The sequence below is a fragment of the Rhinolophus sinicus genome, linkage group LG02 (assembly GCF_036562045.2).
Source record: "Rhinolophus sinicus isolate RSC01 linkage group LG02, ASM3656204v1, whole genome shotgun sequence".
NCBI lineage: Eukaryota > Metazoa > Chordata > Mammalia > Chiroptera > Rhinolophidae > Rhinolophus > Rhinolophus sinicus.
In genome coordinates, this window is record NC_133752.1 from 134,366,230 (window position 1) to 134,818,402 (window position 452,173).

Consider the following 452,173-nt stretch of genomic DNA (forward strand, 5'->3'; position numbering starts at 1 on the left):
CTGGAGATAGCTTAATTCACATCTTTTTTTTTACTTTGTAAACATAAATTATTACTCTGATTTTTCCTCTTATACCAAGATATTGCTCAGTAAAGGAACCTAACTTTGAGATTGATAAAGTAGCTCCATAAAGGATGGGGCACAGTAAAGCACAATACAAATCTCAACAGTGTTGGTCACTGTCCCCTTTTGTTCTTGTACATGTTTGGAAGTTCCTTGAATCCATTTCTCTTCCACTGGCTCGCACAATCTGCCGGCCTCTTTTTGTATAGAACAATTCGAACCTATTTACCCAGCCAGATTCAGCTCATTTACTGTTTTCCACTAACAGTTTCTTGCCTACTACTCATCCCCACCTTTGCACCCACCCTCCACAGGAGACAGATTTCCTCTCTTCTGCTTTACTTTAAGCATCCTTTTAATATGGTTCTTCCAAGCATGATTTTACTTGCTATCTGTCTTTGTTCACTAGATGCCAGATCCCATAGTACATTGCCGCAAGGAGGGCCTCATCCCCTTGGAGACAATCTTCTGTGGGTGCTTCTTACCACCGAGCTTTATTGCCAAGTCTAGGGTCAATGCCTCCTGCCCCGGTCCTGATTTAATTCTAGGAAGCATCAACAACTGACTATACATATATGTGAAGTAGCGTATCATAATGATTTGATATCAAGCTATCTGATTGTGAATCCTAACTTTACCAACTTATCTTTTAATCAAATGCTTATTACTTGAATTGGGGCAAGTCACTTCCCTGTACCTTAATTGTCTCATCTCTAAAATGAGATCATGATTGCACTTCCTCATGAGGACATTATATAGTTTAAATGGGATATTCATGTGCTTAAAACAGAACCTGGCACATAAGAAGCACCCAATCAATATTAGCTCTCATTACATTTAAATAATAATAACTATCAAAATCACTTAAATAGAAAACTCTTAACAGTTAATACAATTTCTTTTTTAAAGTGTCCTAAGGAAGGAGGGCCAGCATGAATGATATTCCTCCATTTATAGACAAGTTAATGTGGAGGCTCATAACAGTTAAATCAGTTTGAAGACTGGCTCTAAAGGCTAAATGAACTAACTTTTTAAAATCCCGGTTCAGTGTTTCAACCAAGTTTCTTGTCTAAAACACAAATCACCTTCATTAGTGTTAGCTCACATAGAGTAGAGAAAAAGCAGGATCTATGGACTCACTGGGAATATTTCTCAAATGTTCAGGGGTTGATTTTTTCACTCACTGGCTAATTAACTTTTTGTCCTTTGACTTCACATGTCGTGGGATCAAATCTGTTGGAAATATATTAAATCTACTCACCAAGGAATATGAATTTTCTTGCTCCTTTATCTTTTTCAAGTAAATTAATAATGAATGTCCAGTCACCAACATTACAGCTCACTCAAGGTTATTTTTACTATGCTGAACTATTTTAGTAGTATATCTAGTCAAACTGGAAATTGGAAAAATTTGCTGCTAAGGGGATTTTCATGCATAGTTTAATAATTCAACTACCTGCACCCTTGGGCAAAATAAATAGCTTGCAGACTGCTTGTTAGTAAAGTCACAGATAATTATAGTATTTGAAACTTTAAATGCTCTCACCACTACCACCACCACCAAAATGTTGGAATTATCTGTAGGAAAGCAAGGGGTTCAGGGCACTAGTGAGCTCATTACTATATGTGCATTTTCTTTTTTTATATCTGTGCAAGTGTGGTAATTAGTCTTTTTTAGGAAAAAGAAGATAAGGAAAGCACACCCATTAAAGTGGGCTATTATTTCCCCCCAACCCTGCAGAAATTCTAACACCAGATGTTAGATAAGATGGGTTACTCTTCTGAGCTTTAAGCATAGCTAAATAGCTTATCTCAAATATCTATTTAGTAAGAACCAGAAAGAGCGAGGTTAAGGATCAGTATTTAACTTTATCAATTAATTGATAGGCATTGTGAGAAGCATATTCTAACCAGGTCGGATACATTAGTGAATGAAATTGCCAAAGATCCCTTCCACTGAAGATAAGATTCCACCTCCGGAGGTGGGGTATGTTTGTAGGAAAACAGACAATAAATGATAGATTTAATAAGTGATTCTTTTGGCATGTTAGAAAGTGATATACTTGAATTCTATGGGAAAAGAAGTCTGGGGAAAAGTGAATTGGGAGTAGGGGAAGAGGTTGCTGCTTACAGTGGTTTGGGGTAAGATGGTAATGCCACAGAAATGGTGCATGATGTATTCATGTGAGGAAGGGGGGTGGGCAGAGTGAAGCTATATATATCACTATATTCAGCATAGAAGACCTGCCTAGGTATTAAAAACTACGTCTCATTCCCCCCTTCTCCCTCCTGTTCAAGTACAATTCTTGGCCTTGTCTCTCATTGCCAGAGATGAAATAAATTATAAAGAAAACGATACAGCCCAGGCTCTCAGATCCTGTAAGATGCTGCCTAATTGAAGCCCGTGTACCATGTTTCCCCGAACATAACACCTACCCCCAAAATAAGCCCCAGTTAAGATCCTTAGCCAGACGGACACATTTAGTACGTTATGACGATGTTCCCGAAGAAGATGACATGACTGTATTTTAATAAATGTAGATTGTTGTACATGAAAAAATAAGACATCCCCTGAAAATATACCCTAATGTGTCTTTTGGAGCAAAAATTAATATAAGACTCAGTCTTATTTTCGGGGAAACATGGTAGGTAGCATAGTTCCCATTAGTTGTCCCAATTCACAGTGGTTGAAGGAAGAAAGCCTTGAGTGAGAGAGGCAGTTTTCAATTCAATAAGCACTTATTAGTATCTTTTATTTGCTTAGAGTGGCTTTATTCTATTTAAGTGACAGAAAGATGCAGAAGTTCTTACGGAGCTTTCAACTGTGTTGTAAGACAAACCACAGATAAATGAATAGCTGAAAAAAAATAATAAAGCAATGCTAAATTCAGGTGTGGAAGAAACATATCACTGTAACCTGGAGTTAAGCCAGGGATTTCTGGAAAAGCAAGACCAAAGTTAGACTTTTGTAAGCTTGAGTGTGGTAGTGGAGGCGATTGGGGAAGAGACAACAGTATTCAGTGAAGACACAGAAGCAGAATGCTCTTGGGATACTTAAGGGAGAGAAGTCTGGTGGAGGGACTTCATGATGAGGAGGAATTAACCACTAGACTAATGCTCATATATAAGCATCTTCACACGCCAGAGTCTTAAATGGGGGAGGGGTCACCTATACTAAACAGACTGTTGTAACCTCCCTGCACATGCAACGCTGGACTGGAGGAGCCCAGTTACAGAGGCGATTCTATTACTTTTCACCTTAGAAAGTAAAATGGATATTAAAGATCATTAAATCAAAAAAAAAAAAAAAAAAAACAAACAAAAAAAAAACACAGAAAGGCGCTCTTGTTTCTTCAATTACATGGATGTGTTCTAGCAGTCTGAAAACATGGCCTCACTTCTGTCATTACAGTCAGGAGAAAGTTTAAATACAGGGATTAAGCTGGAGAGAGAGGAAAAGAGAAACAAAAGGAAAGCTGGTAGAACAAGGCACCCCAAGATACTGCCTCCCCAGGCCACCCAGGGTGCTCAGCAGTGGAAGGCACCTATGCTCTATTCTGTAGGCAGTCCGAGAAGCTGGTGAGTCTGCGGCCCAGCAAAGGTCAGCTCCCAGCAGAGAGCTCTGCCTACGTGTAAACCAAGATTTGGGGAAGGAGTAGGATGGGTCTTGAGGTTGACACTTTCTTAGGCTCTCTCCTCTGGTCGTGCCCTCCTCTAGACCCACCCCATCCCATCTCACCCCCTAGGGTTTGGTGTTTTTTTTTTTGACAGACTCTCCTAACCACGGCCCCAAGAAGCCCCCTCTGGTGGCGCCCGCTCCCCGAAGCAACTGCTAAGACCCGGAGAACTGGAATTTCATTTTGAAACCCCGATGCCGCGCGGGGGGCCAGCGCTGGGCATGCTCAGTAGCCGCGGCGCGCCTGGCTGCTGCTCGCACTGCGCTGGCCGCGCGCCGCCGGCTCCAGGGCTGCCGCGGGAGTCCACCCACCCTCTCCGCCGCTGCTGCGGGGCTTGCAGAAGGCCAAGCATTAGCCGCCTCGGAGCGCCTCGGCCCCCACCCCGCTCAGCCACTTCCTACTCCGCTTCCTCTCCCCTCTCTTAGGGAGGCGAAGCTGGGGCGCCTTTCTGTGGGCGCTGCAGACTGCTTTGCAAACCCCAATCGAGGACCTGCGAATGAATCCCGGAGTCCAGAGACCCCGTGGCGGTGGCTCTTTCTAATAACACTTTGCCTGAAGTGGGGTCGTGGCGGAGTTTCTCCTCCACCTCAATGCAAACACTATGCGGAGAGCAGTCGGCATCCCTCTGCTGTGCCTGCTTCTTAATCTGCACGCTGCAGGTAAGGGGTTGCCTGGCAGAGCTGGAGCTGGGGATGAGATGGGAAGGAACCTGCACATGCTTAAGGACTCTAGGAAAAGCTTGGCTCGCAAGGAAAGCCTCGGAAAGGCAAAGCAGGACAGTACTGACAGGGAAGGGGTGAGGGAGTCGTGCACCTGTTGGAAAGCCTGAGGCCGAAAACTTAGGCTCAAATCAGCTCTTGATTTTTCCTTACCTTGGAGGAGTAATAGTGAACGTTTGTAATATGAATATAGGTTTGCTTCTCCTTCCCCTCCCCTCCAGCTAGACTCCCTGATCCTGTTTCTAGGCTATGCACTTGACTGCCAATTTTTCAGGAGACAGACAAGCCATCCTGCTGGATGTAACCTTTTCTACTGCAGCGGCCACATCTGTAAGGACTCTTGGTTTAACCAGAGCCCAGAGGGATGCATTGTCTGACCTGATGGGCCACATCTCCACCCAAAAGGTTGAAATACGTGGTTCACAGTGAGGATGCTGCTCCAGGTTCTTTTGGCCCCCGCTCTTATCACTCGAATTTTCTAAACCAATAAGAGGAAGGAAAGGTTTAAAATAGAACCTGTCTTCTCTTTCAGCATTGTGGTCAGCATCCGAGGGCACAGAACAAAAACTCAATCACAGTTTCAAAGCTGACACCCCCGGGCTAGGCACTGTCCCTGGGAAAGGTTTGAGGAGGTCTAGCCAAAAGTGACAGTGAGACTGTTCCCAAATATAAATATATTTGGTATCAGAGCCAGTGTCAGGTTTCGAATGGAAACAAACCTTAGGAAGTACCTGGGGAATTTATATGCGGTGTCACTACAGACCCTGCTTTTGGATATATGCAGCCTGGATGTAATGCAAGGACTTGCTGGACTGAACCCTTTATCGTTTTTTACACTCACACGAGCCAAAATAGAATATGGCAGAGAGATTTCAGAAACCCCACTGCGACAGCAGTTGTGCATGCAGTAGGTCTGTAGTAACCAAAGACGAGGTGTTTTCCCTGAGTTTTCTTATCATCCAACCACACATATCCATTCATTCCTTCAAATAGCATTTATTGAGTATGTGCTATGTTCCAGGGGTAATGAATAAAATAAAGGTTGTGAAATGACAGTTTCTGTGCTCTTTTGAAAAGAGTGGGTGAGTCTTTTTCTATGTGTGCAATAATGAGAGTAAAATATGGTACTTTCTTACTTCTATCTAATGCTATTTTAATGTATTGTGAATCTTTTGAAGGAGTAATGCATAGGAATATAAAGGCTATAATTAAATACACATTTTAATTGTTATAATTGTATTGTGGATTTCAGTAGTTCTTTGGCACCTTTTGAAAACTAGAAATTGCCATGACTTGGTCCTTAAATTATTTGCAAACAACTGTAATGAATACTTTTATTACCAATACAATTCTTTATGTTGAAATATACAATGAAAATATACACATTGGGGTGAGTTTTCCTTATTGCTTAATAATAGCACTGATACAAACTTTCACTACCAAAAAAAGTGCCTCAATTCTTACCAAGTTTAGGAATGATTTAGCTGATTTATCAAAGATATTAGTGTAGTTTTTAAAAAAAATATTAATGTATAAACAATTCTAAAGATCACATTTAATGTATCTTGACTAATCATAGCTTAAAAGTTACAAATAAACTTAAAACTAAGCAGGTGGAAAACATTTCTTAATTTACTGTAGATGTTCATTTGGGATGAGGTAAATAGAGGACTTTTGTTCATCAAAGAAGAAACCTAGAAGTCTGTAGCCCTAGATTCTACCTGGAGCTCAGCCAAAGGGTGTATAACTAAAGACAAACCAATCCAGCTCACTTGGACTTCTTAATTTGCAAAAATAAATAAGTAAATAAATAAAAAGATTATTCAATCAATTTGAATTTAATAAGGCAATACATTGAAGGACTATCTTTTTCAGATTTCACTTGCAAGATACTATATAGAAATTAATTGTATTCATACTTAACAGTGCTTTCGATAGGTGTTTTTTTTTTTTCACAGCAGATTGCAAATTTAATATTGAGGCTGTCTTGCCAGTTTCATTTTGAATGCATTTTAATTTCAAACAGCAATTTGTGGGTTACAAGCTGTCATCAGATTAAAATTCATCACAGTTATCTAATAACCTTGTTAGGACTTTTCATTAGAACTGAAACAAACACAGATTTCTTGATCTAAGCTCCTGTAGGTTTGGGCAATAAGAAAGTGAGTGGGTGAGAGGAAGAAAGGTCAAGAAGTCACTGATTTTTCTACTTGTTGAATTTCTGAGGTTTGTTTTCTTTCTTTATTTCTTTCTATCTATCTTTCTTTCTTTCTACTTTTCTTTCTACCTTTCTTTCTTTCCTTCCTTCCTTCCTTCCTTCCTTCCTTCCTTCCTTCCTTCCTTCCTTCCTTCTTTCTTTCTTTTTTTTTTTCCACAGAAGTCTCTTCTCTCAGGACAGAAATGGGCTTTATAAAGCAGGGAAATGAATTCTCTATATTTAGGCCTCTTTGGGTGAAAAGCTAATTGAGCCATTTTGGTTATATCCAGGATACCAGCAACTACTTTATGCTAGCAGAACTGATGACATGTTAGAACCCTTTAAGGATGGGAGAAATTGGCTCACAGGATGTGAGTGCTCTTCTTAGCTATACTAGGAATTGTTAACTTCGATATAGTGATAAGGTAGCAAATCATTTTCAGCTTGAGTGCCGTCTTTAATTATTTGGTCATGATTGCCTGAGTCACTCTGCAAATAAATTTTTTTGAATGATTCTGACCAACCCTGAGTTCTGATTGACTCAATGGGGATAAGTATTCTGGTCTCTTTGTAACTGTGGGAACAAAAAGGGGAAGGGGGGTACTATGCTGTGTAGTTAACATCTCTGGGTGAGATAACTAACAAATTATTGAGTATGGAGCTTGTGAAAGAACCTGGACTCAACTGTATCTATGGCACCTGATTTTCATAGATACCCTAAGCAAGAAAAGTTGTAATTATTGTCCATCCAACTACTTACTATACAGCTGAGAAAACTAAGATCCAGTAAATGATAGATAGTAAAGTATTTACTTTAAATAGTAGAGTGCCAGTTAACAACATAGTCAGAATGAAAACCCAGGTTTCCAGACCTGTGATTGCATACTGTATAAAATCATACATTGGTTATGCTAGGTGAGGCCACCTTTGAGTTAGTGGTGCTAAATTCTTTTTACCTAACTGTCCTCATTCTTTACTCTTTCTGTGAACTAATGTAATACATAAACTCCAGTTGGAAAGACCACTTCAAGAATATCCAAGAAAGTAACTAAAAGCTACCCCAATAATATGGATGGTAAAAAAAATATTATGTGGAAGATGTATACATACCTTATTTTCTTTAGTGTTTCTTCTTTTTGTTTGCCAAAAAAAACCATATTCTGTTTTAGGAGATGATATTTACTGGGTAGTGTTTTAGTTTTAGTTTTAGTATTTTAGGTAGGAGTTTAGGTCTTGGGATATCTTAAAAATATGAAAGCTTTATTTTTCCTAGTGAATGTCTTGCTAAAACAAACAAAAAACAAAACAAAAAATCACACAAAACTCATTTCAATGTATTACTCTCTCTTCAAGTTCTGGAAATGGTTCTTTCAAAAATCCACATTATTCTTTTCTTTTTTCCTTTTAATTAAATTCATTGGGGTGACAATGGTTAGTGAAATTACATAGGTTTCAAATGTACAATTCTATAATACATCATCTGTATATCACACTGTATGCTCACTGCCCAGAGTCAGTTCTCCTTCCATCACCATATATCCTCCTTCCCCCTTACCCTCTGGTAACTACTAAACTGTTGTCTGTGTCTATGAATTTTTGTTTCTTTATTTGTCTTGTTCCTTTGTTGCTTTCAGATTTATATCCCATATATCAATGAAGTCATATGGTTCTCGACTTTTTCTGTCTGACTTATTTCGCTTAGCATAATAATTTCAAGATCCATCCATGGTGTTGCAAATGGCACTATTTCATCTTTTCTTATGGCCATTGTGTATATATACCACATGTTTTTTATCCAATCATCTATCAAAGGACACTTTGGTTGTTTCCTTGTCTTGGCCACCATAAATAAAGCTGCAATGAACCTCAGAGCACATATATCTTTACGAATAAATGTTTTCGGATTTTTGGGATATATACCCAGGAGAGGGATTGCTGGGTCATATGGTAATTCTATTCTTAATTTTTTGAGGAGCTTCCACACTGCCTTCCATAGCGGCTGCACCAGTCTGCATTCCCACCAACAGTGTATGAGGGTTCCTTTTTCTCCACAGCCTCTCCAATACTTATTATTTGTCTTGTTGATGATAACCATTCTAATCGGTATAATGTGACATCTCATTGTGGTTTTATTTGCATTTCTCTGGTGTTTAGTGATGTTGAGCATTTTTTTCATATGTCTATTGGCCATCTGTATGTCTTCTTTGGAGAAATGTCTATTCAGGTCCTCTGCCCATTTTTTAATTGGATTGTTTTGTTGTTGTTGTTGAGTTTTATGAGTTCCTTATGTATTTTGGATATTAGCCCCTTATCGGTGGTGTTGTTTGCAAATATCTTCTCCCATTTGGTTGGTTGCCTCTTTATTTTATCGATGGTTTATTTTGCTGTGCAGAAGCTTTTTAGTTTGATATAGCTTCTGCACATTGTTCTTACTATTAGACTTTCTAAATGGCACAGACTGTCTTCAATGTATCTTCTGAAGATGCCTCTATTCTCAGAGAAACACGTACAAAAGGTTTCTATGATGGGACCAAGAGGATCGAGGAAGCACCACCCTCAAAAGAAAGCATAGACTGATAGAAATTGATGTTATTCTTTAAGATTTTAAGATGTCTTTTCTCAAAGAAAAGCCATTTAGAACTCCAGAATTAGTTTTCCTTGTTCGAAATTACTCAACACAGTCATTAAAATGGCCTCGCTTCTATTATATTCTATCCCTCAGTTACCTCTCTGGTATTAGCTCTCACTACTCTCCTCTTTTTTGTCACTCTCCAGCCACCTTGCTCTCCTTTCTGTTCCAAGAAGATGCCAGGCACCTATGTTTTGCTTTTTTCTCTGTCTGAAACAGTCTTTCTCCATTTTAGGTCTTTATTCTAATGTTACTTTCTCAGTGAGGTGCTCACTTACTATCTGACCGTATTTCCCTGAAAATAAGACCTAACTGGAAAATAAGCCCTAGCATGATTTTTCAGGATGTTCGTAATATAAGCCCTACCCCCAAAATAAGCCCCGGTTAAGATCGTCAGCCAGACAGACGCATTTATTATGTCCATTGCAACACACAACAGACCTATTGAACTATAAAATAATAATATTAATATGTAATTAAACATAAATACATAATATTATTGACATTAATACTTAAAATAAATGATAATATAAATTATAATTAAGCATTTATAAATACCCAAGCACGTGCCTTTGGATGAGAGGTAAATGCCTATGTAAACAGATGGACTCGAGACTTATTGCCGAATGACCAATCAGAGTACAGACAACGCACGAATAATGTGCACACTTGATAACGAATGGACGTTGTTTTGTCTAATATGAATCTTCGTAATTCAATACGTCGTGTGTTGTATCGGATGTACTTAATGCACTCGTGTGAAATAAAGAAACATTTTCTGAATTTTGGTGCCTGCAATTTTTCGTCACTTTTGTGTGGACCATCATTCTTAACTGTCATCATTTTTGTTGCCACTCCTGTCGCGTAAGTCTTCAATTAACACTTGATTTAAAGTAGATTTAAAGGGAGTAATATCTTGACCTCCAGACAAGATGAGTGCAAAAAGAAAGATCTATTCCATTGAGTACAAGAAAGGAATCATGGAGGACTCCCAGGGCAAGAATCTTACGGCTTTCTGCAAAGAGAAGAAGTTGGATCTCCAAATGGTCCAAAAATGGCGAACAGAGTATGATAACCTCAGTCAACAGGTGGTCGAGGGAAATGCTAAGAAGCACATGTGTGGATCAGGTCAGCAACCATTATTCTCTGTGCTGGAAGACATCATCTGTGAATGGATTGCTGACAGGAGAGCAAAGCCTTTGGTTGTGTGCTGGGCTGATATTCAAGTATTTGCCCTTGCAATGGCACCAGTTAGAAATATCCCCAGAAGGATTCAAAGCATCACAACACTGAGTGGATGGCTTCCTTCAGTGATATGAACTGTCTCTAAGATCGACAATACTGTTCAAGCTGGAAGATGCTGAAGTTATTAAATGTGCACTTGCATTCAAGTCCTTTGTTGATGGCATCGGCTTTTCTAAATACCAACTCTCCAACATGATTGCTATGGATGAAACTACAGTGTTTATGGGCCAAGGATCTCACTTGATTGACAAGGGGTGCCTCGTCAATCTACATTCCCTCCACTGGTTACGAAAGTGCATATATTACCTGTATTTTGACAATTCATCTGGATGGAAAGAAAGCCCCACCTCTAATCATCGCTAAGGGCAAGAAAGATAAGGTTGAACGTGTTTCGGGCATTTATGTTCTTGAATCCAAAAAAGCCGGGTGCACACAAGCAGTTATAAGGAAGTGGGTCGATTTAATGCTGCCATTTGTTTTGCGAGATGGCCAAAGAGGTCTGCTAGTCTGGGATTCAGCCAGCACTCACCACGCTAAAGACATGAAGAACTTCCTTGCAGAGAGAAGAATTGATCAAATAATGATTCCCGCAGGAATGACTGCCCATCTCCAGACTCTTGATATTACGATAAACAAGCCATTCAAGGACCATTTGCCCATGGAAATCAATGACTACACTGAAAATAGAATGGAGAGAAATCAGCGTGGAAACTTTGTGAAGCCTAGCCTGCAAGAGGTCGTGACTTGGGTAAAGAATTCATGGGATAAAATCACTGACAGCTGTGTTGCCAATGCACTACGAGCAGGCTACGTGGACAAGAAGTGCTCATTTAAGGAGAGATCTATTGCTGGACATGAGAGATTGAGGCCAATGGTTCTATAGGAAATGGAATCGCAGGAAATTCAAGCTGAAATTCGGGGTTTGGAGAGTTAACGACGATGTGCCAGAAGAAGATGACATGACTATATTTGAATAAATGTAGATTTCTGTACATGAATAAACGAATAAATGTAGATTGTTGTACATGAATAAATGAAGATTATTGTACATGAAAAAATAAGACATCCCCTGAAAATAAGCCCTAATGCGTCTTTTGGAGCAAAAATTAATATAAGATCTAGTCTTATTTTCGGGGAAATACGGTGTTTAATATTCTATCCCCCCCCCAAAAGAAAAATCCCTCCAATACCCCTTCCCTGCTTTACTTTTTTTCCCAGAGGCCTTTTACCACCTAGCACACCAAATATTTTACTTAATTGTCTGGTTTATTATGGTGCCCCCTCTCCCCATTAAAATGTAAGCTCCTTGAAGGCACATATATTTGTCTGTTTCACTGCTGTTTCTTTGGCAGACCCTGCTCAGCATAACACCTGGGGGCAGAGCCTGGCATAAAAGCTACTAACAATTAAATAAGTACGTTCAGTAAATAAAAACAGCAGAGTGATATTTCTGGTCTATTCTTTTGGAATTTAATTTCTTCTTGGCACCCATGCAAGTCACACCTAGTCAACTTAGCCACTTCCAGAATGGACTTGAACAGAGCTCATTTCTCCAAAACTCAAGTTGCTCCCCAGGAGCTTTGCATGCCCAGGGACATACACATACATTCTCAGGCAGACTTTGCTACTATTGCGAACTGAAGGGCAACAAAGGATGGGCTTGCAAGAGACCAGAACTACCCATCAACTCAGCGGCAAAGTCCTTCGAACTGATTGCAGGATGCTGGGTTGTCCAAATGCCTTGCTGGTTGTCTATATTTTCACTTTTTAGTAAAATGCCTTGTACATGTAGAGATGGCTGTAGTAAAATGAAAAGATTCATGCAGCTAATTGACAAACAGCGTTTAAGTTAGGACAAACCTGTCTGGTTCTTTGGCATTTAGGAGGCATGGACATATGTGCATAGGAGGTCACACATTCCTAGCACTGTGGAGATTGTATATTCTATTGGAGGTCACACCCTGACAAGCACCTTGTAATAAGTCTGGGATTTTTGTAAGAGTCTTTGTAAAAAGTCTGCACTAATCACATTCAGCCTTCTCTTCTTTGTTCCTTTCTATCAACTCCAGTTTTCATCCTGCTTTTGAATGTAAATAAGGTGAAAAGCTATCTTCTTACCAATGAATATTTACAGAATTTATCTAATTTGATCTCTTTCTGAGTTTTGAAAATTCTCCCACTGATTGCCATGCATAGCCGCTACTTCCTAGAGTCCCTCTTATCTCACTGGCCATTCCTTAGCTTGTACTCTTAAGTCTGCAGCTGAGTATTAGTCAATGGTTAGTGTTGTCTGGAATTTATACGTCCTTGGTCTTTTTTTTTTCCTTTTCTCTCTGTACAATTTCCCTAGATAATTATATTCAAACCTACAGATTACAGGTTCCTAAATCTGCATTTCCATCTCAGATATTTCCCCTGAACTCTAGTCCTATAATTATAATTACCTCATAGTAATTGGATAGCCCACAAGCATCTTATATCCAACTGTTAATACTCAGCACTTCCTATCACAGCCCTTATTTCTCTATATGTTTTCTATCATTGTGACTAACACCAGGATCCCCCACAATTGCCCAAGCATAAAACTAATACCTGATCCTGTACACTTCCTTCTTTTGCTGCTTTCATCCAAAAGGTCACCAAGTGTCACCAAGTCTCCTTTACTCTCGGTGTCTACATCACTGCCTTGGAATAAGTCCTTATTTCTCATATAGTATCTTATAATAACCTACTATCAAATCCATCCTTTATGATATCAGAGGTAAACCTCTAAAAACCATACTTTTTTAGATCATATTCTCTCTTTGTAAAATTCTTTAATACAGCTATTTCCTTTTCTCTTAGAATAATACCCAAACTTATTAGCATAATATTTTCACTATCAGGCCTTTCCTAACTCCATCTTTTTTTCCTGTCATTATGTCCTCCTCTGCACACTACGATCATACTAAGACAAACTTTCTTTTGGTTTGCCATGCCTCTCATCCTCGTTACAGACTGTTCCATCTAAAGTACCCATACTCTGCTTCTTTTTCAAGATACCTCTCCAGTTTCACATTTTGGTCAGGCATTACCTACTTTGAGAACCCTTCCTTTGACTCCCACCTCATTCAAGTAGCTTCCCTAAGTTTTTCTTTTGGGCCTCATGTAGTGAACCTGACTATTGAAGCTTTTTGAGGACAATAACAGAATTATAGCTTTTATCTCTGCATACCCATTCCCTAGAAATGTGCTTGTTACCTAGTATACCATCAATAGATGTTCAGTGAATGAAAAAATGTATTCAGGATGTATTTGGAAAAATAAATTATGGTAAAGTAATTTACATCGATAAAGAGATTATATCTAATTTTCATGTCTGTAAAGCGTGGAATTGACTTTACTACTGCTCCTTCCATCCAGCTTACATTTATTGGTTGCAAAGAAGTGGAAATGGGACAGGATGGCTTTCACTTAAATATAGCCTCTAAGATAAGTTTGTGTTTCATGGGCATGATGCTAGTTACAGTGCAGTTGTGATGTTGAACTCCCCTAGATAAATCGATATTCCTACATGATATTCTACTACTTCAGACTAGGAATGAGATGAATGTCTTTATTTTAAAGAGATCAGGCAATTGGATAAGATACATAGCATGATGTCTATGTACTAAGGAATAGACCCAGAACTCCTAACCCTGATTGCAGATTATTATCTATCCTGTAATAGCAAACATGAACCACTTACACACTCATCAGGTGGGAGTATGAGGCCATGGGTTCAATAAATCAAGAACAAAAATATCCAATCATCTATCGAAGGACATTTTGGTTGTTTCCATGTCTTGGCCACCGTAAATAAAGCTGCAATGAACATTGGAGCAATATATCTTTACAGATAAATGTTTTCAGATTTTTTGGGATGATACCCACGAGAGGGATTGCTGGGTCATATGGTAATTCTATTCTTAATTTTTTCAGGAACCTCCACACTGCCTTCCATAGCAGCTGCACCAGTCTGCATTCCCACCAACAGTCTCTGAGGGTCCCTTTTTCTCCACAGCCTCTCTCACACTTGTTATTATTTGTCTTGTTGATGATAGCCATTCTATGTGGTATGAGGTGCTATCTCATTGTGGTTTTTATTTACATTTCTCTGATGATTAGTGATGTTGAGCATTTTTTCATGTCTATTGGCCTTTTGTATGTCTTCTTTGCAGAAAAGTCTATTCAGGTCCTCTGCCCATTTTTTAATTGGATTGTTTGTTGTTGTTGTTGTTGAGTTGTATGAGTTTCTTGTATATTTTGGATATTAGCCCCTTATCGGAGGCATTGTTTACAATCTTCACCCATTCGGTTGGTTGCCTCTTTATTTTGTAGATGGTTTCTTTTGCTGTGCAGAAGCTTTTTAGTTTGATATAGTCCCATTGATTTATTTTAGCTTTTACTTCCCTTGCCTTTGGAGTCAAATTCATAAAATGCTCTTTGAACCCAAGGTCCATAAGTTTAGTACCTATGTTTTCTTCTATGTATTTTATTGTTTCAGGGCTTATGTTTGGGTTTTTGATCCATTTTGAGTTAATTTTGTACACGGTGACAGATGGCAATCTACTTTTATTCTTTTGCACAGGGCTTTCCAATTATCCCGGCACGATTTATTGAAGAGGGTGTCTTTTCTCCATTGTATGTTTTTAGCTTTTTTGTCAAAAATTATCTGTCCATATTTATGTGGGTTTATTTTTGGGTTCTCAGTTCTATTCCGTTAGTCTGTTTTTCTGCCAATACCATGCTGTTTTGAGTATTGCCCTGTAGTACAAGCTGAAGTCAAGGAGTGTGATGTCTCCAGCATTGTTCTTTTTTCTTAGGATTGCTTTGGCTATTCAGGGTCTTTTGTCATTCCCTACAAATCTGACGATTTTTTGTTCTATTTCTTTAAAAAATGCCATTGGGATTTTGATAGGGATTGCATTAGATCTATATATTGCTTTGGGTAATATGGCCATTTTAACTATGTTGATTCTTCTAATCCATGAACATGGAATGTCTTTCCATTTCTTTGAGTCTTCTTCAATTTCTTTTAAAAATGTATTATAGTTTTCAGTATATAAATGTTTCACATCCTTGGTTAAGTTTATTCCTAGGTATTTTATTCTTTTTGTTACAATTACAAAAGGAATTGGGGTTTTTTTGTTTCTTTTTCTGAGATTTCATTGTTAGTATATAGGAATGCAATGGACTTTTGTACATTGATTTTGTAGCTGGCAACTTTACTGTATTCATTTATTGTTTCTAATAGCTTTTTGGTGCAGTCTATAGGGTTTTCTATATATAGCATCAGGTCATCTGCAAAAAGTGACAATTTAACTTCTTCAGTCCTAATTTGGATACCTTTTATTTCTTTCTCTTGCCTGATTGCTCTGCCTAGGACTTCCAACACTATGTTGAAAAGCAGAGGTGATAGGGAACAGCCCTGTCGTGTTCCTGAATGTAGAGCAAAGGGCTTCAGTTTTTCACCATTAATTCTAATATTACCTGAGGTTTTGTAATATATAGAGTTTATTATGTTGAGGTATTTTTCCTTCTATACACATTTTATTAAATGTTTTAATCATAAATGGATGTTGTATCTTGTCAAATACTTTTTCTACATCTATTGATATAATCACATGATGTTTGTCCTTTATTTTGTTTATGTGGTATATCACATTGATTGATTTGCTTATGTTGAACCACCCTTTTGCCCCTGGGATAAATTCCACTTGGTCGTGACGTATATAATCTTTTTATGCATTGTTGTATTTGATTTGTTAGAATTTTATTTGGTATTTTTGTATGTGTATTCATCAGATATATTGGTCTGTAATTTTCTTTTTTTGTGTTATCCTTACCAGGTTTTGCTATCAGGATAATGTTGGCCTCATAAAATGAGTTAGAGAGTATTGTCTCTTCTTCAGTTTTTTGGAAGAGTTTGAGTAGGACAGGAATTATATCCTCTTTGACTGGTAGAATTCACTAGTGAAGCCATCTGGTCCCGGACTTTTGCTTTTGGGAAGGTTTCGGATGACTGATTCAATTTCCTTACTGGTGATCGGTCTATTTAGATTTTCCAGTTCTTTGTGATTCAGCTGAGGAAGGCTATATGTTTGTAAGAACATGTCCATTTGGTGGCATATAATCCTTCATAATATTCTTGGATGATCCTTTGTATTTCTGTGTCATCCGTGGTAACTTCCCCTTTTTCATTTCTGATTTTGTTTATTTGTGTCTTTTCTCTTTTTAATTTAGTGAGTCTGGCCAAGGGTTTGTCAATTTTATTAGTGTTCTCAGAGAACCAGATCTTTGTTGCATTAATTTTTTTGATTGTCTTTTTGTTCCCTATTTCATTTAGTTCTACTCCGATTTTTATTATTTCCTTCCTTCTGCTGACTTTGGGTTTCATTTGTTCTTCTTTTTCTAGTTCTTTAAGGTGTAATAATGATTGGATAAAGAAGTTGTGGTATATATACATGATGGAATACTATATTCTGCCATAAGAAAAGATGAAATAGTACCATTTGCAAAAACATGGATGGATCTTGAGATTGTTATGCTGAGCAAAATAAGTCAGACAGAAAAAGTTGAGAATCATATGATTTCACTGATATGTGTGTATAAAACTGAAAATAAAAGAACAAGACAAACAAATGAAGAAACAAAAACTCATAGATACAGACAATAGTTTAGTGGTACCAGAGGTTAAGGAGGGAGGAAGGTGGTAAATGAGGGTAAAGGGGATCAAATATGTGATGATAGAAAAAGAACTGACTCTGGGTGGTGAACACACAATGTGATATATAGAAGATGTATTGCAGAATTGTACACCTGAAATCTATGTAACTTTAACAATTGTCACCCCAATAAACTTTAATTTAAAAAAAAAATACCAAAAATAATCCAACATTCCCTTGCTCCCCGAAACGAAAACCAAACCATCATAGAAAATTTCTGAGTATTTGGATGGTTCTATAGATTTTCTTTCTCTTTTTATGTGTAGACAAAGTCTTAATAGAGCCCTAAAGTTTTTGGATCCCACACCTTTTTTATTTTCTTATGGGAGACATGCTTGCACCTGAAGAATGGAGACTGGTTTGTGAATAATAAAAAGTCACTTTTCATGAGATGATAGGATCACTTATCAAAAGCCCATTTGTTGCCATTAGTATTAATGATCATATAGGTGTCATGTTTTATGGTAAGTTTATTGTTAAAAGTTTTGAAAGATGTTTGTAAAGTCAAATGTAAAAGGTAGAGAAAGCCTTTTTTTCCCTTTAAAAGGGGATTTTGAAAGATCTTACTTGGCGCGTGAGTGCATTCTTTGTCTTCAAAGCACTAACAAATGCTGACACACTTAAAATAGCGTTGATATTTCCCAACATAAAGAATTTTAATAGCTTTGAGAAAATATTTAATAGTAAAATATTATTTTATGATCACACTTTCTAATGCTTATTCACCAACTAATGTAACTATAAGTGGCTATTATTGCAATAGTTGCCACAGAATGACCATTAGCAAACTTACATTGTGAATATTAGCACTTCCCGTTTAAATTGACATCTAGATTTTCCTTATAATCAACGCTCATTCAATTTCAGTTTTGTAAGATGTTGATGTCAATTATGGACCAACAACAAAGCAAAACTAACTGTTTATATGAAGCAGCAGTCTAGAGAATATATTTTAACTGCACTGAAATAAATACCAAGTTCAGTGAGGACATGAATTATTTTCTACCTAGTTCAGACCTGAATCAATGTCCATTTTTCTGACTGAAATGTGCAGAATCCTTGTATGACTGATTCCTTGGGAAAGAGCATTAAATGAACACAGAGTAAGAGCGACTCACAGTGATTCATTGGCCTATCCAACAACATGTACAGAGCAAGAGTCTACTGCTATTTCACTATAGTAATGATCCAGTTCCTGATGGAGGCTGGAGGAAAAATAAAACAATATCCGTAAGTCCACCACGTCAGCTCCCATCACTGTGTTAATTTTATTTAACTGGAACAGATGATCAGTACAAAGGATGACAAATATGATGAGTTCGTTTGAAAGGCCATCAATCCATGAATATAAAGGTGTGGTTTTCAGTTATAAGCAATTTACTTTCTCTGCCTTGTTGATTCAACTCAGTTTTATAATTATTCTTGGAAGAAAATGAAATAGCTTAAACAGAGAAGTAAAACGAAAATTGAAATAAAGGGGAAAATACCATATTTTTAGATAACATTTAGTAGAATACCATAGTAGTTAAAAGAGAGCATGGATATTGTGGTCCAGCTCAAATCCAGGTATGATCACTTACCAGCTCTGTAATTTAAGGCAAGTTACTTAATTTTTCTAAGCCTCAACTTCCTCTTTCTAAAATGGAGACTATATAGTGTACAACAGTAGGGTTGTTGTGTGTTAAACAGGATAATGTATGCATTAATAAAACTGCACTGTCTTAGTAAGTGCCATGTAAGTGTTAGGTCTTATTTGATTGGGGTGGGAGAGGTCGGGTTATAAATGGTTAACTAGTATATTGGAGCAATTTATCTTTCTTTTTGTGTTTGTACCAGTGCTGGAGAAACGCATGTGCCTATGAGAGATACTGGATTCCAATTGTTTTCTCAGTTGGGCCTTATCTGCATAATTTTCCTCTGCTATGGTCATGAGCCTAATGAAATGGGAGGGTTTATAGTGGATCGTGAAGCTCTAAAACATCCACCTATAGCTCTTGTCCATTGAGAGAAGCTGGGCAGATCCAGGCTGGGCCGAAGACGGCAGATCTCATTCTCTTCCCAACCCTTCTTCAACCACCCCCACGCCCCGCCCAACCACCCCCACGCCCCGCCCAACCACCACCAACGCCCTTGATAAAATAGTTTGACATCTTCTCCCTAATAAATTCACCTATTCCCCAAATCTCTCTGTCAGTGCCTCGCCTAAAATTTCCATCTAAAAATGGGGTCTAGCATCATATCTTCAGCAAATCCCTATTTAACTGAATATGAAATGCAGATTTTTCTTGGGTTTACCTGATGGTTTGTGAAAATGTGTAGCATTTACATAAGTATCATAAGTCTGAGTTACCTAGTTCCTATTACATGATCTTGCTTAGCAGGTAGTCTAGACTTATATTACATGCCACCTCCCTAATTAGTCTCTCTAGGGCCTCACAAAGGGTGAGAGAGGCTCAAGCATGTGACCGGGCCTGCAACTCACAGCTCTATAGGCCTCCTGTAGTACTGCTGCTCTGGCAATGCTTCTCCTCTGCTGACCAACTGACACTCACCTGCTTGCTATTTGTAGCCCACAGAGCTTCTAAACCATCAGGCTTCCACATGGAAGGCTGCCTGTGGTTCTGTGAACACTAGGGAAGCAGGGCTCTTTGAATGTAAAAGGAAAGCAGGGAGGAGGCATAGAGATGGGAAGACCCTACATCCAGGCTCTGCTATCCAGGCCACCTGATCTGCCAAGACTCTTATGCTAACTTTTTGTCTTCTTTTTATTAGTTTCAGAGGTACAAAACAACAAGTCATTAGACATTTATACCCCTCACAAAGTGATACCCCCCCCCCAAATCTACTACCCTCTGACATCGTATATGGTTGTTACAATATCATTGACTATATTCTCTTATGCTAATTTTATCTCAGGTGATCTATTTTGTGTGGCTCCAGTCTGGTTCCCTTGGAAACTTACATTGCATCAGAAAACTTAGAATTCCACTGGTGGAAACTTTTCCATGGTGCTGCCCTCCTCTATGCAAATCCGAGGTCACAATCAGGCAGGTGTTTCAGTGCCTCTAAACATCTTACAGCAGTTAAGAAGCTCCCTGGTAGAATTCTCACAGGTGCCCACAAGTCTGGTCCAATTGGGCATGGCTCTGGGCATGCCTGGACACCTATGAATCTCCAGAGCATCAGGATTACCCATCAGGTGTCCACTGATTACTTTGGGTGATTTGTTTCCTCAAACTGGAAATGCCTGCTATTTAGAGTGCTTGAATTATAAATATTATCATGCTGTTTGTAACTCCTAAAACTGAGTATTAACTGAAGCTATGAAAATATCATAAAAGGGTCTCCTCTCAAGATAAACATTGGATTTCATAGGGAAGAGACAAATATTATAAGGGAAGAGACAAATGAGTATTTTCTAAATCCCTACAATGTTTTAAACTCGACACCAGGTGCTTTTATAACATAATCATTTCACATTTTATGATAAAAAGTATGTTCTGAAATGGCATGCTAGTACTTTAGAAACAGCTAAAATATACTCTAACTCATGTAGCATAGTAAAAAAACAAGCAAACAAAAACAACAACAACCAAACTTAGGCACTAGAATCTGACTCCCTGGGTTTGAATCCCATCTCTGCTATTTACTATTTTTCTCTGTGCTTCCCTTTGCTTATCAGAAAAAAACCATAGTACCTACCTCATAGGGTGGTTTGAGGATTTAAAGAGCTAATGCATAAGGCTCCACAGCATGGGGCCTGGAACATTCAGTATATTCAATAGCTAGAAGCTACAAGAGTTATCCTATTAATATGTGAGAGCTTTTACTCGTTCTATATTTCAGCTCCCATACTTGAAAAGAAAAAATGTACAAGTTGACTTGAATCTGTCCATCAAAAAGAAATCACTCGAAAGCCTTCTTTTGTAAAAAGGGCCTGCTATGAAAATAAAATTGGCATGCCTCCATTTTTTAAAATACTAGTAGAACCTTTGCCTTATACATTTTACAATGTCCATAATTAGCAAGTTTGTGTTAGAGGGAATAAATGCTGTTTTCCAAGCTGCAATATACAAGAGAAAAAAATCCTATAATCATTAGAGGCTGTGTAATCATGGACAGCCCTTCTTCTAGTGAAGTATTTCAGTCTCAGGGCTCAGTAGGATTTAGAGCATCATCACTCCTGCTGTCCCAGTCTACAGACAATCTGAATTCACAACATCCAACAGGGGCCAAAATATCCGACTCCTAATGCTGCACTTTCTCCATGTCCACATAAACCTTGAAAACTGTACATTGCTTGGTTTGTATGCTCCCGTTTGAAGACCCTATCCATATACTTTTTGGGGGGGGGTGTGGAAGGGGAGGGGGTGTGCGTCATGAAATCAGAGTTTCCACACGTGCAGTCTGGGAATCAGGCATCCTGTCGCCCCTGGACTTAATTACTGCTGAGTCGGTATAAATTCCCAGTGGGTGCAGGTCCATGCCTCCAGTACAGGCCTGTCCTGTGCCTAAAGCAAAAGTGCCTCTGGTCCCCCATACTTCACCCTGCAGCATCAGCAACCCCTGCTGGCGGCCCTACCTCCACCCCTGTTCCAGCCCCTGATGTCTTGAAGTTCATCCTCTGTACCTGTGTGCTCAGGCTGAGCCTGCATCTCCAACCTTCTCTTTCTTCTCTAGCCCAACGAAAGTGTGTAGCTTTTGCTTCCCATTGTAGACTAGGTGTCTTCTCAACTAGTTATCTATTTTCAAGGATGTGACACACTGATCTACTCTAGATAAGAATAGCTGTTTATGATATGGTCCTTCCCTGGTATGTGTCCATTTTGCTAGAGAATTATGAGAGAGCAGTGCCCTAGCCCAGTGGCATTAATTTCAAATGATGGATTAAGGGACTCAAACAGGATGGAGTAGAACTGTTGACCTGCCAAGTGCCCCTCATATTTCTAAATGCAGGCAACGGGACCAGGGCAGGAATCTCTTCTGGTGGTCACTGTGGACCTCCTTCCTCACCCTCCTCCTGCCCTAACATTTGGGTGTTTATGTCTCCGAGTATCATTACTGTGGCAATATTTTAATTTTTTGTATTTTCAAATGTTCATTTTGCTGTGCTTTAATATAACTCCTCATCTACTATGAGAATTATTCTTAAAGCAGACACTTCTTTTTCTTTGTAAATTAGAGCCCAGCCTTCAAAAGTCATCTGGAGAACTCTACTATAAAAATAATGGAAATCATTTTATAACCCTTATAGCTATTTGCAAATAACATTTTAACTGTTTGCATCATAACAAGGCTGATGTATAAAAATTAGATTTTACAAATGTACTGTTTCACTACTTAGTACATGCATATAGAACTCAATTCCTACGATTTCTGCAAAAGTTAGCATTTTTCAGCTTTCTAGCCATATTATCATTTTTCTCTACTTCTGCGTTTTCCCAGAAGGCATATCTTAATGAAGGTCTTCTCTTAATTGCTGTGTAGAATTTAAGAGATAACAGTACTTACTCTTGTCAACTTTTCCTCCAAGCATCCTTCCACTCAGTTATTCAGGAACTACGGGCAGCTGACAGCTTCTGTCTGAGCTGACCTAAATCTCACTTCCTCCAGCAGTCTGAGGCCAGTGGTCTTAACCCATTCCTTTTCATGACTTATGTCTAGTCACATTGTCCCAAAGGATGCTGTCCTGATTGTAGTGTGTTCCATTCTTGAATATATATTTATCAAATGAAAAATAACTCTATTAAAACTGGGCAAAAATCAGGAACTATGAAACCCTTTCGTTGTAATTTTACCACCAGCACAGAGCACACAGTGGATTGTTTCCCTGAAATGGCTGTCAATTCTGTGAACAATTTTCCACTGTGCAGCCCAACTTTCAATGAATCAGATAAATAGGAGGAAGTAAGGGGTGCCTGGAGTAGTTAGTCTTGGCTGGAAGTGGGAGTAGGAATGGCATTTTCTAATGGAATATTTGAGAAATGTGGAGTGTTTATATCAATGAATATGCAGGAAAAGTTTACAAGATGCCTTAATTAACGTAATTCCTTATTCTTTTAGGGTCCAGATCCTCTCCTACATAGAGGAGAATAGAGCCAGCTCTATAAAAATAAACTAATTACTCTGGTGTTGATTTTTAATTTTTATTATAGATATACTAGACACATCACTGGCCAAACATGTGGGACATTTAAATGGTATTAGAGAATGACACAGCACTTCCTCAGGAGATTATGTTTTCACAACCTAGTGGTCAGTTCATAAACCAGAGTTTAGGAAAACCATTCCTCGAAGGAAGTATTCTTTCAATAGAATCTTATCCAAGACTTTTTTGGGGAGAACCATGATGGTTTACAAGTTTTATAAGTTGAATCATTGTTGTCTTGTACAAACCCTCATTTTATTTTATTTTATTTTATTTTATTTTATTTTATTTTATTTTATTGACAAAATAGCTAGCTTGAAGATGAACTGTTTTTTGGTCAAATTGATTGTTTGGTGTCAGGATACAAAACAAAACAAATATACTTGTATATATACATATATGTATGTTGTTAGAATATAACTAAGACACACAAACTGAATTTTGTAAAATTGGCTTTATACATAGACAGAGCCGTAATGGACTCCTTCAAAACACTGATGTAACTTGCTGTTAAGATTAGTAGGTGTGAGCGTGTTATACCTGGGAGATTAGGCTGACAGACCTCATCTGTCACATCCTGGGCGGGCTGCTCTGCGTTCAGAAGACTCAGTGTTATTACTGTGGGTACTTTTAACTGGAGATTAGCACTGTGGTAACGTCTTGGGTTACCATTACCAATAGGTATAGAACAATTGGAAAAATAGTTTTACTATTAGTCTCCTTACACCCAAGGATATCGCCCCTGGAATTCTCTGCTCCTGTAAGTTCCCAGAGCGTCTTTTATTGTAATTAGGGAAAAACTTATCTTTTTAGAAAAAAATTCACACCATGTGAAACTGAATCAGGGCTTCTTTTTTTACTGAAATGCATTTCTAATTTGGTCCTAGATATATAAGAGCCACCTTCATTTTCTGATGAAAACCCTAAGGCTCAGAGTGATGAGGAGACTTGCTCAAGTTCACATCCATGAGAAGAGAGGGGTGGGGGAAGTAACTGAAACTAGAATCTAGGTTCCTTACCTCTTGATTTATTGCTTTTTAAAAAAGTATGTTTCTTTCCTTTCTCGATACGATTAATAGGCATTTTCTATATAAACTTTCACTGTTACTTCTTTGTATTTTTCACTTTTCCTGAGAGGCATCTACAAATCAAATGAGAGCCTCATTTCTCATGTAGAAATTCCCAAGAGACTTCCCTGATGTTATCCATATATATCTCCTTTCTAGAGAAGAAGGTGATGGTAATGCTTAAAAAACAATAGTTGTCCCTTCACAAAATGATCAGAGAACAAAGTTGCTTTTTTTTTTTTTTATTGTTCACTTGTTCAGGTCTCTCTAGAGATTATTGTTTCATCCTTTTGTTCCTTTCATAAGTTGCTGATACTGATTTAAACATTTGCAATACAAGCATTTTTCTCTGAGGGTGTATACAAGGCCATTGTACCTTGTGCATCCAGGAATGACCAATATTGAATTTGAAATAATGAATCATAATGCATTCCAACTTAACACTGCAATTTCATGCACTTCTCTTTCCTTTGTTGAGATCTCTTCAGAGATTAGCAAGGTCGGACCAAGAATGAAATTTCAATTGTGGAATTTTGTGACCATCAAAACTGATTATTCTCATGTAAATGTTACTTCTTTGATAAAAGTGCTTTTATTTTAAATGTAGATGAGTATATTTGACAAGATATATACTAAACATTCTAAGACCCTATACAGATTCCAAAATATTTTCTTTCTTATATTTTCATAAATCACTCTTTCTTAGTTTGCCTCCTACTATACTATCATTCCTTCTCAGTTATCTTTGCTGGTTTCTTTTCATCCTAACTCTAAATATTGTAATTCTACAGTGCTCTGTCCTATATGCCTTCTCTTCTCTCTCTTCTCTCTTTATCAGTCACTTAGCTTTAAATTTTATCTGTATTGGATGACTCATGAATCAATCAATCTCTCTCTCTCTCTCTCTCTCTCTCTCTCTCTCTCTCTCTCTCCAACCGTGAACTACACATTTAGTTATCCAACTTCTAATTCAACATCTCCACTTTGATATTTAGCAAGCATCTCAATCTTAACATTTCTAAAATGTTTACTTGAGTATATTCATAATGTTGAAATGAAAGAGGTGACGGAGAGGTGGCATTTGAAGATTCAGGAAACAAACTAAGTCTAGACACTAGCTCAGTAGTCCTCAAACTTCAGAGTTTGAATCTGAGAAGAATTTGATTATGAAGGTGACGCAAGGAGACTAAACTTTGGGTGATGAGGACACAATGCAACTTACAGATGATGTGTTATAGTACTGTACACTTGAAACTCATATGATTTTATTAACCAATGTCACCCCCAATAAATTTAATTTTTAAAAATCCAGGTTCTTAGGTTACATCTCCAGAGATTCTGCTGTGGTCGCTCCAGGCTGGGATCTGGGAATCTGCATCTTAGTCTCCCAGGTGATTCTGATGTATAGATCTAAACACACCTTGAAAAACTTTTTCCTACCTAATGGCTGTGATGAGGTTCCTAATATTATGCTGCCGACTTGGTTCTTATTACTCAAGGACAAAAGATAGGACTAAGTCCTTTCACATATACAACTGTATACGGCTGGGAATTTTTAATTATGTTTCAGTTGCACTTAGAATTAGATTGTTGTCACCCATTTCAGGAGACATTTGTTAACTGGACTCTTCTATTTAAATAAAGTGGCTCTGAAAAGGTTTGCTGTGATTGACACTATATAAAAAGAAAGATTGAAGATAATTATGTTATTTTCTCAGCTCTTCATTCACTGATCTTCTAAGCTGCTTCTTTCTTTCTTATTTAATACATACCGTGTTTCCCCGAAAATAAGACCTAGCTGGACCATCAGCTCCAATGCGTCTTTTGGAGCAAACGTTAATATAAGACACAATGTTACAGTATAGTATATATATTAACCTGGGTTTCTCACCTGAGGATTGGCCCTCTTACATATATATATATATATATATATATATATATATATATATATATATATATATGATAGTATAATATATAAGACCGGGTCTCATATTATATTAAAATAAGACCGAATCTCATATTAATGTTTGCTTCAAAAGACGCATTGGAGCTGATGGTCCGGCTAAGTCTTATTTTCGGAGAAACACAGTACAGTGAATCCAGAGTAGAGGAATTGATCATTTTGATAGCTTTTGTGCTCCATCAAGCCTTGTGTAACCAGCATGTATTTCTAGCATCTTCAGCAATTGTCTTACCAATGTGCTTTCACTATCCTTTAGAGATATAAAGATAGGTGATTTTCTTAGTCAGCTCAAGTGCTTTCTTTTATGATGTTATGGACAGTTTGGGAATTATCTTCAGGTACCAGTAACTTTAGCTTTTCAGATCATTCAAATCACAATTACATTTCATGAAAATTCCTAAATATGCCAAATAGACTGTAACTTTTCTTAAGCAATCAAGCTATAATTTTCAAAGATGATTATTGGACAGTGATGACTTTGAAATAACTGTAAATTTTGTTTCTCTAAATGAAATAAGAGTTCCTCAGATTTGGAAATGACATCATTATTAGGAACACATGTAATATTATTATGAAATTCAGAGCATTAAATAATAATTTAATGTTATTATTCTTGCAGCTGGTTTATTAGTGGAGAATGGTGCTGAAATGTTTTAGGTGCATATTAAGTTTCTGACCACAGGTGTCCATTTAGTATTTTACTAAAAGTAATTCACTGGATGATATTGTAGTGTCCTAGAAGAGTTTCTACACTTCTGAGAGGTAACCACTTTCCTCCCTCCTCTCTGAGTAAACTTATGAAATTGTGAGGAACAATATCATGGCAAACTATGATATTGTGAGGAACAGCAATGAAGTGATTGCCATGGAGTTAAGAAATAGAATGGACATACTATTTTTACCCTAGTGGACTCTTTTAATACTCATTTAAAGGCACATTTTTGGGGGAAAGGCATATTGTATCCTTGCCTGAACTTGGGTTTCTCACCTGAGGATTGGCCCTCTTACTAAAAAGGAAGAACCTATTTAATCTACCGTGTTTCCCTAATAATAAGACCTAGCCAGATAATCAGCTGTAATGCATCTTTTGAAGCAAAAATTAATATTAGACCCAGTCTTATTTTACTATAAGACCGGGTATAATATAATATAATATAATATAATATAATATAATATAATATAATAATATAATGTGATATGACATAACATAACATAACATAACATAACATAACAATAACATAATATAATACCAGGTCTTATTTTACTATAAGACCAGATCTTATATAATATAACATAATATAAGACCAGGTCTTAATATAAGGTCTTATATTAATTTTTGCTCCAAAAGACGCATTAGAGCTGATTGTCCCGCTAGGTCTTATTTTCGGGGAAACATGGTATTTCATCTAATCTAATTTTATCTAATATAATCTTTAGTAGTATGAGAATTCTATCTGCCATGATACTGCTATTGAAATGGACATGTGAATAAAGATTAACATGCAAAAAGGACTTGAAGCTCCTTGTAAGATATGGGAAGTAAACGGAAACAGTGAGGGATTGGGAAAGAATTCTTGTGAAAAGAGGCCAGTAATTTTCTATGAACAGCTTTTTGTTGCCATGGGGGTACCAAGGGAAAACCTGGGGTACCTAGGGGTACTAAGCACTGTGTTGGTGTCATCATTATGTTGTGATCTGCTTGCTCTGCTTTTCATCTTATATAGAAGGCCTTAAGTTTGCTTTTCTAATTGGAGTTTGAATTAGTAATATTCTTTTGATTCTCATGTATATGTTCTCTATTTCCTCCTGTGCCCAATGACAAATAGAGTTGTTCAGTTCAGTGGATATTTACCTAACAGAAGAAATAAAGGGGAATGTATTACTTCTCTGGATGACCATATTACGAAGTAAGGAGGAGAGAATGCATATTGTTGCACAATTGGAAGTTGCTATTACAATGAGTATACTCAAATTTCTGTCAGTGGGCTTAAAATATTGGACAAGCACTTAAAAATATAAACATAGTTAACTATAATATAACTAGGATAACATAAGTATGAAATAAGAATTATATGAAATGCTATTGATTAAAGGAAGGAAACTTGACTATGATATAAATGGTTGTCATTTGAGCAACAGATAGGACATCCAAGAGTAGAAGCCCAACAAGGTCTTGTAACTGTGGGTTTAGAAAAAGGAGGGAACTCCTGACTAAAAAAGGTATTAAAATATCTGATAAATAGGACATTTTTCAAACATCCACTTCTGTCCACCCAAGTCTCTGAGATGCCTCCATACCACCAAGTGTGTCCTATTTGTTGGGGATAATGAGGCAGAAAAAAAAGATGGAGACTAACTGATCTGAATTTTTCACAAGTCTTAAAGCCTCTGAAGCATGGCTAACTCTTTTTATCAGATATTTCCCATCATCTTACAGAATAAGGTGTTTGATTTTTGTTTCTGCTTCTTTCCCCTTTCAGGGTGCTTTTCAGGAAATAATGATCACCTTTTGGCAATTCATCATAAAAAGAGTGGGAAGCCAGCCTTCATTTATCACCATTCACAAGACATTGAGAAGAGCCTGGATATAGCTCCACAAAAGATATATAAGCATTTTTCTTCTGAAGCGCAAATAAGCAGACGCCACCAAATTGTTCATTCAGCATTTCCTAGACCTGCATATGACCCATCTCTCAATCTGTTGGCTGTGGCTGGTCAAGATCTTGATGTAGAAAACCTTCCAATCCCAGCAGCAAATGTCATTGTGGTGGTAAGTATTGCGTTTAACTGTTGTTGATGCTGATGCTGATGCTGGTGCTTTCCTTTCGGTTGATGTTGGGGAAAAAAAAAATAACAAAAATTCATGGTGAATAGATATCATTGGATCTCAGTGATGTTTTTTCACCACAACACTTCTCATTCTCTGATATTTCTTTTTTGGTACTTGAGTATTGTGTGTTGGCTTTCTCTTGAATGTAAGCCCATGAAATAAGAAACCCTGTCTGTATCCTCTGTGCACAGCAAAGTGCATGGTGCATGTAGTGCTTGCTACATATTTAAATTAACAATTGCTTTAGGAGGGCCTTATAGTTACAGCTGATTGTATCCTGTACGAGCCTCCTACCTTCTCGGATAATCTCTTTTAAACAGACAGGTGTTAGTTTATGCAAACAAATAATGCTTATTAAAGATCTTCTGGTCACTTGATTAAAATTTTAAGAAATAGAGAGTCCACTGAAAGGGAAGAGGTATTGTAGGGGGAGGGTAGTTTTCTGTCACTGGAGTAAATAAAATGGTCTGGGCATAGTTGATGGGTAATATTCCTAATATCAGTGAACAAAAATCACCCTTTATTAATCAAAACAATTCAGTGATCTCATTGCTTGTATTCTTAGGGTATGTAACCCAAGCAAGAGGTTCCCAATTTGTGGAGGTATCATTGTTTAAATACATGCTGAGGTTGATAATCTATTTAGACTATGGTCCCTCCCAAGTTTAAAATCACACTAGGAAGATCCACATTAAAACTATAAATCAGTAGCTAAGTGGTTGTTACTGCATTTCTGCCCCCAAAATATAATCAAATATGTTGACTTTTAAGGCCACGATAATTCAATGAAACTATGTTTGCATTTTGGTAATCTCTCTATGCAGCAAATGTAATTAAATTTAACAAGCTTTCTTTTCCTTTTCTTTATTTTTATCTGCTACATAGTGGACATTTTACTTAGTATTGAGAACCAAAGATCCATTCATTGATGTTTTTAGCCAGCATGCATTGAATATTTATTATGATTCAGTCTTCATTTGGGGTATCTAGAAAAAGAGACAAATGAAACGGAGTCTCTGGTTTTGCTTCAGAAATGTCTGAGGGGAAATGTCAGTAATTCAATAAAAATCATAAGTTGAGAACACAAGATGAGCTCTTGTTAAGAGAAAATCTGAGGGTCATTTGGCCTCCTGAAATACTTCATCAAATTTTCTGCATTTACATGAGTAACAGACGTTCTCAAGGTGAAAGCCATGTACTCTGTCTCTTCAGTGAAGATAAATGGTGTTAATGATGTCGCTGTAGCGGGATATGCCTGTGTTAATGCTGGGGCTTGTGGGAGATGTTTCCTCTAGTGACCATCACATATACATGCCATAGTCAGCAACTCTTAAAGTCACTGTGAATTACAGTTCAGGAGGTTTGTTCTCTCTTGTAATGTCATGTACTATCTAGTTAACTTAATGTTATGGAGGATGAAAGGCATCAATGAGGAATTATGGCATGTCATTTCACTTTTAGCTTATTTGTGGTTTGAAGATTCATGAAAAAGCTGTGCTTTTTCTTTTGGGTCATGATTGCAAGGAGGCAATAGGTGATTTTGCTGCATTAGCTTTCCCTAATCTCTCTTGATCTAATCTCTAACCATTCTGTGGCTCTGAGTTTGCAACAATTGTTAGTGCTAATGTTTCCTGTAATCAATTTACATTACTTATGCAGTGATTTAGCAGGAAAACCTGGTAAGTGGGGTTATTTTAAATAAATCAATAATGTTCAGCTTTCTCAAAAAATCATTTAATCAAGTATCAGCTGGGTTGAAGGTCCATTCTGTCCAGAAAAGAGATTTAGGTATGACGTGTACTCATAGATGATGAAACGGAGATATTCTGGTGGCTAAATGACTTTGATGGAGCAATTGTCCTGTGTTTGTATGGCTAGAATGTACATGTATTACACACACACACACACAGGGACCACTTTGCTTGAGGAATATTGCTGTGGTACCAAGGAATTATTTGTGTCTTAATTTCTATCAAAATGAGCAGTGTTAATAAGTATCATTTCCTGAATTAGGGAAATTATTGATATTTTTTTTCCAGCTAGAGGAAAAAGCCACCTCCAACCTCCAAAGCGTATATGTAATGTCTAAGGTTTCCTAGCTCAGTGGGAGAGATCACTTTTTTCTCCTCCTATATATATATATTTTTTTTCTCTCTCTCTCATTTCTGACATCTTTAAGACAATGAGTTTTAGAATGAGAAATTTAACTGGGACGTGAAAGATGCATGCATCCTTCTCCCTTTCCTGATCCCTAATTGCCTCCACAAAACATTTCATAAGAGCATTTGTCCACAAATGAGTTTTTTTCCCTTTTTCTTCTATCTTTTATAATCAGGAAAATCTGTAGTTTATTTATTCCAAGGAGAGAACAGCACAATTAAAATGTTTATCCCAAAGAATGCTAATTATGTTCCAGAAGCTCAATTAAGAAACTGTTATTAGGATTTCAGTACAAATTCAATATAGAAGGGACATTATTAACAAGCAAAGATAGAATAGATAGATGCCAGATAGCAGCTAAATGTTTGCTAAATCAGAAATTCTGGACTTCAGTTTTTAATAAGACATAATAGCCCCTTCAAGAAAAAGTGAGGCTATGAAGCTTTACAACTTGGCCTCAGGAATGTAATTCTTGTACAAAATAGATGAGAAAGGTCATACTCTAAACTTTTCAACAGTGGCTCAAATAAGCAGTAAATTCATTCTAACATAGAAGAAAATTAAGGTGCTTGGGCTATGTCCTAATACCTAGACAATTTTCCAATGAAAAGGACTATGATTTTGTGCAATCTATCAGACACATTACATTATGTCCCAAGAACATCTCAAGTTTGTGAAAACCACTATAGCCTGTATATTCCTTGATGGTGACTTCTTATATGGTGGGGGATGAGAAGGCTTTGTTGAGCTATAGGGGAAGCAAGTGTGTAGACTTATTCCTGAATTAAATGACTTGCTCATGGTGGGCAAACTCAGAAAGTGTGATTCAAATGCAGGCTTTGGAAAAATTATGAATTATTACGTGTCAAGGGTATTTGAGGTCAAATAGTAAATAACCAAGTCCAAAATGCTAAATGGGTGTAAGACAGTGTAGTATAATGTAAGGTGTGATTTGGATGTCTTCTATTATAGTCTAGGATACTTGCCCCAAGTTCCTAAAGAGAATGAGTATAAAAGCCTGAGAAAAAAACCTCTGCCATGTTCTGATATGGCAATCCATTTGTTAAAACAATCAAATCTGTAATTCTTTTCCTTGATTTTCAAATCAATGCAGTAGTATTGTAGAAACATCTTTTCTGTCTTCCTGGAAAATGGCATTTTGTCTATAGACCCTAACCAACTTTGTCATTTGGGTTTTGTTCTTTGTATTAGTTCTTTGCATAACATACTACCTCAATATTTAGCAGTTTAAAACAAGAAATATTATGTCACACAGTTTCTGAAGGTCAGGAATTGGGAGCAGATTAGTTGTGTAGTTCTGCCTCGGGGGTTACTGCAGTCAAGCTGTCATCCACGGCTAAGTCTCTGAATACTTGCCTTAGCTGAAGGGTTCACTCACATGGCTATTGGCAGGAGGCTTAGGTTCCTCAACACATGAAGACCTGCTCACAACATGGCTTCCCCCAAGTATGTGAAGAGAGAGAGCGATCCCGTACTGCCTTGTATGACCTTGTCCCCAAGTCACACACCATAATTTCCATTTTATTCTGTTCATTAAAATTGAGTCACTAGGTCTAGCTCACATTCATGGGGAGGGGACTACGGAGGGAATGAATACCAGGAGACAGGGATCATTGAGGACTATCTTGGAATTTGGGTACCACAACCTTCAATCAAAGCAAAATTGGGGAACTGTTGTATTATGCTTGTTATGTACTTCTACCTATGAACTTCAGTATAAGTAACTGTGTGCTGAAACCATATTATAGTAATAGTGGAAGAAGCTGTGTCAGTAAAGAACCTTTAAGCATCAAAAGAAACTTATGATTAGGTGCCAATTTACAGACAGAAAATCAAAGCCCCAAATCAGTAACTTTCTCCAGGTTACACAGTTAATAATAAGTGCTACAGGCAGAATTCAAATCCAGATTTGTCTGACTTCAAAGCTCAAACATTTTACATTTTACCATAAGTCAATTGGTTTGCTTTGGGAAAGTATTGCAAATTTTCCCAACAGAAAATTTAACTTTATGAATTACATTTTATCTAAGCTAATGATAATGTTAATTTTTATCCTCTGAAATTACACTTATTGGTAGCTAGTTGTTAATTTTGGTGCCAGAGGGTAAAAAGTGAAAGATCCATGATGGCCATTCCATAAATAATAATAATAAATGACTTATAGGGACAAATTCTATTTTATTTTTAAGAAAGTTCAGAAGAAGAAATTTTGGAATCCACTTCAGAAATTTGGTTAAATTTATGCTTTTTTCTTAACTTACTCTAAATGCTTCATGTTAAACAATAAGATCTTAGATAATCACCTTTCCCTTTATCTCCAACATTTGCATTTTGGAAAGCTTTGTGCTTAGGTTCTCTAGTTATATTGTACCCCTGAAAAATAGTCTTCAAGTAGAAACTCTATTCTTGAACTTGGCATCCTGACAGTCAGAACTATCGCCATCTGTTGCTTTTCTCCATTCCTAGCTACTCAAGCAGCAAGGAGGATGCTCAAACACGTGCTGGAAATGTTAGGAGTCAAGCTTAGGCAATGGCTATGTGAAGTTTCAACACTGGACCCCTTAGTACATCTGCTTGTTTTGGATCATTTCAACTCAACATTAAGATGACTGAAGTCTTAGGATAACTGGTTTAATTAATTATCATCTAATTGGACATTGACTATCCTCATGTACAGAGAATATTTTAGTAATATTCTTGTTTTGACTCCCAAAGTAATGTACTTCTATACTCTTTTAGAGTGTTTAGAAATACAGAGAAGGTAAAAGAATAAAAGCAACCCTTAACTGTTAGATAACAATGTCATCTTGATAGTGACTATCTAGTATATTTATATTCATGTTCGTATTCATATTCATATTTATATTTATACTTATATTTAATTTATATTTATATATAGTCATATATATGTATATATAGTCATACATACTTTTTCTAAAATATGGACTCTATATATAAAGTTTTGTAATTTTTTACTTACCTTTTCATGTCATTAACTATCTTTATACAACATCATTTTTATAGCTGCTAAAAATTCCATAATTTTATTGTAAAATAGATTTTACGGTTTTATGTATTGACTTATATTCCCAACACAGTCAATGATTTAAGGCAGCTAATTCTGAGACGATGAAATAAATGTTGACTATAGCAAATATAGTATTCTTTCCATTGCAACTGCCTAATTAATATTATTGAGAGAATCTAGTGAGTTCATCTTAAGGGAAACTACTTTCTTTATGAACTCTACATATAATTGTAATATGAGATTTTTTTTCACTAAGCCAAATTATGTGTATATTCCATAGACCGTAAATGTTAAACAAGGGAAATATTAAAAACATGCAAAGAAGTTAGCAGGACAAAAAAAAAAAAAGAGGATATTTTGTTAAGAGCATATAAAAGTTCAATTTCAGGAGTTTTGATTGAGGAAGATAGAAAGAAAGTGCTGTGCCTTTATGCTAGAGCCTAAAACCTTTTTTTTAATCCAAAATTTCCACAATAATGCAAAAATAAATGGGACCTGCTGATAAACAAAGAGGACGTGCTTTCTTTGGAGCAAATATTTACTTGTCAAGTGTCTAAAAATTGCCCTTTGATTTTCCAATTGTTAAGAACTGTTCTCTTGTAGCCTCTGTGAGTGACTTTATCCTTTTTTAATTTCTTTCCTTCCTACTTTCTCTATTTCTCTCTAATTATAAATATCTATAAATCATGCTTAGATTTTGTTGTTGTTGTTGTTGTTGTTGTTATTTTTAATTATACAATGCTCTGCTTTAAAATCTAACCGCTAATGGGTGATTCCATTGGGCTTTCTGAGCATCTGGCCCCACCTGTGCATGAGGGGATTGGCACCGTTTAGGAAATGCCTTAGTTCTCTCACCACGATCCCTGTAATTCAGATGGTAGAAACAACGTCTTCCTTTCTCTTGTTTTATGAAAACATAGGAGTGAAAAGTCTCTGGAAGAGTCTCTCTGGGCAAAGTTATGAAGCTTACTCAGTGGTAACAATGAGTACAGTATAAAGTTGCTGCTTTAGCAACAAATAACTTAAAATAAAATAGAAAAAAAACACCTTTTTGAAGGATAGGCCAAATGTTCAGAGACAGTTTCTAAGATTGCAGGAAGAGTAGTGTTTGAGATTTGTTTGCTCTTCTCTCTGGAAACCACAACAAAGCCTTAGGGAACACTGAGATATGTATCAAGACAATCAGGACGAAGAATCTGTCTTATTCTGAGATTTCCTGGATAGCATTTATTAGTGTCACCCCAGTTATTCCGAATATTTTGGGGTTCTTTATGTGTTTGTGTGTCTGTATTTCAGAAAGTCCCCTAAATTATCTCAGCTCACGTTACTGATATAGTGACACTGCATTGTTTAAAAATTTAGGTAATTTTCCTGCCTGAAAACACGGCAAGTAGACTGGTGTTTAACCAGAACAAGTACATGTTGGTTCTTTGTGCTTTAAGCCATAAAGGTACTTTTTCTCTCCTTTTTAGAACCAGTCTGTTGTTGCTATTTTTTTAAGCAAGAAATATTGGTTAGCAAAAGAAAAAAAATTCCATATTGAACAGGCCACCAGGCAAATTCTTTGAATGTAGGATTTTAAAAATCATCAATCTTTTTGTTTGGGGGGACAAATAAATTTTTTAAAATTTCTTCATGTGTGACAAATGATAGTGTCATCTATATTCTTAAGTACCATAATTTTTTAAATTATAAGATCAGATGAATAAAGTCAAGTTTATGCCACGTTGGATTATGAAAAATAGCCAACTTATAGGAAACAGTATATTTCTGGTGAGTAACTAGCATAAGTAAGTCATGGAGACTATAAGACTATATCAGTATATCTGTAAGGAACCAAGAATTAGTAGGGGCAACTGAATTCTCAGACATGCAAAAGTTTTCAATGGACACCCAATCCTTGCTCCTTAAGACATTCATTCATTCAGAAATATTATTGTCTTGTGTGTCCTAGGCAGTAAAGCAGACTCTGGGGATACCAGAGTGGTAAGATAAACAAGATCATTGCCATTATGTAGTTCACATTCTAGTACGAGAAAAGACTATATAAAATAAGTAAAGAATTAAACATAATTTCAGATGGTGGTTAGTACAGTGAAGAAAGCAAAAAAAAGTTGAGTGACAGGAAGAAAGTGGTGGGAACTACATTATTTTGTATTTTGAGTGATTCTATTGGATAATCAGGGATATTTAGGGATTAAATCAACGTATAGCTCGCGTGGTAGAAGAATAACTTTGGAGTCAGCAAATATGTGTTGGAATCCCAGATCACGTACTTACTCACTCTGTTTCCTGCAGTGACTTAACATCTCTATTTCTGTTTCCTCATTTGTAAAAGAGTGATACTAATAATAGCCATCCTATGGAATTGTTGAGGAATTAAATGAGATAAAGCATTAAAAGCACTAAGCGTCATGCCTGACACATAGTCAGATCCTTATAAAAATTGGAGGCTATTATTAGCATTATATGGAACAATGGAAAAATAAATCTTTCTAATTTTACTACCAAGAATACTTGTATTTTTCCTGAGCCCCTGGTTGGCTTATAATTATATCTTTTAAATGCTGTGACTCATGCTTCCCTCTGACTCTTGTGTGCTAAAAAACTGAGAGCCAAATCTGCGGCCTACCTCTAGCAAATACAGAGAGCTTTATTGAGGGGCCTTATTTATTTTGTGAACTAACTTCATTCTTAGCTGGATGTTTTCTTTTCTTCATTCATTTTCCTTCTAATTCAATTTCCTCCTTTCCTTGCTTTTTTATTCAATTTTATTTTGTATTATATGTGTTTTTGTAAGCTGGCACAGATCCTTTCTGTACCTTGTTCTGTCTAAACAAATAGTCAGGGTAACAAAATAGCAATCAGTATGGACAAGTTGAGTTTGAATGTTACACAGCAGGAAATCCCCCTACAGGGAGAAGTTGTTTACCCTTTGGGTTTGAAAAATAAGAAACTATGGTTAGTATGAAAGAATTACAATGTGTATCATGATCTGTTTGGCTCACTGCTCTGTAGGCCCCAACCTCAACCCAATCCCAATGTCAGGGAACAGTGTTCATTCCCACTGCGAGCAGTTTAAGACAGCGGGAATGGTTTTAGAAGACATTCTGGGTTCATGTGTTTGTTCTGCCACTAACTACCTTTGAGATCTTGGGCACAATGAACATTCTGAGTCTTTGTTTCTTCATTTTAATGGAAATTGTAATAACTGACATGACTACCTCCTTTGAGTCTTTCTAGAATCAGTGAATTTGTCCTGTAAAGTGTTAACACATTGTTGTAATGTCAACTGTCACAATCATGGTGGTGGTGGATGATGTAATTCAATTTTACTGCTCATCTGCTTGATCTTGGGGTAAAATCCCAGTACTGTAATGGACTTCTTGCCTTGTACAAATCTAGGGGGTACCCTTGACCTGTAGTTTAAGCCAACAGCGTCCCTTAGACCTGTGCTTCACACAGCCCACACAGCCACATGTGATGGTCTTGACCAAAACCCTGCTTATATTCCATTGCTACTTACCTGGGCTCTTGACATCATCTTCCTTTCCTGAGCGTTCACTTTGGTCAGCCAACCAGCACTTCAGTTCCTCTGAAGTGGGAGACCAGCCTTCTTACTTGTTTTGTCTGTGCACTCATATCTCATAGCCATCCCTACCTCTACCTGCTGGTAGCTTTTCATGTTGCCATGGGCCATCTTCTTGTGAACTGTCCACCTGCTACTTTATCTGCTGAAAGCCTAACCATCTTTTCCATCAGCCAGAATGTGCTTACCTGCTCTATGCTCACCTCTTATCTCCTGCTCCCAGATGCAACTCCTTTTCATCTAAATAATGAAATAATGTATTGATTGCCTTTAGAATCTTGACATTAGCTATCACCTGTATGGTCAGTAGCTACTGTTACAAAGAATACTTTTTTTAAGGTATTATTAATCCGAATGCCAAATAATTTATTGATAACCTAATAATGTATTAATAACCTAACAATTTATTTCAAAATTACTAGGGAAGATCAAATAATAATCATTCCACACATATAAATACATACTCTAGGTAATTGAACCTTACCTTTGTAATTATATAGGGATGTAAATCTTTTTAATTTACATTATACATTTTTCTATTCTAACTATACATAAAGATTTTATTGTTGTTTTAAAAATTAAGTCATACTTATTGCACAACTTGTTTTTTTAAAATAATAATAGGTCATAGATATACTTCAGAGTCTTTAGATAGAAATTTGATTATTTCTTCTAAATAGTTGCATAATTTTCAAGTTTGTGTATTCTACGCTTAAAGTAGTCCTCAGATTCAATATACATCCATGTTTTTTGCAGTTTTATTTCTTTGTGTATGTGTTTTATATTTGCCACAAAAAAATTGCTGCAATAAACATCTTTCATATACATGCTTGGAGAAAGAGGAACAGATATACATATATACTATATGTGCATATATATATATATATATATATACACACACATATATATATGTAAATATATATTGTTTGTTCACTTATATGTTTTATATACATGAATAAGTGATTTTCAAAAGAGATTATTTACCCCAAGACTATTTTCATTGTTACATTACCAAATTATTGGTTTTTGGAAAGTTGTAGCCTTTCACCCTCCCATCAATAATATATAAAGCTGCCTGACTGACTCAGAGTTTCTGCAGCAGCAGTTAGTGGTGGTTCTTTTTAATTTTTGCTGATTAGAGGAGTAAAAATTGTATTTCATTATTGCTTACATTTGCATTTCCATGACAATGAAAAAGAAGGAGCATCTTTAATGTGTGTTCCTTTTTTCATTTCTTCTCATGCACATTGCTTATTCTTGTGTATCAGGTTGGTTATCTTTTTTCTTAACAACTTGTAGAAGCTCTTTGTTTATTGTGAAATAATCCCTTTGTCTGCCATATAGGTTATATACAGAGGGTTCAAAAAAATGTATATACATTTTAAGAATGGAAATAACTGTATAAAAATTGTAATAATGTATACGATAACAAAAGATGAATACAAGTCATGTATATGCAATTTTTTGGCACCCGGTATATAATTGTTTTTTTTACTTAGGCTGTCATTTCCCTTTGTTTTTTTATGGTATCTTTTGCCATACAAAAGCTGAATTGCTTTGTGTTCAAATGTTTGTATTGTCCTCCTTTAAAAAACAACATTTTGTGACTTTTTTTTTCTACTGAGCAATATATCATAGTCATTCTTATAAGGCAGATTTAACGCTCTCATTTATCTTTCTCTAGTTTCTTTATATATGGATAAACTAATGCATAAGTAAGAAATTCATTTCATTTTTTATTACAATCATTTTTGTTCAATATTTTTTGTGGTTTTCTTCCCCTCGCTGTCTGTTTATCCAGTTCATCTTCTTTTGTTGAACTCTCATATACTCCTGGTCATTAATGCTAAGAACCTAATGTGTATCCTCCCACTTATTTTATTTATGTCCATATAATCATCCACATGCAGAGACATACACACATACATGCACACTCACTCACAAGAATGTACATATATACTGGATTTTTGTTATTCTGTGTTCCACAAAAAATGATATAATATTATACAGACACTTCTCTGCTTTGTTCCCTTTCTTTCCCCATGATACCTCGCGGAAAACTTTTCTAATCAATAGTCATGACTAATTATTTTTAATGGTGTCTAGTACTTCATGGTATGGTTTTGCCAAAAGTTATTCAGCCATTCCTCTATCAATGATAATTCACATACTTCCCACCCTTATATTTTGTCGTATGAATAATGTTATGAGATCATTGTACATATGCTGCTACATACTAGTGCTTTTCTTTCTATGGAATAGATTCCCAAAAGTGAGATTGCTGGGTTGAAGTAATGCAGAGCTGGATTTGTTTCTCAAAAGATAACAGTAATTTGCATTTCTATCAATAAGTTCTGACGCAGCCATTCTTCATTTCTATCAGCAACAGTGCTGATCACCCTTTACTTTTGTGACTGATAACTGTAAATATATATCTCATTATTACTTCTAGTTTCTTTAAAAAAGCTACCAAGAATAGCTTACGTTTTCTGGATGACTCCGGATCAGTTGTCTTTCTGTATGTGCAGTGTGAGCTATGTGAGTTTCCTGACCCCTCTGGCGGTCTCACTGTCGCTGCCTCTGCCTGATCCCAGTGGCTGGCGGCCTGAGCCACGCTCCACCCTACCTACTTGGTCGTCTCTGATCTGTTTGAAAAGTTTGGCCTTTAAAACCAAACTTTCTATGGAATAGATTCCCAAAAGTGAGATTGCTGGGTTGAAGTAATGCATAGTTGCCAAAACATTTAAACATCAGTTAGGACTCCCAGTGAAGGCCCAAAGAGTACCATTTATGATTTTAGCTTGACATTTTAGTAATCATTCAGCTCTTAAGGAAAATTTCCCTTCCAAAAGGTTGTCTCTCGCTAATAAGGGGTAGTTAAAAGGCTTTTGTTATTTAAAACCATTGAATGCCATTGTCAGTCTACTTGGGTTAACAGGCTCAGAACCCACTTATTACATAACAGAGAAAATTTCTAACCTCAAATCACTAACTTAGAAAATGCTGATTTGTGTTTTTTTGTCACACCTTGTAAATATTTTAGTTCCATATGTTTATTCACAGTGAGAAAATCCCTCAGCTTTCTTACGGACTTTTCATTGATCGTTTAAATTCCTTTGCTTTGATTTTAGACTCAATAAAGCTAAGTTGTGTTTAAGACTAAGTGTTCCATCCATCTTTATGCATTTCGGGGTGAAAATACTCCCATGAAATGTTCACTGTAGAATTCTGATTCCTACATAATTGTTTCTCGTTGTAAATGAAATCACTAGACACCTAGATTTCCTAGGCATTTTGATTGCCATAAATTGTTCTCTCAGGGTTCCATCATGTCTGGACAATGACAGGAGGGAGTGAATCTCAAAGCTCAGTTCCAACTGCTGGAAAGTTGGTAGCCTGAGCAGTTTACCACACGGTGAAGCCTGTCCTGTTCCAACTCCTTGATCTCCAAATGATGCACGTACTAGCAGAGAAAGTGGTCTTCCATGCCACCTGTCCAACTCATTTATTTTGCAGATAGGCCCAGAAATATGAGGCGGCTTGCTTGAGACTAAAAGCTCATCAGGAATCAAAGAACTTTGAGTCAGATCATCTGAATCTTCATTTTCCTTATGGAAAATTAGGATATTAACATCTTTCCTGTTTCCTTCACAGAGATTTTAGTAAGGGTCAAATGAATCGATGCATATGAAAACACTTTGAAATATTTATGTTATGCACTAATGTCAGGTATCATAAAATTGTTTTAAAGTTTACTGTTATATTTCTTCTAGTAGGAACATCAAAAATCTCTGGATAGTTTATAATAGCTACCATTTATTGAGTTAGTATCTATGAATAGGCCCCACTATCGAACTCATCTCATTTAGAGATTTTCATTGTCACACCTCTACTCTTGTCCTAAAAAGAGTGGAATGATTAACTTGGTAGGCATCCGGATGTTTCTGCCATCTTTTCTTTGAAAGAAATTTAAAATGGACAGTGTATCACGGGCCAGGCCCTGGAGCCAGTCTTTGAATGCAGGCAGGCAGACCCTTTCAAGTGTCTACGTAGTGAACACCCCTTTGTTCATGGATCCTATTTTATGTGCCACTATATGATTTTATATAAAAATAAGAGTAACTGATTTTACAAGCACAAAAGGTGTATCTGAACATAAATCCTACTTATAGTCATATTGTAAATGATCTTTAAAAAAATAAAATGAACTTTGAAAATTAATATTAATCTAATCATTTCTGTTCATGATCTTTGAGAAAAATTTATACGAGTGCTGTTGGGGAGGGGGAAATTGCCCCCTCTACCTCTCTTTAGTTCTTATGGCTAGACTTATAATAAAATTGACACAAGATCAGATTAACAGGAGAAAAAAACAATTTAATATGTCGCATGTGGGAGATCGTAAATGATGCTCAGGGAAATGACTGAAGCAGGCAGCTATTTATGTTAATACTGTTTACACACAAAAAAACCAATACACTTTTGAAGATTTGACGATGAAAAAACTTCGTTTTGGGTGCTCATTCGTGAAGACTCTAAACAGAATGAGGGCTTGAGGTAGTAAATTAGTAAAAAGTGACAAGTTTTGTTTTTACAGGCTTTTGGACACTGAATTCCTTAAATCTGGTGATAAGGATGTCGCCTGTGGATCAGAGGGTACCTTTCACCCAGGAGAGTTATTTCTTTCCTTCAAGGAGACAAAGGAAGGTTAATGTTCCTTTTTTTCATAAGCTGTTTTTCAAGTAACTTTGATAAGAAATAATATGCCAATATGCCTTGGGCCCCGACGATAGAGTTAAAAAATAAAATTACTGAATTTATTTTCATTGTCTTTTTGTTCAGAAAGATGAAGTCTATCTTTTAAAATATAGGTTCAAAAGAGGCACGCTGAAAACCAGTATTTTCACCTCTCTAAACAATTCTAGCCTTCTCCACTGACCATTATTATACTCCTTTCGGGAATGAGGCCAAGGTGTGATCTGAGGTGATGAGATTCCCTGCTCAAAAATATATACTCTAGTAGCTTGTCACAGTCTAACCTTCCACCAGTAGAGAATAATTTACTGTAATAATGGCACTGCATTTCCATGATGTCTGGGATGAATAAAGGCTTGATATCCAAGACAGTAGTCAGGTACTGGAAGTTTCCCCATATAATTTTTCCAGATATTGCCAATGAAAGATTTCTTTGCACAGCATGCCTTATTGATACAGGCATGATAATGTATATTGCTATACATAAGGGGCTGTATATAGATCCCTAGCCTTGTCTTAAAGGAACAAATGAGTCTTCAGATACATAATTTTTTCCCACAAAGAAAAAAAATGATGTAGGCCTGAAATAGCCTCTAAGCAGACAAAGTCAGGCGAGGGGCTGGGGGAGATCTGAGCAGTCCAAGTACAAAGTACAAGGGGTGGCCTCCTAAGAGGTTGGAGTAGGAGTGAGGGTGATCTGATGTGAAGACAGACAGCTCCTGTATTCTACTTTTCTCTCAGGCTCAGTTTGCTGCTGTTGAATTTTTGGCCAAGTATCCATTAGCCAGAGGGGTGACACGCTCATAGTCTATGAGCTGAAGTCAATCTGCAGAGGAGTCTGTTGGCCCAAGGGGTTTGAAGGAGAATGTCTTGAAGCAGGGCCTACGGTACAACGTGGGTTCACAGGGCCAGCCATTGGCAACTGTGTCTCCTTTACTCCTGAAATCCTTTGGGTTTGTGATACTGGTTTTGGATCTCAGAGTCTACTAAACCTCTGTATCCCAAGTATTGGTTGTATTTTCTTTTTATTAGTTTCAGGTGTGCAAAACAATGTAATAGTTAGACATTTACACCCCTCATAAAGTGATAACTCTCCCAGTCTACTACCCCTCTGACATCGTATATAGCTGTTACAATTCCTCTGACTCCATTCCCTATACTGTACTCCACTTCCCGTGACTATCTATCTATCTATCTATCTATCTATCTATCTATCTATCTTTAATTATAGTTGACATTCCATATTATTCAGCTTCAGCGTCAGGTGTATAGCACAGTGGTTGGTTGCATTTTTAATCTATTCCAAAATTTGTTTGTGTCCTTTACCTGTTTTTTCAGGATCAAGCTTGTTAATTCATGCCACTTGACATATCTCCTGCTCAATTAATGTGGTAATACTGTGAAAACCTTGGTAGAAATGTCAGTGTGCATCTTTGCGAAGCCTGAAGGCTGCTGAATGCCATAAGAGCACAGTCAGAAGCTGTGATAATTAAGCCCTTCTTTAACAAGCATTAGTAACACAATGTGTGTATTAGACATGATGGTTGTCAGGATAGCTTAAGGACAGTGGACTTTTCTAGAAGCTTCTCATTCTCCCGACATTCTTGTGACAGGAGGTTGTATTTTAAATGTAACATTTTCACAGTGTGCGAAGCATCTGTTTCCCCACTGTCTTTGAGAGAATGAGGCATGAAGTGATATCAGACTTAAAGATTTTTGTTGTTTTTGTTCCCATTGAGCTGCTAACTTACTGAGGATATGTAGGAAACTGAATCTTGTGATAATGGTGCATCTAGAGAATCAAGGGTAACAATACAAGAACACCAAAAAACATTTCCCACTATTTTTTGGGCTCCTGCTATACATAAAAAACGATGGTAGAGGTTTTTCATGCTCAATCTCATAACTCTATGTGGCATTATTATTCCCATTTTACAGATAAAGTCATTGAGGCTCAGGGAGGTTGTCACAAAGAATTGATCTCACTTGATTTTAAAAATGGTAAATTTTCCACCGTGTGGGCGTCCCCTCTGATCTGTGGGCTTTGGAATGATCTGTTTGTTCAGGACTGCCGATGATTGGCAGCTATCCTCCTGGGCTCTTAGCAGGAGCAAAATTATTCATGCAGGGAAGGTTAAGTGCCTTCTAATAGATGGTAGGTTCTCTCTGGGCCAAGGAGCTGTGAAATTCATGGGCTGGGTCTAGTGATAAAGTTACTTCTCTGACTTTCCCACGGCCTTCTCTCGAGCCAGAAGAGGATACTCGACTTGTTGGGAAGTCTTGTGCTGCTGTATTAGTTTCCCATGGCTGCTGCAACAAATTGCCATAAACGTAGTAGCTTAGAACAACACGAATTTATTATCATGTGATTCTGGAGATCAGAAGTCCAAAATCAGTGTCACTGGGCTAAAGTCAAGATGTCCACAGGACCAGTTCCTTCTGCAGGTTCTAGAGGAGAAACTGGTTCCTTGCCTTTTCCAGTTTCTAGAGGTCACTTCCGCTTCTGGGCTCACCACTGCATTCTAACAATGGCTGCCTTCTTACCTTTTCATCTATCATCACATGTCGTTCTCTCTTTCTGACTTCAGCCCTCCTGCCTCCCTCTTGTGAGAACTCGTGTAATTACCCTGGGCCCACCTGGGAAATCCAGGATAATTTCCCATCTCAAGATACCCAACCTAAACATATTTGAACAGTACCTTTTTCCATGTAAAGTAACATTCATAGGATTAGGACGTTGACATCTTTGAGGACCTATTATTCAGCCTCCCACAACCAGCTGGCCCTGGTGATTGCTTCACTGGTCATGATACCCTATTTGGGGCAGCTTAGGACCCCCCAGCATCTCTTGGAACACAGCATCCCCGGTTCCCCCCATGTGTACCACATCAAGGCAAGAGTGTGGGGGGCAAAGTTGATTTGTGCTCCTCACTGTCAAGCAGGGCTTGCAGTTTGGTAGTCTCAAACTGGAGGCAGCCCCAGATATATTTAGACCTCAGTGCATTCTTTTTTCTTAAATCAAGAATTTTATTTAAAAATTTGCATTTCGAGTATTTCTTTAAAATTGGGAGATCTGGTATCACAGTGCCATATTTTCAAATGGTAGCATAATGGCTTCTGCCTTTAGACTAAATATGTGCTCTCCCCACTCACCTTAGTCCCTGCCACTGTCTGATGATGAATTACCCCTATTTTAATTGCTTGGACCCTATAGTGTAAGTATTTGAGTTTATAATCATAATTCAAAAACCATAGTATTAATGTGAATGTTAGAGAACATTTGTTCAGATCATTTGGGCAGGGGTAGTAACTTCCTCTATATATACTAGAAAACGCTGTGTTAATTCCTAGGTATCCAGGTAAGGCAGAGAATGAGCTTTGTCAGCCAGCATCATCCGAACATTTACAGACTGACTGGATCTTTCCTTTGGGTATTTCTTTTTGAGGCCTGACTCCCGGCCTTAATCCATTAACACCTGGGCCTAACATTCCTAATTAGCATTTTAGTATTCCTTCCATTTCACTGGAGGAACAGTTTTCTACTTGTCATCTGGAAAGTGACCATCCTTTCTCTCTTCCTAGAACTGTCTCATAAGTACTGTATAAGTTTCTTAAAATTTAGAATCTCCTTTATTCCAAATAAAAAGTTTCTTCATCATTATATCCACAGTCTCAGAAAGTGGCTGGCATACCGTGGGTCGTTAATAAGCATTTTTTGAATGAATGAATAAATGATCAGTGGTATTGATAACAATAGCTAACATTTATGAGAACTTAGTTATGGATGAATGTTGCATCTTTGGATGAGGTAGCAATTGCAATCCTGATGGAGACAAGTTCACTGTGGGTGGCTGCCCTCCCACAAGCCCTGAAAAGGCAATCATACTGATCATGTCACCCTCTGTTCCTGGCTACAGCTGATGGGACCATAGGAAGGTTCCTAAGCCAAGGACACCATAGCCTTAGCTGTCCAGGAGTCTGTGACATGGCCTCGTGTGAAGAGCACTCCCAAGAAACAAGCCGAGCCCTTTAGGGTTTTTTCCTTTTAAGAACTAAAACCAAGAGAAACAGTCTGTCCAAAGCTGGCAATAGATGTTTGAGCAAATGGGTCTTGCTAGGGTTTAGGGACTGGCTCCCAGTCGGGCCACATGCATGATGATGATGCAGCCACTGAGAGATGGAGGAGAATCTCAGTTCCTAATTTTCTAGCTCCCAGATACAATTTACATGAGGCGTGGCTATTTTTGAATGGCTATGAAATTACCTGTTGTATCTTTACAGCTTTTCCCTTCTGCCTTTCACTCAGAGAGGCTATCTGTTCCTCATTACTAAAAAACTTGCCTGGAACATAACCTTAACCCAGGCTGCTAGGCTAGCCTGACAGCACAATTTAATGAAGGTGGGATTGTGGAGTAGCAGTGTTGTCAAAGTGAAGATCCAAGGAAGCCAAGAGTTTTGACGGCTTCAGGCACTACAAGCCCCCCCCCTCCCCCCGCAAGTCTTTCTGAATAGAATTGGGACTCAACAGTTTTAAGAAATGAATGTTTTCCAACATGCATGTGTTTCTGAGTCTTCAATTCTGAATGGGAAAAAAAGGGCATGAAAATACCTGGGAAATATTTCAACCTGTTATAGAGCAAGAAGAAATGACAGCTATTGGTTCATTAAAATTATTGGACTGAGAAGGATGTAAATTAAACAAAAAGAAACTATTAAAATTTAATTGAGCATTTTAGGAATCAGCTTGCTAAATTTGAAAAGAGTGCATTCTTAGTTTTAGAATATGCTTCCTGGAATAGCTACCTTCAAAGTGGACAAAATCTTTATAAAATAGCCTTGGCATTAATTTTTCATGAATTAAAAAGCATGCTAGAGGATTAAAGCAGAATAATAGATGTAACGTTACATAAAAGTAGGATGCTCATAAATCATTTATGATATCCTTGCTCATCAGGTCTTGGCTTTTTGAATCTTAATTGAAAACTGGTTTGGCTATATTGTTGAAAAGAGTAAATTGGTTATTCTGATAGCAGACAACTTTCATTAGGGAGTTAATTAATTTTAGGAGGCTGAGAGCCTGGCGTATTAAACATACACAATCATGTTTAGTCATGGGACTTTATTTAATTACAATTGTTTTCTGGTCAGTGCACATTGTTAATATCTTATTTTCATTTTGATCAATGCTTGTTAGATACAGTGTGAGTTATTATGAGCTATATATAGTTATATATAAAAGCACAAAGTAGGGTTAGGCCTCAAGTAGGAATAGGGCAATTGGTTCATAAGAAGACATATTCTATAACACTCTTGACACTAGACCAATCCTTATGCCATCTTGTTTCCATCTTCTTTTTGTGTTGACTTAGTCATCAATTATTATGGTAAACTTGGACATTTTTTAGATCCCAAATGAGGTGCTATTATAAAAGATCAATTAATTGATCTTTTCATTCTTTTTGATAAATTAAGCAATGGATGGAATGGCTGGTGTATTTTATTCTGAAATTATTTATGTAATGTCTTTAATTTTTACCATTTGAATTTTGTAACCATCTCACTTCCCTCCTTTAATACAAATAGTTAGTTCTAATAATTGTACTTAACAACACTTAACAACACTAGTTATAATACCTACAAGTCTGTAAAAGAGGCATCACTATCTTCATTTTACAGCTGAGGAAACTGAAGATCATTTATGTCACCAACAGGTAACTCATCTAGGCCTGCAAAGCTAATCAGCACTGAAAGTAGGATCCAAATTTGTAGAGACATAGCTTTAAGAAGGCCCTGTTCCCAAGCTCTTGCAATTTTTTGTAATCCACCACTAATCATAAGCTCTGTGAGGACAACAGGTTGGTGTGGGAAAGAAAGGTCTTGTCACGAGCAATTCATATTTGCCTTTTGCCCCACCCTTTGAGCAGTTGTCATTGTTAAAATTCTCCCTTAGAAGAGCATGACAGTCTGAGGATCACTCCATTCTGAACTTAAGTTTACAGTCTGGTTTTGAAATCCAAATTTTATTTCTTAAGAACTAGATTAGAAAGGCAACAGCCAATTAAGGCCACCTGTTCACGTCCTCGGTGCTGTTTTTGGAAGAACGCTCTCGTAAAGAAAGAGACGGATGGCCCTTTAACAAGATCATAACGGCTGTAGGCAGATGACTATAATTTGGGATGGGGAGAATGGATATATCTTCTTATACAACCCCAGGACTAAACAAAGGTCTCTGAGTGACCTGAATGAGTTCCATGTCACCCAGCGCACAGCCTTGTCTGTGATCAGTTCCAATCATTCCAGAAGGCTTTGGGAAATTTGCACGGATACCATCAGAATTCAGTCTCCATAAGGACATTTGGAATAGAAATGCCCAGCCTTCATATGGTTTTATAGAGTTCACAATCTGACTGGTGACCTCTATAAAAACTCATCCTATTTTCCATTTGCCAGGCAGTTTCTCAAGCTCAACTTTATAGTCACCGTCCCAAAACATCTGGGAATTTGAAAATTAAATACTTACCAGTTCTAAGTGTGGGAAAGACCACATGTGAAACTAATTTCACAAGGAAATGGTTTAAACATAACATTAGCAAATGTCCTCAGAGATTGTGCTGTGATATCTATCTCTCTTTGTCTTTCTCCCTAGCTGGCATTTTCTCCCCATGCGGTAATCTCACCTTTTATTCCCTGTTAGGACAAGGGGAACTACTTCTGTGGAGCTTCCTGATCACTGTTATTTGCATTAGTTCTTGCCCCACTCTAACTCTTATTGCACAGGCCTCCATCGTTTATTCAACAGGTTTGTAGAGAAAAAAATCAAGTAAAATTCTAGATGTGTTGAGTTCCAAATGCCTATAAAATCTATACAATCGTGCACCGAATAACGACATTTTTGTCAACAATGGACCACGCAATGGTGGTCCCATAAGATTATAATGGAGCTGAAAAATTCCTACGGCCTATGACATTGGAGCTGTGTGGTAACTTTGTGGTGCAATGCATTATGTTGGTGTTGGTGGTGATGCTGGTAAACAAACCTGCTGCCCCGCCACTCGTATGGAAGCATAGTGCATACAATTATGTACATGACTACATTACTGGTTTATGTATTTACTATATGTTTTATCATTATTTTAGAGTGTATTCTTTCTACTTATGAAAAATGCTTGTTGTTAAACAGTATGCCACGTTATGCTGGTAGCAGCGTCATGTGTCTTGTGTTTACTGCATCACTTGCTTGCGTCGTTTTCTCTTGTGCTTGATTTAATCTCATATTGTTTCATACAGTAACATGCTGCACAGGCTTGTACCCTAGCAGCAATAGGCTGTACCATACAGCCCAGGTGTGTAGGAGGCTGTACCATCTAAGTTTGTGTAAGTGCTCTCTGTGATGTTTGCACAATGACAAAAATCACCTAATGATGCATTTCTTAGAATGTATCCCTGTTGTGAAATGGTGCATGACTGTATCTGGAAATATAGGCAGTTACCAGTATTCAAATATATATATATATATATATATATACACATATATATGTATCTGAATATATATATATTCAGATATATATATATATGTGGCTAATGCTCAGGGTGACAGATAGAGAAAGATAAGCCACAAATATAATGAGGATAAGGCATAGAGGTGAGAGGGAAACCAGGAGAGAGTGCTACCATGGCAGCCAGGGCAAGGAGCAGTTAAGTGACAAAAGGTTTCATGCATACGTTTGTATCCATTGAAGTTCATTACTTGAAAATCATTGGTGAACTTCAGGAGAGTTGAAAAGTGGGATGTAAGGGGGTTGCAGGGATGAGTGAAAAAGGTGAAGGGATTAAGAAGTACCAATTGCCAATTATAAAAACAGTCATGGGGATGTAAAGCACAGCATAGGGAATATAGTCAATGAAGTAATAACTATGTATGATGTCAGATGAGTACTAGATGAGTACTAGACTTATGAGGTTATCATTTTGTAAATTATATAAATCTCTAATCACTATATTGTACACCTGAAACTAATATAATATTGTATACCTGAAACTAATATAATATTGTATATCAACTATAATTGAAAAGTTCTTTTTAATTTTAGAAAAAGAAAAGTGGGGTGTAAGGGCATTGAGATGTGATTGTGATTGCATTCTACAATTCTAGCTTTGAAGAGAAGTGATTGGTAGCTATAGGAACGTAGACTCCCTAAAGGGCTGGTAGTGCCAGTTTTATGTTTGAAGAGGCCCAAACCTGTTCTTTTTACATATATAATTTTTTTCATTTTTCAGTTACAGTTGACATACAATATTATATTAGCTTTAGGTATATAACATAGTGATTAAACATTTATATAACTCACCCCAAACATTTATGTAACTTACAAAGTTATATAAATCTCCCCCGATAAATCTAGTACCCATCTGACACCATACATAGTTACTACAATATTACTGACTATATTCCTTATGCTATACCTTACATCCCCATGACTACTGTGTAACAACTAATTTGTACTTCTTAATCCCTTCTGCTTTTTAACCCACCCTCACAAAACTCCCTCCTATCTAGCAACCATCAAAATGTTGTATCTATGAGTTTGTTTCTGTTTTGCCAAACATGTTCTAATAATACCAGAAAGCAACCAAAAGAGAGGAAGAGATACAGACTGAATTGAGGGGCTAGAGCAGTGTTCCAGAGAAGCCAGAGCTCTCAGGCAGTGGGTTTCTTCCTCCATGGAGGGAAGGATATCATTTCAATTAGAAGACTAAGGAGAGCCAGAAATGGATGACAAGACACCAGCATACATGGCAGTGGGATTCTAGGGAGTTCTGTCTGATTTATCAGCAGTGGGAAGAGGAATAGAAAATAGCTTCCAAGAGCAAGAAAGAAAGTTGGAAACAGTCATTGTGGAAAATTGGAGCAAGAATTGACTAGGAAACTGGGGTAAAAGAACATGGGAGTTTGTAAGACCTGTGAAATAAGAGAGGAAAATAGGAAAGATTAGCTAAGAAGAGCCTCAGTTTGCAGTGCATCCCTGGAAAAGCCTCAGCCAGGCTGGTGGAGAACCAAAGGGCAATGGTTGCCTATAAACAGAGTTCCCTACTTGACAGTAGTGCCCTGGCTCTAGTACCCTTGCTGTTCTCTGTCGTGAGCCTGAAGCAGTGAGGAGGGTGACCTCAACATGAAACTGTGATGGATTCTTAAGGTGCAGCAATTGGGGACAATAAGCGACAGATTCTCTCTTGAAGGGAGATCTGAGCAACACATTCTGGTAGCTGCCACACCCCTGGTTAAATACCCCTAACTTCTGGCTCTTACTGGTTTCTCTTCTGTTACCCAGGCTGACTTTTATCTTGCAGTCCGTTGTCAAGAAACGATATAATTGAGTTCTGTTCTTGCTTTCTAAGTGATTCATAGATTCTTCTCTTGTCTCCCTGGGAAAAATCTTGTCACCTTAATTAAGCTTCTTTGTGTTCCCGAAGTCCTATCACACATTCATAGATGGTTTCACAAGTGACCAGTCTTTTGCATTGTGTATAGATTTCAAAAGTTTAACCAATTTATTTTTGGAGCACCTTATTATTCTCCAATCACTGCCAACATCCATCTCCCGAATGTGCTAACATTATATTTTGTGTTGATTTATATATTTTATGTTTCCTGGCTTATGTGCAAGGTGAAGTAATTACTCGCAAAGTCAAGCATCTTGAAAGAATAGTCTACGCTCACTCTCTCCACTTTCTCAGTTTCCATTAACCCACCTCCTGTGTGACCAGAGATTTTGATACTGTTGACTATTCACTTTTTCATGACATTCTCTTCTGATTTTTCCACTATTTCTCTGCTCTTTCTCAGCCTTTCAATCACCCTTTAAATGTTTGTGTTCCCCAGGGGTCTGTTCCAAGTGCTTTCTTTTTACTCTGTGCATTCTCTCTAGTTAATATCATTCTCACTCAAGGTATCAAATACCAACTGGCTAATGACCCTCCAAATCTATGTCTCCAGATTAGACTCCTGTCTAGAGCTCCAGCACCAACCACCATTAACAATTATTTGTTCATTCAATCTCTTCATAGATATCTCCCTCCAAATGTTACACAGGTAATTTAAATTTAACCATTTTAAAATCAAATCATACATATTTCTCCCATCTTACCTCCTGTTTTTCCCTGAATTGGGAATATATCCACCCAGTGGCCCAAAACATAACTATAGAACCACTTTAGGCTCTCTATCTATCTATCATCTATCTCCCCCTTTCCCTACCTCACTTACTGAGTCAAAGCAAACACCAACCCTAACTAATTCTAATCTATATATGCTCTTTGCCATCCTCACTGTAATTGTAATGATTAGGGATTTATAATTTTCTGCCAAACTGGCATTCCTGATTCCAGATATGATCTGTTATCTCTGAAGTGATTTTTTTCTCACAGGCAAATTCATTCATATTACTCAAAAGTCTTCACTGGTTCACCATCAAATACTGCTTACCACACCACATGTAGCCTTTCACCATCTTGCCCCTGAAAACATATCCAATTCCATCCTTTCTGGCCCCACTTATGTTTTCTATACTCTTTACACTTGAACTGAACTACTTACGTGGGAGAATTCACCATGCTCATTCTTATCTGCCATTGTGTACATGCAGCTGCGTCTGCCAGCCTGGAAAATGCCTATTCATTCCTGATCTCCCAGGCGGATTAGGTGCCCTTCCTCAATGCTCCTATTATTTCATTAATGTACCTTCACTGTGCCGTTAGCATTGTCCTATAATTGACATATCTGTCTCTTGACAATGATTAGATGCACAGGTCATATCTTTTAATCAATATATTCCCAGAGCCTAGGCATTTAAGTGCCCAATAATGTTTGTATTTGAATAAGCACATAATGAGAATGAGTTCAAAGAGCTGAGTCTTGAAAATAAAAATTTTTTGAAGTTAGTGTGTCCTCTCTTAAGTTCTTTTACAATAGTTGCCTGAAATGATACAGGGGGAAAAATATTGGGGAGTAAAAGGTGCTGTAGGGTGTGTACAGATTTCATTCTATTAAAAACAACTTTGGAAGATTGTCTCCAACTTCCTGTAATAGGTCAATTGTATCAGATATTCCCAGTGTAAGTAGGGCATAGGGGAAGTCTCAAAACATGTTGTTATATAAAGGTTTTCATAGGCACTGCTTTGTTGTCATTTAAATGGAATTTGGCCTGAAAGCCTTAAAAAAAAAAAAAAAGAAAAAACCTATATTCGTACAGTGTGGAACAGTTATTATTCAAAGTATCTCAGTGAGGTAATAGGGACAAAAATGATCATCCTTTAGTATACAAGATACGCTCTGAGAGGCGATGAGGCTTGCTCAAGGCTGACAGTGACTGGAGCAGGAGCTGGAATGTAGGCTGTCTGGCTGCTAAACTTATATTCCTTCCCTCCCTCCTTGCTACCTCCTTGGTGGTTTCCCTCCACATGGCATGTAGAAGAACTGTGGGCTGTTAGTCACTTCCCAGCTCTATTTATGTTCCTGCAGTGCTTCCAAGGCCTCAAGTTTCCATGTCACTGTCAAGATCATGGATATTCTAGGAGTCTCCTCATTTCCCAAGTGCTTTTCCTCAACAGCTTTCCCAGCTGCTCTAATTGAGGCCGGAGCTACTGGCTCTAGTTATTGACACCAGCAAACCCTTTTGATTCACACGGCATAATGATTAATGCTCTTTGGAATGTGTCTAAACTTTAGTCCTGCATTTGATTGTTTTATGGTTCCATCTTCCTGGATGAAAAACAACCATCACAATTTTTTTTAAAGGATAAACTGAAATTCTTTTATTTTGTAAAGAGGGCTAGAATATTTATTATACCTTTTGTGTAAGAATTTTCTTACCCCACATTTCTTTAGCAGGCTAAATTTAGCAACAGATGTGTTTTGTTTGGATTTCAAAGTGCTTTAAAAAAAACACTTAGAAGTTGAAAGATTTTAGGCAAAGTGTGAACTCTTCAGTGTGGTCCAGTCCCTATCATAAGTCACTTGTTTTACATCTCTGGCCACAGAAGAAATCTGAGTTCACAACCCCTGCCTATATTAACATACTTCATTGGGTAAAAGCAACAGCTAATATTTATCAAGCACCTGCTATGTACCAAGCACTGTTTTCTACGTTTTACAAACATTATTAATTTATTTAAATCCTCACAACAAACAGGTAGGTAACTCTTAGTGCTAGGTGCTATCTCAGTATTCCCATTTTACAAATGAGTAGAGGCACTAAGAGTTAAGTAACTTGCCCCATCACAGAGCTGTTAAGTGGCAGTGCTGAAATTCAGACCAGGCAGTCTGGATCCAGAGCTAAACTATGCTTAGATGCCTAGATACAATTTAGCTTTTGTGTGATTCTTAAAAGGAGCGAGAAGACAAATCAGTAGGCATCACAGGAGGTCAAAGAATCATTTTTCTCAATTAAAATGAGCTAGGGAGCCTTTGAATAAATAAACTGAGAATGCTGTGTTTGCTTATGCAATATTGAGTCTGCGCCTCTTTGGACGTTGAAGATCCTTAAGGCCTAATGGAGCTGTATCTATTACTTCAGCCAAAAAGATGAAAAGGGCACATGGCATGGAATGGCCCCATGAAATCTCCTGAATGTAGTTGTCTCCTTGCTACTCTGATTTTGCATCAATGTAGTTTACTAGATTATATTGGCAGGAACAGCTGGCTTTGCTCTGTATTTTCCTTTTTAGCAATTCTACTCCTCTTTGCCAGCCCTTAATATTGCTCAGTGTCACACAGGGTTTGAATATAATTCCCAAGAAACCTTTAGCAGTCAAGCTGGGGAATGTGTGGTCATGGGAACGAGAGGGGAGGGTGAGTAAAAGCCCTTCTCGATATATGGCTTTGAAACAATGTCGTTTCTTGCCGGTAAGCAATTTTAGAGTGGAAAAGAAGAAAAATGATTTAGATGTTTTTAACTTTTAAGAGTTGGTAAAGCACTACTCTAACTCCAACAATAATAATGATGGCATTTTAGCTACTGGATGCTCAGAGGTTTGCTATTAAATCAGTCTGATATATGGAGAGATACAGATAGAGATAGAGAAGCAGAGATATAGATATAGAGATAGAGATATAGAGATAGAGACATATTCCACTTTTTAAAATATAGAAAGTGAAGGGTAAAAAGACTCTAAAACTTGGGATTTTATGCTCTTTATCTTTCCCATTTCTTGGTCTATAATAAATTTTGTCATTAACATATGTGACCAATATTTTTCATTTTTGTTTAGGACCCTGCTGGCTGACTTGGGTGCTAGAGCAAGCCTGGGCCCCTAGACCCGTGTGCCCAATTAGAAGCAGTGAAGCCAGAGACAGGATGACGAGACATTATGTTCTGGGGTGAGAACACTAGGACCTCTGAGCCCTGTACAGAAGCAAACGCATGTCTGATGTTAGCGCAATGTCACATGTTGGGTAGATACCAAGACTGAGTAAAGGTAATGGGGAGGCCAGAGGACACAGACAAATCCAGGAGGAGAAGGGATGTGGTAGGCAAGGAGTCCAGGCAGGGTTGCTTAGTAGTTAAAAGTCTGTGTTTTGGAGTCAAGTCTGGATTCCTATTTTCCTTCTTATGAGTTGTGTGACCTTGTACATATTTTTAACCAGAATGTGCAATGGCTAGGTATGGACTCTGTAATTGGATTGCTTAGGTTTTTGAATGCTGTTTCTCCACTACCAACCATGTGTCATGAGTAGATTATTAAGTCACTGGATGTTTCAGCTGTGAACCTGGACCTTAGGCTTATGAAGCAGAACCTTCTTCAGAAGGTGGATGTGAGGTTTGAGTGAGTTCACATATGAAAAGACCTTAGCACAGTAATTGTGAATGGTAAGCACAAATAATTGTTACTATCATTATTAATAATCTTTTTTGTGTCCCTGTTCTTCCTCCATAAAATGGAAGTCATAACACAAACCTCAGAGGCTTGTCATAAGGAATAAATGAGATAAAGTGTGGCGGTATCTGGCTGCTGAGAGGTAATCACAATTATTATCAGGCACATAGAATACAAATCTACTAAGGTCATATTCCATGAGGCCAGACTGCTTTTGATAGCCCCAAGATTCTACACATAAGTCCTCAACCATATACTTCAAGCCAGCATCTGACAGTAGCTTTTCCTGCCTCTTTAATCATGTTGAACATAATGTCAGAAAATTAAAGGATATGAGGTGGAAGGAAATTTAAAGTCCTAAATTCAATCTGTGTTTTGTATGAACAAGGACACAGAAGCTCAGAATGACAAGGTGATTTCCACAATATAATGCAGCTAGTTTGTTACAAAGCCGGTTCTTCAGTTCAATTACGTGAATTCATGGTCTACTATCCATCCCGTTACACCACACCAATGCTGCCTCTTCTAAATTCTCCCTGTCTATCTGGTGCCTCCTCTGAAGTGCACTTCAGTGCCATGAAAGGGCTTAGCTTAACTTCAGTACAGATTCAGCCTCTCCTGAGTAGATACCCAATGAGTTTGATGAGCACTGAGTATTCTGCAAGTGTTCAGAGTACTAAAAAAATAATAATGTAGTAGCAATCAGGAAAACATTGTGCTAGCAATGGGAAAACTAGGTGACAGTCACAGTTAACTGCCACATTTTAACGTACATTTAACTCCAATTTTCTCTTACCGGTATGTATATTTTTTTCCGTAATTGATGATGTCTTATTCATTTTTTTATATCCTTCACATATCACATGTAGCACATTGAGTTCACATTGGTTAACTTTGTATTTGTTGAATGAACAATTGATTTGTCTTAAGTCTGGCAACTCATTTTGTCTCCTGATTCAATTTTTCTACCCCCTCCATTTTTCTGGTTTTCATATTTGCCAAGTAGTTTTGGATACTGACTTGAAAAAATTTCCACACATTCTTTAGCTCTTTTCCCCTCACATACCCACACAGTCACATACTTCTGCCTTCCTTCCAGACCATTCTGTCTTTCTTCAGAAGAATTAGTAGCACAATTAACTTTGAAGCCTAAAAATAAGAAGTATTCCCAGAACAATGTTACTAAAAGCTAACGATCAGGCACAAAATATTTGAAAATATGAAGAGTACGTGAAAAATAGAATTTAAAAAAGTGAAAATGTTGATGTACTCAAACATTTCATTCTCCCAAATGGCTTCTTTCTTCTCTATTCTGCATATAACAAAATGGTATTTCATCAATTCCAAGACTTTTCACATTTCAACATCTCTGACATCAGGGTGCATCTCTAAATTGATGGCATTTTGCATTTATAGTAGGTGTTTTGTTTTGTTTTTTTCTATCAGAGCAATATAGAAAATAATAGATCATTTTATGATGAAGGGTGCCTTCAATGTGAGGAAATATAACAATGGTGATAATTAGTGATGTGCCAGTTTTCTTCTAAGTACTTTATACATATTGACTTCTTTAATCTTTGCAAATATGTATAGAGTGGGTTCTCTGATTCCTCTTCTTTTCTGATTAAAGAAACAAGGGCAGATTAGCAGTTAATTAAGTTGCCTGAGGTTCCACACCTATTAATAGAAAGTAGTGCAGCTAAGATATGCAGACTCCTTCGTAAAGCTGTGCTCTTAACCTCTACCTAATACATTTTTCTGTTTTTTCCATAGAAGACTGGATGCTCTTCTTGTTTCCATTTCCTGGTTTGTCTTTTAGAATACTTTTCCATCTTTTGTAAAATCACTATAATATCCATTTTTATTTCATTATTATTAGTATCTGTGTGTTGGGTATTTTACCACAGGGTCATTACCAGCCCTCTCACCTTGGGTAAATTACCTAACTTCAGTTTCCTCATTTAAAAAATAAGTGTTTAATTTTTAAAAACATTCTACCTTTTAAGGTACTTATGGGAATTAAATCAAATGATTTATGTATAAAGTATTGAAAACAATCCCTAAATTTAATGAATACCCAACAAATGTTGGCTATTATTTATGAAATCACTATTTGGGACTGAATGAAGTAAAAGGGAAGGGAATGAATTTTAAAAAAAAGTTAGAAAGAAACACAAAAAAGTTAGGAAAGAAGGTCCAAGATGGCGGATTAGGTAAACGTTATGTCCGCTGCGTCCCAGGATCACCCCAAAATTACAAATAAATTATAGAACAATTAACCTCAAAAATCATCTGAGGACTAGCTGAACAGAACCCCTATAACTATGGATCTAAAGAAGAGGCCACATAGAGACTGGGAGGAAGGATGGAGATGCAAAACAGGCTGATCCCAAACCCACAGATAGTGGTTGAACGAGGAGGGACACCTCCTTGGCAGGGATCCCCCAAAGGAGGGAGGCGTCCTAGCCCCACACCAGTCTCCCCAGCCCGGGGATCCTGTACCGGGAAGAGGAAGTCCCACAACATCCGGCAGTGAAAATCAGTGAGGACTGTGTCTCACTGTCCCAGTGAAACTGAAGAAACCTGGAAACCCAGACACCCTCTTAAAGGGGCCACACACAGACTCGGTTGCAAACACTCACCTGGTCTCCTGTGAGGGGCAGCAACTCGAAAGGTGCCAGAACATACAGGAAAAGACTGAGTTGTACAGCTTCAGGAAAGGGCTGGAAAGACCACCTATTGTCCCTCTGTGGAGCCTGCCTCACATGTAGAGTACAGGAGGATGCCATCTTTTCTATGTTGAACCCTCTCCCAAAGGGCCAAATCTGAGACCACATTGGTCTGGTAAAATCCGCACATGTGCACCACCTTGGTGATGCCCTGGGTCCCCACCCCACAGAGCTAGTACAGCATCACTGGGGGTACTGTAGGCTACAGAGTGGCCAGCGCCACCCCACGAGCTGTGGAAGCTTTTTACAGCAGCAGATGGCCTGCAGTGGCTCTTGGGGATTTGCAAGTCCAAGGCAAGTAATGGCTTGCCAAGGTGTTTTCAGAGCATTTTTACAAAGTGGTCACAGGCCCGGCACTAGTGCAAGAGCTAAAGCTGCATTAACTTTGTAAAACCCATGCCCCATAATTCCCTGAAACCCAGCCCCGCCTGCCTAGGGCTGAATTGCTGGGGCATTCTCAACAATACCATGTCAACCAGCCTGGCCCATGCACCTAAGGAAGCTCTTTCAACAGCTGAGCCTTATGGACAGCTGCCAGGTGGCAATAGGCAAAGGGCCTTGGGCCTTTTGCCAAGTTGCCCCAGACCCAATACTGGTGGCAACCACCCTCACTTGCCTCCAAGTCCAGCACAGGCAGCAACCAACTACATAGATCTATGTAGCTCCTACCGGGTTGCCCCAGGCCAGTCACAGGCAAAGGTGAAATAGGCCTGCACAGAAGACCCTCTCAAGAGACCCCAGAGACAACACGCCAGAGACTGGCTTCAGACCACACCAGAGCACTACCTGGTTATCCCCACAAGTAGCACACTCAAAGGGTGGACTTAACAGGTACAAGAGCCCATGGGGGCGAACCCCACTTGAAAGGGTCAGCCCCCCACAGCAGCTCATACACTATGGGCAAAGCCAACCCTCACAGTCAGTTAGCCTGGAAGTCCAGCCCACCCACTGATGTACCAAAAGCAATCTAGGCTCAACTGTAACAGGAGAATATATACAACACACACAAGGGACACTCCTGGAACAGACACACAGGAGATCAGGGAGATTGCAACATTGGACCACACAGGACACATAGATAAGCTCACCCAGCAAAGACTGAGAGACATAGGAGATCTACCTAACACACAGACGCAAATACAAAACAGAAGCCAGAATGAAGAAACAACAAAGCATGTCCCAAATAAAAGAACAGGACAAACCTCCAGAAATAGTACTAAGCGAAAAGGAGGCAACCAACCTACCAGAAACAAAAAATTCCACTAAAACACTATTAGAACTGATAAATGAATTTAGTAAAGTAGCAATACACAAAATTAATATTGAGAAATCGGTTGCATTTTTATCCACCAATAATGAACTGTCAGAAAGAGAAATTAAGAAAACAATCCCATTTACAATTGCATCTAAATAAATAAAATATCTAGGAATGAATTTAATCAAGTAAGTAAAAGACCTGTACTCAGAAAATTATACAACACTGAAGAGAGAAATTAAAGATGATACAAATACATGGAAATATACACCATGCTCATGGACAGGAAGAATTAATATAGTTAAAATATCCATACTACCCAAAGCAATCTATAGATTCAGTGCAATCCCTATCAAAATACAATGGCATTTTTCACAGAATTAGAACAAATAATCCTAAAATTTATGTGGAACCATAAAAGACCCTGAATAGCCATGGCAATCCTGAAAAAGAAGAACAAAGCTGGAGGTATCACACTACCTAATATCAAATAATACTACAAGGCCATAGTAATCAAAACATCATGGTATTGGCATTAAAACAGACACACAGATGAATGGAACAGAATAGAGTCCAGAAATAAATCTATCCTTATATGGACATTTAATCGATGACAAAGGATGCAAGAATTTACACTGGGGTAAAGACAGTCTATTAATAAATGGTTCTGGGAAAACTGGACAGATACATGTAAAAAAGTGAAATTAGACCACCTTCTTACACCATATATAAGCATAAACTCAAATTGGATTAAAGACTTAAATGTAAGACCTGAAACCATAAAATTCCTAGAAGAAAATATAGGAAGTAAATTCTCAGACATTATCCGTAGTAATATTTTTACTGCTACATCTCCTTGGGCAAGGGAAACGAAAGAAACAAATGGGACTACGTCAAACTAAAAAGTTTTATCTTTTTTTTTAAATTAAAGTTAATTGGGGTGATAATTGTTAGTACAATTACATAGATTTCAGATCTACAATTCTGTAATACATTATCTATATCTCACATTGTGTGTTCACCACCCAGAGTGAGTTCTCTTTCCATCACCATATATTAGACCCCATTTGCCCTATTCTAGAGCCCCTCTTCTCCCTTACTGGTAACTCCTAATCTACTGTCTATGTCTATGAGTTTTTGTTCCTTCATTTGTTTGTCTTGTTCATTTTTGTTGTTTTCAGTTTTATTTACCACATATCGGTGAAATCACATGGGTCTCGACTTCTTCTGTCTGACTTATTTTGCTTAGCATTATAATCTCAAGATCTATCCATGTTGTCACAAATGGTCCTATTTCATCTTTTCTTACCGCCAAATAGTATTCCATTGTGTATATATACCACAACTTTATCCATTCATCTGTCAAAGGACATTTTGGTTATTTCCATGTCTTGGCCACCATAAATAAAGCTGCAATGAACATTGGAACACACGTGTCTTTATGGATAAATGTTTTCAGATTTTTTGGGTAGATATCCAGGAGAGTGATTGCTGGGTCATACGGTAATTCTATTCATAATTTTTTGAGGAACCTCCACACTGCCTTCCATAGCAGCTGCACCAATCTGCATTCCCACCAACAGTGTATGAGGGTTCCTTTTTCTCCACAACCTCTCCAACATTTGTTAGTATTTGACTTGATGATAGCCATTCTAACTGGGATGAGATGATATCTCATTGTGGTTTTTATTTGCACTTCTCTGATGATTAGTGATTTTGAGCATTTTTTCACATGTCTATTTGCCATTTGTAGGCCCTCTTTGGAGAAATGTCTCTTCAGGTCCTCTGCCCATTTTTCAATTGGGAAGTTTGGTTTTTCGTTGTTGAATTGTATGAGTTCCTTATATATTTTGGATATTAGCCCCTTATTGAAGGCACTGTTTACAAAAATCATATGATTTTTGTTCTTTATTTTGTGTATGTGATGTGTCACATTGATGGATTTGCATATGTTGAACCATCCTTATGCCCTGGGATGAACCCCACTTAGTCGTGATGTATAATCTTTCTAATGCATTGTTGCATTCAATTTGCTAGAATTTTGTTTAGGATTTTTGCACATGTTCATCAGAGATATTGGCCTGTGGTTTCCTTTTTTTGTGCTGTCCTTACCAGGTTTTGGCATCAGGGTAATATTGACCCATAAAATGAGTTATGGAGTATTGGCTCTTCTTCAGTTTTTTGGGAGAGTTTGAATAGGACAGGTATTAGATCCTCTTTGAAGGTTTGGTAGAATTCACTAGTGAAGCCATCTGGTCCTGGACTTTTGCTTTTGGGAAGGTTTCGGATGACTGATTCAATTTCCTTACTGGTGATCGGTCTGTTTAGATTTTCCAGTTCTTCATGGTTCAGCCTTGGAAGGCTATATGTTTCTAAGAACTTGTCCATTTCTGCTGGGTTATTGAATTTGGTGGCATATAGTCCTTCATAGTATTCTTGGATGATCCTTTGTATTTCTGTGGTGTCCGTGATAACTTCCCCTTTTTCATTTCTGATTTTGTTAATTAGTGTCTTCTCTCTTTTTTATCTTAGTGAGTCTAGCCAAGGGTTTGTCAACTTTGTTAATCTTTTCAAAGAACCAGCTCTTTGTCACATTAAATTTTTCTATTGTCTTTTTGTTCTCTATTTCATTTAGTTCTGCTCTGATTTTTATTATTTCTTTTCTTCTGCTGACCTTGGGTTTTATTCGTTCTTTTTCTAGTTCAAGGTGTAACGTGAGGTTATTTATCTAGGATTTTTCTTGTTTCTTGATATAGGCCTGTAATGATATAAATTTCCCTCTTAAAACTGCTTTAGTTGCATCCCAAAAATTTTGGTAGGATGTATTTTCATTCTCATTTGTTTCTATGTATCTTTTGATCTTCCTATTTCTTCTTTTACCTGGTCGTTCTTTAAAAGTATGTTGTTTAATCTCCATATATTTGTGGTTTTACCTGCTTTCTTTTTGCAGTTGATATCCAATTTCAAAGACTTGTGATCAGAGAATATGCTTAGTATGATTTCAATCTTCTTAAATTTGCTGAGGCTAGTTTTATGTCCCAATATATGGTCAATCCTTGAGAATGTTCCATGTACATTAGAAGAAAATGTATAGTCTGATGTTCTAGGATGAAGTGCTCTATAAATGTCAATTATATCCATTTCATCTAATGTGTCATTTAGGGCTGCTATTTCTTTAATTATTTTCTGTTTGGATGATCTATCCATAGCTGTCAATGATGTATTTAAGTCCCCTAGTCTAATTGTGTTTTGGTCAATTTCTCCTTTAGTTCTCATAGTAGTTGCTCAGTATATTTCAGTGCTCCCTGATTGGGGGCATAAATATTGATGACTTTTATGTCTTCTTGTTGTATAGTCCCCTTTATCATTATGAAATGTCCATCTTTGTCTCTTGTTGCCTTTTTTATCTTGAAGTCTGTTTCATATGATATCAGTATGGCTATACCTGATTCTCTCTGGATACCATTTGCTTGGAGTGTCAATTTCCACCCTTTCACTTTGAGTCTATGTTTGTCCTTGTAGCTGAGATGTGTATCTTGGAGGCAGCATATGGTTGGGTTTAATTTTTTGATCCAATCTGCAACTCTGTGCCTTTTAGTCCATTTACATTTAGGGCGATTATTGATATGTGAAGGTATCCCATCATTCTATCTTTGGTTTCTGGTAAGACTGTGTCTCCATTGTTTCTTTGCCTTTTTGTTGTCTAATATTTCTGTGTGGTGGTATTCTATGATCTTTCCCTCTGTTTCTTCTTTAGTTACATTATGCATTTCAGTTCTGGATTTTTTTTTGAGTGGTTACCATTAAGTTTATGTAAAAGAAAGTTTGATATTTAGAGTATTCCATTTTCTTCAACATGCTTACTTTCTCCATTCCCATATTCCGGTTCAGGCCTTTACTCTTCCCCCTTTTGTGTTTTGGTTGTCACAAATTGTCCCTATTGATGCTGGTTGAATAGCCTCCTTTAGTATTTCTTGTAGTGCAGGTCATGTATAAGAAAATTCCCTCAGCTTCTGTATGTCTGGAAAGGTCTTTATTCCTCTTTCATATCTAAAGGATATCTTTGCTGGATATATCATTCTTGGCTCAGAATTTCTCTCTTTCAATAGTTTAGATGTTTGATTCCACTCCCTCCTGGCTTGTAGACTTTCTGCTGAAAATCTGATGATAATCTAATGGGCTTTCCTTTGTAGGTTACTGTCTTCTTTTCCCTGGCTGCTTGATGATTCTTTCTTTGTCATTAATTTTTGAGAGCTTCAATACAATGTGCCTTGGAGAAGGCCTGTTGGGGTTGAGGTAATTAGGTGTTCTATTTGCTTCTTGAATTCGAGTATCCAGGTCTGTCCACAAGGTTGGAAAGTTCTGATTGACTATTTGTTTGAATATACTCTCTGTTCCTTTCTCTCTTTCTTCTCCTTCTGGTATGCCCATTATTCTTATATTGCTCTTTCTGATGGAGTCAGAAAGTTCTTTCCTTTCTTTTAAGTCTCAAGTCTCTTTCTGCTTCCGTTCATGTCATTTCCAGGTTTCTATCTTCGATCTGATTCTTTCCTCCATCTGGTATCTCTACTACCTAAGCTGGCTATTTCATTCTTCATTTCTTCTATTGAGTTCTTAATCTCCAGAAATTCTATTTGGTTCTTATTTAAAACTTCAATCTCTTTGGTAAAATGTTCATGTTGTTCTTTGATTGTGTTTCTGAGTTCATTAAACTGCCTTTCTGTGTTTTCTTGCATCTCGTTGAGTTTTTTCAGAACTGCAATCTTGAATTCTCTGTCATTTAAGTCACATATTTGCACATCTTTGCATTCATTTTCTGGAGACTTTTCATTTTCTTCCTGAGCTGTCTTGTTACCTTGGTTATTCATGGCAATTAATGATTTATTATTTCTCTTCCTAGACATCTACAGGAGTGGGTTCTGCAACAGGTTGATAGAAAGAGGTCTTTCTTTTGTTTTCAAGTAGGTGTTGGTAGAATGTTTTATTTTCTCTCCAACTGCAGCCTTTTATTCTCTCTCACACTATAGTGTTATATTTTTCTGCACTATTCCTGCTTCTCCTCTGTGAATAGTTTGCCTGGGTCATAGGGCACGGCCTCTGTAGGGGGATGTGGAGATCTTCTGAAGTTTCAAAGCTCTTCCTGCACCAGATCAGAGTCCATGTGTTTCAGCAGCTCTATTTACTCCTGCAGGGATCCATCCAGATAGGTGGGGACAGGGGCGGGGTGAGTTGTGAGAGGTGGCCCAGAGCAATGGCAGTGACCACCACCATAGCCAGTTGTGCTTCAACAGCTCCCTCCCCTTTGCCAGAACTAGTTGGACTGTGAGTCCATATCTGTAGACCACAGTTTTGAGAACTGCAAATATTCTGTTCTTTTGATCTGACACTGCTACTGTTCCGCTTCTAGCACTGGGCAGGTGGGGGTGGGGCGAGCTCTGGGAGGATGGGGAGGGGGTGGCTAGGCTCAGTGCCTAAGTCTTCCACTCTCTGCTCGACAGTGAGGGCTTAAACCACTGTTTTCAGCCTTCTTCCCTCAGTCTTTGCTCCGAGGTCTCTGCCGTAATTGTTGGGTTCAGCCATGTTATATGCTGTCCCCTCAGCCCTGTGGGCCATAAGCGGAGCCCTAGCAGTCCGAGTTCTTCCCTCTCCCACAGCTGCGGTAGTTCCAGAATGCAGCTAGCTCTGAGCACCGAGCTAGGTCTGCGTCCTGTGCCCATGCGGCCCTGTCTCCACACCTCTCCCTTCCCTCCAGCCCCCCACCCATGCAATTTGCCCACCTTTAGGTGAATTCAGTAGTGCGCCTCTTAATCTTGCCTGTCGGCTGAGCAGGGAGTCCTTTATGGAGTTATAATTGTTCAATTTGTTATAAATTCCAGGGGAAATTTCAAGAGTCTCACCTCACACCTCCATTTTTATGGTGTCTGCCCTAAAAAGATTTTTCATAGCAAAGGAAACCATCAACAAAACTAAATGACATCTTACTGAATGGGAGAAGATATTTGCCAATGATATATCTGATAAGGAGTTAATATCCAAAATATATAAAAATCTTAACACCAAGAAAACAAACAGTCCAATTAAAAAATGGGCAGAGGCATTGATGTACAGTTATCAACCAAAGCTCAACTACAAAAGGAGGGCACACACAACCCACAAAAAAGACACACCTGGAATACATGGCTCAGGTGACCAGAAAGACTATACCACCAAACCCCACAGCACACCTACTACATAAGGCCACTCTACTAAGACTGGAAGACATTGTAGCCCTACCTGATACATAGAAACAAACACAGGGAGGCAGCCAAAATGGGGAAACAAAGAAACATGTCCCAAATAAAGGAACAGAACAAAGTTCCAGAAAAAGAACTAAGCAAAATGGAGATAAGCATTCTATCAGATACAGAGTTCCAAACATTGGTTATAAGAATGATCTCAAGTAGAACTTCAACAGAGAGATAGTAAGCGTAAAAATGGAGATGGAAACCACAAAAAAGAACTAGTCAGAAATAAAGGATACAATAATGGAAATGAGGAATATATTACAGGGAATCAACAGTAGATTAGATGAAGCTGAGGATCCAACCAGCGATGTAGAAGATAAAGTAGCAGAAAATACCCAACCAGAACAGCAAAAAGAAAAAAGTATCCAAAAAATCGAGGAGAGTTTAAGGGACCTCCAGGACAGCATCAAGTGTACCAACATTCACATTATATGGGTACCAGAAGGAGGAGAGGAAGGAATTGAAAACCTATTTGAAAAAATAATGACAGGGCCAGTCCATTGGCTCAGGTGCACTGTGCGTCTAACTCCGAGGTCGCCCATTCAATTCCCACATGGGCCAGTGGGCTGCACCCTCTACAGCTAAGATTGTGAACAATAGCTCTCCCTGGAGCTGGGCTGCCGTAGGCTGCTGTGTGCTGCTGCAGGCTGCTGCATGCAGCCATGGGCTACATTGTGCTGCCATGAGCAGCTGATGGCCAGTGTGAGTGGCTGGTAGCCCTCGTGAGTGGTAGTCAGCCAGCAAGAGCAAGCTGCCTTGAGCTGCTGTGAGTGGCCGACTGATGACCAGCTACCGACTGCCTCAGCCAGGGAGAAGGCAAGGCTCATAATACCAGCATGGGTCAGGGTGCTCTGTCCTACACAACTAGACTGAGAAACAATGGCTTGAACCAGATTAGGGGCGGGGTTGAAGAAGGGGGAAAAAAAAGAAAGAATGACAAAGAACTTCCCTAACCTGGTAAAGGAAATAGACACACAAGCCCAGGAAGCACAGAGAGTCCCAAACAAAATAAACCCAAAGAGGCCAACACCAAGACACATCATAATTAAAATGCCAAAGTTTAAATACAAAGAGAGAATCTTAAAAGCAGCAAGAGAAAAGCAGTTAATTACCTACAAGGGAGCTCCCATAAAACTATCAGCTTATTTCTCAACAGAAACTTTGCAGGGGCAAGAAGTGAATGGCAGGAAATAGTCCAAGTAATGAAAAGCAACGACATACAACCAAGATTACTCTACCCAGCAAAGCTATCACTTAGAATTAAAGGACAGATAAGAAGCTTCCCAGACAAGAAAAAGCTGAAGGAGTTCATCACCACCAAACCAGTATTACAAGGAATCTTAAAGGGGCTTCTTTAAGATGGGAGAGGGGTTAAGGATGTGTGAAAGGGGCAGGGATTAAGAAGTACAAATTGATTGTTACACAGTAGTCCTGGGGATGTAGGATATAACATAAAGGAATATAGTCAATAATATTGTAATAACTAGGTATGGTGCCAGATAGGTACTAGTTCTATCAGGGTGATACCTAGAATGGAACGGGGTTGAGGGCAGGGTGAAAAAGGTGAAAGTATTAAGAAATACAAATTGGTAATTAATACAGCATGGGGAATAAATCAACAATGTTGTAAAGATTATGTAAGGTGCCAGATGGGCACGGGACTTATCAAGGGGATCACGTCATAGACTGTGTCCAATGTGCTAGACACCTGAAGCTGAAGTAGAATAATATTGAATGCTAACTGTAAATCTATAGGTATATATAGTCACAGGATGTGGAGTACAACATAGGGAAGATAGTCAATGGAGTTGTAACAGCTATATAAGATGTCAGAGAGGTAGTACTTGGGGGGTGGGTTATCACTTTATGAGGGGTTTATATGTCTAACTATTATGTTGCTTTGTATACCTGAAACTAATAAAAAATAAACAAAACAAAACAACAACAAAAAAATGGGCAGAGGACCTGAACAGACATTTCTCCAAAGAGGACATAGAGATGGCCAATAGACATACGAAAAGATGGTCAACCTCACTAATCATCAGAGAAATGCAAATAAAAAACACAATGAGATATTACCTCACTCCTGTCAAAGTGGCTATCATCAATAAATCAACAAACAATAAGTGTTGACAAGGATGTGGAGAAAAGGAAAACCTTGTGCACTGTTGGTGGGATTGCAAATTGGTGCAGCTACTGTGGAACACAGGGATTTCCTCAAAAAATTTAAAATAGAATTACCTTATGACCCAGCAATTCCACTTTTGGGTATTTATCCAAAGAAATCCAAAACAATAATCAAAAAAATATATGCAACCCCATGCATACTGCAGCACTATTCACAATAGCCAAAATATGGGAACAATGGAAATGCCCATCAATAGATGACTGGATAAATAAATTGTGGTACATTTATGTAATGGAGTATTACACTGCCATAAAAAAGAATGAAATCTTACCATTTGTAACAACATAGATGGACCTAGAGAATACTATGCTAAGTGAAATAAGAAAGACAAATACCATATGATCTCATTTATATGTGAAATCTAAAGAACAGAATCAATGAAGAAGCAAAACAGAAATGAACGTATAGATACAGAGAACAAACTGATGGTTGCTAGATGGGAGGGGGTGAGGAGATGAGAAAGTTGAAGGGATTAGGCAGTATAAATTGGTAGTCAAAAAATAGTCACAGTGATGTGAAGTACAGTATGGGGAATATAGTCAATAATGTTGTAAAAACTAGGTGGTATCAAACGGGTATTAGACTTATGGGGGGGGTCCCTTCATAAATTATATAAATGCCTAATGACTGTGCTGTACACCTGAAACTAATATAAAATAATATTGAATGTCAACTATAAGTAATACATACGTATATATACACACACACACATATGTATGTATATGTATAAGTACAGCATAGGGAATATAGTCAATGGTATTGTGATAGCTATGTATGATATCAGATGGTTAGTAGACTTGTTGGGGTTATCACTTCATGAGGTATGTAATGTCTGATCATTATCTTATTTTATACACCTGAAACTAATTTTTAAAAGTTAGCAATTTATTAACTTATTGATGTATTCAACAAAATACAAATTGAGGTTGTATTTTGTCCAGAGCAATGTAGGGACAATATCTTTCTTCTTATAGGTAAAGGTCTAAAGAAGGAAGTCACCTTGCATAATGCCTTTGTGTTCTGCATAGGGCCTGGCACTGAATGAATGAATGTACTGATGAATGAATGAGAGGGAAGGGTACATCAATTCTTATTCCTTATATTCCCAGTTTCTTATAAAGAGGCACAGACAGAGCTCTGATTGCTCGAAAAGGGTGAAAGTACCCCTAGCTAAAATGGATTTGAAGAGATCCATTCACTAAATATTTAAGTTCCTACAATATATACTATATTCTGGAAACAAAGAATAAAATATCAGCCCTACTCTCAAGAACGATGCTTCCTGCACTTATTTGTGATTTAGGTATAGATATTAATGATGGGGAAACATCACTAATGAGTTAGTCATTTTAGTCAGTAGAGTTGGACTCATCTTATTAATCCAGGCAAGCTGTCTCTAAATTACTGCTGTATTGCTCTTTGTTGAAATGGATTACTTTTATCCCCGTCGGAAAATGTATTACCATATTTAATATTTGAATTAATTTTAAATTTATGAGAACAAAAACTCAAATGAATATTTTAGTAAAGACTTGAATAAAACAGTTGCATTTATAGTTTAAGTAATTGGATATTTTTTGTTTGTTTGCCATTCCCTATGCAAAATTATTAAGCTTAAAAGAACAGATCTTAATTGGTAGCTGAAAGGGTCATGTGCTTGTGTTTTACATGGACAAGCAAATTCATTCTCAGAGAGCCTAACTTGAATTAATTAAGGAAAATGACTAAAAAGCCATTCATCAAACATACATTAAAGGAACAAATGAAACAATTATCTTACCCAAATCACCTGTTCATGAATAATTATTGTCTTTTGTTAGCTATGTATTTATGAAGCTAGATAGATTGGTTAATATTTTTAATGGAAAAATCAATTAAAAGTAAAAAGTCATTTAAAATTTGAACAGGAAATACCCTTTCGTTTTGCTTATTTCATCCACCAGATGTCCCTCTTTTCAAACTTGGTGATGTATTACTATACAAATAAGTGTCATGGTAACTTGATGAGAGAAACCGGTAGTTGAGTTGAATAAATTCTACAGACAATCCCAAACACTTATTTTGGCAACTGCAAAATAACAAAACCTTAGCAGCTAAGTCTAAACACTCCTTGTGGACTTAGATTTCTTCCACACCATCATTGCTGAGTGGCTATCTGGCCTATTCTTAAGAAACTGCTTGAGTAGGAGAGCTGTCCCCATCTGAAGCAGCACATCCATCTCTGGTCAGCTCTGCCTGATGGGAAATTCTTTCTTACTTTGATCTGAAATTTCCCTCTTATACTTATCACTCACTGTTTGAATTTCTACCTTTGGAAATTATGTAAATCATACCTGACACATTTTTTCCAAATAATTCCATAGCTATTAAGTTCCATCTGTGTATTCTCCTCTCCAGGCTAAGGATTTATATCCTCAAAGTTCACTGAGTCAGTTGTTTGCGATAAAGGGTATATTTTCATATAAACACAAAATTTTAAGTGGTGATTAGAGTTGTGGGCTAGAGCCCAAAATTTTATTTAACCAATATCAAGATGAAGTAGTCAGAAATTACCTATATAAAATAAATATTTGTTTTTTTATTAAATACCTAATTAATAATTCCCAGTAAAGGTTATTTAATTTACTAATTATATTGGGTTGAATGAACACTATACAGAAATTCACTACAAAGTTATTTTTCCAGATTCAAATAATAATTCTAAGCATCTATCACATATTCTGCTCCAGTGTTTTGATGTAACTGTACATAATCTAAATTATAAATGGTTATTTTACATTATTCAAAATCTAAGAGTAACCCAATTGCATTCAAAGTACATTTCTAGTTCTAAATTATTGGTTAAACTATAATCTGATCATTACAATTTAATATTCATTAATCTGCATGAACACAAATGAGCATATTAAATATCCAGAGGGAATAGTACTGAGAGAATGAAATTTGGTCACAGAATTGGGTAATTATTATAAATGGAGATTACTCAGTGCCAGCACAGCTGTCTACATACAAAATCATTATATTTTATTTTTAGAGTTGTTCGATAGTTGGTTTAGGCCTATACTGAGTCAACATCTGAACTCTGTTAATTTTAGAGGCATTCCTCCCATTGAATGTAACATGAGTGGGTAGGCATTTCTCTTAACTGGTAATGACCCTGATGACACATTTAGTTCTAGAGAGTAATAGCTTATGAGCACACCTATATGAAATAGTTTTCCCTTCAAAATCTCAGGAAAAAGATGGAAGGAGTATTCCAAAATCAACTGAGTGCAAATTATTTTCACTGAAAATCATTATGTTTATGCAAATCAAGTAACACAAATTATATGTTACAACTATTTCTAAAATGTTCTTTACAAAAAATAGAACAAATACCTCTTAAAATGAAAATCCAGCCAACGTTTCCAGTTCTGCTGAGTCTTTCTGGAAGCTCTAGGTGTTCATCTGATATTTAAGCCACAAAAGTTTTAAATTCAAAAATTCTCTATTGCTAAAGATTAAGGTTATGGGAGAAGTAAAACCAAAGCTCTTTATTGACAAATCCCTTAATTGGCATTTCATTTTTTGGAGAGGCAGGAAAAAAGAAGGATCTTTACACTTGGTTAAAATAGAAAATGGAGGGGTAGGGTATAGCTTGCCTGGTCATTTCAGAATTTAACCTCACCAAGCAAATTGAAGGAGGTGGAGGTTACAAAGTCACCACCCCAAGACCTCATATTATGGGACATAAATTTATCAGCCACCTGAAATATCAGTGCCAATCAGGCCGACCATATTGTAATCCATATAGACCTTTAGAGAAGACATGTTGGATCAAATGTTTTGATTATGTTTGTGATTTGAACATAACTTTAATGCATTGATAAAACATAACAATGAGCTAACAATTATTGAGCAGCTACTCCAAGCCAGGCAGAGTGCTCAGCATGTCACATGTGTTGCATTTAATCTTCACAACCCCCCGCCCCATGACACAGGGACCATTGTTTATACCGATTTTACCACTGCATAAACCGTGGCAGAGCAAGGTCTCTTGCCAAAGTTTTAGCGTTGAACTCCAAAGTCCTCATGTCAGGTGTTTGTTTTCCATGCTTCAAAGCAGAAAAGTTAGTCTTCCACTCGTGGGCTTTTACAATATGCCAGGCACTGAGTGAGTGTGAGATGTCTGGACACATCAGGGAAGATCCTCATGCCAGGAGCTTATAGTCAAAGTGGAGGCTGGTAGCGGACATGTGAAAATTGCAGAAATGCTGTGCTTTTCTGGCTAAGCAGGAATTTTGGGGAGACTGAAGAAAGATAGATGCCAATATATGCTCTCTTCTCTGCAACCAAAATAACCATTTCTTGAGATTTAAAAAAAGTGAGTCTTAAGTGCTTACCTATGCCAAGTACACATGCTTGGGGCTGTACACCTTCTCAAGCTGTGTCTGATGAGATACCAATCTACCCCAAAATGCTCACAAGTCACATTTTTACAGGCCTTTCCTAAAAACTCCCTATTCATTTTCCTTATAGATAATCTCATAATTTAGTCTTTAAATAGATCTAAACGCCTTTTTTCTGATCTCTAATTGTTGAAAAGAAGTATTTTCTTTGCTTGTTTCTTTCCATTTCTTCTAACCATAACAGTATGCCTCAAGCTAATTTGTTTTCTACTTGGTTATTTAGATTCTTCAGATATTTGGAAATTGTTAACCTGTGTCCTTTAGTTGTTTCTAGTTGAGCTATATAAACTATATTTCACTATCCAGGCAAATTTGTTTTCCATTCTTAGTCTATATTTATTTCATTATTTTTAAGTATTGAAACTACTTTTCTTCTCTCTACATACCAAAGCACTGTGATCCACGTTAACTCTCTAAACCATCTGGGTCGTAAACCCAAACTCAGGGCATGAGCTTATTGCAGAAGGTCACAGAAAAGCTAGATCATCAGTTAACCGGCGATAGTGACTTCACAGAGCAAGATGCAGGCATTACTTTAATTGCTCTTGACTCCCTAGGCTACATTCATGTGGCCATTTATACAATTCCTGGGCACAAAGCATAGTACTGAATTTCCAACCTTTCTTGAGCATTTTAGCCAATGACCTAGGATTCGTGATGTGGTTGAGGTACTTCTTAAAGGAAATAATAGACTTTTTAGGTTTATGTTAATGTGTGTGTGTGTGTGTGTGTGTGTGTGTGTGTGTGATAAAGATATTTAATTCAGGATGAACATGGGAGTGATCCTAAAGGGATATAAAAACAACATCTAAATGTCACTGCTCTAAGTCCATAGATGAATCTTTTCTAAATGTCTCCTACTGGGACCCTGACTTCTCAGTCTCCTCTCTCAGACAATATAAATATATATAAAGGTCCTGCGCAATGCAATCCCCTACTATGGTTCACCCCCTTTTTTAAAAGTTGGTTTTCTAACCAAGATAAGTGCTTGCAAATAGTTGCTCTTGTTTTTGCTTGTGAACTTGGTGTTTGGGGGAAATTCCCGTGCACACTTATAAGCTTTTTTCTCCCTCCACTCTTATATTCGTTCAACTCTCACCTACCACTGAAGCCTTCCCAGAAGAAGGAAATGAGCCTCTGCTTTCATGGTGTTCAGAGTTAGTTCTAATGGGAGAACCAGCTGCGTTCCCACCAGCAGCCCCTTCCTGCACTTTCATATACTGGCCTGTTTTACCTCTTACTTTTGCTTACCCAATTGCTCTCCAGCTATCTTCCCTCACTTTCCTAGTCTTCCTACTTCACCATTCAACTCAGATCCAATCTCATGTTTGAAACTGTCTGATTCCAACAGCCCACAGAAATACCCATGTATGTTCTTTTTATTATATTACAAAATGTACCTCAGATGTTTGTCTTCCATGTATTGATTATTGTTCTTTTTGATGTTGTGTCTTACCCTCAACCAAATTCTAATTCATTGAGAGCATGAAACATGATTCATATTTCTCTGGTGTTTCCCTATCACACCTAGTATAATAAAAGGCATATATTGTTTATAGAAACTGTATTGACTTTTTTATTTCCTATAAACATTTGTCTACTGGTTACTGTTTCCACAGTATCCAATTGAAATCTATTAGGATTTTTAAATGATTAATCTTAAAATTAAACTACAACTATCATATAAATTAGGTTCAAATATAGTATAAACCTTCTTGTGTAATGTAATCAATATTGATAATTGGTTGACTACTTTAATTCAATTCCAGTAGGGAATAATGAAAATGATACCCCTTTTAGTCTTATTTTATTTAGCTTCAAATATATACCCTTAGGCCATCTTTTACATATGAACGTGCTGATTAGAGTGCTATGTTATCTTTCTTGTAAAAACTATACTCAAATTTGTTATATCTAATTTCCACTTTTGGTTTCTCTTTTATTAAATTTTTCAATTACAGTTGACATTTGATATTATTTTATATCAGTTTCAGGTGTACATCATAGAGATTAGACATTTATATAATTTACAAAGTGATCCCCTTGATAAGTCCGGTACCCACCTGGCAACATACATAATTATTACAATATTATTGACTATATTTCCTGTGCTGTACTTTACATCCCCATGATGATTTTGTAACTACCAATTTGTACTTCTTAATCCCTTCATCTTTTTCACTCAGCGCCCAACTTCCTTCCCATCTGGCAACCGTCAGTTTGTTTTCTGTGTCTATGAGTCTGTTTCTGTTTTGTTTGCTCATTTGTTTTGTTCTTTAGATTCCATACATACGTGAAATTATTTCTTTCTTTGACTTTTTTCACTTAGCATAATACCCTCTAGGACCATCCATGTTGTCACAAATGATAAGATTTCATTCTTTTTATGGCCGAGTAATATTCCATCATATATGTATGTACCATTTCTTTTTTATCCAATCATGTATTGATAGGTGTTTAAATTGCTTCCATACCTTGGCTATTGTAAACAATGCTTCATTGAACATAGGGGTGACTATATCTTTTCAAACTATTGTTTTGGACTTCTTCAAATAAATGCCCAGAAGTGGAACTGCTGGGTCATAAGGTAATTCTATTTTTAATTTTGGGGGGAACCTCCGCACTATTTTCCATAGTGGCTGCACCAATTTGCAATCCCACCAACAGTGCACCAGGGTTCCCTTTTCTCCACATCCTCGCCAACACTTGTTGTTTATTGATTTATTGATGATGGCCATTCTGACAGGCATAAGGTTACATCTCATAGTGGTCTAGAGACAGACAGCAGAGAAGACACAGAAAAGAGAAGCAGGCATGAGGTAAAGATTAGACTAATACAGTCACAAGTCAAGGAATGCCAACAGCCACCAAAAACTAGAAGAGGCAAAGAACCAACCAATCCTTGCATAGAGCCTTTGCTGGAAGTGCCGTCCTGTCAACACCTTGATTTCAGACTTCTGGCTTCCAAAACTGTATGAGAATAAACTGTTGTTTTAAGCCACCAAATTCTGGGTAACTTGTTACAACAGCTGTGGGAAAGTACTATACATACCATAAATAAATTAGTATCTTCCAGCTAATGCCTATACTGGAAACAACCCAAGATTAAATAGGTACTTAGGGCGTTATTAGGCAAAGATTTCCAAAAGAACAGTATTTGAACAATTCAATAATTTTATAGATCTGATTGTACTCATTATAATTTGTTGTGTTGCTTATAGAGAATTATGGGGGAAAGGTAAAATACATTCACATAAAAAAGCAAAATTCACTGGTCATAGATAAAAAGGATAGCAGTTGGTTACAAACAAAATATATTTTCATTTCCATAGGAATTGCTTTATTGGCCTTTTTAAAAGGAAGTGTTGCTCTAAATTCCTTCAGGGAAAATATTAACATTGCTATTCAGTTTAAAGAAACTTCTTGTAAAGTTAAAATTGAAGATATGAGACCTGATATTAGCTAGAGGAAATTGGCAATGCTAATATTTTTTGCAATGCTAATAATTATTGCAATGGGGATGTTAATGGAAAGACATCCACAAAGCACTAATTAGTAAATTGTTTTATAAGTGCTGTGTGCCCATACATATACTCTCATTAATAACATGCTAATTGGATTTTCAATTTATAGTGAAAACTAATACCATGAGAAATTAAATGAACAAATGAAGATTATTATGTCTGGTATCAGAAATCTCTATTAAATTAGGGTGTGTCTTCACTTTTATCCAGCTTAAATAAAATATTTGGAATATGTTGAATATTTAAAATATGACCCTCTTGTGTAAAATTGGAATTAATGTATACGTTTGATCCTGACGTTATTTTCAATAGGCATTCAATTCCTATGACAAGTTTTCTTACTCTACCTAATATTGAGCATCATATTGTGCAGTCATGTCATAGTTTTCAGCTATGTCCTAGGGACTCTGGTACTCAGAGTCAGGGAGTCAGGTTGTGAGATTTAATTTCTAGCAATACTAATCGTTTTTCAGGTGATCACCCAAGTCAGGGTTGAGAGAACCAGCTAAGGAGTGCAGGATATCCAGTTTGTGATGCTAATAAAGATAAACAAGAAATGTGGAAAACTATGCAATAGCTCTACAAGAAGTGGAATTACCCACACCATATTAGTAAGTTTAAAATTACACCTTCTTTTTATGTAGCATATTGAGGCTCTGTATCTTACTTACGCTGCTGCTGATTCACAGGTGGTTCAGGGAAAGGCTGGCCACAGCTGTTAATGCATTGTGGTATTTTGCTGGTACGGTGGAGTCTGATTCCAATGACAACTAAGCTGGAACGGAATGTCTACAAACAGCTCTTTGAGCAGAGAAAAGGCTAAGTGCGGGAATTTGTTTACTACCAATCAAAGAAGGTTTAGTTACTGGAAGTCCAAAAGAAGTTGGTTCCAAGGCTCTCTTATTTCTGAGGTAAATCCAGTTAAAGAAAACAAAGCTGTAAAAACTCAAGACAGAGAGGAAGATAGTCTGACCACGTTAATGCTAGTGTACTTGAATGCACAGTGACTTCATAGTATCTCTGATGACCTGACCCCTGTCCTGATGATTCTGGTGGAGCAGATTATTCTGAAGTTCCTTTCATCTTAATCTGCTGCTATGCAGTGAGAAGTATTAATGTGCTCACAGGGAGGCACAAGGACAATTCCTGCCCCTCCCCAGGAGGGGAGGGCCCCAGACTTTCTGAGAGGGTGAGGAATTTACAAGGAATGCTTCCTGTGGGTTTTTAAAGATGATCCATGTTTAACTCTTCCATTGTTTTCATCCCGATTGTTCAGAGTCACCTAAACCTCTGTCCTCTGTTGGAAAGAATACAGTTAAAGAAGTAATCCAGCTCCAATCAGAGACTCAAAAATTAATCTACTTAATTCAGAAGTGATTGTGGTTGGCAGAATAACGATCCCCCAAAGAGGTCCATGTTTTAATTCCCGGAAGCTGTGAATGTGTTGCAAAGGGGAAGTCAGGTTGCAGATGGAACTGAGGTTGCTAATCAGCTGACCCTCAGCTGGGAAAGATTATCCTGGGTGTCTGGGCCCGATGTAATCACAAGGGCCCTTTAAAGGCAAAGAGACAGGCAAGAGAGGAAGTCAGGCTGATACCATGTGAGAAGGACTCAGGGTGCCTTTGCTGGCTTTGAAGACTGAGGGAGAGAGCCACAAGACAAGAAACGCAACAGCCTTTAGAAGCTGGACAAGGCAAAAAACTGATGCCCCACCGGCACCTCCAGAAAGGAATTTGGTCGGTGAGACCCACGTCAGACTGCTGACCTACAGAACTGTGAGATAAATTTGTGTTATTTAAGGCAATAAGTTTGAGGTAAATTGTCATGGCCACAGTAGTAAGTTAATATAGTGGTATTCAGGAACAAACACAAAATCAGAATCCAGTGACCCAGTTATTCATATATCAAAATCCAAAGACCTGGTCACATTTATGAGGCAGCAGTCAAGCCTAGGAGAGGGCATTACTATAGCAGCACAACACAGACACTTTGGTTTTGAACTAGCAGTGGTTTATACCTGCTTCCAAGAAAGGATTTTTAGCATAAATAAGAGTACCAACCAGTGTCCCAGCTCCACAGATGGGGAGAAGCCAAGCTCTACACCTGGTTCACATGGGGGCACAATCAGGGGTGATCCCAGAACCGCATCATAACCAGGTTCCTTGTATGTGTCACTAAATTGACAATCCAATGAGTTCTTTTGCTTGCTAACTGTGTCAATGGGTATTCTTATACCATTTAAAGAAAGGGGGTTGCAGACCATACAGATGATTTCTCATGGAATGTTTTCTCCTCCTAATTGGATCCCCAATACCAATATTGATACAATGAAACTGGATTTAATAATTGTTTTAAAATCACCTGTAAAACTTCACAGATGAAACATATGCTGCGGTTGCATATTGCCAAGATTTTTTTTCCTTAATCTTAAGCGATTTAAGTCATCTGACTTGTGGTAATCATGTTCAAATTATCAATGATGTATCGGATGCCTTTAAGACACATATGTCCACAAACATGTATGTGCATTCACAGAATAAACAGGAATAAGAAAGATTGATTGAGGTAGGATATTATGTCAGTGGCTTTACTTCCCTTTCCAACAAAAGTCTGACATGGTAGGTAGGATAGTTCTGATCCATGAGTTCATCAGAGACCCATGTTGTGTCTTTCTTGTTGCTCCACCCTGTTTTAGGGGATAACCCTCGTCCACATGGCTCAACATCATAACATCCACATTTAGTCCAGAGGTGGAGAAAAGTGCAGGGAGGGTGTCATGCAGGGTGTCAGGCGGGATCTCTGGTCCGGCTCCCCACATAAGAATGCAGATACGGTGAGGCCAAAAAGGAACACCCACAGAGCCATATGTAGGGGAGTCATACCACTATATTCTCACTGGTGGCTGGGTTGGAGACACAAAAGCAGGAGCCACACTATCCACAACCTGCCGTCCACTTCTCTGCCAACCCACCTCACTTGCTAGCTACAACAAGCCATGCTAACTGCAATCGGCTCTTGCTAGCTCAGCCACCATCTTCTTGCTAGCCTCCATTTTGCTGCTAGTGTAGCCACAGCAGTTATATTAGTGGCAAATGGCTCACTGGTTACAGCTGACGGCCAACTAGCCACAGCTGATAGCCATCCAGTCACAGTTGATGGCCATTTACTACCTGAGCCATCACCTTTCCACGTGAGGCCGAGAGCCTGGAAACCACTCCTGGCTCTGTCCCCAGCTTCTGTTGGAGGGTATACAGAAAGGTGCACACATAACCTCTACTGATGTTTCATTAGCCATAACTGACTTGCATAGCCATCCCAAGCTGCAAAGGAGGCTGGGAAATGTAATCTGTATAGAAGTAGCCACATGTTCAGCTAAAATTTGTGGATTCTATTAAGGGAAAATGGAGAGAATGGATATTGAAGGAATAATTTGCAGTCTCTGTCTAGAAAGCTAGTACAATCTCTATAGGCAAAACAGATTTGCCCCAGGCCTTTGAAGGTGTATCCACACATGACTCCTGCTGCAACTTGCCTGCTTTTGATCCATGTGTGGTTGCTTGGTTGGTGTCTCTGTGATCCTTTCTGTATGTCTGTTTGCCCATCGAGGCTTCACTCACCTTCACTACTAGTTTACAGGTTTTTGGTTGTTGTTGTTGTTTTCCACTATGTTCCTGTGTTCATTTTTGGTTTCTAGCTGTCTGTTCCTGCTATCTTCTGTATTTAAGTGATTTAAGATCACTTTCCCAGGCAACCAAATAACCTCAAATCCCAACTAGACCAGTTCTCCTCTTCCATTCCCAAATAATATCAACCAATGACCTGTGACACAAATCATCTTTATGCTGACAGCATCCAAGAGCTTTATTCTTTGCCAGAATGCATTAAGAAAGAATGACATCAGTAAATTTTATGTTTTAGTGTTATTGACCTTAAGAATAGATAAAGCTTGTACTAACGAGTTAGTGGCCCCACTTAAACAAAGTGGATTGCTTTCAGACCAACTCTATGTTAGGTAGTTAATACACAACCTCATTCATGAAAACAGATCAATCCTGAAGCAGGATTAACAGTAATGTGGATGAACCTCTGAGGATACCATCCTCGATGCATTACTTATTCTTGATTTCTTTAAGATGCTTTGCTGGCATTTTGAAATTTTTGTTTTGTTTCAAAAAGGAATGCTGAGAAAATGAGGTCCTGACTCTGGGATCAAAGAAGAGATGGTTCCAAATCAATAGTTTTCTCTGTAATAATCAGCAAGAGAATATATATAAATTGAATGTGTAGTAGGGAAAAAAATATAATAGTCCACCAAAATAACGGACGTTTATTTTCTGTCACCATACATATGGAGCAAAAGCCCACAGCCCTGTAAAAAATTTAAATTTTTTAAAAATTAAATTTAAAAAATTTTAAAGGTTACATAAGTAAAATGTAAATATATTTCGTCTTTAGAAATAAGTTTCAGAAATGGTTACCATACTCTAGAGGCCACTGAGGTGCTATACCATAACAGGAGTCCCACAATACTATAGCCAGGGTGTCTCTGGTGCGCCAGTGCCAGGTGCTATTTTGCATTTAATGTTAGCCCAAGCCCCATGAGGCTGGTGTCTGTGGCAAAAGGCAAGGTTCTGTTTCCCACAATGTGCCTGTGCAGATTCAGAAGTCGATAACTGCCTGAGTCTCTAGAAAGCCTGCTGATGGAGTCAAAGCTGAAATCACTGGACGCAGTTTTCCAAGTGTGATAAAATGCCCAGCTGCAGTTGGTTTTTTGAAGAAGAATTGCACGAGAGGGAATGGGTAGGAAAGCTTCTTTATTGTATTCAATCTAGGCCACCTGGGGCCTTTTCAGGAGCTATTATAGATGTCACGTTTAGTTCCATCAGGGGTTTTTTATCGGATTGCCACATGCAGTGTGGCCTTCCACTTGTCAGCTTAGATATCTGAACCATTGCAATGTGTAGGCCTGGGAAGCATTGCTCTCTCTCCCACCCATTGTGGCTTTTTGTGGGATACAAGTCTCTGAGGGTACATGTGATGGCAGTGAGAGTACTATAGTTTCATTAACCCTATACGTCGTCCTTCTCCATTCCCTAGCTAAAAGCTTGTTGTTGTCCAGCTCCTGTGCCCAGACTGTCTCTTGTCTCATCATCCACTCCAGGATTTTAAGCACCACGCTTGCACGGATGTCTCCCAAGAAATTGTCTCTAGCCCACCCACCTGGATGTCTCACAAGCACATCACACAAAACTTGTCAAACTGAACTCAACGTCACCTCTACTTTCTACCCACTTTACCTGCTCCTGCCTCTATATGTCCAGCCCCAGTGAATGACAGGTTGTCGTGCGGGGGACCCTGCTCGCTGCGCCATTTGTCGTGCAGGGAGGCCTGCGGGGTCTCTGGTCCTGCTCCCCACACAAGAACGCAGGATATGGCGAGGCCAAAAAGGAACACGCACGGAGCCATAGGTAGGGGAGTCATACCACTACGGTCTCACTGGAGGCTGGGTTCACACTGTCCGCAAACCGCCATCCACGCTTGCCAGCCCAGCCGCCATCTTCTTGCTAGCCCCCATTCTTCTCTCCTCTCTCCTTCTCTCTCTCCTCTCCTCTGCTAGCCTAGCCACAGCAGTTATATTAGTGGCCAATGGCTCACTGGTTACAGCTGACGGCCAACTAGCCACAGCTGATGGCCATGCAATCACAGTTGGTGGCCATTTACTACCTGAGCCAGCACCTTTCTATGTGAGGCCGAGAGCCTGGAAACTTCTTTCTGGGGCTCTGCCCCCACACAGGTGTCACTACCCGTTAACGTTTCCAACCTAGAAATCTGAGTGACATCCTCAATCCTTCCTTCTCCTTCACAACCACTTTGAATCCATCACCACATCCTGCTTATTCTCCTCCAATAAGCTCTTAAGTCCATCTCTCTTCTGCATCCCGGTCAATGGTAGGTTCTCAACATATTCCCCAGGATTGTTGGGGCATCCTCCTGGCTCCTGTCCTAACCCCAGTTTGCTCCTCCTTTTAACTGTTCAAATATAAATGTGAATCTAACTATGTCATGTAACTCATACTATCCTTAAATGGAATTTTATCACCTGCAGGATAAAATCCAAGTGACTTTCCAGCCCCATTTCCTCCTGTTTTCCATTATGCACTGCACCCTAGCACATTAAATGACTTAAATTTGTTCAAACATACCATGTTCTTTCATGTTCTCTCTGCCTGGAGTGTTCTTTTCCCACAATATTTTAAATTGGAGATAACATTTAAAAATCACAAGTTCTCACAGTTTAAAAAACATCCAAATTTTGAACTTCTCTTGAAGAATCAGATGTGGCAGCACGGAGCCTCCTGTCTGCATGACAACAGTGGCCAAAGCCCTGGATAGCGGGCTCCTATGAATAGAACCTTGACTCTCTATTTCACGGCTCTCAAGCTCTGCTTATTTTACTCATTGACATGACTTGTCTGGTCACTAGTGGCATTTGAATTTGCCACCTCTGACCTACATAAATGCAAAGGCTTATGAAATCATTTATCAATGAATCATAGAGCTTCTGGCATATGGGACAGTTGGAGAACCGTGACTGAAATGAATAGTGTTGCATTAGTAAGCAAGAAATTCTGCCCTGTTATTCTATTTCAGGCATTGGGAGTAAGACATCTGATAGGATAAGGTTATATTTACTTAGGTCTTGGAAGAGACACTAACACTGGGAAAGAAAGATTTTTTTTTTCAGAAGGAGGATATTAAAACTAAATGTGTTGGTGAGGAAGAATTGGAAGCGTCAGGGTTTAACATAATTAGGGTGCTACTAAAAGAACGCTTCAGTTTAAGTGGTTAGATCTATGTTGGAAGACTTCCTGACTGTAAGGAAGACTTTAAGAGATCTAGGAGGAGCAGTGAGCTGCCAGAGACTATAGATAGGACTTGAGATAGGAAATGCTTTCTTAGGAAATAGGAAGTTTCGTGCAGCCACATGCAGGTGAGCCAGAAGGCAGGCCTCTAATGACAGCTTGCCATGTGTCCTCCGTGACCTATCTCTTTAGAGCACCAGCCAAAACAAAAATGGTAACACTTGTGAGGGCTGCTCTATTTTGTAGCATTTGTAACACCTGAACGTTTCACTCAGAATGAAGCCAGAGCATTCCATGGCTGACTGGACGGGTTGGAGCCCTGATTTCTTCTGATTTTGTTGTCTTCATGTGCAGGCTCAGAGAATCACCTTTCAGCTTTCACAGTATCTTGACCTTTGTTTCTACAGAATGCCAAAATGATATTTTGAAAGAGCTTATGTCACACAGGGCAGCCTGCAGGGTCTCAGCTCCCGCTCCCCACATAAGAACGCAGGATGTGGCTAGGCCAAAAAGGAACACCCACAGAGCCATAGGTAAACTACTTTCTGGGGGTCTGTGGGAACAGAGCCCCAGAAAGTAGTTTACAGGCTCTCGGCCTCACGTGGAGGAGTGCTGGCTCGGGTAGTAGATGGCCGTCAGCTGTGGCTGATGGGCCGTCAGCTGTAGCCAGTTAGCCAATTAGCCGCTAATATAACTGCTGTGGCTATGCTAGGAGGAAGAAGAGAAGGATGGGGGCTAGCAAGAAGATGGCGGCTGGGCTGGCAAGCGTGGATGGCGGTTTGCGGACAGTGTGGATCCAGCCTCCAGTGAGAGTATAGTGCCGCCAGAGAGAATATAGTGGTAGGACTCCCCTACTTATGGCTCTGTGGGTGTTCCTTTTTGGCCTCACCATATCCTGCATTATGAGGGGAGCGGGAGCAGAGACCCCGCAGGCCTCCCTGCACGACAAATGGCGCAGCGAGCGGGGTCCCCCGCACGACAGGGTCATACCACTATATTCTTGCTGGCGGCTGGGTTGGAGATACAGGAAGCAGGAGCCACACGATCCGCAACCCTCACTCCGCCGCCGCTTGCTAGCTCAGCCACCATCTTCTTGCTAGCCCCCATTTTCTGCTAGTCTAGCCACGGCAGTTATATTAGTGGCCAATGGCTCACTGGTTACAGCTGACGGCCAACTAGCCACAGCTGATGGCCATCCAATCACAGTGATGGCCATTTACTACCTGAGCCAGCACCTTTCCACGTGAGGCCGAGAGCCTGGAAACTGCACTCCTGGCTCTGTCCCCACAGCTTAATTTGAGCTTTTACCTAGGCAATTGATGATTACAACTAGCGGTACATTAAGACTGTTGGGCCCAAAATAGTGAGGTAATGCTTTCTGGTTAACTGCCAATTAAATGCTTTTAACCCCACTCGTACCCACAAGTACACAAATTAAAATGAATAACCAATATATTCAACATTTATTGTTTACAGTTTTACATAGTAAGTTGATTCAAATTCCTTCTCATTAGCTAAAGGAACTTGAGCAAGTTCTTTAACCTGTGTGCAACATTTTCCTTATCTGTAAAATGGGGATAATGAGAGTACTGTCTCATTAGGGCTGGGAAGATTTAAAGAGCTAATCCAAGTAAAGTCTTAAAAAAGTGTCTAGCACATGTGTGAGCTATTATCACGGTGCACGTCTGGAAGCATGCTAAGTACTGAATATCCACTGGTGAACAAGATAGAGCTGCTTTCATAGCACTTAAACTAGTGGCTGGCTATGAAGAGTGTAAAATATTTCCTAGCTACTTTAGTTCCAGCCATTGCCGGCAGCTCATTTGGACACATAAAGAGAACTCAGGGCCCCTGACCACAGCCTCCCCTTTTTTTCCTCTGGCAAAGAGATCATATCCCTGCACAAACATATCCTCTGGCAGAAGCTCAAAGTGTTGAGAGCCTGGTTAGGTAAGAGATTGGTGACTGTCATTTAGATTCAGAGATGCTGGTTTGACAATAGTGCTGTCCATAGCTATTATGGCTTTAAAAGATCACAAAAGCTGCTTGAGCAACTGTGACGTACTGTATTATTGTTCAGGAGATTCATTGTCCCTCTCTGGGAGAGTATTGATGGCAGACTTGGTCATTTGACTTGCTTTAGTCAGTACAATTAGAGTGGAGTGACATTTGTCACTTCTAGGCAGAAGCTTTAGGAGCCAATGTACAGGCGACCATACTCCCATCCTCTTCCGTGCCTCTGAGATATGGAAGCATGGCAAAGCTGATGAGCGGAACATCCATACTGCGTGGAATACATGGGAGAGAAAAATTCTTTACTGTTAAAGCTACTGAAAGTGTGGGGTCATTTGTTACTGCAGCATCACCTATCTTATGTTAACTAATACACCGCCCACCTGTACATCTGGGTGCTGCGATGGTCAGAAAACCCTACTGCATCGAACTTTCAACCTCAGGACTTGATGCGGCCCTGAATGCACTTTTTGGTGTTTTTTGTCTTTGATGGCTCCATTGGTGCTTCCAGTCTTGCTGTTGTTGCCTTGGCGGGAATGCAGGACAGGAGAATGAGCACAGACCTGGAGCCAAACCCTGAGATCAAGGTCCAGCTCCTCCACTATCTAACTTTGTGATTTTTAATCAATTAATCAATCTGAGCCTCGATTTAATTAACTAAAAGAGAAGGAGTAATATAATAGCTGATCAATGTATCCCAAGTTTTTTCTTCGGTAGCACTTTGTAAAGTTTGATACTAATGCAGAAAATCATTTTGAGTTCTTAAGAACTTGTGGGCAGGCCTGACCACCCTAAACCTGTGAAACTCTCAGCCAACACCACCAATTGACTGACAAACATGACTGCAGAAGGTGGGTTTGTGAGTGGAAGGTCAAGGTCCTCAACTGATATGTCCTTACTGAAAACTCACCTCTCAGTCCAAAAGTGCCATTCAGAAAGAAGAGACTTGACAACTTCTCTTGGTTTTTCAAGGGACACATTTTCATATGCCAAATAATATTACAATTGTCTTTGAAATGCAGTGTCTCAGACTCAACCATCAATATACAGAGAATTCTGATTTAAAAAGTATAGAAATCAATGTATTTATCCCCCAGTCGCTCTCACAAATGCTTCATCATCACACACAATGGTTTGCAATAGCCTAAGAGTTTCTCCAGCCCTGGAAAATTCAGGACAAAGTAGAGCTAGGAACAGTTAGAAGGTTCTTCCTTGTCATTCTTTCTCAAGTAGACTCCTTCCTTCTTTCTTTCCTTCCTTCCTTCCTTTCCTTCCTTCCTTCCTTCCTTCCTTCCTTCCTTCCTTCCTTCCTTCCTTCCTTCCTTCCTTCCTCTTTCCTTCCAGGAAACCTTACCTGGCAGCACAATCTGATTTAGATTCACTCTTTTTTTTTCCTGAGTATTTATTGAGTGACTATTATGTGTCAGTCAGTTTTAGACACTAAGATACGGAATAGACAAGCTCCTGCATGGAGCTTACATGTCCAAGGGCAGCTGATATTCTAGTTTCCACACCTTCCAACATGTATCTCCGTCACAAATCAGTGTACAATATTCATAGGGTTAGACTACCAGATCCGTGAAGATGTGACGAAATATGTCTTACTAGACTTTGTATCCTCAGCACGTTGCCTAGGGCCTGGAATGCAGAAGGTATCCAACAACTGTCTCTTTCAAAGGAGTAAATATCAGGACTTAGAAGATCTGGCTTTCATGTTCAGTTCTCCCAAAAAATGTGAAATATAAAGGATTTAGTCACACCACACTATCAACAGCTTTTTATTGGTTCATTTTGTGAAAATTTATAACGAGACTACTGTGGCTTCAGGTGCTTCTCTGCCATTATTGACAGATTTAGAGAAGATCAGAGTTTGAATAATGCAGAGAACCAACTACCCTCTTCCGGCTAATAAAAGTTGCTATGAAGTATTTAGTACAGAGTATGTGTTAGAAAGCACTAGATATTAAGAAAAAATCCTAACGTGCTCAAGGCTGAGCATGGGAATATGGCCATGTGAGCAACCTGTCTGCCTTCATCCTGCCGGTGGTTTATGAGTGTTGTGCAGAAAGAAAAATGAGCAAAGAGAAAACTGAAATGTGCACAGAGAAAATGAAACCAAAGTGCATATAATTCTCCATTTGAAGATATTTTCTCCTACTTATTCTATTCCCAAGAGAGGGCCATTGGGACCTAATCTTTGAATATTGTAACAATTTGTATAGTAAACTATATGTGGATTGAGAAATGTTTCCCCAAAAATCACTGTTAGTTCAGAGGTGGGGGAACTGAAAAGACAAGAGGAGAAGGGGGCACGATGTGGAGACAGGGAGGGGCTTGTTCGTGGGGTTCACATGCTAGGTTACTGTTACCCCTCCTCATTTCTAAGGCATGTTGTGTATCTTACACTGTGTTTAATTACAAAGGGGATGAGACATACCTTTATTTAGTCTTTTAGCATGAAAATATTGGTTAGCTACCTACTCTTTCTTTATTAGGAAGCTGTTTTGTGCCGGATACTTTTGTAGTAGCTTGACAGACACAGACCCCATCCCTCCTACAGCTTACATTCTATTGGGGAAAACAGACAATCATATAAATAAGATGATTCTAGATCACGATACGTGCCATGAAGATTATAGTAGAGGGCCATGTCCAAGAAGGTGTTGGGGGGCTGGGGCTGTGAGGGTAGTATTAGTTTAGTACTATTAATAGTACTGGTAGGACTATAAGGGGAGACATCCTGAAAGCTGGTGTTTGAATCAAGGTCTCCACCATGGAAGAAGCTCATCATGAAAAGCTTCAAGTAGAACATTCTAGGCAGGGGGAGGAGTAAAGGCAATGGCCCTGAGGCAGGAATAAGCTTGACATGTTCACAGAACAGAAAGCAGGCGAATATGACTAGAAGGTAGTGATTAAAGGGGAGAGACATAAGGATCAGATTCTATAGGGCCTTGAGTTGGATGGCAAGGGTTCCAGATTTTCTCCTGGACCTAATGAAAGTCACTGGAGATTTTCAGGCAGACGTTTAACATGATCTGGGGCAAAGAACTAATGAACTAATGAGTGTTTTACACTCATTCATATCCCTGAGCATTTATGTTATCGGTTTCTGTTGACTGTATTATCAAATCAAAAGTCTGGGCACGTGAACTGGCAAATTTAGGTGTGCTTATGGGGTCAGTAGGACAGAATATCTCAAATCAGAACTGTTTGGAAAAAATCTAGGATGAATGTTCACCCTGTCTCTAATTGTGCCTAGCCTTATGTATCTTGTCATGGGAAGTAAAAAGACTGGCTTCTTAGCTCTGTATGATTTATAGAAGGTGTTTCTTAAGTGTTATTAAATAGAAATTTCAAGGAGTTCCCAGACAAAGGAGTTGGAAGCAGGTGACACAGCAGGGCTCATTAGCACACGTTTTGCTCAGTGTTACTATCATCCCCTATGACTGGGGTGTGAAGAGATGGGTCTGAGTGCCCAACCCTTCCCACCCTCTTCTCACCTCCTCCATTATCACTGTTCCATTTGCACCTCACTCCTTCTCTTCCACACCCTATTAGCACTGTTACATTTCCAGGTTACCTGGAGGAAAAGTATTACCAAAATTTCAGCTTTCTTCTCAGCAATAACCTAGGATTTTGGTAACATTGTTATTTCTCTCTCCTATCCCTTCCTTCCATCTTTCCTTTTCTCCCCTCTTTTTCCCCCTTCTTTGCCCCCTCTTCTCTCTCAATTCCTTTTCTAGTAGACGTTCACCCAGAACTTCAAAAAGTCCCATACTAAAAATGTTTCAAATCCATTATGGTAAAGAAACATAGTTTCTGAAAAAGAAGATTGATCCTCAGTATATTTAATTCAGGGTTTATATACTTTTAAGTGCTTAAAAATATTTACTAAAAGGAGATGTGATGTTTTCTACCCTGAAAACAGCCAAGATTGCTAAAATTACAACTATACTGTGGCAGATATATTATCTTATATTGTTGTTTTGTATCAGTTATATCTGTCTCCATCTGCTGAGAAACTGTTGTGTGCCAGGCACAGTGCTAGATGCTATAAGCAGGCAAAGACACACTCCCTGCCCTCCAGGGACCACAGTACGAGAGAGACTGTAGAAACAAGGGTTTCTGTGGTAGAACTGACGATGGTGGGACATTCATTATAACTGGAGCCTCGGGGAGGCCTACTAGAGAGGGGATTTGAGGAGAGACCAGATAACACTATCTCTAACTGGTAGGCAGCCCCTACCACTTTTCTGCATTAGCACTAAACTCAGGACCATCCATCCACATTTTGGGTGGTGGGTGGCTCTGTAGGTATATGTTTGGACTTGGGTGTAATTTTTGTGAGCAGCAAAATAATGTAGTGATTGTGAGTTGGCACTCTCAAGCTAGAATGTCCATATTGGAATTCTGTCTGTATCACTTACTCTCTAGCTGAACTTATCCAAGTGGCTTAATTTTTCTATTCAGTTTCCTCGACAGTAGAGTAATAATATCACCTACCTCGTAGGGTTATTATGAGGAGTAAATGTATATAAAGCACTTAGAATGTTCATAAAAACTTAGTAAACACTGAATGATGTTAGTGATTATTAATTCTAGTGACCCACTGTCAAAGCTGTGAGAGTCATCTTTTTTTAAATTAAACTTATTGGGGTAACACTGGTAAATAACTATATAAATTTCAGGTGTACAACTTTATAATATAACATCTGTATACTGCATTGTGTGTTTACCACCCTAAACCTAGTCTCCTTCTGTCATCATATATTTGACTCCCTTTACCCTCTTCATCCACCCCTCACCCCCTTCCCCTCTGCTAACCACCATTCTGTTGTCTGTATCTATGAGTTATTTTTATTTGTTTGTTCATTTGTTGCTTTTTGTTTTATAGCTCACATATAAGTGAAATCATATGGTTCTTGTCCTTTTTCATCTGATTTATTTCACTTAGCATGATATTCTCAAGATCCATCTATGCTGTCACAAATGGCACTATCGCATCTTTTTATGGCTGAGTAGTGTTCCATTGTATATATGTACTACATCTTCATTATTCAATCATCCATCAAAGGACACTTTGGTTATTTCCAATCTTGGCTTTTGTGAATAACGCTCTTTGTCAGATCCTGATGGAACAGTGCTGTTTCAGTTTTACTCTTATACAGATGTCCCCTCATGGAGGCATAACCAAATACTTGCAACAAAGTTCCTGCTCTCTGGTACTAGGATAGTAGGATGAGGAAAAGAGTAAAACTCGGCAGCTGACATCACCAGCCACACTGTTACACTGTGGTGGCTTCTCCCAGGTCAAGCGATTGCTGAGATCAGGGTTGCTGAAAGGGAAGATGATCCATTTAGAACCAAATATTGTCTGTAAACCATGCTCGAACACATGTGGGATAGTACTTTCATACGTATGTTAATGCTCTTTTGAGATAATCAAATGCCGTTTTACTTAATACCCTTCATAGTAATTTTTAGCTATCATAGTTTCTTAGTGGAGAAACTAAACCTTACCACCCTTTACAGTTTTTCAACATTTAAATTGTTCAAAATTATGTATTCCTTCAAGTGAAAAAAAATGTTTGTTGAGTGACTAGTATATGTCAGGCAGTATGTGAATATGTCACCCAAGAGTGAATAAAATATAGCCCCTTCCTCAAAAGGCTCATAGTCAGATAATTACAACACAGGATGTTGAGTGCTGTATTAGGACTGGGCAAGGGATGCAACAAAGACACAGAAGAAGGGCATCTAACCCCCGGGCTGCTTCTCAGAAGGAGTTCTGTCTATTGTTGGAAGCTCTATCAATGCTAAGGGTTCCATGAATGCTTGTTGAGGGAGGAGGACTTTGCTCCTCACAGGCTGAGGAGAGCCCCCTCTAATGCCTTCCCATCGGATTTTCCTCACTGCTGTGTTGCTCCCCTACTTGGCTCTCCACACAGCCTAGCCCTCCACCAACAAGGCCACTTAGACAGTTGAACGATAGCCCACAGGTGAATACCACATCCAACTCCAGACAAGACAACAGTAGCAGCCCCTTTCTGGCTAGTCCTGCCCTCCTTGGTCCTCCCTCAGCTGCTGCTGGCCTTGCCTTCTGGCCTCTGAGACCTCTGTGTGGCCTCACTTCTCCCAGTCAAAGACATGGACAGACAGCCACCACCTCCCTTAGCTGGGGTCAGGCCTTTCCTCTCCTAGTAAATGCAGTCTTTCCTTCTGCTGCCACACACTGTGGGAACTGTAAGGACAGACATGAAGCTGTAAGCTCAGCAGAGAGTTAGGAGAGAAATGTAATAAGTGTAAGTTGTAGAAAAAAAAAGTACTAACATAAAATAAATACAGGGCACTGTGGGAATACAGGGGAGGAGGTGATAATTCAGCCACTGGGTCAGAACTAGGTCCAGGACAGTTTTTCTGCTAATCAATTTCCCTAGTTTCTGCCAGAGACAAGGGTCAGTGAGGCTGGATACTTTAACTCGAGTAAGAACTGGCAGCAGTATCCAGGTTTCCATCTAGTTGAGCTTCCATCACAGCTCTGCCCTGTCTAAGGGTCCATTTTAGAATGTGCTTCAGTAGCTCACCATCTGTTCTATGCAATTATCACAATACCTCTGCTGTTGCATTCTCTTTCTAGCTTAACAAAAAACATAGTCTTAAACCTCTGGAAAATCCTATAGTACTGACCATGTTATTTCAGAAAGAAAAAAGCCAACTCTGTGTGTGTATGTACTTTGCATTGCCAGAGGGAAATGCAAAGGGAGTGGAAATTAGGGTGAAAAAAAGAGGTGAGCCCCAAATGCGATTTTTACTTGATTTTTTAAAATTGGGCTTTAGGGCAAAGGGATTGTACCCAAGGGTAAAACATAAACCCACAAAGTTGGTCTAAAGAAGGATCAAGCCCCATGACCTTAATTTTATGGGCATTATGCTGTAATCAAACAATGAATTAAGAGAGGAGAGGACATTTCAATCAATTTTGGTCACGTGAAGTCAGTACCTTTTTCCACAGAGGCAGCTTTCTAAAGGCCAAAGAGCATTTTAAAATGCTTTCTTTGGGGACTATGTATTGGCAATCCTGCCAATGGAGGGAGTCATTTAATTTCCTTCCTCTGCATTCATTCAGATCATTTCTGGAAGGTGGGAGGAACTATTTATATAAATGTGAAGTGGGGAGAGGGTGGGGCAGAGGCTCCCCAGCTTGCCATCTAATTGCATGCTGAATCCTGGCAGCTCTTACTTCATCCACGGCTGCTTCCCCACCATGTGTCTGGTACCAGAGACACGAAATTATGAATAAATGAATAATTGGCTCAGCTTCCACAGTGCATGACACATGTTTTTCATGAACATTAAAATTCTTTTTTTTTTTAATTTTTAATTTGAGAGAAAATTAAACCTAAGTTCTGGCATTAATCTCCACTTGTCTTCCTCCTGACATCATGAATTGTTTATTTGTGTAACTCTTGTTTGTATGTTTTCCAAACTACTTCCATTTTCTAGGGAAACCTTTGTTGTCTTTACCACTCTCTTGTGTGGATTCCAATGAGTAATTCAAATCTGTTTAAGTTTTATGTCACTTTCTGTTTGCTGTTTTCCATGTTAGGTTAAAGTATCACCTCTACAATGCAGCCTTTCCTTTCTATTTTCTGCACTGCCCCTGTATAAAGTAATGCTCAATGAATGCTTATTAAAAAGAGCTTCCTGGAATGTTAACATTGATTTTTCTGTCAGTATTTGAAATTCTACATATTATCCACAGAAATAAGATATGTCAACAAATATTATGCTTTCTTAAATATACAGATTCTCCCCTCACCACATAAGCTCCCATCGCACTAGCCTTCATGCCAGTCCTCACGTATGCCAAACTTATTCTTGTGTCAGGATCAAGGTATCAAAGGAAGTGATTGCTTTCAATATATTTGGCACTTAAATGAGCAATGTTGAGAAATATTGAAATATCTCTTGAAAAATAGACATCTCCTTTCTTGGGGGAACAGTCCTGCATAGACAATAGCCTGATATTTTTCTTAATCAATCAACTGGCATTTACTCTGGCATGTTAAAAGACTTTTCTGACACTTTTGTAAGTGGTAAGGAGACTTTATTCAGGACTATGTTGTTGATAGGTGGCAAGACTATTGCAGTAGGTTAGAGGCCGGGCTTAACTACCAGCCAAGACAGCTGGGGATTTATGGCCAATGAGCAGAATGAGGGGTCAATGAATGGAAATTATTAAGAGGAGACATCAAAGGTAGAAGGATTCTTTTTTCTTTTCTTTTTTTTTTTTAGTTAAAATTTACGGGGGTGACAATGGTTAGTGAAATTACATAGATTTCAAGTGTACAATTCTATAATATATCATGTGTACATCACATTGTGAGTTCACTACCCAGTCAGTTCTCCTTCCATCACCGTATATTTGACCCCTTTTATCCTCTTCTACTATCCCCTTTATCCTCTGGTAACCACTAAACTATCATCTGTATCTGTGAGTTTTTGTTTCATTATTTGTTTGTCTTATTCCTTTGTTGCTTTCAGTTTTATATCCCACATATCAGTGAAGTCTATGGTTCTCGACTTTTTCTGTTGCTTAGCATAATAAACTCAAGATCCATCCATGGTGTTGCAAATGTCACTGATTCATCTTTTCTCATGGCAGAGTAGTATTCCACTGTGTATAAGGGAGGAGGATTCTTGCTGAAGGCAGGCCAAGGACTTATGCATCAAAGGTGGAAGATGAGAAAATTGATCAGATATTGAGGGTGATCGTATATCTAAGGGTACATGTTCTCTCTAAACTGGCTTAACAGGATTCTTGCCAAAACTGGACTCAGCAGACTTAAGAAAGGGCCCAAGGATGAGGCCTAAGAGTAAAAATGGCTCAGAAGAACCTGTCTAAAGTTTAGTCGACAAAAGAGTCTTTGTCAGGAGTCCTTCTCAGTCTTTTCTTGGCCTATTGAGCATTACTGTGTACCAAAACAACAGATCCTAGTGACATCTACTGGTTATTTTTTAGCAGGTTACCCATTAGGATTTAAATTACAGCCGACAAGTATTGTTGTTGATAATATGCATAAACGCACTCACCCCTTTCTAAATCCCGGATGCAACCAGTTTGCTTCCATAGAAACTGTTGTGTTTCTCTCGTGTTATTTCAAGCTATTTTTAATATTCTTCACTCCCAATATAGATATACCTTTTCATTCTTTTTTAATTTTAGCTTGTTTTCAATAAATAGTTGGTTTTGTTCACATTTCACAAAATTAGATTGTCATAATTGGGGAATTTCTCTTCATAGGTGTAGTTTAGATTGACCAATGAATTAAAAGATGAGAGGACAGAGAATATTTTCAAATGTTTCCACAGAGTAGAAAGTGTATACTTTTATATGATGGACTATTTAAAGCTAATGCCACTGTACAAACAAGTCTGATAGAAAACAAAACATGAAAAGGCAATGTGTACTCTCAGCCATCCTTCCCCTTCTGATTCTCTGTATTCTGTTCATCCCAGGGCTGCACTCATTTCTTCCATTCCATATCCTTACCTGACCTTCACCTTCCCATTCAACTCTCTTTTAGGTTTTCATAAGGAGAAAAGACCTGAGGTTTCCCACTAGAGAATAATGACTTAAAGGTCTACATCTTACAAGACATTTGCATTCTGAAGTAGTTAAGTCAGGCAATATGAAATAAACTGATGTGAAATTTTTCAGCAATTGGAGTTTTCCAGCAACCCCTCAAATCCCAGCTCACTGGCAATATTTACTGTGATTATGGCTCCACTTGTGACTCTGACTGTAATGCTTTTCAAAAAGTACTGCCAATGCCTTTTGTTTTCTATTTAGTCTTTATTCTATTTTTCATTCTTCCTTTACTGTGGAAGACTGTGATTTCCTTGAAGTTAGGATTCATGCTTCTTCATTTGTGTAGCCTCTACAGAGGTATCTTGCTCAATGTATGTTTTTAGAATTAAATCAAATTACAATCTCGGATAAGGCCCTTATCATCTCTCTCATTCAAAAGTAGAAAGAAGACAAATAATCTAAAATGTTCTTTGGTTTGCCATGATTTATTTTAGAGTACAGATCAGTGAAGTATTTTCATCATTATCATTTTCTTTCATTTTTCTGAAAATATCTTTAATATGAATATCTTAAAATTTATTTAATATTTGTTACCTTTGTAGTGGTTTGCTATGGATTATTGGTAAAATATTCCATAATGTAGAATGAAACATGCCCCCAAGGCAACATGAGCACGATGAACCAACTATAACTCAAATTACTGTAAGACATACGTAGAGAAACTCCAAAATCTTAAATCACATCAGCCTCATTGAGTATAATCCCCTTCTAGATTATCGATTTCATTCTCTTTTGTAATTATTTATTTACAAATTAGTTCAGACTATCTGAAAAGTACAAGAATATTATTCTCATATACCCTTCACCTAGTTTCCTCTATTATTACTATTTTATGTTGGTTTTATCATTCTCCTCTCTCTCTCTCCTTCCTTCTCTTTCTCTTCCTTTAAACACTCCTTCAACAGATAGGTAGATAGATAGATAGATGATAGATAGATGACAGATAGGTAGATAAATATTGTATGTGTGTTTATGTGAGTATGTCAAATACATCTCTTATTGACAAATATAGCTCTTGAAATACACACCTCTTCTTTCTTGGAGGATATAGTACTGTATAAACAACACCCAGTTTGAACCAATCATTTTAACTGGCATTTCCTTAGAGCTACTCTCAGTCTTTTCTCAGTTTATTGAGCATCACTGTGTATCAAAACAATAGAATATAATGATGTGTGATGGTTATTTCTTGAGAATGTAATTTGTCCTGGTTTAAATTGTGGAAGTCAACTTAAAAAATTTTTTTGAACCATTGAGAATATGTTGCAGACATATTGACTCTTTACCCCTAAATATATCAGTGTATCATCCCTAAGAACAAGAATATTTTCTTTCTCAATCATAGAATTATTATTAATACCAGGAACATAACATTGATACTGTTAATACTACCTAATGTACAGATATAAATCATTGCCAAATGGTCTTATAATGTCCTTTATAGCAAAAAAAAAAAAAAAAAAATCGGCAAGCTAGTGATTTTTTTCCTGAAAACTAGAACAGAGAGTCTACAAATATTTGATTTTTACTTCACTTTCAGCATTTTAAATAAATTTTAAACTATTTTAAAAACAAATACATATACTAAATTTTGACACATCACATCCCACAATTAACGTGTGCTGCCTGCTGGACTCATTTTCATCCTTAAGGTTTCTCCTGCTACTTCTATTGAATTAAAAGGCCTCACGCATTCATTTGTTCATCCACCCATTTAGCAGTGCTAGTAATACTGAGGGTCTACGATAGCACTTTTCTTGATGAGATAAGATGTTAATAAACTGTGATCATTCATAGCTGCTTATCTATGAATATTGCAAAATCCATAGAAATAAATGCAGCAGCCAAGGCTGATACAATGCTACAACGGTTCATAAGCCTTCATTTCAAATCAAATAAGCTTCATCAATGTCTTGATTGATTTTGTGAAAACCAAACATTATAACTTGAAAGTTGGAAAATAGCTTTTATGTCAAAAATAGATTTTTATTTTAAAATATTTTTAAAATAAATATTTAACTTATTTATTTCTTGGGGCATGCCCTTTTTATTTCAGTGTTTTACATAAGAGTTTGTATGAAAAAGAGGTTCTGTTTCTAATAACATTTAAAAATAACTTATCGAGATCTGTGGTTTTTCAAATGTCTTCTGGTCATATATCTATAAGTTTAAGAAACAATTATATTTCCTAAGGTGTGTATGCTGGCTTATTTATGTAACAAGTATCTACAAGTGTACTAATATTTTATAGAGATTATAAAACTTGTGCAAAATGAAAATTCTTAAGAGTAATGTAAAAATAAATGTAAATGAAATTTCTAACAATTTCTTTCATTGGATCATCATGTTACCCCTTCAAGTTCTTGTACCAGGCTTTTCAATACTTCAAGTCTGAACTATTTTCTGCTTTGTTACCTATTACAGGCTATTGTTTTATGGTTATGACTCCTATACTCCTATGACTGCTATACTATAAAGACCTGTTTAAAGGTCATTTTTCTTGGGGCCTGCCCATTCATTTTCGTATTTGTATGTCACCCACACAAAGGTCATTTTTCTGGGGGTGTGCTCATTCATTTCATATTTGTTTGTAAATATTTGTGCACCACTGCATGACTATTACATTTTTACTTGTCATAAAATTGTAGATAAGCTCCAGGAAACATTTGAGCTAGAGATAAAGAATGATGAATCAAAGAGGTGACTGAACAGAAAGCTATTTTTACCACAAGCAATACCACCCACTTTTTGCTCCTAGAGAATGATTTCACACATTAAGAAGTTTAGTGGTTCCCAGAAGGAAAGGGGGGAGGGTAGACGGTAGAAAAGTGTGATGGGGTCAAATATATGGTGACGGAAGGAGATTTGACTTGGGTGGTGAACACACAATGCAATATTCAGATGATATCTTGTATTTGATATACTTGAGGCCTATATAATTTTATTAACCAATGTCACCCCAATACATTTAATAAAAAAAAGAAGATATAGATAACTCAGGAAAGAGCATTACAGCTAAATTAACTGTAACTTTAGGTTCAGTGCAATATGTGATAAGGAAATGAAAAAGACTCAGTTAAAATCTACATATGTGCCTGTCAAGCAATTGTAAAATTGTTTTATCTGTAACACTGGAAGCTAACTAGATTATTAGGTCTCTTAGGGCAGGTCTAGCATTCTTCATTTGATGTGTTCTCACGTGCTTTTGCAGAAGCATGAGCTCAAATGTGTGTTGAATGAATGTTAGTGAGTAATAAATGAATGAGATTTTATACCATTTCCCCAGATTCAATGCAAATAATTTTGATCAGAAGTAACAACCTGAATTGCTGAACACTTACAAACTACCAGAAGTTCTATATTCTTTTGAAGTCTCAGTTTTCATGATACTAAATCTGCAACCCCATAGTTTCATATATTTGTACTTCCTTTAATCTCCATGTTAATGGTAAATTTAATTCTGATAGTCTGACTTCTGCCATTGTGTTATAGTTTTGTTCACATTTATTTCACATTAGGATCTTTGAACTTCTTGCATAATTGGTTATAATTTTCATTAAATTTGGAAAATTTTCATCCATTATTTCTTTAAATATTTTTTCTGAGTGCCCATCCCCCCACTTCAGGGACTCAAATTACATACATTAATCCACTTGAAGAGCTAACTGAAGCTCTGTTCATTTGTTTTCAATTTTTTTCCTCTGTGTGTTTCATTTTGCATAGTTTCTATTGCGAAGTCCTTAATCTCTCTATTCTTCTGCCTGGTCTAATCTGCTGTCAGTCCCATCCACTGTATTTCTTATCCTAGACACTGTAATTTTTATCTCTGGTAATGAGACTTGGGTCTCCTATATACCTGTGATATCTCTCCTTAAAATGCTCATACTTTCCTCACTCTTATTGAGCATATAGAATATTTTTATAATAACTCCTTTAATGCCCTTGTCTACTAATTCTATCATCTGTGTCATTTCTGGGTCTGTTTCCTTTTTTCTTATTTTTATTTGCAATATGGGTTGTATTTTCCTCTTCTCTGCATGCCTGGAAATTTTTAATGGAATTTCAGATGTTTGTTGAGTGCAGGATATTTTTTCATTCCTTAAATATTTCGAGCTTTGTTAAGTTTCTTTGTTAAATGCATGAGCAGTTTGGTTCTCTCAAGACTTGTATTCAAGTCTTTGTTGATTCTTTCAAGATTTTATTAGGTGGGACCAGCGCAATGTTTAATCTAAGGCAGGGGTCATCAAACTGTAGCCTGCAGGCCAAATCCAGCCCATTATATGTTTTTCTATATCTTGAGGGCACTGTGAGTCACAAAAGCAAAGCCCGGACATCCCTTTCCACTCCCAGAGCCTGTCACTTAGCCAGGAGTCATGCTGCACTGCTGTTCAGACAGGTTGTCAAGGATAAATTGGAGGCCTCACTGTTGACAACTGCTGAGCATCTAGCAGTGGAATCTTAGGCTGGGAATCAGCAACTTAGAAAGTCAGCTTCCCACCAGTGAGCTGCCCATGTTAAGGTGGCCGCGCTCTCTAGGAGAGAAGGACACGCCAGGATCTGGATGTCACTGGGCAGGCAACGAAACTGAACAAGGTGGCTACCTGTCTTAGTCAGTTTGGCCTGCTATAAAAAAATACCATACTGAGTGGTTTAAACAACAAATAGTTCTTATCTCTCACAGTTCTGGAGGCTAAGTCCAAGATCAAGGTGTCAGCTGATTCAGTTCCTGGTTCCTAGTGAGAACCCTCTTGCAGAGAGGTGCCTCTTGTCTCCTCGGGAGAGAGAAAGAGAAAGAGAAAGGGAACGAGGCTCTGATCTCCTTATAAGGGCACTAATCCCATCATAAGGGCTCCACCTTCATGACCTCATCTAAACCTAATTACTTACCAAAGGCCCTACCTCCTAATACCATCACATTGAGGGTTAGGGTTTCAACATATGAATCCGGGAGACACAAAGGTTGAGTCCACAACACTACCCTCCCCTTTTCACTTATTATCCAGACCTTTCTCCTCAGTCCAGTGCTTTCATGCCAAGAATGTCTCCAGCAGATGGTGATTAAGCATAAAGTATGCTCACCACACAGGATGGCCCACACCATCAAATAGGGAGTGGAGTTTTTTCTCTTGTTGTGTAAGTACTTACAAACTATATTTGATTTTGCCTCTAGACCCATAAAGCCTAAAATATTTATTGTATGAGACTCTGAGAAAAATTTGTGGACCTTGATCTCGGGCTAATTTTGTCCCATTACTGAGGCAATAGCATTCTGAATACTCCGTCCAGTAGTACCCCGTGTATTATAAATTTTGACATTCAGGATGGAGGAAACGGGAACTATTCCCAGCCCTGTGTGAGCTCTGCGAACCACTCGTTTCATTCCCTTCTGATGGGTTTTCATCTGCCTCCAAGTTTCCTCATATCCATGTGCTAATCAGGAGTCCACTGAAGACTTGGTGGGCGAACCCGGCGCTGATCTCTGGAATGGCTTCTGTGTGCAGCTCTCTCCTTTCCATGCTGCTCTCTGTTCTTGGGTACTATGCCCTGTGAATTCTCGCCTCCTTGGCCTTTCTGAATTCTGAAGTCAGAGATTCCTCTAGGCTCCATTCAGGTCCTACTCTCTTCAGACAACAAGCTGAGGTACTGGTTGTCAGTACCTCAGTAGGCTCCCCTACTGGGTTCCTTCTCTCAGGGATCACTGTCTTGGCGCTACCTGCTGTCCAATGTCTACAAACCATTGTTTCATATATTTTGTCTGGTTTTCTGTTTGTTTCAGGCAGGAGGATAAATCAGTCCCTGTTATTTCGTGATGACTGAACATGTCACTCCTGACTTCTCAAATTTGAAGAAACAAACTGTCTATGGAATTTAAAAAATTGATGAGTTGAGTTCAAAGGAGATGGGAAATAAGTTTAGATAGGGAAATGTCTAATAGATTTAAGTTCTATTTTGACAAGAAAGTCAAATGTCCACCTTGAAAGAAGCAGAGTTTTCAGAAAGTTTCCCAAAGGACTTGTGGTGAGTCAATAATGAAATTATCCTTTATCTTCTAGAAGACTTTGTCAGGAGGGTACAGTCTTCATTAATTCTAAAATTTTTTTGTACACTGAATATCAACATTTTAGAAAGAAAATAGGCAAAGATATGGCATCTCATTAGACTGCCATGAACAGGATGATGAATTTATGTACTTGGGCAAAAAAGATGAAAAGTTTGGTTCCTGCTCCATATATTAAAAAGTTAAGACATCACATATTATAGCAAAAGAGGTATTGTCAAAAGCAATGGTTCTCGATAATGATTTTGAGGCAATCTAAAGTGCAACAAATTATATCAGAGTATATTGAAATTCTTTCCCCCAGATTCTAAAACTTAAAATTAATTTGATATCCAAACAGTGATTTTCAGAAAAAATGAATGTCTAAATAATCAAGTAATTAAAGTATGGGTTGATTTTATAGAACCAGAATGAAGGGAGTATAATTTTCCTATTGCTGACTCCATTCAGTGACATTTTTAATCAGTGACTTATGAAAATAAAAAAAAAAATGCATCTGCAATAATAATGTAAAACACAGTTAGCTGTAGTTTTATCCATGAGAAGGGCATTTTTCTGAAGGGTATGTTTTTCTTACCCCTAAGATGATACCCTTCTCACAGAAAACACACCGAACTGCTTCTCAAACTACTGAGTTCTTTGTAACAGATTGTCAAGGGAAAAGAAAGCTTATTTTCTGCTTGTCATTAATAGTTAATTGTTATTGCAGTTTCTCAGATGGGATATGTGGGTTAGGGAAATTATATCCATCTTTTCTAAAAGTGCTGCAATATTATTATGGGTGATCACATGGCAGAAAAACAAACCTATTCTTTGGGGGACTAAATGGAGTTGGCCTATGGATTTTTCCTTCTCCCTTCTTTTCAAGCACTTTAGAGAGTCATTCACTTTCACAAGTAGCCCACCTGGGGTAGTAAATCAGTGTTAATGTTTCATAAAAGCTCTTGTGTTCTAGAATGATGTACATTGATGCATCTCTAAAGCTTGCCTTTTGGAGGGCAATGTGGGTACCCTTGGTAATGCTTCATGCATTACTGAAATGCTTCTTTCACCCTCTCTACAGGGTCTCTTGTGCAATTATATTGGCATTTAGAACAGCGTCTTACAATGCTGCTCTTCTAATCTAACACATCTGGGATTTTGTGGCTTCGGGGAGAAGAATAGGCGAAAGGTGTCAAAAAAAGTCAACTGGTGAAGAGAAAAAGCAAAATTTTGAACTGCCCTTAAACATAGTAGAGAGACAAGCAGATCTCTCTGACAATCGTTATCACTTAGCCAATGTATCTAAAGATGTCTGACTAAAGCTACCAGCTGAAATGCTAAAATGGAGTAATGTCTTATAAACAGAAAAATCTTTTTTCTGCTTTTTTTTATTAGTTTCACCTGAGGAATCTCTTGATGTATGAGGTATTATCACAAAATACAGTGAATGTTTAAACTAAAAAAAAATGTATTACAGTAAAAGACATATTGGCATTAACCCCCCTCAAAATACTCCCCCTCGCTTCCAACACACTTATCCCATCATTCTTGCCACTTTCTGAAGCAGTTCTGGAAGTCTTCTTTCATGAGTGTCTTTACAAGTGTTTAAAAAATGATATGTGTAGAAAACAGCCTGAGAAATGGGCAAACGGTTTGATCCTCCATCATGACAAAGCTCTGTGTCACACATTGCTTCTGGTATATGGTAATTTCTGTCAAATAAAAACATTATGGTGTGTCCTCATCCACCTTATTCACCAGATATGGCACCTTGTGACTTCTGGCTCTTCCCCTAAGTCAAAATGACTATGAAAGGTAAGTCTTTTGAATTGATTCAGGACATTGAGGCAGCTACAACTGTGCAATTAAAGACACATAAGATGACTTCCAGAACTGCTTCAGAAAGTAGCAAGAACAATGGGATAAGTATTTGAAGCAAGGGGAGTGTTTTGAAGGGGATTAAAGGCAATGTGTCTTTTACTGTAATAATTTTTTTAAAATTTAAATATTCACCATATTATTTTATCACACCTCGTAAATATTAATGCTAAATGAAACCATTGAAATTTTGCTTTATTTGCTGCTTTGGAAATAGGAAAAATCTCTACTTCACAGGGCAATGTAATGATAATGCTCTAGCAGTAGAGTTGGGCCTTATGTCCACTGCTTATAGCTATTTGACGTTGGGCAAGTCACTGACCTCTCTGCTCTTCACCTGTACTTTCCTCATAGGCAGAGTGGACATGATATTGGAACCTGCTGCATGGGAATGTGGGAAAAAATTCAGTGAACTACTGCATGCAAAGGGCATGACAAAATGTTGGTATTGCTATTAATAATAATCATAAATATCCAGCACAACCTACATTTGCTTCAGTTATCTGGAAATAGACAATGAAAATGGCTTGGAGACCAGAATTGTCTGGGTCCACAGGCTAAGATTTCTGCTGTGTTTTGTGGAGGTCAACCTCTACCTTATGTATCGTCGATTGGGAGCACGTATTTCACAGCTATAGTATTTGCTTTTGAGCATTTTGTAAGCAGGTTGTTTGGGTTTTTTAAAAATATATTTTAAAAATGAATACTTATTTAATCAGCCGGACTATGTATATCATCTCTGTATTCATTTTTCCTTTAAAGCTGCTTGAAGAATTTCACATGTGGGGACATGTTTGCTGAACTTCTGACATGAAGTACAAATAAAATGAAAATGAGGATATCATATTTTGTTCATAATGTCCCATGAAATGATTATATCAGAAGAGCCTCTCCTTGTCAATGTTGCATTGGTTTGGAAACTGTAGTTGTGTCCATCAAATGCAGACATCTAACATCTATGCTGAAGATACCCTTTTCATGTTGTTTTTTTATTGATGTGAGGTTGTATTATGGTGAATCTTCATCTCCCGCCCTCACTGTCACTGACAAATCACAGTGATACCCAAGGGTACACTGACTTTTTGTTAGATGCTTCATTGCACATTCACTAATATGCATTAACCTTCAGACGAATAATCAGTCAGATCCTAGTTAATGCTGACAAGATATGCAGTCATGGAATTGCCATAGTGCATTTCAATTAGGTTTGATTTTCTCACTTAGGAGGTCTTAAAGCTCATTGCTCAGTGAGCTTTTGTCTTTCTGTGGAAGACAGACAGATAATTATGCTGTTTGTTCAGGGTAAAGAAATATGCATGGCACTGAGATTTCCATTGTCATTTAAAATGTTGGGTACATGTGTCCCCATGGCATTCTCATTCTAGTTGAGAAACTACTTAAATTCCAAATACATTTAACCAAGAAATGTTTTCTCAGTAAGCATTTTCAGGTAACATTAGTTTTTGGTATAGATTTCATATTTATTATATATAGGAGCAGGTTTGTTGCATTAATTCAATATTCAAGAAAGTGTTCCTTTAAAACGTTTACTTAAGTAATTGTTAAAAAGTTCAAGGGCCATTCTAAAAAACGTTAATGCATAGTGACCTTTTATCACTAATTTTTGCACATACCTAGAAAATAAGGGAAAAGACCTCTGTGGAAGTAACTATATTATGTCTATATTGTTAAAGATGAGATATTTTTTAATATTATTACTCAAAGTTAGAAAATGTACTGTGCAGTTTCACCACTTGACATTTGATACCTGACTTCTACAAATAAATTCCAAGGACTGTGTGTGCTTTGAATCCTCCATTCAACCTCAACAATTGCTTATTAATTTTAGATGAAGTTTTTACTGGGACATAACTGCTGAAAATAACTTCAGGGTGGCTCTTTAGGGTTTAACAAATATAGCAGATGCTTACCTGGATGTGTTTTTAAGGGAATCGTCCAAATAAGGAGTGATAAACAGAAAAATATGATGGTATCACTGGAAAAGTCCAGCTGTATTTACATGACTGCTGCTTATTTATCTTTTCCTTGTGTGATATCATACAAAAACAAATTATTACTATGCCTTCAGTTCCAAAGTTCATCTAAATAAGGTGGAAATTGGCTCACTAACATTCTGAGTTCAACTTTGAACAGATTAGATAATATATCAACAAAGAAAAATGTTAAAACCTAAAAAAAGGTTTCAAAAATTATCTTTAAAGAAAGTACAGCATTAAGTAGTGTTTATTTAGTTGTTATGTTTAATTTCTCCCTCGCACTCTTAGTTGATCACATTGATAGATGAAACCATATTCAGTCAATTCAGCATTTATTGACGGTTTGTACCAAGGATTGGGGCAATAAAAAGTAAATACAAAGATGAAGATATTTGCAGTTTTCCATCAAAGCATTTAAAATATATTGAGCCAAAAATTTATAATGTAGAGGTAAAGATGGGCAAATAGATTGTATCCACCATGTTTCCCCAAAAATAAGACCTAGCCAGACCATCAGCTCTAATGAATCTTTTGGAGCAAAAATTAATGTAAGACCTGGTTTAACATAACATAACATAACATAACATAACATAACATAACATAACATAACATAACATAACAACATAATATAATATATAAGACCAGGTATAATATAATATAATATAATATAATATAATATAATATAATATAATACAATACAATATAATATAATATAATACCGGGTCTTATATTAATTTTTGCTCCAAAAGACACATTAGAGCTGATGGTCCAGCTAGGTCTTATTTTGGGGGAAACACGGCATTAGGAGTGCTTTCAGCAGCAAGAAACAAAATTCAACTAACAGAGGCTCATGCAATAAATAATTTTAATTTCTCACATGTAAGAAGTCTGTAGATGAGCAGCCCTAGTCAGAAGCAATATTTCAACAATGTTTCATCACTTGGCTTTGCCATCCTTGGCATGTGCCTTCTGGTCTTGTGCTTTCCACCTCCTGGTTACAAGGTAGTTGCCACATCTCTGAGCATCTTGTCAGTGTCCAAAGCAGAAATGAGAAAGAGGCAGACAGCTCCAGAGAGGAGCTGTTTGCCATTTATGCTTCTATAAAGAAGCACAAGCTTCCCTACAAATGCCCTGCATACATGTCAGAGCTGTCCCACATGACCATACTTATCTGTAAGGAAGGCTGCAGAAATGTACTCAGTTGTTTCAACCCCTCTATGGGAAGTGGCAGGGAGAAAGGAGGGACTTGGGAATTGCTGTTGGGTCAGTCTCCAAATAATATTTCCACATAGACCAACAAAATAAGGCAGAAAGAAATCAGCTATAGGAGAGGAAAAGAACAATTTCTGATTTGGAATAAGGATATCATGGAAGTAGCACTTAGGCTGGGACTTTAAGGATAAATAAGATTTGATAAAAGAGTTGGGGGCTTTAAAACAATTCAGAACATAATAAGCAAAGGAAGGAAAGGGATGGAGGTATAAAATGACATGGCGTGTTTGGGGAATGAGCAGATAGTAGTGTGGTATGTCTTGATCTAAGAGAATATATAAATGTGCTGGTAGAGTAGTTGTGTGCTGAGCATTTACAAAGGGATTTTGAGATTCATTTATAGAGGACTCTCATTGCTGTGCTAAATAGTTTAACTTTCAGTGGAATTTCCAGTGGATTCCTACAAAATCAAAATCAAACTACACAGCCTAGCAATTGAGGGTCTTAATAATGGGACCTAGCCTATTGCTTGTTCTTTCTTTTCTATGACTATACCCCATATCAATGTCAATACCATTTGTCAAGCTGGATTTCTTATCACCCCCCAACATAACACCCTCTTTTTTATGTCCATATAATGCCTCCTGTTATGGATTCTACTGAAATGTTCTCCTCATCCCTTTACAAACTGAAGTTCTGCCCATCAAGATTCTTCCGTTCAAGAGTTGTAGTAGAATCATCTCTGATTGCCTTAACTTTCTTTCGAACTATTACAGTATTTTAAGTATAGTGGTCCTTTGATGGGAATGGTGAGCTAGGACAAATCCAAGTCCAGATTCAAAGACTGGAAAGAAGGATGACTCAGCCTCAGTTCAAAAGAAAGGTTGATTTCTTTTCAGATGATTCCCAAACAGTCAGTCAAGCAGTTACAGAGATACGCACAGGATTCGGAGGCAAGTGAGTGGATGTAGCTCCCCAGTTTCTCCCTCATCCTTCATGAAGTCCTGTCAGCAGTTGATCGGTCAACTCAGGTCTATGGGGTTAAGAAATCTACCAGACCTGAGGAGGCCGGAACTACAGCTTCAGTGCCTACCACTTGGCCAGAGGAGGGACCACATCAGCACTTCCAGGTCTATCTATTACCACATAAAGAATTTTTTGCTTCGGCACACTTACATTGCACTTTCTCTTTCTGACCAGGACCTACACACATAATCTTACCGCATATTTTTTCTAACATTAGAACTATTTATGTGTCTCTTTTAGACACTGTAACATAATGCGTAACAGCATAGCATCTAGAGTCAAACTGCCAGAATTTAGATCTCTACTCCACCATTTACAAGCTATGTGATCTTGAGCAATGCACCTCAGTTTCCTCATCTACATAATGGGAGTAATAATGGCATCCACGTTGTTTGGTTCTGTGAGGCTTAAAGCCAGTGCTTCAGATTAGTTGAGGTTTTTTGTCAAATTTAGATAATTTTTGAGGGAGAAGACTCTGTCTCGTTCATGGTTTCCCTTACCATATTTCAAACTTGGTATGTGCACAGTAAGTTTTTGGAAAATAAATGAATGACTAGATTAATTGATTTCAGTATTTTGTGGCTCTAGAAATAAAAGCAACCAATGACATGGGGTGATAGTAGACGTTTAAAATGAATGGGCTTATTTCAAACACAGAAAAACGTTAGTCCTAGGCAAAGGCAGCCAGCTCCACACACACTGCTGGTGGAAATGCACAGTTTACAACCTTCCTGGAGGGCAAGCCGGCAAAATTTTCAAAAGTCCTTAAAAAAATCATAGATTTTTGACCCAGTAATTCTAATTCTATAAATTGTAAGAAAGTGATATAACAAGTGCATAAGGAATGTCATAGGATAAAATGGAAACAACATAAGTGTCCATTGATAAGGATGAATGAACTACATTTTAAAATATTTATATAAGATAAACCCATATTTTGACTGAGAAAATAGCATCATATAGTAAGTGGGGGAAAAAAGATAGCATTATAGAGTATAAGACTATTTCTTTTAAAAAGGAGTCATGAAAAAAAGACCACATATCGTGTTTGTATGTTAAAAACAAGCCTGGAGATACATGAAATATAAGTTGCTGTCTTTTAGTGAAAAGATGAATGAACTTTTTTTTTTTCACTATTTTTTGAAATTTTCACAATGACTGAAAAAAAAATTAAAGCTTTTTTTTTTTTTTTTTTTTTTTGGAGAAGCAATCATGTTGAAACTTCAGTTTTTATGCGTGCAATGGCCTGTGGTTCCCAGCAAGTTCACACCTTCATCAGCACTGTCAACAGCCTGTCTGTCTTTGGATGTGTGGGCAAGTGGGTGGTGTTGTAGCAGCAGGAAACCAAGAAGCAGACTGATTCTAATTCCATTTCTGGTAACTTCCTGTGTGGCCTTGGGCAAACTTTCTGCAATTGTAAAGAGCCATATGGATATTTGTATAGTATTGCTATGAAGTGTGGGTAAGTTTACTTCTTATGTAAGTGGTTAGCATCGGGGGTCTTCAAATGATAAAACAAATAGCCCTAACTAACCTAACTGTAAAGACCATACTTGTGTTGGTACACACACACACACACACACACACACACACACACACACAGGACTAGGGGCAGGCAAGAGAGACACTAAGGGCACAAAATGCAGGGAGGGCTCACTCTTAGGGTCATGCAAGTAGACTATCTGATTTTAATCCCATTTTTAATCCCCAAAATACCAAATACTTGACCTCAATTCAACCCAAAGAGTGAGTGCCTCCTTATTTTTTGCACCCTACATGCCTCTTACCCTAGTCCCTGCCATGCATGTAAGCAGGTACACAGGTATCAGTTTCACAGCAGTCAGGAAGAGGTTCAGGTAGTTCTCTAGAATGATTGTCAATGCTTTAATATTTCCTTATCCAATATGTAGAAATGACCTAATTACATGTAAAAGAAACTGCTCTGTCTTCTGATAGGTGATAGGGAATAATAGAAAATCTCTCTTTACTCAGACACTATCTTTTCCTTATTTCACTTCTGCACGATCTCACTCTGTTTCTCCATGGAGATTACAGTTTTGGCATGACCCCAGAATTCTCACATTCGAATCCATAGGATCTATATAAAAAGTTCCTATCCAGTGACCCAGTGAAATCTTCCATATATCTTCTTATCACAAGCTTCAAGGCTCACATATTTGTGGAGTATATTTTGGCCTCCTCTATCTACTTAAATTTATTGCTGCTTCTTCTTGTTTCCATTTAGATTTAGTAACAAACTCTGGCATTTGAACTTGGTATTGACCTGGCATCATTAAAGGATGCTTCTTTCAGTTAATGCCCCATAATTTTTATCTCTGTGATCTGAAGGTTCTGACTCCCCATGCCCAGAGTTAGCCTTTGGATTCCACTATCCAGAAGGGGGTGCTGAAGTGATAAAATCTACAGGCGTGTTGCAGGAATTGTGAAGACAATACAGCAATTAGCATGACCATTCTGTCTGGCACATAGGTGAGCAGTGTGGCTCCCAGTCAGAACCTACTTTTGTAAGATATATTCTTTTCAAATTTTGGTTTCAAGTTTAGCCTTACTAAATTAGGTGTTTTCTCTATGAAGGAATATAATATAAACTAATCTACATGATAATTCTCTTAAACACTCGTTCATTCTCTTGAGTTGAAGTAGGTCACTCTGATGTATGTAGACCAAAAGTTACAAAGATATTGCCATTTCAGGACTAATTTTTTTTTTTTTTAATAAGAAATTTCCAAGATACCATATTGGAAGAAATTTTATTCAATGCTGAAAGCCATTACTTAGTTATGTTCTCACAGAATCATATATTGAAAAGCTATATCTCAAAATATAGACACTAATTATAAACGTTGCAAGCAAAGAGAAGGCTTCCTGGCATGGAAGTCTGAAAACCTGGATCTAACGCCACGTCTTCCAAGAGCTGTGTGACCTCAGATGGGAAGCTGCCTTGCTATGAGTTTAGTAAAATGCACGTGTAAATTGAGAGAGATAGGAAAACCTAAACTGTAAGATCTCATTCCTTGAACATGGTTTGTTTCTTAATTATTAAAACAGATATTTACAAACAGTATAACAGTACATTTGGAACTAATTACAAATTCACTACCCTGTTACTGCCATTAATATACAAAGCCATTTTAACTGTTGTATCATATGCCTAATTCCTGTAACTGTACATCGATTAAAATCTCACAAAATATGACTTCTACACAGCTCTTCTCAATATAATTTGCTGATCACTGCCTAAATGAAGTAAATGAAACAGTATTTTATGAATCATGAAAGGACATCTGTGAAAATATTAGTCTTTGTAAAGTTGTATTAATTTAGCAGATTATGTTTGCAAAGACAGCTGTTTTAAGCTGGTGTTGCTTGTATTTTATGAGTAATTCAATAATTCTTGTAGTATTATTCATTTTGTTTCAATGAGAACTCCATGTAATGTAATTTTTTCTTTGCTAACAGGTAATGGAGCTAAAATAGAGGGTGACAATTACATCAGTTGTACAAGTATTCTGTTCAGCAATGTGGGCAAAGATAAATTGACTCTTACGAGTTTCTGATACATATTCTCTCAATTTGGTAACCACAATCTACTCTGCTACACCCCCACACCATCTATTTTTACCCTCATGTCTATAGAATAAAAGTTAAAACTTTCTACAAATACAAGGAGGATGTAGGAGAGGGAAGTGTTCAATCATAATATATTTTTTTAAACTCTGTTATCAAAGATTGTCAGTATTATTCTGGGTTCTCCAGAAAAACAGAACCAATAGAAGATAGATAGATAGATAGATAGATAGATGATAGACAGACAGACAGATAGATAGATATGATTTATTAAAAGGGATCAATGTGCTCACACAGTTACGGAGGCTAAGACATTTCAAGATCTGTAGTCAGTAAGCTGGAGACGCAGAAGAGCCACTGATATAGTTCCAGTATGATTCTGAAGGCCTGAGAACTAGGAGAGCCAGTGGTGTAAATTTCAGTCCAAGTTCAAGTCCTAAAGCTGAAGAAGATCAATGTCTCAGTTTAAGAACAGATAAACAGAGAGAACAAATTCTCTCTTACTCAGCCATTCTATTCCATTCAGATCTTCAACAGATTGAATGAGGCCCACCCATGTTAGCAGGGCAATCTGCTTTACTCAGTCAATCAATTCAAATTGTTAATATCATCCAGAAACACCCTCACAGACACACCCAGAACAATGTTCAACCAAATATCCCGGTACCTTGTGGCCCAATCAAATTGATAAATAAAATTAACCATCACAACAGGCCTTAAGATTATCGAATTCAACTCTATCCATTGGAAGCTAAGAAAGCTGTAATCCAGAGATGTAAAGTCACTGCCTAACTCATACAATTAGTGGGAGATCCAGGATCATAAGCTAACTCTTTATATTTTATGATATATATTATATTATTATATTATCATTCAACTCATTCTACTATACCAAAGTAGTTATTTTTAAAAACTGCCATGAAAATTGACTCAAATATGATCTTCTCCATGTGAATGAATCCCATTTGTGAGTGTGTATGTGTGTGTGTGTCTGTAGGGAGAGAATGTGCATGACTTAATAGACATGTATCTTTGTAAAGTTATTAATACTCTTGATTCTCAGTTTCCTCATTATTAAATGAGGATAATAATTCTACCAATTTCAAGAGTTTGTTGCAAAGATTAGTTAGGTCAATGTGTTAAGAGTAAGCGCTTAGTGACTGGGACATGAAGTGCTACCTAAGTGTTAGCTCGTATTATTATTATTGTTGACATAAAACCTTATAGAATCAAGTTCTTCCTTATTCTGCTCCTTAGCCCCATCCTCTTATGCCCTGATCACTGGCCTAGTGTGTCAGTTGGTTCCTGTCTCTCTTCAATACGTATCACATTCAAATGCTCAAGGATTTCACAATCAAACTCTATAACACAGCACAGAAAGGAGAACAGTGTGTCTGAAATGTAATGGGCAAGGGGAAAAGTGGTTTTGACAAGTTGAGACAGGTAAACAGGGTCCAGATCACACACCCCACATACTTTATTATTACTATTCTTGTTAGGTTTGGTTTTTGTTGTAGTTTTAGTATAACAGCCCAACGAATGTGTGTGCCCACATTCACTACAGTCTTAAGCTGTGCAGTCCAGCAGCATATTCCAAAGTGGGCATCATGTTTCCAGACACTTGCTTTACCTCCAGGTAAATAGGTAACCTGGATGTTAGAGAGATCAGAACTCTCAAGGCTTTCTTGTATTTTGTTCATATCATTGTGGCCTGAATCACTATTACGATGTTATTTATGATGAGCTGCTGATTCAAAGGCCTGGCGGGGCACCCCAGTGTGCTATGGCTCTCTGGGATTCTGCCCTTTGACCTGACCTGCTGTGTGACAAAGTGCTCGTGACATAGATTTTGTTTTTAAATTAAAGTTTACTGGGGTAACAACCGTTAGTAAAGTTACATAGATTTCAGGTGTACAATTCTGTAATACATCATCTATATATCACATTGTGTGTTCACCATCCAGAGTCAGTTTTCTTTTCATCACCATGTATTGGATCCCCTTTACCCTCATCTAACATCTCCCTCTGCCTTATCTTCTGGTAACCACTAAACTATTGTCTGTGTCTATGAGTTTTTGTTTCTTCGTTTGTCTTATTCTTTAGTTGTTTCCCATTTTACATACCACATATCAGTGAAATCATGTGGTTCTCGACTTTTTCTGTCTGACTTATTTCGCTCAGCATAATAATCTCAAGATCCATCCATGTTGTCACAAATGATACTATTTCATCTTTTCTTATGGCAGAATAGTATTCCATTGTGTATATATACCACAACTTTTTTTATTCAATCATCTATCGAAGGACACTTTGGTTTCCATGTCTTAGCCACCATAAATAAAGCTCCAGTGAACATTGGAGCACATATACCTTTACGGATAAATATTTTCAGATTTCTTGGGTAGATACCCAGGAGAGGGATTGCTGGGTCATATGGTAATTCTATTCTTAATTTTTTGAGGAACTCTACACTGCCTTCCATAGTGGCTGCACCAGGCTGCATTCCCACCAACAGTGTATGAGGGTTCCTTTTTCTCCACAGCCTCTCCAACACTTATTATTTTTCTTGTTAATGATAGACGTTCTAACTGGTGTGAGGTGATATCTCATTGTGGTTTTTATTTGCATTTCTCTGATGATCAGTGATGAACATTTTTCATATGTCTATTGGCCATTTGTATGTCTTCTTTGGAGAAATGTCTATTCAGGTCCTCTGCCCATTTTTTAATTGGATTGTTTGTTTTTTGTTGTTGTTGTTTAGTTGTATGAGTTCCTTACATATTTTGGATATTAGCCCCTTATCAGAGACGTTGTTTGCAAATATCTTCTCCATTCGGCTGGTTGCCTCTTAATTTTGTCGATGGTTTCTTTTGCTGTGCAGAAGCTTTTACGTTTGATATAGTCCCCTTCATTTATTTTAGCGTCTACCTTCCTTACCTTTGGAGTCAAATTCATAAAATCCTCTTTGAACCCAAGGTCCATAAGTTTAGTACCTATGTTTTCTTCTATGCAGTTTATTGTTTCAGGTCTTATGCTTAGGTCTTTGATCCATTTTGAGTTAATTTTTGTACAAGGTGACAGATAGCAGTCTAATTTCATCCTTTTGCACGTGGCTTTCCAATTCTCCCAGCACCATTTATTGAAGAGGCTGTCTTTTCTCCATTGCATGTTTTTGGCTTCTTTGTCGAAAATTATTTGTCCATATTTATGTGGGTTTATTTCTGGGTTCTCAAGTGATCTGTGTGTCTGTTTTTCTGCCAATATGATACTATTTTGATTATTTTTACCCTGTAGTACAAGCTGAAGTCAGGGAGTGTGATACCGCCAGCATTGTTCTTTTTTCTTAGGATTGCTTTTGCGTATGTTGAACCATCCTTGTGCCCCTGGTCGTGATGAGTAATCTTTTTAATGCATTGTTGCATTCAATTTGCTAGAATTTTGTTTAGGATTTTTGCATCTGTATTCATCAGATATATTGGTCAGCAATTTTCTTTTCTTGTGTTATCCTTACCAGGTTTTGGTATCAGGTGACATGGATTATTTTAGGCCCTGTGAATTTATATATCAGGACTTGGACTGGGCTTATTTTATGAAAACTTACCTCTTTTTTGAAATCATTTATACATCAAACATTTGAAGTACTCTTTTTTTTTCACCAACAAGAATGTTTTCTGATATCTATTTCTCAGAAAGAGTTGACTTTTTGTTACTTATTAAAACTTTGATATACATATGAAACATGTACATATCCATATGAACATATATGTCCATGTTGTGAAAAATCAATGCTGTAATATCTCTACTGACAAAGAAATAGAAATATCACACCTGGACATTATTTATTATAGGTAGTACATAAAAGCTTTTGCCATGGCTCTCAACTTCTCTGAGACATCATCTTGCTGAAATTCAATAAGTAAAGGTAAACCTTTATTTTAGAGAAATAAGCATGTAATGTTTAGACCTCAATCAGAATCTTTAACTTGCAATAAGGAATTAAGAACAACATACCCAAGCAATTATAAAATAACACATGGTGTGGTGTAATGTCTAGATTTGAGTGTGTTTTATTTAATATAAGTACATATACATATGATGTATGTGTATACATATTTAACCCATGTAGACATAGACTTACCCTACATGGCCAAATGGTGTAGTTGGGCCTATGGGTAGATTGGAGTGTTCTTTGAAGTAAAGTTTAGTGTGTAAGTTGTGGTCAGGGAAATAAGTGGGCCTTGGACATCTCTTCCCCTGAAGGAAGGATTAGGTGCCCTTAAAAAATGCTCAATAAGCCCCTTGTACTTCCTGTGCTTGGGCCCTTAGTTAGTTGTTTGCTATTTTCTGTTTACTTTCTCTCTTTGTTATTTTCTGTTTGCTTCCATTTGTCTGTTCAACAAACATTTACTGAGGATCTACTTATGTGCCAAGAAGTATGATAGGCACCGGGGTGAATAAGGCAACTACGGTTTACTCCTCAAATTGCTACCACACAGATATATATAAAATAGATAAATGTAGTCACTAGAGATTGTAATAGGATCCACAGAAGAAACACACCACGTACTGAGATAGAGACTGTGATGAGTGTGGGGAGCTGGGGTGCTTATTTAGATAAGATGGTCAGAGTAGCCTCCATGAGGATGGACACTTGACCAAACCTGAAGGATGAGAGTAGAGGAGAATTTCAAGATTTGGCAAAACAACCTTACAAACAGAAGGAACAACCAGTAAAAAGGTTTGCAAAGCAGAAAGGATGCCAGTGTGGTGGGAGCATTGGAAAGAGAAAGATGAGGCCCGTCAAGTGAGCTGGAGACGTAGGTATGCAGGGCTTTGTAGGCCACAGTGAGAAGTAGGGACTTTATTCTCAAAGCAGTCGGAAAGAAGCTTTAAAGAGTTTTGCATGGGATAGATGTGATCTTATTCCATTTTGAAAAGATCTTTCCTGATGCGATGTATGGGACGGATTGGAGTGAGGGAAGGATGGAACAGGAATGCTATAACTGTATCCCAAGATACAGAAAATGGTAGTTGAACTTCGTGCTGACAGTGGAGACAGATTAAAATGGGAAGACTTCCTGTGTATTTGGAGGCAGAACTGACAGATCTTAAGGATGGAGTGGGTATTGTAGGTGAGGGAAAAAAAGATTCATAGGTACTTCCCAGATTGTTATGTTATGCAAGTGGATGATTAGTAGTTCCATTACCGAAAATAGGAAAGTTAGAAGAATATCAGGTTTAAGAATAATCTGAGTCTCAATTATGGATATATTAAATTTGAGATTCCTTTTAGACATCCCAATGGAGATATCAGAGAGCAGTTAGATATATGAGTCTATGGAACTTGGGGTAAAGATCTGGGCTGGAGATAGGCATTTGGGAAACATCAGCCTATAAAGAGTGTGTAAAGCCTACGACTGGATAAGTATTTCCTAGAGACAGAGTATAGATAGAAAATGTCCAGGAAGTATGCAGGAAGGAGCCCTAAGTCCCATCAGCATTTAGAAGTGGTGTGGAAGAAGAGTCAGAAAGGGACATGAAAAAAAAAACACATTCGCATTTCCTTTGGAGAAAAGCTGGGAGAATATGATGCCACAAAAGCTTAGAAAAGAAAGTTTCAAGAAAGAAAGAATATTTCACTGTGCCAAATACTGTGCTGAAAATTACACGAGGGACCCAAGTATCTATTGGACTTGGCAACAGGGAGGTCATTGGTGATCTTGACAAGACTGGTTTCTCTCAGTTGTTGGGCGGCGGGGAGGCAGTGTCAGATAAGAATGATTGAAGAGAGAAATTATGATATGGATGAGGCAGAGACTATAGATGATTTGCTTGAAAATATTTCATGTGATGAGGAACAAAGAAATGGACAATCAATAAAGAAAGAGGTGCTCTATGAAAGTTTAATTTTCAAACTTGCTTATACATATTTGCTTGTATGCATAATCCATAGTGAGGAAGGAACTGATGATACAGAAGATAGAAGAGGAAGAAAATTCTTGATAATATGTCAGGGAATGGGAGCGAAAGTGGAGGGATTTGCCTTTGCTAAGAGCAAGAAAGGACTGTGGGGGCAGAGACAGTGCCTTGATAATCATTGTATGCCCAACGTATACAGTGCTTGGTATATATTAGAAGCTCAATAAATATGTGTTGAATGAATCAAATAAACACCCATTCCATGCCAGGGAAATAAAACAAGCAGCAGGCCCAAAGAAAGAGTGAAGAGCAGGCAAGAGCAAAGGGGGACATGACTTTGTATTAGTTTTTGCTTATTTTATAATGTGTTCTTTATAATCCAGATCAGACAACTTAGTTAATTTTTTTTTTTTTTTATGAAACTGGATTTTTTTATGTGAAGACACAGACTGTGTGGTCTTTAGTTCATTTAGTTTTTAATTTAGTTAGTGTGTATTATGATCCGCTAACAATGGAAGAGAATCCTTCCTTTTGTGTCTTCTAACCTGTGTTCTACATTTGTATTTTCTACCTTGGTAATTCATTTTCAGATCCATGGCAGGAGTCTAATAAATGTTGATACAAATATAATTTTTCTAAGTTTTAATGATTATCTTCAGCACTGATAAAATTGCTGATTGTATTAAACCAAAACACATATTTGCAAATCACGATCTATTTTGCCTGAAGGTGCCAATTGACATTTGGTAAGACCTAATTTACCGTCAATGAGTCAATGTTTGTGTACAAGGCTAGGAAAACTCTAATACAAAAAAACTCTGTATACAGTGAGGTTCACATAAGCTTACTTTTATTGTGCCTACGTCAGGATGTTCAGATGAAATGGAAGATAGATTATCTGTTATTAAAAATCTACTAAATACATTTTGTACACATAGGGCTTAAAAAATGTTTTTGAAGATAAGTTTTTTAGCAATTGTTTTGCCCAAAACACATGACAGCCAGCAGTACTCAAAAATTGAACACTGTAAAGAAAGCACATCACATAACATACATTTAATAACCAGAAATATTTAAGATTTTTATTTTCTCTTTATATCAAGAATGATTCTACTGATGTTAATAAACCACAGAAATTTTCAATTGTGTTTGGAGTAAATTAAACACTAAATTTTGAGGTTCTCAGTGACTCTCCAAATTAGATACAAAAAGCTGATTTTGAATACAAAAGCCTCCAAGTAGATGTTTATAACAGTTGTATTCATAATTGCCAAAATTTGGAAGCAACCAAGAAGCCCTTCAGTCGATGAATGAATAAATAAATGTCGGTACATCCAGACAATGGAATATTACTCAATGCTGAAAAGAATTGAAATGAAATGAGCTATCAAGCCATAAAAAGACATGGAGGAAACTTAAATTCATATTACTAAGTGAAAGAAGCCAATCTGAAAAGTCTACATACTGTATGGTTCCAACTATATAGCATCCTAGAAAAGGCAAAACTTTGGAGATAGTAAAAAGATCAGTGATTGCCAAGGGTTAGAGAGAAGAGGAGAATGAATAGATCAAGCACAGAGGACTTGTGGGACGATAAAAATACTCTATAATATTGGTATTTTGGTGGATATGTCATCATACATTTGAACAAACCTATAGCATGTACAACATCAAGAGTGAACACTAATAAAAATTATGGACTTTAAGGTGATCATGATGTGTCAATGCAGATTCATCAGTTGTAACTAATGTCCCCACTGGTGGGAGATGCTGATCACGGGGGAGGCTGTGAATGTGTGAGGACAGGAGGAATATGGGAAATCTCTGTACCTTCCACTCAATTTTGTTGTGAACCTAAAACTGCTCTTAAAAAAGAAAACAATGAAGTCTTAAAAAAAAAAACACTGAGTCAGTAACTCACCCAAAGTCATCTAGCTATTAAGTGGAAGAGCCACACTTGAGACCCAAACCATCTGACTCTGCATTTTTGCACTTAACTTGTGCATTATACTGAATGGGAGATGATGTTCAAATGTACATGAGTGATATTAACTCTGAAATCACTGTGTTTATTTTCCTTTGAGATATGTGGTTGAAGCTAGTAATTTCTCAAGAAAAGCAACGCTTTCTCTGTAACTGTCAACTGGTACCATTTCCCAGATATGTACAGTAATTTTATTTTTTAAAAATCTTGGAAATTAGCCCAACAATCTGACTTATTCAAAAACCATTAATCACAATTATTTTTAATGTCTTTGAATTACCTTACAGATCTTAACATACTACATGGTTATAAAGTACACATGCTTTGCATTATGTATGCCTAGCATACAGCTTTGCATTATGCTTATTTCACCTAATACTAAGTTATGCAGCTGCTTTACTCTTTCATTCATTCAAAAGATATTTATTGAGCTGCTGCCATAAGCCAGGCATTGTCTATACTCCGCGGATCATCAGTAAGCAAAATAGCCATTATCGCTGCTATCTTGAATATGCCTTCTAGTAAGGAGAGAGAGTATTATATATCAAAGATGGAAAGTGCTGAGGAACAAAAATAATAAAGCAGAGTAAGGAGGCAGTCAGTGACAGACAAGGTGATATTTTAAAATAGTCTGATTAGGGAAGGCACCTTTGAAAAGATAGTGTTTGAGTAGCGAGACCTGAGTGAAATGAAGCTGTGAGCCCTGCAGATATCTCAGGGAGAGGGTTCCTAACAGTGAGAGAGTAAATGCAAAGGCCCTGAGGGCCCTGCTGTGTTTGAAGAGCAGCCCAGGCCAGAAAGAAAGGAGTAAAATAAGGGGGAGAGGGATAGGAGATGTTGATTGGCGGGGGCGGGGGGGGGGGGACGGGAGGGAGGATGCTATTAGGGAGATCAAGTAGGGACTCTGGAGGGTTTTTAGGAGGGTACTGACATGATATAATTTATGGTTTAAAAAATTACTCTGGCTTTGTGCATAAAATAGACTATAGGAAGCAGAGTGAAAACAGGGAGACCAGTGAGGAGGCTGTCGCCATAGCCTCCGTGAGAGGTGATGGAGTTAGGGTGGTAATGATGGAGGTGGTGAAAAGTGGCTTTCCGAATATTGTTCAAAGGTAGAGCCGATTGGATTACCAACTGTGGGCATGAGAGAAAGAAAGGAGGCAAAAATTACGCCTGGTTTTTCAACCTGAGCACACGGGAGATTGAAGTTACGGAGAGGAACAACACTGAAGGATTTGGGGTGGAAGTGGGTAGGGTAGGAATCAAGAGTTCAGTGTAGACAAGACCACATTAGTCATGTAAGTGGGTATGTCTAGTATGCAATGGGAAATTCAAGTTTTGGGTTCTGAGAGTGAGGGCCTGGTTAATTTGAGACTGTTGTTCAGAAAAAAAGGAAGAGATGGAGAATTGAGCACTGGGCCCCCCAATGTAGAGAGATCAGGAAGATGAAGAGGAATAGGCATAGGCAAAGGAGACTTGAAAAGGAGTAGCCGAAGAGTAAAAAAGCAACATTAAGAAAGCATGGTGTCCTGCAAGCCTGGAGAGGACAGAATATCAGGGAGAAGGAAGGAATCATCTGTATCAAAGGCTGCTCATAGGTCAAGCAGGATGAAGTTGAGAATTGGCTGTTACATGCAGGAATCCTGGTTTAGTATAATAGGCGCTAAATACAGGGCTCATGGGAGGCAGAATGGAGGAACGAGAAACAATAAATATGGACAACTCTTTTGAGACCTTTGTTTGAAAGGAGAGTAATGAGAAGGGGTGATTGCTGGACAAGAAGTTGTTTTGGATTTTTTGGATTTTATTTTAATATGAGAAATATGACAGCACATTGGAAGACACATTGGAAAGACCCAATACAGAGGGTGAACTAATGATGCAGGAAAGGAAGAATTAGAGGACAGTTACCTCCTGTTGAGTTACCATAATTTACTTATCCTTTTTACACTGATGTTCATTTAAGTTGCTTTGGATTTTTTTACTGTAATGTTGCAAAGAAAATCTTTGTCTATTTATTTTTTATGCATTGAAATTATTTCCTTAAGATAAATTTGCAGGTGGGAAATTACTGGATCAAAGATCATAAACATATTTAAGACTCTTGACAATGCCCTATTGCTTTAAAAACTATCAATTTATTAGGCCACCAGTAATGTAGATATGATTAAGTTTCGTTGCAACCTTGTTAGAGTTATGACATGTATCTTGAGACCATAGTTCATGGAATCCCTAAAGTGTTTCAACTACCCTTATTCTAATAGACTATTAGCTCCTTAAAGGTAGCGCTGATTATCCTATTTAATTATCTTCATTTCCTCCTATTCTTTCAGACCAAATATTTTACTACTAATACTTACAACAGTCATTAATCTGAAATCCCTCTTTGTTAAATCATAATGGAGTGCATATGGTATAGTGAGGAAAAAAACTCATCAATTACGGGATCTGACCCACTTTCATTTGAATCCTAAATTCATTACTTGAGCTTTGCTTAAAACATTTTAATTTCCCATCAATAAAAAGATGGATCATAATCTCTGCTTTCTAAATCATGGTGAGGGTTGAAACGAGATGTCTGTAAAGTTCCTAGCACAAAGTAGGAAGAATGTTTGCAAGAAGTAGTGGAACTTTTAGAAAGGCTTTATATTTGTCATAAAAATGCCTGGTGAACAGATCATTTTTTTTGAAGTCAGAAAGAAAAAAAAAATCCCTCATACCACACACTTTGTCTGTAGCCCATGAAGTTCCCATCTTACAGTTTTACTAATTATCATGAAAAAAAAAAATCCCCATGAATTTCAATTCTAGTAAAACTGTCGAAACAGCAAGCACCTGGGGTATCTCTTGGGAATGCAGAGGCTGCTACAGTAGACCTGGGATCCGCAATGTCTCTAGAAATAGTACCAGGCAGTTACCACCAGGTGACTAAATGAGGCTTCATCTCAGCACTCGAGCTTAGAAAGCTTTATGATGACTCCGGCTTGCTATGGTGAGGAAATAAGCCAAAGAAGAGAACAAATGGAAGTCAAACTCATCACAACATCCTGTCAATTTCCAAACAGGTAAGAGAATTTTTCATGACATTCCTGGTGCGAGGTTAGGAGGGTAAATGCTGAGATTTATATCCGTATCTGTTCATGTCCGGGTATATGAGTGAGTCAGCAGAGAATCTTCGTGATATGTAGGGAAATACCTTTAGCCTCAAAGTTTGAAATTAAAAGGAAACGCTATGCAATTAATTCAACATTTCTAAACAATAAGACTCTACCACAAACTTAAGAAGTTTCTAATTAAATTTGTATCCATCCTAAAAAGAATGGAATTACAAATACATCTACTTGGACAGAACTGGAAAAGTTTCATAAAAGATATTAAGTGGAGCAGTTATTTTCTTTGTTTTTTTCTGTCTAGTTCCCACACTGACATTGGGGAAAAGATGACCGCTTACATTTATAACTAGGAAAGGAAAGGGAGGTTACGGTGGGCTAAGTCACTAAATCTAAATATTTTTATAACAATGTCATCTTGGGGACCCTGCCTTTATGTGCAGAATTCACTAAAAGACTAGTCAGTATCTTTCATTATAATCGGATGTGGGGGACCAGTGAATGAAAGTTGATGACATGAGGCATCCCTGGCCTAATTCCCAACCGGGTACCTCAGCTTTGTTGTTTTCCACCGGTAAACCAAGAACCTTATTATTAAAGCTTGGCTATCCCCAAAAGAATTATGGCTCTCATTAAAAATGAATGCATTAGTTAATCTGTACAGAAAGTGCTATTAGATGAAAACCCTCACAAAATGTTTAGTTCACTTATTTCAAAAAATACATCTTGGGTTCCCTCTGCGTCCTAGGCATTGTAGGAAGTTCTGGGCATAAAAAGGTTAAAAATAAGAAGTTCATTTGACTGTTTAGAAGTAATATAGTGGTTCTGGTGTTGGTACAAAGTTATGGATAATTCTGATTTAATCTGTGGTCCATGATGATAAATAACAATGTCAAAAATAGTGCATTTAGTGTTTCCATCCATCTTAATAATAAAAGTGGATTAACTTTCTGCCTGATTCAATATTGCAGGAAACAGTCATCAAAATGGCCCAAATATATCATTTGATTCAAGAAGTCAATCTCTATTTGCCATGAAATATAGAGCTGTCAGATTTTTTTTTTTTTTTTTTTTTAGAAATATGAACAAATAATAATGCCAAATGATGGCTTGGCAATAATTTCAAAGCAGGATTTAAGGTTTAACAGCAAAATTTTAAAGAGAAATGAAAGTTTTTAATGATTTTTTTAAATGTCTAGTGCATATATATCTTTTAATATAAGGAGCATTAAGGAAAGATGTGGCTTGTTAATTTTGTACATCAAAATATCTTCCCCTTCAGCTTCCACATTCTCAATATTTTTTTAATTGCTAGCGTGAATTGCTCAGTTGATAATTGATGTTGAATTGTGTTGTATAAAATTAGTCATTTCTATATTTAGCTGTAACAAGGAGGAATAAGCTATATATAGTCTCCTTTGTTTTTCTGATTGGTCCACGCACTTCTATCTAACAATTTAATAATTAGGTCAGACATACAGCAATCCTAATACCCTGGCCTCCATCCTGCTAAAAGAAAAAGAAAGAGTACTACCGGGAGGATTGAGGAATCATAACGAGATGAAATCGGCACAGTCATGCTGTGCATTAAAGTTACGCTGCAGACAACATCATTCAAAATCTTTCTTTTCCAGAAATGAGATGGTTCGCAGGGTGGTAATCACTAAAATCACACATTGTGGAAAATTACATGCTTATTAGTTTGCCATCTCCTTCTGCAGCTGAGAAAAACGCAAGAACATTGACTAAAACCTATTCCACATTCTGTCTTTATTCATTTTTTGGTATGCAGAAAATTGTTAATTTCCACTATGACAGAAAAATCAAGATTATTGAAAACAAAAGTTGAAAGGACACTAAGTCACAGTTTTATTTGCCTCTAAAAAACACATGCCAATAAACGCATTTGATTTTATGTTTCTTGGAGAATTGGGTGGTTCATCAGAAGAGTGAAAAACAGAGTCCTATTACACTCACTGAAGTGAATCATAAACTACTTCATGGAGAGAATCAAAATAAACTAAATTTATAACATCCTTCCAAGGAGTGTTAGACTCCAAACCACCCTTGTGATCAGACCATGTTTCAGAGCCTACGTGGTCTCCCTGCCGCCTCACATCTCAAGTTTGCAGGTGAAGAGTTGAAAGTTCCAAAAGAGTATCTTCCTATTGATTGAATATAAAGACATAAGAATAAAAGAGAGCCATCTCCCTATTTTACCCCCATCTGGACTAAAGCACGCAGTGGCCTGTAAGGATTGTTTATTTCTTCTTCTTTTTTTTAAGTGGTATTTATATATTTGATAGCTTGGGACAATATCAGTTTCTGACTTCAAAGCAAAGTGCTTGGGGAGTTGAAGGGTTATGACTTTACCTTTAGACATTTATTTCCAAGTATCCCTAAATGCCCCTTAGAGGTTAGTTTGGTCTCAATTCTTACTGGATAGGTAGTCAGATGTCTCCTGTGTACTTTCAGAAAAGCTGCATGAATGGAGTGGTTACAGCTGTGATGATTAGAGTTTTGTTATCTTGATCGGGCTGGATGGAGAAACCTGAATTTGTCTGACCTCGTTTTTTTAGACAACATTTGCCTGAGCATTGGGCTTTTGTCCAGACAGGGTTTCTGCCTGGCCCCAATTCCAGCCATTTTTCACTCAGGCTTTAGGCTGCTGTGTTCTGCCTCCAGCATAAGAAATGCTGAAGGAAAGGGAGGGGGAGTGACAATTTAAGGGAGACTGAAAGAGAACACAGGAATAAGTACAACAGAGAAGAAATAGCATTCAGTACAAGATAGAAAACATAATCAGGGAAGATGAATGTGGAAATTTCTGTTGACTTGAACGTGTAATAATGAGACTTGAAAACTCTGAAAAGCAAGTAACTTGCTATTATATTTGTTTACTGTACCTAGAATAATATCTATTTGTGGCTAAATCGTGATTTTTCTCCTGTCTCTAAAGAACTTTGTATTAAACTTCTACTTTCTTCTATTTTATCCGTAGTTATGTTTGTAACTTTTATCAAAATGTTTTATAAGTATAAATGGACATAAAATCACAAAGTATAGGAATGGTAGTATCATAAAAGTATATAGAGTATTATTTTGTAATTTATGGAAGCATTATCTCCTCCAGTGAATTTGTACTTGGAAAAGTCAAGACCTTCATCATTTCACGATTTTAAGAAATAGATTATAAGGGTGGGGGCTTACTCCAAGTTACATAGAATTTAAAGTTTTCAGAACAATATATAAAAGTTTTTATATTTAGTTGATACATTTTAGGAGTCTTTAAAGGCAAATAGAAGGTATTTTACATTATAAGGGGATGTGAAAGGGAACACTAATTAAGAGGTAGTCGTAAAATAGAGATGAGAGATTAGTGAAATGAAGAACAAACTAGATTATAAAAATGTTTGTTTCAAATGAGTAGGATCTAACCTAAATCACTAAATTTAACTCTGTTTCAACATTAATATTTAACTTTCCGTAGTCGAGAGAAAAGAAAAGGACAAGGAATATGAATGTAATTTAATATCTATAGAGTCTTCCGTAGGATTTGGGATTTGGGTTCATCCACCCACAGTTTGAAGGGACAAGGTAGACGGGAAATGGAAGCAGATTTTGAAATCAAAAAATCTGCTTAAAATGTGCCATTTTGACCTTAAGCCTCAACTATATATTCCCTCCAAAAATTATATCACTTTAGCAAAACCAAATAGTTTTAACCATTGCTTTTTTCACTGACCTAGATTTCCTGATTGACCTTTGGCTAAAGCTCTTGGTATAACAGCCAGTAAATGTAAACACTGGAAAGTCAATCAGGCCACTCCTTAGTGTCTTGATATTATTATGGTTCCAGCAAATAAAGGACCTTCATTTAATCAACAAAGTTGCTATTCAATTTCCCCTGATACTGAATATCCATAGAAGTAGGTTATTTAATTAATTGTTTTTAACATTGATGTATAGTTAATTCATATCTGTAAGCAACATTTATGGGGGACTTTTTATCTGTCAGTTTTAGTTGTTTTATGTCTAATAACTCAAGTGATCCTCAGAAGCCCTATGAAAGGGATACAGTTATCATCCCCATTTGACAGATGATGAAACTGAGGCTCAGAGAGAGTCAATTATTTGGCAAAGGCCACTCAGCCCAGGATTAAATCCAAGTCTTTTTTCACTCCCTAACCCATGCTCTTAGCTATTACATTAATAGCTAAATTTTCTTATTTGGTTTTGCTCACCTACTTGCAACTTCCAAACACAAAAACACAATTATTTTATGTGTGTTCAGTCTCCCTAGCAATTAGAACACAGAGTAAGCAAGTGTTAAAATGTGTGAGCTCATAGTTTAAGAAGCTCCTGAATATCTGCCTTGTCCACAATCTACCTTTCTAAACAAGAAATTTAGATACCTTTTCTCAACTCACCACTAATATTCATTTGTCTCCTTTATGAATTGTTTTAATTGATTGGCTGACAATTGATTTAGCAACCCATAACTACAACAGAGCAACAATATGAAAAAGTCATGATGTTGACATTGCAATTGTTTTCAAAATGTCTCAAAACATTGTTCTGACCAAAACTCTAGCACTGTTATTTCGTGTGCTAAAAGGGGAAGCTCATCACAGGGTATGGATCTTAAAAAGAAGGATTAAGTCATCATAAGTGTGCTGTTGCTGTTGTGTAAAGGTCAAGGTTCTTACCATCTGAGGGAAATGATTTTTCTCTCCATTTGCCATCCTATCTTTCTCCTTTGGTCTCAGCAACAGTTAGTCGTGGTGTTCTGCCTGTTTCTTCATTATACACTCCTTAACCCCCAAAATCTCAATGTACACTAATAAAATGCTAATTTTAGTTTATAAATATCAATTGTACTACCCCTTACGAACTCATTAAATGACGCTGGGTGATGAAAGAAAGTCTGTGGAATTGTACATCGTGCACCCAGAAAGCTACACAATGAACTTGCACTTTCAATTGAGTTCCGACGACAAGTCTCTGGGCCTCCCCATGGACTGTGGTCCACATTTTAGGAATCATTATGGAAGGCCATCAGTTATTCCTCATCAACAAACCCAACAGCCTTTTCTTGCTCCACCTTTTTCTTATCCTTCAGCAGCGCCTGGCAGTGCTGACAAACTTCTTTTGGGAATGATGCTCCTGACTTCCACACTCCCGTCTACCTTGATTCTCCTCTGACCCTTCTACCTCTGTAGGTATCCATGCTGAAATCAAGGCCAATGAACCAAAAACTTTTGGAGCCTTTTTGCCTTTTCGGGACGGGGAGAGTGTGAAGGGAGGGTAATGTCTGACTTTGTGGGGCTATGTGTTGGTGTTTGAGCAAGCCATGGAATAGCATCCCCCTCCTCCCGGCCTGAGCCAGACAGAGGAAGTAGACCTGTGGAGATAAACGTGTCCGCTTTATTGCTGATACAGCTACTGGAGATATGACTTAGGAGCATGACAATAATATACTCCTGTGACTGCCTCTCCTTCAGCACAGTTATCCACCAGTCATAGGGACACTGACCCACCATGGCCTCCCCATAGGACAGAGCCTTTATAACCTACTTTACCACCTGCAAAGAGAAGACCAGAATACAGGCTTTTTATTGGCAGGCAGACCCAAAAAGGAAAACACAGAGGTACACATATCCTGGTATGTCATTCCAAAAGCATCAATTATACAAGCATTTCCCCTCCCCCTGGGGAGATTCAGGAGGGGAAAAATCGGGAAATTTCTGCATTGGAACAGCCACCACACAGAAAACATAAGGGTTGGGGATAAATTAACTGTTTCCTCCTAAGGAAAGAAGAAAGCCACAGAAATGTGACAGTTACAGTATCACGTTAGAATGGATAATTATGTATTACAGTATCATATTAGAATGGATAATTATCTATTAGAATGGATAATTATTTGTATGATGTATATGAGCATATATATAGAGAGAGACCTATGTATCAGAAAACAGCACCCTGTTACCTGAGGGTGATGGGATAAACTATTATAAATATTATTTACTTCTTTTTTCTAATCTTTGTGTTTACTAAATCTTCTCTCATGAGCATATTTAATTGTTATAATTAGAAAGATGAATTTTTAAAATCTCAAATTAGTTTCAAGAAATAGACAGTAATGCTAGTTAAGTTTGCATTTAATTTACAATCAAGATAGTACACAACTCAGAAAATTTATATTGCTTTCACCAATTAGAAGCAGGCTCCAAAAATTTAAGATAAAATAAGCTGATTTCCCCCCCCTCCTGAATGGTAGTCAAAGTACCAGAGACATATTAATTACAAATCAAACATTAATTGTGTTAAATCAATTTTGTGTGTTTTTTGAATGGTTATGCATTTCAGGTGAAGCACAAACCAAATATAACCTCCTTAGGAGCAGAGCCGTAATTTTTCTACACCTCACATGGAACTCAGGTGCTTCCACTTAGTAACTACACCCTGCCAATTATAATGGTTCATGTATTCCTTCATTTCACAAAGATTTATGACATACCTTCTATATGCCAGACACTATTCCATGTCCAGGAGCTATAGCAGAGAACCAGACTGACCAGGTCCCACTCCCATGGGGCCCACGTTTTAGTCAAGGAAGATAGACGATGAGCAAATAAATAAATACAGAGTTGTCATATAGTGATAAATTCTATGAGAAAAATAAAGCAGGGTGATGTGATAGGGAATGACCAGTCTTGGAAGGCCCCTTTGAAGAGGTGACTTTTGAATTGAGAGCTGAAAAACCAGAAGGAGCCACTATCCAGTGATGTTGAACAACACTCCAGCCAGTGGCAGGTGAATGCCAAGGCCATGAGGTAAAAATGAGCATGGCTCCTTTGAGGAACAGGAGAAAAGGATGGAGTGGCTGGAGGGCAGGATATTAGAGCAGGTTCAGAAGTAACAGGAGCCAGATAAAATAGGACCTTGTAGGCCCATGTATTGAATTTAACTCTCAATGTGATAGAAAGTCATTGGAGGATTTTAAGAGAGAGAAACCATGAGCTTTTTGGAAAAAAATAGTCTTAAAAATTAATACAAAGACTACGAAACTATAAACAAAAGCTTTATGTTACTTGTTATCTGAAACAGTTAAGAGAGAGCATAGCTTGCTTAAGGCATTACAAAGAATAAGCTGGATGAACTCAAAGATAAATTAAGATAATAATGAAACAAACATTACAGAAATCAACGCTGCATGAGAAACAAAAGAAATAGAACAGATTCTGCTGAAAATATATAAGGACATAGAGCAGGCCTGAGGAAACTTCAATTGAATAAAGATGTACAAATGTTAAGAGAAAATAAGTATATAAAATAAAGTGATTAGAGAGAAAGACAAGGGATATACAATTGCATAATTGGTACCTTTGAAAATGAACTAAAAATATTTAGAAGAAAAATCATTCAAAGGTATAATAGAAGCAAGTATTTCTGAAATAAAGAGTCTGGACTCTGTAGACTTCAAGGGTATACCACGTTGCAGGAACTAACAACCCAAGGAAATATCCTTGGGTGAAGGTTTTCAACTTTAAAGGTAAAGACTTGTATGAGATTGCAGGCAGAAAACAGCAAGTTATCAATAAAATAGACTAGCCTCAGGTCAGGGTATTTTGCACAGCAACTTTCAATGACAGAAGGTATCAGAATAATAGCAGCAGAATTCAAAGGCAAAAAATAAAAATAAAGATTGAATCAAAAATTTAATATCTAGCCAAGATGTTATTTATTGTTAAAGGCACCATAAATGCATTCTCAAATAAGAAATATAGCACTCATGAGCCCTACTTGAAGGAAACTATTTGATAATGAAATCCAGCTAAATAAGAGATCCATCAAAATAAAGATATCAGGAAAGGCGACATCCTTCTGAAAAAGAGTGATCATGAGCATTGAATCTATTGAACATATAACTAACACTATAGAACTTTAGAAATTATAATTACAGAATATATTCATCAGTGTAAATAATTCTAATATAACCCCAATGTCTTAGTGACTTAACACAAGAAAAGTTTATTTTTAACTCATGTCACTGTTTAATGAGAGCCTCTGCTTCATACAGTGATTCGGGGTTCCAGGCATCTTCCTTTGTGGGGCTCTACCACTTTCAATGTGGTCCTAGGTTCACTTTGGAACTATCCAGCTTGTACACAGAGGGAAGAGAGAAAGAGAGGGTGAGAAAGCACCCTCCTTCTTCACAGCCTCAGACGGAAAATGTCATTTTACTTTTACTTGCATTAATTGGTGAGATAGATTACATGGCTCTACCTAGATATAAACAGGCTGTTTACAAGAGGAGATAATAGGTTTGCTGAGTAGTCTCTATTACAAAGATTTTAATGTAAATATCATAAAACCTAACAATATAAAATTGATAGTATAATTATGAAAACTGGGAAATGATCGTGAGAATTACTGGGAAGAGATGTACATTTTCTCATTTTGCATAGCAGGAAGTTAATAAATACTTTCTAAAGTTTATAAATCAGAAATCAAGAAAGGTTTTATCAATCCAATTTAAAAATGGGCAGAGACCTGAATAGACATTTCTCCAAAGAGGACATACAGATGGCCAATAGACATATGAAAAGATGCTCAATTTCACTAATCATCAGACAAATGCAAATTAAAACCACAGTGGCACATTACCTCACACTTGTCATCAATAAATCAACAAACAACAAGTGGTGGCGGGGATGAGGAAGGAGAAAGGGGAACCTTCGTGCACTATTGGTGGGATTGCAGATTGGTGCAGGCACTATGGAAAACAGTATGGAGGTTCCCCAAAATGTTAAAAATAGAACTACGTTATGACTTAGCAATTTCCACTTCTAGGTATTTATCCAAAGGAATCCAAAACACTAATTAAAAAAGATATATTCACCTCTATGTTCATTGCAGCATTACTTACACAAGCCAAGAATTGGAAGAACCTAAGTGTCCATCAATAGATGATTGGATAGAGAGGAAGTGGTACATATATACAAAGGAATATTACGTGGCCATAAAAGAGAATGAAATCTTAACCATTTGTGACAACATGGATGGACCAGGAAAGTATTAGGCTAAGTGAAATAAATCAAACAGAGAAAGACAGACACCATATAATTTCACTTATCTGTGGATTCTAAAGAACAAAATAAACAAACAAAACAGAAACAGACTCATAGATATAGAGACCAAACTGGTGGTTGCCAGATGGAAGGGGGGAGGGGAGCTGGGTGAAAAAGATGAAGGGATTAAGAAGTACAAATTTGTAGTTATGAAATAGTCAAGGGGATGTAAAGTACAGCATAGAGAATATAGTCAATAATATTGTAATAACTATGTATAGTGCCAGATGGATGCTAGACTAACGGGAGAGGGGGATCACTTTGTAAATTACGTAACTGTCTGATCACTATAATGTACACCTGAAACTAATATAAAATAATATTGAATGTCAATTGTAATTGAAAATAAAAAAATAAAAAATAAATTTTTAAATATATTATGTAACATTTAATATTATAAATATAGACATTGGAAGAAAGCAATGTAGAACAATAACAACAAAAAGACCATATAGCAAAAGACAGAGAACTAAGGAAATAAAAATACAAATAAAAAATAAGATAACATAAAGTAATATGACACATCTAGATCTGTTAAAGTAATACAAGTGAATGGCATAAGCTAACCTATTAAGAGTAAGAAATTATTGGATAAGAATCAAACCATGATATTTGGCAACAGTATATAAGTATAGAAAAATATCCCAGGTGCAATTAATAAGGGGAAAAAAGCAAGTCTGGAACAATTCGTATAGTTTAATCCTGTTGTACTTAATAGTAATATACATGATGCATAATATATACATATTTTATATAATATATACACAGAAAATATTTGGAGATACACAAGAAATAGCCATGTTATTTCTGATTATTGGAATGAAGGGTTAGGAAAGGACAAGTATACTTTCACTTTTTACTATATATCTTTCTGTATGTTAAATTTTTTTTGTAATAAGATTGAAGTTTTTATTATAAAACTTTAAACAAAAAATAAGCAAAGTCCAACACAGAATACTATTGAAGAACTGAAAGACGCAAGCACAGGGAGTGCAAGAGAGACCATGGGAGGCGGACGGGGTGGTCTTTGAGCTAAGTCTCCAAGAAGGAAGAAAATGCGGCCAGTGATCTACATATGCACTGACGCGATGCAAAAAGGGTATGGCGTGTTTAATACCTTAGGTATGGCTGAGGCATAATGTGCATGGTGGAAGGGTCTGGGAGGCAAAACTAGAAGGACAGGGCCATTGCAGTGAACCAAGGAGTTAGAACCTTTCATTAGAAAATGAGATCTTCCTCAAAATATTTTAAGCAGAATAGTGATTTGGTTGGGCTACAATGGTGCACAGATCCCTGTGGTATCCATCTGGGGAATGAGTGAGAGACCATAGAAGATTGGCAACCCAGAAAAATTCTATTCAAGTAGTCCAAATATACAGGGTGGTGGCCTGAACTAAGATGGTGGAAATATAGATGAAGAGAAGATGGATTCAACATTTAAGAGATATGTCAAAGGTGGAATAGGCAGAACTTGATAAGTAATTGGATGTCATGATGGTGGGATGAAGCATAAGGAAAAAGGAGTGGAGTCAATATGACTCTCAAATATGTGCCACTTTGTGCCACTATATAAAATATAGAAAGAGAAGTAAATTTGGTTATGGATGTGCAGAGGGAGAAGGTATGTTCAGTTGGGTAATATTGAGTTTGCTGTACAAGTGGAACATTCAGATAGAAGGAAGCAGATGTAAGATCCTAAGGAAGGTGGGAATGTGAAATGTGGAAATAAAAATCATTTGTATGTAAGTGATAGCTGAGGACAACGCGGAGAGTTATAAAGGACTGAGTGATGGTATAAAATGCCTCCCATAGGTCAGGGTTTTCTACTCAGTTCAAAGACACAAATGGAGAAACTTGCTTTTCTTCCTGGAAATCACTTACCATTCAAACTGCTAGCCAAAAAGGGGAGGATCCTTGCTCAGAATGGAATTAGAGATTCCAGGTGGCAATAAGAACACTTTAAAGTTAGAGAGAGGTTGGTGGATCTCTCCTGATAGGCTTTGGTCCTGAAGAAAGCTGAGTTTTTTGTGTCTGTTGGGAATTGAGAGTGGACTTTTCTCAGGGGCTTTGAGGCCAGCTCTTTAGAAAACGAGATGGCCATTTGGCCTTCCTCCCCTTAATGGGGACAGTGGATGTGATCCTGACTCTTACTGTCTCTTACTGGGATGACCAGATGACAGTCCAGGCTGCCTAATAACATCAAGAGGGGGCTAAACATTTAGAAACCTGCCCCCTCCCAGACAAAAATAATTTAACCATCCTTTCAAAACAAATAGCTAAAAGCCAATCACATACTTAAAATTTAATCATAATGCTTGTGCCTGAATTCAAGTGCTACATTTTAATCAGTTGCATCGGACTGATTTATATCTAAGCCTCATAGGTTTCAACTAACTTAGTGGACAGTCTGGTGACCAAAGAAAGTCTTATTATAAAGTGGTATTTCCTTCGTTGAGAGGAACGGTACTGGGGAAAGGATCTAAGCCCCAGCTAAAAGAAATTGACGCAGGAACCTCTTAACAAGGGAAAGGCCCAATAAATTTATATACAGATGGGGTTTGAAATCTTTGAATTTTTCATTATGCTTAATTTTTTTCTGCATGTTTATATATTTGTAATATCAATAAAAAGACTCAATTGTTCTTGGATGGTAACTATTTATATTATTTACCACAGTTAAGTGGTTTAGCTTTTACATTTAGAAAGATAATTTTTATTTCTTTGAAATTAAAAATTTAAATCATTTGTGTGTTAAATGATAGAAATGACCAAATGGGTTTAATATTCAGACTAGACTATATCTTTCACTTTGTTTGGTAATTTTAAAGTGTCACACTGTTGTTATTGCCATGGAAATTTATATTCTATCACATTTGTTACAATTTCACATAGTAGGATGAGGAAAAGCTGTGCATTTCTGGCATCTGTCCAGAAGCATATATCCTCTAACTACAGGAATGCAATTTTTATTTTCTCTGAAATGAAATTCTCATTTTGTCTGGAATCCTTCCTTTTTGTTCAAATTGTACTCATGTATGATGTCTGGCACATATTAGGACCTTAAATATATTTTTTTCTGTTTGTACTACGTTTTACCATCACTATTTTATGGGGACTAGTCAAATATGTGCAATGTGGAATTAATCTAGCTTTTCATAGGCAAGGAGAGAACTAAGGCAAATTATTCAAATGTTTTGATGCAATAAACCACATGACTGGTGTTAAACTAATCACTTCAACTCACTCACTTTAGTTACGTGGTCTACATTTCTGTTTCAAATGCACAACTTTTACCTTTTTGGACAGTTGCCTTTTATTGTAATTTTAATCCTGAGTTCCCATTTCACTTTCATTTACCATTCATTTTGAGGAACCTAGACTTGAATACGGTTTCCACAGTTACAAGCCTCAAGTTAATCATGGCCCTGGGAATTGAGTTCTCAAGTGTGTACACAACCCTCTTGAGTCTCAGTTCCCAGCGTAGACCATTGGCTCCAAATTTTGCCCATGGGGATCAGGGACAGTGTCTGCCTGACAAACACTGGGGGTGAGCCAGAAGTCAATGGATCGTCATCACGGCTTGTGGGACCTGAGGAACCCATCTTTGCCTTCCAAAGGAAAGACAGTAAACCTCTCCAATAAAATGTCCCATATCTACTGGCCACTTCCACAGCCTCCCAGAGTTGAAAGTCAGCTTTTGGATAAAAGGAAGCTTCGTTTCTCCGAATCACCAGATAGACTGAGTTTTTCTAACCTCTTGGGTTTTCTAGGCAGATACATAAAGTATGCTTAAAAGTATAATGTCTTTCTCATCACGGCATTTCCAAATCCTACTCATCCTTCAGGGTTGAGCTCTTATTTTCTGTATTAAATTATGTTGTTATGTATTGGAAACATTTTTAGACTATAGAAAAATACAGGGAATAATATAGCAAACAATTGTGCACCATTAGTTTTTATTTAATAAAAAAAGAAAGAATTTCTGATGTTGTTGAAGTAGCTTTCCCACCTATTCCCAACATAATTCTTTTCCCTCTCCCCAGAAGTAAGTTGTACCTTATAATTGGGCTGTTAGGTAGAGTTTGTAAATGGTTGTGCCCTTTTCAGGATCTCAGATTTTTGCAAGGAGTCCAGTTCCAGCTCTCTAAAATGTCCAAGCCCTATGACCCCTTCCCCCATGCAAGCATTAAAAGATGCTAAGGTATAAATGCAGTCTGGAGCTCCAGCTGGGTCAACCATTTTAACTGGTAACTATTATGCTTTTTTGACCTCCACAACTCCCTCCGATTCCTGTAGCATTGAGCATTTGGTCCAGTTTTCAGTCACGTATTTTGTATCAACTTTATGGATAGAAGATGTATCATTTACTAATAAGACTATCAATTTTTGAAGCTGTATCATTCTCCTTTTATAGCAAACAGGGAGAAGGCTCCCTAAGAGTTCATATACTAGAGTAGATTACACTTGTAAGCCAGTCTCTTTATCTGAGAGGTGTTGTTCATGGAAGTGTGCCTCACTTTATAGAATGGTGATACTGCAGCCATCTAACAGTTACTGATACCCTACTATGGTCAAGTTTGCGAATTAAGCATTATAAAAGCATTAGAAATGCATAAAAATGTATAAATGCATTATAAAAAATCAAAAATAAAAGAGGAGATATAAATGATACCACAAAAATATAAAGGATCTTAAGGGACTACAATGAACAACTATATGGCAATAAATTGCGCAACCTATAAGAAATGGATACATTCCTAGAAACACACAACCTACCAAGCAAGACTGAATCATGAAGAAATAGAAAATCTGAACAGACTGATTAATAGTAAGAAGACTGAATCAGTAATCAAAGACCTCTCAAAAACAAAATCCAGGACCACGTGAATTCACTGGTGAATTCTACCAAACATTCAAAAAAGAGTTAATACGAATCCTTCTCAAACTCTTCCAAAAATAGAAGAGGTGGGAACTCTTATAAACTCACTTTACAAGGCCAGCATTACCTGGTAACAAAACCAGACAACGTGACAAGGAAAGAAAATTACAGGTCAATATCCCTGATGAACATAGATGCACAAATCTTGAACAAAATATTAGCATATTGTGTGCTCGCTTCGGCAGCACATACACTAAAATATTAGCATATCGAATTCAGCAATATGGTGAAAGGATCTTATACAATGATCAAGTGGATTTATTACAGGGATGCAAAGATGGTTCAATATCTGCAAATCAATATTATACATCACATTAACTAAATGAAGGATAAAAATCATATGATCATTCCAATAGATGCAAAAAAAGCATTTGACAAAATTCCACATCCATTTATGATAAAAACTCAGCAAAGCTGGTATAGAGGGAACATACCTCAGCATAATAAACACCACATGTGATAAGCCTACAACTAATATTACATTCAATGGTGAAAAGCTGAAAACTCGTCCTCTAAGATCAGGAACAAGATAAAGATGCTCAGTCTTGCTACTTTTATTCAATATAATATTGGAAGTCCTAGCTAGAGTAATCAGGCAAGAAAAAGAACTAAAAAGCTCTAAATTGGAAAGGAAGAAGTAAAACTGTTACTAGTTTTCGCTGACATGATATTATATATATATATATATAGAAAAACCCTAAAGACCACATCAAACAACTATTAGAACAAATAAATGAATTCAGTAATGTTGCAGGATAAAAAAAAACCACAATCAATACACAGAATCTGTTGCATTTCTATGCTCTAATAATTGACTATCAAAAAGAGAAATTAAGAAAACAATCCCATTTACAATTACTTTCAAACGAATAAAATACCTAGAAATAAATTTAACCAAGGAGATGAAAGACCTGTAAACTAAAAACTACAAGACATTAAGGAAAGAAATGTAAGAAGACACAAACAAATGGATATATATTCCATGCTCATGGATTAGAAGAATTAATATTGTTACAATGTCCATGCTGCCTAAAGCAATCTACAGAGTCAATGAGATCTCTATCAAAATTCCAATGGCATTTTTCACAGAAATAGAACAAACAATCCTAAAATTTGTATGGAACCACAAAAGTCCCTGTATAGCCAAAGCAGTCTTGATAAAGAACAAAGCTGGAGGTATCATGCTTCCTAATTTCAAATTCTACTACAAAGCTGTAATGATTAAAACAGCATGGTTTTGGCATAAACAGACACATAGCTCAATGGAACAGAATAAAGAGCCCAGAAATAAACTCATGGATATCTGGTTAAATAATTTATGACAAAGGAGCCAAGAATATACAGTGGGGAAAGGACAGTCTCTTCAATAAATAGTGTTGGGAAAACTGGACAGTCACATACAAAAGAATGAAACTGAACTACTATCTTACACCATGTGCAAAAATTAACTCACAATGGACTAAAGACTTGAACATAAGACCTGAAACCATAAAAGTCCTAGAAGAAAACATAGGCAGTGAGCTCCTTGACAAAGATCTTGGCAGTGATGTTTTGAATCTGACATCAAAAGTTAAAGCAACAAAAGCAAAAATAAACAGGTGGGACTACATCAAACTAAAAAGCTTCTGCACAGCAAAGGAAACCATTAACAAAATAAAAAGGTAACCTACTGAATGGGAAAAAATATTTTCAAATCACATCTCTGATAAGGGTTAATATCAAAAATATATTTAAAAAACTCATACAACTCAATAGTCAAACAAAAAACAACAACAACAAATCCAATTTAAAAATGGGCAGAAAATATGAATAGACATTTTTCCAGAGAAGACATATAGATGACCAACGGGTACATGGAAAGATGCTCAATGTCATTAATCATCAGAGAAATGCAAATCAAAACCACAATAAGGTATCGCCTCACACCTGTTAGAATGTCTATGAGTATTATCAAAAAGACAAGAAATAACAAGTGTTGGCAAGGATGTGAGAAAAGGGAGCCCTTGAGCACTGTTGGTGGGAATGTAAATTGGGATAGCCACTATGGAAAACAGGATCTTCAAAAAAATAAAAATAGAACCATTATATGATCTGGCAATTTTGCTTTGGGGTATTAATCTGAAGAAAATGAAAACACTAACTCAAAGAGATATATGCATCTTCATGTTCATTGTACAATAGCCAAGATACACAAACTAAGTGTTCGTTGATGGATGAATGGATGAAGAAATTGTGGTTTACATATAAAATGGAATAATATTCAGCCACAAAAAAAAGAATGAAGTCTTGCCATTTGCTACAATGACCTCGAGGGCATCCATATACTAGGGAAATAAATCAGGAAAGAAAAATACTGAATGATCTCTCTTTTATATGAAGTCTAAAAAACAACCAAGCTCACAAATACAGAGAACAGATTGATGTTTGCCAGAGGCATACAGGTAGGGGATGGGAGAAATGAGAGAATGTTATTAAGTATATACTTGTATATGTAAGAAATGTCTAAAGGTTTGATTTCCTCATCTTGCACAATATCTATCTCAAATGATTATGATGCATTTTTGGAAATATATAGTTAACTAGTTTGTGGTTTAAATGTAGTAACAGATCTATGTCTTAAATTAAGGCTGTATTATTAATTTCATAATTTGATTTGAATTTTAGGAAGTTTTAAATGTTTAGTTGTCTTTTTCCAAAACAACTTGAAAATTAAGAGTGTTTGCCCAAACAATTGAATAAGAATCATTTACCTTAGACCATATCATCAGTGCTATTAGCTTCTTTACCAGAGTTTGAAAATTCATCATTGCACCCCATTCTTTGGCCTTAGACTGACTGCAGATCAGTATACAGAGAAGCTGCCAAGTGTGGCCTTGTACAGCTTAAACAGCTCCCAGTGACTGGGTGTGACCACAAATGAAAGCTGTCCTTGAGCGTGGATTAGTGAAATGCACTTGGGCACAATAGTTCATTCTGTCTTCTGGACTTGAGCTAAAGCTAAATAAACACACATTTCAGATTCATAAATTCTTTATGAATCCATCATTCATATGTGTTGTTGATTATAACTAGACACATGGCATTAGCATACAATACATCATCTTTTTAACTAACACCAGTTAAAATTTTATAGAAAATGTTTTCTCCACTAAAAATGCAATATAGCACCATGAGTGTGAATTTATCAGAAGTCACAGAAATTGTGGTCAGTCATCAGTAAGGAACTGAATATCCTAAACCCAAAACTTGCAATAATTTGGATTTCATTTGTCCTTTATTTTCCAGACGCTGCAAATGGATGTCAACAAGCTGAACATAACCTTGCTTCGACTATTCCGGCAAGGAGTGGCCGCGGCCTTAGGACTCCTACCCCAACAAGTGCACATCAATCGTCTCATTGTAAGACACCGCCATTTCACAGTCCCACATATGAGCTCTCATGCTTAACAAAGGGCTCCATAATAAAGACCAGTAATAAAGAACACCCATGTTATAGTTCTATGGCCCCTGAGCCATATCTGCCATGCCACCGGTTTCTGTAAAGAAAGCACTATTACAATAAGCCAGACTCATTTGTTTACATATTGTCTTATGGCTGCTTTCATGCTGCAATGAGAGTTGAGTCGTAACAGATTGTTCGGCTAAATTAAAGGTTACAATATTTGCTATCTGGCCTTTTACAGGAAAAGTTTGTCAACTTTCTCATAGCTCAAGGCTAGTACCCTGGTACGTATGAAGAAACGGGCCCAAAATACTTGTCTCACCAATATGGCACTGCTCCCCAAATATTCTTCCTAAGAGTGATACCTTCTGTATCAGTTAAAACGCTGTCTCCAGACTGAATCAATAAAAACCCCTTGAAGTATATCAGTAGGATGAAGGATGCTGCATGCACAGCAGAGGATTTTAATTAAACAATGAAGAACCAATCTTTGAGGACAGCAGCCCCAATGGAATGCAAGAATAGATAGTTCTGAGAAGCCGAGAGGAATCTTGGATAGGTATGTGGGGTGGGGATGAGGCAAACCCAAAGGGCCTTTTGTGTAGGACCCACTTTAGACCCGTTTGTCAATCACCTACATCCTTTCTTACCCACTTTTCTCAGGTTGGGAGGCTTGATCATCCAACTACATTTTCCCATCTGCACTTGAAGGTGGGCGTGAGCACAGGCCGAAAGGCAAATTTAAAGCAGAACATTTTTCTCTCTGTAGAAAGCTAATTACCTAAGGTCTCTGTGAAAAGGGACTTTGGACTCATCTTACAGTTTTAAAATTGTTCCTAATTTCCAGTGCAATGGGAACTCAAGCAAAGAATGCACGTTCTCCTTGCCTTAAATTCTCATTCTCCTGCTCGAGCTCAGCTTTCTACTGCATCAATATCTGCATTTCCTACCGTGGAGAAGAATTTACTTTTTATTTTGGTTTAGGGTGTTGGTTTCTTTTCATTTTCATGTGTGTGGAGGGTGAGTTGTTTCATTCTCCGTAATGACTTTATTCTGTGAGTCAACTATTTTCTGGGACTAAATAAGCTTTAAAAAATAAAATTTTTAATTCAGTACCATAGAAGAAGAAATAACAGCGTTCCCTAATATCCTGAAAGTGTGAAATAGGTTATTTATATCCAGGGTATACCTTGCTCAAATGAAAAGATTTAGGTAGTGTAAATGTCTTAGCTCTAGATCTAGATATAGATATAGATCTAGATATAAATATATATATATAAATATATAAATATATATTGTATATATATCTTAGATATGCTTTTATGGATATAAATTTAATGAGCCCAATAGCTCTTTAATAAAAGAGGGATTTGCCACACCCATGGAGGGATATGCATATCTGGGAAGAATGTTAGTAGCATTTGTACATGTCTGTTTCTAAGAATACTTATTATTTTTTATTAAATTTATTGGGATAACATTCATTAGTAAAATTATTTAGGTTTCAAGTGTACATTTCTATAATACATTATCTATATATTGCATTGTGTATTCACCACCCAGAGTCAGCTCTCCTTCCATCACCACATATTTAATCCCCTTCTAATAACTACTCCTATAGGGCGTCAAAAATAGGGTAGTTATTATAATAGGTGGAGTTATGATGACACCCAAGACAGCAGTGCACGATGATAAGAGCAGGTGCTTTGGAGACAGACAGACAGAACTATACTCCATTTCCAGCTTGGCCATGTCCCAGCTGTGTGACCTTAGGTAAGCTCTAGTTGTGTTTCTTCATTTGCAAAATGGAGAGAACTAGAATACCAATGTCCTTGAGGGGTTTTGAGCATTAAATGATATAACAGACTTAAGGTACATAGGAGTGTATCAGGCACAAGACTAGTCCTCTCTTCCTACTATTGCTGTTATTAGGTTATAAACTATTTAAATTATTACAAAAATGTTTCACATTGGTATTATGCTATACTTAGTCATTGTCTGTTGTTCCCTGCAAACACAGAAACGTTTTTTCTGGATTGCTAGTAGTACATCGATACTCCATTTTATACCTGAAAAATTTTCTGAAAAATTGCATTAAAGAAAGTTTTCTAGCATGACAGAACTTCATGTATCAAAAAGAAGACCAGCAATAATTCCCTCCTATAATGCATTGTATAAGTTGTAAAAGACAATTTATCAATGGCAGCGTCATTTTTGTGTGGTGTTTATTTTTGTGTGTGTATGTGGCCTATCAGCCATTTATGGTAGGAAATCCTCTGTCTCCATTCAGTTAATGAGGTGATACTAATGGGAAAGTATGGTATTATGGCACAACATACGCATTTCTACCAAAAGATAGACTTTAAAAGTGTGACATATTTGAGGTGAAGAACAGAATCAGGGAAACAATTTCAAAGCTCATCTAGTGTCACCTTCCTTAGTTCGTCCAGCCTTCACATTAATACAAGTTATAAGAAAAATATATGGAGTTACGATGTCTAATAATTGTACTATGGCATCAGGTTTTATTTAATTCACTTGATTTTAAAATGCTTCTTGAGACACAATTACTCAGGAACATCTGAACAATATATTTCAAAAATTACAACATGGAAGGGAAAATAAACCAGCGTCCAATTAAAAAAAAATTACAAGTCTTGAGGTATCAATTAATTGAAAGAAGGCCATTGAAGATTTCAGGCTGGTAATGTTAAGTGTACCAGCGAATAACTTGATAAATGTAATCTCCAAGATGCCTTTTAGGATGCTAGGGTTCTGATTTTCTTTAATGCTTTTATAGGAAGGTAAAAATATTTCCCAAAGTTGTTTAAAAAGGTCTATTAACATATACAAATAATCTGCTTTTACTAGGGAAAGAAGAACAGTATTGAACTTTTTGTGTCTCCCATAAACCGAAAGGGAGGAATTTCTGATGCTCTGCCATCTGAGGAAGTGCTGCGTTCACTTAATATCAATGTTTTGCATCAAAGTTTATCCCAATTTGGAATTACAGAAGTCTCCCCTGAGGTATGTTGTTGCATGGAAGATTTTATCTAAAAATTTGCACCGTTAGCATAACATGGCAACCCAATCTCAAGAAGCTTTGCTATGAATGCTGTTTATTGTATGTTATTTGATAATAAAAATATCCCTGAGGGTCAGAATTCTCTGATCTGCACCCCATATATGTCTTTCTTAGGAAATTCATTTTCACTTTTTGACACTTCTTCCCCAGATCTTTATGGCCTTATAATTTATTTTGACTTATTTAGTACATTGTCTAGAAGAAAGATCATTTAGATATATTTGTCAATTGATTACCTGAAACTGAAATGTCCAAACACCCTCAAATCTTCCTTCCTCAGTAGGTACACCTCTTCTTGTTGCCTTCATTGCCAAAATAGGAACCAGATAGTCACCGTTTTCCACACCCTTGGAGTTAATTTGAAATGTGACTTTTCTTTTGCTAAGCAATCCAGTCTTAAGAACTATGGATGCCTTCTTCATAGTGTTTTGCAAATTTGACACTGTTTAAATTCCCCTACCCACTCCACCATTTGCACTCCTGAGTGAATTCTGCCCCTTTTTTAATTTTCCAGTTTTATCCCACTCTCACAAACTTGCTAGAATGATCATCATCTTAAACATATGTGATTAAATGTACAGAATCATCACAGAATTTGACCTGGAGGGAACATATGTAAGCATTTCATAGATACAGAAATTTAGGCCCATAGAAATTAAATGACTTCATCAAGGTCACAAAGCACATGAGGTATAAAGCAATGTTTAAAATCGAGACGTCTTGATTCCTAATCTATTCTGCTTTTCAGTAAAGCACATTGCCTCTCATTTCAGCAAATATCACAGGTGTGGTATAAAAAGTTTTGGTACCAGATTGCATTTGAATCCCAAAGCCACATACAGTGTGTGTGACTTTTGACAGGTAATTTAATGTCTGTGAGATTAAGTCTGTCAGCCTCTCTGAGCCTCAGTTTCTTCATGTTCAAAATGGGTACAATAAAAAGCAACGGGTATAGTCCTTATCTTATAGACTTGAAATATGGATTACTTTTTTAAATATTTGTGTAAATCCTCATGTAGAGTAAGACACCGAACAAATATTTGAATACAGGATGGGTTGGCAGAATGAAAATGTATATCATCACTGAACCGTTAACTATAATAACTCCAATTAGCCTTTCTGCATTTATTGATGGTTTTGCTCCCTTTCCTGTCCTCCCCACCACAAACACTCCTGCTCACCCACACACACTGTGTTTTCTCTCTTGCCACCAGAGTAAGCTTGCTAAAGTAAATCTGGCCATGCCCCCCTGACATCATGACTTTTCTTTGGCCATCCAAGTGCCACAGAATCAAGAGTGTATTTCTTAAGATGGTATATGGTCCTTTGTGTGCTGGGCTTCATAACTGCTGAACTGTCCTAGTTTATGCTTCAGCAACTCCAAACTTAATAGGTACCATGGTGCCCCCATACTGTCTTTTCCCTCTATGCTTGTGCATACATCGATCCATCTACACAGCTTTCGTGGCTCAAAATCGGTCTACTGTATAGTGAAGCCTTCCCTTGTGCTTCCACAGAAGTCAGTGCTCATTGGTTTGCGTTCTCATTGACCTTAGTACAAAATGCCCTTATCCTGTGTCGGTCTTCAAGTCCATCTCTACACTGCAAGTTCCTTGAGAGACATACCATGTCATTTTATCTGTCCTCAGGGCCTTCATTCACTGGGTACACAAATAGCCAAGCACTGTCCTAGGTGGTATCCAAAGACAGAAGAATAAATGAGTAAGCAAACAAACCAAATTTGCTTATTGCTGTCAATAGGTTTATGTTCTAATAGGGCAAAGAAGATATAAGCAGATAAGGAGAATGCAGGGGTATGATAATGTTACCATACTGTGCCATGGGAGCTCTTAGGAAGAAGAAGCCACCTCATATTTCAGACGGGCTGGAGGAGAGGGCTTCAGCACCCAGACCCCTCCCCACACCTACCTGCATGTGACTCTGAAGTGGCTTCTTTGGTTTATCAAACCCTATTCCTATAGTCCAGCTCCTTCGCAGGCTGACTCCCACACATCTTACCCAGGAAAATTCTTTAAAATTTAAAAAGACCATGGGTTTAATTTATTCTGCTTCCTGTGAGCTTTTAGTGACTTATATAAGCATTCCTCCCTGTTGCTTTATTCTGAGTTTAAATGCCATTTTGAACACGTTAGGAATATGGCCGCTTAGTGGTGAGTCATCCATATTTGTGAACCAAGAGAAGCTCACCATGCAAGAAAACCAGTTAAAATGAAATAGGTATTTGGAGGTCCTCCAATGTACCCCAGCCAGTGAAGGTGAGGAGTGTAGCCTGACTGCCAAGCACAGAACTATTACCCCACAATAGACCACAGGTCTGCACTGTACTTCAATAATTACAGTGTATTTGATGGTCAAAATGTGGTATTTCTTATGAAATTGTGGGAATCGAGAAATCTAGGAAATCTGGACTCTAGGAAATACTATATTACAGGAGATTAGGAAGTATTTTAATTGGCTGTGAGGACCATTTCAAAAGGGCAGAAGAATTGATTGAGCCTTTGTTCAACCACATCTAGAAGGGACCCAGAAGTACTCTCTGACCTGAAGCTCTAAATGCAGAAACAGGAGGAAGCTAAGGAGAATGCTGTCAGCAGTGTGTAGGTGCCCTCATGGGGAGCTCCAGACATGTGCAGTCCAAAGGGCACGGCAAAAGCATTTGTTGGTAGTCGTTTAAGCTCATGGTGTTATGCTGTGAGTTTCCCAACTTCTTTCTTCATCTTTGTGGTTAATGTGTGATGACAGTTAATGCCTCAACGCATTCTTTCACATTTTTATCCCAAAATTATAGCTCCACTATGGTAGCATGTTTATTAACAGAAAAATGAATATTCGTATTTTGGTTTTTCATCTTTTACATGGATTACAGAACATTGTGAGTGATGTCTCAAAGCATCTATTCCTAAACTGACATTAACTGCTTTCGGAGAAGGATGTGCTTTTTTGTTGTTGTCATTTCTTTATTTGCTTGATTTTTTTTTTTTAATCAGAAAAGACTTTGGGGAAACAAAGAAAAATACCAAATCGAGAATTACTCTTGTTTATTATGTTTTCATTTTGAATCTAAGTTTCTTGGGAGAAAACGACATTTTTTAAAAATGCATTTTTATGCAGTACCTAGAACACTGTAGGCACTTAAATACTATTTTATTATAAGATGCTCATAAAGATAAAACTAGACTTCTGCTTGCCTATAAATCAAATAGCCGGGAAATAAAACTAAATTCATTATTTTAGTTTCTATTTTTAAATGTTTTATAAAATTAAATATCTATTGAAACAATAAGTTCTGCGTTCATATTTTTTAAAAATGATTTAGGATTTGGTTTTTGTTTTTTTAATTGCAAATTACTCCAGTTTCACAGGTCTTAATGTTTCCAAGGAGGAAATTACCTTCTTTAAATAATAGGCCAATGTGCCAACTGATACTTTCCTGGAATATTTACAAAGAGGAAAAAAATACCAAATAAATATAAACCATAGTCCAGGAGTTAGGTGATTTTTCCTCCAAACTAGGAACATTAGCCAGCAGTCTAAGGAATGATAGTCCTAGCCATCCAAGGCCGAGGAGGAAAAGTACAATATTAACGTGTCAGATCACTCAGGCCAAATCGTTTACCTTGTGCATAATGCAGGGGAAGTTTGGCATTCATCTAACAAAACCAAATTGTAGGCTACATTCCATTTATCTGCCTACGTGAGTCAATCAATTCACTAGATAATTTATAATATTTCCACTTCATTTTTATTCTGTGTGCTTCATCTCTGCTAAAGAGATGTATCCCCTAAAGCCTCTGTGTCAGCTCTCCTAGCATTTGGGAATCTCTCTCACTATCTGGGATCAGAATTGGTTAAAAAAAAAAACAGACAAGAAAACTGTAGTGCGTCAAATTATTAAACAGGATATAGGGAAGCCATTGTTATTGATATTGTAATACAGGAAACTGCCCAAATTTCAAGTCATAAGACAAAACAAAACCTCAAAAATTCTTTTACTGCAATAAGGTTAAAAGGCAAAGCGATGTAGCTATAAAATAAGATGTAAAGATGACAGTGGCATCGACTTGACCGGGCCATGGAGCCTCTGAATTATTGAACCCTTAGCCCTCTGACAAAACATAAAAGGCATCACTTTAACCTTATACAAAGGTTAGGTTGGAGAGTCCTGTGAATCTTCTGATTTGTGGGATCTTAACTACAAACTTTTCCATTTATTACCCTGCCCTTATCAAGTTTTTTAGATCTCTATACAAATATAGTAGTGCTCAGCAGGAATAGCATGACTCAGAAGGAAATGTATTTACCAAGAAAGTGCAGTGACTAAGTTCTGGGAGTGCAAAACATGTGTCTTTATAACTGGGGGTGGGAGGGTAAGAGGTGGGAGGTTAATTCTTCCATCGTCACTGCTTTAGTTAAAAGAGAAACAAAACAGATTTGTCTTAAGCAGAAAGGAACATGTTGATATTACAGGAGGTGTAGAACTATAGCAGGAAAAAAGAAATGAACCAGATCAGGTTAGGAACACAAAATCTCTTTCCACCCACCTAACCACCCCTTTTTAATCCAAATTTTACATTAACTAAAGCTCAGATCCTCATTTGTCAAATTTATGCTGCCTACTTGAAGGCTTAACTAGTTTGCTTTTATAGCAAGCAATAGATGCTATTTAGTTACCTGAAAAAAACTCATTTCCATATTTATAGCTGATTTCTTCAAGAGTGTTCTTTTTTATTAGTTTCCAGCTATGTTTATGGACACATTGGAATAAAATATGTTCTGAATGAGGTCAAAGAGTAAAAGACAAGTTGCCATTTGAACCCAAGGTTTCCTGTCCAGAGGATACTTGGTTTCACCAAGCAAGTATTTTCAGATTCTCCATCTACTTCCATTTACATATTTTTAAAATATATCTCGAAACCATTTTTTATATCTATGAATTTTTCTATATCTTAGAAAGTAGGCAAGATATTATAGTGAGCACATCAACGTTTTACAAGTAAAAGAAATGAAAACTCAACGACTTCAAATAATAAAAGACTCCCTCAAATTGTTTCTAATCACAATTTAACTCATTTAACAGACACTTTCTGTTCTGTCTTAGTCAACTTCCCACCAAGACTCACTTGAGTTTCAGGACAAAAGTTTTCATAAAATGTTTTTCAAGGCAAATATTTATTTTTATCTAATTTACAAATGGTGAATGTATCCTATTATTTTTTGAAAGACTTGAAAAATAATTAGCAATAGTTTCTAAGTTCAGACACAAGAACAGGTTTTATTCAGTTTTCTTTCCTTGTTTCTTTCTTTCTTCCTTCCTTTCTTTCTTTCGAGACAACTACTATTTATTTCCCATGATTCTGGGGTTGACTACGATCAGCTAGACTGTTCTTTTCCGTATAATATAGGCTGAAGTCACCCCGGTAGTTACATTAAGCTGGGAACTCATTTGCCGCTAAAATGTCCAAAATGCCCTGCCATTTTCCAGGGCCTCTCTCCATGTGGCTTTTCATCATTCAGCATCTTGATGCTCAAGGCTTTCTTAATCATCAGAGACAATATCCAAGGACAAATACTCTCACTAAAGGGGGGAAACGGCAGCCTTCAACAACGTGGAATTTGGAAACATTTAATATGATTTAACATTTCTTTATATGTTTTCCTAGTTGTGGACCATTTGGTTTCAAAGTAAAGTTTCTTTAACTATAAATCTATAAATTTCACTGAATCATAAAACTAATTGAATTATAAGACTTGATTCTAAGTCTCTAAAATGAGCTTTTTTTAAAGACTAAGTAAAAAAAACTAAGACACTCATTCACATTTTATTCCTGCTTCTTCTCTACCCTTCCACACCAACCCCCCCAGCAGTAAGCAAAAAAATAAGTATAAATCAAATTAAAACGATTTATTTCATTCTTTACTAGTAAATAATTCTGCACTTTTTGATGTTCTCTGTTGCTTAAATAAAATATAATATCCTAACAATTTATGTGGTTGAGGTGGTACTTGCATCAGATTCTGACAGAAGACTGCATTGTAAAAAGAAAGGTTTGCTAAAAGAGAGAGAGAGAAAAAAAAAGGAGGAAATGATCCAGACATTGTTGCTCTGTTTATTAATGCATCATGAGATTTTGTTTGCACCTGTTTCACTTTTGTTTAAAAGTTAAGAGCAGTATTACAGCACGTAAAGCAGGGTGTTGTGCTGGGAGGGGACTTCAGAGTAAGGAAAGCTTCAGAGACAGTTTCAACACAGAAAAGAACAGAACTCTCTTACCGAGGAACCAGGTAATTACCAAGAGAGACTGAAGGACATTGACGAAGCCTTGGCTCCAGTATGCCGTGTTGGGCATGCTTGCTCCTGTCCAGGAGATAAAATAATCTCTGAATGTCTAAGGGCAGCAGTCCCTTGCCTTAGATCAGTTTGAGAAGCAGATCTGGCAGTGGGGAATGTAGGTGTGTTCTACACTGAATGGAATAAAGCTAAAAATACTACATTTAGTGTCTGATAAGAACGCCAGTCTCCTCAAGCTCTCATTTAACGTTGGACTTTCTCTTTTGCTTTTAAAGAAAAATGTTTTACAAGGGCAGCATGAAGCGGACAAAATCTGGAGCAAAGAAGGATTTTATGCTGTTGTCATATTTCTCAGCATCTTTGTTATTATAGTAACGTGTTTGATGGTAAGTTGGCTTCTTTATCTATTTTATCCTTCGCTGAGCCCACTGCTTAATATTGCTGGATACATTACCATTCAAATGAATGTAGAAAATACGGGGAACAGAAGCAAGACTCTGCTCCTGCTAAGTGGGGAAATTTCCTATCTGACAGCAGAGTGATAGCTAAAGGAAAACCTATGGAATTATGGATTCTGACCTTCAGAATAAAGCTATAATTACACAAAGGCTTTTAGTAACTTGATCAACCCTGAGAATGAGCTTTATAAAGTGATTCACTGAGGTCACTGTGAATTAAAGTCTTTCAAGTCTCACAGGCACACTTCAGGCTTACTTTATTTCTTCACTTACATTTTTATGGAACTCAGGGAAAATTTTTAAAAGTAGCGTGTCTTAGGGGCAAGCTTACTCCTTAAAGAGTGGTTGATTTACTTATCTTTAAAGGGCCCTTAAAGCATTATATGAAGTTTCAGACATGAGAGGGAAATGAATATAGACTCAAAGACAGTATAATCCACTACCAACTATTTTTTTAGGTGAATGACTACTATAGAAATATAAAAGTATAACTGCAAATGGCTCTGTAAATTACAAAGCATACATGTGTAGCCTTTAAAAGTGTATTTCTAATTTAAAAAATAGAACCCAAAACAAACCTAAACCCACTAGACTAGGCAGTGCTATGTGGTATTGAATGAGTTAACAATTACCTTTCAAATAGAATAAGATTTTCCTATTCTTTTGAAAATTCTGTGATGTATATTAAAATATTTGAAATTTATAAATGGGTTTTAATATTTTTCCTCTGTGCTATGTTTTTTTGAATTTTGCACATTTTAAAAAACAGTCCTTCTTTAGTTTTCAAATGCCCCCCCAAAAACCATCACACTACTTATTCTTTCTACAATCAACAGTGTTGTTTAGTGTCTTATTGGATTTTATTCATTTGTGCTCCCTTTACTGGGAAGGGGTTTCTGTTAGAAAGATTGGGGATCAGTTTGGAAAGACAGAGGCTGAGTAGGTCTAAACTTGAATGATGTAAAATAATTAAGGCCTTAAATAAAGTGATGATAAGCATATTTCCTGGAGTCTAAATATAGGAAGTAGTAAGAACACCTTAAAGCTTCCATCATAATGAATTCAGCGCATCCCTTAGGGGCCAAACATTAAAAAAGATTTCTAGAAATTGTGATACAATAAACAAAAGAATAATTTAAGAATTATTGATTTTTATCTAGTAAGAAAATTTATTTTTATATAGTAAGAAAATTGATTTTTATATATTAAATGGTGGATGGAGGTTAAGGAAAAAGGATTTTAATGAGAGAAAGTTGATGGTTATGGAAATTATGGCAAAGATCTCTGGGCATTTTTTAGTGTTTTAGAGGGTGTGGTTCCTTGTTATGGTAATTGCACTTTAAAATATTTGGTTCTTTGTTTCCTTAATACAGGAAATCTCCAGTGCTGTGCTCTCTCTCTTGTCAGTCACAATTAGGGTGTTTTCTGTTTCACAGGTGAAAAAAGGAGGATCAGAAGATATAAAGGGGTAAAGAGTGATAAAAATGGAAAGTGTTCAGGGACTAAATGGATAGGATACAAAAGAGCAAAGACAAAGATGAAAGGAGGAAAGTGGGAAAGCAGATTCATGAGCAGCCTGTGAGTACTAGGGTAAAAGGAGGCAGAGCAGAGTCTGTTATTAACATGTAAGATATATTCCAGATTTTGCATTTCTCACCCAATATGTATCCAACATGACTCAATAAATCCCCACATGACATATTGGTCTCAGGTGGCAAAAGGACCTTTACTAGCCACACCTTCAACCACTTGGTGCCCCGGGAACAGCTCTTCTTTTCCCCAAATCTGCAGAGCACTGATGTGAAAGTCAGAAACCTGCATAAGTCTGCTCCAAACTTACTAGAACAACTCGAGAAAGGAATATTTCAAAAGTATAGGTGGTTGCTCTCTACTGGGTTGGTAGGTACATTCATCCTCATTCAATCCACAAATTCCTGCAAAGGATCCACTGCATGCCTGTTGTTGGCTCCGTGGGCAAAGGTGAGAATAAGACAAATACAGTTCCTGTTCTAATGAGGCCTATACTCTAGAGGGGGACATAGATAATAATTAAGTTACTGTTTTAAAAAATCGAATAGTGAACATATTGTACAATTCCAAGTATACAACATTCTAGAAAAGGCAAACCTTAGAGATAGTAAAAAGATCAGTGCTTTGCCAGAGGTTGGGTGGGGAGGGATGAATAAGTGAAGGTCAATGCAACTATTCTGTATGATACTATAATGGTGGATCTATGACATTGTGGATTTGTCAAAACCCATAGAATGTACACAAAGATTGACTCTATTCTAGACTATAGATTTCAGTTCATTCTATCAGTAGTGGCTCAGCAATTACCATAAATATACCACACTAATGCAAGATGGTAATACTAAGGGAAATTGTTTGGGAAAGTGGTGAGTGAGGTATAGAGAACCCTGTATTCTCTCCTAATTTTTTTCTGCAAATGTAAAACTGCTCTAAAAAATTTAAGTTCATTAATTTTTTTAAGTAATCAAACAGTGTTAAGTGCCATGAAGAGAGAACATAGTGAGAGGAGCAAAGCGATCTGAGACATGCAAATGTGGGGAAACGGCCTCCCAGCAGAGGTCATGGTGGGAACAGCTGAGGTGGGGATAAGCTTAGCCTCTCTGGATTCAGGGAGAAGAGTGGAAGCTAAATGCTTTAAGCAGAACTTTGATGTGTATTTAAAAGATCTAGTTCTTTGCTAGTGCAGTGTGGTTGGGAACACAGCTTGGGATGAATGTGGAAGCAGGAAGATCTGCTGAAGGCTAAGACCTGATGACAAAGATGATGATGGTCCAGAGTAGCGGGTGGTGGTGGAGATAGAGAGATGTGAAAAACTGGCAGGACTGTGTGCTGATTCTCAGGGAGAAGGAAAGAAAATAATAATAATAATAAGGATGACTCCTGGGTTCTTTGTCTGACTACCTGAATGGTCATGTTCTCATTTCCTGGGAGCAGTGCACATTGGAGGTGGGGAGTAGTAAGAGAAGCAATACTCGTGGTTTGTATTCCAGTAGTTCTTGGATAAATGAAAGAAAGTAATAGAATGATATATTTCAATCACTATCTTAGATTTTAATATGAAAGTGTCACTTAAAAAAACGAACAGGGGAATGAACCATCAGTACACCGAAAGGAGTTAATATTGATTAAAAAAATAAATAAACACTACTTAACAGACAAGATTAAGACGAAGTTAAGTTTATCTGATGTGACCTACCCACTAACAAGTCAACAATTCACATTTACAGACATGTCAAATGTGATTGTCTAAAATAAGCTTATCTTTGTAAATGTTCTAATGTTTTTGATAATGATGTTGATTTAAAGTTAAGTTTTTTACTTAGATCTTTCTGTAATAGTCATGCTATCGCTTTTGTGATTCTTAAGTATATATATTTCAATTCTGTTTCTCATAATTTTATTGATTCCATCGCAAAAGATATAACTCAGAATTTTTCCTCTGGCATTAATTATATTTATGGAAGATCAAACAATATTATTTCCATCCAGTCTTCCTCCATACCATAAAAATGAAAAGCATGTGGTTTTATTATGAAATTATATAGGTAAAGTGCTGTAATGGAGGATTACGTGTGCTGCATAACAATAACATAAGGCTTGGCAAAATTTTTGAAATGTGGCATATTGTTTACTTTCCTTAAAAAAAAAGAAAAAATATATATATATATATACATATATATGTTGCCAGGCACAAAATTAGACATGCGTGACATTTTCAAATGTGCGACTTATTTAGCACCTTTCAACTGTGAATGTACAGTGGGTGGAGCAATAAATAGACAAATACAATTTTCCAAGAAAAAATGTGTGGGCAACTTCCAATCCATTCAGTCTGTTTTAAGTGGAGGAAATATATTACTAAGAAGAATTATTTCCTAAACTTGAATAAATAATAGAAAGAATATTTTATCATCTAATTTAGACATTCAAATGTACTTAGAGATTTAGTAACATGTGCAAAGGTATTTATGAAATTTAGGTAGAGATATTTACAAGCCAGATTGCTTCTAGAAAGCAATTTTAGAAAACACATAAAAACAGCTGTTTTGGTCAATAAAAACATTGGCATATTAGACCCATAGAAGAGTCATCCATATATTGTACAAAGAGTTTCTATAGTCATGGTCTTGTTAGCTGAGGCAAGAAATCCTAGGTCAGACCACTGCTACAGCCTGAGCATTATATAGTATATACATGTCCAAGGTGGACACAAATAGTCACACTTTTCTAACTTGTTATGTAAAATCCCCTAGGGATTAGGGGGAATGGGTTTTAATTTTTTTCTGTATTAATAAAAGCCATTTAGCTAAGAATGCAACCTTCTTACTATGAAGAAATATAGTAATAACAATAATAATTAGTTTCTTCCATTTATTGCATATTCACTGATACTAAATTTACTGCCTGGTACTAAACATCTTATGTATTTTTTAAACAACTTAATGTGGTATGACTGACATACAAAAAACTGTATATATTTAATGTATACAAGTTGATGAGTTTGGAGATAAGTATACACCCATGAAAACATCACCGTAATCTATGCCAGTCTACCTATCACCTCCAAAGTTTCCTCCCATGCTCTTTCTTATTATTTTGTGTTGTGATAAGAATATATAACATGAGATCTACCCTCTTAGCAAATTTTTAAGTATTACTAACTATAGGCTCTATGTATAAACACTTAGTGAATATTAGTTTCCTAATTTTACTCATGAGAATAACCAAGGTTCGGAGAAGATAAGTGACTTGAAGAAGAACAGACAATATGTGGGTATAGGTGTGTGTGGAAGGGGGTTGTGGGGATGGTGTCTGAGGAGAGGAGTTGGAATTCAAGTCCAAGTCTATCTGGATTAAAAGTATGAACTCTTTACTATGGATAGCATAGTCAAACTGTGGTTTCTTTTAGTTCTATCATTCTATCTTGTGAACATCTATTTCTTGCCACAAAGAGGTCCAATAACAGGATGAAAACATCTGTATTAATCAGAGCCACTCAACATTAACAGAACTGACAATGTGTACCACACCATACCTACTGTGGGCTCATCTCTATTTTTGCACTTAGTATCTTGTACTGGATATACGTTTCACATGTCTGTTTCTTCTGTGAGTTTCCAGAAGACAGGGTTAAGTGCCATCTTTGCCTCCACAATGTCTTATTTCTAGAATATAGTAAGGGTTGATTCGTGTTTATTCAATTAAAAGAAAAAAATGGGATTTACAGTCAAGATGGCAGAGTAGGTAAATGCTGTGCTTACTTCCTCTCATGACCACATCAAAATTATAACTAAACTACGGAATAAAACCATCACTGAGGATCACCTAAAGTCTAGCTGAATTGAAGCTCTACAACTAAGAACACACAGAAGAAGCCACCTCAAGACTGGTAGGAGGGACAGAGTCATGGAACAAGATGTTCTGGCACTTGTGTGTCACCATTAAAAACTGGGAGGGATTTCGCAGCTGTGAGGTTCCCCGCCACCAGGAGTGAGGGTTCCAGCCCCCCACCAGACTCCCTAGCCCAGGGTTCCAGTACTGAGGAGAGAAGTCCCCATAACTTCTGGCTGTGAAAACCGGCAGGGATTGTGTCTAAGTGAGACATGGGCAGCTTCAGTCCTAGGTGCTCCTCTTAAAGTGCCTGTGCACAGACTTGCTCACTGATGGACTCACTCACTCTGAGCTCCAGTGCGAGAACACAGCTTGAAAAGCTCCAGAGACATATAGGGAGGAACTGAGTTGTCTGGCTTCAGGATGATGGCTGAAGGGGCAGCTTTCTCCCAGATAAAGGAGCTGGCAGAAGCCATTGTGTCTTTGTTGAGCCCCCCCCCCCACTCAAAAGATGCAGGTGACCACCATATCTGAATCTCCATCAACCTGGCTAACATTGTTTGTTCACCCCACCCTGGTGATTCCCAGAGACCCCCACTCCACCTAATTTTCAACACATCAAAGCTGCTTCCAGTGGCTTTTCCATATAAATTGCCTGTCTTGCTGCAGACTTTCCTAAAATCTCTCAAAGGTTCACAAAACCCAAACAAGCAGCATCTGCTTTCAGTATGTCCCATACCTCTTGCTGAGCAGCCCTGAAACTAGCACTAGCAACAGCCAGCCTCAGTTCCCAGCTAGGCCTCTCAAGGCACGTCCAAGCACAGCACGACTGGCAACCATCTGTCGATTGCTTTGTGGCGCATGCCAGGTGGCCCCAGGAAGGGCACAGGCTGTTGCTGAACTTGGCTTGCAGCAGGCCCCTTACAGGAGGCCCTGGGAACCGGCATGCCTAGAGTCCAGTTTTGGACCAAATCAGAGTCTCACCCAACTACCTCCAAGGACAACATACCCAAAGGGCAGACTGGGCAGGCACCAGAGCCCTGCTAAAGTGAATCCTGTGCTGTAGGGTCAGCCCCTGCGCAACAGCTCCTCCACTGTAGTCACGACCATTCCTGAAAATCAATCAGCACAAGAGTGAGTCCCTCGTATTGATGTGCAAACAGCAACCAAGTCTCAACTACAATAAGAGGGTGCACACACAACCCATACAAGGGACAGCCTGGAGCACCTGGCTCTAGTGACCAGGAAGACTGTGCCACTGGGTCATACAGGACACCTACTACATCAGGCCACTCTACTAAGACAGGGAAGCATAGCAGCCCTACATAGAAACAAACACATGGAGGCAGCCAAAATGGGGAGACAAAGAAATATGTTCCAAATAAAAGAACAGAACAATACTCCAGAAAAAGAACTAAATAAAATGGAGACAAGCAATCTACCTAATTCAGAATTCAAACCACTGGTTATAAGGATGCTCAATGATCTCAGGGAGAACTTCAACAAAGAGAAACATTTTAGGAAACATTTTATGTTTCCTAACATAAAATGAAAATAGAAGAACCAGTCAGAAGTAAAGAATACAATAACTGAAATGAAGAATACATTAGAGAGAATCAACAGTAAATTACGGCCAGCCCAGTGGCTCAGGCAATTGGAGCTCCGTGCTCCTCACTCCGAAGGCTGCTGGTTCAATTCCCACATGGGCCAGTGGGCTCTCAACCACAAGGTTGCCAGTTCAACTTCTCAAGTCCCACAAGGGATGGTGGGCTGCACCCCCTGCAACTAGCAATGGCAACTAGACCTGCAGCTGAGCTGCACCCTCCGCAACTAAGACTGAAAGGACAACAACTTGAAGCTGAATGGCACCCTCCACAACTAAGATTGAAAGGACAACAACTTGACTTGGAAAAAAGGCCTGGAAGTACACACTGTTCCCCAATAAAGTCCTGTTCCCCTCCCCCAATAAAAAAATCTTAAAAAAAAAACACACACAAAAAAAACATGGTAAATTAGAAAAGCAGAGGACTGAATCAGCAATTTAGAAGATAAGGTAACAGAAAACACCCAATCAGAACAGCAAAAAGAAAAAATGAATCCAAAAAAACGAGGATAGTTTAAGGGATCTCTGGGACAACATCAAATGTAGCAACATTTGCATCATAGGGGTACCAGAAAGGAAAGAGCAAGAGCAAGGAACTGAAAATCTATTTGAAGAAAATAGGGATGAAAATCTTCCCTAACCTGGTGAAAGAAATAGACATACAAGCCTAGGAAGCACAGAGAATCCTAAACAAGATTAACCCAAAGAGGGCAACACCAAGACACATCATAATTAAAATGCCAAAAGTTAAAGACAAATATTCTGTTAAAGACAGAATCTTAAAAGCAGCAAGGGAAAAGCAGTAGTTACTACAAGGGAACTGACAATTTCAAAAAATTGTCAGCTGATTTCTCAACAGAAATTTTGTAGGCCAGAAGGGATTCGCAGGAAATACTCAAAGTGATGAAAAACAAGTGTCTACAACCAAGATTGCTCTACCAACAAAGCTATAACTTAGAATTGAAGGACAGGTAAAGAACTTCCCAGACAAGAAAAAGCTAAAGGAGTTCATCATTACCAAACCAGTATTACAAGGAATCTTAGAGGGACTACTTTAAGATGGAAAAAACGATAAAAAAAATAAAAATAAAAAAGAAAGAAAGAAAATGGCAATAATACAGTAATAAAAACATACTATCAGAAATTACTTTCAATGTAAGTGGATTAAATGCTCCAATCAAAAGGTAGGGTGGCTGAATAGATAAGAAAACAAGACCCTTACATATGCTGCCTACAAGGGACTCACTTCAGATCAAAAGAAACATACAGACTGAAAGTAAAGGGATGAAGATATTTCATGAAAATGGAAACAAACAAACAAAAAAGCTGGGGTAGCAATACTTATATCAGACCAAATAGACTTTAAAACAAAGGCTATAATAAGAGACTAAGAAGCAACCAGTAATCCCACTTCTGAGTATTTATCCAAAGAAACCCAAATGCTTCTTCAAGGGGACGTGTGCATCCATATGTTAATTGCAGTATCGTTTACAATGGCCAAAATATGGAAGCAGCCTGAGTATCTGTTGATGGATGAATGGATAAAGAGGAGGTGGTACATATATATAATGGAATATTGTTCCGCCAGGGAAGGGAATGGGTTTGTGCCATTTGTGGCAGCATGGATGGACCTGGAAGGTATTGTGCTGAGAGGAGTATGTCACACAGAGAAAGACAAATGCAATGTGATTTCACTTATATGTGAAATCTAAACAACAAAATAAACAAACAAACAAAACAGAAACAAACTCATAGATATAGAGAACATTTTGATGGTTGCCAGATGGGAAAGGGATTGAGGAGGTGGGTGTAAAAGGGGAAGGAATTAAATACAAATTGGTAGTTAGAAAGTAGTCATGAGGATACAGAGTATAGCATAAGAAATATAGTCGGTAATTTTGTAATAACTATGTATAGTGTCAAATGGGTACTAGATTTATCAGGGTGATAGATGGGAGTGGGGTTTGGGGGCTAATGAAAAAGGTGAAGGGATTAAGAAATACAAATTGGTAGTTACAAAATAGTCATAGGGATGTAAAGTAAAGCATAAGGAATATAGTGAATGATACGGTAATAACTATGTATAGTACCAGGTGGGTACTAGCCTAGTCAGGGGGATCACTTCTTAAATTATATAAATGTCTAACCACTATGCTGTACATCTGAAATTAATATAAAATAGTACTGAATGTAAACTGTAATTGAAAAATTAAAAGGGGGGGGACATGAAAGGGAATAAGAGGTACAAATTTCCAAGCATAAAACAAATCAGTCATGGGAATGTAATGTACAGCATGGGGAATATAGTCAATAATATTGTGATAACATAGTACAGTGTTGGATGGTTGCTAGACTTAGCATGGTGATCACTACTTTAGCTATATATATATATGTCAAATAACTATGGTTACACCTGAACCTAATAATATTGTATGTTAGCTATATTTTAATAAATATCTTAAAGAAAAAAAGAATGAGACCTTTCAGAATGAACTGTAAATACTGTAAGAACACATGCTATGGACTGTTGGTGGTATTTTAAAATTTGCACATGTATTAATTTCAACAGATGTTTTGTGTTACCTACTTACAAGATTTTTTAAAGGAACATTGTTAAGTAACAAAAGATTCTTTTTAACTTCCTCTCACTTCTGTGTTCCCCTGGTTCTCTTCTTCATGCTATTATTTTATTCTTTTGCTATAGTTTGACTTTTAAGCTCTTATTCAATATTCCTTTCTCCTTTCCTTTTCCAAATAATCAAAAGATTTTATTGCATCATAAGTTTCAAGCAACAGGCTCTAAAGGTAAATTCAAAAATCTTGACTTGCTGTTGCTATGGTAAGCTTTTCGGTTGAGCTTTGAAACAAAGTGCATCCACACAGAGAAATATGCATATGCTGTATTCCAGACCTCAAGTTGTGCCAAGGAAAATCTCTGACATATTTTTCCACAGGCTTTGGGAAAGAGGCTGGAAAGGAAGAGGTGGTATTTAGAAGAAATAGTAGCGGTAAATGATCACCGGCGTAAGTCAGGCAACCTGGATTCTAGACTTTATTTCTAATCTTCAAGAACTCTGGGTTTAAATGTGAAATGAGCAGATCATACCAGCTGATTTTTATGATCCCTTATCACAGGTTTCTCAATGGCAGCACTGTTGGCATTTTGGACTGGACAATTTGCTGTGGGGAGGGTGTCTGTCCTATGCATTGTGTGGTATTTAGCAGTATCCCTGCTATCTGCCCACTAGATACCAGTAGCACCGCACACACACCCCAGTATGACAACCAAAAAATATCTCCAGACATTGCCAAGTGTCCCTGGAAGGGCAAATTTCCTGCTGGTTGAGATCCACTGCCTTACAGTTTAATTTCATGACAAATGCCCTATTGCCAAGTAGCAAACTCCTCAGGTTTTTTCCACATTTTTTTCAGACAGCCAAGTCTCTCTCTTGAGTATTTTTAAACAGTTTCTTATAAGCATTATGCACGCTCTAAGTTCTGCTTTTCCCTAATTAAAGATGTAGCAATCAGTTTGTACACACACTATATAAAGACAGTTTTAAAAATTGACCTTTAACCAGAGATGAAGTAAACAGATTACTGTAAAATACATGACAAAGCTTTCTCATCAAGAACATAAGCTCGTGAATGGTAAAGAAGGACTTTGGACTAGAGCTTGTTTTATATTAATAGAATCATAAAAGTGACCTGTCAAGAGCTGTTGAGAAAGCCAACATTTTCTTGGCTTCCTCGTTTTCATTTTTGAACTGTGCTTCTTCAAAACTCAAATGTAAACAGACAAGCAATTGTTCCAACATATGTATTGTATTTCCATGTGAAGAACTTAGAATATACAATATATGCGTTATCTTCTATTTGTATTTTTTGTAAAGGTACAATATATTTGGTTCTGTTCTCATTCAGGAAAATAAATTTCTTACAGTTAAAAAATGATCCCTTTTTAAATTACATTGCCTCACCGTTTAGTATGTATGTGTGTAGCTTACCACATATGTGTCATCTGACTGGCATTGTTCTCGTGGGGGTTGATTTTGCAGAGTGGTGTGGTGGCAAAGTGTCTTTTGAGGGTTATGGAAAGTGAAGAGAAGCAAAAAATTAAAAACATCCCCATCCTTAGGCATTATACACAGGATAAGGAGATTCATCTTCAGTATTTTCTGTCCTATAATTTGTTACTGAAATTCATTACAGTAACAGTAAGAAGACTTAACCCTTAGCTTTAGACATCTTTTTTTCTTGGTAATATTTGTAGTACTATTAACAGTAATATTTGTCACGGGAATATTTAGAACCCATCGTTTTCCAAATTTTAAGATTTAGCTTTACTCTACCAGAGTCAATGTATACTACCAGTATGAAAACTACCGGTTGTGAAGAAGTACACTGACATAAAAGACAATAAGAGTGCTCTTTAATTTCTTTGCAATTCAAATTACAATATGAATTCCTAGTTATGCCTCAGATGTGCGTAGTCCTTTTCTTAAGAAGAACTTTCCATCTCTTAGATTTGGTGGTTTTCGAACTCAGTGGTAAGATCACATCTGCTACAGATGTGATTTCAGAGTCAATTCTTCAAGAATGACTAGTGTGGTGGAGAGCTGCGCCAGAGGCTATGCAAGGAAGTGGAAAGTGCATAGGCCTGCAAAACAGAATGCTGTTAGGACTCAGCTCTGCCACGGCTAAATACTGGCGTTAGGGAAGCCGCGTTATTTAGCTAGACTGCAATTTTCTTAATGTATCATTAGATCAGAAGGACCTCTAGTCACCATTCTAATTCCGATTCCCTCTGTATCCTAATTAAAAAGTCACTTAACATACATTCACCCCTATTTTTTTTTTTTTTTAACCTCTCTGCCCTTTCCCAATCTCCTTCCTTGTTACTACAATCTGAGATGTTGCACCTGAGACAGTTAAATTTGCTTTTCACTCTGTGTCTAAATAATTATCTATCTCCCTTTTATATCACAATTTTTCGTTCTTTAGTTCTTAATTTTGAGTCATCTTTCTCATGCCGTTGAGTACATTTTTTTCAGGAGGGGTACACAGGTGGTATATTTTCTTGCATATTTGAGGAAGTCTTTCTGTTGGCTACTTACACTTGAGCATCAGTTTATCTAGCCATGGAATTCGTGTATCCTTTGTAACATGTATTTTTTTTCAAAGCCATGAAAATGGTTCCATTTTCATTTCACATTTATTCTTCTTTCAAGTGACATATATATATTTTTTAAACTAAGAATGTTTTTCATTCCATATCCCTAAATTCCATAAGAACAGGAAATAGTCTCTTTTGTTCATAGCAGAATACTCTATACCTTTCACAATACATGAAATAGTGGGCACTGAAAATAGTTTTCAATGGCTTCCTTCTCTTTCATTTACTCTGGTTTATCATTTACAGTGACTCTTCTCTGACTTCCACATCCTATCTTTTATCTTCATATTCATTTTCTTATCCTTTTTCTCTCAATTCTAGGAAGTGTCTCAACTTTGTATTTTATGCCATTGATTATATTTTCTGCATTGTCATCTCTATTCTTTATTGCTTGGAAAGATTTACATCCTGCTATTGAGTTTTCATTTCTTTGAATTCTTTTTTTATTTTTTATTTTTTTTAAGATTTTATTGGGGAAGGGGAACAGGACTTTATTGGGGAACAGTGTGTACTTCCAGGCCTTTTTTCCAAGTCAAGTTGTTGTCCTTTCAATCTTAGTTGTGGAGGGTGCTGTTCAGCTTCAAGTTGTCCTTTCAGTCTTAGTTGTGGAGGGCACAGCTCAGCTCCAGGTCCAGTTGCCGTTTTCTAGTTGCAGTGGGCACAGCCCACCATCCCTTGTGGGAGTCAAACTGGCAACCTAGTGGTTGAGAGTACACTCTCCAACCAACTGAGCCATCCGGGAGCTCAGCGGCAGCTCAGCTCAAGGTGCCATATTCAATCTTAGTTGCAGGGGGCGCTGCCCAGCATCCCTTGCGGGACTCGAGGAGTTGAACCGGCAACCTTGTGGTTGAGAGCCCACTGGCCCATGTGGGAATCGAACCGGCAGCCTTCGGAGTTAGGAGCATGGAGCTCTAACCGCCTGAGCCACCGGGCCGGCCCAAATTCTTTTTTTTATTCTCAGTCTGATACCTTTTCATCTTACACTGTTGTGTTTTTATTTCATCCTGATTTTTTTTGTAATCTTAGTTTGTTCAGTAGACTTTTTTTTTTTAACCAATATATTTTGAGAATACTGGGCATATATTTTCTAAAAGTTTCCTAAAATAAATTATTAAAGGTATTTATTTCCTCCACAATCTAGGTGAATTCTTTTCTAACTCTCTTCTCTGTTTGTTCATCTTTTAACAAGAAAAAAATATATTTGGACTTTGTATCTTTCCCATAGATTTAAAATATAGAGATTACTAGAATTTAAAGGAACTTTGAAAGAAAAGGAAAGAATTAGTATCATAACTAGTTAGGATAAATGTGATTGAAAAATGTCAGAAAAGGCCTCTTTCCTAACATAACACTGATTTAGTTCATGGATTCCAGAAATTAAACTAGGGAGTTCAATTGGCCTAAAGCTTTAGAAGGTGCAAATGTCATCAGTGCCATGATTGCAGGTAATGGCTAAGTCAGCTCTTCATGTGAATTAACTAATCATGTCACTTCCTTGAACAGAGTTGAAGAAACATGAGGCCATTTAGTTTCTGCAGGTTTTGGAGTAGAGGAGTCAGCATCAAGAGAAGAGAAAAAATATCAAATCATTATTTTGTACACCTTAAACTTGTATAATGTTATATGTCAATTATATCTCAATAAAACTGGGGAAAATAAATACATTTTTAAAAGAAAAGAGAGAAACAGCCTATTAATAGCGGAACCTGAGAACAGGAAAGACAGACTTTGCTTATCTCACCGTATGGTCCGTTGGAGTGTCCTAGACAAGTCAGTTCAATTCTTTCAAAAGTTTAAAAGTGAAGATTCTACCATTTCTGAATTATATTAGCCATTCAAGAAAGAGCTCTGAGAATGGAGGAAAGTGATACTTTTGCTTTTTTCTACATGCATTAAAACTAAAAAGAAAAAGGGGTAAGAAAAAAACATTCTGGTTATCCAAATTATTTTTTGATAGATGCCCTAAATTTAATTATTTCAAGTATTTACCATATACACAATATACAACAAATATAATGTAAGAAATTATCATTTATAGCTTAACTATTCTTTCATTAATATTTCGCAAGACTTTATTCTTATATGTTGTATTGAATGCAGATCTTTGTTTCCATAAATGTCACAAGCACATATTTCATGCTATTCCTCTTTTAAACCTTCCATTTCACTCGTTTTTAAGTCAAAACTTACATGTGATCAAACTGACATCTGGCACTATTACAAAATTAGCCAAATTTGTTTTTAATAATATTTAGGGAATAAATTCACATACATATGTATTTAAGATGTTTGTGCACCATAACTAGAAACACCAAGTATATCCTTTTGAGAGAAATTTCAACACCACGAAACTGAGAAATCATCTTAGAATTCTTTCCTTATTTGTATTATTATTAAACCTTTATTTTGGTTTGTCTTCTAGGTTGGGGTGGAGGAGATCCTATTTTGTTATTGAGTGTGAAAAAAGGTGACAGGAGCTCTTTCTCTTTATATCTCCTTCTATAGATTCTTTACAGATTAAAAGAAAAGTTGCAGCTTTCTTTGAGACAAGATAAAGAGAAAAATCAGGAGATCCACCTATCCCCCCTCGCATTACCGCCAGCACAGTCTGAGGCAAAGACGGTCAACAGCATGGTCCAGCCTGAGCAGGCCCCGAAGGTACTAAGTGTGGTCGTGGACCCTCAAGGCCGATACGCTCCTGAGATCAAAGCTACCACCTCTGCCTGCCCTTCTCCTTTCAAAATGAAGCCCATAGGACTTCAGGAGAGGTAAGAGCTTCTTCTGTATCACCCTACATGTTACTTTTTTTTTAGAGTATTCACCAACCGAAAAGGCTAGAACTACAGATGTTTGGCATAGTGCATAGAATTGTGTACCACTAAGTGGATACCAGGAAGAAATAGTCTTTCTTATCTCCCAAAAGAATCTAGCTGTGTTCTGAAAAAAAATCTATTAGTGATCTGATTCTGTTAAACTGGTATAGACTCAAATCAAGTACATCTTCAACTACAGGACAGCTTCTATAATCATTTATTGAGTGTTTTTTGTTTGTTTGTTTGTTTGGTTTTTTTTGAGAGCCACTGACATAGCCTGTTTAATTGTCATCAAAACTCTAGTAGATAGAAGGTCTGGAAATGAACTTAGGGTATATTCTGCAGAAGTCAACATTGTTTGGAGTAAGGTAGGAAGAGTCTACACCACAAATTAATTTTTAAAAAGGTTTCCCTCTGCTTCCTTTAAGAAAAACAGTTTCATGACATTGTTTTTGTTGCCTTACCTGCCTTTGCGATGTACTGATACTGATACATTCTCATTTAAAGCAAATCCGATGTATGAAAACTAGAATATGCAAAATACATAAATGAAGGGCTAATTCTTTGCTTCCCCAAAATATTAAGTAAAGCTTTCCATAGTGTTTCTTAAAATAAGATTCATAAAATTAAAATTATATTTAAAATATGATTTATGTTATATTCAACATCACATGTCAGAGTAGTGGGAAAATTAAATATTCTCAAGGTATATTTCCAGATTCATTCTCACTCTCCTTTTCACTGCCTTAGGTTTTTAGATCACACGTATAAATTTAATTACATTTTCCATCACACACACTGTTCAGAAAATACAGAACAGCAGAAGACCAAGTTGGTCATTCAAATTTCTTTGAAAGTATTGTCAAAGAACAATGAATGAAGTGAAAAGAAAGGGATTTTTTGCAGGGATCTCCAAAGTCTTTTAAAGGGAGAGCACTTTGACTTTGTAACATAAGAAAAATGGAGAGCAATCAAATCATTCTTTCTATTTCCTCCCCCAAATACTTGTTGGTTTCCTGCTGGATCCACGAGGGCCTCCATGTGCCATCCTCTTACTTGGATACCACTAAACTGCTCTCTAGACTGCGATATGGAAGTGTGAACAACATGGAACATTTTTGCTGAGTTTAACCACAAGTCAGGAGAACTGGATTCCAGACCCAGTTCTGCCATTTCTAGATTGAATGGCTTCATGAGCCATTCACCTATCTGAGCCTCTCTTTCTTCTTCTGTCATATAAAGGGGTTAAACCTGACTTCTTCACTTCCTTCAGGATTTTTTACTCTTTTTACCCAAATTAGTCTGCGTTTGTTTACTTCAAAGAGAACCCTTGAAACAGGCATCTGAGCATGGGTGGGGTAACAAGGGCAAAGCGGCAAAAATGATCTGCACAGATATAAGCGGGCCATTTCTTATAGATGATTTAAGGATGATCATAAAACTGACTGAAAGTCAGACTGATATTTATTATCATCACACACCACCAATTCTAAGTCCGGTCAGTGGTTAAATCCTCCAGCGTCCTGCCCTCTGTAGGCCACTGCTGGGCATGTTTGAATTTCAAGGAGCATAAGGTTTATTATCCATTTATTCATTTAAATGAAATGAATGTCTGAGAAAGGAAAGTATAGGGATGGTGTCTTGCTCATCTTTGTGGTCCATGTGGAAGATATTAGCAGAGCAAATGTATCATCAGTGTTAAATGGAGTCCCTGACTCCTGGTCTATAAACTTCCCTGCATCCCCTCCCATCACCTTCCACTTCCTTTCCCACTTTAAGCAGGAGAAAAATATTCTCTCCACAAGAGCTCCAGGTCATTCCCTCTCACCCCTCATAACATTGATTTCCCTCTATTTTCAATTATACCCTCTTTGCTAATGCTATCCCCTCAGCATAGAAACAGGTTCTCTTTTGTGTAAAAAAAAAAAAACTCCCTTAACCCAATTTCTCCTTTGGTTTTTGTCTTTCTTTCCTTTCACAGATGTGTCTTAAATAAGAAGAGTATATTTGTTGCCTTATTAGTCTTCTTCAAACTTCCATCCTTGCTATTTCTCACACGTATGTCTGCCAAGATTATCAATGGACCAACCACAAAGCATGTTCATGTCTTTCCACATCTGTCTCTAATGCCTACTTCCTGTTTGAAACTCTCTTTTCCTTTGGCCTCCAAGACATTATTTTTCTGGTTCTTGGGTGACTCTATTTAGGCTCCTACAGAGACTCCTTTCTCCGCTTAACTTTAGAGTTTCACCAGAGAGGTAGATTGAGCTGGAAGTACTTTTTCAGGACTCATTTGTGTCAAAGGTAGTAAGAGAAGAAGTGGTTGTGGTTGGGTTACCCAGCAAGGAGAGAGGAGGTCTAACGGTAAGAGATGAGAGTGAGGAATGGGAAAGGCATATGGAGAGAGAAATTCAAGCATCACTTTCTCTTGGAAGACATTCCAAGCTTCCTCTACCTTTTTACCCTTCTTTCTCTGGTCTGCCTTCCTGACAATGATTCAGCTACCTCTTCTCTGCTCCCCTCTACTCCAGTCCCATAACCCTGTGTGCACACAACATTTATACACCTCTCAGATGTAGGTAAAATTTTCATTTACTATTCTGTCTTATCCCCTAGACTCTAAGTTTCTTGAGGGCACATACATGATTTAATTGTATTTTTGTCTCTTACATATAGAACATAATTGCTAAAAAGCAAGAGCTCCTGGGAATAAATGCTTGAATGAATGAACGAACGAATGAATGAATGAATATTATAATGAATAATTCTCAGGTTACCTTCCACTAGAGGTAGGTGCTTATTCTACCATCCCTTCTTCCTCTATGCTCACCTCACTTTTTTTTTTTATCATGATTCCCTGCCAAGATAGGGTAGTGATGAGTTTTAAGAGTGATAAAATGTTAAGGACATGCACTGTTCCATGCAATCAGAAAACTTTTCTAAGAGGTTTAAGCCTTAAAGCTTAATTTATGCTTATGTGTTCTGAGGTACCTTTAAAAGAGCCTTGTGTTTTACGGCCCTCCATTTTGTTTTCCTGAAGTACAATATTAACCCTCTTTTTATTGCATAGAAGTCACCATGAGACCATAACGCTATATTATGAGTCACTTGTCCCAAAAACCTTTTGGGTCATGCCATGTAAATCTCTCATCCCTGATGGTGAGAATCTATTACTCTAAAATTACTAATAAACTATACTTTTAGATCTAAAATAAATGAAAGAAAATATAGAGTCAAAATACATATGTTTAACTTGTACAAAGGATATACCCTGAAAATTATGATGATTAAAGAATCATAAGGTGAGAACACAGCAGTTCCCTCTTCTTTTCTCCGTATTTGTAACTAGTAACAAAACCATATTGATTCTTGCTCCTCATGTTTTCTCATTATTGATTCTCTCTTTTTTGTAACCGTCACCCTAGACCCTCATTATTTCATATTTGAATTGTTGCGTCTTATAATTATAGAAATGATTCCAGGATGAATATATGTTTTATATTTCACATGCATTATTTTATTTCATTTATCTGCCTGATCTAATTTTTTCCTCTCCCTCAATTCACTCTGTACATTCTTCGTATTTATCTTGCGCTAACAATACTTGCATTATGTTACTTTGCTGTGTAAAAATCTTCAATAGCTCCCCTTTGCCTGTAGGATAAGGCACAGATCACCTTGCTGGGCCTTAGAGATCCTATACTATCTGGCCTTGATTATTCTCTCCAAATCTGTTTGTCACTACATTCACCCAAATAAACCTTCCATTCTATCGACCCTGGTATCCCCAGTGTGCTGTGTTCCTGACCACATTTGCACGTTTGTTTACCTGGTCCCTCTTCTCCTTCCTTCTATCTATTTCTAGTCTCCAAATTCCAACACAAAATTTACTTTCATCCATCAGCCATGATACCTCTCAATATCCACAGTGATTTTTAACACCTCTGCATACTCACATAAACCACTTTCTAGCAGTAATTTTAGTTAAATATGAGTAATAATTCAGAAAGGGACTTAATCTAGTTTTTGAGTGGTCTGTCCTGTCCCTTCACCAACTTATAAGAATCTTAAAGGCTCAAGATACTCTTATGTCCCATGATTCCTATAAACCTGGTACATAGTAAATGCTTGAAAAATATAGTTCCTTTACATCTGAGGATCTGATATATTTCTAAAGAAACTTCCATAAGAACAAATAGCCTAATGATAAACTACAGAGCTGAGTCTCTGTGCTAATATTACTTCTAACATTTACTAAATAAGTGACTCAGTGGGTTAATTAAGTCCTTTATGATGTACTTTTCCCAGTCTATAAAATAGGTATGATAATAGCTATTCCATCATTTTTTAAAGCATACCATAAAACTAACAATCAATATGAAATGGTATTGTGCCTTTGAAAAAGAAAAAGAAATCTAGTATTCTTTTTGTTTTTGTTCTCTGATCCCATTCCTAGGTCAGTTATATTTTTGAGCTCTGGCAAGTTGCAACTTTTTTTACTGAATTATACTGTTGAACCTGCCATTTGAAATCATAAATGTTCTTTAAACTGTCAATTGACTTACAGTTTTCTCATACCATTTATAAATATATATTTATACATTTGGCCATCTAATGTTATTTAACAGCTCTTGGTATCAAATTGAATCCATTTTCATCTAAGGAATGAATTCATTTCCCGTAGTGAGTCTGATTGTAGAGATACATTCAGATGCCTGCTCCCCACCTACTACATGTGTAACTTGGAAACAGTTTGTGCACCTGTAAAGAAAACAGCATGTACTTTGCACGGCTCTTGTGACAGTTAAGCTAGACAACCAATGTCATGTGCCCGGCACAGCATGAGGCCATAATTAGATCCTGTTCCCTCTTCTTTTGTCCCAACCCTATCCTCCTCAAATTCCTCACTTGTCACTCTCAAGGAAACGGTATACAAGCCAGGTTCCAAATGCCCAGTAAACTGAGATCACATTCAGACCCTAGAATGATATATTTTCTTCAGTGGGAAGACAGAGAATTTCTAAATATGAGTTTCTGCAAATTTCCCCGTTAGGCTACTGTATGATTAATAGCCAATTGTATGGAAAGGAAATTACCAGACAAACAGGTGGAATCACATTATTTCCTGATTTTTCTCAGTTGATATTCTATTAGAAGTACAAAGTGAGCAAGGACAGCTATCTAAGAAAGGAAGGGTGCACTCATTGTAACGTGGCATTCTCACTCCTGATTAAATTTTCCTCAACGATCAGTTAGTGAGCCAGTAGGAATACGGCATTAACTGGGGTTGTCTTTCTAGCACAACCAGGCCTCTGCAGATCTGGGAGGGGCACCATAGCGGTTACTACACTTACTAAAGGTTACAACACTAGTTATAGTAGTTACAATAGAGCTAAATTTATACTCCAGGTTTCTTTGATGTTTCCAGGCTGTTATACACGTACACACAGCCTCTTCCAAATAAACACCATTTGTTCTCATGGAACCCGTGACCCAGCGCTGTTGAATACAGTCTATCAACCGTGACTCATTTGCTCTGCCAGAAAATATGGGGATCATACAGATAACAAACAACCATTTAGAAGTCAATTCTAATTTAACCCCAAGTAACCTCAATAGCAATAACAACTCAAGAAAATTTATTGACCCTTTACATGCATTATCTCATTTAATCCTCACCAGGGACTTATTATCCCCTCCTTACAATGAGGAAACAAATTCTCAGAGAGTGTAAGTTACTGCCTAAATAACATAATAGTAAGTTACTGTGGGGTGTGAGAGTGACAAATAGAATCTGAGCCCAAGCAGTCTGGCTCCAGAGTTATATTTAGGGGTGGGGGGAACATCTATCCTAGATTGTATGGAAATAAGTAAAAAATAGATTAGAAATCAATATATTTAGTAAATAAGTATATTATAGAATGTCATACTGTTTTTCCTGTTAGCAAATTTCATGCTTGGCTTTTGGAATGTTTTTCAGATTCTAAATCATGTAAAATTCAATTTTGTGCAGGAGGTTTAAAACACTCAAGGTGGATAACCATTTTATTGCCAGTCTAGAAACTCATTGTCAGTCTCAGTCTTTCTTTCATCTGTGTGTTCTCATTCTAGAGGCCCAGTGGTAACCCAACATAAAGGATGAGGGTGATGGCAAACATGAATATAGTAAAGAAGCCACAGTGAGAGAGAGAGAGAGAGAGTCAGAGAGAGAGAGAGAGAGAGAGAGAGAGCACAATAATCCAGAAAAGTCAAGCCAGAACTGTTCTCAAGGGATTTGGAAGGGAGCTCTCTATATTGCTCAAACTGGGTAATAACTGAGCCCATCTCACTATGTGTGTGGTGGACAGTGGACATGGGAAGGCACGTGGGAAGAGGACAAATAATGAAAGCTAACGTACTGACCACGAACCTACCATAGCCACGCACTGCGCTAAATGTATTTCTCATACACTCTTTATGACACTCCCTGAGGCAGGTACTATTCTTCTGCCCTTCTTGCAGGTGAGCTAACAGAGACTTAGAAAGATTGAATAACATGTTCAATGTCACAAAGAAATGAAGATGGAGTTGGAGGCTCAAATCTGGACAGTCTGACTACAAAACCTGCACATAGCCACTGTGTTCTGCCTCCTCCTAGGTGATACAGATGATAACATTTTAAGCTTCTCTTATGGTTTATGATCGTGTCCTTGTAAAATACTTTTATGGGAATGTCCAGAGTTAGGAAGACATCAGAAATACTCAGAAGCCCTTCATTAACAGTGATTGTCAAGCTGTTTTCCTCTTTATTTGTCAGAGAGACATGATAGCATTTTTATGTCGTGGGTTGGGGTTCTGAAGGGTTAGAAAAAAAATTGAAAGGGTTCTTTATTTAAACAACAACAACAACAACACTGAGATTAAGAAAACGGAGGCAAACATTTTGAAAACTGCCTAAAAATTAATGGTTAGTCATGAGACCAAAAGTAATAGTGGTAAATGAAAGAAATGATGGTGGATACAACCCAAAGAGCATAGTACAGATGCCAAGATAAAATTTTAAGGAATTGAAAGTAATAGAGTTCTTCCTAACAAAGTAAAAAACTTGACCACCACATATTGGCAAGCACTGACCTAGCTTCTCTCCAAATAGGCTGAAATGTTTGAGCCTTTGTGGCTGATTAAGTCCCGAAAATGTAGACCTGGAAGTGGCTCTAACAGCAATCACTATAATCGCTCCTTTCCTCTCCCCACCTTTCTTTTTCCCCACACGTGGCCCCTGGCAGAGTAACAGGACTAAGTCCCGTTGAGTCCTCTCCCTGCTGTATCTTCCACCAGACCACCCATCACACAGGCTGCCTCATCCTGAGATTCAATCTCCACATGCCCATCCTTCAACATCCATTAACTTGCAACCTGATCCTCGTCACTGGTTTCCAGCTTTACTAGGTGGTCCCCATTTCCATCCACGCTATTGGGGAGCAAGACCCAATCACTTCCTGAAGTCTTATAGTCATTCTGTAGGATGTGACCTGTTTGTAGAGAGAATTATGCTTGCTTCCCCCAGCTGCACAATGTTAGCATTCCTCTATAGGGTTTTCCTTGTCTGGACCCTAAAGAGGTTGTTGTGGTATAACTTTCGGGGGTTTGTGTTCACTGATTCCTCTACCTGTGATCGAATTAGAGTTTCACTGTGAAGAGTACTAAATGCTGTGTTTTCTAAAATGAGATTTCAATCAAGTCTTTGCTAGGGGATCACACTCCAGATGTTGACGTTCAAGTTGACAGAATTAGGTGAAATGGCCTTTTTTTGTAGAAGCATTTTAATCAGGGCAGGCACAGGTAATTCCCAGAGTACACTTTGCTTCCTATTTTGAGAGACCCGCTCTGAATCTTAGTTACTGTGTCAGGAGACTTTACCTTGTAGGCAAAGATGTTTACCTTTGTCGTTATTTGAAATGTGTCATAAAACTACAGCTCAGGGTCCCACTATTACTGTATGAACTGCTCGAACATTTTCCTATGACGTGAGCGACCATTCTGTTTTCATACAATTTTCCCAGCTGTTGCTTCATGGACCTCTATAGCAAAACAGTGAAAAATCGCGGATCACCCATGGCAGGTAAATTTAGCAAAATTAAGTTATTTTTCAGCTGATGGTTTTGGTTTTGTTTTGTTTTACCTGTAATTATGTTATAAATGTTCAAGTGTCATTTCCACTTAGCCATGCATCGTGAATGTCTGGGTGTAATTTAAACATGGTTGGAGGGCTCTGTTCTCAGATATAATCCAAAACCAGCCTGGATGAATCCTGATTGTAGTATGTGGAAATAGTGTCCTCTAGTGGAGAACTACATGTTAAAGCATTCATTGGCTAGTGTCATCTAGGGAAAAGGAAGCTGGCTCTTATTTCTGTTTTTTAAAAAAATTAAATTAAAATCCATAAAGACTTCAGTGTCCTCTCTGGCAAGTGAGGTATAACCTCTTTTGGCAGATACTTAAAAAGAAAGAAACGGTCTTGGTGTAGTAATGAAAGAAATAACAAATAGGTGTGAACATGTTAAATATGATATGCTTTCTTAATATTTAGTGTCCAATCATTTTCATTTCTCATTTAATCCACAAGTAATTTTAAGGACAATGTGTCAATGAAATTACTATTGCCTAGTATGTCTTACGATGTATAAATCCTTTTATTTAGGAGCCAATTGTTTTCTAAATCAGAGATTTAAATATGAGCCTCAGTAATTCTTCCCTTTTCCAAGGCCACTCATCCTGCCTGCCTCATTTTTTATTTCTTCCCTTTCCCCCATGATTCTGATTTCCAGGCGTGGTGGTGTCTATAGCAGAATGCCTGGACATGCTACATGTTTCATAAATATTTGTTAAATCTCAATGTGAAAAAAAGAAACAAGTTCTTAAAATTAGGTTAATTTTATGGAAAGAAAAATTTAAACAAAAAAACATGGTCTCCATCATCTCCCCATTGCCCTACAGACGCGAGTCTCCGGTGCTGGGTGACTGGCTTCTTTAACCACATGAGGAAGAGTCTTTGAGCTGTTTTCCTTGTGTCTTCTCATCATGCTGCACCATGCGGAGCTTAGAAACACTCTCATTTCCCTGCTCTAAATATGATCTTCTGAATGATTAGTTTTGCTCTTGTTACCTTTTATTGCTGAATTTTGGCTCCTAAGTTAGTGTTTTGTTACTAAATTCCTATTCAGCATGTTCTTTGCCAGATGGAATCCTTAGTTTATCTACGAAGTCTGAGAGACAAATTGGAATTTTAAACCCACTTTAATCAATAGTGTGAGTAAAAACTGGTTTTGTGATAAAGGACCTAAGCGAGTGAATACTTGAAAAGTATGGCAAAAAACCTACTGTAGCCTGAAGGAATGGACCCTTAGCCATCTCAGCGTGTGATGGACGCTCCACACTGCTCAAAAATCTGTTGCTTTTTCCATTGAGCTCTCTTTATCTTTGCCCAGAGCATCTTTTCCAAATCAGTACTGCTCTCCTTAAATTCCTTTCCCTTGTCCTATCCATAGAAAAACAAAGACCTATAGAAATAAAATAAACTACCTCTATGCTACCTGACAGCAAAAGTTCTTTCTCTCTCTCTCTCTCTCTCTCTCTCATACAATCTCCTAAAAGCTCATTCACCTATGTTTCCCTAATTCCTAGTTTGACACATGTAGTGGGGATTCTTTAAATTTTGGCTGAATAATAAATAATAAGTTAACCTTACTCATCAGCATTAGCCTCTCATCTGTTTCCTCTCTAAAATGTCCATTTAGTTCTAGAAAGCCCCAGGACAGGGAAAACTTTTCACTTGCCATTTTATTCCTGGATGCTGAGTTCCGCCAACCATTTCATGTGACCAGCGGAGGCATTTTTTTAGGTCCATGGCCTGTCTGCTCCTGTTCAATGTCTAAATCTTTTAAAATTGAAGAGAGTCTATCCTGAACCTGTTATTATAGCACAAATATGCATCAAGACAAGAACAATCATGCAGTTGAATGACTCTATATTTGTAAAATAAATGTTTAGAAATCTAGACAGAGGTCTCAGAAGATGAGATTGCAAGTTCCTCCACGACAGGCAAGCGTTCTTCATCTTTGAACATTCTGTAGAGCTTTGTGTGGGGTGACTGTCCTTATCCTTCTCTTCACTTTTCTATTGCACTTTTTAAAATTTTAAGCTTTAAAAAATAATAATAATGAAAGTGTTGTGGAGGAGAAAGTCTTCCATCCAACTTCTTGATCCAAATGATTTTTATAATCTTGCCCGTGGTAACAAAGTCTTGACGTGCCACCACTGTTTTGTAAATGACAGTTTACTTCACTTTTTCAACCAGCCTTAAATGTATTATGTCAGCTTTAAAAACGTTTTATTTTCTACTCCATCCACATAACTCATGATGTGTTAAATGTATTACAGGGGGCAGAAATTAATAGAAAGAGAACATATTAATAGAAACAACTCCTATTCTAGCCAATAACTGTATAAGAGAAGGGCTTAGGTATTGATTGGAGCATTTCAGAGTAAAGTGAATGTGCTTCCATTTGAGCAGGTGAGAACCAAAGAAGGTAAGCTATCAGGTATTATGCATATAATACTGGGCATGGGGGAGGGGGAGGTCTTATGTATTTTCTTATTTGGGCTGATCAAGTCCAAGAGCTTGGTGGATAGAGATTTTGGAAGCATATGCGCAGATATATTGTTAATTATCTCCCCTATTAAGCGTAAAATCCTTGAGAGCTGTGAGGGACATGCTCAGCCAATATTATTTTAAAAGTGGTGACCCAAGGAGTTCTAATTTCTGATTTAAGTATATCCTACCGTGTATGACCTGTAGGGGGTGCACTGAAACAACACTATGCCCTGAAAGTGAAAATCTATGCCTCTCTTTGTACCACGTGAAATCTAAGATGGGGAGGGTGTCTCAGGAAATCTTTAATACGGTATTAATAAGCATCTCCCTGAAATATGTTTAATGGTTACGTCATCCAGTACTTTTATCCCCGCTGAGGTAGGAGGCTGTGCATAAAATCAAATGGCATTAGAATGTCAAGATTCTAAAAAAATATTAATAAATAAAATAATTAACACATAGCTTATTCATGATTTTTTGACCCTGCACATTTTTTGCTAAGTCATTGTCATCCTTCAGAATACTAACCTATGTAATTCAATAAAGTAAATTATAGGCTTCTTGGGATAGAGATGATGTCTTTACACCATTTGTATTCTTATTGCCTATCAGGGTGCCTGATGCACATTAGACCTTAATAAATGCGTAATCCCTTCCATCATTCCCGCTCTTTGTTGGTGGCAGTGCTTGTGATGGACATGGTGATAGTCTCAAAGTAGGTGATATATTGGAACTAGGGGCTTCTTGAAAGACATCAAAAATATGGCATTTTAGAGTTGAAAGGAACTTTACAGCAGTGATTCTGCAACCTAATTTCACATTCTATCCCCCTAGGGAAACTTTGTAACATTTCCAGATAGAAACAGTTCTAGATAGAATTTTTTTTCTGTGTTGATAGAATTTCTAGACAGAAAATATTCTAGAGGCAAACCCAAAAATTTAACCTCAATCACTCTGAGCAGAGTTGAGAAAATAAATATAGCTATAGATCTATACATATAATAGCTATATATTGATATATACACATACATATATATTTTAAAACATATACATTTATTTACTTTATTTTTCAATTACAGTTGACATTCAATATTATATTAGTTTCAGGTGTACAGCATAGTGGTTAGACATTTATATAACTATAATACAAAGTGATCTCCTTGATAAGTCTGGCACCCACCTGGCACCATACATAGTTATTACAATATTGTTGACTATATTCCCTATGCTGTATTTTATATCCCTGTGACTATCCTGTAGCTACCAATTTATACTTCTTAATCTCTTCATTTTTTTCACCCAGCCCTCTAGCCCCCCTCCCCTCTGGCAACCATCATTTTGTTATCTATATCTACAAGTCTGTTTCAGTTTTAATTGTTTATAAAAACATACATTTAAATGCACATATTTAAATGCATGTATTTAAATGCCTACATATATTCAAATATATGTAAATTACTATATATTTATATTCTATATTTAAGTCATTCCTGTTTGGGAACTACAATCTTAGTGGTCCTAGTCCAAGTTCCAGGGACATTCCTATAACTATGTAGGTAGTGGAGCCACTGATGAAAGCAGTGGTCACACACCATATTGGAAACTAGGGTTCCCGGGCGGGAATTCCCGCCCATTCTCAGGAATTTTTTTCGCTTTCCTGTTCCTGAATCCTGAGATACAAACTGTTCGCTGTTCTCCATAATGAATCGTTTCCACAAAGTGACGACCACCTGGGTACAAGGAGCCGATTTTCCCAATTTCCCAACCAACTTTTCTCGGGATTCAGGAACAGGAAAGCGACAAAAATTCCCAAGAACGGGAGGGAATTCCCACCTGGAAACCCTATTGGAAACAGACCCCTGAAACTGAAACAATGCATGGATTGCAAACCTAGAAACTTTCCCAATGATTGTCTAAAACCAGTTTCACTTTGCCCCCACACTACCCCAACAGCTCCACTCTAACCTTCTCAGTAACACTGGATTCCTGTAACTGGATTTATTACTAATAGTATTAGGATTACAATACATGAGTGTTGGAAGACGCCCTCCAGTGTTTCACTAATGCAGGAACTGAGACAAAGTTAACTATCTCATTTACAAAGCATGTTAAATCCTATGGGAACCACCTGTTAGTACTGGGTTACTCAACCACATAATCATAGCTGGATTGATGGCTAGCTATAGATAATCCCACATTTTGATCTAAATCGGTGGTTTTCAACTATGCCCGCCCACCACAGAACCTTGGGGGAGAGATAGGCGGATATGGGCTGGGTCCTTCTCAGACTCCTCAATGAGGCCAGCTCTGCATACACTTGTTCTGCTCATTGGCCTTGCAGAAAATGTTTTCTTTTCTTTCTTAACCAAGAGCCCCCGGTTTTGAAAAGAATTTGAAGACCACCAATGTGATTGTTTCCTCATTTAGGCTGCTCTGGATGAACCTCTCCAGATGGAATCAGAGACCTGAGGGGGAATGTAGGTCATGTTATGTTCTGGTACACGTGTCTTGCTCATGCTTTGGCAGTTTTATGTGGGTCATGTCCATTGCCCTGTTTGGAAGAATTTTTATGACACTTTTTTAGTCCAATTTCTCTGTACTACAGCAGTGAAGGAGCCAGACCATATTCTACCCACCTATCATTGCTCTCAGGGTATCTGAGGCATCTCTAGAGTTTCCTAAGGCCGTTTAAAATGAATATAAATATAAAAATAATTCCTAGAAAAGCTGGTGCTTACTCTCAGATACATTTTTCATTGGCCACTTAGAAAACCTGATCTCAGTACAAGAGTGTCTGATAACTTCCCTTAGAAACTCATTTATGGATTTTTCTTTTATAATTCTTTACAGATTAACTCTGATATGAGGTGTGATCAAACAATACAGTGAATGTTTAAATAAAAAAATTTGTCACACTAAAAGACACATTGCTATTAATCCCCCTCAAAATACTCCTCCTTGCTTTGTACACACTTATCCCATTGTTCTTGCCACTTTCTGAAGCAGTTCTGGAAGTCCTCTTTTGTGGGTGTCTTTAGTTGTGCTGTTGTGGCTGCTTCAATGTCCTGAATCGATTCAAAATATTTACTTTTCATGGTCATGTTGACTTTGGGGAAGAGCCAGAAGTCACACAGTGCCAGATCCAATAAATAAGGTGGATGAGGACACACTGTAATGTTGTTGTTTTTTTGTAATATTTTTATTTGACAGAAATTACTATATACCAGAAGCAATGTGTGACATGGAGTGTTGTCATGATGGAGGATGATTTACAGCACACTTTAAAACACATCTTCTCTCAACCATAGCTCACACCTGACCGATTGCACCAAACAAATTAAAACTTGTCACATACTGTTACTAAGGTTTGCTGTACCGCTTCCCATATTGAAAATCCCTGCCTTTTCATTGGATGACACTCAGCAGCAGCATTCACCATTTTTTTATCACACCTGGTATGTTAGGTATCATTTATACCTAGAAGTTAATTATTCTTTTTTTTTCCCCTTATAACCCATTCTAAAAGTTGTATTTTACCTTATAACTAAAGTCTTCAACTAAAATCTTCAATCACCCTTCCCTGAAAGTAATACAGTTTTTTAATGTTCCCAGAGAAAGCAGTAGTTGTTCAGCAAAAACCTCTGGCTAGGAGTACCTTTGAATCAATAAGTGTCTGAGTGATTTAATTTTCTGAGAGGCAAAATCAAAACTATGATCTAGAACTCAGTTTCATCTAGTTAGGATCCTTCCATGACAATGTGGGACCATGACAGTGTTTATGAAACAATTTCAAGATTTTTTCTTCCACTATACTGCAATCTGACAGCCATATGTGATCAAATATACATCAATTAATACATGACATCTTTAATACTTGTTAGGAGTTTTAACATGTATTATTTCCACCAAAACTCATTCTACCTTCCTCCATTTCCTCTCCAACCTCTTCCCTGTATATTTCAAAATTTTGAAAAGAATAAAAAGGGAAAAATGGAAATAAGTAAGAAGGAACCCTATTTTTAAAATACAGACTATCCCAAGATGATAATAATAACAGTTATTGAACACTTAGTGCATTCCAGGCACTGTTCCAAATGCTTTATATGTATAACTCAAAATACTCAAAACAATCCTACTATTATTATCCCTGTTTTACAGAGAAGGAAACCATAGTCCCAAGAGGTTGTCACTTGCTCAAGGTAACCTAGCTGGCTGTGGGAGCGGAGCCCTGTCCCTCACTGATCTCAAGGATTTTACATTTAAGAGGGGAAGCTAATTACTCCAGACCCCAAGGTATCAATCACTGTTCAGACATTAAATTTCTACCCAAATTTGAAGTCTGATTTTCGCCTTAAAATGTCTTGTTTACCACAGGCACATGATAGATATTTGTTACATTGAATTAAATTTTCCATGACATTTTTTTGAATGTTTACTAAAATATAAGCAAAAAGATTAAGCAGACTTTAAAGAAGAAGAAGGAAGAGGAGAAGAATTTCTCACTGGGTTTTAGCTTGGGTCTCCTGGACATTCTCTTACAAAGTAATGTGGAAAACATGACCTGGTATCATGCTCCGTCTATGATGTGGGTCGGTATAAGAAGTAATACTATTTTACTATGATTTTCCTATATAGGCTTGGAAAGGCATTTAAAAAGCCCTTTCTTAGCAAAGAGAGACAAACTTACTGAGTTTGCCTTCAACCAGGATTATGCTAGAGTCCTGAAGGGTGAATCCATGCATTCTAGAGCTTGACAAATAGCCTAGAAATAAAGTCATCATTTGGCCCATCTGTCTCATAGAGTCAGATATTTAACCCTTTGACATTTAAAGTTTCAGAACAGTTGGTAAGGGGAACAATAAATAAATTAAGGTTTGCTCTACCACTATTCTAAAAAAAAAAAATCACCTTATTCTGAATGTTTTTCTTTCTTTTCCCCCATTTTCTCTTTTCTATTAAAGCTATTTGTACCACAAGGTTATTGTCAGTGCATATAAACTCACCCAAGAACTATTGGTACTTTTTTCCCTTAGTATTTAGTCCCCAAATCAGTAACTGGGGAATTTGAATTTTTTCCACCTTCTACATTTGTTGATGACAGAAGCATAAAAACGTAATACATTGAAAAGAAAGGCCTTAGATTTCCTGACTAAAATATAGCTGCTTTTCCTAGATTTGGTGGGTAATTTTATTCCATTGTGCTTTATTTATTCTTAGTAGAACTTGCAGGGGTTGTTTTCAGGATAATGTCAGGGTAATTGTTCAAAACTGAGCTATGGGCCAACCCAAGGACATTGTCCTGGGAACAGTTCAGCTAAAATATACAAAAGAGCTCTCCTCTTATCAAAAATATTTAAACATATAGATAAATGAGGAAAGTTTTGACATGAGATAAAAATAACAACAAAATAAATCAATGACTAAATACTTTATGTGATCTTAGTGCATAGATAGATGGCAAATAAATCATGTCTCCCGGCCCTGTCTCTTCATGTTTTGTAATAGAATGATATACAAGAGGACTTCTGTATATTGGGAAGGGGTGCCCTCTGCACCCTTTCTTTATCAGGAAGGTAGCACTGGCCATGAGACAGTACATAATATTGGTTAATATGAGACCTCTGTTTCTTCAGCCTGTATTAATTTTTTTCAATTTCTAATGAACTACACAAGCAACATGTTCTTATTGCAGAAACTTTGAGAGCATATTTAAGCCAAAGCAAAAACATAGAAATTATTTCACAGTCAGTCCAGTGATAACCACCATGAATACTTTGCATACATCCCTCTAGATTCTATACACACACCTACACACACTTACATGCCATACCTATAGTAATTGCTGATAACAGTGAGCAGTAGTAGCAATAGCAGCAGGAACAAGCACTGACGGTAGTTCTGACAGTAGCAGTAGCAGGGGGAGCTACCCATGGTAAGTCAGCCATAGCAATAACAAAAAAATTCATAACCACAATAAACCCAACTGCAGAGAGAGCTGCCGTCATTGTAGGAGCTGTATTGAAAGTGCCTTGATAGTAGCAACAGAAGTAGAAGCAGTAACAATACTAACAATGCCAGTTCTGTAGCATTTATTATGCCAAGGACTGGTCTAGGTGTTTTTCAAGTGTTGTCTCAATTAATCCTCACAACAATCTAATGAAGCGAGTGTACTAGCTGTATCCCCATTTTACAGATGAGAAAACTGATAGACATTCAGGTTAAGTAACTTGCCCCAAATCACACAGCCTGAATTTGAACCCTAGGCAATCTGGCTCTATAAGTAACTCTTAACTACTACACTGGTAATAATAGCAGAAGTAACATGAATTCTAAAATACAGTATGAGGCGTGTTTTACAATTTGTGTGTGTTGTATAATGAATGAATGAATTTTGCGAGTTATTCTGAAATGGAAAGAATGTAATAAGAGGATGTGAGGTAACTTTAAAAAATCTCTTACAACTGAAATTGTCTTTTTTTTTTAACAATTTTCAACCTTACTGTCTTTCGAAGATGGTATATTTTGCAAACATTTTTGCTCCCCTGTTTTATTATTTCTCAAGAGCTGCTATCCCTTTGTATGCTTGTGTAACTTTTTAGGGTCTCTGAATTCTTAAAAAATAATGGGCAAGTAACCATGCTGCTTAATTTTTCCTAATTCTCAGTTTATAGATGCTCCTCCACATATTTCAGTTCTTCAGAACCATTTCTGAATGAATGAAGCAATAAGAAATAAAACTCTAGACTCCATACCAAAAGCAGAGTTGTGTTGGGCCAAACACATACCACTGCAATAAGAATGTTGTTTCATGCTAATGGCAACAGCAGCCAAGGGGATGAAGAAAAAACTTAAAAACAAACACAAAAGATAAACGTTGTTGGTACTTTGGTTCTATTTGGGGGTTGTCTTCTGTAATTCCATATTTTAAAAGTTTAGGTTGCAATTTATATTTGTAATTTTAATCTGCATGTACAGTTGGGACTGTCCCTTATACAAAAAATGCCCTCTGCCTCCAGAAAGCTATAATTCAAGAGCATGTAAAAACTGAAACAACAACAACAACAAAAAATCACTTCTATGCATTAAGAAAGTTTTATCTTTCAAATGATGAGAAATAGTAAGTCTTGGGCAAAATATATGACCCATAACATAAGTTTGAATTCTTGTGTCCTTCTTAATGATTTCAGACTGCCAAAACTGTCAAAATTAGAAGAAGTAAATATACTTTAAATATAAAATAACTTAAAAGGAAAAAAAATGCCCTCAAAAGTTATCTTAGAACTTTTCTGCTCAGGGTTTCAAGCTGAAGTTTTGGTGATATGACTTGATTTAATTTCCAAGTCTCTTATCTGTAGTTTATTCTTGTTACTGTAGTTGCTACTGGTTTTTAACTTGTACACAGGAAACCAGTGCCAATCAATTTTGTTCCCAAGGTGACAGGAAACCCTGGTTGGTCAGATGTTGATTGTGCTTACTGTTCATGCTCCACCCATCATATTTTCTTCCCTTTTGGCTGAACTTAAGACAAATTAATCAGTAGTCGACATCTGGCAGACAGTTTTGGTGTCTTCCCAGTGATTTGTTGACCTGCACAGTTAAAAAGTAAAATTCAGTGCATAAAACTTGTAGACACTAAATAGAAAGGCTGCCAAGAATCCTTTGTAAGGCTTTGCATTGAAGGCCTGTCTTTTGGCTTTTAAATTGAAAATGTGAATTTTTCATGAGTAATGAAACATCTGTTGAGTAAATAGAATAAATATTTCACCTTTTTTATGATGGTGAGTGGCTTACCTCACCCCATTGTAAATTCCAGAAATGAAATGTGTAACAGCGGGCAAGGAAGGGCTCAGGGAATGTTAAGCATTTTAACAGGTGTCTGCTGTTTGTGATTAATCTTTAGCCACCTGCATATTTTCTTCATAGTAAGTCCGATTCCACATAAACATATCCCTTATCACTGAACACTCTGAGGACAAATACAGTAACTCCTAATTAAAAGTTAAACATCAAACCAAGCTATAAGACTTTCCCATCCCTCGAAATCAAGCTTCTTTGGAGCCTTCTCTTTTGTGGTTTATGATTCTATAAAAGGAAAAATTACAAACTGTCTACTAGCCTTGTGAACTATTTTCAGAAACCATTAGTTTTAAAGACAGTAGGACTAAAATGTATACCTGATTAGGCCAGTGATAGGAGAGATCATGAGAAATGTATAAGAAATGGTTGTTTGTTTGTTTGTTTGTTTGTTTTCAATGCAGGAAGGTGAGATTAAGATAAAACTAAAAAGGGCCAGTATGTTGGACCGGATATGCTTTTCCTGTTCCTAAAATGTCTTGTGTTCTTACACAGGAAAAGCATTCTTATTCACCCAAGGCATTTGCAACTCCTAGGCACAAGACCTGAAAGTACCCTGGGTTTGGTGGTAAGAAAGCAGGAAAGAAGTGGGTGGAGAGGAAGCGTCCATGGAGGGTCCATAACCAGAGCAAATTTCCCAAAGGGTTGAGGAGTGTTTAGCCATTTATTCATCCATGTCTCCTTTATTTTGAGAACAAACTCGGCAGGTTTGTTCTTTCTTAACATTTTCCACACCAAATTTTGAATACATTTAAAAGTGGGGTCACTCAGTCCACAGAGGCACCACAGAATTGGTAAGCAGGCTCTTTGGACAGTTTGCTGCCCTGCTGACCCTGTCGATTTCAACATCATCCAACTATCCTCCCAAAGATTTCTTTCCTAGGTGTATCAGCAGGGGGAATTTTGATCCACTTGTTTTACTTTTTCGCTAAAGTGTCTTCCATGGGGAGGCTAGGTCTCTGAAATAAAGATCAAATGCTAGAAAGTTTGCAGTGTTTTGAATCCTAACCGTTTTTGCAGAGCCATACTCCTGGTTTTAGCAATAGCCAGGAAGCAGAAAAGCCCAAGACACTAACAAGTATTTTTAAGCCGTCAGGGAAATTGGCATTTGCCAAGGCCCTATAAGAAATCTGGTAGTGAACCAAAATAGAATCCTGCAGCAAAGCTACAATGCATTTGGAAAGCTTTTAATGTCTCCCCTCATCCTGCACATTTTAGTTCCCTGTTGGATTTGCATAGCAACCTATTTGGACTGAAGCAGTCCTCTGTATGCCTCTCGTCTTTCACCCTGCGGTCCCATTGGAGTGTTCCCAAGAAGTGTGCCCAAGGCAGTTGGCTGCCAATTGTTATTCAAAATAGCACTGGGTGACTCTTGTGAGACGCTAGCCAGGATACAGGAATGTCTATTCCTGGACATCAGTTTTACCATGCATACTGCCGATGGACTGACTATAATCAAAACTGTTCCCTTGGTTCTGTAGCGTCATTTCTAAACTACTAAGCTGAGAGCTTTAGGGTGTGTGGCAGTAGCAGGTGTAAGTAGAGCTTTTGTAGGGCATCCAAGCTTGGAGATAACAATGGGTAAATGTCTGCAATGCATTTCTTTCAGGGACATATGGCAAGTGTGTTTTTCTGGATGATCTTGTTTATACAGCACAAGCATTTTAAATAACTAAACTTCTCTTGGCATGCTTAGAATAGAAAGTGTTACAACAGTAAGAGCACCTGCCTCTCTGTATATGAAGACCCTATCCAGTGAAGACCCAAATCTGAGCTTTAATCTGAACCTGGAGAGAAAAACTTGTTTGGGCAAAGTTAAGGGGGTGGGGGTATAAGATTATTTATTGGACATATTTGAATGTTGGATAACATCCCAAGGCTTAGTGTTAGTACCAATAAGAAAAGTGTCCCAGAATAACTATCCCTCTGTACGGAATGGAAGGAACTAGAAAAGCCTTGATATGTTTCTGTAAATACCTAACATTAGTTGAGCAGCTGCTATGTGCCAGGTACTGTACAAGATGCATTACAACTATATAACATCATTTCCTCCTCACAACCACCTCAGGGAGATTTTATAATCTCCACTTTAATGATAAGGACTGAGGCACAGACATTTAAGAAAATGTCATAGAGCCTGTAGGCAGCAGAGATGAGCCCAGGTCTTGTGTGCCACCAAATCTCATGCTCTTTCCTATTCCCTGCCTGCCCTGATGCCCAAGGCACCCGTAATTCTTCTGTTTTAACCTTTTCCATATTCATAGTCCGACCATATTCACTTTTGTCAGTGGAGAAATAGAAGCATTCTAAAATAAAGTTATTTGTTCAGCCTAACCCCTCATAAACCCATCTTACTTGGAGAAGAGCCCGTGATGCCGCCTTCCACCCCTAGATGGCACCTGTGCGCCACCAACAGACGGAGAAAATTCAGGGTCAACGGCAGGTTGGGCATTGCTTTTGTTCTAAGGACATTGAAGCAGTTTGTTTCTATGTCCTCAGAAGTCCTGCTGGAGATATTTGTTGCCATTTTAAGATTTAAAGCCAAATCAGATAATCAGGGAAAGGGCCCAGGTAAGGATCCTAAAAGCTGACAGAAGTTACTGAAGCCTCCCTTCCCAGAGGTCCCTTATCATCTGTAGATGAGCAGAGACTTCACTGTTAGGTATTCAGACAGCAAATGCACTCGACAGGGTTTCTCAGCTAGGATGTCCATGGCCCTTTAGAAGATTCTCCTTTGATATCAGTCAGAGGGCTTTTATTTCTTCTTTGTTACCACTGATGAAAATTTATGTTATATGGAAGCAATCGAATTTGGGTGCTTAAGCCTTTGCAATTTTCATTCTAAAAAAGAAAGGACAAAACAATAATGCAGTTTAGTCAGGGAGTTTTATAAGATTCACTAGGATTTGCATTAAAAAGGGATTTCAGTGGTAAAGTGCAATTTCACTGCAGAAATGATCTGCAGGAAAAGATGGGGGTGGGAAGCCTTGCGAAGTTTCAATTTGTGAACCCTGGGTTCCCGTAATGTTACAGGCCTTATCGAGGACAGCCCGGGAGCGAATTGGCAGTACATTAGAAAGCATGATTATAAGAGGGAAAGCTGAAATGGCCCTCATGTCAGCTGTTTTCCTCCACAGGATACTGGGTGATTCCTGTCCTAACCAGATACTGATTACTTAAAGCTTAGCCCAAGAGTTCTTGTCAAAAACTATTTCCGTAGTGTATTTTGACTTGCTGAGGTCTGAAGAACTTTCGGAATTTGTTAGGTGTGGACCTGAACTCTAAGAATCGGTCAGAGTATTTGCTTAATGAACTCTATCCATTTGAACAAAATGTCTTAAGTGCCCCGTTTTTATCTCATTCACGGCTCTCTGAATGTCCTCATCTGACATGGAGAATTATTGATGGAAAATGTGTGCACTGATACTTCAGACAAATGAAAGTAAAAACAGTTCAAAGGATTCATCTTCAAACTGTTTTATATAATATTTGAAACATATGCAAACTGCTATAAATGTTTCAATGTATAAATTTATATATTGTTATATTTCTCAGATGTAGTTACATTTCTTATCTTTTGTGTTTCACCTCATCTATAATATAGGTGAACTCAAAATATTTAAATTGTTGAAGACCATTTTTTAGAGTGAATTAATTTTCTTTACATGAAACACAAAGAATTAATGTAACATCCAACTTTTCAAAATATTCTACCAAATTCAACCCAGAATGGTAAGACACAAAAAAGCTGTGTGTTTGTACATAAAACAGTGGACCATCAAGTAGTTTTTTTAAAAATCTGTCTTAGATGTATAACTACCAATGTTAAGGCTTATAGTATCTTGTTGCTTCAAACATCCAGCAGTCAAGAAGCAACTTCAAATACTACAAATAGTATAATATTCAAATCAAAATAACAGATTTTCTAAAACTCATTTTATCATGAATCAGATAATTTGAGAGACCTTTCAAGTACTGTGGCTGTGTGGAATTTTTAAAAAGAAGATTTTACTTTTCATTTCTTAGCATGGATGCCTGTTCATACCAGCAATCAATAAGCATTATTGTAGGAAAATCAAGTTTTAGACTATCAGGTTTTATGTTACAGTTATCAGGTTTTACATTATAATTGTTTGATACACAGTAAAAGCAAACACTAATTTTTTTCATTTGGAATCAATAAAACACTTTATAATAAACAGAAGAAATTATTCATATCTAGTCAGTCTTGAAAATCTCTAGGTACTTAATTCTTATTTCTCTTCCCACATCTGCAAATCTCTGCCATGCATAGAAGAGACACACGATGCTTAGAAGGAATTGAAATTAGGTCAATTATGTTCCACAACCTTGGCAGAGTTACCAGGCATTCTGTATAAACGGGACATGTTCTGTAATTGATTTTGTCCTGCATCCTGTATTAGCTTTGTCAACTTTTTTCAATAAATTATAAAACGTGGGCAGTTAGAGCTACTTTTCACATCTAATTTGACGGTGTTTTTATTTGCTAAACCTGGTAACTCTATACCTTGTAATCCTTTGTTAAAGTCTTTTAGTAGGTAGACTCATGGTATATTTCTTAAGTCCACTCATTGTCAGAAATAACCACTTTTAGAATTGTGTCACTTGTATAGCTTAGGACCACTTAACATGCTCAGCTGACAGAGTTAGATAGTATTTAAAGTCATTCTAGTCTTACATTTTTCCTTTATCTGAAAGGAAATAAATATTTTTCCTTGTTCATTACTACATCACTCGCAGACATATATTGTCTTAGAGATCTAATAAAAATGTCATTATTGAAAATCTCAGAGATTAAGAGTTATCTAGGTAAATATTACGGTTTCTATGTTCTGGTCTTTGATTAAAAAGAAATAGTGAATTAATTTATGAAACAATACCTGAAAGAGAATATTTTGTAAGAGAAACAAGGAATATTCTTGTAGCTGTTGTTCAAAAGTGTGTTTTTACATATTCTCCACTGCCATCTGCCTTGGAAAAGTGCAGCTAAATATATTAAGTTTAGAACATTTAAATTTTGTCTTTACATTTATAGATGTCATTTGGATGGCAAATCCCTATAGTGAAAACTTAATGATTACCAGTTGCATATCTAGAGGGCAGATTGAAGTGGCTTTTGTGATAAACAAAATAAAAATAATCTTTCATGAATAGCGGACATGGTAGATATTCTGTTGCAGTGGCACAGGTGCTTGCTATCTTGTATACCCAAAGTGGTGACAGAAGCTACCATGTTTATTTCCAAGTCTGGATCATTGAGTCACTGGTCTCAAAGCGGTTGTGTGCACCGCAGGGAATGTGCAGAATGGTCCACTGGGGTGTAGAAAGAAAATATTAGAGAAACCATATTCATTTCTATCTTGCCCTTTCCAATTTCAAATCTTGTAAATGTTTTGTAATTTGTATGGTATGTGAGTACAGTAATATATGTATATAATTTATAAATAAATAAGTAAATTTCAGTGGAGAGGCCCTTACTTTTTTGTTTTTTATTTATAAGGGTAAACAAGAGAAAAAACTTGAAAATTACTAATAAGTCTACCTGAATTGAAAGATTAAATTTAGAGGGCAAATATGGTAGAATTGAACCAATTGTTTTCTAGCATATCAAAATTCCAATATCCTAATAGTTATCCTGTTATAATGGTTTAGAAGCTGATAGGGGCAGAAGAAATAAAAGAGGTAAAGAGGTTGTTTTTGTAATGTCTCAAATAAAAGAATCATTTTGCTTCCAAGGAGGCTGTATTTGTCAGGGTTCTCCAGGGAAATTAGTAGGATGTGTACAAAAACTCACACACACACACACACACACACACACACACACACGACTTAGTATAAGGAATCAGATCACATGATTACGGAAGCCGGCAAGGCCCAGGATATGCAGGGTGAGTATGCAAGCTGGACCTCCAGCAGGTCCATGGTGTCATTCCAGTCTGAAGGCTGGCAGGCTCAAGACCTAGGAAAAGCCCATGTTTCAGTTGGAGTCCAAAGGCAGGAAAAAAATTGATGTCCCCATTCAAAGACTGTCAGGCAAGAAGAATGCTCTCTTATTTGGGAGAACGTCAGCTTTTTTGTTCTATTCAGGCTTTCAATGGCTGTATCAGGCTGTCTACTTATTTCAATATGGTAGTCTCACCTCCAAAACACTCAGAATAATGTCTGACCAAATATCTTGGCACTCCATGGCCCTGTCAAGTTGACACATAAAATTAACCATCGCACATATTATCCAGAAAGTGAAAAGATAATCCATAATATTGGAGAAAATATTTGCACATCATATATCTGATAAGGATCTAATATCCAGAATATATAAATAACTTTACAACTCAAAAATAAAAAGGCAAATAAATTAATTTTAAATTATACAAAGTGGGGGTGGGCAGTTAGCTCAGTTGGTTAGAGCATGGTGCTAACAATACCAAGGTTGCCAGTTCAATCCCCACATGGGCCACTATGAGCTGCGCCCTCCTTAAAAAAATAAAAAATAAAATAAAATAAAAACTATGCAAAGGATTTTAATAGACATTTCTCTATAGAAGAAGTACCAATGGCCAGAAAGCACATGAGAAGATGCTCAATATCATTAGTCGTTAAGGATGCAATCAAACCACAAGGAGATACCACAGCACACCAAGTAGGATGGATTTAATCAAAACTATGGACAATAGCAAGTATTGGCAAGAATATGGAGAAATTGGACCTCTCGTATTGCTGGTGGAAATGTAAAACGGTGCAGCCACTTTGGAAAAACATTTGGCAGTTTCTTATGAAGTTAAATCTAGAGTTACCGTATAACCAAGCAATGCCACTCCTAAGTGTATGCCCAAGAGAAATGAAAACATGTGTCCACAGAAAAACTGCACAAATGTTCATAACAAAATTATTCATAATAGCCCAAAGTGAAAACAATCGAAATGCCCCATCAACTGATAAATTAATAAATTAATGTGATCTATCCATACAATAGAATATACTGTGACATAAAAAGGAATGGAGTATTGATAGATACTGCAACATGGATGAACCTTGAACATTTTATGCTAAGTGAAAGAAGTCAGACAGAAAAGGCCATATATTGTATGGTTCCATTTATATGAAAAGTCCATAATTGACAAATGTATAGACACAGACTGTAGGCACAGAATGTATGTACACAGAGTGTAGTTGAAGGAGGAATGGGAAGTAACTGCTAGTGGGTAGGGAGTGTCTTTTGGGGGTAATGAAAGTGTTAGAAAACTATTGTGATGCTTACCCAACTCTGTGACTATAGTAAAAACCATTGAATTATACATTAAATTGTGCATCTTTTTAAATAAAGATGAATTTTATGGTATGTAAATTATAGCTCAATAAAAAAGGAAAAGTATATATAACTTTAATTTTATATCAAAATATTGGCTGTTTCTAGAAAATTAGTTGGACATTGCTTTTGGCTTTTTTTCATTTTATTTGATTTGGTTGAAACATGCAAATCTAGAACATTTTTATTTACAGAAAAGCAGAGGGGTATATTTTCTACAGCAAGTATAAAAGTGTCCTTAACATGACAAATTTCAGTTCACTATTTAAAATGTATATGGCATTTTGCATTCCAGAAATATTTATTTTTTACCAGTCCATCTGCTCCTTGAACATGATATAGATAATAAAACAGAGTGTCAAAGTAAAAATTCTTTCCTTTGTCTGGTATGCATGATATCTGCACTTGGATGAACGGCTATTCAATTTTCAAGGCTATCTTGCAGTTATTTCATCTGATGGTACATAAGAGAAGACCCAGAAATAAAAATGAATTACTATGAATGGCATCGAATCAACATATTCCAGTTACTTGAGGGGAAAAGCTTATTTTAACTATTGGCAACTGTGTTCAATAATTTGTACTTAACCATCTATCCTCATCCTAGTCATCGCTGATAACGTGATTGTGTGTTTACATTGGCAAGAATGTGATCATAGTGATCCAATCAAGTACCCCTCTCTTCATTTATCGCTAACACAACTCTTCCAGGTACTGGAGGCCTTCCTTCCACCTGAGAAGTGATAGTACTTTAAATACAATCCATGGCCACAGAGTAACCCAGCAAAGTCCCTGACTCTTTGCTGGGCAAAGGAAGCAACTCCCTACTCTGAAATTCCAAGGTGAAAGGCCAACGACTTTAGAGCACCAGAGTCATCCTGGTTTATTCCTACAGTGTTCTAACTGACCAAAGCTCACGGCTGCATTGCTGGGTGGTGCACTTTTAAATGAACACTGAACAAACATAGGCATGTATATTTAAATAAATTGCTGTTCTCAGATAAGCCTTTGGGAAAACTCTGGAGACAGTAGATTTTCATAGTTCTGACTGAGAGTTCATTTTAGGTAAAGGTAGACTTTGATGTGCCCTGGTGACAGACTTAAGCTATCTGCTCCTTACATCACGTGGCTGAGAAGGGTTTCTAGAAGTGTTCACATGGATATTAAATTAATCGCTTATTAAAATAGCTAATTCTTTTCGTGAATGTGTACATTTTCCTTTTGAAAATTTAATTTTGTAAATGTTCATCTCCAATGATTAAGAGCAAGTTCAAAGATTTGGAATAAAGAAGTGTGTTCTTTAGGTAAGTAACCTCTATAGCCTCCTAGGCACCACTATTCCCTAACAGGCTACAAAATATTTGAATCATCCAAATAGGTTTCTTTCCTCAAATACTGTCCTCAAGATCACAGGCCATGTCTTATTAACCCTGGCACCCACTACACCCCCACCCAGGGCCTAGCATGGTTTCTAGAAAATAATAGGCACTCAATAAATGCTTGTTGTTGAACTAAGTTCTTCACAGCTTTATGGTGAAGAATAAAGTCTGAGAATTCACACTACCTGTATTCACATACCTTAAGGTACTTAACATCTTTAGTTTCCCTATATATAAAATGGGGAAAATTATAACACTCTTTCAAAAATTGTTCTAAGAATTAAATGAGATAATACAAGTAAACCACTTCTTGCACACTTAGCTTAATGTGAACTACCATCATCTTCATCATCATCATTATTAGCACTTATTGCATACATTAATTACATTACAACATTACATTATTACAACTGTTTTAGCCACATAGCCACCTTGGGATTATGGGCATTTCTCATCCTGGGGCCAGTTGGTTATGGCTCTAGGAGTTTAATGAAAAACTCAGCCAGGACTCCTGCTTGGCTCTAATTAGAAGGAAGATAGAGTCAGTGAAAATTAATACTTTTTTTAAATTAAAAATTATTGGGGTTACAATGGTTTGTAAAATTATATAGGTTTCAAGTATATAATTCTGTATAACATCATCTATATATCACATTGTGTGTTCATCACCCAGAGTCAGTTCTCCTTCCATCACCATACATTTGATCCCCTTTACCCTCTTCTACCATCTCCCCTCCCCCTTTACTCTCTGGTAACCACTAAACTATTATCTGTGTATATGAGTTTTTGTTTCTTTGTTTGTCTTGTTCATTTGTTGCTTTCACTTTTATATCCCACGTATCAGTGAAGTCATATGGTTCTCAATTTTTTTCTGTCTGACTTATTTCGCTTAGCATAGTAATCTCAAGATCCATCCATGTTGTCACAAATGGCACTTATTTCATCTTTTCTTATGGCTGAGTAGTATTCCATTGTGTTTATATACCGCATCTTCTTTATCCAATCATCTATTGAAGGACACTTTGGTTGTTTTCATGTCTTGGCCACCGTAAATAAAGCTGCAATGAACATCAGAGCACATATATCTTTTTCTTCCTTCTCTTTTCCTGCAACCTCCCCCACCCTTTGCCAAGAGGGGGCAAAAATGAGGAAATTTGCTCTGTGACTGCAAATGTAGAACATGCAGGTTTCCAAATAAGCTGGTGGAAAAGAAGATACCCTTATTAGGTTTCTGGGGGGGGGGGGTGTTTGTGTGTGTGTGTGTAAAGAAATAAATTTAATATCTGCCTGAAAGAGAATGAAAACATATATTGAAGGGAAAAGCAATGCAGTGCATCACAACAGTTTAGAGATGTATTAAGAAAAATTGTTACCCCAGTTACATACTAGGAAATTTGCTGCCTATTACTTGATACAGATATATAGAATCTTGAGCTGTGTGATAAAATGGTTGTATATTTTCATTCATGAAGCCCATGATGGGAATGTACTGTAACTAACATATATTATTCTTGTTTTATGTGACCTTATTCTTTAAAATGTCTGTTGTATTATGCAAACACATATACTACCTGTTGACTACAAAATTTTGCATAGATGTCACACCAGCTAAAAATGATCAGAGCTGCCACTGCCCATGGGTCTATGTATGTATTCCAGTGAAGCTATATAGGTCCTGCCAGTTAAAAACAGTGTCTCTGGGAAATGTTTTCAGTGTTTCTGACCCATTCCCTCCCTTCCTTTTTCCATTCCTTTTCTTCCTTCCTTCCTTCTTTCCTTTCTTCCTTTTTTCTCTTTCTATCAACATTTTTATCATTAAAATGATGCTATGATAAAATTATAACAAAGATTGACCATAAGATCTTGACATTTTTTTTTTTACCACTCTCTAATTCCAGAATATTTTCATCACTCCTAAAAGAAACCTCATACCCATTAGCATTCAAACCCCAATGCCCTGCACTTCAACCCCTGACAACTACCAATCTACTTTCCATCTCTATGGATATGCCTATTCTGGACACTTTATATAAATGGAATAATAAAATATGTGACCTTTTGTGTTTAGTTTCTTTCACTTAACATACAGTTTTCAAGGTTCATTCATGTTGTAGCATGAATGTTGTTTCAGTACCTCATTCCTTTTTGTGAATAATATTATACAGTAAGGATATACCACATTTTATATATGAATTCATCAGTTGATGGACGTTTGGATTATTTCTATTTTGGGAATATTTATTATTATGAATAATGTTGCTATAAATATTATTGTACACTTTTTGTGTGAACAGATGTTTTCATTTCTCTTGGATATATACCAAGGAATGAAATTGCTTGGTCATATGGTAACTATAGGTTTAACTTTTTGAGGAGCTGCCAAACTGTTTTTCCAAAGCCGCTACACCATTTTACATTCCCACCAGCAATGTATGCAGGTTCCAATTTCCCCACATCCTCACCAACACTTGTTACTATCCGTCTTTTTTATATAGCATTCCTAGAGAGTGTGAAGTGGTATCACCTTCTGGTTTTGATTTGATGATGTCTAATGATATTGAACATCTTTTATTATTTACCTCTTGATTTTCATTTACATTCCACTGGTCTATAAATCTATACATATGCTAATGCCACAGTTTGGGTTAATGTGGCTTTATAGTAAGTTTTTAAATCAGGAATTGTGAGTACCCCAACTTTGTTCTTTGTCAAGATGACTTTGGCCATTCTGGGTTCCTTGTATTTCCATATGCATTTTAAGTCAGATTGTCAATTTCTTCAAAAAAGCCAGTTGGGATTGTTGGCAGAGATTGTGTTAACTCTGCAGATCAATTTCAGGAGTATTGCCACCTTAACAATATTAAGTCTTCCAATCCATAAACATGGTATGTCCTTGCATTTATTCAGGTCTTTAATTTCTTTCAATGATGTGTTGTAGTTCTCAGTGTACAACTCTTGCACTTTTTGCAAAGTTTATTCTCTTTGATGATATAAACGGAATTTTTTTCTGAATTTCATTTTCAGATTATTCATTGCTAATATAGAGAAATACGGTTAATTTCTTATATTGATTTTGTGTCATACAACTGTGTGGAACTTGAGTATTATTTTTAATTTTTGTGTGTGTGGATTCCTTGGAGTTTTCTATACATGAGATCATGGCATATGCAGATAGAGATTTCTCTTCAGATTGCACAATTCAGTTTTAAAAACTTGGGCTACGTGACCAGACATTGAAAAAAAAAAAAAAAAAAAACTGAAGAAGCTGAGAAGTTGTATATTTTTTGATGATTCACATTTTAGCTGAGTTTTATGGATCATTGTAATTATGTGAGTCATTTCTGGTCTTGAAAGTAAATAAATACATTTAATTTAGTTGTAATGTTCAGTGCTAAAAGAGTTTTTTGGTAATTGATTGCTCAAAGAGATGGGATGTTAGTGTTGTATTGTGTTACTTAGAAAATATCATTTTGTGTGTGTGTATGTATATCAACTAAAATTCAAAAAAGATTTCTCATTTCAGAAAGAATGGTTTATTCATTGAGACTTATTAATATTTCTTCAGAATTTAATAATAAAAAATAATTTAAAAATTTATTTAGCATTATCTTTTTCTTAACTAATGATATGAACTTGGAAAAACTAAACTTGGGGACTAAAATTAGAACTACCATCATTTTGTTCTTTTGTTAAAAAGGAAACAGTCTCCTCACCATGAGTGACAGTCAAAACAATACCAAATTCCAAAAAAAGAATAAAAATTAATCATACTTGGTTACAAGACAAAGCACTACTTTTTTTTTTCCTTTGTAGAACAAAATTACCACAGATCTTTAGGATGTTAATGTTCAGACTTCATTGATATTTAAATAAGACTCAAACTAAATATCAACGGTAACATTTTCTGTACCTGGTTCATCTCGGCTTCTCCATTCTAAATTTTCAAACTCCTGTCTAACATTGTCCCCCACGTCTCCTATTTTCAGAAGGATGAGAAAAGCCAACAGAGCACAGTAATTATACATAACATCACCCTAACCAATTCATTTGCAACCATTCATTCATGCAGTCACAAGTTTTGCTTTCCATGTGTTCAGCACTGGATGCAGAGGGAGGAAGTTCTCACTTTAGGGTCTGTCATTTCTAGTGAATGTGATGTATTGGAGACATATTGAAAAAATTGCTATGAGGTTTTAGAGCAAAGAGTTCCTAGCATTTGGGGAATTGAATCGGAAAGAGTTGGGGCTAGCTCATTTCAGTCCTAGAGAGCAGAATTGCAGGTGGATTGGCCTGCCTAGAGCATAGATCTGGATAAGGACAAAATAGGCGATGAGGCTGGAGAAATGCCCATGGAATCGATGAGAAAGCATCGTGTGTCCAAGAGTAGCTATTTGTGAGTTTTATTATCATATTTGCAGTGCTCAAACATAATTCTGGTGAAATCTGGAAGAAAACATATTGGGCTAGGATAGTTTAAAGTTAGGAAACCCTGCTAGGGAGCTACTGCAGGGTCTGAACAAGAGATAAAAAGGATCTCAGCTCATTCAATGTCAGTGAGCCCCAAGAGTTAGTCTTCAAGCTGCTACTATACTCCATGTGTCCAGTGATTTCTCCAAACTCAGAGATTTTGACGTAGTTGTTTGTTGTTTGTTTATTCAAGTTTATTGGGTAAAGAGGATTGACTTCATTTTTAAAATTCCTTGACCTAAAAATAATCATGAAAATACACAAACATTCCTATTCATTTGCAGTCTGACTATAGTACTGAAAAACTGAAAACAACTTAGCATCAGAAAATAAGGTATTCTTTAAGTAAACTATGGTACATCCATACAATGAAATATTATAGTGTTTAAATGGTGTTTAAAGACATGAAAAGATATTCATTATATATTTAGTTAAATAAGAATCAAGTCATGAAAGAATATGTAAAAATCTAGATTTTGTCCTATATAGATAAAGATAGATATTTTATGTATCTATATAGAGATGTTTTGCATCTATGTATACATATAGACTTGAAGGATATAGATGCAAAATATTATTAGCACTAACTCTAAATGTTGGTATTATGGGATATTTTTCTTTCTTTTTGTATCTACATAGTTTTTCTATAGTGAGTATGCATTATTTTTTATCTGAAAAAAAAACTTATTTTAAGGATATGAGATAAGAATTTTAAGGGCTCATGTGTGAAAAATGGTCCCAACTTATATGACCACTGACTGTGCATATGTATACGTGCTATTGACTCTTCGTCACTAACCGACTTTTCCAACTTTGCCTTCTTCAAATATTCATCAGTGTATATGCCATATACGTAGTTTCCATAGAGTCATATATGCATAGAGTGAAGTAAGAATTACCATAATTAATCATTATTAATTATTATAATCATTCAAACATGTGTGTTACGTATCAGATATTAGACTGGAAATGTTTACATCTTTTTGCTTTTTTAACTTTTATAATGTGAATCAACCCTGTGAGTTTTATTATTATCATCCCCAGTTGCAGATTAAGGCCAAAAGAACTTAAGTGAAACATTGCTTTAAATTCAGATTCCAAGGTTAATGATCAAAGAACAATGTAACAAGTTCAATTTATGGCTTTTTTTAATAATTTTTTTTGTAAAATAATAAAAGAAAGGTATGGTAAATTTGTCCTGTCATATATATAATATATATCATGTGTTATATATTATATATAATATATCATATATATTTTTTATATATACACATGCAATATATATATGCATGCATATATCGGGGGTACCAAAAAATGTATAAAAGTGGACACTTTAGTCAACGTTGCTCAAGCAGTAGTTCACCATAATTAGAAGTGTCTGGACGCTGATGGTAACCACTCTGAGCACCTCTTGTAATTGCAGAAGTCACACGTGACTTGTATTCATCTTTTGTTATCGGTATATATTGTGTATTACAATTATAATAGTTTTTTCCTTTCTTAAAATATGTATACATTTTTGGCACTATATATATATGTACACACATATATACACACATATCTATATATATATATGCGTGTGTATATATGTATATATATTCTCTATGTTTAAAAGGTCAAATATTATATGAATTCAAAATTTTTTATGTAATCACTCAAAAGGCAGAGCAACATTTTACTTAATAAAGTAGGTGGTTTCAACTAGGGAAATCAATCATTTCCCACATCAAAACTATTCCCTACGTTATAAGATTTTCTTTCTGCTTTAGAGTGAAATTCATTTATCATCTTCCTGGGCCTGTGCCTGGTACCTTTTACACTTATTACATTTCTTCCCTACAGATTTCCTTTGGGAAATTTTACTGTGAATGGTCACAGTACCTATTCATTTATTTCTGCTTCTAGAAATTAATAACACTGCATTTATGTCACATTTAACTTTCCAAGAACTTTGAATTTAAGTCACAGTTTAACTTAGCACTCTCTCTCTATATTTTTTTTTTATTTTACCCTCTCATCTGTGAAGTGATCCCGGAAGGGGCTTAGTATTCTATCTAATTATTCAAAGATAAAAAGATAAGAGAGAAACAGCCAGCTGTTCGTTCAATACCATTACCCTTGGAATTTAAAAATGATAGAATCTGGAGTTTCAAAAAATTGTTGAAGCTAGTCAATTTATACATAGTAAAGGAATTCCATCTCTCTATCACGACTGTTTTCTCCATTGTTATTCAAAACAGTCAGAACTTTTATTTCTTTTTAATTAGAATTCTCCTGGAAACTAAATTTGTGGACAAATTGAATGAGCAAAATTAAATAAGAAAAATCAAGTTGGGGGTGGGGAGAGGCTTAAGGTCACCTTTATGATCAAGCCAAGAATGTCAAATTGTGATCATTGTGATTAAAACACACAAGGAGGGAAGGTTGGACCGAAGTTCTTAGAGTCACAACATTTCAGATCTGGAGAGAATGTCAATATTAAACTTCTAACTTCTCACCATGTAGGATTAGGTGTGTATACTAATAAAGACTGCTCTGAATGAATTGTGTATTTTTTACAGAAAAAAAAGAAGATTGGAAAAGCTCTCAAAGATCAAATCTGTTTGCTTACATTCTTGTGTTAAATTCTTCTTATAATCTGTTGATGCATATTTTTCCATTCTGGTTTCAAATACTTCGAGATAAGCAGCTGCTACTATTTCCCACTGAGACTTAATGTCAAAATCCAATAGTTTCAGAAGTACATCTTCCAGGACTACAGGCAAAATGATCATTTGTTCCATTTTATTCTCTGATTCCCATTTCTGTTCCTTATTGGGTGCTAAATGAGGTGCCAGGCTTGAAGTGTCACTATTCTCCGTGGCCAAAGTACTGCTAAAGGAGCAGCCAGATCTGAAAATTACACAGAGCCCAGGACTATGAAGCTGCAAAGTCTATCCCTTCTGCTTACTTCCAGCTTCTAAAATCCAGTGCATAGGCCCTCCGACCAGGAAAACAAATGCCTAGTTTTGAGTTATTCCATCATTCATTGGTAGCGTTCTTGTATTTTTAGCTGTTTTTCCTTTCCACCTCTTTCTTGGTCATTAGAAGTAGTGATGCAGAATTGAACAATTTCAACAGAGAGTTGTTTATATTTTTTTCTTGAAATTGATGTGTGGCCCTGGCCCATAATATTTATACATGTTTTCCTTTTTACTTAATTGTAATTAGCATGCTGTTTATTGCATTCCTTTTACCTTTCCTTAAGAATTTGCTTTTTCCTTCAATTGTTTGCATTGGTATCTTTTGAATTTCCTCCCTCTTATTTATTTTTTGGCATAAATAATAATTGGTGCTACAGTGGGAGCTTGATAAAGCTTTTTATTATGTTCCCTTTTGTCCAACAGCAATCATGAGGCATAAAAAAAGTATAAACAGTTTTTCCAGAGTTACACAACAGAAGAGAAGCAAAGTTTTTAATAAGAGTTTGTGTTCTTAGTTTTCCACATTCTGTTTTTATTTAAAGGTCCAGGTCTCCTTCTAATATTTCTCTTGATTATTTTCCTCTAAATCCTTTAGATTTTTTTCCTGTATCTTAATTTGAATTTTCTCTTAAATTCTTATGTTTCTTTTATTTTTAAAATGCCTTTCTAATTCTATCCTCACTTCTTACCATTTTGGCTTATGGGTACTCTGGAACAAATTCACATTCTTTTCATTCAGTGAAGTAGTATTTTCTCCTCCAGAGCATTAGTCAGTGACGCTAGTTAAAAACCTAATATTCCCACATATAGAGGTGCCAAAAAAATGTATACAAGTGGAAACTTTGGTCAACATTGCTCAAGCAGTAGTTCGCCATAATCAGAAGTGTCTGAAAGCTTTGAGCACTTCTTGTAATTGCAGAAGTCAAACGTGACTTGTATTCCTCTTTTGTTATCAGTATATACTGAGTATTGCTATTTTAATACAGTTTTCCTTTCTTAAAATATGTATACATTTTTTTGGCACCCCCTGTATATAAAAATCATCACTTCTCTAGATTGTTCAATAAATTATATTAGAATTATTGATAATTTATTTGCGGGGAATAAATCTAAGTGATTCTCACCTGTACCATATCCCAAAATAAATTACAAATAAATTAAAAGATTAACTTTTTAAAAAATCTTAACTTCCAGGAGAATTTCTATGTATTAAAGCAAAGTAAGAAACCACTAAAGAAAAGATGAATATGTTTAACTGAATATAAATACAACTTTTTAAAAATCCTTAGTATTTTAAGGCAATAACAAACTATATTTGCAGCAGATATATCTGAGAAATAATGACTATATTATATATAATAGTAATCAATAAGAAATACATTAATATAATGTAAACATTAAGAAAGATCGTGAACAGACAATTTGCAAAGGTAAGGATTAATAAATAAACCATAGACATATGAAAATGTATCTCTAACCAAAGAAAAAAATTAAAACAATAAGCTGCTACCATTACTGCCTATAAAATAGCAAAATTTAAGTTAATTTAAATGGTAGTGAAGTTTATGTGACTATGAGTGATTTTAATTCCTTTTATAAAATATCTAAATTATACAAATTTTCTACAATAAGCATGTATTTTTATAATGAAAAAAGACACTTTAAAGTATATATGGATGTGTATTTAATCTCTCCTCTCCAAGCACAAGATGTGACTAAGAAGTTGCCAAATTTTTAAGTTGTTTCTACTGACACAATTTCCTAATTCCACCATATTTCAATAAACCTAAATATTGTTTGTTCCTTGAAAATAAGAATTAACAAAAGCAGAGATTTTTCCAAGTTAATGACATCCTCTGGTAATATTTCACAGCCGGGATAGGAGAATACTTACCATGAAAAGGGCTATTTTGTGGAAAATGCTCTCTGTAAGGTCAACAGCCTGTGCAAGTTTAACTCCATAATTAACTTTTGAGATATTGTCTGAAGTGTTGAGGTGAAGTGCTCTGGAATTGTTTGGGGCTCGGGGGAAATGGATTTGCCATAATGAAGGGAAATTTTAAGATAGATAGGTTATCAAGAAGGATGTATTTTTCTTTAGTGACAAATGTGTGGATTCTATCCATTGATTTCCAAACGTGAAAGTTAGTCTCTGTAAACAATTTTCAAGGTTTTGTGAAAATCTCTTAAAATGGATCTCTTAAAGAAGCAGGTGAGAGTTAAGTAGGACTTTATTCATTATTAGTCAAATTTAGTAATAGCTAGGCATCACTTTTTATAAACAGTTTACTTACACTATCTGGTTAATCCTCATAATAACCTTCTGAAATATATACAATTAATTATTCGTTTCACAAAAGAGGAGGGAATTGAGATGCAATAAGGCTAAATAGCCTGATGGAAGGTCCATCATAGGGACATGGAAGAGGCAGGATTTGGGCCCCGACAATTATGACTGTAAAGGTTGAATTTGTACCCCTGAATACTGTGCGTAGGGCACTGTGTAGTTTAACATAATCCGTCCACCATACCCTTTTGAGTGGCAAAGCAGAAAGAACTTGGGTTTTAAATTCTAAATTGGATAGAACCTTTGTTCCATTATTGTGTTCCTCAGTTAGTTACTTATTTACCTGGAAAATGGGGAAGTAATAATTGAGAGAGCAGCTGTGGAGATTAAGATACCACACATGAAAGTACAGTGCTTGGCAAATAATAGATGCTTAATAAATATTAGTTTCTTTTATTCCCTTGACAGAGAAAAGTTATTCTTTCTTTACTAAGTCAATTTGCATGAAAATGTTTCCATTATTCACAGTTTACCCAAAATACTAAGAAAATTTACTCACTAGATCAAATGGACCTTAGTTAGGTGTGGGATCTCAGAGGCTTTTAATCCCAGATTTGGGCAGGGTATGCTCTGGGAAACCAAAACAGAAGTTGCTATAAGCTGATATTCTGAATTCTCTCTTTTCTGGATTTCGGCAGACTTGTTCTAGTCTTTTAGTTTCTACGATTCTTGCCTGCCTCTCTTCTCTCCTACACAACCCTGTCCTTCAATTCCCAAAGACATATTTATACCACTGAACTCTAACTTAAACTGCTTACAAGCCGTGTTTTCAAAGATGCCTTATCATTTCCTGTTCCCACACTTTTTTTTTTCCTGCCAGGCTCTCTCTCTAAAATAACCCTCTACCCAAAATGTATCTATTGACCTTTCACTTTCAAAGTCCAACTCAAATGCCTCCAACTACATACATCTGCTCTAACCATCCGAATGGGTAAGACCTCACCTTCTACTGGGTAGCACTCAGTTGACAAATTGCAAATATTTTGTCTATTGGAACTGAAAATTGACTGAATGCAATAATGGTTTAAAATTGTGTCTGATTAGCAATCCTTTCCAGAACATCCCCCAATTCATCATGAAAATATCTATGAAACCAGCAAAAGCTCAATTCTCACAAATACACTAAAAACGAAGACCGATAGACAGCCTATTATCAGAATCAGGAAGGAATTTCTACCAGTTTAAAGGCAAAAAGATGTGGATTGAGAAACTTTAAAAACTGCTTTCCCACTAAAAATAGATTAAAATTCTCCGTCTGAAAATAGAACCACTCTTTGCTCCTCTTCAACTCCTTACCTTTTACCCAGAAGTACAGGAGCCCTGTCCATTACCACTAACAGTCACACACACACACACACACACACACACACACACACACACACACAGGCAAAGCACATGCACACAGTGGAGGGGTCAAACATCCTTCTAACAGGTAGGTAATATTTTATGGGTATCCAGAATGCTGTTCAATAATCCCTAATGCAGTAATCCAAAAGAGTTAAAAATAATAATAGGAACTAGAAAAGGTTTTTCAAGAACATGCCCAAAAAAAGCAAGTACGTCAATATTAATTTTTTTTTAAAGTCAGATGTGAAACCAGACATAAAATTAATGGGAAAAAAGGTATTTAATATTGATAAAATTTACAGTGAAGATATAATTATGAATCTCTTTAAGAAACACAATATCTAAAATACCTAAAATAAATAAAGTAAAAACTGGCAGACATAAATATAAGGAAAAATAACAAACATGGTTATTGTGAAAGACTCACTTACACATATCTCAGGCTTTAACAAATCCAGTAGGAGTAAAGTGCAAACACTTAAATAACCATCAAGTAAAGCAGAAATTAAAGGTACAACCTTATATCATTTAGAAATTAACCAAAATGACAACATCATATATCAAATTATAGAATGGCAATAAAGCTGCAACCAGAGGCAGAAACATTGGAGGAAGGAACTGATATGTTTGTGTTTAATGGGATTTTTGTTGTATGTTCTAATAATTTTCCATTGTTTAAAATTAAGCTCTAGTCACTTGAATATTTTCTGATGTAGTACTCCATAAAAATGTAAAACATTATTCAAAACAAATAATATGCTGGGCCTAGTATCTACTCTTATTGTCTTTACTCTCATTTGTCTTGATCTATTTTACCCTGCTTTCCATTTCCTTGGGACACCAACCACTTGGCACTATATTTAATCACCTGACACATATCTAGGCACCTTTAAATTGAACAATTCTTACGAATACAGTCTCTAACATTGAAGCTCAGGCTCACACACACTGTTTTATACTAGTTACGCCTTGATTCTATGTAGCTAATATAAGAGGCACTCACACCTTCTATCCAGGACACAAAGGGCCTTAATCAGAGGGAGGAGCCCCACCTCACCTCCCAACCAAAGGAGGGACATTAGGAGGGAAGATAAATTGTAACTCAAAATGAGGGTCTGTGACCTTATGAGTTTATCACCAAATTAAATGAATACATACATACATACATACATATGCAAATATACACACATATACATGCATATATACATAAATGCAGGATACAAATGTTATCTTTTAGGCATTCGCTCAGAACTTATAAAAATATACACATTTTTAAACCTTTAAATTCTATTTCAATGGCAATAATTTGGACTGAAATAAAGGGATTGTTTTTTCCCCTCTGAGCTTCCCATGTCCAATAAAATCATGACTACAGAATACTGATGTCAAAAATGGTAGGTGGCTATATGATTTATGTACTGGACTCTTGGACATACATATAAAAATAGTTGGCTTGTGTTACATCTGGTTCCTTGATTCCAATGTAATGTTTACTTTTCCTAAAATTTTCACTTAATATAATTAGCCATCCCATTATTTCTGTAAAAAGTATATTCATTTAATAAATTATAGTGCATTCTCTCAATTCAGAGTTATTTTCAACAACAAAATTGTCAGTTCCCTGAAAAGAAGCTGTCGATAGGTGCTATAGTCAATTATGGTACCATAAGAGAAAAAGATACTTGGTCCTTATTTCTGAAAAAGTGCTCACTGAATTGTGTGTATGTAACAAAAGATAATTCTGTGCACTCAAAATAATCCATGTGGTGTTTAAACCCAATTACGTTCTTTTCTAATGTAGACGAGGGTCCAATGTATCTCTTACATTGGACATGAGTAGCTTGGGGACTGTTGAACCTTTTGTGGCTATACCAACCCCACGGGAGAAGGTCGCAATGGAGTATCTGCAGTCAGCCAGCCGAATTCTCACAAGGTCACAGCTGAAGGACATCGTGGCAAGTTCACGTTTACTCCAAAGTGAATTCATGGTGAGCCAGCTGTTTATCATTCATCCTTCATTAAGTATTTTGATGAATTAGGCACTAGAGGCACATACTAAAATGGCCTGACCCTCCACTGAACAATAAACAAGTAGTTCCAGTTCAAAGGGTTAAGTACAAGGGTTTTAGATTCACCCTGCAGCTCATCAAGATTGATGTGTTCAAACTAGAATGTGATAGGTAAATTGAGGCAGACTACTAGGAGCTGGCCAGGCAAAGAAGTGGCAAGAGAAGCTGGGCAGACGAAGGGCATTCCAGGAAGAAGGAATGGGCTTTCTGTCACTGTTTGGGGAAACCAGGGATGATACCCCAGTTTTTTGACTTGAGCAACAGGGTGTATATCGTGCCCTTTAATGAAATAAGGAACACAGGGGAAGACCAAATGTGGGCTAAAAATGATTGTGTTTCATCTAAAAATGCTGGTGGTAACTTAATTCATGAGCTTCCCATATCCAGTAAGAATAGAGATAAATTAGACATTCTTAGGTCTAGTTGTTGCCCAAGAGAAATATCCATTTTATAGATCACTTTACATCTTGAATCAGTTGTACATCTTAAGCCATAATTGTTGAGAATAATAAATTGATCATTTTAGGGTCACTATCAATATTTGAAACTACCCTAACAGTGAAAGATCCAGCAATGGATTAGATCTACTATTAGCTTCACCAACTATGATTAAGTGCTTAAAGTAAAGCACAAACATGCAGTTTTTAAAAATTAGACTTTGTAGTGTCATCTTTTTACATAAGAAGAAAATGAGACTTAGAGAGCTGAAACAAGCAAGCAGTGGTCATACAACTCGCCAAAGCTACACGTAGTGTTCTTTTCTAGAACCACAGATAGTCTTTGTTCTTTGAGATAAGCCCTGAACATAGCCTCCTTCCCTTAAAGGAAAGATGGGGCCAACACAGAGCACAGAGGAGAGAGATAATGCTGGAAGATAACGAATTGTCAGTGTGAGTTAGAAAACAGGAATAAAAGCCATGGCCAGGATCCATGGCTTTGCCAAAATAGACTGGCCCTTTTGAGATCACCAAGCATGAATGTGTGATTTCTACTGACTTCAATAGTTTTGCTTATTTTGGTAACTTGGACTGAAAAGTTATAACATTTCATTGGAGCAGAGAGTAGGGATGAATATTATAAGTATCTAACATAATTCAAGTTTAGGAAATGATATTTTACTCCTCTCTGTAGACCAAGTCTCAAATTCATAACATAATCAGGCTTTTCTCAAATATTTATATTGACTGAAAACTAAGACAATTTGAATTAATTTATAGATAATTTCTTTCACTTCAGTGAATATTAGCCTTTTGAGTTATATTTTCCATTGGAGAAAGTTTAAGTAACAAAAATATTACTCTATGGGATCTAGAGATAAATGTCATTTTATTTCACATTAACCTTATCTAAGCAATGTGAGGAGAATTTTAAGTCAGAGAACATACCATTTTGTATAATCAAATTCTTAAATATCTGTTTCAACCCTTTTGAAAACTTGGGCTTGTGGTTATTATTATTATTGTTGTTTTTGTCCAAATCAGCTACAGATGCTCATTTTAGATCTTTTAGGTCTCATGCAGTTCCACAGAGCCACGTCTGCTCTAGTTATTCTCTCTCTAATTATTTAAGGCACATGACATATATTCTCACGTAATTAGAATATTTATATTCTTGTGAAATGGGAGAACAGAGTGTCTGGATGACCTTCATTTACAACCACAATAGGAACAGCACAATTATAAACTATTCTGTAATACAAAAAAGCATCATACCGTCATCATTTGAATCAACAAAAAAGCCCTTTATATTTACCACTTGGGGAGGGAGGTTTTCATAATCCTAAAAGAGTCGTAATTAATGTTAAAAAAGAATTCATCATAGTGAAATTTTTGGTACTGAACTTATATTAAGAGTTGAAGAAACTTGAATAAATTGATAAAATATCAATTTTCAGCTTCCTGTTTATATATTTTCAGCAACTAGGGAGAACAGGATTCTTAAAATCCAACCAAAGTTTTATATGTCTTTTTAATAACTACATATAAAATAATACTTTCTAACACAGAGAACTGTTTCTTAGAGTCAGCTTGCCAGGGTGCAGCTGATATGTTTATGAAAGGAAGGGTGTTGGTCAACCAGAGGTGGTAGTCTGTTGTTTTATAAGTGACTTTGAAGTCCAATACCATTCCGGATCAGATGGCCCCCTGTTAACATTTTCTTTTTGGAGGCATTAGATATACTAATTTGATATTCATTTTTGCAGGAAATACCAATGAACTTTGTGGATCCCAAAGAAATTGACATTCCTCGTCATGGAACTAAAAATCGCTATAAGACCATTTTGCCAAGTAAGTTTCTTGAATTAAATAGTTTGCATTGTAAAGCATAAGCCTTCCCACATTTACCCCTACCTCACCATTTCCCATCATCACAACTTCCATATACAAACCAAATTTGGAATTGCAAACACATATCATTAAAATGGTCTGGCAGTTAATAACTTTATTTTGTGTTACTCTTATCATAATGCTCAACTCACAGTTCTAGTAGATACATGGTTCTAAAATTGCATTGTGTCACATGTTATCATCAATTGAATTTTATCAAGGATGTCAAATCAATTCAATGGAGGAAAGAATAGACTTTTCAACAAATGGTGCTGAGATAACAGGATATTCACATGCAAAAAAATTAAGTTGGACCCTGCCTCACACCACATACAAAAATTAACTCAAAATGGATCAGAACCCTAAAAGTAAGAGATAAAACTATAAAACTTTTAGTATGCAATAGATGTAAATCTTCAGGACCTTAAATTAGTTTATGATTTCATAAAAAACAAATAACCCAATTTAAAAATTGGCAAAGAACTTGAATAGACTTTTCTCCATAGGAGACAAACAAATGGCCAATAAGCATATGAAGAGATGCTTAACATCCTTAGCCATCAGGAAAATCAAAAGCACAATGAGATTCCACTTCACGTCCACATGATTATGATAAAAAAGACAGACAATAGAAAGTGTTGGCAAGAAAGTAGAGAAATTGGAATCTTCATACATTTCCTGGTGGGAATGTAAAATGGTACATCTACTCAGGAAATATAGTCTGCTAGCTTCTCAAAAGGTAAAAATGAGAGTTATATGACTTTGACATCCTACTCCTAGATATATACCCAAAAGAAATTAAAACCATGTGTCCACACAAAAGTTGTACACAAATTTTTGTAACAGCATTATTCCCCAAAAGTGGAAATAACCAAAATATTATCAACTTATGAATGGATAAACAAAATTCACAATACCCATACAATGGAACATTATTCAGCAGTAGAAAGGAATGAAGTACTGCCTTCCTTCCTCCATGTGAGGACACAATAAGAAGTCTGTGACCTGGAAGTGGGTCCTCACCTGACCGTGCTGGCACCTTGACCTTGGACTTTCAGCCTTCAGAACTGTGAAGAAACTGAGGCAGAAGAAATTCAGTGACTTGACTAAGATCACACAGTTTGAAAGAAACAAGCCCAAAGCAAAAATAAGTTGGAAAAATTCTTTTAAAAGGACTAGAGGAAAGCAGAAGCTTCTGAGAGAGATAGAGAATTAATAGCCAGAAGCAAACATGCTGAGTCGAGTTTTCCACTAAGAAAAAGCTGAAGCACTTCATTACCACCAAAGCAGCATTACAAGAAATGTTAAAGGGACTTCTTTAAGAAGAAAAAAAAACTCAAAAATATGAATATGAAAATATAGCAAAGAAAAAGAATTCTCACTGAGAAAGGCAAACACATAATGAAATCAGTGGATCAACCAATACAAAAGTTAAAAGGCAAAACTAAGGAGATTATGTGTAATTGCAACAGTAAATTAAAGGATACACACAAACACACACAAAAAAAATAAAAAATAATGACAAAAAATAAACATGAAAGGGGTGAGTAAAAATGATAGTGATTTTTGAATGTGTTCAAACTTAAGCAACCATCAACTTAAAATGGACTGCTATAAACATAGCTTGGTATATATGAAGCACATGGTAACCATAAACTAAAAATTTACAAAAAGATATGCAAGAAACATAGCAGTCACGCTGAGTCCTCATTACAAATCCAGAGTCCTTTGCTCCACCCTGGGAATTGTTTAAATAGGTCTGCTGTCGGGCCCAGGAATTCGGTACTTCTAGCAAACACTCAGGTGATTCTCATTCAGATGATATACCAGAACCACATGTTGAGTAATACTGCTATAGACTATGTTAAAATTAAATTTAGCTCCATGAAATATATTGATATCAAGATATGAACTGGATTCCAGGAGGTAGCAAGGAATAAGGAACAGTTTATAAGATCAAGGAGAGAAAAGACGTGTAAACAAGTAAATACATTCAATATAATAAGAATAGAGATCTGGCCCAAGTGCTGTGGGAGTATAGAGATGAATGAGTAATTAATTCTGCCTACAGTGGCAAAACTACTTTGGAGAGGAAGTGGAATTTTTAATCACTAGACAAACAGATATAGTTGGGATTTTGGCAAAATCCATAAGCCTCTCATGGCAATAGCTGTGGGAAGATAGAAGCCACAAAGACCTTTTTTTTTTTAAGTATTGACATTGAAATAATGGAGTCTTCCTAATTCAGTCCATTAATTAACTCATAAGACATCAAATTCTCCATATTTATGGTAATAGCAAGAAATATGATGTCTTTGAGCTTCCCCTTCTGGTGGACTTGGAAATGCATTGTTAAAGTCACTCTACTATAGCATATTTTAAACTGGTCTATATAGTTAAATCTATTTACCTAAGTTATACTCACTCACTGTGAAAGATATTTTACAACTATAATTGGCTGAATGGGGTGAAACGGGTGTGTGTTAGAATTTCTGCCTCTCTCTCTCTCTCTCTCTCTCTCTCTCTCTCTCTCTTTCTCTCTCTCAAGATTTTATTTTTTAATTCACCAAACATAATAGGCACATATATGCACTGCAATTATTATATTTACCTATCTAATCTCAGAAGGATTTGAAAATTATTAGGATTATTTAAAAGCTCAGCCTTCTCTGTTTGCTGCCCAGATGATATTAAACAACAGCTTCCTAGTCCTGTGTCAGCTTTTCCATTCCCAGAACTGGGTGGATCGCTTGAGCCAGAGCACCTGTGCTGACAACTGATGTTGCAAATGGATTTTTCTGTTGAAAATGTCTGTAGCCTGAATACCACACCCACCCCCTGTTGCACTAAATATAATTTCGTAAATATTGCTTGCACAAGCCACACCACTGGTTGAAAATCATCAGGAAAAAACTAGAACGAATAGAAAGTTGTTCTTTGTACAGTTTATTTAGACTGTAATATGAGATAAATTTGAAACATTACATTAAAAATTAGCAAATGATTAAGATTTTAAATGTTATGATTTTTATTGTTTTGACCTACAATAAACTTTTACATTTAGAAGCTTGTCAGCTTGTATATAAGAGTGAGGTTATATAATTTTGACAATGTTTTGAAACAGAAATAACAAGAAACAATTAAATCATAGCTGCTTTTCTAGGACAGTGTCCGCCTAGCCTAGCTCAGAACACTCTAAATTGTAGATTAAAATGCTAAGGTCAAGTTTATATCAAATTATTTTACAATATAATCAAGCATTAATGATAAAAATACCAGTGTGTCTACATCCTAAATCACAAAAGCAATGGGGGAAAAACTGATTCCATATTAATATGAAATTATTTGTACAACAATGAAGTATAATAATAATAGGTTTTGTGTATATTTCTTTCATGCAGTCAACTTACTTATACAAATATAAAACAATATAGATAAAATTGAAGAACCCTATTTGCTTTAGCCATCATTTCATGTTTAAAAATTTAATGTGTGGTAATGTTTTCTACTTAAATAGTGTTTCTTGTTTTATTATATTAAGTGCATACAACAGAATAGACATGCAAATAAGTGAAGTGCTCATTAAGGCAACAGGTTATGTGGCTAAAGCAAAATATTGGAGTTAAACTTGATTTCCTAACCTGGCAAAAACATTTACAATTTAAGTCAGGCTACTTAATCTTCCTGTGCCATCCTTTCTTTATTCCTAAAAATAGTGATAATAATTCTACCTGTAGGACTATTGGGAGAATTAAATGATAGCATGGGTAAAAGACCTAGGAAAGTTCCAACTATTGGTAAACCCTCAACTAATGTTAATTTTTCTCTTCTTCCTCTACTCAACAACATAAATCCATCATTAACCCCAGAACCAATTCCAGAAAATAGGGACACTGTGTATATAGAGAAAAATTTACAGTTTCAAAGGCAAACTATTTAAGAACCCTGTTTTCTCTTATAATTTACACATGGGTCTTAAAAAATGAGTTTCTATAGAATCACCAATCTTCCATTGCCAAAATCAGCACTGTCCACTAAAACTCTCTGCAATGATGGAAACGTTCTGTATCTCCATTGTGATAGCCACTAACCTGTGGCAATTGAGGGCTTAAAGTATAGCTAGTATACTGAAGGAACTCATTATTAAATTTTATTTTACTTTAATAAACTTACATTTAATGAGCTACATGTGGCTAGTGGCTACAATATTGAACAATACGGAGCTGGAGCCCTCTCATCTTGCCTGAAACAAATTTAAAGATGACTCCCAGTCACCTTGAGGGTGTGGCCAATCCCTGCTTTTCCTCCCATTTCCCATTTATTGTGAATTCATCATTGGAAACTATCCTATTCCTCTGCCTTTGCCCATCACTGCCAGTGGTACACTTGTCCCTCAGCTAATTGTTTCTTCTCTTGACTTCAAACACATTTCTTCCTGGAGAGGAAATCTTAAGCACAGCAGAGCCTTTGACAAAATCGGGTATGATGCCAATCAAAATATCAGGATCCAGGTATAATTGTGTCTGTTAAATAGAAGACTTAAGATTGTCAGAAGGTATTTTAAAGACACCTTTAAAATTTAAAACAGACCTAGGGAAACTTCATGTGTTCTATTTTCCAAATCTATATGTGTTCTATAATTTGTTGAGAGGAAAATAGAAAAAGGAAGGAGGAAAGAAGGGAGAGGAGGAAAAGAAAAAGAGAAGAAGGAAGGAAGGGAGGGAGGGAGGGAGGGAGGGAGGAAGGAAGGAAGGAAGGAAGGAAGGAAGGAAGGAAGGAAGGAAGGAAGGAAGGAAGGAAAGAAGGAAGGAAAGAAGGAAGGAAAGAAGGAAGGAAGGGGTCCTGTAGGGAAAGGAAAGTGGTTCAACTTTGTTAAATTCAGTGTTTCCCGTATTTATTTCATTACTGAACCCTCCCTTTTTAAAGAGGATCCAATTTACAAGTTATATGACCTAATTCTATTTGTTACATAAGAAATTGTTTACAGATAACAGTTTGGGAAATTCTACTATGACAATCAGGAATCATGGAAGGGACCATTTAAATCAATGCAATAGACATTTATTAAACAGCTGCTATATATCTAAGCACTGTATTAGATACTAGGTCTTACAGGGATAATGAAAAATCCCCACTCATGCCCTCAAGAGGCTCAGAATGTACTGGGTTAAAGAAATCATAAGGGGATGATTTGATCTTAATTTATTTATGTAAATGTTGCTAAAAATAACCACCATATTTTTCATAACACCATGGTTCACAAAGAGCTTTTCAACTTCTTGATGGAAAGTGATTTTAGAATTTAAGACAATGTTGCTAGCACTATAATAACCTATCAAACAAATACATGGTAACTAAAGACAGCTTCTTCCAAATAGTAAGAGAGGATTTGGGTCAGACCAAATATTTATCATTGGTCAGGACAGAGAGAGAGAGACGGGAGTAGGGGGATATGGTGCAAATTCCAAACCCAAAGAACAAGAAAGAATCACAAATGAAAAATGGGATCAAGAATCAGAAACCTACAAGAAAACCCACAGAAGTATAAACTCACCATCTCAGGTTTATGCACCATAAGATCTATGTAAAGAACAGGAGTCAAGATGTCCCTCAATAGGGGCCGGCCCGGTGGCTCAGGCGGTTAGAGCTCCATGCTCCTAACTCCGAAGGCTGCCGGTTCGATTCCCACATGGGCCAGTGGGCTTTCAACCACAAGGTTGCCAGTTCAATTCCTTGACTCCCGCAAGGGATGGTGGGCAGCACTTCCTGCAACTAAAATTGAACACAGCACCTTGAGCTGAGCTGCTGCTGAGCTCCCGGATGGCTCAGTTGGTTGGAGCGTGTCCTCTCAACCACAAGGTTGACGGTTCGACTCCTGCAAGGGATGGTGGGCTGTGCCCCCTGCAACTAGCAATGGTAACTGGACCTGGAGCTGAGCTGCGCCCTCCACAACTAAGACTGAAAGAACAACAACTGAACAGAACCCGCCACAACTAAGATTGAAAAGACAACAACTTGACTTGGAGAAAAGTCCTGGAAGTGCACACTGTTCCCCAATAAAGTCCTGTTCCCCTTCCCCAATAAAATCTTAAAAAAAAAAAAAAAAAAATCACTTAATGTTTAAAAAAAAAAGATGTCCCTCAATAAACATGGATGGATAAAGACAGAAGCACCAATAACAAACACTGATGAACATCTGACAGTCAATATGTAAGTTAACAGGTGTACTATGTACTGGTTATTGGTGTTTAAGAAACTGTAAGAAGACTAAATCTTTTAATGTATTATTTCTTGTTTGCTTCATTAGATCCCCTCAGCAGAGTGTGTTTAAGACCAAAAAATGTAACCGATTCTTTGAGCACCTACATTAATGCAAATTATATCCGGGTAAGTGAATACATATAAATTTCTTTCTGATGGTCATGGTAATAGTAAACTTAATATAAATAGTAAAAAATAGTAAACTTACTATTTACAATTGTTTGTTATATATATTTTTTCTTCAGAGTAGATCAGTTTTGACTTACCTTGTACTAGCAAGTTTTTTGTTGTTGTTTGCTTAGCCGTCATCAGCATTGGTAGTGGGTTTTTGCAGTGGATCTTCCTTTCCTGTGCCTCTGTGGTTACAGTGTCCTGTGTGGGCACTCTGGGGAGGACTAAGCATTATGACCCTCAATACCGTATGCTATGCAGTCCTTGCTGGGAAAACAACCACATGAATTGTGGCACTACAACGAATGAAACCACGGATATCTGTGTTGCTTTTGGACCAGCAGAGCAATTTTGTTCTGAATATCTTTCACCTAAACTTTCAGTGTAAGGCATGAACTTCAAAGCTGTTTTTGTATTTTTTGTTTGTTTGTTTGTTTTCTCTTTACTCAAACTAGGGCTACCGTGGCAAAGAGAAGGCATTCATCGCCACACAGGGCCCCATGATCAACACCGTGAATGATTTCTGGCAGATGGTTTGGCAGGAAGACAGTCCTGTCATTGTTATGATCACAAAACTCAAAGAAAAAAATGAGGTATGACCTTCAACCAAGTACTAAATGTTATATATTTTCTGTTGGTATAGAAGAAATGTTGTATAAGGAAAATTTCCATGTACTTAATAACAGCTTTAAGATGGAAACATTAAAACATGTAAAAGCTAGGTGACCTTATGCTTCCAAAAAATAGTAATTGGTGTTATTCTGTGAATGATGACTTTCTTTCAGATAAATCAATATTTATGGCATACCTATATCTCATTTGTACCTGCATGCCTCAATAACGGATTGAGGGGTTATGAATTATCACCCTGATTTATAGGCACCGAAATAAAAAATTATTCATTGGTATCCCAAGTAATTTTTGTACCTACTATGTAACAGGTACTATTTTAGTTGTCGTCAATATAATAGTAGACAAAACATACAAATATTCCTGCCCTTGGTAGATCAGTCGGGGGAGACAGACAAAATACAGTAAACATAATAAATTCATAAAAATATTAGAAGGGAAGAATGCAATGGGAAAAAAAAGTAGAGTGGGATCAGGGGATTGAATGTGCGGAGCTGAAGAGAGGGGGTATAGGGAAAGAGTAAGCTGCAGTGTTTTATAGGATGGGCAGGATAAGCTTCACTAAGAAGTGAGATTTGAGGAAAGATTTAAAGGAAATGACAAGAGTCACGCAACTTTCTCAATATCTTCATAAGAAATCCAAAAAGAGACAAAATTAGATTCCATTTCTATACTAGTCTTCTTTTCTGAGAATCTTTCTCGCTTATAGAATACTCATTCTGTATTTTGCATCATAAAAATAAAATTCTGTAATTCCCAAAGGGTGCTGTCCTAGGTACTGCTTAAATTTTAGGGCATCTTATTGGGATAGTTTACAGTCTGATTTTAGCCAGCATTTGTGTTTGTTTTCTTGTCAGAATTACTGTACCAGGGTTTCACCATGACAATAAGAATTTAAGAAAACTGAGTTCTCTCTTATAACCCTTTGGTGAGTTATAACCCTTAAGTGTAGCACAATCCTGCTGCTACTCAAGAAAATTCAGACTCACAAATAGCAACTTATGTTTTGGGTTTTTTTCATCTGTTGTTTTCTTCCATTTTTGCTAAAATAGACGAAGGACTTTTTTTTCTAAAGTTTATTTTGGGAAGAAAAGTATATTTGGGGGCAGTAGATGAAGTTATATACTTAATTAACTATATGGCTTACTAAATAAAGGCATTTCTATGAATCTTATCTGAAAGCCTGAGGTGGCATAATAAAAATAATCCATAATATTCTCAGCTGTTTCACCTCCTATCAATCTGTGAAACATATTAAGCCACTGACAATTCATAAACAGTTGTTTAATATCCATGACATTTTACCTTCATAGCAAGAAAAGAGTCTTCAGAGTTAAAAGGTGTACTCTTTGTGAATATACACTATAGAACTTATGTAATATGGCAGGCTAGATAACCTGTAAAACCTTCCATTACAAAATCAGTTGTAGTAGGTAAAATAAGAAATAACAGGCACAGCAGAGCTTGGGGGGAGAAAGTGAAGGAAATTCCAGCAGTCAAAAATGGAATAAAAGACATAAAACCAGAGAATTATAGGTGACTTGTGTTTTCAGTGAAAAGGTCAACCACAAAACTAAACCTGCCTCCCAAAATAGGACTATAACAGGAAGTTAATCTATCTAAGTCTGGCCTTCTCATGGGATAAATAAAAAGGTTCTCTTGAATATTCAGAATTCAAAAACCAGGAAATGCCAAGTGGAGTAATTAATATAAAAAGTAATACCAGATTGGTAAGGCTCTGTGGCTCTTTACAGAAGCAAAGGCAAAAAACTTTCTGGATCGTATACTCTCAGCATATAGTTCACAGAATTTCCACAGAAAAGCCCAGCCAAACTCAAATGTATAAGTCGAAATTATGAGACATACAGATAAATAAACAACATAAGGAAAAATCAGAAGACTCAACAAATAGTAGAAATAGATCCACAAAAATATTGAATAATAAAAACTACAGGGTAAGCTATATTTTTTAAAATTAAGCACACAAAATATAAAATAAAAAAACTTTAAAAGGAACAAGCTACTATCAAAAAAGACTAAGAAGATTTTTTTTAAATAATCAATACTTTAAATTTTATTCATTGTGTGTTCACCACTCACAGTCAGTTCTCTTTTCATCACCATATATTTGATCCCTTTTACCCTCATCTACCCCCCAACACACAATGTGATATATAGATGATGTATTACAGAAATGTACACTTGAAACCTATGTAACTTTACTAACCATTGTCACTCCAATAAACTTTAATTTAAAAAATGTATTCAAAGGTAAAGTTACTCCACTTTATCAGTTCAGAAATATAATAGGTTTGTTTCCTTTAGTGAAAAAGAGGCCGTAACTGGGCTTCTTTACTATTTTCAATCCTTCCCCTTGCCTATTGCTATTTCTTTCTTTCTTTCTTTTTTCTTTCTTTCTTCCTTTCCTTCCTTCCTTCCTTCCTTCCTTCCTTCCTTCCTTCCTTCCTTCCTTCCTTCCTTCCTTTCTTTTTTTTTTAGTTTCAGGTGTATAAAACAATATAAGAGTTAGACATTTACACCCCTCACAAGGTGATAACCCCCCTCCCACAATGTACTACCCCTCTGACATCGTATATAGCTGTTACAGTTCCATTAACTCTATTCTCTATGCTGTACTCCACATCCCATGACAATATAGATGATATAGATATAGATATAGATATAGATATAGATATAGATATAGATATAGATATAGATATAGATATAGATATAGATATAGATATAGATATAAAATTATAGTTAACATTCAATATTTTTCAGCTTCAGGTCAGACATCTACACAGCTCATGAAGTGGTCTTCCTAATCAGAGAAGTGCGCCCCCCCGCATCTGACCCTCAACAAAATCTTTACAACATTATTGATTATATTCTCCAAACTGTATTTCATATCCCCATGGCTATATTGTGACTACTAATTTGTACTTTCTAATCCCTTTACCTTCTCTCCCATCCCTAACCCCCTCCCATCTAGCAACCATCAGTTGTTGTTTTTTCCTTTATATCTCTGAGTCTATTTCTGTTTTGTTTGTTCATTGATTCTGTTCTTTAGATCCCACATATAAGTGAAATCATATGATATTTGTCTTTCTCCGTCTGACTTACTTAATTTGCATAATATCCTCTAGGTCCACCCATGTCATTGTAAATGGTAATATTTTATTCTTCTTTATGTCCAAGTAATATTCCATTGTATAAATGTATCACAGATTTTTTATCCAATCATCTATTGATGAGCATTTCGGGTGTTTCCATGTCTTGGCTATTGTGAAAAGCACTGCACTAAACATAGCGGTGAATATTTTTTTTTCAAATTAGTGTTTTGGATTTCTCTGGATAGATACCTAGAAGTGGAATTGTTGTGTCATAAGGTAGTTCCATTTTCATATTTTTGAGCTACCTCCATATAGTTTTCCATAGTGGCTGCACAAATCTGCAATCCCACCAGCAGTGCACCAGGATTCTCTGTTCTCCTCATCACCACGAGCACTTGTTGTTTGTTGATTTATTGATGATAGCCATTCTGACTGGGGTGAGGTGGTATCTAATTGTCGTTTTTATTTGCATTTGTTTGATGATTATTGACATTGAACATTTTTCCATATGTCTATTGGCCATCTGTATGACCTCTATAGAGAAATGTCTCTTCATATCCTCTGCCCATTTTTTAACCAGGTTGTTTGTTGTTTTTGGTATTGAGTTGTATGAGTTTTTTATAAATTTTGGATATTAGTCCCTTTTCAGATGTATCATTGGCAAATATCTTCTCCCATTCAGTAGGATGCCTTTTTGGGTTTTTTTTTTTGTTTTTTTTTTTTTTTGCTGTGAAAAACTTTTAGTTTGATGTAATCCCACATGTTTATTTTTTCTTTTGCTCAACTAGGGAGATTTTTAAACAAACCAAAGAGTCCTAGAAATAATTATTGTATAGACATTATTATGAAAAAGAAAACCTCATTAGGCAGGTTTAATAGCAGGCTGGAAACACCTGAGTAATTATTAGATTAAAAAATAGAACTAACTAAATTACCTGGAGGATCAAAATGGCCAAAAATATGAAAGAGAACTCAAGATACACAGAGGACAGTATTTAAATGTTCAACATATGTCTAATGGATGTTTTGGAAGAAGAAAAAGGAGAATACTTTTTTAAAAAAGAAGTAACATTTGAGGAAATGATGGCTAGGCATTTTCCAAAACTGATGAAAGACATGAACTCTCAGATTTGAAAAGCACAATGTATCCTAGGCTAGATAAGTCAAAGTAAATCCACAACTAGACACATCTATGGAACTGAAAAACACTACAGAGTCGATTTTAACAACCAGAGTAATTAACAAATGGCTTCTCAATAGCAACAATAGAGGCCAAAAATCAGATGAATACTACCTACAAAGGGATGAAAGAAAATAACTGACAACCCAGAACTCATGCAGGATTTAGCAACATTTCCTAGATCTTAGTAGAATTACTTAATAACACTCCTTCCCACTTTGTTTTGAATTACAATTTTCTGGATAGATTGTCATAATGTGTTTTCTCAAAGTACATTCATACCCTTACTTAGTTCTATTTCTCTTCAGTTAAAAATAAAATCATATAAATTGAACATAGAAATAGCACTGTAATTTTATATAATTATGTAAGTATAAGCATGTAAATGTTTTAAGACAAATAAATTATATTTTCCACAGAAAACATTTCTTACTTGTCAGTGTTACATATTTATTAAGGATTAACACTTGGCCAAGCATATATGAAACAATAGCTCACAAGAATTGCAGAATAGGTTGTAGTAACTGTAAGCTAAATCATAATACTGTTGTCTTGAACATTTTACTCCTCAAATCTTGTGATGTATTTGTTCTCTTTTATAGAAAAAGTCAGAAATATGCCTTGTTCCTGACTTTCATCAACTTAGAAGCAGCTAAGATTCTTGGTCAGAAAGCATTCCCTAGAGGTTGACTACTGTGTGACATATTTTAAAGAAGTCTAATAGGGATGATATGAGCAATTGGCAAGCATGCCAAAGCCCCAACAGTCAGTGATTCTTCTCCTCTGTCCCCAAGACCAAGGTTGTCAATCTAACAGAACTGCTGTAGGAGATACACAGAGGGTGCCCAAAAAAAGTGTATACATATTTTAAGAAAGGAAAAACTGTATTAAAAATGTATTACTCAATATATACCTATAACAAAAGATGACTACAAGTCATGTATTTACATTTTTTGGCACCCCCAGTATATGTATTTCAATGTGACACTGAGTTGGTTCACTGGTGGTGCTCAGAAGTCTCCATTCTGAGTCTTCAGAGCAATGGAGCCCCTGTTGTTTTTTCTTTTTCAAGTCTATCATACTTGGAGCTAACATGTTGGTACCATTCTCAGAATTCACATTCTCCCTAGGAAAGCCAAGAGCATCTGTTGAAAGCTGGATTTTTTTTTATTTTTTATTTTTTTTATTTTTTTGGTAATAATGACAGCACTAAAGGGAGAGTGAGTTTTAGTTTTTCTTTTTGGCTGAATTTAGAAATTGGAGAGGTATATATTTTTTTCTTACCATTTTTAGCCTCTTGTCTTTTAAAATGCCTGGGATATATCTTCTGGAAATAATAGTTAAATCTATTTGTTACATGTTTTCTATGTGTAATTTGCTAATTGTATTTTCCCGTACCCAGTCATAATCCCAAATATTGCAGTAAAAATTTTGACTTTTTTATTGTTTATTATTCATTAAATTAAAATAAAAATTCCTTCTCATCCAGACTCTCTAAATATGTAAATATAATGCTATAGAGGAAACTTTGATGTTTTACAGATCAAAATGATACTAAGAAGTCTGGCTCAAAAGAAAAGTGCAGTAGACTTCACACTACCAGGAAAATGCTGTTTATCAAAAATGTGCCAACTTTCAATTTAAGCATCATTGTTTAGAATAGACAAAAATCATTTCCTCCCCCCAAAAATGAAGGTGGAGTTTATCTTTAGAAATTCCCAGGCTTTATATTGTCTTGCATGTTCTACTTTTTAATAAATAAATAAATGAACAGTTGGCAGCTCTAACTTAATAATCCCAATATTCTCATAGTTATTTTTTATAAAATGAGTCTAAACAAAACCTTTAAAAACAGAGCCGAAAAATCAGTTATGTTATATTGCAAGAGAAAAGATTGTATTGCTGGTAAATATGAACGCCTTCATTTAGATAAATCTCCAGAAGGGAATTCCTCTTGAAAGGCAGAGAATCTTAAAAATGCAGTGTTCAAACTCTTTTATCATGAACAATTGCATTGCTAGAGAAGGCATAATGACAAAATCTACAAAGCTGGATTTATATCAGTCTAAAAATGAGAACTCGGACTTACACACTTCCAAAGTCCTCAGACCACCTCTAGAGGTTACTGGGTGCCCCTTGCATCACTTTGTAAGAATGACGGAAGTAGCTATACATGTTGATCATATTATGTATACTGTGGGAGATACTTTCTACCCACTACCATTTATTGAATGTATGTGCTAAGCCCAGTTCATACATTCATTCAGTTAATTTTCACTCTAACTCTACAAAGTAGGCTTTACTATCCTTATATTATGATTGAGATACCTAAAGCCATTTGCCTAAAGCCTCAAAGTTAGTGAGTGATGGAAACCAAATTTTAATCCAGATTTGTTTGATTCCAAAGCCCATGCACTTAATTATTGCCCCAACAGAATAACGGGCCAAATAAGGAGGCAAGATATTAGAAAGCAAGTAACTCACTAGTATTGGCCTCATAGTGCAATAATGTACTGAATTTATTTTTCATGAAGTAAGGAAATCACTTGGTGATTTGACCTAACATAACACTTCTCTTAACTACTTAATACAGCCACACGCTGTCACTATTTTTACATGCATCTTTCATCTATGTGACTTTAGTGAGTTAACTATGTGACTACTTATAAACCTCATTTTTTCCATTGATTGACCTAGTCAGCATTTTGCAAACAGTTTACCCTCAAAAAGCCATGTAAAGAAATCATGTTGTAAGTTTTCCCTTCTTTCATACCCTTCCTTTCTCTATCTGATAAAATCATAGAACAAATTGATTTTCATTACATTTGGCCAAATACCTCATATGAAGCCTTGGAGTTTTTTAATAGGGCCCTGAAGAGTGAATAGGTTCTCAAAGGAAACATAACCCAGGCAGAGAGCAGTGGCTTACAAAGGAAGACAAGAAACCCACATGTCAATTTGTGTTTCTTAATCCCCTTCCCCTTTTTCACCCATTACCCTAGCCCCCTTCTCACCTGGCAACCATCAAAATGCTTCCTGTATCTATGAATCTGTTTCTGTTTTGTTTGTTCATTTATTTTGTTCTTTAGATTCCACATATAAGTGAAATCATATGGTTACTGTCTTTCTCGGTCTGGCTTATTTCACTTAGCGTAATACCCTTTAGATCCATCCATGTTGTCACAAATGGCAAGATTTCATTCTTTTATATGGATGAGTAAATTCCATTGTATATTTGTACCACCTTTCCCTTATCCATTCATCTACTTAAGACACTTGGGTTGTAAATAATACTGCACTGAACATGTCTTTTCAAAGTAGTGTTTTAGATTTCTTCAAATAAATACCCAGAAGTCGAATGTCTACTCACTATGTTATATACCAGAAAATAATATAATATTGTATGTCAACTGTAATTGAAAAAAATTAAACAAGCAAACAAAGAAACCACATGGCCTACATAAATTGGGCAGTTTGCTGTGGCTTGAGCATAGAGTAGTAAGGGGACTATGCAAAGAAACAAACAAAACCTCAGGGCTTCATTACACAAACAGCAGGAAGCCACTAAAGATGTTTTGGAAATAGAGTGACATAATGCAATTTGTATGTCATGAATATAAGTGGTGGCAGAATATAGGATTTGGATATGAGAAGAGCAAGGCAAAGCACAGAATAGGTTAAGAAGTTGTAGCAATAGTCCAGGTAAGAAGTAATGAGGTACAGAATTAAGGTAATACACAATGGAATACTATTTGGCGGTAAGAAAAGATGATATAGGAACATCTGTGACAACATGGATGGATCTTGAGAGTATAATGCTAAGCGAAATAAGTCAGACAGAAAAAGCAGAGAGCCATATGATTTCACTGATAATGGTATATAAACCAAAAACAACAAAAGAACAAGACAAACCAATGAGAAACAGAAACTCATAGACACAGACAATAGTTTAGTGGTTACCAGAGGGTAAGGGGGGCAGGGGGTGGGGGGTGGGAGAAGAGGGTAAGGGGGATCAAATATATGGTGATGGAAGTAGAACTGACTCTGGGTGGTGAACACACAATGGGATTTATAGATTATGTAATACAGAATTGTACACCTGAAATCTATGTAATTTCACTAACAATTGTCACCCCAATAAATTAAAAGAAAAAAAAAGAATTAAGGTAATAGCAGAGCAGACTGAGAAAAGGAGATAGATTCAAAAGGTGTTCCAGAGGTAGAAGCTGCAGTGCTTAGTTTCTAATTGAATGTGAGACAAGGGAGAGCTGGACTTCAGGATTTCTGGCTTGGGAGATTGAGTGGAAGGTGATGTCATGAGCCCTGATGGAAGGAAAGCTTTATGAGGAAAGAAAGTGAGTTCCATTTTTAACATGTTGAATTTGAGGACTCGTGGAGACCTCTGGATGGTACAGTCTACTAAGTGGCTAGACATAAGTCACTAGAGCTCTAGACAATTGTACAGATAAGAGATAGAGATTGGACAAGTTGAATTTATAAAATGATATTTGTTCAGAGGGTCCTAGTCTCCAAGGGAATTTTCCCAGGGACGCCTAGCAAAACAGGGAACTGACCTTCAGTTCCATCTGCTGTAAAATGATATAATAATAATAATAATAATAATATCTGCTCCAACTACCTCAAATGATTGTGAAAGGGATTAAATGATATGTTGGTGAAAGTACTTTAATATTACATTGCTAAACCTATATTAGTAATATTTAGTTGAAAACCAGGAATAAGATTAACTACAATAATAGTTATTGTAGATGATGTCGCCCATTCTATTCCTGTCATAAGCTAATGTAACTTAAATGAAGCTGACCATCTTCTTTTATTTATTTAGAGCCACTTTCTATGTGATGATACATGTCTTTGGCTCATACAGCAAAATCTCTGATTTTAGATGCATAGAATTTAAAAAGAAAGTAACGTTCAAAAAGATTTTTTTTTTTTAAGGCAACTAAACTACTCACTAGACCTCCTTTTTCTTTATACACAAATAGCCCTAACATGGTTGGGGTGAGAGGAGTGAGGGTCAAAGAAACAAAAATCACTGAAATATGAATTTGCATTGCTTTGTGATGCATTCTATTTTAGCTGTGAACCACTGATTATGAAGAATTGATTGATGTCCAGAATCTTTACAGTCAGGGTTTGCTAATTGTTTGCACAAGTGACACATGACCCTCTGGAAACCTCTTTTTCTTGGAATTAATAGATAATTTTACTGAAAGAATTAGCCCAGTTAGAAGAAAAATAGTGACGATATGGGGGTTATATTCTGCTAGATAGCGTGCTATTTCGAATTACCTACAATTAGTGTGGTTTCACAATATTATCTGTAAAGAGAGCATTTTCCTTCCTTGCATTTTCTGCCTGCTTCGTATCTTTGTTACCACCACAATAGAGAAACCTTATAAAGCTGTTCACAAAAATATTTTAAACATGAACTTGTGCTCTTAGAAACAACTACATTTGCAGCTCTCCGCCACCTCACATTCAAAAGCACCTACACATATCTGGTCTCTTTTTCTACATTCTCCTAAAAGGGGGGGAAGGGGGAATGTATTCAGTGTGTAAAAATAAACTATTGTATCTCAGAAAGGACATGGGATGCTAACTAAGGGTTGTTTGAATGAACAAGTCACATTGCATTGTCTATGGGGACCTGGCTGCCAATTGCATTTTTGGTAAAGAGTCAAGAAAAACATTCAAGAGGGCCCGGCAAGCTTGGGAGAGAAGCAAGCTGCATTTCCATTTCTCAAGTAGGTGCACAAGCCTGTTCAATTATTGTTGAGAGGGTGCAGGTTGTGAGCCTCTGCCTCGAAGCTTTTCCTGCTGGTTTGGAGAGCCACCTTCCCAAAGTGGGGCCTGATTGTGGACAATGGGGCATGTATGCCAGACTGCTGGACCCCTGAATGCCTCTTTTTTTGTTCAATACATTTTTCAAGACTTTGTCTCTTCTTGGATTTATCCAGGAGGCATGGGTTTTTAGATATACAATTGCTCGGGTCTTGCAGCGAAATACTTGATGCTCCATTGAAAGAAACCAAGCAAATTGGTTAGTATGATTGTCTTTAACAAACTGGGGAAATTTTAGACGTTTGACAACTTGTAAATGAGGAGGGAAATAAATTGCTCTATTTTTAAAAGGTTTTATTTTTCTTAATGTTGACGTAATGTCAGCCAGAATAAGTCTTCAGCCTGATTGCGTGACTGTCTTGCGTGTGGGGTGGCATGTAAATAGAGGTGAAAACGATTTACTTTGTTTGGAAATGAACCAGAATATAAAGGATGCAAATGTGTTTTTATTGTAATGGAAGAAAGAAACAGTGATTCCACCAGGCAAAGTGGCTTCCTCCGTGGCTCTAGCTTGTGGAATAGTTAGTACTGAGCATAATAGAATATGGAGGTGTGTCTGTTCACTTTACATGTCTTCTCCTGTAGTTCTGTGATTCTTTTGAATCATAAGTTCTTAATTGTTTTCAAATGTGCTCATATGCCTTTGACATAGATATGAAGAAACAAGTGTCCTGAGTACTGAAAGGTCCCAACTGAGGGCAACAAGTGAAAAAGGAATTTCTCTATAAATATGCATATGTGTTTGCAAGAACATAAGTGCTACTTAAACAGTATTTCTAAAATTAACATTGCTTCCCTGGGCTTTCCCAATAAAACATCAAATTTCACACTTTACATACTTAGTCATTAAAATATATGGTAAAAAATTTAATAGGTCTTTTGCAGTTGACTAAAAAACAAAATAATAAATAATATGTACATATGTATGCTTGAATCCCATTTTGTAGTTTTCTTTTCATGTAACATAGATGCCTTGAGGTTAATAAATTATCTCAAATCCCTTTTGGCCAGACAGAGGAACAGATCTGATAGATAGGAATGGGTTATTTCATTAATCGCTTCAGGATGGGCAAACAGGACAAACCTGATAGATGAATTCCATTAGAAAAGCTCCAGCCCCCTTCCCCAAACAGGCAAGAGAAGGTATAAAAGTAAGAGCTTTTGCCTCAGTCACTGGGCACCCCCATTCGGGACCCCCTCCCGCTCGGGAGCTCTGACCCTTTGCTTTCAATAAACTCTCCTCTTTTTAAAACTCTTTGCCTCTCCCTGGTCCATGTGTCCATTCTTCGGTCTCATGAGACACGATCCCGACCCACACCCAGAAATGCTGGCAGATCCAACATTCTTACCTCATTTTGAATGCTTTATTGTATGCCTGCCTAAGTGCTCTCCATGTGGAAACTGAGGCCAAAGAGGTTAAGTATCTTGCTTATGGATTCACAACTAATAAGTGGTTGAACCAAAATTTGGACCCAGGCTGTCTGCACCTTAACCATTATATTGCCTTGCTTGCAATATAGTTATTATTACTGTTACTAAACCCTTCAAGGAGGAGCCATTATAAAAATATTTTTTAAATAATTTTGTTATACATTTATTTCAATGGACCCCATAAGTGAAAAGACCCTTGGTTCTGGAAAATATACCACCATAGAAGTATTAAAGGTCGTTACATCTACTTTACATACAAGAGAAACCTCATTTTGTGGCATCTAACACATTACAGATACTCTTATTAGACATTTCCATTTGATGAAGCAAGGCAGTATGACTTGCCTCAGTCATTGTAAGAAGCATTCCTTTTATGTCTAGTTATCACATGATTAACTCTGATATTTGGACATTAATTTCTGAATTCCTAACTTAGTTATTAATTAGTTCTTAATTTGTCTGTGGAGTTTTGGGAACTTTCACCTTTTGTGTGTGTGTGGAATTAGTAGCAGCAGTGTTTGACAGGTACATGCAAAAATTGATACTTTATTTAAAAAACAGCCTTATTGAGATGTAATTTATGTACCACAAAAATCACCTGTTTAAAATGTATAATTCCATTGGTTTAGAGCGTTTACAGAATTATAATATTTGATACTGGAATTTTTTAATTAATTAAATAAAAGCTCTTGAGATGCTTGAATGAAACGTACTCCAAGGCCAATGAAAATCATTAATATTCTCTGTGTTCTTCTTTCCCCTTCACCAGAAATGTGTACTATACTGGCCCGAAAAGAGAGGAATCTATGGAAAAGTGGAGGTTCTGGTTATCAGTGTAAATGAATGTGATAACTACACTGTTCGAAACCTGGTCTTAAAGGTAGGATTATGTAGCTATCTGCAAAGTAAATGGTGTTAGAGACCTACATTGCTAGTTTGAAATTATACATCCTCATAAGTACTGCATATTATTTTTAAACAAATTAAGTAATGTCAAGATCAAAAGAGAAATTATAATCATTCTCTCATGTATTTCTTTGTGGTCAGCTACTATAAGTATCTGGAATAATTAAATTAACTAAGCAGCTAGTCAGGAAATTCACTAAGTATGATGTTATGATCTTCTAATTTGCATAAATAAAAGATCTCTTCATTTAACCTTTTGAATGCCTTTGACTAAAAGCTTGCTCTGGAGACTTTCCCATGATTTTTTTGTTAATGTCACTTTGGCCTAAGCAGCTTTAAGTAAGGCCTGGAAACTGTGAAACAGAAAATCTGCGCTTGTGGGTGGCTGGCTGTGGGAGGCAAGACAAACCTGAAGGGTTGATGCGATCTGCCAAAACTTGAAGTTACAGTAATTTATAGGGACTTTCCCCAGACCAGATTACATCATAGAAAAATTACCTGATTTAGCTTACGGGCAGCAGATGCTGATGAACGTTGCCATGGTATTGTTGTTGCTTCTAGAGAACAATCATCTCAAAGATTTCAATCCTATCTAGAGCCTCACTGCTGGGACATAACGATAATGGAGAGAGAGTAGTGACAGAGCTGTGCCAATGGTTTTTAATGGGAAGCTCGGGATAGGAAGGCAGTTACCAACACCTGTCTTTCAATACATGTCCTCGAGTGCCTAGTCCATGCCAGGGCCCCAGTGGGCACTGAGTTTTGAGGGGATATGCATGGCCCCTCACTGAAAGCCTTTCTAATCTTGTGACTCCGGTAGCTCCTTTACTACTGGGATTTCTCACTACTATTAAAAACCGGAATGTAGGATGAGTGAAGAAATATTAGAGTGGCTGAATATAACATTAAGTGTCCTTATATTGGTTAATATGTCTTTCATAACCTCAGGAATGTTCAAACAGCAGGAAACACACTATATCCCAATTCTTTCTTGGCTACATTTTCATCTACCATTTTGTTTACAGTAATAAATTACAAATGTATGTGTAGCATATGTTCCCTGTACACTTTCTATGCTAAATATATATTCTCATTTAATAAAGGCAAGACTGGCAAACTTTGATATCAGTAAATAGTTATAGTAAAGTTTGCTCGAGGTGAAAGGTTGTTCTTTAAAAATCTCCTAGATTTTTTTACCACCTAGGACTAAGTTGCCAGCAAGATGGGAGTGATAGAAGGAATGCAGTATGGTGGTTTCGATAACTTTTAGTTGTACAAATAAATGAGACATTTGGTGGCTGTTGCTATTTTCAGCAAGGAAGTCACACCCAACATGTGAAGCATTACTGGTACACGTCATGGCCCGATCACAAGACTCCAGACAGTGCCCAGCCGCTTCTACAGCTCATGCTGGATGTAGAAGAAGACAGACTTGCTTGTGCGGGCCGGGGGCCTGTGGTTGTCCACTGCAGGTAAGGCATGAACTGTCCTTTCTGCCTAAGCAAACTGTCCATCTTTTGTAAAGTTATAGAGCAGATAGAAGTTCGGTTTGGCTTCCTGATTGTGACATTGTCAGTAAATTAAATACTTACTGAAACTGGTGAACTCCCTAACATTCGAGTCTTGATCAAGATGATATTTACAGCGACAATAGTAGCATGTTTTCAGCAAACAATTACACAGTGGAGGATATACCCCTTCTAAATAAATGGCTCAGGGAACAGGACACCTTATTCAGTCCTCTGTCTTGAAACTTACTTTGATTCATTTAATCTCATCAGTCTAATATACACTAGAAATGACAGATATGATTTTTTGATTATCAGTGGCTTTTTTGTTGTTTCAAGATGGCATCTGAATTATACGAATTATATCTTGGTAACATTTACTATTTCAAATTTGATAAAAACAAGTCAAGTATTTTAGAAGTTATTTCATGAAAAACATATAGGAATAAATTATAAAATGGGAGGCGGGCAAGTAGTAGTTCTCCAAAAGGAAAACAAAGTGTCATTGCCAGAGAACATGGATTACTGGAGGTTAGGCCGACAAAAGCAACAGATGTCCCTGGTATCTCCCTTCCCTAATGTCTAGCTGAAAGCTGTCCTCTCATAACTTATACATCATCCCCTTTGTTTTCCTTCTAGTGTGCCCAAACAAAAGCAAACATTTTTAAAGTCATTTAGATAACCAGACATTTATTCTCCGTACTTCCTCAAAATACTGTAATTTGGGTCGCTTTCTTTAATTAAAATTTTATGAGAGCTTTTGATAATACCTTTAATAAATAAAATACATTATTTTAGATGATAATTTTATCTTCCTCCCTTTTTGAACCTTTGTGGTTTAATTAAGAGTAAAATTTACTATATGTCTATTTATCCAGAGGCATCATTATCCAGTTTCTAGCTCTAGGCTTTATCCCAAACTTAGCTTGGGGCCAAAGAAAAACAACCTAATTGTCCATACTTTAGGGCTGGAACCACCCAAAATCATAAAACTCTGAGGATATCTAAAACGACATAGCCACTTCCTCTATAAAATCAGCTCCCCTTCTGATTACCATTTCTAAGAATGAGACCATCTTTTTTCCAGGCACTCAACGTCTCACATTGACAGTTATCTTTGGCCTTTCTCTCAATTCTAGCCTCAGTATCTAATCAGTCACCAGATTGGCTTTCCCTTCAAAGTTTCTCCCATAATCATCACTTCCTGTCCAACCACCCAAGTTCAGACCCTTATGACCTCATCCATGTATTTTAGAAGTAGTCAGCTAATTGCACACACACACCCCACTTCCCCATGCCCCACCCCAACTATGGCCTCCCCAATGCACTTCTCTTGGATGATGCTCCTAAAACCCTCTTTCATCACATGGCTTCCCATTGCCTAGAGCTAAAGTTCTTAATCTTGGGTCTATGGATGAGCTACAGGGGTCAGTGAACTCCTTGATGTTACTTGGAGCAAATTTGAGTACATTAAGTTATGTGAATTTTTCTGGGGGAGTGAAAGTTTATAGTTTTCATCAAATTCTCAAAAAAAAAACAAAACAAAAAAAAAAAACACAGAAAAACAACAACATACCACTGTTTTAGAAGATAAAGTCCAAACCTCTTAGCTTTCCATATAAGGCCTTTTATAGACCCCAGTGTACCTTCCCAGTCTTATTTCCCACAATTTCTCTAAAATAATTTTCTCTTCAAGCCAAGCTAGTCTACTTATTGTCACACATCATATACCCTGTTCTGCAGCTATTCTTTTCTTATGCCCTTATCATGCATGGAGTATTCTCTCTCATTCATGATAATCAAAATGTCTGCCATTCATAGGGTACAGTTCAAATCCTATCTCATTAGTGAAACAAACTCTCAATAGACACTTCAACTGAAAGAGACCGTTCTACCTCTGAATTCTTTTGCACTTACATTCAACAGAAACAAGTTCCAAATAGGAGAAATAAATGCTATTTGAGTGTCAAGGAGGGAGCTATTAATTCAAACTAGGAAGATTGAAGAAAGCCTATACAAGTTGGAACAATGTTAAACAAGATCTTTAAAAATGACCAATGTTTGTGTTTTTTAAAGGTAGTTTGGGAGGGCATTTCTGACTGAAGAAATATCATTAACACAGAAAGGAAAATTGGAAAATAAAAGGCATTTTTTGGCAATGACTCATGTAAATTAATTAAAAAAAAAAAAATGGCACAAAGAGTCCAAGGAAGACAGTAAAAAGACATAAAGCTTGAAAGTTACATTCATATTAGTCAAGGTCATTAATACTATGGTAAGAAGCTCAGACATTGTGCTATAACTATAGCAGCCATCTACAGTTTCTGAGTGGAGAGTAATATGATCAGGTCCCTAGCAACTGTGTGTGTCGTGAATTAGTCCCAGAAAAGACTTAAGACTTGGAAACCTAAATGAGATCATTGCTAATCATGAAGAAAGGAGCTGTCGAAAACGTGAGCACAGTCTGTAGAAAGGAAAGCATGGATCCCAGACGCTCAGTAGAGATGGAAAATAGAAGAATTGGGAACAGATTGAATGTGGGAGGTGAGGGAGTGGGAGATGTTGGAAATGGCTCCAAGATTTCTAAGCTGGAAAACTTGTGGCTGACTGGTAATGCCATTGAGGGAAAAGAGAATTAATTCTGGTTTGGATACATTGAACTGAAGCAAGTGCAAAATAGTAACATCAAGGAGACTAGACATTAGAAGAAAGGGAATATAAATGTAGAATTGAAAAAAATTTCCATAAAAACTTTTAGTGGTTAAAATTACTAAGAGAGACACACAGAGAGAGAGAGAGATCTATATCTATCTATTTACCTATCTATCTATCTAGCGTTTGTTAAGTTGATGACATACTCTCTAAGGCAGATGAATGTGTAAACCCTTAAGGACAGATAATGTTTCTACTCAATCACCTGGAAGTAAACGATTTGGAAAAATGTGCCTCTAACTGCCTCCTCTGTCCTAAACCGAATTGAATCTTCAGTTATTCACTGGAATCTTCACCATCAGTATATCCAAGACCAAACTCCCCTCTCTCTGTCCCTCAAATCAGCTCTCTCATTCCAGAATTCCCCCTTTGTCTCACTGGGACTACCATTCTTCTAGTCCTCCAGGACTAGTCTTCTTTGACTTTTTGCTTTTTTACAAAAAATGTATATATATTATTTATTTTGTAGTTACAGTTGACATTCAGTATTATTTTATGTTAGTTTCAGGTGTACAGCACAGCAGTTAGACATTTATATAATTTATGTAGTGATTCCCCCCAATTAGTCTAGTGCCCACCTGGCACTACACAGTTATTACCATATCATTGACTATATTATGTTTTACTTTATATCCCCATAACTATAGTAACTACCAGTTTGAATGTCTTAATCCCTTCACCTTTCTCAGCCTGCCTCTCAACCCCCCTGACTTTTTGCTTTTCTGACTGTTCAGCTCCAGTCCTCCAGACTCACATTTGTGATGTGTGCTTAAGTCTTTCCCCGCCTTTCTAGGGCCCAGACCTTACCTAAATTCAGGCTCTAGTTATTCATTGTAGAACAGTTACAGTGTCTTTTTCCCTGTTCTCCCCACCCATCACCTCCCTCCACCCCTCTCATCCTACTGCAAATAACTAAAGGAAAGAATGTCATATAAGCACTTAGCACAGAGCCCATGTTGTTATACTCAGTCCATAAGAATCGTTGTTGTTCCTCTTGTAGTTAATCCTTACCGTTGGTTCAAATTTAAAAGTACCTTATTAAAAGAATATATTTTATCGTCGCTATTTTTCCTCCACCTTGTTATTCTTTGTCCTTTCTTTTCAGTGCGGGGATAGGTAGAACGGGGTGTTTTATTGCTACATCCATTTGCTGTCGACAGCTGAAAGAAGAAGGAGTCGTCGATGTGCTAAGCATTGTCTGCCAGCTCCGTGTAGACAGGTGAGTGTCTGCGGGATGGTGTCATAGAGACTTTGGAGCAGCGTGATCAGTCACAACCCGCTCCGATCAGCCTGACTTTGTAAACATCGCATGCTCCAAAGTCCTAAATCGCTATAGTGATTTTTGTAAAGTGCTTAAGACTGTGCATTACATTAAGAAACCGTCAAAGAAAGTGTTATTTGCAACGCCAACCATCAGAAGTCCAAAACCAAGCTCTTATGCTTATCCTCCCTTGTCTCTGATACAGGTTGTTTAGGGTGGTAGCTGTTCCTTCTTAGTCTTACATCCTTATTCCTTTCTATGTATCTGCATTTCCATTTGCCTTAACTGAATCATTCACTTTAGGATCTTGATCCTTTCAAATGAATCATATGTCATACTACCAAGAGTTGTCCTTTTTTTAGCCTACTCTTCTTTAATTGTATACAATGCGCCTAACATAATTTACCATCTTAACCATTTTTAAGAGTACAGTTCAAGCATGTTAAATACATCCACATTGTTGTGCAACAAATCTCATGAAATCTTTTCATCTTGAAAAATTCTGTACCTGTTAAACAACAAATCCCCCTTCTTCCCTCCAGCTACCCCTTGGCAACCACCATTCCCCTTCTGACTCTGAATTTGACTACTATAGATACCTCACATAAGTATGTGTCCATTTGTTACTGGATTATTTCATTAACTATAATATCTTCAAGATTCATCCATGTTGTATCAGAATTCCCTTTCTTTTTAAGGCTAAATAATATTCCATTGCATGTATATCCTCTATTATTTATCCATTCATGTATCAATGGACACTTGGGTTGCTTCCACCTTTTGGCCATTGTGATAATACTGCTATGAGCATGAGTACAAATAGCTGTTTGAGATTCTTTTGGTTATATACTCAGAAATAAGATTGCTGGATCGTATAGTAATTATATTTTAAATTCTTTTAGGAATGCCATATTCTGTTTTACATAGTGGCTGCACTATTTACAGTCCCACCAACAGTGCACAGGGGTTCCAACTTCTCCACACCCTTGCCAACACTTGTTATTTTCTATTTGTGTTTGTTGTTTGTTTGTTTGTTTTAACAGTAGCTATCCTAGTGGGTATAAGGTGAGAGAGTCATTTTTTATACAGAGATCATTTGATCACCTCTCTGATGATCTCTGTTTATGTGTTAAAAACAGAACCAACAAGACATTTCTTTTCCCTTTTTCCACAACTAAGCTTACGTAGGTAAATGAACAGTTGAGTCAGTGATGAAAAAAGTGAACAGGTGCTCCTTGAGAACAGACACCGAGAGAAAGATGCATACCAGTACGTGAGTGGCCTGCGTCTCTGCTCTGGAATTCAATGTGTTATAGTGGTGGAAGAGTTGTTCTGAAAGGCTACAATACTGGGTTCTCTTTTTCATTCATACTGTGAATATTTATTCATCACTTTCCTGCCCAAAGCCTTGTACAGCATTAGGCAAGATGAGCGAGGCTCTGCTCTCCTAGAGGGCACATGCTAACAGAGACAGAGAGAGAGGAGATAATAAACAAACTAAGAAGAAAATAGGATAATTTCAGACAAAGAAATGCTGTGAGGTAATAAAACAAGAGGGATTTTGTTCTACAACCTAGAGTTTCCTAAAAGTAACACTGTAGAGTCACCTTTTAAGATTCATTCAATAAATATTTATTGAGCACCTACTATGTTCTAGGTCCTGGGATTTCCATAAGAGACAAAAGGATGGTTCTGAAAATTCAATGAGATAATATATCTCATTGGAGCTGAGTCTGGCTCATAGTAAGCCTTCAATAAATTTTCATTGTGGTATTATCTTCATTATTATTAAAATTATCAATAAAGTTTCTCCTAGTGCTAAAAATTAAACTTTCAAATTCTCCTTTCTGGATGAGGCTTTCCCTCCCCATCCCTGTCTGTCCTTGTCTCCTCTTAAATAATAATTTCTAACTTTTTGTAAGCATATCTTCCCTCTGTTTGTCTCTTAACTTAATCATGGTGGTTAAGTTTCTGGGCACTGGAGACAGATTGCCTGGGTTTGGATCCTGGTTCCCACCATTTTCTAGTTGTGTGGCCTTGGGCAAGTTACAGGACTTCTCCATGCCGCAGTTTTTTTCATGTGGAAAATGGAAATAATAATAGTACTACTTCCTATTTTTGTTGTAAAGATTAAGAGAGAACCTATAAAGTGCCTTTTACATAGTAAGTGTACAACCAAGTTTAGCCAATTATCACTATCTGTAGCAAGAAACCTGAATACACATCTGTAACCTGGAACTAATAATCTACCCCCACAGGGTTTCAGTGACATTAAGATGAGATTACACCTGTGACATACTTAGAACACTTAGCCTATGTTTCTTTCCCTTTCTCTATCCTCCCCACCTTCACCTTCCCATACCCCACATGTGATTGCTTCTACAAATGTTTTCTTTTTATACATAAGAAGGTCCGCTCCAATTATCTTTCTTTCTCCTCTTACAATTGCTGTCTTAGTCTCCTGAAACCCTCTTGCTTTCCATCCAGTACCTTCCACTCCAGCCGGAATAGGATCCAATTGCTTCATGTCAGACTCTAGGATCTACCATCATTCAGTAAGGGGCCCTGCATCAAAGAGGAAGGGACAGCACCCAGTCAGTTGGAGCTGCTCCCGAAATGACCTTGGTCTCTTGCTGTGTGCTTCTATAACAAGGCTCCTGCATGGGACCCCAAATCCCACAGGGACTCTAGTTTCTATCCCTGTACCCTCCTTTCCTACGGGCTAATGCTGGAACTCCATGAGCCCGAGATACCTGCATGGATCTAAACTTACTGCGAACCAAGTTGGCCTTCAATATCTGCTCTGACCCTAGTTGGATAGTAAAAAACAATGGCTTGATTTGCTCATTTTGGAGGTGTGGGGGGAGCTCTTGTGCTCTTGTTACTCTTAATCTTGCCTATTTACCCTTCCATCTCCCACCTCTCCCACCTGCTTTTGTAGCCTGACCTCCACCTTGGTTCCCCCTTCCCACTCACATTACCCTGTCAAGTCTACCAAATCGTCCTCTAACTTTGAATGGAATCGCAAATACATTTTTTTAAAACCGTATCACAATGCCTCTTCTATCTGTTCCTTCCTTCCTAAAGCAAATAGTCAGAAAAATTTAGCCTTGGCTTTCCACCACCACCAAGGTCTTCCCACAAGGCTTGTCCTTTTACTACTGATAGGATCTTGAAAACATAGCCAACTTCTCTGCTGATCTGAAGCCTATGGGCTTTCCACCCCCTGGATTTGAATCACTGCCAATATGTGTCTCGAAATCATTCTGATTTATTAATCAAGATCCCTTCTATATAAATTCTTCCTGAGCAGCTGTTGTTTATGAAACAGTCTCCCTAAAAATTTCCTTGAAAGGTTTTTCTTTTTCCTTCCTTCCTTCACAGGATCAGCATCAGTTTAACTTTTCTTGTCTCTTCCTTCTGTTGTGCACGCCCCTATTTGTTATGAAAAGCAGCACAGGAAACCTTCCTCCTTTCCTTCACCCCATCCAACTTCTTTTTCCTCCATCCTCTTCCTTCTTGCTTCCGTTCAGCTTTTTTCTGTCAAACTCATTTTAAAAATTCAAATCTGTAGCTAACTGTTACCATTGACCATATGCTTAATTCATGCCGGTAAAGGGAATGCTGGCCTCAGAAAATCCAGACGTTCACCTTTCGGCTCTACAGGTTTTCATCATTCATAAGTTCTTCAAAACTCATCCCCAATGTAGACTCTGTGGTTGTCCTGGCCTTCAGTTCTTGATCTGTCTTCTAGACATTTCAGAATGCACTATGCACATTCACAAGTGTATTTATTTAATCATGGCCTCTTTACATGGTCTTCAAAGCACACGTCTCCTTTAACTCCCAAAGTGAATCTACAAGTAGGAAAAGAGGTATTCTTTGGCTTCATTTTTTTGTTTTAACGTGGAAACAAAGAATTCACTATATCAAGCAATTTACCCAAAGTCACGGAGCTTAGAAAATGGCAAAATAGATTTCTTTGGAATTCAACAATTGTAGATAAAAGCAAACAGGTTTTTTAATAGGTTTATTGTAAAACTGCTTAACAAAAACATATCTCTTTTATAATGCTTTGCCATATAAAAAAATGCAACAACACCATAATTTTTAAAACAATGTTTAATATGAATGAGATCTATTTCATGAATAGGTAGAGTGATATTGTCAGCAGTTGCCATAAGAGTATCATTTGAGGGATACGGGAAAGTTACCTCATCCCAAAATATCTATCTATGGAGGATGCCAAAAATATCTATGTATACTGAATATCTGAAATACTACTCTTAGAGAGCCAATCCTTTGCTAAAAGAACCATTCCTTTTTTAATTTCGTTGAACCTAGAAAGATGGGAGCAGAGCTCAGGTAACACTTTGTCCTCTCAGCTATTAACACTTTGTAAACAAGATGCTCCATCCTTTCCAGCGTGCTAGCTAAAGGGACTATTACTCTCTGCGTTATCAATATGTTCAGAACGTAGGTTTTGCTGAAGAAGAATTGAAGAGAAGGCTCCAGAACCTGGGTATACCTAAGGTTCTGTAGTCGGGAAGACTGGTAGACAACTCCAGGGCACTGGGGAGGGGCAGGGCTTAGCGAAGGAGCAGGAGATCTCTAGCGAGAGATGCCTCCGGAAGATCAGCTACCTCATTTGTGAGGCCCAGTACAAAATAAAAATGTGGGGACCCCTTTTTAAAAAAATTATTGACTATTTCAAGACAGTGACAGTGGAGTATTAACCGAACTGCAGGGTCCTTCTCATCATGGTGGGCGGGCTGCGGGGGTTGTGAGTGCACAAGACACTACTAGCCCACGAAGCCAGACCCATGGTGGCATGTTTTTAGGATGGGCGTTTAGAGATGGGCCTGAATCCTGTGTCCTGTGTACTGTGGAACAGGCACCCGAGATCTCTGCTCAGTGTGGTGCTCCTGAATCGTGCATATGTTCCTTCATTCAGCAAACATTTACTGAACACTTACTATGAAACAGGCATCAGGCATCTGGGTGTAGAAAGATGGATTCCTTAACATACTTTTCCAGACTGTGTTTCTCAGGGCACAGTTAAATTACCAATTAAACTATGAGGGCCAATTAAGTCCCAAATTCTCTTAGACTGTTTTCAGACCAAAAAAAAAAAAAAATAGATTCTCAATTAAGTTAGAGAAAAAGCTATTATATAACTGTATTTCTTAGAACCCTTCTCCACTTGGATATTCTCAATAAGTATCAATGCATTAAAGAATCTGAAAAGTCCCCCAACTTAGAAACCCATTTAACTTCCTTTAAGCACTCTATCACATTTATTTGACCACGCACACAAAAAAACAAACTTTCCTCAAAGAATATCTAAATGGGAGGAAAAGAATTTATAAAATGATAAATATAAATTATTTTTTCAAGAAGTTTGATGGTAAAGAGAAGACTGGAGATGGCGTAGGAATTTGAGCCTGGGTGGAACCATTAAAAAGGGGAAAGGAAAGGGTGGGACTAATTGGAAGCATGCAGCTGAGTATAATAAGGGATACAAAAGAGAGCCAATATATCAGAGAGCTGAGGTTTTGTCCTCTACAGAGTACAAGCTCCTCAGGCCTTTCCCTATCCTTTCAGACTCTCTTTTAACAATGGCCCCTGGTCCAAGTGATCCAAGGCTGCATATCGTCCATCTTTTTTTATAGTCTGCTTCCACCTCTTGTGGCTGCTTCCTCTGAGAAGCCCAGGGCATAACTAACAACAAAGAAAAAGACAAGGCATGATTTGGATACTTAAAATGGGGCTTGTTTCATGATGATGTCAAAAGCATGAGCATTGGGCAGGATCAAAATCCTGATTAAAAAAAAAAAAAGGAAATTACAGTGCCTGATTGTTGTTATCCAACATGACAAAAGCAAGCAATTTATACTCAGGTCACAAATCTGCATTTTAGCAATAATTTCAAATGGCCCGGTTTAGAGATGAGTGTGTTATGATGAATGGCTATTTCCAATGTAACAACAATGACAAAGCCGTTTGGTGAATTTCTCATTCTCTGGCAAGACATTATTTTTATTGGCTTTAGGGCAACTTCTATTAATAGATGCTACAGTTCTCGTTGCAGATTCATAAGACTGTGATTCTCCTTTTAATAATACTTTTGAGCATATTTTGAATTAAAATAGGATTTCTTTTTTTCCAAGTAGAGGTTCAAATTCAGTGCAAGGCACCCACAAGTATTTTATTTAGAAGTGCATGAATGGATCATTCTACATTTTTCATGATGTTCATTTTCAATGAAAAGATGAAGTAGGTAGCAGGCAATTAGGTCTGAACACTGGCCAGTGGACAGGTAAGCAGGCAGCTACTAGAGCATGAGGTGCCAGCAATCGCTAGACCAGATGTCAGGGAGTTTGGTGCTAATCCTGGCTCTGCCCCTCATTTCCTGTGTGACCACTTGTACACTCTAGACCTCTAGGTATACATTTGTAAAAAGACAGGCGGGTGATATTGTAGCCCCCCAACCTCTTCGGGTATGAGGAACCCTTTTCTAATAGTAAAGTATTTCATAGACTTCAACCTAATAGTTTAATTTGGAAACCATAATGCTTATCAATTAATTTTATTCTGTGACTCACAACAATGAGTGATGCATATGCATGTGTGTTTATTTGGCCAACTGATAATGCTGGGGGCACAAGTGGCATCAAGGGCCCCTCCAATAAGTTGCCTTTTCCATCCTGGGATTCAGTGGTTAGGAAGTAATCAACTGGCTCTCTAAAATTTCTTGCTATTGCATTCTTTGAGTCTATGAACCTTTGTTTTTGTAGAGAACAATGGAATGGTAATAACAGACAATCATAACATTTGCCAAACACCTACTAGGAAAGGGATGAAAAATTAAAAATCTGGCCTTAAGAATATTGAACAAATCTCATTCTTCAGGAGGAATCCAAGACCTAAGAAGAATGAATGATATATCCAAAGTCACATAACAATTTTTATTTTTTTATACCCTGAACAGTACTTCCAATTTTGCTCAAATAAGATTGTCTAAATTTTGGATTTGTTTGCTTCCCAAAAGGCTATTGTTTTCTGGAGTGGAGACCCAAGTGGGTTAAGCACAAAATTGAGAGGAAGTTCACATTCTAATCCTGCCTTTGACAATGACCCTGAGCTAGTTGCTATATAAACCAAGGGAAATTGTTTATGTCTAATGGTTTCAGTTTAGATCACTTATTATTAATATCTGAATATGATAAGTACCATGAACTTCTTATTGGCCAGCATGGCTGTAAAGGGGGATATTTTGCTCAGTCACATTTTCTTGTTAATGGAAGGTTGCTATATATACCGTACATTGGTCAACAATTTTCAAAAATTATGGTGGAAAGAAAGGACCCATAACATTAGTACTAATGTGTACTAATTAGTACTAATGTTAAATCTCCCAATCTTACATATCACTAAATTGCTGTGATTATGCCACCTAATTAAGAATTCCAGTTGCTATTAAAACTAAACCAAGGAGCTTTCACCGTATTTAGCTCCTGCTACAAGAGATTCATTTAGGCATTTGTATGACAAGGTTTCTTAATGTGAGATAGTGACAGAAGGTCATTTATACATTGAGGGTGAGAGATGCACCTGTCCCTTTAAAAAAATAATAATAATCCATAGTAATAAAATGGCCAAGGAAACTCAGAAAATGCTCACATGCTCATAGATGTTGTAGGAGAATGACTAACGAGCAATACGTGACCATCAGAAGACATTTAGGCCAGGAGGAAAGGACCATGTTCCATTGCAAGTTGACCTCTGGCAACTTTTTCCTCATCATATTTCTTTTAATCCCATTTGGCACCTCTGGGCACCGGAAGAACTTGAAAACAGAATTTTGGAAATGAAACACATAAAATAATATATGATCCTAAGGCCTTTTTCTTCTCTCTTTTTTTTTCTTCCCCCCAAACAGGAAACAGTCTGTCTAATCCTCCTGTTTAAGAGTCAGTGGTAAACGGCAGTTGTCTTTGTACATCCTTACCTTGGAGGCCTCTAATTGGAATGACATCCAAAGACCTGACTTGTAGCTTTCCAGACAGGATAGAAAAATGCTTCCAGTGTGCGTCATATCATTGTTTAAATGTTTTGATTAATCACTTCAGTTAGATGATTTTTGTCTTTTTTTTAGCTATAATAATCTGAGAGGAGGAATATGCATGCCATCAGTTTCCTAGGCTAATATACGTCCCAAAAATATTCTTTGTTTCCAAAACTTGTTTTAAGTGATTCCAGAGCTCAAATTTCTACCTATTGGTATAATTTTTATCAACCCTACATTTACATTTATCCATATCCCTCTTCTTTCCCAACTAATCACAGAGATCCCTTAATTAGTAAATTTCAAAGATCTCATTTGAAGACCAGGAATTGAACATTTCAGTTTATTTATTTTAAAGACACTTCAAGCCCCAGAAATTGGTATGGATTTACTTGACATTACAGTTCCTGAGACTGTAAGAAGTCCTCTTGTAACACAGATTATGCCAACTGAATCTCCCAAGTGGTTGCCAGGACAACCTTTCCCTTCTTCTCAGCTGGGAGTTAATTGAGTGTTAACCTGGGTGTTCAGAAGAAAACTGGCTAATTTTCAGGGGGGGGAAAAAACACAGGAAAAAAACAAAAACCAGAACTCAAGATAGGTTGATGCATTAAATTATCATTGGACGTGTGCTGGCTTTTGTGCCCTACAAATACGTTGGAACACAGCTCTTCAGGGAAAGTGTCTATTCAAAATACCTGGTCAGAATCAGTCAGAATACTTATGGTGAAGTTCTCCCTCCTTGATGTGACATCTGTATAAAAACACGGGGAAACCTTTGTCCAAGGCACCGAGTTACCACAGCAGACATTATTAGCTAGGCTTGCTTCACTCATGCCCAAGCAATCAGAGATTTACCCAGGAGACGCATTAACGTCCACACCTTTTGTTCTAAATTTACTGTACCAAATTTTAGTAAAAGAATTCCTGATTTGAAAATAATAAAAAGCCAAGGAGCGTAAGTTCCATTGTTAGGCCAGAAGTGAGTCACTGCTGCAGAATTTCTTCTGTCTACTGATTAGACCGGATACGCTCTGGGTGGTGCCGCAGGAAAGGCTGTTGCTCTCTGTATGTGTGAGTTAATAGTCACAAAAGGTCAGAATTTTAACATGTTAAAAACCAAATCTCTCTCCTGGGTATATGGAGGGTGTGTGTGTGTGTGTGTGTGTGTGTGTGTGTGTGTGTGTGTGTCAAAACACCCTCCCTGTAGCAAAGGGAAAAAACTACATTTTTTTTTCCCTTCTAACCTTAGTTTTCCCCCAGCTGACATAGCTACGTGCTTCTCTGCATGGAGACTGGGATGACACTGATTTTTGTGTTTGGCGGGGTTAATGGTATAGGAGACGTCTGATGTTTCTGGAAGGGCAGCATATCTGAACCCTCTCTGGCCTGTTCAAACAGTGTTCGTATTCTGTGGCCTCAAAGCAGTCAGAGCCCCGTAGCCAACACCATTTTTGCAATACACGGAATGACTCTTCCATATGGAGTGGGACATAATAAGAGTGGACAAATAATTTATCATCCAAACCAAGCCACTTCTGAGAGTGAAAGGTTGCCCTATTAGTAATTACACCAGGACATCAGGAGTGAACCAGAACTGTGCCAAGCAAACCAGGTGCATGATGACCCAAGACATAGTGTTAGCTAAGCCCTTATCAAAAGAATAAGAAAACGAATACGCAGCATTTCTTTAGTACTTACTAAGTGACAGCCGCTGTGCTTAGCATGTGATGGGTTATCTCATTTAAACCTTGCAAAATTTGAAACCTTACTAGGTCAGTACTCTGCCAGCCCAGTGGTTTGCAAACTTTTTTGTGAACAACGGGAAACAAAACAATGGAGAGACAAAATCTTCCACAAAACATCAATATGGAAAAGGAATAAAAGCAGAACTGCCCTGGTCACAGCTGGGATTAGGAGCTAGTCCAAAAGCCCAACCGCCTCCTCCGCCAGCCACAGCCTCTCAGGCACCTCTGGAGAACCCTGGGCTCCCGGGCTTTCTGTAAATAGCCTTCAACTAGACATTGAGATACTCTGACTCATTCCATCCTCACAATCTAATGAAGTTTATCATGAATGTCATCTTATAAGTGAAGAAATGCCAACTGGAAGGAGTGAAGGATTTGTCCAAAATCATAAAGCTACAGGTTGAAAAGCAAGCTTTCAAATTTGAATCTGTCAGACTCCACGCCCATCTCTTTCCATGACATCACCTGCCCCCACCGCAGCAGACTTCTAGGCTGCTTAACATTCAGAAACATATTTGGATCTTTCTATCTAGGCTTGCCCGACCTGGGCAATATGGTGTTCTCTGCCAAGTGTATTCTTAGTTCTCCAAGGCCTAATCCCAAGGCCTCATCCCAAGGCCTTCCGTCCAGCTCTGTTTGACCAGATAGCACCAAAAGTAACAGTATAAGAAAAATAGCTAACAATATGGTGTCGGTATGTGCTCGTGTGTGTGCTAAACATTTGAAATGGATCGTCCCATTTATTTCTCACAACAGTGCGGGGTGGTAGGCACTATCATTTTATTACCTCTTCATTTCGTAAATGAAAAAACTGAATACCACAAAGCTGATGTAATAAGCGAAAGCGGCTTGTAAGTGGTAAAGACAGGATTCGTCTTGACAACAGTGTATGGTGTGTTTTCCCTAGATCCCTATGGTAATGAACCTGACACCTCGGCATTACAAACCTTTTCAAACCCATGAACCATGCTCAGAGTTCACTGGGTTCCCTTGTCCTGTTTTTATATGACCTTACTCTTTTTTGATAAACTAACTCCTGCTGGGCAGTAGCTATTGTAGCTTAATGTGTTATACCTCCGGGGAAAACAGATTTGTATCTAGGGGATTCTCCAAGGAAGGAGGCTCCTTGCTACAATTGTGGTGCTATCTGGGACGCTACGTGACTGGTGGTGGTCCAGCTGCTTGGGGCCCCATAAGCCTTCTCCATTGAAACACCGTCTTAAGCAATAGGGAAATCTTTTAAAATGTTAACCTTCATTGAGCTTAAGCTATGATCTATTGGAAATCAAGGACTATTTTAGTGCCTCATCTTTAAAACGGAGTTGGATGATACCTTTTAAAGTTAAAAAAAAAAAAAAAAAAATAGCATCCCTGCTTCTTACCTTTGAGGACCAGCTTGCATTAGGAATTTTACATCAGTGATTCAGATTTTCAGCAAATCCATGGAGCCCTGTCTGACCTGAAAGAGTCCTGGAGGCCAAGTCAGATCTCTCCTGGAGGGTGAATTATTATAGGGCTCTTCTGAGAGTTCCATAATTAATCTAACACTATTCATTTATTCCATAGTGTATTTTGTATACAGGCACTATATTAGCTTCTCGGGTTTTATGTTTTTCTTTTTGTTTTTTTACTATGGCCAACCTACAAAAAGACTGTATTTGTCCCAAAACTGAGTAAAATCTCCAGGGTAATCTTAGATTTCAAGTTCTTACAAAGATCAACAGAGTATTCTACATATGCAAATAGCCAGTTATTAAACATCTTCAAAAATGATAATGATGAGTTCCTGACTTTGCATCAGCCACCAGTGAATGCATCATGGGAAGCCCTTTGCCTAATTTTAGCCTGGAGTTTATCTGCTGTCATGTGACATGAAAGTGGCATGGCCTGGATAACCGATGTGACAGGTATTTACTTAGGACTTGTGCTTTTCACTGTTGCAAATATGAGAGGGCTGTGACATGATGCCTGCCCTTAAAAAAACCTATAACCTAGTTGGAAACAATTTTGGAATGGGATTCGACAATACATAACATGATGTCAAATTACTTACAAAAAAGACCCTACCTTGGCCCTCTCTTTTTCTACTCCTTTTTAAATGACAAACGAAAAGATGTATAAGGCATGCCTGTTAAATGTCTGGAAGACACAAAGCTGGGAGTGAAAAACGGAAGGCAGTGATGTTAGTAAATAAGAACATTGTTCTAAAACCGAGATGTAAAATTAACAGGAATAAATAGAAAGTCCTGCCTTTAGTTTCAAAAATTCAATAGCATAAGTTCAGGATAGGAGAAAGCTGAAACTTTCGCATTCAAAAAATCCTGCATTTTTTCATTAACCTAAACCTTCACTCAATATCCTAAAATGCTTGCTGAGTACCAGGCCCCAGGTGGTTACGGTGGGATCTCACCACCCAGTGCACCTGCAAATGCAAACTAATTGTCCAATAACGTACAGCTCAAGGGAGAAAATATTCCCACTCACTAGATCTCATCAGGAGTAGACACAACACTCTAAGAAGGTCATATTTGATCAAATAGACTATAGAAGAGGGAGACTAGACTGGTAACAGGGAAACCAGGCTGGATAGAAATGTTGAGTGATCACAGGATGTTTAGTCTAGAGAAGAAAAGATTATGGGACTTTGATGGTTGTTTTCCAACATTTAGAAAGCTATTGTGTGACTATAAGAGGAGCCTTAAGACTTTTTTGGGTTATTTCAGTTCAACCAATGGGGTCAAAGTTAGAGAGGGGCTGATTCACTCGGATGTCTTCAAAAATTTTCCTGCCAGCTTTGGGAAAGGCTGCCTCTAAAGGAACCTCACCCCATGACTTTCCAGCAGAAACTAGCTGCCCATCTGCTGTGTAGACTGCTCCCTTCTGGAAAGGCTACATTATGTCAACAATTGGAATGAATGATCTCTGAGGATCACTTTGATGCTAATTCTTTTATTTTCCAAATTAAGTGGGAAGTAAAGTAACTTTTCTATGCCTTCCCTAAGCCTTCAGGAATGTGCAAGAATTTTGCTAGCTAATGACTTTATTTCTCCGTCTTCCCCACTTTCATCATCTGAGACAACCTTGACTTAGGTAACAGAATGTCACAGAAAATATTTTCCAAACATTCAAACACACTGCTGACCCATTTGGGGTAAAAAGGTTATGGAAAACCTAAACGTCTCAGTTCATTCATCAGTAGCACATGTAAATACCAGTGTTCCCCAGAACAGACCAGAAGGGGGAAAATCTTGCTTCAACGTGAGGTAACCGGTGAGAAGTCCACAGACCAGACAGAGCCCATGAGATGGAACACATATAAGGCTCCACATACTGTCTGCTGCTCAAGCGGGAGGACTAATGGTTCCCTGAGCTGTGTGAATGCCAGAAGAAAGGGGCACCTCTGAGCTCCTTGAGGCCACCCTAAAATTTACTGTGGCTTTATCTCTCACGCTTCACAGTCAAGGCCAGCATCTTCTGGACACCTGCTATGTTCTTAGGTGTGCCCAGATGTTATCATGCAGCTAAGAGGAAGAGTTACCACATCTTCAGCGGGCCATTTCTGTTGTCAACCTATGACCCAGGGACACTTGGCCAGAAGATTGTCTTCAATACAACAAAATGTTCATAACTGGGGAAAAGACTGATAAAATACTTCTGCCAAAAATTTGCTGTGATGGAAAGCTGTGTATTTACCTCTTTCTTTCTTATCAAATACATCTTTTTGGCATCATGTCGACCTGCTTAGTTTAGTTAAGAAGGGTGAAGTCTCACTAGCTTAATATCACTACTTAGTTTAGAAGGGTGAAATCTTAATATCTTGTAAGTTTTTAGTTACAGAGGTTGACAATATAAATTGTATATAAATATAGATACAAGCCCAGTTTTAGTTATTATCATTAACTAGAAATCATGTTACAGTGAGGCAATATAGCTTGTTTTTTAAGTTGAAGTGCTTACATGATCTAAAAATAATCATTTTGAATGGTAAAAGCAGCTACTAGGAAGAACTGTCTAAACATAATTTCAAAATTAGTTGCATGATTGCAGAGTTATGGAGACTTGATAGAACTTCAAATAGTCACTAGCAGTGATGCTGTTATTCACTGAGCAGGAAAAATAAGTAGCATTTATACTGCTGTCTGGTAGTTTTGCCAAGTAGGAGAACCATTATTATAAAGAGCAAAATATGAGATAGCTGTTTTATATATAAAAATATAATGAGAAGCAGCCTTATTTCTCATGAAGGCAGCTACCTTCTACTAATCCAATAGCAAAAGTTATGCTGAATAACTAGTGATGATAATGATAATACCAAAGGAGAAAAAGCAATAGCCAATTCCCTTTTTCCAACTCATTTAAGGGCCCATCCACTATTGGGTTTAGATATCCAGCACACTCAACCCAGATGCTGAGGTTGTTTCATTAACATACTCAGACCACTCCAAGGTTGTTGTTCTTTTTACGTGTAGAAAGAGCACCATTTCACAGTCAAGTTTTATTTGGTAAACCTTCTTCGATCAATTTTAATCCAAGTGCAGAAACCATTTTAACATAAGAGGAATGATAAGGCACTGAAGAAGTAATATCACTGCAGATATTCATTTCATTCATTCATTCAATTCATTTAAACCTCACGACAATACTATAAAATAGGTGCTATTATCCCATTTTAAAAGAGGAGGAAACTGAGGCACAAAGGGTTTTAAGGAACTTGTCTGTGATCACACAATTAGGAATCAGCAGAGGAGAGATTTGAACTCAGATAGCCTGGCTAATTCCTAGCTCCCATTAGGCTATCCTGCCTCCCCAGTAATGGAATTTAGGTAAAATTAATCAAGTGCCAAGTGTGTACCAGGCACTATGTTAATCCTTATGTACACTAGCATATTAAGTTCACCAGTTGGATGATTTGGACACAAGTAAGAGAGATTACCAAAGAATCACCAGGTCACCTGTTCTGTGTGTCTTTGGCATAACACCCTAGCTTGGATGTGGTCTCTGTGTGACTTGAGATTGCAGGATATTAGCAATAAGAAGTTACTGTATTATCTCTTCCTTGCAGGGGTGGAATGGTCCAAACCAGTGAGCAGTATGAATTTGTGCACCATGCTCTGTGTCTGTACGAGAGCAGACTTTCGGCAGAAACTGTGCAGTGATTCTCTGAAAATTCACCAGACCATCAATCTCTAGGGGTGATTAGTCAATTACCCACTTGAGGCTTCTACAAGGAGCTTCCTGAAATTGAAGGAAAAAGAAGCCCTGAAGCCAAGCTGTAGCATGGATTGTGGAAGATGGTAACATAGTAAAGACTGCCGGCCCCTTGTGTATATGAATGCATTTGTAAGCATCCCTAAATTATTTTGAAGGTCCTATACTGATGGAAGTATGATAGATTTCTCACACAGCTAAGCAGGATTTTGTTCTGTCTGTATTGATTATCTGCCACACAGAATGTATGTATGAAATACTCAGTGATATATGTCATCAGATGATGACTGGAAGAGCTGCTGACGAAATTACTATTATGTGTTTAGATGCTTTAATGTTTGCAAAATCTGTCTTGTGAATGGACTGTCAGCTGTAACACTGTTCTTGTTTTAAGTGCTATTACCTTTCTCAGTTACCAGAATCTTGCCGCTGAAGTTGCAAGTGATTGATAATGGATTTTTAACAAATAAGTCCTTGTTTTTGGAAAAAAAATCAAAGTCAGTAACTATTTTATATGAAAATGTGTCTTGATAATATTACCTATTAAATATGTATTTATCAATACCTCTTATCAATCAATTACAGAGCACAATGATTGTCTTTGGGTGTATATGTATTTATTCCCTATTATTGGGCAAAGAGGTGGTTTCAGCTCCAGAACTCTATCCACTGTATTTCTACAATGTGAGTCATTTTACTTTAAAAGGGAAAAACAATTTGTAGCAACTCTGACATATCAAGAATTTTCAATACTTGTCTCTCTTTTACTAAGGAGGAGTTTTTGAATATGCTGTCTACCTGGAATCTCTCACCCAATAAAAGGCAGTTGCTTTTGGGAATGATGTAAACTGTCACATTTCCAGAGGCTCTTCCAAAGGATGCTGCCATGGAGATCCTTAAATTTCTGAAAGGTTTTAATCCTCAAGAGATAAATAAAGTTAAGAAGAAGAAAAAAAAAACTACACTCAGCAAACACTAGATGTTTTGCTCAAATATGAATTTTTAACGCAGCTATGTTAACTTTGTTTCATAGTGCCAATAAACTAATCTTAATACTAAATATTGAGTAAAGCATGTTCTTTTATCTTATTTGGAGAGAGGGTATTATCTTGTGGGGGAAGTCTGAAGTAGATAATGTGATGGGTTTAATTTTAGTCTCTGCCTCTCCCCAGTGGAGATGACTATCTCAAATGTAATACCTATTGTCATCACTTGAGAGATAATGATCTAGAAGTGCCATCATTATGTGGTTTTCCTCAATAGATTCCCAGCATATCATTATAGGAGCAGTACATGTTTATGTCTTGATATCACTTGTCACAGACCCCCATAAATCACATGATTTGTGTTTATTCAGCAGAATCACATCACCTGAAGAGATGTAATGTTGTAGGAACATTCAATTATCTAAGATTACGATTCTTTTCTTCCCTCTTGAGGTTAAGAAGTAGCTCTGTGCCGATGGGATGGTAAGAGAAAACTTACAGAATTTTATTCTGCTCCTGGAGGCTGGAATATTTTTCTACAGAAAAAAAAAAAAAAGAGGTAATCATAATCCCTTCTTTCTAAGGAAACAGACAAAAGGACACTGGTGTAAAACTTCCCCAAACAATTCAATAGGAGGAAGTGCTCGTCACTGACTTTTCCCCCCACCATGAAGGCACATTTCCTTCCCTGGTCTTTGCTTCTCTTATCTGGGAGAATTTTTTTTCCCCCAAGCGAAGCATGAACAGTGGTTAAGTGGAAAATGGAGGCTGAATTTTACATGGCGATTCTTACCTGCTTGATCTTCGGGAACTCAGGTGAGTGGGCCTGCCTCCGTGTCTCGAGGTATTTCTCCAACAGCCAGCAGAGGAGATTCTGTCTTTTGAAAAGGGTCTGAACTAGGCAGAAATGGAGCCAGGTCTCCATGGAAGTTTAGCCAAAGACGATGAGGAGGGGGAATTAAAAAGAGCCAACTCTGTCCACACTGTTGAAATTATTCTCCAAAAGAAAATAAATGGCCTGCTCGTGTCTTCCAAATGCCTCAGCATTTCCTGAAATGGCATCTTTACAGCAGGGAGCAAGGCATCCCGAGGAGAAACTTTTTAGTATTATATAACAGTCTGGGGCATTCTCCATGCTCTTTTCCAATTAGGCTATATTTTGTGTTTCTGTGTCTGAAAGTTAAAGAAAATACAAGAAATATAATCAAAGGGGATGAAGAACTACAATGTGTTTTATTTAGAAGTTGTTATTTGGCAGGAAGTTCTTAATATTTTCATGGGAAAGCTGGGCAAATTAAGTGAAAGCACACTGAAAATGGTTTCTCAGCCTGAATATCTCACTTTTTAACACCAATGTTTAACAATTGGATATTTAGTTTTCTTACACCAAGAAACACTGATATTTTAATCTGTTAGTGTGTATGGGGAAATTGTAGATATTGTCACAAAACAGAGAAATGCTTCTCTCTAGAATGATAAGAACTTTTGTTTGTGGTAATCAATACTTTCATTGGTTGCTGTTAGGTAGGAGGGGATGCTTAGGAGGGTGGAAAGTGTTTTATTCTGGGGTAAATACATCCAATTTTTAAATTTGTATTCAAACTATGTAATCTGTATACAAATATTTATTGCAATGATAACTTAAGGATTGCAAAAAGGGATACTTTTTAAGGTGGGGTCCAGAGGTGAAATGGAAAGAGTAAAACAGTTAAAAAGGAAACTGAGCTTTTCATAACTTCAGCATATTTAACTAATTGGACTAAAACATCACACCATAGTTTCTAAATGGTTTTGTTTTTTTCACGCTTCCTTTCATTATTTCAATGGGGGTGTGTTTTCTTCCCTAAACAATGTGAAAGTAAAAGAAAGGGAGCTAAGTGTGACATTTTGACATTTTTACATTGTCAGCCTTGGGATTTTAAGTGACATATGTTGAATCTAGGAATATTCATTTGACATGATAACAGTAGCAAAAGATAAGTAAATCTCATATTTTTACTTGGCTGATTTGTGGATGGGTTGTTTTGTTTTCTGATTGGGCCTTGTAATTTGTTACATAGTACTGTATGAGCTTTTCATCTTCCAGAGGGGTTTCAGATTGTCCATATCCAGAAACAACTGTGCCTTTTCGAACATAATAGAGTGTTCTTGGGCTTGTGCAATGGGACCAACCAAAACCAGCAGTGGATGTGGACTGAGAATGGAAAGCTCCTTCATATAAAATCTGTGCTGTGCCTGGGTATCTCCAATTCTTCTCGTGGTCCTTCCCGACCAGCCATCTTTGTCCACTGCTCCCAGGCACCCCAGTGGACTTGCTATGAGAAGGAAGGGTTCCTTGAGGTGGAAAATACCTCTTTCTTTCTCAAGAAACAAGGCAACAAGGCAGTGGTCAAGAAGGGTAAGAAATACCTCCATAGCTGGATGAAAATAGATGTCAACAAGGAGGGAAAACGAGTCAATGAAAACATCTGCTTAAAAAAAGGTGAGCTAGTCCTTTCACAATTAATTCTGAAAGTTCTTGTGCTGAATGTCATGTTTTTTCACATTCAAGGGAAGCGTACATGCCCAACACGATTCCTATAGAAGATTCGTAAGCTCATGGAAATGGATGAATGTGATGTCCACCAACTTGGCAAACTTCATTATTTTCATTGAAATAAGCCCAACTTTTCTTTCTATTTCTCACTCCTTTTTCCCTTTGTCTCTTTCTTCTTTTTTAATTCAACAAATATCTCTTGAGTTTTTCTTTTGTGCCAGACACTATGCACTTTAGTTAAGTACTATTAGATACAGGAATATAGATCTAGGCATAAATACAGCATACATATGTAATGAATAAAGCCAAAGATCAGGAAATTAAAAGTTGCTGAAGTATACTCTTTTGCTCTCTGACAATGAAGAAGCATGTATTAGAACATCAAAATGGTGCCTGAGAAGACTGACACGATAATAAAGTGTGCTTTTGCAAATCTCTTGTACTAATGTTAAGGGGTAGATATCTTTGGGGGTAACACACTTTTGAAATGGTAAGAACCAATGAGCAGCCACAGAGTTTTCTATTAATAATTTGTTGACCATTGATGGAGATGACCTAGACGACAGACTGTCAGATGTAAAGACTTGTATTCATGTGCGCAAATTCCTGCTGCTGCACACAGTTTAGTTTTGCGCTAGGGATTTTTTATTTGTGGATAGAGTTTGATGTTCTATTTTACTTAATAATTTTATTACTTCTTTACTCCTCTTAGATGTTTACTTTAGGAAGTCATAAAAGATAAAACTGGTAGAATCGTTATATATTAGGTAAAAATGGACCTTAAAAAGCACTGGAGAATTTATTTAGAAATGAAGAACTTCATTAAGGAGTCTGAAATTTGTCAAGGTTAAGTAAATTGTCCCAGGCATTTCAGTGGCAGAGGTTTGATTAGAGCCCAAGTTTCTTATCTCCTTGTCCAGTGTACATTCCATTATACAGTGTTTCCCAAACACTTGACCACAGACTTTTGCCCAGTTGGCTACATAAGAATCACGTGGAGGAAGGGAGGGGATCATTGCCATCATTTCTTCCCCCACTACCACCTCCAAGGTTCTCTTTCAAGAAATATGAATTTGGGCTTAAAACTTTTATGTTTTTCAAAACGTTCTCCAGATAATTTCGATCCATAATCCCGTTTGGGAATTAGCATCCACTGAACCTTTAAATCTTTTTTATTAGGTGTTGATTAGAATCTGATATGAGCCTTTCTGCCATGCTAATCTTTGGGCAGGTTTTTGTCACTCATTCAATTCATAAATTAAATAAGTATTTAATTAGATGCCAGTTGAATGCAGTGGGCTCTTCTTTTATAGAAGTGTCATAGTCCTTGTTCTTATAAAACTTCTGACTATGAGAAGTAAGTAAAAATATAAAAGTCAATTAGAAAATTCAACTTCATCAGAGAACATACAGTATGTATCACCAATTTGTTCAATTCCTTTTCTGTAATTTATCTAGTGAGGCCTGCCATAAATAGCAGAACCCTGGGAAATGTTCTCATTGTACCATTACACACAAGTGAGATTCCTCCCCAGCTCCCACACAAACCTTATTTGGTAGATATTCTTTCATTGACACTTTTAAAAAGTAGATATGGATTCAGTGGAGAATTATTCAAGATAGAAGATAATTCATGGAAAAAACTGTCTCCTTTGACCTTCATACAAAACATGTTCAATGATGAACTTCAAAAGTAAAGCAGATAGAATCAACCATTTACAGTTAACCACTGAACAGGCCATATTCAAAACATACCTGATAATGAGTATTAGTAAAAAAAAAAAAATGGACTTCTAGAAAAAGCAGTTAAAATCTGCACAATTGTGGTAAAAAAATCAGTTTTTTAACATGCACAGGTACAACACATATTTTTGCTTTAACACAATTAAAAGGTAGCACACACATTTTTCTGCTCCATCTCAAACTTACTATTAATTAAAGATACAGAATGATATTCATGTACCCATAACAGGAAAGCTCACTGATTTGCTAGAGAATCCATTGTGAAAATTAAATTGCATTTAGATATTTGCAATGAATGGTTCCAAATGTGTTCTTTTGAAGCGTTGATAACTAAATACTATGCTCTAACTCAGCACAAATGTGCATGTTGTTCATCCATAGGATGTGAATTGCTTTATTAAGTTCTTCATTAAAAGGTGATGTACCTGTGAAGGTCAGAATCTGGACACTATTTGTTTTATAGAGGAAATATTCATGATGTCATTTATGATTACCAAGTAATATTTCTCTAATAACTACTGGGTGCCAGAGCTTGTGCTACAAGTACCCTGCACCAGTGATTCTTAAACCAAACTTTGCATCAGAATCATAATAGGAGCTTGGAAATAATATTAATGCCCAGGCTTCATCCTCTAGGCCAATTAAATCAAACATTGTATTTTTAAAATGCTTTCAATGTGATTCTTTTTTTTTTTTTTCAGTTTCAGGTGTGCAAAACAACATAATGATTAGACATTTACACCCCTCATAAAGTGATAACTCCCCCCAGTTTACTACTCTGATACCATATATAGCTATTACAATACCATCGACTATATTCCCTATGCTGTACTTTACATCCTGTGACTATATGTATATGCATATATATATATTTGTAGTTGACATTTAATATTATGTTATATTAGTTTCACGTGTACAGCTCAGTGGTTTATATAACCTATGAAGTGATCCCCCCAATAAGTCCAGTACCCATCTGGCACCCTACATAGTCTTTACAACATTATTAATTATATTCCCCATACTGCATTTCTCATCCCCATGACTATTTTGTAACTACCAATTTGTACTTTCTAATCCTTTCACTTTATCCCACATCCCCCAAACCTCCCCTATAGCAACCATCAGTTTTTCCTCTGTATGTATGAGTCTATCTATTTCTTTTTGTTTGCTCATTTATTCTGTTCTTTAGATTACACATAAAAGTGAGATCATATGGTACTTGTCTTTCTCAGTCTGACTTATTTCCCTTAGCATGATACCCTCTAGGTCCATCTATGTTGTTGCAAATGGTAAGATTTCATTCTTTATGGCAGAGTAATACTCCATTGTATATACATACCACAATTTCTTTATCCAATAGTCTATTGATGGGCATTTTGGTTGTTTCGACATCTTGGCTATTGTGAATAGCGCTGCAGTGAACATGGGGTTGCATATGTTTTTTCGAATTAGTGTTTGGATTTCTTTGGATAAATACCCGAGAATGGAGTTGTTGTGCCATAAGGTAGTTGTATTTTTAATTTTTTGAGGAACTTCCATGCTGATTTCCATAGTGACTGTACCAATTAGCAATACCACCAACAGTGCATGAGGGTTCCCTTTTCTCTACATCCTTGCCAGCACTTGTTGTTTGTTGATTTATTGAAGATAGCCATTCTGACAGGAGTGAGGTGGTATCTCATTGTGGTTTTTATTTGCATTTCTCTGATGATTAGTTATGTTGAGCATTTTTCCATATGTCTATTGGCCATCTGTATGTCCTCTTTGGAGAAATGACTCTTCATGTCCTCTGACCAATTTTTAATTGGACTGTTTGTTTTTTTGGTGTATGAGTTTTTTATAAATTTTGGATATTAACCCCTTATCAAATGTATCATTGGTACATCTTCTTCCATTCAGTAGGATGTCTTTTTGTTTTGTTGATGGTTTCCTTTGCTGTGAAAAAACTTTTTAGTTTGATTTAGTCCCATTTGTTTATTTTTTCTTTTATTTCCCTTGCCAAGGAGAAACACCAGTAAAAATATTACTAAGGATAATGTCTGAGAGTTTACTTCCTATATTTTCTTCTAGGAGTTTTATGGTTCTGGCCTTACATTTAAGTCTTTAATTCATTTTGAGTTTATGTTTGTAAATGGTGTAAGAAGGTGGTCAGTTTCATATTTTTTGCATGTATCTGCCCAGTTTTTCCAACACCGTTTATTAAATAGACTGTCTTCACCCCAGTGTAAATTCTTGTTTCCTTTGTCATAGATTAAATGACTATACAGGCATGGATTAATTCTGGGTTCTCTATGGTGTTCCATTGATCTATGTGTCTGTTTTTATGCCAATATCAGGCTATTTTGGCTACTATCCAAGGTGATTCTTATGTGGAGCCAAGATTGAAAATCACTAATTATGCATTATTCCGTCGGGTAATGAGGAAGCCAGATAAGTAAATAGTTAATTACAATAGAGTGTAAATAGAAAAAAAAAGTTATATATATATATTTTTTAAAAAGTTATATATATTATATTATAATATATATATATATTCCTGCCAGTATGTCCTATTAAGCAACTGTGTTTAAAAACAATTTTAAGGATAAATTTTAAATTGCATATTTTTTTAAACAGTCCTTTGAGTGCCTGCCCATTATGATTTTGTCATAATTTAGATGTGCTCCATTCTTACTAAGCTACATTTTTTTCTTCTTCCTCTCCTTTACTCAGAGTCCCTTTATAACAGGATGAATTGTATAGGCTTCCAAAGGGGATTAAAACTCAATTTAAAAATTAGCGTGAAGTTTTTGAGAGGAGGACCTATACTAGAATCAGATATTCTCAAATAACTGTCATCAGGATAGAAATGTAAAACAGGCCTCTCTTTTTTTATTTCCATGCAGTTTATATTTCTTCAAAACAACCGTTTAATGAGACAAGTAGAATAATAGAATAGAGGTTATTGGGACCTAATTAATAGAAATCTAATTGAATAGGAAGTATAGATTGTGTGAACATAGCAGATTATCAAATTAAACAAAACAACGGGATTGAGATTTCTACCATTCCCTTTGAATTTCAAGTTGATCCTTAAAGAGTACATTGCATGCCTTCATTTTGGACAAAAGAAGAGTACCTAGTAGACAGACTTGTGGGGGTCTTTTTTAATCAACATTTTAAAATCAGTTTTAAATATTAGGGCGTTATAGCTATTACTCTGAGTCTTAGGAGTGATAATAAAAACATTGTCTCCAAAATACCAACATATCTGGCTAAAAATTTTTAAGTTTTATTCTCCCCATATACACTTGTATCAATCCAGTGCCAGATATCCAGATATTTGAAAGAATCCACACTTTTAGCAATGTGTCAATAAATCAAACAGGTGGCTGACAGACTTTCTCAATTTTTGTTCACATATTGTGGTGTTATATTGATAGCTACATCCTCAAAGTCACTGTATTAAGAGTATAATTTTTAGAAATGCCTTGTATATAATTTCTCAGTCTCCTTCTATAAATTCACACAAGGCAGTTGTCAAAAATGCAATAAAAATAAGGAAAAACTGAATTTTGTTCTATTCAATAGTACTGCAATATTATATAATCACACACTTGACTTTTTTTAAAAAAGTATTATTATTACTTTAGCAGTAAAAATGAGTTCTGAGGTCCAAATCTCTAATTTACAAATTCTCTAAACATAACATTCACAAGTGAAGGGATTCCTTTATAGCATAAACCCTATAAGCTATAGGGAAAATTACATTGGCCTGCACTTCGGGGGTACTTAAACATTTCCAGAAAAGTTCACTTGAAATTCAATTGAAAAAAATCATTTCCTCAAAACCAAGTCTTTTATATACACAGGAGATGCAGAAGGAAGAGTTAGAAAACTAATTTACTATAGTGTAAGCCTATTAAGAACAGGGAACATACCTTAGAAATCTACCTCCTTTAAAGATAATCCTGGTAGCCATGCTCAACAAATGCGGATTAAATTAGTAAAAAATTTCAACTTCTGTATGTAAGAGGTTGAATATCAGAATTGTAGAAAACAATAAAGGAAATCTAAAGACTACTTTGAGGAATGCCCCTATTGAAATCATAACTATTCCTTTTCTCTTCTATCCAAACCAAGTATAATTTTAAAACCACCAAGCCATCAGAAGTTACGTTTGCATCTATTCCATCAGGAAATAGTCTTGGCCCCATAAGCAGACAACAAAGTTTACAGTGGCCCAATTATCGAAATTTAATGGACCTACATGGTGTGGAAAATAATTCATTCCTTGGCCCCCCTCTTCTATATGAGAAAGAGAGAAATTTACTCAAAGGACATTACTGATTGGCAAGCATATCTAAGCAAATAACCTTTGAAAGGGGGAAATTAAAACATTTTACACTTGAAACTAGCTTCCACAACACCAGCAAAAATCTGTTGTCAGATAGACTATGTTTGTCTAGTTCTAGGACTTTCAGATGAAGCATGCAAAATTCTGTCCGTCACTTGGATACCTTTTCCAAGGAATGCCAAATCTCCCTACAAGTATAAACAGCTGAATGGTTGTCTAAAATTATTTCACTCAGATGTTTCATATTGTACGGAGAGTAACATTATATATGTCAGCCAACCATTCAACATCCAATATCTACTACAGATTCATTTATTCAGATATAATATTTATCTGAGGACAAGCAAATTTTGCAGACATATTTTCAAGTGTCCCTGATGGTTGACCTAATGAAATCATTAAGAGATTTTGCTGTTTGCAGGCTTGATATAATTGCTGGTTAAAGTAATGTTTAACTGTAGTAATTTGTAGTAATTTGGGAAATAAAATGTATAAGCATTGTAATAGGTAAACAATCATGTACTCTTGGGAGAAAGGATTTTAGTAGAAGCTATCTCCTGTAGTGATTGGTAAGAGTGCTTGTAAATACAGAGCTTGAGGGGAAACCAAAACAGTAAGTGTCTTTTGTATATACAAACCCTACTTTGACCAAATTGGCTGTCACAGACATTTTAGAGTTTGTCTTCCTGAATCATTATAACAACATTGGCATGGGTCTTGCAATTGACCATTTATTTAACTAATTATTGAAAATCATATGATAATTGATTATTGATACATAATTTATATGGTCATTGAAAAATATCTGGCATAGCACCCAGAGACTCCTAACCTTTTTTAGCCTCTGACATATCAATGAACTTACCAGAGCACACCCAGGACCACATATGACATTCATGGGCCCTGGGCTCTTATGTTATTGTTGTCCTTTCCTCCACTAAAAAAAAAAAGAGAAGTAAAATAATTTAGTAAATTTTCATGAGTCCTAAAATTTTCATTTTTTTCCTGAGGGGTGAAAAAATTTGAAAACATTTTCTTTTACCCTGAAAGGGTTTCTTGGTGGTGTGTTTTTTTTTAAAAATGAAATCATTTATAAATCTTAAACTATCATGATACCTAAGCACAGTGCCTATCGTGCCTGATGGACAAGTCAGACCTGCGTACACCAAATTATTCATTCACTTTCCACCTCCCTTTTCCCTAACGCTGTTTCTATAGCGTCTGGTTCTGCATCTCTCTCCTACAGCCTGGTAGCCATGAATTTACAAGCCATTCTTCCTCCTCCATTCACCATGATATCCTTCTACCCCACAATCTTATTCTTTTCTGTGTGTTGGGGCGGGGGGAGGGTGTACCTCCCCAGAAGAAAACATGGGTGTTAGGATAAACCAGGCACATCTTACTAGTACTTTTCAATAGCCAATTATTAGTCAACTACTGTACTAGTGAGTACAGTGGTTGAGTAATAATTGGCTATTGAAAAGTATTTCTTTGATTGGTTAGTCTTTCATTTGTTGTTTTTAATCTAAAATTTTTACTATACTATGCTTTAATGTTTTACTGTGCTATGTCTTGTTATCAATTTCCATTTATCAATTATACTTTATTTCTAATCTTGAATCTTTTATAAGTACTATGAAAAAATTTTAACTTCTAATTATGACCTCAGATTTGGTTGTTATGTCTCCCATGGTTTGCAGATTCTCCATTTTGGTGTCTATTTTCAGAATCTTTTCACTTCCTTATTCATTTTCTCAAATTTTAGATTTGTTTAATGTACACTTTGTTTCATTGATTACATTTTCTGAAACTTTAATTTTTCTGTTTACTAATTCTAATAATTATTTAAACTATTATAATTCCCCTCTTTCACTTCACCTTTATTCTAGCCCAATTTTATTTAACATATTTAACTTATTAATATGTAAATATATGTACATATATATACACATAAGTCATCCTTTTTCTAAGGTGTCTTCTGTTTTGTTTATCTCTTTTCCAGATTATTTTCACACTTTTAAAAGGCACATTATATTTGGCATCTTCCTATAGAACAGGAAGTACCAACGTAGTTAAAATTTTATGTCTCCAAAATGAGTTTTATTCAAGTTATTGTTTTCAATATTCTTGAAAGTTATCTGTATCATTTAGACTAACAAATTGTGCATTGTCTTTATTATCATTATATGAAAATTCAATTTCTATTACTGATTATATCTGAGCCAATCACAGACTCATTAAGAAGCTAAAATGCGTGTTGCTTTCTTAAAAAATGTATTTGAAATATGGTATTTATATGGTGCAGTGATTGCAAATATATAGGTGAACTATTTGCAACTTAAATGCAAAACATTTTTAGACTGACCCAGGATGGTCCACCTTTTCTTGAATCGTGTTCCAAGAGGAATTGCACATAATGTGGAAACAATGTAGTAGCAATGGTACAATAAAGCTTTTTAAAAATAGCTTCAACATATTGTCCCATTGTGTAAGAACTTTTCCTTGCATTTGTCAAAGCACATTTTGGTCTTTCATGGACTGTAAAATGTATATACCTTTTTAAAGAACATCAGAAGAATTTATAGATACCAATACATCCAAAGATGTATTATTAGTATAATTTCATAACACCCATTTCAACAGAGTTCAGGAAATGGAAAAATGAACTTCTTTTGATCACTTTTTGTATTTCTGTAATGGATTTGCTTTCCTTCCTTCTACTTTATAATCTTTCAATACCCATATAAGTTAGAATTCAGTTTTGGCTCATATTGTATATATGGATAAAATCATATACTTAAATGGATATAGGAATCACCTGAATCACCTGAGAAGTTTGTTAGAAATGTAGGTGCTGGGTCCAGCATCAAATCTACTGAATCAGAGTTTCTATGAGGAGGGCCAAGGATTCAATATTCTAACAAGCTCCAAAGGTGATTCTGATGCCTACCAAAGTTTGAAGACCACAGCTTTCAAAGTCACTAAATTGGTAAATTAAATGTTAAGACTAAAACTTCTTTCTTGATTCTTAAATAGCACAAGTTAAAAACACAGACATGAAATGAAGGGGTACTGGACTTGGATATTTTGTAGGTTCCTTCTTTGGAAAAAAAGGTGGTGGCCTAAAACGGAAAATGGATTTGTTTGGTTTGGGGTGTTGTAAAAATAAATCTAGAAGGTTAATTAAAGACAATTACAGAAGTCTGAAAATTTTTCCATAAGATATTCCAAAGCTACTTGAAATGGTAATAAGCTATGTTATTCGCAGAAGAAAATTCAAGAATGTTTTGATCATTTATCCAATTTTGGGAGACTCCTGTTATATCCATTTAATTAATTATGTAAGTTGACTAATAAGAAAACAGTTCTTAGGATGAGAACTTAGCAAATGCTCCTTAGCAAAGAAGAGTAAGCATAGGCTGACGTGCTAAGACACGTAATTACATGCTAGATATTTGAAAGCTTGTTTTTGTCCTAACCCCATCATTAAATCCTTTTTCCCCCCCTGAAGGTCTGCGAGCTAAAATTGCCATAGGTGGTAATCAACTCAGAGGATTAGCATTGGCCAAACCTCAAAATGACTAAAATGCTAATCTCCAACTACAGAAATTTTTACATGCCAACAATAGACAAATGATTACTTAATGGGAGATTCGCTCACCTAACTCGATTAAGATGACAGAATTAAGACTGCTTCATGGAATTTGTTGTAAAGAAATCTCCATAAAACTACAGTTGGGTTTCTCATGTAGAAAACACTCTGAGAATAAATAAATCTCCTGGTCTGTGTTCAGAGTAGCTCATCTGGGGATAATGGCTGTGAGAGTGACATAAGATTCAGAAGAATGAAAACAAACAGAAACCAAGGGAAACATCCAAAAATCTATCAAAGCCTAGATCTGGTAGATGTGTATAGGGTTGACAAAAAATACGCAGCACCTAGTTACGTTTGAATTTTAGATAAATGACAAATAATTTTTCAATATAAGTATATTCCAAACATACAATATAATGTATAATATAATCTTTGTAATATTATTTTTGAGACATTAAATATATGGAATTTTTGATTGTTTATCTAACATTCTAATTTAACTGGGCGTCATGTGTCTAATTGTTAAGTCTAACAACCTTATATACAAGTTACTTTGCACAACCCTCCACATCTCAAGGAAAGAATGCGTAATAGCCATGATTATTTTATTAACTTTTAAAAGCACTGCTATTTATATCTTGCTAAATTTTAAAACTACCTTTTCCATTTTGATTCTCTTTTTGTGTCTTATTTATATACATTGTCAAGTGAAATATGTTAGTCAGTTGAAATTGGAATGGAAATGAATGAGGTTCAAAAGACGGGTCAATAAGGTGGATCAGAACAGGGAAAGTGTGATAAATAGCCTCTTCAAGAGACCTCCACCTACCACAGAGTAGTTGCTTAATAAATAATTGTTTGAATGAACCAATGAACAGGTAGTGAAAATTAAATCTTTCTTCTGCCACTCTTTAAACCAGAAACACTTCAAAGTTATGGTTATCTAATTGGACAAGATTTTTTGGGTTTTTATATCCCAGAAAACTCTGATTCACTATAGAGTTAATGAAAGCATCTAAACATATCACCTTAGCACATAATTTACAGACCTTTCCAATGTTTCATATTATACAACCATTCTCTAGAGTCTTGCTACACAAAGTGTGGTCCAAAAACCATCAGCATCACCTGTGAGGTTGTAAGAAGAGCTGAATCTGACAATCTCTATTGAATCAGAATTTGCATGTTAGCAAGAGCCCCATAAAATGGAACCATGTTTTAAAATTATGGCTAGGTAAACATAATTCACAAACCATTCTTTTATTTTTTAATGTGTGGGCAGTTCAGCCTTGCAAAGCAAAGATGTAAATGAATCCCACCAGCTCATAAGTTCTAAATCAATTCACAGTTCTTCCAGAAGATAAGTAGCTTAGAAAATAGAGCTGTCCCATGATTAATACTCACACGATTAGGATTAGGAAAAGTTTGCACTATGGTTAAAGGAATGTCATTACTTTCCAGGGAATCTTTAATCTTTAAGACAAAGTTAGGCAAATCATTAATGGTGATTGTCAATCTGGTATGTTGTATAACAACCCCTGTGAAGAGTTTAGGGCAGTCCCCCACAGAAGAAAAGCACACACACACACACACACATACACACACACCACACATATATATATATATATTCAGAATTTTTCATGAAGTTTTTAAAGATTGGTGGAACCCCCTGAAACCAAATCAGTGAACCCTAAATATTCGTAGAGTAAATTTAATTCTGTCTTCTACACAGAGCTGGGGTGTTGTTGTTATTGCTGTTTTCATAGCACAGTTTCCACAACTCTCCTTTTACCCTATAAAATTGATCAATGGGTAAAGGATGGGTGAACTGACCGGGGCAAATGAGCATTGTCACACTCAAAGAATCTGATTTTTCATGTAACTGAAGCTTATCCACATGCTCATTATTAAGGAGGTCTTCTTTTTCTAAATAAAATTGCTTTTATGTGAAGAATCCTTAACTGTCCTTTCTTTACCTCAGCTGGCCTGGAAGTGGAAGTTTCAGTCAGGAGCATTAGAAACACGGCTTCGCCCCAAGTCCCCACTACTTTTCATGCAGTTCCATATATCCTGGAACACCTTATTAGCAATACCACAGAGGCCTTCACCAGAAGGACTACTGACAACTACAGCCAAAACAGCAGCCAGAGGCAGCCCCCCAGTCTACAGGCAACTGGAAGTGCAGAGACATCTTGGGTTCCCTGGACTACTCGGCCCTTCTCTGGCACCACCCAACAGGTAAGGGGTTAAGGGGTGTGGAGTGTGGTTTGTGACGGTCTCAGAAAGCCCACACTTGAAAAGACTTGGTTTACTAGAGATGTGGCCACTTGAATTGGTGATTAGGTACTCTGTGTCCTAGTTGCTAATTGTCCATGAATGCATTTGGTGTAATGAGAGAATCTTTGAAATAGAATGAAAATCTCTACATCTTTATAAGATGAAGATAATTAGGCCACGATGTCAGAACTGCACTCCCATTGGCTGGCCACATTTCTGAACCAAAGCCAAGGTTCATATTCTTAGGCGTAACCTAAAACCAGGAAGTAGAAATTGAAATCAGTACCTTACAGGTCCCCCAGCATATGTGTCACAATCATTTATGCTCAAAGCAATGGAAGGTTTAGGACTCACTATGATTGATCTGTAGCCATGGTCAAGGTAAGCTGAGGCTTATACCGATTCCATATCAACATCCACAGGACGGATCGATCAAACGGCTAAGGAGCAGCAATGGCACGATCAGAGTCTGTTGGCAAAGTGTTTCTGTTTCTAGTGTTTATCTCTTTGGTTTTGCTTTCCACTCAAGGTGTTAGGCCACCATTTTAGGCAATAACTGTAATTAAGGCAAATCCAACAAGCTAAGGTTTCATTTGGCAGTACCTAGTTGTTTCCTAATAAGCAACCCCCAAAATTTACCGAAAGTGAAAGTCCCACACTGTGCATATGACTTAGCACTCAATTCAGTGCTCTGGTTTCTTTCACTCTGTGCAGAAGTTAATATTGCATGTGGTTCCCAGAGAGTGAACACATCCTTCATTATTGATCACAAAACAAATACAGCCATTGAACAGCTCTTGGCACCTTATTTTCATCTCTACTCTTCCTTTACTATAAATGTTCCCTGCGATCTAGCGCTTCCCTTGCCCCTGAATAGAAGTTAGAAAGGCCTCATAACTTTTCTAGACACTCCTTACATCACTTTAAATTTCAATGCTCGCTCTCAATCCATTAACAAAAAAATACCCATTTCAGGAAATAACCCAAACCCTAAATTCAATTTAAATTTAGCTTCTCCTCTCCCATCACTCATCATCCGGTTGGGCTTGAAGTAGGGAAAGGGAACGTGTCCAGATTCTCTCACTCCCCACCTGGCTTTTTACCCATCTGTCCTAGTTTGATCATTATGGTTTCAGGTCTACTTGGGCTTGGAAAGTGGGGAAGGAAGACAGGAAATGGGAGCAGGAGAGCTGGTATTTATGGACGCCATCAGAAACTGGCACTGTGCTCCCCTTAAACCTCCAAATCCTCCGCTCTTTCAACCACTCAACCAGTGAGACTCGCCACTTACTTTTTTTTTATTATGATTAGTTTCAGGTGTATAAAGTAATGTAACAGTTAGACATTTACACCCCTCACAAAGTGACAACCCCCCTCTTCCAAGCTGCTACCCTTCTGACATCTATATAGCCGCTACAGTTCCACTGACTCTTCCTTATGCTGTACTCCACATCCCGTGACTACACATGTATTAAATTATAGTTGCCATTCATTATCATTCAGCTTCAGCTTCAGGTGTACAGTGCAGTGGTCACCACTTTTGAAATGGAATGCTTTTTGGTGGAGCACCTCATTTTGGCAAAATGTGCCTCAGCCAAAACTACATTCTAACATCAGTTTATAAGAGTATTCACTTACATGTGAGCTTAAATATAGTATATATTTATTTTTTCTATACTGATTGATATATATATACATATATATATATATACACATATGTATCAAATAAGAAGCATACTGAATAAAAACTACAATAGAAACATATCAGCCTGAGCACTAAAGAGTTGCCTTTTAGAAAAAACAAATTTTCTTATTTTTGTCCAGGTTTGACCATTGTGAAATAAACACAGAGAAAGCGCCCAGAGGTAGCCAGGCTCTACTGAGATGAGCAAGGACAGCTAGCTCTAGAGTGGGGTTGCAGGCATGCCATCACCTGGGCCCACCAGCCCCTGGGCCTACCCAGCACTGTGTTACAGAGCTCAGCTGATCCAGCCCAGAACTGGGTTTGCGGGCTCAGGGTCATGACAAATACACTGTGGGTTTTGTTTGTTTATTTATTTTTTAGCCCTTTTCTAAAATGAAATCCACTGCAATGTTTATGAGCTCCGAGATAGGGAACCGGAATGACTATGCAACTATCTCATGTTCCAGTTTTTCTTGAATCTCAGGCAAAATCTTCACTCTGTCTGAGAAGCTGAGTGTATAGAAGCCATGCTCTTTCCAGAGGCACATTCTAAAACTGCAGTTTTCTGTGACTCTGATACCTCATCCAAGGCATTCATGCTAGGTCATTATTTGATTTAGTGGAAGCATTTACTTTATAATAGTCTATTAGAAACAGTGTAGTTAGAAGTTTGAAAAGTGAGTCACTCGGGAGGTAAAATACCTGTCCTTTGAAAGTGATTTTGAAAGGTACTCTACCTCAATACCCAGAAGGGTTATATAAGGAAGAATAAAATCATTCAACTTAATTGCTTAGAATTGCGTAAAAATAAATTTTCTGTGTGTCAGTTGTTTTCTTTATCAGATAGCACCCGGTGTGTGAGAATTTGGGGTTGGTTTAGTATATTTGGGCCATGAGGTGGGAGGCTGTTAGTGGGTGATGACAGGAAAAATCTGAATGAGAGCCTTTGGAAGGCAGGGACTCCAACTCTTGATGGGAAGGGCTGCAAAGTCACAATGCCAAGGGGCACACACACGCACCCCTACATGCACACTTAGTCACGTTCTCTTATATAGAGCTCCGGTTAATGAAGGTAAATGCCAAGGAGAATATAATTTGGAACCCAGCAATCACTCACTAATGCTACTGCAAAGTTGTCCAAAGCTGACTCTTTTTGCAGCAGAATTTTCCTTACCTTTCTTCTTTCACCTGTTTCCTCACATCTTCACCTGACAGTGTGAGGGGTCCATCTTTGGAAGGTGTAGCCTTGGGCCAGTACTTCGTTTCAGAAATACCTCTCTTTTCCTTCTCTCTCTTCTCTCTCTCTCTCTCTCTCTCTCTCTCTCTCTCTCTCTCTCTCTCCCTGGATATGAATTAAATGAATTAACATATATTGTGTGCCTAGAGCAGTGCCTGGAAAATAGTGTTTAATTACTGTTAGCTGCTGCTGTTATTATTGTTACCATTATAAAAGTACTATGTGGCTGTGTGTCTTACAAGGACAAAGTTGGTGGAACATGTCTATAATATGAGTCAGGAAATATCTATATCAGTGGTTCTCAAAATAGGAACCCCAAACCCAGAACTTGTTAGAAACGCAACCCTTGGGCTCTACCTTAAACTACAGAATCAGAAACTCTGATTTAGGGCCCCGGCAACCCGTGTTGTAATAAGCCCTCCAAGTCACACTGAGGCACTGTTTAGTTAGAGAACCGCCAATCGAGATAAATCTGGTCCCCAACCGACCGTATCTCCTCCAAGGACGCCTAAATTTCCCACCATTGATGGCACTTTTGTGCGTTAGGTTTTGAGGGGGTAAGGAATGTAGTGCCATAAAATCTAACTAATCAAGTAGCAGAAATTACTTTATCTAATTACAGCCTCCTGCTGTTACTTTGCACAGTGTACATTCTTTAAGGAATGGGTGGAGCCTGGGATGATAAGGAACTGCCCTAGCCCCCAGGGTGTTTGTGTTAACTAGAAATAGGTGTTTCTAGGCACAGAGTTCCACCAGGAATGCACAAATCTTGGTGCTGGAACGTGGGCTGTATTCCAGCCCCCACGCACATCTTCAGCCAGGCATCCCCATGTACCACCTACATGAATATGCCATGTCCTACGCCTGGGCCCTGTTGCAGACCAAGCCAGAGGGAGGTGTCAGAAATGTGCCCTGCATACAACAGCCATTCCCTATGGGCAAAGTGAGACAGGCCAGGCTGAGGCAGCAGGAAGTCAATCTGTGGTGGCATCTGAACAATGGGGCAGCAGAAAGAGTTAAATGTGGAGAAGTGGCCTCTAAAGGGGGAGGGGAGGCTCTGGACTTCACTTTAGCTTCAAAACCTGACCCACCTCCATCTATTGTTTGATCAGTGGACTCTCAAGAGATCCAATCTGGATCTCCTCTTAGTCATGTGACTGTGGTGGAGATGGTTGACACAGTGATAAAGAGCTAGGGGTCTGGTGTCAGAGAAACCCGGTTTAATCCTAGCAGTGCCGTCCAGTTACTCAGTGCAAGGCGTACTTGCTTCATTTTTAAAATACTGACAATTAAAGGTACTCCATCTGCTTCATAAGTCAGTTGTGAGGATTAAAATCTGATTAAGCAAAGTGCTTAGTATATTGGCCATACAGGACAAGTATTTAATACTGTTAGCAATTAATGTTATGCTAACTTCTCCTTGTTTTTGCTCCATCATTCCTGCCCTATCAACTTCCCAGGGTAATTATAAGAACCAGATGAGTAACATTATTACATGAAAATGCTTTGAGAGGGATAAATGTTGAACATGGCTGGTTCTGAGTCTGCTAAACATCCCTAAATCTTGTTTGGAGGTACACCTCCTTCTTCCCTTCCACGCCCTGCCCCAGTCCTGGCCTGGGAGAGGGATTGCATTTCCTCGATTCATGAATAGCCATTGTGGTGTTGGTCTGGGTTTAACAGTTCTGGGCTTCCTTCCATTTGGCCTTTAAAGAGGTCACAGCCCAATGTGAGCCTCCAACTAAGTGACAAGGCAAATGCAGAAAATCCCCACCCCCTCAAGTCTGGGGTAACCTCCTTTACTGTGTTACTTAGATTTCATGGGGTGTGGGGGCTCTCCCCACTGCCACCACTGTTCTGTGTCCAGCAACAAAGATGGGGTAGTATTCCCCTTTACTAAGACAGACAGACACCTGGGAGAAGTGCAAAGATGTAGCAAAACAAACAAACAGAAAAGCCCTAGTCATTCCTCATGAACAAGTATTCTTAGTTTATCTACAAATAGGATAAAATCATAAGCAGATTCTGAGACTGCTGACAGTGCCCAAAGGCCATGCCAGGGAGTAATATATCATGGAAGGGACGTGTTCCTAAAACCCTAATATATAGTTAGCATCACTCAATCCTCATTTGGACAAAGGACTGTAGTTTTCTTGCCAAGTGGATTACCATGTGCCGGTAGCATAATACAGTTTAAAATTCACTGGACCCTCTTCAGTTTTAAAATCTCAAGGATTTTCAAGGAAAGCCCTGCTAGAGACATATAACATGAATCTAATCACCAGGAAACATTGGGCACATGCAAATGGAGGAAGAAACTATAGAAATAACCACCCTGTATCATTCAGAAAGGTCAGTGTCATAAAGATTATTTTAACAGGCTGAGGAATTGTTCCAGATTAAAGAAGATTAAGAGACCTGACAACTAAATGCAACACAGGATTCTGGGCTGGATCCTTATTAGAGGGGGAAAAAAATGCTAAAAGGACATTATTGAGATGACTGACAAAACTGAAATATGGATTGTGGATTAAAGCATTATATCAATCTTGAATTTCCTGAATTTGATAACTTTACTGAGATTACACATTTAATTCAGGGTATGTGCAGGCTACTCTGAAATGGTTCAGGTAAAAATAGTACATATGGAGAGAAGGAGAGAGTGATAAAACAAATGTGTCAGAATATTAAAAAAACAAACAAACAAACAAAAAACTAGTGGGTTTGCATAAAGGCATATGGAAGTATTCCGTATACAGTTCCTCAACTTATTTGTAAGTTTGTAATTACTTCAAAATTAAAAAAAAAAAAAACTGTAAAAAATGAAAAGAGTAGTTTGCTGAAGGGCTTTTAATGGGTAGAATCTGAGAGTTACTGCTGAAATAGAGACAGACCAGTGGCTTCTTCAAGGACCAGAGGAGAGAAGGTGAGGCAGGAGGAGAATAAACACTGTGAGAGATGATGATGAATTTGCAAGAAAAAGCAGTAAAGCTAAGGTCAGCACTGGCAGAAGATAAGATAAAGAAACTCTGGAAGAGACTGCTCAGAACTTTAAATCTCTGTAATTTACCCCAGCTACATTTCAGTTGCACCCTCCTCTTCCACTCACAGAGTAACAGCTTTGGAAACCAGTTATTGTGAAGTATGGTGAAAAGTAATTGAAAGGGGAAATGCTGTGAATTCCAGGAGCTGTCTTTGAAGTAAAAATCCTTTCCATTCTTCCCACACTTTCGGGGAGCTGGCAACAGAATACTACCATTGCTAAATCCAGATGAGATGCCCACTGGGGAACCTTGTATTTGGGAGGTACATAGGAGGCACCTGTTTTTTCATCAGAAGTCTTCTGATTTGGAGCTCTAATAGAGCTAGACCAATGGGCACACCCCTTGTGCATAGTTTTGCTGGGTGCTTGCTCTTCATCTGTGCATCTGTGAACATGTGTTTGCTCCTTTTTCTGTAAGACGATGCTTCCAGCCCAGGACAACAGAGCTGTGCAGAGGATACCAAGAGTGTGCTTTGCTAAGAGTTTTGACCCTGGTGGCCTGAATCCGGTGACATCCTGATTCCTGGACAAGGATTAGATCTTCTGCGGAGTCAGCATCTCTCCATTTGGAAAAGAGACTGCTTGGGCACTAGTTTATCCTACGGCTTAGGTGCTAGGTATCCTTGGATTCTGTGATGCTAATGGTTCCGGGTCTGCATTGGAGCAGCTGAAGAATACAAGCTTGTTTCAGAGTTACAAATTCTTAGCCATGCCCTTGGTTAGTGGTGGGGGTGTGAGTGTTTACTTTGTCAATGTATAACTAGACATTGAGTCTCCACAGCCTGAGGACGTGCGGGAGATAATGAAGAGACATGACTTCTTCCTTCAAGAGGTTTATAATCTAGCTGATGTTTTTTATCATTACATTTTTGAAAAACATGATAAGCTCTTTTGATCTTCCACTTTGATCACCCTCAGCCCCAACATTCAGGCAACTCCAAGATGCCCTGTGTCCGCCTCATCCAGCAGAGAAGGTGAGATAGGGAGCTGTGTGAAAGAAGCAGGCAGAAGAGGGGCCCAACAAGCCTCCATTTTTTCATGTTTTTAAAGAAAAGTCAAAATCCAGATGTTTTTCACAAGTAAAATCTATTTGTCTCAACATTATCTACTTTTTCCAACTTTTTAAAACAATGTCAAACTCACACTCTAAAAGCTAGTAAAGGCACCTGTGCTGGCCAAAGAGCCCTTCGTTTGCGACATCCAGAGAATTCATGGGAAATAATATTCTAGCAATGTGATAGATAGAAAAAAAAAAAGACAAGAGTTTTTATCCTCCAGTCATCACTTTCAAAGGGAGATAAAAAGGATGATCATTTTTTTTGTTTGTTTCTTTCTTTCTTCCTTTGCCTTAAAGCCATTATTAGCCAAACTATTAGATAGTTTATCTATTATCTTAGTGTTTGCATATTTGTGAAAATCGTGACCTAGCTCCTGAAACCATGCTGTGTAACAGCCCTGCACATACAGACAGCCTCAATGGAAGCGTTAATGCCTTGACTCATTGCATATGTGAGCAGACTCATTTCCGAGGGTGGGGCAGCAGGGACTGAGAAGTGGGAATGAAGAAGAAACAGAGGCCTTTGAAATTGAAAAGGTGATTAGTTAACAGTCACATCTGGTTTTAAGTCATTCATCTGTGTATGGTTAGAAGGCTGTGACAAAAGCTATGCAAAACCCATTTCCTCCAGATTAAAAAAAAAAAAAAAATGGTGGAGGGGAAGAGGGTGAGCAATTGGTGTAAAAAAAAATATCAGGAAACCTCAGAGTTGCGTCGGAGAGAGATGCTGGAGCCTGCTGTTAGAGACATATCCAGTACACGCAACCCCTCCCTTCCAAGGTTTAAAAAAATCCTGGCTTGGCCAAGAGTCAGAGCAGCGGTTAAATGTCGTTCTTGCTAATCTACTGAAGAGAATCTCTTGGATACAGGATTGAAAGCAATAATAATTTATTATCATTTGGATGTTCTCATCCGTGGACTTTGTCATGCTCTACCATTACTGGGTGCTTAGCTTCCATGATTTATTGGTATTCATATACTATTAGTACTGCTAAAGATCATGGTATCTAATATTTGTTGAGCCTTTTAGCCAGGAACTGCATAATACATACCATATAAACCTTCTCATTTAATCCTTGCAACTGCCTCTCAATTCCTTTTTGTTTCCATTTTCCTGGAGACCTATGACATAGGAAGCTAGAAAGATTCCTTGAAATAAGAAAATCCCAAACAGTATCTCTAAACAGAAGAGGATGGTCACAGTCCTTTTTTAAAAACTGGTTATCAAAATTATGTTACCTTAAATTTTAATGCATCTCTTTTTAAATGCATGACACCAGCTGCAGGTTAAAATTTTGCCATAATTTACTATTGAGCCACCTCAAATTAAAACTTAGAATAATGGTTTTTAGTTGACGCGTTCCCTGATTGCTAGACAGTCTTCTTTTTAAAAATATCTGGGGAAACACACATGGGAGTTGTGTAACAAGAGTACTTCTTTTTCCTCAGAGGCAAAGGCATCAGAATTGGCCTGTTATCTAACATTTATTAAGTTTGTTGCTTGTTGACCTTTTTTCCTTTAGCATCTGCACTTTATTTTTATTGAGAAATTATAAATATCAAAATATGCATATTATATAACATATAGATTATAGGCATTATATAACATATATGCATATATTATATATTACATCACCAATTTACTTGACACATTCTAAAATTATTCAAGACTTTCTAAATCACTTACATAGATTCGTATGACCAGAGATCTCAGTGAAATCTAAAAGAAAAAGAACAATATCATCAACTCTTTTTAATATAAAGTGGTGTCTGAGGTGAGGTTCAGGGTAGAAAGATTGACAATCTAAGACTGGAATTTTAGTAACTTTCTCATCAACTAGAGCAGGAAGGGTTGTTTAAAATAAACAAATAAACCAACAAATAAGAACAGATTTTTGGCTCCACCACAGGATTCCTCAGGTTGTTGTGGGGGCCTGTAATTTATATTTCTAGCAACTTCTCAGATGATGCTGATGCCACCCTTTGAGAATCACTGTTCTAAGTTTACTACCTCCTTCCCCTTTTTCCTTTTCCTCCTTTAATCTTCCCTCCCACACTTATCTTGTCCCACCACTTCTCTTCTAAATCAATCTTCTGTTCTTTCTATTCCTTTGCCCTTCCCTTTTTTCCCCTCTTCTCTTTCCCTTCCTTCCTTCCAGATATTTGAGGCGTCCAGATGGAACATGGTTAGAAAGACTTGTTTAAAGTATTTATTTCACGTAACAATAGTTATCGAGCCAGTACAAAGATTCGTTCATGCATTTATCTGTTCATTCAACAAATATTTGTTGAAACTCTACTTTTATACCAAGGTCTATGTGAGAAGAAGACAGAGAAAGATGCTGCCCTAAGGGAATTGCCCATATGCCCTGGGAAGGCAAATACCCTCTTTCCCCGAAAATAAGACCTAATCAGACAATCAGCTCTAATGCATCTTTTGGAGCAAAAATTAATGTAAGACCCAGTCTTATTTTACTATAAGACCAGTTCTATAATATAATATAATATAATATAATATAATATAATATAATATAATATAATATAATACAAGACCTGGTTTTATATTAATTTTTGCTGGGCCATCATTAGAGCTGATGGCCCAGCTAGTTCTTATTTTCGGGGAAACACGGTAGTGCACAAACATATAAATAATTAGATTATTACCAAGTGTCATTAGTGCTCTGAATTAAACAAATGAGTTGCGGAGATGAAGAATAATAAAAGAACAATTTTTCCTTTTAGTATTGGCCCCAAAGGATGTGTTAAGCTGAGACCTAAACATTAAGAGGAAGAGAGCCAAGCTGAGACCCTGGGGCAGAGTGGTTCAGGATGAAATAGCAGGCACAAAGGCCTGGGAGCAGGAAAAAGTCAGTTTATGAGTGTGTCTCCAAAACCTAAACCAGAGCCTGGCACACAGTAGGTGTTCAGTCAGATTTGCTAAATAAATAAATGAATTTTTAGACCCAGGCCACTACAGCGGAGGAAGCAAGCAGGAGAGAGGTGAAGGGTGGGCAGAGTCCAGATCATGAAGGACCAGGTCATCAAGGTGAGGTGTTTGAATTAACCAATCACATTACCAACCCATTCTGCCCTCCCTTCATCCTTTCAACCTTCCCCACATGGAGCTCAAACTGAAGTAGCAGTTCTCAAAGTGTAGTCTCTGATGACCAGCTATATCATTCGACATCTAAGTTCTTAATGTGACAAGAGCCATGCTTTCACATTATGAATTCATAATTAATGAATATGTAAACTTTTAAATTATTAATTAATTGCTATGACAATTTATTTAAAAGGCAGCTGTTTGTTCACTCATATCTAATCAAAAGCAGCCCCACCCTTCCCATGCAGTCTGGGAAAAGTTTCGTAGTGGCAAAGAGAAAAGGTTGTCCCTTGAAGTTACTGAGTGACTGATCCCAAATTCCTGGAATGCAGTAACTTCTAAAGCAAATGCAGTGTCATTATGCAGGATAAATAGGTTCAAAAGAAGTTGAGGAATTCCAAACAAAGATGAGAACAAAGAAAAAATGAATTGATTTATTTATACTTTGTACAGTAGTTTCAAATAAACTTGTAGAAAGATGATATCTGGCAGCCTTTCCCTGTCCCATACTGCCTTGAGTCCATTACAATTCTAATTTCTGATATTAATATAAGTGCTTTTAAAAGGAAAAATGTAATCAGTAAAAGCCAGAATTTAAACTTTCCCTCATTGTTTAATAATATGTTAATTCTTATGGATTATTTAGGACCCACTAATTATTTGGGACCTTTGCTGTGAGTCTTAAGATTCTCAAAAAAAAAAAATTTCTATGACTACTGGTCCCTTCCTTCATGTATGGCTACAGTGCTTCATATACACTGATATAAAAATACATGAAAGACAATACATGATTCCAAATGTATGTGTCTCTCTTTGATAGATCAAAAGTAAAATAATTGGACTTAAAGAAATTACTCCTTCTTTTCCAAATCCCTATTCTTCCCAAGGGTATTATTAGCAGATCACTGTTATTAACAGAATTTGGAAGCATCTAAGCTACGTTGTTGTAAGGATATTTTGTTATTGCCTTATTTGATTAGTCCTACTCAAATTTTGCCATTTTGGTGCATTTTCCTGGACAAAAAGAAGGATTATAAGGAAGGATTGTTAGACAGTATGTTAAAAATAAAAAATAATTTTAAAATTAACTTACAGGGTACAGTAGGTTGTTGGCATATAGTGTTTAAAATAAAGATATTTGGGGGGCAGCTTGTTGGCTCAGTTGATTAGAGCATAGTGCTTATAACACCAACGTCACTGGTTCGATTCCCACATGGGCCAGTGAGCTGCGTCCTCCACAACTAGAATGAAAACAATGGCTTGACTTGGAGCTGTTGGGTCCTGGAAAAACACACTGTTCCCCAATATTCCCCAATAACAATTTTAAAAAATATATTTGGGGAAACTTGGAGGAGTTAGGATTTATTGAAGATTTCCTTGAAGAACAGAAGAGTGGTTAGCATATTTGGGTGTGAAGATTCCAAATCTAAGGGGCAGTTTTTTGTTTTGTTTTTTAATGGCATGGATAACCACTCTCACCATCTTTTTTTTTTTTTTTTTTTTTTTGGGGGGGGGGGATTATTGGGGAACAGTGTGTTTCTCCAGGGCCCACAGCTCCAGGTCATTGCCTTTCAATAAAGTTGTGGAGGGCGCAGCTCCGCTCCAAGTCCAGTTGCCGTTGCCGTTTTCAATCTTTAGTTGCAGGGGGCACAGCCCCACCGTCCCATGCAGGAATTGAACCGGTAACCTTGTTGTTGAGAGCCCACAATCTAACCATCTGAACCATCCGGCCACCCTAAAGGGCAATTTTTTATTAGCAAATTTTATAAACCTCAATTGAAAAGATGAAGGATAGGGAGCAGAAGTTAGGAAAGCGTGACATCTGTGATGGATGAATTTAAAAGAGAGCAAAACAGGTGATTTAAATGTAATCTGTTACTAGGCAAACTGACACTCATACAGCACAGTTAAGTTTGCAAAGGTGCTTTAACATGTGTGATCTTATTCTTCCTAATAGCTCTGGGAAGTATTTAGAATAGGTATTATCCAGTTTTACAGACAAGGAAACCACACTGTTTTCTGAAAATAGCAAGAAAAGAAAAAGGTAATGTTGAAATGAAATAAAGCTAGAGAGAGATCCAATATGGGGGAGTATATAAACATTGTGCTTGTATCCTTCCCTGAACACATTAAAATTACAACTAAATTATAGAGAATCAACCTGGAGGACCATCTGAAGTCTAGCCAAACTGAAGTCTTATGACTAAAAATGTAAAGAAGAAGCCACATCTCTAAAGGAGTGGAGGCACAGAATGGGCCCCAAACCTCTGTGTGACAGCTGAGAATCAGGAGGGATATCTTAGCCACAGAGGTTCCCCCCAGAGGAACAAGGGACCCCAGTCCCCCACACCAGATTCCCTAGCCCAGAGTACTGGTACCGAGAAGAGAAGCCCCCACAACATCTAGCTGTGAAAAACAGTGGGGATTCTGACCATCTGGATAGGACAGAAGGCTGCAGGAAACCCAGATGTCCTCTTAAGTGGCCCATGCACAGACACTGGCTGGTAGGCAGACATCTTGGGCTCCAGCAGAAGATGGTGACTTGGGGGGCATCAGTGGCATACCGGGGCAGACTGATGTGTGTGTCTTCACAGCAAGAACTGGAAGACAGTTGGCATTTTCCCTGTGTGGGGTCCTTCTCCCCTGTAGCCAGCAGGCAGGCGCCATTTTTCCTGTGTTGAGCCTGCCCCCACCACAGCCAAATCTGAATCTGATTGGCCTGATGAGCGCTGCTGCTCCACCCTGCTGACTCCCCCAGTGCTGGAAGTACTTTCTCAATGAGCAGCCAGGCCCACCTGCATTGCACTCTTTCTTGGAAAACTAACAGAGTCTGATAGGTCCCCTGCTGAGCGGCAACTGTCCTTGGTGTGCTCTGAGACTTTTGCTAAGTAGCTCCAGACTCAGCACTGGCACCAAACAAGAATTTACATTAATCTGGTAACTACAATTCTTCCCACTCTAGTGACTCATTGAGACCCTGCTCCACCCAACTTGCATACCACACAAGGATCTATTAACAGTTGAACCTTAAAGGTGCTGGCAGGTGGCAGTGGGCCTTGAGGTGTCCAGGCTTTTTGCAGAGCTACCCCAGGCCAGGTACTGGTGGCAGATGTCCTCGGTTTGTAGCATGGCCTCTCCCATGCACCTCCAGGGTTAGCACAGGCAGCAAACAACTGTGAGTCACTTTGTTGCTACTACTGGGTAGTCCCCAAACAGTCACAGGCATCGGGTGACCTGGGACTTCACCAAAGTCCCTCCCAAGAGGCCCCAGAACCAACATACTTGGAGGTTGGCTTCAAACCACAGCAGAGCACCACCCAATTAGCCCCACAAGTGGCACACACAAAGGGTGGTCTCAACAGGCACCAGAGCCTACTGGTGAAAAACCCACTCAGTGAGATAAGCCCCCCAGCACAGTAGGCAATAAGCTATGGACATGGCCAAACCCAACCAGCTTAAGGGTCAGTCTCACCCACTGACATCCCAATCATAATCAATGCTCAACTATAACAAGAGGGGACACATAACCCACACAAGGGACACACCTGGAGCACACAGAACCGGTGACCAGGAAGACTGGGCCACTGGGTCCCAAAGGACACCTACTACATAAGGCCACCTGGCCAAGACTGGGAGACATAGCAAATCTACCTAATACATAGAAACAAACACAGAGAAGCAGCCAAAATGAGGGAACAAAGAAATGTGTTGCAAATGAAAGAACAGGAGAAAACTCCAGAAAAATAACTAAACAAAATGGAGGCAAGCATCCTACCAGAGACAGAGTTCAAAACAATATTTATAAGGAACAAATGTTATAAGAAACTTAGTGAGAACATCAACAAAGAGATTTCAAGCATAAAAAGGAAATAAAAACCATAAAAAAGAACCAGTCAAAAGTGGAGAATACAGTAACTGAAATGAAGAATGCACTAGAAGGCATCACCAGCAGACTAGATGAAGCAGAGGATCAAATCAGCAATTTGGAAGACAACGTAGCAGAAAAAACCCAAATGGAAAAGAAAAAAGAATCAAAAAAAAAAAAAAAGAGGAGAGTTTAAGAGAACTCTGGGACAACATCAAGCATAACAACATCACATCATATGGGGTACCAGAAGGAGAAGAGAGAAAGCAAAAGATTGAGAACCTATTTGAAGAAATAATAACTGAAAACTTTCCTAACCTGGTGAAGGAAATAGACATACAAGTCCAGGAAGTGCAGAGTCCCAAACAAGATGAACCCAAACAGGCCCACACCTAGTCACATTATATTTAAAATCGCAAAGGTTAAAGACAAGGAAAGAATCCTAAAAGCAGAAAGAGATAGGCAACTAGTAACTTATAAGGGAGCTCCCATAATATTGTCAGTTGATTTCTCAACAAACTTTGCAGGCCAGAAGGGATTGGCACGAAATATTCAATGTAATGAAAAGTAAGGACCCACAACCAAGGGTACTCTACCCAGAAAGGTTATCATTTAAAATTCAAGGACAGATAAAGAGCTTCCTAAACAAGAACAAACTAAAGGAGTTCATCACCACCAAGCCAGTATTACAAGGAATGTTAGAGGGACTTCTTTAAGATGGGGGGAAAAAAATCAAAATTATGAATAATAAAATGGCAATAGCTACATATCTGTCAACAATTACTTTCAATGTAAATGGATTAAATGCTCCAATCAAAAGACAGGCTGAGTGGATAAGAAAACAAAACCCTTACATATGCTGCCTACAAGAGACTCACTTCAGATTGAAAGACACACAGAGACAGAAAGTAAAGGGATGGAAAAAGATATTTCATGAAAATGGAAATAAATAAACAGAAAAAACTGGGGTAGCACTACTTGTACCAGACAAAATAAACTTTAAAACAAAGACTATAGAAGAGCCTATGAAGGATCCAGTAATCCCACTTCTGGGTATTTATCTGAAGAAACCCACACCGCTACTTCAACAGGATATGTGCACCATATGTTCATTGCAGCATTGTATACAATGGCTAAGATGTGGTACCAACCTGGGTGTCCATCAATGGATAAATGGATAAAGAAGAGGTGGTGCATACGTACAATGTAATATTGATCAGCCATGAAAGGGAATGGGTCCTTGCCATCTACTGTGTCATGGATGGACCTGGACAGTATTGTGCTGAATGGAGTATATCAGATGGAGAAAGACAGACACAATGTGTTATAATTTCACTTATAGTGGAACCTAAGAACAAAATTAACAAACAAAACAGAAACAAATTGATAGATACAGGGAATATTTTGATAGTTGCCAGAGGGGAGGGGGTTGAAGGTATGGGTGAGAAAAGGGGAAGGGATTAAGAAGTACAAATTGGTAGTTACAAATTAGCCATGGGGATGTAAAGTAAAGCATAGGGAATATACTTAATGATATGGTGATAACTATGTATAGTGCCAGGTGGGTACTAGACTAGTCAGGGGCATCACTTGTTAAATTATATAAATGTCTAACCGTTATGCTGTACACCTGAAATTCATATAAAATAATATTGAATGTCAATTGTAATTGAATAATTTAAAAGGGGGGGGAAGTGAAGGGGAATAAGAAGTCCAAATTTCCAGCTATAAAACAAATAAGTCATGGTGATGTAATGTACAGCATAGGGAATATAGGTAGTAATATTGTGATAGCGTGGTATGGTGTCAGATGGTTGCTGGACTTATCATGGTGATCACTTTTTTAGGTATATTATTGTTGAATAACTGTGGTGTAGCCTTGAAACTAATATAATATTGTATGTTAGCTATGCCTTTAATAGAAATCTTTAAAAAAATAAAAAGAATGTGGTAGATCTATGTGTGCTGAATATAAAAAAATTTCTAAGGCATGGGGAAAAGCTTGTTATAGAGAATACAGTATATCTCAATGTATGCAAAATATAAACTATGTATGTGTACCTATGTTATATAAATATACTAAAGTAAAGGAAAATGTCTGGAAGGATCCATTAAAAAAAAAAAAGAAAGCTAAAAAAACAGATCCCCCATAAAGGCTGAAGACAACCTGTAGGCTTGCAGTATCTAAGGGAGGGGGGAGGAGGCCCTCTCTGAACGTGCTGAAAAACATGCCAGGCTGTGCAAAGCCATTGAACTTGGGGAGGAGGGAAGGGATACAGAGGGCAAAAACTCCTTTTTAAGACAAGTGACTCATGCGGAGAAATAGGAAAGATTCAGATTTCTAATACACACATGTCTTAGGTTTGACCTCTTTTGAGTGTTCGCTAACTTGAAAAGGAGATTTGAGATCTCTGGTCTGGCCATAGCTTGAAAGCCTATAGAATCTCTGAAAGGGTAAAAACTTCATTTTCTTACACTGAACATTTTTTTTAAATATGCTTCCTACAAGAATTGAAACCATCTTCACTTTATCCCTATCTTCTTTTCTTCCAAGTAGATACAGTAGATATACTAGACAGTAATGTAGCTTTATGTATAATCTACTTGAAAAAGAAGGGAATATGTCATCTTTCTCTGATTTAGCTCCAGAGTATTCTGATTTGAAAATTAAAACGTGGAATATCACCTCTGTTGGCAGTTGTCAGGGGTGGTACCCCAAAAGCAATGCAATATTGTAAAAATTATGCAATATTTTGCTATTATCACCTGTATACAATTAAACACTTTTGCTCTTCAGTTATTGGGAACTCTTTTAAAATCCATTTTCAGATACATGATCATTCAGGTACTGAGGCAGTTGCTAAAAAAACACATAAAGTTAGTGCTGAAAACTGAGTAAATTCCAGTTTTTTTGTAATAGGTAGGGGAATTGAACCATCAATAGTATTTTCCATAAGTGAGAATGTATATTGCTTTCTTATATTGCTTGGATATTTGTGGATGAAATGGTTTTAACTACTGCATGGTCAGTCACGAAAATGCTTTGCTTGTGCGTTGAACAATTGGTGGTGATTATATTTGTTCGTGGTTAGCGCAATTTGCATAATATTTAGGGAGGACACAAGAGAAAGGAGAAAGTGAATGGCAGAAAAAAATAAGGGTCAAGTTGACAATGGACAAGATCCTTTTGGGGTCTTTTTCTCTGGCTGGTGTCAAGAGGATGCGCATTGGGACAAACGAACGCTTTGAGGTGAGAAGGACAAAAGCACTCTAATAAAAGGCTTCAGGAAAGAGTGTAGGCGACCTAGGGAAATCTGCTCTGGTTAAGTTTCATCCTGGGAAAAGAGGCCCTGGAGAAAGCAGATGAGGAAGATAGGAAGGAAGATAGGGAGGGGGAGGCATTGGGTGTGGAGGGAGGAAGGGGCGAGGGTGGGGGCTGGAAAGTGAGAGGGAGCGAGTACTGAGTGCGGCTAAGGCGGCAGGGTTGAGGACCACAGAGTGGGGAAAAGTGAAAGTAGGGGCGGGGAGGGGGGAGGAGGAGGCAGGTCTCCGCAGACCTGGACGGAACCCCTGGCCCGGGAGACCGCGGCTCGGGGGCCGCGGCGGGGGTAGCTTGGCCCGCCTCGGGTCCCCTTAGCAGCCTCAGGCGTTGGCTCCTCGGGACTCCCTCCCTAGCAGGCGCATTGTTCCTTTGCCGGGAGACGAGGAAATTGCCTTTTGATTGCGGAAGTCCGCGGACGGGGCGCGGGGCGAGGCAGCGCGGGTCAGAATGGCACCGTGGGAAGGGCGGCGCGCTGCCTGTCCCCGCCGCCTCTCGCGTCCGCAGCCCGCCCAGGGCGGCAGCAGCAGAAGTAGCAGCGGAGGCCGCAGTGGCCCTTGCGCGTCTCCAGCAGGGAGGGAAGCGCTCTGCGCCCGCAGGGCGCGCTGAGCGCGCGCAACAAGTGGCTCCCCACGCGGCCGTCGAGGCCACCCCCATCCCAGCCCCTCGGCGGAGTCTGGGTGGGAAGCACTGAGCGCGATGCTGAGCCATGGAGCCGGGTTGGCCTTGTGGACCGCACTGAGCCTGCTGCAGGTGAGTGGCTGTAGGCAGAAGTCGCGCGTGGGCTAACGCGCTCGCTCCTCGCTGAAAACCAAATTCCCACTCAAATATCTGGTCTCTTGGGTTGTGTTTTGGAGAGGGAGGTGGCATAATTTCTTCCTCTCTGTTGGGAGAAAAGATCCTCTTCTGAGCCCCCAGCCAGACTGACAATTCGTCCTACTGTCCAAGGCAAAAAGCCACCTTCTTTCTCCAGCTGCTCCGGGGAAAGAGCCGCTAGGGAGAAAGTTGCGCCCATCTCCCCCAGGACCCATTTTTCTGGCTAGAGTGCAAAGGGATGGGCTGAGGCTGGGGGCGAGGGGTGAGTGAGGACGTCTCAGGGGTTTGCTGTGGACATGTCCCTGCGCAGTCCAGACTGCGGGCTTCAGCTGTTGTCTCTGGTTTGTTTGCAGATTGGACTGGGGGAGCCAGTGAGATGTAACTTCACCGTGACGGAGTCCAGGGTCTTCAGCCGGTCTGCATCTCTCCAGTGGAGAACTTTCGGGCCTCCCTGTAACTTTAGCCTCATCTATAGCAGTGACACAGACACATCAAGGTTCGCGAGGTGCCACCCTATGCAGATAGACAACACCACCTATGAATGTAAACCCAAGGATTTACAAGCGGGAACCATCTATAACTTCAGGATTGTGTCTCTGGATGGAGAAGAGAGAGTTGTGGTCTTGCAAACAGGTAAAGTGTGCCAGGTGCTGTTGGATGGCCAGGCTACTTGGGGGGCTGAGCCCTGCCTTATCAAGCTGGTGTTTCATTTGAGTTCCAGGCATACAAATAAAGGTGAAAATATCTGTAAAGATAAATATCCTCAGATTTGGCCAGAAGTAGCTTGGTTGACATTCAGAGATTTCCTTAGTGCTGAAAACAGCAGACTAGCCACTGGAAGAGGGAGTGCAGCAAAGACACAGTGTGGGCTGTGAGGGAATTTGTTAAAGTGATGTGGTTTGAGCTTCCATCACATTAAATTGTCAAGCCCTGGAATAATTTTAAGTAAATGTTTTTAGAATAAATAATGGAAGTGCAATGATTAGGGATATGCCTTTCCTCAACTTAGTTTTATTTTTGGAACCAGGACATAAAATCTTCAGGAGTAGAATAGAGCCATTCATAGGAGAAAATTAGAAAAGTCCCTTGAAATGAGGGTATGAAAATGATTTTGTATCACGTGAGTAACTAAAACAGGGTAGTATCAGAGAATGTCCTTTGGTTACTCTGCACCTCAAGTCAATTATTTTCTTTACACTTTTGGTAAACCCTTCAAAGTTGGTCTTTCCTGCCTAAGTTTTCTTATCTGTAAGATGAGAGTGTTAGACTTGGTCTTTCAAGTTCAAGTTCTTACCAAATGCCAACCATTTAGGTAGGGACTGTCCTGCACATTACCTGTGAATCCCCAGGCCACCCTCAGATGTGCTGTAAATTCTCTAACAACTTTGATGCTTTATAGCTTCATTAGTCTTCCTTTTAACACTATATTTGTTGCAATAGTAAAGCCTTACTTACATCTAGGAAGTCAAATTTAACTGAAAAACTCCGTAAGTCATATATGTAGAAATGTGTTGTCCTTACTATTCTTTCACCTTCAACCTGAACAAAGAGGAGTGAGAACTTTCTGTTCTCAGGGTCAGGAAATGTAATTAGGTTCATGTAATAAGTTAATCAAATATTAATTCTATTATTTTTTCAAAGAAAAAAATTAAGAATGCCCCAGTTACATGACTTGACTTAACTTCAAATGAAACTTTTAGATAGTTTCTGAGGTTTGCAGGAACTTAAATTGAAGAGACACCACTTGTTAAGAATTTGGTTGTGTTTCTGTGTATGTAATCCAAGCAACTGAAATCAACTACAACTAAAATCACACATTTTACAGAAGTTTAAGAGACTGGGTGTTTAGTCATAAAAGTGTTGGCTTCTTGGTATGTGAGGATAGTTTTGTGAACACTCAGATTGCTAATACTGCGAAATTTATGACATGGAACTTCCAGCTGTGTTCATTACTTATGATAACGTGTCTGTGTTGAATAGAGCAGAATGACTTTTAAAAATTGGTGAGCCTTCAGTAGCTTATGGGAGAAAAAATGAAGACATTCAGAAACCAGAAAACAGTCATTTAACCCAGAAGTGTTACTTTTTGGGAAAAAAAAAATGTTGATGGAAAAGGACTCAGTGTGGGTGTTACTAGTCAGAATGCGCTTTGAGTTTAATTTTGCATGTAGGTGTTTCAAGGACAGAGACATTTGTGAAATGTAAGAAATATTTGCATTTTATTGACTATGTTGAGTTTAAAAAGACTTCATCAGCATTCACAATGTGTTTATTCAGGTCTCATCATTTTTCTTAACGAGTTGCTCTTCACAGTACCACACATGTACTCTTCACCACACATGTTATGAGATCCGTGCTAAATATGAAGAATGAAACTTGCAGGTGATGTTTGTAGAATGATAATTTTTTCACATTTGTTTATGTGATGGTATAACCTTTCTTGGGATTCTCTACATTTTAAAATAATTTTAATGAAACATTTTTTTAAACTTAAGATTTGAAAAAAATGTTTCAGGCAGGATTTCTTTTTTTCGGCTGGTTGTTATTTGTTTTTTGTCTTCAGTGCCTTCTATATTTTAAGGAAATGTGTGAATTTTTCATTTATTTAAGAGAAAGTACTAGTATTCCTCTATATTAATTGCTAAACTACAGAGATGAGCTCCACAAATTATATTTTATGGTATTAAAACAGGACCAACTGGTAGGCAATATTAACTCTGAGAAATAACTTCAAGCAGAAAAAGTCATTCAAAGCGTGTTGTGTTTCCTATAGAATAAAACAGGGTGAGAGCAAGACACAATTTGGATAGAGATACAGCAGTTGCTTGGATTATCTCTGTATCATAACAAGTGTGATTTGTCTCATTGCTTTTCCTGATAAATTTTCTAAAATAGCTAATTATTTTGCTGTCATGTAGATATGACCTTAAAGATCAAAATTTTAACTAAATAGGGACTATTGCACCAACAAGTTTTCACTCCAGATTTTAAATCAGAATCAAAAAATGCATGTGGATTCAAATTCAGCTCAGCAAACATTTATCAAGCATGGATTCTGCAGGGAATTATGCCAGGTAGTGACTGGTGATCTTATAATGATGACAAACAGTACATGGTCCCTGCCACTACAGTCCTATGCAGAGGTGAGAGAAGATGAAAGAGGCAACAGAGCTTTGCTACACCTTTCCTGGATGAAATTGCCCTGCCTTATGTATGCCATACTTTCATAACCATAGAGAAGACATTGGGTAGTTCCCAGATTTCTTTGGCCACTAAGTGGTCTATGCAACAACCATAATGAAGTGAAAGCCAAATTATTTATTATTAATAGTTGTGAATTCATCAAAAAGCAGATAGGAAGATAGCAGATATTGAAGACCTCCGCACTCTTATAACACTGCGTCCTCAGTCTAGAGCAGAAGCTGCATCTGGTAGCACCTGGGGGTGTCTAGGTATTTAAATAATAGAGTGTTTTATTTGACTCGAGCAGTGTTTGTGAAAAATTAGGTTATTTCACCAGCATTAAAAATGGAAAATTCACCTTAAAAACTAGATCATGGATTCTCTTAAAGCACTGGAAGATTCAGCAAAACTGGGCCACTGTGCCTAGAATTCTCTAGAGCAAAGTTGTGGTTTCTCTCCTTTTAGATACCAATTCACTCGAATTTGCCCCCCAGCACCACCCCTCACCCCAGACCACTTCATTCATTTCCTTACCTGGATGCATCCTAAGGACATTTGAGTTAGTTTAAATGAAACTGTTGAGTTTTCATTTAGAACTTTTGGGGGGCTTTTATCTTCCCATCAATTAGAAGTTGTTTTTCAGTACCTAAAATGGCATCTAGCACATGATACATGTTCAATAAATATTTATTAAATGGGTAGATAGATAGATGGATGAATGAATGGGTGGATCTGTGGATGTAGATAGATAGATAGATAGATAGATAGATAGATAGATAGATAGATAGATAGATGATAGATAGATAGATAGATAGATAGATAGATAGATAGATGATAGATAGATGATAGACAAAAAAGTAAATATGAATGAATATGAATGAAATGAATATTTTAGTGGGAGAATGTGCATATGCAAAAAATTTGCACATATTCTCCTTGAGTTATGAGTAAGTTATGGAGCCCAGGGAAGTAGTCTGGTGGCAGAGAACTTTATAAGAAAAATATCTTAGTGGCATTTGCTTTCTTGTTAGTCAGTTTCAGCTATTTATTAATCAGAAAAAGAAACAGCACTTTTAATATGGTTAATTCTTTTGTCTTTAATGAAAAACATTTTTGGAGCTGTATTTACCAAGTCACCACATTAGTTATTATTTCCACCTCAGTCTGTTGTTTAATGTTCTAGTTTCCAAGGGCCTCCATAACAGAATATCACAGACTAAGTGGCTTAAACAACAGAAATTTATTCTCTCACAATTCTGGAGGTTAGAAGTACCAGATCAAGGTGTCAGCAGGTACCTTCTGAGGCTTTTCTGATTCGCTTACAGATGGTTGCCTTCTTGCTATGTCCTCACATGGCTGTCCCTCTATGTTGTGTATGTCTTAATCTCTTCTTATGAGGACACCAGTCATAGCGGATTAGAGCCCCCAACAACGATGCCATTTTAACTTTATTACTTCTTTAAAGTCCTAATCTCCCAATGCATTCACATTCTGAAATATTGGGGGTTAGAGCTTCAACATATGAACTGTAGAAGGACACAATTCAGCCCAATACAATTACATAGCTTTAAGCATAGGCCATTATTTTTCAATAATGTCTGTAAGCTGCTTGCATCAAAATCTCTTACAGAGCTTGTTATGAAAGTATATTCTTGGCTTCTACCACATATGTAATGAATTTAGAAAGAGTTGAGCCTAGGGTATCTGATTTTAAACAAATATCAAAGTGAATCAGTGCATACTGAAGTTCAAGAGCTATTGACATAGTTTTTCTAGTTTTCATTGGCATTAAGATTTTGGTACCTTTCTCTTTATGCGTGATTAAATCTATATAAATAAAATAAATATTATACTGACCTTATATTGTTTAATTTTATTCTCTTTGGAGGGAGTACTGTGAAAGCACAGGCTGCATAGTGGTTCAGAGTTGAATTCTGAAAGCTGCTAAGCTGCTGCCTCCATCACTTACAAGTCAAGTTGCATTGGGCAAGTTACTAACCTCTCCAAGCCCGCTGCCTAATCTACAAAATGGAGATGGTAATAAAAAATATTGCCTACTTCAGAGAGTCTTTTTGAAATTTTCAGTGGTTCATATATAAATTCTAGAATAGTTTTTGTCACATACTAAGTGTATAGTAAATTTACTATCGTTACTTTCAGGTTGGAGATGAGATTGATATTCATGAGAATTAACAGATCACAAATCCACACAGCTACTATAGGATAGACGCAGAACTTAAACTCTGGTTTATTGGCTCCAGCAGAAAAGATATTTTCTTTTCTTAATTGGGGAATATTGGGGAAGAGTATGTTTTTCCAGGACCCATCAGCTCCATGTCAAGTCGTCATTTTTCAATCTAGTTATGGGGGGCGCAGCTCAGCTCCAAGTCAAGTCATTGTTTTCAGTCTACTTGTCGGGGGCACAGCTCAGTTCCAGGTCAAGTCGTTGTCTTGAATCTAGTTGTGGAGGACGTGGCTCATTGACCCATGTGGGACTTGAACTGGCAACCTTGGTGTTATAAGCACCACGCTCTAACCACTGAGCCAAACGGCCGCCCACCAGCAGTTCAGCTCCAAGCTCAATCCATTGCTTCTCACTGGGCCATGTGGGAATCAAACCGGTGACCTTGGTGTTATGCGCACCGCGCTCTAACCACTGAGCCAATCGGCCACCCAACATAACTTTTAAATTGGTATTCTTTCAAATTACCATATGATTATTTGTTATTACTTTTCAAATCAACTTTTTAAGGAGGCAAAATAGATTACAAAAATTTTAAATTTATATATACATAACCTAGACAAGGGTGGAATAATGATTAAATGTTTCAGTGCAAAGAAATTATAAGCAGCTCTTGATTTTTATTGTATTGAACTCTTGGTGATGGACTTCAGTGTTTAGCAATCAACCATTCGCAGTCTGTTTCAGGAGCTCAAGCTGAGCTATGAATGAACCAACCTAGTGCTTTACACTTGATCTTCTTTTGTGTGCTTAAGTAGCTTCTTCTATCAGTCTGACTTTTCTCGGTGTGCATGGCATTGTACAGGTTAGCCGCAAAGAAATAAAATCTATTTTGTCCAGACAGAATGAGAGGAGGATAAAGAACAGTTGTTTCGCCTTCCATTCCCAGACACCAATTCAATGGCCAATTTGATGGAATCCCCCTGGGGGATAAAGAATAATTCTGACACCTTTCTGACCTTGTCGGAGAAATCAAACCTGTTCTATATGTGTGAATATATATAAATGAAGATGACTTTATGCCTCTAAACATATAATATGTAACTAAAATTAACATGGTAGGTGTTGGTTACATGCTGTTGAGTCAACTCTGATTCCTGGCGACCGTATGAACGAGTGATGTCCACACTGCCCTGTCCTCAGCAGCCCTGCTCAGCTCCTATAGACTCATGGCCTATGGCTTCTTTTATGTAGTCAATCCATCTCTCATTTGTTCTTCCTCTTTTCCTGTTGCACATAGATCTCCAGAGATTTTTGTTTTCAGGTTTGTTTTTCTTTCTTTCATATAGAAAAACACAAACAAATAAAAAAGTAAACAGAATAGAATAATGAATTACCATGTACTCATCATCAATCTTCAGCAGTTACTGATTGATAGCCAGTCTTGTTTCATGTATATCTCCACCCTTTCCCCCACCGCATACCATTCTGATGCAATCCAAGTCATTTCATTTCATTTATAAATATTTCAGTATGCATTTCGGGAAGATAAGGATTTTTTAACACAACCACCATATCATTATTGTACCTAACATTAACAATAATTCCTTAATTTCTAGAGTTCCAGGTTTGAAAGCACACATCAAGTGACAGCTCATGAATTCCTACCTGAGAGAGGCAATCTGATTGGAAGAGGAGGCCAGGGACTTCTCTTTACGTTGCATTTATGTAGCACTTAGATAATATTGAGAAAGCCTCAATTGTTAATATCCAAGAATTAGAGTGGAGCTGCTGAAGGATGATATCACAGGGTTGAGGGCGTTAAAGTCTCCACCAGTTGTCAGGGTACTCTCATGCTGACACGCTTCTCTAATATTCACTGGAAGTGAGCTTTGGCTAAAATTGCTCTCTCACTCTGCAGAGCCCTTTCTTCTCTCTGATTTCTAAGTCCTACTTGACCTTACAAACTTGCTCAAGTTCATTTCCTTCAAGAAGCCCACTTCTGAGACCTTTGTCCTTGGACATCATTCTCTGTTTGCACAGTTAGCGTTAATGCTGACCGGTGTTACCCTTAACAGCAGCAGCATTCATAACAACTGCCGTTTACTGAGAGCCCACCACGTGCCAGGGCTGCACTTAACACCTTACCTCCATTACCCCTTAACACTTTCAACTCTGTAAAATAGGAATTGTTAGTCCCATTTTACAGATAAGAAACTGAGCATCACCAAAGTTAAGCAGCTTGCCTAAAGTCACCCTCCTAAGCCACAGTGTTGGGATTTGAACCCAGGTCTAGTCTGGCCTCAAAGTCAGCCTCCCTGATAATGCGCCTTTCATTTACCTTTTTCACATAGGTCTTAACTGCCTGAATAGACTGTAAACTCTAATAGGGCAGGCCATCTGTTAATACAACTTACATACCTAAGGCCAAATATGATGAGCCGCAAAACAATGTAGCGTCCTGCAGGGCTGTTAATGATGATGCAACTAATTGTCAAAACTGCTTTCATTTCCCTTTCAAGGTTGTTCAAACTTTGAAAGTTCCTTCATACCTGAACTTCATGTCTAGTGCAGAAAGGTGATAAATCAAATGCATGTTAATTAATCTAATGTATTAGCATAACATAGTATATCGACCTAAAATAAGTCAGTCAGAAAGCTGACTAGTATAGTCAAACAAGAACAATCACAGAGTAAAAGAGATGTATTTAACTGGAGATTGTGAGCAATTGCTTTTTCATCTTATTCATCTGTGGGGCAAAAGTCACAAACCATCCCTTGATGCAGGGTTTTGAAACTGCAAAAGCATATTGTAAAGTATCAGATCTTGCATAGATATACTGTGGTGCTATTACGACTTCAAGAAAAGTGGCACTACTCCATGAATTGCCTGCACTCTTGTTATAAGGTTGGATTTATTTCTAAAATAAATACTATCATTTTGAATTCTAAACACTCTGGAAATTCTTGTATCCAGATAATAATGTTTTAATAGCCATACAAAAGAGTGTTTAAAGAAAATATTGCTTGCATTATATATATGAGTTTTTCCCTCTTCCTAAGTCACTAAAGAAAAGGAAAAAAGGAAGAATTCATTTTGGTTAGGGAATTTAGCTGAACTTCATCTTTTCCGCTGAGAACAGAAAAATTGGGTTACTATCAAACCAACTTATGAAATTCAGGGGCTTCCTGATACAGGTAGATTTCATTGAAATATAGCAGATGAATATGGCAGAACTTTGTATTTGGCTTTCCACATAGCAGGTCTGTCTTGAACTAAGAAGTACAAAGATGTCTTCAATTTATGGCTAATGATAAATTTTGTTACATTGATTGAGAGTAAATTATTGATTTATGGTTTTTAACAGTTCTCATAGTTTATAATACTTCACCGGTTACTGTGTGTATGAGAGTGATGGATGGAAAAGGCACCCATATGTGCATTGATACTTCTAGCCATCAGCACAAATTACATAAATCAAGTAGGATTTTCTAATTACATGTGAACTGTCATATCACCAGAAGATTTACAAACAAATAATTAAATTTTCAAATAGCTTTAAAATTTTTCTCTCTCTTATAGATAGATAGATGATAGATGTGTATATGTGTCTGTGTGTGTGTGTGTGTATATATATATATATATATATATATATATATATATATATGTTAAATTAGCATTCCTGATGGAAGTATCTAATTTGTTTCTAATAAAATACTGAAAACATTTTTTTAATACAACAGAGTTTTCATTGGGCTTAGATTGAAAAGATGTCTGAAAACTATTTAACTTCTGCAGCATGCATAGCAATAGTGGATAACTGCCAGCACAGGGCTTTATCACAGTATAAATGGGGTTTTAAGTGTTTGTTTCCAGTGCAGGTTCTCGCAGCCCAGGCACTTCCCAGTCTCATTGTTCCTTTGTTCTAGCGGATGTACAAAGGATTGACTGTTTTGTTTTCTGGCTCAGAGAGATTAGATAAAGTCTGCATTTCTGAACTTCACTCTCTAGGCACGCAACCATAAAATTCATTTTCTATAGCTCACATTTTGAAGATTATATATGTTTAGATTATACTGATCATAACATCATTTTCTTTAGTCTTTATCTGGCTTGGTTATAGACGTAAATGACAGTACAGTATTGATCTCATTTGAACTATCACTGGAAAGCAGTTGTCCCTTTCATCCTTGTCCTTAAAATGCCTCTTCAGCAAAAATGCGTCATCTCGGTTGGCTATGACAAGGTTGTTCTTGAGTTTCGTCGGCTATTAGAATCTCATGGTAGTACCTTATTCTTCTAAGGCAATAAGAAAACTTTCTATGAGGGAAAATTATGTTCTTTCCTTTTATTATGACATCCTTAATTATAGACTATTATGTGGGATAGAAATTTTAAATAATATTTCCAGAAAAAAAAAAACCTACTGTTTTTCCTCAAGAGCCTATAAATCAGAATCACTTTGGGAATTTTTTATTTTATCTTAAGGGTTAGAAAGTTAGTTCATGGGAATATACCGATAAGATTTTATCAAGGTTTTCTTTTTATGAAGAAGGCAGTTAAAGCTTTTATCAGTTTAGTTTAAAAAAATTGTATTCCATTTTTGCCTCCATTTTGTCAGTGATTCAGAGGAACATTTTTTTTATGATCAAATAGACAGAATAAGTTTATATTACAGAGTACCCGTTGTATGCTAGGTAAAGTCTCCTCTATATTTTGTTACTCTTCAGAGAATGTAGGTGCTGTTATTATACTCCCCAGACAGATGGGGAAATGGAGGCTTAGAAAAGTTGAGTAAAGTAACTTTGCCCAAAGTCTCATGACTGATACATGATGAAGCCAAGATTTGAACTGAGTTCTGTCTGGTTACAAAGCCCATGCTCTCTGCCACTGTATCTCCTTGCTTCTGTGACAAGATTTTCTCCTGGTTATAGAAGTAAAAATAACACTAGCTAACATTGAATACTTACTATGTGCCAGATACTGTTCTTAGTGCTCTAGATAAAATACTCAATTTAATCTTCATAACAATAGTATTGTTATCAGCATCGCATAGATGAGACAGCTGAGGCACAGATGAGACAGGGAGGTTAAGGAATTGCCCCAAGCACACAGCTACAAAGTGGGAGAGCCAGATTCAAGCCCTGGTCATCAGGCTCTAGAGCCTACACTCTTCAGGGGAACTTGTGCTGTGCTAGGGTGTAAACCACATAACCTTGTCCTCCAAGCTCACCTGTGCTTTTGAGTTCTTAAAGTTACTGCTCACTCAGCTTACTTGTCAGCTAACACTTATATCATTAATTATTGACATTATAAAATGTTATGTGGCTTATTTGATTTTTGCATTATGATGTACTTATATAAATGACAGCTAAAAACACAAAGACATAAGATTGATCATAGGCTGAATTTAGCCTCCTTATGGTGTCTCTAAGTGACCCGTAGGTAGACTTATGAGCTATCTGGTCACAAATGCCTTTTGAATATAGAATAAGATTACCTTGTTCCTATTTGTATTCATGTTAGTTGAAAGCAAACACCTTTTTAAAACAGCTACTGTTCTAAGAACATTCTAGAATTCCTGGAGTAATTTTATGAGAAAAACGTAATTTACCAGGAGGTACATAAGAACTGAGATGTCTGTAGCCATGCCACTAAAACATCTGACCTGACTCTTGAAATTTAACCTCCAAAGTCTTAACCCCACTTTCTAGACTAAGAACCACGTAGGATTTCTGAAAATTACTCGTATATAAATGTCTCCCAGTGTTTCTACTCCCAGCATTCAGTGCAGGTAGGCCTTTATTTCTCAGATGGTCCCACCATACCATAGAATGGCTGCTCACTAAACTCTATTGACTTAGTGCCTAACCTGGAGACATGCTGTTTGTCTTATTTCAAGTTTCAAAGTGAAGATTCAATGCACGAGAAATGGGACTCCTAAAATTGACCCATGGCTTTAAGAGTTGAAACTAAGTGAACAGGTGGGTGCAGCACTAACCCATTTCCACCTGCTCTGGGGGCTTCTGATGCTCCAAAATATCCCAGAACCCAAGTTTTGAAAATCTAGGGACATCAGGAACCCCAGCTGTTGGGAAAATTCATTTTGGTGAAGAAACCTAGCCTCAGCTCATAATCTGGTCTGTATCTTTTGTGGTTTTCTGATATCTAAAAACAACCCAAAGTTGTATATACTTAGCCCCCAAAATCCACAACCTAAAAAAAGAATAAGTTCAGTACAAATTTCAAAATTTGTCCTTAATATCTGTGTTTTTTGAGATTTTCAGTATTTATCCAGGCATAGTTTGTCAGTGTTTGACATGTGCTAAACATGCAAGCCAAAGAAAATGTCACCTTATTTGGAATTCAAGCTCAGAGTTGTCTTAACAAAAAAGTTTATTTAGAAAAAGACTCCTTTTGTAAAGGAAATGGCAAGTTTGGAGGTGGAGTAAAATGCCAATTTGTTTCATGGGCAGCAGATTCTTAAACTTCTTAAGGAAAATGAATCTAGTTTATAGCAAGGTAAGCATGTATTTGCAGAAGTCTTCAAGCCACGTTTTTGCCTTGTAGATCCTCTACCTCCTGCTAGGTTTGAGGTCAATAAAGACAAGACTACTTCAACCAGCTTGCATGTTTGGTGGACGCCTTCTTCTGGAAAAGTCACCTCTTATGAGGTGCAGTTATTTGATGATCACCAAAAGATACAGGAGGCCCAAATTCAAGAAAGTGCTTCACGGAACGAATATGCATTTTTTAACCTTACTGCTGGGAATAAATACAATATTGCCATCACAGCTATTTCTGGAAATAAACATTCCTCTACAGTTCATACCAATGGATCAACAGGTAAGACCTGTTTGCAGATTGTTTGGTATTTAATAGTCTGTGCTCCTTTTGAAATTATGTTAAATTGAAGAAATGGAGGTAAGAATGCCCTCCGACTAAAAACAGATAGATGATAGATAGATAGATAAATGTTGTGAGGTACAGTGGAAAAATTGGACTGAAGATAAGGAGGTGTGGCCATGTTGCTAGCTTGCTGGATTATTTTGAAGAAGTCATGGAACCTCTCTGGGACAAGAGTTTTTTCCAAAATGAAGTAAATATTTCTCGATGGCTTTTCTAACTCAAATCTTAGGCATTTTCTGAGTTTGTGCATAAAACTTATTTTTTCAATCTTTTCTCCTTTGTATATTCTCATAACATCGAGTCATGCTGTTTCCTAAATACTGCCATGTTTGGAACAAGTCTTTGCTTGCACCCTCACATCCTGATATCAATGACACAAAACCACCTCCTTCCATTAAGTAGTGTCCTTCTTATCATTCTCTGTCCCCTCATTTTCTCGACTGCTTTATTGTCTCTTTCCATTTTTCATCTTCTATAGTACTTCCCTTTTCCTTTTTTCCTATACTTCTATGCCACATGGTACTTCATTGGCAAAAACGACCTAATCCCTATTAAGTGGGGGAGACAGGTAAACTATGATACAGCTTAAGGCTGTGGGTTTCGAAAAGAGCATTAATCCAGGTTTCAGTGAAATTTCAAAAGTGCTGCTTTCCTTAGTTATTGCACAAGTTAGATGTACAGAGAAGCATAAATGAATGTGTGATTTTGAATTAAATGTGTCTATGTCTTTTATAAGGAATTTATGAATGACACTTTGGAAATGCATTTTATTCCATTAGTGCCATCCCCGGTGAAAGATATTGGTATTTCAGCGAAAACGAATTCTCTCCTGATTTCCTGGTCCCAAGGTTCTGGGAATGTGGAACGATACCAGCTAATGCTAATGGATAAAGGGACCCTAGTTCATGGCAGTGCTGTGGACAAATATACTACTTCCTACACTTTTTATGGGCTGACGCCTGGCCACCTGTATAACCTCACCATTGTGACCGAGGCTGCAGGGCTGCAAAACCGCAAATGGAAACCAGCCAGGACAAGTAAGTTCCCTAGCTAGCTGAACAAGAATACAGCTCAAATCAAGGAAGTGTTTAATAACCGAGGCTAATGAAGTTATTTATATGATGGTAATATCAGACAAATTGAAATTCATATGTTATAGAAGGCCCTTAATTGGATCCACTTTTCCACTTAGAGAAAGATGGATTCTTTTTTTATTCTAAAGTTTAGTCTAGCCATTGGCAGCCTTCTGAAAAGCACAGTTAATCACGGATCTAGTCTCAGCTTCTCTTATTAGTATGCCTATCTCCTTGGTAAGGATTCCTACTTCCTTCTCTTGAACAGGCATCTACTGCTTTTGTGAGATCACGCACCATGAACCAAGATTACTTTTCTCAGTGCTATGCAAAGACTGACTCCTGTGAAACAGCCGTTTCTCAAAACCTCTATCCCACAAAACATGTCTTGAGACCCAGTACTACGGGAGCTATTTTCATAGCCTAACACCTAGCCTGATAAACTAATCTGTGCTATTTTAATAAATAATTCATATACACATTAATTCATTCATTCAATATTTTTTGAGTGCAAACTATATGCTAGACATTGTGGATATAACAACGTCCAAGAGAGACAAAGTCTTTGCCCGCATAGAACTTACATTCTAGTAGATTCTAATGCTTCTAGTGGGTTTAATGTGTTAATAAGTCCCCTCCCTTGGAAAGTTATCTAATTTTAACAGAAACTCTAAAATATGTAGCGCCTTAAAAATTACTCTACTGATGAGAGTTTCTGAAACTATAGGAGGCTAGTGGGAATGATTCTTGGAGATATCTGTATGTTTACGTATACCTTTCATATCACATCTCAAAGATGCATAGACATTCCCAAACAAGATGCAGCATATATCTTAAGAATCATTTATGTATATCAAGAGCAAATTGCACTTCTAACTGGCCTATGTAAAAATCAGTATACTATGCCCATTCTTTTTCATGAAGTGCTGTTAATTTATATTATGCCATTAGTCCCAAAATTACAGCATGGGCAAGAGGTAGAAAAATTATTTACCAAAATGTCTCTCCTCTGTGATCACTTTCCATTGATGAAATAATGACACAATTCTTATGCTTTAATTTTATCATCCTTTAAAATAAAAACGAAGTATTTTTAGCATACAAAATTTTGTTATGGCCAATTGACCAATCTATTTATTATGTACTTGCTATTACTAAATATGTAAAGAGGGGAAGAAATTAAGCAGATGACAGATTTCTTTGAGCATTCCACTTAAAGAATTTTAGAGCTGGAAAGGACCATTTTAGGTCTTTTGACTGAGCCATCATTTGCCAGTAGGACTCCCGGGCTCAGTGAGACAGGCAGAGGTGCCAGGATTGCCCAGACAACTGATGACAGTCTGAATCCAGGCTCCTACTGCCATGTTTGTGCTCTCTCCACTAGCCAGATAGCCTTTCTTTGGTTTTGCAGTATTGTTTTATTATTATTATTATTATTAATTTTGCCTTGTGAAGTTGTTTTCTTCTGTGCAGGCAGTGTGGCTTATCAGGATTAAAATTCAAGTCAAATTTGGCCACAAGACTGACAAGGTATCCTGAATTAAAGTGTCTTTTCCTTACTTCCTAATTAGCCCCCATGGAAGTCTCAAATCTGAAGGTGACAAATGATGGCACTTTGACCTCTCTAAAAGTCAAGTGGCAAAGACCTTCTGGAAATGTGGATTCCTACAATATTATCCTGTCTCACCAAGGGACTATCAAAGAATCCAGAGTATTTGCACCCCAGGTTACTGAAACCCATTTTGAAGACTTAACCCCTGGACGACTTTATCAAGTCACCATCAGCTGTGTCTCTGGTGAATTGTCTGCTCAGAAGATGGCAGAGGGCAGAACAGGTGAGTCTGGGGCTCTAGAATGTTTCTTGTTGCCCAAATCAGTCTCTGATCCATCTTAGAATAGGACAAAATAAGTTAGAAAGGAAACTCTTTTCCCAACCTGGGAAATATGGTCTATATGACTGAGGGTGTCTGTGGGCTAGGGCTCCATGTGCACAGTAAAGCAGAGGGTTAATTGCATTTATCTGAGTTATTTAAGCAAACATGTTTGGGTTGATTCCTGCATGACACATAACTGGCTCTGCCCTGTGCTATATCATGTCACACCACTTAAGTACCATAAATGCACTAGCAATTTATTCATTGATGTTAATGAATAAAACGTTTCTGATCAACTCTTACAGTGACAGCCAGTTAGCACTTAACCATGTTTTCCCTAAAGTATTTTATTAATTTAAGTCACCAAATATTTATCCAGTGCCTTCAATGTGTGAATTATTGTACTATGAGCTTTGGGAGTTGTTAAAATGGCAGGGTTCAGCAAACTACATGCTTGGCCAAATATAGCCTGTGACCCGTTTTTGTATAGCCCCAAGTTAAGAGTATTTTGGTTTTTTATTTTTTTTTACATTTTTAAAGGGTTTTAAAAAAAAAAGAAAGGAAAATATGAGACCGTGACTGTATATGGCCCATAAAGCCTGAAATGTTTACTTTGCTGACCCTTGCTTTTAAAGAAGTTACATTTTGAGTACACAAATATGGAATATGCACACAACAAATAAAAATACTGTAGTACATTTTAATAACGGTAATTGTATTGATATTTCCATATACCAGGCACTGACTAAATACTTTACACCATTATTTCATTTAAGTCTCACAATAAAACCACTAGAGAGCCTATTACTATCATTATTTTACAGATAATTTGGAGAGATCAAATAACTTGTCGATAGTTATCCAACCAGTAAATAGTGTGGCTGGAGTTTAAACCAGGCTGTTTGATTCTAGAGTCCATTTTCTGTGCTATTAGAGATCCCAAATAAGAGCCATATGGTCAGACAGACAAGAGAACAAACTTTCCTTTCCGAAGCTCAGTAAAGACTTCTTGAAGGAAATGACCTTTAACTGGAACCTAAACAATGTGAAGCTCTGGCAAGTGAAGAGGGAAAAGTGGGAAGGGCATTTGAGGTGGAAGGAATGATATAAGCAAAGGCACGGAGTCAGAAGAGCCCAGGAGACTTACAAGTCTGCAGAACAAGCACCTGGAGGCCAGGATTCCAGAGAGTGGGGAAAGAGGGAGGGTGTCTGCAGGAGTAGTCAAAATTAAGATTGGTAGGATATGGGGTCTGATTTTGGAGAACTACTCTTACAAACGCCACACCAAGTACTTGATGTTTTATTCTGTAGGTAATGGAGAGACCTTGAACGTTTTTGAGCAAAAGAATAATAAGATCAGACCTATATTGCAAGATTAGTCTTTTGAGTTGGAAAACAGAAGAATAATTTTATAACCACAACATGCAGTGTCTCTTCCAAAAAAATGCCCATCCATCAATGTCATCATCATTAGACGCAACATCGATATTATCTCTAGAGCCGGTATGCAATCAGTAAAACACAGCATTCATATCACTAGGTTATTAACAGTTACAGAAGATCTCATTGCTGATATATTAATAAAATTATTTTAGCATACATTTCTTGAGTGTCAGATGTCTCCAAAATGAGGAAAGAGCACTCATTTGCAACCCACGAACATCAGGCGGAGACAGAAATGTTTTGAATGGCAGATGTTAGGTCTGTTATCTACTGTTGCCCATGTAAAGTCAATGAGTATCCTTATTTTTGGTTTTTAGTATCTCCTTTTTGACATCATCTCACCATTTAGTTCCAGACAAAGTTGGGAACCTGGAGGCAAACAGCAATGGTTCGCTCGGGTCCCTGGTAGTGAGCTGGTCGCCCCCTGCTGGAGACTGGGAACAGTATCGCATCCTGCTCTTCAATGATTCTTCCGTGCTGCTCAACATCACCGTGGAAAAGGAAGAAACACATTATGTCATAAGGGACCTTGGGCTCACACCAGGAAGACAGTATGAGGTAGAAGTCACTGTTGAAAGTGGAAATCTGAAAAATTCTAAGCGTTGCCAAGGCAGGACAGGTAAGCAAATATCAAGATGTTAATGACTGATGGAACCTTAATTTGGTCCCTTTACCAAGTGACCCAGGTAACTGTCAATGTTATAACCCTGGTGTTTTCTAAATTTGAGATATTATAGACTTGCAGACTGAAACAGGGTTGGTAATGTTTAATTTTGTCGAACTAGAACATTAGAAATCACATACACTTAGTAACTCCACGATTTTATACAATCCTGAGCTGCATAACTACATTTTGGTCAATGACAGACCACATATATGACGTTGGTCCCATAAGATTATAGTGGAACTGAAAAATTCCTGTGGCCTAGTGATGTCAGAGCTGTCGTAACATTGGAGCTCAATACATGACTCCCGTGTTTGTGGTGATGCTGGTGTAAGCAAACCTACTGCTCTGCCAATCGCATAGCACATATGATTATGTACAGTACATAATACTTGATAAGATAATAAACAACTATGTTACTGGTTTATGTATTTACTATCCTATACTTTTAATCATTATTTTAGAGTGTACTCTTTCTACTCATAAAAAAAGTTTGCTGTAAAACAGTATGCTGTGTTACAGCAGCAGCAGCATACATTTCACGTTTACTATCTCTTGATTGCATCATTTTTGGGGGGATTGCATAATTTAATCTTGTGTTGTTCTGTTAATCATGGCCACTAAGCCTACAAAATCCACAGCTAATATTGCCGGTAAGAGGCCACATGGAGTGGTTGACCTGGAAACACAATTAAGAGTGGTTTAGGCCTACGAAGGTGGAAAAGCGGTAATGCTCACCAGTCAGGTATGTCCCAGTCCACCATAGCTACAATCTTGAAGAACAAGAACAAGGTGACAGAAGTTGTTAAAGGGTCTGCTTCACTGAAGGCGATGAGACTAACAAAAATTTGAGACAGGCCTATGTCAGACATAGAGAAACATCGAATGACATGGATTGAAGAACAGACCAGAAGGGTATCGTCCTTTTAGAACCATGACAATCAAGGCCAACGCAAAAAGTTTGTTTGTGATGTTGTAACAAAAGGCTGCATCCGAGTATACGAGGTCGGACAATTAAGCTCACGAACTCACCCTAGAAAAAGTGCTACATACCTCATTGCTGAATATCACTATGGTCACCCTTGAAGTACTCCCCTTGGGAAGCTATACATCGACACCAGTGCCTAGTCCACCCTTCAAAGCAATTTTGGAATTATTTTTCTGGAATGGCCATCAGAGCTGTCATCGTATTACCCTTGATGTCCTGAATGTCATCAAAATGTCTTCCTTTCAGTGTTTCCTTTATCTTTGGGTAAAGAAAGAAGTCCTTGGGGGTGAATAGGGAGGGTGTTCCACTACAGTGTTTTGTTTGCTGGCTAAAAACTCCCTCACAGACAGTGCCGTGTGAGCTGGTGCATTGTCGTGATGCAAGAGCCATGAATTGTTGGCGAAAAGTTCAGGTCATCTAACTTTTTCACGCAGCCTTTTCAGCACTTCCAAATAGTAAACTTGGTTAAGTGTTTGTCCAGTTGGTACAAATTCATAATGAATAATCCCTCTGATATCAAAAAAGGTTAGCAACATCATTGCAACAAGTTCACGAACTTAATTGTCAGACCTCGTAATGTTGAATTTACTGTGAGCTCTGGGCGGTTTAAACCATTCAAGAATTGTTATTTGTTACACAATGTGAAAGTGAGAGGTAAGCCTGTGAGTGCTGATATGAAGGTACCTGAAGAATTTTTGGAAACCCTAGACAAGCTGACTATGGAAGAAAATTACATGCCAGAGCAAGTATTCAATATGGACGAAAACTCCCTATTCTGGAAACAGATGCCTGACAGCACTTTCATATATAAGGAGGCCAAGTCAATGCCAAGTTTCAAGGCTTTTAAGGACAGGATAACAGTCTTCCCTGGGGACAATGTTACAGACTACAAACTGAAACCCTTTGGGATCTGGCACAGTGAGAACCTCGGGGCCTTCAAGCACACCAACAAGCACACACTGCCAGGGTACAGCAGGAGCAGTAAGAGGTCATGGCTCACCCAGCTCCTCTTCCAAGATGCCCTCCTGAATGGCCATGCCAGCAAAACGAAGTACTGTTTGGAGAATAACATACCTTTCAAGATTTCACTTATTGTTGATAAAGCTCCTGGACATCCTCCTTTTATTGGTGATCTTCATCCCAATATGAAAGTGTTTCCCCCCCAAACACCACCTCTTTGATCCAACCAATGGAGCAAGGAGTTTTAGCAGCTTTCGAGGCTTACTGCCTGAGGACCTCCTTTGCCCAGGCTCTGGCTGCAGCTGGGGAAGCAGTGATGCAGTTCTGGAAGGACTACAACATCGATGATGGCTTTAGGAACCTTGGCTGGGCTTGAGGTGATGTCACCCGGCAGTATATGAATGGCATCTGCGAGAAGACGCTCAAGGGGTCTGTCTATGACTTCAAAGGACGAGGAAGTTGCAAAAATCACCAAGGCTGTGGTTGCGACGCGAACAACTTAAACCTGGGTGTGGTGAGAAGGACATTGAGGAGGTCCTAGGGCCGGTTCCTGAGGAATAAAACCTTTTAAAGAAATGGAAGCAATTTCAGTTCTTTGGATAATGGGAATCTTTAATCAGATACTATTATTGCTTACCAGCTACACTATTATTACTTTTCCTTTCATGGACACGTCAGTGTCCTTTGCCCAGAAATGAAGGAAAGAAGCACTTGTTCTTTCCAAGCTATTGGGCAACAAAAATACTCCTAATTCTCCCTAAATATGCAAACGTGAAACTTTTTTCTGTGGTTTTGTGGATGACAAGATTGAATCAAATATTTTTGTGTCATAGAATTCATATGTAGTGATAAGCACTCAAAGTAATATGTGGTCAAAAATAAAAGACGCAGTAAAGTATTTTCTAATTGTATTCTTTTGAATCCTTATTTCTGGTTATGTTATATTTTAAGTTTTTTTGATAAGCTTTTTTTTCTTAATGCTCATAAGCATTCAGAAAAGAAATGCTGAACTAGAACATTCCTGTGGATGGAAGAGAACAGCTCTCTAAAGAATCCTCCAGTGTTTTTGAGTCAGTCAGTGACCCATGTCTCTATTGTTTTTTCCTCAGTCCCCCTGGCTGTCCTTCAGCTTCGTGTCAAACATGCCAATGAAACCTCACTGGGCATCATGTGGCAGACCCCTGTCGCAGAATGGGAGAAATATATCATTTCTCTAGCTGACAGAGACCTCTTGCTCATCCACAAGTCACTCCCCAAAGATGCCAAAGAATTCACTTTTACTGACCTGGTGCCTGGGCGAAAATACATAGCTACAGTCACCAGTATTAGTGGAGACTTAAAAAATTCATCTTCAATGAAAGGAAGAACAGGTAATATTCTTTATAAAGTTTAGGCTTTAAAAGTATCTTGTCTGTTCAATTGTTTAACACTCAATTTATAAATGTTCACTAAGTGCCTATTTATACAGGGAATTGTTTTTTGGATCCCTTCTACTGTTTGTTTTCCATTGTACTAATTTCAGCTCTGGTCTTTATTAGTTCCATGTTTTGTTTTGTTTTTTACTTTGAGTTTATTTTGCTAAAATTGAAACAGAGCAGAGAACAACCTTTCCAAGGTGTTTTGCTGCAAAGGAGGGCAGAGAAATAGGGCAACATCTGAAAGAGAAAGTATGTTTGAAGGAAGATTATTTTTTAAGATACAATTTTTTAAAAAAAACATGTTTTATGTTGATGGAAATGTTCTAGAAGAGAGAGGAATAATGATGATGTAAAGAGAGAGGGAAGAATTGCTGCAATTATTCTATGAGTAAGCAAGAGGTATTGAGATCAAGCACAAGTGAAAGAATTGGCTTTAGAAAGGAGCATGAGTAGTTTAGCTTTAGACTCAGCTGGGAAAAAAAAACATATGGGTGCAGATGCAGTAAATAGATAGGTGTAGTGGTGGGCAGTTATTTTTTGATAATTCTCATTTTCTAAGTGAAATAGGAAGAAAGGTCATCATCAAAGACTCACATTTCCAATTTATATGTTATTATTCTCCTATATTTTATTTCTCTCTCGTTTTTAACCCCACAAAAATATAGTTGTTATTTTATACAGCCGATGAATCCTTGGATTGATCCACTAATTTACCACCTTTTCCTTCATCTTTCCTTCCTGTATCTCAGAAGTACCTTCTAGTATTCCTGAAGAACATTCTTCAAATTTCTTTACTGAGAGTTTTTAGGGACAAACTCGCTACACTTTGCTTTTCTGGGTATGTCTTTATATACCTCTCAATCTTGAAAGATATTTTTCCTGGGCCACAATTCTATGTTGAAAGTTTTCTCTCAGCACACTGAAGACATTATTCTTGTCTTTCTAGCATTGATTATTAATACTGAAAAGTCAGCTGTCAGTCTAATTTTATTTCTCTATGGGTAATCTGTTTTTTATGATTGCTTTTAAAATCTACTCTTTGCCTTTGGTGTTCTGTAGTTTCACAGTAATGATCTGTTTCACAGTAAAGACTTTTTTGTTTAACTTGCTTAAGATTGTTAGGATTTTTGTATTTGCAGATTAGTAGCTTTCATCAATCCTGGAAATTCTCATCCATTAACTCCCTAATATTGACTCTTGCCTTTTCTCCATTCCCTCTCTGTTCTCTTGCTGATATTCTAGAACATTATATAATATTTTCCGAGTACTTGCTCACTGGGCTATGGTCTGGATAATTTCCTCAGCTCTTTGTTTTATTTCATTAATTCTTTCTTTGGTTCGTCTAAACTATTTTTAAACGTACCCATTGAGTTTTAAATTTTAATTGGTATGTTTTTTACTTTTAAACATTTTCTTTGATTCATTTCCAAATCTGTTTTGTGCTCTGTTGCTCTTTAGCCATATTTGTATTCTCCTCCTTTATTGCTAGAGGCAAATTAACAATTTTTATTTTATTTTTTATGTCTGATGATTATTATATCTGAAATCTTCAGGAGTTCAATTCTGTTGTCTATGGAGTTTGTTGCCTTTTCATCATAGTGCTTTACTTCCTTAAATGTTTGTGATTTTTTTTACTGTAAACTCATATACTTTGGGATTATATTCTGTGGGAATTCTTTGATGCCTTGTTTGAAAGTGGGTTTCAGAAAGAATTTTGTTTTCATTTGAGACTTTCAGGTACACAGGACTACTATCAACCCAGACTTATTTTAATCTAAATTGTCAACTTGAGGTTGTTTGATCATCCAGGTTTTATGAATTTGGGTTGCAAATTCACTGAAGCCGTCTTGAGGTTATGAATTCAGTGGAATTTTTTTTTTCTTTTAACCCAATGCTAAGGAATTGGAGTGATATGGGGAATAGAAAGGGAATAATTATTCCCTTACACTTGGCTGTAATGTTTCAGGATTCCAGAGTAATGCAGGGGTAAATATGAGGTTCCACAGCCTGGGAAAGTCCTATACTTTACCTCCTATTTCATAGATCCTATTTCGTAGAATCAAAGCTTAAATTTTGAAAGATGCCCTTAGGATAAAAGTCTGCTTTAGTGATCCGATTACCTCTCTCTCATTTACTTTTAGATCTCTGAGAATGTCTTACATTCTTAACAACTCAGTCATGCATTTACATTTTTATATTTTATCCAACACATGTAATTGTGCATATTGGGGGGATTTTCATGGTATGTAGTCCACTATACTGCCAGAAATGGAAGTCTCAGGCATTGTTTTAGATTTGAGATCATTTTCATTATTCCAACCTATACTACTGGATCACATGGTCAGTGTATGTTTAACTTTGTAAGAAACTACCAAACCGTTTTCCAAAGTGGTTGTGAATTTTTACAACCCCACCAAAAATGTATAAAATTTCTAATTCCTGCATATCCTCAGAAGCACTTAGTATTGTCAGGTTTTTGTTTTTGTTTTTTTAATTATTTTTATTTTAGCCATTCTAATAAGTTTGTAGTGGTATTTCATGTGTTTTAATTTATCTTTCCCTAATTACTATTGATTTTGAGCATCCTTTCATATGTTTATTTACCATCCATTTATCTTCTTTGGTGAAGAAAATATTTTCAAATATTTTGCCAATTTTTTTGTTTGTTTGTTTGTTTTTTGCTCATTTTTAATTGGGTTTTGTTTCTTATTGAATTTTGAGAATTTTTTATTCCAGATATAAATCTTTGGTCAGAAATGTATGTTGATATGTTTTCTCCCAGTCTGTGGCTTGTCTTTTCATTATTTTATTAGTGTATTTTGCAGAACATGAGTTTTTAATTTTGATGTCCAATTTATCATTTTCTCGTGGATCATGCTTTTGGTGTCATATCTAAGAAATTTTTGCTTAACACGGGTCACAAAGATTTTTCTCCTAGAGCTTTATAGTTTTTGTTTTTAAATTTAGGTGCATAGTTTACTTTGAGTTAATTTTTATATGTGTGTAAGATGAGTCAAGGTTTATTTCTTTTCATATGGGCACCTAATATTTCCAGCCCTATTTGCTGAAAAGACTCTCCTTTCTCCCCTGAATTGCCCTTGCATCTCTGTAAAAAAATCAATTGACTATATATGTGTTGGTCTATTTTTGGACTCTCAATTCTGTTCTATTGATCTATGTGTCTATCTTTTTGCTAGTATCACACTGTCTTCATTACTGTAGCTTTCTATTGAGTCTTGAAATTAGGTGTTAATCCTCCAACTTTGTTCTTCTTTTTCAAAATTGTTTTGGCATATTAAAATTCCTTTGCTTTACATATGAAATTTAGAATTAAAATTGAATCTTCTCATCGATGTATAGTAATAATTTTTTCAGTTATATTGAGAAATAACTGACATACATCACTATAAGTTTAAAGCATAGAGTGTGATGGATTGATTTCCATATAATGTGGAATGATTACAATAGGTTCAGCTAACATCCATCTTCTCACATAGATACAATAAAAAGGAAAGAAAGAAAAAAGGAAAAATATGTTCTCTTTGTGTTGAGAACTCATGGGATTTATTTTCAACAAATTTCCTATACATTATACAGCAGTGTAGGCTGTAGTCTTCATGTTGTATATTACATCCCTATGACTTATTTTTCTTATAACTGGAAATTTGTACCTTTTAATCACCTTCCTCTAAAATTATATATTTTTAATGAATATATTTGTATCTGAATCCAAACTCAATGAATTCTGAGAAGAGTTGTGTTAAGGTCCAATCCCTTTGATTATCATAATTCAGGGAAGAAGCACAAAGATGTATGTTGTTCAAGTGCCAACTTCAAGATCTGTGTAAGAAATTTGTTAATAGGTAGGCTAGAAATCACAACAGTTGCTAATTGGGAAAAGGGCTCAGGTTCACAGGTTAGACAGATCAGGCTTCGGACCCCGGGTTAACTATTTGTTAACACTACGATACAGCCTAAATTAGTTACATCTTGTGATCTTTGGTTTCCACCTCAGTAAAGGAAAAAATAAAATCAACTGTATAGAGTTTTGAATAGGTATCAAATAATATAATCTCTATAAAGCATAGAGCCCATAACTGGCACAGTCAGTAGTTATTATTATTTATTAATAATTAATAATTAATTGGTAATTAATTATTAATTGATAATTATTTATAGTTATATATTATTTTTATTATTGTATATAATAATAGTCCTATAGAGAATGTGCCAATAAAGAATAAACCAATTATGTAGACTACAATCTAATCATCAGGTTGAAGGGATTTCCCAGTACCACCTGTAACAACCATCAGCTCAGGCAGATGATGTGGCTTCGAGTTCTCATTGGTTAGGGACAGATAAAATCACACTAAGTAAGCAATCTTCAAAAATAGCAGCCTTTCATTGAAAATTTTAAATCAAAACTACTTAATAGGCATGCGTCATCTCATCCTTGGATCTGAAATAATTTTGATTTACCACATAGGCAGTTTTTTTCATAATGGTAGAGTCTCTGTTGGGGAATAATTTGCCATATGCCACAGGAAATAGAGCTGAGAGTCTATAGCAAAAATATGAAAGCATATATATTTAGCATTTGTCAAGACTGTCTCCATGTTTGACTCATTTTTATTACACTTCCTTAGGGTGACTAAGTGTCATCTTTTTTTCCTTCTCTCTGTCTACTGTGTTTTAGTGCCTGCCCAAGTGACTGGCTTGCAGGTGGCTAACCAAGGAACAACCAGCAGTCTGTTTACTACCTGGACCCGGGCACTGGGAGACATAGAGTTCTACCAAGTCTTACTCATCCATGAAAATGTGGTCATCAAAAATGAAAGTGTCTCCAGTGAGACCAGCAGATACAGCTTCCATTCCCTCAAATCAGGCAGTTTCTACTCGGTGGTGGTAACAACTGTAAGCGGAGGGATCTCTTCCCGACAAGTGATAGTGGAAGGAAGGACAGGTAAGAGCACATGCAACCTCCAGAGTTCCATTTTTAAAACATTCTATAAAACAAATTTATCTTTGACCTTCCTAAAAGTCAAGTCCATCCAGAAGCTATATATACCATCCAGAAGATACGTGTTGTTCTCCCAGGAATAGAAATTGGGGGAGGAGGGATGGATGAGGGTAGGAGAGAATGAATTCTGCATTTTCTAAAATCTCCGATAAGTATGTCACAACCCCTAGAAAAACCTTTGTGATGACACGATAGTTGATGCCTAAGCTTGTCCCCTCATTCAGTTGATTTACTTTGAAATACTTATGTCCCAGTTAAGATAAACAAGTAAAGAGACTTAAAAAAAAAAAGTAATTCCCACTCTCTTTCGTATTCCTATTTCAAGACATAGAAAAAAATGATCTTCAACTTCATTTTTTTTATTAGTCTCAGGTGTACAAACAACATAATGATTTATATACATCACAAGTGATTATTACCCATTTATACATTGTTATTACAATATTATTGACTATATTCCCTATGCTGTAATTTATATCCCTGTGACTATTTTTTTTAAATGATAGTTGACATTCAATATTATTTTGTATTAGTTTCAGGTGTACAGCATAGTGGTTACACATTTATATAATTTATAAAGTGATTTCCCCCCCGATCTCCAACTTCTATGGTCACAAAATAAGTTAATAAAATTCCCAAATCACATATATTTTCATGAGCAACATTAAATAAGTACTTAATATTGTATACCACCTAAACAATGTTTCTTGACCTTAAAGAGATCACAATCAAATAGAGAGCTAAGTAAACAAATAATTGTCATATGGTCATATGTGTCAGACAGAGGCATGGCACTAAAGAAGGAAATATAATTTCTACATAATGCAAAGGAAGAACATAAACAATGTAAATTTTATATTCTAGCTTTTTAGAAAGAAACAAATAAGTCCAACAGAAGCTTTGATAATTATTAATGAACTCAGAATCAGATCAGTGACTTTGCCTACCTAATTTTATATCATTATGTTAAGTTGGATTTCAGGCTCTTCCTTTTGTATTTCTAATGCTCAGATTCTGCGTATCAGCTGCAGGCATCATAGATATGTCTTCTTTTTTAAATTATGAGTCTTACCTTAATGAACCCAAGGAACATAAACTTCATTAACTCTCCCAGAAGAGCAACTAAGTCACTGAAAAGATATTTCATAATTTTGGTAGAAATTCACTGATGTATTCCCATTTTTCTCACTTTGTGGCAACTGACACTGTGGCCTGCCTCCTTCTTCCTGATACCTTCTTTCTTCTCTTTTAGTGGTTCTTGGCACCATCGATCGATGTAGCATAATTGGAGTGGGGAACTGAAAAGCTTAGCTTGGGAATCAGGAGGCCTAAATACTGGTCCTAGTTCTGCCATTAACTTATTTCTCTAAGCCTCCATTTTCTAATCTATCCTCAATATTCCACCCCAACACTAGGTATCAGAGTAGGAAAGAAAACTAAGAAAGTTGAGGAAAGAAGTTGAAGAGGACCTTGTATCCATTTATTTCCCAGTGAGTTGCAGTTGTATTAGTCAGGTTAGACCGATTACTTTCTGCCTACACAACTATACAATGTGGTTATTCCTGATTGGTCAACTCTATTGGTTGGTTCCTCTCCACACAGTAACTCAGGGATCCAGTCTCTGACACCTATGGCTCTCCCTTCATCTAGACCCTCAGAACTCTCTCCATTTCTTCAGAGAATAGTGATAATGGGGAAAAGGAAGATTACCAGACCTGGAAGTAGATACATCACTTCCACCCACATTCCACTGGCAGGACCACACATACATGGCTATACTTAACTGCAGGAGAGGCTGCAAAATATAGCCTAACTGTGTGAAAAGGAAATTGTCTGGTGAACAACTAGTCAGACTCTGCCACACAAGTTAATTCCTATTTTAAAACACCACAAGGGCTGTCCAGCTTACTGTGATATACCTAAATAGTTTGGTGCCTGCATCACTTGAAATAAGTTGGAATTGTAATTAGTTTTATACCTATATTTTAACAGAGGGATCAGTATTTGACCCACATTATATGACAAAAGTGTGCAAAAAGGAGACAAGAAGTCCTTTGAAGAATGATAGTAAAGTTTTGAGGTAGAGGGCAATATGAATAAACAGAAACATGAATTATTTTACTTAAACAAATTGAGTGCAGACATTATCATGAGAAAGGAAAAATGGGATACTATTTGAGAGGTGCTTGGATTGATAACTTTTGTACACATTATATTGTAAAAAATGTAGTGGCTAAAGCCTTGATAATCATTACCATCTACTCAAATTGCTGAAATATTGGTCAATGCTGAAATAATTTTGAAAGATTTTCTCATTCACTTATATTTCCATAGAGTTAAAATATATAAGCCCTCCTAGCCGAGATAAAGTGGCAAAATATTTTAAAGTAAATATGATATGCCTAACAAATCTGATTCTAACCTGAGAAAATACTCATTCTAAAGGAAAAACAAATTTTATATCTATTTTTTTCTTAAATATGAATTTATGTTTTTGGCAAAACTTTTGATAATTGTATCTTTTCTAATAAAATGTTGCGAATATTTCTAGCAGTTTTGAAAAACAAACAATTCTTTTGAGAGCATACAGGGATATATAGATGGTTAAATGGATGAAGGGAGGGAGGGAGGAAGGAAGGAAGGGAGGAAAGAAGGAAGGAAGGAGTCATTAAATAAATATTATGCTTAGAAGTTCAACTTTATATCTAGCAAAATGTCCATATACATGGAACAGCATTAGCAGAGTTGTTCAGTAGGGTGCTGTTTATAATTTTTGGTGATGGATAAGTGCTTGTAAGTGTAAAGAAACTTTGGAGCTTAAATTACAAAGTCAGAGCATATTAGATTAGAAGCATTCTCAGACGTCATCTAGCCGAATCCCATCCATTATATGTGATGTATTAATATTGATAATTATATGAAAATATTTAGCTGAAGTTAATCACCTAATGATGAAAACAGTAGTGCAGTTCATATATACTTTAGGATTATTCTGATATTCACTATTGGCACTACTATTTACTGTGCACTTATTTCTGATACGTGGTACAACTATATTACTCAATACCACAGCGAGTGATTTGCAGTCTACTGCTAGCCAGGGAGCTCCTTAAAGGCATCCACATGTTTTCCATTTTGTATACTTGGCAAAAAGTAGGTTCTCAGTAAATGTCTGTGGCACTAAACCCCAATTAAAATATAGGCAAATGATATGGTTGACATGAGAAAGGCCATTCTCTCCACGATAGCTCTCTCTGCCCACAGTTGGTCCAATCACCATCAGACTTGGTGTTGCCAGGATAAGTGTTTAGGTTTATTTTGTTTTTGCCACTAGAGGGCAGGAAATGCTTTGCAAAGGGAAAATGCAACCATTCTAGTTATGTTAGTTATTAGACTCCCCAGGAATAAATAACTTCATCACAAGAAGGTCAAAGCTCTCCCAAAATCTAAGCTTTTTAGAAAAGCCGTTGCATTCTTCACTGTTTCCCTCAAACATCTTTGCTTTATTGATGAGTTTGGTTCAAACCAATTCATTTGGATTGTTATGTTCACTCCCTTTTCCACAAAGGGAACCTCGTGACACATTTACCTAAAAATGCTTCCACTTGAAATACTTTATGAACAACAACATCATAAAACTGCAGTAGGGGCAACCTTGTATTTATGAGGCATCCAAAAGGCTGCCTTGCATTTTTATTTTGGTTATCCTTCTGATGTAAGAACACTCCGCTTCCACAGCAGCTCCTTGACCTCTTAGGTAATCAGGTTAGATCCCCTGAGTCAAGACTGTTTTTGCTGACCATGATGGATGACTCAAACTTTTCATTGTGCTTTTCTTTTAAAAAATATTCCTCCCCTTTTAAAATCACAGTCCCTTCCAGTGTGAGTGGAGTAACGGTGAACAATTCCGGCCGTAATGACTACCTCAGCGTATCCTGGCTACCAGCTCCTGGAGATGTGGATAGCTATGTAGTGACACTCTCTCATGACAGCAAGGTGGTTCAGTCCCTTGTTATTGCCAAGTCTGTCAGCGAATGTTCCTTCAGCTCCCTCACCCCAGGCCGCCTCTACAATGTGACCATAACTACAAGGAGTGGCAAGTATGAAAATCATTCCTTCAGCCAAGAGCGGACAGGTAAGTCTGTAAGGAGGTTCAGGCTCTGTAAGAACCACGGGCTGTGTGGCTCAGGGCCTCATACACCTGCAACAATTCTGTAATGATAGGATTCAAAGCCATTGAGATCACAAAACTGTTGTGGAGTCTTCATATTTCAACCCAAGAAACTCCTTATGCAACAGATATTATGACCTTCTAAGTAAGATGAACACCTCTTCCATGACTGCAGTTCATATTACATTCAGACACAGTAATACACGTTTCTGTTTAGGGAGTACTTTTTGGTTGCTTAGACCCTGGCTTTTCATATGGTAACCACCTTAACCCTTACAAACTGCTTATTGAGGTAGTTGATATCATTCCCATTTTACAGATCAGGAAACCAAGGGTCAGGGAGGTTAAGTAACTTGCCCAACTGTTTAACTTGTTAACAGTGCATGTCAGATCCTAGATTTAAACCCAGTTCTGATTGACCACAAAGCTTATGCAGTTCTCTGTCCTGAAATCCTTCCTCAAATGTCTGTTGGTCAAGACGACTGTTCATCGTTTTTCACACAAGGTGAAAATGTGAACCCTCATAGTTCTGGAGCCAGGAACAAAGTCTTAGCAAAAGCAATGAGTGCCAGGTCTCCCTTGTGCAGGAAAGGACTAAATTTAGAGCACTAGCACTTCCTTACTGTACTTAGGCTTTTGGGGTTCACATCTGAGATTTCTGCTCAAAGTTGACATTAATATTTTGTCACATTTTTCCTGCTGAGCTATGGGTTGATATTTGTATTTAGAAATGTCAGTTTTTCCATGAGGATCTGGGACAATTAGCAGCATCCTATTACCTCGCACAGGGTCTGGAGCCTAATCGGCACTCAATAAATGTGTGATGAATGAGAAATCAGAAATCACTGTAGATCAGGGTTTTACGCCTGGTGCTCCATGGGCAGACTTTAGGAATGTAGTAATCCCCGACGTTGCCCAGGAAGTTGTTGGGAATACAGAAGGTATGTACATTTGGTGAGAGCGAGAGTGCATGGTTTTTAGCAGATTCTCATAGTATCTGTGACCTGAGAAAGGTTCAAGAACCACTGATTGACGTTGTCACATCATGCTGCATTTAAAGTGTCTGTAGAATGATCTGATCTCACCTCAGCTAGACATAAAGTCCCAGAGAGAAACTGGTTTCTCTGAGGTCACATGGTTGACCAGTAGTCAAGCTCAACGTAGCCCCAGTGCTATTCCCATTACGTCATGCTAGCCCTGAAAACACTAGGCAGGGATATAGAGATAATCCCTACCATCAAATGATTTAAGTGTAATTGTACTGACAATCACAGTAATGACTGAAAAGCAGATTCCAATGTACAGAGCAGTCTTATTTCAGTGTCTTATGTTGATCAACTTGGAGCCTAAAATTAAAGGATATGTCATCCAACTACTAACTCCTTGCTTCCTTTTGGTGTCCATTCATGAATGTTTTCTATCCATATGACCTTCATATTGCAAGACCTTTAGCTAAGATTATTTTTAAATGCAATAAAAGTGATGCTTTTTTCAAAACTCCCTCTTGACTCTTTACCAGAATGAACTTGCATTTGGCACATGACTAATTAAGGCACACCATTACCTCTGACAAATCAGTTTAACTAGAGAGGCGTGTCTGAGTTGTCCTCTTGTAGATCTCAGCTGATTGTCTCAATGCCCTTTTCCTTTTCTAATGTTCTTGTTCTACATTTTGGGTGAAATGTCAATATTTCTAATTCTGTATCACATCATCTCACCATGCAGCAAGACAAGTCTTACAAATTACCTCCAGTTCCACCTGGAGAGCCCCTTATTAACTTGGCATGGCATTCAGCCTGGTATTTCTTCCTGTAATAGTTGCTTGGCTTTCAGTAAATTGCTTGAATCATTTACTTTTCTTAGTCCATGCAGACAACGTCACTTCAGAATTTCTTCTCCTTAACTCTGTGATGACTAAATTCCAGCAACACTGTAATTGTTTCCAGGTAAATAGCTTGAGGAAAGCATTCCTGTCCTTGCATATCTGTGGTGAAATTTATTCCAGTACAAAAACTAACCAGTACGCATAAGCCAACAAAGGAAAGTAATACAACCTATAGGTGAGAGAAGCATCATGAAAAATGTAGCTTAAAGGCCAAACTATTGGTATTTCTGGATCATTTGATGTGTAGAGGGCAAGTAGAAGAAAAGACTTGGACATAGGCTTGGGATGTAATCAGAGCAGAAGTCCCTGAACATAATAACAAACACAGACAGAGGCTACACAGACCTAGAGGGCGCACTAATGTTGGGATAGAAATCTAGTACCCTGGATCCAAGTTCATACCTCTTTCCAATGCTCTTTCTCATTGATATTTATAATATCCACTTAGAGCCAAATAGTAATGAATCTATGATCTACTGTTGAATTAAAATACAGCCCCAAGTGAAAAATTAGAATATCCTTAATATTATGCTCTAAATACAGAATTGCCTTATTTTAAAGTGTCCCTGTTAATGAGCCTTTATTGACTGATTAATTAATAAATAGAGGAAAAAATCATGGATACGCAGAATTGTTTGTTTGTTTATATATTTATGGGGGAACCTCAGGTGCACAAAATTGGATTAATCATAATTCTTGGTTGAGGAGACTATACATCAGTTACTACTTTTATTTATTTTTTTAGGCATTTAATTTAATTTAGACAATTAATAATTTTTAATAATTTAATGTGTACATGAGAAAGCACTACCAAAATAAATACTAGGAACTTGGCAATAATCTGTTAAATCATGTGATTCCCACCACACTAATCCATTCCAAGGTAAACATCAACTTCACTCCTATTTTTTTCCTCTTTCTTCTTTTCCATCTTGCATATTTTATTATGTATGTAGTCCTAAAATTATGGGTTTTAAAATTTTTAGTTGTTTTCACATTATTTTAAACAGCATTTTTTAGTAGTATGTAATCTTTTAGGACTTAGATTTTTCACTTAATTGTATATTGATAAGATTCATTTATATTTTCTGTTTTAATGTTAAGGGCAAGCAACCCACATTTTTGTGTTTTGACTTAAGAAGAAATTAATTATGACTGCTATTTACCACTTCATTCATCCAATCTCTTGTGGATGAGCATTCGCTCTCACATTTAGTTTTATCAGCTTTTTAAATTTTGCCAATTGAATGGATGTAAAATGGTATTTTGCCATGGCCCTGACTTAAATTTCCTTGATCACCAATGATGCTGGACATCTCTTCATGTTTCAATTAATCGTATGTGCTTCCTCTTCTTCCATTTTCCTTTTGGATTGTTTATACTCTTCTTGGTGATGTCTTATCATGTCTTGAATCACCAAGGTATGCTGGAATTATTAATATCATTGCCATCATTCATAATAATCATAAGTTATCATGTTTAATGTTCCATTTTGTACATGACATTTTGTGTAGGCTAACAACAGGATTAGAATTAATTCCTCAGGTTCTATTAAAAGATCCATTTAATACTCCAACTATTGTAACAATCTTTTCTCTCCAGAAATTTGTGCTCTAAAGGTTTAAGATTTTTCTTTTAAATATCCACAGTAGATCTCTACTCATTTTTTCTAATTGTCCCAGGTTGCCATCTGTGATCAGTTGCTCACTAAGAATCAGTAAATCTTCAGCCGTTCTCTGTTCTCTTTTTCAGTGCCTGACAAGGTCCAAGGAGTCAGTATTAGCAACTCGGCCAGAAGTGACTATTTAAAGGTATCCTGGGTGCATGCCACTGGAGACTTTGATCACTATGAAGTCACCATTAAAAACAAAAACAACTTCATTCAAACGAAAAGCATTCCCAAGTCTGAAAATGAGTGTATATTTGTTAAGCTAGTCCCTGGACGGTTGTACAGTGTCACTGTTAGTACAAAAAGTGGACAGTATGAAGCCAGTGAACAAGGGAATGGGAGAACAAGTAAGTGGAAAGATTGTAAAATTTGATGGTCGGTTGGGTCTTGAAGGTCATCAAGTAAATACTTATTGGTAAATTATGTACCCAGTTAGTCTTACTTGGAGCTAACATCATTCAGCCAAGCCATGGCCAACAATTACAGAATATGCATTGGAAGATAAAAGCAAGCGTAGTGGGTGAGCTAGAAGGCCAAATGTCCCATTTTTCTTCCTTATCCTCCTGCATTGTGACATTTAAAGTTCTAGACTTTTTGTTTTATCTTATGATTGATATCATAACTCATTTTATAATTATATTCTACCAATACTTAACATATAAGATTTATGTCAGAAAAAAACCCTACAATTTCAACAGTTGCTTCCAATTTTTCTTGTTTAATTATGCATGAAGTAGTTCGAGTGGTTTATTTGGGGAAGGGAGATGTATGCCAGTTCCTTGGATGTGATTTATAAGTGATTGCGTAGGTAAACTCTGATCAGTTCCTTTCCTGAAGTGTCTTCTTACATTCCTCCCTAGTCCCAGAGCCCGTTAAGGATCTAACATTGCGGAATAGGAGTACTGAGGACCTTCACGTGACTTGGTCACGAGCTGATGGGGATGTCGACCAATATGAGATTCAACTGCTCTTCAATGACATGAAAGTATTTCCTCCTTTTCACCTTGTAAATACTGCAACCGAGTATCGATTCACCTCCCTCACACCGGGGCGTCAGTATAAAATTCTCGTCTTGACGATCAGTGGAGATGTACAGCAGTCAGCCTTCATTGAGGGCTTCACGGGTAATTGGAAATATCACCCTTGAATTTGACGAGTTATAGTAGTGCACAGCTGGCCCTTGAACAACATGGGTTTGAACTGCTCGAGTCCACTTATATGCAGAATTTTTTCAATAAACACTTGAAAAAATTTTGGTGATTTTCTTACTATACCGTGAAGCAATTATATAGATTACACTAGGCTGCCATCACACAATCGTATTGTTGCTTCTTCATTATCAATGGGTGAATCATTATACCTGTAAATAAATATGAATTTCTTTTTCACATTATCACATTATCTTTTCATTTTCATTTTGTGTTAATAATACGTATGATATCTACAGTGTTTTGTGTCATATAAGACGATATTGATGTAGGTACCGTATTTTGCTGTGTATAATGGGCACTTTTTTGCCCAAATTTATATGGAAAAATAAGGATGCACATTATACATGGGTAGTACTAATTCCATATCTATATAAATGCTTTTAAGTCTTGTATGCTTGTGAGTTAAAAGTGTAACTCTAGAAATCAATAACGATATCTGAATGCAAAATAATTCCCTGGAATACGATAATTGGTTTTGTTGAACTTATGATGAACTTGCAACGACGAAGAGTTCTTGGCCTTGTATGATCGCCTTACTGGTACATGAAATATCTTGTACCTTGTAACTGTTCTTGTTTTTTGTAATTACTTGTTACATAAAATGTTTTGTACCATAATATGCTAAAAAATAAATGTTAAAATTTCTTTATAATACAAAAAACAAGTACCTAAATGTAAAAAAAAAAAAAATTTGAATTAAAATACTAAAGTAAAATTTTTTTTCCCTGAAAGCTTGGGCCAAAAACATGGGTGTGCATTATATACGGGAGAGCATTATGCACAGCAAAATATGAATTCTCTGACAGACAGACAATTCATCTTGTAAACAGACAACATAAATACAGTACATTACTGTAAATGTATTTTCTCTTCCTTTTGATTTTCTTAGTAACATTTTCTTTTCTCTAGCTTACTTTATTGTAAGCATATAGTATATAATACATATAACATAAGAAAATATGATTGAATGAACAGTCTGTGTTACTGGTAAGGCTTCCGGTCAATAGTAGGCTATTAGTAGTTAAGTTTTGGGAAAGTTAAAAGTTGTATGTGCATTTTCAACTGCACAGAGGCAGGGGTCCATGCCTTAACCCCCATGTTGTTCAAGGGTCAACTGTATTTAGCAAGTGGGGTAGCTGCGCATTTTGGTTAAGGAATTGGAGGTGTAAAAGCGAGATGGTGAGAAGGGAGAAGGTTACCTTGATGGTGACAATGATGTTGTCCAAGCTGGATTAACAAAAGTGTGAGGTAGAGGAAGAAAAAAATACTGTTGAATTGATGTGAATAACTGGTGCTGTGAGCCATACAGATTAAGTATAAATACCTCTGTTGATTGCGTATCACTTTTTTGGAACTCTATTAATATTATTGCTATAATAGTTAATGTTCATTGACAGTTTCCTATAAACCCCAGCAAAGCACTTTACACCTACCTTTTGTTCAAGCCTCACAACTCTTTGGGCTTGTTACTATTATTATCATTACCATTTTTCTGATGAGGAAACAAACTTACAGATGTTAAGTAGTTTGTCTGTAGTCCCCCGGCTAGTAAATAAGAACCAAGACTTAGACCAAGGCACTCTAACTAGCCTCTGGTTCTATTTTTGGCATTGTTCATTTCTACTCACTGGCCGTGATATCCCTCTGAACTTCCCCCATTGGCTTCAGTTCAGGCAGAAGAGTCAGAGAAAGATGATGGTAAATTGATACCCATTTTTTTCCATGTGTATTCTTTCAGTGGATGCCAAAACATACGAAGCACAAAACTTTTGGTTGAAATTTCCACAGTTCATTCTCTAAGTGATGACTTTTAAATTTATTTTCTCTTTCAGTTCCTAGTGCTGTCAAAAATGTTCACATTTCTCCCAATGGGGCGACAGATAGCCTGACGGTGAACTGGACTCCTGGAGGGGGAGATGTTGATTCCTACACGGTGTCAGCATTCAGGCAGAATCAAAAGGTTGAGTCTCAGACTGTCCCCAAGCACATCTCCGAGCACACATTCCACAGACTGGAGGCCGGGGAACAGTACCAGATTGTGATTGCCTCAGTCAGCGGGTCCCTGAAGAACCAGGTAGACGCGCTCGGGCGGACAGGTAAGAATCCACCTGGAGAAGGCCCAAATTGTTCTCCATAATGGGACAATGAATGGCCTTGGCTGTTCACAAGTTGAAAATATCTATATTGAAAACCACCTAAATTTGTACAATTCAATGTGGTTTCAAGAGGCTTTCTCATATTTTTTTTGCATTTTTCTTTCTTAGTAGAGATTTTCAAAACAAATGAAAGTAATTAGAAATGAAATCACCTGAATAAATTTTTAAACTTGCTAAAGGATACAAAATTTTAACAAGCCGAGTTCTATATATATGCATTTCTCAACATTTCACACCTTTCTCGAAATTCCTTTTTTAAGAAAAAAATATATAAATATATATATATTTATATATATATATATATATATATTATATATATATATATATATATATATATATATTTATATATATATATATATTTCAATCACATGTCAAGCACTATGCTAGAAAATGGCAGTTTAATAGCAAGAAAAAACCCCTGATCTCAAGAAAGTTATAATCTAGAGAAGGACTCAGAGACATAAAAAGGCAATTACGGTACAACATGGTTAAGTGTTAAAATACAAGTAGTTCTGGGGTGCTCTAGGAGCAAACAGGAAGAGTCAGGGAAAGCTTCCAGAAGGAGGTAACATTTAAGCAGACACTAAGAAGTCATCCTGATGAAGCATATGTTGACTTGGTTCCAGCAGTAAAAGCACAGACCTCAAGTTGACAGCTTAGCACATTTAAGGAGCCACACACTATTTAGTATGCTGGAATAAAGAATGTGAACCATGTGGCCAAGTAAGTAGATGGACCAAATCGTGCATGGCTCGTATGCCTTGTTAAGGTCTTTAGAAATGTGGAGAGTCATGGATGGGCTGTCATCATGGGCATGCTGTGAGAATATGCCAGATACAATGTGCAGTTTGAAACTGCACAGAGGGAAGGAATCAAGGGGACTGGTCAGGAGACTTGCAATAATGTATGCAAGAAATGACATTGTCCTAGGGTAGTGGTAATAGTGAAGGAGAGAAGTGGAGAGATCCAAGAGGAATAAGATTTAGGAGACAGAAATTATAAGACTCATGATTAATTTTATGTAGAGGGATGAGAGTGACAACTCAAGTTTCTGACTTGGACCAAGAGATAGAAACAAAGAACAATAAGGAAGTTATGGGATGGAGATGAGTCCAATTTGGGCATCTTGAGCATGGGGCATCTGTGGCACATCCAGAGGGAGACGTCATTTGCAAAAATAGGAGAGCTGACCTAAAGTTCAAATTTGAGAGTCATCACCATATGGATAACAACTCAAACCATGGTAGTGGATGAGCTCTCCTATGGAGATTATGTAGAAAGAGAAAAAATACGAGCCTAGGACAGAAAACATTAACAAATAATACTGTTTTGCCTTTAACATCAGGAGCCATAGTACAAACACTGTTATATACAACTGCTTAGGTCAAGGCTTGAATTTTTTTTTTTTCTTTCTTTCTTTCTTTTTTTTTTTTTATTAAATTTATTGGGGTGACAATTGTTAGTAAAATTACATAGATTTCAGGTGTACAATTCTGTATTACATCATCTATAAATCCCATTGTGTGTTCATCACCCAGAGTCAGTTCTCCTTCCATCACCATATATTCAATCCCCCTTACCCTCATCTCCCACCCCCCACCCCCCACCCCCCTTACCCTCTGGCAACCACTAAAGGGCTTGAAATTTTGACTTGAGTTAATCTTGGGAATGAAAGTCCAAACAAGCAACATAATTCAGTCATCCAAACTATGTTCATTGAATGTAAATTTGTTCAGCATTGTCCCACTTCCTAGATACATAGATATGTATCACTCTGCGTTTTTATCAGTGTAACTGTCACTAATTTTTCTATTTGTTTGATTTCAAGATCCTGCCTAAATTCAAAAAAAAAAACAAAAGGGGGGGGGGAGAATCAAAGCAGTTATACTGATAATTCAGGCCAAGAAATATTTTCTCCTGAGGGCACACAGAAAGTGTCAGTGCAATAACGAGGCATCATCTTCTATCTGCAGTGGATTTACGAGAGCTTTTCTCAATTGGTTACTTTACCCTAAGTGATGGAACTTGCTTCTCTTCTTGCTTTGCAGTCCCAGCATCTGTCCAGGGAATAACTGCAGACAATGTATACAGCAGTCATTCCTTAATAGTAAATTGGCAAAAAGCCGTTGGCGTGGCAGAAAGATATGATATCCTGCTGCTCAGCGAAAATGGGATCCTTCTGAGTAACACATCGGAGCCAGCCTCCACTAAGCAGCACAAATTTGAAGACCTAACCCCAGGAAAGAAATACAAGATACAGATCCTAACTGTCAGTGGAGGCCTCTTTAGCAAAGAAGCCAAAACCGAAGGCCGAACAGGTAATTCACACAGCTTAGTGTTTTGTATGAGATATCTCCTTGTGTGCTATTTCTTGAGAACAGTAGCCTCAGAGGGACGAAGCAAAATTGGGAGGTGATACATTATTTCTTGACACAGTAGGAACATTCTCTATGATTTACCACTTCCGTGTCAGTCGGCCTATTCACACAGCCGTCAGCCTGCCACACTCCAGTTTAGATGATTCATCAAAACTCACTCTTTTAGTTCCTTAAGGGTGCTGTAATAAATTACCACAAATGTAGCAGCTTAAAACAACACAAATTTATTATCTTACAGTTTTGGAGGTCAGAATCTGAAAATGGGTCTTACGGGGCTAAAATGAAGGTGTTAACGTATCAGCAGGGCTGTGTTTCTTGTAGACACTTTAGTGGGAGAATCCATTCCTTGCCTTACCAGCTTCTGGAGGCCACTCACATTCCTTGGCTCATGGCTCATACCAGCAATGGCATCACTCCAACCTCTGTGCTTGTCTCCATATCGCCTGTGCTCTTCTGCCTCCCTCTTCCGTCTTTTGGCCTTTGTGAATACGTTGATTACCACTGGAACAATCCAGGATAAGCTCCCCATCTCACGATCCTTAACTTAATCACATGTACAGAGTCCTTTTTGCCACATAAAGTAGTAAATTCATAGGTTCTGGGGACTACAACAGGGACACCTTTGGGGGCCAACATCACTGGTCTGATTACTTATTTATTAAGTACTTAGGTCTGCAAGGGGGGTTGTGGTGATAGGGACACGAAGATGAATTAGGCATGTTTCTTAGTCTGGAAGCGCTGACTGACTGGTGAGGGAGAAAGTCACATGAACAAATAATGACAATATATTGTGGTAAGTGTTTTATCTGAGAGAAGAATGTCCAATATCAAGGGGAGCATGGAGGTTGGGTGGAATTGGGAAGTCTTCATAAAAGTGACATTTCAGTACTGTCATGAAGGATGAGACAATTCTCCACAAGGAGAGAAGGTAGACAGACACTCTGTGCCAAGCAGAAGGGTGTGAGAAGGAAGGGTGAGATTTCGTGGGTGGCTGAAGTGTGTGTTGCATGATGGAGAGTGAGGCTGGAAAGGCAGGTTGGGGCCAGATTAGAGAGTGCCTGGTGGGCCTTCCCCAGGAGTTTACTTTTCATCTTGTAAGCAGTGAGGAAGCAATAAAAGTGTTTCAGCCAGAGAGTGAATATTTTGTACAAACATGCATACCTTAAAAAAGATAGATCAGATGACAATGGGGGATAGATTGAATGGAGAAGAGACCAGAGGTCAGGAAACCTGTTCATTAATTCATTCGTTATTGAGCACCTACTATGTGTGAGGAAGTATTCTAAATGCTGGATACACAGACGTGAATAAAACAAACCATCATGGTCATGAAGCATATATTCTAGTGGGGAGAAAGGCAATACACAAAATAAGTAAGTAAAAAATATAGTAGGTTAGATGGTAATAAATACCAAAGAGAAAATTAAGCCGGCAAGGGAGATCACAAGTGTTGGAGGCTTGCAATTTTAGATAGTACAGTCCTCAAAGGTGTTGTTGAGAAGGTGACATTTTAACAAAAATCTGAAATAAATGAGAAAGAAGATCATGCAGGTATTTGGGGAAGAGAATCCAGAGCCAACCAGAGCGAATGGCAAGGTGAAGATCCTGAGATGGGAATGTGACAGCCTATGGGAGGAAAAAGACGTAGTACAGCTGGAGCAGAGTGAGTGAGAACAGTGGGGAATGTGGTCAGAAAGGTAATTGGGATATGAGCCAATTGCATTTGTAGAAATGATAAGGGTCAACAGCTGAACTACCCCAGGAGACCTGATAACGTACAGTAAATATAGCCAAGAAATATTTCTACATTAGATAAGATGACCCTTGGTAGCTGAGTGGAGTAGAGAAGGGGAAAAAGAAGATTCCAGAGTTTCTACCTGGGGTGTCTGCTCCAAGATATGCCATTAATTGAGATAAGGGAAGCAGGAAGAGGCAGTTTCAAGGAGAAATTATATATAGAGTTCAGTTCTGGACTGAGTTTGAGATGTCTGAATGACTTTCAGAGAGAGGTGATCATAGGTAACTGAAAATATAGGCCCAAGATCCGAAAAGTGAGCTGAAGATAAAGATTTGGACAAAAATTCAAGTTAAATCCATACCTTAGTTTGTTCAGGGTGCCATAGCAAAACTACCATAATCTGGGTGGCTTAAACAACAAACATTTATTTCTTACAATTCTGAGGCTGAAAGTCTGAGATCCAGGCCCCAGTACATTTGATTTGGTATCTGGTGAGAACCTGCTTTCTGGTTCATAGATGGCACCTTCTCCCTGTGTCTTCACATGGTGGGAGGAGGCAAGAGCTCTCTGGGGCCTCTTTTTAGGGCGCTAATCCCACTCATGACCTAATCACCTCCCAATGGCTCTACCTCCTAATGCCATCACCTTGGGGGTTAGGTATCAACATATGAATTTGGGGGGGATTGGGGAAGAACACTAACACTCAGACCATAGTAATTCATAAAGTGAATGAGATGGATTGCTTACCTAGTATTATAGAGTATGAAGGTGACAAAGGATGGAACCGTGCAAAATACCAATTTTTAAGGGCCTGACATAGGAGAGAAAGAAAGCAAAAAACCTGAGAAAGTATTTGGAAACAAGTAAGGGAAGAAAACCCAGGAGAGACGGAGACAGATGTCCTGCTCTGTTTTCACTGGCATCTTAAGATGTCTGTGGAATCAGGCAGCATCTGTGCCAGCAGTTTCAAAGCAGGTCATTTCTGTTGACAGTGGATCACCTCACCAACAGGTTGCACTAAAGGACAAAGCAATTGCAAATAATGTAAACTCTTTTTAAATAATGGTTTTGGCTTTCCTCTTGCTTCTCTTTCCCATATCCCTGAATCTAACTTCCCCTTTCTGTCTGCTTTTCCCTTTCTTTCTCACCCACTCTCTCCTCCCCAGTGCTCTTCCCTCTGATGGCCATTTCTTAGCTCTTAGGTGGCATTCAGAGATAATTTTATGATCTCTGATAGCTCTTAGAATTAGGCAAACATTTAATCACACCGGTCAGATTAATATGTATTCTATACCCAAAAGGTATCTTTGAAGATACTTTCCCATGACTGGTTTTCTTTGTTCCCTTGTAGTTTTGTTTCAGCATCAATAATTCACAATATTCAGATTCTTTTGCTTTGGGGTCTCCATGAAGTCAATATTTTTTAAAGACAGGGACCATGTGTTCTGAGGTGATGTTTGAGTGAGTCTATCTATGTGACAGTCCTGGGCTGTTTCAGGGATGTGCCAAAACTCAGTCTCACTCTCTTGCTCCTCAACTTTTCCAGTCCCAGCAGCTGTCACCAATCTGAGGATCACAGAGAACTCCACCAGACACCTCTCCTTCAGCTGGACCACCTCAGAGGGAGAGCTCAACTGGTACAACATCTTTCTCTACAACCCAGATCGAACTCTTCAGGAGAGAGCTCAAGTTGATCCACAAATCCAGAGCTTTTCTTTCCAGAATTTGCTCCAAGGCCGAATGTACAAAATGGTCATTGTAACTCACAGTGGGGAGCTGTCTAATGAGTCTTTCATATTTGGTAGAACAGGTAAGATCCGAACCCAAGCAGTAATGAATAGCAAGGAAACTGTTAAAGAAGTCACTGGCTTTTCCTTGATTTGTGCTTAGTGTCCTAGTCTATCTGGGTTATAACTATATATGAATTTGTGACTTTCAGGCTTTCTGACCCTAAATCAGGCCTTTGCTCATATATCAGCATAGTTTTTGCACTGGTTTCTGCATTGTTGCCTCCACTTGTTTATCTCATAGGGTTTGGTGAAAAAAAAAAAAAGACTCTGGCTCTTCTAGTTGCAAGCAGGTTGTAACCCATCATGGCTCAATTCAAGCTGTGCCCTTCATCTTTCTAAATGAAACAGCCGGAGTAGAGAGAGAGCAGGTCCAGAGGACAACTACAAAGGGGACCAACAAGCAAAGTGCTGTGAATCAAAACCACAGCACTGGATGAAATGAATACAAGAGCGCTAGGAAAATGAGAGAGAGAAACATCTGTCTAGGCTGCAAATAAGAAACTGAATCTACTCTTCCAGAATTAGAGCCCATTATCTCATTTTTCTATTCATTTTTTTAATTTCATTGACAAAAGTTTTTAAGTGCTCTGGTGTCCCAGGCACTGGGCTCATGGCTGAACTCTGACAGTGAAGAAGAAAGACTGCACACCTAACCTAGTAGAGCTCTACAATACTGGACAGGGGGAGGGGCCAGGACAGCAGATTTTAAAGGGAGGGAGACGATTTAAATTCTATGAAGGAAATAAACAGTATGTTGTGACCGAGAGCAACTTGGCAGGACAAGAACGTACTTTAGACAGAGAAAGCATTTCAGCTAAGACCTCAGGGTGAAGGGAGCCATTTGAACATTCTAGGCACCCCATAGAAGTCCTCAGTTTGTCTTTTGAAAGCAATGGAAAAGAGCAGCAGATCAGCCTAAATCATGAATAAACTTGCCTAGCTGTTACCATTTCTAGGGCAGTCTGCACTCTGCACATCTCCCCTTGGCTTCTCCTTAACGGTTAAAGTTCCTCCAACAAGGGACAACAGTCTTCACTCTCCAAAGAATGATGATGCTTACGTACCCAGGGGATAGGTGCCAGTGTAACACATTTATACAATGGTCGAAGGGACTATTAATAAAGATTTTTATAAGAAAGAGCACGAGAGATCTGAGAACCTGAAAGTGGGCGAAGCAGAGGTAAAGAGACCCAGAGAAGGCTGTTTTGGTATGGTGGCCACGAGTGAGATGGGCCTGACTGGAAGGGGCTGGAACTTTTTTATAAACACTTTCAGGATTTTTTATAAGCTACGGTATAAACTATTTGACCAGCTTTAATTCATCATTCTGAAGACTTCATTTCATGCGTTCATCAGAGCACATGTGGCAAGCATATAGAGGTCACCACGTTTGTGTGTGTGTGTGTGTGTGTGTGTATGTGTGTTTTAATTTTAATTTGTACCACACCTCTAGACGACACGCCCCTAAACATAAGTGACCTGAAATATAAACAAGATCTGACTCTGCAATAGGAACTACTCACCCATATGCCCAGCATAGCTTATATGTTCATCTATGGGCCAAAATGCCTTTGTTTCTATTTTGTTTTTAGTAAAGGTTTTTCTCTCTGTTTAAGTCCCAGCCTCTGTGAGTAACCTCAAGGGATCCAATCGGAACATGACAGACAGTCTCTGGTTCGGCTGGAGCCCAGCCCCTGGGGACTTCGACTTTTATGAGCTGATTCTCTATAACCCCAATGGCACAGAGAAGGAAAACTGGAAAGACAAGGACCTGACAGAGTGGCGTTTTCATGGCCTTGTTCCTGGAAGGAAGTACACACTGTGTGTGGTAACTCACAGTGGCGATCTTAGCAACAAGGTCACAGGGGAGAGCAGAACAGGTAAGAGGCCCAGTGGCCAGTGGCCAAGTATTGGTGGGAAGTAGCTCCCAAAGGCACATTTTAATTATGGTTTTAATAAGAAGAAATAAAATCAATGATGGTGTGCCATGTGCTACCCCTGAACTTGGGATGGCACTATGGTACAGTGAACAAAGGAAACAGACTTCAGTTAAAAGGATCTAGCTCTTTAGCTCAGCTCTGCCACTTACTTGATTGATGCTGGGCAGGTCCTTGAGCATCGCTGAGACAGTTTTCTTATCTGTAAAATGGGGATAATCACATACATCATCATTGTGTTGCTATGAGTAGTGCTTCCTAAATTTCTTTTATTTCTTGGGCACACATAGATAGTGTTAATATATCTGTACACCACCCTGTGCAAGTGGACATAGTCTGCGGATTGTAGCCCTTCCATCCCCAAATCTGATGGAATCAATACCTTTGTGCACATATAACCCATTCAGGGCACACTCGTGCTCCACAGCATCCTGGTAAGGAAGCTCTGGTTATAAAAATTAAAGAAAATGTACATAAAACACTTGAGGACAGTGCCTTACAAATAGTAACCACTACAAATGGAAGCTCCTATTATATTATCATATTATCTCTTCCTACAAAGTACATTAAAAATATGTCTGATGTTACTCAGTTATCTCACTTGTATATGTTATAGCATAGATGTGATTACGTGACTTTTCACTTTCTGCTACATACAGCCCCAAGTCCTCCCAGTCTTATGTCATTTGCCGATGTTGCAAACACATCCTTGGCCATCACCTGGAAGGGGCCACCGGACTGGACAGACTACGATGACTTTGAGCTGCAGTGGGTACCCAGAGATGCAATCACGGTCTTCAACCCCTACAGCAACAGAAAATCAGAAGGACGCATTGTGTATGGCCTTCGTCCAGGGAGATCCTATCAATTCAGTGTCAAGACTGTCAGTGGTGATTCCTGGAAAACGTACAGCAGACCAATTTCTGGATCTGTGAGGACAAGTATGATATGTTTGCTACTCTTGGTTTTCAGATGGAGTGAGGAGGAAGGGTGTGTTGCAATATCTTATTCTGATGGAACTTGGTCTAAATCCACATTTTGACTTGGGATTGGTTAGATTTGAATTCAGGCAGAAGTCTGTATAGATTTGTTTATTCATTCACCAGTAACAACAATGAACAATAAAGAAATAATCTCTGCCTTCATGGAGCTTACAGTTGAGTGGGAGGTACTATCATTAAAAGCAATTACATTTTGGGTATGATGAAGGAAATATTTGGCATGATAGAAACCCATGGTAGGGGCATCTGACCCAATGCAAGGCAGCTTTCTAGAAAAAGAAACATACAAAGCAAAATCTAAGGAAAGAATAAGATTCACCAGATGGAGATGGGGAAAGAAGTGGACAATATTCCAGGTTAAGAGAATAAAATATTCCAAGACCAGGCAGGGGGAAGAAACAGAAAGGAGTTTAGTTGGCTATAGCATAAAAGGTACAGATTAGAAGAATCAGGTCATAAAATGTCTTATGAGCCATGCTAACAACTTTGAATTTTATCCTCTATCAATTGGAGCCACTGAAGGATTTTTGGCCGAGAAATAATCAGATTTGCACTTTAGAAAGTCACTCTGGGTACAGTGTAGAGAATAGGTTGAAAGGGGCAAACTAGAAGCAGAGAGATCAATTATATTGCTGTAAATCCTAGAGATAAAAATATTTCCACAATGAAATATATATTCGTTTCTTCCCAAAGGCATTTTGGGATCAATACAACAAACCTCAAAGAAACAAAGTTTCACAGTATAGGATCCTCAACCCAAATGTTTACTTTTCAATAATACCTAGTAAATGTAGCTTCTAAGATCAGATCAGATAGTTAGTGTTTGTTGATAAAATATGTAGTTGAAAATTAGAAACTTAAGCAAATACTTGTTTTGTTTATTCAACAAATACTAATGCTATAACAAACATAACTTGTGCTCCATGTCGTATCCAAAAAGCAGTCTGGGATCAAATAGTTGTGTTCAACAGAAATACATAACAAAGAACTAAGAGTTTTAGTTTATAGCAACCTCAAGGTGGGTTTTCAGTTTCGTGTGGTGGGCTGTGTAATTGAATCACAGGTATATGGTTTAAGAGCTCAGTAGATTTTTTTTCTCTTACTTCCCTTGCCTGAAGGGATATATCAGTAAAAGTATTACTAAGGGTAATGTCTGCACATTTACTTCCTATATTTTCTTCTAGGAGTTTATGGTTTCAGATCTTACATTTAAGTCTTTAATCCATTTTGAATTTATTCTCGTATATGGCACAAGGAGGTGGTCCAGCTTCATTTTTTTGCATGTGTTTTCCAGATTTCCCAGAACCATTCATTAAATAGATTGTCTTTACCCCAGTGTAAATTCTTGCTTCCATGGTCGTAGATTGAATGACCATATAGGTATGGATTTATTTCTGAGCTCTCTATTCTGTTCCATTGATCTATGTGTCTGTTTTTATGCCAGTACCATGCTGTTTTGATTACGATAGCCTTGTAGTATGATTTGATGTCAGGTATCGTGCAATTCAACACCGAAAAAAAAAAAACCCAATTAAAAAATGGGCAGAGGACATACAGATAGCCAAGAGATATATGAAGAGCTCAGTAGAGGCTGGGCTTGTCAGATCACATCTGAAGTATTGTATTCAGTCCTGGATGCTAGAATTTAAGAGAGGCGTTCACCAAATGGTAATGACCAAGAGGAGAGCAGCCAGCACTCAGAGGGACTTGGTGCTGAATTGTACAAGGAATGGCTGATGGAACTTTGAGGATTGCATTCATTATGGTTGAGTTTGGCTTTGGGTAACAGAAAATCCAAAATATGAGGATTAGACAAAATAGAAGTTTATGTACCCAATTACTAACCATTGCAGTACCCAATTACTAACAAATACACTCCAGTCATGATGAATGACTTGCAGTTCTAGGTCACCCACCCTCCAGCTCCTCCCAGCTCCGCCCTTAGTCCTGGGTTCATGTTTTTCTCTGCCTAAAATGCCCGTCCCCCATATCTTGGTGAGGTGTCGTCTCTGCCAAAGTGTTTGCTAACTCCTGCCCACGAGCAGCAGAAAGTTGTCTGTCCTGCCACATAGCATCTTTTCCCCCCATTTCTTCTGGTACCTTCTCCTTTCTATCTTGTATTATGGTTATTTTGGACTCCTCTCCCTTGTTAGAGGTGGGGCTGATGTCGTATTCACCTCTTGACTATTCATCGTGCCTAGAAAAGTGTGTTGTATGGACTCATTAGTGAATGAGGACACGACCTGAGTCTTGGAAGACAAGTGTGACTTAGAGATGAAAAGGAGATGAGAGAAGGAACTGAGAGAAGAGGTTGAAGCAAGTTTCCATATTATTCTTTGTGAGAATTATCAGAATTAGGCAGGATGTTTTCAAAGACTTTCTTCAAGTCTGAAAGAGAAGGCGACTTGGTTTGAATGGAGTTCAAAAGATTCACAAGCAGTTATGTTCGAAAAGACACAATTATTGCTTGCCTCAGAGGCCAATTCTTCTCCTATCCCGAAAAACCTTAGGATTGATTATTTCTCTAAATCATCCTGTCTAATCTGTCGTGACTTCGCTGACATTTGTAGACCTTGATGTGTAACAGGAATTCATTCAGTGGCACACAGATGCTGAGTGTTTCAAAATCATGGTTGTTGAGGACAGGAATCCCATGACAAAGCATGGGTCAGGGGAAGGTAACTTGTGTTCCAAATCAGAGCAATAGGCACTGCTCTGGGAGGGACAATGAGGTCTACACATAGTTCCCAGAAGATCACCTATGTAGTGGGTCCTTCATGAGCCAGAAGGATGATCTCTGCTACAAGCAGAGCTGGAGTCACCAACTGTGCAGACACACAGGGCCCCGCGTGTAGAGGGGCCTCACACTTAGTTTAACTCTCTGCTATCACCATCTTAAAATTCTTAATAATATTTTGAACAAGAGCCATCACGTTCCACTTGGCACTGGGTCCTGAAAATTCTGTAGGCAGTCCTAGCTACAAGGTTTATGAATGAACACACAATTCTAATTTAGGGAAGTGGAGGAGATGGAGAAAAGAAGAAAGAATAAAATTTGTAACAGGGACCATGAAAACCCAACAACGAAATGGAATGGGTTTTTCCTGTTTGGTGTTCTTAAGATCAAGAATAACTGTCTTTTACCTTATTTTTTAAATCCCTCTCCACATTATAGGGTGTTTTTGTGAGGCTTTGTGATGGGTTGATATCATTGATTATTGCCATCTGAGAATTGTTACTATATTTTGTGCTGTGGTCAATAAAACAATGGGCAGGCTCTTAAATTTTAATATTTATGAAGTCTTTGATTCCTGGATTGAAAAAATGTGGGCTAGACCTAAGTTTTCAAGTTCTTTTGCAGAGCCTCAAGGCTCCTTGGAAATTCCTCAGGAAAGGGAACAAAGCAAGGGACATCTTAGGAAGGTCACCTGGCATAGCACTCCTGACTCCAATGCACACTTAAAACACATTACCAAGAACACCTCTGATTTTACGTATTGGGGAACTGAGAACTTTCCTTTTTTAAATGGCTCGGCTGCTAAAATTAAAATTTACAAATTACTTATCTAAGTCATACAATTTAGCTTCATAAATGCATATGTAATTAGAGACGGTGGGCATGCAGCTGGGTCAGACACTGTCAAGCAGAAGAAATGGAACGACCAGATGCATAGAGGCATGGAACAGCGTGGTGTACATGGGGAACCACAAGCGTTTTCAGTGCCATAGTATGTGACCAGGGAGGGACAGGCAAAAAATGGAAGAGGGGGACAGAAGCCAGAGCCTAGAGGTAACAAGTCAGCAATTCCATTTCTTAATTTTCTCATTATAAGAGCTAGCATTTACTGAGCAGCTACTATGCCTATATTAGCCACAGTTCTGGGTGGCTGTGCATGTTTCAACTCATTGAATCATCACAATAACCATATGATTTTTGGTTATCTTCATTTTCCCACTTTACAGGTGGGGCACAGATACATTAAAGTAACTTGTCCAAGAATGCATAGATGGTAAACAGAATTTAAATTCAGGCAGGCCAAGCTGCACTTTTGAGCTCTTTGTGACTTCTGCCACTCGATTTCAGTGCCCACATGTGCATTTGTGTTTCCAATCACATTGGCACCTGGTGATTTTCTAAAGGGACAGCATTTTGACTTTTAATGTTTCTCAAAGTGAGGTCTGGCATGCAGAAATTCCCTTAGATAACTATGGGAATTTTTTTCTTCAGAAAACAATCCAAATAGAATTTGGGAATTATTTATTTAGATCTGGACCCAAAGGAGCTAAAAAAAAAAGAAAAAAAGAGCCTCACAGACTTGTGAAAAGTATTCCTTCCTCTCTCTCCTTTAGAACCAGACAAGATACAAAACCTGCATTGCCGGCCTCAGAACTCCACGGCCATTGCCTGTTCTTGGATCCCTCCTGATTCTGATTTTGACGGGTATAACATCGAATGCCGGAAAATGGACACTCAAGAAGTTGAGTTTTCCAAAAAGCTGGAGAAAGAAAAATCTCTGCTCAATATTATGATGCTAGTGCCCCATAAGCGGTACCTGGTGTCCATCAAGGTGCAGTCAGCTGGCGTGACCAGCGAGGTGGTTGAAGACAGTACTATCACAATGATAGATCGTAAGTGACCCTGGAGGTGTGCACCCATTATGCGCCTCTCTCTACCCTGTCCCTCATGGCTATTTACTTGTCTACAGTTCACTTCCACATTGGCATGTCGTGTCGTCACTAAGAGAAGAGGACCTGAAAGGCTCTGGGAGATGGAAACATTTCTCTGTGTAAAGTCTCCTGGCAGCAAACGAGTTAAATGATCCTAAAGTACCTAAATGAGTTATTATTTGAATACATCACTTTGCCTGATATAGTTAGAGCTATAATAGAGCTTGGAAGCAATTTGATGCTACAACTTCAGGAAATCCTGCTGAGGAGCTGCCTCTTTCATTCTGTTTAACGTGTCACTGGCAGATCACTTCCTCTGTCTGTTTCCCTTCAGGAGAAGAGGAGGTTGTTCTTGATTATAAGCTTTACACACACATACAAACCACACACACGCACACACTGATGTAAGTGAATAGAGACCATTTTGCTGATCGTTTATATGTAAAAGCAGCGTTGTGACTCTTCCTCGTTCCTTCCCGCCCTTCTTCCAGGCCCTCCTCCTCCACCTCCACATATTCGTGTGAACAAAAAGGATGTGCTAATTAGCAAATCTTCCATCAACTTTACTTTCAACTGCAGCTGGTTCAGCGACACCAATGGAGCTGTGAAGTACTTCACAGTGGTAGTGAGAGAGGCTGATGGTAAGTGGTCATGAATTCACTCAACTGTAAGACACACGATTGCTTTCTCAAAGGTCACTGAGGGGGCCCCTTCTGTGACATGTTTTTAAGAGTAGAAAACTTAATTTTTATATCATTCACTCTATCTCTGATTAGTGATTTAATGTACAGCCAACATTAAACTGTAATCAGGGAGATGTAACAAAAAGCTCTTTAAAGGCTCTTTCAGCACTAAAGACTATTATCTGCTGGGTTTAATGATTAAATGGGTGAATAATAATAATAGCAACCATAACAATAATAACAACAACCATCATTTATTGAGCCCACACTATGTGCCAGGCACTGTTGGAAGTGCATTGCATGGATAGACTCATTCAGTCTTCTTCACTGCTCTTTCGGTCTAGCATTAAGCAGCAATGTGCTTCAACTGTCTTCCCCCTTCCCTGTCTCAAATACCTCAACCAATCACATACTCCCAAACCACCCACCAATTCACAAAAATATTCAAAAGCTTAAAAGAGGGGGAAAAAATGATCATGAAAAGCTTTCCTCCTTTTTCCACTGAATTTTCAATAGAACATTTCATTCTCTAGTCTACTAATTATTTAGTATCTAATTCCTATGGACCAGGCAAATACTCGGTAATAGTTATAACAATATTCCATGCAAACACTACGTATGATCTTTAGAGCTTATTATATGTGTCAGCATTTGCCAAACCATCTGCAGGAGTATTTGGGGAGCACACATGTCTGTAAGTGTATTTGAAATGGAGGTCGTGTGTGTTATTTCTCCAAAATAGATGTTTGTGTCTAGAATGGCATTAATATATTTTGCATGTCTTCTCAAAATTGTTTAAGGTGCTTCACATGAGTTTCTTAAGCATCCTTGATTATTTTAACCCATTTGTGGGCAATGGGAAACTTTCAACCTGACAAATGCTGGAGCTGAGCAGTATTTTAGTCTCACTGGGTATCTTACAGTCTATGTGCTTTTACATTTTATCTAATTGTACTAAAGCTGGGCATGCATAATTAATTAAATAACTTCAAGGGTCATGGTATATCCCAGATTTCCTCACACCTCATAATTACAGGTAAATTGGTGAACTGTGCAGAGACTTTAGATTTAAGTAGGCTGCAATGTAGATAATGTTTTACTATGTGAATATAAGGCAGTGGCAAAAAAGAAGTCGTACCCCAGAAAGCAGCCATGTGGTTTCAATTATTGAAGATGGGCTGTGCTCTCCTGGTGATCTAACATAACACTCCATCTCACATAAATGTCATTTATAGCATATATGCTCATCCTAAAGGCTACATTCCTTTTCAACTACTGCCAACAAGATAGTATTTCCAAGATCTCATTTTGAGTAAATGTTATTAAACAAGTGTCTAGGATGTGATGAAACCCTACCATATCAATTCTTGAAGTTCTTTGTAAATGGCATCCGATCTCCATAAATATTTATCTTCCTAATTATGCTTTCCTCCATCCAACATCAAAACTGGTTTGCAGTGCCAAAACACACAGCAGACTGGGTGGACAGGGGAAGAGTTCTGGGAAATGTTCTGCACGAGGAACCAACTTCAAGCCAACATTATACTGTACTCAAGATAACAGAGAGCTGTACTGGAAGCAGTTATCAGACTGGGTGTGACACATGGAGCGTGCTGATGGGGCAACTGCTCTGACCTTGGACTTGATTTCTCTTATCTTCTCCCTATTTCCCTGGTCATAGGGATTTCCTTATTAAGCTCAGCTACAATGGTTATTGGCAAGGTAGAGAGTTTATTGAGTGTACTGACTCTCAAAATGGGGAATGTTCAACTTTCTGGAGTTTAAGGACATGATATCATTTGATTTAATGAGGTACCCTTTCACACACACATTTTATTTCCTAAAAAAGTGATAGTGTAATATGTGTGTAGCTATAGTATATGTGTGTGTGTGTGTGTTTCTAATTTTGTTTCTATATACTTTATTTATAATTTATTATAGAAAAAGTGAATTAAAATTAATTTCACTGGGAGAATTTCACAGCATCCTTTGAGATCACAGATTCTACACTCTGGGGATGACCAGAGAGAGGGGGTAGGCTTAGAAACCAAGGCAGAAATCACTGAAGTCACAAGAAAGTCAGTCCTTCACTGTGGGTTTTCTCCCTCCAGGCAGTGATGAGCTGAAGCCAGAACAACAGCACCCTCTGCCCTCCTACCTGGAATACAGACAGAATGCCTCCATTCGAGTGTACCAGACCGATTATTTTGCCAGCAAATGTGCCGAAAGCCCTGACAGCAACTCCAAGAGTTTTAACATTAAGCTTGGAGCAGAGATGGAGAGCCTGGGTGGAAAATGTGATCCCAATCAGCAAAGATTCTGTGACGGACCGCTGAAGCCACGCACTGCCTACAGGTTAGATGTATTGCCATCATTTTGCTAGAAGGGACAAGCTACATTACTGGGCGCTCAGCTGTCTGGGCCTCTGATGCACATGAACTCCTATAGATTAATCACCTACGTTACAAGTACGCTCTACATTTTCCTGGGTAATTTATAACAGTTGTGTCCCTGCCTCCATTCACGGGTAATGTGTAAAAAGGACCTTGAGCACGGTGCAAAAGCTCTAATTCATTATGTGAACGATTGAAGTTTCTTAATAGATTGTTCTTTCTCCTAAAACTTCTTCAGTACAAGTCAAATCATTTCCCAGGTCAACGATTGTAAAAGTGTCCAAATAGAAAGATTGAGTTTAGAGAGACCCAAGAAATGTGAGGTTTTATCTTCCACTTTTAGTGAGGACTCAAATTACACTTTTTTATTTACCTTCTAAGGCATAAAAAGACAAAAGTGCTCTTTGGTCCAGATGGGACTTTGAAGAGAAAGTCCCTGAATGAATGAGAGCACCTTTCCTCACCCTAAGATGGCAGATGAACAGGAGCAGCTGTTTGGTTTGGTCCCAGGAAGCATTGCAGCCAACAGGCCCTCCCCACTGCAGGAGCCAGCAGAGCCCGTGGTCTGCTCTGTGCTCCCCAGAAAGCAGGTATAAGCAGAAGTACATAGCATCCCAAACCAGGGTTTTCAACAGAAAGAGAACCTATGCTGGTGTCTTGGATGTAAGGATACAGGCATTTGAGATTAGTACTTCTGTTAGGATGTACCTTCTCTATTGTGTATTCCCAGAGCTGATATCCAGCCCATATGGCAGCCAGTCAGGTTCTTTATGGGCCAGTGACCATTCCTGCCTAGGTCTTACTGACTCTTACAACGTTTGAGAATCACCCCTGAGTCTCACAGAAACTTTTCCATCAGCTCCAAAAGAAGACAGTGACCTGACATCACACCTGAAAGCATTCTTAGTTCCTCCCTCATCAACAAAGTCAGGTTAATGGTTGTCCTAAAACTGAGTGCTCACTTTGGGCAGGATCTCTGTGCAGCTACCTCTGCCCAGGACTCACCACAAAAATAATATTGCCCCCCCAGCCAAGGTTGCACCTCCAGAATAAACATGTGCAAGCTTACTAATGATGTTTACTTCAAGAAGAGACCATCTGAGTCTATCTGAAAGAGGTGACAGACAGAACAAAGGAGAAATATGAGAGATCAGAACACTGGAATCCTTCATTTTCTATAAGAATCAAGAGATGCCTCAGCTCCTTAGTCACTTTAGCTCCAAAAACTTTGAGCAAAAGTCTCCCCAGGAGACTTTTTTTTGTCTTTGTGAGTTGGAAAGTTGAGGCTGTTTTTGTTTGTTTGGTTGTTTGCTTTATGAGAGAAGAGTGATGATGATTCATCATTATAATTTCAGAGAAAGAGAATAGGAAGCTATAGACAGTTCCCATCTAGACCAGAGCCTACCCGTCTCCCAGCACATTCTTTCCTGTCCATAACAGCCGCCAGGGCCCTAGGGAGAACCCTGGCATCTGAATTCCAGTGCTGCCATTTTTAAACAGCATTACCTTGTAAACAGCATGTCAGTTCTATAATCATTTTTCTCATCTGCAAAACATTACGGAGTTGTCCTGGGGAATCGATCAAACCTAGTCATGTCCTTTCTACATTAAGGTCTTCCAGTGGTTTCTGTTCTCTTTTAGGAGCAAGTGAAGATCCAGAGCAGGGCACACAAAGCTCTCACCTTTCCCCTCCCGCCTGCCTCACTAGCTTTGTCTCCTACCACTTGCGCCAAGTACACCCTGCCCTTTTGCTACTCCTCACTCCTTGGAGTTCCATTGAATAGGACATGGCTCTCTTATACCTCTGAGCCTTTGCACATTCTTTTCACTATATTTGGGATGTCTGCCACTCCCTTATCTGGCTGATGAATTCCTTCAGACAGTTCAAAAGCCAGATCAAACCTCAACTAGCCCCACACCACCCCTGTCAACCCACGGCTGGGCAATTGGGCCCTCAGCTCTATTTCCACAGCACCCGGTCCGTACATTTCTCCAATCCTTCATTTAACCCTTTGGCTTTTAACCCTTTGTTTATTCACCTACCCTCCACACTACACTTCCAGAGTTCACAGTCTAACAGAGGAAATAGACGTGACATTGATTATGAAACAATATGGCAAGTACCTGGCACAAAAGAGGTGCTTATTAAATGTTTGTGAACAAATAAGGGAAAGATCCAAGATGCTCTATGAAAAGTTACACATTCTTATTGTAGCTTAATCAGCTCATGCTGGTTAAACATATTTGTTTTATTGGACACGGCTTTCCTGTATTTCTTCAATATACATCTGGTTCAGTCCTGTGAAAAGCATGCCAGGAAAGCACTCGGTAAGAGGAGGCACAGCCTTTCAAAGCATGAGGGAGAAGCATGTGCTAAGTGGCCTCCTGTGTGGGGGCTGCTGAACCCTGGCTCAGGGCAGTCAGTTCCACCCGCCTTAAGATGATAAGCACCATGGAGACCTTCGATGCGATCAGGCATCTTTTTTCCAGAGAGAATAGGTGGACAGGAAAGAACACAGAAAAGGTGAAATTAGGATCGAAAAGAAATAGGAAATGCTAGTTTAGCTACTCTGTAAGTTTACTTTGTCAGCGACTATGTGTTCCCATTCGTTGTTTCTATGATCCGGTTGTATAATTAATATTGTTTCATATGGGAAGAGAAAGGGCAGATCACGATGGGTGAGAGGCAGTTTAGAGATTAAGAAAGTGCTGATTTGGTTTTGTTTCTATTCTAAATAGAATAGCAATGTGACCATGGGCAGGTAAATCAGCTTCTCTTGACCTCGTTTTCCTCAAATGAAGGAAATTAAACCACATGATCTCTAACTTTGTGCTATAGAATTTTCTGATTTGCACACATGTGAAGTGTCCAGGGTACTATTAGATAATCTATTCATTAAAATAATCTTATGCATATAATTATATTTATCACACTGATAAGATATTCAATACATGGGCCTCCTCTGTGAAAGGTACCTGGCCAGGTGCTGTGGGGGATAGAAAAATCAATAAGGGTGGAGCGCCTGCCTTCAAGAAGTTTATAATGAGAACAATTTAATATATGCTTTCAAAGAGAAAGAAGACATGTCTATAAAATATTAGCAGAAATGCTGAAGGACATAAGAGGGACATAGGTAAATAAATGCTGTAAAGGTTCCAAGGGCTTCTCATGGGAGGTATTATGTTCGCTGGGCATTAAAAAGTAGGGAAGGATTTGAAAATATGGAGATAAGGACAGGAGGAGATTCAGGTGGAGGGAACAGAAAGAGTCAACGTGCAGAGGTGAAAACACACAGATTGTTTAGAGAAGAGCAAATAGTCTTGTTTCAAGCAGGGCTGGGGGGCTTAAAAAGAGGTAGCCGGGAAGACAAGACCAAGAAGATAGGAGGGGACAGGATTCTGGATGACTGCTAAGTGGTGCAGTAGGGAATGTGGCCGTGGTGTCCATTTGGGGAAAGGGTTCTCAGGGCAGAGTTCCTGATGGCCCACTAATTTTAACCTGTACAAGGTCATTGTCTCCCTCCTGGGTCCCTAAATGTTCTTATTCATCTGGATCCATTTCATACTTTGCATTTGCACCTGTGAATCCTAGAATTTCAGAGCAGAATATATCAAGGTGGTTATAGCCAATGCTTTTATTTTACAAATGAGGAAACTGAGGCATAAAGAAGTTTAGGGACCATTCAACTAATCAGCGGCAAAGAGAGAACTGGACCTCAGACCCTTTGCTCCCTAGCCTGGGCCCTTTTTATAATCCCTCCAACAGAAATGAATGCTATTAAACCAAAATTAAGCCAAGAGGTAGTAGAAGAAAGAAATCTGGACTAGGAGTCAGAAAATGCAGACTTTGGTTTTCTTTCACCAGCTTTCTTGGTAATCTTGAATGAGACATGGATTCTCTCCGAGCTTCAAGTTCTGAACTACTAAAGTAATACAATAAGCTTCCTTATATTGGAGCGGTTGGATACGATCAAATAAAACCATGTTTGTACAAGTTCTTTCACACTTACAAATCACTATACAAATATAAGAAAGGCTTATGATGAGAGAGACTCCTTTAAATTTCCAAAGGTACAATATATTAGCAACACACACCATCTCCTCACCTTCCCACTTAACATGTGCTGACTGCTGGTTACCTTTTGGGGACATCTCACAATATTTCAATCAACAGTCTGTTATTCCTGATACAACCTTTGGAAAGTGTCTTTAGAGATCAGTATTATCTTGATCAATATTACCTTGTTCATTTTATAAGACCACACTTGGACCTGGGCATGAGTTAGAAGGAGGTGATAGAGGGTCAGAACAATTTTCCCTGCCTGTTACTGCTTCCGCATTATTACAGGACATGCTCAGATACTTCTGGGTTCAACAAATACAGATTTTAAAAAAGACAGAAAAGGAAAAAGGAGTCTTCCTTTCACTTTCATAGGATTTAAATTAACACTAGAAAAAGTTTTCGCATATAAACCAAGTCTGATACTCTCAGTAAACCTACAGTCTCAGAATCTCAAGATAGAAAGAACTCAAGAGGTGGCCCATGCTGGTCTGGAACTTGGTGCAGCAATACTGTCCTGCAGCTTCCCTGATTGCTGGTGCTCCTCCAGCCTCTGCTTAAAGCCCTTCAACAACCATCTATGTGGCAGCTCGTCCTCTAGATGTTAGAAGGTGACTTTATGCTCCTAAACTACACCTCTGTTACTTCATCCTACTGAGCTCAGTTTTCCCTTCAAGATGGAAAATAATGATCTTAAATTTAAACCTGATCTTAAACCTTAAATCTGAAATCAACTCTCATGTCCCTCTAAGTCTTTTCTGTCGTCACCCTGGTCAATCACTTCAAATGATCTCTAATGCTTCCTAAAATATGTCCCCAGAAATTGAGTTGCAGCCCTCCAGACTGGACGTGACTCACCCAGAGAGCATGAGACTTAGGCCCTGTAATGGGGACAGTAGGCTTTGCATCCAGGCTGAGGTTGCAATTCTGTATTTTAAGAGCTGCACTTTGCCTGCTTATTGAATTAGGGCCAGCTCGTCTCCAGTCACCATCCCACATGGGGACATGGACAGCCACCTCAGCAGCTCTCCTGTCCGGGTGACTGGAGTAACTCCAAATGTCAGCTGAAGAATTCTAAATCGATCTCACTGTCACTCCAAATCCAATACAGCCCAAGTAAAGCTCCTCCTCTTTCCCCAGTCTAACTCCCATTTCTATCGGTGATGCCGTTTTTCTCCCAAATGACCTGAGCTCATATCTGAGAACCATCTTTGATTCCTCCCTTCTCCTCTTCAGGCGAGGCCCTATGTCATCCCTCCTCTCAATGCCCTTCAGTCTTCTTTCTGTTCTCACTGCCACTGCCCCAGGCCCGGGCACCATGTTCTTGGCCTACAGTATCACTGTAGTCTCTTAATGGACCATTCGGCTCCCAGCTGGCCCTTTGCTGGCTCTTCCATTTGATTTCACACTGTTCCCCCACTTGGAACCCTGTGCTCCAGGCCACGCCATCTCCTTATGCCCATTGCAGTTTCCTCCGATTTCCAGTATTCCTCATTTACAATTTAATACATGCTTTCTTCTTTTACTATTTGCCTTATTTATTGATATGGTTTTCCTAGTTTTCAAGAGGAGTGACACGTATCTCATTGTACCCAGCAATTAAACATAATGAAGGTGTTTAGTAAATTTTTATGACAATGACAATAATATTAAAATATTTTTAGATAATACCTAGTGCAAAATATACCTATTGCTTTTTAGAAAATACCTAGTGCAAAAAATATGCGGAGATACATAATTTTACTTGTGATGTTCAAAGCAAAATTTCATTTGTATATGTAATATTAAAAAAAACAATAGCCACAATAACAATAATACTAACAATACTGACATTTGACCAATGTGACTGTGCTAATGGGAACCTCAGAATTACTGGCCCCACGATGGAGCTCTATATCTTCCCAAACGCCTCAGTGTTCTCCTCCACAGTCTTCCTTGATGTTGGTAAATGGCACCTCCATTCTTCCAGTTGTTCCTCAGCCACACGTGTGGAGTCATCCTCGATTCCACCCTTTCGTACTCTACATCCATCAGCAAATCTTTCCGCTCTTTTCTTTGAAATATGCCACGCTTGTCACTACCGATACCACTACATTCTGGTCCAAGCCAGCATTCCCCATCTGGCTACTGCAATACCCTCCAGCTGGTAGCTCTTTTGCCATTGTCCCTTCTGTTTATTCTCCATTCCGCAGCAGCCAGAGTGATCCTGGTAACACCCTCCAGTGGCTTTCTATGTCTCTCAGAACAAAAGCCAAATCCTCACCATGACTTCTGGGGTCTTACATGGTCAGGCCCCCGTCTGTATCTCCTACCACTCCCTCCCTCCTTTCCTGTGCTTCAGCCCTTCTGGCCTCCTTGCACGCAGGTATGTTTCTGCCTCAGAGCCTTGTACCTGCCCAGAATGCAGGCCCGGCTCCCTCCCTCCCTTTCCTCAGATTTCTGTGTAAGTGTCCTTTTATCAAGGAGATCTTCGTTGACTATGCTGAATAAAGCAGTCCCACATGCTCTTTACCCATTGCTTTCCATCTCCCCTACTCTGCTGTTTTCTTCTTTATGGTACATATCACCATAAAATATATATTTGGCACATTTTTTAATCTGACTTCTTCCATAAAAGTGTTCTGGGATACTAGCGACTTTATTTTTGTTCCTTGTAGTAAATCCAGCTCCTTGAACAGGGACTGGCACACAGTAGGGGTTCCATAAATATTTGATAAATGAATGAATGAATGAATGAATGAATGAACGAAAGAACCCAGGTCTGTCTGATTCCATAATTCATATGCTACCCTGCCTACCCATTGACAGGTGCCTACCCCGTTTCTCCTTGAATACATTTTTCAGCCAGCCCTACTGTGGTCAGCCACTAATTTATGCCTAAATAAATCTGTTTTCTTTCCAGAATCAGCATTCGGGCTTTTACACAGCTATTTGATGAGGACCTGAAAGAATTCACAAAGCCACTCTATTCAGACACATTTTTCTCTTTGCCTATCACCACCGAGTCAGGTAAGGCTAACCTTTCTGTCCATCCACCTCCTCTACCAACCACCAAGTTACAAGGGTCTCTAGGGGAGAGATCTGCTAACTTGGCTGATGGTGAGGGGAACATTTATTTCCACTTGAAATTTAATCTTTATGTGATTATGGGTTGATGTGAATTAGAAGAATTGTAAAACTTCTGTCAGAGAATGGATTGAAAGGGGATTAATCTAGAAAAGGTGGAAGTGCCAGAATGTTTTTTCTATTTTTTTTTAATTTATTAGGGTGATAATTGTTAGTAAAATTACATAGATTTCAGGTATACAATTCTGTATTACATCATCTATAAATCCCATTGTGTGTTCACCACCCAGAGTCAGTTCTCCTTCCATCACCATATATTTGATCCCGTTTACCCTCATCTCCCACCCCCCACCCCCCTCCCCTCTTACCCTCTGGTAACCACTAAACTATTGTCTGTGTCTATGAGTTTCTGTTTCTCATTTGTTTGTCTTGTTCTTTTGTTGTTTTTGGTTTATATACCACATATCAGTGAAATCATATGGTTCTCTGCTTTTTCTGTCTGACTTATTTCGCTCAGCATTACACTCTCAAGATCCATCCATGTTGTCACAAATGTTCCTATATCATCTTTTCTTACCGCCGAATAGTATTCCATTGTGTATATATATGTTTTTTTCTATTAAAGATGAATTTTTTAAAATATTGGGTGAAAAACATTCAAATCAAGAGCCTGTATAGGTCAAAATATAAGGATATACGAAAGGCTTTCAGTCATAAGAGGGAAAGTATATGTGCATATATGTAGAAATGCATAGAAAAAAGAACAAAAAATACCACAGTATTAACAATGAATGAATATCTCAAGGTAGTGGGATTACAGGTGATTTTTTTCCTTTTGCTTGTTATATGTTGTTTTTACACTATAAAAAATGTTTACATAAATTTATGAAACTTCTCTTATGTGTGAGAGGGAAAGTCTGAATAATAATAGATTTATATTTACTGGTCACCTTCTCTGTGGAGATACAGTTTTAAGCATAGTATATATAATAATTTATCCAAACCTCACTACAACCTTTTGAGGTAGATACTATTATCATCCCCATTTTTAAAATTTATTTTTATTATTTTATATTTCAATTACACTTGACATCTAAAATTATTTTATATTAGTTTCAGGTATACATCACACTGGTCAGACAGTCACATAATTTACAAAGTGATCCCCCCAATCAGTCCAGGACCCACCTGGGACCATGCATAGTTAACAGTGTCATTGACTATATTCCCTATGCTGTACTTTACATCTCTGTGGCTATCTTATAATTACCAACTTGTACTTCTTAATCCCTTCATCTTTTTCATCCTGCCTCCTACCCCCCTCCCATCTGTCAGCCATCAGTTTATTCTGTATCTATAAGTCAGTTTCTATTTTCATTGTTTGTTTATTTTGTTCTTTAGATTCCACATATAAGTAAGATCACATGGTATTTGTCTTTCTCTGTCTGACTAATTTCACTTAGCATAATACCCTATAGGAGCATCCATGTTGTCGCAAATGGTAAGAGTTCATTCATTTTTATGACCAGGTAATACTGCATTATATAAATGTACCACATCTTCTTTATCCAGTGGTCTATTGATAGACACTTATGTTGCTTCCATATCTTGGTTATTGTAAATAATGCTGCAATGAACATAGGGGTTCATATATCCTTCCGAATTCGTGTTTGGATTTCTTCGGATAAATACCCAGAAGTAGAATTGCTGGATCATAAGGTAATTCTATTTTCAATTTTTGAGGCATCTCCATACGGTTTTCCATAGTGGCTGTACCAATTTGCAATCTTACCAACAGTGCATGAGGTAAGATTTTCACCACTTGATTTATTGATGATAGCCATTCTGACAGGAGTCAAGTGGTATTTCATTGTGGTTTTAGTTTGCATTCCTCTGATAATTAGTGACATTGTGCATTTTTTTGATATGTCTATTGGCCATCTCTATGTCTTCTTTGGAGAAATGTCTATTCAGGTCTTCTGCCCATTTTTTAATTGGATTGTTTATTTTCTTATTATTTTTTTTGGTATAAAGTTGCATGAGTTCTTTATAAATTTTGGGTATTAACCCCTTATTGTATGTATCACTAGTGAATATCTTTTCCCAATTGATAGCTTTTTTTCATTTATTTGATGGTTCCCTTTGTTCTGCATAAACTCTTTAGTTTGATGTAGTCCCATCTTTTAATTTTTTTCTTTTGTTTCCCTTGCCCAAGGAGATATATCACAAAAAATATTACTAAGAGCAATGTCAGAGAGTTTATTGCTTATGTTTTCTTCTAGGAGTTTTATGGTTTCAGGTCTTACATTTAAGTCTTTAATCCACTTTGAGTTTATTCTTGTATATGGAGTAAGAAGGTAGTCCAGTTTCATTTTTTTGCATGTATCTGCCCAGTTCTCCCAATACCATTCGTTGAATAAACTCTGTTCACCCCATTGTATATTCTTGCCTCCTTTGTCATAGATTAATTGACCCTATAGGCGTGGGTTTTTCTGGGCTCTCTATTCTGTTCCACTGATCTGTGTGTCTGTTTTTATGCCAGTAACATGCTGTTTTGATTACTGTAGCCTTGTAGTACAGTTTGATATCAGGTAGTTTGATACCTCCAACTTTGTTCTTCTTTCTCAAGATTGCTGTGGCTGTTCGGGGTCATTTGTGGTTCCATAAAAATTTTAGGATTATTTGTTCTAGTTCTGTAAAAAAATGCCATTGGTATTTTGATAGGGATTGCACTGAATCTGTAGATTGCTTTGAGTAGTATGAACATTTTAACAATGTTAATTCTTCCTAGTATAGCCTTCCATTTATTTGTATCTGCTTTGATTTCTTTCTTCTATGTTTTATAATTTTCTTCTATGTCTTATAATTTAACCTCTTTGGTTAAATTTATTCCTAGGTTGTGGGAGTTTTTTTAATGCAATTATAAATGGGGTTGTTTTCTTAATTTCTATTTCTGATAGTTCATTATTGGTGTATAAAAATGCAACCAATTTCTGAACATTAACTGTGTATCTTGCTACTTCACTGAATTCCTTTATTTGTTCTAATAGTATTTTGGTGGAAACTTTAGGGTTCTCTATATCATCCCCGTTTTAAAGCTGAGGACCTGAGGCACCAAGAATTTAAGTAACTCAGATTTCTGTGCAAGTGTCCTCTTATCAAAAAGACCTTCATTGACCATGCTAAATAAAGCCTAGTAGAGCTGGGAAAGATAGCTGACACTTTTCTGCCTGAATCCTTAACCTCTGTACTGCACTGCTTTGGAATATTTCTATCAGGCTAAGAATAGCATCATTTTTCAATACATTGTTCCTTGATACCATTATCTGTCACAGCCTTTTCCTGTAGCCAGTGTTTCACAATGCTTGGTCTCAGTAAGTTCTTCTTTATAGCTAAAACAGTCTGTCATGCTGCATGACAAAAAATGACTCAGCCTCACAAACACTCCCATCTATTTATGCCAAATATAGGGATAATCTCCCACTTTTCATACCAAAAAGAGATCAGAACACAGTTAAGAGGATTTAGATGTGTTTGCTTATAATTTAATGTAAGTAGGGCTTTGTAAACACAATAGTTTCCTCTTTGAGGTAGTTATACAACAAAAATCTATATAACCTAGTAAAGGAAGATAGTAAACATATACAAAAAAAAAGAATATTAACCACATTAAAAGAAATATGATTGTGTTAATTTGATGAGTCTTGAAAAGCAACATTGAATAAACAAATCCACAGGCTTAAAATGAAACTTCAAAAATGGGCTACTTCATAGACCTAAATGTAAGAGCTAAAACAATAATACATTTAAAAGAAAACCTAGGAATAAATCTTTGTGAACTTGATTAGGAAATGGTTTCTTAAATATGACACCAAAAGCACAAGCAACAACAAAAACAACAACAAATAGATAAATGGGACTTAATCAAACTTGAAAACTTTTGTACTTCAAAGGAGACCATAAAGAAAGTAAAAAGACAACCCACAGAATGGGAGAGACTATTTGCCAATCATATATCTGATAAGGTTTGAATATCCAGAATATGTAAATAACTTTACCTTGCAACTCAATAATAAGAAAGACAAAGGATGTGAATAGACATTTCTCCAAAGAAGATACTACAACTGTCCAATAAACATATGAAAAGAGGCTCAAAATGATTAGTCATTAGGAAAATACAAATCAAAACCATAAGATACCACTTCACACCCACTAGGATGGCTGTAATCAAATAGACAGTAACAAGATTTCCAGTCAAGATGGTGGAATAGGCAAATGCTATTCTCACCTCCTCTAGGGACCAGATCAGTTACAACTAAACTATAGAAAATCACCTGAATTCTAGCTGACCCTACAACTATAGACATACAGAAACAGCCACCTTGAGACTGGTAGGAGGGGCAGAGATGCAGATTGGTCTGGTCCCACATCAGTGTGGGAAGAATAACTTGGGATGGATAACTTGGCTTCAGAGGTCCCCCTGAGGAGCAAGGGGTCTCTGCCCCTCCCCAACCCAGGGTTTCAGTGATGGGAAGAGAAGTCCCCATAATTTCTGGCTTTGAAAACCAGCAGAGATTATGGCCATGTGAGGAGGAGGGTGGCTGCACTCCCAGACACTCCTTTTAGAGGGACCACACATGGACTTACTTGCTGATGGACTCACTCGCTCTGAGTTCCCATGCTGGGGCAGCAGCTCAAAAGGTGCCAGGGACGTATGGGGAGGAACTGAGTTGTCTGCCTTCAGGATGAGGGCTGAAGGGGCAGCTTTCGCCCTGACGGAGGAGCTGGCAGAAGCCATTGTTTATTTCTTGAGCCCTCCCCATCCCTGCATGCAGATACAGGCAGACGCCCTGAGTCTCCATCAAACTGGCTATCATCTTTCATCTGCCCCTCCCTAGTGATTCCCTGAGACTACACCCCACCCAACTTTCAAGTATACCCGAATCGCTTCCAGGGGCTTTTCCATATAAACAGCCTGTCTTGACTCATGCTGTAGACTTTCCTAAAATCTCTCAAAGATTCATAAAACCCAACCAAGCAGCATTTGGCTTCAGCATTCCCAAACCTCTGGCTAAGCAGTCCTAAGGCTGGCAATAGTAGTAGCCAGCCTTGGTTCACAGCTTGGCTTCTCAAGTCACCTCCAAGCACAGTGTGGGTAGCAGCCATCTGCAGATTGCTTTGTGGATCATGCCAGGTGGCCCTGGGCAGGGCACAGACTGAGGCTGAACTTCACCTGCAATGAGTCCCCTCCTAGGAGGCCCTGGGGCTGGCAGGCCCAGGACCAGCTTCTGACTAGGTCAGAGCATTACCTGGCTGCCTCTGGGCACAATCCACCGAAAGGACACACTGGGCAGGCACCAGGATTTTGCTAAAGCAAACCCTGCTCTGTAGGGTCAGCCCCTGCACAACAGTTCCTATACTATAGTCACAGTTAGTCCTCACAACCAGTCAGCCTTAGGGCTAATCCCTCTCATTGACATGCAAACAGCAATCAAGTCTTACCTACAATAGGTGGGCACATACAACCCACACAAGGAACACACCTGGAGCACCTGGCTCTGGTGACCAGGGAGACTGCACCAGTGGGTCCCACAGGACACCTACTACATCAGGCCATTCTACTAAGACCACAAGGCATAGCAGCCCTACATAAAAACAAACCAAGCAGCATTTTGGGAGGCAGCCAAAATGGGGAGACAAAGAAACATTTCCCAAATAAAAGAACAGAATAAAGCTCCAAAAAAGAACTAAATAAAATGGAGACAAGCAATCTACAAGATGCAGTGTTGCAAACACTGGTTATGAGGATGCTCAATGATCTCAGGGAGAACTTCAACAAAGAGATAGGAAACATAAAAATAGATATAGAAAACATGAAAAAATCAGTCAGAAGTAAAGAATACAATAACTTCAATGAAAAATACATTAGAGGGAATCAATAGTAGATTAGCTGAAGCAGAGGATTGATTTAGAAGATAAGGTAGCATAAAACACCCAATTAGAACAGCAAAAAGAAAAGAGAATCCACAAAAATGGGGAGAGTTTAAGGGGCCTCTGGGCAAACATCAAGCATATCAACATTTGCATCATAGGGGTACCAGAAGGAAAAGAGTGAGAGCAAGAATTGAAACCCTATTTGAAGAAATAATGATGCAAATTTTTCCTAACCTGACAAAGGATATAAACATATAAATCCAGGAAGTGCAGAGAGTCCCAAACAAGATGAACCAAAAGAGGCCCAGACCATGACACATCATAATTAAAATGGCAAAGGTTAAAGACAAAGAGAGAACCTTAATAGCAGCAAGAGAAAAGCAGTTAGTTCTACCTACAAGGGAGCCCCCATAAGACTATCAGCTGATTTCTTAACAGAAACTTGGCAGGCCAGAAGGGATTAGCAGGAAATATTCAAAGTAATGAACCAAGGACCTACAACCAAGACTACTCTACCCAGCAAAGCTGTTATTTACAATTGAAGGACAGATAAAGAGCTTCCCAGACAATGGAGTTCCTCACCACCAAACCTATATCATTAGAGGGATTTCTTTGACACACACACACACACACAAATAAAAAATATGAATAGTAAAATGACAATAGCTACATATCTATCAACAATTCCCTTCAATGTAAATGGATTAAACACTCCAATCAAAAGATAGGCTGGCTGAATAGATAAGAAAATAACACCCTTACATATGCTGCCTACAAGAAACTCACTTCAGATTGAAAGATACCTACAAACAGAAAGTTAAGTGATGGAAAAATTTATTTCATGAAAATGAAAATGGAAAAAGAAAGAAAAGCTGTGGTAGCAATTCTTATACCAGACAAAATAAACTTTAAAACAAAGGCTATAATAAGACACAAAGAAAGACCTAGTAATCCCACTTCTGGGAATTTATTCGAAGAAACCCAAAATGCTGCTTTGAGAGGATGTGTGCCTCCATATGTTCATTGTAGTATTGTTTACAATGCCCAAGACGTGGAAGTAGCCTGGGTGTCCATCTATGGAAGAATGGATAAAGAGGAGAGTGTATATATATATATATATATATATATATATATATATATATATATACACACACATACATACATATATATATATATATACGTATACACACACATATATATACACGTATATATATATAGATACATATATACATACATATATATATACACATATATATACATATATATATATATGTGTGTGTATATATGTGTATATACTCTCCTGGAAAGGAAGAGTATGGATTCTTACCATCTGCAGCAGCACGGATAGACCTGGAGAGTATTGTGCTGAGTGAAGTACGTCAGACAGCAAAAGACAGATACAATGTGATTTCACTTTTATATAGAATCTGAAGAACAAAATAAACAAACAAAACAGAAACAAACTCATAGAAACAGAGGGCATTTTAATGGTTGCCAGACAGGAGAGGGCCTGGGAATGGATGAAAAAGGGGAAGGGATTAAGGAGTACAAATTGGTTGTTACAAAATAGTCATGGAGATGTAGGGTATAGCGTAAGGAATATAGTCAGTAATATTGTAATAACTACGTATGGTGTCCGATGAGTACTTGATATGTTGGAGTGATAGATGGGAACAGGGTTGGGGGACAGGCTGAAAAAGGTGAAGGCATTAAGTACAAATTGGTAGTTACAAAATAGTCATGGGGATGTAAAGCATAGGGAATATAGTCAATAGTATGGTGATAACTATGTAAAATACCAGGTGGGTACGAATCATGGGGAGTCACTTCTTAAATTATATAAATGTCGGACCACTATGCTGTACACCTGAAATTAGTATAAAATAATACTGAATGTCAGCTGTAATTGAAAAATTTAAAAAGGGGGGAAAAAATGAAGGGGAATAAGAGGTTCAAATTTCCAAATATAAAACAAATACATCATGGGAATGTAATGTACAGCATGGAGAATACAATCAATAATGCTGTGATAGCGTGGTATGGTGTCAGATGGTTACTGGACTTATCATGGTGATCATTTCTTAAGGTACATAAATGTTGAATAACTATTGTTTACACCTGAAACTGATATAATGTTGTATGTTAGCTATATTTTAATAAAAATCTGTTTTAGAAAAAGGATCACAACAAGTATTAGCAAGGATATGGAGAAATTGGAACCCATATACATTGCTTATGAAACTGAAATGGTGTAGCTGCTTTGGAAAACAGTTTTGCAGTTCCTCAAAACTTAACTTAGGGTTACCATCTAACTCAACAATTCCACTCCTAAGTATATAACCAAGAGAAATGAAACCATACATCCACACAAAAACTTGTAAACAGATGTTCATGGTAGCATTATTCATAATAGCCAAAAAAAATAGAAATAACCCGAATATCCATCAATGGATGATTAGATAAACAAAACTGACATATCCATACAATGGGATATTATTGAGCCATAAAAAAGAATGAAATACTGATTAATGCTACAATATGGATGAACCTTTAAAACATTATGCTATCTGAAAGAAGCCAATCACAGAAGACCACGTACTTATGATTCAGTTTATGTGAAATGTCCAGAAAAGGCAAATCTGTGAAGACAGAAAGTAGATTAGTGGTTGCCAGGGGTTAGGGAGAGGGAATAATAGAGAATAATAGCTAAGGGGCGTGGAGTTTCTTTGGGGGAAGGGGAATGATGAAAATGTTATAAAATGAATGTGAACATGTTTGCAAAACTCTGTGACTATACTAAAAATCATTGAATTATACAATTTAAATGGATACATTGTATGACGTGTGAATTCTATTTCAATTAAATTGTTCAAAAATCGGGCTACCCTGACCTGTTCATAAACTCCCAGTGCCATTATCATACCAGAAAAAGAAATGAGATTTTGTTAAAATAACTCTCAGCAATTCACTGGATTTGCCCAAGTCTCAGATGCTGTAACTTGTTTCATACACATGAAACAGCATTTTTATTTTGATGTCAAATTACTGGCCTTTATTTCAGGTGCCCCAAGCTTTACATACAAGCGCAAAATCCCTTAAAAGCTAAACACCATTAAGTTCAAAAGTATAATGACCAACCTGCCGTTACAAGGTAGTAGCCAGCATTGCATCTTCTCAGCTGCGTACTCCTAGCCTTTAGATAATAAATGCCTCAGTGTGGGCAACGTTCCACTCCTTCTGTAATAAGGTTCCTGGGAGGTAGGGCTTCAGTACCTCCCTTACTGATTCTTTAGCACTAATGTTCCCACCTGGGTTTGTTGTTTCCATCTGGATTATTGTAGAGCCTTTGTTCGGAGTAATTGAAGGTGTGAGTGCTGGTCTGTTCTTAATTGGCATGCTGGTGGCTGTTGTTGCCTTATTCATCTGCAGACAGAAAGCGAGGTGAGTACACACAATCCTTTGGCGATTGGGCCCACAACTGGAAAGATGCAACTGGAAATGCCCTTTAGCCTGAACAGTAAGAAGGGAAAACAATTTCTCTAGGTTAATTCGCCTTTATTGTTTCTCAAGAGAAACTACAGCAAACACTAAAACCATGACTCACTTTTTTTCTGCCTCTCTACAGACCGTTGATGAATTTTACCCTTCCCAAATGGCTGAGGGGCCATGTGTAGACTTCATTTGAATGTGAAATAACTCTTTTTGCACAGGAAAAGAAAAATATTTTGTGTGTGGTTCGATCTCCCCATGAAGACAGAGATGTCTGCAAATTTTGTGCCCAAGTACTTTTCTGAAATATGCTGAAAAGTATGGTTGACATCACCGTTTTGTGGCTCAGATCTGCCATGCTAATTTAAGGAGAGACCAAAAAGCATCAAATAGCATGTGGTCCCATGCCACACTCTCTCTCCTCTCTTAGGGAATTGTTTTCTTTGGCACACTGTCCTCTCTTTTGCAGTCATGTCTTGCATCTAAGGTTTACTGGGACTGTTTTTAAGGAAAGTTTTATTGAGAGTGTGGGAAGTGATTGTGACCTGTCGCCAAAAACCAGAAGACGAATCTTCAGCTATTGCAGAGATCTGTTTCTGAGTGGGAAAAATCTATTTCTTCTTTGTGTTCTTCCTCTCCTTTCCTCCCTCAAAGAGATGTTGGCTGAGTGAAAATCTACATGAATACTGAAAAATCCATATTTGCACAAACACGCACAGCCTTACCATAAGTGGGAAAATGTGTTGAAGTCGAGTTTCATAATCAGAATATAATCCTCTCCCTTATGTTGCAGCCATGGTCGAGAAAGGCCCTCTGCCCACCTGAGCATCCGCCGGGATCGACCATTATCTGTCCACTTGAACCTGGGCCAGAAAGGGTGAGCACCACATCTTCCGTCACACGGGTTATTGAAAGATGAGTTGATTGTGTTGTGTGAGGTTCGCTAATGAGGTCTTTGTTCTTCTTTTGGCTTCCCGTCCCAGTAACCGGAAAACTTCTTGGTAAGAGATAAAACTCATTGATTACTATATATTATCTGTTTTTGAAATACAGCTCTGACTTGTTATGGCATTGTCCCTTCAGTAATTTTCTTTTGTTTCTGTTCTATTTTAACTATAGCCCAATAAAAGTAAACCAGTTTGAAGGGCACTTCATGAAGCTGCAGGCTGACTCCAACTACCTTCTATCCAAGGAGTACGAGGTACAACTCAGATGCAGTGATGCTTTATCATCCTAGTCCTGAGCAGAATTTCCCTCCCAACTCCTATTGTGAAATCACAGAGTGATTGGGCTCAGGAGTTAGGATAACACTTAGGATCCCAGCTGAGCACTCTTTTACGCCCCAATCCCTTCTCTGCTTAACATACCGACTAGTCTCGCAGGCCAGTGTGACATCCAGACTCTCACAGCAAACAAAGTGCTACCTGAATCAGATGATAAGAAAGAATTAACAAATTGCAAATGCAAACGGAACACTGTCAGTTACTTAACCTGGCCATTTGCTTGATGGGAGACAATGTGGTTTGGTGGAAAAGTTCCCAGGCTTTGGATTTGATTCCCTGCTTTGCAACGCATGTGATCTGGGGCAAGTTAATTATCCTGTCTGAGCTTTATCTGTAAAATAGAGATAAAAATACCTCCTGTGAGGGGTTGGAGGCTGTGGTGGGGATCCGGACTAATGCACGTCGAATACAAGCATTCCATAGACAGTAGCTAGTGTACATCTTCTCATAGTATTATGTATCTCGAGGATTGTGTGATTTGCTGTATCCTATTTCATATTCTCCACTTGCAAACTTATTTTTGACCTGATAGGACTTAAAAGACGTGGGTCGAAACCAATCGTGTGACATTGCACTCTTGCCGGAGAATAGAGGGAAAAATCGATACAACAACATATTACCCTGTAAGTTTTGTGTTGAAATTTGTAATACTGCCTTCCTCTAGCTGTTTCTTCTCTTTCCCAGGAATAAAATGGAGCTAAAGAAATATGGTGTAGCTGGATTTGGAAGATCTGAGGCTCTGAATGTGTTTACAAAGGAATGACTTGCATGTTATTGCACTTCCCTCCACATAAGCAGTAACCAGCTTCAGCTCTGGTTCTGTGAGGCCTCTTTTGCTGTTGGCATTTCACCCTGGGATCCTACTGCTTCTCTTTCGAGGCCTCAGAGCAGTAACAGGCTCAATAGCACAGGCCAACCTAGGTTTACTTAACAGCCTCCAGTTACAGTTATTATCCTTACCCTGTATGTGAAGCAATAGAAGGTAGTTTTTTTAGACTGCATTTGTTCAAGCAGTGAGAGGGTGCTGGACACTCCTTGGGCAAATGTCAGTGTTACAAAAGAAAGCATAGAGGCGCCCTCAAAGGGTGTGGTGTGTGTTTATGAGCCACCTATGCAACCTGGGGCAAGTCAGTTATCCTGTCTGAGCCTCATTTGCAAAATGGAGATGAGAATACGTCCCTTACGGGCCTCTTGTGGGGATCAGAGCTAATGCATGTCAAATACCAAGCATTCCATAAACCACAGAAAAATCACCCCAAGACTCAGTAACAAATCTCTCTTAAAACACTTCTTTCCAGATGATGCCTCTCGAGTGAAGCTGTCCAATGTGGATGATGACCCGTGCTCCGACTACATCAATGCCAGCTACATCCCCGTAAGTGAGCCACTAGGCCGGGACGCCTGGATGAAGCTCTGATGGGTGGCCACACTGCAGATACCTCTCCTCCTGTATGCTAGCATTGTTCTCAGGTCCGGAAGCACACAGGCTTAAGACCATGTCTGATTGCCATAAAACATGGGGTGTCCAGTTTGATCACTGCTAAGGCCCATTTTTCACAATGGCTATAGTCACAGGATATTATAATGAGCCCAGCATGCATTGTCACAGGTTGTTTTCTCTCTATAGCCCTTAGGCAAGATTAGTGCTCTCTAAAGAAGCTCGATCGCCCCTGCTAAGGCTGCCTAGTTAGGGAAGCTGATTCAAAGTTATTTAGGTTTTTGAAAAACCACAGACACACCTCAAAGTTTGTGTCAAACTTTTAGGCTCAGATTCTGGCTAGCATCGTGCCAACTTCCTAGAGCACACTGCAGTGGAAAAAGCTTTAAGGTCAGACAGATCCAGATTTCAATCCCATCTCTGCCCCTTGCTGACTCTGTGACCTTGGGCAAGTTATGTCACTGCTTTGGGCCTCCATTTCTTTTCCAAACAATGAGGATAAGTAATACGTATCTCAAATAGCACCTTCCATTCATTCAATAAACACTCGGTAAGTGCTAGCTATAAGTCAAACACTGAGCTGTTACAGGAATAAGGTAAGATATAATCCTGACTCTCAAGGAATTCTCAGCAGAGTTGGGGCATCAGGAAGTGACAAGGCGATGGCATGAGAAACAGGCTGGAGCAGTGCTTCTAACGTTAACATAGATCCACATCATCTGGGGGTCCTGTTAAAATACAGATTCTGATACAGCAGGGCTGGGGTGGCACCTGGGATTCTGCATTTCTAACAAAGTCTTAGGTGAGCCCCGTGTTGCTAGTGTGACGACCACTCTCTGGGTGGCAAGAAGCTAGACGTTGCCAAAGGAGTTTCTAGGAGGAGAACATCACCCAGCAGAGAGAAAGATAAAGGAAAGCTCCTCAGAGCAGGCCGCACGCTGAGACTTGGAGGATAAATAAGGAATAGCCAGATGAGAGTCAGTGTTTGGGTGGGTGGGACGTGGGAGTGGCAGAGGTGATGTAATGTAGAGGCCCTGAAGAGAGACAAGGAAAGAAAGAGCTTTGACTTGGATCTGCAAGGAATTCTGTATTGCTGGAGTACAGAATGAGTGGGTGAAAGTATCCTAGCTCATAGAGTTGTGGCTAAGATTAAATAAGATCTGTGAAAGTCCTGTCCCACGGCATGTTATATGGTAGGTGCTCAATAAACAGTGGTTTCTCTTTCCTTAAATTTCCCTTGCATGACACCTCTTACTAACATTCTACTGTCAATCATCCAAAATGACGAACTTCTAAGTTGAATAAATAGGGAAAGAGCCTGATCAACGTCAGTCCCTCAGACAGTTTACACACACACACACACACACACAAACACACACACAGAGAGACACAATTGCAGGTGAAATGTTTTCTAGATTTTCACCTGAGTCCTCCATTGCCTTTCAGAATAGACCTAACCTAATAAAAGGGAATTTGGCTCTTAACAATAGTGCAATGTTCCGGCCTTATGTCCTTCCTGCTCCCAAGCCTTGACACTTGTGTTAGTATCTTTTTCTCAAATCAGGAGCCTGGCAAAGACCTACATATCATGTAATCTGCAGCACTAACCCTTTGTTTATAGTTCTGAAGAGGCCCATTGTTTCTGACTCTCCATATTGTAAATTCATCTCAGGGCAACAACTTCAGAAGAGAATACATTGCTACTCAGGGGCCTCTTCCTGGCACTAAGGATGACTTCTGGAAAATGGCGTGGGAACAGAATGTTCACAACATTGTCATGGTGACCCAGTGTGTCGAGAAGGGCCGAGTGAGTAAACAGTCTTCCTGACTTCTGAACTTTGCTTCCCGACACCTTGAGGGAATTCTTCACCATCAAAAGTTAAGCCCACAGAAGCCAAGTAGGGAGCATGTAAGAACATCGTTAGTGAATTAAGCCACTCAGTTATAAAACGCTCTAATAGGTGATGCCCGATTTGGATTCTGGGTCTGAAGTTTCAGTCAGAGGTGTTTCCGTTTGAGGACTGGGATTATCAGAAGTGTCCATGACACAGACAGATGAACGGGTGCCATCCTTCAGTGTATGGTGAGCAGAAATGCCTTGCTAGGGTCACTGGCTCTGCTCCTATTTTTACAAAAGAAGGAGAAGGGAGCTTTGGGCTGTGTCTGCAGAAACAAAGAAAAATAGTTCATTGGACAAATTAAGCAAACCTCTTGTCATGCACTTGTAATCCTCTATTTTATATGGTTACTTTGAGAATGAAAGAGATGACATGTGAGTACCCCCGTATCTGTGGTCAATAAATACATGTCCACAATCTTCTTTCTCCTATCTTTCTACATATAAATATGAGCTAAGCTAAATGTTCTGATTTTTCAAAGATCATTTGGCCCAAGGTATTGAGTCCAGCTTAGGACAGTGATATCAAAATATAAACAAAACCAGGCCTGGAAGACTATACCTTCCTCTGCCCAGCTAGATCTTTCTTCAGAAAGAACCATTGTAAGATACGGTTTATCAGCTGGTGGAACTGAAATGCTAAGGAAATCAACAACAACAACAACAAAAAACCATGAAACACTGCCTGAAAGGCAGACGAATCCAGAGGTTGCAGAGCATGTTCCCTGAGCAGCGTGTCTCCTTCACTTGCAGCAGGAGCCCAGCTTCAGCTCTGGCCATGAGCAGGTTAATGCAAAGCAGATGGTCAAATTGCTTTAGCAGCTGGTCCTGACTTCCAATTTAGGAAGATATGTCGAGGAGGAAAAGTCCAGGTTCACAGAGGAGTCACATTTCCAGACTCACTTTTTTTTCTGTCTGTCTTCCGCTAGGTAAAATGTGACCATTACTGGCCAGCGGACCAGGATTCTCTCTACTACGGGGACCTCATCCTTCAGATGCTTTCGGAGTCCGTACTGCCCGAGTGGACCATCCGGGAGTTTAGGATATGCAGCGTATGTTAGTTTGACTTGTTTTAATAACCCAGCTTGGAAAGATGAAGGACACCTGGGAATCCCATTTTCGCTGGCTCCCATCCTGTCGCAGTTGTCAAACGTGAAGGGCCTTAGGTCGGCCCTCTCATTGTCCTCTCTGCTCTTACAGGAGGAACAGCTAGATGCACACAGACTCATTCGCCATTTTCACTACACGGTGTGGCCAGACCATGGAGTCCCAGAGACTACCCAGTCCCTGATCCAGTTTGTGAGAACCGTCAGGGACTACATCAACAGAACACCCGGGGCCGGGCCCACCGTGGTGCATTGCAGGTACGTGGTGACTAGTGGCCAATAACATGGCAGCCAGATGTCTGAAAACAGGCAGAAGCGTGGGGCATCCAGTGGGGGCAGGATTCATCTGGACCTACCAGCCTGTTTAGGCCCAGAGGATGTTCTTACGCTCTCTTCCGCCTTCTCCTCCCCCAACCTCACTCCTTTTCACTGACTTCTCCTTCTCTGCTTTCTTCACATCCCACCTCTCTCTCACCCTCACTCTTCATCCTTATCTCTCTCTCTTGCTCCTTTTCCTGCTGTACAAAATGCAAAGGCCTTATGTGACTTCCAGGCCCTCCATAATGGGGCCCCATTTTACCCCCAAGCCAAGTTCCCAGAAACTCTCTCCCACTCTAGCTGGAAGGAGACTGCACATGCTTATTCTGGCTTCTTGCCATTCTTACTCCTTGGAATGGCCTTAGCACTCTCTCCTCCACCTATTTAAGCCCTAACTCTCCTTCAAGATCCGTGTCCTAGACCTCCTTCCAGGTTTAGTAGCACTTGCCATCTGCAGCACCCAATTTTGCTCTTAAATTTCTGTTCTCTCTTTGACTTCTCTTTGCCTCAGATTATGTGTCCATAAAATCAGCCTAACAAGCAATCCACCTATCTCTCTGTCTCTGTCTCTCTCTGGGGAGTCTGGTGTTTAGCTAATTAGTGTTTGCAGCAACACTTTGATAGCCCTAACTAAACAGCACTAATAAATAAGGAGCAGGGAATTGCTACAGTAAATGTCAAATGCTTCATTTTCTCCCAATCAGCCCAGCACCCTAGGAGCCCTGCTTTTATATGTCATTGGAACCCTGATGCTTTTAATAGGCATGTGAGGCGCTCAAGAGCTTCCTGCTTTCTGAACATGGCAGGCATTTTCACCCAGGACCACTGAGGGACTGTTCTTTTTCTTACAAATATGTGCATCAAAAATCCCCCGACTATGCAATCACTTTGGGGAGTGGGCAGGGGGAGCAAACCCTCATGAAGTTTAAGGTGTTCACACCCTATGATATGGTAGTTCTGCTTCTAGATATCAACCCTAGAAAAATACCCACAGGCGTATGCAGTGGTGTTCACTGCCGCACAATTTTTAACAGAGAAAAACTAAAACTGATCTTGCAGTAGGGAATGGATTAGCGCTGGTTTATGAACTCTACAGAATAGTTAAGAGAACTTAGACGTACTTATAACAACATGGATAAATCTCAAAACACAATATTGAGTAGAAAACTTGGCAGAAAGATAGAGGAAACGTGTTAGCATTTTAGTAAATTTTTGTAACACATAAAATGAGTATATTGTTTATGGATTTACATGGCTGTAGGAAAAGTATAAAAACATGCATGGAAATGAAAGTTACCAAGTGCGGAGCGGTACTTACCCCTGGTGGAGCGGGAGAGGTGGAGGAAAGAAGTAGAGGCAGTGGCTCTAAGTTCTATTTTTTTGAGAGAGCACATGGAGAGAAAGAAGTATTCCTATGTTCTCCCTTAACCTGGAAGGGAAAAGAAAGACTTCGGTAGAGTCTCTGGACGCAGTCTTGAAAGGCCTATTGAATAAAAAGGCTCAGCTTTCCTTCGATATCTCTTCTAGTGCCGGTGTGGGTAGGACCGGAACCTTCATTGCATTGGATCGAATCCTCCAGCAATTAGACTCCAAAGACTCTGTGGATATTTACGGAGCAGTGCACGACCTAAGACTTCACAGGGTTCACATGGTCCAGACCGAGGTAAGGGTTGCTGGCGGAAGGACACGGACCACATTCTCCGCATTCCCCGGTCCTCCCCCCCGCAAATGCTCAGGGCTTTAATCTGACAAGGGGAAGTAACTATGACTCATTAGGAAGAGAAAGAACACTGAATATACATGTTTTCTAGGACTTGGTTTTTTTGGGGTTTTTTTTTTTAATTTATTGGGGTGACAATTGTTAGTGAAATTACATAGATTTCAGGTGTACAATTCTGTATTACATCATCTATAAATCCCATTGTGTGTTCACCACCCAGAGTCAGTTCTCCTTCCATCACCATATGTTTGATCCCCCTTACCCTCATCTCCCACCCCCCACCCCCCTGAGACTTGTTATTTTAAAACAAATCTCAGTGACCTTGAGGACAGTGTGTATACCCTTATATTTACTGCACTGGTTGCCCATCTTCTGCAGGTAGGTAGGAAGAAAGACAGATTAAAAAAAAAAAATCAATGCGTTATACATGGAGGAAAGGCCACCGCCAAGCCATCCTGAAGATCATTTTCAGGTAGTTTGGTGGGTGAACCTAAGAACTTCAATTAGTAAAGAGGAAACAGAGTCCAATCTTTTCTCTCCTCCAGCCCACCCCAGCTGCACCCACAACTCTGGAGACACCAAAGGAGTGTATGTTAAATGTGAAGGATAAATGCTTCCATTTGTACAGTCCTTTGGCATTTGCAGGACATTTTTGAATATGTTATCTCATTAAATTTTCACAATAATCAGATGAGAGAGGTATTATTTCCCATTTCCAGGCTAGAAGATAGGTTCAGAGGTTAAAGGACTTACACAGCTGTGAAGTGGCCACGCTGGGACTTGAAACTGCTGTAGAGAATCCTAAGCCCTAAGCACCACATCCGCTGCCCCAAAGCCTCAGGGCCATGTCTATGTCCCCACATGGACCAAGCATGTCACTCCCCTGCGTGATTGCCTTCCAAGGCCCAAGTTCGCTTACCTTTGTGTTTCCCATGTAACTGCAAAATCCTCTTTAAAAGAAAAAAGAATTCCCATGGTCAAAGAGGTAGAAAGTTCTACGTGTTACCATCTAGTTTGTATAGTCACAGTACATGTGAAAACTGCGTAGGCAGCTGTGCTCCACAAAACAAGGTTGTCCTGCAATAAAGCACCCCCTAAGCTTCGTGCAACCCACTATTCCCCAAACTACCTTGACCCTGAATTCTTTTCTTGGGTAGCACCTACTAGTATCTCACAGATCTCATATTCTGTAACACATTTGGGAAAACACTGGCGCCATTGTCTCTTGCAGGCAGCGCCCACACCATTATTGTCCTGGGCTTGGAGTACATGCATTACAGCAATTATTACACCACATTTTGATTTCATTATGGGATTTTTTTTAAATACATAAAACTAGGGAAAATAGTGTTATGAATTTCCATCTACCCAAACCCCAGCTTCTGCAATTATCAGTATTGTGGGTTCTTTTTTCATCTACATCCCACATATACTGTTCCCCCACCCTATGACCTGATTGGAATGCTTTAAAGAAAATTCCATGTATCACATTATTTCACCTTGAAATATTGTTTGCGTAGTGGGAGGCCACCATTTCCTGGAAAACGATTCTATTGCACGGCCATCTAAGATGCTGCTGGCCATGACATGCTTGGCTGTGGGAAAAAATGATCAACTCACAGGCTGTAACTAAATGGGAAAATCAATGCCTGAAGTAAGGGTACAATTAATAAAGACTTCACAAGGAAACAGAGCAGGACTATGATCAGAATTAAAGTTTCCACTGCCTAATCAATTGCCACCCAGCTCCTGTGACCCAAGGCTGGCGAGACCGGGCCAACTTATAGGATAAGGACTCTTTTTAAAGTCATGACCACAAGATCATTACATCTAAGAACTTTAACCGTAATTCCTTAACATTAGCTAATATCCAATCAGTATTTAAATATTTCTAATGATCTCAGAAGTTACATTGTATACTTGGTTTGCTTTAGAATCCAGAGGCCACACATTGCTTATGGTTGAAGTCTCTTTTAAATCCCCCTTAATGTACAATAACCCTCCCTCTACTTGGTTTTCCATGCCTTATATTTGTTAATGAAACCAGCTCATTTATTGTGTAGATTTTCCCACATTGTGGACGTGGCAGACTACTTTTTATGGTGGTCATGTATTAGGTTGGTACAAAAGTAATTGTGGTTTAAAAGGTTAAAAATAATTGCAAAAACCGCAATAGCTTTTGCACTAATCTAATATTACTCCATTCTCCATAGTTTTTGTCAGCCAATGTGAGGCTCGATTAAATTCAGGTCTGTTTTTACCACCACAGCGCTTCACGGGTGGTGCTGAGTATTTCCTGTTGCATCACATCAGGAAGTACTTCCTGTCTGTGTCTTTCTCTCAGTGTTGATGAAATTGACAGTGACCATCCACTATCATGTTCCTCATTAGCCTTTCACTCAACAGTTTGGGAACCCACTGGTAACCACTGTCTAGCTCTGTTATTTCATTAAAGGTTGCAGAATTACATCACACTGTATCATAATTGTTATCTGTCAGCTTTCTCTAAAAGACTCTGAATTCCTAGAGGGTACGAACATGTTTTCCTTCTCTCTATCCTCAATAGTTTTGTCTGTTAAATGAATGAACACCTATTCTACGATTACGTTGTTAACGTGTGTGTTTTCAGGCTCCCTAGTTATTGTCAGAGGCTTCTTGGGCCACGTGTCACTTCCATACACCTGCCCAGAACTCTGGAGATACATTTTGGTGATGAGTAGGCACTCCCTATTGATGATGAGGCAGGCACTACCTGACTTCCAGGGCAAGGGTAACACGAGGTGCCAAAGTTCTGCATCCTTCTCCCTGGATATAACTCTTTCTTTTCCCTGACTTCCTCTTTTCCTCCTGCCTCTCTGAGGATTCTGTGGCTCTTGTTCCTTAGGTTGCCTCTTCACTGTTCAAGTTCCCCAAGCTTCTGTCCTCAAGGCGCCACTCTTCTTTCACTGCACCTTTAATCTTTGTGATGTCCTCCACTGCCTCCCATGGCCTCAAGAACCACATGCGTGCTCATGTTTCCCAAATCTCATTCTCCTTCCCCAGCATCCACCTAAGTCCCTGCCTATGAGTAAGTCCTACCTGGAAGCCTTACAGTCAACTCAAAAAACTCATTATCTGTCTTCAAAAAACAAAGAACAATACTAAGAACAAAAGCACTCCTGCAGTTACTCCTTCCAGTTTCAGGTAACGGTGTCTCCACCCACCTTGCCTTCTACCTGATTGCCCAAGCCCGGGGTCTGACTTCTTTGCCTACACTTCCCACACTCAAACAGCCACAAAATCCTGTCCGTTCTACCCAACATCTTTCTCTCTGTTCTAGTCTCGCCATTGCCACTGCCACTGCCCTGCTCTCACCCGGACCTGTTGCAGTGGCCCCCTAGTTGGTCTCCTGTCTCCAGCATCTGTCCTAACACTCCTCATCACTACTGCCCCCAACAAAGTTCTCTAGCTAACTGTGTCAGCTCCCCGCATAAATTCTGAGAAAGCTCTCCATCACTTGTAAAAGAAAGTTCAAACTCTCATCCTTATGTACAAGCCTCTCCGTAACCTAGTCCCAGCTCACTTCTCCAGTTTCGTGGTGTAACACCACCCATCCCCATTGTTTTAGGGTCTGACAAAATTAAGGAAGTCCCTCCCGCTCCCCGGGCCAGAATAAAATTTGATTCTTCTGTTCATGATGCAGTAAGATAGAAATGTTCTCTCTCTCTCTCTCTCTCTCTCTCTCTCTCTCTCTCTCTCTTTTTCCTGTTGGAAATGAAATCCCAAACACTATGCAGATAGTACCTGTCTTGCTTTAAGACTGCTGCAGTCAGGCTGCTTCCATAGTCTCAGCAGCCCTGCCCCAGAGCTGACAGGGCTCAGAGCACCGAGGGGTGTGATCCACAGCTGAGCCCCTGTGGGTGACTGTTCCAGGAAAGGCAAAAGGACATTCTGACCCCTGGTTACTCTTCTGCATCCATGGCAATAGTCAGCCTCCACTTTATTCTACATTATTTGGGATACTAAGGGAGGCAGGTCTTCACAAGTTTTGAGAAGTGTATCAAAGACCAAAGATTTCTAAACAAAGAGGCATTAGAAAGGGGATGGGATTTATAAGTGTGTCCCTACTTCTCTGTTAGCCTGTCTTGGGCCAAGCTGACTCTGAGATATGCACTCAAATGGAGCAGAGAATAGTAGGTGACAGTCACAGACTGTCAATCTCATCTGCTTCCCATGAGAAGCGAACAGTGGGATGTTGTGGGACTGCTCACATGGGGGATTTTCCTGGGGGGTTTACCATGACCCATGAACCCTACATTTTAGCTACACTGGACTACTCACAGTTTCCAGAATATATGTGCACTTTCATGCCATTTGCGTCATTTTGAATGTACTATTTCTTTGCTCCAGTTCTTATAAGTGTCACCTTTTCTCTCTAGCTTAATGTTTTCCTCCCCCAGAAGTGAACCTGATGGCTTCTTCTTATCCATAACGCTTTATACATAATTCTGTCTTACGTTTATCACCTTATAGATATTTGTTCACATACCTGCCCCTCTGCTAAACTCTGCACTTGGACCATGAAAAGGTCTTAAGTATAATTCTATATATATTACCTAATATTACAATGATTGGCAAAATTGAATGGAACTGAGGCTTTGCCTAGATAGGCTTTAGCTAGACAGAGCAAAAAATGATCTTTTATGATCTGAGGTTCATATATTAGACTTTATCTGCTTTGCGTGAATAAAGTGGGAAGCACATTATCAACCTGAAGGTTTTAGTAGTAATCATTTTCAAAGGGGCATTCTATTGGGAAAAGAAGAATTTATATTTAAGACAAGGCAAATTAATGAATATTAACTTGTTTCAAAGCCCATGGTAGATCATTGTTGAAGAATTTCTTAATAAGACATAGAATAGAGGTAGAAGAGCTCATTCATAGCTGAACGCTGAGGTCCCAAAGTAATTTAATATCCCCGTAGAATTGAAAATGTGAATCATGCTTTGGATAGGAGGAAGCAGGAAAGTGTCTATAATTTGGTGGATTGTTTTCAAGGCAGCAAGAAGTGACTGCCTCTACTAGCACCCCTTGTCAGGATAGTACTCTCCTTGAATTTTCAAGATCAAGATGGTATAAAACCCTCATAACAAGTGAGCAGAGTTTGTGAGCAGAAAGGCAAAGAAGTTAATAGCTATTAATATTAATAGTTGTAAATATCAGTGCAGGCCTCATTTATGATTGTGCTCTCTCTTTGAATTGTCCTAATCTAACGATTATACCAGACCTCCATTACTTAAGTCCCATAAGTAGATGACCATGCTAGCCAGTCAGAGTCCATTTCTAGTGCCAACCCATAAAAATCAAAACTTTTTCACTTTTAAAGATCATTTGTGAGGGAAGATTTGATAGTCTCACTTTGTATCTCAAAGCTTTAAGATATTCTAAGGCGGGACCACACTGATCATTTTAACCATGGGGTCTGTCTAGTTGACAGCAACGCAAAGTCTTATACCCTTTAATGGTCACAGGATGTTAGCTATAGAGGAGACTTTGGCCTCCTTGTTGAATAGACAGAGAAACGGAGATCCCATGAAGCCTTCTGATTCAGCCTAGGCCAGCTGGAGGTAGACAATGAGCCCAGCATTCCTCACTTGGTGTTGTGCTCTCCTCCCAACCTCCTCTCTCTCTGGGCTCTGAGCAGTTGCTGTGTCATTAAGGGAGCCTCAGGCCAAGCACTTTCACGTGAACATCCACTCCCTTATAGAGAGCTCAGTAGGGAGCGAGGAAGGGAGCCCGATGCACAATGCCTGTGGCTGAGCTTCTGTTGTCTAGGGAGGTCTTTGTGGTGTCTTGATGGTCACCAAAACACCGACTCTTCTATATTTGTTTCTATTTTGAAAGTAGTTAGTTCCCAGATAGTTGACAGGTGGGTTTGTCTTTACTGTGTAACCCTCTATTGTTCTCTGCAGTCAGCCAATATCTTTGAGATTCTTCCATGAGCCAGACTTGAATGCTGAGAGAACCAAGATGCATAAGACACTGAACTTGCCCTCAAAGAACTGATAGTCCACTGGGGTCTGTTGTCCACATCTCCTTTTTCTCACTATATTCCCAAAAGAAAAGAAACAAAATGGCAGAGTACACAGTGAAATGATCTTCTCTTTCAATAATGCAATGAAATTAGGATTCATCTAAGAAAACTGAAGTAGTGAAAAGAACATGAAATTTGAAGTCACATACCCAGGATCAAATCTTACGGTCCCATTTATTAGCTGTGTGACCTTGGAGAAATTACTTAACTTCTCTGAGTCTCATTCATATGGATGAGTATATCTACTTGATGAATTTTTCAAAATGATCAAATGCGATTATTTATGTAAAAAGCAATAGCACAGTGTCTGGCATTCATTCATTTATTTAATAAATATTTGTGGAGGACCTACTATGTGCCAGACATAGTTGTAGGCCCTCATAGAACATATTCTATAAATATTCATACACCTAAGAAAAAAGGAACAAACACCACCTTTCTGCCCATTACCTTTATTATCTTTTCAGTGGACACAGAAAGCAGCCCCTCCACTATGTACTAGCGACCATTGTGAAAGTGATGATCAAGAAATTTGCTAGCCATATTAGACCCCATTACTGTTGATATTTTGTGAGAGTCCCTCACCTTCCTTAGACTTGAGAATTTGCCTTCCTCTGACATGTTTTCTGCTCTCTCCTAGTGTCAATATGTATACTTGCATCAGTGTGTAAGAGATGTGCTCAGAGCAAGGAAGCTACGGAGTGAACAAGAAAACCCCTTGTTTCCAATCTATGAAAATGTGAATCCAGAGTATCACAGAGGTAGGAGCTTTTTATAGTTAAAAGTTTGAGTGAAAAAATCTGAATGTTTAACAGTAGAGGACGAAGTACACCCTGGTGCATTCACTGAACAGAATACAATGTAGTCATTAAAAATGATATTTTTGAGGGTAATAACATGGATATTCTTATAAATAAGTAAGAAAAGCAGAATGTAGAACAAACAAAACAACACCTGAGGGGAAATGACTGAAACGGCATATACCAGAATAGTAAAACAAATTTCTCTGAGCAACAAAATATGGTTTTTCATCTACTTTATATGGTTTTTAAATTTTCTAGAACAAGCAGGTGACATTTTTTTAAATAAAACATTTATTAGGAAAAGGTATAAACTTTATAAGGCACTGCTTTGATCAGACAATAATTATCTGAAAAATGAAGGGTCTGCATGCCTTTTCTTACTCTGGACCATCATTCGACTTAATTTAACAACATCAGCTAAATTGTAAATTTGAAGTTACATTGTATTAGTGATTTATTACCACCTCACAAACTACCCCAAAACTTAGCATCTTCACTCAACATTTATTTATTACCTCACAGTTTCTGTAGATCAGGAATTTGGGAGGGGCTTAGCTGAGTGGTTCTGCCCAGGGTCTGTCATGAGGTTGCACAGTCAAGACATTGGCCAGGTCTGCCATCATCTGAAGGCTTGACAGGGGCTGCAGGATTCACTGTAAGATGCCTCGCTCACATGGCTCTTGGCAGAGGTCACAGTTCTTTGCCACATGGACCTATATCCATCTATAGATTAGACTTTTTTTTTGACAAACATTATTGCAGAGCTATTTTTATCTCCATTTCTAAATGATCTTCCATTTTATTTAGTTCTCTGCACTCTCTATACCCACCCACCTAGTCAGTATGTTAAATAGTTAATAAAGTGTAAAACACAAATACGTAAGAGAGCTGCTATTGAAAGGAGTCCTTTGTAAATCACGTAATCCTTTTGTATTATAAATAATTACCCCCTAATTTATCTGTATAGTAAATTAAGGTTTTTGCATGTCAGATTCTTTTAAGAAGCTCTAGGAAGGAGGGAGCTCCTGGGATCTTGGAGTTTCCTTTGTCTTGTTTTGACATGTTTGAGAATCTTTTTTTTTAGAGTAATCCTGGGTGCTCCTGAAGGAAGTTCGCTGTGGTATGGTTAGCTTCAGGCATCTGAAAGTAGGATTCAGGTCCTAGCTCTGGAACTAACTAGCATTAACAAGCTGTATGTGAAGTATTCTGTCTCTCTGGACCTATGGGCTCGTCTGTAAAACCAGAGGGGATGCACTAGAATCACCAGGCTTTTCCAATTCTAGATGGTTCTGAATGTAATGACCAGGCCCCCACAGCGATGGTTTCCTCCTAAACTGTATTGAGTTTTAGTCATTTCTGCTAGTCTTTCCCACTTGTAATTTTCATAAACAGAGCAAACAACTATGACATGCCCCACTACACTCTCTAATTACAGTGTCCTTCCTTTCAGATGCGGGCTATTCAATGCATTAAGAATGTACCCGAACATCTCCTGGATAAAAGCTATTCACTGTGTGATGTAAAAAAAAAAAAAACTCGCTTCATGCCCTATAGAGGTGCCAGCTATTTCTATTGATAGTATGCATAATTTATTAATCTGGAGAATTTAAAAGAATTTACGTAATTTAAAGGTAACAGATATTATTGTACATAGTTGTATTTTGTAGTTTCTTCTGTAAATATGTATTTTTTCATAATGTTTAATATTAAGCTTTATATAATACTATTTTTCCACACTAAAGTGTTCCTGGGTTGTTCTACATGAACAAATTCAGCCTGTATGACAGGACTACGTAAATGTGTATGGAGGGGGTTGCGGAGTCAATCCCAGGGGCCATGCTTTTTACTGCTGTTCATGATAACTGGACAGGATAAAGGGCAGGGCTAGAGAGAGCATATAGTATGGCTGGCTTTGCTGCACTTCTGTCCATTGAATCTTGGGATCCAAAGATGATCCAAATGCTATTTGGACAAATACAGCAGTCAAGAAAAGGCTTGGAAAGAGTGGAAGAGGTGAAGCAGGACCAAGCTGAAGGATGTGGTTGTGCCAAAACTAGTTCCTCTCCCCTTTCTCCTGCCAGAGATGCAAGCCAAGTGGCTAGCGTAGGGGCCGTGTAACTTGCAGTGCACGGCCAGGCTGCAGGGTTGACGGTTCTGGTAAAGACGGATCCAAACAGAAGTGATGAATTCCTTATGTCAAGAAGAATGCCACCTGTACCTCTGATTGGAAACATGATCAACATGCAAAGCCCCATCCATCATGATGGATTATTTCAGTGAGGAGTGTGAACACGCACCCTTCCTGTAATGGATGTGGGTCAATGGGCACGCACTCGTCTTTGTCTTATTTCCGGTGGGCTGCATTCCTGGAAAAGTCAAAATTATGCCAGTCATACTTGGTTTTCCCATTAAAAGGAGATTGTGGTGGCAGATTATACTCCTGATCAAAGGACCCAGTGTCAACATTTTTAGAGAAATGTCCACAAACATCATATATCATTAATTTTAAACAATAATAAACAAAACCAAAAACTCAGCAGTGCTTAGTGTAAAATTTTCCAAAAGACTCTTTTAGTAAATCACTGAGGTCAGAATATCCAGTAGCCACCTTAAGTTACATTTGATATAAGAGGCACTGCATACTCTACCAAGTTTATCTTCAGTATTTGTGCCTGTTTTGACTCTAATAAATTTCAGTGAGTTAGAAAGTCGGCATCGTCCCCGTCAAGGTCCAGTTCTGAGAGCTGATAAGTTAAAAGGTATCTGGATGGAATCCTCCAGACTACCCGAGAAATGATCTAGGAAAATTGGCCCTTTTCTCACATAAATTTCTCTGTAAGAAACTTAAGAATTAGAGATCAAGTTTGTTGATCTCATAGCTTTATTACAAAAGGAGCATATTTCTTTTCAAAGTACATATTTTTGCTATGTACCATAAAGTCTCATAAATAATATAATGGGTATAATTGGTTGGCATAGTAATTGAAAATCATTAAATATATCCAAAATAGTTATTTAGTTATGTAAAGCCACAGCCAAACCGGAATTGTTTCCAGGGCTATTTGAAGTGTATAAAAAACAGGGGAAAACTGTATAAGAATGAATGTGAAGAGTAATAGGAGGGTTCCAAGTTTTCAGTTTCATTGTGTTCAACGCCCCTGTGAAATGACAGTATCAGCCTTTGATTCTGCTTCAGGGAACTAGGTGGATCTTCTAAGAATGAAAGAAACAACATATATGTACGTGTTGCAGATGTACAAACGGGGAGAAAAGAGAGGTCAGAGATTTATGAGATGTAGTGTCTATTAGGAATAACTTTCTCTACATTAAAAGGTAAAAGCAAGAGAAAAATAAAACAGAATTCTTAACTAACATTGCTCATGCAAAGCACATTATTAATACATGGAAAGGAAAATTCACTTTGGCTTTTTATTCACTCAGAAAACTTTTAGTAAGTGCCTGCAACCTACCAGGCAGTGTCCTAGAAACTCCACGTTTCTACTTGCGTAAAGAGAATGCATCACAATAACAAAGTTAGGGTTGTTACTATTTTCAGGTAAGCTTGAAAGAGCCTCAGTTATGCAGCTCGACAACCAAACCAGTCCAGGGCAGCTGGCAGCCTTCTCCAGGCCCCCCTGGCAAGTGCTGATGCTGTTTCCGTAGCAAGCCACTGGATCTAGAAGAGAGAATAATTAATTGCACAAACCAAGAATTAAAACCATAAAAACCTGCACATCTGTAACAGTAAATAACACTCACGTAGTCTGGTGTATCTGGGGCGGAATCAGTGTTATGGAAATGGACATCACAAGGGAAAACTGTTTGTTCTTTTGGTCTAATCCAGGAAATATTTATTCTTACCCTCCACCTATCTAATTTTAAATCTCCTTAGCAACAAATATTTCACTATCTTCCCTCCCACCGCCACCAAAGACTACATACGTAACCTAGTGGATCTATTTATTAAATTTAGGAGGGGGGGAAGGTTTCTTTGACATTCAGCTCAATTGGATGTATTTAATTTAATCCCATCATGTGCTCTATCTTGGTAAACACTCCATTTCCTGTCGTGGTGAGCATCCTGTCTGTGCACCTGTGCAGTACAGTTTAATCATCCGTCTTCAAAGTGCTTTGGAGCTATTGAATCTTGGGAGATGCCCGTCTTGCATCTTAAAAATTATTTACCCAAGTTCTTTATAATTAACTCCTTTAATCTCCGCTCATTAAGTCAATTTCGTGTTATCATTCTGTTGTTCTCTGGATAGCAGCCAATTTTTCAGTTCTTGAATCTGATTTTTCTAAGACTCATTGCCCTGTCTGGGCCGGCACAGATTTGTCCCGAGTAATTTACCATTCCCTTAACGATTCTGAGTTTCTCGTTTTCACTACTTGTCCTCTTCTCCCTTTTGAATATGTTTGCTTTCCTGGTCAAATGTGATTTTGTTTTCCATTCATCTTATCTCCTCCTGTCCATTAGTATTTCACAGCCTTTTTAGGCTCCACCTTGTAGAAGAAATGACCATGATTTCACTTTTAAATACTAAAATGACCTCTGCACACAGACACTTGGGGGAGGGGGTCAGTTTTATTTGGGAGTGTCTTTAATTACTTTTGTTATGACCTTTTGGAAGACAACCCAAAATGACATGTGAAAATAATGTGATACCACTAAGCACATGTCCAACAATACAAAAATAGGCCTCACATGTTACACTTCACAGTCTGATTCTCTTGCCTTGGTGTCTCAGGAACCAATTTCGTATATTAAACATTCTTCTTACCTTTTGCAAGAAACTTATTAGCCATATACTAAATTTGCCTTCACTTGGCTTTCCTGGGCCCTTGAGGTTGGAATCCTGAAATCATAAACCTGCCAGATCTGTATGACAGTGAATGGTAAGATCTGAGTCCCAACTCTGGGATGCTCCAGAGTGAAGTTCACACATATGAGCCAGACCAAACTTGACCTGGTGAAAAAAAAATAGGTAATATTTTTTTGAGGTAGCGATTCGATGACTTTCCAGATTCCATTTCATTGAGGAAATGAAAGTAATTGATCAGCCAAGACAAATTGGCAAGAAGGAATGGTTCATCTACCCTCCCTCCGGAGCTGTGAGGCAAGCCCTCCAACCCTACCCCATTCCTACCAAGTCAGAGCGGAAAAGGCCTATCAACCCTAATGCCCTAAGTTTCTGAGTATTTTCAACTCTAGATTGCAAATTACATCTAGTATCCAAAGAATGTTTCACATCAAAGGAAAATCCATAAACCATGACTGTTGAAAGCAAGTGAAATGATGCAGATAAGGGGAAATATTTGAAAAGGCGATCTAACCAGATGTCATCAGGAAAAGAAAATGACATCCTTTCCATGTGTCCAGACTGTCCTTTGAAAATGTTATGTTTCTATTAGGACCTATCATCCTTTTGAGGTTTCACTTTGATCACTGGCCGGATGATTTAGCTGATTAAGCAATTGAATTGATTCATTTAGTTTTGTAAATTGACCAGGTGTTTGACTAAATTGACTGAGTTTGGAGTTCTGAACACACTACCTTAGATTCTTGTGGTAGATAAGGCCTTTGAAAATATTTGGCCATTTTAGTTAAAATGCAGGGTATCATTTGATGCAGCCTTGATAATAGCAAAAATCTATGCTGTTCTAAAAATGTTACTAGTAATGGAAATATTTCTGACTAAAAGAATATTCTTGACTTGTAGGGAGGCTCCCTAGGAATAAATGTATACAATAAAAATTATTTTTTTAAAGGTTGTCTATATAGATACATACATAAAATAAGGAAATTGTTGGTGAATGCTCCTAAAATAGAGGCTTATGTAATGGAAATAAAAGAAATCTATTAACAGATTTACCAAACATTATTTTTATAACCTATATGCCAATGTACATGATCTTATATAACAAAATAAGTTGTTCAAAACTGTGAATAATGTCAGACAAATGTAATGTGTCCTTTCTAGAATATTCACAAGAAAGGTTAGTTATGGCTGTTTTCTGCCTTATGTAATTTCTTTTAAGAAATACTGTCTTCACCCTAAGAGTAAGCTTTGTGTTATGTTTCAGATACTGTATTTTAATAACCGAGTAAGTAGATAAGCATCCCAACAAGAAAGGAGCATATGCAATTGTGGCTTTAGGAGTTTATAGTAGAGTTGGACAGAGTTCCATCTGCAAACTAGTGGGAGAGTCTGCAGTAGCCTTCGTGAAATTTCCTAGTCTCAGCCACACTGACACACGGGTGCACGAATGTTGTTATCTGAAGAGTTCTTGATCTGTGGTCTTCCAGCGGGACTCATCAGGCTTAGAAATTCTGCAACGACAAGGCCTAAGTCTTTCATCTCTTCTCTCCTCCTACCTTGTAGAAATTAGTGCCCAACTCATAGATATTCAACATACACTTTTGGAGTGGAAATTGCTCCTGGCCTGATACTTTGGATGGTAGGTAGGTTGTCAGTGTCTAATAACGCTATTGTCCATGGAGGTTCAGCTGATGGTTCTTTGATTTGTGTGAAGCTTAAATAAATAATGTAAATAAATCCAGCAACTGAACTCCTTATGTTCTATAATAGAGCACTTTTATGTTTTTAATATCATGTATTCTTTCTTTGCAAATCTGGTTATTTAAAATGGCAGGAGATGATTTTATTTTTTCATACTTGCAACAGTGTGGTGTTTCTAACCAACTCAATTTGAACAAAGAACTTCATTAGTCTTCTTATTTAAATTATGTATTTGCTTAATATATTTTCATATCTATAACTGTGGTTTAAAAAAATCTATAAAGTATCTTACGCACCTTCTCGCTAGTACAGGAATAAAACTGCTATTTGTTGAAGTAAAGTGTCCTGTCTTCTATTCACCTGTTTCTCATTTATTAATTTCTGTCACCCTTCTGCTCAGGAGAAAGGTCACAAGTGACTGCTTTTAAATGAGAAAAATTTCCCAGGCCATTATCATAAAGAACACAGTTTTCTTAACCTTTACTCCTGTGGGTGCTGAGTTGATTGCCTAGGGTATTAAGTACAGAGAATAAACTCTCTGGTTGACTGTCTCCAACTAAATTCTTGGTTTTAATTCTTCAGTTCATTACTAACCAAAATGTCATCTCTTACCAAAAGTGCTGGTGTATTCTCAGAGGTGCTGCCCCAGCTGGGTCACTATGAGCTCTTCACACATTGGTGGGCAGTGTGACATTTGATAAAGAGCTGCTGTGCTGATTTCCAGAATTATTATATTGCCCTTTTACCTTTTTCATATTTCAGTTGAAAGATCAGTGTCCTTCACCACTTCAGTATTTCATTTTTCTACGACTTACAGAAATCTTTGTTTTTTTAAAGAAATATGCAATCCTAGATTGTATATTAAATCAAAGTAATCCTTTTAACACAGTTCCTGGATTCAAATAATTAGGCTAACAAAATAATTTGACCTATGAGGCTGTACTTTTTTTTTTTTCCAAAGGAGCTCTGTGTTTCATGGAATTTCCTCTTAAAGAAAAGGAATATTACAATTCGAAATGATCACTTAGTAATTTTGCTGATACATCCTTCACAATCATAAAATGTTAGAACTAGAAAGGCCACCTTAGGGATGAACAATGAAGGAAGCCAAAACCCAAGTTTACAAGTGACACAGCAAAATGGGACAACGCTGGAATTGAACTTGGTCATCCTACTACTTACAGGAAGGACCGGTCTACATGTAAATACAGACAAATATGAAAGCTACTCAGAAGCCAGTGAATGCAGCAGCCAACTCCAGCACTGAGACAGAACCTTCAGTAGAACTTTCAACATTTTGTGTGATTGTTCCTTTCATTTTTGTATCTCATACGTCTGGAAACATCCATTTGTTAAACAAATCTCAGACTGTATTTTCGAGTCATACCTTAGCAAAAGTCATCACAATCTTAAAGTTGAAATATTACTGAATAGAAAAGGAGAGAACATGATTTTCTAATACAATACTATTATAAAACTTATTAAAGCTAATTAAACCAAACCACCTGAAATCCAGAAGAGATTCTATAGCTAGATTTTGAAAGAATTGACAAGGCATTTGATGTTGCCAATAAAAGGAGCATTCATAACAGAAGGGTAAAAATTAATTGGTAAAATTCAAGCTCGAGTAACTGAGAAAACCTTGTAGGGATGGTTGTATGTATGAGTTAATAAACATTTACCTCCTCACCAAAGGAGGTAACAAATCCCAAACATCATACATGCTAAAATATTTCCCCAACCCAGTAGCTCTCAAGGAAAATTTTACAATTCTAGTAGAGAATGGTTGATCTGAGTAGAGCTTGCCTTTTTTTTTCTGGGGGTTATTGTAATGATGCAAGAACTTCTATGTAAATTACTTTTGTCTGCTCTTAGAGTCCTTGACCCCAGAAACAAACTTTGCATCTATTTCAGTCTTTTAGGAAGAGCTAGCAATGAAATGATTCCTGGCTCTGCTATCCTACTGCATGCCTTTGGTGGCCAAGAATGTTCTATGTCTTAGGGCTTGCCAAGGAGCTAAGGCAAGAAACAACAATCACAAAAATCAAAAACAAGAGACTGACAATACAACTATAAAAACAAAGGGCATTAAGAGTGGAAAAGTTCAGAAGCCTAAATTCAACCTCAATCAGAACATACCACTGTAAGACATATAAAGTAAAAATTTAAGCCATATTTTATTCCTAAAGAACTGTCGGCCAGATGGCTCAGTTGGTTAGAGCATGAGCTCTGAACAACAGGGTTGCCAGTTCGATTCCCACGTGGGCCAATGAGCTTCACCCTCCACAACTAGATTGAAGACAACGAGCTGCTGCTGAGCTTCCAGAGGGGCAGCTGGCTGGTTCAGTTGGGTAGAGCATGAGCTCTTAACAACAAGGTTGCTGGTTCAATTTCCTTCCATGGGATGGTGGGCTGCACCCTCTGCAACCAAGATTGAAAATGGCGACTGGACTTGGAGCTGAGCTGCGCCCTCCTGAATTAGATTGAAGGACAATGACTTGGAGCTGATGGGACTTGGAGGGACACATTATTTCCCAATAAAAAAATTTTGGGAAAAAAAGAACTTTCCAATGATCCCTGACCCAGTCTTGACCCAAATAGTAGATGTTCCTTCCCCACTCGTGACATATGGCTGGGAGATAACTGTCTACATGCAAACAATAACACATCAGCAATAAATAAAGGCGAATCAGGACAGAAGAGAAATAAAGTAAAGGATCTTGCTTTGATGGAAGACTGAGGAGAAGACAACGGGGGAATAAAATTAAAGGTGAGAGCTGGAATCTGAAGGAACTATTGAGTCTTAGATCTCTTGTAGTAGCAGAGGATTTTCAAATTTAACCCACGAGGAAGACATTCAAAGTCCTATTTAAAGTGTTATAGAAGGATACTGCATGTTTAACCTCTAGGATGGTCACTAAAAGTTGTGATATCTAGACAGTGCTTTTTACTTTTAAAAAGTGTCGATGTAAGAAACGTCCAACCTATAGCAATTGTTTACACTACCTTAGTTGAGCCAAAATGACCACATATGCCAGGGAGTACAATCTCAAGTGCTCCTCAGAATAGCCGTTTTGAAACTTCTTTTATGCATTCGAAGTTAAAGAGGGAATGTAAGGAAGATTACGTGGAGGTGAGGAAAAGCAAGGTGGGGATGGGATTACAGGATAGTTAACAAGATTCTGTGCTCTCTTGAGGGTGGTTAAGGCTTTTTTCAAAGGTATGTTAACCTAGATGCACTGAAACAATGGACAGGGCTTGCTTAGGGCAACGATAAACCTTTTACTAAACAAGTTGTATGCCCGGAGTGTGACTACCCACTATGACCTGCCCAGTTAGGAATTTATGATCAGATCACCCTGTGAGGTTAGTTTCCACAGAACCCTTTCTTTGTCCACAAAAACATTTAAGGCTATTATCTTATTGAGTGCCTTCAACTGCAATATAATACAGATTACTGAATGTCCCACTTTATAGATAAGAAAGTAGAGGTACAGAGAAGACCGAGGTAGTGCCGAAAATTTTAGCAGAAGAATAGGAATAGCTAAAGCATATTAAGTGCTAACTGTGTATTAAATGCTCTCTATGTATCATCTCATTTAGTTCTTCATACACCCTAGTTATTAGACTTATAGAAAGATAAGGAAACTAAAGCTTAGAGACAGTAATGTGCCCAAGGCCATACAGTGCCAAAGCTCAGCTTCCAATCGGAATCCTTCTGACTTCAGACTGTGACCACATAACCTCTGCACTAATGGATCTCAAAGTCTGGTCCCCAGCCAGCAGCATGGGCATCACCTGGAACCTTGTCAGAAGTGCAAATTCTCAGACCTACATCCCTCAGTCTAACCAAATCTGAAACTCTGAGCGAGGGGCCCAGTAACCCGTTTTAATAAGCTCCCGCCTCCCCCGCCAGATGATTCAGATGTATGATATTCCACATGGAGTTTAGGCAGCCTCTCTGCTATGTAGCTTCTCATCAGTCAAATCTAACTTGTCTAGAAGAAACTCTGTCAAACCCGATTTGACCAAGAGGAATAGTAATGTGTGATATTTTTTGAATGCCAGCAAATACTAAGCACTTAATAAATGTTAGCTACTATTATGATTATGTGCCAGGTACTGTTCTAAACTGCCTTACCTACACTATCTTTTAATCTTCCCCAAATTAAATAAGCTGAGGACCACAAGTATTCCCATTCCACAGATGAATAAACTGAGGCTGAGAGAGAATATCTTGCCCTAGGCCACATGGCTAGCAAATGCCACTTTGAACACGGACAGTGTAATTCTAGAGTCTGTGTTCTTAACTGCTTCATGTATCATAAGTTGAAGAAAAGGTTGATTAAGCACCACAGCGTAAATTAAAGTAAACTTTGGGCTTCCAGCGTTCAATTCAGTTTTGCAGGTTCATATGTGCTTCAAATCACTTCCTGCTACACTTACCCTATTGACTCTTGCCAAAAGTCCTATTAGTCCATTAGCCCTGATGTTGATGGACCTCGCAGCATTTTAGACTAAATGTGACAGCAGTCACCTACTCTAAATTCATCCCATCTGTTCCCTCTGGGGCCCAGGAACATGCTGATAAACAATTCTCCAAGTAACAGTAAATTCTTAGGGCAAAGGGACAGTGATTGTCTCATGAACAACTGGCATGTCAACTCAGAATGGTAGACACAAAGAAAGAGAAGTCGCCACAAAGAGGAATCCACAAGTAAGATGGAAGAAAAGGACACCGAGAGACAGCTCCCAACTCGCAGACAGTCTATAAAAATCAGGACCAAATGACTGCTGAGCCATTTGGGGAAAGGAGAAGAAAAACCAGGCTCTACACCACTGTTCAGAGCAAGCGTGTCCTCCTTCAGTCTTCTCTAGAAAAAGTGTAGTTTCTTTAACCAGTCCTCAGATGACAGCGAGGCAGGTTAGTCAGCAGGACTCCAGGCAGTCAGGAATTTCCAGGTACAATGGACAAGGACAGTCTATCTACAAGGCCATAGCCCTGGGAAACATCATTAGCACAGGACAGCGGGTTTGTTCCACAAAGGCTTCTCCAAAGCCTCCTCAAGGCTGAGAATTTGATAAAACAATACCAATAGATGTCAGCTTTTCTCCTTAGATACACAAGAAGCAGTATAAAAACAGAAGTCTTTGCTTTAGCCGGTGGGCATCCAAGCTTCAGGTACCCCCTCCAGCTCGGGATCCATAACTCTTTGCTTTAATAAACTATCCTCTTCTGCAACCCCTGGCCTCTCTAGTCCATGCCCCATTCTTCGGTTCCACGAGACTACGATCCCGGTGCGCGCGCACACACACACACACGCACACACACACTAGAAATCCTACATCGACAGTTTCCAATCTTCAAACCACCCTGGAAAATACAGCAGCCAAATTAACACAGTACTAGTAAGGCTCCAACACCACTTTTGTGCATTTCAATCTATCTTTTGCCAAAATAGGATTTAGAACTCATAAAATTTAAGCAATACTTTTTGAGTTTTAAAAAAGTGAGGTAAAAAAATGAGGTGATAGTTTTCTTATATTGACAAATTGGCTGTGAACTTAATGTTCCTACAAAATGAGTCACTTGGATTGGAACATTAATTTATTTGAGCATTAGAGTCCACATTACTCTGAGAAAAGTGCCATTGCTCTCTCCGTACACAGATCATCTCAAAACAGTCTTGACTCTTGGCCATAGTAGTAATAGCTTTGGTTTCCTTCTCGACTTCCCATCCCAATTCTCAGATACTGGAGGTAGTAATGCCCCTTTGGAAGAGAGTTCAGTATGAGAATCCACCAGGCCACTCTTATTCCACCCACCCAGAGAGAGAAGTTGTTTCCTGAAACTCAGATTCAATGCGACCATATGCTCTGTATTAGAGACCATGTCTTTGTCAGAGAAAGTGGGTGAGACATGGCATCTTCAGGTTTGAATTAACCCACATGGTCCATAAGAACTGCAAGTACCTCATGGGGAGGAAAGCAGAGTGAGAGGAGCACACTCAGCTCTTGCAGGGGTGTTTGGTATTGACCCACGAGAGCCAAATATGAACTGTTCTGAACCAGTTGTTAAACACAGTCATTATTGAAAAGCAAATTACATTAAGCTTAGAATTTCATAAATTATATTAAAAACAAAGGTACTAAATACTAAAAACTCATCACTCTCTAATTATTTTACCAGATTTTATTATTATCTCTGCTCTTGGGGTTATTTTTGTCTACTGTATCCATATGCTTGAAATACCATATAATGGTGTCCTGTGCATCTCTTCCCAATGCCGAGTTCAGTGATGTCACATTGATAACTTGTAATCAGAGACAGAGGGTTTATTTACACCACAAAAATCAGCAAACCGTATGAATGAAGGCACTCCTCTCATCCCTGGCTGGGTGTCAAACGTTTACCAGCTCACCACTTCCCATCAGTAAACCTTTCCACCTCATACCCCCAAACACACACAAACACTGCACCCCGCTTACTCCATCAAGGGGTAAAGTCATCAGCCTCATCATTTCATCCGATAATTATAAAAGGCAAAGTAAACCTCTCTGTAGAGTTGTTTGTTTTTTCCTTTTCAACTTTTCATTTTTCTTTTTTTGGCTTGGAAGTTTTTATTCACACATTTATACTTCATCTGTTTCCTCTTTAAATTTCAGAGGAGATTTTAATTTTATAATAACACAGAATTGGTATTTAAGATATGCCATCTCAGAAAGGAGAATTTTAGGAATTAATGCAGATACTGCAGTGTTTTGGGTTTCTCTTGGTCTCTGATGTAGGAGACATTGTGGAAAACCTCCCCGGGTATTCTCCTTCCTAAATGACTTTTATGTCCATGGTACTGGAGTCCAGTCATTAAAGACACTCCAAGGTTTCCTCTAGATTCCCAATTTCATTCACTTTAGAACTTCAGTTTCCCCTCTGTAGCCACAACACCATCCAAAAGGCTTTTGAGAGATTGTTAGGTTTGTTCATATATTTGGGGAAAGTGGCAGAAAGGGAAAACTGCTCAATTATCAGGGGCAAAGTATTTTTCACTTTTCATTGTCAAAATCAAATGTCACTGAACAGAAGCCCTCCACTCGATCAGTCCTCCCCAAGAAAAAGTCACCTAAAGGGGGCTAAAAAGAACAAGTGTAAAGAATTGAATTCCTCCCTCGGCTTGCTGGTAGGACCGAAGGGGAATGGCGTGAGATGCTGGAAGGGAGCAGGAGGGAGCGGATGGTCCCTTTCAATCACTCTAGATGAGAAAGTAGCGATGACCTATGAATTGGAACTCTGAATTCATCGACAATTAATCTGGAGTTTTCAGACTGCTCAGGGGTTCAGGTAAGGATGGATTGGGGAGTTAGGCGATTATAACATAGCTAACATTCATTTGCGCACCTCCATTGTGTCAGGAACTCTATTAAGCAGTAAGCAAGCATTTTGCATATATTATCTTTCCATACATTTTCTTACCGATTACCGTGACTAAAAGGCCCCTCCCCCCAAGAGTAAATACTCTCCTCAAAGTGTCTTTACACACTTCCAAGTAAGAGATTTAGACAATCTGGTTAATGATTGCAAACAAGCTTTAAAGGAACCAAATACTGCTTCATGGCTCCAACAAGATGAATTTTGTCGGAGATTCCAGAAAAAGCTGTTGGACAAACAAAGCTGAGTTTATTAAATTTACAGCAGCAAGGGAGACTATCTTGACAAAGTCTTAGTACTCTCTCAAAAAGAGAAAGAAAGGAAAGGGTACAGAATTTAGAGATTTGAACTCAAATGATTTAAGCTGTTCTTTTAAGGTTCAGAACTTAACTGGGACTGAGCCAAGTTCATAAGATAACAGTTGAGGATTGGTGAAGCAATGAGGTGAGAATCATGAGATAAGTCTTGATTAACTGTTGTCCTTAATAGTGAGCCTTCCCCCCTGATTTTGGAGTAAATCCCTGGTATTTTTGTAATACATTCTTTGAACTTCTCCAAAGACTTGTCCCTCTAAGGCAGGGGTGTCAAAACTGCGGCCTGCAGGCCAACTGCGGTCCGCAATCCATTAATTGGCCCGCAGCAAATTCCAAAAATATATTTAGTTTACTTAAATAAACCAGGTGAGGCAATATGTACTTCACCTCGAGTGAGTGGCCCAGCTGTTTGTATATTTTACTGCATATGGCCCTTGGTAAAAAATGTTGAAAAAAGTTTGGACACCCCTGCTCTAGGGCATTATGGAAGCAAGATTCTTAGGAGTTACCTGTCTCCCATCCATCATAACAAGTAGGGTTTTTTCTTTAACCTTCATTTTATGGCATTCTACCTCTTTTAGAAACATTAGAACACTTAAGAGTTTCTTAATCTTTTGACCACTTTTCTTTGTTTTATTTACTGTAGAGATCAAGATCCTTAGTTATTTCCAAAACATTCCCCACCTCTTGCCATTGGTGTTAACTTTCCTATATCTACTATCTAGTGAGTTGAGAAGTCCTGGTGAATATAATGACTTCTGCCTTCTTTGTGAGTTTGGCTTGAGTAAAACCATCATTAGTCTATGACTGAGTTGAGATCTGTTTTTACATATCCAACCTGATAATTTCCTGGTTTTGTCTTCAGGTATGACACATCAACAAACAAGGTTAACTCTGGGTTTTCTAGAGGAATTTCTAATATATTTGTTCAGAGAAGAGGTTAGGCAGCCTCGAGTTACCCCTCTGGTAAAAGAAAGAAAGCAGCAGGATTTAAAGTATTACTACCAGAGAAGAAAATGTGTGAAGGAGAAAGTAATAGAATTTCATGAGAATTAAGGTTACCTGCTTAACTGTAGTGTCTTTTCGGTAAGCAAAAATGACTGTACATCATGAAAGACCACGAGTCGGAGGAAAACCCCAGTTAGCAGTATCCTTCACTGATTTAGCTGCAGCCTCTGTTATTACCCTGAGATGAGGCAGGTAGACTTTAGCCACTGGGTTAAGAGAAAAGTTGTAGCAGGCTTTTCTCTGATAAAACCATGCAATTGAATCAAAACACCATGGACTTGTACAGATTGTTTATGCATGAATAAGTAGAAAGGTTTGAGATACCTAAATTGATCCAGGGTAAGAAGATGTTAAAAAGCTAGCTTTAAATCACAAAATGTTGTCTCACATTTAGGTTTCCAAAGAAGAGTTGTCATTACTGATAACAGTTAAATAACAAAGAGGTATTTTTAGAAAGGTTGGGAACTAACTGCCTGCAGTAGCTATAGGACCCAGGCATGCTCTTAATTGACGGAATTGTCTGAATGACTGGCCTGGGCAAGTTTTGAATGACTTTTAGTCTGTCCAAAGTGAGAGATTTACCTCGTTGGAGTAAACCTTGTCCTAGATGGTATGATTTGTTTTGAGAAAATTATAACATTCCTTCTAACTTAAAGTCCTTCCTGAGTTAAAATCCTTAAGAAGATAGAAGAAATCAAGAGAGCTCAACTCATCTTTAGAAACTGAGATCATCCAAATATTGGGTAAGACCAGAATTTCAGGGAAATTTAAGGCCCATACTGGCCTAGTCAGGGACTTGTTAAAAAAGAGTAGGGGGGCAGCTGGGAGGCTCAGGTGGTAGGAGCGCTGTGCTCCTAACGCTGAGGTCACCGGTTCAATTCCCACACGGGCCAGTGAGCTGCGCCCTCTACAGCCAGACTGAGAACAACGGCCTGACCTGGAGCTGGGCTGCCATAAGCTACCATGACAAGCCTGTGGCCAGCGTGCAAGTGGCCAGCGAGGGATACCATTGACTGGCTCCGCTGGGTAGGACTTTCCCAGGAAAGCACAAGCAGGATTAACTATCTCAATCTAATCTAGGATAATACATGTTTGCTGTTTTAAGTTGCTAAATTTTAGGGTAATTTGAAAACAAATATAGTAACTTTCCTACTATTCACTTGTTTAAAGGGCAGCATATGATATTTAAGTACAAAAAGCACCATTAGCCTGTCTTTATTACAAATTTTCATTTTAGGCCAAAATTGCGATATGTATTTGTTTATTCATTAACTTACACTTTTACCAGGTTTTACTGTGCCCTGGATATATGATAAAGAGTTTAGATGCACACAGAAAGCACTTAAGAGTTAGTTGGTGTTTATTATTATATTTTTTGTCATTATGTACAAAAAGATCAATAAGATATATTTGTTGTCTTCTATATCTGAGGAGAATATATGGATTATATTCCATATATGGAGAATGGTGGATTAACAGCCATACAACACATGATCAAATTTTATAATACATGTTAAATTCTTAAAATAACAGAGGTATGTACAAATACCTATGTGATCACACAGGAGGAAGTGATTAGTTTTGCAGGTAGGATGAAGGGAGGAGGTCAGGCCTGAAAGGTAAGGCAAAATGCCCCAGTACAGGAAAGGACATAGGAAGCAAGATGTACAAAGGGCATAATGAATCTTGGGAGCATTCATTCATGCATTTACCCATCCAATACATACTTATTTAGCACCTTCATGTGTCAAGCACTGTGCCAGTGGTGAAAAAAAGTTTCACCAATATTGCCGACCCTCATGGATCTTATCATCTAATAGGAGAGTTAAATAGATGTATTTATGGGCTAGTAAACAAACAAATATATAAGAATCAGCAGCAAATAGGTACAAAAAAGAAAGCAGGGTAAAGAGGAGAAATCTACTTACATAGGACGGTTAAGGAAGGCTTCTAGAAAGGGTCGATATTTAAGCTCAGACCTAATGAATAAGAAAAAACAGATATGTATAGATGATGAGAAGACAGACCTAAACCATGGGACAGAACCACATATGCACAGGCCATGAGAAGAGAACACAGCACATCTGGAGGTAGGGCATGTGATGGGAATGTGGAGCTATTGGGAAAAGTTGTTAAATGGTTTGATATATTTCAGTAAGTTTTCAGAAGAACAAACTATCTGAGCCAGGTAAATGGTTCCCCAGCCATGTTGTCTGGTAATTTTGTCCCATTATTTATTCTGTCACTGCATTGTCTGCCCATCACTAAGCTTGACACAGAAGTCTAAGAATGCATCCAGAGCATGGAACAGGTAAGGACAGGGGGTCAGAGATCTGAGAATCGACATCTGAGATCCCCAGATGAGACCATTCAGAGGAAGGCAAGGTAAGTTATATCCCTGCCACAACATAGATCTGAAATACGTGGCTTCGGCATTGTAGCCAGGCAGCCAGCAATGAGGAAACAGATATTGCAAGATGGAAAACTAGACACCCTTGTTATGCTTTGACTAAACATTAGGTAAAACTGTACTAGTAGCTAACAACTTGGAAAGCAGGCCTGAAGCAATGGAGAAAGTGGGTAGAAAAAAGAATGATGACACTCACTGTTTGCTGTTTGTTAGTAAGGTGCTATGAAAAACAGTTGAAGTGAGATAAGAACTAATTTACAAAGAGGTAACACAGCTTTAGTCCAGGAGCTGTACCTGTGTCCTGCAGCCCAGCTGCTTCTGCATTCCAAACAACAGAGAGATGACTTTGCAGTCTTCCTCAAATTACTCAGCTACAGGGGTGGCTGGTTAGCCCAGTTGGTTAGAGTGCGGTGCTAATAACACCAAGGTTGCTGGTTCGATCCCCGCATGGACCACTGTGAGCCGCGTCCTCCTTAAAAAACTTACTCAGCTATAAAAAAGACTGCAACCTTACCATTTGCAACAAGATGGGTGGACCTAGAGGGTATTATGCTAAGTGAAATAAGTCAAAGAAAGACAAACACCAGATGACTTCACTTACTTCACTTATATGTGGAATCTAAACAACAAAATAAATGAAGAAACAAACGAAAACAAACACATAGATACAGAGAACACATTGGTGGTCTCCAGATGGCAGGGGCGTTGGAAGGGATGAGTGAGAATGTCAAGGGATTAAGATGTGCTATTGCCTGTTATAAAAATAGTCCTGGGGACGTGAAGTGCAGCATAGGGAATATAGTTGTGAACATTGTGATAACTATGGTATCAGATGGGTACTAGACTTACAGGGTGATCACTTCCTAAAGTACATAAATGCCTAATCACTATGTTATACACTTGAAACTAATATAATACTGTATGTCAAGTGTAATTGAAAAGTAAATTTTTTTTAGAGTCTCCAGGGGTGCAGCCAGATGGCTCAGTTGGTTAGAGCGTGAGCTCTTAACAAGGTTGCCAGTTCAATTCACTCATGGGATGGTGGCTTGTGCCCTCTGCAACAAAGATTGAAAACAGCGACTGGACTTAGAGTTGAGGGGTCCTGGAAAAGCACACTGTTCCCCCAATATTCCCCAATAAAAATTAAAAAAAAAAAGTCTCCAGTAAGTATTACTGACCAGACACTGGGAGTCAACTCAGCAGAAAAGATGAGATAAAGGGTGTTGCATTCCCACTTAAATTTATTGTTGCAGAAGGTTTCAAGGTGGCTGCCGTTAAATTAAGGGATGGGTTGTGGGCCAAGCACAGAGACTACTAGTAAGTAAGATACTGCTGGCTTGAGGACTGTGAAAGAGAGAACCTTTGGCTGTGGTTACTTTCACATGAACTAACTGAAAGCAAATAGAGTGGAAACCCACTATGGTTTTGATGAAATTTTATCACCAATGTTGTGGATACCCCTCAGATGGAACATGTCATGCAGGGTCTCAGCTCCCGCTCCCCACACAAGAATGCAGGATATGGTGAGGCCAAAAAGGAACACCCACGGAGCCATGGATGGGGGGTTCATGCCACTATAGTCTCGCTGGCGGCTGGGTTGGAGACACAGGAAGCAGGCTCCACACGATGCACACTCCGCCATCCGCTTCTCTGCCAACCAACCAACCAACGCCCTAGCGTAGCCACGGCAGTTATATTAGTGGCTAATGGCTAACCAGTAACAGCTGATGGCCACTCAGCCACAGCAAATGGCCATCTGATTACAGCTGATGGCCATCAAATAACTGAGCCAGCACCTTTCCACGTGAGGCCCAGAGCCTGGAAACTGCTCTCTGGAACTCTGTTCCCACAGACCACTTAACCCATAATTTGGCTTGGATTTGAGACTAATAACCACACACACATAAAGAGGGTATGAAAAGGTTTATTATTCACATAATGAGATTTTCTGGGGAGAGCAGGGCAAGTCCCCAGGCAGATCCAAAAAATGACTGGACTGGCTTGACTTTTATTGTTCTTAGAGTGTGAGGCTGGGGTGAAGGTTCCTGTGTGCAGGCCAGAGCTTGTATAAATTTGAACTTCCCACCTGGCCCAAAGAAGGAGGCCCCCAGGCTTTCTAATCAGCTTGCCCAGATATGGAGCTTAGGAGCAAAGGGGAGTGAAGAGGCTTGAAAACTGTCAGCAGTCACACATCAAAAATGGAGTTAGCCTCTTTATCACAGCCAAATGAACTATAATCCTAGCCTCTAAGAGCCTATGTTTGCTCAGTCTCTAAGGAAATCTAGGTTACAAATCTGTACCAGCAGACAGGGGCCTGCAAAAGCTGTGATGCCCCCTAAAGTTTTAGATATGGTTATGAATCTGATGAGCAAGAATTTCTTAGAAGTCAAGCCTGGGACCACAGAGGACGATGGGCAAGAGTTTCTCCCAGAGAGCAGATTCAAGGTTTAACCAAGGACCTTATTTCCTGCCAGGGCAAGGGATCTTTGTCAGCCCTGCTCAGATTTTCATCATGGCATGAGCTATTCATGCCTATGCATCATTCTTTCCTTTTACGCTAGTATTCGCTCTCCCCTTTTCCTTTTAGTAATAGAAACTTTACCCTGCAGTTTTAGAACATATGTCCATCTAGCTGGATGTAACATGCCCCAGCCTTCCTTGAAGCTAGGGATAGCTCCGAGTATGTAGTGAGTAGTTATGAATGGATTATGAGCAGAAGTGATGGCTGAAATCTCCTTAAATGGAAATAGCTTGCTCCCAACTTCCTCTTTTTATACAGTGATGTGCTTCTTTGAGACAGCTTTGACCATTACCCTTGGTAATGAAAGAATAAGGTAGGTGAATCCTGGGTCCCTTGATTACCTTGTGAAATGGAGGTGCCCTAACTGCCCTAGACTTCTCAGCTACATGTGGATAGCTGTGTAAGGAAGAAATAAACTTCTGTCTTATGTGAGAGATGATTATTTTGGAGTCTTAGACCACTTATACAAAAAAAGAGAATTAAAATATTAAGAAGTTAAGTTTCTTTACCTTTTATGATTTTGAAAATGTTATTTCCTTATTACTGTAGGTTTTATCTTTAATGACAATTATAAATAAAGTATCTCAAATTTAACTGGCTGTTATCATAGATTACATAAGTATCATAGATTATTGGATTAAGATAAAATAAAGTCGACTTCATTTCCCACAATGGGATGCTAAGATGATGATTTTCTCTGATTCCCATTTGCATGTGACTCTGCTTCAGAATAGTTTATTGTGTTGCTAAGACAACAGGGATGCTGCAATAGAAAACCTTGAAGTCAAGGTACTATAGCTGCTTCAAAGGATGTCATAAACAGTGTGTTCAAGGCCTTGTTCACAGTGCAACCTGTAACACTTGAATTAGAAAAAAAATCATCATACTCATCCAGCGCCCTTCCACAGAAGACTATGACTCTCTCAATTACTTGCATTCTAAAATTAAAAGAACAGTGGTATGTGGACTAAAAGTCACAAAATTGTCATTCCACTAATATGTATTTTTCTTGGAACTCTGAGCAAATCACTGCGGGGAGCTTGTCCTTAAATTCTAATTTGTCGTTATTCTACTAAAAGCATGTTGAAGAATATTAGAAGAAAACAAAAAGAAATTAGGTTGTCAATATACATTTCATCCAAACAAAGTTTGATTCCACCTGATAAATAAATAGGGTAGGTTTGATATTCACTGAGACCTGTGACTGATATTTGGAATTTGAATTTATAAACAAATGCAAAGAAGTCTGGTCTCCTCAACGAACTTTAGATAAAGGCACAGAAAGCTCAGCAGTGATGCGAGCTGGGTTGCATCTCCAGGTTTGTCCAAGCAAACGAAACAACTGCCGCAATATTTTTGCTTTAATACTGGTAACATCAAGGCAAGGACAAAGAAAATCGAAACAAACTGTTTAAACAAATTTGGAATATTTTTTTCTGACCTACAAAAGAAATGAAAACAGCATTGAACTAAGCTGAAAAGTGTCCTTCACATCATGTACATTCTATTGTATGAGGATAAAATCCACCAAAAACAACACGAACAGATGAATAAAGGAGAGCAGTGCTCTTAGAGCGAGGACAGGCCTTGTGCATAATCATTTCCCCTCCTAAGAAATAATCTGGTGAAAACTAATGGGTAGTCAAAGGCAAGTGTTGCAGGATATGTGTTTCCAATCTTTGAGCCGAAGAGTCACAGAAGTGACAGGAGACTGAGTTAACAGCGCAGTAACCTTCTTTCAAGCAAGAGTCCAAAGCTACTCTTTAATAATGGAAACTGGGGATTACATAGTGACGTCAAGACTTGTATAGGATCGGAATCTTCACCTCCAAGTAAAAGTTCAGTCTTGCAGAACCAAATGAAACCCAGAAGACCTTTTTTTTTTTTGAACCCGTGTTCTAAGCATAAAAAAAGGAAATAGAAAAGAACACAGACCACGCTATTTTAATACTTTTAAATACCATAAATCATAATGATTTGTATACTACACTGTACAATTATATACTGTTACTTTCCAAAGAAAATGAACCTCTGATCGGATTTTCTGACACTGATGCTCCAGACTGCTGAGAGCTTCACCCTTGATCCATCGCTACAACACACACAATACAATCTGCGAGGTTCCAAGTCTTCCAGTCGTGCCTGCTGCTGCTGCCGCTACCGTTGAGGGAGGAACCTCTCCGAGACCTCTCAGAGCCCCTTCCGTCTCCTGCGCCGGAAACAGGCTCTGCAGGTAGATGTGTGCGGATGGATGCAGCTTCTGGGCTTTGCTTCCCACAAGCCTCCTCCCTTCTAGGAGAACTTGCGCTTCTTCATGGTTTCTGCCTTGACTGCCAGGCTCTTGGCACAGATGGTCAGGACCACAATGAGAACGCCCACCACAAATGTCACCAGGGGCCAGAGGAAGCAATGCAGGAGGACAATCTCATCATGCGTGCGATGCAGAAGCACATCATCTGGTCTGCAAGACAGTGGAAGATAGAAAAGAAAGAGTGGTCAACTGCCTGGCTGTGGCACTGAACATTTTTTACAACCTGGACTCCTACTTGCTTTCTGGTCCAAAGGGGAGAATCATTGACAGTCAAGACCTCATTCTGACTATAAACACTGTCCTTTGTGCTTCACATCCATTACTGTCAGTTCTGAGGTCTCGAATCAAGTAATTGTGCAAATGTATATATGATTTATAATGTAGTTCACATGTGGCAATGTCAAAAGTGTAGCAATCGCTTATGCTACTGTTTTCTTTCACTTTAAGTTGCTTAACATATTCCATTTCCCCACTCAGTCTTTAATGTCGGCTGATTACAGTGGCTCAGATCAGTCTCTGGGTGGTGAACACACAATGTGATACATTGATGATGGATGAGTATTACAGAATTGGACACTGGAAACCTATGGAACTCTACTAACCATTGTCATCCCAATAAACTTTCAAAGAATACAATTAATAAAGTGGCTCAGATCAGTCTAAAAATTACTTATGGATTGACATTCTCAAACAAATCAAACTAGACCTCAGCACTCAACCCAAATGACCCTAATCACACACACACACACACACACACACACACACACACACACAGTTAAAGCCACTGTTTAAATTTAGTCGGAAAGACCTATGCTGTAGCCTTCCAGTCGATGCAGCTTCACTCCATGAAGGCTTTTATTAATGAACAGACAAATAAATGGTTGAATTTAATACATTTTCCCATGCTTCTAGGTGGGATTAGCCATCATTTTGAACCACTGACCACTTTCTTGATAAATTTTGCAAAGTCTTAGCACTATATTTCTGTCTTATCAATGATGGGCTCTATTTCCAATTCCAGCACTGATCTCATTCACAGGAAATAAAGCTGAGGTATGTTCCACAGCCATGATCTCTCATCTTTGGCCATTAGAGAGCGAGATCCTGGGAATTTAGCTTTCATACAAGAAGTTTACATTCTGCAAGCTATTTCCATTTCATCCACTGGAAGGTTCGTTCTGTTATACTAGAGCAGTGCTGCTGTCTCCGGAAAAGAAAACAATGCAAACTATTTGCCCTCGAGAACATCAGAGTCTTTAGAGAACAAGGGCAGTGCATTTAACACGTTGCCTACGGCGGGGTTTAAATCCCTCGTGAAGATTCTCGTGATCCGTACGCAACGTGTTAACAGAGAAATGCTTCCTGAGGAGCTCTCACTAATCCTAGCTCTCATAATTCATGACCTATTTTCCCCGAAAACTGACAAAGAATGTTGGGTATATCTCTTCCACCTATAATGCAGCCATCACGTGGCATCAACAAGAACAGTTTCTGCAGATTGGCTTTGGAATTACACAATCGTCGCTCCTTTCTGTGCATAATATAATTTCAAATTTTGCATATAAACTGAGATTTTTATTGATATCTTATATTATTTCAATTAAAATTTGTACTAAGTGAATACTGAGTCATTATAACAATTAAGCAAAAATCATTCCTGTTTACAGAAATTACTCCTTTTTCTGAATCCCTGTAGCAACACATTGTTTTCAAGACTTGTGCTATCATTAACCTGTGATATATATTAATATACATACATATCCTTGTTTCCCGTAAGGTCACTGACTTTGTCCTTGCCTGTTATTAGACACATAGATGTTGTTAAACAACTGCTTGCTACTGATGAAGGGGAAACTGTCACTGTTGCAGCCTTGTTGTCCATGAAAAATTTTAAGAAACTGCAAGTTGTGAGTGTTAAGAAAGTTGAGGCCTCGTTCCAAAAATAATCAGGACATAGTATAGTTGTAGTTATATTTTACAGTCTTTGAAATCCCAATCCCCTCACTTCCACAATTCTTTTCCCAGCTACGAGACTCACAGCTTCAGATGCCTAAACTCAAGTGTGCAAGGGAAGGTAAAAGCTGTCTCAGGATGAATTTCCTTCCCTTCCTTCTTACCTTCATTCCTACCTACCTTCTTTCCCCTTCCCCTGCCTTCCCCTTTTGTTTTGAGGAATTATTTTGTCTTGAGATCCTGCTCCTCCAGAATCTATTGGTACAAAGATAAACTAGATTCTTCACCAAAGTGTGAGGGTGCAGTGTGAATGTACTTCATACCACAGACCTGTACTCTTATAAGTGGTTAAAATGGTCTGATAACAACAAAAAGGCAGGGGAACTTGCTTAGATTTGTAACACTATTTTAATGAATTTGCATGTAACTTCCATAAGTAATGTGTTTTGCAGTCAATTTTCTAGTGAAATGCTTCAGTGAGTATCTTTTGTATTCCTCTTCTAGTCATTGTTTTTTCATATATTTTTATTTGTTAATTTATTTTTCCAGTTATAGTTGACATTCAATATTATTTTATATTAGTTTCAGGTGTACAGCACAGTGGTTAGACATTTATATAATTTATGCAGTGATTCCCCCAATTAGTCTGGCACTATACATAGTTGTTGCAACATTACTGACTATATTCTCTAGTTGCTATTGGTTAAATTCTTTACCACAACGTTGTACAGTTGAGATAGAAAAATAGTCACCGATGAAGGTGGTTAGAACACTTACACCTATTATCTAAAACACAATCTGAAGAACATTTACTAAAAAAGAATGTGGATAAATAGGAGAGGAAGAGAGAAAATAATAACTGGAACATGCTGGACCCAGATATTTGTTTTAATTAGAAGCTTCTTGGCATTCTACCCCCTATAAGAGAGCCCTTAGGACAAAACTTTATTTTAATATTTCAAATGACAAAACATCATTCACATGAGCTAGCAAATTCAACATAGAATTTGTAATCACTTCAAAAGCCTTCTTTGAGGTAATATATAAAATATTTTATAAAATATTGTATAAAAATGTTCGCATTTCTTTATAAATAATTAATGCCTGCTTTCATTTCACACAGTTCTAAGACGCCCCAGCTCCCTTCAATGGAATGAAGGGTAGCAGAAAATGCCACTTTGGCATAAGGATTATTTTGAGCTGATGGCAATTGAGAAGCATATACAAGAAAAACTCTCCACCCTCCCCTTATTTGCTTAAAAGCAGGACATAAATTTGTAAGGTGCTCCCCCTCCCCTTTCTTCCAGGAAAGACAGACGCTCATCAATGGAGGCAACTGTAGACCATTATCGGCCCAGAGAGGGCACCAGAGGAATCTATATTACAAACTTTACTGACTAGCTCTTTCATTAGTTCCCCCATGTATTCACCTCCCTATAATATGCTGCCCTAGAAAATTAAAGTCTCTTTCCTTTGTCTTTTCATGTCTCGAAAATTTATTGCTTTTTTAAAAAGATGCTAAGTAAGCCCGAGTTCTAACCACCTCTTTGAGTTACGCACCACTGAATGCTTCCACATGAATGGATGATGCACATGTTAATAAACTTCTTTGCTTTTCTCTTGTTAATCCGTCTTTGTCGGTCTAATTTAGCACCACAGTCAATGAACCAAAGATGGGTGGAGGGAAAAGTTTTCCTCCCCTACAGAAAAAACTTACTTCTCTGTACAGTAATGCTTATGTTCACCATCCAGTTATAGGATTTACTGAGCTTATCTCTAAATTGATCCTTGTGACATAATTAAAGTGTGGCTCTTTCAAACTGGGCCGTTAGTGCCTTAATGGAATGCATTCCCCTGCCTCAGTTTCCTCCAATTTTATCAGGCAGCTTTCAGATGGGTCAGAAAAAGTTATTTGCAAAGGGGTTTAGACTTAAAATTCAGTTTTTCATAATTCCATGATGGTGGGACTAAAGAGGAACTTTTTTTTAAAAAATCACTCTTTTTGGCATTTGGCAAACTAGATAAATGGCCTGATGAGATGTGAATATGATAGAGTGAAATCAGGACGGTGATGCAGGCAATAAGCAAAACAAACAAAAAATAATGATGATTACTCTATCTGAGGACTTCAAAAAGTTGGGGTGTGTAGAAACACTAATGGAAAGCAGTTTTTACTCCCACACGGTTGGGTACAAACACCATAAAAACAGGAGTAAGTGCTGTGGGTCCCTTTATAAATACTTTCCTAAGGGTTGGCCCTACCCTGAGTTGAGCTCTGAAAGTATATTGGGATAACAGTAGTTAGCATTTATTAAGTGTTCACTGCCCTCATGTGCTCTGGTAGGACATTTAATCTCACTGGATCCTTACAATAACCCTGTGCTGGAAGAATTTTAACCTTTTTACAATCAAAGAAACAAAGGCAAAGAAAGATTAGTTTGCCCAAGATTACACAACTTAAAATAATGATACAAATAATGATTTAAAAACCATATCTGTATGCTTTTTAAACCTGTACTATTTACCCCTCAGCTAGCTTTTCTCAAATTCACATCACTTCTGGTGTTCGCTGAAATTCACCTTCCTGGGTTTCAACCCCTGGTTGATTATATCAGAATTTGAGGTTGTGAGGCCCAGACATCTGCAGTTTTGAGAAGCTCCTGGGTGATGCTAATACACGATAAAGTTTAAGAAGCACTGTGTAAATTCTAATAGTTTAAAAAATTTGGTGTGAAACATGAAGCTACTTAGTTGGCTATTTCTGAAATTGCCTAATTTCATTTTCATGGCCTCCACATACTTTTGTGCATAAAGGTGCCCTAAGATAAAACAGGAGAGTGGGGATGGGGGGTGGCGTGGTCTTGGGGGGAAGGGTAGGGGGTAGAAATCCAGACCCTGGTGCTAGATTTTCCAAGGGGAGGGGCTTTGTTCTATTTGGCAAGATAGGATAGCAGCAGATCTAATTGTACCAGATAAAAAGACAAAGATTTGGTATATATCATCCTAAATATAAAAATATAACTCATAGATACAGATAACAGAATAGTTGGGGGGAGGGCAGGGGGGAGGGCAAATTGGGTAAAGGGGGACAAATATATGGTGAGGGAAGAAAACTAGACTTTGGGTGGTGAGCACATAATATTCCATTATACAGATATTGAATTATAGTGTTGTACATCTGAAATTTATATAATGTTATTAACCAACATTACCTCAATAAACTTAATAAGAAAAAAATTAGTAAAAAATATATTTCCTTTGACTTTGTCTCACCAAATGAGATTTCTTCCAATGCCACAATGCCTGTTCTATTGGCTAATAGGGAGAGAAAATGGTGACCTTTTTTAATGGGCTGGAAAACTTCTTAAACTTAACCAGTTCGTATAAAAATCTGAACTGCATTATAATTTACTAGTATCGTATGATGGTAACTGTACCAATCAAGACAAGGCGATCTACTCCAAAGTACTTTCTCCAAGAGACCCTATAGGAAATGGAAATCTTTCTAGATTTATTATTACAAGTACTTCTCATTTACCTGAGCAGAGAATTTTGCTTTTCATGGAGGCTACTAGAAAGTTAAAATTTGGCCCAACTCTAGCAAGACTACACAGCTTTTTCTGTGCCACCTCTCATACTTTGTCTCATTTTCTTCACGTTTCTGATTTATTTTGTCTTGCTAAATTCTATCAACTTTAAAGCACTCGCTTGACCATTCTTAGAATAGGCATATATCATTTATCTACATTTACATATCAGGCATACAATAAACCTTGGAAACTTTTTCAGTTGTCAAGTTTTACCCATATTTCCATGAGAAATACGATGTCATTACAGGAAGTTGCACTTATGTATTTTGATAAAATCTTATTTTAAAGTCTACAAATGCTTCATCATTATCACAATCATAAAATAATTCTGCAGGCAAAATGTCAGTCCAGTCTGCCAAGCCTCTGTATAGTAGCATAGCCAAATGACATAAAAATGTAGTGATTTCATCTGCCAAACCTTTAGAATAGGTGCTATCTATTCCTGTTCTAAAGCTTGTTTATTATTTATAACATGACCTACTTTTCAAAAGAACCTGAAGTAGGTAACAATAAAAACAAAAGACCTGAGTACAACAAAATCCTTAAACTGACAGTAAAGATCAAGTACAATTTAATTAGGATGGGAAAAAAATAGAAATTCCAGGCTAGGAATAGCTCCTGCCTTAAGCATCAATGGAACTCACCTCTGAATGTCCCAGCACCCAAGGAAAAAGGAACAGAGATTCATTACACCGTTGCCATTTAAAAAAACAAAACAAAACAAAAAAAATGGAAGCATGCCAATTCGTCAGAAAAATACTTTGTTGCTAGGGCTACATTCGATAAATTAGATTGTGTATTTTTTACATAAAGTAATCTGTATAACACATTTAAAAGGCCGTTAAAATAGTAGTTTTACAAACCTGGCTAATGAAATCATTTGAGGAGTTTTTACAATATTGATTCTAAGGTCTCAGATCTCCTGAATCAGACTGAGGTTTTAAACAGCTTTCCGAGTGATGCTAATAATTACTCACATCTGGGCATAACTGACTTAAGGCTTTTTAAGTATCAAAAATGGTTTTTGACAATAACTGAAGAGCAAATCATTCAAGACTGAAATCCCTGAGGAAACATTTTATGTTACTGGTTGAAAGGAGAGTCTTCTGTCAGGTTAATTCCTGACATGGAAGTGACAAAACGATATTTTATCATGAAAACCAAAAACCCTGACATGTATTCATTCCTGTATAACTTTGTCTACTCGGAGCTGGGTTTCAGACAGCCTTTCAAAGTTTTCCATAAAAGTCTCAAATGTATAAACAAATATACAATTGAAATTTGACAGCTGAGAGGTGACTATGTCACAGATTTTCAGGCAGGAATTGCTGATCATTGATATCTAATCTAGAAAACTTTGATGTAGGTATTTTGATTTTCAGCAAGACTCCATGCTATGGGCTTTCTAGAAGGAGCTTTCATTAAAATGCACCTCAGGAAAACATTTGACTTGATCTATTGATCAATGATTTTTAAAAGATTTCAAGACTTTTCTACCAAAAGATATTAAAGACTGATAATAACATTGAATCTGGTTTTGACTTAATTGAGCTATACTATTGACCGTAATTAGCCACTGTGGTTAGTTGCTGTTTGAAGCAATCATAGGGCCTTGACAAGAAAAAAGTATACTTGTCTTCCTATGTGATCACAGGAAGGCATTTGAACAGAGAACCTAGACGCTGTATCCAGTTCTGTTATAGCTCTCTACTGTCCACCATGTGAGAACACAGCAAGAAGATGGCCGTGTGTAATCAGGAAGAGGGTTCTCACCAGAACCCAACCACGCTGACACGCTGACCTCAGACCTCCAGCCTTCATAATTGTGGGAAAGCAATGTTTGTTAAGGTAAAAAAAAATAGGAAAAAAAAATTCCACTATAAATTACAGTAGGAATACAGGAACCAGAATAGATATCCTTAGCAGTTTTTCTTTCTTTTTTTTTTTTTTTTTGTGATTTGCTCTATCATGAGCCTATTTTTGCCCACTCCAGTTCAGCAATGATATTGTGATTAACTAAGGGCTTTTAAAAGCTTGGGAGGTATTGTATCAAGATCATGGCTCTGTTCTACAGACGGTTCCTACGTATGGATGAAAGGCTGATTATAGATTTATAAATGTTATAAACATCCTTACATTTTCTTAACTATTTTCTCCAATTAGGTGAATTTAGAGTAGTAATGTTCAACTGTATGAAAGTTCTTCCTCAAGCTTGCCTACTCTTCGTGCATATTCAGGAAATTAAATCAAGGCCCAAACCTATCGTTTCTGGAGAGAAAAATGTGCATTCAGCTTTGGCAGCATATATAACAAACTGGCAGGTGTTTTATTTTTGACCAATAAAGTGTTGAATTAAGTATAAATTGGAAAGATTATATTTTAAGTTCACACTGATGGAAAATCCTAAATAGCCTGGCAAGTGTAGGACAGTATTTCAGATCATGAGCTTGAGTTAGACAAACTTGGGTTTGAACAGGGGCTTGGCAACTTGCTAACTAAGAAAAATAATTAATCCCTCTGAGTCTTAACTTTTTCATCTGTAAAATGGGGATAATAACATCTACCTTACAGGGTTATCCTGAGGAGTAAATGAAATAATGTATGCCAGGTGCTTAGGCAGATGGCTGCCTAATAGTGAGTATTTAATACCCAATAAGGGGTGGTAATCATAATGGTGAGCATGATACATTTGGGGCTCACAACTCATACAATGACTTTTAAATGTTGGCAATAACACATATTTTCCAAATATCTTCTTCAATCTAAGACTATCCCACTGAAATCACAGGAAATTCCTTTGATCAAATTAAAATTTTGGCATTGCCCCTTGCCCTCTTGTACCCCTCGTAGTCAGCTTTCCAAGTCCTGTACAGGTAGGCTTAAATGTAGCGGTATTAAGAAACAAAATAGATTTAACAAGCAAATGATTACTTTCCATCTTAATATATGCATCTCAGATGGAGATAAGTAAGAAAACAATTTCTTTAACACCAGTCCCTGGATTAGGAACAAATAGAAGTTATCCCTAATTTTATCCCCAAAGCCATTATTTAACAACAAATTATGGTGTTTGGGCTTAGCAATGTTTTCCTACTGATTAAGATGGGTGTCCTTAACAGTTGCAGCCCAGACAAGTAATTTTCTCACCCCAGATCTTCTAAAGCAGAGGCCTAGGGAAACCACTGTAGCTCTATGTTCCCAATGTACAAACTTCTTTTAAGGTTTTATTCACACTGTGTGGTAATTACTCTTTATACATCTGCCTGTTTTCCCAACTTGATTCTAAGAACCCTGAGATCAGGGACCTCATCTTATTCTTCCCACCATAAATAAATAAATAAATAAATAAATAAATAAATATTAAGATGGATCCAAAACTTAATTGTAAAAAACAAACCATGAATGCTCTAGAATACCTGAATTTTAAAAAATAAGCTTAAAATGAGAAAAAAATGTCTTTCTAACATGATTTTTGGGTGTAAATATGTCCTAAATATTCTGTTAGACTTACTTACACAAAGAAATTATTCACTGTTTATTAAAAATTAAAATTTAACTGGTGTCTTTTATTTTAATTTGCTAAATTTGACAACCCTAATTTCTAAGTAAGACATGAAGTGTAGAAACTATTAAGAAAAGATGGATGATCTAATTATAGAAATGTAAACATTTTTGTATAGTCAAAAAACCTCCACAAATCCCAAACAAGAAAAAAAAGGAATTCATCATCACTAAACCAATATTACAAGGAATGTTAGAGGAACTTCTTTAAGATAGAAAAAATAAAAATAAAAAAATATGAATAATAAAATGGCAATAACTACATATTTATCAACAATTACTTTCAATGTAAATGGATTAAATGCTTCGATCAAAAACATAGGGTGGCTGAATGTTTAAGAAAACAAAACCCATACACATGCTGCCTACAAGAGACTCACTTCAGATTGAAAGACACACACAGACAGAAAGTAACGGGATGGAAGAGCACATTTCATGAAAATGAAGGAAAAAATGCTAGGGTAGCAATAATTATATCAGACAAAACAGACTTTAAAGTAAAGGCTATAACAATTCTACTTCTGGGTATTTATCTGAAGAAACCCAAAACACTAATTTGAAAAGACATATGCATCCATATGTTCGTTGCAGCGTTATTCACAATAGGCAAGATATGGAAGCAACCTAAGTGTCCATCAACAGACAAATGGATAAAGAAGAGGTTGCATGTATATACAATGGAATATTACTGAGCCATAAAAAGAATGAAATATTGCCATCTGCAACAACATCGATGGACCTAGAGGGTGTTATGCTAAGTGAAATAAGACAGAGAAAGACAAATACCATATGATTTCACTTATAAGTGGAATCTAAAAAACAAACACAACATAAATGAACTCATAGATACAGAGAACATTTTGATGGTTGCCAGATGGCAGGGGGGCTGGAGGGATGGGTGAAAAAGAGAAAGGGATTAAGATGTGCAAATTGCCAGTTATAAAAATAGTCATAGGGATGCAATGTACAGCATAGGGAATATACTCAATAATATTGTAACAACTATGTATGGCGTCATATTGGTACTTATCATTGTGATCACTTCTTAAGTTATACAAATGTTTAATCTCTGTGTTGTACACCTGAAACTAATATAATATTTTATGCCAACTATAACTGACAAGTAAAAAGATACTTAAAAACAAATAACAGCAGTGGAATGTGGTAAAAAAAAACACAAAACTTAGCACTGACCTCAAATTTTTAATTTCTTATAGTAAATAAATAAAGTTCCATAAAGCAAAAATAAAAACTCCATAGGCAAAAATAAAAACATATTGCTAATATTTACATTAAAAGATGCTGAATTCCATTCATTAATGGAATAAAAGCAAATTAAAAACAAGATACCATTTTTTACCTATAAATAACACTCAGTTCTGAAGAGTATGTGGGAAAATAAAACTTTTATGTAAGTACAACTTTTTTTGAATAGTTGTTAGTATCTATTAAAATTTTAGATGTATATAACTTTTGATTCAGCAATTATACTTCCATGAATTTACTCTTCAGATATTTCTTTTTTTAAAAAAAAAAAAAGGCAATGGGCAAATTTTTTCTCTTCAAGATTTTAAAAATTAAAGTAGGGGCATAATTTAGGATATTATCTTTCTTTCAGAATCTACAGCTCTCTATTCACTGTAGCAATCATTTCTTTTACTCGAAAACTTCACCTCTACATCTTGTTTTCATGTTTTCAGTTATTCTGCCAATTTACATAGATGGTTAAAGCTGCTTTGAATATATTTACTTCAAAATATTATTCACACAGTAAATAACAGAAATCTGTTGTCCCACGATATTTCAGATATATAAATCCATATTATGGTCAAACACTGTACTATGTATGAATTGTCCAAGAAACCTTCACCAGACTCAACTGCAATGATCCTAAAAGAGAAGAGTCACCTAAGGAAGAACGAGGCTGGACTGGGAGTTCTTCAGAAAAAATGAGGTTTTTAAAGGACCTTTAAAAAAAAGATGGAAGGGAAGGGGCAGGACCAAGGATGAATAAACAATGACATAAACCTATAACAACACCGTCAGGAAGGCAACGCCCAGAATAAGATGAGCTGATGAAACATGCTGCAGACAATGAAAAGGGCTGTGAAAGCTATGTTCAAAGGAAGAATCAGAACAAAACGGACAGGCTACCCACCTACTTAGGACAAATGACTCAGTGTTAATAGAGAAACCTGGAACCACAAAACTCACTGTTCTCATTTCTCCATGGAGGAAAATACTATTCAGATTGGAAATGATGGCCCAAACCTGGATAACTGAAACCCAGGACAGGCAAGAAGACAATAAGAGATGGCACTTCTGAGACATTTCTTTTGCTGGCTAAGGAAAATCCCCTGGCAAAGGTATTCCTAATTCCACAACAGGAACACTTTTCCTTTTCTCATTAAAGTAAAAAGAACTATTATCTTATGAAATGTTCATGTCATCATCGGTGCTTTCCCAATACAATGAGGCCCTCAGATATAGACTCATAGACCCACAGATACAGACTCCCTCTTAGGAGGCAGCTGTGGGTCCCCAGAAAGAGCACAGGCTTTTGATTTTCTTAGGGATGGGGTGAAAGTTGTGACTCTCCACTTACTTTAGGCAGGTCATTTATCTCACCAAGCCTCAGTTAACTCATTTGTACAACGGGAAATAAAACCCTTATTAGGAAGATCAAATGAGGGTATTTATGTGGAAAATATTTTTCTACAAAACCAAACACGGCATAGATGGCCTTGAATCTAGTCCATATCCAAGTTCCCCAACGTTGGAGAAATATATTCGTCAACCCACAGAACATAAAACACAGAACCAGAATCTTTTAAAATTTGTGGCATTGTCAAAGCTCAGACTTAAACAAAAGCGAAGTCAATTCCACTTGGAACTATCTACAAATTACCACCTGTATGTTTTCTATGCAGCAGTAACAAATTTAGTGGCTTAAAACAACACAAATCTATTCTCTCATAGTTCTAGAGGTCAGAAGTCTGGAATTTGATTCACTAGGGCTAAAAGGAAGGTGCCAGCAGGGCTGCATTCCTTCTAGAGGCTCCAGGGGATAATCTGTTTCCTTGTCTTTTCCAGCTCCTAGAGGTTACCTGCATTCCTTTGTTCATGGCCCCTTGGCATCACTGCAACCTTTTGCTGCCATCATCACATTCCCTACCCTTCCTCTGATCTTCTATCTCCCTCTTATAAAGACCGTGTAATTACATTCAGGGCCTATCCAGACAATCCAGTATAAACCTTCCATCTCAAGATCCTTCACTTAATTACAGCTACAGAGTCTCTTTTACCATATATGGGAATATAGGTAACAAGGTAGGGAAACAAATCTATGAGGATTAGTAGGTGGACATCTGTGGGGGCTATTATTTAGACAACCACACTACCATAACTAGCCTATATTATAATCTGTTCCTTATTAATACAAGTATTTTTATCCCTTTCCCCAGTTAGTCATTCAGAATTAAATCAATAGAAGCATCTTTAAAAAGAAAAAAAGAAAAAGAACCCAGAGAATAAACTCTTTTCTATTACCCCAACCTGAGTTATAAAAAGTATTTATTTTTTTCATCTTTTTTTTTCACATTTGCCCTTTTATTACAAAAGTATTTACATACAAAACACACCTGCCTGAAGATACTATGAAACACTTCTCTTTCCTTCATCTACATCTTCCTATTTTGTGCCTGCGCCTAGTCAGGGCTCCACAACTTCCCTCTCTACCTACTGTTCCTAACCACATCATTAAGGAGCTTCCCGAATTGGAATACAGTCCTCCATTCTAATCCTCCCTCGGGAATTGCCCTCTTATTTCCTATAGGATTTCCTTTCTGTCTCAGCAATACGTCTTTGCCATTTCCTTTTCAACTCTATTCTTCATCAAGTGTTTCCAAAGCTTCTTAATTCTTCCATACTCAGATCTTTCATGAGTAATTTTTCATATTAATTCTCCATATTAATTTTAACCACAATGCTATGCCATATCATGAACTTTGTCTCCATTAACTATTCTCCAAACCTTTTTCAATTCTAAATTTAAAAATTGAGATAGAATTTCTATACAGGAAAATTCAGAGGTAGTAAGTGTACAGTTTCGTCAGATCTTCCTATCATTTTAATACTGTTGATTTCTGATCCTTTTACTTCTATGTCATATTTTTAAAAGTTTTACAATTTCTATCCAACGCATTCTTTTATTTAACAACCTAAATTCTTCCATACAATTATTTTTCTCATAAAGATCAATACTGTATTATTAAATCAGATTTTAGTCTGAAATGGGTATGTTTAAGGGTGGGACCATTATGTTCCTAAAAGAAATCTCTCAGAACCCATTTCCCATCAATGGAATGACACCTATTCCTGGAGAAACATCCTCAGAAAATGGAAATGTTGACTTATGATGTAATGCTTGAAATACCCTTCTGTTTTTCAATTCCATATTTAGAGGAATTCATTCTTAAACATCAAAAGGTGCTTGTTGCCACCTATCATGTCTGAGAACACACTGATACAAACGGGTCTCCTAAAACTGGGAGGGACTAAAATCAACACTACTAATTACACCAGGACACCCCAGGATTCCTCTCACTGATTAAGACAAAACAACAGGGCCCCTTATTTACTTTGTGAAGCAAAATACCAAACGGGAAAGAGAAGTTCTCCTTATAGAAAAGACTGCAAACACTGAAAGGATAATCATTGTGCAAAATTATGTGCCTTTTTCTTCAAAACATCGTCAAAAACAGGGTAGAGGCTCCCCTTTGAAATCAAATGATATGCAAAGGCTTAACACTGAGCCAGTGCCTTCTAGGCCCATTTAATATTCTGATTCTGAGATCCTACTGTTCAAACCTGCTGCATTGTTTTAGGTGAAGGAAGTCATAGGTTGCACCCAGCATAGTAACTGCACACACAGAAAAAGACTCTTTTGAAAGAGATTTTAACAACCACATTTTGTATCATTTCCCTAAGCTGAGTCATGTTCTCAGCCCTCACTGCAGGCAAAGGGGATGCCGAAACTAGCAGGAGATGGAATCACAGATCACACACTTGCAATGTGGGTGTGAGAAACCGTTTCCAGGGAGAAAATGCCAAACATATTGATGCACCGAAAATATGCATATAAGCAGGGATTCCATCGGGTGTTGGTAAGACTGGAAAGAGCTTCAGAATTTGGTTCTCAAGGAAATGAGGCGGGTAAGGAATCCCCCCAAATGTCAATGTATCTTCTAACCATCTGAAGAATACTGGGCATATTGTGTGCAGATGAAAAGTGGCATTTTAAGAGGAGGTTGAGACACATTTTCCCCACAATTTTTGATATAAAGTCAAGATGGCAGAGGCTGCTTAACTAGTAAAATGGAAGTGGGGGCAGGGCAACAGGGCTCATTCATCCACCCACGGCTCCAACGCAAATGCCCCAACTAAGAACAGCAGTCCAGAGGGTCTGCCCAACTCCACAAAGCCTGCATTTTTTTTCCAGTGATTCTCACACCTAAAAGAGCATCACTCTGTGCTAAGCTCGAAGTGAGAGCTCAGTAAATGTTAGTGGAATAAGAAGGGAATGAAAATCCAGTGCCACCGTTTCAGTGATGCAAATGTTGCGGTTGGGGAGGGGAGCAGGACCGTAGACTTCATGGGAATTTTTTCAAAGTCTACTTCTATTTGTTTGAAATCGCAAATATCATAGATGCATTTGCATAAATAGTCATGTGTATTTGCTTGTGTTTTTACAGATTGTGCCAACTATTTTCAGATAACTTCCAAGAGAAAGTGATCATGTGTACTATTCTTTTTTGTCATTACAAAATTTATTTCCTTCCTGCTTAGTTATTTTAAAACCTATCTCTAGCCGGTCCAACCAACCCACACGCACATAACTACTGTCTCTCCAGGTTCCTGTTCCTTCAACTCACCTGCCCCATACCTGCTTAGGTGCTTTCCCCTACTTGAGATGCCTTCCAACCCTGCTGCTCCTATATAGGCCATTGTTTCAGACCTAGCATGCTAGGAAATGGTGCCAGCACCTAGTTAAGCCAAAACCAAATGAGCCCAAGCACGTGAACAGACCTTCTATTTTTTGCAAACCTCTGAAAAAGATCTTGTAACTCATTCCACATTAATTCATTTCACAACTTATTCTCAGGAAATCACCATTAATGTCCGATAGGTTAAGTTCAATTCCCTATAATTAGATTCTCAAGGAAGAAAAATCAGCCAGTGGACATAATTTAGTATTTTCTTTTCTATACCTCTTGTGTCAGTATTGCTCCATTATTTTGGCAACTATGAAGAAACGGTCAGAAAAATGAATCCTGGGTAAGGGAAAAATGAATCACATATCTTTTTTATTATTATGGAAGCTTGAAGGAAACATGCAGCAAGGGCTACCTCCTATTATACTATTTTCATTCTAGAAGTTTCCCAATTGTTAAAACCCCATTTCATTAAAATGTTTTGTGCACCAAAGAGTTATTTTTTAAATTAAATAATTAGCAGAGTATATATACTTCACTGCTGCATGTAGGAAGGTAGAACTAGGCTAGCATTTCTATCCAGGCTAGTAATGCATCATGCATCCTAACCCCTAAATTATGTTGTAAAGACTACATGAATAATAGCTTTACATTCAGCTTTGTTGGAGTCTGTTAAGCAGTTATTTCTTTTGGTATAAAGTGCATTGAACAGATATTAAAATACTCCTGCACAGTAAAATTAGCTAACTTAATTGTGAAGCTCTTTTCCTAACTGATAAATTGCTTATAAAGATATGTTTGGAGAACAGAAGTTTTATAGAGAAATACGCATAACAAAGTGATTACTTATGATACAATAATAGAACTTATAAAACTTGAGCGATTAAAAAGACTATATCAGTCCATCTTAAAGTTTCTCTTGGATGTACTAGTAACTTACCTTTACTCTGGTAACATGTAATACTCAAAATTCAAGAAAATACATGTAAATAGTTACCAGATTGTTGGACTTTATAAACACGATAGAGTTTGAAGATTGTAGGCATGGGTATTCCTAGTGAAATTTGCTTTATTTACCTCTGCCATGAGACTAATGTTAATGTCCCAGATCGGGGCCACTCCTTTAGCAGGGAGCACAGCAGTGGAGGACCCAAGATACACATGTACTACAAGCAGGAAATAAACTCTCATTATTGTGAACTATTGAGATTTTCAGGTTACCACAGCACAATTTAGCCTAAACTCACCAAAATGCACAGGTATAGACTGTGGATCCTACAATTTCAATAAGTAAATAGTCACGATGGTCAAAATTAGTCTTCTTAATCTAAAGCACAGAAACAGTTTGCAGATACACATTTGAGAATTTCAAAAGACTTTCTTGGGACCCAATTCTCTTGCTTTCAGCCATTCAACAACATCTGTGGAACACCCACAATGAGGGAGACACTAGGTCTATACTGGTCTGTGGGCTTTCACTAACCAGCTGTCAGCTTTGGGGCACAAATACTGTCTGCTCCTGTCTGTACTCACATTGCCCAGCACAATGCCAGGCACGTGCTCTAGGTGCTCTGTAAATGTTTGTTGCTGTTTATTGTTGAAATATATTTCAAAATGCAATGGGCATTTGTACTAAGTAAAGAGGCAATAAAAGAAGGAGTGAGCGATCCAAGATGGCAGAGTAGATAAACACTGTGCCTGCCTCATCCCATGAACACATCAAAATCACAACTAAATTATAGAGCAATCAACCTTGAGAACCATCTGAAGTCTAGCTGAACAGAAGTTTTATAACTAAGGATATAAAGAAGAAGCCACATCGAGACTGGTAGGCAGGGAGGAGACACAAAATGGGCTGGTCCCAAACCTTTCTGTGGCAGTTCAAATTCAGGAGAGAGATCTCTGCCACAGAGGTTCCCCAAAGAGCAGTAAGGGACCCCAGCCCCATGCTACCAGAATACCGGTGCTGGGAAGAGAAGCTCCCACATCTGGCTGTGAAAAACAGTGGGAATTCCAACTGTCTAGGTGAAACAGAAGGCTGCAGAAAACCCAGATGTACCCTAAACGGGTCTGCGCACAGACTCACTCGCTTGGACACACTCACCCTGGGCTACGGTGGAGGGACAGTGATTTGGGGGGTGTCAGAGACATACCGGGATAGAATAAGTTGCGTGGCTCCAGGACAAGGACTGGAGGGACAGTTACCATTTCCCTATGTGAGTTCCTACTTCCGTGTAGCTGGCAGGCAGGCGCCATCTTCCCTGTGTTGAATCCTCCCCCACAGGCCAAATATGAATTTGAGTTGGTCTGGTGAGCTCCACTGGCTCCAATCTGGTGACTCACTGAGACCCCACCACATCGAACTCCGAACCACACCAGGCTTTATCAGCAGCTGAACCTTACAAAAACTGGCAGCTAGCAGCAGGCCTTGGAGTACCCTGGCTTTTTGCGGAACTACCTCAGACCTGGTACTGGTGGTAGCCATCCTTGGTTCACAGCGTGGCCTCTCCCACATGCCTCCAGGTGCAACACAGGCAGTAACCAACTTTGGATTGCTTTGTAGCTCCTACCAGTTAGTCCCTGGCCCTGAACCAGAGCCCCTCCCAAGAGGCCCCAAAACCGACATACTTGGAGGTTGGCTTCAGACCACAGCAGAGCACCACCCAATTAGCCCCACAAGTGGCACACACAAAGGGCGGTTTTAACAGGTTCCAGAGTCCTCTCAGGTGAATCCTGTTCCATGGGGTAAGTCCCCTGCACAGCAGTCTGTACGTTGTGGATGTGGCCAAACTCCACAGCCAGTCAGCCTTAGCGTCAATCCCACCCACTGATGTGGCAAGAGCAACCAAGGCTCAACTCTAACAGGAGGGCACACACAACCCACAGAAGATACACTGTGTAGCACCCAGAGCAGGTGACCAGGGACACTGTGCCACTGGGCCCCATAGGGCACCTATCACATAAGGCCACCTGACAAGACTGGGAGATATAGCTGATCTACCTAATACATAGAAACGAGCAGAGAGGCAGCCAAAATGAGGAAACAAAGAAATATCTCCAAAATGAAAGAACTGGAGAAAACTCCAGAAAAAGAACTAAACAAAATGGAGGTAAGCAACTTACCAGAGACAGAGTTCAAAACAATGGTTATAGGGATGCTCAAGGAACTTAGTGAAAACTTCAACAAAGAGATAGCCAGCATAAAAAAGGACACAGAGACCATAAAAATAGAACAAGTCAGAAGTGAAGACTACAATAATAGAAATGAAGAATGCACTAGAAAGAATCACCAGCAGACTAGATGAAGCAGAGGATCAAATCAGCGATTTGGAAGACACCTTAGAAGAAAACACACCATCAGAACAGCAAAAAGAAAAAAGAATTTTTTTTAAAAATGAGGACAGTTTAAGAGACTTCTGAGCAACATCAAGCATAACATTTACATCATAAGGGTACCAGAGGGAGATAAGAGAAGGCAAGAGATTAAGAAGCTATTTGAAGAAATAATGACTGAAAACTTCCCTAACCTGGTGAAGGAAATAGACACAAGCCCAGGAAGCACAGAGAGTCCCAAACAAGATGAACCCAAACAGGCCCACACCAGGACACATTATAATTAAATGGCAAAAGTTAAAGACAAAAAGAGAATCCTAAAAGCAGCAAGAGAACGGTAACTAGTAACTTACAAAGAAGCTCCCATAAGACTGTCAGCTGATTTCTCAACAGGAACTTTGCAGGCCAGAGGGATTTGCAGAAAATTTTCAAAGGGATGAAAAGCAAGGATTTACAACCAAGACTACTTACTCTACCCAGCAAGGCTATCGTTTAAAATTAAAGGACAGATGAAGAACTTCCCAGACAAGAAAAAGCTAAAGGAGTTCATCACCACCAAAGCAGTATTACAAGGACTTCTTAAAGACAGGAAAAAAAAACCAAAACATGAATAATAAAATGACAATGCTTACATATCTATCAACAATTACTTTCCAGGTAAATTTGATTGGATTAAATGCTCCAATAAAAAACATAGGGCTGAATGGATAAGAAAACAAAACCTTTACATATACTGCCTACAAGAGACTCGCTTAAGACTGAAGACACACACAAGCTGAAAGTAAAGGGATGGAGAAAGCTATTTTATAAAAATGGAAATGAAAAAAAAAAAAAATCTATGGTAGCAATACTTATACCAGATAAAATATACTTTAAAATACAGGTTATAAAAAGAGACAAAGAAGAACCCAGCAATCCCACTTCTGGGTATTTATCTAAAGAAATCCCAAACGCTACTTCGAGGGGATATGTGCATCCATATGTTCATTGCAGATTATTTACTATAGCCAAGGTGTGGAGGCAGCCTGTGTGTCTGTCGGTGTAAGAACGGATAAAGAGGAGGTGGTATATATATACAATGGAAGATTGCTTGGCCATGGAAGGGAGATGGGTTCTCGTCATCTGTGGCGGCCTGGATGGACCTGGAATGAATTGTGCTGAGTGGAGTATGTCAAACAGAGAAAGACAGATGCAATGTGATTTCACTTATATGTGGAATCTAAGAACAGAATTAACAAACAAAACAAACAAATTCATAGATACAGAGAATATTTTGATGATTGCCAGATGGGAGGGTGGTTGTGGGTGTGGGTGAAAAAGGAGAAGGGATTAAGAAGTACAAATTGGTTGTTACAAAGTAGTTATGGGGATGTAGGTTATAGCATAAGGGATATAGTCAATACTATTGTAGTAACTATGTATGGTGTCAGATGGGTACTAGATTTATCAGGATGATAGATGGGAGGAGGGTTGGGGGAGAGTGAAAACTGTGAAAAGATTAAGAAGTAAAAATTGGTAGTTAAAAAATAATCTTGGGGTTATAAAGTTAAGCAGAGGGAATATCGTCAATGATATAGTAATAACTATGTATAGTGCCAGGTGGGTACTAGACTAGTCAGGGGGATCACTTCTTAAAGTATATAAATGTCTAACACTATGCTATACACCTGAAATTAATATAAAATAATGATGAATGTCAACAGTAATTGAAATATTTAAAAAGGGGAGGAAAGGTGAAGGGGAATAATAGGTCCAAATTTCCAGATATAAAACAAATACCAGTCGGTCATGAGGATGTAATATACAGCATAGGGAATATAGCCAATAATATTGTGACAGCATCGTACAGTGTCAGATAGTTGTTAGACTTACCACGGTGATCACTTCTTTAGGTATATAAATGTTAAACAACTATGGTGTACACCTGAAACTGATATACTGTTGGATGTTAGCTACATGTTTAAACAAAAATCTTAAAACAAAAACAGAAGGAGGGCTTACATGTTCCTGGGAAAATAAAGAGGAGATATCTTTGGGTCAGACATGACAGAAGAATGGGAGTTTAGAGTCCAAGTTTCTTAGGAGAAGATACAGCACATCCAAAGGCACAGTGGTTTGGTCTGGCATGTCAGATGATTTTCCCACTGATGATACACTGAAAGAAGGCGACAGTAGCAATCACTTTGATCAGATTCAGTAGAGTCCCTTATGTTATCCTACCCCAGTATGGGCTGGACTTATGTCCGATGCCAGCAGCAGTACAGCAGGACACTTAAGAGCATGGACTCTGAAGGCTGAGTGCACAGGTTTGAATCCTGTTTCTGTTACTTTCCAGCTGTGTGATTTGGGCAAGTTGCTTAACCTTTTGTGTTTCATTGCCTCATGTATAAAAGGAACTTTATGACAACAATGCCTTGTAAGGCTACTGTGCAGATTCAATGATATTCAATGCATAAAGCACTTAAAGTTTCTGGAACAGAGTCAGCACTCTATCAACGTATTGGCTATTATTGGGTAAGGCCAGAGGAAAGTCACTGGTGAAACAGTCAGGTTCCTGTCTATGACCCAATCCCTTTCAGCATTTTAATCAATAACTTGGGTAAGAGGATTGAAGGCCTTTTGATTTGCGATTAGGATAACATTTTATGATGGAAGAACTAACAAAGATGACGCATGCCAGAATCAAGATTGAAAATAATCATAAGAGAAGGGAACAATCAGTAAAAAATCAACAATATGCATTTACTACGTAGCGATACATGTTAAATTCTTGCATTTAAATCTAGAACACCATTCTCACAAGTTTAGGAATGGAGGGGAACCTACTTTAAGAGTAGCCTGTATGAAACAGATGTGGGGGGAGTAAGTTTGCTAATTGTAAGTTCTATATGAATCAACAGCATGGTGTGGCTGCGAAAAATGTTAGTGCCATGTTAGGCTTCATTAGAGTTGTAGTCTATAGATTGAACAATGGGGGCAAAAATGTTCTGCCCTCCCCTGCACAGGCCAGCCTAAGACACAGTAAGAAAAAAGGACGAGCATCAGAAACAGTGAGAACAAGTCTATTCTCAACACTGACAGCAGGATGGACTTGGGACACCTGTGGTCTGAGCAAGGACTCAGGATAGATCCTTCCCCTGCTCCTCCCTAGTCATGTGACCTTGGAGACTCTTCGGTAGAACTAGGATAGCATGGTCTACCTTCCCACTGAGACCATGCACTAGGCAAGATGTGATTTTTTTTTTAAATAAAATATACGTAATGTAAAATTTGCCCTTTTAGCCATTTTAAGTATACAATTTAGTGGCCTTAATTACATTCACAATGTTGTACAACCATCACCATTACCAACTTCCGAAACTTTTTTATCACCCCACATGAAAACGCTGTCACCGGTAAGCAGTAACTCCCATTTCCTCTTCCCCCAGCGCCTAATTGACTTTCTATATCTCTGAATGTGCCTGTTCTAGATATTTCCCAAGATGAATTACTGACAACGAAAAATGTTTGGAAATGGAATAGGCTTCTTCAGGGAGAGGTAATATCCATTGTCACCAGAGTTGTTAAAGCAGAGAATGGGAAAAAGAAAGCTTTTCATTGTGGAGGGGGTTTCCTTTGGGTTGGAGTAGATGACTGGAAGGAACTCCACAATAGCCTGTTTGAGGCGAGTCCTGGCCCCATTTTATCTAAGATGAAACTGAGGCAAGAGCTCCTCAGTAAGTAGCCCAAGGTCATATACTGAATCACAAAGAGAGCTATGGATAGAACTGAAGTCTCCTGATGCACGGCCCTGCCCTGCATTCTGTCATCTTGACAATGCTGCGCTCCTTGACCTACTTGTCCCACAATTCTTATAGCTTTCCTCCCAAATTCCCTCAGGGCTTTGTTTGATGGCTGCATAAACTATCTTAAGTGGAAAGTGATTAATAACATCAAAGTCTTAACTTTATTGCCAGGATGATAAAAGCTGTTAGACAATTAATTTGCGAACACAAAGACACTTTGAATACCCATCAGGAAACAGATCCTCAAATTTCTATCAACAACATTTGCGGAATGTATGGACATTAGACTTCAAAAGCACACTGGAACAGATTCCATAGCACACTGAAAGAGCCGCAGCACTCACTGCTTTTCTTTTTTTTAAGTACAGTTTGAGAAAAAATAAAAGTACGGAGTTTGAGAACAAAGAGAGCCTTCAATTCTGATGTAATCTCTCTTAGTACGGAAACAGACACAAATGTATATGGAAAAGACTCAATTTTTAAGTAAGATTCTAGATTCACTGTTTTTTTAAGACTCAAGAGACATCATTGGACTCAATATCTAAAGAGAAGGCCATTATGTATGTTCCTTTAAAAAGTAACAACAGAACCACTATCTTCTTTAATGACAGGCTTTAAGAAATATTTTTCAGAGTAAATAGAGAAAAAAGTGAAAATCTCTATTATAAATTAAATTTTTACCAAATATCACATCTAGTATCTAGTAATTCATTCAAAAGTCAATAAACTATCCCTATAGAATTTATTCAAAATATATGCTCCCATCTTTATATGCACATTTTCTCCCATGTGTATCCTAAGTGGTCTGCCAGTAAAGGCAAGGTTTTTTTCTTTAGTAATTTGTTCTATAAAAACCAAAAGGAAAACTCAGAGAGCCGATGAAACAATTAAATTTAACATATAAATATATGCAAAGAAATCTGTCTTTAGGGCTTCATAAGGCAAAAAACGAACGCAAAGGCATTGCAAATATCAATTAAAAGTAACCAATCGTTTTTCACTGTATTGGTCAGAAATGTATTCAAAGGCACGTATCTAAGCATGGAAGTGTTCGTCTCACATCATAAGACATCCAGGCAGGCAGGGCGGAAGCAGCTAACCAGCGCTGGTGCTGGAAGCTGGCTCCTTCTGCCTTTTGCTCGACTCTTCCCAATGGTTGTGCGTCCATCCTCCTGCTACCACTTCAAAGTCGCACAGGGCGTTTATACTCCCGGCATCAAGCCACATCTATCCACTTTTCTGCCAGGACAAAGGGACTGGAAACAGGAGTACTTACGTCAGGAAAGCAAACGCTTTCCCAGAATCCCCCTGTTGATGTTGCCTCTGTGGAGGTTCAGAACGAGTCACCCCAAGATGTGCCTCTGTGGTATGCAGGTTATTTTGAGCTAAAGGTAACTTTAGCCACAGGCTCAAGAGAAAGTTCTGTCCCTCCCTTAACTACCTACTGTGTTTCCCTGAAAATAAGACCTAGCCGGACAAGCAGTTCTCAAGTGTCCTTTGAAGCAAAAATTAATATAAGACTCGGTATTATATTATATTATATAAGACCTTATATTATAGTAAAATAAATTGCAATAGGGACCTTCCCCATAATGGGAGATTATCAGACATAACCTATTCTGACCTGTCTACAGGGCAGGACAAACTTCTGTTTACTAAGGATCTGCTCTTCCTATCATCCTGCAGGGAAACTTGGAAGCCCCCAAGGCAGTTTACACGTCCCTAGCTCAGGCTGTCTTATATACTCACGTGCTCTTTCTATCTCAGAACGTCTCCTGCATATGGGATCTCTGAGTCTCTCACATATGTGAGGTACCCTTACACATGCACGTATTACATTTAGTTATTCTCTCTTGCTAATCTGTCTCATGTCTACTCGATTATTAGACCAGCCCGAAGAACCTTGAGGGTAGAGGAAACTTTGCTCCTCCCTCCACGCCTCTAGTACAGTCACCCAGGACGGAAAGCCAGACTCACCCAATGCCGTCCTCTTCTTAACCTGAACCCCATCATGCATCACATGCATCTCTGAGTCTGAGCATTTCACTTCCTTAACGTCTCACGTCCATACCCTCCTTTCCTTCCTCCACTAACTCTGCCTTTGCCCGGGCTCTTTCAGTCCCATGTCTAGACTGCTGCAATCATCTCCAAACTGCATACCCTTCCCCCAATTTCAGCTTATATCCAGTCTACCCTCCATGCAGCCACCAGACTGGTCTTTCTAAAACACAAACATGACTGTCACTCCTCCACTGCATACTCGTATAGAATAAAGTCTAAAAGCCTTAGCATGACATAAAGCTACATATCATCTGATTCAACCTCTTCAGATTCATCTACCACCTTCCCCCTAAACGCACTTTCCAAGCACATGAAGCTCCTTACTTTCTTCTAGATGCCCATGGTATTTCAAACCTTAATGCCTTTGAACATGCTATTATTTTCCCCCAGATCCCTTTCTCTCACCTCGTTTATCTGAAAAATTCCTACTCATTCTTCAAATTTCAACTCAAACTTCTCCCCTGTGAAGGCTTTTCTCTCCACTCCTTACCTCCTTCCATACGTCCAGGTCCTACACTGCGTGTGTATGTGTGTGTGTCATTATGTCACTTATTACATTGCATTCCAACTTCTTGTGTACACATTTGTCTTCCATACTAGGCAGCTGAGTTCCATGAAGACAAAGACAAAATGTTATTATCTTTGACCACTGCTGCCTGGTATATAGCAGGTGATGAATAAATGCTGTTGACTAAATGAAAGAGTAAACGATTGAAATGGTTATAATTTTATGGGCGAAATCGAGGAGACTGAACAGGGTAACACCATGATAGAAGAGTGATAAGCTTTTTTCTGACAGGAAGATCTGTGTAGCTCCTAAAATGACATTGTTTATTCCAAAAAGAGGACGTAGTTATTCCTATAAGTGAATTCTCCAAATAATTAAAATTGAACATTTTAAAATTCAATGAAAACTAATAAAATTTTAAAAATATTATTGGTAAAATATTTCTAAAAATGCATTACACATTTCCTTGCCTTTTAAGGAGAGTGTGTTGAACCAAATTTAACCTTTTTTGATGACTCAGTGTCATCATTATGAAACTCAATTATTGTGGAGGTAGGAGGACTGTCTACTCCTCTATTAAATGGCTACAGACTGTTAACCATTTAGTTCTTTGCTAATTTTCTTTCTCTTCCACCATCAGGATTTTATCTGTCATCTTAAGCTGTTGTAATTGTACAAGCCTTCAGAATCAGAGAATCACAAAACCGTAAAATTTGAGAACTTAAGGAATCTTAGAGATCATTTAGTCTCTCCATTTATCAAATTTTATAGATAAGAAAATTATGCCCTAAGTAAATGAACAGTCCTTTTCTAACTGGTTGCTTTTAATAGATTTCAAACTGTGTTCTGCACTCTACTCAATTTTAGCTCAGGCCATTATGTTCATCTTTTTTTTTTTTTTTAACATTCTAAGGGTAAATTGAATTTAAAATTAAATACTACAGGACAAACATAATTTGAATTAACTTAAAAAACAGGACATATCTGCTCAGTATCAGAAGTACAACAGATTTATTTTATTTATCAATAGAATCTCTGCTTTTTAGTTATTTGTGTGTGTGTATTCTATTGCTTTACTCATTAACAAAGTCTCTATTATTTATTAATGCAATACCTCACTCAGCCTCCAATCAGTGAATAACCAGGCTATTCACTGATCAGTTATTTCTACCCTAGTGGCTAGACATTTATAGGACAAGGGAAGAAACACACATACATTTAATAAGTACACATTACAGTACAGATATAATCCTTACCAAAAAAAAAAAAATCCCTAAAGATGCGCAATATTATCCTCATTGTAATAAATTTCCTTGGTTTCCTTGGAGGAAACCAAGATTGAGGAGTTGCACGGTTTACCCAAGGTCATACAGTTAATCCGCGGTACAGGAGAAATGTAAACCCAGATGCCCGATGCCACATGGTTGCCCTTGAGGAATTTATAATCTATAAAAGCAGAAAGGCACATGTTCAACTAACACTGTACCAGCATGGTAAAAGCAACCATGGCAGTGTGGGATCACAGAAGAGGACATAATTATGCCTGAAAAGTTGAGAGACGGTTATACAGTGACATTTGAGGCAAATCTTATTAATAGTAATAAAAATAATAAGAGCAAACACTTTTATAGGTATTACTATGGGTTAGGCACATGCCATCTCATTGATAACCTCACCGTAACCGTATTATTTTTCACTTCTACAAAGTGAACTGAGGCACAGACAGGTTACAGTAACACACCCAAGACCACAGAGGCTAGAAAGTGGCTGGTTCCAGGGTTCCTTCTATAACCACTGTGATATGCTAATTCCTAGAAGTGAAAAAGGAGAAGGTGTCCCCTTGTGAGGGAAAAGGACAGGAACAAGAGCAAAGACATCAAAGTGCATGAGATACAGAGCACCAAATTTTGCTGTGTATAATGCGCACTTTTTTGCCCAAATTTGTGAGGGAAAAATAAGGATGCACATTATTCATGGGCAGAATTAATTCCGTAACTATATAAATGTTTTTAATTCTTTTATTTAAGCTTATGAGTTAAAAGTGGAACTCTAGAAATCAATAACGATATCTGCCCGCAACATAATTCCCTGGCATACGATAATGGTTTTGTTGAACTTTAGGACCAAGTTGCAATGACAAAGATGTGTAAATATCATAAATTTGTTAGAGGTACATAAAATTTTTTGTACCATAATATGTTGAGAAATTAAATGCTAAAATTCCTTTATAATACAAAAAACCAAGTACCTAAATGTAAACAAATAAAAATTTGAGTTAAAAAAATTAAAGCCAAAGATTTTTTGCCCTGAAAGTCTGGGCCAAAAATGTGGGTGCGCATTATACACCGGAGCGTATGATACTCTGAGGTGACTGGAAAAGCTAGAGTGAAAGTTTAAACCATTAAATCAGATCATGTCACCACTCCTTTACTTAAAACCTATCCGTGGCTGCTTCCTGCATTTAAGAGAAACCTAAACCCTTCCTCCTCCCTCTCTAGCCTCAACACTCACCATGCTCCCTTTCACTCACAGCTCTCCTGTCACAATGGCCTTTCAGTTCCTAAAACCAACCAAGCTTTTCCTTGCCTGAGAAATTTTTCACCTGGTGTTGAATCATTCTGGAATAGTCTTCCCTTCACTTTTTACCTAGCTAACTCTTGAGCGTCCTCTGGTCTCCACCTAATTATGATTAACTCGGACTGGTCTCTGACGTGCCCCACCTTGTTGTAATATTTCATAGTAGAACCCTCAGTTTTTCCTTCTAGCATTTACCCTACTTTGTAATTATTTGTCTAATGGTGTGGTGATAGATTACAAGCTCCGTGAAGGCAGGGACCCTGTCTGGTTTTGTTTTCTTGCTGTTTTAATTTTGTTTCCATCTGACTGACACATAATTAAATAGCAGAAGTTACAGCTATAATTGGAAGGGCATGGTCTTTATCCTATGGACAATAAGAAGGCAAACAAATTAAATCAAGGACTGTGTCAAGATCCAATAGTGGCTTAAATAAAGCAAAACAAAACCTAGTGTAGCGTGGGTGACAGACGAGACAAAGACCAAGGCTGGAAGACGAGTTCAGGATTACTTCAACAATCTAGATGAGAAATAGTGAGGGCCTGAATCCAGGGGATGAATTTAAGATTTCACAGGTGGTGTGTGGATTGGTTCATTTGATGACTCTCTGTGTGTGTGTGTGTGCACTCTCTGAACTACTATCCACTAAGAAGTATAAAATAAAGCATTAAAAAGTAAATCTGTATAGAAAAACACTATGTTCTCCATTGGAGGAACAGTTCAAAAAATAAAGCCTACTCACTCCCCCTGGCCCTTTGATCCACAGGGAACTGAGGAGTGAGTAACCATTTTCCAGGGACATCCCTTCTTCAAAGGAAAGTCAGTTAAGACAAAGATGAAGAGGAGAATTGCATGAGAAGACTGAGACTACAGACACTACAGCAATGGAATCAGGGTTTCGAAACATATTTGGTAAGGGGGTGTAATTCAGGTTTTACTGAGAAAAGATAAGCCACGGAAAGACTAAGAGACAAAAAGTGGTACAGGGAGGGTAAGTGTAACCTCATCTATGGAAAATGTGTAAAACAGAAATCTACACGTTGGAAGGAGACTGTGAGCCCCAAGACTGAGGGAGGCAAAGAGCTGAATGAAAGGTGATGTGGGAACACCATTAAAGGAAGCAGCCAGTGCCAGGCTCCCCCAAGCCCTCGGCGTCCTTCTGGGCGTAGGAGGAGGGGTGGCCATATGAGGCCTGGCCTCCCATGCAGACATGGCTGCTGGTGGTTGCTCTGGCCACTGCAGATTGTACTGCTGAGTAGCGCTCTCCTAAGTAAGACTTAAACTGTGCAAAGCTAAGACTCCGATAATCTTCGTTTTCAATTTTTTAAATAACATCTTCCTCTTGAAAGTGGAAACTTCTTGATAAGCATTCTCCCTAATTTCCTGCATGTGCGTGAAATCTAAAGGTTACTTTAAATATAAAGTTCATCTTATTGAGAGCATCTGGGAAGTCTCTACAGTAAGGTTATTTTGATCTCTATTTAGCAGTAGTAAAAAGTATATTAAGGGAAGGCTCCAGGGACCTGCCATTTTTCACATTCCCAACCAGCACTCGTTTCCTCTTGCATATGTCATGGTAAAAGAGCCAAACTCCAAACTTCTGCTTTCCTGGAGTCGCTGAAAATCTTGTCTCGAGTGTTGCTGGTTGTGACAGACCACCCCCACGTCTATCCACAGCCCGACAGTTTGGGAACGAGACAGTGAGATGATGGACAGGGAGTGAGAACGCATTCTGAGGGAGGTATGATGGGCTTAACTTGACTGTTACTAAAGTTAACACAATTGGTATATAATGTAGGACTAGTTCTTTTCTGATAGTCCTCACTATTCTGGGGGTACAGTCCTTGATTGGGTACTGAGGATATGCAGACTTCATTCCTTCACAGGAGGCAACCCTGTTTGGGGGAGGCCACTTTTAGAGAATTCGGTGCCTGAGTGGGGAGTGAAAGGAAATTTATTAAGATGACCACCAGTTAGTTAAGACAGCCCCTAGGAGGGGGTACCCCTGTTTGCTTCCAACTGCAAGTTCAAGTTCAAGCTCTCCCGGATTCTGAAACCAGAAGCAAAACAGATTACCCAATTCGGACAGTGCTGGGTTCAGTATCAAACTGTCCTGACCGCTGGTGCCTATTCTCGGTAACTTGGCTCTTGCTTCACAGGCAAAAAACATCCCTACTTCTTAACCTCCTTCCATTTCCACTGCTCTTGCTTCTCAGGCTGATCACGGCTCTCAAAGTGCTTTATCAGGACCAGCAGATGGTTAATAGAAGGATGTTTGGGAATCCGACTAACTGGATTCCACTTAACAGCTGTGTGCACTGGGCAAGTTATTCAATTTCTTTGGGACTCAGTTTCCTCATATGTTAAATGGGCCTAAGTGCTTAGAACTATTATTAAAAAAATTGGTGATCTAAACAAAATGCTATTTGCAATGGTTGGCACAGCATAGCCACTCGAGAATGTTACTGTTTTCACTCAGTACTCTCCTTACTTGCTTCATCACTGAGCTAGAGCTCCCAGCCTTTAACTTATCTTCCCCTCCAATACACATTCAACACTCACACCAGTTATCTTCCAAATCAGAGATCTGGTCATGTCTGTCTTTGGTTTAAAAACAAACAAACAAAAGCTTTTTACAAATTTTCATTGCCCATATGACAAAGACCATTTCCTTAGTAGGGCATTTATGATCTTTAGAAATCTGATCCCAAGCTACCTTTCCAGCTTACAAACTCACCACTCCTTATTATATAACATGTATACCTAATGTACTGTACATTGTCAAGCCTTGGTTTATTAGTATATTCATAAATATATTAATATATTTCAAATATTAGATTTATATATATATCTAACATATACTGGGGGTGCCAAAAAATGTATACAAGTGGACACTTTGGTCAACGTTGCTCAAGCAGTAGTTCGCGGTAATCAGAAGTGTCTGGACATGGATGGTAACCACTTTGAGCACCTCTTGTAATTGCAGAAGTCAAACGTGACTTGTATTCATCTTTTGTTATTGGTAATATATTGAGTATTATAATTTTAATACAGTTTTCCTTTCTTAAAATTTGTACACATTTTTTGGCACCCTCTGTATGTATAGCTATGTATCTCATATATCACAATGATATATATTATATATTTGTCATATATCATATATATTATATGAGGTATATTAATAGATTAATACATATCCTGTATATTAGAATTTCATATATTAGATATATGAGATAGAAAGTGATAAATATTATATATTATAATATATATCTCATATATTAGAATCCCTGGAGTTAATTTTTAAAAATAGTAATGCCAAGGTTCAGCTACCAGAGATTCTAATTTAATTGGTCTGCAGTGCATTTTTTTTTTTAAAGTTACTCTGGTATAGTTATATGGAGTGAGGGTTACAAATCTCTGGGATGGATCTACACACAGAACATGGAAGACATACCTGTAGCTGATACTTTTGGTTGTTCCACAAATTCCATCACCTTTCTTCTTCCTTTCTAAATCTATTCAGGTGTATACCTTTCCTCCATTCAACTTAGGACACATTGCCCTATCATTAATTCAGAGGTAAATTCTGATTGCTCTTTCTTGTGATTGGCTTAGGTGCAGGCAAAGGAATTCATTACAAACCAAAATACCTGAGAGGAGGTTGGCTGTGGGACATTGTGAAAATAAAACTACGTCAGGGGAGACCAGCTCTTTCTGGCTTCGAACACTGCTGTGTCTGGCTGTGATATCCGGAACCACAGCAGCCATGTTGTAATCATGAGGGGAGCCACCCTGAGGCAGAAATAAGATCCAAAAAGGAGCTGGGTTTTTAATGACACTTAAGTCATTGCATCAAACAACCCTAAGGCTGCTGCATTTATGCATTTCTTGACGTATGAAATAATAAATTGCCCAACTGTTTGCGGTACTTTGAGTCACAGCTTTATGTTTAACTGCAGCAGATGGCATCCTAACTGATATACAACTAAATCAAACTTGGAGATCAAGTAAAGCAGCCCAGAGAAAGTGATAGTTGAGGAATCTTCAGCAAGGTAGTCAAGAAGCAAGAGAAGCAAATAAAAAGGTATGGATATAAAAGTATAAGATATTCTGGGAACTGCACATAGTTCGGAAAGGCTATTCAAAGATTAGGAGTATGGAGATAAGGCTGGAGAGGTGGTCATCTGGGGCACGGGGCTAAGGAGCCTGTGTGCTATGGTAAATATGGCCACACATCTTTGCAGCTTTTTGTATCAAAAGGCAGCGTCTATTTCAATACCCCCGGAACCTGGGCTGCTTCATGACTTGCTTTCACCAATAGAACGTATCAGAAGTGATGTGATGGGAGTTCCACAGCCAAGGCCTGGCTCTCCTGCAATGCTGTTCTGAAGCAGCCATGCTGTAAGGAAGGTGATCCTGCCTACTAAAGAATGAGAGGCCAGGTGGAGGAGAACTACGGTGCTTCACCTGAGCCAGCACCAAGTGCTGGGCATGTGAGGGAAGAGGCCCTTTTGGACCATGCAGCTATTCTAGCCATTATCTGACAGCACATGAGCCCAGGAGAGATCTGCAGGTGATACTCCCAGTCAACCCATAAAATCATAAGAAATAATAAATCAGTGTTGCAAACCGCTAGATTTCGGTTGGTTTCTTACACAGCAATAGGTACCTGAGGCATAGGCCAAGCCAAGATGTTTGGGCTTTACTCAAAAACTATGAGAAGTAACCTGCTTAGACTAGTGTTTTAGAAAGATCCCTTTGGCAACAGCTTGCAGAATGGTTTGGAGTGGGGGCAGGGTGCAGATGGAAGGACTTGTCAGAAGACGACGGCATTAATAGAGCTGAGCAATAATGTGGATCAGAACCAAGTGTCAGAGGGAAGGCCGAGAAGAGACATTACAGAGGTCCAATCAACATGACGATGAACACAGGTTATAGAATATAAAGGAGGAAAGTGAATTAAGAATTACTCAAAGGTTTCTGGACTAGGTAACCGAGTGGATAATTGTGCCATTCACTAAGAGGAATAGAAAGTTGACATCACTGGAGAACATCCAAGTGGAGATGTACAGCAAGGACTTTCGAATACTCAATAAACGTTTGATGAATGAATTAGTTCGATTAACCCGGGTGGGACTGAAGTGTTCTAGTCCAAGGAGCCATTACTAGATGGCACAAATTGAGTTCTAAGTCAAATAAAGTTTGAATGGTATGAACTCATTTTATTGATACTTTGTCAGAATAGAAAGGAAACGGAAAGATAAGATTTGACGCAGTCCAAAATGCTGACAAACCTGCAGTTGTTTACCTTACACACATTAACCTGTAATTCTCTGGGAACACGACTTGTATACAATGATCCTACTGAAAGGCACTTCCTTAGTGTATCCAGAGGGTAAGCTCTAAATACAAATTTTGGGGTTTTTTCTTCTTCTTCTTTTTTTTTTTTTTCGGCCTTCAGATTCTTTACATGCTTCCCATCCTGTGAAGTAAGGAGGGGCTTCCCTAACTACATGTTGGAAAGAATTGAGACTGTCTCCATGTTGTATATTTGTCAAGCGAGCACAATCTATGCTTTATTGATGTCAAAAACCAAAGAGGCTATAAACAATATCAACATGCACATGTAAAAATTGACTTACCTTTGAAATTGATTAAAATAGCAAGTAAATGGCTGGGAACCAATCTCATCTTTCCAGTACTGTTGCCAATTCATGACACTTTCCAAGTTCTTCTGATTTTCTCTCTTACAGGGAGGGATATAGGAGCACTAACAAAACAGAACACAGAAAGTAAACCTATTATTCCATAGAATATTGAAATACAGTCCATTTTTTATAGAGATATGGCATTATGCAGATAAATCTAATTCTGATGTACCTAATTTTTAATACAACCAAACTGAAATTACTAAACTTTGGCGAGTCCTCACTTAACATCATTGATAGGTTCCTGGAACTGCAATGAAACAATGTATAACAAAACCAATCTTACTTTAGGCTAATTGACAGAAACAAGAGTTAAGTTTCCAGAGCATCTCATCAGTATTATAATGAATAGACACTGAACGAAATGACATTATTTGAGGACGTTTTGCATTATTTCAAATTTCCAATTTGGCACAATACAGAAAATATTCCAATAGCAAAAATAACCTTTTGTCCTTATAGGATAAGGATACATTACAAATAATTAGTTACAATCTAGTAGCAAACAAAAAGCTCTCTTTTTGAGAGGCTGCCTATCAACAAAGGGAAGCAAAAAATAAATAGTTAATTTGATCTCCAATTTCTATCTATGGATGTTGGTATTTTCCTCTTCTACCTTTAACTAACAAATTAAGCTCAACAGTTAAAACTCCAGTTTTCTTTTGTTACATTCTCTCGGACAACAAAATCAGCATTAAAGTTCCTCTCAAGTACATACTCAGTGCATTTTGCTAATAGATGCCTTTTCCTAGCCATGCCTCTTACAAAATAGTTCTCTCTGAAGGGGCTCTATTACTCTAAGCAAGATAGATTCAGCAGAATTGGAAAATCACTTTTAACTCTGGAGGTTAAAATTAGCCCTTCGCATTCTCATCCATTTTCTCCAATTCAGTCTTTTATAACGATGATGAGCAGGATGAGAACAATGCCAGCTTACAGTTATTAAGTGTTTACAATATACCAGCGTAATAAATGCTTAGCAGGTTTTAACTGGTAACAATCCTATAACGATCTCCATTTTATAGATAAGGAAATTGAGATTTCTGTCAGCTCCACAACTGGAATTAGATTCTGGTAATTTTATCACATTCTACTCTCAGATGTTTTACCAAGGTGTCCATTATTAAGCAGGTAAAATATCCATTAGCTTTATAGTGTAATTTCAGTGGTATCATTTTAGAGTATATAATTTATAAGTACCTTCCCATTATTTCCTGGTAAAAGACAAACTTTCTAGCATGATGTACAAAGCTCATCATGATCGGATCCCCGTCTTTCCTTGGCCTCACAAGCCTGGGGTACAGCCATATAGAAGCACTTGCTCCCAAAATCTGCCACGTACTGCCACAGCTGTACATGCTATTCTCTCTCCTCTTAATGCCCCTTTCCTTAGTCCCCTTCTTTCAAGATAACAGTTTTGGTGTTACCTGTTTGGGGGAGGCTTCTTTTTTTTTACTCCACAGTTAAGCCCCCCTCATTTGTGCAGCCATAAGTGTTGCACCCCACACTCTCACAGCTGAAATCACACAGTAGTATACTTGTCCGTTTTATGTCAGCCTCCCCAGTTCGCTGGCAAGTTGGGACAGGGCTACTTTTTTCTTTTCTGTATCTTCACACTTAGAACTATTTCTGATGAGTGAAGTTTCAAAAATGTTGGTAGAATTAATTAGTAATGACACACTTAACAACCAGCAATTCCACTTCTCGATATTTATCCAAAGAAAACGGAAACACTAGTTTTAAAAGATATATGTACCCCTATGTTCATTGCAGCATTATTTACAACAGCCAAGCTATGGAAGCAACCCAGGTGTCCATCAATAGATTAATGGATAAAGAAAATACGCAGCAATAAAAAAGAATGAAATCATGCCATCTGCGATAATATGGATGGATCTAGAGGGTATTATGCTAAGCGAAATAAGCCAGGCAGAGAAAGACAAATACTGCATGGTCTCACTTATATGTGGAGTCTAAAAAAACAAAACAAAAAACAGACTCATAGAAACAGAGACTAAAGGGATGGTTACCGGAAGGGAGAGGGTGGGGGAAAGCGTGAAAAAAGTGAGGGGAATATAGTTAATAATATTGTGATAAGTTTGCATGGTGACAGATGATTACTAGAATCAGTGGGGTGATACTTTGTAAGCTATAAAAATGTCGTATCACCATATTGTACACCTGAAACAAATACAACTAATATAATATTGTATAATAACAATACTTAAATAATGACTCTTAGAAACATTTTTATTCAAAATGATAAAGCTATTTTCACAGTGGTTAAACATTTTTTTAAAAGACAATATAAATAAATTTTAAATTTTAGTCAATTTGGTTATTTTCTATTATATATAGCAAATTCACATTATGCAAATATTATTTTAATGATGGAATCCCTGCATATTTATCTTCTGCATATATAGTTCCACTTCTATTAATAACAGTAATATAAAGCTAAAAGTTTCTGTGAAATTATGAATTCTGAGTTCATTCAAAGCAGCAGTTGAGCTTAGAAGCAATGGAGACCGTTAGATAGGGCTCCAGTCTTATCATTTGTTGGGTGTTTGGGCTTGAATACATGACATCTTTTTTCTGGATTTCATTTCTTTTTTTTCTAATCTGTAAAGTCTCCAAAACAATCTCTAGCTTTACATTTCTGATTCTCTTCTTGGAGGTACAGCAAACATGTCCCCAGCAGAAGCAGGACTACAAATACTATTGCAATCTTTTTCCCAGGAGAGATCCTGCCCACTGGGGACATGACCGGGCAGCCCAACCAAGACACCATTTCAGCTAGCAAAAGGGCCGAGTGTGGTAGGTCCTTTCCTGGGGGTCCATACTTGGAGAAATGTTCATAAGGGGACTCTGATTTTCCTATTGCTTATTTCCTATAATGTGCTGGACGTTTCCGTCTCTTCTACTAAAACATTTTTTAATATATCACAATCAATTAGTTTATAAAGGGAGAACAGGAAACAATTGTGCTCTTTGTAGGAAGGAGAAATTTCTAGATTTAGAGGTAGAAGCCGTGAAATCCTAAAAATTCATCAGAGCCCTTTTTGCAATGAGTATACTCGACATAAGGGGTATAATAAACATTTTAGGGAATAACAAGTAACAACCAAATGTAATTAAAGCAGACTTAAAATTTTTGCACATTAACTGGGGATGGGTTTTAAAGAAATGTCTCTACCAAATAACAATTCTATGATCTAACCAGGAGAATCACACCTACATGTTTCTGAAAAAGTCACACACAAACTTTCACTGAGTGCGTAAAGTTTTATATTACGTATGTCATGGTTTCACATGAAAGAAAAGTTTCTTGCCTTTACGAAATTTTGAGCTAGTGTGGATGGATTCTTGGAAGCAAAGTGTTTTTTTCATTAAGGAAAATAACCTGAGATCGAAATCCAAGTAGTCTTTCCATGGACTGCATTCTTTCCAAAGAGTATCATAGATTAAATAATGATCTTAGACTACTCTAGCAATGTTTAAAGCTCATATTGCCTTGAAAGGAAAAATTTTTAAAGCCTAAACTTTATGTTTTAAAAAGTCATTATTGTTCATTTTCTTTTATCTTGATTCTCCAGGTTAACTGGTCTTTAAAATATCTGTGAAGCCAAACTCAGATTCTCCCTAGATTCCTCCTCAATTCTGCTTAAGTGGATCAGTGTAAATTGTTAAAATTTTAAAATAAGTTATAAATGAAATTTCAAAGCAGTGTTCTAGCAAAAAATTTTAGAAAATCAGTCATAGATTCCTTTTCTTTCTAGGTTGCTCAAGTCTGATGGCTTTCCAGACACTATAATAGCTCCATCAAGAATCTCTCACCTTTGGGGGAGGGGCACAAAGAATAATGTCATATCATCATCACCATCACCATCATCATCATCATCAACATCATCAAGGCCAACTTTTGTTGACTATATGTCAAGTATCTCATTAACCCAATCTCATTTAATCCAAATGAGCAAATATTATAATCACCCCCATTTTACAGATGAGAAAACTGAGGGGCAGAGGCGTTTAGGAAAACTTGCCCTAAGTAACAATGAAACGGCAATGCTGGGATTCAGACTGCCGAGTTCTTAACCACTGCACCACACTGCCTCCCACATCTCTCTGTCTTTACAGCTTCCCAGTTTTCTCTCTTTGGTGTTCCCTGAGTGGGGGCTAAGGGAGATGAGCTGACTTTTGTATTCCTCTCTTGGAGAACTAGTGTAATGATTCTTTAGGAATGAAATTGGTATAGTCCTCCTGAGGACTATTAATGGCTGAAGCATGACTGGAACCAGTCTCTTGCAGTCCTTCGTTTTCCTGGTACATTCTCAGAGAAATGCACGGTAAGTCTTCGCTTGTGCCCTCCGGCCTCAATTTGGCTCTAGAGTTGGTTTTTCGTGCCATGAATGTAATTTCACTTAGATGAATTTATAGATGCAGTGTCTTTAGTCATGGAGGACAATGAGCATTCCCTTGGAGAAACCTCATACAGTCCTGACATTTTTTGGTTTTCATTTGCAAAGGCATCATTTCCTAATATCTAATATGACTGTTACCCAAATAACCTTCCTAGAGTCTGTGTCATTTGCTGCCTAAACTTGCATGACATTACTTTCTTTCAAAGGTCAGGAGAAAAAGAGACGTGATATATTTGTTTAATGCTTACCTTTTACTTCTGCATTCATGAACTAAGTTGATGGGATCAAGTGGGCTATTCCGAGTATATTAATATAAAGGCTTCCAGTGAATTTTTTAAGGGAAGATACTATGTATCATCACTTGACGTGGAATATTTGATTACATACCTATTATTACTTATTTTTCCATCATCTTATTTTAGGGCTTATCAAGATTTATAATAGCATTCTTTTTCAGCCTGCCACAATGGATTTATATTTTAATAGAACTCTTCTTGAGTGGGTTCTTTGTGTGGTAAGTGTCTTGAGGATTACATTTCAATCATGTGGGCAGAGTAGGCAGAATTCACTTTCTTCCATTACTGAGTCATTTAAGAAAACCACTGCACAAAACACGAGATCTATTTAACTAAACATTGGGGACCACGTTAGATGTTCCTTGCTCCTTACCCCTTTCCCTCCTCCCTTCCCAAGAGCATGCAGTGTTGTAATAGCATATTTACAAAGGGCTTTGTGATTACAAAAGAGGAAGTGAAGATTGGGCTTTGGGCTTTTGAGATTTTGAGAGAAGACTTTACAGAAGTCTTCTGTCTTAATAGAGATTGCTTCCAAGTAAATGGGTTGGGAAGATGACATTCCAAGAAGAAATGGAATGTGGAAAGACTCTGTGTGTGGATGTTCCAGAAAGACTGAGTCATCTAATGTGCTCGGAGCACAGGGGGCATGGGAGATGGCGTTGGAAAATGCCCAAATTATCTGAACTACTACTCACTGGAGAATTGTTCTTCTCCCCTGAAACGCTTCTGTGAAAGTTTCTCCTACCTTCCACAGAGGATTCCTACCCAGCCACCAATGCTCCTTTAGTTAGAATTTATCATTGTGTGTTGATACCACATCTGCATTTTTTAAATGAAATAATATTCATTTAACTTTTGGATCTGACAAGACTGCTAAGGTTGGTGATATTATTATAGCTGAGAAAAGTTTGAAACAACACTCCACTTTCAAGAGAAAACAGTTCATTCCGCTTTAAAGTTAGAAAAGAAAAATACACAGTCTTGCCAAATGTAAAGGTCACTTCTAAATAGAAGAAGTCAGACCAAAACAAGAAATTTAATCTGGAAGAAGCTCAATGGTTATTATTTATAACAAGCATGACCGTACATGTAAAAATTTGTTCAATGGCTTATGATTGTAGGATAAAATCGTTGAGGAGGTGGCCAATCCTCTCATGAGCACATAGGACACTGAAATAAAAGAAAACTTTCTTAAATGTTCATGCATGCATTCCGATATGCCTCACTAATGACATTAGTGTGTCCTGTATTGTTTATTGTAAGGTACACAAATCCAGTGTGTGTGTGTGTGTGTGTGTGTGTGTGTGTGTTTATATTTAATGAAATATTACAAACATCATTTCTACATGAAGGAGACCAGTAAGCCCTGTCCATGATAAGTACCCTAGAACCAGATTGATAGATGGTGGTGATAAAAATTGATGTTTCATATTTGTAGCAGAATATATTTTCCAAAGATGACTGTACCAATATTTGTCCCATTTCACATGCTCTTACAATGTGACACTGACACTCCTCTATTCAGGGGTATGGGATTATCTTCCCTTCCCTAGAACGTGGATGAGCCTGTGATTACAGAGAAAGTGATGCTGTGTGACTTCCAAGGCTAACTCAGAAAAGGTGACATAGTTCCTGCTTGCATCTCTCTCTTAGGAATGCTTGCCCTTGGAATCTGGACACTGCTGTGAGGAAACCCTAAGTAGCCAATGCAGATAGATCACATGAAAAGGCCTGTGTGGAGAGGAACTGAGCCCTCCAGCCAACAGCCAGCATCAACTGCCTGATATGTGAGTACATGAGCCTTTGGACGATTCCAGCCTCCAGGCGTTGACGATCCCACTGGGACCTCAGACGTCATGGAGCAGAGATAAGCTGTCCCTATCATGCCCTGCCTGAATTTCTAACCCACAGAATTTGTGAGCATAATAAAAATGATCTGATCCACAGAGATCTTTGACAGTGGCTAATGAATCATAGGACTCCAAGGACTAAAATGGTGGATAGCCTTCTAAGGTTCTCCTTGACCTACATACCTGAAAACTGCTTGAGGTTTGATGAAATAAAGCCCAGTGATGTAAGATGGGGCTCCTCATCAATCCCCAGGCCTAAAGCTCCTTGAATGAAGGGGAGGCTGGTTAGCCTTGAGGAAAGATCCCGTAGTAGCAAGTCAGGTCGTGCCTACTGAAATTTCCTCCTACCCTTTCTCAAGAGAACATACAGACATTTACCAGAGTAGCTGTGCAGTGAGGAAAGGGCAGACGTGTAGAGTATTACTGACCACTGGCTCTGTGCTAACACTGATCGCCGGCTATCTTAAGCATGACAGTGCTCAGAGTGGGGGTTCTCTGGGTCAGGGAAACATAGTTTTGACCCAAGTGGTGTGACAATGGGCCCAGTGATCCATGAACGCTCCTGTGGTTGTTCCTGCAGACCCTGAATGTACAGATACAGGACATGTTAGCACCAGGCCTCACGCCTACCTTGAGCCCCTTACCCATGGGCAGAAGGCTACTATGGTAGATGACTCTGAAACTACTGGCTCCTTCCCCAACAGTAAACCTATACACCAATACTGCTTCCCAGGGAAGTCTCAGAGATGACAGGAGTGGGAATTCCTATCACACGCCCATTTACCTTGCCTGTTTGGCTCTTGAAGAAGACAAAAAGTCTTAGAGAATGACTGTATTGTTAAATGAATCAGTAGTGACTCTACTTTCAGCTGCCGTTTCAGATAGAGTCTCTTAAGCAAATAAACTAACCTCTGGAGCCTATTCTATGGTGATGGCTCTAGCAAACGCTGTTTTTTCCATCTGTGTGGACAGAGAGCACCAGGGATGGTACAGACTTGGCTGTCTTACTCAGAACCACCTGACCTCACTGGTCATAATGCTACAGTCTGCAGGGACCTTGACCCCTCACTGTCCCATAGACTCAGATGTTATTTCTCTGGAAAGCAGAGAATACAAAGTGCCCCAGATTCCTTGGTGAAGCACAGGTGAGCCGGATGGTGGGCAACTTAAGTCCTGTCACATCAGTGATGCTTCTTGGGGTCTAGTGGTCTATGGAATTTCTGGATATCCCCTCCAAAGTGAAAGACAGATAGCTGCACCTTTCACTTCTTAAAAGAAGAAAGAAGCACAATGCTTGGTGGGCGTCTCTATACTTTGAAAGAAACATATAGTACCAGTACTTGGGATTACTACTCTGACCCATTTCCTGACCCGTAACACTGCCAGCTTCCAGTGGCAGCCAGAACAGGTGAACCTGCTCCAACTGTTTAAGGCTACAGAAAGTCCTCTCAGTTCACTATTGTGGCCCAGTGCCCCCAATAGTATACAAGGGGTCTGTGCCAGTTGGAGGATATAGGGCGCCCACTGAGAGTCCTGATAGCATAAAGTAAACCCATACTTTCTTTGGCAAATAACCATCCTCCTTTTGAGAAGCCACTGGTTTGTTACTGTCAGTAGAGTCTGAATGCCTGAACGCGTAACATCAAATCATCATATTATCCATTGTACACTGGACTATGTGACCCACTATGACACATGTGTGCGTTTACAGGGCTGAAGGAGGTCCTGCAGGCAAATAAGTTTCATAAGCAAATGGCTCACACGCCCAAGGTGCCTTCTCTTTGTGTTCTATCACCTTTCCCAACTTGTCCTGCTATGCAATTGTTAATCTAGGCCTGTTTTCCTCATACTAGATGTACGTACTTCCAGGAGTACGCTGCAGTGTGCTAGTGGGTACTTGAAGCCTATGACCAATTTTGGCAGATGAAAAAAATTGAGTTCAATGAAAATAACTTTGAACAAAACTTCTGATCGTTTATTTTTCTTTTAAGAAATGAATGTTGGGGGTACAGACCTATACTCATTTATGGGCACTGGCTAACAAATAATAAATTGCATTTTAATTAAACTGATTCTCTTCTCAGAAACAGAACTCTGATCAATTCATAAACTCTAAAAGTTGTATTTCTCATGCACTCTTTCTCAGAAAGCTACTTGAGGATGTACTCCACCAAAACAAAGGTATAAACCAAGAGAGTGGAAGGCATGTGGTCAAGGAAACAAAGTGTCCGACAGAGGAGATCCACAGCAGTCCTAAGGAGCAACCAGTTCAGTTTGGGACACTAGGCTGCAGGAATCCAGAAAGGGTATCCGAGGAAATTTTAAAAGGAGAATGAAATGGTTACCTATTATGAATAACCATATGAAAAACAGTATATGAAGGTGGTTTACAATTCTTTGGGAGAATTTTGGAAAAGTACGTAAGAAAGTAAAATATGAAAAGGGGATGATTATTAGTTCAAGAAAAATAAAGTTACAGAAATGCATACATAGTTAAAATAAGTTAAATATTCAATATTAATTTAGTAAAAAATTATGATAGGCCTATATTTAAAGGATGAGGGAGGAAAAATGGGATGGAACAGGATGATGTAAGAAAGTTAAATCCTCATATTCCATCATAGGTGGGCAACAGCATCTAAAATATATACATCAGACAGCCTACTGTTTAGAAACATGAAGGTAAATACAAAGAAAAAAACTGAAAATAGTTAAAAACAATTGTCTATAGGTGGAAAAGGGGTTGGGACAGAGGAGTTCCAACAGTTCTATTGAGAACTTTCTCCATTTCTTTCCTCTATGGTAATTGGTCTATTTTTTAAAAAATCTCTATTAGATTATTTTAGTTTGGAAGTTTATATTATCCTATGGAATCATCATATCATCCTACGGTTTTTAAATTTATTGGCATAGTATTGATCAAAGTATTCACTCAAAAGTATTTTAACTTTTCCTGTACTTGTGGTTATTTCCTCATTCTTGTTTCTAAGTATGTGTTTTTGAAGAGCCTTTATTTGGTAACTAAACTTGTTGAGGATTCATATCTGACCTTATCTTTCCGGAAAAACAAAACAATCCTGCACTCCTTGAAAATGCTCAGCATATCTCCAGTGGGAATTTGAAGCTCTGCAAGATTTTAATGCCATGAATTTGTGTTGTTAATTTTCTACCCAGCTGCTCTGCAAAATCAAATAAACATCAGCTGAAAAACACTGAAGGTCAAAGTGTTTGACATTAACCCGAAAACAGACATTCAGTATATCACCTGGGCATGGGAGCTAAAGCTGGATGAAGGAAAGCTCAAGGCAGCGAGGAGGTAGAGGCCACCTCAAATCTAAGCAGTAAGTGCACCCACCACTGAGTGAAGTTCTCCGCGGATTGCACCAGAAAGCAAGCTCCAACCCAGCAGGAATTTCCTTCACCACTGCATCCCCAGAACCTAGAGTAGAGCCTGCCACTTACAGGTACTCCATAGATCTCTGTTGAATTAATGATCCTGCAGATATTTAAAAATAATACAACCTGTAGATATTTGAATGAGTAAATACTTTCCCACCAGCTATAAAGATTAAGGAATGGAGAACTGGAGGTACTGAGATACCAGACACTATGCTGCTGCCTCAATATTACAAATAAAGTTTGTGACAAAAATCCCTAAACTCTTTCCTCATCTGTGAAATTTTCCCTACTTGACACCTCAGTAAGTACAAATGCAAATGCCAAGATTTACCTGTTCAATTTGTTCAAGTATTTATCAATAATACCTTCTGGAATGTTACATACATTATCTATAATCCCCAGTCTGTGGAGAAACTGAGGATCAAGAAGTTAGGTGACTGACCTACAGATGCACACCTAGATTCAGGTGTAAGCACCACGGCCTTTTCCATTATTCCTATTAAATCAGCTATGTGTGCAGCTCCGTCCTGGACACTGTCTGTGAAACCTAATATTGTCCCCAAAATGGGGACTGGAGAAGAGGCTTTCCATTCCCTCCATATTGTGGTGACATAAACTGGTTGGGTGAGATGGGTATACAAGTACAACACACTATGGTTTTCTCAAGTGGCCTCATCTTCAGTACACTGACCCTCACAGTTGTATTATTTAGTCTTTTCCCACGTGTTTCACAGAGTATTATGGGGGATTGGCTCACGCAATAATGGAGGCTAAGAAGTCCCATCATCTGCTCTCTGCAAGGAGGCCCAGGAAAGCTGGTGATATAATTCTGTCTGAATCTGAGGGCCTGAGAACCAGGGGAGCCAAAGATGTAAGTCCAAGTCCAAAGGCTCAAGAACCAAGGGCACTAATGTCATGTTCCAGCCCAAACAGAGAACAAATTAGCCCTCCCTCTGCCTTTCTGTTCTACTTAGGTCCTTATAGATTGGATGACGCCCACCCACATTGGCTCTTCTTTACCAAGTCTATAGCTACAAATGCTAATCTCTTCCAGGAACACCCTCACAGACACACCCAGAAATAATGTTTTACCAGCTATCTGGCATCTCTTAGCCCAGTCAAGTTGGCATATAAAATTAACCATGACACCTAGTGTTCTATACTGAAGAGATGGGCATTTATTGCTAAGATTTCTGCACATGTTGAGTTTTGAATCATTTCTCTACCATGGTGCAAATATTCTTCCAAATTTTGTCACTTTTCTTTCAATTTTAATGTTTCAAAAATATATATGTTGTAGCATGTATCAACACTTCATTCCTTCTTAGAGTCAAATAATATTCCCTGTATGGATATAGCACATTTTATTTATCCATTCATCAGTTGCTCAACATTTGAGTTGTTTTTATTTTTTGGCTATTATAATGCTGCTATGAATAGCTGCATAAAAGCTTTTGTGTGGACATGTGTCTTCATGTCTCTTGGGTATGTATCTAAGAATGGAATTTCTGGGTCATATGGTAACTACATTCACCTTTTTGAGGAACTGTCAACTGTTCTCTAAAGAGGCTGCACCTTTTACATTTTTCCCAGCAATGTATGTGGGTTCCAGTTTCTCCGCACTCTCACCAACACTTGTTACTGTCTTTTCTAAAATACACATATAGTCATTCTAGTAGGTTGGAATTGGTATCTTATTGTGGTTTTGATTTGCATTTCTCTAATGACTAATAATGTTGAACATATTTTCACATGCTTATTGGCCATTTGCATGCCTTCTTTGGAAAAATATTCACATTTTTTGCCTATTTCTTAATTGGCAAAAAATTTCTTAATTTCTTAATTATTTGCCCTTTTTATTATTATGAGTTATAAAAGATCTTTATGTATCATATATATTCGACCTTTATCAGGTATGATTGGCAAAAATTTTCTCTCATTCTGTGGTTGTCTTTTCACTTTCTTTTTTTTTCAAGTATGCATTAGTTTATTTTGTGTATTTCTTAACCTTATGTAGACAAAATCATCCATACGGGTACTGACAATCAGAACTGAGGATTTCGTTGTCACTAAGCAGTATTATTGGCTGGTTTTCCATTCTTTAGAACCATTTTAAAATAATGTTGGCCTGATAAAGACTATTATATAAATATATGTATTACAAAGGAAAAAATTAGATTAACTTTCTAGGATTTAGGATTTTTCTTTAATGAGATACAACATCAATATGTGCTGCTGTAATATAGTGAGATTATAACTAATAAACTGGTCATCACATAAGATTTCAAAGTCCAGTTGGTCTACTAAATCAATTAGATGAATGGTTCAGAAGAATTAGATGAACGGATAGTCTTTCACATGTGCAACAGTATACAGAGACCTTCTAGTGACCCAATCTACTGAATTCTGCTACTCAACAAAGCAAATACATAAAATGAATTTGTTTGAATTAGTTCACTTACAAGAATCATCACAAAATTAAATAATTTCATAAACACATGGTTTTCAATATAACACTGGTAATTTTAAAAGAAGAGGATATTACTACAACTCAAAAGTACAAACTTTTCCACATGGATTTATGTGTCCTAGGGAATAGCGATGGCACAGCGTGAGGAATAGTTAGAAACATATGTAATATGAAAAGTCATTCTATTCAGTATTTTACTGTGATTAATTATGGTAATTGTAATATAAGTGTACTGTTTATCTAGGAACTCAACTGAATATGAAACTCTGCAAAAGACCCCAAAAAAAAAATTTTTTTTAATTCAAGCTAAATAAGGCTTGACATCTTCATTTATAATAAGTGTCAAAAACATTTTAAATACACAAAGTGTGTCAAAACTTATGAAATATCCCAGCAGCCTGCACATTATATTGTTTCTGAAGAGCTGTAATATGGGTGTTATTAATATGTTCTGACCAAGTCTTTAAATATTTAATCATATTAGTCACCTATTCAAAGACCTTCCTTGGCTTCTGTATTAATTTCCTATCGCTGTCGTAACAAACTTAGTTAATAAAATTTGCTTAAAACAATGCAAATGTATCATTTTACAATTCAGGAAGTCAGAATTCAGAATGGGTCTCACTGAGCTAAAATCAAGACACCAGCTGAGCTACATTCTTTTCTGGAGGCTCTAGGGAGAATCCACTTTCTTGCCTTTTCCCACTTCCTTAGGAAAAGGGGGCTGCCTGCATTCCTGGCTCATGGCCTCCTTCTCTATTCAAAACCAGCAATGGGTTGTAGAGTCTTTCTCAGATTGCATTATCCTGACCTCCTCTTCCACATGTCAGGACCTCTGTGATTACACTGGATCCACCAGGATAATCTCCCTATTTTAATGTCAACTGATTAGCAAGCAGCCTTAACTCCATCTGCAAGTTGAATTCCCCTTTACCAGTGTCACATAGGATGTTGACAAATTCTAGGGATTAGAATGTGGACATCTTGGGGGGCAGGGCAGCACCATGGCTTCCCAGTGTTTAGTAAACCTATGCTGGCCGCCAAAGATTTCTCCTGCCTTACTCACAAGCCTCCACTCTGTGTGCCCTGTGTTCCAGTCCACCTGCCCATCCTGTAAAATACCCCTTACTTGCACAGCTCCATAGCTTTACTCCTGGCATTTTCTCTTCCTTGTTCTCGTCATACCTTCCAGCTTTCCTCCCGCGATGAAAATCCTACTCATTCTCAAGATCACGGCAAATGATGTTTCATTCTCCACGAAGCTTTTCCCTTAACCTTTCCTCGCTACATGTGCATAGCGTATTGTTTGGACCTCCCTGCAGAAGTTAACATTGTACCTTGTTTGATAGTTGTTTGTGTTCTTATCTCCTCTGCTAGACAGTGATCCCCTGAGGGCAGAAACTCATGGATTCATCCTCACTTATATGGATTTTCAGCATGTCTAAAACGGAACCGTTGCTTTTTCATCCATGCTGCTCGAAAACTGCTCTCCTCCCGTTTTCCTATCTAGTAAAATCACCTCCTTTCACCGAGTAGTGCTTGCCATGGACCTTGGAGTCATCCTCAACTCCTCTCTCCCTCATTCCTTCCATAGGATCCATTAGCGAACCTCACCAGTGCTACCCCTGATCTAAGCCGCCACCATCTTCTGCCTGTCCTACTAGACTCCCCATTGCCAGTCTTGCCTCTGTACCTCTCACCTTGTACAAGCGATGTGCGTGTGCACACATGCACTCACATACACACAAAAAATTCTATCATCAACTCAGCAGCCAGAGGAATCGTTTACATTTTTTAAAAGTCTAAGTCTGATTATATCTCAGTCCTGCTTAACGTCAGTTAGCTTACCATTCATTACTGGTAGAATAGAATCCAAAGTCTTCATCACGTTCTGTAAGGCCCTACTCTCATCTCCCACTGTCCTCTGCTTCGCTGTGTTCCTACACCATTGCCTTCCTCACTGCTCCTCACACAAGCCTGGCAGTCATGTGCCTCAGGGCCTTTGCACTTGCTGTTCCCCCAGCCTGTGGAACACTCTTTCTTCAGATAACCACATGATTCATTTCTCTATGTCCTTTAGGTCTCTGCTCATCCCTTCAGGTTCTTTGGGTCTTTGCGCAAATGTCACTCCATCAGAGCCATTTTCCCTGACCATCCTATGCAAAAGAGCAGCCCTTCGTTTCTTCCATCATTGTCTCTACCCTCCCATGGCTTGAATTTTCCGTACACACATATCATTACATGACATTACATTACAAATCTATTTCTTGTCTGTCACCCTCCACCAAAATGTATACTTCATGAGGGCAGAGACTTTATTTTGATCTCTATTCTAGTCTCAGAATCTAGAAGCATGCATAGCACAGAGTAGGCATTTAATTAGGCATTTAATTCATATTTGTTATATGAATGAACTCATCTTTGTATGTCCTCCTGTTTCTTGCCCAGTTCTTTGATCATAATAGGTGCTAGAGAAGTATTTGCGGAATTGAATTTGATGTACTTACTCAAAACTATTTACTATAAGCCCCAGAGGAAAAAAACTACAGTAAACCACATTGTCATAAAGAAAGAAAGACTGTAAAGATGTTGTCACAATTCAGCTTAGCCTTTTGTTATTTAGTTTTGATACCATGGACCTCCCTGGAGCGCAAAGGATATCACATTGAACATTTACTTCAACGATGGAGTTCAGAAATTAATCCAGGCAGCACATGCTGTCCACCCAGGGATTGTGTGTGTGTGTGTGTGGGGGGGGGGGGGGCACACAAGCACAAATACCAAGAAGGTCCCTGTAAGCCACAATGCCCGTAGTTAGGTACACCCAGTTTGGGGGGATATACTTAAATTTTAAAGCGACTTCTAATTCCACCTAAGTTTTTCTTCTCATCAATGCATTTCTCTCACTTTTACAGTACTGGTTTCTCAGACAGACCTTTGTCCTTTGTTTTTAGGTCTTTCGTATCAGAGAAAGAAACAAACTCAATGCAAAATTAAAACATTTAGCTTCTAATCATCCACTCTCTCGTTTCACATGCAAAAGGCCAGTTTTAAAAATTTATCTTTTCTTGCGATTCAATGTATATATTGATGCAAAAGCAAATGTCTGGAACTGCATCAGCTCATTTCATTTACACTCAACCAACTTAAAACGATCATTTCCAGACTACAGTTGCTCCTTGAACAAGGGGCTAGAGGCACCAACACTCCCGAGTCCAAAATGTTGACCAGAAGCCTTACTGATAGCACAGATAGTTGATTAACACATATTTTGTATGTTATATACATTATATACTGTATTCTTGCAGTAAAGTAAGCTAGAGAAAAGAAAATGTTATTAAAAAATCATAATGAAGAAAAAATACATTTATTACATTTATTGAAAAAAATCTACATGTAAGTGGACCCATACATGCATTTCAAGCTCATGTTGTTCAAGGGTCAAAGGTAATTTTAAATGATTCTCCACTTGTCCTTCAGAACTTCCTTGAGTCCCTCCTTTTGTACCAGGACCCTATATCCATCCAGTAACATGGGTAACATCTTTTACCGTAAAAACACAAACATTAATCACAATGAATCCTTTTGGTTATTTTACTTTTCTTGATCAATAGATGAGTGCTTTCTCTAACCCACTGGTTTTTGACTCTGTCTCCCCATTAGAATCACTTGCAAAACTGTTTAAAAAACGGGACTGCCCAAGACGCACCCACAACCAAGTACCAATCTTCGAGGGCTGGACCAAGGCATTAGAATTTCTTTTTCAAGTTCTCCTGGTGGTTCTAACGTGCAGTCACAGTGAGAATCAAAACCCTTGGCATACACAAGTCACAAAGAAATTATGCAGTGATGGGAATAGTATCAAGAGGAAGTTGATCACAAATTTAGATTTTGCTACAGTTAATTCACAGAGCAGATCACTGTCATGTGTATAATTGGTTGACTTGAATACTATATTACACGACTAGATACAGTGATTACTGTGGACCATAAGGATATGATTCAAAACATAAATAACTTGAATATGACTTGAAGACACTTTAAAGAAATTATTAGTCAAAGGTCAAATTTTTTCACACTAGCTTCTTTAGTAGTCTATGGTTAAGATGTTACGTAGTTGCAATGTTTTTCCTTTTCCAGGCCTTGTGCTGTAATTAAGACAGCAAATTCGAGGGAGGGAGAAAAAGCCTTGTTCTCTTTTTTCTAAAAAGTGATTCCCTAAATGGTTTCCCGTGGTAGGAGGGGTCATAAAGAACAGAAGGCTGAAGGTCATTGGCATCCATGACACTGTAGGGAATCCAGGCATTCTACAAAGGGAATAGGCGGATAATGGGCCTTCAATAGAGGTAAGGTAAGGCAAAAAAAAAAAAAAAGAGAGAGAGAGAGATATGTAGGCAGCCAAAATGCAACAGAAATGGGCACTGGGTACTGCCTAATTGCAAGGACACTGGGGAAACATTCCGCTTATGTGCTGGACTCCGGCACAACATTTTGGTGACATTGAATTTTTCCATCACTAATTGCTTACAAGAATTTCCAAATTGAGCATTTAATTGCCCCAAAATAGAAAGATAACTGTAAAAGAACAAACTTATGTCCTATAAATACTACACTGCATCATAATTTGGATACAGAGCTGTATGTATACTGATTTGGCTGCGGAAACCTTCAGTAAATTGACTGGCATGTTGTTCATCATTTTCTGTAACAGATACATCTTTCACTAATGCTGTCATTTCTTCAATACTTTATACAACGTTATTTTGTTCAGCTACTTCTTCAAAACAATAGTTGCCAGGATCTGAACTGGCAGTAGAAGAAAATAGATTATTTGTAACAAAAGGAGAAAATTGTAGTATTACATAAAGCATTATGACTTGTTCCAAGTGGTCTAAAAATCTATGTCCTAATCATTTCAATTTACTTTTTCTGCCAGATCCTTCAAAATTGCCTGGAAATTGGGAAACTGCCTTTTAAAATAAATTCTAACTTCTCAATGTCTTTATTAGTATTAGCCATTTACTCGTATATGTGTATGTAATTTATTAGTGACTGAACCAGTATAGTAAGCTAATTAGCACTATTTCACTAATTTTAACACCTCCTAGATGATAAACTACCATGCAATTTCTGAATCACTATTGCTGCTTGGCATCTTTCTTTATATTAATGGCTTAATCTGGGGGGAAAAAGTGATGTTTCTAAAGCCCTGAGATTTCTTTTGAAATTCCTGAGCATTAAGTAGACTAACTTCGAACTACTTGTCTTTGAGACATTATTGCTTTTCAAGACTTTGAACATTACAATCTGTCTAAATTCTGTATTTCTGTATTTACTGTTTATATGTTATCTTCATTTTACAGGTAAATGAATATTCATTTATCAGAGGAATGTCTTTTTTTAAGAGGAGTCATATTTTTTAAAAGGAATCCCTTTAAAAATTTTTCCTAAATTCAAGAATTTATCGTTTTGGAGATAAGACCAGGAGTTTTGCTGTAGAGAAATGGTAAGCTTATTTTAAATACTTTAAAAATATTAACATAGAAATGCTTTCTTTTGGATTGATATAATTATATCTTCTCACATTTCACAGAAAGTTTTCCTGTGTATACAGGATTCATTCCCTTTTGGACTGTTTTCCTGCTTGATGGTCAACAAAACCCTCACAAGGAGGGAAAATGTCAGTAACTTGAAAGAAGATACACACCCTCCACTTTCATAGGGAAGCAACAAAGATAGTAAAAAAGACCAAGAGAAGAAGAAAGAAAATCCCTCTTGCAGAACCAGGTGTACTACAAAGCTCAATTAGATCACAGACTGAGGACACTGCTTTTTATAAGTTTTTGCTCCAGGGGGAACAGTTTGCTGAGTCTTCCTCTCGCTGCTCTCCGTCCCTGGAGTCCTAACCAGGTTTTTTCTCTTTTGCTTGTGAGAACGAAAAAAGTTGCCAGGGAAGGGATATTTGGTGCATTTCACGGAGGATTTTTCTATTTTCAGCAAGTTTTACCGTTCTCCAGATGCTCCCAATTTCTCTAGACCATTTTGAGAATCTATCTCACGAAAACTGTGAGTCCACTGTCCCCTCCCCAATGGACCTATACAGAATTTCGCATTTGATTCTACTTCGTTTGTCCATCCTCAAAAGCTCATCTTTGGACCCCAAGTTAAAAAATACGTCTGTCTAGAGTTAAAAGGCAAGGAACCCTGTAACACCATTCAAGGGGGCTCAGAGAACACCTGAATCTTCCCAGGCGAGTTCTTGACGCGGCCAGTGGGAGCTCCGGCCTTGACCGTGCGCGGCAGTAGTGGATTCCCGCTACCCACTGGCATTAATCGCAGGGAAAGTTAACTTTCCTCTTCTTGCGTTTCTCCAAAACCTGTCCTGTAGGAGCCGGATCTGACCTGGACCAAGACCTCAAAATCTGAGACCAGGCAAGACAGGCGTGTAAAGAAAGCCTCAGGGCACCCGGGATCGCCGCCCACAAGCCCACCTATAGGACCAGAGCTCCGGGGCTCCCCGATGTACTTACTCCTGGTTTGAGTACAGCCTGCGACGCCTTGTCTACTCCTAGTAACGCGAGCGTATTCCGAGCCCACCCCGCGAGCGGTCTACCCCTGAGGCTCCCCCAAACCTCAAGACCTCCGCAGAAGCGAGGCATCTCTCGCCCGGCGCCCTTACCTTAGGGTTTGTCAGGAGCTGGTGCTCGTCGCTGTGCAGCAGCGCCCTGGAGTTGGACTCGGAGTTGTTCACGTAGACCTGGACGCAGGGGTACTGCGAAGTGCCCCTGCAGTCGGCGCCACAGGTGAACGTGCACTCGAACACCTCGCCGAGCTGCTGCACCGACAGCACCGTGCAGTTGGCCGCCGTGGCTTGCAGGTCCTGCAGCGCGGGACTGAGCCAGCAGAAGCCGAAGATGAAAAGCGACACGACGCCGGAGATGATGAGAAACAAGCCGAGCCGGATGCTCTTGTCCTCGGCTTCCGTGTACTCGTAAGCCACCCGGAGCTTCGCCATCGCCCCCCACTCCGGGCGGCTGGCGCGCTCCCCCCGCCCCCTCCCGCCCCCGGCGCCCTGCCCGACTGCCTCGGGCGGGAGGAGCCGCCGCCGCCGCCGCCGCGCGACAGCAGGGGAGTGGGCGGCGAGGGGGAGCGCGCGAGAACAAAGGGGCCGGGGCCCGCGACGCCCCCGGCCGCGGCAGCGCCCCCCACCCCCCAGCCTCGCCGCCGCCCGTGCCCGGGAGGCTCGCGGTGCTGCCGCGGCTTCAGAGCCTCCTGCACCCTCGGGCGCGAGGAGCGCACGGGCGACTCCTTCCTCCAGCGCCCCCTGGCAGCCTCCGCCCGCGCGCTCTCCCCGCCTCCCCCACCCCGCCTCCTCTCGCCGAGTGTCTCCCGGTCTCCATCGCCCGCCTGCCGCTTCTCTGCGGACTCGCGGGGCAGCTGCCCCGAGGGCAGGAGCGGCTGAACTGGGCGAACTGGGGGGGAACCCCGAACGGGATGTGGCTCCGCCCAGCCCCACCCGCCGTCGACCTGGGTGGTGGAGCCTCGTCCCGGGGGCGTCTCCGTGAGCAAGAGGCGGATAGCGGCGGCTTGCGCTCGGGAGCCTTGTTAAATCCCCTTGGAGGGACGTCCGAGATGATAGCTTAGGATCAGTGCAGTTTAACCGGAGTGAAAGTTAAAAGAAGAAGGAAAGAAAATAAGAAAGGCAAGAGGGAGAGAGTGCGGTGTAAGTGGAGCGGCGGGAATCTTGAACTCCAAACGGGGATTGGTCAGCCGGCAAGGAGAGTGAGCGCTGCCAAGCAGCGGGCGTTCGTTCCCCTGGAAACGGACAGCGGGGACCCGGCGGCCTGGGGTGGAAGCCCGCAGAGAGCGGCGTGTGCTGGGCGCGCCCTGGGGAGACCCTGTCTTCAGTTCCCACCCCGCGGACAAACAAGCTCCGGGCAGAAGGCGTGACTCCCCCCCTTCCTGCCCACCCCCGCATCCTTCGCACCCCCAGAGAGTGCGGTAATGGTCGTCTCAGGCCGCTGCCCCAGCCCGGACCCGAGGGCGGCAGAATAGGAGTGAAAGAGGCTGAGTCGGGCGGAGTTTCCTGTGGAGGTAACATGCGTGGGGGCAGGGGCCTGCGACCGGCGAGACCAAGGAAACTCGCTACCTGGGTCCTGGGTAGACCTCGCGGCAATTTAGGTATACTGAAGCTGGGTTGACTCCACTCGATTTCTCCCAAGGCTGAGAATGATTAAGGACCGAAGGAAGCAGGTGGAGAAGCTTGCGGCCCTGAAAGGAGACACGACTGTCCCCATTAGGACCGCCCCCTCGCTCCGGGACTCCCGAGAATCCTTTCTGTTTTGCTTCCCTCCGTAGGAGTCTTGCCACCCTAGGCCCGCCCCAGGATTTGTAGATGAGCTTTCCAGGAGCTCTATGCATGGCGACAGCAGCGTGCAGATCCACTTTGGAACAGGTACCGTTTCTAGAGCTGCGTTCTGCTCTCCTTGTTCTTCTCGTGGCTGCCCCCGTGCATACCTTCAGCCTCTACTCTTTTCGTGACTTTTTTTAAAAGTTAAGATTTTTTTTTCCCAAGCCACACTTCTATCCTAATATCAAACTCGAGAACTTTTTCGACTTGCCATTTTTAAGAATCAGAATGTTCACTCCTTTGCAAAATACATAAACATACCTTTTTTCTTGATTTGCAAGTCCCAAATGAATATCCTCTTGAATCAGTTATGTTCCTGATGAATGTGGAAACACCCAAACATGGAATTGACTTCTCTTTCTTGGATTTCAAATATTACTTAGCTAGTATTGAGTACCTGCCAACTGCAGTGCTAGTACGTTACTTTGAAGTACTACATTCCCTTATGGGGCGGGTACACACAACAGTATTTCCAAGCCAGGAGCAAAGCAAATTTAATTACAGAAAGAATAAATTAAGAAGATGCGGGGTTTGGAAAACTTTAAAATCAGGAAGACACTTTATACTTTAATACCTTTCAAGTTTTGAAGGAGTAGATTTCTTTTTTTCTTTACCTAGGAATTTTCTTCCCTTTCTGTTGGCATAAAGACAATTGTTAGTGATTACATTACCTGAAGGAAAAGTGAGGTGATAGTTGAAACAGCTTCACCTGAGATCCCGGCTCTTCAGTCTGAATCTCTTTCCTACTGCAGGTTATATAATCTGCCTTTTCAAGAAGGCTAAAAAGCCAGACCCAATTATTCAAGCTTGGTATGCTGAGCAATTTAACCTTGAGGCAGAATTGACTCTTACTAGTGTTTATAAAACAGGGATGGGGTGTCTAAAATAATTTAATGAATATGGTTCATTTCCAATGATTCCAGAGCTCAGAGTTCTGTGAATGAGCCCTCCTCTGCCTCAAAACTGAAGCAAGACAGTCTTCTAAGTCTAGAGAACTAATATCAGAAAATTCTGTCTTAATTTAACCTAAATGTTTAAGGGCTTTCAAATCCATTCTCTTTAGAGTTCTTCATTTAGTCACTTTCCTTCCTTATGACGATTCTTAAAGTATTTGAAGTAACTTTTGCCATCTAGCCTTCTGTGCTTTAAACATGTGCTTTCTCCTTTTATTTCCTATTTTTAAATTCTTTTCTGAATCCTTGCATTATGTCTTTCTTATTGAAAGTCAGTCATATCAAGACTTCCCAAATTGTCAGTTTTTATTTTACCCTTAATTGAATAATGTGTATGTTTTTAGCTTCATTTACTTGAGGTGGGGCTGCCTTATCACATTTCCAAGGAAGGTTGGACATGTCAGCCTCTCAGTTTCTGAAAATGGGTAACCATTGACTCTCTAAGTTAGAATACCGTTTCCCCAAAAATAAGACCCAGCCAGACCATCAGCTCTAATGCGTGTTTTGGAGCAAAAATTAATGTAAGAACCGGTATTATATTGTGATATATATATATATATATATATATATATATATATACACACACACACACACACACACACACACACACACACACACATATATATGTACACACACACACACACACACCAGGTCTTATATTAATTTTTGCTCCAAAAGACACATCAGAGCTGATGGTCTGGCTAGGTCTTAAACCCATAGTAGTAAGAACCCCAGGGATCCCAGAGATACTAAGCTGTGAGGTCACTTAACATCTTCTGTTTCCTTTCCTGTGGAGGTCAGAGGCAGCACAGCAACTCACACACACACACACACACACACACACAAACTAGTCCTTCCTTTGCTTATGTAGTTTTCCATCAATTAAGATAAAAAATGTAATACTCAGAACTAAACTGACTTATTTGATGTACATCACTGCAGCAATGTTTTCAGGAGAATCAGGGCCAAGCCTTGATGAAATTCTTTTCAAAAGAAAAAGAAGACCTATCTAAACACTCTTATCATTTGTTCTCATATTCAGTATTCTTCAAGAAGTCCCGTGACTGATGTTAAAGTTACAATATAAATTTAATATGTATATATACTTTTGTTAAAGGATTCTAAAAAGAATTATAAGGAGGGCTTTGGAATCCTAGGAATAGAAGGAATTCAGAGCATGTTGGGAAAATGTTTATACACTGTTTTAAAAATTTGCACATTGTGAAGTTTTTCAATAACAAACTGCTACTATATACTCTAATAGCTAAAACACATAAGGGAAAAAATTAATATTGTATCACCTTTTCTCATTAGAATTCACATTCTGGAAAGATTTTTGATGTTTGCAACTAGAATAATTACATAGGAATAAGCATGAGTGATCCAATCAAAGAAAACCATATAGAAAATCTTTATCTTTTCTTTTTCATTCAGTTTATGTAACTGTAGATTTTGTTGTCATAGAAAATTAAGTTTCCTTTTTATTTAGTCTTAACTTAAAAATGCTTACAGTTGTACTACATCATTTCTAGCTTGCCAATATCAAAAAATTAACTTTCTTGCCATGCTTCATTGTAAATGTCAAATATTTGTTATTAACCTCAGAATTTTAAATTCAGAATAAGGTTCCTATTTGGCTACTATTTTTCCTAATTATTTTACATTTTTTCCTGTCCATAAACCTTATTTGTTATGTTGATCATGTAATTATTATTGAAATTACTATTTCTAGATATTTATATTAGAAAGGAAAGAATCTTACATTATCACCTAGTTCAAAATTAAGCAGGAAAGGAAGCTCCCAGAGACTTTGCATTTTGTTTGAAATAGTAAAGAATGATTATTAAAAATATTTTTGTTACAGTTAAAATGTTTGCATATGGCCTTTATGTTTGCAATTGAGAAAGGAAAGCAAAAAGCACAGATAGTCACTTCTTATTTGTAAATTCATAATACCATACTGGAAGTGCTGGCTAGATTGCCTAAATTCTCACCACCTGTTAGTCTTTTATTTTTTTTATGTTAATGTAAGTGAAAATACACACGTAGTACAAAGGAAATTAGCTTTGGAATAATAAAGCAAGGAGTTAAGAGGTTTTGGTCTCGGCAGTAAGAGAACATAATTTGATATAAGATAAATAATTGATGTTCTTGAATTGTTTCCTTCTCTTCATATAAAAGGGTTGGACTAACAGAGAATTTTAGTATTCTGATTTTTAGTCCAAGTTGATCTTGTTCTTGCCGTGTTCTTCAAAAACATGGGTATTACTATCAGATAGTACCTAGTCAAATTAAAAGGTCTTTTAATAGTTCCAAAATATGGAGACCACCTTGTGATACAATGGCTAACAGCGAGTGTTTGTCTTTGGAGAAATGGACCTACAGCTGTTGAACACGTAATATAAACAAATGTCCTAATTTAATCTTCCCATTAGATGAAGAGGGAACAAGAGATTAAGTAATTCCAAGGATGCACACATTGACAGTGCCAGATTAAAACACCTACCCATTCTTTTTCTACTATACTATGCTACCTCTAAGAAATAGCTGTTAAAAAAAAAAAGTGTAGGTAATACAAATGGATTTAAAATGTGCTTATATTCTTATATTCAGGTATAGTTAGGCTTGCTAAAAATCCATAATTGTGAAACCTGACTCTGAAGGGGGACAGTGGGTGGGTGAAGGAGCTAATGATTTAACCTGGTCTTCTTGTTTAATTTTACTTTGAATCACTTGTGTTGAAAATAGCCTTTTTAGATGCATAGCAAATATAAGTAGTATTGTTTTATGCGGGAAAGGGAAATTAAGCGTAGTATTTAGGTTTCAGAGAGACTTGTTGGAAATTCAAACTACATTCACAGTAAAAGTAAACACAGGGAACCGCCACATGTTAATAAAACAAGTCATTAAATAGTTGCAGGGTAGGAAAAAAGCCTATCCACCTAACGGGAGGAAATCACGTAATACTTCTAATAGATTTCTTGGCTTTGCTTGGACACTTCTGGTGATGAAAAATTCATTAATTCCTAATGCTACCCATTTGATTTTTGGACGTTTTAAGTAGTTGTAAATTGAAATCTGCCTTGTCATAACATCCACATAAAGGTCCTTATTCTGCCCTCTGGTGTTATGTAGGCTAATCTGCCTCGTAAAAGATCCCACTTCAGATTGTGGGAAGAAAATTATCTTCTCCCTCTTAGGCCTTTCTTCTTATACTTGTTTCTTCAGTATTCTTTTTTGATATGGTTTAGAAAACTAAGGTCATATCCTTACCCCAAAATGCTAAGGAAAATAGATAATTCAAGGTGGGAAGGATACCCAGTTTCAACATTCTCTAAAACAAGTCTGTACCTTTCTTTTCCATGTTATCCAAACTACAAACATGTAGGATGGTAAGATTTTGTTGCTCATTAATTAACAACGTCATTGCAAACGCAGAGAAACTGGGAAAGAATTGTGGCTCATCTTCAGTAGAATTTGGATTCCAAATAGTGATGTTCAAGTCAACTAATTTAATGTTCAAATATTAAATCCTTGAGAGTGAAATAAAAATGATATGAAAGTTCAGATTAAAAAGGGGAAATCGAAATCAATTTTTGAGCAGAAAACTAACGACTTGTTTTAAAAAAGAGGTGTAATTTTCACTCAGTAAAGGAACACGTTTTATATTTAAAGAATATTAATCAATTGAAGATACTTAAGTCAAAATAAGAAATCAAACTCATTTCTCTTAAAGAGGGGAAATATTTAACAGTTCAAATTTTCTTTTAAGACAGTCCATTTTTTCGTGCAACTGTTACATATGGTAATTAAAACTACATCTTAAAATAAATGTTCAGTATGTAACACATTTAAAGGTAGCTTCCAAACATTCTGTCTGCCCCAAATCTTTATTTTTATGCAAAAGATGAAACTATTTATGTCACTCGGCATATAATCTTCTCTCCGAGCTGTATATTTTTGAAAAATAATCAGTGCTTAAGTTTCTTCATTATAAATGAGTATCAGTAAGGCTTATCCTAAGAATCAAGCAGTCAGCCATTTGTTGACTTCATACCACCCTTGAAATTTGATGCATTTCTTCCAAATGTTTAAAGACCTCTTGTGTTATTACTATCTTCAGTATATTAGAGACTAGGTTGGCCTGGAAGAAAAACATCACTTGTTAAAAATTTTAAACATTAAATTATGTAGTCAAAATGTTACTTAAATACGAATGCAAATTATCGGAACATTACATTTCAGGATATGCTTATGAAAATTAAGAGACGAGTTCTGATTCACAGTATAAAACTGTTTTCCTCAGCTATTGTCCTCAATTGCTTGTTTAAAGGAACTACCACTTTTGGCACAAATGGGGCCAGTTTTATTTCATCTTGTAATAAAAATGTCAAAAACATATTGTGGTGTGGTAGCTGCCTATCAGGCCTTGGAAGTGAAAATTAAGTATCTTACACAGAATGAAACATTCGTTTTGCTATATAGAAAATGAGCTGATCATATGCTTCAGACTATCCAAGAATTTGGGTTTTTAAGAGATGGGGAATTATGACAATGAAGACGACGATCACTGTGAGTTTTATGACATTTTTCAAGAAGTCATTTCAATGGTTGAGGGAAAACTATGGGGCAAACATTTGGAAATGATTAGCTTTTAAAACTGAACATTAAATTCTTATGATAAAGAAAAAACAATAAAATCTTCTCAGGTCATAGTATTATACAATAGATGACTAGCTTAAAACTTTTTTTCAGTTAATGGACATAGAAGTGATAATGTACATTAGCTGCCATTAGTATTTATGCACACAAACTAAAGTGGAAATCTAAAATCTAGACAAAACATTCCCAGGAAATAGCTAAGGTTTTAAAAAAAGCATCTCTGCTGTTTTATACTTGGAAATGGATTTAACTTTCCTCAGTCTGCTCCAGGAACTACTACTGTAATAATGTGGTTTTTGTGCTAGAACATTGGATACAGAAAAAGTTAAGGAATGCCCAATACATAGGAATGCATTACTCCAAAACTAACTTTAACGGGATTTCACCAGAACCTTAAGATTTTATTCTAGTTAGTACCTGTACAGTCAGCCAAGTAGTTTCATTGGTAGTTCACTAACTTCTGAAATGACTTGTGGTATTTACTAAAGTATGTATTCCTAGCCTCTCTCCCTGGACATTGGAAAGTCAGAGTATCTGAGACCTAAAATTGACATTTGAAACATGCTTTCTGGGTGATTGTTATGGCACATTAAGTTTGAGACTTGCCTAACTAGAGGGTAACTCTGACTCTCGTTAGTTTCTGCAGCTATGTCAATCTAAATTGAGCCTTACATCAAATTTAATGATCAGCTTTAAGTAAGAGATAGGATTATGGCTTAATCTAATTCTGTAACCACTACTGTAGCAGGAAAACGGGAGATTGGACACTAATGCAATGTATAATTTCATGCTAAACATTTATCTCAAAACTTATTAAAAAACCCTCTTCCTTCCTTTGAATGTAGTACATACACAAATAAATCTGGTGAATATACATACATACTCGTATGATTTACTATTTGTTGTATTTTACTGTTTCATGTTTCTGAAGCTTACGAAAAAAAGTTGAATAGGTGCCTCCTGTAACTTTAAATCTTTCCAAAGAGAGCAGTGAATTTAACTAAACCATATCTAAGACTCACTGAAGACCACATTTTACAGTAGGTCAATGTTAAGTATATACTTTTAGCCCTGATGACACCATATTCCTCAACTTCAGATCAAGGAAAGGATATCAACATCTTAAAGAACAGAAAGGAGGCCTAGAATTTATCAAATCCAACCGTTTACTCAAACAGGTTGTCCTCTCAATAGCAATTGCTAGTCATCCAATTTCTGCGTGAATATTGAAATCCTCACTTCATGAAGCAGTTAGTACTGGGACGGCGCCGTGACATACAGAACCAAGATCTCACCCAGCTTCCCCCACCTGCTAGCTGGAGAACTGCCTTCTCATCTAAGTCATGCCTTTATTTGAAGATGGCTGTCATGTCTCCCCTTAGTTGTCCCTTCTCCAAGCTGTTCTAAGATGCACATTCTTTCCAAGCATGGCACCTTTGAAATTGGTATGCATTTTGTAATTAATGGCTTGTCATAATTTAATCGCACTATTTTTCCTTAGAGGTACACAAAATAATGTGCCTTACAATTGTTGGCAATTAGGTTTGCTGAAATACAGTAATTATCCCACTTCAGTGCTTTTTCAATAAACGACAGCACATTTAGGATCATTCAGTTCAACTCCTTATCTTACGAGTTGAGTATATACAGAACACTTTCCATTCAGTCTCTCCTTGGTTATATGCTGAGATGGAATCTAATGTCATAAAGCAACTCATTTCAGTATCTTAATGACATCAGTTATGTTTTAATATTGCCCTGACATCTTTCCTAGTTCTGCTCTTTAGCCACACAAATGAATTCATCATTGACAGCTCTTGAATTTGATATTTGAAGACAGACACCATGTTTCCATAGTTTCTCCTCTAATACTCAACATTCCTACTTCCTGGGTGGGATTTTTTCTTGTTTTTGTATGGTTATTTAAAATGGAAATTAAAATCTGCCTCAGGACTATGTTGAAGACAGGCTACAATAAGCATGCAGTGTACTTACTGCCTAGCAGCTAGAAGGCATTCTACATGCTCTTCCCCTGCTTTCTCCAGTCATGGCAGCTCTTAAAATACACAAGACTTCCTACTCTGTTCCAAGCGGTATCCTTTTCCTAATGTAGCTGAATATTAATTACATCAGTCTATTTGGCAACAGAATCAGTTTACATTGATGTACATAGGAACCACTCTTAAAGCCATGTTATGTTCCACCATTCTTTTTCTTTGAGCAACCAGAGTGCAAAACTAAGTAGTTATCCTGATTCGATGCATCTCATTTGATGCAATTCATCACAAAATTACTGGGTTTGATTCAGATCTCAATTTTGTCTATTGTATTTGCTTCATCTCCTATACTGGTAATTTATTCGTGGTATGATCTAATTTACTGTCAAGGTAATGCTACTGTCAAGGAGTGAGCCTTGTGACATGCTATTAGGATCTAGCTTTTAAAAAGACTGAAACACATCTGGCTTATTTCATTCTCCAGACTGTCTTAATAGAATCATTTAGTAGGTATTTCTATGTCTTCATTATAAACTACATAAACCATGGTTAAGAGAACATTAAATACACACATCCTCTTACTTTCACATACATGGATGTTTAGGTTTTCTACAACTTTTCTTGCAAAGTTGATGCCATTAACCAAATCTAAGTTAAATGAGTCCTCCTTTGCAGCCATGCTCAGATGCCACATATTTAATGAGCAATGGGTGTAACAGAATGGAAGATCTATGATTTCTGAAAGAAGGATTCAGAGGAAGTGTCAATAAGAAGGAGCAGAGTGGGAAAAATTTGAAGTTTTGCGTTAACTGAAAATGCATAAAGATTCTTTTGAAAATGAAAAGCAGAAATTATAAATTATTTCAAAGCCCAGTGCTTTAATTTGTATATTTTATTTTTAAATTGAAATATCAATTTATACCATTCAATCAACATGTAATTTATCAAGCACCTATCGTGTTTCAAGTTCAGTGGCAAAAAGGAAAAGACTAGATAAGTGGCTGCCTTTATACCGCAAGAATTCAAATAAACTTTTTTAAATTAAAATGTATCCAAGGAAAACTGTGCAGTGAAAAATCCCTGAAAATTGAGTTTTTTCATATAAATTATACCATCACAAGAAGCATAGAATATATAAAGGGTGCCAAAAAAATGTATACATATTTTAAGAATGGAAAAAACTATTAAAATTGTAATGCTCAATATATACCGATAACAAAAGATGAACGCAAGTCATGTGTATACATTTTTTTTGGCACCCCCGGCATTTGAGACTAAATAGCTGAAAGGACTTTCCTTTGCAATTAAATAGCTTTTGGTTGCAGAAAGCCAATTATAATATAATCACAAAAATTACTTAATATAATGTACACCTTTGTCATTAGTAATATAAGGAAAAATTAAGAAAATTTATACCTAAGAAAATGTGAAATATTAGTTTAGGCCAACTCTGTACATGTTTAACCACAAATTATAAAACCAAGGAAAATAACCGTTATATTAAAGAGTTTAATATTTTAAAGGTTTCATATAGAATTTTAAAACTTGGGTTTGAAGTCAAGAGCATGGTTAATTTCTGATATTAACAAGTTGTAAAAAGTTGGTTTACATGCCAAGAGTTTTCTCATTTTGATGATTCAGGGTAAAAAGAACTCAGAAATCTGGAAAAGTATGCACTTAAAACTTAGTATAGGCAATTAAAACAAACAGCTCAAGCCAACACAAACCACTTACTACGAGCTATCTTGCTTTTCTGAGTCATTCACACAGTACCAGTCATGATCATGGTGACATTTTAGTGTCTGCATTCACAATAAAGATCCTCTTCCACTTGTCTGTTTCTCATGGTTATGGAGGAAAAGTTACATTTTACACAGCAAATTATTATGAAAAAATGTAATCTTTAAGAAATTATAGGATTTGACACTGGTTTGTCAAATGTAGTGTTTTGTTTTTTTTGCACAATTGTAAAACTATAATTACGTAAGTGCCATCTTTCCTACACAGGAGATGCTTTGGTTTAAATCTGAAAGATTAAAAAACTGATACTTTTATGTCAGTTTCTCACCTCAAAATACATAGAAAAAGGTAATCTTAAGTCACTTTATATTCCTGTTACACAAACACAGCAATACCATAAATGTTTCATTTTTAAACATGATTTGGTAAATGTCAATAAACTTTTACTCTTCATAGAAAAATAGGTTAAAAATGAAAACTTAAAGATCAAAACTCACTGCCTTTTTAAACTCTCTAGTTCTGCTCTCATAGCTTCAGTCTTCAGACATTTTCAAATACACTATTTGTCTTTAGATGGAAAAGAATCCATCAACTTGTTAATGTGAAATATCCCGGCCAGCAAACGGAAAGTAAAATCTACCTATCACCGCTTTTGGCTTACCTTGATTATACTTTGTCTTTTTTTTTTTTTGT

At 37.9% G+C, this 452,173-nt stretch overlaps 3 protein-coding genes across 11 annotated transcripts; 2 read left to right on the forward strand and 1 right to left on the reverse strand.

Annotated features, from left to right (window-relative positions):
- The first annotated feature begins 3,982 nt into the window (after positions 1–3,982).
- On the forward strand, positions 3,983–248,578 carry PTPRR (protein tyrosine phosphatase receptor type R). Of its 6 annotated transcripts, XM_019748998.2 has the most exons (14): positions 3,983–4,399; positions 28,935–29,224; positions 139,781–139,894; positions 142,809–142,964; positions 149,608–149,718; positions 164,436–164,698; positions 204,862–205,048; positions 207,333–207,417; positions 213,764–213,843; positions 214,344–214,481; positions 226,877–226,987; positions 228,328–228,485; positions 232,339–232,452; positions 247,373–248,578. In XM_019748998.2, the coding sequence occupies exons 1-14, from the start codon at positions 4,342–4,344 to the stop codon at positions 247,464–247,466; spliced, it is 1,959 nt and encodes a 652-aa protein (XP_019604557.1). In that variant the 5' UTR covers positions 3,983–4,341; the 3' UTR covers positions 247,467–248,578. The 6 variants fall into 6 exon arrangements, with proteins under 6 accessions (XP_019604557.1, XP_074181516.1, XP_019604559.1 ...); XM_074325415.1 differs by lacking the exon at positions 142,809–142,964; XM_019749000.2 differs by lacking the exons at positions 3,983–4,399; positions 28,935–29,224 and adding an exon at positions 122,221–122,374.
- A 604-nt stretch (positions 248,579–249,182) lies between these two features.
- PTPRB (protein tyrosine phosphatase receptor type B) lies at positions 249,183–372,557 on the forward strand. Of its 4 annotated transcripts, XM_019748966.2 has the most exons (34): positions 249,183–249,320; positions 250,591–250,986; positions 262,696–262,952; positions 281,469–281,748; positions 293,052–293,327; positions 294,170–294,427; positions 296,035–296,298; positions 298,130–298,399; positions 301,502–301,762; positions 306,510–306,776; positions 310,705–310,968; positions 314,642–314,905; positions 315,419–315,682; positions 317,602–317,865; positions 319,974–320,243; positions 323,588–323,851; positions 325,448–325,711; positions 326,428–326,709; positions 331,120–331,398; positions 331,929–332,078; positions 334,232–334,475; positions 341,476–341,582; positions 350,915–351,014; positions 351,856–351,939; positions 352,046–352,063; positions 352,182–352,263; positions 352,878–352,968; positions 353,644–353,720; positions 355,456–355,590; positions 356,610–356,732; positions 356,881–357,044; positions 358,632–358,767; positions 365,539–365,659; positions 367,152–372,557. In XM_019748966.2, the coding sequence occupies exons 1-34, from the start codon at positions 249,266–249,268 to the stop codon at positions 367,172–367,174; spliced, it is 6,654 nt and encodes a 2,217-aa protein (XP_019604525.2). In that variant the 5' UTR covers positions 249,183–249,265; the 3' UTR covers positions 367,175–372,557. The 4 variants fall into 4 exon arrangements, with proteins under 4 accessions (XP_019604525.2, XP_074181520.1, XP_019604526.2 ...); XM_074325419.1 differs by lacking the exon at positions 294,170–294,427; XM_019748967.2 differs by lacking the exons at positions 249,183–249,320; positions 250,591–250,986; positions 262,696–262,952 and adding an exon at positions 280,790–281,052.
- Positions 372,558–385,288: 12,731 nt separating this feature from the next.
- On the reverse strand, positions 385,289–440,868 carry KCNMB4 (potassium calcium-activated channel subfamily M regulatory beta subunit 4). The gene is made up of 3 exons (XM_019748944.2): positions 440,398–440,868; positions 421,214–421,341; positions 385,289–388,362 (listed from the first exon to the last, which is right to left on the reverse strand). Exons 1-3 carry the CDS (start codon positions 440,731–440,733, stop codon positions 388,194–388,196), a joined length of 633 nt encoding a protein of 210 aa, XP_019604503.1. The 5' UTR covers positions 440,734–440,868; the 3' UTR covers positions 385,289–388,193.
- Positions 440,869–452,173: the final 11,305 nt, after the last annotated feature.

What these genes read in the sequence shown, in the direction of transcription:
- PTPRB (XM_019748966.2), top strand. Translation starts at nt 249,266, where the DNA reads ATGGAGGCTGAATTTTACATGGCGATTCTTACCTGCTTGATCTTCGGG. An exon ending in AGACGCGCTCGGGCGGACAG is followed by an intron (nt 317,866 to 319,973) that starts GTAAGAATCCAC and finishes CTTGCTTTGCAG; the next exon opens with TCCCAGCATCTGTCCAGGGA. An exon ending in GGTAGTGAGAGAGGCTGATG is followed by an intron (nt 332,079 to 334,231) that starts GTAAGTGGTCAT and finishes TTCTCCCTCCAG; the next exon opens with GCAGTGATGAGCTGAAGCCA.
- PTPRR (XM_019748998.2), top strand. Translation starts at nt 4,342, where the DNA reads ATGCGGAGAGCAGTCGGCATCCCTCTGCTGTGCCTGCTTCTTAATCTG. An exon ending in TACTCCAAAGTGAATTCATG is followed by an intron (nt 205,049 to 207,332) that starts GTGAGCCAGCTG and finishes TCATTTTTGCAG; the next exon opens with GAAATACCAATGAACTTTGT. An exon ending in TTCGAAACCTGGTCTTAAAG is followed by an intron (nt 226,988 to 228,327) that starts GTAGGATTATGT and finishes TGCTATTTTCAG; the next exon opens with CAAGGAAGTCACACCCAACA.
- KCNMB4 (XM_019748944.2), bottom strand. Translation starts at nt 440,733, where the DNA reads ATGGCGAAGCTCCGGGTGGCTTACGAGTACACGGAAGCCGAGGACAAG. An exon ending in AGCTCCTGACAAACCCTAAG is followed by an intron (nt 421,342 to 440,397) that starts GTAAGGGCGCCG and finishes CTGTTTTGTTAG; the next exon opens with TGCTCCTATATCCCTCCCTG. An exon ending in TATTTTAATCAATTTCAAAG is followed by an intron (nt 388,363 to 421,213) that starts GTAAGTCAATTT and finishes ACTGTCTTGCAG; the next exon opens with ACCAGATGATGTGCTTCTGC.